We start from the raw sequence: 450,383 nt of genomic DNA, 5'->3' as shown, positions 1-450,383 counted from the left end.
CCTACCAGGATAAGTTGCCTTAACTATTACAAAAAATAATAATAATAATAAATCAGTTTTCAGGCCCCAAACCTCCCCTTGGTTAGATTTTGGATAAATTACACTTGTGCCACTCTTTCTGAAAACAGCAGCGCTACTGCACAGGCATCACAGAGGGGGACGGTGTGCCTGACAACTTCGTGTTACATATTATTTTGGGGAAAGATCCTGTGCTTGCAGTCAAGGATTTATTTTTTTTTTTCATGCAAGTTGAACAAGTGCCCCACAGTCACTACTGCTGTCATGTCTGCACACTTACCTAGATGTAAAATAATTCATTAAATAAATAAATAAAACTTTTTTTTTTTTTTTTTTTCCTGCAGGGCACTCGCACGTGTGTGTGGTGGTGGTAGAAAAGCAGCAGCAAAGTTCAATATTAAATTAAAAGTTCAATATCCAACTACTGAAATTGCAAAACTTTGTGTCTAACTGTGGAAGTAACTGCTGTCTTGCCATACTTTGCAAATATTTTGCTCCCTTTTCTTGACGGAGGTCACACTTAGGGCTGCCAGCTCCGGTCGGGATGCCCGGGGCTACGAATGCTTTGAGCAGTAAAATGAGGTGCTGCTGCCTACGGAGGCCTCTCCCCTGTTACGGTCCGGCCTTCATTTCCAGCCAGAAATTTAAAATTTAGATTAAAACCTCAGAAAACAGCCTTTTAGCTGTCCCTCACACTTCGGAGTGCCTCAACCGGGGTCCCCGCCGCGCCGTGCCCCGCGTTGTGGCCTGAGCGGCCGAGCGCCGGGCGGCAGTACCGCGCCGAGCCCTCACGGGGGAGCCCGCCCGGCGCCGCTTCTCCACCGCCCCGGGGCCGCTGCCGAGCCTTCCCCCGGCCGCCCCTCCGGGCCCCGGGGCCGATTCGCCCCGAGGACGGTGGAAACGGCCCGGTCCCGGCCCGGTGGTGGTGCTGGTGCTGGTGGTGGTGGCGATGGCGGGCGGCCGCGCTGTGAGGAGGCGCCGCCATGCCGAGGTTCGGCGGCTCGGGCGGCAGGAGGCAGCGTGGGGCTGCCGCTCGCTCCTCAAGCGCCGGGGAAATCCCGTCGGCAGCCCTTCTGCCGCGGGTGTCTTCGGAAAGTGCTTTTTGGGAAGTGTGAAGGACCAGTATGCCACCTGAAGTAGAGAAAAACACGGTCCCTTTTGTGGCAGTCCTAAAAGGAAACTGCTGTGTGTGAGCACTGGGTTTGTTACTGAGGGTGGACTCAGCCTCTCCCCCAAGAAATCACAGAATAAGATTAGAAAAGACCTCCAAGATCATCTGGTCCAACCATCCCCCTACTACCAACATCACCCACTAAACCATGGCCCTAAGCACCAGGTCCAGCCTTTCCTTGAGCACCCCCAGATGTCGCACCTCATAGGGATGACTGTAAGCAGGCTCATTTCCACTAGCTTTGCCACCACCTAAAAGGCGAGACAAAAGTAGGGATGCCCAGTATTTGGTAACCAGCAGTCGCACCAGGACCAGCAACATGTTTTTTCCCAGAGTGAGACCCATACCTTGCATTTCCACTTGCAATTGACCCTAGCACTGGGTCAAGAATTGTATTTCTCCATTCACCTCAAGCAGGGCTTTCTTCATTTGTAAAATTTGATCATATGTCTCTCAATCTTGTCTTCTCACAATCAGAATCCAACTCTCTTTGGTCTTCCCTTGTAAGACAGCCAGTCTATCCCCTCGGATGATTTTAGTCATCCTCTAAATACATTCTTTAATTCAGTTATGTCTGCAGACCAGAACTACATGCTGTACTCACTTCAGACAGGAATAAGTTCAGGTTTCTGACAGAGTAGCATACTACTTTCTGCCTTGCTCTCAGTACTCTCCCTGATGGTGTCTGCTTTCTTGTTGTTTTGTTTGTTTTCTTGTAATTGTTTTTTAGCGGTTTGCTTCCCACTGCTGCACTTTGACCCAAAGATTTCAGAAAGCTGTCAACAGTAAGTTTAGACTTCCAAGTTTCACAGATAATCCAGTGTTTTACTTTACAGTAATCTACTTTAAAGCCTATTTGCAATCTTTTCACCCATTTAGTGTTGGAAGACCTTCTGGAGTTCCCCTCACCAGCACAGCATTTGACTATCCAACAGAGTTTAACACCATCCAAGCACCACTCAGTGTGCATTCACTCCCTTTTCCTGGGTCACTGATGAAGATATTGAGTCAAACAACATCTTACACCAGCATCAATAAACCCAAATGTTTCTGGAGGACAGCATTGCTAACTCTTCTCTCCCCTGAGAAGTAACCATCAAATTCTACTTGTTTCCATCCTTTAACCAGACTTTCAACTTAGAACACTTGCTGTAATTTTGTTTAAGAGCTTTTAGTGAGAAGACTTTACAAATGCTTTTTGAAAAATCTAAGTACATCCTAAGTACATTGCCTTCATCCATGTGCTTCCTGACTCACAAATCTACTGGAAGTCTACGATCTTTCCAGACTTGCCAGTATCTCTTCTCACAGAAACTGTGCTGGCTCTTTCCCAACATGTTACATTTATCCATGTTCTCAGTGATCTTACTCCTTTTTGGTGTTGGCCTTTTGGTGTGAATCAGAGTAGAAACAACAACTGCCAATGTAACATCACCACCAGAAGACTGGCTAAACATTTTTATGAGTCTCCTCCCTCATTACAGTAACCCTGAGGCATTTTCATGTATGAATCTGTCAGTATTTTTTGTCCTTAAGTCCCTCTATTGTTTTCACTCATGAACTTGAACCAGAGAAGTACATGAAGACATTCCAACTTGTAGGATATTTCAGAACAGAATAGGTGAACATCCTTACTTTAACAGCCATGCCTTTATTTAAATAAGAGCTCCAAGATACATGTCACAGGACTGAACAGACAGGGCACTTGGGAAGAAAGCTGACAGGTGAGCTGACACAGACTTTCAAACCACCCCAGCATCCCGCTGTGGGATGAAGGAAGGTTGGAAAGAATGGGGTCCTACAATGTCTGCGTGCTGTAGACCTCAGCAATCCCTACTGATTCACCACAGTGAAAAATGCCTGATAGAATTGTATGGCCTCAGGCAGAACAAGGGAATGAAAAGATTGGAGGGAGAAAAATCCTTTCCTTCCTTCCCTCCTTCTTTCCTTCCTTCCTTCCCTCCTTCCTTCCTTCCTTCCTTCCTTCCTTCCTTCCTTCCTTCCTTCCTTCCTTCCTTCCTTCCTTCCTTCCTTCCTTCCTTCCTTCCCTTCCTTCCCTTCCTTCCCTTCCTTCCTTCCCTTTCTTTCTCTCCTTCCTTCTTTTATTTTTATTATTTTATTTTTTTCCCAGAAGCAGCAGATATTTTAGCTTAGCCACATCATAAAGCTCTGTCCAGGCTATCAATTTCAGTCAGCTTACAGGAGGCTAAGCTAACAAAAGGAAGAAGGGAAGGATCTGCACAGCAGAGACCAAGAACTCCTGCTTTTGAGAGCAGTAAGTTGTTACTTGCTTTACCAACTTCCCTACCCATAGATCAACATTATGTGGCTTCAGAGTAACTTCACTGTTGAGCAAATCCCTCCATACAGTCATCAGCAGAGTCTGACAAAGGGCCAGCACAAATAACAAAGATCTGAATGGAAGCCAACTGATGTGGTTTTGATTTGTGTCTAAACTAAAAGTTACATTTCTAACACTGAAGGGGGCTTTTTTTTTTTTTCTCTCTCTCTTTTTTTTTTTTTAACCTTTCTCACCATGCTTATTTCAACTGCCTCTCTTAATGTAGCAGATGTGTGAAAAGGATAATTTTATTTCTGGCATGGGCATAGCCACCTTCCCCTTGTGTTTCCTTCTCTTATAAATATGACCCTTGAACAATTGCATCAAACAATCCTTTACGAGAAAAACAGTTCAAATGAAATACATGTAATTTCTCCACTAAGTCCTTCTGACAGGGATTTTGTCATGTAGGAGGGAGAATTAATGCCTATATACACCTTTTACTTGCAGGTGTAGTGATTTGTTTCAGAGACAAAAAAAAAAATAGCTCATTTATTGGTTCGGTTTCTGAACTAAATGACTGGTATTATTATGAACATGAGTTACTTTGCGACTAATTTTAGTATCTCTTATGTCTCAAATAATTTGCAAGGAAGCCACATGGAAACAGTGACTTAAGATGAGTGGAATTTTAGACTCTTGCTGTCTCTGTGAGCTCTGTTTCCAGTGCTGTCTCCTTGTAAACAAAAATCGAAAAGCTGACTAAGGCAGTGGTGATCAAAAGGTATTGTCTTTAATAAAAGCGCAGTGCTAATTCTAAAGTTTAATGCTTAGCACTTTAGTATTAATGCTGACTAGTCAGACTGCCAAAAATATCTATCTTTGTCTTGTGTTTGTCTTCTAGTAAAAAGACAAGAGTCAGTAATTTGTACATGATAGTTCATGAAAAGAAAATATATTAGAGGTGATACTGTGCTGGTTTTCAGGGTGAGGATGGCAGGAAGCCGTTCACTCCATCTCCTCGTCTGCTCTCTTCATGTAATAGCAGTTAACAGGAACAGGGGGACACTATTAATATTAAACGACCTACTAAAGTAAATCTTTCTATTAAAGCAAAAACTATTCATCCCTCCCCAAACATGCCATCTCAAGTCTGCTGGAGACGTGTCTTTATCTCTGACCTCTCTTCTTCAGATCAGATCCTGAAGAGGTCAGTGAGAGAGGTCACCCTAAAGAGAGCCTTTGGAGACATGTCTGGAAAGAGAGCAATAAAATGCTTCATGTTACAGTACACACAAGTGGAAAACATCCTTTGGATTGTTAATGCTCCCAACAAAATCTGTCTCTTTACCACAGCCAGAAACGGACTGTGCTTAATTTCACTACCAAACAGGGCATCTTTTATGCTTTAGGTAAACCATGTCGCTGTCTGATAGGAACAAGTTAGAGAGCATTAATACGCAAAACTTTAGGGCTTCTAATGCCACTTTGGTGGTTTGGTGGTGTTGTTTTTCTCCCCTCTGCTGTGGCTTAACAGACTTTTTTTGCTAAATGCCATGAAATCTTCTTGCTGACCGCTCCAGGTGTTTGCACAGCATACACCTACAGCTAACACAACCCCCGGCAGCTGGGATCTAAAAAGCCATAGTAGTGAGGAAGAGAAATATTCTGCTTTCAATGCTTTGCTGACAGGTATGACTGATATTTTGGGAGTCTCTACCAGCAGTCTTGGTGAGTAGCTCAGTTTGTCAGTGAATTCAATTAGTTTCTCCTCCCAGTTATTTTTAATTGATCTCAGTGCTTTCCATACTTAATTGAGATGTAGGATGGGAGGTGGGAGAGGAGAGTAAATATTCTTTAAATATTTGAATAGTTAAATAATATTCTTAAGCAATGCTGTTAGTACAACAAAATGGGAAAAATATTCAAGAGGAAAGTGTTTTTACTGTAAGTTATATCTGAAAGGTGAGAATCTTAGTTGTTAAACTTCAAGTATTCAAATAAAAGTAATTTTAAATAACAACTGAGTAGTTAAAGTGAATGTGTATTCCACAGAACAGGTGAAGTGTCAGCATCATTATTAATAGCTACGTTGCTCTCCATTTCTATAGTATTTCATGTTTTCCTCCCATGAGTAACTAATATATTTTGCATTAAATACTCAAATATATCCTGCTGTATAAAATGCCGAGTATTTTTCAGTTGTTCAGTTTGATGCGCATTTTTTTCTGCTCACACATTTCCTTTCACCATTCCATTGTCTGCTTTCTATTTAAAGCTACCTCTTTTAACATCCCATTGAATTTAAGTCTACTGAAAGCATTACACTCAGTCTCCTCCAATTTTTATTTAAGTTTGAGCTGCTATTTAGATATTCTTGCAAACTACAGTGTCCAGACCTTCATTTTGAGTCCATCTTCCCAGAAACTCCCCTTGCTCTACTTTGAAACATATGAATTGTTTGGAATTATGTTTTTTTGGTCTGCTTTCCTTAAATATTTCACAAGCTGTAAGTTCAGCTTTGCCACAGGCCAGCAGTTGTTACATTTTCTAAAGCACTCCACTTTAAAATAAACGTTAAATATTACAGTCATTTTAGTTCTGTTTTGCTCCTGTGCTTAAGACCTAGCTCACAGAACCTTTACTGTCAAGGATAACCTATTTGTCATGCAGACCAGCTTTAAAAGGCACAAAAACACATTCAAAGATTTAAAAAATTTGCAAAATAAACTAATGATAAGTTCCTTTTATTCTCTCAATGCTATTTTTATCTCCACTAGGGCTCATCCTATCCTAGAAGGGAACTAAATAACAATATTTAAATGACAAACTATTTATAGTAAAGAGAAATATTAGTCCATCCATGGCTTAAATATCTCTTATTAGAATATATGACATACATCAAAAAATACAATCTCCCATAAACAGTGAGTAAACATATAGGGCTTTATTGGAACTGTAAAACAAAACTGTTATGTTAACATTCAAGTAGAAATTTGAAAATAATAATAATAATTAAAAAAAAAAAAAACTTTATTTGTGGAAACTAATAAGACAGAAACAGTTCCTGGATTTTTACTCAAACTTTGAACTGGCATTTACATATCAGTATGTCTCTGCCATATACATGTTTCAGAAAACTTTGGCAAGCAATATTCCTAGTTGGTGGAGTTCTCTTAATGTTCACCAGTCTCTCTTGTGATATAGAACAATTTAAATTCAAAGTATTTTGCAAGACTATTTCCTAAATCATCTTGAAGGTTTACCTTTTCTAAAAAGATGTAGTGAAGTGCAGAGTGGCAAAACAAACTACGACAAAAGGTCCTTTAGAAAGAGGCATGATTAAATATAAGTCTGTAACTAGTCCTCTTGAACTCAAATGCAGGTCTTATTAAGATATGCTTAGAAGAAGAACAGTGTTATGAGAAGAAGAAAGAGGACTCTGTTAAGTCTGATAAGATCACAGCAAAAGGTCTAGATGACTGAGTTATCATTCTATATTAACACTTAACTGTAAAAACTACTCTCAAGTAGTGCCTCCTGGGTATTTCTCTTGATTTTTTCCCTGTTACAACAAGCGGAGTTGGATTGTTTTATCTATCTTATAATTGCCTAACTTTTTCTATTAAAAGGCAAAATACAGACATTAATTGTTTTGGCAACATTTATTTTTGGGGGCTAATATTTTGCATGCCAGCTACCTTTCTCATGCTGAATTATTTGGTAAAGTTCTATCTAAAGTTTTTTTCTAGAAACAAATTCAAGGGAAATATTTCCTTACAGAACATTATAATGTTTTTCATAAAAAATACCGAGTGCTCTCTGATGGAACAGAAACTGGCAATTAGACAAATCTGAAGAATATTCCTCTGAAGAATATTCACACTCTGCAAAGACTTAAAGGTGTCCATGCTGGCTGCTGTATTCCTCCCTAGATTTATTTCCGTGATTAAATTTGGTGTCACACTGTCTCTGTGCAGACTGACTCTATCTAAGAGATGAGAAACTGAGTACATTTTTTTCTGTAAAAAAATGTACTCAGCAACTCCCTCAGCAACTGGATTCCACTGTGATGCCATGTGCCAGACTTGCAGGAGAAGATAAAGCTGGCACATGAGTCTTCTGCAGGAAAGAGGAGGGCTACCTGTCACCTCTCCAGCTGCACGTTCCCCCCAGTTCCCTGGCACCAACCAGATGCGGCCCACCAGTGACCCTCCATGGTGCAAAAAGCACAGAGGCTAACACAGGGCAGCAGAGAGGCAATGCCGTGTACAGGAAGGCAGTGGCAGCAGCACCTCTTCCAGCAGTAGCTGCTTGTGTGGTTTACTTGTGATTTGAAACTGCACTTTAAGGCATGCGTTTGTGCAGAACAAGAACTTGGGCCCAGGCAGAAGACAGCAGTCCATCACTGAAGCTACTTACTTTAATGCGAGTTTAGTCTGTGCTGTGGATTTAGTCACCACCGATACTGGTAAACCGTGATAACTGCTGATTGGGATGTCTTCCAGTTGCCTTCTTCCCTTTTTAATTAAGGAAACCAAATGTAAAGCTACTCTGAGAAAATGCTCCATTTGCAAGTTCAAGCATCCCAGTTGCATAATGTCAGAACGGATTTATTTTTTCCACAGAACTTTATTCACTTCCCTTACGCATACAGATTGTGGTGCTATCTATAATGTTCAGATCAGCTTAAACTTACAAGGCTTGGAAAATCTGAAAGTGGAAAACATTCCTTTCACTCCTATGTTAGATCAATTACAGATAACATTTCATCAGCTAATACTAAGATGATGGCATAAATGTCAAGGAGCACAAGAATAGATAATTTTCCATAACTTGTTACCAATGCAATATTAGAATAGTTCAGTCGGAGGGGACCTTCAAAGACCATCTAGCCCAGCTGCCTGACTAGTTCAGGGCTAACTAAAAGTTAAAGTGTGTTATTGAGGGCACTGTCCAAATGCCTCTTGAACACTGAAGGCAATGGGGAATTGACCACCTCTCTAGGAAGCCTGTTCAAGTGTCTGACCACCCTCACTACTACATTCCTCATACAATTCTGTGAGAAGTTTCCACCAAAATAACACGTGAGTTTTATATGTTACAAAAAGTGTTGTTTGGGTGATTCTATACATGGATCATGGTAGAGATCTAAGCAAACTTATAAATTGATTAAAAAAAAAAAAAAGTTTATAAAATTCAGACTACTATGCACACAAATAAAAAACATGACCTGTTAAGGCTTCTTTGTACATATTTTCACCATGACAGCCCCTTTGACACTACTTTTACCTACCCTATCAGCTTCTTCTGCTGTTTCTGATGGAAGTTCTTTAATGATCTGGTGCAGCCTGAGCATTCTGAGAGACCTGTTTGTAGCTTGGTCTGATATAGGTACAACGCCTTCCCATTAGCAGCTGTAATAATATCATCAGGGAAAGCATATTTTATTACCATCAGTGAGGCTGAAAAAAATGACATTAGGGTATTGTCATTTGTAACATGAGGCTTATTTAATTAGATACATGAGTACTGGGAGAATTCCCCAAATGAAATACATTTGAGACAATTACTAGATACACAACATGAAGTGCTTGAGAGCTCTGATCTCCAGACACTACCTTCAACAGGTACAAGGACTTTCTTATTCAGTATAAATGGTTAACTTGGACGTTTCTTAATTTAGCTTGTGAAGGGAAGCCCATAATTATTAATATTGATGGAAATTTGCTTTTTCCTTAGGATTAGATAATCAATAGCATTACTAACAGAAAAGAACTCTCTAAGAACTTCGGTTGCAAAACCTTTTTGAATGTTATAATTAAGGACTGCCATAACTATTTTTAGATAATCTCATAAAAAGGGTGGAAGAATAAAGCAGTTTAGTTCTTTAAATAATAAAACAGTGTAGTTCTTTGTATTTCCAAAAACTGGTGTGTTAGAAATATTCCACCTACCTCCAATAGCATTCTCCTTCATATGTCCTGCACCTATGCATTTTTGTCAGTAACAAGGGTCAGTTCTTTATGATATATCTTGTTTTCCTTCCTGAAATAACTCCTCATGCTAGAAAGACCAGATCCTTCTGAATTTCCCTGTACTTCAAAATAGCTTTAAAGTTTGTGTTTTTGACTCTTTTTTCTAAAACCCAGTACAAAACTCAGGCCCTAATGCCACTGGCCAAACCATGTCTAAACAGAGGGCTGGTCCTGTTTTCCAGAGGAATTCACACACTGTTTTTCCAGTCTGGAATGGCATGAAAAGGTTACAGCACCCTTGTTCTGTAGAAGATGCACACAGATTTTCCGAGTCTGGTAGTGACGTAGGTGGCATCTAGGTAACTACTGCAGCACTGCTAAGTACAAACCAGTACAGAAAGGCATTGAATGCTAAGATTTTGGCATTCCCATCATACAGATACCAGGAGCTTTTAAACAGGAATAGCACCAATCTGGTCCTGTGGATGCAACACATATTAGCAGCTGAAGTGCGCTCTGGCAGCGCATCCTCTGACTTGATTTCCCCTGCAAGACACCCAGGACTATACGACTACCCACAGTGCAAACCAAAGTGTGATAAATAGCAAGAATCAAGAGCTTCACTTCAAAAGCTCATTTCTGATCTAAAATAAAATGCTACTGAAGATGCATTCATACCTTCTAACAAAACTAGGCCATCACCTGTCACGGGAACAGAGGCTGAGGTTTGGACCAGAGGCTGACTGGAATGAATGTCTGATATGGATACTAACAGTCACTCTTCTATTTTTACCTTGTATGGCAAATAAACTAATTTCAGAGACTTTATTACTACCAAAGATAAAGTTTAAAATACGAACATTTTTCTCAGGTGATCTGAAAACATTAAATGTAGCAGATACTTAAAATGGGCATATCACTTACAAGAGCTGTTGTGTGCACTAATGAAACTGGAAAATTACTTTTAAAGACTTTTTAATTACTTTTAAAAAAGACTGTTTGCATTGCATAATACTGCAAAATTTGAAAAACAGAACATAGCCACAGCATGGAAAAATATACTCTAGATATGCCTAATGAGTTGGAAGCTCATGTAAGAAGTGTAACACATATCTTGGAGGCTTGTGCAGCTCTTCCACTGGGGACAATCCTCATCGGAAATTTAGGATCTTGCTCAAATCTTTGTTGTTTATACACAAAAATCACAATGCCACTTAAAGCAAAATTAAAGTTCTGACCCTGAAAACTCAACATAATATTTTATTCTTAACACAGTGATCAGTGTAAGCTAACCTCAGACAGGGATACACATAGGCAATTGCAATAAGTATCCTTCTTCGAGGTTAAAGCCAAGGAAATAATGCTCTACTCAACATTGACAGGACCAACTTCTTGGCAGAATATACTTTCACAGTTTATTTCATTACTAAAAAAGAAGAAAAAAAGACCCTCAGACAGCTTCAGGAAGGCAGACCACAGAAAGCAGACAGAACATGGAGTGGATGCAGCAGAGGGTCGAGGAGGAAGGTGGAAATGAACACAGAGGAAACACAAAGAGGGGCTGCCAAACGCAGCTATGTGCACGGTAGCTGGGATTTTTTTTTATTTCACAAAGAATAAATCACCAAATGGTTTAATACTGATTTAGAGCAGCAAAGTTGCTCATTGCATTGCAGTACGGCCAGCAGCACCCAAAGCTAGGGAACCACTGAGACACCCCCTAAGCTCCCCTAAGCCTGGCTGTGTGCAAGCCCAACACCTGCCCACACAGGAAAAAAAAATAAAATAAAAATAATAATTATAAAAAAAAAGAAGAAAGAAAAAGAAAAAGAAAAATAGCCCCAAATCCACAGTCCTGGATTTGTGGATTCCTGGGAGAGGAATGAAGGGAAAGCTGACTCATCCCACCAGCAAGAGGTGGCCAATCTCTCCCTGTCCCTGTCCCTGTCCCTGTCCCTGTCCCTGTCCCTGTCCCTGTCCCTGTCCCTTGTCCCTTGTCCCTTGTCCCTGGTCCCTGGTCCCAGTCCCCTTCTCTCTCCCCCTCCCTGCCCCAGCCCTGTCCCTGCCCCTCCCTCCCCCTCAGCCACAAGCCCCGCCCCTCCCCGCACGCGCGCCAACCCCCGGCCAATCCGCGCCTCCCCTCTCCCACCTCCCCGCCCCCTCAGCCCAATGCCTCCTGGGAGCTGTAGTCCCCCCGTGGGGGGGGCGGGGGCGGAACTACAACTCCCACCGCCGCCGGCTGGGTGAGGGAGGCGGAGGGGAGGCGGCGCCATTTTGCGAGCGAGGCCCCGGCCCCGCCGCCCTCCGCAGCGCCGGCCGGGGGCGCGCTGCTTTGTGAGGCGGCGGAGGACGGCCCCGAGGTTGGTCTCCTCCACCCGCATGCGGCCGGGGCGGCGAGAGGGGGTCGGGAAGGCCGAGGAGGCCGAGGAGGAGCCGGGGGCTCCGCCTGAGGGAGGTGTGGGGTCGGGGAGGGAGCGGCTGAGGCGCGGCCTCCCCCCACCCCCCCACCCGCAGGCAGCCGGGGGCTGAGGGCCTTGCCCTCGTCTGTAAGGTGCGCTGCGTGTGCCCCGCCTCTGCACATCGGGGAATTTATTGGAGTTTAGGGCTTGTCGCGTGGCTTTGGGGGTTTGGCAGGTTGAATCCCGTGTGCGTCCTGTGTTTAACACCTCCAAACGTTTTCTTACAGAATTCTGACAGAGCTACGTGTGCAGTCTGCATCCCCTTCAAAAGGCAAGGCCGCCACGTAGGTTGGGCTCGCTGCCTGCCTGCTCAGCCCGTACTGCCTTCCCTGAGTGTGCAGGTGGAAATGTGTTCACATGCAACGCCTCTGGCCCAAGGGGTAGTCAGGGCGAGTCAAGGTTAGCCAAAAAAGGGTATATTCCATGGGTGGCACAGTTACAGAGCTCTATCCTCCATCATTAGAGAAATTCTCACGCAGACATGCTCCCTTTTTTCATTCCATACCAAAATACATGCTCTGCCTAAGCCCCATCCCAGAAGAGAGAGAAGGTTAAAAACTAATAAAGCAACATTTTTCTTCCACCCATGTTTTCAAGTGGAGGTAAGGTAGCATTTTGGGGAGATGGAGAATAGAGATGTAAGTCATACTTTCTCCGTAGCAGAAAGGAAGAACTGAGAAGCGGTAAAATGGTTCCTATCTCTTGAGAGGAGGTGAGACCATGGTACCCAGAGCATTGTTACGCCAACTCCAAGCAAGAAGGATAGTTGCATGGCCTCGTTTCTCCCCGTTCTGACATTAGCACTCTCTTCTGATCAATAAAGTTAAATACAAACCTTACGATCTTCACTTAGATGTTTGGGAACTGAAGACCGCAAAATTCTCTGTTTTTTTTTCTTTTGTTTGTACAGTTGTTGAGGAAGTGTCCAGATTAACACCTTTTCTTGCCAATTTTGCAAGTGAACACGGGGTGATAAGTGTTACTTACAAATCTTCCTGCGATACTACCTGTGGGTCCCTTTCAGACAGAGGAGAAAAACTTTGTTTCTTGTCCGGAATGGGGAGCATGCAACATTATAGTAACATTCACTCCTAGAAAGCTGAAATGTTTCAAGGTTCATAGTAGTAGAACAAACCCTCTGGTAGGAGATGTACTTATTTTCTTATTTAATACTGCCTTTTTTTTTTTTTTTTTTCTTAATGAAAGGTTTACTGAATAAGCTACTTAGTCACTGTATTATAAATTAAGTGCAGTTGCTTCTTATTGCATTCTGTCTAGAACTTCAGAGTGCAAAGGAAAATGTAAATATGCCTATTAGAGAGACGGAGAATGGATGAGGCAATGGCATGACTGGGTGTCACGCTGGTCAGCACTATTTTGCTGTATGTTTTTGATTGTTCTCATCCTGTCTGTCCTTTTGGAGCTTACTGGCTCATTTTTATGTTGTAATCCATTTGGTGCATTGATTGCCTTTTCAGTTTATTTTTACAAACACGCAACCGAGTGGTTTTGGTACCTAACAAAGGTCTTCAGTTGTTCCAAAAACAGAAACATAATAACAGATTGCGGATTTAATTTTAAGTCTTTATTTAACTAGCACCAAATTATAAATGCCATCCAGCATCTGTTTGATTGGTGTTAAATGGAATAGCTGACTCCAGTTCCCATCACAGAAAAATAATCCTTGTGACTGAAGCATTTTCGTTGGCTGTGTTAGTGGTGATGTGAGGCTTCAGCATGCACTGGAGTTTGGCACATGTTTGTCCTATAATGCAGATTTATGACACTTGCCAGATTCACATAGGTCAGTGGAGGACAGATGTTGTTGATCTGATTTTTTGCCCCCAAATATTAAATTCACATAAAAAGCATGATTTGTAAATTAAGTTTAAGTAAATACGAAGTTTGACTGCTGGACTGATATAGCTCTAACCTGTTTCTCAGGTAAAGATGTTCAGTAGTGTGGGTTTTTTGTTTAAATAAGCCTTCCAGTAGCTACTCTGCTTTTTTTTCTTGTTCAGTACATTTCAGTTGTGACGGTGGAAAGTCTGAAGATGATGTACATCATAGGCCCGAATAACTTTACTCTTATACTTTACTTTAAGATTGTTGGTACTAATAATGTATTCATTTCTTTCAAAGATGCTTCATGCTGAAAGTAGAGTAAGGCTCTTGGAGTGTCAGGATGAAATCCCGATTGAACCATGTTCTAAAAAAATGAAGTCAACAGAAGGGGCTTATGAGAAACTCTCAGGGGATGACAACCAGTGCATTCAGGATGAAGTGGACCCTGACAGAACATCTAATGATTTGACACCAGTGAATGTCTCAGGAAGCCAGGGGGAACATGAACTGCAAAAGCAAGAGGAAATACCCATGGGTGTCTTGGGAGCACCGAATGAAGTGCTTCCTGAAAATAATCTAGGGTTTAGTCGGCCTCTTGATTCAGAGATTGTAGAGAATATAAATCCTCCATTAATAAACAACGCTAAAGTTGAAGAAAAGAAAGATCCTGTTACGTCCAGTAATGTTGAAGAAGATAATAAAAATAGCTGTAAAACATTCTCACTAAATAGAAGTGAATGGGATGATGAGTTTATTACAAGCAAAGAATTTATTGGACCGATTTACAAGCCGGCTGAAAGTAACAAACAGGACAAATCTGGAAGTTGTGGCGAATCTAGAAGCGATGTGGGAGATCAGGGTGAACTGCATGAAAACAGAGATAACAGAAAGGAGGCAATGGTGATGGAAACTGTTTCTTCTGCTGTACCAGAAATGGATGATGAACTGAACCAGTTCTACAAGGAAATTCACCAGCTGGAAAGTGAAAATTTAAACACATTTCAGGAGAACGAACTTGAAACCTCTCAGGAGCAACATTTTGCATATAACTGCAGTCAGACATCACAAGAGGAACATCAGCGTTCATCGCTGGGCAGCCCACGACCGTTTAATGAGAACGGGCATTGTTTCTCTGGAGAAGAGCAAAGTCAGAAAACAAGCAGTGAGCAGCAGTTTGTCACAGAAACAAGCGGCTGGAAACCTGAAAATGCCTTTAATGGACAAATAGATTCTGAGTATTGGAACAACTCCGTGCCTGAATTCAGACCTGCCTGGCAGTCAACCGAGTCTTTCATAGTACCTCAGGGGCTTCCTCCTCCTAGACTGAGCCATCAGTCGCCTTTTCAGATACTGAATTCCCCACTACAAAAAACAAATGCTTTCCCTTCTCAGCGGGATGACTTTTCTTATGAAAATTACTGTGGTTACCGTGGAAATAATGATACCAACTGTCATAGTCCATTGCCTGATCCAAGTGCCAGCTATGTTGGTCATACTGATATCCATAGTGCTCAGGTCTTCAGGAATGGAAATAATGAGCAGAATGGACCCCAAAATAATGGTTTCTGTGAAACCAGAGAAGAGTGTTGGAAAGATCCAAAAATGTACAGTACAGAAGGAATGCACAGATTTCCTTCCTTGCAGTTCCCTGAGGAACGATTTGGTTGTGCACAGAAAGTGCTCCTAATCTTAAGAGGCCTGCCTGGTTCAGGGAAATCAACACTTTCTCGGTAAGTCAAGACTTAAAGCTTGGGAACCTTATTCAAAATAAAAAAAATTAAAGATTTTTTTAAAAAGTTTATCAGCAGGCACTTGGCAAACTTTGGTATTTGTAAAGTAGGCTGTTAAAATGCAGTCATTTTATGTGAGGACATAACAACAGTAAACATTGGAATCATATGCTTTGGGGTTTGTTTCCATTAGTAAGAGTTTTGATGAACAGAAGCTGTTTTATGTTAATTTTAAAATGTTCTTTGTATCTTGTTCTGAAACTCTCAGGTGGACTAGTAATGTTACGGTCTGCCTCTTTCTGTATTCTCAAATTCCTTCATTTAAAAACAACTGGTCATCTTCAAAGACCATTAGAAGAATTTTGCTGCTCAGAAAACATGCAATTTGTGTACTGCTCTTCATGTTTTCAGTGTCTTGATGAAATTGTGTATAATCCCAACCATTTTTTCATACTAACATCTGTCAAATTTATTTGAATGCACACAAGAAAAGTATCATTTTGCCTTATTAATATACTCGTTGAAGTCTCTGACAGGGTTAAAGTAGGTACAAACTCCAGCGTGGATTTTCACTATTTTTTTGCTTAGCATAAAAGGCACATAGGTTGGCACAGAATGCAGGCACTATCTGTGGTAAATGAAAACAGGTTTCTCTTGCATACGAGAAGTTACAATATCAGTATTACTGATGGAGCTTCATGAAGAAACTGTGCAACACGAATGGGATGTCTTTTGTGGTTATGTTCTGTTGTACGCTGGCAGTCTAAAACCACAGAAAATTTAAACAAACAAAAAATCAGCTTGAAACAATACTGCTTCATTCATTGCAGAAATTTGATGTTATTAAATATGATGCTATTTAATATTAATGTTTTTCATATTTTCTGTACTGAATGGCCTTTGAATCTTTCTCTAAGTATGTTATTCATATTATCTGAAAGATGCTACATACCTTAGTATTTTTTTTGTGTGTGAATATATTTCTGCTTTTTCATCTCCTTGTAAGACAAATTACAAATTTCATTTAGCAGATGGGAAGGTGGGCACTATGAGATCAAGGTCAATCATAGTCACGGAATTTGGGTGCAGAATTTGAACTGTGCGGGACTTGTTTTTCAGTGTATTCAACTACATATAACTTCATGTGTTCAAAGCTGGCTTTCAGTTGTTAATTCCCATGAAATCATGTCCCAGGGTCTCAGGTACTGTGGGGTGAGCTGAAGGGAGAAAGAAGAAAAAAATGTAGCATCATGGAGTTCTGTAAATGCAGGCTAGGACAGCAAATACAGCCCTGTGGACTCATTATTACCCGCAGGTATCTTGGCAGTCTTGGCATCCTTAGCACCTTCAGACAAACCTCTACTGCTAGTGCTAGCAAAATTACTGTATTGGAAAAGCAGAAAATTGACATCACCTCTATGGGTCAGTAACAGAAGGGAACGAGTTGCATCTTGTAATTGGGTTTCCCAAGTGTATAATGACAGCAGAGCAGTCATGACACCCAGGAATTTTGAATTCCAGTCTTTTTTTTTTCTTTTATTCTTTTTTCCCAAACTGTGAGTTTGTAACTACAGGCACACATTTCCTGCTGTTCCCAAACTCAAAACGTCTGTCTTTAATCTTCTAATGAAGTCTATGTTTAGCCCTGACTCTGTCATCCCACCTGCTTGGAATTGCAGGCACGTTTCTTGGCAGGGACTTCTGGAGGTCACCTAGCCCACCCTTCTGCTTAGAACAAAACTGTTGCCATCATTGGATCAGACCGACTGTGTTTTTCTAGCCTGACTTTGAAAACTTGCGGGTATGGAGTCCAGTCTCTCAAATCTTTTCTGGTGTTCATAGGTCATATCCCCTTAGCCATCTTGGTAGCCATCTGCTCAACCCTTTCATATTTTTCAGTGCGGCTTTTGAAGTAGGAAGCCTCAAACTGGAAACAGTATTTCAGAATTGACTGCACAAGAAACAGATAGAGAGGGGATGGTAGCTTCCATTGAGCCACTTTTTCCATTGGTTGCTTTTTTCCCTAATACAGCCCAGCATGTGGTTTGCTCCTCTTTTGAGGAGAGTACACTCTTGGTTCATCATCATCTACTGCAATCCTTAGGTCTTTTCAGTAGGGCTGCTCAAGGAGTTGCTTTCCATCCTGTACTGATGCAAAGATTTCTTTTGTACCAGATGGACCATCTGGTATAAAACTTGGCCCTTCTCCTTGTCGAGCTTCATGATGTTTCACTTCAACCAGTGCTCAAATTTTTCTGTGTCCTCCTGGCTAGAAGCCCTAATGTTCAGTAGGCGTGGCCTGCCTACCAGTTTGGTGTCACCTGCAAGTTCTCTGCCTCATCATCCAGGTTAATGGTGAAGATGATGAAGAACTGGGTTCCATCATCAGCCCCTGATGTACTCTGCACGTACACACTGGAAGCGTCAGAAGTCTTAATGCTTTCATACAACACTACGGTCATTGCCCTGTCCTCATCCACAAAGCCAGTTGCTCCATCAGAGTGCAGTCTGGTCTGGCCAATAAAGCAAGATTTGCTTGTTGTAAACCCTCCTTGACTCTTCCCGACTCCCTTGATTTCCTTCACGAGTTTGGAAGTGGATTCCAAGAGGGTGTACTCCCTGTTTCTACCAGAAGCTGAAGTTAGGTGAGGTTGAGCAGCTTGTAGTGCCTTTGTTCCCGCTCTTTATTTCCCTTGCGTAGGGGCATAGCATTAGCCTTTTCCTGGTCATTGGGGATTTCCTCTGATCTCCTTGATTTATTGCATACGTTCACCTGACCTAGACATCACAGCCTCCTGAGACTCATTCCGGTTTCCATCTGTTTATCCATCTACTTTCCAGGTTTGTTTTCCTGCTCTTACCCAACTGTAGCTTTTGGTCTGCACCTAGCAGCTTTGCTTTGGCCCTAAAATTCCAAGTGGATTTCTCAACTCCTTCTTTTTCCTCCCCTTTCTCCCTAGGTTCATTTTATTTTCCCAGTTTCAGCTGGTGGTATTGTCTCACGCCCAGGATAATCGTACCATTTTCTTCCTCGCACTTTACTTTTTTGCCTTGTCCCTGTTTCCTAGCCCTGCTGCCAGTTGCAAGTTGTTTGTTCCAGCTTGTACCACTCTGCTGCCCACATCCTTCCTATTTTAGGCCAGTCTTCTTCCTTCTCTTGCCATGCTTAAGGTTGTGCTGGGAGAAATGCAATTTACAAGAAAACAAGCACCTGTACTTTGCCAGATACCACTTCCTCAATCCAAAACATCTCAGAGAAAACCTTGGAATAATGACATGTGATAAAAACGTTGTGTTTCTTCCTTTGTTTTGGAAGTGATTGACAACTTAGAAATTTCCTAAACCAATTTGACCAGATAGATGCCCAGCAATGGTATCTTCAGCCCAAGTAACAAAAGTTTGATGAAATTTTAAGTAGATGATAATGTGGTTTTATGATGTGAATGCTATTGGGAAAAGTTACAAAAGACAAATTTTGATTTTTAGGATATTTTGCATCTAAAATTGGAAGCAACTTCCGTTCCCATTCCTCCATAAAAATACCTCAATGTGAATTTGAAAAAAAGTTTAATGAAGTTGAAAGAACAAGTATTCATGTCATTTAAGAAGAACACTTGAAATTAAATCTCTTTCTAGGTATATAAGCAAGTAGTCAGCTTTTTCTGGGGCTGTTCTTCCAGAGAGAGGAACCCATGGATCTCTGGAATGGGAAAATTGAAAGAATATGTAAAGCTGAACATAGAAGCACTTGGGTGCTGTTGTTCCTAATTATGCAGTTCTTTAAAAACATGGCTTGTAACAGTGTTTAAAGCGTCATTTACATAATTCAGTACTACTACAGATTTTAAAGTAGTATTTAGTTACAGTCTAGTTGATTCCCTATGATGTTAGCTATCTTAAATAGATAAATTATTAGATTCTAAGATTATTCTTGATTATAAAATCATCTTTGAAAGCAGGCTGGCTAGAATGCAGCTTGGGGAACTGTTTAAAGAACTGAAATTAAAGCAGGATTTGTGCACGTGTGTGCATGCTGGAAAAAATATGTATGAGTTTGCTGATTAGTTCAAACGAGCACTTTGATTTCCAGATGAGTTTGGTGTGCAGAGCTAATACCTCCTGTTAGATCAACCAGCATGTCTAGGAAAAGTAAGTGAGCTGCTTTAATTTTGGTATCTGCTTTAATGTCACTGCCCCACTGTGTTCAAAGGTGAATGTTCAGTTGCAGGGAATGGATGGGAGGGAAAGGCAGGTTTACAGCACTTGGGTAATACTGCTGCTCATTTTGGGCATGTGCACGTATCAATGCTGAGCAATCTGTAATTTGACTTTCCTGTTAGAAATGTATTTATCTTCCTTGGCTTTCCTTCTCTGTTTCACAGAATGGGGATCATCCCTTCGTGGTGTTAGGTAGTAATGGTTTTCTTCACACAGATGTGCTTTATGTTGCTTCTGTTTGAGTTCATGAGCCTAGGATAAATTTTATTTACAACTTTTACAAGTGTGTAAATTATTCCATATGAAGTTGACAAGTGTGTTTGTGTTTAAAATTTAGTAAAATTTTACTGAGAGGGTAAGGATTTAATTCCTCTGGCCTCTCTGGTAGTCAGTCTGCCTTCCCAGTTACTTGGTTTCAGGGTTATTCTTGCAAATGTAGTTTAGTGTATTAAATCTGTTACATTGGTTCCATAGGTTCATAAATTGCTTTGTAGCCTGAGTTTTGAGGATTAATAACAAAGTATTTCAGGATTAAACTTTGATGATGGATTTGCAAGATTCCCAAACCTTGGTCACAGTGTTTCTTTATTGAAGTTTGGAAAATACAAGAGAGGAATCTAAGTGAATTATTCTACACAACACTGAGCAGTTCCTAGAAACACAAAGATGAACACCCCATTAGTCTCTGTGCCTTGACTCACCAGTTCCCATATATCCCTACAGAAAGCAGACAGTCAGGCTCCTGGGAGCTGCAGGGGTGTGCCTGCGGGTACCCAGCCAGCAGACGAACCGGGTCACAGCTCTGTGTTATCTCTGTGGTTAGGTGGTGGGGTTTAACCCGGCTGGCAGCAAAACGCCACACAGCCGTTTGCTCACCCTCTCCTCTCTCTCTCTGGGATGGGGGAGAGAATCAGAAAGAAATGAAAGTCGGTGGATTGACATAGAGACAGTTTATTAGCACAGGAAAGAAAATACTACTACTACTACTAATATGTACAAACAAGTGATGCACAATGCAGTTTCTCACCACCCGATGACCCATGCCCAGCCTATCCCCGAGCAGCCAGCCCCCCCCACCCCAGCCACCCCATATTAACTGTTCAGCATGACACCATATGAGATGGAATCCCCCCTGGGCCAGTTGGGATCAGCTGTCCTGGGTCTGTCCCCTCCCAGCTCCTGCTGCACCCCCAGCCTGCCCGCTGGCAGGACAGAGCGAGAAGCTGGGAAGTCCTTGGCTTGGTGTAAGCACTGCTCTGCAACAACTAAAACATCAGCATGGTATCAGCACTCTTCTCATCCTACATCCCAAACATAGCACCACACCACCTACTAGGAAGAAAATAACTCTATCCTAGCCAAAACATTAGGGCACGTGGTCCTTACTCTGTGCATCTGCGTTCAGCACCCAAGAAATGAGTGGGGAAGGTGGATCCAGTTGTTTCCAGTATCTGCTTAAAAAAAATCCTTCTGTACTCTTCTAAAGCAGTGTAATATATATCCTACTGAAAGACAAAGACTCTACCAGAAATATTGAACAATCCCAACAAAGTGGCTGTACTTCTGGTGTATCATGCTCTGCTTTCTGAAACAGCACTGCTCTTTATTCTGAGCAAAACTTATACTCTGGAAAAGGGAAAAAGCAAAAAGGAAAAAAAAAAAAAAAAAAGGAAAAAAAACAGCTTGTGTGCTTCTTTGATTGTGTTACTTGACAGTTCTGTTATTCATGGTTTCTTCCACTCCCCAGTAATTCTGTTATTACAAATCTGTGTTTTAAAAGCAAAAATAGTCATCAACTTAATTGCAGGACAGTAATTATGTAGGAATTTAATTAATATACAGTACAGTGTTTTGTTGGTTATTTTTTGTTAAATAAAACTGGATTTTTTTTTTTCCTTTTTAGTTTTTAATGAAGATCCCTAGCTCTGTAACTGATGTAATGTTAGGCCATCCACAGGCTTTAAAGTATGATCTCTAACAGGTCTACTGTTGCTATGTTTTGCCACGTAGACATCTCAAATCCTTGTGAAATTAAACTTAAGTAGCTCTTCCTGCAGCTATTCATGGGAAAGCTTGGTGACTTAGAACTAACATCCATTTATTCCCCCAGGTTATTTGGGATCTGGCCAGTTCTCTTCCCTCCCTGGCACCTCAGCAGCAGCACATCACGCATATTGCTAATTCTGTTCATTTTTTATAGCCTTTGGGTACGTTGCCTGTTTCCCAGTCTGAGTAGCTGCCTAAATTTCCATAGGGCAGCAGAACCTGAATGTTTCAGTACACTGGAAGTGCTCTGGGGCACTGAGTGCCTGGTGGCTGTTTACAAATTTAAATAGAGTACAGAATATAAAAACAGTCAAGGAGATCAGACTGTGGATCAGTAGATCTGACTTTAAACAGAACTGTGCTGTTGTCTCCTTTGTAAAAAGTTTTCCTTGATATGAAAAAACCTTATCTTAAATTTTTTGTCATCTATTACTGAAACTACAGTTCTGCGAGACGTGCTAACCCACGGAGCTGTTGCTCTGCCAGGGGTGGGCTGCACTAATCTCAAACCACTTCTCTTGTGTCATCTTTTTGGGCTTTTCCTTGAATAGGCTCAGCTGCTAAAGTTTCAGAAAAGCAACATAGGGAAAAAAAAATGAGAAAAGGTCACTTTCTTCTGGGTATAGTGAATACCAGTGGCTTGTAGATGCAGTGACTGCCAGGTTTCTCGTTGTTGATAACAAGGTGGATGTGAGTAAGCTTGTGTGGCTGGGACTGGGGGTTAAAACATAGAGCTGAAATAGGAGAGTATAGGATATTGCAGGAATATACATGCTCTTCCCTAATCCTGACTTTCATTAGTGGGACAATGCTGAAAGCTTATTATGATCTTATACTTTTCCCTGAGAATAGGAAAATTGTTGTAAACATGAGTAATTTGCTTTTGCTGTTCCTGTTCAACGCATATTTTATCTGCAAGGACAGAACTGCATGGACAGATAAGTGGAGGGTGGATTTTAGAGGAAGAAGGATTTAAGCATCTGCTTCATTTCTCAGTTGTCTCCAGATTCCATGATTAGATTGGTTCCTAGAGATAATTCCAGATGAGAACTGATATGGAAAATGTTGATAAATGCAATAAATGACCATGAGGTGCTAAGAACCTGTTGCAATAGAACCGTAAAGTAGGATGCAACAAACTTCTTTTAAAGATGGTGAGGAAAAAACAAAGACAGAAACAGTTGAGAGGGGGAAAAAATGTACTTGAAATTGAAATTTGTATTGGAATTGTTGGAAATACTCATAGCTATACTTTTATAAACCAGTTTGTCATTCGCAAGAGGCTCAGAACCAGGGCACAGATAAATATATATTTAGCTGTGTTGTTTGTGTGTGTGTTTTCTGTCTGAAAAATAAAAGTTGTAACATTTTTGCATTTACCTTTGTTCAACAGTATTCTGCTTGGTGAAAGCTGTGATGGCATTGTACTCAGCACCGATGATTATTTTCGTCAACAAGATGGATACCTGTATAATGTTGTTCAGCTTGGTGATGCCCATGACTGGAACCAGAAGAGAGGTTTGAATGCGTTAAAGAAATTCTATTAAAATACGTTTGTATTTAGAGGATAAAAATATAGCACCACATGCATGGGTTAATGGTCTGAATGAGAAGGAGCATATATTTAAAAAAAAAAAAAAAGTGTAAATATATATATATGTATAAGTATAGAAGCATATGTATTTTAAGTTTTTGTTATGTTTTAATTAGCATATATGTATATTTACGTTAGATTTTGAAATGGTGAAAGGTTCAGAGTTAAAAGGACAAAATCTCTTTTTTCTGTGCTATGACTTGCTGTGAACACAGTTTAATCTCTCTGCTGCAGTGTCTCAGCCAGCAGCTTCTTTCCCACCATAAGAGGAATCCTTCTTTGCATCAAAAGATATGGAGATCCAAGGAAAAAAATCTGTAGGATAGGAGTTAAGAATGTTCTCCCCTTTTCTTCCATCCTCACCCTAATAAAAAAGAATTATGATATGCTGGGGAAAGTTTATGAATGAACAGTGCAGGAATTTTGTAGAGCAATTATTGGAACTGTAAAAATTGTAAGAAACACTTTTGATGTTGGAGTGCCACAATAATAAATATTTGAAATGAAGTTGCCAGTAGAAGTCAAAGGAGCAAAAGAGCTGCTAACAGCAGTTTCCAGACGAGAGGTCTCAGTATGTCACAAATGCAAAACCACCAAACAGTTCTCACTTGGTAGTGGCTTCTGGCTGCTTCTGGCTAGACCTTAAGATCTGTCCAATTCTGTATCATTTAGTTGTGCAGTGCTTTTGATAACCAGAATACTACATCATTCAGTGATTTTGATAACTAGAACAAGAACAGCTGTGCCCTGTTGCACAGAACACCTCTGCTGCAGAACATTTGCCAGAATAGCTCTGGGCTGAGGCTGTGATCACATCTTCCCTCCTGTTTGGTCTAGGTAGAAGTCTTTGTCGAAGTACTTCAAAATCCTGTGCTTTCATTTCTTTGTGGGTCTTTGCAATACATGAAAGTTTGTAGGGTCAGCTATACAAATATTAGGAAATGTTAGAATTAATTTGCGATTGTGACTTTAAATGTGAAATCAGTGTCACTCTTAAGGGGTTTTAGGCCCTTAAAGTTCACTTTTCTGTATTTGTTCAGTGTCTCTTACTGTAGTTTATCCTTTACTCTTTTACTGGTAACCTATGGCTACCTTTAACATGTTTGTAATGTTCTTGACGGGTCCAGTTGGGTTTTAACTGCCTTTTTTTTTTTTGATGGTGACTAATTAGTTACCTTTTTTTTCCCTTTTAAACAAAACTTTATCTAAGGAGTTACATCAGCATACTGTGCACACTACTACTAAGATCCAGAGTTAAGACAAGAGAGGAGAATAATGTAAGGGAGTTGTAGCTGTAATTCAATCTTTCTTCGAAAGCTTTTGTAAATTATGGCCCCTTTATCTTCATTACCAAATCGGCTATTTTCTTGCTGCCTTTGAATCTCTTCTGAATTGCTTCTTTCAGGATTTTTCCCTTGCTTCTGACAGCCTGTCAGTCTTCTTTTCTAGATTCGTATCCATGGCAAGGTTTTGGTAGCAGGGGGCCATAGGGGTGGCTTCTGTGAGAAGAATCCAGACGCTGTCCCATGTTAGATAAGGGCCAGGCCAGTAAGTGTTGTTGTTTGTGCCTCTGTGAGAAAAGATTTAAGACAGGGAAAAAAACCTTCTAGGGAACAGCAGCTGGGGGGGGAGAGAGCAGTGAGAAACAGCCTTGCAGGTGCCAAGGTCAGTGCAGAAGAAGGGGGAGAGGTGCTCCAGGCAGGCAGCAGCAGTTCCCCTGCGACCTGTGGTGAGGACTGTGGTGGAGCAGGCTGTCCCCCTGCAGCCCATGGAGTGCCACGGTGGAGCAGATCTCCACGCTGCAGCCCGTGGAGGAGCCCCTGGTGGAGCAGGTGGCCCTGCACTGACAGAAGCTGCAGCCTGTGGAGAGCCCCCGCAGGAGCAGGCCCCAAGCCAGAGCTGCAGCCCGGGGAGAGGAGCCCACACAGGAGCAGGTGATCTGGCAGGAGCTGCTGCCTGTGGGGGACCCAGGTTGGAGCAGTTTGCTCCTAGGGGATGGACCCTGTGGGACGGAGCCGTGTGGGAGCAGTTCTTGAAAAGCTGCTGCCTGTGGGCAGCCCCCGCAGGCTCAGTTTGGGAGTGGAACAGGGGCAGAGAGTGACCAAGAAGGAGCGGCAGAGAAGCGCTGACTGACCATAACCCCCGTTCTGCGCTGCTCTTGGGGGAGGAGGTGGAAGAGGACTGATGAGGGGAAGGCGTTTTTGGTTTCTTTCCTTTGTTTCTCACTTCTCTAGCTTGTTAGTAATCGGCAATAAATCTTACTATCTCCCTACTCTGAGTCTGTTTTGCACGGTAATTGTTGAGCGATCTCCCCGTCCTTATCTCAACCCTTGAGCTCTTTGTGTCGTATTTTCTCCCCCTTTCTCTTTGAGGAGGGGGAGTGAGAGAGTGGCCGTGGTGGAACTCTGGCTGCCCACCCGAGTAACACCACCACACTGAGAAAGATCATTTGTGCAACGTTAATGAAACGAGAGCAATATATTCTTCATTTTTTATGGCTTTCCCCACTGATTCTTAGTGCTCTGTTATAACATGCTTTATATTTGCTTTTTCTCTCCCTTCTGTCTACATAGTTACTTCCAAGACTCTTTTCTTCCTGTTGTGTGGATTGATTCCATCAAGAAAAATCTACAATAACTTACTTTTTTTTCTCAACAATAATTCTACAATAACTTAGGGTTGGGTTTTTTTGTTTGTTTGGCTCATTGGTTTCCTTCAGATCTCCTCTTTATTCAGTGTACAAACTGAACATTATTTGCTGAATGGGCATGTATTTAACAGATGTATTTATTTGTTTTATAAACCTTAGTACTTGTTACAGACATAGCTTTTCATTTAATATATACTATTTTAACTATGTTTAATGGAACATTATTAATTCTCCTGGAAACTTTTTTTTTTTTTTTTTCCTGTATGACAGTAATCTTAGTATTTTAAGCTTCAGGTATTTCATTTATTTCATCTGGTTCATCATCTTAACTTCCTTATGAGCACTAGTGGTTTTAAATTCTGATTTCTTTGTGTGTGTGTTGGCATGCTGTGGCACAGTTGTTAAAAATATCTTCCTGTTTTTGATGCCAGACTTTTCAATTTAGACATTCTCTCATTCTCTTCAGGATATGTAGGAGTAATAGAACTTCATATATTCAGAATAATTTTTCACTGTATTCATATTCATATGAGTTCATATCAATTTTTAAAATTCTATTTGTCACTTCTTAAGTTGGACAGCCAGAAAATGAAGCTTGTGTAAAGTAGTGGCCACGTGGTATGTTCAAGAACATTCACCAGAAGGTGATCTGTCTTTGTTTTCAGTCGTCCTGATCTAGCAGGATGTGTGATGTCTTTGTATGAAGGCGACATATCTCTTAGCATTTTGCTGGAGAAGAGCTGCAATACCTAACCACAGCTCCCCGTTAAGAATGCACCGTGTGCTGCTGGTAAAGCTGGAACTTGGATATGGTTTTATGCTGGGGGTGTCAGCGGGCCCCATACTTTGAGCAGCTGTGTTGAGTGGCTTTGACTTTACACTTCTTGTTTACCCCTTTGTATCAGTTCACCACCACCTTGTTTCTATGTTCCTGCTTTCATTTTTCCTACCTTTTTGCTCCTACTACTTTCCATTTCCATCTCTACCTTTCAGTACTTTTCATCTTTTTCTTAGAGCAGTGTGTTTCAGTCAGACTGTTGCAAAACAATTCTTGTGTTCACCATTTTATTTGAGTTATATAATTGTTTATTTACATGCACTAATTTGAATTACATAACTGCTTATTTACATGCACTGTTTTTCATTGCAGCAAAGCAAGCAATGGAGCAGGGAAGATCTCCAGTTATAATAGACAACACTAATACTCAAGCCTGGGAGATGAAACCATATGTGGAAGTGGTAGGTTTTGTTGTGAAATCATACCATCTGTTACAGCCTCGCACATTTACCTTCACGTGTGGTAAGCTGGTCTGCTTTGTGCGAGACCATTTTCCTTACTCAAGTTTCTGAAGAGAGACTGCTTATTGATACAATCAGTAACTGGTGTGGCAATAGTCCAGAACAATTTTAGGACAGACTTGACCTAATCTGCTTAGTGTGGAGTGAAAGCTAAGACAGGTTTGGGGGCAAGTGAAATTCAGTGTGCTCGTATTGTAGAGTTAACTACATCCATTTATTATCTGGTCTACCAACAAGTATAAAAATAGTCATTACTATTCATATTTTATATAATAATGATACTCATATGAACAATATTTTTTTTGCTTGCTGCAGGCTCTCGAAAAGGGATACAGGGTGGAGTTCCATGAGCCTGATACTTGGTGGAAGTTTGATCCTGAAGAATTAGAAAAGTAAGGTTTATATTGCAGAAATCACTGTACTTCTATGTATATAGAGACAGACAAACAGATTTGCCCATGTAAATATATATATAAAAGGGGTTTTTATTTTATCCAGTATCTGATTTATTCAAATGTGTAACTACTAGTATAAAATACATTTTAAATCTGCATTTTGAGATGTACCTTCAAATAGAAATGTTACGGATATCAAGAGAGGTCCTGTCTTGTTGGCCCCAAGTAGTCAATACTAAAACTTTGTTGCATGTGGGTAGAAAAAGTGATTGAGCATTGTTGTAAGTGCTTCTGTTGTATGGAATGATTTAAGTTATCCTGAGATTTTTTTTGTTAAAAAACACTGAAGAAAAGCAATAGAAGACAAAAGGAAAATATGCATTTTATTAAGAGTGCATAAGTGTCTTGTTATGTCTACTTTTTTTAGATGGCTGTGTCAGGGAATAGTAGTCCATTGCTAATAAGTGAAAGTTAAAAGGAAAGTTTGTGTTTTAGATGGTTCTACTGCAGGATTTTGTGAAATTGTTCCCAGTCTTGAGAGGGTCTGTTGTAGAGTACTGTTGGACATTGGTTATCGGTCATGTGTGTTGTGAGAGCATCTGGAAAGCTGGTTATTATTCCTGGTTAATTTTGCCTTTGGCTCAGGTGTATCTGCTTTTAGGAATCTATGAGGTACCAACACCACCTAGGGAAATTTGTGTTTGAAATGCAGTGTAATGCTTTCATGGTTGACCAAGGAGTTCTCTTGCTGATTGTAATTTTAGGTGCTTCCAACTGACATGGCTTTTCGTTGTTTCAGCTTTGTAAAATAGCCCCTACAAACCACCAAGTACGTTTGTGTAATACATATATTGCCTACTTAGACCTTATTCTGTGTTCTCTATAATTTTTTAAAGTTTTCATCTTTTTCTCCTAAGCTACCACTAATTTATTCTTAGAGATGGAGTTCTCCCTCTGTTGGATGAGTTCTATTAAGTTTTCCTAGTTATGGTGTGTCACTGCTACGTCAGGCAGGAAGCTGTCTCAGTAATCAGACGTTTCTAAGATGTTCAGTGTGAGATCTCCTTTGCATGAGAAAGACTCAAATTTTCCAGAAAATGCATGTTTTCACGTGGTCTGAATTTTATTTTTAACTTTCATCCAGTGCTGTACAATGGTGACACTCTAGTAGTCTGGTGCGTTTCTAGATACCATTTTTATAGAGCTGTGTCTGCCTTAGCGCTTAGTGTTTGGAAATCCATGAAAAGCCTTATTGAAAGGAAAAGAGACAAGGTCAGCGCTGGCTGAATGGTGAATTCGTGATGTCAAGAACATGACAGATGTTCTAGTGTGGAATAGCTTTCAGAGCCTTTTTTTTTTTTCTTCCAGCATGCCAATGAGATACAAATTGCCATTAGACTCGCTCATGTGTGATTTTGCTCTTAGTTCAGTTTTGTGCATGTAACTTGTGAAAACATCTTGACTTCACATGTGTGTTTTGCAGTAGTGCTTGAGACATCTTGCATAGCATTTAGACCTTTCATATAAAGGGTTTTATACTTTCAGATGCAATTTTTAGGTTATCTTGGATCAGAACAAGTAAGTGGCAAAATGATTGATAGAAATGTTTTTGACGACGTGTTTAATGAGTGTTGGATGAAATGTTACCTTTTTTCGTGCTTGCATGCTTTCTGAGTAGCTGGTCAATTGGAACATTAAAATAAGTGCATTTGATTCAGACTTTTGGGAAATAATTACCCTGTATAATCAGTATTTTGGGACAGGTGGTGTTTTCTTAAACAGTTACCTGCTGTCTGTATATACACAGAATTGATATGCAACGTGTTTAGTGTACCCCATTTTCCTTCAGTTTGATTGTCAACTGCAGTTTGACATTGACTGCATTGAACCCATGCTGATTGTTTAAAGCAGTAATGCCTTTGTAGGATTATTTTGCCAATATATTGGTGTGCAAGATTAGTCTAATGTAGAAGCATTTAACAGTTACAGAACTTTACTAGTATCAATTCTTTGAAAAAGAATAAAGATAAAAAAAATAAAATTTCTTTGAGTAAAGAAATAGATTCTTTGTTGCTGCAAACAAAAAACCAAAAGCTTTCAAAGCCTAACTATCTGTTAGGAGGTTTAGCTGGCATATCTTACTGTTTACGGGTGAGATGGCGTTATGTTCTTTCACTATACCTCGGCTATCCTGAAACATGCCCAAAGAGGATGTTTGCTTTGAGATGTGGTTTAGTGGTAGACTTGGCAGTGCTAGGTGAATGGTTGGACTTGATGATTTTAGAGGTCTTTCATAACCAGAATGAGTCTTCAATTCTGTGACATCCTAGTATTAAATGACCCTATACAACAGATTCGTTCAATTTATTTTTTTTTAAAGTAATTTCTGTGCTTGATGGGATTCTGCTGCTGGTGATTGTATCGTCCTGCCTTTTTCTTGAAGAAAAACTACTTGCTTATTCAAGTCCATTCAATTTTGGGTGAATGTGCACTTTATGCCATTTGCACTTGAGTTGTTTTCTTTTCCTAGCTGTACTGAGATAGGGAGAATCTTATAAAACTTTGTACTTGCACTGGGTGGCATAAAAGGATTTAGACTTCCTCTTTTCCATTTCTTTATCATGTAAGTCAAGTGCTTTATAGAATCCCTGTATTTCTAGGGGTCGGCTTTTTCCTGTGCTCATAGTCCCGTTCATATTTGTGAATAAAATCAAACCTGTTAAGACTTGTTAGCTGGTGGGTTTAACATGCTGCTGATCCTGGACAGCTTTAGCAGGATGTGAAAATTAATATATTTTAAGTGGTGAGCCTCTTGTGGTGGTCACTGTAGCTTCTGAAGTTGTCTCATCTGAAAAAAAAAAAAAATCTGTGAGGGAAATACTCTACTTAATCCTGAGTACCTCTGAGATGCCCGATTCTTCTTCCAATCTAAATATGAAACTAGTGTGCTACCTACAGTATGCTTTGAGCTTTTGTGAACTTGATAGGTACTCCTTTGTTGCAATAATGTGCACAAACTCCTAGATTATTATTATTTTTTTTTAATATTTCTCTATAGACTACTCTTTTTCCGGCATATCGTATTTGTCCCCCCTGTTGATTTCTTGCTTATAGAATTCAGAAATTTTTAATTTTTTGTTTAAATTTAAAATCTTTTATTTATTTATTTATTTATTTATTTATTAAATCAGGGGACTCGTGCCCCCTGTCCCTGTCAGAAAGCACAAAGTTACCCAAGTGGTATGACCTGGAAATTTTTCAGCTTCAACAAGGTTTCTTGGTGATAAGAATATACTGGCTTATGGTAAATTCTTGTCTACATTATAAAAAGATTCCATTTACATTCTCTGTCTATTCATTTAGATTCAATTCTGTTACAGCGCTGGTAATTTTCTGACATTTGGTTTGTGCTTGAGCCTCGTGGTTTTCTTTTTAGCAGGGACTGAAATTCTGCTAATGTGGATTTTAAGGTGCTATTCCATAGATGCTGAGGAGATAGATGCATTGCAATGTAGTATCTCATGTCTCGGGTTCTTAATGGGCCAAGTTCTCACTGAAAGCAGCAGCTCCTCACTAAACACTGCAATGACAACTTTTTTGGCTGTTCTTCCCTTCCCTTATCTGTCTTTTTTGAGTATATTTCTCATTTTTTCTCAAGTATTGGTAATACCTACTAGATAAAGTATCATGAACATGCAGTGCTAGTTCAAAACTAAAATTTTTCCTCATTTTATATAGAGATTTATCCATGAGAAACACTCTGTCATCAAGTCTTGAAACCATGTAGTTCCATTTGTTTTTGTTTCTTTGAACATTGCTTCCATAAGTAATAGTCTAGAACACATTATTCCCTCTACCTATTAGCTAGTATACAATGCAAAATTCCTTGAATAAACAAAATAAAGTCTTTCTAGGATGATTTGTTTGTTTTCCTGGTGAATAACATCACATTTCTATATGAAGAAGAAAGGCTGTAATTGTTTTCTGTTATTTAACATTTTCAGTGTTGAATTGTTAAAAAATAAATAAACCTTAACACAAGTTGACTATTAGGAGAATGAGAATACAATGTAATGAAATTGAAATTTCAAATGTCACAGCATTTTAGTTTAAAAATGTATGCAATCTCTTGACTTAGTTGAATGTATGTTTTTTAGTTATCTAAAGCTTACTGCTAAGTAATGCAGGAAAACACAACTGGTTTTTATAGATACGAAAAGCAAGAAGAAAAAATGTGAAATTAGTTTTTTTCTTAAAGACTGTAAACATAAACATACCAGACAATTTATTTAAGTTTTTATTTTTGTAGGAGGAATAAACATGGGGTCACTCGTGAGAAGATTGCTCAGATGTTGGAACGATACGAATATCAAATATCCATACCTATTGTCATGAATTCAGTTGCACCTCCTCACAAACACACACAAAGGCCACCTCTGCAGCGAAGACATAGGTGGGGAGGCAATACAGACTCATGGAATTCTTTCGCTATTTCCAGTAGCCGATAACACAGTTGCAGTCAGTTATAAAAATCTGTTACGTGCCCTTCTAAAATACATCACCACCTCCAATGAAGTAGTGGATTATCTGTTTTAAATAGGCCTATTTCAAGACCATTCCCTTCTGGAGGTTGTTTCTTTAATGGACTTGCATGTAAATAAAATTGTACATTTAATGTTTTAAAAAAATATATATATTTATTACAGTTGTAATAACTTTGATTTCAGTAAAATATTTGATATAGTATGAGGTATAGCAGTCTTCCTTCCTCAATTTAAGACAATGATGTTTTAACTGTAACTGTTGAACAGTTTTTTTAAAGAGGTCCTGTTAGATACCTTTTAAAACAGAATTAAAGCCCAGAAGAAGAGCTTATTTATGTAGTAACTGATTTTAATGATTCTGATTTAGACTCCTAATCTTTTATGAGATCTTTCTGAAAACACTTGTCTTGGATTGTCCTTTTGTTTTAATTGGTATATATTGACAATTGGCAAACTATTGGCATGTATTTTCTGGCTTTTTGTCTCAGAAGCTCATCTCAGCTGAAGCAGCATTCTTTTAATACAGTGTTCACCAGCCTTAAACTCTGTAACCTCAATTCTTTAATTTATTTATTCATTTTCATTGGCAGCAGCATGTAGAATATGACTGTGTCTGTGCACCACCAACTCTGTTTGTACTTTAAAAACTAAATGTTCTCACTACAAATGCCAGTTTTGTTGCTCTTTCTACGCAATTTCTTTCATCCAGGATAAAAACTAAGTACTTGGAAGTATCAATTCAATACAAATAGTGGAGATAGTTTTGTAAAACCATGTTGCATTCTTAATTTTGGCACAGGCAATGTGATCTGTTATTCAGCGCTTAGCAATGAATGAGGCAGCATGAAGATTTACTAATTTATTATCCATTTTCTTTCAAAACCTGATTAATTCATAAGTTTTCACTTCTCTTGCTTTCTAACTGCTTGCTGTATTAATAAAACATGTTTGTCTTTGATGTTGTTTTAGTAGTTCAGTGCAACAGTTATTATTTTCAAGCTTTTGTGATTTTTATTCAGCTGAGCATTGCTAGTAACCTGTTAGCTGAAATAACCTATCTTCAGGTCTAAGTAGGTTTGACTTCCTTAAGCACTAAATGAGTAAGTCTTGAATAGGAAGGCTTGTTGAGAATGTGAGAACATAACTGAAATTATTATTATTATTATTACTATTATTAGGTGCAATAGTCATCAGAATTTTGCAAATTCTGAAGCCAGTGTGATTTATTTTTTTTTTTTTTTAACTTATTGGGAGTTTCTGTTGTGGGCCCTAAAAGTTGTTTCATCTTTAAAGTCTGAGTAACTTAAAAATCAAGGTATATGATGAATTCTCTTTCTGTCGTTTTATACAATTACTTTATGTCTACATTTGTACAATTTAATGTATATCTAGAACAACATTTTTATAAAAGATTTTGTTAACTGCAAGAGTTGAAGTATGCAGTTTCACGTTTCAGTGATGTTTTAATTAATTGAAAAATAATCTATTTCAAATAGTGCACAGTTTCTTAATATATTGAACTACTGTTTGTGTTAAAAAGAAGCAGCTTTCCAATTATATTAATTATCTTGTTGTATATTATTGATACCAATTGTGTTTACTGTATTTTAGTTTTCATAGTCATCTTTTTCCATGTTTCAAGAGAATCATAGAAATCTTTGTCATTGGTCAGTAATACTTCAATTATCCTGAAGCTTTTATATTTAAATATAAATTACATTTCAACTGAGAGGAAGATAAAAAGGTTTTAGAGAGACTCATTTTATTTACTCACATGATCATTATTATTATGACTAAGTCATAATAAAGTGATGAAATTTATTAATTATGTGATATTCAGGCGGTGTGCTAAGATATGACAAAAACGGTGATTATTGAAATTTGGCATTATGATAGTTTTTGGTACCCTCTGTCTTCAGTTTTTTGAAAGATTTTTTTAGAAATGTTTTTATTTCATATTTACATTTTCTTTAACTGAATTTTAGTATGTAAGTAGGTAGGAATTAGGACTGTTTTAAAAGGATGCCGCATATTTGTGTTATATGTTTTTAATAAATTGTTGATGGATGGTGAGTATTTTTGATATGTGAAGTACGTTGATCAGTATAGGCTTGCTATCTGGCAAGGGATATGTAACAAGAACAGAATGCTTTGCAACTTGTCGGAGTATCAAATACTTACTGTAAACTGCTTAATCAATAAAGTTGTATTCCAAGGTAAGTCCATGGTAGGTGAAATCGCAATTACTGTGTAACACATGATCTTTGTTTCATTATATATATTTCATGAGGGTTTAAGCTACAAACTAGAAATATGTGTGTATCTGAGAGAGAAGTTGATTTCTTTTCATCCATGATGGCATATTACACTACAATATTCATATGTTAAAAAATAAATAAAAATTAAAAACAAAAAGGTGATGTGAAATACACCTTACAGGTAATGAATTTCTCCTGCTCCCTCACAAGTGAAGAAAATGACTTATTTTCTCAAAAAGTACATACAAGAAATGTAAGAACTCCTTCAATTAGACCTGGGCTCTAAATATTTTTTCTATCTAGCATAGCGTTTATGCAATACACTTATTAATTTGTCACACATACTAACAATATACCTAGAATTAAGGCTTTCTGTTGTTTTTGATTTTTAGTAAATTGCTAGTTCATAGTGTATGAAGAAATTATAGCGTTACAAATGCAGATTCTAGGTATCTGCTGCACACTTCAAACCAGTGAGGTTTGGTAAATAAATTTAAACAGAAGAGTTAAGATACTTAGCTGTAGTTTTACCATCCCACTCTTTGAAGCATGAAATTTAAATCAGAGTTCGTCTGCAGAACACACATAATTTGATAGCAGTTAGCAACACAGAATTATATATAGCTATAAAGGGAAAAAAATAAGAGTTCTAGTTTTATTGCTTAATCTAACTGCTATGTTTCTTGTTAGTTTATTTCCTAAAGTATTAAAAGCTTTCACAAGTGATTTAGTGGTTGCCTTTTTTTTTTTTTTTTTTGCATCTAATTAATAATGATTAAAACACTAGAAGTTCTAATGTAAAAACATTTAAAAAAAAAAAAAAAAAAGGTGTTAAATGGTGTCCTATTAGGAATTCTGTCTTCTGTTCTGATGCCCATTTCCTTTTTAGATTGTCTAATCTATTTTACTATGCAGGGTATTTTTTTAATCTTTTTTTCTTTAAAGAAGAAAGCCAAGGTTTTGTCTTTATTGTTCTCTCTCTTGAAACGTTCTACAGAGATTGTAGATTTATTTCTTTCTCTGTTAATAGATAACTGAAGATCAGGCTCGTCTAACTAGGATGAGACCCATAACATTTGTATATGATTATTTTCTGGTTTTCATGATGTAATTTAGGATGTCAGGCTTTTTTTTTTTTTTTTTTTTTTTTGACCAGTATGATTAATTTTCAGTGAATTAGGGGAAAAAAAAAGTGTTTTTGTAATTTCACATTGCTGTGTATGATAGCTGTAGTTTGAACTCCTGCTTCATCCTAGCAAGCGCGTTTCCTGGAAGGAATTTTTTCCCTCTTTGCTGTACATTATGGGGGTGAGACAACAGGATGTATGTTAAGAATTGAGGGGTTTCCATACAAAAGAAAACAGGCCTGTATTACATCTCCCAGTAAGTAGAAATAAGACAACATCGTGTTGAAATGCAGTTCGTACAATTGAAATCAAATACTGAATTTAAGAGTGTTCAGCTGTTTCATATAAGTCAAACGTGTGGAAATGTTTCACCTCACTGTTTCTACAGTGACGTTTTTTCAATATTTTTTTCCTTTTTTCAATATTTTACCTTTTCATCCTTTTGAAATAAAAGCAAGAGCAGTATGGTTTTGCTGAGATTTTATTTGTTAGATTAAAACTCTCTAATATTTGAAAAGTATTGCGTCTGGAATGGGTCTTTGCAGTTTCCTTTTAGCTGATAATGCTGTTTCCACATCGAGAGCCTCTTCCTTACTCAGGTAGACTGTCCTTGACCATTTAACATGTACTGCTATATCGTGCTGCTGTAACACTGACAGGTTCTGCCAAGTCAGTATGTATTGTGTCTGTGAAGTAATTTTTTCTCAGTCATACTTGCAGCCTTTTTATGGTTTTAAATATTTTTGCATTTTTGTCGCTTAAATTCAGCATCAACTTTTCTCATGTGGTACCCCAAACCAGTACCAGAGTAGCTGCTTTATAATTATGTGGTTGTCCTGTTTGTCCTTTTCAAATACTGGCCTGATGCTAACTTTGTGAGTGTTGTAGGATTTTCTGAAAACATACTAGACAAATACTTTCTGAGCACGACTTTTGGAACATGTTGCCTAACTACTAATTAAAAACAAACAAACAAACATTAATTCTTCAGAAGATTTTGTTTAATCTCTCAAATTACTGACAGACTAAAATGTTCTGCTTTAGCTGACAGGTTAAATAACTTGGCATAATATTTCCAAGGGGTTTATTGTATCATTAGAAATTAGTCGTGGGGCTATAATCCTGTTTGTCTGTCCTTTCAGTCATGATACTTGTGATCATATTTATTCCTTTACCCATCAGTTTGGGTAACCTATGGTTGCCACAGATAACTGTTAACCTCTATAACAACTTCTGAACAGCTTTCTCACACCTCGTTGTTAACATGAGGAGTTTCTTATGGCTCATGGGACTGATTTGGAGTGGATTGGGCCATATGACTTTTCCCTTGTTTTCTATTTTTCCTTATAGCTTAACTCCAAGATGATCACATTTGCCTTCCAGGACTCATGAAAACAAAAACACAGGCCTTGGATCCTTACCTGAAGCAAGACAGGCTACATTTGCAGATTATAGATCAAACTGTTTGGTACATGCTCCAAACATTCAATGAAGTATACCTGAGAAAATTTGAAAACTATTTTCACTTCATGAAACCTGTAGTTACGAGACTGTGCTCATGGCTGTGCAGAAAAACTGCATTATATGGGAGAACAGATCACATTGTATATATGTATATATTGAAAGCACAGTTACAGTTTGGGATTTCATCCTGTTTTTATTTTGTTCCAACAGTCTAGACTGGGTTCTTGTTCTAATAGTGAATACTTAGGTTATGTCCGTAATGCTGCCCTTCTTGGCCCTAGATCTCGAGGAGAGGCTTTGTTGTGAGCAGAGAGAGCTGACTATGGGTTAACTTTCTCTGAAGAGAAGTGAGTTGTAAAGAGATGAAATGAGTTTGTCTTTTGGCTGGTTGGTTTGTGGTTGAGAAGGCCCAGCCTTGGGCTCCCTGCTCCCAGTAGGATGTCAGGGCCGCCACGGTGGTCAGGGCCTGGTGCACACGGGGCCCAGGGGGAGGCTGAGGGGAACTGGGGCTGCTCAGCCTCAAGAGGAGATATTGCTTCTGCTGAACGGAGGCTATGAAGGTGGAACCAGGCTCTTCTCAGATGAGAAGCAATGGACAGAAGTTACAACATGGGAAATTCCAGTTAGATCTCAAAAATTCACTGTGAGGGTGGTGAGACAGAGGCAGAGTTTCCCCAGAAGTTGTGTAATTTTCCACACTTGGAGCATTCAAAACTTGTCTGGGCAAGACACTGAGCAGCAAGGTCTAAGTTGGTATTGCCTTGAGCAGATGTTGGACCATATGATCTCTAGAGGCCCTTTCTGGCATAAATCATTCTACTTTAATGGATATAGTGATAGCAGTGTCCAGAATATCAAAAGAGCTATTTAGCCCGTATCTGTCTTAGTCTGTATGATATACCAAAGGAGAAAGATCAATACACAGAAGTAGTAAGTGAAAGGTGGATGGCAGTATTACAAAGTACTGAGATTTATTTATTTATTTATTTTTAATGCAATACTGTCCAGAAAATACACATTATAATTGAATGTTGTGTAGCTCTCAGTATTTCACAGCATTTGAGATTAGGCAGATTAAGCCTAATACTTATAGTGACTGTTCTCAATAGCAACACTGTCTGCAGTTAGACATATTTAAATGTTAGTGTTGCTATCATCTAGGCTGTAGGTTGGGTACTTAATGTTTGCTGTTACTGTTTTCTTTATTATACTCCTCTTGCAACTTTTCTTTCCCCCCTTTGGTCTCATTCTGAAACTGGACCTTTCTGACTTGGCATGATCTTCTCTATCCTATGTGTTGTTGCTATAATTTGCTCTGTAATTATGGAGCCATTTGCCCCTTCTGTTTTCTTCCCTGAACTATCAACTTATGTACAGAGCTACACCTTATTCTATTTTTTTTTTAATGCCTCAGCTCAAGCTGACGCTGATTTAAAAACTGAGATTATTAATTTTCTCCCACCCCCAGATATCCTTTTGATTTTTTTCTCTGTTCTGCTGACAGTAGTACTTTCTATCATACAATGTGTTTTTCTTCATCCATTCTTCTCTTAGCCTCATGAAGTTTGTGGCATCTTCTTGTGTTTTGTTCTCAGACGTACAGTACGTACCGTAGATATTTAATTACATGTCTTTGCTACGGTTTTGTTGATTTAAGCTATTTTAAATACAGCTGAAATCTGTTATCTTTCACTGAAAATTCCTAGTAGAAAATAGGTTATTGAATACCTCCAAATAGTCCATTCTGTTTTCTTGTGCCTCTGTTGCTTCCTGACACTCCCACTCGTGGTTTTCATCAGCTTAATTTTGGTTGTGTCTTAAAACTTCATTTTACATCTGTTTTCTGTGTGAATATGCCTCAAGAAGAAAGGCCAATGCTTCACCCTGTAAATCTGGTCGTTTTGTTTAAGACCTTTTTGTTGTGCTTGCTTATGACTAAATTCTGGTTTTGACGGCTGTTATCTGTATATCCAAGTACTGATGATACATCACAATATATGTTTCTCTTTTGGGGAATAAAAATAGCGCTTTTTATTTACTTACTTCAAGTGGCTTGTACACAATGAGGATATTTTTCAGGAATTAGGGTCAGGAAAGTGTCTTATTTGTGGACTGCATTGTAAGACATGTTTTATTTCACAATCTCATGGGAGCCTCAGCGAATCTGCCTTTTCCTGGGCAGAGCTGCTTGAGCAGAATTGCATAAGCACATGCCTGAAAAGCAGTAGATTGTAAGGGAGAGAAGTTGTGAAATGGATTGTGAGGCAGCTCACAGAATTTAATTTCTGAATGCAAATCTTATTTCTTCTAAAATCAAGGATCCACTCAGATTCAATACTGTCTTATATTTTTCGAACTGCTTAGGTTACATACATTTGTGCTATATGATAAATCTCTTAACATTGTTTTAATTTTTAATGAAAAAGGCTTGAGTTTTTTTTAAGGTGATCTGTTATAATTGTGCATATTTATTCAATATCTGTGAATTGGATGTTAGTCAAGTGGGCTTTGCATTTGCAATGGATGATGATGTTTGGTAATTTGTAGTCCTTACCTCAGCATGCTTCAGCTGATGGTTTCCAGCCTGGACCATCAACTTTGTAGGATGTTGTATTTAAAGCATCCTCTGCTACTGCTGAAAGTGCTTAGGATTTGGTGAGAACCATTTGCTTCATATCCAGATATATAATAGTGCAAGGGTTTGTCCAGAAAATAACGCAAAACACAGATTGCCCATTCTGTGGGACAGTGGGATTTTTCTAACCTATTTTAGAAAGAGTTCTCTAAAGTCTTATAAAGAAATGTCTTTATACCAATAACAAATTAAGGAGCAGTGCTGCACAGCAGATTACACCAACGTTATTAACCTGTGTACATTTGACAATAGTTCATGTGTCTACAAACAATATCTCAAAGCAGCATATTTGTGTAGCCTGGATTAATTTCAAATAGGTTGTCTTTGTGATTGAACTGATACTATCCAAGAAGCAGGGCTGTTATGATATAAATGTTATCAAACTTGCAAACATGATTTGTGCTGTACTTCCAGTGCATACTGTTGACATCTGCATCCACATTAAATGTTCAGAGAGAGAGCTTAAATGAAAATTGCATCCCTTTAGGATGGATTAAGATCACTTGAAGTATTTCATTTGGTCCTTTTTTTTTTTCTTTCTTTTGGTTTATAGTGTTGAGCCCTACCTAACGTTGCAGAGAAATCCAGTAAAACAAAAACCAGTGTCTCTTCTCTGTTAGCATCCATTGCTACCTGTTGTCTCTGTGTTGTTTTATGTTCTTGGTAGTATTTTGAGTTGTGTCAGGTGAGATACTTGTGGCACCTAAATGAGGTTGGGAGCGTTTCACTTGTTCAGGAAGTAGATGTATGATACTGGGCAGAAATATGCTCAGTGTGTATATGTTAATGGGTATATTCAGGATGGATTTCCTTAATGTTGATCAACATACTCCGTGACTAAAGAGCCAAAAGAGGAGATTGGCCCTTCCAGTCAGAAGACAGTGACAGTTTTCATTAACTGGGCAGGACAAAGATCAGTCTGATCACTCCACCCAAAAGTTCTTGTGGACTGAATGGGCCATCACATGAAAACTGAATTTGTATGTCTAGCACCTCAGGCAGTTGAGATTTTTGGAGTTCTGGGTCGGTTGTATTTTTGTTTGTTCATTTTACTTTGAAATGAAGTGGTGAACTTGCACATGGATTTGATTAAATGGACAGCTTCTAAAGAGATGTGTGATCAAACCAATTGTATGCTTTTGTCTGTGTACTCTCTAAATCACTGCCTCTTGTGTCTGGACTACAGCAGGGCAGGAATCTGATGGCTGATCATATGCTGTGGGGAACTGTGTAAACAGCAGTCCTGCAGAAGTGGTAAAGATTGGGGTAGCCCTTTGAGCATTATGATAGAATAGCACGTTTTGTGAAGATGCTTGTTTAATTCTCACCACGGCTGGCAGTGCTGCTGGGAGATGAAGTAGTGAGTTTCTTTAGATTGAATCCAGTTAGTAGGATCTTTACTGGTGTGGAGTGGGGAGCATCAATTTACAACACTGCAATGTGCAAACATTTCTTAGGAATGGTGAGTTTTTATAAGGTGGGCTGTGAGGCATCCCAACATGCTGCTGCTGCTGAAAGGAGTTACCTTGCTTCTACCACATCCTTGATCTTAACTAGCCACTTATTTTACTTCTTGTTTTGGTGGGTTGAATCAGCTCAACAACAAAATTAAGTACTTGCTTTCTTTTTCATGCTGGCTCAGGCAGCTCAGTCCACCCAAAAAGAGGGTAAGGCAGGTGGGAGAGACAGGTAGTGGAATCACAGAATCATTTAAGTTGGAAAAGACCCTTAAGATTACCAAGTCCAACCATCCACCTAATGCTACTAAGTCCACCACTAAACCGTGTCCTTAAGCATCACATCCACATGTCTCTTAATACCTCCAGGGATGAGGACTCCACCACTTCCCTGGGCAGCCTGTTCCAATGCTTGATCATCCTCTCCGTGAAGAAATTCTTCCTGAGATCCAATCTGGAGTTCCCCTGGTGCAACTTGAGGCCATTTGCTCACTTTCTATCACTTGTTACCTATGAAAAGTGACCCACATCCTCCTCACTGCAATCTCCTTTCAGGCAGTTGCAGAGAGCAATGAGGTCTCCCCTGAGCTCCTCTTCTTCAGACTAAACAACCCCAGCTCCCTCGGCCACTCCTCATAGGATCTGTTTTATAGGAAGTGCGTGGCCAACATCTAGACCAAAGTAGGAAAGGGTGACTTGTTGAAGAGCACAGATTTAAAGTGCTAAATTGGATGCTCATCTGTCTAACGGAATTTCAGGAAGCCCTGTATTGCTGAGGAGTTATTTTTTACGGCGTCAGGCTCAAAGTTATTTTGCATGTCTTCTTTTTTTTTTTCCAGTTCCTTAATCACCTAATACTAATGATCTATTTGTCTTTGAGGAGCTGCAGCTTTAGCACTCATTTAAGTAAAGGCAAGGTATTGCCCAGAGAAGCTGTGGATGCCCCATCCCTGGAGGTGCTTAAGGCCAGGCTGGATGGGGCTTTGGGCAACCTGGTGTGGTGGGAGGTGTCCCTGCCCATGGCAGGGGGGTGGGACTGTGTGGGCTTTAAGGTCCCTTCCAACCCAATCCATTCTGTGGTTCTGTGATATGCAGCTAAGAAGGCTGGCACTATGAATTTATCTCTTTGTTGTTATTACCCCAAAGTTATAGCTACCATTTCTCTTTGTTTTTGAAGTAAAGTTAGCTCACAAGGAGTTCATTCAACATTAATTCAACAGTGTTTGTATACTTGTTATATATTATTGTAAGGTAGGAAAGGTGGAGTGTGTCCCAGTAGATACCATTTTATATAAGCAGCTTTGCTGTAATTCTGATATTGAAAATCCATTCCAGAGTCTTTGGAGATTAGTGATGGTGTAAATTTCTCAGAGAGCATGTACCTCATTGTAAATGTCATGCGGAATTGCTTTTTTTAATTATCAATTCCTCTATACCTTATTACAGGAATGCCTGCAGACATATTTTTTTTTTGTATCAAGCAGACATCAGCTTAAGTGTATGTTAGAGCTCAAGTTTGTTACAATGAACTTTAAAAAAATACTTTTTCCCATTTTTGCCATTTTTCAGTAAAAAAGCATTGCTAACTTGTCTAAATCATTTTCTTTGCATGTTCTACCGCAGACAGCTGTCATGAAAATGTGTTTGCTTCTCTGGTAAAGAGTGTCATTGGAGCACTGACTCTCAGGCTGCAATTGCTATTTTGAGCATTAAATTACAATGTTGAAGTCACGCGTAATAGAGTTGTGGCAAAAAGCTTTTAATATTGTCTAAATGGTAGGCTGAGAAATTTCAAAGTATTGTGAGTTCCTATTTCAGCAAAAATACTATTACTTTTTTTTCAGATCTGTTTATTACTAAACAATTGCATTTCTTAAATATGTTTTTAAAATACATAGTATATGGCAAAATGTAAGCTGAAACTGCTCCTTTTTTTTTTTTCTTCCCCCTTGAGTGTGTTGTGTGTGTTTTAGAAGAGGTTACTAGCAAATGCCTCTGTAAAGAAGAGAAGTCTCTCTCCGTGCTGGTTCTCAAACTTTCACTGTGTGCCAAATGGTTTTACAGTTGGGAAAACTCTTTAAAAGGGCATGTAGGCAGACTAAAAGAGGAGGAATAAGATAAAGATAAAGAAAATGAGTAGACAATTTGTTCTATTACATGCAAAGAGACATAATACTGGATATACCCCAAGCAGGGAAATTTCAGCTATGCCATCACAGTACATTATAGTGTTTCATAGGGGTAGTATTTTCTTCGAATTAGTTGCCTGAATAGTGAAGAATAATAAAGTTTATTATTTTGAATAATAATAATAATAATCTGAATAATAAAGTTTATCATTCTGCATTCAGGAGCCCACCATTTCCCTTTTTGTTTCAGACCTTTCTTTAGAAAATCCAAATCCTTAGAGAACTAGTTTCACTGAACTGCCCCAAACCTTTACTTTTCCAACATATAGAAATGTTGTGGTTGTATTTAATAGGAACTATTGAATGCTACTATTGAATTAAATGACACTTCCAGGTATGCTAAATCACCAGCCTGAACCAACATTTGCATTTGTCATTATTTTGACACGCAACAATTTCAGTGCAATAGCAGCTGGTGGTTCCTCTGGATTACCCACTTTTCTTCTCCCATGATTTAGTGGATCTATTTCTGCTGTTGTGGCAGTCTAAAGTGAATCCTCTCCAGTAAGATTTTGCTTCCTGAATCAGAATTAATATCGAGGAGAAGAAATAAATGTGCTGGCCTCAGATTATTTTTTTTTCTCATTTCTGCAGAGCTCTTCCATAGCTCTTAGTGTGCCATCCTAGCCCAGGGAAGGTTTTGTCAGGATTATCCTGAAAGGGTTGTCAGATATACAAAGAGTTAGGGAACAGCAACATGCTTGAATCTGTAGTAAAGTTGATTTCTATGGACAGCAGCACTGACTCAGCTGGGAGAGGTGGGTGGTGAGCAAGAGAGGAGCTCCTCTAACACCAAAGCTGGAGAAGTTCACTCCTTGACTTCTGGATCTCAGCCTTCCCTGGGCCATCTGGTGGTCATTTCTGCAGGGCTGGTAACAGCAGCACAAGGTCCATTATATTCAATACTGAATTATTTTGGAACTGGTGCTCACGTCTGATGTGCTATTCCCCACCCCATTCAGAACAATTAAAAATAGGATATTATTTTGTACCTCATTGGTAAGGGGTTTTATGGTTTAGAGAACTTTCTCTCTACAAAACACTTTTCAAAAGGAAGAAAGTCAGGATTTAAAACACATCTTGTGATGAGTATAACTAGATGGGCTATATTTAAGAAAATAATCTCTCCAATCCTAAACCTTTTTTTTTTTTTTTCTTTTTCTGGCATTCCATCTCTTTGGGGAGAAAGGAAGCATATTTTAGAGTAGGGAATGCATCATGAGCAAAATTCAGGGCAAAATTCATCTTGGCTAACAAAACATCTCCGGATAAGCCATAGCATCCCGTATTGAAGATATGCTGATTTGTAAAAGGGGAAATCAGATTTCATTACTCAGAGGAAAGCACCGTGTAGACTTAAATACCACAATTTGGAGGAGATCCCATTTGTTAGAAGGATGTCTCATCTGGATGCCATTTTGGGGCAATAAAATTTGTGTGCTTTCCAACAAGGTATTTTCTGAGGCCCACAGTGCTTTTTGCAGTGATGTCAAGGCACTGGGGCCTTTGAATCCAGTTCTGGTAAGTGGCTTTGTGGCTACACAGCAGCCTAGAAGGCTGCTGAGCTGCTTTCAACCCACCCAGCAAATTGAGCAGGTTGGCTTGTGGGGCTGTTTTGAAGGATTTTCTCTTGTGCTAACAATGAATAAATTAAAGAATGAGTAAAGGGTAAGGGTAGGTCTCTGCAGGTGACCTTAATTCCCAAGTTGCCTGCCATTGTGTCTGCCTTTCTGCACACAAACTCAGCCCCCCACCCCCCTTTTTTTTTCTCTTGAGGATTTCAGAATACTCTACTTAAAACAGCTCATGTTAGATATGAATGCCCAGAAAATGGCAAATTTTACCCTGTGATTCTTCTAGCTACTGCTTTGGTTAGTGTGTTGTATGAAGTACCATCCTGAACAAAGAGTTAAAGAAAATAATTGCAGAAAAGCAGCATATCCCTGATTCATACAATAATCAATGAAATGTAGCCTTGTGAACCTGATCTCTTTTAAGGGTTGCATTGGAAGAAGTTAGACTTCTAGACTGTTTTGTTTTTTTTACTCATGTTCATTTCAGGGTTATGTTGCTGACAGACTTAACAGCAAGATTTCAGAAAAGTCATTGTTAGGGCTGCTATCTGCTGAATTTGGTGAGAGATTCAGACCAAAATAATTTTAAATAACTGCCTGCAACTGACTTAATTTGTCTGTACTGTGTTATTTTGTTGTAAATAAAATGAGAAATATTTTTTCCAAATAAGTGTGTTTACTCATAATACATTGAGCAGGATCTATATTTATTTAAATTTAAAATGTTCAAGATTATTCTGAATAACAAGGTGTACTTTTTTTAATTGATTAAAGTTCTTATCTGGGGTTTTACCGGTTTAAAAAAGTAGGTGGTCTGTGTTTGACTTTCATAATTACATAAATATATAACCTTCAAATTGAACACCACAAATATCTTAATCCTGAAATATATATATTTATTCTTCACATAGGGGAATAATTTTAAAGAAGAACCACGGGCACCCATTGACAAAAGCAAAGCAAGGGAAAAAGCGAAGAAGAAGCAAAAAAATGAAAGGCAATCGTACAGAAATCGTGAAGAAAAAGTTAGGTGGAGCATCTCATCTCATTGCAGACGGCCAGGAAACATCCGAAAGTGAGGAGGATGATTCAGAAGAAGGAAACAAAAAGTCTTTGTCCACATTCAGTGAAGGTCCTGAGGATCCAGTAACAGGTTGTGAAGAACAGACAAAGGATGACCGTGAAAGCCTTAAAGAATTTGCAAGGTTCTCAAAAGAAGGGTCTCCCATCACTGTGCCTGAGATCTCAGCTGTGTCCAGCAGTGCACTGGAAAATGAGTTGCCTGTAGAAAGCGACAGTTCACTTCTAACAGATGTAAAACCTTTTTGTACTGTAAGTCTAACCAAAAATGCTTTTGATTTTGAGGGAACAAATCAAAGGCACGATGAAAATCTTTGCAAGAACAGTTCCCTAAAAATAAACAATGATAAAAATTCCATCCAAAAAACAAAATGCAACTGTGAAGATAACAGTCTGCTGTCGAGCACAGAAAAAGAACTTAAAATTACATGTGAACCTGACATGGAAGCTAAACTGTCATGTTTAAATGGTGAAAAAAAAGAAGTCTCTTTGTGTTCCAATTCAAAACTAAATGATGATGTGCCTGATAGTAACACAGACAATAAAAGTGCATTAAAACCAGAAGAGAATTTCTCTAATGGCCAGGCTTTTTTTTCAATTAATTTATCTACCGAGAAATTGCAGCTGGGCTCTGACAGACAATTTTCTATCTCTTCTTGGTCTGAGGATGAGTTTGTAGGCAAACAAAGACGAAAAAACATGAGGAAACCTAAACAGATTTGTACTAGCGGTTCAACAGAGCTAAACTGCCATCAGTCAAATGAAGGACTGGTAAAGGAAAACCACCAGGTACCATTTACTGAGGAAGCTGGTAATGTAATAAGCAATGGTCTGTTGGGATCTCCCACTGGTGAAATGCACATGGGTTCGCTTGAGGAATCCAGAAACACCTCCCCACATGGTTCAGGTGAAGTAAACGTTCCAAAAAATGATGCTCCACTGGTTGCATCAAGGAGGAAAAGACTCAGGAGAATTGTCAACTTGGCACCAAAGTTTGATGTACCAAGAGAGATTGCTGGTAGCACAGCGGGAGGGAAGGAAGTCCCATTAAAAGATGATGGTCCCTCAAAAAGTGTTGTAGAAGTGGAGAAAAAGAGCTTTCTAAACCAAGACTTTGGAGAGGAATGTGAACAAAACCTGGATTTTCTGGAATGTTCTGCACCTTACAGTGTCCCGGAGGCTCCCTGTTCCATGCCCACCCCTGATGTGGATTCTCTGTTACAAGATATTTCATGTATCCATTTGGGACAATCTTCTCCTCTACCAAAATATTCTTGTAGTGTTTGTGTCATTTCCAGGACAGAGGAGGAGCAAGCTAGTACTCCTAGGCAACAGCAGGTGGTTGATGAAAAAACGAGCGAGAATGAACACGACTCTTCAGAGGTTACAAATAAACAACCAGATATTTTGTCTTCTCTTAAAGTTCCTTCTGAATATCCAGAAGATCCTTGTGTATTGGAAAGCTGTGTTGAAAACGCACACAGAACGGATGATCCAGAGCCATCAGAGGCCTTTCCACCTGAAGATACTCAAGACGTGACTATGAAAACCAGCTTTCTGGGACTTCCCTTATCAATAGGATTTGCGTTTCAACTTGTGCAGCTCTTTGGTTCTCCAGGTCTTCCACTGGGTAATACTCTTCTTACTACTGCTATATAAATATTTATATATATGTCTGTGAGTAAATATTAATTTTCATTACAGGTAACAATTAATGACATATTAACCCTATTGAGAGGAATCACTGCTGCTTTGGTGATTTATTTATTTATTTTTTTAACCCAAAGTCATCTTCAAGTATCTGTCCAAGGGCCCATTAGGTTTGGCCTCATGTGTGCAGTCTCTGTAGTAGAAGTTCTTAGCATATTTAAATCCGAAGCATGAAGCTCTTGTTGGTGTTTTAATGCATCATACCGAGTAAGACTTTATTTTGTTGATTACAAAACTAAGTGGAAGACATGACACAAAATGTGTGCTTTTACTTAAAGTTTGCATGTTAGATTTTTTTTATTTCACCTGGTGAATATGGTAGCATTCCCTTTTCTTTGTTTAGCGAAGTTCTCCTAGACCCCTCTGTGGCTTAGACATGGTTGAAATGCTTTCCCGGAATCTAATTTAATTTCCAAGTGCATATCAAACTCACAGGATGCATTTGCTAATAGGCAATACTTTGTTTTTAATCACACGTGATTAAGAAGTGTCATAACAGTATGCTTGCCTTCCAGACCCCTCCACTTGTCATACTTTTGTACTTTCAGTTTAGACATTTTAAGTTAGCAGTAGGATCAATCCTCAAAGGAGTTGTGTGTGGCAAGTGTGATGTCCAAATTACTGCAAGCTGACATGGCTCCAGAGCTGTAGTTAGTGACAAGAAGCATGTTTGGAAATCACTGCAGTGCATCGTGATGAAAGAGTAGTGTTCCCCGTGTGTAAAGTCCTGCAACTTCTTGGTCCAAATTTAGTCTATGAAAAAACAGTAGCTTTGATTTAGCAAACAAAGAGATTTTTGCAGACCAGATTTTGAACGCATAGGCCTTTACACCTGTTTGTTTCAATAGAATATAAACTTAACCATGTACCCTCGTGAAAGTTGTCAGACAGCTGAAGAGCAGCTTATGTTCTGTCTGTACACCAAAACTGACTTCCAGGTTCTTTGTTTTTATTGTAAAAGTTGATGGTATTGCTACATGTCAGAAAAGTGATGGCAAACCACTGGCAGCACTACTGGGCTTGGGGTGGTGCCCAAGGAACCTGCAGTGCTGCTTTATCTCAGCTTGGCACCACGCACCAAAGCATTTGCATATAGAGCTAAACAGAGCTATGAAGAACTGGAGAAGTCTTCAGCTCTTATATACATGATATTATTCTCCTCCAAACTTGGCATTCATGTCTGTGATGTTAAATGCCACTGTCTAGGAGGGACTGGAGTTGGCCATGACTTAAAAAAGTGATCTGCCAGGGGAAAAAAAAAAAAAAAAAAGGAAACACAAAAAAACACAGAAAAAAAAAAAAAAAAACAACACAACAGGCATTCAGAAACACTTTACTGCGTAGCACATCAAATGTCATTCTTTGAGTGAATTTCTCTGGTGTTTAGATGAGTTTCCTTTGGAAGCAACCTTTAAGAAAATACAAAGCCCTCCTAATATCTCTCTGAAGCTCTGCCAGCTTGTGATTGCTGTGTTTTTTTCCCTTAAAACTGTGAATGCTCAATGCAGAACACTGGTCATATTCTGATTTTACCATAATTCTCCCACAAACTCAAAAACACTTGTGCTTTTTTTTTTTTTTGTGGCCTGTTATATATTAACAGGCTATTGTTTACTGATGTACACAGTCAAATTGTAGTATTTTACCTGACTGGCAATTGCAGTCAATTTCTGTTGAAATTATTTGTGGGGAAATTTTTTGGCAAGTAAATGTCCTTGGATATTTATAAATGAAAGATTTAGTTGATTTATTTTCTTAGATGTTTGTCGTGTAAGCATAGGACATACTTTAGACTGCTGTCCTATAAAGAATCTCTTTTCAGCTTCTTAAACAGTGAAGAGTTGTTGCAGCTCAAATATTAGAAAGTAATTAAAATTTTAATTAAACATTAGAAGCATTTTGTTTGCTTTGTTACTGAAATTGCATTTTGTTTAATTTACAGGCTGAGAGCTTTCTGTCGGTCTTGTTTGTGCAGTGTTTCAGAGGAGGGTGTGGGGGAGCTTTAAGTGTGGTAGGAAAGCCTTTGCATCGAAAAAGAAACCAAAACCAAATCTCTGCCCCCTTCCCATGCACTGGCCTTAGATTCTGTAAAACCTAAATTTTGACTTTGCTGCTGGCTCATGTAGATATCTGCTCAGTTTAAAATGTCTACGTACTTAAGTCTGCAAAAACTATAAAGTGATATATTTTGGCTATGAAGAGATCTGAACACTCAACTGCAAAAATATTTTCTTCTGCAGAATCCTTGTTGCCAGATGATTATGTAGTTCCTCTTGACTGGAAAGTTTCAAAGATGATCTATTTACTGTGGAAGACCTCTGTGGAGGTACGAATTTTAGGGGATTTCGGAAGGCTTTCCAATATTCCAGGTGTAAAGAGGAAGCATTCAGTTCGTGAAGCAAAATGTTACTCTTTGCTAATAAAATTTGCTTTGTTTTTTTAATACTCACCACAAGGAGATGGATGCTTTGTGTACTCTTTTGAATATTTCCAGAACCAGCTCCAGGCCCTGGTAGGGTTCAGATTTTGAATGGTCTGCTTCACAAATACATACGAAGTAGCTAAAGGAGATAAAAACCAAAAACAAAAAAACATTTTCATTGATGCTTTTGTCCTGACTTGGCCTACGTTAAATACAACCTAGCATATCTAATTGTTCTCCTCCTTGTGTTCTTATCATCTAAGCAAGTGCCATCCTCCTCCACTAGCATTAATTTCTTCATGGCTACTTCTACCGAGACCTGTAGCAGAGAAGTCACTCTGAATGATTGGCAGCAGCCTAATTCTCCTTGTCTAATCAGAAACTTACCTACAAATTACTTTTTTTTTTTTGCTCCTTCCCACGGTAGCTGTTGCTTTGTGAAGGTTGGTTTTACTTAAGGAGCACTGTACTGCTGGTAGTGGAAATGAGGAAAATCCCATAAATAAAATGAATTACTGACTGTAAAATAGAATATGGACCTTGTTCTGTCTCAGAATAACAAAATCTTCTGTTGCATATTTTCTCTTCTTCTCTGGTCTATTATTATTTGTTTTAGAAGAAACAGAAAACCAGTGGATTGCAAAATGGAAACACTTTGGCTGGTAAGTCTATTTTGTGATACAAAACCTGTATAAAGCGCTTGTAGATCAGAGAAAATAGTTAATGCTGAAGTGAAGTGTGCCAAAGATTTTCAGCACGAATGAGAGACAACACGCCTTTTTGTGTAAAATCAGTAGGATATGGTAAATAAATGTATCTCCATTGATTGCGTACATGGTATGGCAGAGCTGCAGTCTCTGTGAGCCATCGCTTCACATTCCCTGACTCACGTACTGAAATTCTTTGTGTTTTAGACTTTTCCATAAGAGCATTAATCAAATATTTAGCTCAAGTTTGTCCTATTCCAGATCGGAAGGAAATTTAACATGAAAAAGTCTTTCTTTAGACTTTTCTCTGAAAAATGGAGCATCTTCAACATAATGGTTGCCAAAGACTGCCATCTTAATAATAAGTGAGGCTCTTGAACAGCAACATTATCAAGGTCCATGGGAAGCCTGGGGTTTCCACATTAATTCCTCCCGTGTGTAGATTATGGATGATTGCCATGTTAGTTTAGTATAATTTAGTATAAACTGCATAATGAGATTAAAAATACACAATAGTTGCTTGCTGGAAGCTCGGATTTGGTGTCAGAAATAGGAGAGGTTTTTTAATCAAAAAAGGAGAAAAGGAAGCTCTTCACTTGGAGAGCTTAGAGGAAGCAGAAGAGTAGCATATATAAGTATATAGGTGTATACATCTGTCAGAGACAAACCTGAAAAAACTGGTGTATTTGAATTTTCCTGAATTGGCCATTCAGGGGGCAAAATAAATGAGCATTCTGATGAAACGAAGCTTGTTCTACAAATACTCTATCCTGACTTAATCCCTGAAATTATTTTATATAATTTGTATCTTTGGCTGCAGTTAGCATATGTTTGTTTTTTAGATGATATTATTAGCCTTGAAGATCTAAATAAAAATTGCCAAGAGAATGAAGATGCTTCTGAAACGCTTCCAGAAACAGAATTACAAGGGCTCATAGAAGAGAGCATCACAAGCTATGCTGGCAGTGGCTGTCTGGATACTGTGCTTCCTCAGTCGTGACTGACCATCTTTAAAAAAAACAAACCTGCATGAAGGAAAAGGTAATCAGTCACACCTGTGACAGAGTTATTAAATGTTTTAATTCTTGTATATTTGACCAAACATCTAAAGAACATTAGTCATCATAATTTTTAAGATGCATTTAGCACCAACCAACATACTTGATTTTTTTCTTCAGATTAGGGTTGAGGTGAATTTTGTGCATGTGTTTGCTTTTGTGGCTTTGTTTGCCTTTTTTTGTCTTATTTTGTTTTTAAACCGTAATGGGGAATGTTTTGTTTGTTGTTTTTTTTTTTTTTTTTTTTTTTTTTGCTATTAAAGCTGTATGTTTTTTTTTTCCTCCTCAAAATCTAAAAAATAAAAAATCTAAATCTGCCTGGTGAAGTGAAAGCGATGGTCTGGGATGCCTAAAAGCTGGACTTCATTGGCAGCTTGGTTACTGTGGTGGTCTGTAGTGAGTAATGTCACAGTTCCTGTTACTCTGTGAGCTGCTCATTGCAGCCTATCTCCACCCAAAGCATGAATTTAAGAAAGTCTTGAATATTCACTGCAGATTAAAACCCAACTTTTTTCCATCCTGCCAGTTTTCCCCTGCTACTTCTGCATGTCAGAAGTAGCCCCATTTTTGCATGTCAGCTTCTCCTGTTTGTTTTTCTCTCCTACCTGTAGTTCTTCTGCACTCATATGCCATATCTTTTTCCTCAGTTGTTTGGATTTTTAAGGCTTCTTCTATTGCGTATCCCTTTCTTTGTTTGAACTTGTAGTTGTTAGTAATAAGCAACTATATAAATCCATTGAAAGAAATAAGAGCGATCAGTTTTTGAAGAGCTCTGCTCACTCTTATTGCCTATACCTTTATCTGGTTGCTGAATTTAGTAAACTGTTTATTTCCCTTATCTTTTTATGCTGTATCTCTGCCATGCTGCTCCCCAAAGCCTCCATCTCCTGCTTGCTGTGCAGGCAGAGGCAGCGATCCTCAGCCCCAGGTATTGGGGAGCCAGACCCTAGCTGCTGCTGTGAAACAAAATTCTGCAACTGAGCTTCCACGTGCCATTTTTGCAATGTCTTGGAGTAATTTACCTTGCTAACCTGCAGGAAAGAAATGGAAAGCTTTCTGCTGGGCTGGAAAACTTAGATGAGTATGTATACAGTCCAACCAAGTGCAACTGTATGTGGAAAGCATCTCTTAGGGTTATCGATAGGACCTTACACCCGTTTTGAGGGATAGGATCATCTTTCCTTACCCCATAATCAATATTTTCTGGTTGCTGATTCAGGCAAACTTACCAAGAATGGTGTCAGAGTGATTGTAAAACTGCCCCAGTGAACATCTCTAAATGTTAACATGGATTAAATTCCATCAAATGTCAGAACTTCTTTTCAAAAAAAGCAAGAAAACAGATGCATTTCTATTGAAAGATATTTAAGTCATGGAAAATAAATGGGGAGCTAAAGGGTCTGGAATGATGGTATTAGATTTGAGAATAACTAAGCATTACTGGCCAAGTGAAACTTAGTTATTAGCCAGATGATCTTGCTTCTGTATTAATGTTGCATAAGGCTGTTCTTACTGAAAGGCGAGAGTGAACAGTGGTGGTGTTCCTCTGTAAATACACAGAGTTAATCTCAAGTAGTTTTGAGAGCTCCTTGTCGCAGCATTGGCAGTACATCAGTATTTGCTGTGGAGATTAAGCAAGAGATCCCGATTTAAAAATAAAAAATGCTGAGATCAGTGAAAACAGCATATTATTTTGGTGTGTAGGTCTCCTTAGGCCAGGAACCTGCAGTACAAGATGCCAATACAAATATAGAACAGGATGACAAAAGCTGATTGCAGTTTAAGCATTTATCTGCCTTTATTATTACAAAATTAAAGCTGGCATGCTTGTGTTTGAAGTGCAGAGGTCGCTTTGCAGTAACTCCCTGCAGGGACATTTCCTCCAGGACAGCACAGCAGAGCAGGTGTTTTGGTGAGACATGTCTCCTGATGATATATGTTATCAGTCCTCCCTTTCCTGGCCGTGATATTGCTGTCATCTCCCTTTGTTGGATGCAGTGCTTCTGCAGCCAGAGCAAAGCAGGTCAGCTGTATGATCCAATGCAGAGCTGACATCCAAAAAGTGTTCAGTCTGGACCATCAGGATGAAATGAATTCTTAGAGCCATGCAGGACATAGGGTAAGGTGCAGCAAAACGTGCCTGGGAGAGGCAGAAGAGAAAGCTGCTTGTGCTGAATAATAGGAAACTTCATCAGACTGCAGTTTCATCAGTGGTTTAAATTTGCATTAGCTAATGGTGCTTCTGAAAAGAGCAGGAAGAGCTGCTCGTTCCTAAAGCTGCACAGCCTGCTCTTGCACTGCTACAGGTATTGGTAGCATGATGCAGGGAACTTTATGCAGAAGCTGATCTTGGTTGGAAACCAAATGTTTTGTGGGATGGGTTTGAAGGTGAAATGAGTAAAGAATTACCAGAACTGCTGGTGTGAAAAGGGCTGTGTGTTTAGTGCAGATCCGTATGCAGGTCATACGTGCACTTGCTTTGCATACCATGGTTTGATGTGCAGACCTCTGTGCTTGAGCGGATGCTGTGCGCAGGCCCGTTGTGTACCCCCAGATGCTCCTAAATGCTCTGTGAGGGCACTTTCCAGGCATGTAGAGCAGCAGAAAGATGCTTGAAAGTGAGTGTGAGGTGGCTGGCAAATAGGTCAAATCAGAGAGGAGCTGTCAGTGGTGGTGAATGAGAAGCGATAGGAAGGGTGGAATCAAGACTCCCAAAGCTTTGGTGTTAAAACTTTTGGCTTCTGTTTGATGCAGGAGATGAAGGAGTCGCAGGTCTGATGGTGGCAAAAACAAGGATGATGTGGGAACTGAACAGGAAAGAGAATTGTGATAAAAGCAATATATACATATAAATATCAGGAAGCATGAAAAAAGCACCCAGAATTATAACCAGAAAAACTCATCTATCTGTTACAGTGCTTTCCAGGAGGACCTGGCCTAAAATTTACTTAGAGATCATAATTAGTAGTAGAAATAAGAGGAAATAAAAAATAAGAGAAAAATAAGAGGAAAAAATAATAAATATGAGGAAATTTTAAAAAATATATAAAAGAAAATGTCCACCATGTCACTCTTCTCCTTATTTTTAAATCTCAAGATTGCTAGGTCTGTGCTATTTCTAGTTTTGACATCCATGTGTTTTTTTTCCCATCTTCTTGCATTTTTAATTTTTTTCTATGCTTTCTATTGTCTGCTTTCTCTCCATTCTTTTTCTCTTTTTCAAAAAGTTATCAACAGCTAAGTATGAAAGAGAGAAATAGACTTTGTAAATCATCAGACAGGTGAACTCTTTTTAGTCTGAAGATCAGATTTACAACCATTAAAGTCTTTCTACAGGCTGCACTATTGTGATATTTCAGCAAAATCTCTTTTTTATTACAGAAACTTCTCACTTTGATTCCACCATGGAAGGACTTCAGCTTGCAACCAAGGATTTTAAATGTAAGGAGTAACCTGGAAGAAAGTTACCCGTGTGACTTATTTTTGGTGTGAATCTGTGGCCATCTGTTGTTTTTTTTTTTTCCTCCACTGATATCAAGTTCTCTGTCCACATAACAAAAATCAAAATTGGGATAATTTTTCGTTATATAGTAAAAGGTCACTCTCTGACACCAATTGGAATGCATCCCTTCTCTTCACATATGAGCATGATACGAGGAGACTGAAAGCAGCACGAAGGAGGTGTCTGTCCACGTGAGGTGTGAACGTCAGGCTCTGGTGTTTAATCTGGGTCTGAGGGCTCCAGATTTTGCTACAGGAACTGGGACGTGAACTGGAAACGATGCCTGTCTGCAGGGAAAGATGTCTGTTTTTCTGTTTTTAATTAAGCGTCTTATCCTACTTCTGCCTGCTCTTACTTTTCATTTTGTTCCTGATAATTACCTCCCAATCTCATTATAATGTCAAGTGGAAGAAACCTTCATCAACCTCTTCTTCCCATTCTTTATTCCGTAGGTGCACAACTTACGCTGTTTTCTCCTGAAATGATGCTTCATGTTTCCCTCCAATTAGGTTCATTTGTGACTATAGATATAAGAAGAAAGTTGTGCTATAGATCTGATTCAAACACACTTGAGGAAAATTGTGTATGGTTTGCATTAGATGGATAAGACCTATAATTAACACCAGTAATTGGTGACTTGATGTTTGTTAGAGGTATTCCTTTTGCCATTGTTTTTACTTAAAAGTCTTATGTGAGGAGAAATGTAAACTAAAAGCAGTTCTTTCCTTATTTTTTGTTTATGTTGGGTTTTTCCTTCAAAATTAAGGACTTTTCAACCAGAAAGTAATCTTACTGGTAACATTTCTGGGATAATTTCCTCAGTAACAGTATCACTAGTGGAGTGTGGGTTTCCTGAGGGAGATGAGCAGCAGAATTTGATGAGCATTTAAGAATAAAATCTAAAATTTTGCTCATGCAAATTTCTGTAAAAGGCCCACAGAGGTAGAAGAAATAATTACATACGTGAAGTGCACTAAATTACCTAAGTGACAAATTTCAACCCATGTTTTAAAGACACTTTTTTTTTGTTTTGGTTTGTGTTTTCCCAAGGTGTAGTTAGATTCATCTGTGTTCTTTCTGTGGAGGTTGTAAACAGGGCCAGGCTTCTCTGCCAGCTCTCTCTCACTTTTCTGGAGAAGCATAAAATCGACCTGATGTATGGCTGTGGTCCCTAAAATGTTGCCAAATGTTCAGTGCATATATCTTGGAAGTGCTGTGATGCCTGGAAGCGGAGCACTGCAGGTTGGCCTTGATCATGATGCTGAAGTGTCTGGCACTTTCACCTGCAGAATGAAGGAAGCAACCACAAACTGGAGGAGGAAACCATAAAGTGAGGTGTGGTGTGAAGGACAAGAAAGAAAAGAGGCTGGTGGGGGCAGGGCAAGATCACAGAGGATGTCTATTTATGAGTAAAAGCAAGTCTACTTGCTGAAATAGCAAGTAGTGAAGGTGAGACAGGCAATAAAGAATGGAGGGAGGTGAAAAGAGAAATAATAATAAGATAGCATGGAGGAAAATGTCACCTGGGGACAAATATTGATATAGCTTACAAAAAAAGAAAAAATAATTAAGGAGAAAATTCATTTAATCAGAGCAATTAGGAGATAAACTTTCAATTTATAGACTTGTAAACTTATAAAATTTATAAACTAACTTTGTCAATTTTGAGATAAACTTTCATTGATAAGGCTGGAAAATTCTTTGTAGTGAGGAGGGTGACAAAAAAGACAAATACGACCGCACTTATGGTGAAAAGGGTGGGAGAAGATCAATGAGAAGAGAAACAGGCAAGTTTAGGTTGTGTGTACGTGTCAGAAATACTTCCCATTTCTGTAGCTTCTAGATCCAGAATATTTAGCCATTTCTTCATTTGTTTCCTCTTTCTCATCTTTTGCCTACACCCTTTTCATTGTGTATCAGCTGAAAAGGCAGAGCCTGACTGAAGTTGCACTGAGATCTAAATTACTAGGGTCCCCCATTCTCTACTTAAATATTCCACATAAGCAGTTAAGTTTAGAAATACATAAATCTTTATGTTGCACCATTGGCAAAACTCAGAGACTGTACTTTTTGATGCATTTTTCATGCTTGTGTGTGTGATTTTCCCCTTTCCTTGGTTGGAAACATACTGCTCTTCTACAAGGAGCATATTATGGAAAATGTAATGGGGAGGGAGGTAATTCATGCTGGTCAGAACCTCAGCTATCAGGCTTAACCTGATGTACCGTGGCAGCAGAAAAGTCGATTTGGTTTCAAGAAAATGTCACTGAAGTGTTCCTATTTTCTTCTTACCTTTATTTATTGAGAAAGAATTCTGAACGCATATATTTTCTGTTACTGAATACTGCCCTTCCAGAATGCTTGAAATAAAAAGTTTTCAAAAATCCCACAGTATTTGTGTATGGACAAATTGTTTCATCTTTTAGAGAAGGGTGTTGCCTGATGGTAGGTTTGATTTGTGAAGTTTATGGATCTTATTCCCTGCCACCTTTTTCCACTTGATTCAGCTAGTGGTGAAAAGTATGCTGGTTTCCTCAGATTTGCTTTCTCAAAGTAATTAAAACATTACTACAGTACTTGGTGTGCCACATCAGGGGGAACTAAGCTTTCCTATGGTGTGCAAACACCATCTTTAGCACTATTTGCAGACTCTTAGAGCCAAAACTTCAGTTAAATGGACATGTGTCCCTGTAGTGTAGAGCCTGGTTTCTGACCAGACTGCAGCTGCTGGTTTGTATGGCTCCGAGAGGGCGACTGACACCACACCGAGTATTTTTGTTTTCAGTGGAAACTGTATTCTTTCTTTGTCTTGTGTGGCCGTAATGTTAAAGCAGGTCAGGCTTTCTTTATGGAAAATAAATCACATTAAATTCACTGTGGTTTCTCATGTGATAATGCATATGGAGGAAAAAAAAGGGAAGCTGAACTGAGCTTGATGCATGGGGTTGCTTATGCAATGCAGCACAGTTAGTTAGCTGTGGCTGCCTGGAATCCTCGCCTACTTTTGGGTGGAATCCAATAAAAAAGAAAGAAAACGAAAGGAATAAAATAGATCCTAAAGCTGGGGTACTGTAGGCAGCTCTGGCGTGCTGTGGTGACAGAGCCTGTGGGGCAGAGTACGGGGGGCCAGAACCGTACGGGGGGCCTGGGGCTTCGCAGCACCGACAGCATCGCCCCCCACCTTGATAATGCGCAAATTAATTAATTTTTAGTAACCACAGCCGGCCCCCCGCGGGCAGCCCAGCCCTTCCCTGTGCGAGGCCTCCCCGGGAGGGGCCGGGGCCGGCTCCCCGCCGCCTCCCTCCCCCTTCCGGGCCGGGCCCGGCCCTCGCACGACCGGGACCGATCCGGGCCGGGCCCCATGGACGAGCGGCTGCTCCGAGCCCTGGGGGGGCTCAGCCTGCAGCCCCCGCCACGGAGGCGCTTCGGCAAGAGCCTGGTGCTGCTGCGGGGCCTGCCCGGCTCCGGGAAGAGCACGCTGGCCAGGTAAGGGCTGGGAAGGGGGCTGGTGCCGTGACAGCCGCTTAGGGTTCCTTTAGGGTTCCTTTAGGGTTCCTTTAGGGTTCCTTTAGGGTTCTTTTAGGGCTTTGCCTCGCAGGGTCTTGGCTCCCTCAGGCTGGTGGAAAGCAAGGAGCCAGCCCTCGGGCAAGGTGCTAGAGCTGAGCCCCAAATGGCCCGGGGTGGTGTCAGGGGGTCCTCTGCTTGCTCCAAAACCTGGAAGGAGCAAGGCTGGGCTGCGAGATGGAAATAGGGTTATGACAGCCACCTCGGGGGCTTCTCTGGCCGGGAAGGGGAGCAGGAGCCTCGCGGAAAGCTCAAAAATGCTTCAAAGCTTCGCTGCTCCAGCCACGAGGAGCTGCGTTAAGGACACGCTGCCCAGTGCGTGGGGCAAGGTTCCCTTCCTAATTTTTAAGGGATTAGTGCCCAAAGGTGCGTTGCCAGTAAGCCACTAAATCACCCCAGCCAAGCTATTTGTTGTTCTGTAAAATTACCAGGCTAAGGCTTTTTTATTTTGTGGTTGATTGCCGACGATAAAGCAGTTCCTCCGTCTCGCAGCGAGAATTGCCAAGGGCTGCGACTTCTGGTTTCGAGTTGTCTGAGCCCCAGTGGTGTGGGAGAGAGGCAGGAGAGGCTCCAGGACTGGTGAAAAATTGGTGGAAAAGCCCCGAGGGGAGTGCTGTGGGGTGGCACCACAGCCTGCCCGACCCCATAGCCACAGCCTGGTATCACGATCGGCCTGGTATCGCGACCAGCCTGGTATCCCAAAGCTCCTGGTGTCCCCCTGCTCTCCACCAAAAGGTGGACGTTCACCGTGGGCTTGCCCCCCGTGAGGAGAGTGTGCCAGAGTGAACGGAGGGATTTTGGGGTACGTATTCACAGCCAATGCAAATAACTCGCCTCTTTTTTTTCAGGTCAAAACACGAGTTTAATTATTAATGGTGGATTTGCAGAATAAATCGTAAACATTGTTTTAGTCCCCTGTAAGGGGAAGGCTTGAAGAACTTGTTCTGCATCTAGCCCCTGCTGATTGTATCATAAACACTACGTGGCTCAAAGGGCAGCTGTGAGAGCTGCCTGTAGCACCTCTCTGTTAGCTCTGTCAGATTACGAAAGGACTGTGCCAAGAAATTTTTGAAATTTGCTCTTTCCAGCATCCCAGACTGTGTATCTTTTGGTGTTGGCAATTGTAGTGTGCTAGGCAGGAATATGTTTGTAGAGAATTAGTACAACAAGCACGGTGCAAGATCCTATTGGTGAGGAAACGTGAGATTTACTTTAAAAATGTTCAGGTAAGCTAATTTTACCCATTAAAAATCATTCTCTCTGACTTTTTTCACTCACACTATCACATTCAAATATTTGCAAGCATCAGGATACATGTGCACAGGTGGTGTGGCCAAAATCAGCAAGGACAAGGTCCTTCGGCAGCCTCATTTTTGCTTTTTGTTCTAGGTTCTTCTTGGTTAGTGGTGACAACGTGGGCTTTTTATGCCCTCTAGCAGTTACCATGATGCCATTTTTCATGAATCTTAGGCAAGATTTTTGGCTGTTATTTTTGTTTTCCCACTTTGGGTGCTTTTACAGCTAGAGCTCTCTCCCTTTTGGAAAGAGGAGGGTGGCTGCAGGCTAGCAGGACCTGCTGGCCATCCTCCTGCTCTCCTGTCTCCTAGTGGCAAGTCATTGCTCTGTATCAGTGTGTGGGTGACGAGCACGTTTCCCAGTTTCATAGCTGTTAACTCTGCTCTTGGTTATCAGCATATGCCATTGTTTTAACCTTTGCTCTGTTGTTTCTTCTGGTGCTTTCACACACGTCTCTGTTCATTCATTATTCATGTCAGCTACTATTTCTGTTGCAAGCTGTGTGCCTTTACAGCGCTCAGAAATGTCATGAACCGTGAATGTTATCACCAGTGATACTGCAACTCGCTGATAGAGCATCCCCTTGTCGGTTTGTTGCACCAGACTATTGTCCAGGAGCAAGCTAGGGCTCAGGGCTTGATTCCCTGACCTTTTATTGTCACCTGGCACTGTTTGGATACAGCTTTGTAAGATATAATTACAGCATCTTTTCCAATCATACCACTGTTAAGGATGCACATCCCTGAGCCACCTATTTATTAGGTGTTCCTAACTGGTGCCCTCTAATCATTCACTGTACATCATCAGAGGCAACTGCTAAGAAAACATGTCTGAGGTGCAGTAGTACGTTCAGCTTGCAAAACATCTCCAAAAATCAAGTGAGCCACGTGCAGGCTCGTATCTGCTTCCACAACAGACTTTGTTTGTGGTGGAAACGCACAACTCAACATAACACGTAACCTATTTAACAGTTTTGCTCAAGCACTAGGCTGGGCATGATCAAATATGTAACTTCTCAACTTCTACTGTTGATTTACCACTTGAAATAGGACCGGTTTTGTGCTCCCTTATGAAGTGTAAAGTGAATAGTCATCCACAACAGGTGATGAAGACACAGAAGGGAAAAATACATTGGTACTGAGGAATCGGTGCTTGACATAGGCTTTGTCTTCCCCAGTTCTCTCTGCTGCATTTGTCTTGTTCCTCCCTTCACCTCCAGTCCCTTCTCCAGCCCTGCCACGGGTAGGATCCCGAATCAGCCTGTCCTTTGTCACCAGGATCCCAACCCTACGGGAGAATTGCAGCACAGTTCATGGACTTTGCCTATTAGCTCTGCAGCTCCTGCTTCCAGATGGTAACACACTGTCAACATCTACCTGTGTATACGACATGCTCGTGCTTCAGGTCCTTCTGAACGTGTTTATCGACAGGCACACCACAGCTGCTGCTCGTGTCCTGCCGGTGAGACGTGGAGGCACTGCCGTGCTGCCTGGCAGCCCCGCGCCGGGGCAGAGTCCTCAGGGCGCTCACTGCAAGTTACCAAAACACTGCAGGCAGCTGACAGCACTGTGCGTGTGCTCTGTTTCTCGTTTTTCTCATTTTCTGCCGAAACTGAATGCTGAAAAGCCACAGGAAGGCTTTTTAGTGAGCAGAACAAGTGGCTGTATGCAGTACTAGCACATAAATGTTAGGATCTGCATTACACTGGAAAGAAGTTGTATCTTGAGACTCTACGAGGCCTAAGATCTGCCCGGCACTCAGTTCTGTTAGTTTTTATGAAAGCAGAAAACACTCCTGCCAGTCTTTTTACCAGACTGAATATCGGACATCCATTCACTCCCAGAGTTTCTGATGGAAAGACGTGACAGCCTGTGAAATGCAGACAGGGGCTTTCTTTTCTCCAGTGACATCGTTAGTGGAGGTGGGGACTTCTCTCAAGTCCTGTACTTGTATCCAGCTAGTGGAAATCATGGCTAGTAATTTTATGGTCTGTGAGGACAGAAATATCTCCAGTTAAAATCAGAATTGATCGTTTGAAAGCACTGAAGATGCTATTAATAAACTGGCTACTTCAAGAACTGTATAAGTCGTGGGAGCAGGTCCTCAGATAAATAACTTAGAAGGCTTCAAAACCCCTCTCTGTTAGCTCATGGAGCTGTATTTTCAACAGAAATATTCTTTTTTAGTAGTTGCAACCATGGTAAACCTGAGCACGGTGAAGAGTAGAGGTGAATGCACCGAGAGCCCGCGCTGGTCGGAGGCGTCCCTGCAGCTGCTGCTGGGGCTGGTGACAACGCTGGAGCCTCTGCGCACACTGAGGGCTCCAGGAGGGTTTGAGCAGTCCCCAGGCCTGCCAGCAGTTTGCTGCTTCTGTGCCATAAGCATCTGAAAACCTTTTTTTTTTTTCCAGTTGCATCAGTCTAACAAGGTACTTCACCTAGCTTGGAAATCTGCTTCCCCCTGGGAAGGGGAAAGAAAGGCACGAGAGCAGACTTGTGCCTGTAACAGACCATATTAAAACTGCTGCAAGGCAGCTGCAGTACGGAGCAATTAAGTATCGTGTAGGCTAATTAATACTGAACTTTTGACAGATACTGTTTATCACAATGCAGTGCTTAAAGTCCAGTGGCTTTTCTTCAGTGCAGACGTAGCCTGTAAGTACCCTTCGATCTTGCAAAGAGATTTCTTTTTTCTTTTCATCCTTGATGTGGTTTACACTTACTGATCTAACTGCAATGGGTGCTGCTCAGAATTTATTAATAAATAACACTGGGCACAAATCCTCCTATTTTGTATATTTAGCTCCAATACAAGCATTATTGTTGCATGGAGTGATCAGGAGTCTAACGGGATAATGTAAAACCTCTAAACTACACCAGCTTCTGGTCCTATGTAGATCTCAATGGCTGTAGTTTCAAGCAAAATATCAAAGTGTCTTGGGTGCAAATGAATTTATTTTTATTTTTTGCAAGTGAAATTAAAAGGGACAGAACAAACAGAACGGGACAAGGTGGCAGGAAAGAACTGTAAGCTTTGGAGTCAGTTTGGTTGTAGAAAAACAAGTGTTAGAGACAGCAAAACAAGCTTAATGTTTTGTTATGTTGCTATTAGTGTGGTTTTATTTGTTTAGTCTGAGTATAGTAAACGTGACAGTAATCCATAGCTCTGAACACATCTTGTGCCATATTTTTCCTCCTTTGAAGTCCCAGTTTTATCTGCTTTATTACCAGGGATATGAAGATAGTAAACTGAATGTACAGGTAATCACACACTGCTTAAGTTGCTTACATATCAAAGCTCTCTGTTAGCATTTAAAATGCTAAAAAGTATTTTAAAATTTTGCACTGTGATAACATTTTGAAAGGAAATACCGAAGAAGAAAAACATACTGAGATCTTTTATTAGTATGTACAATTTTATGTGCATCTTAATAAGTAAAGGGACAACATATTTTAGCACAATCAGCTTTTTAGAGAAGAGATTATGATGCAGATGGATGAAACGGGAAAGGTAAGGTACTGAATTACTGAGAGCTAAATTGATCAGTGTGTCAGCGTGGGAGCAAACAGATAAGCATTAGGTGCTCACATGCTCTTCGTGATAAGAATTATTTGCATGGGACCAAAACTAAAGTTTTGTGTTTTTTTTTTTTTAAAAAAAACTTTTTTTTCGATCTGTTTGTCCAGCAGTAATTAGGTAAATAAAACATCTCTTCTGAGCTAGAAGATAACTGTGTGTTAAAAGGTATGTAACTTAGTGGCTGCAGCACAGAGCAGTGAGGTTGGCCTTGGCTGGTCAGCCAGCAGCGAGTCTCTGCTCCCTGTGGCAGTGGCTACCCCAAAATAACACGAATTAATCAGCAGACGGTGGAAATTACAGCGCAGGTGAAACAAGTCAGAAGTCGGCCTTGGTTCAAGGAAAAGCAAAGTGCAATCCGAGTGAGGAATTGCTGCTGGCAGGCAGGTTAGGATGAAATTGGTAGGTAAATGGCTGGAGTCGAGCTCGAGATGACAGAATTAAGCCTTTTCTGTCTGCCCGTCTGGTTTTTTGCCGATAACCTAGAGGGACCTTTTCCCCTGCCGTTGCTCAATTAGATAAGGCATTGAGAAATTGTTGTTCTGGAGCTTACGGGGATGGAAGAGAAGCGTTTTATCGAGGACGCTGAAATGAGTCACAGACTGAAGACCATGTGTGGCGTGAGATAGCAGGGCAGCGACGTTCGTGTCTGAGAGTCACAAGGCTTCTGGACTGGCCTTACTTTCTTCTGTCTTGGCTTCTGGGGCCCTGACAAGATAAGGGCTCAGCGAGATGATGTCGTGGGCTCTCCCTGGCTTCTTGCAGAGATTCCCTCCCTTCCTCCTCCTCCCAACACTCCCTTGACTGACAAAGTGAACAGTTCAGCGTATGGACACAAATAAGATGAAAACACACAAACAGAAACCCAGTTTTGCATTAAGATTTCTTTTTAATGTTCCCTGAGGACTAATTTGCAGGAAGAACCTTTCAAATTCAAGCCACCACATCAGGAGCATTTTCATTCCTTAGCCTCCTGAAAGGTCAGCCTGCAGCAAGACACCACCAGATCTCGTCCCAGCTGTGAGTGGACATGGTTGTGGGACACACGTCAACATGAAGAGAAGGGGGTTGCCCTTGGCTGTTGACCACAGGGGACCTCCTTTATGGATCTGCTGCATCTGAGGTGGCCAAGCCAGGCAATGCAAATTTGTCTGCGAAACATTAAAAAATGGAAATCAAAGAAAAATGACTCAACTCGACAAGAAGAGGGCAGAGTAAACAGAGACAAGTGAGAAGCAGAAAGAACCATAAAATAATAGGAAGTGTTGACTAATCCCTCTCATACTTGTTTGTACATTAAAGGAAAGGAGCTGCATGCTTTACAGCCAGAGAAAGAAGAAGAAGAACAAAGAACAAGACAAAGCTGATAATACAGACAATCCTTACTAAATGACCAACCATTCCTCCTTATTATCTTCAAAAATCTTTCTGTAGTGAAACTCCCGTAAGAGAATTGCCTTTTAAGACTCACTTCCATGGGATTAGCAGTATTTTTTAAAATGTATGTTCATACCTTCTCAAATAACTCAGAAAATTGAATTTATTATTATGATTAAAGACTCGTGTTGGCGGTCCATTGTGGATCTCTCTGCTGAATTAAAGAAATCAAACATGCCTTTAAGCTCCTGCATGCTCACCTACTGATTACATTATTTTCAGATCTCTTTAATCTGGGATTTTCCAAACAAAGGACTGTGCAAATTTGCAGAGCAGTCGTACAGCTCTTGATGTAATGTTCTTTGTTAAAGGCATGTGTTTGCACATCCTAATCCTTCTTTCATTGTGGTTTTTGTTTTCCAGACAACTGAAGTACGACTATCCCAGTGCTGTGGTTCTTAGTACTGATGACTTCTTCACTAGAAATGGTGTGTACGTGTTTGAGCCTGACTTCCTAGAGGATGCACACAAGTGGAACCAAAAGAGAGGTGACTGAAATCGATCCAGTCTTTTGTCAGCATAGTTTTGCTTTTCAGTATGTCTTCAAATTGAGCCCCCAAATAAAAATATCTCAAAGTAGGTGAAGTTCATGGTGTATTGGTTAAAATATATTTGCCACTTCTGATATTATTTTGTAGCGTTAAAGAGAGGAATTTAAAATGAATTAATGTTGGTGATAGTTACTGGTTTTGGAAATAGAACTGACTCTGAGGTAGCCCTGCTGAAGCTTGATTAACAGCAGGTGGCATGCAAATGCCAGCACTGCAGCTGCTCAGCACAGCTGTGTGCCTGGCATGGTGCAGACTGCACCTCCTTAGGTGTCTGTCCTGACCTAGAAGTGGGTGGCAGTGAGGAATTAGTGACAGGCAGGAGGAAAACTTCCAAACCTCCATAATTTGAGAATGAAATGACCTACATGGCTAGCTGAGAGAGAAAAATGTCACATATATTGGAGGCCGTGCTCTGAACTCAGTTATAGCATTGGCAAACGTACCTTGGGATCATAAAACAGACATCTTTTGCAAATAATGGTCTCTCATACTTGCTGTAAATACCTAAATGTGTCTAAATGTGTTCACACAAGTTTCAGATCTTGCTACTGAGCACAGCCACCAGCTGCATCACCTGCAGGAAACACCTGCTGGGTGCCGACCTCTGCTTGCTTTTGGGTGGTAGCTACAAACCCAAGTCCGGCGGGGAGTCAAGCGTGCTAGGAGTGGGCAAGGAAAGGACCCTTCTAGGCTAGGAAGACCTGGCTCAGTCTGTTACTTAATACGTTTTAGCTTTACTTGATGTGTTACATTACAGCACGCAAAGCAATGAAGAATGGGAAAAGCCCGGTTATTATTGATAACACCAACATCCATGCTTGGGAAATGAAGCCGTATGTGATGATGGTAGGGAAAGCTATGATTTATTGCTTTTACACGCTCAGCTCTGACATTGAAGAGGTGATCTGACTGAAACAATTCTTAACAAGGCTAAAACTAATGACTTCCATTTTCCCTCAGTCCTCTAATTATAGTTAATAATTTATATTGCGAAGACATAGGGGAAAAGGTGCCTATGCAATTATTTTATCTAGCCAGCTATACACCTCAGTGAAGGCAAAATTATTAGAAAGATTAATGATCTTTGAACTTGCCCTGTAGCTTCTTGGCAATCAGGCAATCCTCAGCAGTATGAGTGTGACAGTTTCCAAACTGTTGAATCTGAAACTGACCAAATCTAAGAGTTTCCAAAGTTAACAAATATATCAAAATTTTAGTTTATGACTTGTGAAAAATACATCAGAAAGAGTCCTTGAAGGGTGCATTCAGTATCTCTTTTTAGTAGTGCTGGCAGGCATAGCATTTATTGCCAATATCTTTAGCACAGTTTCATAGTCTGGCCTGCCTGATAACATCACACTCATGCTTATGCACAGCTATAAGTTCTTGGGTTCCAATCACGTTAGAAAAAAAATTTGGGTCAAGGTATTGCTTTTATGGGAGCTCAGAAGAGGCAAGAATTAATAGTGGTGTTGGAAACCTTGGACATGTTACTGTGCTGGAGGAAGTTGTGAATGCTTCTGGGTGACCATGAAGCAAGTGAGAGATCAGAACTAGAGGTGTACGAGATGTAGAAAGATCAAGAGTCCCCTGCCTCCTTTCTGCTACTACATAATCTCTTCAGGAGGCAGTGTTCACACCTCCAAATCAAATCCCAAAAGCAATCAATAGCTGTGTTAGCTAAATATATATACACATACACATATACATATAGATGTATATGTATACACATATGGAGATACAAATATGTTGCTTTACCATGAAAAAAAAAATCAAGACCTGTAGGTTCAGTGCCTGGAAATAGCACGACACTCCCAGAAGCTCCAGCTTGGCGCAGCCAACCTGTGGCTCTTGAACCTTCTGTGACTGCCACAGAGCTCCCGTGGCAGAGCCCCATTGCCGCGGGGAGCAGGGTGCTGGGGCAATGCGGAGGCAGGGTGTGCTGGGAGACCCAAAGCCTTTGGTGTAAGGGGGAATGGACTGGCAGGGAGTCAGACCAACACCCTGGTGGGAGCCGTGGTGAGCTTCTTCCTTCTGGCTCCTGGAGATGCGTGATACATCTCTTAACCTGATAAAAATTTTAAGGGGGGGCTGGAAAATTGGCTACTCCTGGGTTTGGTGGCCCTAAATCTAAAACTTGTGTGTATTTCTTCAGGCACGTGAAAATAGCTACGAAGTTATATTCCGGGAACCAGATACACCCTGGAAGTTCAATGTTCACGAACTGACAAGGTACAGCTTTTTCTCTTTGGTGCAGCAGACAGCTTCTCACTGTTGTGCTCTGAGAAAGGTCAGCACTTCTCCTCTTCATACCCCCTGAAATGTCACCTGGTAAATGACAATGAAAGGGCGTGCGTACTTCATTCAGGCTGAGCCATTTCTGCTGTGTAATTATTTGAAACAAGTCAGCTTTTGCAGTAGCCTGCCAAGACTGTAAGGCTAACTCAAACACCTGCAGTTTGGGGCAGCGTTTTAGCAATTGATAAAGAGACATCTGAAAGTTGCTTCCAGTACCTTCAGCACTGGCTGCAGGTTTCCTGATACCAGATAAACGTCCTAGCGATACCCTAGGTTCTCTAGGTACCTAAATCTTTAGTCCACAAGCCGTGAGCAGTGTAAATCTCCTGTAAGAAGGCAGGTAGCTCTTGCCAGAGCTCTGTTCATGCATCCTGTATGCCCCCGGTAAGGCACAGGATGTCAGTCTTGAAGGACAGCACCATTCCCAGCTGCTTGGGCAGAAAAAAGGCAGGAGTATGGGCTGGTTTGCTCTGATCAATTCTGGTTCTGCATCATCTTTGCAGTTGTGCTGGTTGCTGACCCCAGGTGCACACTGCCCATGTGTAGGGCACTGGCTGCTGGTGGCTCTCATGCCCATGACAAGTGGGGATGCTGCAGCTGGAGACCTGCTGCATTGATTTCATCTTAATTCCACTGGAGGAAAATAAAACAAAACAAAAACAAACATTTTGAGCACTCCAGGATTTGCACACAGCAAGACTTTGAAAATGCAGCTGCAAGACAACGTCACACTAGCTCACTAGTAGGGCCTCATGGAGTTAAATGGTAGAAATAAAGCTATTCAGAGCTCACGAACTCCCAGAGACACAGAAGTACCTGGCAGTCTTTGAAAAGTTTATGATTTGTCCAGAAACCCCTGCATGGTTGAGCATATTGCTCCCCTCTTCCCAGGCCTACTTTAATTTATATATTTGCCCTGGAGTCACCGTGTGTGGCCATGGGCAGCTTCCATTACAAACAGTGAAGTCCTACACGTTTCTGTTTCCGCTTCCTTCCCCCTATTTTTATAGAACAGAACCATTAAGGTTGGAAAAGCCCTCCAACATCATCTGGGCCAACCATCCCCCTACTGCCAGTATCACCCACTAAACCATGTCCCTAAAATCATGTGCAATGTCTCCTCTCCTCCCTACCTCATCTTGTGTTCCTATTGAGTCTTCCCCCCCCTGTTTTCACATATGGAGCCCAAACCTGTGTTTTACAGGTGCAAATTCCCAGCTTTTCTCCCCCACCCCCCTAGTCGCTGAGCTTGCTACAGAGCCACCAGCAGCACCACCTCCCCCACCATCACTTCTGCCCATTCTGCATCACATGAGGGATGATTTTTTTTCCCCACATGCACTCAGCTAAAGCAACAACAGATGTGTGACCTCCACACCTGTTACAAGTCAGTGCCTGGGCTATCCACAGCCAGAAGTATGAAAGCTCATCCTGGTGCTAACAAGCTGTTGGCTCCAAAACCCAGCAATATTCACATAAAATAAGATACAGGTCTTGTACCTAGCTCTTTCTCACCTGGCTGTTTCAGTGCATTCGCCTAACCTCTTCTGGCCTTGCTGCCCACAAAAATATGCGGGTTACTTTTTCCAGCAGTCCCTACAGTACTGTCGAGAGGCAGGTGGCTGCGACCAATGGTTTAGCCAAAAAACAACAGCTAGAAAAGGCTCACCAAGCACCAGGAGCGATGTCCAACAAATGCAAGCCAACCCGTAACATATTTCTGCTACCGTTGCCTCTACAGAAGAAATATCCACGACGTCCCGTGGCAAAAGATCCAGCGGATGAAAGAGGAATACGAGCACCACGTCACCTTCCACAGCGTTCTCCACGCCCAGCAGCCCGGCAGAGACGACAGAAGCGCCACGGGACCAAGCCCAGCTCACGGCCTGGGCGCCCACCACAGCCCCCCGCCGGGCTGCTCACACAGACCGCGCCCGGCACGCACGCGCACCCTGCCATTTCGCTGAGGGGTGGAGGCTTCTGTGCGTGTTTTAATTATCAGGGGATCAAAGTCTCTAGTTTTACTTTATTTTTTTAAACTAAACTGTTTTATATTCTTGTATTTTCCTACTGCATTTCAAAAGCAGACTTTTAGTTCTTAAAAGTCTTTACAAGGCGCTAGATTATGATCTCACAGATCTTCCTGGCTGATTGCCCTCTTATCTCTGGCACAAACTGCGTGCCCTCATCCTTCTTCCTTCACTAAAATTCATTCTGGCTTATGGTAAAATTTGTTGGCTGGGCCTCACTCTTTTTTTTTTTTTTTTTTTTTTTTTGCATTGCTGTAACTGCTAGAGAGCACTGAATGCTCTTAGATTTTTTTTCTTACAGCCCACGTGGCCAATTCCTTCTCCATGCAGTGGTCACTTCTTGCACTTTTGCTCCTGGATAATCCTTTCTGTCGTCCCCTTCTTGTCTGGCATGTTTTAACTGCTAACTTTCAGAGAGGTGAAAAGTCGATCATGGAAAAGGTAGCTCTAAGAGAGTGTAGCAAGATTTGATGCTCTTCTGCATCTCCGCATCTTCTGCCTGCATCTATGCTGTTCTTACCTTAGCACTAACACAGCCAAACAGCATCTCCAGCCTGAAGGAGGAAAACTTTAATGCTTTAAACTTCATCTTGTGGAGACAGCAGAGGAGGCAGCGTTCAGTTTCCTGAAGGAAAGATTGGTACTGGGTGAGTGCTTGCTAACATGAAGGTGGCACCGGGCTACAGAGGCAGCTGTAAATAGGCAAAGCACAAGGCTGCTGCCTACCTGAACTCAGGACAAAGGGTATTGCACAAAATGACAACTTGAGAAAGGAGGGGGAAAAAAGTGTTTGTAAGGGAAGAAATTGACCCCTTCTGCCACGCAGTGCAGAGAAGCCATTGACTGATGGCTGGATGAGGAAAAGAAGCTATTCTGCAGGAGTTCCAAAAAACTTTTAAAATCCTGTTGATAGGTCTTGGTCAACAGGGCTCATGAAACATTATTGTAAAACTCAGCATTTGTGATGGCAATTTTCTGTAAGTAGGTGCAGAATTACACTGCCACCTGGGCAGTGGCTGTAGAAGAGGGCAGTAGCAAGGTAGTTGGCAGTAGGAAATGAAGAAATGAAGGAAATGAAGCTCTAGGAGTCTGTATAAAGCAGTAGGGGTGGGATGAATTATAGTTTTTATTTTTATTTTTTAACTCAGGCTGCATGTAAAGCAGCACTGTCACCACTGTAAATAATTGTTCATTAAGGTGTTTAGGGCACCTGCAGCATTGCACAAAGTTTTTAAGTGAAGCCGCTGCCACCCTCTTACATTCCCCAGTCCCACCACAGTGCCCAGCTTGGCTGCAGGAGCTGCCCTCAGCCCGGCACTTGAGCCAAATTATGGGCACAGGACTGCAGGAAGGGCACCAGGAGGGAGCTGCTGCCTTCCTCCTTTGACTTCTGAAGGGCGAAGGCAGGACAACGGCATAACTAAACCATGGAGTCAGAGCCTGCCACGCAGAACTGCTTCTCTTGTGCAGAAGCTCCAGTTTTGAAAATCTTCACCTGCAGAACTTAATGAGAAAGAAACCATGAACTGAAGTACTAACTCCCTCCTGGCAGAAAGAACGTGGGATGAAATTAAGGGCCTGGCTTTCTTTCATAACATTCTGGCTTAAAGTAGTACCTCTAACTAAGACCAAGGATTTATTATTACTACTTTAATTTTTTTTTTTTACTATGAATCAGTCATAATTATAGTTCTTTTCTAAAAGTTTTAGCACTGCACAGAAATTTTAAGGAATTATGGTTTACATAATTTTAAGGAATTATGGTTTACAGAACCATGCCAGAATTACAGAGGAGTATTTTGGAATTAAGCTGCTGTGGTTGGTTCCAATAAATTTAGACAATTGTTGATTTTGCCCTGTGCTACTTCTGACAAACAACTACGCTAATGCCACAGCTGGTAACAAAAGAGGTTGCTTGAGACTGAAACAAAGACCCTGCCAGAATTCAACAATACATCAGAATCAAAGTGATGGGTTATAAAACCTCCAGCCAGAGTGATGCTAGGGTATGTGATGTTTGTGTGAGAAATGTATGATTATTCAGCTCCAAATCATTTGTCCTGCAGCTGAAATGTCCTGAGGATTTTTTTGTAATATAACTTTATTAAATACAACCAGGATCTAATGTACAAAGTAAAAATCATTTAAACTTGAAATATATACAATACTGTACACGTGTATCTAGTAGCATTTTCGGGATTTTCGTCTTTGCAGCATTCTGTGGGTTGATAATGAGCCCCCAAGCTCCTTTGTGTCCTCCTGAAGAGCCTCAGCTCCTTCAGAACTGCTTTTTAATGAGTTCTTTGCTTCCTCAGCTGATCTGGAACTATGTTTGGATGAAAGATCATCAGACAAATTAGTAGCTATTGTACTGGTCTCATTTACACCCTCAGTCTTCTTTTCTTCTGGTAAAGTATTTATGAGTGCTTGCGTATTAATCATCGCCAGTTCTTCATCAGCAACCAGGTCATTAACGGGAACACGGACAGCTTCTCTCACTTTTCTGCTGGGGGTGACAAAACCCACATTGGGATTTGTTTCTTTCCCTGACTTGCTACGCTGTAAGCCCAAACTTCGCGGAGGCTGAAATGCCTTCTTTAAAGATGGAGAAATGGTCGAACAGATCGGTGTCAGGGGTGGAGGGGCAGGTATGCAGCTGAGGAAGTCCATTGCTTTTCTCTTTTTGCTGTTTTTGGGGTGGTCTTCATCAGATGAGGGGGTTTTTGCTGACCCTTGTGGGACGAGTTTCATATTTGGTGTGCTGGTTGACAAAGGGCTCAGATACTTTATTTCCATTTTAGAAGATGAGATCTGATTAAAAAGAGAAGTTTTATGGTGAATAGAAAATCCATTCGTAGCAGTAGTGGTAGTCGATCTTCCTCAACTAATTCCATACATTATTTTTTTCAAGTACTGATGTTTACAAGTCACTGTTTGCACACACATTTAACTGTTTGCACAGTTACACTGCTTCTGAGAACTAAGCTAAATGTATGGGAACTTTCCTGTGCCAGCTGGTAAGAATGCAAGGCAGTCATTACAAAAATGAGTCAACTGAGTCTTCTGCATTGGATATATGCTCAATGGGTTGTTAAATAGGGAAAAATGAAGGAAAAAGGGGTAGAATAAAAACCATGAATACATGCAAGATACCCACTACACAGCACTGCAACACATACTTGAGAATATCTTTAATCAAATTGAGAAAAAATAGCATTAATATATTTAATAAATTGATATATATCACTAAACATTCAGAATATTAGTACTGTCCCTGAAATGGGAAAGGATGCCTTACAGACTGCATTTTAGTCCTGAAGAATTGATCTGAAGTCGGTGTGTTTCCACCTCCCTCACAACTATTCAATGATTGGCAAGAAAAATTTTTGTTCTGATTCACTCCATGTTGCACATCAAGAAAGACTTGCCACCAGCAGCCTCGATGGGAAGCAGAGTACTATTTAACTCAATTTTTGGCAACAGTACTATAAAATCCCAGCATTTACTAGGTGATACCTCTTCCCTTTAAACCTACAAAATAGCAAGCAATATCTAGAAAAAAAACTATGAAACAACCTCTAAACAAGAGCACATGCTGTAGAGTCTCCTGGAAGAAACATTTACAGATCAAAAATTTTCCTCCCAATCATATCCATGTCAGATAACCTTTACAATGACATTGATGAAGTAGTAAATACTTCCTTGTTTCCTATAGGGGAAGGAGGATTCATTTTACTCATAAAATTCAGAGTATTTAAAGTAAGCTGTCAAAACACAGACCGTGAGGGGAAATTTTCGTATAGTGCTTGGAGGAAGATGAGGCTAGAGAGCTCCTCCCAAGGAATAATTGTAACCCACACAAGGAAAAGCTTCTCATCAGCTTGCCTTGCCCTACAGAGAACCTGTGGGGCAGACTGAAAACAGAGACCATTCACTACAGCCAGCAGTATAAAACCTGCTTATATCCTTACTGTATGTAAAGCCAGTATGAAAACAAAATTAATTACTAGAAGCTTACCAAACTTTTATCCGGTGCATAGAGGCCTGAGTTACAGGAAGGAGAAAAGCATTCTGAACCACATCTTTTAGGTAACATGGGTGTGAGTGACTGACTTCTTTGTAGCAAATTCATCAATTTACTTTCTGCGTCAGAGCAAAAGGAGTCCACGTTCTATAAAACAGAACAGATTACAATGCAGAATAGTTGTTTTTAAAATTATGTACGTATTCTGTGCTCACAAACTAGGGCTTTGTTTCCCTCATTATAATGCCACAAGAAGTTAATTTTGTATAAAACCAACAAATCAGAAGTCCATTGCACCTTCAATGGAAAAGAAATACACCTTCCTCTTATTATTAGCAAGAAAAAAAAAAAAAAGAAAATACTTTTTCAGTAAGAAGTGAGAATGCATGACCAAGACATGCTATTTGGCACAACTAGAAAGTTGAAATTAAGAAAAATAAATAAAACCATCAGGCTGTTGGTTGATATTGAACACGTTCAGGTGAACAAGACAGAAAATTTCAACTTTAAGTGACAGATTGCCTGCTAGCAGGTGAAAACAGGTTTGCTAGCCAGAAAAGATCCTGTGGCACCTGCTGAAGACAGGGATGTTGAGCTGATGGGAACAGAACAGCCAAGACATTCAGTAGGTGACATGGAGAGTCCTTGAAGAGAAGCACATGAACACCTTGCTCCATCTTCAACAAAATCCCCTCAAATTCAGCATTATCTGCATTACTTGTTTTAAGATTCGGTAGCACGAATGGATTTTTTGGTGACAGATAGACACTGCAATAACTCAAATCCATCATTAAACTACAAATGTAAAGGTTTACCTCTACCAGACTTCTCAGCTCATTAAACTTCTCTTGAAGGTAGGTTTCCTTTGGGCTGGCTGAGAACACAGAAAGATCTCCAGCCACCAGCATAGGAATTTCTGACCTGAAGTCAGACTGCCACTGAAGGTTGCTTGCAGAAATGAACGACGAGCGAACGACTATATCCTCAATAGCAAAGTGCCTGAGATCAGCCCAGATCTTTATTGCCACCAGATTATAGCTTTCATCAGATAAATAAACCATAGTAGCAAAACCTAAAAGCAAGAAAAAAATGAATCAAACCATAAGACTTTAAATAAAGGTTGATTACTGCAATTCGTGTCTATAAATAGTCACGCACATCTTGAAAGAGTTCTAACTGAGAAATACAAAACAGCAGCCTGTCAGCCTGCTAACAGATGTTTAATGCTTCATTCACATTCTACACTCGCTCCATACTGATTACAGCAAACAATTCCAAATCTGCATTCCAGTGCTTAAACATACTCTATGGTGCTTCTGCTTTTTATCAGAAGATTCTCCACCTGTCTACTCGTGAGCTCCAAGGGGCTTGGATCCACTCAGCCCATGACACTGCACGAAAAAGGAGCTCACGTACGTGGCAGATGCTAATGCTGCACACAGAACATGGGTGTGAGAATGCACCTCATGGAACACAGTTAAAGAAAAAGCTTCTTTTAAGCTTGAATACTCAAATACTAAATTCTTGCTCAGCAAATAAGTCCTTTTTTCTCTAGGAAAACAGTTATCTGCCAGTGTATCACGGTGATGGGCTATATTAGCTATTATATAACTATATGTGTATATTGGCTGCTATATAACACCAAAGATCATCTTGACTTTTGAAATAAAAAAAAAACTTAATGGTGATTCAATGTCACGAACATGGTCAACAACGTACCTGTTTTGCTAACAGAAATTACGACTCCAACTAAATCAACTTCGGCACATGGTGGCTGAAAAGAAGGATCCAACAAACTGGTGAATTTTAGAGCCTTTCTTGGAAAGAAAAGCTGCAGCAGCATCTTCTGTGAGACCTTAAAAAAAAAAACAAACACCACCAACACACTGATACACAGATTGACACTTTTTAGTGATATACCTATGCAGTTAAAGCACTTACTGATAGTTGTAGATACTGAGTTTTCTTTGTTGCTGTCAACTGTATGTTAGTTGATTCTGCTCTTCCTTTGGACTGTGATGTGGACAGCTGGTAGATTCTGAACCGACTGCCTTCCTTCAACAGCGAACAAACGTCTAGCGGTGGACGCCAGATGCTCAGTATCACTCCTAGTAACACCAGATTAAGATATATTAGGTGGGCAACACGAATACAAAAGCTTTTTAGCAAAATAAAACCAGAAACAGTTATATGCAAGCTGTGGGTAAACTCTTCAAATCTTACTATGTTGGCCAGTTACCATGTGAAGATGAAAGTTATTTATTCCCCAAGTACTAACCTTTATGTTTTTCTTGCTTTCTGTAGTCTACCACACATAATTTCCACACAGTGGACACATCCCTTTTGGAACAACCATATTTTTCCTTTTCTGCAGACTCTACAGCCTTCTTGAATTCTTCCTGTATCCGAGTTTGCTTTTTATCATTCATCAGCTGCCTGTGAGCATTCAGAGCTTTCAGCTGATCTTCACTGAGATAACCCTGTAGCCAAGAGAAAATGTATTCAGTATCTTTTTTTTAAAAACAAACAAACAAACAAACAAACAAAAAAAGATCCTGACAGGATCCTTTATAGTCTCTTTCCTAAATGCTCTTCTGTTACAGAAAAGTTATTGTTCAACTGACACACTACTTAGACTCAAAATGTTCGCATAACTGGGAACTCTAGTCTTTACTGGTACTCAGTTGTCTATGTATTACATTATACACTGCTCCTGATGGGTAATTAGTGAGAAGCCTGCTTAAGAACACATAACTAAGGTGAGCATTTCATACAACAGGCACTTCTGCCAGTTTAATAAGAAAGATGTTACAAAAAAGCTCTGTAAGAAGAAAAGAAGAGTTGCATCTCCCAGCAGGCTGCTATCTCTGAGCTGACTAATTTACACTAAAACACATCGGGAGACAAACGGCAGTAAGATCACGTAAACTCTTCATCGAGCAGCACGCAAGAAAAATGTGTCTTACTAGGTGCATTCAGTTTTCACATACATATGTCAAAACAAAAGTAATAAAACCACAAATAATAATTTTTAATTGTACTATATCCTGGATTTTGTATATCCAGAGAAAATCACTTACTCTCTTTTGCAATCTAAGAGATTAATCTATTTAAACAGGACTTCATTAAAGCATTTTCCAAGTAAATCACAATTTACTTAGCAATAAGCATACTGTAGGAAATCTTGATGATTTAAATCGCAGTTTTGTGGCTGATTTTAGCAGGAAGTACTAGGCTAGAAATGACTGCACAAGCATTTCAAAAGTAGCCCAATTGGCTCTACTGTTACCTCCATATAACCAGGGTCAGATGCATTCTGGATTGCTTCATAAAGTTCGGCACCATCTTGCAAATTATGGATTTGCTGTCTTGTAACTACACGTGAACTTGGTGTTTTTCTGCTGGCTCTCTCTGTTGGAAAAAAAAAAGTCCATTATGTTGAGTACAACCAATACACTTTAAAAGTGAAGGAAAAATTATGATGTAGGAAGTACAATAACTTAGGACTTACCAGAATGAAGCTACCAAACTCTTCTATGTAGGGATAGATAGATGTTTGTAGTTTTTAGGAAGATAGAAATGGAAAAAAATCACTTTTACAAACTACGTTGTATTTAGTTGTAATACACAATAGAATACAAACTCTGGGGAAGGTCTTACGAGATGGCATAGCCAGTTCTCAGCAGCAGCTCTGGGATGCACCTGACCAATGAGGTTTTCTGAACCAACAGGAAAACAACAGTTTTAACAAGGCAGTAGCTTTCTGCTGATGTAGCAAGCAATTCTCAGTGCCCGCACTTAGGGAGACTCGGCAGCTTGCCACAAAACTACACCGATACTTGACCATGCTGTCTGTGTGCCAGTCACCTCCTCCTCTCATACAAGGGGAAAGTGAAAGTCTCAAAGATAACAAGGTCTGGGATGGCAGGTGACGCAGGACTGCACGTGAAGAAGCCTCCTTTCCTTCGGACACCAGCAAAAAGCCAGGTGAACTTAATTGCATTAGACAATAATCCTCTCCTCAGGTCGATCATCTTTGCTGCTCACACTTTGATCATTTTCTCAGTAGACTCCACTATACGTAGACCAGATACCAATCAAACAAAAAGCAACACAGTGAGGTGACTGATATGTTTAAGTTCACGTCCGTGATGCTAAGAATTATACAGCAATCTCCAATTTCAACTGGGAATTCAGATTTCTTTTAAGGGTATGGCATTACTTGCCCTTTCTTTGTTATTGATAACGCTCCCCAGGTTCTGATGAAGCAGTCAGATAACATCTCAGTGTTATAGGTCACCCCAAGAAAGATTAACCAAAAAGGAGAGGCGAGCTGGGTTGCAGATAATGACCCTATGGACTTTGAACTGTGCAGGCTATCGTTTGTGATGGAATCCTATCTGTTCCTGTAGAAAAATAAACGACGTTCCCCTCCGCACCCCCAAACAAAACAGATCCGAGCGTGAAGGCACCCAGAATTCACGATCAGTGTGGCAAGAATCCCGGTGCCCAGAAACAAAAATGTTTCTGTGTTATTACATATTCTGAAATGATGAAATCTTTACCTTCGTGCTTTTCAAATTCTGCTTGGATTTTTGCAAATAGAGCTTCCAGTTTCTTTTGTTGATCCTCTGCATGCCTGGCAGCTTCCCTTTCTTCAGCTCGGCTGTTACGAAATACATATGAGCCGGCTGACGTCTTTTCCATCCACTGAAACACAAAGATTTAAATAAACCCCAGACCTTCTATTTTTAACCTCATCTAGCTTCCCTCCAATACTCACTGTTTAAAGCATTTCTAGTTAAAAGTGAACAGGTTTAGAAGTTTTTAGTATAACAGATCCAAGGTTAAAAGAAAACAATAAAACAAAACGGAGCAGTGGTTGGTAAATCTTCTCTTTAAAGATACACAGACAGAATGGAGCAGCTGTAGTCAAACTTCAGTGATTTAACAGCTGAATAAACCATCGCTTATAATAATAGGCAATGATATAATTTAGAAGATAGCTGGATCCCACTTGTAGATACATTTAGGTACAAAACAAACTCAGCGCTCAAAAATATACCAGAACTGCATCCTACCCAACTTGTCTTTCAGCGCCGACTGGACTGTTTTAACCTGCTAGATTAGATGCTGTGAAAGATGCTCTTAAACATTTTCATCTTGAAGTGTTTCCACAGGATAACAGCCTTGCCCACAGCCGTGTCAGAGCCGGCTTGGCAAGTGCGTGCCTTGAAGAGATAGGTGGCCAAACAAAGAGGCCACTGCAGCTCAAAGTGGTCTCCCTCTCTGCTGCACAGCCCCATCTTGCACTGCCCTAGCATTTACCTGATTGTACCAGACACCAGTTTCCTATTGCAATAGACAAATAGCAGTTTGAGGTTGGTTTGAGCTGTAGAGCACAGAGAAGCAGCAGGACAGTACGGCAGGAGCAGGAGGAGGAAAGCTGTAGGACTGCTCCTTACGAGGCAGTGAATTGTTGAAATCGGCTCTGCCTGCCTCGTTAACTGCACGCCTTCCACTTCCTGCACTGCTCACAGTCTGACAACTTTAATTACAGTTACTGTGACTCCCACACCCCTTGGCTTGAGGTAAAAGAGATACATAGCTCAAGTCTTCCTATCGTTTTGGTACGACTGAGCAAGATTCTCGGTCTTTTTATAAAAACAAACAAACATATCTGCCCATCCATCTCTGGAAACAGCAGGATATGAAGCACCACTTTCCTCCCCAGCCTGGAAGCCACACACTGTGATGGCATTACAGATTACTGTGCCCTTTCTGGGACCTAAGTAGATGTTAGGTCTACCAGGATGTCCATGTAATAAGTGCTGTAATTTCCTCCGTTAAAATAATGATCTAAATATCAAAGTAATGTTTCAAGCTAAATACTGCTATTACCTTTATATGGCAAATAAAGTGGAATTCAGTCTGCATTGACCAACAGTTACACATCATTTTAGAAAGCAAATGAAGAAAAACCCTGTATGTGCATGTCAAGTGTAGCATTCTCTGAGAAAAAGTTAACAGAATCTAGAAGTTGTATTATGGCTAACATGTTAACATTCAGAGGACTGATTACCAAGAAAAAAAAAAATGTTTCTTTTTATAATTGGGACTGTTACAAAAAGCTCTACTTTGTGTTGGTACGGCCTCACCTCAAGCACTGTGTGCAGTTCTGGGCACCACAGTATAAAAAGGATATAAAACTATAAGAGGGTGTCCAAAGGAGGGCTACAAAGGTGATAAAGTTCTATGATTCCAAGTAGTTACCACTTGATGTCCACAGATCCTTTAAATATGGTCAGACTTCACTGTATCTAAAACATCTTCACTCTATTTTATACAACAGTCATGTTGTATTGTAAATAATATTTTCAATAACAGATCTTTTATGTAGCTGGCTGTGTTGTATAGTAAGACAAAATTAATCTTACCAAAGGTTATCAAATATTTAACTTCTTTGCAGGGATACATATGTTAGTGACAGGAAAAAAATGGGTTTCACATTTCTACTCAGAGTTGAAACTGTCGATGTTTTTTTTCCTCCTTTAAGAGGAATTATGCTTTTTAGATTACTGAACCCACAGTCAATCATTTCTGGCTTTTTGAGACTGAAGCAAAGCAAGCCAGAACATACCGAGTGTAAATTGAAATTCTTCTTATAACAGGATACTCCACTCCTGAAAAATTAATTATGTGCACACTGCAAGAGCCACTTCTGCTTACACATCATGGTACCATTTCTTGATTTTATTTAACTGCCTCTATTATGGCACCTTTGAAGAACAATATAGAAACTAGCTATGAGATAAATTAGATCTAATAGAAACAGTTAGATTCATAAAATACTTATACCATACCTGAATAGGGTAAGTTCTTTGAATGATGACATCAATACACCCCACTGCACCACCCTCGCTGTAAAGCGATGACAGAGGCAAAGGGAAAGGTCTGGGATCCCGGTGAAATCCTAGTTTTGTGTGCCATCGTGTGCAGCGGGTGCTGTTTGCTGAAATCTGAACAAGTTAAATGTTGAACGATAAACTGGCATTGGTAGGTCAGAAGGAGATAATCTTTCCTTTAGATTGAGTAAGTTTTTTTCGTTTTTTATATTGACCTCACTAAGGAACTCTTATTTTTGCACCTGAACAGACTGCGTTTTAATTTCAAGGTTTCTTTTCACATTGAAAAGCTTACTTTAAACAGCTGTGACAGATTTGATGAGTTAAGATTCTCTAGGAAATTAGCATCTATGAGATATGTCATTGCTTTATACCAGAGCAACAAAATTTTTATGCTGAAACTTCACACATCACTTTAATCAAACAAGTCAAGCCTTCCCCCCAAGCCCTCCCTCTCTTTTTTTTCCCCAATTCTTCCTCAACCTTTTATACTGTCTGTGATGGATCAACACCTTTCTTAACCTGGTGCTTAACCATGTTAAGGATAAAACATGCAGCAAAACTTGTCAGAATCTTACAGAAGAAAAAAAAAAAAAAAAGGTACTTTTATACTGTTTATTTTGTTGGAAGAGAAACTTGTATTACATTACTGACTAGTGTTAACTATCTTGTCTTACAAATGTGGTAATTAAACTACAACAAAATTGTTTACACAACCCCAACAAAACCTTTTCTGTTTACACAACCCCATCCAGCTTACAGCATGGCTCAAGCAAACAGCATCTGTCCCATCTCTCAGTCACATCCAAGCAAGCTGAACCAGTATTTTGGTTTACCTTCAACATAAGGGAATCTGGGGCTTCCAGTGGTGTACATCCATTCTGAGAGCCAACGAGTTCTGCTCCATGTACAATGATCTTCTGACCAACTGTAAGCCTCCTTCTATGTAGGAAAGCTTTGATGGGTGGATCCAGAAGAGCTCTAATCCCATACCAGCCATCAGTAACTTCAATTATTGCTGCTCCTTTTTTACTTTCCATATTGTTATTGCTGGGAGATGCTACAGCGTTCAGTGATATGATTTTAGAAACGCACAGCACAAGTGTTTTACCTGCTGCATCATCTCTCTCCGTTATTTTTTTGATTGCTGATCGTTTGCTTTTATCAATTTCCAGGTCATACCTACAGAAAAGAAGCCGTGACACTGTTAAAGTGAACAAAATCCATCACATTGTTTCCCCTTAAAATCAATTGTTGCAAATCATTGCTTCATCTACATGAAGAAGTGAAAATTATCTAAATATTTGCAAATAACATGCAGTACTTTTTTAATATTGGTATGTTTTAAGTTCAACAAAACAAGCATTCTGATAAATACTAAATGCAAAGTAGAGATGTTTATTTTATAATATTATGAGCAGAAAGCACGCAGTCACAATTCCAAATGTGTTGCTACACGCTTACCTATATTTCAGCTGCAACAGCACTGTTTCTGGTGTCAAACACCTGGTAGCAAATTCATGTGGAAAAGCTACTTCCATGGCTGCCAATTTCCATACAATCCACCTATAGTGATTGTAGACCCAGGCCTCTGTTATTAGCTTGGGATCCACACCAGGAGTGTCACAGAGAGCCCTGCAGATAAATCGTTAATAAATTAACCCAAAATCCATTATCAGCTTTTACTTGCCTATTTTTCCCTAGCATTACATGCAGCGTATGCACATAGGCAACATTAACAACGGAGTATTTATTATGGTGTAAACAGGAAGGTTACATTCCCTAGCCTGGTCTGGTTATTGTCTGAATACTGAAGTTTTGTCCTTATAAGCTTTGACAGCATGTCTGTGTGTACATGCAGCTGTTCTTGAAATGAACCTTTGACCCTGGCAGTAGCTCCAGGGGCATGCCCTCTCTGGTTCACAGTTATAGCATCGAGGGACAGAAGCATGCTCTACTCTCTTGCAGCCCCAGAATATCTCCTGCTTGCTTTGCTTGTCCCCATTGTTTGGCTATTTAAGCAATGCTTCATTCTGTGTTGATTCCAAGCAGTACCACCATGAACTGTTTAAGTTGATTTGGAAATCTCTGACTTTTCCCACTCAGCCAGTCACTAGGAAGGCTGTTTCACTGAAGGAAACAGAGAAGGAATTAAACCAAAGATTCAAATAAGTTGTTAGACTGATCAGAACACAATTTAAGGCCCACCAAAACATCAAGTTCCGACTTGTCAGGAAGGCTCAAGATTTTAATATTAAAATACTTAAAATTTTCTGAAGTTTTGCTAATGCAACAGTATGCTAGTTGTTCTGCTGCATGTGCTTTTGATTAAGTTATAATGTATGAATTTGCTTACATTAACACAAAACAATTTCTATTGAAGTGTTTAGGACAGATGCAGTCAATGCATACTTCTTTTATCAGTTCACCTTAAATGACCTGCAAAAGGAGACACAGAAGGACCCGGGATAATGCAAGAGCAAGGGTTGTTCGTGCATTTTTTCTGCTTCTTTTATATACATTCAAAGAAAGCCTGAAATAATCAGTGATTTTTCCTACTGAAATCTTGCCTTCCTTCAAATCATACTGCAAATTAAGTTATTTTCATAAGTCAGCTTTAAAAAAAAATAAAAACATTTGCACCCATGTTCTGCAACTCTTCCCCCAGCAAACTTCATTGCCACACTCAAACTAGAGCACAACAGAAATGAATCCTCTTCCATTTGAAAAAGCAAAACCTATCAATGCTATTAAACAAAAGTGATAAATTAACAATAATATTAACATTTTTCTGGACAATTTACACTGGAGAAGAACCTCCAGAAATTTTCTAAATTGACTTTTTGTTTTCCTTCATGCCCAACGAAGATCACTAACACCATTAGTCTACATAGTCAATTTATAAACCTACAGTATCTTCATTTACACTAACAGAGGTGTACTAAAAATGCAGTCAAAAAGTAGTGTTAGATTTATTCCAGCGATGGGAATCAAAAATTAATAAAGAGCACACCTGCCTCAAGTTCGTAAGAAACAATACCTGTAGAACTCCTTTTTTCCAGCCTTTCCCTCATCTGTAGGTATCAGCCACCCTCCATCAGCAAGCTGGATCCCATTTCCAGCTAATAAATACTCCTTACTGAAGAAGTCTTTGATGAGGAACTGGAACGATTCTGCGTTTGTGCTGTTAACTTGAACGCAATGTTTTGAAACACCGTGTCTGTAAAGCTGCAAAAAATTAGATGAAAATGACAAAAGACAATGACAATCCAGTAGGAATTCATCTGAGAGCTTTCATGTCTAATGCTATACTCATGTTAAGTTATCTTCTCGAGCTAGAGACTGTTCTGTATGACCTTGTCATTTCATACGTAATCCAAGAATACAGGAACTCACCAAACAGGACATCATGACATCATGGTGTGCTTCAAAAAAAAAAAAAAAAAACAAAACGCCGTACCAAAAGCAAGAAGCTTTTGATCTTGACTTACCTGAGCTTAAATGTTAACCATGTGTTATCTTAAGACAGCTTTTCACATAGGTTAGAAGGCAGTAGCAGCTACCATTGGTGGATTTTTTCCTTGTTTGACTACAACACTACAGAGACATTTATGATCCCCATTATTCTGAACAGTCTTATAAACCGTGGATACGCAAAGCTACCTAACAATGCAGCAACTGCTTCAAGAGCTACTGTAAATGCTTATCTCAAAACTGCAGAGATGTCAGTTAATGGATATATTCATCAAAAGCTACCGACTTTTTGTTTGCTAGTTTTAACGAACACAGCCCTGGAAAGACACAGTAAAAAGGTGTCACTGTACCTCTTCTGTAGAATAAAAGCTGGGAGACTTTTCTTCTACTGCAGTTTTCAGAGAGATTCTATTCCTTGCAGATGTTTTAATGACATAAAGGCTGCCTGGCTGTGAGCTAATATTTTGCCTGAATTTCTTTTTAATTCTCATTTCCTGTAGATCTCTAGCGCAGCGGAGATTTGCCATCATCTTGCTCATAACTGCAAAGAAAAACAACATCAAAAGCTTTTTACAATATATATATCAACTTAGGATATACAGTCACAGAATAAAAGCAGACTCAGAGAAGCTTGTTTTCTAAGCCACTATCCAGATTTTTAGAACCTGCAGTCAAAATATCCAGCAGTGCTAACTGAAGACATTAAATAATATTTATAATACATAATATCAGGAATTAATATAACATATATTTCACTTCTTCAGAATGAACTCTTCACAGGAAGCTCCAAATGAACATAAACCGGTTGATAATGACTGCAGCATCCATAATCCTGAGATTTTGACCTGCAAATAGGGGCTCTAATTTTGCAGATGCTCACGCACCTGTTTAAATCAATATACACGAGTCTGTGTGAAGAAAACCAAATTATTTGATTGTAATAGTTATGTAAGTTATACTCCTTCTAAGCTTTCTTGAATCTTCAAATGTGCAAGTCCACATGCTAAAGAAAGTCAAAGCTGAAAATTCAATCTCTGCTTCTTTGAAAAAGACCAAGTCAGCCCTATATTTTAGTTGGAAAACAGAATGAATACAAGCTTCTATAATAGTGAAAGATTACCAAGGCTAATCTTTAAGGTTCCAAGCACATTTTACTTGAGTATAAAAAAATCAAATGAAACATACTCCACCTTGCATCTTGTGTCTGAGCTACTCTGTGAAAACAATTTTTTCATGTTCTTAATTAACTTTGGAGATGAAATTGTTAGGAGTGCAATATAGAGTCTTAGAAAAGTAATTATTTCCTGATTTCCCTACAAAAAACACCATAGGAATCAGTTTCTTTTTATTAAAAAAAAAAAAAAAGTCTGAGAGAATATGCAAAACCACTCATGGGTTCAATTCCGATAGCATTCGCTATAGGTAAGTGATCAAAATCCAAAAATACCTAAATTGCCATTTTCTAAGTCAGTGTCTGCTGCATGCAGGATGCAAGATGGGTTATCTCGAGTTTCAGCAGTATCTTTTTCAATTGTGATCTGATTTACTTCCCTTTCTTCAGTCATATTTTTGCTGATTGGTGAGTCACATCTCTTGCTACTGCCTTGTTCACTTGTAGAAAAAGTCAGCTTGGTTTTGAAGGGTGGAACAAAAGTTTTAGCAGTTTTGCCAGATTTGTACAAATTTCTTTTTTCTTCACTCTCTTGGGCTGAGGCCTTATGCGGAGAAGACAATCTGGAAGCATCATTTGAAGACTGCCTTAGGGCACAGTGCTGAAAAATGGCAGGTTTAGATTTAAATCCTTTGAAGTCTTGGTCTGGTAAAGTAAGAGTAGGATTCCTGACTTCTTGTCGTTCCTTAGTAGCCCTATAGAGACAAAAAACGTACAGGTTTCAGCTTTCTGATAAAATTCTTTTTCAGAGCTTCAACATTCTTAATTTAGTAATGTGACATTTTCAAAACTGCATCAATAAAAAGACAAAATATTAGTTTTTGATACTTTTAAACCTGAACACTTAATTTTTATTTAACAAAAATAGAAATACAAGTGTAAAACTTCTTTAGCATCTTACCACTCTACAGGAACAACGTGTGTTGTATGGTAACTTGTTTGTTTTGAAGTAAAATTATTAGTCTTTTATAAAATTATTAGTCTTTTATTAGTCTATTATTAGTCTTTTATAAAATTGGGTTGTTATAAAATTGGGTTGCAAGTTACTACTATATGTTTTTTAAAAAGTCACAAGAACTTGCAACATTTAAAAAAAATTGCATTAGAAAAACTAAAATGTATAAATTTCTCACCCAAATGGCTGACAAGTCACTGGTTTTAAAGGAACATGGTACAAAAATTTTCTTCTGTCTTTGAAAATGCCTGTAATTAGGAAAAAAAAAGTTTGAAATGGTACATTACATGGATAGATATTTACAGCACATTTATTCTATATTCATATATGCTACATATAGGAATATACATTTACAGTAATTTACAAATGCGATTTAAATAGCTTTGTGGCTTTTACAGGTAATAACATCTTTGTATAGAATATCTTCGATGTTGATAAACCCACTCGTTTTCCTAGTTAACCTTCAATGAACAAAAAACATATCTAGAAAAAACAACCAGGCAGAATACATTTAGAGTTTCCAAGGCTAATCTTACTGATAGAGCTCTTGATTATTGAGCTCTTTTTCAACAGCACTGATACAAACCACATATAGGAGAAAAAGCAACCATCTTCAGTGTTTCTAAACATTACAATAAATAAGGCACAAATCTGTCTCATAATCTTACTACCACTAGAAATATTATTTCTAATTGCCATTTCAGTGACTAACATACTTTGGGATCTAAGTTATTTTGCCAATATGTTTGATCTAAGCAGCATAATTACCCATAGCAGTTAAACAAAATATATACAGGTTGTCACAGACCAATGAACACAAACCGAAAACCCCTAAAAGAGACAGTCTGACACTGGGAGTGAAGACTTCTACAGGTTCCTAAGAAATCTTATGCTGGGTAAAAGGGAAAAAGTGAGGAAAATAGAATTGTCAGGAGCCTGCTGGTAGCTCTTTGTAAGTGCAAAATTAATTTTCAAGGAACAACATTAGTGCTCTCCTCTTTTAATAATCATACGTGGCCCAATAAATATATCCCTGATAAATTAAAACATGAGGTTAGCCTCATGTAGCTTTTTTTTTTTTTTTTCCAGTTTAGAAATTTCTAACTTTCTTACAGATGATTTTCTCTAGAAAACAAATATTTATGAAGAGCTTGGTAAAGATGACATTCAGCCATGTGCTGCCTTTTGTGACAAAAAAGAAAAATCTAAGAAAATGTCACCTCCCCTTGTTTGGTATCAAACTGTATAGCAAGCATGAAGTGTGAGTAAAACAGCAGTAATTTGAAGAAACTGTAAATGCAGAATCAATTCCAACACATCTGGGGTCATAAAGAAGTTCTGACTTGTTTTACTTAAGGTTCTTGGCAGTAAAATCACAGGTTGGAAAACAAGTATGAGCTGACACCCTCCCTTATTGAGCCTCAATTCTTCACACTAGTTGAGACAGATCTAAAAGATAAATGACTATACTGCTCAACTCTCAAAAGCTCCCATTTGTGAGCCTGCGAGGGGTGTTTTAGGCTCCTTAAAGGGAAATGTTTAACATATATTTAGTTCCAGAGAGGCTTCCTATTTAATTTAAAACTCATTTAGCAACTTTTTTTTTCCTTAAAAAAAAAAAACAAAAAACACAACACAACAGTTTTCAACAGAAAAGGCACATTCACACAAACTCCTCCTTTGATCTTTCTGAGGACACACTTATCTCAGAATTATCAACGCATCTAAATCACGTCTGCCTGGAATTGGAACTCCTTTGTGCTGGGAAGAGGAAGTTTCAGATGACAAGTCATATACACAAGATGCCACATGTTCCAGAAGTCAGGAGCAGGACTATTCTGGATATTAGAACTGGTCTCAGTTGTTCCACCAAAGAATAACACTGTTCACATTCTGCTGCAGGGCAGGATAATATTTATGGATGAAGGGTAGACAATTATTCTCTGGCAGCAGCTTACAAATTCCACTTAAAGTTTTCTTCAAACCATCGTTTTCATGCTTAGAACAAACTTAGGGCGGCATTCAGGAACAAACAAGTTTGTTCAAAAGGAGTCAACTCTCTTGTTACAAAATCTTTTCTGTGCACTAATATAGGTAAGTTACAGTTACTAAGATATCTAGAATTGTTCTTGGTGCTACTGTACTGCACGAAGTCAGCCAGCTTTGTTGACAACTAGGTACAAGTGGACATCAAGTACATAAGAAATTGTGTTTGAAATGAGGTGTTCCAGAAAAGCAGTTTTAATTTCCCACGATCTACTAAAAAGATTCTTTTTTTTTCCTTGAATGTATTGCAGCAAAGGAAAACATTCAAAATCTGAGATTAAGTATGACCCCCCTTTCAACTTTCTTCTTAAAATCTAGGGGGACGTTTTGAAGAATTGGAATAAAAGTAGTTTAAATGGGATATTCAAACATCCCATTTTGTAATTCCCACTTGCAAATGGAATTCAGGTATAATTCCCCTTAGAGTAACAATGAATGGCTGGTACCTCCTTAACGGTACAATAAAGGCAGACCAAAAAGACCAAAGATCTCAAAAATAACATTAGCAACCACTTAATGATCAATTTTTTTCTACATTAAAGTGGATGATACTTCTCTTGAAGCTGTAGCGAGAGAGAAACAGGAAGATGAGGCTTTTAAACTCCTGTACTGAGTGATGGGGGTCACTATCTAGGTTAGAGCATACAGGGCTGAGACAATTTGAAATGGAAGTGATACTAACGAGGCGCATGAAACAGTTCAGAGCTACCTAGCCCTGTGACAGCAGCGTGTGTATGAAAGGGGAAGTATCCTGGAGCATCAGAACAATCCACCCAAATTGGATTCTTTTATACTCTGTATCATTTCCAAGGCTTCAAAAAGCAGAAGCTGTAAAGAAACCTCTCTCCTCTAAGGCTGTCTGGCAATAATTACTAGCTGTATGTGCGTTTCTGACTTTCTAGATGAATGCTGCTACTGAATTCTAGGTGAAAACATGCAGTGCTTAGAAAGAAGGAGTTCCTCAAAAGACACAGCATATCCCATAAGGAAAAGCAGTAACCAAAAATCCCATTAACCTAACACCCTAATCAGTCTTCACGTAAAGAATCAGCTCAAACTTTAAAACCTTGATTTCACTTTCAGGAACCTCCACAGTACTGGCTTAAAACATTAAAATCATCTGTAATACACTTATCAGTAAGCATATTCCTCACAAATTATTATATAATAAAAGTTACCAGCACCTTCTTATTTTCCCATAAATACAATTTTTAATTGAGAAATTATACATCACTAAAACCTCCTCTTACTGTGGCTGGTATTTGCGAGCTTTAGGATTATAAGCTGAATTCCTACTGTGCTAGACATAAGATAGAGTTCTTGCAGAAGCAGTACAGTCTAACATGATACTAGTGTACCACTAATCAAGTGATTTAAAGTGAGAGGAGACATTACCACAGCAGTTTCCCTGAATTTTCATGACTATATTGATAAAAGAATTGGTTAAGCAATCATTATACGTTAATCAGAAATTGAAGAACTTTAATAGTAACACCCAGAATCAGATTACTGCTTAGAACACTGAAATTACCCTCAGGAGTGCTTTTTGAAGCTTTCAGAGATCTGGGGGGCATCTTTGTCTTGTCAAATTCAAGCAGCAGCTGTCTTTTAATTGGAGGTTCTCCTAGGATAAAAACACAGATTTAGAAACAGATCTCCTTTTTAAGTTCATTTTCTTACCAATACCTTATAACTCAATTAAATTTTTAAATAAAATATTCAAGGAGTCACAGCAAACAGAATTAACAAGTTTTCAGATCATTTTTGTCTCAAACACCCTTTCCCAAGGCGACATTACTTTGGCACATTTGCAGGGTTCTCTTCTGCACAGGATGCTCATGTGGTGCTACCAGGAATGGTTTTAAGACTCCAGATAACGAAGCCTGTTAGACTCTTTTCTAGTCAGTAGGTCTGTTCCCTCCAAATCAAAACCTGCGAGCTTTATCCTATCAGTTTTAGATGGTAAGAGGCTGCGCTTTTAAACCAACAAGTTTTCGTATCAGACTGCCAGTCTCAACATACGTGAAACCTTGGCCTTGCCTACAGGGCACAAAATGGTGAAGACAGAAATACTCATTCTCATTTTCCAATGAAAACAAAACCAATCCACTAGATTTGTGCAGAGAATAAAAAAAAAAAGAGAAAAGGAGATTTCTTCCATAATGTTATGATAAAACAAAACCAAAAAAAAAAAAAAAAACACTTCAAAAATTAAAACCTTCAAAATTAATAATCATAAATTTAGCTTGTACTGTGCATTTAAGGCTGCAAAGTAGAGAAATCATTGTTTGCAGCAAGGAATTCTGTCATTGACAGTAAGGTAAAGAACACCCATTTCTAGAAGACCTGAAAAAATAAATATCAATGTTAAATAGAAAAAAAAAAAAAAACCACAAACAACAAAACAAAAACCAAACAACTATTGTTATGGCATTTAACATATATAAGACTAAGACCTACCAAGTGAGTTTTTTTCCTCGAAGTGCCTCTTCCCAAAAGTCTTATTTTGAAAGCTTTTATCTGATGTTTTGCCACAGAAGGACTGCGCAGAATTAGTCTTTGCTCCAGGATCTGAAAGATGATCTCCTACAGAAGCTTTTTCATTTCCCACAGCGCCATCTTTGAAGTGATTTTTTGGAGTTTGGAACAGCTCATCATTAATTTCCGCTCTAGCGGTAGCGCTGCATGAAACTGCTTCAGACTCTGTTTTCATCCCCAGATTCAGCCCTTTTCTGACAGGTCCAGTCTCTTCTTGCTTAAAGCTATTTTTAAATAATGCCAACTGGCTGTTTTTCTTACTATGTGGTACATACTCAGGCATCTTGAGGTGGTGAGAGCTTGAAAACGACTTCATTTCCTCAGGGTGGATGCTTTTAAAGTCAAGCTCATCGCAGCTTTTGTCAGTTTGGGATTCTGAGATCACGTTACCAGTTTGAGACTTGGTACATTGACCGCTCTCTTTAATTGCATGAAGTTGATCTATAACGCAGAGCTCACTGCTTAAAAATTCATCCGATTCTTTTAGAATTGCCTTTGCTTTCTGATAGGCATTTTCTGAGACCGTTACCTGCTTTCCGCTTGCAGTGCTGAACCCAAAAGCAGGACCTGGAATCATTTTAGTGCTGGCATTTTCCCTCTCTTCTAGCTGCATTTTCCTAGGAAATACCTCTTCAGCAAGTTTTTCAGATTTTTCAGCATCTCCCTCAACCTGAAATTCTTGTAATCCTGATGAATGGCTACTTTCCATCTCAGAAAAGAGCTGCCTAGCTTTCTTTAGTGACTCTTCTGAGAGTTGTACAGGCTTGCCACTTGCTGTACTGAAAAATCCAAGGTTGCCTGTAGAAGAATCTGACTGCTTTATCTGCTTATCTGGCACAGGCACGTGTCCCAGAAGCTCGGTATTCTGTCCAAAGCCTTGCACCTGAGAATTTGGAACAGAAATTTCATCTTCAAACAGGTTTGCATCTTGCTGACCATTTTCACTAGCATTCAGGTTTCCATCAGTGAAATGAGATGCTGCTGAATTCCCCGCTCTTTTTGTAGCATCTAAAAACTTGGTAGAATTAGGACACTCAGCAGGAATGACTAAAGATGAATTTCCAGCAATTTCCGTTTGATTAGTTCTTGATTTGGTTTTCATTTCATGTTTTGCAGATTCACCGTAGTCTTCTTGAAACATTTGTCTGACACGTGCTAACGCGCTTTCCGAAACAAAGACAGCTTTACCTTTTGCTGTACTAAACACGGTTTGTTTCAGACCACCCTTTGGATTTGTATCATTAAAATTAAGTGATGTTTCTTGCAAGCAGGCTAAATTAGTTCCACCTCCAGGAAGGCCAACTTCCGACTGCTTTTGGTGAGCAGTAAGAGCTGTGTCTGCAAAGCACCTGGTATTAGAACAAGGTTGATTTAAATGTTGTACGTCAAATTCCTTGCTGTCGCTGTTCAACTGAGGAAAGTGACTTTGTGAGACACTGCTATAAGCTTTGAGGACAGACTGATCAGATTTGCTACTGTCCTCAGCAAATAAAGTATTTTTCACATCACAAGGCACAGAATTGTCCACAGGGTTACTTGATACCTTCATTGAAGGCAGAGATGTAGCTGACTGCATAGGAAAATCATGTACACTTTCTGATTTATCCTTCTTGTTTGCTGAGCATTCCACATCCATCTCTGCAAACAGTTTTCCATCTTCAGACAAAGAAGTTCTACTTAAAGCTTTACTTTCCCATTCAGAAAGAGATTCTAGTTCTGACTTTCCAGGTTGGACATCAGCTTTTTCATATGCAGCTACCAAATTTCTTTCACTATCTTCACCTATATTAGTGAATGCATCTACTTTAATGCTGTCAAGAATCACAGCTTGCTTAGTGGGACTACTTCCTCTTGTCTGCTTAAATCGAATCCCAGGTTCTTCAGAAATAAGCTTTTTATTACAATTAAGTATTTCCGCATCACATTGAGCAACATTGTCAATATGTAAGTCACAGCCTTTAACGCAGTTTACTCTACATTTCCTGTTCTTTACGTGGTCCTCAAAATTGGCATTATGTTCTTTCCCTAAATCAACATCTTCTTCTGAAAAAAACTGCTCAGCTTTAGCCAAAAATCCATCAGCAATTGTTATTTTCTTGCCACTAGCAGTCTGGAAACCAGTCAGATAACTTCCCTTAACTTCACTTGGTTCAGCATCCACCTCTTGCTCAAAAGGTACTTGATGATGTTGGTAGGAGCCTATTTTTATTCTGCTTTCATTCACGAACAGGCTTTCACCTGTGGTGTCTTCTCCTTCAATATTGATACCAGTTGTCTTTTGTTTATCAGAGTTCTCTGAAACATCTACGTCTCTTTCTCCACAATTTACACTGAGGCCATGTAGAGAATTGTCTAAAGGACCATCAGAATCGGATATAGCATCATCAGAAGTTTGAAATTTCTGGGGCAAGTGTACATCTTTCTGCCTGCTGTCTTCTCCTTTCTCAGCAGGGAACAGGTTTTCCATTTCATCTGATATACTTAAATCACAATGTTCTGCAGTGGCAGTAGCATCTCCTAGACACGTTACATACAGAGAGTCTTCTTGTAAGCTATCTTCAGCTTGGCAATCCCCTGGATTCAAAACTTGTTTGGGAATTTTATGATTCTGGTTCTGTTCTTGAATGGATGTTGGACTGTTTCGCATTCCATAGGCAGAATGCCTAGCATTAGCACGACTGAAATCAACACGTTCATCATCACTTATTAATCTTTCTGTCCAGTTTTCTTTATTTTCCTTTTCGGGTGTACCAACATTCTCTGAATGGCGGGAAACGGAACATGCATGGGAAATCGCACCTATGCTGTTGATGTTTGAAACACCTTTGTTTTCTTTTGTCAGGCACCTAAAAGAATTCCAGTTAGAAGACATCCCCCTGCTGCCCTTTGAATTGCCACATCCAGTATTAGTTTCTGAAGATTTCAATAAATAGTTATCATCCAAGTCCTTGAAAAGCTCTGCAGATCTGGTCAAAGCTGCCTTAGAAATATTTATTTTTTTACCTCCAGCTGAAGTAAAACCTACAAAATTAGAAGCGCTGGCCTGTACAGGTACTGGAAAGCTCTCACCGTCAGATACTCCACTTTCATCTCTGTCTGAGAAAGTAACCTCCTCACTACTTTTATGGAAAAGCACTCTGTTTTCTTTTTCATATTCTACCATTTTACATTCCTCATTTGTGTCTTTCCACATACTACAATACTTGTCATTTCTTACTTGATTTTCAGATTTAAAAGTGCTACAGGGATCAGTATCTTGCCACGATTCAGAATTATTTTCCACATTTGCAGCTCCGTGCATTTCTACAGTTACAATGTCTTGTTTTTCAACAGATTGGATCACGTTACTTTGCCTTCTAAACTGCGTAAATTCAAACTGACTGCCTGTTTCTTCCAAGATACTGGAAATTTCGGCAATTTCAGCTTCTTGGCTTGCTGTCAAAGTCTGATTAAGATCTTGCAAGGAATGCAGACTTCTAGGGAAGTTTTTACACAAATCAACTTTATGTGGAGTAAACTGTGTGCACCTTGTCTGTGAACCAGATAAAGCACTGCCCAATTTGCTTTCCAAATTGGAAGAAAACACATTTTCCTTTTGAACTTGATTTGAAAAATTTCTGCCTCTTTCCACGTAAGAAGCTTCAAAGCATTCATTTTCAATATCTTTGAACAGCATTTTGCTTTTTGCTATACTGTCTTCAGAGAATTTAATCTGCTTATTGGAAGCAGTCTGGAAGCCACCAAAGCTCAGATTTGACCTGCATACATTAACAATTCCCGATGATTTCCCTTCATGCTCTAGGTTCTCATTTGGCTTTTTGTGGGAATATATAGGTGGTACTTGTTTATCTTCTTCAGAAATCACTTCAATTAAAGAATTATCATCTACACAATCCAACAATTCTTCAACAATCTCTACAGCTACTTTATTGCAAGCAGCTGCTTCTGGGCTTTCATCGCTTTTAACTGACCTTGTTTCTTGATTGTCAGCTACATCTCCTGAAAAGGCAGCTACGTCTTTTTTTCCGCATTGTTTTAATTTGATCCTGTCATCTCCTGAACAATTCATTCCCACAGGTGCAAGTACTTGTCTGTGTTCAACTACAGCCAACGGGTCCGTAGCATGCTTTTCATCAGCTGATATTTTACTACAAGAGTCACTGCTGACTCTATTTATGCCGAAGTTGATCTGACTCAAAGTCTTATTGACATCTCTGTTTGTCACAGACGTAGTGTCATGGCACACATCAAGCAAGCAATCATTATTACTAGGAAAAGACTGCACCGGTTGTCCTTTCAGGCTCTGAGGGACAGTAGCTCCATTGTTCACATTACGACTCATAGACGTATCTTCCTCGCCTTTCTCTAAGCAGCAGTCTTCAGGAAACAATCTGGAACGTTTTCTTGCCATTAGGCATGCTGCACTTAGAACCTTTCGTTTTATATTTGAAATTCTTTCACTATTTAAAGAATCTGTTGTATCTTCTTTCTGATGGTTGGATACTTCTAAGCATTTTAATGAGGTAGCAGGTTGATACTCTCTGGTGTCTTTCCCCAAGTTCCTCAGCTCTTGTTGTTTCAGCCTACTGTCGAAGGATGAGTTATCCTCTAGATCCTTTTTTACAGAAGTGCTCAAGTTATCTTCCTTGATATTCAGTTGCCTCTCAGCACAAAGCAAAGAGTCTACAAGAAGAGACGTTAGAAAAAAAGATACATTAATAAAACAGTCCTCATTTATTCTAACAAATGCAAATTCAAATTGTCATATAATTTTGTCGCATAAGATCATTTCTATATATGCCTAATGCTGGTAGCATTCATAGGTTTTCAAGTGTGAATGCCTCAACAAGACTGGTGATTGGTCTCATCTAATCATGTTCTAGTAACCTGAAACAAATGAGTAGCCTGCAGTTAATGCCATCAGTTTAAAAAAAAAGAATTCTTAGTTGTAATGAAATTTGAAGAGATGGGCTTCCATTCTTCGTGTCTCAACTTAAGGACTTGTTTCAGACATAAAGAGAAGTACTTCTGTTCTTAATATTAAATAATTCTTCTAGTTGAGTAACAGCTTTTAAAAATAGGAGTACATACTCGCTTTCATTATGTTTTTTTTTTTGTTTTGTTTTTTGTTTGTTTTTTTTGTTTGTTTGTTTTTTTTGTTTTTTAATATTTTGTGCTTCTGGAAGAACCAAATCAACAGAATTAAATCCTCTAATTTTAGGAAAAATAACAATCACAATTTTAACATTCTTCATGATCTCCTAGAAGACAGGATGGCCCTTAACATTCTGGATGTCTGAACAGCATTGACAAAGACAACTAAAACTCATCAATTAGAATAATGGCTCAAATTGGAGGTTTCTATTCCAGAAACTAATCTAAAAGTGAAACAGGTAATTAGCACCAGACTACTCGAAAACATTTATGCTATCTTGTCATTATAACTGACCAATCCCATACCCTCATTACCAAATTAATCAGCTGCAGGTTTACTTTATCACAAATACCAGATTTTACATTTAGACAAAATTATTTAATCTAAAATATTTACAAAGAAGCTATTTAGTAGAGAAGTCTCCAAAAAAACGCTAAGAAAAGCTTAATGACATACCTGGGTCACCATCTGTGGCCACATGACAACCTTGAAATTCATGTGAATCAGCTTCCAATTGAGGTAACATAAGATCAGCAGGTAATTCAGAGGTTACTTCTTTCTGTATTTTTTCTTCCTGATACAGCAAAGTATTGTTTATTGTATAAATAAATCTCTTGGATTTGTTTTTCAGTCTGGAGAGCATATTCAGGCTTTTAAAGCCAGATTTGGTAAGAGTGTTCTCACTGCTTGTGAAATGTAGGTCGCTGCAATTATCTGGAGATGAGGTACTACGCACTAGTGGGTGAGACAGAACATCCGTTACGACAGATTTAGAAGTTGCTTTGACACACTTGGAAAAGCTGCTGTTGTAGACCACAGAATACTCCATGACATTTGTACTTTGGATTAAAAAAGAATTGCAGTTTATAAAGCTCATTTTGGAAACCTTCTCAGCTGCATGTCCTTTAACTAACTCTGGATTCAGATGCACAGATCTTACTGGAGTTACTTCTGCTGTTGGGTTGTTTCCAGTTTCTTGCATTTCCTCGTGCTCATCTGACAAACTGGCATTCAAGAGCTGCTGTGCATTTTTCAAGCCCAAAGTATTGAGTAAAGATGTTTCTACAGCATCATCCTTGGCCATCAGGGCTGTTTTCTCTTTTACATCTTTGTCCGTACATAAATCAATGGATGGAGAGCTACACGTAGACATTTCCAGATGAGTTACATCAAGACCAGATAAGTTCAGCTGAGACCACTGGCTTGATGAAGATAACACATCATCTTTCACAAGCTTCTCATTCTCACATGATTTCTCCATTCTATTATCTTGCACGTTTCCTGTGATCCTAAGCAAATCCAGTTCTTTTTCATGTCCTATTAAACAGGCATCTTTACTATCCCCTGTATCTTCATCAGCATTTTGGGATAAATAATCCTTCATTTCGATAGGGTGGCTTTTTTCAGCCCCGTTACCCATTTCCACTTCCTGAGAAATGCCAGTCTTTCTTCTAACAGGCTGCTCGGAAGGAACATCCCCCTCTCCTTGTGCTTCATCTCTTTTTGTTTCACATTTGTCTATTGCATCCAGAGCACGTGGCAGCAGCAGCAGAGTTTTGCTGGATTCAGCAGGCACGGTGAGTGTATCCTCAAAGCTATCCATCTCCCCAAAAAAGCCATCTAGCATCTCCGACTCTAGTTTAAAGAAGATGAGGAAAGGAAATTAGTAAAAATTAAGTTTTAGGGAATAACTTAATAACAGCATTGCATTTTTACAGGTAAATACAGCTTTCAATTTTAGGATAATTACCTGTACTCAGAATTCAGTTTGGAAAGATAAATGTGCATGTCTTTAAAGTCAGTTACTCTCCAACCTCTGTTAAAGAGAGGAGACAGTAACCAAGTGATGTGTGTAGATGTGCCGGCCTACTGAGGACCATGGTGCTGGTGAAAGTTTCCAAAATTAAACTTAGCTGCCTCAAAACTTTTTTTTTCTGCCCTATAGACAGGAGAGTGAGTAGAAAACTTCTCAAGATACACATCTAGATTTCTTCCTCTCAAATTTATACCAAATGGTAGGCGACAAACATGTTAAAACACTGCCTATTTTTTGGGTTAACTGGTGGTTCAGGGAACTGTTATTTAAGGATGATTCTACTACACTGTATTTTTTGTTTTGATATAGAATAGCGTAGTGTCTAGAAGGATTTAGAAAAAAAAACTTATGGTTTAGATTTTCACAAACTCCAAATGACTGGTACAAATATTAGAAAAACAATGAGAATTTCTTCTTCTTGTAATGAAATATTATAAAGAAGAGGGAAAAAAACCCTGAACTCTATTTCACAGACAGCATTAAAGTCTTACATATCAAAATAAAACACCTTCTCAAATGTATGAAACTATGCCTACCTATCAAAATGTTTCACATTCAGAAAAGATAGTTAGGTTTTATTTTGAAGGTACTTTTAAAGGCTAGAAAACTTTTTCCATATCAAAGACGTATGTAGAAACATCCTTGTCCTCTGTTTTCCTTAGGCACAAAACCAGTAACTTCACTTCTGGCATAAGCATTTTTTTTAGGTACAATTTCTATGATTCAGAACTACTTTCTCTTGTAGAAATGTTAAATAAACTAGTATCTGAAAGCTTTTCCATTTGGAGATCCATAGATGATTTCCCAGTCCTTGGTCTCACCCCCACCTAACTGCAATGCACTCCACTGATGGCTTATGCCTATGGCCACTGGCATAAAGCCGCCTTTCCCAGCACATCCCCTGAGCAGTTTCTCATTCTCTTTACTTTCTGTTTTCACGGGAGGGGCAGAAAGTATCTAAACAAGATCTCAAAAAGAAGCAAATAGTTTGGGAGTGCATGTCCTTTTCCCTTGTTAAAGTACATTCCGCTGGAGTAACTTTTGTCCACATCCTTTCATCCTGTAATCATTTGTCAAAGTTCTCCAAGAAGACCCATTTGTACTACTTTTTTTTTTTTTTTTACTTAAATGGAAGCCATTACCTGTAATAGAAAAAGAAAGCCACGGCTATCTGAAAGATTATGAAGATAATGGTTGTACACTGAATAACCTGATGCCAGAGAGGGAAAAAAAAAAGCAACCACACACACAAAACAAAACAAAAAACAAACAAGCAAACAAACAAAAAAACAGGGATGATCATTTTCACTTACAAATTCACTGGAGTGTCAGGGAAAAAAGTCACCCCCAAAAACTAGGACTGAAAAGCAGAATTCTTTTTTTTTTTTTTCCCTCCATTAAGTGTCCTAACTAGGCGATAACTACTTAATGTGTTTTCTCAGAGCCTCTCTTTCTGGAGAAATACAACACTCAAGGGAAAAAAAGAGGCTTAAGCATTAGAAATTAGGAATGTTTCTATTCTGGACTAATTTATTGACTGTCAGAACAGTCCTATTTTGAGTTTAAATCCTCAGAAGTAGAGTATTAAATCCACTTCTCCTACTTCATTAATAGTTGCAGACACTGAGGTGGATAGACAACACCATTTACTCTGATCAGGGTTATGAAGGGAGCGATGTAATTTTGTTCTTTGAATTAAATGCTATGAACTCTTAGGCAACAGGCCAGGGTAAAACATTACAGATTTTTATGCTTCCCATTAGCTTTTCAATTTTTATATCTTCCCAGACAACATACACATTACTAAAGTTGCAAAAAACACGTACAACAAAGCTGTACATTCTGCTATAAAGGCCAGATGCCTAGAGCTGAGTGTTACAACGACAAATCCTAGGCTTACTTGAACTAGCAATATGAACCTTAGGGATTAATGACGGTGTTATAAACAAATAGAGAAGACCACGTGCGTATTTAGATGTTTAGCTCCTTTTGTGAAAATCTGAAGTATTGATAAATGACAGAACACATCTTGCATCTCTTGCTACGCATTACATGTAAATCAGTTTACATCAGGAAAGAAAAATGTTTTCCTCTTTCCCCAGGTGTTTCCCCAAAAAATACATTAAAAGTCTTTTAAATATTTGGTAGTTCTTATACATTGGTCTGAGTGCATATACTCGTTCTCACTGTTACTAAAGACCTAACTGGTACAATATAAATAATCTCTTTGACTGAAAGAAAACATATTCCTAATAAAACTCCTTTTTTTTTCATGGTAATACAACAGTAGTCCAGAGAAAACCAACATTTGAAAGCTACAGACGTGGAGATCCAAGCTATCCTTTTTTTTTTTTACATTGCATCTTTGAGTGCTGAGTTAACTATTCTCAAGGAGAAGATAAAGAGCCATTTGCAGAAGTTGTTTTGTACTTAGATGAAACAGAAACTATCTTCTTCCTCTTATTTTTAACTATTTACATTATTGTCACCAGGCTTCTCTAATGTATTATGGCGTTTAATAACACATTTTGGAATGCAGCACAGGAGATTAATTAGTCCTTTAGTTCTAAAAGCATTTTACTGACTACAAATGGCTTGAATATGTTTACTACCACCCCAATTTTTTTCTCAGCATGCTTGAACCTACAACACAAGAGGAGGAGCATGTATCGCTCCCCAAGCCACAATGCTTCCTGAACCCAGCATTCTCAGCCCTCCTTGTCCAATGCTAACCTGATTATTTATGTCACAATTCTCACATTTACCACTGAAAAATGTTTTTAGGGCATTCCTTTCAGTTAAGGAGGAGACATACCATCCCAATGATACATCATACCATCTAGCCTGTGTCAATCTCTACAACACCCTTTTACATCCAGATGTGCTTAATAAATTTCCTTGTTAATATTCATTCCTTCTGCCACCATTTCAACAAAGTCAAAAAGTTCAAACTAGAGCATGTATTTTCCACTTGTTCACTTACGTTCTAAGAACACAGAATCAAAATTTATTTGCCTTAAGTATTTTCTGCATTCATTAAAAATATAACATTTATTTTTTCCTAAAGGATTTGTCATATTTTGAACTATTAATACATCAATAAAGGATATATAGGAAGAATAAAGAACAAGCTCACCACAGAATAACGAGCATCAGACTGAAAGTTCACATTTACACTAAACCTATTCCACAGCCAGTAGTAGTCTTGCCCTGCACCTTTTTTCTCTCTCAGCTCTCCCGTATGGCCTTACACCTTCACTTACATCAGCACAAAGCTGGTTGTCACCCAGTGGCATGGTAGCTGGTTCAATTCACTGATTTAACAGAAATTGACTTTTTTCTTTTTATTGCCAGATAAGTTTTACAAAGGCTAACCAACTCAGAAGTAAGAATCCACATCTGGCAGAGGAAATGAGCTGTACAGTCAGCTCAAGACACACGATGTAACTTAACCCTCAGTCTTGCTTCACAATATGCTCAGTAACACTAGTAAAGCATTAATACATACCAAAATCTTTGGTAACATCTTCAGCATTTAGCTTTACTGTCTCTGGTACGGACAGCAGACTGGTATCATTCTTCCCAGGACATTCATCATGGTCAGAAGAAAAGCTGTGCAAAACCTGTAAACCAAAGACATCGACTGTTGTATATACCAGTGACAGGAGGAGTACAGCACCCAACCCAACAGCTGCAATACCTGAATAATTCTGCATCTCTTACAATAAAAAGTAGTGTTTTCATACATATATTTCTTGTAAACAAGCAAGCTGATAATCTCCATTTCCAATGAAAACCAGATTCCACTCTGCAACCAACACAGGGGAATACATGGGCAGTAAATGGCTTCAGTAGAATGCAATATGCAAAGCGCCTCAAAAAGGAACGAAGGAGAAAGACCTTTTTATAGTTGGTTTGTTTTAAAAACAACTGTTACACGTATTAACTGTGAATTTTCAGATACTAAGAATGAAATGTAGATTTGCAATGAATAATTGTTCTGCTTTCATATACATGAAGAAAAATTACAATTAAGCAGGAACTCTCCCTTTTCTAACAAAGGACTAAAAGTAATTCTCAATTTTAACTCTTGGGCAAACACTTCAGCACAGGAACTGATTGGACAACATAAGCCAAATTATAACTCTCAGAGCTTTGACAGAAGGGGGAATACAGCTGAGCAAATAAACCCTCAGATAAGTAGTTTATTGCAATTCCTAGCTTTGATTTCTCTTTGCATGACTCCCATTGCAGCTCAAGTCAAGCTTTGGTTTTTATTTATTAATTCATATTTTAAATGCAGTGAAAATATTCCTCAAAGGGGGTTATTTTTGAAAATACAGTGTTTTGTAACCTTAGTTTTGTGAGCAGTAACTTTTCAAAATACCCAGATAGGAGCGTCTAGAATGAAAATGGCAGAATTATTTGTTCTTGGCTCAAGGGATCTAAGCATAAAACTAAACAGCTTAGCTGAAATTAAAGAAGAGCATAGCTCTTAAAACCACTTACTATCTCAGCTCTTTCATCCTGTTGCTTTGGTCCAGAAATAGAACTGGTCTCCCTAGCTTTAGAAGAAAGACAGAGAAGTCAGTTCATTTGCCCCTAAGTGAATGTGCCAAACACGTTCAAATAAAGTCATGCTTTGGGAGGATTTTCTTTTGATTATTTTAAAAGCAAATGAAATATGTAAACAAAATACTAACAAAAGTAAGAAAAAGTTGTAACTAAAACATCCTGCAGGTGGGTCTGAGGGACAGCATGCAGTTTCGGAACAGCATAAAACACCCAAAATCATAGCATGTGGCTGCTGCCGCTGCCAGTCCCCTCTCCAGGGGTTACTCATGGCACTACTCCCTATTTTCTTCTGTCATGGGATCTTGAGATCCTCCAAGTTTCTGTAAGGAATTTGACTTTTTCCTTCACCTTCCATTTCCACCAAACAGGAGTATCTTTTCACCCACATTACAAAAGGAGAGCATGAACCCTACTTTCAAGATGCCTTATGAAGAGCTGGATTTTGCAGTAACGCCTTTCGTAAACATGACATCTGGGCTCTGACATGGTATCAAGATTAGTAACTGCAGGCCCTCTTGTAACAGCCAAATGACTCACTTTCTCCTTTTACAGAAGACAGACAGTAGAAAGCCCGTATAAGAACTGCAACCTAGTATGCTCATACAGAAAGTGAGACAATGAGAGTTCAAACCAGAACTCATTACCCAGAAGAGCATCTTAAAGTTATGGGTACTTGCTCTCCAAGTCACATCTTTCTGAAGCCATGAATGCCTCAAATGACACAATTCAGTAGCCTCATAAAGAGTACCACCCCCTACATACTGACAGAGGGGATCCCTGATTCTCGCGTGCATTCTTAACATGCTTTAGATGCTTTGCATGCACAGGGTTTAGACGTTTATAGACATTTAAAGTTTCAAAGTCAAATTTCATTTGCTTGTTTATTACACTGAAGAGATTCTACTTGCAGCAACACTTTAGAGATGCTAAACGTCAAGCCTTGACCTAAGTGCCACCTACGCAGCCATCACCCACTCACTCTCACCCTCTGTTATGCTGGCACCGCTGTTTGTGCAACTGCACAGTAAATAAAGTCCAGGAGTTGCCCTGTCTGAATAACCTAGGAAATAGGGTCTGCAATGGGATGAGTATCTGCCTCCACTGATACAATGGTGAGTACAGCGAGAGGGCTTACAATGCTGAAGCCAGCACAGCTGCTGGGAGGCTTACTCAACAAGCTACGTCCTTAAACACAATAAATATACTCACATGACTTAACCTAACAGGTATCTAGTTTCATGATGGAGCAAATATAAGGAATCATTACCTAATCCTTTTCTAGGCTTTGTTATGTTGTTCCTAAATGAATATTCCTGAAGGCCTTATAAAGAAAAAGGAAACTTTTGGAAAGCAAAGATGCATTTAATTTCATTTCTTCCATTTACGGTTACATTACTTAAAGTCACCGAAAAAGCATCACTGTAAGCATTTAGTCCTTTAAAATAGCTAAGGAAAAACAAACAAACAAACAAAGAAGTTCACACTCAATGAACTTCCAGTGTCAGAACCTGAAATTTTTATCCCTCAACAACCGTTCATTTTTAGAATTACCTATGATCACTGTTGCACCAAGTGTAGGAGGTGTAGCTAGAGAACTTGACCAGGACATATCTGGATCCACTTCTGCCCCCAGGCTTTCAGAAATACGTTTTGGAGTTCGGACCTAGAAATACATTTATTATTCCTAAACAGAACTCTAAACGTACTAAGGAAAAGAAAGCAAAATGCAGGATTAAAATATTTACCTCCAAAAATTTTGGTGTGCAAAACAAGCTTCCATATGGTCCTAAAAAACATTATGTAATAGGGACAAAAAGTTTAGTCTAAGAAATGAGGACTTATATATACAGATATCAGATATTTTGTAAAACTAAAAAGTGAAAATACAAACCAGGAATATTACTTTTCTGCGGTGTTCTGAAAGCATTCCTTAAAATAGCTGGGCTGCCAACAACAAAAAATAATTTCACTCATCAATTTCTGAAAGTAATAAATATTTATAGCAGATATTATATACTTTACTGCCTCCATTATTTTCTCTTTGCAATCATAGCTGTTTCTCTGACTAAATCAAATGTAGATTTCTTCTAACCACCAGTTAGTACTTCAAAGCTTACCACATGTTTGTGTCAAACTATAAAATGGTTCTTTTGTGAAATGTTAATTTTCAATGCTTGTCTGACAAATATTATACTAGATTTCAATACAATTTATGCATTTTTAACATGCTGTATGAAACCATGGAAATTGGCCCAATTTATTTTAATTAAATAAATAACTTAGCTGTTCTTTATAACCAACATGAACACTTTGAGCAGATTAAATGGAAAAATACGCTATCAGATGTAGAAACTGAGGCCATTACTAAAAAAAATCACAGTAAATATAACAAATAGCTTTACAAGTTACTACTTTAGAAGCACATGGTACAGCACTACTGCTATTTCTTGCACTGGATATTCAGGACTTGGGAAGCTGTAATAACGTTAACAACTGTCACATGCCAGCTACACAGGAGTAGAAAAATAGATAGCAAGAACACCTACAAGCAAAGTTTCCAGATCTAGCAAGCATTTTATTTTCAATTCTTAGCAACTTATAAGTATCCGAAACATACAAAATATGAAAGATTTATTCACTGCTCTGAAGAAGTCTACCAGATGAATACAGCGGTTTTAATACTGTTTTTTTTTTTTGCTTAAAATCCAGTTTATTCTATACTGCATTGACACATCGGGATACCTGGCAGCAAGGAAATTGTGGCAGGTGCCAAGAGGAGAAGCTAGCATTTCATTTTCTTGATCTCTTTTTCTTCCTATGATACTTGGACTTGTAAAATTCTCTCTGCCTAAAAAATATAATATAATAATCAGCACAATCTTGCAGTAACTGTTTCAATTTTGTAAAGTGTAAATATAAGCTTTTAAATATTATACAAAGCCTGATTTTTAGTACCAAAAATCACATCTCATGCAACCTTCTCTAGTGTTTCGAGCATATCCAATTCTATATCCAGACAAAAATCAATATATTTATGCCAAACGCACACATACAACCAAAAATAAATCATTTTGTCAGCTTATTTGATAAATGTTTCAGTGTACTTCCAAGATATTAGTCAAGTTACATACTCAGTTTTAGTACAATATACTGCATTGTGTATGTCTCGTCCTTGCAGAAGGTACCAGTAGAAGAAACTTGATACACAAAAGCATGACTTTTCATCATCTCTCTCTCAAATTTACTTAAGACATAAAGAATTCTAATTAAGAATTCTTATATTAGAATAAGCAGCATTAAGTAAAATATACATAGATATATATTTCTGGAATTGTTCTTGGAGGTGCTGCCTGTGGTACTAGCAGATATTTGTATGCTGCCTATCTGCATATAGAAGAGGAAGTGTGCACCCCAAAGCAGCAGAATCCTCTCAACAATGAACCTCTCACACGTGCAAGCATCCACTCAAAACAATTCCCAGTCAGAAATTTCCAAGTGATTTCCATCTCAGACATTACACCTAGGTTTCCGTATTTCTCTCTGCTTCTAAACTCCTGAGTCCACAGCATGCCTACATCCCAGTACCACATCAAGGTGAAATCCATCAGCTTCCATCCATGCTCTCGCTTTCACAAGAAGGAAACCCAGGAGCTGACTCCAAGCAAGAAAACTGTGATAGAAAGACCACAGGCCAGCCACAGGTTGCCACTGAAACTTTAGTAATACTCTTCTTCCTTTCACTAAGGAGCGCAAACAAGCATCCACAGAGCTAAAGTAACCCCTTTGAAACAGAAAGGGGTTTCAAATGAGACAGTAAGTCTCCTTTGTTTCCATCTTAGGAACTGCTACAAAGAATTCACTAGGGACTTAACGCTGTGAAAGTCTCAATAGATAGAGTTAGAAGAAACACGGGTCACCTAAGTTGAGCACAAGTTCAACAATAAACTTAAAATAAACGAACAGAGTAACAGCATTCCCTGGAAGCAATGGTGTAAAGCTGTATTTGAACAGAAACAGTTTGACACCTTTAAAAGCTCTGCTTTAGGATCTAAGAACAACTCTAGAAATAAGGAGTGTCCCGTGTAACCTGTTTAGAAAAGCTTATCTTGTCAATAGGAGTACACAACACAGGCACAGTAGATGTACAAATGAGATACTGCAGGAAAGGGGTTCAATATTCTTCCATAGAAATGTTTCTTACATACAACATTACATATATTCTCCATAGCAATTATTCATCTTTCTATCCAAGGATGGGTACCATGACTAGCTGGTATATTAAAAAGGAGCAGAGTAACATGCACTTTTATGATGTACTTGGGATTTGGAAATAATGTCATGAAAAATACCAACACAGAACTTACTCTCTTCCATTTGGAAAGGAGTTCCGTCACTTTTTTTCCATGTCTTACAGTTTTGCTATGTCAAAGAGCTTAGTATTTTAAATCTTTTTAAGATAGCTTAATGAGCTTCCTATTATCTCATATTTCAGCATGATAAATATCATCCTCCCTTGTGGAAATATTTTTCAAAGATTTTGTGTAAAACCAAAGTCACACATAGTAAAATTCACTCTGGTTCTCAGTCACCACAGCACACCAAGTTCATATAATCCTTGTATTAACAGAACGTAGAGTATTAGGACTAGGATAGGTTTTCTACAGAGAACTCTTCGTGTATGCATGCATTATCAGCTTACTGTCAGGCTGAATTCATTAACATTAACTCTGCATTTTTATAAGTTGTCTTCATGAGTCTACCAAGAATAAACATTTTGCTTGTACAATTTCTGCAGTAACATTATCTATCACATTAAGAGTCACCAGCAAAAAACAAAGGTTTTAAAAAAAAAAAAAAAAAAAAAAAGGTCCCTCATGTCTGGAGCACACAAGAAGCCTTTAAACACACTGTTTTGCAAAAATGTACTCACTTGTTCCTATTTTTTTCTGATCTAGTTCTCTTCCAGGAGAAGAAAAAGGTGGCATTATCGTATTTTGTTCTTTAAAAATCGGTGGAGTTGATGTCAGCTGGCTGTATGTGAAGGGTTTTGCCTTTGGAGTTTTAAAAGAAGTTTGATCGATGGGACTATCAAGTTCTAACAATTTAGGTTCATATGGGGGTGCTTCTGAACTGAGTTCTTCAAACCAGTTGAGACTTATAGGCCCTAAGTCTGTGAAGAAAAACAGAGAGAAACACATTAAAAAAAAAAAAAAAAAAATGAACCCTGCCAAATCTCATGCAAACATGGTAATAAGTTCATATGTTATTAAACTGTATTTCCATATTAAAACGGCAATCTTCATTCCATATGACATGCACAAAAGAACATCATAATTAGTCATAAATTCACACAAAATTAGTGCTCTATACAGAATGTGAAAATTTATTAGGCGTTCATATGCTAGCAGGAAAATACTTTACCCCTTCCAGCATTAACAGTTTAACTTTACTCCTTTCCAACTGGACTTGATGATCTTGGAGGGCTTTTCTACCCCAAGTGATTCTAGGATGCCATTGCAATAATTCTACTTATTATGATTCTAGACAGCTCCTAATTCTGTTACCCATAAGTGTTAAGAAAAAAAAAAAAAAAAAAAAAAAGTCCGCTAAACTTCTAAGACAATTAGTAAAACTAACCAAAGAGCAGATAAATAGCTAGTTTGCTTAAAACGTTTTAAGTTTAGTTTATGCCTTATTTTTCTCAGACCGGCAAGCTAAACAGGTTCCTTTTAACTTTGAGATATACTACTGTTGACACATTTGGCAAAAGACTAAACTTGGCCTGCCTGCAAGTACATAAGGAAACCCAGGTGAAAAAAAAAAGTACAAAAAAGCAACTGAACACACATTCTGAAAGAAACTACAATTGTATATAGATGGCAATTCCAAAAATGGCAAATAGATTTGGGGCAAGTACAACAGCTAACAAGATGCGCAGTACTTCTATGTGGAACATACAGCTTACAGCAAATGTGTATAAAATACCAGTGTCCAGAAAGCAACCCTAACAGCACATGTTCAGCGTGGTCATGCTGTACCTGAATCACTGCAACGCGTCTTAAATATTTCAAAGAAGGTTGGTCTTTCCCCAGATCTGCAAGCCATTTTCGTATCCGTACGTTCACTGGAACGTGTGTTGAGAAACCTGTGGAGAGATAAGATGAGATAAGAGATAAGGCTCAGCCTGGCGGCCCAGTCCCGTGAGGTGCGCGGGGCAGCTCCTAACCCTGCCCTGCTGCATCCCTGGGCGGGTGTGATGGGGCTGGGCGGTACTGCCTGCACTAATGGTGACTGGGGTATGAAAACAAGAGAGTGTGAGGACTTATGTTGGAGATAATATGAATATTGAGTGAATACTGGAGGAAATGCATGACTGGGAGGGTATTTTTGAAGTGTTCCAGGTAGGGCGAGCCGCCCACCGCCACTCCTTCACACCAGGCCAGCGACAGCCCGGTGTGTCCTCACACGGCTCCTCACACACCACGAGCTCCGAGGGGCCCGTGAGGCACTGCCAGCTTCACAGGAGGGCCACAGACCCTCATACCCTTTACACCACCTGCTGAAAGCCAAACACCTGACGACATATAACATTACAACGCACGCTCTTTAAGCCACTCAACGCAAGCCTGACGAGCCGGGAGCCTCCCCCGAGCTCCAGCAGGGCAGGCAGCCCACCCGCCTCGCCCCTCACCACCCTCATCCCGGGACCTTTTTACCTCCCTCCGGCCCCCGGCAGGGCACGGGCACGGCGGCCGCATCGCCTCACGCGCGGGGCCGCGCTCCGCTGCGCGCCCCCGAGCCGAGCCGAGCCGCGCGGCCCCGCGCCCGCCGCCGCCGCCGTTCCAATCCCGGCGCCAAGGCTCCGTCACGAGGGGCGGGGAAAATGGCGGCCGCCCCCTCGCCTCAGCGCCTGGCGGGAGGGTGGCGCCGGGCTCGCTCCTCCCCTCAGCGCTTGGCGGGCTGAAGGGGTGGAGGAAAAAAAATGAGCCAAAACAGAAGTTGTTGTGTAAATGCATGCCCTCCACGTGCCATTTTCCACGATACAAATTAATCGTCCTCCCCTCTACAAGGATGTGTCTGTGGTGGCACCGGTGCTGTGTATTGGCACAGCGCTGGGTTCACTGCAGGTGTGGGTGTCAGCAACTCTGAGGGATAATAAAATGTTTCTGCCCGAGTTCTCCCTAACAGTAGCAGGATGCAGAAAACCTATTTCTAGAGTAATTCTCCTTGAGGAGGATTTTTTTTTTCTCTTTGATAAAAGGCTGCATAAAATAACCCATGTAACAGCTGTCTCATATAAAAAAAAATAAATCAAAAAACCCCAACTTTATTAGAAAGTAAATGGGAAAAAAAAAGGCTTAGATATGAAGAAAAAAAGTATGCTGTATGAAAATAACTGTTCACCCCTTCCCAGAAAATGCCTTGCTGACTAGATATCAACCCTCTACGTTCATTGATCTTGCTTTTCAGTCCCTGTACTCTGATCCAAACGTCGTCCTTCTTCTATTCACACATTCCTACACGCATGCAGGGCCAAGGGTTGTATCCAAGGTTGACATGGTCCGATGTTAATGGCAGTTAACATCAATGTCCCCCCCAAAAAAAGTCTCCAGAAGTCTTACAGCAAGCGGTACTGTGGTGGAGTGTCATTGCCTGGGAGGATCTCAACCCAATCTCTTTAGTTAGGTGCTTTTGTAGGCATCAAAACATGAAGTTTATTATAGATGTTGTTTTTATGGCTAGTATAAAATACTGCTTTCCTCTGGATACACGTTCATTCCCATTTTGACCCTTGATACCTCTTGGCCTCAGCAAGGAGTCTATAAAATAACTTCAAACAGGGTGGAAAATTCTTCCAATAGCCAATTTTTGGTTAGCTATCTTTCAGTCTAGCTACACGTCCACCTGCTCTTGTGTTATAAAAGGGCTTCTGCATACCTATCCATACCAGTCATTATTTTACAGTTTTATCATGACTCCTTACTCATGTGTCACCTTCTTCAGATTCTCTTCACATGATAGTTTTTCTGCATCCCTTCTCCTTCCAGCAAATTTACTTAGTTTCCTTTAATCCTGCAGAGCCCCGTGGAGGTGCAATAACTGCTTCTTCCCATAGCATTATAGAAGAAGCCATACCATTGTTTTGGGTGATAGCACGTAGTTTCAATTTTATTCTTCATCTGCTTCACAATTCTATTTACTTCCCCCTCCCCCCTTTTTTTTCTGTTGATACGGATGGTGCTTTGAAAACCTAAACATAGTGTGCAACCTTGACCCATCTTGTTTTTAACTATGAGTGTGCATTTCCTGAATCTTAATCCCATTTTGTTTTGTAAAAAATTTGTTTTCTACCAAGAATTCAGACACTTGAAAGGATCTTTTTCAGATACAGTGTGAAAGTTTAAAGGTATCGTCCCTACCAGTTCCCCTCTAGCCCTTCCTTTGCTGGCCCATTGGATTTTATAATGCAACACTTTTATAAAGATGATGAGGAGTCATGCAAAGCATCACAGCAAGTCCAAGGATTTGGGGATTCTTTAGTCTCTAAAGATTCACATACTCTGTTTACATGATTTAATAATGTTAATTATGTTACCTTAAAATTGACGTAAATAAGGTGATGTAATTACCAAAGGACTATTAGTCTAATATGCAAGTACTTGTATTGCTATAATTTATTTTATTACACAGATATTAAGCCACTTTTCCTGGTGTAACTTTTTCCTCTGGAGTCTTGCAGGAACCGAAGTATACCCCATCTTTTTTCTAAAACAACAGGGTTGATAGAAAAGCCGTGTATGTGGGCAATCCTTCAGTGATGGGGGTGTTCAGAACTTTTAGCAATGACAACGACTTCTTTTAAAAGACTAACGACCCACATTCTTCACTCTGCTTGTGGCATACCCAGTTTATCTGGGTTTTGTTTGTTTCTAAGACCCCTTTTCCTTTTTTTTAAGACCTTTAACGGAGGGAATGGTTGGCAAGCAGACTTTCTGTCACCGTGAGAGCTCCGTTTGCCCCAGCTATGGCTGAGCTATGTCTGTTCAGTCTCCGCAGGGTCTTGCAGGCTGGTGCAGCTTTCTGATCGCCGATTACTTCTCGGTGCTCACAAGTCTGCAGAGACCTTCACTGACTCACAGCTTCCTGAATAAATGAGCCTTTACAGGGCCCAAGAGGCATCATCACATCTAACCCTGGAGCAGCATTTCTTACATGAAGCCACCGATGAAGCCTCCAGAAGCAGAGCAGCTTGGGCCATGTGCCCTTGGCAAAAGGGCAGGCGAGCTCTGTACCCCAAATTAAGTACGGGAGGAAAGCCTATGGCTGGAGCAGTGGTTTCATGGCCGGGGACAATCAGAGAGCAGAGGGTACAGCAGGCCTGGCAGCCCTCCCGTGCAGTCAGCCCCAGCCAGCTGGGCCCAATTTCCCCATCAATCAGCAGCAATTAACACCAGCTCTCCAAGACCAGATAAAGGCAGGGCTGGGAGCCCTCCTAGAGCTGACTTCTCTGCAGGTGTGAGCATGGAGGGCTTTGTCTACCCACCCTTCAGCACCTACCAGAGCTTTAGGGGTGGCCTGACACCACACGGTGGCAGGGACCCGGTGCTGAAGCAACCCAGCTGGAAGCAGAGCAAGAGCACAGGGCTCGGTCCCTTTCCTGGGACCCCCACCCCACTGCCCTCTGAATACTTGGACAGCTGCCACCGGGCCCACCTGAAGGCCCTGCTGTCCCAGGTGAGCCCAGGGCTGACCCCACGGCTTCGCCGAGCCAACACCAGGGAGATTGGGGTGCAGGTGAACCCCCGGGCCGATGCTGCTGTGCAGTGCTCGCTTGGGCCTCGCACGCTGCCTGCCGGCCGCCCCCTCAACCCTGCTGGCCTCTATGCTCGTGGGCGCATGGCCCTCTACTCACCTGTGCCGGACCGCCGCCTCTTCACCATGCCCGAAGCTGCGGGGTTCCGTGAGAAGGATGAGGCGGCTGCGGCCAGCCCTGAGAAGCAGAAGGCAGAGGATGGTGGCAAGAAGCAGCAGGACGGCCAGGCAGCGGCCGCTCCACCGACCGAGGGACAGTCGAAGGCGTCACAGGAGGAGGCTGCAGCCCCTGGCCGCCAGGTGGCTTTCCAGGTGTGCAGTGGTGCCCACCCCAGCCTCTGTCTTTGCTCTGCACCCTCCACAGCCCCCCTTGCCTCCAGGTTTGAGCCCCCTGGCCATGGAGGCGGGTGGTGGTGTGAGGGGAGCTGGGCCTGGGGGCTGCTGAGTGACCCTGATCTCCCCGCAGTTCTTGGAGCAGAAGTACGGCTACTTCCACTGCAAAGACTGCAAGACCAGATGGGAGAGTGCCTATGTGTGGTGCATTTCTGGAAGTAACAAGGTAATTGATGTGTAACAGCAAGTCTTTTCTTGCTTCTGATGCTTGTAAGTACAACACAAAATCTGAGAAATTGTTTTTGGCACAAATCTAGGACACCCGTATTCAATATCCTGAAGAAATCTCAGTAGTAACTGAAAACTTGTTGTTCTTAGGTGTACTTCAAGCAGTTCTGTCGCAAATGCCAGAAGGGCTACAATCCCTATCGTGTGGAAGCAATCCAGTGCCAGGTAGGTTACAGTATTTTTTTTTTTTTTTTTTTTTTTTTGTACAGTAGGTTTTTGTCTTACGGTAAGACTGCCCAAGTTTGTCATGAACTCTGATAGTTTACAGTTTCTGAATTTCTTACTGACTTTATCTGGAAGAGAACTTGCTGTTGAAGTACTAGAAAACTTATTTGGGAATGGTGTAATGCCATAGGTCTCCATAGTGTGAATAGTTGTCTCTTGCTACACCATTTTGTCCTGCCACATGCAGGATAGGTAGGGTTTTGATGAGTATTTCTAGGTGAGAAGGCTCTTAAAACTTTACAGCTTTTTTTTTTTTTTTTTGCCACAAAAGTTCTTTTAAGCATATCAACTCAAGTATGATCCTATGATTAAGGGAAAACAGGTGTCAGTCTAATATAAAGCGCACTTCTTTAATCTACTACTAATGTTTTTCCTAAGACCTGTTCGAAGACTCGTTGCTCCTGCCCTCAGAAGAAGAGGCACATCGATCTCAAGAGACCTCATCGCCAAGAGCTTTGTGGCCGCTGCAGAGGCAAGAGGCTGTCCTGTGATAACACTTACAGCTTCAAATATATTGTCTGATCTGCGTGCCCCATTTTGCATTTGCACTTTGTCAGTCTTCTTGCAATGTTTTGACCTTAGGCTTTTGACCTGGCATTGGATAATGGATAAGGACTTTTGTATTTATAAGATATTTAACTGTTATATATGTTAATAAAGTTCAATAAAAGTTTGCACTAGTTTATTACCCATGGTAATTTCCCATTATCTAGTTTCCTTTTGCTGTAATTAAAGAAGAAAGTATCAAAGAGGAAAGTATATATGGAAGGAAATGGAACCTGTTCAATTTTCTAAAGAAAACATGCTTTGCTTTCAGTCTACCTTTTAGGTAACTTCTCCCTTCACTCAAACTGAACTAGTGTGGAAGATACAAATAATGCTCTCGTGTATGAAGTCTGTGGTGAATATATCTGCATGTGTTTGTTAGAGCTCATACTACTGTCCTCCTTGCCACATGTGTATTTAAAAATCAAGCACCACTTTCTTTATTCTGGCATATGGTCCTTGATTCATGTCTGTAAGGTAGGAGGGAAAAGTGTAAGCTAACATCTCACTCTTTTTGAGTTATCTGGGATGTAGTGTAATAAATTCTATAGAGGTAATGTGTACTAATATCACTAAAACAGCTCCTACTGCCTGCCAATTAGAGTAAAAGCTGAGACAGAAGCTTCCTAGTCATATAAGGTGTCTCAAATGTAACAAGTGAATAACTGGGTCAGCTTTCATGAAGACAAAATGCAGTCAGAATCCTACTCAAAATACCTCTTCTATTGAAGCACAGTGAGGTTTTCCTACAGGTCATGTCTTCCCAGGGCTTCAGGGAGGCTTTGATGGGAATATGATGACTTGTATTCTTCTTCAAGTCTAGAAATGATGCAAGGGAATTCAGATTACAGCATGATGGCCTTTGTTGTGTATGTGAAGCACTACAGAATAGTTTAGGTTGGAAAGAACCTCAGGTCTGTCCCCATCTCTGTGCAAGATCAATTGCATCACATTGTACAGGGTCATGGATTCAATTCTACCTGCAGGCCAGTAACAAGTGGGGTACGCCAGGGGATATGTCCTGGGACCTGTCCTACTCCACTCCAGTGCCATGAAAGAGGCAGCAGCATGCGCATGGCAAATCTGCAGAAGCTGAGGGAGCCAGCCAACGCAGCTGAGAACAGTGCTGCCATTTAGAGGCATCTCAGCTGACTGGGGAAACAGGCTGATGGCAATCTTGTGATATTTAGGAGGGACAAGAAATTCCAATGAGGTGGGCGTGAGCCAGCAGAGGGCAGCAGCACTATCCGGGCTCGTATCGACAGCAGCAGAGCCAATAGAGCTGGGGAAGTGACTGACCATGTCAGTGCTCACCGGAGCACATCTTTTGTCATTATTGTATCTGATCTTGGGCTCTCAATATGTATTTATCAGCTATCGTGTGTTCAGTGGAGGTCAGCAAGCTGGCTACAGGTCTATAGCCCTTGCTGTGTGCAGGGGAGGCTGAAGGAAATGGGCTTGTTTGGTGAGAAGAAAAGACTTCAGTGAGACCCAGGGGTAGCTGACAAGTACCATGAGGTGGTTATTACTGAGGAAGCACAGAGCCTGGTTCTTCAGCGTGGCTGTGCGCTCTCCATCTCTGAGGGTTTCAAGACTCAGCTGGATGAAGGCCTGAGTAACCTGATATAATCTCATGGCTGCCCCTGCTTCAAGGGGGCTGGATGATTCCTGTTGTCCCTTTCAACTTGTATTTTCCTGCGTTCTGCAAGATACAACTTGGCAAAGTGACAGAGCCACTCAGAACTTTTACCAACCACTACAATTTTTGCAGACCACCCTAGCTGCAGTTCTGGATAACTTGCAAAAGAGGAAATATGTAACCGATGTTTGAAGACTTCTCTAACCATTGTTGATTGGTTTACTCATAAGAAGAACTCAGAGATAAATAGCATCACTTTTGGAAAGGATTTGCCCTGTGTTTATTTTGTCCTGCAACTATAATCGGGCTGCAGCGCTCCATGGATTCCATGCCTTTTATGCATCAGTGCAAGTGTTTGGGAGGATCCACTTAAAATTGTGCAAGCAAGCTGAAAAAGGGATAAAGGCGAGAGGGCTTTACTGCATTCCCAGAATTTAGGCTGATACTGCAGGCTGGACAGATTTTCTTCTACCCATAGCATTAGAAGACAAACAAATGACTGAAAACTAACTCTGAAACTAATAGGTCCATTATTGATGTTTTTAATAGAAATAAGCCTTCAACTGGGATTTTTTTTTTTTTTTTCAGTTAAGAAACTGCTTCAGTCAGTGTGCTCTTCTGGGTTGAGTTTGACTGTGAAAGAAAATAATCTTTACGCTTCTCCCTGGTCGCTTTAACAAACAAGTTCGCCATAAGCCATGAAAAAGGAGACTTTGAGGGGCTGCTTATCATCCATACCGTTGGCAGCTGCACAGATTCAGATAAGAACACAGTCTTCACAACTAGCACATACTCCGTTGTGATTATATGACTTTTATATTTTAGGTAAATGGATGTACGGATCCAAATATCAACCAAAGTTACTTCACAAAAACGGTAAGTGTATTTACAGAGTGAATAAGTTACATAGTTGTCAGAATAAAAGTGTCTCAGATGTGCAACAGATTTACATGCATACATTTAACACTGGACAGCAGTTAAATGTAAGAAAAAGAACGTACAGTTATGACATATATACATTACAAATAAAATAGGACATCTCTTTAAAGAAGCTTAACATGAGAACTTGCATTTCACGTTAATATTTTTACTTTTTATACTCAAAATTTATATTAAATAAAAATATGCATGCATAACAGTTCAAAAGATTTGACTCTGTGATGGGACTTTCTCCTACAAAATGGCAAGTTAAATTAGATCAACCATCCTTTAATATAAATATATTCATAAAAGCAACCCTCTAGTAAAAAGCCATCGAGATCCTTTAAAAAAAAAAGAAAAAAAAAGGAAAATCTACCAAGACCATTCATGATACTTGTGGGCCTAAGAACAGACCTCTGCAATATGATCCAGTACCTTCAGAGACAGTAGCCTAGTAACATTAGGAAATGTACTTCGTAGCAGCTCGTTGTTTTAAGATACAGTAATAATATTCAAATTACAGTGTACATTAAATTGTAGTCCATTTACAATTTGTTTCATATACACAGGCTCTCAGCTTTTGACCAACAAGTTTGCGAGATTCTGTGGCCAGCTTCATTCTGCCCATCTTTCACTCAACCAAATAAGAGAAAAAAAGGAAAAAATGTACAAGTTTTTTTTCTTTTTTTTTTTAACAAAAAATATTATTTCGTGAAGGAAACATTGCACTTCTGCCAACCTAAAATTAATTTGCTATAAAGGAAGTATTGTTCAGTGTAGTAGGCTTTGGTATGCAATGGAAGTCACTTCTTCAGTAGTGAGTTGCAGTTGCTCAGTGAAATGCTAACTGATTTTTTGTGCAACAGAGAACAAGGGATGTTGTCCTGGATGCTCTATGTTACCTTTGTCCTTACAGTATTGCTACACATTTGAAGTTCAGCCCATATCGTTTTAGAAGAAATCCTAAATGTAACAAGAGTGAGTACAGTTTGACCAAACCTTTGTAAGGCTGAGAAGACATTGAGCCACCTCACTCCAGCAGGGCAGCACTCCCAGCTTGAAAGAGGACACGAGACTCCTGTCAGAGACTTGTGCCGGAAACGCTGGAGTCTGGAAGAAAAGTATTGATGACCCGGTAACTCTGGGCTCTGCGAATCATGTCGCGGATCTCGATATTCAGTTCCATTAATTTGGTGCAGATTTCAGTCAGGCTCTGGTTAGAGCCCACCAGTGCATAGGTGCCCGTCTGACCCAAGGTTTGGTGTCGGAAGTAAATGTTCAGTAGTGTCTGGACTTCGTCATCAGAGCTACTTCCAAAGATATCATTGGGCCACAAAATCCTGCAATCAAACGGGAAGAGAATGGGTGCATCATTATGGGGTATTAGCACAGAACGAAACCAGGCGATAGAGATCTCTAAAAGGAGAATGGACGTGCACATATTTACAAGCCAAAATAACTCACTGTCTTAAGTGACTCATTTGTTAGTGATATCAGACACGGAAATAACATAAAAGCAAATTCCTATTTTTTAAGAAAACAAAAAAGCTTAAGAAAACTAATTCAAATAAGTGAAGTGAAACTGGGCTGAATGTTAGCTGATGCCACTGCCATACACTTGCTAAGGAATTGGCTCTATAAAAAGATTAAGAGCCTCAGAGAAGCACTTTTCATCTGTGCTATGCAATTAAACATCATCATTGTGGTAAGCATCTGTGTTTGTATTACCAATTTGATATTGTTACTCGTGGTGCAAAATTAATAGTATCTGTGCCCCACCTACCTTGTTGAAAAAGTATGCAATAAATTATGGTGACCTAGCACATTTAGTATAAAGTTAGGAGGATAATAAATGCATGCTTTTCCAATAACATGGAATTCTAACAGGAACCATGTAGTAAAACTTGCCTGCATTCTCGTATTTGTCGAACGGCTTTAACAAGTTCATTGTTTTTCAAACACTCCAGCATGGACTGAATAGCTGCTTCTGTAGAATTGAATGTGGGCTCAGATTCCACACTCAGAGGCTCAGCTGCAATAGCGGCAGTAGCATCCTTAAGATTTTTCTTCAACTCGCTCAGTTCTCTTGACATATTTAACAGCTGTTCCAATGAGAAGATTATGAGATGGGTATTTTGGTAGGCACCAAAGAGAGTAGTTATTTCGAGTCTGTTCTTATTAGCACATTTGATGTACGCATTATGGAAAAGACACCATTTCAAGACATTTCTTGATCTCTATGCTCAGTATAAGGAAACAGACTACAGATTTGTGTAGTTTTTTGTCGTGTAGCTTTAAAATGCATTGAGCTTTCTTTAATCTTTTGGCTTGCTAACATTCAAGAGCACATCTGAATAATCTTTTATCTTTTATTTTTGCTACTGTTTTCATATTGTGGTGGGAAAGTTTGTGAAAATAACATTTGCTTCTCCTAGCAATGATGTTGTTATTTATTTACAAAACACATGCAGGATCTGATATGATTAACAGATGGACCAGAATTTTATAGCCCTTTGCCAGGCTAAAAAGTTAAAGATCTACCTTTATATGCTCATATATGCTAGAAATAACCACTGTCTCATGAACTAAAAACGGACCTTCCCTTAAATAATAGCTTATGGTTCCAGCAAAATATGTATAATTTTTTTTTGGAGGCCATTCCTCATGTTGTTGCTCTTCATTTCCATAGACTGCATCATTTATAACAAATAATCTAACAAAGTCACCTGTTAAACAGCTACACACATCAATCCGCTAATAAAGAACATAAAACATTTCTAAAATTTAGGCTACTCCAACACCAGATTCCTAGTATCCTGTCTTAGAAGCAAGCAGCCTGGTCACATCACAAGACAGCCTGCAGAACAGTTTCTTAAGACACAATAAATATTCAAGCTCCTTGTACTACTATACCACATCTAACAAAACAAACCATCTCCACTTACTGGAGAATCTGTAAAATGCCAGAATCCATCATAAGATATACTTCATAGCTTGACATTTTGTTTTACAGCAACAAGCAAAGTGCAATAAATTTTCTCAATAGTTTAAAATATATACATTTCGCCAGGAGGAAAAAATATATGGAATGGCAAGTTATGTTACTACCTTTCTTTAAACGATGATCATTTAACTTAAAGTGATTACCTCAAAGTTTTTTCAAAACTGTTTGTTTTTTATGCACTTGTTGGCAATAAATTTGACTAACAGTATTCTTGTGAAGTGTTTCTTTATGTAAGATACATAGCTATATCTAAAACCAGAAAGCTATTTTGGTCAAAAGAGATAGGGTGTTGTGTCAAAAATACTTAAAGAATCCCTGTAAAAATGTCAGAACTAAAAAGACTTATGAAATTACAGGATTTTGTTAATTACATTTTTAAATACACTTAGCACGCTTGGGAGGCATTTAACTGATTTCAATTTGTTTATCCATTGAACGGGATTAGGAGGTACACTTGCAGTCAAAATATAAATTACTTCTACTCTAAATACCTCGTTTCCATAGGTACACGAGGATGCCAAAACATTTAAAGCTGCTGCAGATGTTTCTAGTACCAACGTACATACAATGGAGGCAGTTTATATGGCTGGAAATTACAAGACTTTACTCCAGCAAAAAAAAAACAACAACAAAACAAAACTCAAATTTGCATCCATATTAAGATTAATTTACCACATTATTTTGTTATTGTCATGATAACAAGTACTCCTGGTCTATATGTCTCCAAAAATCCTGCTGAAGTCAGTCATGATCTAGGAATGGGAGATTTTCTTTATGTGTGAGGAAAGGTCATATCCCCTTAAAAATAAATTCTTAAATAATAAAAAAATCCAACAACTCATTTGCAGATATTTACCCAGTGTGAGCACTTCCTTACATGTAAGGTATGAGCAAAGTTAAGATTCCATTTAGCATTCGAGTTAATTACCACTGACTGAAATGTCTTTTGAAGACTCGATTTATAGAGGAAACCCGTCTCTGAAAGTACAGTCAATTACAAAAAATATTGGATCTCAACCAGTCCTTAATGAGGATGCTGGTTTATTGAAGCATTTTGTCTGCAGACTCATGTTCAGGGTGAAATTACGTAGTCTTTGGTGCAAGTCCACAGAAAGAAGAGTAAGAACATGAAGGTACGGAGTGCTTTCTAGTATAAGACTCTGTAGTGTTTGCTACATACCTCTGGCATGGAACTGACTTCATGCACTTGTCCAATAAGTTTACAGTAGGACTGAAAAAGCAACAGCAGCTGGAAGTGGAGTTTATATAATCTCTGACACAGTTCCAATTGCTAAGGAGAGATTTATAGAAGAACTAATTAATAAAGATCAGTAAGTTGGGATAGTTTCTAATAACAAGTAAAACACATTTGAGATAGTTTATTTCTTAAAAAAAAACACATCATTTTACTAAAGTATAGTCACATACTACTTCAGAAAGCAAGTAATGCACATTCTTCTGCTGGTAAATCATAAAAGACATTGAAAAATTAAAATTATAATTGCTAGCTGTCATGTAGCACACATCAGCCCCAATTTCAAAGCAGTTTATATAGGTTAGCTTTACTGATCCCACTGCAGCTGGAAAGCATAGGCAGAATATGGGAGAAGTGACTTTGCCATATAGAAGATAAAACTCTAAAAAAATCAGAAATGGTCAAAGACTTCTTCTGAGAGGATGGAAATCCAATAGAGAAGCAATGAAGTGGTTGTCCAAGAGAGTCAAAGCTCTTGCCTGCTTCTCTGAGAAGAGAAGGAGAGAGGCAAATAAAATCCAGCCAGGAGTGGGATGGAGGAAATGCCAGCTCGTGGATTTCCCACCATCTTAATGAAACCATACAACAGATGGACTGAGTTTCATGTGTAAGAGGACATCTGGCTTCTGTAATTTATTCTCCCAGCTAAGTAGATACTCTTACATGAATACTAACTTGTTTCTTCTGGAGTGATGTGCAGCACCACACAAGAAGTGTGATGTGTCAGACACATCAGAGTAACATGAAATGGGCACGTGTGCCAGAGACACCACGTTAATGCTAATGGTCCTGGTATCTGTGTGTCATCAGGAGGAGGAATCTTGCAGTTCCACAGATGGGTCATGGTGGGGAAGGGAGGAATATTTCATCTTTGGCAAACTGCAGAAGTACAAATTCTGCAAGTACAAGTCAAGAAGCTTCCTGTCACTTTAGCAGGAAAGACTTCAAACCACACTTGGTTTGTCTTCTCTACAGGCACAGTGACCAAGTGTGAGCTCAGTGATCTTTCCATTTGCTTGGAGGAACTACAGCAGAGGTTCATGCCAAACACAGTGGGGAAAAAAAAAAAAAAAAAAAAAGATGCTATTAATGAGTTTGTTTTCTTAATGCACTTGACACATGCTTGGCCACTAGCATGTATTTTGGCTATTTGCTGAATCAGGGTCAGTGCAAAGGCCAGCACAAATACTAAAAAAAAAAAAAGCTCTTTAAAAACATCCTAAGCATTAATTTAACTGAAGTGTTTGTTTACATCTGCTTCAATATGTAAGTGCCAGGGCTCCCACTAATAAGCCAAAATTAGAACCATATCCTTGGCGTTCTGATTCTCAAAATTTCTTTACGAGACAGACAAGCCCAAGGGTTGAGGTCAAAAGAGATGTTCTTTGGAAGACCTCACCTTTGTTCATCAGGCTACCTGGCCATGAACAGTCAACCAAGGGCACTGCCAAAACTTGGCAGAGCTACTTTCCCCCTGAATCCCATCCCGTGGGAGCAGGAGGAGAGCACCAGGTGGTGGTGGGGACAACCTGGCCAGGCACAGCCACAGAGGGGAGAAAGATAGGGAACACTTGGGTGACCTGCTAGTACAGAACTGAATTATGGGCATGGACTCAATCTCCCCCCAGTGGCCAAAATGATGATGAAGGGCATCAAGGACTTGACAAATCAACTTGCTTGGTGACCATTCTCTGTAATTGAGGCCACACAGAACTGCCAATTTGCATCTATGTTTTGAACCGTCCTCCTCCCACAGTGAAGACTGATTATCTGAAGAACCTCCTGGAAAAGGCTCCGGCTTCTGGCTTCTCTTGAACCATGCTCGGGCATGTCAGAGGCTGGCTGGCTCCCCAGCCTTGGAAGGTGCCAGCAGTGCACCGGCAACGCTGGCATGGGGAGGCACGCTCGCTCCCTGGTCCCGGTTCAGTAGCAGGGACACACCTTGAGGATATCCAGTTGGGATCAAATTCACCCTACCCAAATTTTGGAGAGCTGGTAGTGCTAATTAGCAGGTAAACACACATATACTTCAAGTTGTTAGGGAGTTAAAGATTAACTGAAAACCAGGACATGGTGTAACATTAAAAACTATATATATTTTGCGATAGCTTGGCATGTAACACACCATTTTTTAGTCCTTGGGGCACAGTAATTCAGTGTTACCCTTCTGGCTGCTATCCTGCATTAAGACAAACTAAAGCTGCATTGAACATTCAAGTTTGACTCAGTATTTAGTCACTATATCAAGCAACTCAATTTTTCAACAATTTTTGATTCTTGAGTAAGGATTAGTAACCAATAATAGTGAAAGTATTCATCAATGTATAAGCAAAAGCAATTTAAAATAACTGTCAACTATAAATTGTAGTTTTTCATTGAGACAAATAAAAAAATATGAATTTTAAAATAACAAGTAATTGATCTTTCACTCCAACATATTATTATAACCATTCAAAGGTTTGATTTTTGAAAAATTATGTAAATGACAATTTTAAACAGCATATGAAAGTGTCAGAATTTAGGCAAAGTATTTTTTAGATTTCACAGAACACACCTTAGTAAATTATTTTAGTCACTGCATGTAGAACCACATATTCTACAGGAAAATTGTAGCAAAAAAGGAAAACATGCTTAGAAGTAAACCAGTAAAATTGGGGTGTATTAGTCCATCTGCAGATGGACAAAGAATATGAAAGAACTTCAACTTACTGCAAGAGATTCCATTTGCTACACAGCAAGCATGGCACAGGAGAAAAGGAAAGGAAAGAAAGTATAGTGTCAGTGTAATGCATGCAATAGGAAGCACAGCCCATCTTTAATAGCATAATTTGTCAGCAGTATTAGCAATGCTTGCCTCAACCTGGTGACTGGTTGGAAATATCACATACAACATGCACAGCACTCAGTAAAATCAAGCTCTTAATTCTAACTGTAAATTACAATCTAAACATCCTCAGTTGGACATTCATATTTGTTAATTTTGCTTTATCCCTCCCACTCAGTAGCTCAGGAGCTTACGATGAAATTGTGTTAGAAAAGTCTTGAAATAATACTTTTATTTAAATTTGCTGTCCTTATTATTAAAAAGAACTCACACAGCAAAGTGCTCAAAGCATTATGCAGGGTTTTCAAGTGATTAACAGAACTGAAATTTGTCTTGTATAAATATTATGTTATTTATTAATACTTCTACTTTTCGATGTAATACGTCTGATGACATTTACAGGATAAGCTTTGTGACTTCTGCATTTATTACTTGGCACCTTACAATGGAAATATTTCATATGTAACTTACGACAATCATATGAAAAAAATCCATGGAAAATGCCAGTTTGGTTTGACTACAAGGCAGTGCCACATGTTCAGATTTGTATTCCCTCCTCTCACCAGTAATGATTCATTGATTTGTAATTCTGGAACTATTAAAATGTCAGCATAATTCTTGTTTTAATAGCAGTAAAAAAATCTAATTTACCCGCATTAGCATTTCAAAGATTAGGGACTAATGTCTCAGAAATAAACTTCTCTCCTCAAAAGTGTTCCTCTTCATTTATCAAGAACCAACAGTTGCATTCTGTGCATTTTTCAGGCAGATTTCCTTATTATTTATATATATTACATTCTCATGTCATTTTAGATGAACAGAATGGTATCAATGTTGTAACTAACAGACTGCAATGGCATCTGCCCAGTTACAGCCTGATGTCAGTGCATATGCACACAATGTTAATAAACATTTGAAATTCTTATTAAAATGATTTACCTTACCTTCAATACAAAGGCAGCAAACACAGAAATGTCAAGTAATGCTAACTTGGTATAGCCAAGCAAAGCCTTTTGGTTTGGCTTCTTTCCACAGGCCTTACAACTAAAGAATGTATGAAAAGTATTTTCCTGAATCCTGCACTACCCATCAATAAAACCATGACAAATAAAGCTTTAGCTCCTGTAATGTTTAATTTTACGGCTGTAACACTGTTTGAATTTATTTATTTTTATTTTTTTTTTTTACTTAGGAGTATTTAGTACTCTTATAAAAACCTTCCTTTACATCTTGGCTTCCCTGCAGTTTATGTAAATCAAGCTTTGTAAAGCCAAGTTTAAGACAAGAAGACAAGAGCAGACAGATCATTGTGCTGCATTAAATTCACAGGTACGCTGATTTCTGTTTTTCAAATCTTGTTTGCCTCTCACTTAAGCTCCTCTGAATCTTAGCATACCACCATTTACAGTCCAATTTACACTTGGACTTTCAAAAATACCGGAATCCACATATAATTTCTATCTTGCCATGGAATTTACTTTAAAGAAGGAGAAATGCTGCAAAGAAGTGAATTTCATGGACATTTTTTCCCCAGAAAACAACTCTCATTTTTTTTACTGCTTCCAAAAACAGGGAGGCAAAATAAATAAATAAATAAATAAATAAGAGGAGGTTGGGGGAAAAGGGAACTGGGATTTCATCGTACGTGAAAATTCCTCCTTCTTCAGTGGAAGAAAGCATATTGATCTTTCAGTACTACAAAATCTCCTTAAACTACTGATGGTCAACTCAACATGGCTCTGCAATTTCATGATTGTAACTTGTTTTCCTTTCAGCATAAAATGAAATATTCCTTGGAAGTTGAGAAAATACTAATTTTTGGACTAAATGAAATCTCTTTAAGCCTCTAGTAGCAAGGGTTCATGCAGAATGTTCCGAACTTTCACTCTTCTCCTCAATCTCTAGTTTAATGCCTACGTTAAGGGAACTATGACACTACACAATTAGTGTTTTTGGCAGATGAAAATACTAGATGTTATACTGAATGCTACTGAATATAGCTAGCAAATGGTACACCTAAGAAACACACACAATGTTGTCCACAACAGCAGCACGTTGATTTATCTTTCTATTGAGACAGAGAATTATCGTTCTGTACTATTAGCAGAGCAAGAGGATAGCAAAATACTAATCTTTAGGTCACCATCCTTCTTGCTTTTTTTTTTTTCCCCAAGGAATCATTTTTACATACTAGAAAGAGATGAGACTTACTCACTTATTTCTTAAGATACTGAAATGTTGATGGCAACACAGTCTTCAGTCATTTAATGACACAGGAGAGTCCCATCATAACAAAATAATTGCTGTCTGCAAGGGTTTTTAATTGCAAGTGCATTTTATTGAGGTATTATGTTTGACTTGGTATCTCAGCAGACAAAAGCTTTTTCCCACAATCTAGGAAAGTGGGTATATGTATCAGAGACAAAAAGAGAGGTACAGCATATGTTGCTGCATTCTTAAATACCCACTCTTCTTGAAGTTAAACTGTTCTGTCAGGAGAAAGCTAAAACCCAGCTGTGGTCCTCTAGAAAATCTGCCTTCAAGAGCCAAATTGAGCTCATTGTCAGTCCATGGATATGTCCAACAGCAGTCAGATGCTATGCCTGGAGTTCTACTGTGACTCAGTTTAACTCTGGATTACTATGGTGTCAAGAAGCAGACCTCCAGCCTTGTTGGTGGCCCAGAGTCAATGAACTTTAGCCACAGGGAAACTCATCATAACAGGTCCATTCTGATTTTTTCCAGCATTTTTTTAAGGGATGTGGCATGTTTTAAATATCCACTAGCAGCTTTGTAAAACTTGTGGTCTTTGTAAAGCTTGTGATCTTTGAGATGAGCATGGTTTAAGAAAGGTGTATACTGACTTTGGACTTACTGAATGTCTCATTAGGAGACAAATATTTGAATTAGCTAGTACTAAATGACAAGAATAATAGGATCTTGCGTGTATCTCCTTACAAGAAAAAAAATAAAAAAAGAAAAAGAAAACATCATAAAACCAGTCTTTGACTAGATTTAAAAAAACTCCGTTTGGTAGGGTTCAAGGATGCACTGATAGCTTTACTCATCTGTTACACCTGAAGAGACAGCAAAACAGTACGTGCAGTTATCTTCGCTTATAAATTGCCTCCTATGTCCTTGAGACTCCGCAGCATCAAGTGATTAAATGTAGCATCAAAGCTTACAAATCAAAGATGTACAAATCATGCAGTCTGCTGCAAGAATAAGGGGTAGAAAGACATTCTGGGACATTCAGCTATTACCCAATTTCAGAAAATTTGCTAGCTTGAGCAGCTGACCTAGACAACTTCTATTTAAAGCTTCTTCAATGTCAGAATAAGCAATTCTTGCCTTTGCCCATTTTCAGTAACAGAAACAATGGTCAACAAATCACATGCAATTATTTAGAAATAAAATTTGATTAGAGAAACTGGTGCCAAGCTAACCACCCCCATAGGCAGGCATAGCTCCATTTAAGTCATCCGTGACGCAACCCTTCTTGGCAGCACTGAACCTGGTCCGATGTCTGTCTCATGAGCAGAGTGGATTGTTTTCACCTCCAGCTTTTTCCAAGGTGGCAGTAGGTTCTGAGAATCACAGATTTCTGTCCTCCATAGGACAAGGTATTGCTTTTTCTTCCTTACAATTATTTCTGAACCTTTTCAGAGGCAACCTGCTTTTGTGTTTTAGCCAGGCGTTTTTTTATGCCAGAAGTTTTATGCAGGATTTCAGGTCTTAGTCTAACCATCGATAAGTCTAAGAGTTTAGACAGGTTCCCTCACAGCTACCACTGTAAGATGGATTTTTTTTTTTCTCTACAATTGCTAGATTCTTTGGCATTCCAGGCTGAGGGAGAAGAGGAGAGGAAAGGTGTGAAAACAAGTACTTGCCAGTCTAGGAATCACTTTTCCTTTTCCCTTTCTAATGACATTTCCCCAGTTTCCCTAGACTCTCCCTCCCATCACTCTTTTGTTGAGTAAACAGAATGGATTATCATGTATGAGTTCCAAAGTTCCCTTGGGAAGAGCTGTTTCAATTGATAGGTAAATCCAAGGTGAGAAAAATAAATATATGCCTGTTATCAAAGACCTACTATTCCATCAACTTCCAAGGAATAATGCACTTCAGGCTGAAGGGACATTGCTGGGGATAGAACAGGGATTCCTGCAGGACTGAGAAACCTGTTTTCTTCAATCTGCTTGATAAGCAGTAAGAATACCGACCCTTGTTTCACATTTAATTCTGAAACAAAGAACATCTAATTTCAAAAAGATAATTAAACACAAATGGAGTGTATTTATTAACTTTTAGATGCTTTTAGGCCATTTATATATTAGCTCAGTTCATAGTTTACTCCTTCTCCTCAGCATTCTCTCTGCTCTACTTTTTCAAAACACAAACTAAAGAGCCTGTGTTCTGGGTCCCTCTTTCTTAGATTTGAGAATAGCTCACTCGTAACATCCCTGTACACCACAACAATGAGCCAGTATCTCATTTAAATGCATTGGAAGAGGTGTGTAATTTTTGCTGTTGCCAGTGCCAGATGCGGGAAGATTAAACAGTTTTCCCAACACCTGTGATTATAGCCAGAGGATTTATTAACAAATCAGATTTGCTAATAGGGTCAAGGAAGCCAAAAAGCAGGGGTGGCAAGGATATGGGATTATTGAGAAGGCACAAATGAAAACAAAAGAAAAAACAAACCCCAAACACAAGTGAGAGCAAACACAGGAAGACACGTACGTAGAGATGGGAATGAGAAGTTAAGATAAAAACAGAAGAAAATAAAATGAATTAAGGGAGAAGACAAGCAAACCAAAACCAACATGACCATAAAACAAGGTCTTTCAAAAAAAAAAAAAAAAAGTTACAACAGGCAAGTTCTGAAAATGTCATCATCATCTTTTTTAAGATAAAATACATGGAAAGAGGAGATGTCACTTTTTTCTACATGCTGTTGTTGCTTCCTGATTTTGGCTAATTCTCCTTAGCCTTCTCTCTTTCCAAGCCTTCAATCTTTTTCCTCCAAAAAGAAAAAAAAATCCCCACAAAACAGTTCCCAACTTATTCTATATCATTAAGATACCAGCTGTTTCCTCTACTTAGTATATTAAATCACAGGGATGCCAGTTGATGGTGATAATCTCTGAGAAGATTGATTTCTTAACTGGAATTAATATACTAAGTATATGTGTTTATGGATATATATAAATAATTTCACTGGCCATTTTACAGTCAGTAACTGTAAATAACTGCGAATATTCATAACTGCGAATCTAAGTGGATTTCAACCAGACAGGTCTTGCTGTTTAGCAGATTGAGCCTGTAAAATCTGTAGATAAAATGGGTGTAATGTGGAAGCACAATACATCCGGAGTGATTGTCAGAGACACTTTGTTGTGGGAAATTGATTTCTGATGTGATATCTTTCTAAAAGGGACTGCACACACAAGTCACGCAGGGTTAGCTCTGAATACCTTTGAGTCCTGAGTGTGAAAACTGCATTATACCCAACCCCAGCAGAGAGATGAGAAGAAAGTATACCAGGATCTTGTGGGTCTAAGAACAGGCTATATTGTACATCACTTTAGAGGAGCAAAATACTCCTCCTTGCTCATTACCTTCTCTTCTGAGTCCCCTGGCTGGCAGGTAATAACTCCATCTCGTGAGCCCCCAGCAAACGTTGCTTTGCAGTTTGCAAGCCACTGTTTTCAGAAAGAAATGAAAGAAGATATGTGTAAGGCCTATAGCTTGATTTGTAGAAAGGTAAACAGTATTTGTTTTCACACCATGGCCTGTAAACAAAATTTGGTGATTGTAACTTTTGTTCATACGATTTGCTTTGACTGTAATTAAAAAGATATATTTTTGATTTTTATTAGTATTTGAATCGCATAAAACAAGAAAATTATTTAATTAATTGCTAAATAGGAGAAAGGAAAATGTTTCTAAAATATAAAGGTACTTTTTTTTTTTTTTTTTTTTTTTTTTTTTTTAAGTTCTGGTTCATATGTTCAGAAAGAAACATTTAATGAATCTAGTACCTGAAACATTTACTGAATGTTAACTGAAACAGATTTGACATTATCTTCAGTCTCCTGACATAGTATAAGTATACATGCATACAAAAACAAGAAAATGGCAGAATCCAGCATACCGAGAGTGTTGCTTCTTTTCTGTTGTTGTATGTGTCCAGGTATTCTTGCAGTTCTAGGACACTGAACTTCAGCTTTTCAAGAAGGCCACAAGAGAGAAGCTGGAAAAATGAAATCAAAAACACTAGTAAATGTCACTATAAAAGTATAAAAATACTGATAGAATAGAAAATATATTAGAGAACATATTTTGCAAAATAATAGATTTACAGATATTTGCACTGAAAACTGCTTGATTTTATGTTTATGCCACAAAGAATACTATACTGAGAGCTCAATACCAACAGGTGCACCTATGATAATTTACACATGAAATCATTATCTGCGTTTAACAGCTTGGTGAAAGACTTCCCTAAAATAAAATACTACTCAAAGCTTAACTAGTTAATCTCCACTGCTCTCTAATGGCATTAATTGCAGCTCTTCATGGCCACAACTGCAGGCCAAAACCAGACCCAAGATTAAACTTCAGAAGTTCCTCCCTCAGTGCTCCTCTGTGAGGCCACACTGTCATTAAGCTTTTGGACAAACATGGGTCAGAATGAAAACAACAAGAGCCACCTCATTTCCTAATATATATATATATTTATCATCCAGTTCACATTAGTTGTCTCAAATGAAGCCACTAAACATATTTTCATCTTCCATGCTGAAGTCTATAAAAAATAGCTCCTCCTTTTCCATTTGTGGGGCAGACACTTGTTTTATACTACTTTTTGGCAGGCAGGCTCAACACATCCTATTGCTTATCTGTCAGTACTTACCTAATGAAGTAATATGAAAAATTAATAGAAATTTGATTAAGAACAAGACATAAATAGAGATGGGAGGCGGGTACCTTCTTGACATATCTGTTCAGGAGTTGCCCTAATGTGAAACAGTCAATGAAATACCACGCTGCCACACAGTACATGCCTTTTGAAAGGAGTATACTCACTGTTTCTGCATCTACAAAAAGAGTAGGACATTCTGAGCATGATGTTAACATCTGGGAAGACCTCACAAACTTGGAGCCTATTCCTCGCAGGTTGTCTCCCAGGTAGCTAGCTGCATCGCAGGTTAGGAAGCAGAATCTTTTCTGAATATTCTGTAAAACAAAGTACAGCTTATCACATTCTCTACTCAGGTACAAGCTACTCTCATTTGTGAGGAAAATGGCATGCTTTTTTTTTTTGTTGCTTTGTTATTGCATGTGTCTTGCACAGTAATATGCAACAGAGACCATCTCCTTCTGGACAACTGGAGAACCGAATGCTTGCTCGAGGATACTGAGCAATAATTATTATCACAGTGTAGAGCTGGGCAGCTGTGAAACTAGATACAGAGTTAGTAATTATCTACTGTGAAATGTATTTTTATCAAGCTGATTCAATCTTTATACAGCTTTTTATCCACATGCATATTTTTTTTTATTTGGTTGTACAGAGTTAACAAAGTTGATAAGCATATTACTTTTTCTGCCCATTCCGGGCATTGTTTTGTTAGTACACCACGTCAAGTGGCTAATCAGACAATATAATGGACATCCTAATGCCAAACAGCAGCACGAAAAAAAACACAGAACAAAACAGAAAAGAACTTTTGCTTTGCCCTGTGGGAAAAACCTTCTTACTAAAACTTTTCTGCTGTTTGGGTGGACTCCAGAAATACTGCATTGCATCCGGGAATTCTTCTTCTCTCTCTCTCTCTTTTTTTTTTTTTTTTTTTTTAAATATTTTGAGTCTTAAAACAGTTTAGTCTTCCAGAAACATTCTAGCACTGATATTTTCTTTTCAGTAGCTAATATAGAAAGCAAGTAGTAAATAAAAATATATTTTAATAAAAATAATAGTCTTTCAAGACCTGAAATAATTGTATTGATAAATACAGAGCAGGCTTCACTGCCAAAACATATCTCACTAAGGCCAACTGCCCAGCTGGCGGGAGCACCAGGAACATGTTGTTTACAATAAAAGTATGCAACACTTTTATATGATTCACCCCACATAACTTCAGGCATTTCTCTGAGGAATGTTAGTGAGGACCTATATCACCGTGAGCATTCTTTACTGGAAAAGAAGTGCTTCCTGAACAACTATTTGGGCAACAAACATATAAATGGCCTTTACTGCACCTGTTCTGGGGCCTCAATGTGAAGTACTTAAAATCAGGTGAGCTCAGTTCAGATGTTATAGGTAACAGATGTTGTAGAAATGGATGGTTTTTTATTAAAAAAAAAAAAAAAAAAAAAAGCTAAAATCACACTGTAGGTAGGGCATATATCATAACTATTTTATAAAATAGTTAAAGAGATACTTTCTCGACAGCACCATTTCATCATTGCTTATCTGTGAAATTCTCTCTAAACTGAGCTGGCTCTGTTCATAGCCAAGATCACATAGACTGGCATGATACCGGTACGGTACGTTTCTACCATTTTGCTTCAACACAGAAAACAAAGCCCTACACATGTCACTTAGCACATAGCTTGGATTCTCTGCTGCACTGAATCTGTAGCTGGGACAAGGGGCTCTTACTAATTACTACCAAAACAGGTAAATAATTATTTTTATGAGCAACTAGCAGAATCATCTAGATCACAGAGCTTGGTGACAGTTGCTTGTTTACTACTTGGGTATCTTCTGAAAGACTAGGTCCAACTCAGTACAACTTTTGCTGACAGCTCTTCAATGAAAGGAAGGAGATCTAGATTTGAAACTAACCAACAGAGAAGAGGTAGCTGAGAATGTAAAAGTGGAAGCAAATTTAGAAAGACAGATCATGGGATAGAAACTTAAAAACTTCCATTGACTGGAAGGGAGCTCTGGAAAACATCTAGTCCATCCTTCACCTTAAAGTGGGACTGGTGCTAACAACGCTAGATAAGGTCAGCCATGGATTTTTCTAGATGAGATGTGAAAGCTCCAAGGTCTGAGATCCACAGCCCCTCTGGGTAACCTTTTTAAGTGCTGCAGTCCCTTCGTGGGGAGGAGTAACTGAGTTTATGATTCTGAGGCAACGATGAAGAGAGACCACAGAAAAAATACAGCTGAGTGCATTCAGAATTTGCAGGAAGGAGCCCATGAGAAGCAACTTCATGGGGAAAAGGAGATAAGAAGAAGAGGGCATTTCTTTAGTGAAAAAGAGGACAGAAAAAGAGGACACTTAAAGAGAAAATACATTAAGCCATATATCTGGCTAAATCATGAAGCCTTCACTCAGGGAAATACTCATGCAAAGAACAGAACATAAAACTATTCAATTACTAACTTGGGCACCAAAATTAGAATGACATTGTTAGCACAATAATCAGAGAGGTGGATGCCAAACAAATTAGAAATAGAGAGAATCACAAGAAAATATTCTAGAGATAATTAAGAGAAAGGCTAAGGACTCACAATGGAGCTGCTAACAGATGTTACTGAAAATGCCTTCTTTTGCCTTACTGCTCCCAGAAAGGACATCTGGGTACAGCTGAAACAGGTAAACATCAATTGGACTCAATAAAAAATCAGGTCAGAATGGATCTTTTTACATCATTGCAGATTAGGGAAATTCACGTTATGATAATTGTAATACTGGGTAAAGAAATCTACAAGCCATAATGATTATATTTGAGAACTCAGAGAATACAGGGTGTTGTAAAAAACATAAGGAAAGGGTTTATCTCAAAAAGCAAAAGGAATTACAAGTTTGGGAAACTGTGGGAATGTATAAGAGATAAATAATAGACAGTACAGAACTCTTTACAGCCAATCATATAAAACCATTTAACTTCCATGAAAGGCTTAAATGCTATATGAGGAGAAGCAATTGATATGTTGCATATTAATTCATTTACTATCTTAGAAGTGAGGTAGAAAAACTTGGTCTAGAGATAACTAGGTATGGAAAACCATACAAGGTAATTATCATCATCTCACTGTTCAATTTTAACGATAAATTGAGCAGAATTACACTGGGATCTGTCTTAGGCACTAACCAAGTCGTTAATGAAAATACTGAATAATGGAACATATAACATGCATATTAAATGCATAGATGATTGAGTTGCAGTGCCTGCAAGCTCTTTGGGAGCCAGGGATCTTGACAGACTGGAAAAATGGTGCAGGGAAAAAAAAAGAAGGACAAGGTTGTACACCTAGACAGAAACAGTCAAGAGAGCACATTCAGCATGGAGAGTAACCAGAAAGGCAAAATTCTGTAGAAAAAGATCTGCATAGTAGATTGGATTACAAGTGAAAAATGAATTAACTCTATCCTACTGTAAAGTAGTTATCAGAAGTTTTTACATAGAAATAACTTCTACATAACATCTAATCCAATTCTAGTCGGTGCTAACAAAAACTTAGGCTGAAGTAAAGAACCTGATCTTGCTTTTCAAGGAATACACAGACTGACTGAAAAGAGCCCATAGCAACAGCTAGAAGTTTCAAAAATGTGGCTTATGGTGAAGGCTGGAAGAACTGAAATTAAATAAGAGAAAGTTTGGATAGGTGAAGTCATGATAGTGGTCTACAAACTACAAAGAAAAGAGGAGTATCACTATGGATAGAGCAAGCAGTCATGGACATAAAACACAGAAGTTTTGGAATGATTAGGAGTCACGACTAAGTACTGGACTACTTTGCCTAGGAATGTTTTGAAGTTTCATCTTAGCCTAGAAGTTAAGAACAGTTTAGAGAAAAAAGTTAAAAAGACCAAAACGAACAATGTAGTCTGGGCAAGATACGGACCATGAACTCCTCAGGTTCCTTCTTGCACTCATCTGTGAATGAGTTTAAACAATTTTAGTTTATTTTAAGAACATAACTTCCTCAAAACATTTTAGTCATAGCTTCATCAACACCTGATCAGTCTAGTGTTTATTGTTCAGTAAACATATTCTTCCTCTTCTGCATTCCTTTTCAGATATTCATGGAAGCAACAATCAATCCACTGTTAAAAATACAACAGTCTTAAACACTGTCCTAAAGTATGAAAACTTGAAATGGTCAGAGACCATATATTGGTATCTGGGTATTTTACCTCACTAAATAAATTTATTTTGTAAATACATGGACTATCAGTTCTATATGGACTATCAGTTCTATCTCAGTATTGTCCTTTTGGGTGCAGATTACAGTGACTGAAATCTTTCAAGCAAGGCCTGAATGCATCATATATTTTATGAAATGGGACTATTGGGAGTAATTGTGCCAACCACCACCATTATATCAACTATGCGTATGTATATGCCTGAATATAGTCGCTGTGTTTTCTGTGAACGTAAATAATAACATAACATTCCCCCATTTTTTTTCTTGTTAACATGATGTTTCCTCTTCTGGGAAGAGGATTTGTAGTAACAAGAAGGCTCAACTGTGGAAACTACTTGCTGGCTCTCAAATGTACTTGTCTTGTAATCGGATGGTCTTCTGGAAGACATTTGATTTGACAGAATATGAAGAGGCAGCTTAGAGCACACAGTTGTAAGGATTATCCAGAGATCTCTGAGATACGACCAGTTTACAGGAAAAGTACTTCAATAATTTCAGGAATTTTAAACAAGCTTAGCGTATTGTGGGCTAACATCCAGGATACCATCAACTTGATGCAGACCAAAATGTAGGTGCCCTGGAAAACGCACTTCCTTCACTTCACTAACTATTTAGTTGACAGGCTATTCCAAACAAGGATTTTGCTTCACAGTTAAATATTTTGGCAGTACTTTGCCTTGTGAGCCTAGCAAATATTCGGCTTGTTTCTCAAACTTCCTGTTCATGAGGGTCAAAAATCTTTTAAGTTATTGGACGAGCAGTAAAGTTTAACAGTGCAAACACAATACAATTCCAGAGAAGCTGAGATCTTATGAAAAAAAAATCTGCAAAAGTAACAGAGCTATTTTTATAAATGAAAAATACATCTGTAGCTCCATCTAGAAAATCCTGGTTTGTTGATACTATTAACACCTTTAAATTTTCTTTGCTGTTTTTCATGTTATACCATTATTGAAAAACCTTTTGAGAGCAGTATTGAATCCTTCTTATCCAGTTATCTGAAAAACATTAGTAGGCTACCTTTCAAAAACAGGAGAAGCACAACAGCAAGTGCACTGTGTGTATGTCATGATTTGGATTTAAATAGGCACTTCACAAGTAATGTTTAGGTCTTGCATTACATGGTATTTATTTTTTTGCTTTTCAAAAGTACATGACACCATTTTCATTCGACCTCTTCAAGGAAGACAAAAAGGACAAGTAACTCTCAAAATACTTGAACAGGGCCATTAATCTCTAGGACTGATGTGTATTTCGACTTTTTTGCTGTTACATCATGAAGAAACACAGGGTTAATTTTCAAAGTTGACCTGTCATGCACTTAAGTCAATGCTGGGAGGTTTTTTTCAAATGGTCATTTATGAGACAGTGTTCAAAAGAATGCCTATCTTTAGGTACCCATATTTAAAGTGGTACAATGTTTAAAAGAGGATGCAGTGTACAGCACGAGTAGAAATATAATTAACTGCAGAGGAAATAGGATGGAAAGGACAGTCCTAAAGCATGATGCTTCTTTCATGTAAGAACAGTCTTAAATATACCAAAAGATCTTGAGATGGTATATTTATTAGCAGGGTCCCTCTTTGCTAATAAAAAAAACTGCATACTCTGAAACCACAGGTAATTTAAGTCTGCATGAAGTTACGTAACTGTTGTGTACTCTGCTGCAGAATGTGATACATCCTGCAGCTGCCTCATATAAAGCAGGAAAAACAATAAAAAACTGCTTTAAAACTAATTACATGCAAATACAGACAGTGATTTCTTAGAACAGCTCGTACATTTAATGTATTTTTTTTTCTTGTCTTCTTGCATGATTCTTATCTTTGTATGCACACAGCTTTAGAAAGGAAAAATACATCTCTAGTCTTTAGACACATTCTCTGGAATTTATTTTATATGATGGCAGTTGGATATTTCTATTCAAATTATTAGCTACAAAATATTTAATAATGTTGACATTTACATTGGGCATGGTCAAATTTCAACAGGTTACGTTGAAATAACAGATTAACAATAGTTTCAGATGAAAAGGCTATTTCCTCTCTCTTACAGTTGTTGTTTCAGACTACTTCTAAAGTACAGAAGAAAATACTCTTTGAAGTGGATCTGCGTTTTGTAATGTTATCTTCAAACCCACAACTATGAGATACATGTTACTTTTATGACAAAACTAGTCCTAGAGGACAGTTCTGCATGATAGTCTAGTATAATTCTGTAACACGCAAAATTAAAACGGTGACACCACTGTTAGTTCATTACTAGTACCACTATCAAGAGCCATCCTAATAGCCATGCACAATCTAAACATTTTGATGTTATCTCTTAAATGTATTTTCTCACCTTAAACAAGGAAGAGAACACATGAAATGTATAAACTGCACAGGAACCATCAGAATCACACATGAGCTGGTTGATATGACTACGCCAGGCTTCTTCTGCATCGTCACAGGCTGCTGGCTGAAATGCAGCAAGGATGGCAGAAAAAAATGGCGAGGGTGGAGGGGAGGCATTTCGATCAACATCTCCAAAACTGAAGGAGAAAAGAAAATAAACTGTGATGAAAGGAAAATAATGAGAAGGTGTCAGATAAAATACACTATAATTGAGAGATGTAATCACAGGACCAATTACAGCATCTTTCTAAAGATACTCATCAACTTTCAAGTTACTTTTGAAAACTGGCAAGATGTTGGCCACAATGAGAAAAACATCCAAATGAGAATTCCTATCATCATCTATATTTCCCCATCCTGGGATACTTGAATTGCTTTATCATACAATGGTTTGGAGGAAGAAGGTTAAAACTTCACAGGATGATAGAAGCCAAGATGAAAGACACCTCTTCTGGGAAAACTTGGTTATAATAATGTATAGCAAAACGTATATTTTGAAAAAAATATCTCAGCCTGTACAAACATTATGCATTCTGACCCATTTGGTTTATCACCCTCCCCCTGCTAATATAATGGGTGGGAGAAGATCTGTCTCTTCTCCCCATTCATAAGACTTCTCATCATTCTGCCACGGTCAATGAAACTGATTGACTCCAATTTATAAAGGGTACTAAGCTACTTGCCCCTTTGAGGTGGAGAAATACTTCCTATGGCTCCCAAGAACAGGAGTTGTGATTCTGAAATGTGGCACAAAGAAAGAGAGAGAAGGCCTCTGTATGCATCCTTACTACTTTACTCTTCATAAAAAGATGTTGACTGCAATCTAACTCAGCATTCAAAATCTGAAGCAGCTGCATATGGCAAGAAAAAATCTTGATGCTTTGGTGCAACATTTACTGGGGTCCTGTCATGATCATCTGGAGGCTTCAAAAGTACACAGATGGGATTTTTGACAGTACTGTGACCTCCTTATGACCCACAAGCAATAAGAAGGATGAATGCATGGTTGATCTGTTGAACAGTCAACTAAGCAGAATTTATGTTACTGCAAAACTTTAAAAATCATTTTTTTTAAATTTATTTATGTGTTTAATGACTAACTGCCTAGATGTGTAAGGAAAACAGGATATGAACTGTGCATACAGAGAGTCTTGTTCTTTTTGGAGTTGAACAATAAACCTGCTGATAATTTTGACACTGTCTTCATACTCTAAACTCACAAGAGATTTACATCTCCAGTGACCAAAAGAGCCATTCCATGATATAACTAACACCTTACTACCACTTTGTTGTACAACATAACAGCATTTTTACATACACTATATATATATACAAGTACCTGGTAAGAGCGAATTGTTCCAGCCTGTCAACTTTCTCTTCAGTCTCTGTCATATCCAGACTAAGGCTATCACTGCATTCAAATGCTCCAGGGAGTTCATTTGTAGACCCCGAAAGCTCATCCTCATGGACTGCTATATCTTGCTCTTCATGTACAGCTTCAACCTAGGGGAGTGAATGATGATGTCTTAGAAAACAGCAAATTAGTAAGTTAATACCACTAATACCTAGAAAGTGCTTAATGAAACAAAGAAAACACACATACTTGACAGAACATTAAATTGCACAGTTATTAATCCCTATACTATAAAAGACATGAACCAAGTTAAACTTCAGTAAAAATACTGTATTTGCTTAACTTGAGGTCTTGGACCAGTGTTGGTTTTAAGTATTTCTTCAACTCAATTTGTCTAGCAAAGAATTTCAGATTTCAATATAGTTGGCATCATAGCAAGGAAGTATTTTTTTTTCAGGAAAAACAATAGGGTTCTTCTTACTGCCAGGCTGTCCTCACCATTTAGCACTTTGCAGGGTCCAAGAGTATATTAACAACTCTCAAAACATATTGAAAACAATCACTGTCTGGAAGATTGTATGCATGCTTAGAATTGAGAGTTATGCTTAGCATGTCATATTTACATAGTAACTGCCATACAAGAAGAACCCAGGCCATGAAAAGGATTACGCTTCTATCATTTCCTTCCCCCCCTTTTTTTTTCCAGTCCATTAGCATCTAAAGCTAATGGACAACTCTGATCGCCTCTCTTGATTTCTTCTTGAAATCTTTCCAATTTGTCTTGCATTTTTAGTCTGAACAAATTTTGTTTCAGTTTTAACCTTTTGCCATTTGTCTGCACCATCCACAGCATTTCTGCAAAGCAGTTCCTGTTGGGATGACTGCAATGTGAAGTACATAAACTCTTTATTTTTTCTTCTTTTCTGTTTGAGGCGTCTCATGAGGTGTATGCTTGTGCACAGATGTGTATGTGCATGTATGTATGTGCGTTGTGAGCTGGTAGGGAGGGAAGTTTATGGCAAGTTGAATTTGAAGTGAAAAGAGGCCCTCTGCAGGTTACCAGACCTGGTTGAATCCTACAGATAAATTTTGGGAATTTGAATTTCTGAAAATTAAACAAGATAAGAAATTAAGTAGGAGAAAGGTGGTTGATTTTTTTCTTTAATAACCTAAAGTGATAAGAGTACTTCTGAGTCCAAGAGGGATGAAATGAATCACAGCACAAACTGTTTTGAAAAGAGAAATAAAAGCTAAAAGGCTGGATTACGAGAATAGGAGCCAGAGCAACTGTCAAGAAGCATAAATGTTTTATGCTTTGTCAAGAAGAAGTTAGCATTAACCACTTTCAAATACGAAATGCTACTACTGAACTATTGGTTTGTTTATGGTAATGAGAGTGTTTGTATGAGGAAAACACATTTTGATGGGATAAAGTGCAAAGAAAGGTGAAACAAACACCTCCCATCCACTGGAGTCCACCAAGATGTTCAAAAAAGAAAAAGAAAAAACGTGAATTCTAAAGATTTGTGTAGCAATGGATTTCACATGTAGGATTAGAATACACTTCCAAAAATAGAGGAGTTTTGATAACTTGAAAAATATACAAGATGTTATCTTAATCTTTGCATCCACATAGCGTAATCTACCATTGCCTTCTGATCCCTTATTAATACTATCTTAAATTATTGCTGTCACTATCTTTAATAGAAAATAAGTTTAATCAACTTCTTGTCATTAATGATAACATCTGGATTTCGGCACTGAGCCATTTGAGAAGGCCTTTTAATGTCTGTTACTCTCATTCACTGCATCTATTTAAAAGCAGAGGTGATATTTTTGTTTTTGATTGTGATGCAACAACTAAACCTTTTCATTTAGCACTAAAGAAGTAACAAACATTTTCCTCTGCATTGTTGACATACCATTAGCACTCTGGAAATAAAAACTCAGACAAAAAGCGAAACAAGAAAGGACTCAGATTTTGTGTTATCAAATTAAGTAAAAATTACTGAGGTGGAAGTTTCAAGTTTTCTGACTAAAAATTGGATGACTTCTTCCTTAAAATAAATATCAAACCAAGCATTTTAACTTTATTTATACTTCCTACAGTTTGTTTTGAGTAAAAACACAGAAGTATGCATACTAAAAGAAAATCTCTTTGAGGTAAAAAAACACTAAGAAGACACTGTGTAGAGTTTATCAGTTCAAGTATCCTTCGAACATTGGCAAATCCCTGTCAACTTGGGTTATGTACCTCACTAACTTCAAACCTGTCTCAGGACTAAGTGAATTTGCCTGTCAACCTCACAAGAAACCACTGTGCTTTTTCATTATTTACATATTTTCTGTTTCCAAAGCTTTGTGCTGAACACTGGTGCATTACATATTGGGGCATTAAAGACATTTTCATAGTAAAGATTACAAACCCCAGGCCTACACGAAACTTCTGAACTGTGATTTGCAATTCTTAATGTGCGGCACCAACAGCTACTACATCTGAAGGTACAAGATTAGCCGCAGTCACCACCTGCAAACATATCTGTTCAGACTATAGCTTCCTGAACTGAAATTCTGCCAACTTCTGCTTATAGACAAGTTATTACGTAGAAATTACCAAGAGTTGTTTTGACAAATGATAATCAGTTTTATATTTTCCACAACCATTATTTTAAGAAGTTTCCCTCCTCCCTGATCCTTAAGCACATCTCCCTCCTTCTGTCCTTTCTCCCTCTTAGGGAGGTTTCTAGCACAATTAGTCCAATACTGAGCACAATTCCAACCTCCTTTTCTACAACCTGTCATCTAGAATTCTAGTTTCTGTAACTTCAGTAACATGCAGTGTACCCATTACTTGCGTGGCTGCGTTTGGAACAGACCAAAAGCAAGAACAGGAATGAAAGCTGAGGAATACACGAAGTAACTATTTTCCTCCCCTGTTCTATTCTCACACTGCTCCTCTGCATAAGAAATCCAATCCAGACACAACAGAGAAAGCTTTACTGTTAAGGCAGAAGTGTCATAAAGCCACAATAAAAAACCTTCAGATTATATTTCTGGAAAGAAAGCGTTCACCTAATCTCCCAAAACCAGAAGCATTATCAAAGAGGAAATTAAAGAAACTGCCCTCACACTGACAACCATTTACCAACCTTACATTATGTTCGTCTTCTGATACATTTGTCTGAAATAAACTGTGATGAACATGGTTGTTTTATCCTCGCAAATCCTTCTGCCTCCTTCCACCCAAGATGGCTTAATACTGTGGTCATGAATTTAAAATTTCTGAGCGTCTGCCAAAAGGCAAGAACTGAATCCAGTGCACACAACTGTACAATAGGTTCCCACATACAAAAAAATCTCAGTGAATACATGCATACACCCACCCCATGAGTTGGCATATTGTTCTGTTAAATCAGCATGAAGAACAAAAAAGTATTCCTTTAGAGTTGTAACTTGTACCCAGTTCATGAATTTGTCTTCTAATGAGCTAGTAGCATCTTGGTGTATATATAGCGCAATATCCTCAAGAAACAACAAATAAAAACTTTTAATAAAGAAAGCATAAGTAGAACAGAAAGGTTATGAGTGTTCAGGAGCATATGAATATACTGAATTATACCATTATGTACAGGAAGTCAGAATATACTTGCTTTCACAGATCAAACCTTTCATGAACATCTAAGTAAAATAAACTTGTCAACATGTTACATTAAATTCATTGTAGTTGGAAAAGAAAGTAAAATTTTATTCACCTTGGATCCTTCAGACACTTGGAGATTATTCATATCAGGCAAAGACCCATCAAAGCTAGATGTTCCTATATTAAAATGATGAGGGTCAGCTGAAGTTGTGTCACACGATGTAGAAAGTGAGTCAATGTGGTTTGTATCCTCAGAGGGGGAAAGATTTATAATCTGTACAAAATACATCAAAAGCACAAAAGAACTGAGTATGCAGCTACCTTACCAAACATTGCTTTTATGAACACGCAAAGCGAACATTAAAGGACAGTGACAGTGGCTCTATTAGCTTGTACATGTAGTCACAGTATAACCCTTTCAATATCTCTATCACAGAAATTGTATGCAAGCATCCCAGAAATTAACAATGAAAACCTGACCCAGTTTGCAAAATGGAAGTCTTGTTCTATTCTTTCAGTATTCAATTTATCAGATAGATTTACTACTAGTCACTTACGCAATTTGTGAAAAAAGGGTATCTAATCAGATACGATGCTTTCTGTGTTTTGAATTTTGCATTAAAATTCTTGCATACATTTTCAAATAAGGGAAAAGCAAACAGTGAGAAAATACCGCATTGAATGCCATCCCCCAGTGTCAGCTGATTAGATTGCACCTGGACAAGAGGAAACTAAAAGCCCAGCTTATTTAAAACACAGCCCAATCTATTGTTAAATTGCAGGTTTGCAACTCACTAGGTCTGAGTTCTCCAAGATTTGGCTGGTGGTCAGGTCCTCCTCCTCTGATGACTCATCTGAGTCCTCACGGTTCATTTTGTTCAGGCTGGGCGTGCTCCCTGAGAGCTGGCTCTCCTCCAGCAGCTGCATGTCACACTTGTCCAGGCTATCCAGAGACCGTCTCCGAACTCCCCAGTTGAAGTTGTCCATGCTCTCACCCTGAAATGGGACGTAGGGTCAGCTCCCTTGACTTGATACTCATCATATACAATGAATTAATCATTAGATCAAAGTTAGGTCAGGAAATATTTTTTTAAATGTGAAAATATAATACAAATTTGATATAGACATTATTTTGTTAAGCTATAATGTAACAGGAGCATTTAAAACTGTCCAGCACTTCACCTGCAGGTAAGAGCAGAAGCATGGAAATGACAGTTAAATGAAGAGTCATTCTTTTCAGTATTAGATGTGTTTCATGCATTTGCCGATTTAACAATTCATTTTTTTTTTGTAAGTCCATGTACATACACATCTCAATACCAGTAGAGCAATTACAGGCAGAAGGGAAGTTTGGAAACAATTTTAAGGTCTTTTGCTCATGATGTTTAAAAATATTAGGAGCGTGGGTCATAGCAATGTTTCAACCGTGAAACATACGTTAAAGATTTTTAATTTTTTCTTTATGTACATTACCATAGCAATGAGGTAAGGTAGATTTGAATGCACTCTTCATTTAGCACGCAAAATGTAATAGCTGAAGCAGCACTCCTTTTAAATTTATTCAAGCCTATGTGGTTTATTTTTGTAATTTGAACTTAGCTGAGTTACTTGAAAGAATACTTTGAGAAGTATACTACAAAATAAGATTTCACTTTTTAAGTGAAAAATTTAATTTTTTTCATTTTCCGTCAAGTGAACTTGGTTAACTTTCAGTTTGGATTTTCACATACAGTTGCATAAAGCTGAATGAATTAAGCAAATTGCATAACTTTGTTAAGCTGGTGAACTGATACAAAGATCACTTAATTTCTTTCATGTATAAAGGTGACAAATCGTTTTCCACCATTTTTCCATTTGTTTATTTATATTTTCAGCAGACTGTACTTGGTATCACTAGTTACCCTAATTCTCTTGCTCCCTTAGTCAAGTCTGGCCAGGTTCTTCCCCAGCAATGCAAGAGCATCTGCAACCGCTCCTGCTATGGACCATGGAGTCCAAATGAGCCTTACAAAGCACGGGAAGGTCTACCCAGAAGCATCCAGCAGCAGCTTTGAGCCCTTTCTCTAGGTGAAAACCCTCAACATTACATCAACATGGGAAGGAAATGGATAGAGGAAAGAAATGTTTCTTAAAGTTCAAAGATGCCTTCTTAAAACAAGACTGTAAGAAGCAATGTTCTTAAACAAGCAAAGCAAGTGCTCAGAATTCAAGTTGGCAGTGATCTTTTAAATATGAAACAGCTGAATTTGAGAAAAATATTGCTCTGCCTAAAAAAATCATAAATATTAGCAAATCACTGATTATAGAAGAATTTCTCTCGGGCTCACGCAGATTAAAATTATGTTCAATCATAGAAAAAGTCTCAGTTCAGTAATGTACTTCAGCAGATTTCTGTTTTTAAACACTTGAGTAATCCCTATTCAGGACTCAGACATTTACTGAGTGGGTGCCTCAAAGTGCTTAATGTGCAATTAATTCAATAGCAGTCTAACCTCCTAAACAATCAAACAACTTGCACAAACAGATCTTATTTTGCATCATTGCCCTTTAAAGCAACGGATTTTGGAAAATGACTGGGAACAGTTCAGTTTTATGAGACTCTGCTCACCTTTCATGAAAAAGTATTAGGAAAAAAGAAAGATGCATTTTTAGGAAAAAAAATCCAGAAATGCAAGAATTGTAATCCACAAGAACATGTAGAATTAAAGAAGACATTATCACACAGAATCACAGAATTTCTAGGTTGGAAGAGACCTCAAGATCATCGAGTCCAACCTCTGACCTAACGCTAGCAGTCCCCACTAAACCATATCCCTAAGCTCTACATCTAAACGTCTTTTGAAGACTTCCAGGGATGGTGACTCCACCACTTCCCTGGGCAGTATATTTAAGAACAAATGAAAACGATTTTTTTCATCCTGGCACTGGGATCATATAGTAGTTTTGTGCAGGAAGGGATCCAAAAACATTTAATAAATTAGGTCTCTAACTCAGAAAAATGATTGTGCAGTTTCCAGCTACTTATTTTAGCAAATTCCTAGGCAATCCATCCTCCCCCATGAAGGCTGGAGGATACGTGCAGCAAGGGGCATCCTCCACAAAAATGTCAGTTACTGAACTAAAAAAATAATGAAACAAAGCAAGTAAGCAAGCAAGCAAAGATGACCATTATGACCATGATCCTCATGGTGCCTGGGGCAGCTATCAGTGAATTTTGCAGCCTGTGTCTATGGGCCTATTTCTTGTGGTTTTCTTCTGCAATGGGTTAAAGAAGGAAGCCAGCAAAAAGAAGAGAAATGAAAAGCGACACTTCTAGGGCATGCTATTAGAAGGGGGGAGTGAATTAAAAGTGAGAGAGAAGGGTGAGAGATGAAATAACCCACAGTATCTGGGTTAGCATAACCTTTTTACGGGGACACCCAGAATTTAAACTGAATTTAAACAAGAGGCCAACACATATACTGAGGTGGAGTTGGTTTTGTAGTCTGAAGCAGTATTTTCTTCACAGTGAACAAGCAGGAGGGAAGATGTATTTGAGAGGCTGCTCATTTTATCTACAGTAGGAGCAAAGATATCACCTATCTTAAAAGCCACCAGGAACAAACATCAATTCCAGAGAAAAGAGTCACTTATAAACATGCCTTGCAGCTATTACATAGGACTTTCCATAATCACTGCCCTCTGGTAAAGGTGCAGACTGGCCATCGCAGCTGCTTTAAACATTACCACAACGCAGGGGAAAGGGAGGCACAGAAAGGTCAGAAAAAATTGAGTAATACAATGTGGGAGACAGCAGCATATCTCCTTCAAAAAACTGGTAAGAACCACACTTCTTTCAGACAAGTTTTTACCTTACTGTATTGACACAGTATGCAAAGTCACTGGAGTCACAAAAACATTGTAGGGTATAGGCAAACGCATTGTGGAACTAAATAGTACAGTAACACTTCCAAAGGTTTTTATCTTTTAGAGCACAGGCATTTTGAGACAAAGACATTTTGTGTTTTTGTTGTTGTTTTGTTTTTTTCATAGTAGCTATGATATACAAACATATATACAAAATACTGTTGTTAATATATATATTTTTAAATCACTTCTACAATTCATTCCAATTCTGTGTCATTGCAGTACTCACTATACATGGATAAACTGCAATTTTAGTTCCCAAACTCACAAACACTGATGTGCCTTTCCAGATTTCTCCACAGGGTAAATGATTCCGGAAAGGGTAGTAGGAGTATACAGCTGAATGAATTAATTTATTCAATTCATTTAAGGCTTTAAATTAATTTGTTTAGTTCATTTAAGGCACTTCAGTCAAAACAATGACTGACCTTTCTGAAGAGGTCTTAGGTATCAGCTTTAGCAAGATGCTAAAAGGAGCCAATGTTCTACAACTGAAATGCTGGGAATTACATATTATTTGTCCATAGGAACAAATGGAATAAACTTTACTATGTTTTAAATAATTAAGTTCTTTTGTTTTTACACAGTTTTTACACACAGAGGTGAAATAGCCCAATTCTGAAATGTTGATACTAGAATTAAGATATTTCAAAGTTTGTCAAGACCATTGAAAATGTCAAAACCAAACATAATATGAAGCAGAATGTCATTTAAAACTTATTTTTTGAAAAAGAACTAAAAAATATTTCTAATACAAGACAAAAATATGAAGCACTGTCAGAAATCCAAGCACACACCTACCCCCCCCCCACCCACACACTGAAGAGGGGGAGGGCAACAAAAAAACCTATGAGGTTATTTTATAATACAAGTTTGCAAGAAGGCATAACATATACTAGCACATCTGAGTTCAAGTAGCATTCTTACCTGAAGTTCCTGGGTAGCAGATATAACAGATAGAAAAACAAATAGAAAGAATCTATGTAAAATTACTGTATTAAAGACATCATAGACAAACATTTGCCTACAGTTATAGCTAATGTTATCACAAAAACTTCAACTCTTCAGCCTATCTTTTAAGTTTGAAAACGTTCATTACTTATCTTCACATCTCTATGAAGTTTCAAAAAAGTATATTTTTTTTGATCTGGGGATGATACAAGCATCATTGACCTGCTTAAATCATAACTTTTTTTGAAAGTCTATTTGTGTTCTTGCTAGTTTAAGTTTGCCAACATTGCTTTACTCATGCTTATGAATATATCAAATTCAGACCTGATTTCAACTGAGTCATTAGAGATATAGCTTCTTCTTCCAGGTTTGAATTTGGCTGAAGTATCTATTTCACTAAAGTAGTAGTAAATCAGGCAGGACAAAACCTTGGAATGCAAGGTTTCAGATCCATGGCAATTTCAGAACTGCATTATGTAAAAAATGATATTTTTAGTTATACATCACATAAAACTTGAGCAGTTTACTATCTCTCTCACAACCAACTTAAGACAATCAATATATTGATTAATTCAGGCCTCAGTCTTGAACTTATCCTCAAATCTTTGCAGGATCAGAGTCCATGAAGGTGAATTCTTTTGGATAGGAATTGTTCTGCACAATTATATTTAATACATATATGCTTTTAACTGCTGAAGAGAAAGAAGAAATTCCTAAATATCACTCACTGGACAAACAATTATTCTATGATAATGAGTCCCAATTCCTTTTAATATTTTGAAAGTATTTAAGGCAGACACAATTGCAGCCAGTACATCTCTCTGAGAAAGCAATTTGGCATTAATGTTCTATTACTTGTTGTTGTTTGTGGAATAAAGCTCCTTCATTATGTATTTTCAACCACTGGTGTCACCTGCTTTTTTATTTTATTTTGAATCACAGAATCACAGAATCACAGAATCACAGAATTTCTAGGTTGGAAGAGACCTCAAGGTCATCGAGTCCAACCTCCAACCTAACGCTAACAGCCCTCCACTAAACCATATCCCTAAGCTCTACATCTAAACGTCTTTTGAAGACTTCCAAGGATGGTGACTCCACCACTTCCCTGGGCAGCCTGTTCCAATGCCTCACAACCCTTTCAGTGAAGAAGTTCTTCCTAACATCTAGCCTAAAACTCCCCTGGCTCAACTTAAACCCATTCCCCCTCGTCCTGTCACCAGGCACGTGGGAGAACAGGCCAACCCCCACCTCGCTACAGCCTCCCTTGAGGTACCTAAAAAGAGCGATAAGGTCGCCCCTGAGCCTCCTCTTCTCCAGGCTGAACAAGCCCAGCTCCCTCAGCCGCTCCTCGTAGGACTTGTTCTCCAGGCCCCTCACCAGCTTCGTCGCCCTTCTCTGCACCCGCTCAAGCACCTCGATGTCCTTCTTGTAGCGAGGGGCCCAAAACTGAACACAGTACTCGAGGTGCGGCCTCACCAGAGCTGAGTACAGGGGGACGATCACCTCCCTAGCCCTGCTGGTCACGCTGTTCCTAATACAAGCCAGGATGCCGTTGGCCTTCTTGGCCACCTGAGCACACTGCTGGCTCATATTCAGCCGACTGTCCACCATCACTCCCAGGTCCTTCTCTGCCTGGCAGCTTTCCAACCATTCCTCTCCCAGCCTGTAGCTCTGCTTGGGGTTATTGCGCCCCAGGTGCAGGACCCGGCACTTGGCCTTGTTAAACTTCATGCAGTTGACCTCAGCCCATCGGTCCAGCCTATCCAGATCCTCCTGCAGAGCTTTCCTACCCTCAAGCAGATCGACACACGCACCTAACTTGGTGTCATCTGCGAACTTACTGAGGGTGCACTCGATGCCCTCGTCCAGATCATCGATGAAGATATTAAAGAGGACCGGCCCCAGCACCGAGCCCTGGGGGACGCCACTAGTGACTGGCCTCCAACTGGACTTGGCTCCATTCACCACGACTCTTTGGGCCCGGCTATCCAGCCAGTTTCTAACCCAACGAAGCGTGCGCCAGTCCAAGCCAAGAGCAGCCAGTTTCTTGAGGAGAATGCTGTGGGAGACGGTGTCAAAAGCCTTGCTGAAGTCAAGGTAGACCACATCCACAGCCTTTCCCTCATCCACCCAGCGCGTCACTCTGTCATAGAAGGAGATCAGGTTCGTCAGGCATGACCTGCCTTTCATAAAGCCATGCTGACTGGGCCTGATCGCCTGCTTCCCCTTCAAGTGCTGCATGATGACTCTCAGGAGGATCTGCTCCATGAGCTTTCCTGGCACTGAGGTCAAACTGACAGGCCTGTAGTTTCCTGGGTCAGCCCTCCGGCCCTTCTTGTAGATGGGCGTCACGTTTGCTAGCCGCCAGTCGATTGGGACCTCCCCCGATAGCCAGGACTGTTGATAAATGATGGACAGCGGCTTGGCCAGCTCCTCTGCCAGTTCCCTCAGTACCCTTGGGTGGATCCCATCTGGCCCCATCGACTTGTGCACATCTAAGTGCCGTAGTAGGTCACCAACCAGTTCTTCATGGATAATGAGGGCCACATCCTGCTCCCCATCCCCTTCCACCAGCTCAGGGTACTAAAAGAAATAAATTAATGGCTCCCCGTCGGGGAATCGAACCCCGGTCTCCCGCGTGACAGGCGGGGATACTTACCACTATACATATATATATATTTGAGCAAAGCAATGCACAACTGTGAGCCCAAGTAACTGTACTTTGACAGGAGATTCCTGACTTGGAAAATAAGGGCTCTGTGACAATCTTCCATTTATTCATCCTTTCTCTTCATCGGAAAAAAAAGTGAAATTTAGATGTACTTGAGTTCACAGGTAAGGGGTCAGTTTACCTTAAATATTACTAGTGTAATTCTACTAGGGAAAAAACTGATTATTTCTTCCTGTACACATGTTCTGATCAGGGTTAAGAGCAATGCCTGGGAGAATTCACTTATAAAACTTAGTCCAGTTTATGATTAAACTTTCAGATTTGATAAGCATTTGCATTCATCAAAAGAGCTAACAATTTCTGAACATTTAAATAGCAACAAAATTGTTAGACTTGTCTGGCATCCAAACAGAAAGAAGCACTCCAAGTTTGAAACAAGCAAAGTTAAAGAGTGCAGCCCTCCCAAAAAATTTTTAGCATTTCTTCAACTTTTCCCTTCATCAGTTTCAGCTAAAGATGAGCTGACCTGTCAAGACTTGATCTGGGCCCCCAGGGTTCTGCTCCTGCATGAAATCATGAAATCACTGACACCTAAGCAGAGAAGTTACCTCTCTCCAAGCATTAGTGATTTCATCAGCATTTGTAAGAGTAATAACAGCCTGAAGGCCTGAATTCATATTTTGTAGGTTACTCACAAACCAACAGATTTGGAACAAATTATTTTTTTAATAAAATATATTTTTATTAATAATTTAGACATTTAAAAAATTGTATTTAAAATAAATTCACTTGAGGGTGAAGTCACTTAAAAGGTATTAGAATAGAGGCTTTATCTTCCAGTAACAGTTTCACAGTGTTTCCTAAAGTTGATTCAGAAAGGAAGGGTGTGGTAGCCTGTTACTGTTATGCTACTGAAGTAAACACTAAGTGAACATTATAAATAATCTCAACTCAAAGTAAAGTTTATAGTTAAACAGTTAGTTTTATGTTATAAGAAAAGTACAGTCTGTAGTACAAAGAATAGCAAACTGTTTTAATAAAAGAGATGTTTCAGAGAAAATATACTGTACCTCCCCATCTTCCAGCTCAACATCTAGGAAGTCAAAGTCCCTAAAGACTCTGAATTGTTGTTCACTGTTTGAATCATCCATGTTCTCCTGCTCCCTTGCTCCGTCTTCTGAGGACACCAAGCTTGTCTGGTGCTCAATCAGATCCAAGTCACCACAGGAAGAAAAAATCACCTACAATTCAAAGGATTTCTCTTGTAACAAACTGTTCACTCCGGTTGTTTCTTCCTAAAAGCTGTAATTGGTTATTCGGAAGACTGTATTTCCAGTACACACCTAATTCCTTCACTGAGTATTTTTAGAACACTCTTTATTATTTATGTTGGACAGGTGCCTTCAGATTAAACTTGTACAAAGAAACAACTTCATACTGCAGGAACGCGTCCAAGAATATTACAGCTACCTCCTAATGGCTGCAGATGGATGTTGCCTGGATGTTTGTATACATTTACAAGAACAAAATTCAGGGGATTTTGCAAAGCAAATACTGTCAAAGGGATGAGATAAGTTCATCAAAAAGCTTCTAGTTAAAAATGATGTTCAAAAATATGTCAAGATTAGAAAACACAACATGCTATATTTTTTCCTTTCTTACTAAAAATAATTATATGTGCAATTTAGTTGTGAAGATGCAATGGTCCCCATCTTGCACCATAGTACAAATGATATATAAATAATATTCAAAATAATTCAGAAATGTTCATTTCTCTATAGAGAATATTTAATAATTATTTCTAAAACTTCCTACTTTGGATGATCTATTGCTTATTTCCTAGCACCAGACAATATTAATTTTTAAAGAGTACAGTAACAACTAGTATCAAATAGAAAAATCAGATCCCACCTCAGTTTTACTTCTGTAATTTAATTTTGTACTCTATAAAGGCTTTAGACTGGTAATACCACAGATCATTACCCTCTACCCGCTGAGCTGCCATACATAAATCCTATAACATCACATCTGACACAGAAAAAAAGCATGTAGCTCTGTAAGTAAATAATCTTTAAGTGGAAGGGCCATTTACCCACTGGTCTATATGGTGAGAAATGCAGCATAGAGCAGGGTAAATTAGAATGACTGTGATGTGACATTAAATCACACGAATTGGGTCAACAACACTGGGAAATAGAGTTCTTTACATTTAAATTTTTGGGCACAATGTAATATAGAAAGGGTCAATACAAAGCTACTTACTGAAGGGTTTTTACTCAGCCCAACTTCCTGACCACACAGAGAAAGGACATGTACCAGCTTTTCCTTTGTCCTTTTCTAGGAGACAAGATGTTTCTCAAGTTAGCATTTTTTTTAAAGCACTCATTCTCCTGGTGGCTACAAACATACATTAACAATTTTTAATTAGAAAGAACCAGCCAAAGAATTAGTCATTCAGTGCTCACAGGGTTGTTTTCAGAGCAACTGTGCATACACGGAAAAATAAAAATAGCTGTTAATTATTTTGGTGCTCATTATTTTAAAATTAGCCTATTAATTCAATTGAGCATAATAAGAAAACATTAGATCCTGTGGATCACTTCAAAAGGACAGTTCAGAGCCTTAGAATTAAGCACATACATAATTATGTTTTGCAGAATTGGAGGCTGAGTCACTCCTCTATAATCTGCTACATATAAAAGAAAGAAGAAAACAATAAATACAGTTATTCTTCATGGTTTTGTTTTAACTGGCAGCTAACGAAAAATCAATAATGTAATCAAACATCACTTTTAGGATAATTGTACCAAGGAATTCTTTTTATCTATTTCCCAAGAAAACAACAGTTACAAAATGGCACTTGCTATCTATCTGCTCTCCTTGTTAACACCTGGACTCACCTGTTAGTTTTAGCTAAATGTGACACTGAGGTCTTAGATGCATTTACTACAGGTTGAAAGAAGGCTGTATTATAAAACACAGCAGTCAATTTCTGAGTCTAAGAGAAAGATAATTCAGCACACACATCAGATGCTTGTGCTGCTATTCCACAGCCAGTCTGGAACCCAGTGTGCGGTAATTCAGTTGCTCCAAGTGCAACTTGTAAATAAATTGTGTGCTACTTGAAAGAGTTTACCTGAGAGTACTGTGGTCTCTTCCAGCTCACAGGAACAAGGACATTGGAGTTAGATCCCGATGAGGTTGAAGAAGTGCTTCGGGTGACAGCCATTGCCCTAGGTTTACCATCTCGTCCAGAAGAACTTTGCAGCTCATCATACCGCCTCCCGATAATTGGAGTCTTAAATAGAGAGTAATTTATTAACTAATTAACTAGGTATTTACTAACACAATGCTCCTGGGTGAACTTACAATGGGGCCTGCTACTTAAGTTGCAGGGAAAGATTACTATGAAGATCACAAGCATGGGGGAAACAAGGGGTTCACAAATTTCACATCAATTTGTATGTACGTACGTTACTTTCCACTGTGAAATCACAGCGGCTATTACCACACCTAGCAGTGAGTGATTCTGTTCCCTAACAGCTAACATTCAAAACAACTAATAGTCTATAACATAAGAAGTAGCCAAAAAAATACCCAACCACAACAACAAAACCAGAAAGCAGAACGCTTATGAAATTTATTTCAAATCCAGATTTCTTGTCCTCCACCCCCCCCCTTTTTTTTTCCCTCTCCATGTTTCTACATAGGATCATTAAGGTTGGAAAAGACCTCCAAGATCATCTGGTCCAGCTGTCCCCCTACCACCAGTATCACCCACTAAAACATTTCCCTAAGTACCATATCCAACCTTTCCTTAAACACCCCCATGGATGGTGACTCCACCGTACATTAAACAACAAGAAAAAGCCCTTTATAACAATAGTACAAGATACCTTTTTATGTTCCTATTTCCTTTTAACACAAAGTCTCACTTTTATCTCTGTAAATTCCATAATGCTGTGAGCAATCATGCAGGTACATAACTATAAATAGAGTGAGTTGCCTGTTAAAGTCAACAGGACCATTCAGTTCTATAAAGTTAAAAGGCGCATACGATTTGCAGGATAAACACTGCTATAAAAGAGTTCAGTCAGAAGCCAGGCAGTACTGCCTTAGAGGACAGCGAACATTGGCATCCAAGTATAAAATTCTTGGGGGAAATATATTATACACATAGTGTATTTACATATTACAGTTGGTGCAATTGCAACATAGCTTTTCTACCAGGGACTTTTAAACACAACCAAAAATTCCTTCCAAAAAAAAAAAAATTAATCCAATGCAAATACAGAAAAAACCCTCCAGTGACTAAATATATCATTATATATGTCAGTGTGGACTGAGAATTTAAGAGACTTTCTATTTTATAGCTTTCCTTTCTTTCACAAGTTTTCTACTTTCTTAAGAAGCTACAACATGTTTTAGGAATTATCAAATGACAGAAGTAAGGTTTTAAGTAGCAGAATTACAAATAGTACCTCTGAAATATCAAAATGAAACTCTAAAGTCTTCCCCGGTAGCTCCTTGGAAGCACTGTTCCACACTCGATGTATTTCCATTTTTGAAAGATCACTGTGTTGATATGATGGTAAAACTAAGCTGGCAGAACGAGAAACTACCAACTTCAGGATATTCAAGGCTTCTCTCCAGTGAATGCTCTAGAAATAGATATATTTAATCAGAAAATTAAAGATTTACACATTCAAAATTATTTACAGTTTACAGACATTTTTTTGACACATAATAAAAATGTGGTATGAGAACAATACTATTCTTCCTCTCTCTTGGCCAGCACCAAGGTATACACTTCCACAATAATTTCAACAGGAGATACCAAACCCCCTGCCTCAGGTTAGGGGACTAGCCTGCAAAGCAGGAGAGCTACCAATTTGACAGACAAAGGATTTAAAGTTTCCCACCTGAATGCCTTGATCATTGGGAATACAGGGGCCATTTCAGATTGCCCATCTGTTTAACAGAAAAACTGACTTGACACAGGCACTTTAGAGCTGTGAATTCCTAGCAGAGATGTGTATTTTCCACTTGCCAAGAGTTTGGTGCAGAAGTCTCTGAAGGTAAGTGCTTATACTCACTCACCTCTGAAGGTAAGTGCGTCATACTAAGAATTAAAAAGTGGCCTGCCTGGTATTAAGCTTGCTTCCTGAATCAGTATAGCCACAGCCTAACCCCTCCTACACAGTGAACACAGCTGAGCACCTTATCTGGAGACACACAGCCTATTAGGCATTAGGATATTTATAAATTAGATATCTTGGTGGATAGTCTCAGTCCTTCCTGCTAACCTTGTCCTAAACTCTTACAAAAAAAACAACTTATTAAAAATTAAATTTTAATATAAAGAAGACACGGTATTTACCTGTACATATTTTTCAATAGTTTTTAGTACTTCCACATTAAACTGTTTCACAGGGATAGCTGACAGGTCCATATAACTGAGAAGGCTGTAGATCATCTGCAAGAGGGACTGCTGCATGCTGGGAAGGCCTTTTTCTAGCAGCTGTTAAAAAGAAAGGTGGATATAACGAAATTTTGAGGTATTTCTCCTTAAGGAAAAAGCTACTAGTCTTATGAATACCATTTGTATGATTTATCTCTCTTTACCCACTGATTTCACAATAGCATTTTATAACCATTTTACAAGCAATAATGATAAAAGTGAGAAATAAAAGTAGAGCTTCAAATTGGAAGCCAAATACCCATCTGTTTTGATAATGAATACATACATTTTATATATGCCTGCCCTAACTTATCCAGAAAACAGATTCAGCAGTTAAGTAAACCGGCAGGTAAGACTTACACTGTGACTGGGAAAACACACCCAATAAAAACAGGGGAGTATCTTTTTATTTCTATCTTTGCTGAAAGTCATGGAAAAAAAAAAAAAAACAAGTGAAGAAACAGAACTGCTACTATTCAGACATCAATATATATTCATCCAAACATACCTCGCTGCCAGTGCTCACTGGCTGTAACTGCCAAACATTTTCTGTTAAGGAGGAGATGGAGTCCCTGGGTTCTCTTACTGTAGATGCTAATACAAGAAATGTCTTGATCTAAATCCCGTAATTTTGGAACACCTGAATATATATCCTGGACTACTACCATGTACCTTGGAAATGCAACTGTGCTCTCGCAGATACACGACAGTAATTCAGGAGGTATACAGACAGACATGCTATGTTTGCACATGTGTGAATTAGCTGAAAATTTCCTGGAAGGCAGCAAATTCTTTCATTGGTGACAGGTACTGTCCCTCCCCACAAGTTTCAGAGGCAGTCAAATGTTATTGCTGGAGTTTACCAGAAGCTCCAAGATTAGTATCTATCTTTCCATTCAGGTGAACAAAACATTCTTCTACCACTGGTTACTACAAGTATGAAGATCTAGAAAACAGTTACTTTAAAAAAAAAAAAAAGTACGGTGTCTTGCGTCATTAATCTTCCAGTAGAGAAAAATGTCAGCTGTTACCCAAGTGGACACTAACAATTTACTAGGTGCCCTCAGTGGCCCAAATGACAAGGCTTCTCTTCTTATTGAATGATAATGCCTCACACCAGCTGAAATGAACTACTCAGCTTGGGCAGACAATGTAATCCCACTATTTATCTTCTGATTTCTTTCATTGGTAAAAAGAAGCAGTAATTAGTGATTCATAGAACAAAGTACACAAACTTCACTATTAGCACAATGGACAGAACTCACTATGATTTCCCTATTCCTCTGTAAAAAGACAGCAAGACATTTTAAATTAAATGTATTATATGGCAAGCAGCTCCAGTCCATGGATACTTTTACTGAGAGAGAAATGTGCTTAGCAATTGTTCTTTGAAGCAGAATTATAGTCTTTTTCTTGTGTTGCATTACAGTCTTGAGTCTGTCCTTGTAAATAACTTTATATTACCCAGCACATCAGCTGGTATAGCATTTAAGTATAGGAAGAAGGACAGGAAGAAACTTGCTGGATGAGAGGAAGAAATTCTTTGTTCTCTAATAGAGACTGCTGTATCAGATAATCACTTTTGTAAAAGGAAAAGGAGTTCTTGGGAAATAGCGGGATTTTTGTCTCCACTGCTGTTTAGAAAGCTGTCCTAGAAACTTTATCTCTGAAAGCTTCTAATTTCCATTCCAGTTTGTATAGATTTGTTGTCAACAGAATCCTTTGGCTTAAACAGATCTTGCCCCTTAAACTTTAAACATTTGTAGACTTTGCCAGTTTTCATTTTCTCTAATTACCATATGTGGTTCTTGATAGTCCAAGTGTATGTTTGAATACATCATGAATATTTCACGAGAAGGAGCGTTGCAATGTAGCGAAGAAACAACAACTTTGAAATGCATTTAGAACAATAAGAACTCTTTTGTTACCAGAAGTAACAAAACCAGCAGCAAGATGGAGTTTAGATAACACATCATTCGGATCAGGGAGTTTGAGGACAAAGACCTTCCACTGCATTTAGAAAATGAAATCATAACTACTCAGTCTTTGACTTGGGTTCACACAAACTGTTTTGAAAAACAGTGGATTCTTCTCTTGGGTACAGTAACTATCCAGGGCTTTTCTGGGTCTAGGGTTCCACACTCTGTTAACTAAGTTTGTCCTTTTCCTGAAGCAGTAGCTAACTCAGAACTTCAGTTGCCTGGGCTGTCTGCTGCTCATTGAAAGAGTTGCCACCTTTGCCCTTTCAAATCTGGCAGCAGATCTGGAAAACCCTTTTCATGGCCACAGCAGGCCGAACAACATGGTTTCTTGTCCTTTGCTCCTCTACCAGACTGGCAGTTACCCTACACCCATACAAATATTCCCCAGCTGTGACTCAGCACAGCTGCAGTCAATGTAAATACAGAGGGAGGAAGTTATGCCTGATGTGCTGTCATCCTGTGATGATGGTGTTATGTGAGGAATGTGCCTTAATTATGGTCAAAAACCTGCCTGACTTGCTGTTTGTATAGTAGCCTTGTGCCAATCTGTCACAAGGGGAAAGTGCAAATGAATATTCTCTGTACACGTGTGCCCATTTTGATGGCAGCAAGATCACGTTCAATGGCCTTTTCAGAGGTGTCAAGGACTGTGCACACAGCACTGCAAGGAAAACAGAGGGGCTTTCCTAAGGCTGGGAAAACAAAGGAGAAAGATTTTAGCCCTCAATTTTTACAGCATTTTATAATGAGAAATGCAAGTTTGCCTATGAATAAAATGCTTGATTCCAGAGGAATCAGAGTTGTCCTGTTTGAAGAGCTATTAGTTCTTCAGAGTCTCCGAGCCTGAAAACAGACAGGAAAACCTCAAGGTCCTGTTTTGGTGTCTTACACCAAACAGTCATGGCTTTCACCATCAGTCAAGATCTGACATGACTGTTACTTAGAGCCCACACCTGCAAACATGGTGAGGAATTGTGGCTTGTGGCAGCAAGGCCAAGCTTGCTCTGAAGTCTGAGTGTGTGCTCAGCCTGGCCTCTCAGGCTCTGAAAATGTGCAGATAGTCAATATCAGAGATGCCAACATAGTTTTTTTAGATCCTTTGGCAGAGAGCCTGGCTATAAGAAGAATTACTTCCTTACAGTAATTCTGTTTCTTTCCGCTAATTTCTGCTCTTTTCATTAAAAATAACAGCTACACAGAGCCCCCTGCAATGTCCAACACTTCATCTCTTTGGGTCATTAGACAAAAGAGGAGTTAAAACAGCAAAAATTCGTTGAAAACTTACCTCAGCCAAATACGTAACCATACTCAAAGTAATATCAGCAAACGCTTCATGAAGGTAACGGCAGACCACGTTTACCCAGGTAGCACAGTCCCTTGTATAGCTGTGTGTTTTATAAAGGGTCATGACATGTGCAAGATTTGATAGCTTGGGGTTCTTTTCCTCCAGACAAACCTAATTAAATATAAAAGTCAACACATGTTAAGAACAGAACAACTGCATTTTAAAGGTCTGTGGATGTACAAAGCAGTAAATAATTTTGATACCTGTGCAATCCTTTCAGCTACATCTTTACAAAACTGGTTTGGGCTGTCAAAATGTTGAATTAAATGAGGCAGGAGACACAAAACATTCAGTGGAAACCCTAGAACAGGAAAATAAAGAACAAAATGAATATTCCCAATGGTAATAGCCGCAGAGATCTTTAAGATGGTATTTTATGGGAGATAACAGTTTCAGTATTACATTATACATAGACTCTGTCAACTTGTTCACACCACTGGCCGCACCACTTCCTTCATAAAAGGGGCCTTTACCACAGAAACAAGTACTGATTTACAGAATAAAATATCTCACAAAAGTATATGTTTTATTATTGCTAGAGTATTTTTATCTTTTCCACTTAATGGACTTACTGATTGTTTTAACTGGTGGCATTTTGATTACTGCTGCTAAAACACATAAAGAAATTCAGAGAGTATTGTTAAATAAACAACAGTTTTGGTCAGGCTGACACACACAGCTTCCATTGTTTCACACTGTTAGAAGAAAAAGTATTGAATCAAAATTCTGATATAAGTAGTCAGATGAAACTTCTCAAATGGGTGCTTTTGAAGCTAGGAAATGGCTCCTGCACCAAGTGCCATCCCTTGTCATCAGTGTAAAGGCTCTGATGAGCTGGGATTCAGCTCTTCTACACCAATTTACAGCTGGTTCAAGTCGGTGAACTACAGGCAGTGGCTGTTTTGGGGAGCTGTAACGAAAGCTGCTCCAGTTCAGGTGGGAGCTGAGAGCTTAGAAATCAAGTAATGGTAACCAAACATAATCAGCTTTTTTGAAAAAATCTGAACATACAAAAATAATATTCTAACCATTCATGTCCTTTGGTTTCATGTAATTAATTAAGTGGCCTAAGTTAGGAACAAAATTTCCTTAGGCTTCCTCTAGACTTGGGGAAAAGAAGAAGATACCTCCAGATGGTACCTCCACAGCCCATGTGTGAATTGCCCAGCCAAAGTCTGGAACATATGTACCACATGGGTGCTTAGAGAAGAACAGGCTGTTCATTGCATTTGTCTCCTTACTCTGTGTCTACGCTTGTTATGACTTAGTTGTGAGGCCTGCAAAATTGTCTTAACATCTGTGTTTCTGACAGGAAGAAGAATAAAAACCTGGAATAGTACAGAAACTCTCTTCAAGAAATAAAATTATGAAGTGGTCACAAGCTCAGCTAAATAATTTAAAATTTCAGAATGTTACCTTACTTCCTTATAACCCAGGCCTCTCTCCTCCTCACTCATTACTGTGCTATTGTAAAAAGTATACAGGAGTTTTCAATGCATACACTTCTAAGAAAAATCCCATGAAACTCTAATTAAAAATCCCATGAAAATCCCATGGAGCTTATTTAAAATTGAGTAATCTGCAATATTCTGAAAATAATTCAATGGAAAAAAGTGGCTAGAACAGGTTATAAAAAGTGTCAGTATCTCTTTACACACAGTTACTTTATCAGCACTCAGAAACTGTATATGCTGCTGAGCCCTAAAGGTGAAATGTTGAATAATACATGACCACTCTCCTCCAAAACTTATTGTGCAATATATTCACTTTTCTGAAACATGTTATGTTGCTATAAAATTTTAAAAAGCAAACTAAACCCAAAGCAAGACTAGATTATTATATATTACGAGACAAAGTGCCATTTTTGGTTTTGTGTAAGTAGCCTAAAGAGGTCTGTCATCAATCATCAAAGCAATAGAAACTGAAAGAATGAAAAGTACACTGGTTTTACCTATAGCTTGAGAGGAATCCACCATGGATATTCGAGACACTGGTGTCAGCAAACTGAAGAGCTGCAGTGTGAGATCAGTGGTGGTAAGGGAGGTGAATCCTTTCAGGAGTAGCTGCTGAAGTCCTGAGAAGTCTGCCCACTTCAGCTGCCCTTGCAACTTCTCTAACTTCTCGCGGTTTTCAGCTTTATCTAGTGGCAAATGAGCCAGAAGTTTATTTAGTAGCCTCAATGCCATCAGATACTCAAACTCAAAATCAGATTCCATCAAAGCCACAGCAACCCAGAAGATGGTGGCCAGTAGGTTGGTTGGATTGTTAATATGGGATGGGTCAGTGAGACTGTCCTTTAGAGAAGATGAACTTCTGGTTTTAGAGGAGAGGCCTTGTTGTGTGCATGCCTGGATTCTGTCTAGTGTGGCACTGCGGGGTGGATCCGAGCATTTGTCCACATCTCCAAACTTTTTGGGTACAGAGAAGCTCCTCTGGTGCCGGCTTCGTTCAGCGGTGGCCGTGTTACCGCTTGCAGGATTCACGTTCAGCTGTCCCGTGCTCTTCCGGTTTGCCGTAAGCTTGGTGCTTGATGTCAAATCTGGTGAAGATGAACTGAACCCAAAACATAGAGCATACATTGCAATGTGTGCATTCACTGCTTGAAAATTGTACATGTTAGATGCAAGTCAGGTACTGATCAAAGTGTAAATAAATATTTAAACAGGAAAAGTAAAACATCAAACTGTCTAATGCCTCCTGACTTTTTTATTCCAGAAGTGCCTACAGACATGACTGAAGTGAGGTTTCTGTGGTGCTGCAGCAAACCATAGCAGGATAGCCTACAGTCTCGGTAGGTATGAATGACAAGGAAATAGGAGAGAGAGCTGTGAAGTGACTTGTGGAAGTGTCTGTATGAAATGGCAGTGTTGTACTTAAAAATGCTCTCATCAGTGGATAAACCTGAACAGCACATAGGCAAAATGTACAAGGGTTTATGGACCAATGTGAAGAACTGTGGGAATTAAAAAGTGTATCTTAAGCAGAATGACAAATAAGCCACATTACCTTCAAGAGACCTGTCCTGTGGTTGCCTATGCTTCCCTTGCTAGTAGAGGTCCTTCAGAAACCTTGTTGTCATTGCATTCCCCTGCCTGAGTCCTAATATATCTTTAAGATAGTTTATGGAAAGCAGAGGATTTTCAATTCTAACAATTTATGCCTCATGGGATAGTCTAGACAATCGCTATCAATTATCTGTACAGATGAGCCATCTGTGTTGATACATGAAAGGGAAATTTGTGCTGGAGAACAGCTAATTCCTGACTCTCTGTCCCTATTCCCAACTCATCATACTGTAGGTCTGTACTGTTTATAATCTTTGAGGAGGATTTTATAGAATCAGTAGTGTTAAGGTAAAGAATATTGGTTTTTATCCTGCGTGTAAAGCTTGGTAGCTTACAGTAACTTTTCTAAACACATTCCCCATTCTGTTCTTGCTATTAGGAGTTGGATAGACATTCAGTTTCCCCTCAGTAGTGTCAACAGATGTGTTATGGAAGGCATCTGAAATTTCCCATCACGTGTAATGGTATACTTTAAGGCCAACAGTCCCATAAAGATGGTCTAGGCCTCTGGCAAAATCTGTAAGTTATCTACATATGGGAAAAAAATCACTCTAGTTTTACTGACAACAACCCATGATCATTTACTTGTTGAGGAGTACTTCATTTGAGAACAAAAGGATGTATTAAATCTGTATTCTAAAACACCATTCTAACACTAAAACAACATTCTAAAACAACATAAAACAAAATTCTAAAACAACATTCTAAAACATTTTTTGTAGATATGTTTTCAAGGATACAGTACAAAAACACAAAGGATGAAAAACACAGTATTTTTCAAAGATATTTAAATAAATTATATCCAAGCAGTAACATGGCAGAATTTACAATGCATTGGAAGGTTCCATTAGCTATGTCAAAATTATTTCAACTATTGCAAAATTTGGCAGACATATGCTCTTAGTCTACTTCTACATAGGTTACAAACGATCCCAATCATATCAAATCATTTTATGCTGTCAGATTACAGAATGGCACTTAGTATTATGAAAATTTGAAAAAAAAAAAAGATATAGTAGTAATGGGAACTGGCTCTTACCGAGATAACACCGTCAAAAGATCACTGTTCTTCAAGCAATCAGATAGATTATCCACTGCAGCTTCCAAAGTAAGCAGTGCTTCCATTACATAGCCCTGTCAATGCATGCGATTAGCCATTTCAACAAAGATACTCAAAATAGTGAATATTCACAGAATCACACACAGAATCACAGAATTTCTAGGTTGGAAGAGACCTCAAGATCCAAAATGATACAGTTCATAAAAGAAACAAAATCATCTACTGAAAATAATTTCTCCTGAAACTAGAACAACATTCACACTAGTGCCATTATCCTGAACATCAGAAGTCACTACAAGCGTTTTATTTTCTGCCTCTGAATGATCTATGAAGGCATGCAAGAAGAGCACGTCTCATCAGGGGACTGGTAATGGCATACAGAACCTCTGACTTGCAGGTCATGGATTTAAATTCTGCACAAGCTATAGTGACAGAATATTACTGTCATCTTGTGGCAGTTTCATTACCTAGTTAAAATATGGAAGTGATGTCAGTCTATTTCTTATTAAGAGCTAGTAGTTCTCTTTATTTAAGCCGTGAATCTCTTAATAGGCTCTGAACAGTCTGTTCAGCTAAAGTGAATGAAAATCTCAGCGCACTGAGAGACGACTAGGTCAAGTTAGGTTAGCGTAGGTTTTGTATTGTTATGGATGGTGTGGATTTTTTATTCTAAAATATGTAAACATTTGAGAAATGAGGTGGTATCTACTCCGTGTTGTTAAATTACATTAGCACATAAGATGATGGGCTTCTTAAACACAAATTAATGGTAAGAAAAGGGAAAAAATGATCATAATGAAGATATAATTTTCAGTAACAATTACTAGAGGTTTTCTGAGAAAGGCTTTGATAAGGTACGGTGAATTCAGAGGTACTCTTTTTTGAGGCCACATTCTACCCCACATCACTTGACTCCAGAACTCCTTGTTAAAACCATAGCTTTAAATTAAATATACCTCAAATCAACAGTACTAACAAAGCATTATGTACACATATATACCTGAATCTCATCTCCATGCTCTCCAATAACTTCCACCAATCTTGACAGGAGGTCAGACAATGCATGTGCAGAAAGGGGCTGCTTTAGGGCCCTGAATATCTGGAAAGAGCGACCTGCATAGTGTCTTGAAGAGCTTGACAGAGCTGTTTGTAAAGCAACTTCACTCAGATGCTGCTCCAAATGAAAACCTAAGCAAAAGGATAGTATGTCAATTTTTTGTTGTTGTTGTTATTGTAGACCTTACTGTGGATCATGTATTGGCTGAACCAACTCTGTGGGGAGGACATACGCTGTAGTGCACCTTGAAAACCCTGTAAGAAACGGGGATGCAGCAATGTCTTGTTTGGGAAGAGTTTCCCAAGTTTTACATTTATTTCACACAGAATGTAAGAAAATAAACTTTGCAAAACCAAAATTCTGAGTCTGGAAAGGTCTGTTTTGTTCAGCAAAAAATTAAATTCTTCATCTGATTTCAAGTTTTTTACAATTCTTGGACAAATTTTGAAGTCACATGCTATTCTTAACTGGCGGCAATGCAGTAACTTCTAAACACTCCCAGACCTAAAGCCAAGATGAATTAGAAGTCTTCCTAGTAGCTTCAGTAGACTTCGGATAAGATCTTAAATATAAATACTGATTTTCCAGTCTGCTTTGATCTTGGAAGACTGTTAATTAGAATCTATGTCAGTATTCAAAACATGTTTGGTACATTTCCTATGTTCTAAAAACATAATAAATTAAAACTAAAATTTAATTGCCAGAAGCAATTAACAAAAGTACATTTACTTAGTAACTGCAATCTATTTCACCAACAGGCCATAGAGGAGTTTTTAACTGCTAAACAATCAATCAAAAAGCTTTCCAACAACAACTTTGAAGGAATGCTTGATTTAACATTCAGCTGCGATCCAATCTAACATGATTTCTTTAAAGCAATTATTTCATATGTCATTCAACCCTCTTAAGACATACAATACATTGTGTTTCTGCATAAGTAGATCTACTAAATCAGAGCGATAAACATTCAGTGTGACCTTGAAAGAATATTCTTTTGTTATTGAAGGAAAAAAAAATAAATTACTACCTGACTTGGAATCTTTAAATACAGAGACAACATGACGCAGAAAATTAGTAAGCTGCTCAGAGCTCTTGGTGTTCTGATTTTTAGGTGTGATATCTTCGTGGCACCACAGTGGACCAAATGCCCTTAAAGAAATACATAACAAAGTACAACATTGCTTTATCTGAAATAAATGTAATCAGTTAAAACATGCAAACTGTAAATACAATTACATATTTCCAGGGCCACAGACTGGAAAACATGCAAGCAAACAGATAAAGATAAAGATAAAGTAAATGAGTATTCCTACATAGTATTTTACAAAACATCTCACTTAAATTGCACATTATGCCATTTAGAGAGCAGCATAAACAAATCTCTGGTTTTAAATTTGATATTGTGTCTAGGATCCGCCAGCTGTAGTCAGTAGTTAATATTAGTTTCACCATGGCCTTTCACTGTGCCCTGTGTACCTCCTGTCTACTTGTATGATAATAAAACTCATTTTCTATTAGCTCACTGTTGAACATAATGCTATCAGTCAATTAAACATTTTATTGCTATCAGGCACAATTTTTTCTCATGTTCCTGACACTGTAATGCCTTTAAACTCCTACCTACTACTATAGGTATCAATGAAAGAGGAATGGGAGTCTGTAATTACTACAAAATCTCCATCATTTTCCTTTGAGTCTTTTAAGTTGCTACAGATAATTGAAGAGAAGTCATGAAACCATGCATTTTGAGTACAAATGTAACCTCTACTTGTCTCCATTACCTGGTTGTCAGAAACTCAATTAACTTGTTTGCTTTCTCATCTGTTTCAGCAGCAGTATCCATGTCCTCAACCTCTTGTGTAATCTGTGGGAGATTTCCACTGCTGCCTCCCAAACTGATACTGGAGGAGGTGGAGCTGGAGCTCAGGCCGGAGTCTGGTACCGGAGATGACTGGTATTCCCGCAGAAAGTCAAAGCCACCTGCCAGCAGAAAGGGAGGAGATAAAGACGGAATGTGCTGTTGGGCCAGTGTTAGAGATGAATGTGTCCACCAAGAAGCTCTCTTCACAGATTAAACAGCAGAAACCTTCTATGGGGAAACACAGGAGAAACCTGCAGAATGCACCAGCCCTCAAACACCAATGGGAGTGAAAATGGTAATGCTTTTCAACATGCAGAATGCAATGTGAAATGAAGAATATCATAGTCAAGATAGATTTTTTTTGGCTAGTGGGACACAGAAAAGCCCTCTGTAAGATGGACTTTTTAGGACAAAGATGCTGTCCTTAATTTTACAAATGCAATGGAAAACAAGACACAACACCTAAGGACTCTGTTAAACACCTTTAACTGTAAACACTGAGGTGCTCTTATTAAATATTTTCATCATTAAGGTTAAACAACTGAGCAAGAGTTCTGCTGGATCAAAAATTTGCATGCAACTTGCCATGCATCTTCAGAGCTGGATTTAGATACTAAGACCTGTTTTCTTAAGGTTAGATTGCTAGTCATCTTAGGCAATATGTACTGAAAAATTGGCCTTGTGAAAAGACAGGGAGCAGAAGGGGCTATTTGTTGCAGGCTAGGAGTCAGTCTCCTAATTTCATTGCCTGACAGTATGTGGAATGAACCTGAGATGAAGTATTTTATTTAGGATTCTTCACTACAGCTACTCACCCACACTTTGACTCTTTATATTAGATGATCAAAAAAGAATCCAAATACAACGTGTTGATATCTTTTTGGACTCAAGAGGCCAAGATAGAGTATCAATTATGTTTTCAGAGATAGGAATAAAAAGAGCGTTCCATTTTGGCAGAAAAGCAGTAATATTTTATTACTGAATTTTATTCTGTATTAAATAATTCATGGACATGTGTAGAAAAAGAGATGTACACAAGTCAGAAGGGAAATTCATATGTGAGGTAATTTTGCACAGACTTTATTCAGACTGAAATCTAAAAAGGCCAAATTAATTTATTAATTTTAACTATGTATACTGAATTCCCTTTTCTCGTCATCTTAAAACCAAATTTTTGTAACCCATAAAAGAAGAATAATGTTATAAATATTCTATATAAATCCAAACTATTTATTATGTTTGGCTGTATTCCTAAAGAACGATGGAAATGTCACTAACTTGATAATTTTTGTTTTTCATTTGTCAGTGTACTGTAAAGTTCCTCACCCTCTCCCAGACAACTAAGCCTACCTCCATAAATCTACGCTGGTCCTGTAATTCCTTCAAATCTCAACAGTAAACTTGCTTTTAATAACACTATATGGCAACAGTAAATCTACCTGGCTGCTTTCAAGTAACTGCTTGCAACTAATCCCTTAAAACCAAGTAAATTTCTAGAAGTTAACAGAACATCCAGCTCAGCAGAGATCTGAAAAAAATTTCAGGACAGAAAAGAAGTGCGTCTGTGGTATAAAGCAGGGTATATAACATGTAAAATTTAACTTAGGAATATAAAGTCTGAGCTGCATATTTCTACTGCTCTTCCCGTATCGGAATTATTTATGTATCTGTTGGTTTATTTTGAAGGTTGAGGACTGATTGCCCTCATTTAAAGCAGTCCTTACTCCCCGTGGAGGAGGTTAGGTAGTTAATAGCCATATTGATATTTAAAATTCTACATTGTATACCTTGCCTTACAGCAGATAGCTTTCTCACTATCAGGAGAAGTTATCTAATAATAATTTGGGTGCACCTCTAGGATAGTTTTCATGGAATTAATATTTATGATAACTGTTTGGATTTGCCACTTTACTACTTTCATTTATCAAAACAGTTATATTTTAGGAAAGTAACCTTGACATTCAACTTTAAAAAAGCTCTCAGTACAATGCAATGTTCTCTTCTTGTGCTTTATTACCTGTATAAAGATACTCAGGTAAATATGCTGGTTGTACGGTCAGAGTCTTGGTCTCATTCATCTCTCTGGTCTGAAGAAGCACTGATGCAATGGCTTGATAGTTGCTATTGCAAGATAATGCAATCAGAAGGTGAAGCAGTAACTTTTTACTGTGTTCAAAGACCTCAGGGCGGTAATGGTCGAGACCTAAAAGAAAAGGTTACAGCAATCTCTGAATATGAAGCAATAATAAACAAGTTCACATTCCAGAGATAGCAAAAATTCCAAGGCAGTTCATGGCAACAGTGCAAACAAACAAAAGACGCAGTATTTCCGGACACAGTTACTAGCGTTTTTACTTCAAATGCTTGTGTATATTTAGTTTCCAGGCTGAGGTCCCACACAAAAACAATGTGTGGCAATATACCTTTATGCATCCTGTCTCACTGAAGCATTAATTTACTAGGGCTGGAAAACCTCAAAAGATAAGAGATCCTTGGTGGTGGATGTATCTACCTTGCTTAACTCAGTATCTGGCTTTCCTGCACAGACATCTGCTTTAAAACTCATGCAAACTGTATGAGGTAGATAGTGATTTATAAAGAAAGGTACTGACAGACAAAATCCCTTGAAAAAGAACTTCAGCTACCAGAAAGACAGCATGAGAAATGAGCCACTACCTCAGGGTGCAGAACTGAAATGGAAGGTATAGCACTGAAAGACCCTGATCAGTTTAGCACTAATGCTGTTTGTTTGTGTGCTCCCAGATTTTAACACAACCTGAATAAATCCCAAGTTACCAACATAAAGGAAACAGACTCTCATAAAATAAACGTCACAGTGTGATAATAAGCTTTTTTCAATTCTCTTTCAGTATCTTTCAGGACATTTGCAAATACTTCCCTGTGTTTAGGTGCTGGAAATTTGAATTGCTTTCTTCTTCAGTTCCTTTCTTCTTAGGAATATATTCTTTAAAAAGCAGCCCCCTTTTCACTCAAAGGGGCAGCAGCCAACAGGTCTTTCAAGTCACAGCCTGCAAAAATGCATCTTCTCATAGTGCAATAGTTTTAGGTGTGCACTTTTGGCTCCTATCATCAGGTCTTTGGATACACTGGGATTCCCAGTTGGACCCATCTGCCCACAGCCTTCTCCAAAAGAAGCACCGCCAACGGATCTGTCTCTTTTCCTACTTCTTGAGTTCCCTGCTCCTATTCTCCTTTTTACATTTCCTTCCACCTGTCAGGATCCCATCCTACCCTGTTTTAACATACACTTCAGGAGTGAAAGGGGTGTAACAAGTTCTTTTAGTTGGAGATAAATTCTGTATTGGCACTTGTGGCTGAAATCCAGTTAACCCCTAGTATCATATACAAGTATTGACATAGATATGTTAACTTTGAAGTGAGATGGACAGTTCAGTCTTTGTGCTTCTCCAGCGCTGGCCCCTTCTCTAACTTGGAAGAAGGCCCAAGAGGGTAAACTTCTGTCACACGTGCACATTTCCACAGGAAAGTAGTCTTGCTGATCAACTCATCTCACAATGGTTGCAAAAGACTTTTTAAACAGCAGTGCTTTCCTGATGTAGCACTACTGATGCAGGCATGTTCACACCAACAGTCTTGCTGTTGCTTCACTGCCAGCACTACACACCATCTGATAGCCTACTATACATACTGCAAAACTATTTCACTACAGTACTGTCCCACTCCTTCTGATATACAGAAGGATACAGGCTCCCCAGCTCGCCACAATATTATTTCCAGTTCTGTTTTCAGTCAGATGCACCTGCACAATCTCATTCCAACAAAACAGAACTACTTATTTTTCAGTCACTATCATACCTGTGACTAACATGTTTAGTATAACTTCCTTACACCATCACAACAGAGCTCTTCTACAAAACATAGAAAATTTTTCCACCGGAGTTGTAACAGCTCTTGAGAAACAGAACTTAAAGCCCAGGGGCTATGGTGTCATTTTAGCTATCGCTTTGCTTTTGCATTTAACTTTAATCCCCCATTTGAAAATTGGGAGTTCTTAGCCAAAGGACTTTCTTTAATGGTATTCACAAATTTCTACTTTTTTCTTATGAAATACTTCAATGTTGAAACGGTATTGCACAAGCAAATCAGTAAAGACATTTTTATAATGGATTACTAATATTGTAACTGTGTTTCTGCATATGTTTATTTGCATGGATCCCTGATGGCTCCTTACAGTTGTTTTAAATCAAGTAGCCACCCTGCATACTATTCCTGTCCTAAGTTATTCAGTTTTTCTTCTGAGAATTTCTAACTGTAAATGCCAGTTTCAGTAACTTGTTATAAATCATAATAAAGAGGTTGTTTGATCAGTTGATGCTTATTGATTTGATTCACTTAGCCATTTCTTATTCAGCTCCCTCTTACACTTGAAAAGTTCACACCAACATAAGAAGAAGTAAAAAAAAAAATCGTATGGGCAGACACAAAAGGGAATTGAACTTTTAATTGAAGAATACATGTGAAATGTCTTATTGAAACCAACCCTGGAAGCCTCTTCCAGCATGCTTCTAGCTGTTGCTCTTGGAGGCTTTATAATGGTAAATACTCCTGTGTGCTAAAAAATTACGCCATGCAGTTTTCATAATATTAAGAGCTAGGATAAGGAACGTACCACCTCCAGTTGAGTTGTTACGATAAGGAACAGACATAGCAGTGGGGAAAAAGGAGTGCCTCTAAGCTCAGAAAACTTATGTAATGGAAAACACTGATGATGAGGTAATCCATTAACAGTGAAATTAATGAAGCTTATTTTCCAGTGATCCATGTCCTACCCTCACTATCTCTGCAGTACACTAATGTTGGCTCTCTTACATAATATTTTTGCAAAGGCAAGAGATGGCATTTGTGTGTGTAGTCCACATATAAAACACACACAGACTGGCCAGCTGCCCATCACAAATAAGAACATACAAAAGATCAGTTTCATCTGTCTTACTCCTAGGTGGGCCCTACATTTCTTATAGATGTTTTATAGATATTTTAGAAGTCAGTCATCTTCAAACTTCTACCCATCTCTCAAACTTGAGTGAAATTGGCTAAAATATTCACAAGCTTCAAAGTTTTGAGACTGACAAACTGTAATTGCCTCAGGCCTTTTTTTTTTTTTTAGGAAATCATAATAAAGAAATCATAGTAAGAAACAAAACTCCATAGCTTAATTAAAACTAAAGTAAAAGGAATGGAGTACATTTATACTTTCTTTTTTGTTCTGCTGGTCTTACCCAAAAAGAGAGCATGTAGCAACAAAGGGAGGTGAAGGGCCCAGTCTTCTCTTACACTGTGGTCCACTACCATCTCAGTCATGAAGATGACAGCAATATTGCACCTGGAAATTGAATCACAGGGTCAGTTTGAAATCCCCTGGAGGCGAGAAAAGAGCAAGATGCCAACTATTATTTCATAAGAAATAAAGAATCTCAACATTCTCAAATGTGTAGCATTTGTCAATATGATTAATATTGAAGTAACTTAGTTACAGTATTAAGCAGGTAAGTACCCATTACTGAAAAGAACACAGTTAATGTCAATACAAATTATGTAAAAGAGGAATTTCAGAATAGGCATAGCCTCATTAGAATAAAAAATAAAGGGGAAAAATGTGCTATGAGTAACAGCCACAGAAGCTTAAGAAAGACAAATTTTCCTCTTCTGTTTAGTCTTTATTGCTTCAGTTTGACTCTTATCATAAAGTGATGTCCTACATTGTAAACAGACATTCTGGTACAAATCTAGCAGAACTGCAAACCTTCATTGCATTTTAACACAGGAATCAGCAGGAATCAGTACAGGAAATAAACAGAAAACTGAAGAGTGATTTTCAGATGTTCTGAGTGGTGGGACAGTTTGATATGGTGTTGGCCAACCAGTAAGAGGAAGCACCTTGCTGTCTGAAATGTCAGAATGAGGAACTGCTCACCTATGAAGGGGTCCCCGGGGTGTGATAGTTTCTGGGAGGTAATCCACAAGTGGTGCCCAACATCCTCCATTGTATGGCATGGGCAGGGGATGTGGTTGTTTGGTTTCAACTATATTCAGCAACCAGCTTGTGTACGGAGAAACAGGATCATCTGCACAGAAAAGTATTAAATCGAGTCTGGTTACCCATTTTGAAGAAATAATAAAATAAAGTTTACGCTAATGCATCAGCTCAGCTGTTTGGAATAATGTGATAAGAAGACATTAGGTTTGCAAATTCCTGTGTTCAATAACAAGTGATGCATTTTTAATCCCTGTTCCACGCTGCTGGAAATTAAACAGATTCCACGCAGACAGCAGTGAATTGTTGGAGCTGCAGCTGAATCCCCGCTGTCACTTAGTAGCTTTGGATCCAGATCACAAAGCAACAAGCAACAGACTTTCTCTTCAGAAACGAGAGGAAAGTTCAGCCAACGAAGCTGTTGTTGGAAGCCATCTGCTGCAAGGAGCTGTGTACCAGTGACTTAATCTTGCAGCTCCTGACCAGTACCCTGCTGAGCAATGCTACAAAGGCAGAAATTAAATGCCCTGAATTAGGAGAGACACAAGGAATGTGAAAAACATCTTCAGCATGGTATTTTTTTTTTAGTAGGGATGAATTATCTATTGAATTTCTTAAATATATATTTAACTTTGCTTCAGGAGGACAACTGCTGTATGTAAATAAGCAATAGATTTTTTTTCCACCTGCTTATCTGTAATAATGTGGGTCTGGTAAATTATTTCCATCACTTTCTGTCTTTTCCCGGCTGCATATCTGTGTTCATCTCTCCTGCATTTTATTCCCTTTCATTCTTCATGATTTTCCCATTGGTCATTTTTATTTCTCAGGTCTGGCAGTCCATGATACACAGCCATGGAAAGTATCCTTACCAGGCCTATTCTTGACATATACCTAAGCACTATCCTTTGTGAATTTGCAGTGAGAGCATTATTTTTTTGTTTGTTTTGTTTCTACCCTTCTGCATTTCATGTAGGTTTGTAACTCTCACCATTCTCCTCAGCCTTTATTTTACAGCATGTACCTGGTGCTTGTTGGCCTTGCCACAGAACACAACACTGTTTTGATGTCTAGAGAAGTATCAGAACCAACTTTTTATTTTGACAAAATGTCTTCAGCTTTCCAGATCTTCAGGAACCCTTCAGCTACTTCTACAATTGGTACTAAAACACCAACTTTATCATCTCCACTCTTCAGTGTTAGTCTTTCAAGGAATGCTGTAGTTCTTTAGGATTTAGACTGCTATTTGTTTCTCTCATCTTCTGGAGGATGATGTATTGGTTATTGATAGAGCAGAATAAATGGACCCAATAAAGTAGCAAAGTATAACAAGTGCACATTTTCATCTTCTGAGGGTTAAACAGATGTTTGCCAAATGCTTTTCACATAAAAAGCACCGTGCCAGTTTAAGTGTTTCACATAAAACTGCTTCATAAAGTCTACACTAAGACCTAGTTCCTCACTTATGTTTTCATGGGTTTAAGTAAGGACTGAGAAAAAAAAAAAAAAGAAAAAAAAGAAGTACTTTGCACCTTAACATACAATCTTTGCCCGAACAAGAGAGTTTCTGTGCTGACGAGTTATGTTTCCTATTTATACCCTCAGCAATGCATTTATGCTCAAGTAGGCTGGAGAGAAGACATAAGCCATACCACCAACTCCTTAGCTGCCTGGGCTGTCTGCCAGAGGGTGCAAGTTGCACTTTCTTAATGGAGGTTGCATTATTTATATTCCAGCATGATAAATGACATAAGAATTACCCTTTTTATTCAGATATCTATATAAATGTCAGTAGTTAAGTGAAATAAATTTTATTTTACATGTAGGTATTCATATATCTGTGAAAGAAATCCCTGTGAGAAGCAAACCTTGCATAAATATTCACAGTACTATAAAGTTTGCAGGTACAGGCAGGAGAAAAACCATTTGCACAGCAGTTGAAGGACACATTCCAAAAGACCCAGAGAAAATGTCAGTATTTAAAAAATTTTTATTACCCAAACCCTCATCAAAACCAGCTACTTGTGAAGAATGTTCTAAAATAAACATTGTTCTGTTTTGAAAGATTGCTCATGCAGATCAGCTTAGCACTGGTGGTCCAGTTAACATCTGCTGAAGAATTTTTAGTAGCTGCAGCAGTAGAAAACCATTAGATGAACAAGAGAACTGTAGTAAAAGACACTGAGTTTAATATGTTGAGCACTTTTTGGGGTATACAAATACTGCAGGATGTACGTATACAGTATTTTGTAAATATTTTACTTCATTATTATGAAAAATAGTAATGGATAAAGATAAAATCACCCTGTATTTTTGCATTTGAAAGTATTAACCATGTTTTGCTGAAAAATATTGCTAAAACATATTTGGCTGGAAGAATATATAAGATTGTGACTTTCTGTGTCAAAATGCTGTCATAAACTGGTATCCGTCGCACCAAGGAAAGACTGTATGGCCTCTATGTTATTTCACCTAGCTTTATTAAGCCAGAGATGAAAGTCTATAAAAAGGTCTTGCCTTTTTTACATTTGGTTAGGGCTTATCAAACTCTGTAGATTTGCTTCCTTATGATTCACTCCAGAAATTAATTTAGGCCAATCCAACAAATTTACACTGTAATTGAACAGCTGATGGAAATATCTTGGTTTCCTTTGGAATCTCTGCTCAGCTTCAAGGGTCCATTTATAGTCTGTTCATCAGAAATATATAAAGAACAACAAGTGTGCTCAGAAGCCCTATTTCATTCTTCCCTCTATCACAGTTTTGCATAATGCAGCCAGAAACTGGACGCAGACAGCAGAGAAAAGTTAAGAAGAGATAAGGCCTCATTTCTGGAAACTCCTCATTCATTTTGCCATGTTCATAAAATAGAGGGAAAAAATTGGAGGGAAATACTGGTGAAGGGCACAATTCAAAGTACTTGCTGTAATGCTCTTGGATGTCTTTCACCTTGCTATGCATGGTTCAATGTGTTACTGTCTAGAGGATTCTCTTCTGCTGCCTTCAGTTCCCTTGCCTTTAAGTAGGTTTGACTGAGCCCATGGTTAAACAAAGGAAATAAATGAGGTATGAAGGGAAAATAGGGACACTCCCTACATGGTGATGCTACATTGCTGTTTACACAAAAGTTAAACAGAGCTTCCCCCGTTCAAAAGAATGTTTTCCTCTCCCACCAAATACCAGAAATTTCATCAAATTGAATAATAGAACTTACTTTTGTCATCATCATAAGATCCTCCAGAGCTATTACTGTACCTTGATTCTAGTCGAGTATGTGCTCTGATTACATTACTGAACCTTCAAATACAAGAAAAATCTTTATTAAAAACGTAGACTGACATTAAACATCTGGGCTATATATGCTTACTTTACAAAAAAAAAAAAAAAAAAAAAGCATTTCCTTATGCATATGCTTTTAAATGGGAATAGACAGAAATTTGAACATGCTGTTACTTACTTCCAGAAAAATGGATTCTAACAAGAAGTTTCTGAGAAGCTCTGACACTGTGCTGCTGTGTCACAAGCTTTTACATTTCAGCAGAGGGGAAATTCTCCTGCTGCACATGGCTGCTTTTCTTGAAGCAAGAAACTGTGCTAAGGCTGGACTGGGTATAAACCGTTCATTGTGAGGATTTTGTCACAGCCCATGTTCACGGGCAAAATTCTGGCAACCTGCTAAACCAGTAACTGACTGAATAGCCTGAAGTCAAGCCCACACAGATATCAAAGCAGCAAGAACTGCAGCAGATGACCCTTCAATAGGATGATCCAGCAACTACAAGAGCATATCTAGCAGAGGAGTCAAAGGATACGAGAGCCAGAACAAACTGTTCACAACTGCCTTCAAATCTGCCACAGATCCACGACAAACTAATTTTACTGGTGATCTTGTGCTTCCACCACCTCCTTGTGCTGTCACTGTCATCAGGTGTGCAGTGGCAGTGAGAGGAGCCATGCTGGAGGATCACACTAGTGATGATGTAAAAACATCTTATGCAAATGCAAAGCTTATGCAAAAGTAGGAAATTAATTACAAATAACTGTGTTAAAACAACTGTATCAAACAAAGCCATGTTGAAGGTTCTCTGTGCAAAATTTGGTTTCTTACTACTGTGCATACATATTGCAGGGCATTTCATTATCCTTTCATATATTAAGCTGTTTCCAAAGCATGCCTATCTAATTAGGGCACAATAAATTAATTGTGGAGGTGACAAAAACACATCATGAGACATCTTCTGTCACTAATTCTGACATTTTCTATCTTTCCAGTATCTGGTTCTTCTGTGTTTTAGCATATACCCTTAGAAAATATATACGAACTGACAATTACTGACGTATTTATCTAGCATACTTAAACTGCTAAAAAAGATAAAAGTAGAATAAAGTTAAGGGAAAAAAAAAAGAAGAAATATGCAGAGACAAACCCTCTGTTATGAAACAAGTAGAGAAAACAGGTCATAGAAATGGCTTGAGAGCAGGGCAGATTTTTTTACACAAAAATACTTTCTAAAACAATCTAACAGAGAATTATATTAAAGTCATGATTCACTATGTAAGATGGCAGGCGTTGATATAACATTATAGCATCTGTCAAAAATTTAAACACTACAGCAAAAATTAATGCAATATTTTCTTGTAAATTTATGCTACAGCCCAATAAAGCTGAACTTGCACACACACACAAATTTCCAGATCACTCAGAGGTACTTTAAAGGCTTTTCAGCCTTCCATTTTACGTCATTTGGCTCCAACATAAAAATATCCGTATCGTCTGATTAGTTTTGTGTTATTCCAAAAATGCCCACGTTTATGATAATAGTTGGTTTTCAATCTATTACCTTCTGTAAACATTATTTAATACATCTTGATGCATGAAGTCAGATGTTCTAAGATTGATAGATCAGTTTTGAAATACAGGTGTACCTGACATTTCTACTGTCTTTGGCAAATGTCTTTGTAAATGCCAGCAATGAATTCAAAAAACATATTTTTCATTTTTTTCTAAGTTTTATCAGTAGTCTCTGGAAGATTTGAATATCATAAATCTTCTTTTATATAATTTATACAAGATAAAAAAGCCTGGAAACACAGATTCGAAGTATACCAGGAAATGAAGTTTATTCAAATTACCTGCAACTCAACTAAAAAGAAATCTAACTATACACTGCATACACACATACGCAATATACTCTGAAGTACAGAAATGTTTGCTCACACAACTTTTTCTGTACCGCTAAGCCCTGAACCTCTGGAAGGTGGATTGGTCCACTGAAGTGATACTACTTAATATCAGGAAGAACTGGCTAATAATGTAATACTAATATACTTATTAATTAATGCTATTAATATTCATTCAATGTTATCTTACAAAAGTAAGAGGGTTTCAGTAAGAGAAAAAATGCATATGTCTGTGCTGGAGAATCCGACAGCCTTTAAGCTTTGCATTTACTCCATCACTTGTCAGTATGTACCATATGTAGTAAAAGACTATAGTTTCAAAGCAAAATACTTTACACAATTTTCCTCTCTAAGACACTTTATCCAGAAAAAGCAGGCGTCCTTGCAATCATGGACATAAACTTGCATACTACAGTCTAAGCATCAGAATCCCCCACAAAACAAGCAGAACTTTGCCCAAGATCCACCTCTTAGCCCAGAAAAATGCATATATTTTGGAGAAAAAGATGTCACAAACCTTTCATCAGTCTCCTTCACAATTCTGTTCTCTTCTGCATCAGGAAAACTATCTTGGCCAGCTACAACAGTGTTACTGCTTGACGTGGTTCCTGTAGGTGAGATGTCAATAAGCACACCTGCTACACACAGCAGAGAGTATTTGCAAAGCAATAAAAGCCTATAAATTTCTTTAGTAGCCACAGACAAAGTGATCATCCTGCTAAGACAACAGCTGAACAAATGAATTAACAATGACACCTCTACAAAGCAGGACCTGCTTGCATGGATGAATGATCCAGTTTGCACGCCTTGAGGGGCAGATTAACATAGTGATGCTCTTCCACTCCTTGAACTAAATTCATTCTCAGGCGACCTAATCTATTGTTTTTCAAGAATTTGGCAAAATATTGACATTGTTGAATTTGGGGTGGGTGTCTCTTATGTAGCTTTGTCAACAGCAGCTTTGAAAAAGCCTCAGGCCTTTGAAAATGAAATTGCCACACAGTTGAATCTCTCAGTTTTCAGTAGACTGTTGCTTTGGTGTATCTGCTATGATGACAGCATTGGCAGTGACTTCTTGTTCTGAAAAACTAGTGATAGAAGAACCACATCATCCAAGTTGTGAACCACACCAAACACTGGCAACATCCTATTAAAACAGTTAAGTAGGTTGTAAACCCCTGTTGACAAAACATTAGGAATGAAAAAGAACTGTAATTTAGATACACAAAAAGGCTCTGAAACTTGCACTTTATATATACAGATCTGAATATGTGCAAATGTAATTAGGAGATTTTTTTTTTTTCAAAGACAAGGAGACCGGAAAGAACAGGAGAACACAGCTGACATGCATACTTAGATCATACCAGAAGCTGCAGCCGAGGCTTTGTTACTGGCAGCAAAACGGTAAAACGGAGGATTATCACAGTGCTGGACTATTGGGTTCACTGGGTCAGTTTGCTGCAGCTCAAAAAGAAGCTCCTCCATTGTTTGAATTGTATTATTGCGACAGAGATAGATGGCAACCTTTTTTATCTAGAGAAGAAAATTTCAGTTATTAAACTCTGTCCAAAGTGAATTTACAAAGAAATCAATACATTACTGAATGCAAATATTACTGCTCGACAGACACGTAACTGCACAAGTGCATCCATCTTGTTCATAGCGAAGTACAACTGCTTGCTTTAATTTCAAGATCACTTCCCCAACTGAGTGAATCTGTGTTCTAAATACCCAAAAGTTTTTGATTACCATCCACAAATCATCCGTTTAGATACATAACTGTATAGCACACATACACAAAACCAACTAATTTTGTACCCATCATTTAAGAGCATCAGCTTTAACTCTGAATCATGCTCAGTGATTTATAGTTTAAGCATATGTGATTAACACTGAACGTAAATCTTACTATCTTGCATGGAGCAAAGTTCTCATAGAGAAAGCTAGATCCACCCAAAATTTCATGCCTGTATTTCCAGATATGGTTGATATGAGAGATAGGTAGCTGTAGCCACAAAGGATAGGTCGGGTTCTCAGTAGCTACTTATATTTGTAATCGAAGTGATAGTACATGGTAAAAAAGCTAAGCAACTGTGCAGGTAGACTTCTAGCATACTTACTTGAAAGATTTGAGAGAGTATAATTTACAGATATTCTGGAAAAAAAAAGCTACAACTTTTTTGTTATTTGACAAGACCTTACTCAAACCTTATTGTATGCACAGCAGCAATAAGGACTTCTTAGATATTGACATAAAACTAGACTGAATTGTTGAAGAGAAAATGGATAGCTATTAAAAGTGAAGACTATCTCTGGTTCAAAAACATTTTGTTTCATAAATTGTTGGAGCTGTGAAACCATATGGGGAAGCACCCTTCTGTGCTTGCCTTCTTGTTTTTAAGGATGTCCCTAAACAGATACTTATAGTATAATACACTGGACTGAACTGCCTTTTGGCCTCACCAAGTAAGTTTTTTTCTTATAACTACTTCTATTAAAATAACTTTTTGAGTGCTTCTCTTTCCTTCTTTTTTTTTTTTTTCTTCTTCTTCTTTTATAAGTAGAGAAAATGGACACATACATTCTTTTTTAAACTACTGTTCTATAATCTCCTAGGGACTTTCCAAATACAATTCCACTTCCTTTTGGAGGCTTATTTCTAGTTGGGCTCGTGGTGCCACTTCCAACTGCTTTCACCCCAGAAGAGGTCACATTCCCTACAGTAAGAGTTTCTGCTGAAGGGGTTTCTGAACTGTAAATATTTTAAGGAGTCTTTCAATACACATGTGAAAGAAAGAACTGCCGAGCAATTTACACTGGGGCTCTGGGAAAAAAATGTGCTTAAAGAAAATGCAGGTATAAAAGATGAAACAAAGAATTTAGCTGCTTGGAAAAGAAAAAAAAAAAAAAAAAAAAGGAAAGGAGTGAAGGCATTCTTTTGGCTTGGGCCCACATAAGCAGAACAGATGGCTGAAGGCATGAAGCAGCTGGTGACTGCCTTGGGCACAGAGGGATCCACGAAGAGCTGAGTAAACTGGCAATCGTGCAACTGCATGGTCTTTTGAGCCCAGGTGAGCTGGAACAGTGCTGATAAACTGTTTGAATTATCTTTATTTGCTAAAGTGTATATGTTATCTACATGCTAATTGGAGATACATGTTTATGGTATCAGCAGTCTTGTATAGTTAACAAAGTCAAGTATGATTCCTTATCTGTAAACTCCAGGGCATTATCAAAACACTGAGCAGATGCGTGTGATAAGCCTGGTGTATTTTCCCACTCCAGACAAAGCTACAATTAAAGGGCGACTCACAAGCACAGTCAGGCTGTAAGTTCCTGCAGAAGACTTGTTCAGATTTTGCAAAATCTGAGAATCAGCCTTTTAAATCAATGTTATAAAATGAAGACTAAGAGTGTGGAAGAAAACGCAGGAACATTGTCAGCTGCCATCACCTGATGGTCTTGTAAACAGCAGCCAGAAGCCTGGAAGGAATAGCAGAAAAGTCCCACAGGCAAGACAGTAGGTGCTGAGCAGGAGGACTGTCCTGTCCTGGAGGAAGACAGGCCTGTGAGGGCCAAGGCTTTGATATAAAGGGGTTTGGAGAGACTTTGGAGAAGGAGAAGTGCTATGAATAGTTAGGAGAGTTGGGTTGACTGCTCACAGCTAGAGGAAAGCAACAGTTTTGGTAAAAGGATGTGTCGAAAGCTCACAGTTGATGGAAAGATCTTCATTACCCTCAAGACATTTAGGATCTAAACCTATATCTTCTTCTCATATAAACTGTGAGCTTGTTCTTAGAGCAATTCCACTTTAAAATCGCTCCTCTTACTTAGCTAAGCACCACTGCCTTTGCATATACATGCACTGAACGATAAAATGGAGCAGTAGACCCTGCAAATAAATGGAAACCAACAGGATGTCTAGTATGCAAAAACAACATCATGAATTTTTTTATGGTCTTCCATATTTCCTTTGTTCTATTATTCTTAGCAGTCAGCATAAACACTTGAAGAAAAGTGTAATTTCAGTAACTGTAAACAAAGCATATTTATAAGGCTTTTTAGATGTTTAATCACATTAATATTCATTTATAATTTCTTTCATGGAAATCAACAGAAGGAGACAAACTAATAAAACAGCATCTCGCAATTGTGCTGGAAAATTTACTAAATTTAGATTCCCTTACTCACAGCAACTGAGCAGTAAGGCACATGGGAATGGGACTATCTTGCTTTTCTCAGGCAACCCTGATTTTATTTTAACTTGAATAATAACAGTATCCTGCACAGTTTGACTTGCACATTGCAGGAACAGTTATGTAACTCATGACATGCATGCAAAGGCAAAAGCTGATGTGGTAAAGAGCTTATAAAGGTTAGGGATGCTGCTCCTCTGGAGATGTCCGCCAGGAAGCTTTATTCACCTAAAGGAGGAGACAACACTTTCTTCTTAAAATTGCACATTTTTCTGAAGGAACACCTAAATCTTTGCAACAGACGAATATTAATAACATTTGTCTGCTACGTTCAATTTATCATATAACTTCAATTGTTTCAATGATTTCCAAAATGTAACTAGTAGAGGTGTAAATTAATTTCCTACTGAGAAAAATTACAAGCTTTTAGCATTTTTACTTCTCTTTATTTTTCATGTAAGGTATTTAACCTCTGGACAGCTATTCTGTCTTGTAATATAATTTTAAATATGCATGTGAAAATGCATATTTTTATGCAACTTTGAGACAAAAAAAAAATCTTTTTTTTTTTTTCATTAATTTTGGCAACTTATGCTCAGTTCCTGTTACTGGTCCCTCACACAGACAAGCAAAGATAGTCTTTGCTTGCAAGGAAAATTTCTTGCTTGAAATGAGGTGTGCTGTACTGGCAGAGGTTCTCACTACTCATTTCCTTTCTTGATTTCTCATTTTCTTGGCTCGTTTATTCCCCTGATTTAATTTGTACATTGTGGTTAGGAATACACATGTATTTCTTAGTCCTGAAACAGAAAAGTGTTTTCTACAGGTGACAGCTGTTATCTTCATTAAAACCCATGCAACCAATAGTGAATAAAGTGCAAACACTTACATAAGGTAAAAGGATGGTATCACTGCTAACACCACACAAGCTAATGAGAAACTGCAGTGTTATCCTAAGGTTGTTACTCCATTTTTCATTGTTGGCCAAAGCGTTCCAGACATTTTCCATCTCTGGTCCAGGAATTTCATCTCCATACTGTAAAGGATCATAGGCACACATTTCTTGAAATGTATACAGAATATAAATATGCAAACTTCCAAACTGAAGGCATATCCTTTTAGAGCATTTTCTCATGCAAAATGAACAGTAAAAGGGTGCAACAAGTGTCAGAACAGTATTTTTAATGGCCATCTGACAGACTTTGGAACATAAATTGTATGCAAAAGTATTTAGGTTCAGTTCCACAAAAGGACTTAAATTGCAAGAAATGTTTTGCAGGAATGTAAGTTCAAAAGGTGATCCAGCACTTCATTGGGTTTCAGCTTTACAGTTGTTCTAGCAACTGAAGTTCTGCTTCTGCATATCTGCACCTAACTGTTTCAGTCTTCATGGTATTGAGCAATTTGGTACCTCTGTCCTACGTAAGTCCTAGCAGAATGAAGAACTAAACAGCTCGTGTCTTCCACATAGGAAAGCAGCAGCTTTCCTCTCTTTTGCAGGATGTGGTTAATGGGAACACCATCCTTTTGCCCTGTACGGAATCCCTGGTCTTTTACTATGACCTAGGATATAAAATACTTTCTCTTTCACAAGAAAATGCTTAAGCAAACACTTTAGAAATTTATAGTCATTTTGTCTTTTCTCTGCCTCTCCGGCTTAAAGAATGTTTAAGCATTTCTTAGAAAATACAAAGTTTCATCAGGACAAATTCCATGTGCTCAGTCTCATCCCAGAATAAACTTTCATCTGCTGCCTCAGACATTAACCTGGTAGGTAATGCAGGAGTGAACTAACTTAGTTCCTCTCCAACTTCTGTTCATGCTTTGAAAGAGTCTTAGCACTGTCCTTAAAGAAAATGTGAACCTTCCAAAAGAAGTTTGTGTATGATTAGTACAGACTGTTCCAGTGCAAAATTTCTGGCATCAGAGGGCATAAACCTAAGTATGTTTTGCTTACAAAACTTAAGTTTGAATTTATTTTTATTTTTTTTACCTTGGCTGTCATATACATGAGATTATTAAGAACCAGTGAGGTTGCTTCAGGAGAGCCCCAGCCATTGCCTTTTAGTCCACTTGTGACTGCAATTTCCCCATCCTTGTCCTTTAGTTCATCTTCTGGAGTGGTAGGGCTTGAACCAGGGAGGAGCAGTCTGTTGTCTACAAGTTCAATATTGTGAAGCCATGGTAGGAGATAGGTAAGCATAATCTGTCTTCCATTTGGATGTGTTGTCGGAAATCGCTGGCTTACCTCTAAGACAGTAAAAGTTAAAAAGACTACATGTTAATTTATAAAGGAAACTAATTAAATACACTGTTCAAATCAGATTTCTGACGTGTTAAACTACCTGATGGTTTACACCTTGCAAACAAGAAACATACAAAAGCATGTTCTTCATGAAGAGAAACTTTAATTTAATGTTCAATAGTAGCAAGAAATTGGTCAGGTCTTGTCTAAAATAATTAACATTGTTTGGGCTTAGAAACAGAAAATCACCTGCTGTTACAATGCCATATTATGTATTAAGTGAAATGAATATCAGTAAAGAGGCAAAAGGATAGTTCAGGTACTGGCTGCTATTCTAGAATATCAAGAGCTTTTGGAGCATTATAGAAAACATACAAAAGTGTTCTGTGTAATGACAAGTGTTTCATCAGCCTCTGTATGTCTAAACTATAGTTTAAATCTGAAGGCACTGATTACAGTAAGTTTACAAAAACATATTGGAGGTAAAAGGAGTTTTATTTCCTGTGGGGAGGCCTACAAAATTCATAGGTGGCTGGCACTCTAAGAATGCTATATAAATACAGTGCCACACAAAGCTTACAGAACCAGAATTGTAAGGCAGAGGGATTTGGGAAATCTGCAATAAGAAACACAGAGGCAGACTTCCTGCCAAGATGAACCACATCAGCTCTCTTTACTAGAATTCTATTGTAAAATTAGTACAGTTAACATTTCCTTTCCTTCCTCACTGCCTGGTTTTTAAAAATCCTCAAGACATAAACTATTCTCTCTCCTTATGATTCTAGATAGATAGGAAGGGGCTGTGATGTGCGCTATTTATGTGAGTTCTGTTAAATGACATAGCCACTACATCAACATAAATAGATAACAGTACTAATGACCAACATTTGCTTTTGTAAGATAGACAAGCCACCAGAATTTCCTTACTCCTGTTAATTTATAATTCATGGCATCTTGCGCACTAAGAGGCAGATGATGTGTTACTCATTTACCCTTCCTCCAGCCACTGCAGACTGAGTAAAAACAACACAAAGCAATCTTAAGATCCAGTAAGAATTCCCATGATTACAGACATTGCATTCTGGTATTTAAAATCTAGAGCAACACACTAGGTGGATTAAAACCGGCAGACAGGTCTCAAAATGTAGTTGTTCCCAGGAGTGGTCTCAGAGTGGTCATATTCTGAATGGTGCTCCTGCAGGCATGATTCTTTTTTTTCATTAATCTGGCAAAATGTATTTCTGATAAAATTAAAATGATGCTCATGACACGTAGATGTGGCAAATAACTGAAGGTGGAGATCACTCTTTCAGAATGATTTGAATATTTGGTAAATGGTAACTGGACGCATACAATCTTCCCAAAGTTAAAGTCATGTTTATATAAAATGAAGAATTCTGTCCTCACAGCTACCATCTATACAGATATATCTATGAGAAGTATCACTGTGCTTAACAGAAGAACCCATTACAGAAGAATCTTCCAATGTCACTTTAACCTATCTGGAGCCCTTGTAATCTCAAGGTTACTCTAAGAGGACACAAATGGCACAGAACCCCCAGCTGAGGTGTTTAAATAGCTATCCTGTACTTTATATGAGTACTGCTAGGAAATATATATTGCATTGCTAAATCTGATTTCACCTGAACCAGAATAAAATGAGGTCAACCTACATCTATAAACACAATTGCTGTTCACAGCTGGAAATACCTTAGTAGCGTACCGTTCTTACAAAACTGTAAAGCAGATAAGTCAAACAGCTACATGTACCTGAAAAAAGTGGAAGGGTAAGTTCAGGATACATCCTTGCTAGTTCATATGAAAGAAGGGCAAGTGAGACACTGTAAAGGGGTGGCAATGGACCGTGTGTACCATACAAGATACTGCCTGGTCTTTGCTCAGCTACCTTTTTCGAATAAACAAAAAGCTTTGATTCAAGAATCTACGAAAGAGACAAAAACAAACCATGTAATGAGACAGTAAGATTCAATAATTCAGAAAATGTCAGACTTTTAAGTTTAGATATCTGAGAGTGATCTATATGCTCCACATTTGAAAGACACCGTATCTTTTCCCATTAACTTTTATGTAACTGTTCCCAAGACAAAACTAATTGTTTATTTTCAAAACAAAACTAAAATAGCTAAAATGCCAATAAACAGTACTTTATAAGAAGTTCGCACAACCCCTCCCGACCCCCCACCCTGACCCCTGAGAAGATAGGAGGGTACATGCATTTAGTTATTGGCAAAAAAAAAGAAAAAAAATAGTAGCCGATACGTGCCTGCATAAGTTGCATGGAAATTTCATAAATCTCTCTGTTGGTGTCAGATGCCTTGAACAGCACCAAGTTTAAGAGCGTCACTATATCAAAAGGATAGTTCCTAGAAGAATAAACAGCATATTTTTGTGAACGTTGATGAGGAATGCAGATTATATTCACTCTGATTTAGTGTGTAATATGGTCTAAAGAGAATGTCATCTTTCTTTTCTCTGTTCTACTACCAGAATATGGGAAAGGGAGCTCTTATGAATACATGCTGCTTGATCAAAGGGCCATCTGGTGAACTAGAAGAAAGAAGGGATTATTTATAATTACCTTAGACTAATGCTTAGGAATGCACTGAGTTACCCACAGTGAGAAATGCAATACCTGTGCCTATAACTGTCAATTCACTTTAATTTATAATATAAACTGTTTATAGAACAGGCCAACACCCATGAGAGAAGATGGGTAGCGCAAAAATTTCCAGAGATAAGCTACCTGTTAAAGCAAGCTGCAATTAGAACAGTCCTTTTGGAAAAAAGACACTATTTCCAAAATGCACATTTGCGTGTTAGAAATTCTACCTAAATTGTTTTCAAGGAGTAAACAAAAAGACTGCCTCAGAAAGTCTACTACCTGTACAGTCAACATTTAATGCATGGGAAAATATATTAAAATATTAACTTGAGAATACTGCTCGAAAAGAAATTCTCATATAACATCATTTGTTTTTTCAATAAATAATTTTCTGCTTTTCCACGATTTTCTGTAAATGCATCTGATTGAGTTGTGAACCTTTAATTTCTCTACCTAGATGTGTGTTATTGTGCTCCTGGATGACTGCAGAATGTCTAACACATTTTAGTGTTAAATAGTATGGCCAATACATGCATGGCATGGGACATTCTTGGCAATTTCAAATAGTAGCTGCAATGTATACTGCTCTGCAGCTGTCTCTTTATCCTTCCACTAAGTTTAAAAAACAATAACAAAAAAGAAGTTAGGGAATCCTCTTGCAAACTCCACCAAATAGCTAGCTAAAATGTATGTATTAAACAATCTAAAATAGAATTTAAAAACAGAGTTAAAAAGGATTCAAGTAAAATGTAAAGTCAGGCATACATGGATCGAAATTTGAAAAAACCTTACCTACTGAAAAAATAGTAAAATAGCTAGCTAAAATATACTAGAAAAATTTTGGTTTGGTGGAGACTTCCTTCAGATGAAAAAAATATACGAAGAGATCTAATCAATATTTACAAATTTGTGGAACTACTTTGGGAGTATTAAATCCTCTCAAGGCATCTCAATAAGTAATAATGTTTTCAAGAAACCAAACATTCAGCGGTTTCTCTGCAGTTAAATGGATTCATTCCTTTTTCTTAAGAGACATAAATTAATGTACATAAAATCAAATATACAGCGTTGATAATTATGCTTTGTCTTAAAATAGAAAGGTGGAGATACTGCAGTTGTGCCTTCAGGTAAAACTTTTATTTTACATAGGTATCTTTTATTGTTTACTCATCTACCTCAGGTGCTTATGGCACATTTTAAAATTGTTGTCCTGTGCTTCTAAGGCGTTTGAAAGCATGTAAAATACCTGCAGATACCTCTCGAAAAAGTAACAAAAAACCTACAGAATATACATTTATAATTGTTCCATTATACCAATCTACAGCTACATGAGTAGTGCAATTCCACAACATATTATGTATAGAAGTAATGACAGATGTAATATATGGGAGAACCATAAACTGAAAGGCACCGATTGTTTATTCTTTGCAGAAAGACAGACATCAACAGTGAGATAAATTACTGCTCATTTTACAAGTACTCTAGATAATGGTATTTCTATACTTATTCATAGATGATAGATGAAATACTGTGATAAGGTTTCGTATAATAATAAAAGTCCTCAACTTGTTAGAAATCAAGACTTTCCCTTCAAAGAAAATCATGCAGATCACTCTCATTTTTTTTTCTGTAGGCATAGGAGTGATTAATTTTTGGGACATAGTGGCAGTGGTAACGCAATTTGAAGAAAAAAAGGCTGAAGAAATGATATATTTATGTATTTGTTAAGCATTAAAAAAACCTTAAAATAACTGAATTTTCAAACATAAAATTCCATCCATATTTTTGAAATCTCACTATAACACAATCTAGTTGTTCCTGTGAGAACAAAATGTTTTACAGATAAAATAAATTCTAAAATACTTGACTTGTTTTGATTTGCTATATCCCACATATTTCTCTGTTGAACTATGCTGACCATACATCTTGCCAAATTATTTTTGACAAGACTAAATTTTTCAGATTAATCAGATGCTAATTAGATTCAAACTAACTTATTTTTTTTAACTGCTATTAAATTCCTTTATAATTTTTTGGGGAAGGTCTTGAAAAAAAAAAAAAAAAAGATTTTATGAAGGCCTGACACAAAAGCAGAATTTTCTATTTGTGGCTTCATGTAGATTATTTGCTTTGCATTTAGCAGCAGTGATATCAGAGCACAGAAAAGGAACAGGTACTCCAATCAAAGCAAGTCAGAAAAAGAACAAAGTTTTTTTTGTTTGTTTTAAACTAGTAACATTTAGAACATTTTTCTTTTTATAAAGTAAATGAATGAAAAGCCATGCCAAATCTATTGAAAACAGGTTTATGCTGCAAAATAAAATGTTGTATTTGTTCTGTATCTTCCTGAAGAAAATAGCATTAAAATGCCACAGGTTTCAAATATGCATGTAATAGCAGCATCTTCTAAAAGGGACATAACTTTGTTTTCAGAATCATGAATGTAAAGCAATACAGTCTCCAAGGGTTGTCTGAGATGATATAATGTAAAGATGTGGATAACAATTCTTCATATCATGAGCTGAACGTTCTATTTTATTTACATTTTAAAATGTATAGGCAGCTGATGTGGCTGTACGCACATCTGATCACTGCCATTCTAGAAGTGATTCTTTCTATCATCTGATAATCTGCCTGCATGGCTATGCCAACACTCATACTCAGTCCCTTTTCTCTATGAGTAGCAAAGTTTGCAGGTGACTACTTCAGTGTATGTTCAAGAAGAGCATGCCAGTTGGCCGTGCATGAGTTTATGCATTTGGGCAGGAATATTCTAGCCCAGTTTCCGCATTCTTCAAAATATAGTTTGTCATTTTGCCCATTTTTCCCATATCGCTTCACTTAAACTATTGTTTTTCTTCTTCATCCTTCATGCCAGACAAACCAGAAGAACAACCAAAATGAAATAGGTTTAGCAGTGAAAACATTACTTTTCAGTTTGGGGATAGTTAAATCTGTTTATATCAGCAAAGAGTGGAAATATACAGCATATACCCAGATATAACTGTTTGAGAAAAAGCAAACCTGCTTTTATAGATCTGCTATAATGTATTACATACACCTAATTACAAATTAATTAATACCTGCTTCCACACACAGTTGCAATTGCTTTGAAACATCCAGAAGCAAGCTGGTAGGATCCAGTATAACATCGATCTATAGCCCAGTTGAAGAGATTGATTTGATCAGGATTCAATTCCAGCAATAGGACTACTACTTCACATCCAAGCTGATGAACCTGAGAATATAAATGCAAAACACACACTTTCACAATACACTTTCAAAGGAGGTTTCCAAAATGAAGCATGGAAAATAGCAGAATCTATGGAATAGCTAATACACATCTGATAGGTGTTTTTGGACAACTTCCACATGTATTGGTTAACTGATTTGTTAAATGTTTATTTCCTTCTTTAAGTGTCTTCCTTGAAGTGACACATTTCCAAGTTTATCCTGCCTTTGACTAACACAGAAGCAAGGCAGGCAAAGAAAAACAGTATCTTTTACAAGCCTGTGGGTATGAAGACTTGTCTGCTTAATCCAACTATATCAACTGATCTAACAGAGATATTATCTCTCTCTACAGACGTAGTAGCACCTTAATTCAGAGACCACCACTGCTACAAATGCACCGTGGCTAAGGAAAGGGCTGTGCCTTTGTGTTCCTTCAGTAGATCAAAGCCCAAGGCACCACAAAGGGAAAGATTAGTACTCTCTCTCCACTTAATATGCCACCAATCTACTCCTTCTTTCTAGTCTTATTCAAACAAATAGTCCAATCAGCTATAAATATAGGAATATTACTGGGTAGTTACAAGGTCAACAGAGAAACCCATCTTCACATAAATGGCAAGACAATGGCAAGAATAATCTATCGTGTTCTTAATAAAATAAAATGAAGTAAGATCTCTTTCCTCTCCTGAATCATTTATGTTCCTGACTTCTTTGGAAGTCTGACCCACTCACTTTCACTCAAATATGTTTCACCCGTATCTATGTCACTGAGCAGGAAGGGATTTTGCATTCTTATTCCACAGAAACTTGAAGCAGGTGGGTGGAAATACTCTAAATAGAAATACAAATATTTTGAGCTCATGCCATTTTTAACTTTTCTTTATCAGCAGATGAAAAGCTTAAGTTTCTCCTGAAAGCAGCATTGAGCCATAAGGCAAATTACTATTTACATATTTTATATGCTCAGAAATAATATTTTTTACTGTTAAACTACTTTTAAAATTAATTCCACTTTTGTGTTAGGAATTTACATAAAACTATTGTTAACTGCTCAAAATAGAATGTATACAATCATAGTTCTTACAGTCACAAACTCTTTACTCCGCCAGTACAGAGATTAAAATTATTCACCAGTGTTGCATTTTGGTGAGTACTTACACGTAAATCTTGACAAGCCAGAATGTTATCAAGCCATTTGTACAGATATCCGTCAGGGGAAAGACCAACATTGTCAAATACTGGTCCACAGCAGAGCACTGCTGACATGGCCTAAAGGAACAAGGAACTTTGATTACACAGAAAAATAACATGAGTGAACCTTTCAGAACGATTTAAGCCCAAATCCAGGCTAACAAGGTTGTAAATTGTTTTTGGTTTTGAGGGAAGTATGATGAAAGTGGACACAGTTGATCTTGATAGAATTTGGTAATTATGTTGCTGTAGATGTTACTGGATTTCAAGATAATGCTGAGGTTAAGCATTTTGAAAGGAATCTGACAGTTCGGGTTCCCCATTCTTCAAAATACATTTTGTCATTTTACCCATTCCTCATAAATCAAGCTACAAAACAATCAATACACACAAAGTGATGCAAGTTACATAAATACATAGGCTATTAATTTCCCATCTTACTTAAGTAGGGGAGTTGCAACTGTTTTTGCTGCAAAAGTATTTTAGTATTACTGAGCATGTCTCCAGGCAAGCGTGGGAGACAGTCCGGAAATGTACATGTGATACTGAACTGATACTGTATTTAATTTCAGACCCTAATATCTTCTCACTGAATCTAACAATCTGTTAATGAACACTTAAAGAACATTTTAAAATGCATTCTGGTTTTCAAAATAATTAGCTTTGAAAAGTGTCTGCAAAGCAAACAACGCATAACTGCAGGGGTTGATACTGTTATATTCTAGGACATACACATACTAATATACACATTTGCATCAAGCATGACAATTCAAATTACTGTGAAATAAAACGAAATAAACCCCACAGTTCCTTGTATTTTCATTGGAAAATTGCTATTATGGATTCTGTCAGTGAAATTTTAGTACCTTTAATGCACAATACTGGTATCTTGTAATCTGATGATTTCTGTCACTATAACGGTCCAAGGGTGTGAACATAATACTGAAAGGTCCTGCCCACTGGCTGAACAAGATGAATAGGTGATGCCTCAAGCTCTGCTGAGGGAAAAGAAATCTCCTGTGGTGAACTAAGTGAATAGAAATAGAAATAATTGTGATTTATTATTGTTAAAATAACATTCATGTGGCAGAGATGATAATGAGAACTTCAAATTTCTATGATCAGGGAGTTTTTCTCTAATGTTCAGTACATACTCACTCCAAAATATCTAAGTTCCATCTTAAAATATAACAGTGATTAAGATACATCCTATTTCTAAGAACCTTCAATTCTGAATTTACACGTATTTATACAAACATTTATATCTGACTTTAGAAACCTCAATAAACTAATTATAAAAGCAGGCTTTTCAATCCCTCTTGCATCCTTTTAGTGGCAACTATTTGCTTGTTTTTTCCAACTGTTTAAATGCAAGCCCAAACAATATATATGTCTTATTCTAACACAGCAATACGTGGGGACAAGAAATAAAATAAACTTGGTATCAGTTTATTTATGACATATGTTCAGGTATGCTTCCCGAACAGCTAAATTATTTAAGTTTAACCATTTAGGGAAAACAAAACAAAACAAAACAAAACAGATAAATGTTTAAAACAATAGCTTTAAGCCCTAAGCAAAACATGATGGAAGAGGTAGAATTATGTGTATTAAAGAGAATGGTAAACTGCTACCAGTTAATTATTTTTCACCTAGAAACTTTGCTGGAAGCCTACAAAGTCTATTTAGACAATACTAAAGCAAATCAATATGAGCAATGACTAAAGATGATAGATGTTGACACAATAAACATTTGTTTGCTAGCAGTTAAATGTTATGGCTCCAGTAGCTATTGTTGTATTTTAAAACTGTCATATTAGCAGAAAATATATCTCTTCACATAATTACATACTGAATTATTGGAATTCATCAGTTACTGTTGTATTCTCTCAAAACATACAGCATCACTGTTTCATTGTGTAAAATTCATAAAACATGCAGTCCTTTGTTTTGTTATGTGCCTTGTAGAATGTGAGAATAAATGCAGAGAGGAAGGCCTTTGCAAATATTAATGGCAAAGTAACTACCAGAGAAATTCTGCATTTTTAATAAGCATCATTCACAAAATGAATAAAGGAAAGAAATTCACTATTTCATTTGTTAACAGCAGCTAAGAACTTGACATGACCCAGTTCAAGACAACTTTTTAACTTAACATCAGGAATGCCATCTTTTCCTTATCTTGTCCAACTAATGTATATTTTTATGAATATTATCTCTGGAGACAAGTACACAGCTTTGACAAAATTTGCATACTTGGAATGTACATTAGTACTCTTTTGAATTCCTTCATTCCTTCGTATTTGTTGTGACAAATGCTGTTATGTCTTGTCATATATGATATATGAGATGGTAGATATACATTGACTGAGTAAGCTCTAGACTTTATCTTCCAGCAATTCCATGGGGGTCTTTAAAGCAGGCTTTTTCTTGTATTTTTTGCTAATGGAATTACTTTACATTTCTGAACTGAATCTTGCATGAAATGAAAAGCATGAAATCCATCAGAAATCTATGATATGCAACTGTAGTTAGATAACAGTATACAGTCTCCACACCTTGGGCAGGTTTTCCTTAACATTTGATACTGTACATTTTCTGCACCTGCAAGCTGCAAGTCCTGTCTGACTTTATGAAGAGTCTGGCAATAAAGTCAAATGGAGACAGATAAAGTCTTATGTCATAGAAACCTGGAGCCCCAGACGGTTACAGACAATTTCTTATCTGGGCTTTTAAAAAGAAGGTTCTTATATGTGACTACTACAAGCCTCAACAGGATTTTTGATCTGACACTCAACAGACCTCAGAACTCTTTTGTCTACATTTCCCTTTACATTTTCAATATTCACAAACACTAACAAACAGAAAAGAAGAAAAAATAAATGACTTTTCCAATAAATACATTAAATGCAATTTCATAACATATTGAGACAATTCAGCACCGTACCTGGAACACACTGAATCAAGTTGGCAATCATTGCACTGAAATGCGCTCTCATGTCCTTAAGGATTTCGACTTCTTTATCATTTTCAGCCTCCAGAAGCATGCGAGTCAGATCAACATACTCTAGGAACAAGGCTCCAAGGGCTAATGTATCTCTTTCTAAGGCTCCATTTGTACTAGCATAAAGCAAAGTTGTACATTAAAATAAAAACAGTGCAGTTATACTATAGCTTTCTGAAGAAATACACAAGCATCCCTCCATATGTATTGCACAATTCTTCAAATAACAGTGACATAGTATTGTAAACACTGAAAATTATTTCACGTAAAGAGCAGTATTTATGATAAAGTGGTCCTACCTGTCACTTATGACACCAGCATCAGCAAGTAGTTCAAAAATTCGCAGTAACTGTAGTCTTAGTAGATCTCGGCGTTCTCGACGTTTCTTGTTCTTGAAATTTTAAAAAATACAACCATTTTTATATGCATAGATGCATAAATTAAGAACTAGTAACCTCAAAAATGTCTGTACAGTGGATATTTAAAAATTCCAGTTCAAGCATATTTTTCATGACAGATCTTGATTGCTTGCGTATTTCATAATAACAGCGTACTTATATATCAACACAGAAATAAATATGACCAAATTTGCCCAGCTGTCCTTAGACAAATTGCTAGCAGCTACCTTAGTCCTCACTGAAAGCATGGAAATGAAACGTTGGATAAAAATTATTTAATATTCAAGGTTTCTGTGCTATCTTCAGGTAGTAGGGATATTCATGTTAGTTTTACACCATCTACTCTGGGCACCAGAAGCATTGTAAAGCGGTTAACAGATATCCAGACCTTTAGAAAATATTTTAGTGGTTAACTACACTTGAACTTGGTAATGCTGAAGCTACATTATCACCCATAATCAAGCCAGCTCCTTGTAGACACCACTCTAGTACACTGCTCCTGGATGTTTTGACTGCAATAGCTGTACACACAGTTAACATACTCTTCCAGTAGAACAGGACTGCACTGTTGTTAACTGGTTCATTGTATCTCATTATCTTCTAGAAACTGTCTTTTCTGTCATCTATCTTGCCCTGAAAGATGTGAATGCAACAAGGACTGCTCTTTGCTGAAGGGCTAAAATGACTTGTTTCTTTGTATCTTGCATCGCCACTAAGCAAAAATATGAGAGGTCAAGAAGCTGCAATTGCACTCAAAGAAATTTGCTGCCAGGACAAGAAAAGCTCAGAGAAAGCTTATGTTTTCCTCTTCAGAATGTAAGAATTACAGTACTGAATCAGATCAAAGGTTTATCTCATTTTGTACTAATGCCCTGTCAATGGCCAGTAGTAGATGCTTGGGATACGAAAAGCAACACTTTCCCCGGTATTCTGTCCCAGACTGCAGCAATTTAGCCAATTTTTTAATCAAATCATTATGCCATTTGATTTGTCCTACTTACAGCCCTGGTTTGTTCTCTTTATACCTCAAAGGTTCCAGGAAGCACATGCAGAGAAAAAAAAAACATTTTTTTTTGGTAATGTAATATTGAACAAGCACAGCTCTCTCCTGTACTACCATCAGAGCTGATGCTGTAACACTGCACCACGGCAAGCTCTGTGCCAGTCCCTCCACGGGGGATCTTGTGTAATGTCCATATTGGTTTTCCCCTGCAGTTCTTGGCTGTCTTGATAATTCTCTTTCTAGTCATGGCATATGTCAGTTCAGGGAAGTTATTTCTGGTGTGTTGGATACCTGCCTGCCCGCATGGAGGCCTGCCATGTTCTCTGTAGCTACCTGACCCGTACAATCACTCCTGGGTGGCACTGCTTGCAGGAAGGCGGCCCAATTCTTCATAGCAGGAGCAGTATGTGAATTAATATTGTGGTTCCTTCTTCTCACATATCTCTACTGACATTTCCATGTGCTAAATTTGCTCTCAGAGCACACTGTAAGCATCTGTGTTCTCATGCTTCCTTTCCTGAGGGTGGACTGGATATGTATGCTTTCAGAAAAGGCCACGCAAGTCCAAGTTGTCTTCAAGGGTGCAAAAGGCAGAAAAGGAAGTGGCTGCTCTAACACATACATTAATCCACTTCTGCCCAGTATCAAAACAGGTGACCTTTAAATCAATGACTTCATAGGGATGGAAGGCACACAAAGAAATTGAGGTGCAAAGCAGCACAGAGAGGGAACAGTAGAAGATGTTTGCTGGACACAGAATTATTAAGAATTGTCTATGTAAAAACATGAATGAAGTTCCTGCAGAGTGATTTTTTTGTTTGTTTATTGCTACATTGGCCATAGTTGAGAACCTCTGTCTGCCTGTTGATTTAAGTTCTTCCTCTTCACCATTCTTTGCATGACTTTCACATGGAAAACTATGACTGGGCAGACAGTGACAACACACCAGGTCACCATTAGGGAACCTTACTGAAACTTCTGTGGAAGACAGTGCAGTGAATACACAATCTGAAATTGCTGGAGAACCAGATAAACTAGCGTAGGCAGAGGACAGTAACAACTCAGAGCTTTCTGTATGCAGCCATGCAGACTTCTCAGCAGAACTGCATGGACACAATGGCTGTGTCTACGCTGGTAAACAGAGGCAAGGACTGCTCGGGGCCCCAGAGTCAAGTGGCACAGATGGCCTCATATTCACATTGCTCCAGAAGACCCCAAGAAGGCTGGCTGTCCCCACGTTGCCCAGCAGGCCTCATGCAATGCTGCTCTGGCCCAAGGCACTGCTTTCTTATCACATACTGCATGTTGTAACACGAAGGCTGTGCTGTAGCCAGAGCAGTGCTTTTGTAACCTGGCTCTGAGGAAGGGAATGAGAAGCATTGCAGAGCAAAAGCAGCTGGGGTAGTTTGGAAGACTGTGTATAGTGGCTTGGTGCCTTGTGGGGCTTGTGCATGGGAGTGAGCAACCTCCAGAGCTGTGAAAATTGAACAGAACAGCAGCTCAGGTCCAGTACTCCAGCTCTACTCATGGCTTTCTTCTGTAGCTGCATACACATCCTATGACTAAACTGCTTAGTGAGGAACCAGAGGTTTTTAAGACTAGTTTGAACAACATCTGTCAGGTATTACACAAGACTAGTTCATCCTCTCTTGGATGGATGGGATGATCTGTTGGAATCCCTTCTGGCACTGCTTTCTGTTGTAACAAAGGAAATGCTACAATGAAGGTGAAAATGCTGATGAATTGCTCTAGTTAACCTGCTGTGTTCACAATGAACAAATACAGACAACTAGAATTGAAACAGATGACTCTGCCTCTGAAGCAAATAAAAGCACATCTGACCACCACTGTGAGATGCGCTTGTAGCCCATTTGTGTTATATTTTTTTTTCAGATACTGAAAGTGGATTTCTCTATGAGGAGGTTACATATTTGACTGGAAATTTTTCCTTAGAATGGATTTCTATATTGTACATTTTGTATCACTGAAAAAAATAAACTAACTTTTAATGTAATTATTTAAATTATGATCTTATAAACAGCTATTAAAATGCTTGTGGCACACAGATATTTACTTGTTACTTAGTACAAAAGAGGATCTTTGTTTTTCAAGGAGAAAAAAACCACTACTTGAAAATTCATTTTGCAGTTTAAAGAAACTAGTACATTTAATTTCCTCAACTAACCTCTGGTCTTCTTTCAAGGGCTTCTTTCATTAGTGGGTGAAGTTCTTCTACTAATTCCCTAAATTAAAAAAAAAAAGGTCATTAATGAAATCTAGTTTCCTCTAACAAGCATCAGTATTAAATTTATTACATAAAAATTAATGTCTGAAGTGTAAACAAATATTCAAGTATATTTAAATTACAATAAAAGTAATGTATTTGAATTAGAAACAAATAATTGAGAATATGATAAATGAGTAAGTACCTGAAAACAAGAGAATTTGTTCTTCCAAATCCTAATACAAGTGATTCTGTTATTTCTATGCTTTCAAGTCTCATCAAAGGCACTAGTTGCTTTAGTAAGACTCCAACAGATGGAGTTCCAATAGCCTAAAATATATTAAGAAATCATTGACATTTCATTGTCAGCATCATCGACACTGAGTAAAAACATTTTTTTCTTTACAAAATAGCATTGTCCAAGAATCAATATGTAGTTTTAAAACATGCTGAAATGATTTTACTGTTACGAATATTAATACACCAGCCTAACTGCATGCCGGCTACATCATAATCATCAGAGTTTATTATTTCACTACTGCTCCTCTCAGGCTTCTGCTAGTTGAAACTATATTTCATATAATATTCCTTCATGTCCAGCAGGCCTACAATGTATATTCAGAAATCTGCCTTATTGCTTAATAATGTTAAAAATCTACAAACTGAAGAAACTCTACAAACTCTACAAGTAAAGAAAGGGGTTGACATGCTAAGGTTAACTTCAAACACATCACATGCAGAATGTCTATACTTTGAATATACATAACCCAGAATGCAAAAAAAAAAAAAAATTTGAAAATGCCATAGCTTTTGCCAAATACTTATTGACACTTCATGTTAAACATATGTTATAGTTGTTAACTACATGCCTTAAGTTGTTTGTGTATAACAAAATATTCCCCCAGCTGAAATACTTTCATCACCACTGTTTCACGTACCAATATAGTTTAAGGCTTTTCTAAATAAATACAGAATAATTTGCCTGAAGCAGGGTACATCACCTTATTATCATAGTTCACTGTTCCATCAGGAGTGGTAGCCATGATCTCTGGTGTTGAAGCACGCAAGTGCCCTGGGCTCATAATACTGGGCTTTGCTACTCCAAAACACAGAATAAGATAGTTTCTCCACAAAGTGACATAGTTGTCTCCACTGCTTGCTGTACTTGTTTTCTTTGCATTAACAGGAATACTAGAATTTAAAAATTAAATTTAATTATAAATTAATTAACAAAAACATTATAATTATCATTTAAATATAATAAAATGATTAATATAATTAATTTAAATTATTGAAATTAGTTTCCAGTCTTAATTCCTCAGTATCTTGGAGGAATTGAATTCATTTATCAAAAGGGAATGAAATATGCTATTTAGCCATCCATTGCTATTGAACAGGACAAGTGTTGGATAGCAACTCTGCAAGTCTTACAGACTGAGACTGAAACTGGAGACTATTACAGTTTGTAGTAAACTCATACAAATCCATAAAAAAGAAACTCCATGCAGATTTCCACTTACTTTGGATCCACAAGAGGCATTATCAGCTGTAGCCTAGTGAAAGCATAGGGCCAAGCATAGCTGAGAGCTGTAGGGCAATGTTTCGGTAAGTTCTCCTGTCTAAGAAAACTGAAGAGGCAGAGAACCCAAGGGTCTTTAACAGACTGTGCAAATATCCAGACATGGGAAGGACTTTTTACATCGTAATGGCTGTTTACTAGGACTGCATTCCACTCCACCAGCCACTGCAAGTCCACACTGTGTGTTAAGGGTATTGTTGTCTGTGGAGAGAAAAAAGTAAATCACAGTGACATTAATTTATTTCATGCTATGTTCCTCTTCAGTGCTTGTCTTTATTTTCCAGCTCCATGGCCATCTTCTGTTGGATTTTTTAGACCAATACTTTTATGCTTCTTGTCACATTGCCCTTTCACTCAGGAGGAGCTTTTTACAAATGCTGATAAGAGCTACCTCATTATTTCCCCTCTGGTTCCTCCTTAAAGCTCCTATCTACCATGACGGGCACAAAAACTTGCCCTTAAGCTCTACAACTATCTCATATGCTGACCAATAACATCTCATTGTTACTTTCTATTCTCCTTGCTGCCTACACCCACCCACTGTATCTTGTATAAGGCTGCAGTCTGTAATAGGTATAGACTGTCCTTATGTTCATCATCCGAACAGACAGACAGAGCCTTAGCCCATGATTAAGACTCCTACGTGCTATGACAGTATGATAAATACCAGTGCTATTAATTAATATTCTTGCAGGGCATTTGAATACGTGTGTAGGGAATTAAGAGGCTGAAGCAGGAGCTTGAACAGTTTTAATCCACTTTAAATCCTGCTTCCTTCAGTGGCAAATAGGGTTCTCATCATATCAACAGGCCATTTCTGTAGTGTAAGTTAGTATTTTCTCAGGAAAACAACTTTGTGGAATGAAACCTTAAACATGTGTATTTTGGCATCTTACTATTCAGTTATCAGACCTCAGACAGGATATAACAGTTGCATCCTCCATCCACTGTTACAAAAATAATCACTAAATTACCAGTCCCTGCTGTACTTGTCAGAAACAAGGTACACTGGCAACAAGTGTGCTTTGCTATATTATTATTGCATAGAACTAAAGCACAAGATCCAAACCTATACCCAATAAAAACTGCAACACCCCTAAACAAATTCTGTTGTTTCAACTGAATTTCCTAATTCCTGGCTTACAGAGTCAGAATAGCTCTTGCTCGATCAGCATTTGATCCTACATCTTGTCTGTTTTCAGCTGTACAATGGCCTGATTTCACCCCTTCCTACCATGGGAAAGCTGCTGTTACAGCAGTCATGCGGTAAGGAATGATCGTTGCTTTAAATTTCATCAGGCTGAAAAGTGCCTCCAAGTTTCTGCTCTTTGGACAAATGTACTAATCTCTAAGTATGCAAAACAAGTTGCCCGATCTATCAGTTCTCCTGCCAATACTTTCTCATCCGAATTGCTTGTGGCTTCTCTACTTCCTCTAATGTTAGATCATTAGGCCCATGACAGAGCAAAAGCAGAGATTCACCTCACCTTTGAATTACTTAAGCTTATGCTTAGGTTTACAGACAGGGTCACTTCTCAGCATGCGTGAGAGTTAAAGGTTATTCCTTTCTGAACATCAGGACTGATGAGTGATTCAGTGAGCGAGTTACAACCACTCCAAGCATTAGGTGGTGATGGAAATAAGATGTTCTCAATGGTTCTTTGAGATGCAGGATACAGGTTCAAAATTTAGGTAATTTTGATTGTAACTTTGGTTATATATTATTTTTTTTCCTGTATGTAGTATCTTCTATATCCACAGAACGTTATTTTTTTCATGGAACAGATCATTTGGGATGTTGTGGAGACTTGGAACACTTGGGTAGATGGCTGGATCCATAAAGCTGTATGAGTCCTTTAATTTCTAGCAGCTGTATCTTTAGTATTTCATGTCTAGTATTTGTTATGCCCATGTGTTATGTAAGCACTAGCAGTAACAGTAAAGTAGTACTTACTGAATCTGAAACAGCCACATGAATAAAACTGTCAAGAATAGAAGAACTTAATTGATCCATGACATCGATCATAGGCCTGTCATCATCCTGCATAACAGAGAGAGCAGAAGTTAGCTGTTTTCCTTACCAGATTGTTTCATTTCTTCTTTTTCTGGTACATGAAATAGAGCTACCTAAAAACTGTGTCACGAATCTAAAATGGCTAAAAAATACATTGGTAATGATGGGTGCATTTTGTCTTTTTCATATTAATCTCAGAACCAAGTCCAGACTGTGGTTTGAAATTAAATTAATTTGTGATTATAGTTCACTGTTTACTGAACAAAAACGCGTATCAGAAAATCCCCTATGACTTTGGATAGCTGGTATCAAAAGACTAAAAAAATTAGCTTACTGTTTATTAAAGCATTCCTTTGCTATGAACACACATATTTGTGTTCTTAGGCATTTAGATGGCTCACTGAGTTGTGACCATTGATACATATGAGTTTCAATACTTCTATACCCATAAAAAAGACTTAGAGGACTTTACTATACAAGGAAAATGTATGTGAATAATATTCTATGTGTTGTATGCTGTGCTTTTTTTCAGAATTACAGAAATTAGCTTCATTTCCAATAAAAGTTTATAATGTTGACGATACAGAAATGCTCCATTCAGCAAAAAGTATCTTTTACGTTCACATCATGCCAAGGGAAAGTATTAAGTTGCTGGATATGTTTCCATTCAAATTGAGCAAATTCTTGTACAGGGCAAATGTTATTAACGTTACATTGTCTAGCAAACCACAGAAAGGTTTGCAATGGTAAGGCAAATAGAACTGGTAAGCTTAGACCAAATGTTTTTCATAAAAACATTTATAAACTAAGTGTATACCTGCTGCACTGCATCAATTCTGTTAAAAGCAATGGTAATATTAGTTTTGAGCTTTATCTTTCGAAAATACTAATTCAAAGTTCCAGAAAAGTAAAATCATACCTCTGCCTGGCCAAGTGCCAGGAACAAAGCACGTATCTCTCTGAGGATTAAAACAGCTAGTTTACGTGTGGCAACCTGGAAACTACACAGCAGAACCAGTGCAAATCCTTCAACGGCATGTAGGACATTAGAATAGGGGCTTCTTTCAGACTGTATCCTGTGGCTGGATCCATTTGGTATCAACTGTAGAATAATGCACGGGGAAAAAAATGAGTGTTCATGTTTGAAAACCCGATCTACAAGACATATTTAACTGAACTATGACATGTAAAGAACCAAAATGCAGAGGCCATGTAAATGCTAAGCAGGAGATAGAAAGCATTGCTTCAATCCACCAAGTTTTGTCACTTTTTCTTACCCTATTCCACAAAACCAGTCTATGGCCAGACCTCTCCATCTAATTTGCAATTCAGCTACCTGTTTTGTTCTATACTCCCCTAAAAAAATGAAGGGGTAAGTCAGACTGTGAAGACTTCATCCTTCTACTACAGACAGCAGGATCCTCAGGTCTTTCTTTGATCCTGTATCAGGCAGCCCTTTATCCTGGTAGGTGGTCTCTAGAACCTCTTACGAAAGAGAGCACCCCACAAGTAAGGTGCAACAGTATTTACTGAAAAGTATGAATGGCTTTGCCTTTTTTATGTTTTTGTAGAACTACTATTACTTATTAACGAGGGTCCTCTGCAATATGAAGCAGACATCACGCTTGTGCATAGGAAACAATTTCCAAGGTGATTGGGTAAGAAGATAAGAAGCCTGAAAAATCATCTCTCATAACGCAAGTATCTGTGGGACAGCACATATGGGAGGAGCAGAGCAAAGCTGTTCAGTTCCCAGGAACGTTAGTAACACATGAAGACAGCAGGCTGTTAGAAACAATCAGGGGATTTGATGTTTTTGGATCAACCAAATGAAATGGCGACAGGAAAGGAAGATCCACTTCACTCTTCCCAGCATTCCTACTAGTACTATTGGTGTTTCAGTCCTGGGAAAATGTCCTTCTGCAACATCCTCATACAAATAATTCACTTTATATGCTTTTGTTGACATGCTTATTTCAGTTTGACATGCATTCTCTCATGTTGCTCAACAACAATAACATCTGCTGTCTTACACAAGGAAATAGCTGTCCTCAAAAGAGGGCTGAACTAATTACCTTAAAAAATATTACATAGTGAATTCTTCTCAGGTGAGTAAATACAAAACACATAGAACACAGCAACACCAGGGAACATAATTTCTGTCTTCAATTAGTACAAATGCGAGGACACAAATCTTCTAATTTCATACCTCTGAAGATCTGTTTTTTGCCTGTTCAGAAGCTTTTCCTGGAGTGTGTATTACAAGCTTCCATTGTGTGAGCAACTGTAGCAGTAACTTCAGTGAAGTGTCAAGAAGGGTGTGATGCATATCATTCACTTCACGTAGCAGGAAATTAGTAAAACCAAAGAGTACATCCTCTCGCCAGTCAACAAAGTCAACAAGTAGACCCTGAAGAGAATTCTGTGCAATGTGTCGAAGTTCATCGTCCATATGGATAGACAGCCTGTAAGCAAAAGTAAATGTCAGGTAATAAAAATCTAAGGACTGATTTTTGTGGTAATGAGCATATGTTTCTTAGCAAATTAACACTGACAGAAAATTCCCAGTGACAAGGTAAATTGCAACAATGCTATCATGGTTTTATTATTATTGACCACAATTAACATCCTTAACATGTTTTACTGTAATTCTTTATATAACAGTGCCTGAACACATTCATAGATTCAAAAGAAGTGTTTGCTCCACTCCTAAATTATCTTTAGTGTATAGAATTTGGCAACTTTGCTATTTCCCCAAAACCAAACCCAGTTTTGATTTACTCATAGAATCAGGAAACATTTCTATTTCATAATGATAATAAATGGCTAACAGGTTAAGACTTAATTGCATAATTTATCTATTTATCTGCTTACTTTCAATGTAAAAATAAAAGAATCACAACACCTCTGCTGCCTAACAGCTTAAATGAACCTTTAGCCATGAAACGAATCACAATTATAAAAAGTAAATATTCAAAATAAATAAAACCAAGCATTTGAATTATAAAACTACTTTATGTTTTAATCAACTTAGGATAGGGAAATGGGAAAAACAGCCTAAAGATATTCCATGCTTTTAAAAAACCATCTGACACCCCTGAAGTCCTGAAATTTTAGATTTCAGATCCCATTTTCTAAATTTCATTTCCTTCTGTATTTGCATTGTGTTGAAATTCTTTGTCAACACAAAAATTTATATACTTTCTTTCAGCAAGAAAATTAACAGACTACTTCTGTGTTGGTAGCCTGGCAGAATAAAGGAAATTCAGATCAGTGTGTTCTGCAATTTCTGGTTCATTGCCTTTATGATGTATTTTGTTTTTATTACCCAAGAGACCATAATTTTCTGTTGTGTGTTAGCACTCATTTTCAGAGTATTTTATCTACATTTAATGGAGTAGCTGAAAATGAGGATGCATTGGAAACAAATGGATGGAAATCTAGGAGGAAAAAAGCACACCAGTCAAATGGAGTGGAACCAAGTTCCAGTCAGTTTGCAGTGTATGATGAGAAGCAGCTCAGAACAGATTTGGTCCATTACAGAAGCATAACTGGGAGGCAGGGGACTTCTCAGTTAAGTCAAAGGAAAGCGACTGCCAGGCAACTTCGCCTCCTGTGAATGCGACTAAAAATAACTGTCATGCTTTAATAACCACATCTTTTTATATACATTTGGAAAAATGGTATTTTCTCGTGCTAGGAAAGGACCACTTTTGTCCCCTCTTTGGAATGCCATAAACAGAAAAACAAGCACGACCCCTGAGACTATGATTAAGCCATCCATGAAATGACTTCCACAACGACACAAATAATGGAAAAGAGGATACAAAAGACATACGTCTTTAAACCCAAGTTACTGTGCAATGGCACAGGGCACTATCTAATGAGATGAAATTCAAATTGAGCATGAGAATACATCTATGTACTACTATATGACAGGCAGCTTGAGGAAGCAAGAAAATGTTAGTTTGTTTCCTAGCACTTGAGTCTGTTAAAAGTAAAACCTAGCTTGGGATTTTGTAACGAATTGTTTAAGTGGGCAGGAAAGGGGCAAAATGTACAGCATACACTTGACATCTGCTTTATTGTCTATGATTTGAATGCAGCTGTCCTGGAAGAAAGTCTAGCTGCTGAGTTACAGATTCCTTCTGGAAACTGCCAAAAGACACATCTGTTGTGAGGACGAAAAATTAAAACCAAACTGTGAACAAAAGAACCCATTAACCCAAAGATGTTATTTTATCTTTAGTGAGAAGAAAGTATTTAACCGCCTTCCATCCAAACAACACAGACCTGCACAAATCCCTTGCAGAACAGCTTCTCAGGTTCTTTTCAAATAGGAAGTTAAAAGGGAGAGGTTGATATTTCACCTTTGCAAAATTTGTTGTCCTTGCACTGTTTTTTGTCTCAGAATCTAATCACCTCAGACCAAGAAAAGAAATAATATTGTACTAAGATTTACGGAATGCCTCCAGAACAGCAAAGGTTTATCTCCTAGAACTACTTTTTCCGTAACTGGGAATAGTCAATCCTGACCCAAAAAAGCATGGGTATAGAGAATGCAGAAGCAGCTCTGGTGCTCAGGTGGTCTGGAGACTTACATTAAGATTAGGGTAGGTGTTACTTCCTTAAACAGTTTATTTCCTCCTTCTCTGAAACAATATTTTTGCAGACTGTTTTGTGTCCACACTATCTTAGATTAAACAGATCTAATCCTTTCAAGCTTCCTTTGTGGGTGATGTTTTTAAAACCACTCATTTTCTTTCTTATGACAGAAAGCTGGTTAAAATACTGGGTGAAAGGGAAACACATCCTTTTTCATTTTCCTAATGCAGGATTCTTGTAACTATCTAATGTGGTATCTGCATAATTTGATAATGTAACAATTTAAAACAACCCACAAATGATTTATGGCATAGGATGTAAACAGAAGGAAATCAAGCCTGCCATGGAGCACAGCACACCTACCCTTGGCTGCAGTTTTGGCTTGTTTGGCTGTCTGTGCTCTTTACTGCTAGCAGAATTAATTGTTTCATTGCTTCAGCACATCACTGGGAATTGGCAGTTCATAAAGCAGAAAAAACTGCTTTTGCATACAGTCCTCTGACTCCCACATCTGCCATTCCTCACAGACGTTTCAAAAGCAAGAACAGAGTGAGAAAGATTGCTTTGCCACAGTTACCTGACAACAAAATGTTGCTAGGACCCCGTGGCTTGATTTATCACCATAATCTACTTATAAGATAAGCGCAGGCTGGAATCTTTGACTCAGATACCAGAACTGAAATGTAACAGATCTTTCTGTACTGACCAGTACCTCTTAACGTAATTATTTGGCACTAAGTCACTGATCTGATGTCCTGAAACATAACTGTTTTAGCAGCCATGTGTGTTCTAGACCACCTTCTTCAGTGAAGTGTATTTAGATAAATTCAATGCACCCCAAACAGGAAGGATAAGAAATTAAAATGTATAATTTTATTTATTTTCTGTCTTATAAAAATAATTTTAATTAAAATTATTATTAACAAAAAATAGTTGGAAACGTAACACATATAGAATTTCTGTTTTACTAAAAAGATATATGGGAATCATAAATCAAAACTAAATGTGTATCTCCTTGTTTTTCCACAACAGCAAAAAGGTGTTCTCTCTCTTCTCTTAATTAGCATGCTACAATGGTTAAAAAAAGTAGTAAATAGTGAGTATCATACAGAACAGTGAATATTTTCTAACCTACATACTGATCAAAAAGACTTGTAGATGATGTATCTACTCCTTTACAAAATTAGGAGTCAATGCTATAAACACAATGCTACAAACACACTGCCTGTAAAAAGATGCTAGAACTTCTGTGTCTTATCCATTAATAACAGATTACTTTTTATATCTATATGGCTTTGTCTGAGAAAACACCACACACTCTGTGTCTCACTTTTTCATTCTGTTCCCCCGAGCAGTTGTTTAATGTTTGAACAGCTTACCTTGCCAGCAAGTCGATCAACTCAAGTTTTGACATTCCATCAGGAAGCAATCGAGGAATAGCAGCAACACATGTTCTGAACAGATCGATTTTTGGTTTTCTCTCACCGCTGGAAGTTTAAAACAGAATTTTGACTAAGCTTAACAAGTGTCTGTATTAAAGGATCCACCTACAGTTTTTCAGAGAAGGGATGGACAATATGGAGTGCCAGAGGCCTTATAAGAGCATCACGACAGAAAGCTAATCACTAACAATGAGCTAAGAAGGGAACTGATGTTGAATAAATTATTTCTATCTTGACATTTTCCATGCATATTTATACACAGTATTTGCACAGTACTTGAAAAGTCCATTATTACTGACTCAGTTTCTTGTCTTTGGCAGGTATATCAAGATGGAGTTATAACATAGGAAGACTCCTCCATCAAGATCAGCCTTTGCATAATGCAAGCTTCAGATAAAGTAATGAATAAAAAGCTGGGATGTTCCCCATGACAATGAAGCTACAGTTCATAAAATGCATAAAGTAAATAGCAAATATATATGAGGCGCACATAACAGAATATCCAACTGTTGCCCTCAGCAGGGCATGTACCTGTGGAAACCCTGCAGCATCCATGATTACAATGAGAAAGAAGTGTAATTTAGATGTAGGTATGACCAGAGCATTTCTGTTGATCCCTGGCAGAGATAGCAGCCCTGTAGCAATCACTATCAGCTAAAATATATTTCAGTAGCCCCAAGCCTGCTACAATCTCTGGAATGGTTTAACTGCTCCTGAACAGCCTGAGAAAGTGGCTGAATTTAAAGTTCAGTATGAACCAAAAACTAGGTTGGGACTCCTTAAGTTTTCTAAAAGTAGTGCAAGTTTCAGCTGCTGGTTATTTTCACGACAGATGCTGTCCTGACTTGTTTCCTGTATTTTTCTAAGAATGAAGATTAAAGAAGTTCTTGTGACAGACCCCAGAATAATTCTTTGCTTGTTTGTTATCTCACTGATCAATACAGAATCACAGAATGGTTTGGGTTGGAAGGCCAACTTAAAGCCCACCCAGTTCCCCCACCCTGCCATGGGCAGGGACACCTCCCACCACACCAGGTTGCCCAAAGCCCCATCCAGCCTGGCCTTGAGCACCTCCAGGGATGGGGCATCCACAGCTTCTCTGGGCAGCCTGTGCCAGGGCCTCACCACCCTCTGAGGGAAGAATTTATTTCAAATGTCTAATCTAAATCTACCTTCTTTTAGTTTATATTACTCCTTGTCCTATCTATACTCTTCCTGATAAAGAGTCCTTCTCCTAGGTTACCTGATTATCTAGTATAAAAAGGAAATAACCAAAGCATAACAGCATTTCAAATTGTACAGTCTTTCCTACAATATTTTTAACTATTAGCCTGTAATATGCTTTGGAAGAATCAAAAGAGCAAGGTCCCCTTTAAAGAACCTACTAAACACATGCAGAGAAAGACTGTTCATGCTTTTATATGCTTACAATCAAATTAGAAAGGAATGGGGAAAAAAGGGAGACATCAAGAAGCACTGTAAACTACTTAATCCCATGCTGAAATTCAGTGAGAAAACAGAGAATTAATTTGGTTTTCCTGCTCACCAGTCCAGTGCCCTGCTTCCTACATAACTCTGTTTCTCCAGCTAACAGAGAACGTTGCATTTGGATAGCAAACTTTTGTGTTCAATACTAAGAGAAAGCCTGAATGCAGTACCATCTTACAAGTCTAAAATAAGATTTATAGAGTATTACTTGTTATTAACTGAAGTAATATGTACAGAAAAGGCATAAACAGACACTAAACTTACTTAATTCAAAGATTAAAGACAGTTTTGTAGTCTTACTTGGATACCGTTCTTTCTCTTAACATTCCTATATACTTATCAGCTTGGATATGTATTATGTTAATTAAATGGTATGATGATATCACTTTAATCTATTAATTTAAATTGTACAATGAGGGAGAACAATCTCCTCAATGAATTATCTGTATCTGATTATACCTACATCTTGTACCCTAACAGACAAAGCAATGTACCCTAGCAGATAGAACTTGAAAGGTGTTAGCAACTGAGCTGAAAAAGTGTAAAATACGACATCCCATCTGACAGCTTGGTTATAAACAAACATTAACAAAGTTATAAACAATTATAGTTCATTATAGTTCACTGTAACAGTGAACTACTACCGCTAACAACAATAAGAGTTGCATTAATCACTACTGCAAAATATCATACTTTCATAGTTGTAAAAAACAAAGTGCTATCAGTAATTTTATCTGCCTGAAAACAAATGAGTCTTCCTTGCTGACTTGAAGTGGAAAGTGAACTTTGCAGAGTTTCCTTATTATCAGTCCCCAGAGGTTGTAAACAGTTTGTGCAATTAAAATGGAGGCATGTAAAATAATAGTCTGTTATGAAGGCAAGTGAGTAATTATTTATAAATATAAAATCTGTGGGTGTTCTGTGGCTTATCAGCTGCACAGAAGAGCAGCAGGAGAAGATCCAAGTCTGAGGCTCAAGTTCCCATCTTATCTGAGCTACATGGCACAGCATGCAAAGTGTCTGGCAAGGGGGGGCTCACACAGCTCTGCAGGCAGCTCTGGCTGGCTCAGGATTCAACAGGACAAGCTCTGGATGAAGACCAGCAGCTGTCCTCAGCTGGAAGCCTGTATTTCCATACCAGCAGTATGACATTTCAGCTAGGTATTGTCAGCAAAAATCTTTGAAGTACTGGTAAGAACAGGTTTGTGTGTTAGAAAATGGATGTTTTATTCTGACTACATACTTGAATCTAGTTATAACCAGTATTGAGATTCATATCCCAGTGGAGAGTGCAAAGAACACTCCTTGGGATTTCAGTAAGACTCTTCACGGTGGCATTTACTACATCAACCATAAATGGATCAGTCATTAAACACAGAACTATGTCTAATGCTGCCAAATAAAATTGAAGACTCTGTATACTTTAAAATGTTATGACTATTAACTGCTTAGCTACATCCCGCTGATCCTTATTTTGTTATTAAAAAATATCACTATGATATTCAGTTTATACAATACCATTAACTATACATAAATAGGACAAAAGCCATAACTATAAAATATAGATAAATGTAGTGTTACATATGTATTAAAAGCCCTTATATGTTGTACATTTGTTAAAGCCCGTAAGAACTCAAAATAAATAGGTAACTCTAGTGAAGCACAAAGTTCTGTGAATAAAAACAGTTACATAAAAAAAATATATTGCCTTTTCTAGTTCTTATGTAAAATGCAGTTTTTAAAAGGGATATTTTAAAAGTTGATAGTAGCATCTAATGATGTTATTCATGACATGATTTTAGATTAAGACTCAAATCAAAGTATCTCAGATATTATTTTTTTCCATGGAAGAACAAGTAAAAATGGGTTCTGATGTGTTTCTCCTTTCTCCTCTATATATTAATTAAGTTACAGATCATCTGGATATAAAATTGTGCTGTTTACAACACAAAAATACAGTAACACATCCAAATCTTCCAACCTTACAGTCTTTCTGTCTCTGACAAAAGTAACTACCAAACCAAAAGACTTCCTGAAATTTAAAACTCACAAGTCTAATTATCCACTGATTCTAAAAATAAACAGCACTTCGGTGATGCCAAGAAACCATAGAGAGGACATTTACAACTAAGATTAAGCACTTCTTGTATAAGTGCTCTAGGTTTTACTATGCAATTATCTTTTGGAAATGTGATTTTCAAAATTCACTTTCCTGCCTCTGCCAACAGCCGGGATACCCCAAATTAATATGAAATCTGGCTGTGAATACTAAGCGATATACCAGGTAGTATTTTAAGAAAAATATGAAATATTACTATGAAATAGTAATGTTGATATTTAATATAAATAAATTAAAACAAGCTAAAGACACAAAGAGTTTATAATCTCATCTAGATAGAGCAACAAGCAAGGGCAAAGTAAAGGCATTAAAACACAGAGATTTTATCAGCTGGAAATTGATAGTTGAATTTGGCCAGTCATTCATCATACTAAAAATCTACCTCATTAGAACCCTCTCCTGGAAACTTCCCTTATTATTCATTTTGGATGAGAGTGCGAAATGCTGCTGTTGAACGCTGGTTGAGACATATACTGGTTTGAGTCCGTTCCAGTGGAATACTCCTTAAATTCAAGACTGTTACCACAAAATGACTTGGGTTTTAATGAATATCTAATTTTAATTACAGGCATGAATAGCAATGGTAATTTTGAAAGTTCATTTATTATTAACAGGGATTTACAGATTTTTTTGCTTTCATTTTGAACTTCAGTGATGCAAAGATACCCTGAAACTGTTCTGAGCATAGATTGCTAGGCTTTCCACCACAGACTTTGAAATTCCACCATCTAAACATTCATAATGTTCACCCATAGATTTTGGCCATATTGAGAGAGTCAGTTCAATTCCAAACACTGCAAGATACAGAGAAGTACACTTGGCTTGTCATAAACAGTTTTCTGTGTACATACTACATAAGCTAACTGCTCCTGTTTCTTGCTATTTCTCTCGTAACTCAAGATACACAGAAATAGATCAAAAGTTCTAAAATTACATCTCAGTATGTTATGGGATTTACTGTTCTTTAACACTCACGTGATCATGTCTTCAGGTTCTTTGTTAAGCATCTGTATGTTGGTTAGCATCATGCACCGCCCCACTTCCTTGTCAAGATGTCTGAGTATGTTGTCCACAGCTTTTCTTACTTGAGAATAATATAATGACATACCTGCAATAATATGCGTTTTATATAATTTGCAATATATGTAGATATGTATATTTTGAAAAAGAAAGCTGCTCACTCAAGCTGAACTGCATGAATTAAGACCAATGTTTTACTTATGATATAGCATACTCCACTATACTGATTCAGAGATGGAATAGGTCACCCTCTCCAAAAACAATGCTATTGTACATAAAAATAGTCCAAGTAATACAAATATATATTTCCCAGAGGAAAAAATGAAAGATATCTAGTCAAAATATGTCCATACATAGTCAAATGAAGCTACACAGTTTGCAAAGCTATATAATATATTTGATGACTTTTCATGACAGAAGTAAAAGCTCTGATCTACTATCAAGGTTTAAAAGTTACAGGCAAAGAAAAAAAAGAATCTGAATGAGCTCTCCTAAAATCTATTTGGTATGGAAATTAATGTCATAACATTTTATGTAAAATACAATATTAGACATACAGATTTACTGCAGCTGATGAAAATCAAATACTTCAGAAATAAAACTTGAATTATCTCTTCTTCCATATTCATCAAAGGCTAAAATTTTAATTTTCTTAATGAAATTTTAGATATTAACACCAAACAAGATATTTTATTCATCTATTCTCTAGTCAATTCTTTCCCTATTTAATAAAAACAACATAAGTTTGAACTTCAAAATGACATCACTTCTCAGATGTGAGATGATTAAAAATTCAATGGCAGAGTAGAAGGCAAAAGAAAATACAGGAACTATCTAGCTTAATCTTATATGGTGCACCTGGAAATGAGAATATTATATTATAAAATAATAAAGAATTCACTAATGAAGTATAAGAAATCAAGAGGGTAAATATTTATTATCAAATGTTCCCTACTGTAATGAGGAGTAACTAAAATGAACTGAATTAACACCACTAACTACTATGTCTGTTGTACATTTCAAAAGCATGGGTCTTATGTTTCTGTACTTTCCTTTTCTCCTATTTCCTTTTCTGCCAGCAAAACCAGCCACCTTCAGCACATGGTACACATGCTCTTTTCCTTCAGTAGGGGATTCTCTCTACTTCAACTAGAAAGAAAGATTTTTTTTTTTGGTTCTTTCAACTTATACAGTTCACTTCTGCTTTATTTCACATTTAAAAGTTTTTGTCATTTTGAAAATTTCATTTGGTGTGCAATACACACAGAAACTAAAATAGGGATACAAAAAGAATCTGTACTGGTTTTCAAAGCTGGTATGTTTTCAGAGCACAGGCGCTGTTTCAAATAAGCTGAATATCCATGAATAAACACAGATATCCAGCACTAGAAGAAGCTAATTCTCAACTACCCGTGTCCTTAACCCTAAAGAAAACAGGGTTGCTACTACTTAAGTGTCTAATGACTTGTCCTGAAAATAATTTTGAGTCCTAAAAAAATAAAAAAGTACTTGTCAAACTAACCTATTTCATTAAAACACACCATAAATATTTACAATAAAGAAATCAACTGAATACTTAACAATATCAAATTATCCTGCTCAGGTACTAAAGACTTTTTTACATTCAGTCTAATGCAAGTTTCATTCTCTTACCTATCATTTTAGCTTCCTCCTCTGTAAGAGTTTTGCTCAAGTATGTTTTCTTTACTCTGAGAGTGTTTCCAGAGGGAAGGACAGCTCCAGTCACTGGCATAGGAGGTTCACCATCTTTTTGCTGCAAGCTATCAGCAATTACCAAGAAAGCTCTCAGGCCAATATTCATTCTCTGTAAAGTTCAGAAGACGAATGAGTATTATAACCAAATAATCATATTTTACTCATACTCAGTAAATATTATAGAATATATATACAATATATAGAGTATTTTTGATTTCCCAAGAATGTATTCCAAAACTGAGAGATGATACTAATAACAATCTTCTAGACCTACATTTACATTGATTACAGGCAAGTTCTTAAAACACTGAAGTCTACATACAACAAAAATTAGCCCTATTATTTCATTGTCTTTGGACTTAGATTGTTGTTGAGAAATAGTAAAATTTCAAATATTGATACATAAAGAGGCTATTGGATTACATCCATTTCCTGTAAGCTTTATATGTGTTAAATTTAATTTTCAAAATTGTAAGCAAATAAATTAATTTCAAAATATTTATTCATTATTTATCAACTCTTTTTTTAATTTTTCAAATGTCTGATTGTTTTATGTAGGGAAAGCTCTAGGAAGCTGACTCATGACGCTACGAGTGGAGCTTTATATGGTCAAATCTTCAATTTTTCTTGCATCATGTACTCTTTCTCTGTAAAGCTGTTTTGAAAAACATGGTAATTGTTACAGAAAATTTATTTTTATATTAAAATAGTTGAACACATTACATATATCAACAACACAGTGATAAGGAGGTAGTGTGGTCAATAGTTTTATTCCTCTCTTCCTTTTTGTTTTATGCATTTGCACTACTTCACATTTGGTAATCTTCACCAAGGAAACAAAAGACAGGAATAAACAATGTGACATTTCACAGACAAAAGTCCACAGATGCATTTTACTAATAAATCAAGTTAAAGGCTCTGCCCGAAAACTGGACAAAGGCAAAAGCATGCTTAGAATGTAACCAGAAAGCAAACGTATCACAATATAATATACACAAACTGAAAAAAATGAAGGTGGACGCCATACCTCAGGGTTGAGACTGAAAGCTTTTGCTGGTTTTCCAACACAAAGGAAGTCAAAGATAATTTCTTTCATTGCAAAATCTAAACGTTCCTAAAATAGAAAAAAAATACTACAAATCATTTAACTTCTCACTTCTACTACTTATTTTCTTTAGGGCAACAGAATGTTAAAAACCAGTTTAATGAGGATTTATTAAAATGAATGGAAAAACAGATTTTCAGAACTATGCAGAACACATCAGATCTAAGCTTTCATCACTGCTGTATGTTGACAAATTCCAAAATTCTGCCTGCTTAATTTATGGCATTTAAATAGAAAATGAGCCATTTTGGAAATAAGGCTTTTAATTATTTCATTTAAACTGCAGTAATTATGGCACTAACATAGTATTTTATATAAAAGGAGCTTATTCGCAGATGGCATAGTTCAGGGAAGTTCTTAAGCATCTGTTGTATTCATTTCTATTCAGAAACCTTAAGTATGTGCTTACGTGCTTTGCTCAATGGGAACGTTTTCTGAGTTTAAGTAATAAAAGAGATGAAACTGCAGGTTATTGTATTTTGGCAATTCCCATTTGAACTGATGAAAACTACATGTGTCAACTACATGCTGAATGTGGTTTTCCTCTGATTTACTGTCTTAAAAACAGCGAACTCTTAGTGCAACTTCTCTGATATACAGTCAGGCTAATTCAGTATCAGTACAAAATACAGCCTATTATTTCAAACTTTATCAAGTCAGAGGCTCTCAATTAATGTGTCCTCTGACTAGCTGGCATTTTCTAAAAATGATTAAAAATACACCTGAGATGAAGTTAAAATATTCTTATGCATTTTATACGTAAAATGCATCTGGGCTGGGCAATCCCAAGCATAAATACAGGATGGGTAGAGAATGGATTAAGAACAGCCCTGGGGAGAAAACCTGGGGGTGTTGGTTTACAAGAAGCTTAGTATGAGCTGTCAATATGTGCTTGCAGCCCAGGAAGCCACGTGTATCCTGGGCTGCATCAGAAGAAGTGGGGCCAGCATGTTGAGGGACGTTACTCTTCCCCTCAACTCCATTCTTGTGAGACACCACCTGGATCCCTGCGTTCAGCTCTGGGGCCGCCAGCACAAGAAGGACATGGACCTGTTTGAGCGAGTCCAGAGGAGGGCCATAAAAATTATCGGAGGGCTGGAGCACCTCTCTGATGAAGACAGGATGAGGGAGCTGGGGTTGTTCAGCCTGGAAAGGAGCAGGTGCCAGGGAGACTTTATAGTGGCCTTCCAGTACCTAAAGGGGGCCTTACAGGAAAGCTAGGCAGGGACTCTTTGTCAAGGAGAGGAGTGCTACGTCAAGGGGTAATCGTTTTAAACTACAAACATGGTAGATTTAGATTAGACATTAGGAAGATATTCTTTACTCAGAGGGTGGTGAGGCACTTGAACAGGCTGCCCAGAGCAGTTGTGGATACCCCATCCCTGGAAGGCCAGGCTGGATGGGACTTTGGGCAACCTGGTCTACTGGAAGGTGTCTCTGCCCATGGCAGGGGGTTCAGAATTAGATGATCATTAAGGTCGCTTCCACCTCAAACTGTTCTATGATTCTATGATTTTCAGTGGTACAAAGATAATAAAAATTTGTTGGTCCAAAGAAGACTACACTAGTTCAAGCCATAATTTTATCGTTACCTAGATGAAAGATACTGATGATGGTGTTGCAAAAATTCAGAAAATAGAAATTGATTTAAATATTTGTTACTAGGAAAACAAGTTATTAATTGATTGGAAACATTTATGCACTAATCTCTCATACCTGTGCAATAAACTGTATTATCTTCACAAAGATATTTAGAGGCATATCTCTTGGCACAACACCACGGGACCCTTTGGGGAAAAGTGTTGTGACAATAGTAATAAGTCGACTGTAAAAGAAGGGGAAAAAAAACATTAGACACGTCTGGTGCTTGCAAACCTTCATTTATTATGAAATGCAAATTGTAAATCCAACCCCATTTAAAAAGTCAAGAAAGTATTTTCTTTTAAATGAAAAGGTAATGGGGTAATTTGTTCTGATCCTTTGCTAAAAAATTGATGAAATTATTTTATTTCATTACTACATTACAAGCAACAATAAACCTATCAGTGACATGTCACTCCAAAATATTTATAATTTTAACATGGCAAAGAGTGACTTTTAGCTTTTCCAGAAGCAGAATCACTTCTATAGTAATTTCAACAAGTGGAAAAATAACTGACAGTGGCACAAAAGGGAATATTTTATTGTATAGTTTTGAGTGTCTTTTTATTTTTATTTTTTTTAATAACTGTAGTATGTTCAATTCAAAGATGTTCAGGAGAACTGTAACACCTCTTCACCAGCAACATCTGCTCTACAAGGATTGATTAACATCACAAATACAGCACCTTACCTTTGGGTAGCTGTATTGCTTTCACATTTAATTCTGATCATGTAAACCCATAGTAGTCTGTACAGAGATTCCAGTGCAACTCGAGCCATTTTGGGGTCCTTATTCTAGAAGAAATAAAGTTCAGGCACAAATTAGAGAGGAGGTTCTGAACTTAGTGGATGTCAAGATTCAGAGCTTTTGTAGTGACATTACAAAAAGATAAAGACAGAGCTGCCCAGTGCCCCCATTCCTGTAGCTTCAGGATGCCTATGCATCTGACCTGCCTCTCCTGGTGTTACTGACGTTGTCAAAGAAAAGTCAAGTTAGTCTGAGTTAGAGTTTAAACGTCTGTGTTACAATTTGAAATATCTCTTTGAATAACAACTCAATTTGACTCTGAAAAGAAAACCTTCAGTTGATTCTGTCAACTCAAAAGATGTCCAATGATGGAGACCTGGTATGAAGAACATAGCAGATAAATACATTTACTGTACATATTCAAAAGTGAAAGGACAAAAATTTGTATATGCTAAGGGTGGCCTATTTAATGTGGCATCTGGGATGAATTAGATTTAATGGGATTATCTATCTGGATTGCTATTTATTTTTGAAAACTTTTGAACTGGTACAAGATTGCTCGGGGTCTCTTTGGTCATATGCAGTTTTCCATTTCATCCTTTGGTTAACTAAGATTCCTTCCACACTTTGCCTCTGTCCTGAGACGGTCATTGCAAGGTCTACTTGTTCTGCTGAGGCCTCCTAACCACTAGTTCAGCAAGTGGCAGGTCAGAGGCCCTTCATTTGAGCTAATCACTTCATTGCTCTTATACTGGCTTTCTCAGGTAGGGTTGGGACCACCCTTTCGTATGGATCTACTTTAATTGCAGAATGGGACATTAGTTATTGTGGAAGTAATAGTTTTGAGAATGCCTGTGTGATAAAAAAGCAAATTAATATTGGGCCAGTTTTGTAAGTCACTCAAGCTACTAACTTTCAACAATAGAATTACCCATTTCACAGCTGTTTGACTCAGGTTCCATCTGAGCAAGAAAAACAGGAGAAATTCAAACTGGGCAGAAGAATACTTTTTTGTTATCAACAGAATAGTACAGCCCAGTAATTTGTACTGTCAGCGGGTAAAATTATGTACTGATCAGATAATGGCAATATTCCAGCACATTTACCTAAAAATGGATTTGCAACAGATCAATGCAATGAATATTAATGAAGCTTTAATATGCTCGTTAGAAGATACTAACCTTGAGATTGGATAGGCAGTTGTTGAGGAAAATATGCCATCTGTTTAAAAAGAACTGCTTCTGACTGACACAAAGCAGGCATGTTACCAAAGGGTACAAAGCCTAAACAGGAAATGGATGATGATACGGTATTATTTGCATGTCTACAAAATATAAAAGTAATTTGAAAGAGCTACTACAAACTTATAGCTCTAACTTCTCCATTTTGTGCAACACATTAGTCAAAGAAACCACATTGTTCACTAGTATAATCTAAAATGAACGTTTCCCTAAAGCTGTTACAGATATGCTTTATGGATGTACTAAAAACAACCAAGTGCCTACTTACAGCTGCATAATAAACCCAAAGATGGGGCATGATTTTACAGCCTGACAGGGCTAATTTCTGTTGGTTAACGGAGAAATGATAGCATAGAAATATCTACACGATAACAACAACAGCACCCATACAGATTGTTAGGACTTGTGAATACACAAACGTCTATCACTCCTCAAAATCTGCAGTCATGACATTTATTGGGCGATGTCTCAAGCAGCCTACTGAAGTGTGTTAAATTACAAGCAAAGCCTGGGTCTATTGCTGGTTACACCTTGCGAACTGGAAAGTAGGAGGAGGAAAGAGAGAAAGTAAAAGTTCAAACACTGGAACCTGCGCTCTTTGATGACCTTTCATTTGATACTCAACACAAAATAAATTAAGCTAAAGTGTACCTATTAATTTGAAACTGACTTTGTTTCAGCAAGACTTTTTGGTTTCAGTTCTCATGTTGATACATCCAACCACAGTTCTAAAATTTAGTCAAAAATAAGATAACTTTATCTTAAAGACTATACAATTCTAACATTAGCCACAGCTAAGTCTAAGTACAGCTTAAAACCACTTCTGTTTCTGTAAAACATAACATAAATTGCTCACAGATAGGCTAGCTCTAGTTTCTTGAGCAAATGGCAAATGTACATAAATTTTTACTTTTGTAATCTTCATGCCCAAAATATATATGGCAGAGGATAATTAAAGTCTTCCCACAGAAGACTTTCTTATGAGATTAGCATTATGATTAAAGTAAGAGTACTTAAAAGAATCAGAGTTCAGTAACATCCCCAGGGCGTTACAACCTGCCCTAAGGCAGAGCCCTAGGACAGAAGACACAAAACATCTCCTGGATTTTCCTAAGCTCAAACCAGGCACTTTTAGTCCAAAAATGAGGACCCACCCTGCCTGTCTAGTAAATGTACTGATTCACAAAACACTGATCTCAGAAAGGAAGGTCCTCTGCAGACTCTAAAGACCGTGCATTCTTCCTGAAGCCTTAAAATATGCACTGCAGCTATTTCTGCCGGCTGTTTGCCTTTCCCCTCCTCCTCCTTGCAATGTTTGTATTTTTAATCACACCCTCCCAAGAATCTGGTCTATTTTGTCACTTTTAACTATGTAGCCTCCAGTGTGGTATGTGTAGACAAGCAATCAAACCTTAAGCCCCAGCTGTGCAATCCTTTCTCAAGCACGTAGTATTGACTTTGGCAAGTACAGCCACCAGTTTGGGGAAGGTCTATTTAGTGTGAAAACTGTACAGCAAACCTCCTGCCCTGCTGCAGTTTCAACAAGGTTTTATTAACTTGGCAGAGTGGAATGGAGTCACACAAACACAAGCAGAGCGAAATCAGAAATTCATCACAAGCCTCTTGCTAATTCAAACTGAACCAGGACTATTCCCTGGGGAATGTTCAGACTCTCCCCTAGCACTGGTGTAACTGGTAAGGATGGTGAAATGACAGCGGCAAGCATAAGCACACTCCTGCACTCCTCCCAGAAGATCCACTAGCACTGGTGCCCACTATTTTCTAAGAGAGCTGTGAGCAGGGAACTCTTCTGGACTTTATCAGAGAATAAGAAAGGACAAACGACAACTTTCTTTACTTAAAAGGTCCAAGGCTTCAAAATGGATTAGCTAATGCCACAGTGCTGCTGTGCACTGACCCAGTTGGAGAGACAGACTGCTTAAGGCGGCCAGCGTCAAACTGACTCAGATCTTCATTTAATTCAGATCAACTCATGCTTCCAAAAATATACTGCAGTGCCACTGTTCATCTCACAAGAAAAAAATGAAATAGCGAGCTGCACAGTAGCCAAGTTATGGATTTAAAAGGGCATGTGTTATACATTTTTTCATTCTTACAACGTATTATTTAAGCCCCGTGAAAGAGTTGTTCCCACATGCCTCATTTGTTCACGCTTGACAAGAAATGAACTCTATTCTTTCTCCTCTCCTAATGTTTACACATAATAAGTATGAGAAAACCAAACCATTTAGTAATTGGAGACCCAGAAGCTGAAAACATCTGCTTGATGCAGACTGATTTAGATCATATTCTGAATAACATAAATATGGTTATTTTTTGCAAACACAATAGACTTCCCTGCAAATAGAAAGGTATTAGTTATAAAGCCAAATGCAGAAGAAGTTTTGCAACCAGTTCTGTGAATTTCCCAGGAGTCTTGTTCAGAGATATTTTTGACAGAGAATTTTAGGCTCTAATTCTTAGAGTTACTAACCAACGAGTGCTTCTTTCGTGAGGAAAGTTCAAGTGTTGTATCATACAGGCTTTCAACAAAGTTCCTCAGACAGGGGACATTCACTTCATTTTTAACAGCCTGAAAGGAAATTTCATGTTAATAAAACACTGTTTCACAAGCTGTTTTATCTAATTCAAATAAATTATGCAAACAACCCAAAAAAATAAACTCACAGCAGCTACAGGGACAAGAATCTCAACAAACAGTCCTGCCAGTGCATGCTTGATATCTTTGTCTTTAACTTCAAGGAAATAATGCGCACATTCCTAAAACAAAGCAAAACAAGAAACATAAATCAGCTATCAGCTGGAATAAAGGCATCCAAATGTCTACTCAATGCACATCAAGTGCATTATCTTGCAAACCCCCCCGAAAATACTTGATTTGTATATTAAGTTCTAAATTTGCATTCTGTAGCAACCACAGAGCAGGATGTAAATCAAGCCCAAGGATCTGTTGCTCCAACCATGATAATCCAGAAACTGCGTATTCCAGCTGTGCCAGCTGGTGTTTTGGAGAGGGAAAGAGAGCTGGACTCAGGGGCTGATCTCATGCCTTCCCTGTATATATATTCAGGAGCTGGAGGAATAGTCCACACATGCTCTGGGAGGCCAGAAAAGGAATGTATTCCTCTGTTAAGATGAAGTGGCAAGGAACAATCTTACAGCAAATACGTTGGGATAATTTCCTTGCTTTACAGATTAAGGGTCAAAACATAACAGTGCTATTTGAGGGAAGAGACTTGTGGTTCACACCACCACAATTTCCAGCCTACAATTGGGGATTGAGAGGGAAAGCAAAAAGTGTACTTTCGTCCCAAACATGCAACAAGCTACTATCCACACAGCTGTGCTGCTCAGGAAGTGAGGGACAGGAGATAAGCATCTGTTGTTTCTGTACAACTTCTCTGAGGACAAGAAATCATATTGGTCCAGTTACTTCTTCCTCTCTGGGTCCAAGGTCCCAACAGCCATTGACCTTCCAAGGAAGGTCCCCAGTGCCCTTTTTTACTTGCACATGCATACAGAACAGTTTACAGTTTAGACCACGCATGATTTTTCCTGGCTGCATTCTGGATTCTGCATCACATAACCTCAGTCACTGCTGCCACTGCTGCTACACAGCCGAGGCCCTTGCAGAAAGCTAGTACCCTTCCTGGCCTTCTGCAGGCAGTGGTGAAAGTCAGGGTCTTCTGGAGCTCACTGTTGAGTTTAGCTCACTGTTTGAAAGTGTCTCTCTACTAGAGTGGAGCTGGTGTGAAAGAGGCTGTAGCTGTAGCACTGCGTGTATATTCTTAAGCAGATGAATCACCCAGAGGATCACACTATAACTCTATTTTACTAAATTGAGCAAAACTAGTTTTCCTGCGTACACAGTGCCTCTTATGATGATGCACTGTAGGACATACAAGAATTAATTTGGTGCTGAGATACTCCAGTGATGAGCAAAGTAGAGACCATTTGCATCCACATTTTGAGTCTACTATACAAGAGCTTTACCACTGATTTAAACAGCAGTGAACACTGAACCCCAACAGTGCTGCACCATAGCAATCCAATGTCATTTACTCGTACTGCTCATGAGTGCTAACCATACACTGCTTTGATGTCTTGCCAGCTCTAGATAATTTACACGAAGACAACACAGAGTAAGATGCATTCACATATACTGGAACACAAGGTAAGAAGAGAAACAACCCTTTTCTGTGTTGTTAAATATGATTTAAAACACATTGCAAAGTTGAAATGCAATGTAATTCATGTTTGGTACCTAGAGAAATGGTTCTGTGTGCCAGTATATGTGTGCATTTGTATTCCAGTATCAAATGCTTATTTGTCAGCATTTAACATTAAATATGTTTTTTTTTTTTACTCCACTGACACCATTAATAAGCTGATCTCTATATGGAGGTTTATATAAAACATTCATTTTATTGAATGACCGGCTACAAACCCTGCAGCTATGAAGGTGATCACAATAAAAAAAAAAAAAAGGAATAAAAAGTTTAAGCTAAACAAAACTGCTGATGGGAATGGGACCTATCACATCTTGCCAGGTAGAAATGTGGACTACTTAAAATGTTTAAATATAGGAGACTTTATTTCCTTTTACAGAATGATGTAATCTGTTGGTTTAAAGCATTCATGACAGACTATGCTCTGTATTAGTGGTTTTCAAACTGGGTGGATACAGAATGTACCCTGGAGGAAGGGGGGTGAAGGTGTGGTGAAAGGCGACAACGCATCCAAGGGAAATTCTCTCCAGCTTTTGCCTCATTTCTTTGTCTCTTCCTTTGAGCTTTCCTCCATCAGGAGTACCTGGCAACTATGTCCAGGGTGGAAAATTCACTCTGGATGCAGTGAGAAACTGCAGGAGGTAGCTAGGCAGGGACATGGGGCAAGGCACATCTATGAAATGCCAGGGTGGGAGGTGGGGCGTCTACTCTTTGCTGGAGAAAACCTCTTTTTGTTGGAGGGCAAGATGTGGGGACTTGGTTCAACAGCTGATGACAAGCTGGTATGGAATGATACACTCCTGAGCTTGGAGACTGGAGCACTGAGGTTCAGAATGGGCAGAAAGTAGCTGCACATATATTTATGTGGGAATGATGTGTGGAAAAATCTCCTGAAGATTTACAACAGGAAAGATGAAGGGGAGCCTGTTCTATAAGGTCTGAAAACCACAGTTCTATACTTAAGCATTTTACCTGCATAAACTGAAGAGAAGCTTCAAAGTCCTCCACAGGATACATCTTAATGCGAAAGAATTTCATTCCCATTATGAGACTGATAATACTTTGAACTATGTATGGGCTTTGTTCTTTATGCCGTAACTCTTTTAATTCTGCCATGAATTTCTTCTTTACAGCAGGAAATCTAAAAATTCACATCGGTTAGTTACAAAACAGTACAGTTCAGTATTTGAAATGTATTGTAAGATATATAAATGGGAAAACGCCTACAGAAGATTCACCTTTGCTTGTAAAACATTATTTCAATCAGTATGTGAATAGATTTCTTTTTACCTAGTTTTCATTTGCTTCTGACAAACTCAGAAAAAAAAAGGAAGCATACAGCCTGATCTTAGTCCGTTTGAGTAACTACATCTTTCCTGTTATTTTCTCATCATGCTTCATTTTTACAATTGAGCTACCAATATCATTAGAATAGCCCTCTCGCATGTTTTCCAAAAATCCAAGATGAAAGACTTTTCTTGCAAGTACATGCAATGTTTTCAAAATAAAACATTCAAATGATAACAATTAAAAATTCAGATAAGCCATTTTTGCCTTCATTTTTATTTTTATTTTTAACAGCCATTACAATAATATCTAAGCTTTAAGTACAACTTGGGATGAAGGCAGGGTTCAGTGACCATGCTTGATCTCCCCCAGTCTCCTGGAGTTGTCTTTTAAGACACACTATCCCTAAGAATCATATATAGGAAGATATATAGCAAGATCTTTTCTCCTTTCTGAAACAAAATGAAAAGAATGTCATCTTCATGGGCAGGTGTAGCACATAACACGTTATTGCCTCTGATAAGGAACACAGGACAGCTGAAAGAAACAGGCTGGCAGGAAGAAGCTCTTTAGTGATAGTAATACCTTAGCAAAGCCCTTCAGAACTGGAGGAGAAAGACAGTATTTGTTCTCCTACTTCTACACAGACTGTAAATATAAGTGTTCATATATACTAGATGGCACTCCACCAGAGGACTCTGCTTCAGCTGCAAAAAATCAATCTAATGTTTAATGGATTAATGTTCAGTTTGGTCTTAGGGATTTTTTTCTGCTGTACCAAGAAAATATTATCTGCTTCTCAAGCTAACTCTGTTCTGTGTCTATTCTCTTACTGATTATGACATCCTGGAGCACTGGAGAACAGGTATGTTTTGTCTTTGACAGTCAACTTGGAAGTTTTTGATCCAGATATTAATTCCCCTGTTGTCTTTGAGCCAGCAAATTTAGAAGCCCAAGTAAGGTCTTAAGGGAAGTCTGTGAAAGTTATATGATTTCCAGGGAGTGAAATTGTTTTGGCTGCATAAAGCTAAAAAATTTGGTTAAGTTGATTGGTTTTGTAGAGTCTACAGCAACACCAAGTCAGTAGACAGAGATCACTGATGCAGGTCTATGTTGGGGCAGTAGATCTGATCCTATTGCTTGGTTTGTACAGTAAGGGTATGATGAAACATTATATTGGGTACATGAGTATCTGAATCTGTCTGCTTCCAGATTCAAAATCTAGGACTAGATTCCATAGTCTTTTAAGTCATTACTATGCCATTTACTCTAAGAAGTGCATGACGAAGGATTCAGAAGCAATTGCATTATGTTCTAAACTAACTGCGGAGAGACTCTAAAATGTTGCTATGTTGTTATAGCTATTTTTAGATTTGCCCAGCTAGAGAAAAAATAGCTTATAGGAAAAAAAGATTAATTGAAATAGCTCTCTTCAGCCCTTTGGGGCTTCCATAGACGTCATCAGTGAGATAGGAAAAATAACGTTGCTGTAGTCTGCTTGAATTTATTCTGTATCACTGGACTAGTTACAGAAACCCTGTGATTTAATGGACTTTTAGGCCACCTGGACGAACAGAGGGCCAATGAGTTAAAATGATTTATTCATGCACTATCTCTTAAGAAAGGGAGAAAGTGAGAATATTCATATGCTAAGCAAGTAAAACTTAGATTTCTATTACGTATGGTATTCAATTTTACTTACTTTGCTTGAGCTAGTACACCTATTACTTCTGCATACAAATCTGCAACAATGTGCATATTTCCAGTGTTAGGACCAAGGTACCTACCAAGAGATAAGAAAGAATTCTGTTTGTTAGTCAGGTGGCTGAGAAAGCTTGCTGCTTAAGCCACTAGAGCTATGCAAGTCAGCAAGTGATTTTTTCACAGAATTTGTGTATGAAAAAGAGCCTTACCCTTCTTTGTATTTAAAGTGCTTGAAAGCCAAGTTAATAACATCATGTACCAAACTGTCTATTACAGGATGAAGTGGAATCTGAAAACACAAAATAAAACAGAACCAATACACATATACTACTCTTTAAGCTGCATGCCTTAGTGTTAGTATTACTTCTGGGTATCTTCCTTACACAAATAGAACAAAAAATAACCAACCAAAATAACAGTTAACAAAATAGCTGAAATGACCTAGCCACTTAATGTTTATTTGGTATTGAAGAGAAATTCATCATCTCCAAAAACCTGGAAAAGTGAAGTCTGCATGAAAGCAGAATACTATATATCATACTACATACTACATATACTACATATTTAATATATATGTGCAAGAAAGACAGCAAAGAACAAGCATGCAGGATGTCTCTTACATTTTTATTAGATTCTTAAGCTGGAAACAGAATTATGAATCCTGAAATTAGGTTATAAAATAAACTCTGGAATTTCTATTATTTACTAGTTAATGTATAATTGAGGAATTCCATACCTGTTTCAAAACTTCTATTAACACTAAAGAAAATATAAAATCAATAGCCAGGTCTCTTCTTTCCATTAAATAGTCCCTCTGTTGTTCATCGCTGCAAAATCAAAACAAGAAACACAATAATTAGATGTCATAATTCATGCTGTATGCCTTCTTCAATTACATTAAAATAGTTAACGGTGGACTGTATTCTACTTTTCAAACTGCAGTTGAGCATTTCAGGAAGTAATGCACTGAGATGCTCTTAAAAACCAAGATAAAGCAAATCTGACTTGTTACATTCACCTTCTGTCAGATGTTGAAATGTCACTTTCCATTTTCTTTTTTTCTAGTTTAAATCAACAGAATACTTTTTCAAGGGGAAAAAAAAAAAAGAAAAGAAAAGAACAAAACATAACCAAGATAACTCTTGGATCCTGTATTTTAACAAATTGATTTTATTTCAATTTCCTTCCTGGCGGCACCAGTTAGGACCGTTCTCAATTACACTGTGGGGGCAAACATAAATTATTTTTGCGCTATCAAATTCAGACTTACACTTGTGATGGATTTTGAAAACTGCCTTAAAAGTACCAATGGAGAATTCATAACCAAACTACATCCTCTTTATGAAACGGTTCCAGTGTTATTTTTCTAATGTTGGCATCATTTGCCATATGTTAAAATGCATTCCTGTGCAGAACAACACAGGGAAATAGATGTCTGAGGTGAGTAGCTTGCAATACAAATATAAAAACCATCTATAAACTGATCACAGTTTCAAGGTGCACTGAAAAGATGACATGAAGTATACAATACAATTTGTAAAATGATATAGTAAACAGGCAGTCCTGCCTTCTAAGGCTGTTACCACTGGTTTCAGTGACATTTTTATTTGAGTATATAGATCCCACCACAATTCTTTTAAACATTAAGTACTTTATGACTTCAATTGTACTTACGTACTTACAATTAAGCATGCATTTAAAAGCTCTGCTTGATCTGCGTTGAAATAACCAAAATCCAAATAATTTTTCTTGGTTTCACATTAACTGGAAAAAGGACTGGTTATATGTACTATTTATAACAGTATCAATTAACAGAGTGGCCTTGGTTCACTGTTAAGCTGATTTTCAACTAGGTTTTGGTTGGCATTCCTGAAGACCTCTATATATGATCAGATTGCCCTGTTATAGGCTCCCCTAAAGGACAGTCAAGAGAAAGAGGCACTTTAAGGCAAGGATCCATCTCATGCAAAAGCAGACATCTAACTGATGAACCATGTCTTTATATCACCTACTTCCACTGACCATAAAGAGTTTGGGAGGGTCTGATTCAGATCCACGTCTACCTTCTTGATATATAAAACTAGCTCCTAACCTTTCAGTCCAACAACTATTGTCTTCTGTTGTTACTGGATTAAATGCATTCCTAATGTGAAGGAATTGCTAGTATTTCTAAAAACAATGTCTGCCAGTGCTGATTATCCTGCTGTTTCATTAGAGTGTGAGCATGTAATACCAAAGTATTCAGAAAAACTGCAAGTTTAAAGAATGCACTGAACCTAACAGGCCTCAATCTAAACCAAGACCAATCTGTTGCCTTATCTCTGAGGAACTGCTGATATCATAAGAGATCAATATGTTTGTTTGGGTTATTTTCTTTTTGTTTGCTTGTTTGTTTAAGAGCTGAGTGAATGTTGCTTAAGCTCTTTAACTGATTCACAATCTTTTGGACAGAGAATAGCTGTATACGAAATTTCTATGGCTAAGCAGAGTGCTGTATCAAAAAAAACATTCTTCAAAATGTCAGTGAATTATTGCTTGCTCTCATGATTAAAGAAGACATAGTTTATACAAGCCATACAAGCCCCTATTTAAAGGACATTACAGCATCCAAAACAACATTAAGAACTAGTGTTTGAGCTAACAGGAGCACAATTTTGAAGACACAAACTATTTCATCCCCATTAAACCTAAGAGCAGGTTTCCAAGAACAAAAACATCTTTCACGCAACTATAACCTTACAAAAGCTGATAGGTGAAATGTAATATATTTTACGTTAGAATCTGTCAATAATATATGCAAAGATACTAAAAATCTTACCTTTTGGATTTAGTGCTTGTTCTTGGTCTGTACTCATGAGATTCATCTTCTATGCCATTCTGTCTTTTATACCAATCAAACAAAGTACGCAGAATAGAGGGCAGACAATATTCTGAAAGTGAGCTCATTGAGCTTATTACCTATGGGGAAAATACAACAGATCAAACGGTGTTCAATTTTCCCCTACACCTTTTTAAAAGAAGCACGAATTCGATGTTTTGACACTTTCTTGTTTTCATCTGTTTTTTTGAAGTTCTAAATCTATAGTCCAATCTATGGAACCTAATATTCTGTATTTTGTGTTTGAAGCATAAGCCAAAATACAGTAATAGTGTCAACAGCATCTTTTCGTTGACAGTACTAAAATGCATAATGTATTAAAAGTGTGTATCGCATCTTAAAACACACCAGAAAATGACCTAGTTCTTTAAGGGGCTTATTTTTATTCATTACACAATGTTGATTTGAGTTGGAGGACATTATAAGGAAAAAAAAAAAAGGCGATGAACCAGCAGTACTGTCTCATGGGTTGTATCTGACTGCTGGATGCCCCTCCTGAAGTTCATAATAAATAGAGAAAACCCATGACCTCTGAAATAATCTTAGCCATCTGAACATGCAAATGAATCATAGTGCTAGGCTTACATACCTGGTAATTTAGACTTCTTTTTTATATATATCTGAAAATATTTACACTTTCCTCTGTATTTGTGTGTACAAATAAGCAAAACATAGTTTTAAATCATTCCTTGAAAGTCCCTGATTACACAGTTGGCATACTGGAAAAGAATATTACTGCTCACTCGATACAAACTGTATCACCAATTATAGATATGTTACTGAACAAGTTACTCCTGAACTATGACTTAATGACTTAAACTTCCTATTACAGGAAACCATAAAGCTGCAATACATGAAAAAATCAAAAGCTAAGGTAAAAAACCAACTATATGATTAACCAAGAGGATTATGTCTGTGTTGCAACTGAATGTCCACAGGCACTGCAGTTGCGTACATTCTAAGAAAAGAGAAAACTATTTAAAATATCAATGAATTCCTGATTTGGAGATTTGTGACCACCTCGGGATCATGCAGGGCTTGATCCTGCAAAGTTAAGAGGGCAGGAGCAATGTGCTGAGGTATGTACCTCATGCCAAGTACGTTGATTATGTCAGTAACTCTGTCAGGTTTACCTTAAACTTAAACTTACCTTTAAGCATTTGTGTTTAACTTAAAACAGCATGTTTGTGCTTGTGGAACAACAGCAGTCTCATGTCCTGTATAAGACCAAGCTTGTGTGAAATCCTTGACTCCTGGCAAGACCACAAGTGGGAGACTGAGCACGCTACGTACCATTCCCAACATCACTGAAGCCTTAACAACTTTTGGGGATGAGTTAGTTTAGATAAATAGCTGAAACTGAATTGAACTAACTTACAATGATGTGGTCTAAAGTTTATGAAACATTTTGAGGATAAAGTGTGATTGTTTTGATCATGTTCAGGTCTTATGGCCTGAAATTAAATATGGAACATTAGAAAGTGGCATCCACTGCCCCTTCAAAATGAAAGTTTCTATAAAGGGACTGTTTTAGGAAGGCTCTGAAAACCGTCATTTCCAGTATATTTCATTACCTGAAATAAAAAACATGCTGCTGTAGAAGATGGCATGGGGACACTAGTTGCAGCAGTGACAGGAGGCCTCTCAGGAAGAATTATTACAGTGGCCCAGGCTGAATTATAACACAGCATTTACGTGTGAGACTCTGGATAAAAACTTAAAAGATGTGAATCCCCTATTGTCAGAACAAACTATTCCCTACCAGCTCAGGATACTCAGACATTTCAATCACTTCTCTATTGTTTTCAAGAACTTTTTCTGAAGCTGGCACAACAGCAGATGTTAATTATGAGATGTGGTTACAAAATGGTTTCCTGAGGAAGACTATAAAACCCAGGAACAACAGCAGGGTTTTCTGAGGGAGGCATCTATTTTTAAGATCATAGCAAAGCTCATAAGGAAAAAGTATATACTTGAAACCTAAATATCTTTCAAGAGATTGCAATATTTAACTGCAAGTGGAAAGCTGTTACAGTCAGGTCTTCCTGCACATTCTCTAACACGAGTATCAATGCTCTTCTCTCAACCTCAGCTACTCAGTTTCACTCTCCATGAAAAGTCAAAGTGACTCCTGTTAAACCTCCCCTAGCCATGCTTTCTCCCCTGAATTTATGGTGTGTGTCTTTAGCAGGGATAAAAGGTCAATATAACTTTTTTAAAAAAATCCTTCTGTCATTGCACTTTTAAGACAGGAAGGAAGGGTGGAATGGGCAAAGACCTGGCTCTCAGGGAACAGGAAGGGAGGGAAGTCTAGCCAGCACGTTGGTTACTCAATCCTTTCATTTATTGGAAGTAAGTCCAGGAGTGAGATGAATTCTAGCTCTGTGCTGCTCCTGAAAGGGAGTGCACAGATGTACAAATATGTCCTTGTTATACAAATGATCGTGTTCTTCCATCATAAATGAACCACCTACTGTATAACTTAAGGATAAGGAATCTGCACAAGTGTGGAGCTGTTTAAAACTTGTGTTCACAGAGCATTAAACATACTTTATGTAAATGCTTAATATTTATTTTGGACTAATAAGTAAAAGTAAATTGAATGAAATCCTGCCCAGATAGTTTGCTGCACTTCATATACTTTCATAAAAATCTTGTTATATTGTCAAAATAGAAACGTAAGAAATGCTTCCACTAACAGCAGATAAATGATGTTATTTTTTATATTTCGTGTATGAATTTCTATGTGGCTTAACAGCAAATACATTCAAAACTGCAGTCAATTTCCCACAGTATCATTGATTTCTTGACTTTTTTTCATAGACCATATTTGTCAGTATGTATGTTAAATGTGCATTTGATTGTCAGTTTTGTAAGGCAGAAATGCAGTACTTCATTTTTGCATAGTGTTGATTTATTTTTTATTTTTTTTGCAAAACTATTATTATTACGGTGTCTGCATATTCTGTCTTCAAATTGTTGTGTAGACTCAAAATAATGGACATTTGGAGAGAGGTTTCATATTTTTCTATTCTGAAAGCAGAATTTGATAGATGTTTTCTTAGCTTTATTTAGGATACCTGTAGTTATGCAACAAGGTTTTCCCTTCAATCATTTTTTTTTACCACCTCATATTTGTCTATAGCCAAACCCCTTTGCTAGAAACAATACAGATTTGAGGAAAATAAAAGCTGCAATGAAATTCATGTTCCTTGAAATCAACTGCAAAACAATAATGGACCACAGAAAGAATCGGTTTTCATATCCAATACATGAAATTAAGAAATTAACACAATTCCTATTCCAAATAACTAGGCTTGGGAGATGAGGGTGGAGAGATGAAGTGCACTAACCTGCTATCAAAGCAGCTACATGCTGGAATTCCTATTAGAACCTTGGAGACAAAGCATTTTTTCCTGCAAATGATAGATTTCTACATAAACAAACTCTTTAATGTAAATATCTGTAAAATGCAACACTAGAAGCAAGTAGTGCAGTTGAGTTTGTGTAGATTTTATTTCATTTACATCTCTGTTCTAAGGATTTTTGGGGGCAGTACTGTAAAGCCAAATACTTCTGGGAATTGTTAGTGATAACTAATGAGTTGGATTCACTGGTTTTCATTTATGACCCCATTTATGTGAGTAACAATGAGGATGTTTTATAGCATAATTTGGCAGATGGGTAATTTCATCCACCTTGCTTATACATTAATTGCTATGATTTTACTCCAGTGTAACTATTTACGTGGAAGCCCATTAACTTCCAGTATGCAACAAGTTCAGTTCTGAATGTGCTACCTTTAATTCTGCCTTCAGATTTATTTCTTTACACACTTTACACACTTTACTTCAACCCAAATCTCTGAACAGGAGCTGAAGGTTGTTCTATGACCCCATCAACAACATTTCTTGTATTTCCTCCACCACCTGTCCTTCTGCAGGTGAACAAGAACAATGCATAAAATGCAGTAAAAAGGAAAACACAAAGAGGGCTAACTGCAGTCTAGCTGTAGTGATGGTGGTATGATTATTCACTTACTACATTTAATAAATATAATTTTGGATGGGGGTAATTATCACATTTAGGATGTTAGGGAAAAGGAACACCATCAGTAGTATGTTGCTTGGTGTCTTATTTTATTTATTTTTGGCGTTTCTGCATTTTTTGTCATTACATTTTTACTTTACTTTTTTTTAGCTTGATCTATTTTGATTTCCATCTCCTAAAAGCATATAAAACATTATTTTTTTCTGCTTTCCAACCTGTATTCTCTAACTTACTGCAACTCTAAGAACTGAGTAGTTGTCATTAAAATGAGCACAAACTTTTGTGCAGTTTGTACTGAAACTCTCACAAAAGGCACTTCATGTAGACAGCTTCATATGAGAACTAAGTCTTGCTGTTAAATTTTCACTTCCATGGAAGTGCATGAGTAGGGCCAAAACATTATATTCATGTCGTATTTTTATATGGAAAAATGTCTGCGTGTCGGTCCAAGAATACACAGTGCCTTTTTTCTGCTTCCAGTATTGCCAATTCACAGAATATTTATGTACTATGGTAAGAACAGAAGCTACTTTAGTATGGGCTGAGAGAAGACTCATAAAAATGTCTCCTTGGGTGAGGATAAGCCTGTTGGATAATTATGTTTTTTTCCCAGCTTTTGATCTTTTCATGTACTGCGACTTTATGGTTTCCTGTAATAGGAAGTTTAAGTCATAGTTCAGTAGTACTATGTTTATTAACATTTCTGTAATTGATGACACAGAGCATGCTAATGCTGGAGCACTAAGACTCTTTTCCAATAGGCAAGTAGAGGAGTCTAATGAAGAACTTTTAAAACAGGCTGTTAAATATACAGTAAAGATATTTAAAACCATATATAAGGACTATTTATTTTCCAATATATATTTTCTTTACACAGATGCACACTTAAAAGAGAAAACACAATCCAGTGTAAGGAATTCAGCTTGTGAGGCTAACAGTGAGATGTTCTGCAAGTCAGGATAAGTAAGATTACATCATACATTGCTCAAGATCCTATTATGAGTTAGAGGTTGGTGATGCAACTGGCAGCCAGACAGAACCCACAGGACAATACCGTCTGCTTACCAGAAGACACTGATACTACATCCACATAGAAAAAAACAGTGTTGTCTAGCTAGAATCACCCCATCAGCTATGCCTGTGCACAGTCAGGTCCCTAGGCCCTGGAGCTATAACCACCAGCACAGATAACATTCCTAAAATGGTGTTTGAAAAACAGCAGAAAAAAAGTCTAGTTCTCTAAGAGCCAGAGATAAAGCTGTTTGGGGAGAATAAACAATGCTCTAAGAACATTTCAAGTGGTTCAGGGGTTTCGGCATTAAACTTCACTCTAATTACTTTGGGTAGGTAAAGCTCCATTCTGCTCATCCTAAGTTTTTGCAAGTTTGTCTTTTTTTCTTTTTTTTTTTTCTTTTTTTTTTTTTTTTTTTTTCTGGCTGTTTTTTCCCACCTCTGAAGCTAACCTGAAAAAGACAATTTTAAAATCAGGTCATGCCTTACTTTTGCTGCTTTTCAATTTAGAGTTAGAAGATGCAGTTCAGATATTTTAAGTGACTAGTGACCTGTTCACTTCAGTTTCACCTATCAGTTTAATTTGATTTTAATAAAGACAATTTGTTTAAAGTCTTTAGACTTTAAACTCTGCTCTGGGAAAATCAGGGTCCTTTGTCAGCGTGTCATTTTTGATGACTTCAAATTGAAAATCAAAATTATTAGACACCACTTGAAAGTTATTAGGCTTGTTCTTGGGTATTCTCCCTCTTTTCCTCCTCCATTTCTGCGTTAGAAATTGCAGGAATGTCATGCATGGCCTTTCCTGTTTTTTGCTAGATGACTATACATGGTTCCTGGAGAAAATACCAAAACTTTCCATACTTTACCTGGAAGGCAGAAGCAAGGGATTATCAACCTGGTCTTACTTCATTGCATAGAATTTTTAAATATTTGAGTTAATTTAAAAAAATAAAACCTGAGTGTTTAGTTTTACGGATAGACCAGAACTTCATTTTTACTACCAGCAAAAATCTGTCTGTTTGTGACAATTTTATAATGCTGACATTGTCGTATGCAAAACAGCTTTATAATACCGAGATGTATTGACCTAATAAACTGAGTGAAATATGACAACTAAAGAAAAACACTTCGCTCTATCTTAATGTCTCTAGCTGAGCTCTATCAAATCTATGACTTGCAAATTTTTGAATGAATATGAGACTACAGTTAACCCAAACTAAAATGTTTTTGAGTATGGCCCATGTTCCTGGAAATGGAGTTATTGGACTGAAACATTTCAGGTTCCATCTTCCACTCAATGGGCATACATCAGTCCCAGGAGCACTCAGACAACTGAAAATGATTGTGTTGTTCAAGAAGAAAACAACGTGAAACCTGAAAATTGAAGCATTGCCAACCTCTCAGGCTGAGCCAGAGAGATAGCCTGAAAATGTCAATCTGGATGGTTTGTTTGGAAAATTTTGAGGAATTGAAACGAAGGTTTTTTAACAGAAAGTCTAAGGCAATCTCAGGTCTGTAATTTTTCTACCAACTCTCTACACATAGATTAGACTGTACATGCACAGAAAAATACACAGATGTTATATATAATAAAATTTGCCTTTACTTTTTGTCTGTATTTGTTGGTTCTCCCCCTACTCCCTGCTCCAGCATTCAAGGGAAAATGTTACAACTGGAAATACACCATTGCTTCACTCTAGGGAAGCATTCACTATCCTAACTAATTGATCTTGAATTAATTGTTCAATTTTCTATCTATTTACCAGCAACTAGAAGAAGCGTAACTCTTCTAATTCTTCCTTGTAAAGGGCTGCAATTTGCCTAACCATGAATATTTAATCAAATCAAGGCCACCCATTATGTGTTTGTTTAACACGCTGCAGGAACAGTATCACAAGGTTTGCATATGGGTGGCTTAATTTGTTTTTCCTTCCCATTCATATGTGACACTCTTCCCACAGGAAGGGAAAAAAAAATAAAAATATGAAATTAAGGTCATAATACCACAAAAAAAATTCATTAGGCAGCTAGGGGTACTCACAAAGTAGCTTCCTTTAGGCTACAGTGGCTGGCTTCCCCAGGGGCTGCGGTCAGCAAAAGGAGGCAGGGAGCTCCTGTCTGCAACACAGCCGTCCTGCTCTTTGCCTCCCGTTCTGAATAACTCTCTGAGCAGGCTGCCACCCCCTCACCCCCAAAAGGAGCCACAGAACAACCTAGAGAATATCACTTTGTCAATCTAGAATTATGAAGTGAGCTTTTGTGGATGCCAGTGGGGTCTGTCAAAGCATCTCTGCTTCTGGCACGATCTATCTAATGTACCAGAAGACACAATAAATGTGGTTAAATCCATTTCAGGTTCTGTAATCCTACCCAGACCTAGCCCCTCTCCCAAAGTTAAGTTAATCAGTGTGGTACCTGCAGCTTACAGCGTTAGCCACAGCTGCTTTCAGAGATATGCTGTTGATGTTTCATCTTCAGTTTCCTTCTGCCCAAATTTCTGGCACCACTGACAGTACAGTGGTGCAGGCAGCAATGACCACAGCACAAACGTCAGTGGTGGGAGCTGAGGCAGGAATGGTGGAGCAGCAAATAACTTTCTTTTTTATATACACTTTGTGTTTATCCCTCCTCTTTGCTGGGAGTGAGTTTTAGCAACCTTTATGCAACTTCAACTCTTCAACAACTACCTTTATCTCAAAATAGGTTACTTATGTAGGAATTTTTCTGGCTTTTTTTTTTAAAGGCTAGGATCCATGAGCCTGTTTCAAACACCAGATATCTCAGAAAGATAGAAAGTTTGCCTCAAAACCTCCATCAGAGGAAACAGCCAGGAAATAACGCATGACTAATATGCTGCGGAAACCAAGAAGTTCTATGGCAAAAATACTGAGTTTGGAAAAAATGGAAAGTTCTCCTAACTTAAAACAAGAATGTTTAAGCAAAGCACTCGTTCTGCTAAAGCACACTGACAGATTTTGCTTTTGTAGTGTGCTCTGACAGTATTATAAGGACACTAGGCTGTTTTCCAAGTATTATCATAGCTTGAGGAATGGAAACAATATCATTTCAAGTGTCTTACTTGATCAAACTGGGGGTCTTCTCCTCGTTGCAGAGATTTGGTCAGTGGCTTTTCCTAAAATAAAATATATTAAACACGTATTACTTAAGATCAATACTATAATACATTCTACCAATTCTACTATTGTTTTTCTGTTAGATTTTTACTCATATAATTTCCCTTGTGATCTGTTTCATGCCAGAGATACTGTTTCATGTGCAAAAAAAGACCTGGCCACACATTATGAACTGATACCAACAAAGCGACTTTAGTGACTTTCAAAGAAAGGAACTAATTAGCCATTTATTACACCTGAGTGACTTGGTGACCACAGACTGACAACTATAAATTATGTCAAAATCATAAAAAGCACCCAGCATTTTCTCTAGCATGTAACCAAGGAGCTGTACAGGATGAACCTTCTTGTTTCTGCTTGGCAATGCAAAGATGGTCACACTTATGCTGCTCCACTGCATGTACTGAAAGAAAGGTGATTTGAGAACAATCAGATACTAGAGGATTCATTTTAAATGACGATAACTGTGGAAAGAGTAGCTATATTACATAAAAAAATAAACAAATGCCCCATAAGCATTGATTTAATTTGTCTCACAATTAATCTGTTAATCAGTGACAGAAACAGAAATGGAAGCAAATTTTCAGGATGCATTCTCAGAGTAACTGAGGAGGCTAAAGAGAACTGCACAGCTCAGAAGCAGCCCCCACGTGTGAGCACCCATTTACCTTTATGGCTTTTTTGCCAAGCAGGCTCAGTTACTGAGGCATGTATAAATATATAGCTCGGTACTCTGGATATGTGCAACAGTATACAAAACACGAATCTCCTGAACCACAATGAAAATAAGCAATACACGAAGGCAGATGTCAGTCTGAAAAATACATCCACCCTTGCCCCCAGTTCTGCACTGATTGTACTGCTTCTGGTGTCTGAGATGTGCCAGCTCCTTATTCTCATTCTTCTGTAAATCAAGCATCTTTCTTCTTCTACAATGACAAGATCTAGGCTCACCCACCAGCTCAGAATGAGATTTTGTGTTCAGCTTTCAGCAAACTATCACACTAATCAGCATCTGTTAAGGTATTCCTTTGCAGAAGAGGACCTAGGAGTCCTGGTAGGCACCGAGTTGAATGTGAACCAGCACTGTGACCTTGCTGCTAAGAAGATTACGATACTCTTGGCTGTTTTAGACCAGCAGGTAAAGAGAGGTGATCTTTCTGCTCTACTCAGCATTGTTGAGGCCACACCTGGAGTGCTGAGTCCAGCTCTGGGCCCTCCAGTACAAGGGAGGCCTGGGCACACTGGAGGGAGTCCAAATGAGGACAGCCAAGGTGGTGAAGGGGCTGGAGCATCTCTGCTGTGAGGCTGGGAGAGCTGGGGCTGCTCAGCCTGGAGAAGAGGAGGCTCAGGGGGATCTCATCCGTGTCCCTAAACCCCTGAAGGGAGGGTGCAGAGAGGCCGGAGCCAGGCTCTGCTCAGTGGTGCCCAGTGCCAGGACAGGAGGCCATGGGCACAGCCGGGCACCCAGGAGGCTCCCTCTGAGCACCAGGCAGCACTGCTGTGCTGGGCGGGTGACGGAGCCCTGGCACAGGCTGCCCAGAGAGGCTGTGGGGTCTCCTCCTTGGGGAGCTCCAAAAGCCGCCTGGACGTGGGCCTGGGCAGCCTGCTCTCGGTGTCCCTGCTTGGGCAGGAGAGGTCCCTCCTAACCAACCATTTTATGAAATACCATCACTGCCAGGGGATGTGAGATGCAAAACAAGGAAAACTGTAAAGTTTCTCAGATAATGGAATGGAAAGACTTGAGGCAGTCCAAAAGATTTCTATTATTCAACGTTGCTCTTTGGAGAAAATGTTGTCTAGTGTAGTCTGCTGACTGATTTTGAAATTAATTATGCTGATACACTTAATGCCAGCTGGCAAGGAGGCTGGCTGCAGGGTGACTGCAGTATCCCCTGACTACTTACCAAATAGAAAAATCAACAACATTTTTTCTACTGAGTCACTGATTTATCCAGGACAGTCATCAATATCTTTCATTGTTGTCTCTAATGTATAAAGTAATTTCTTCAGGTTACATTAATGGCACAACACCTGGTAATTAGAACTCTATGATGGATTATTGGTAATGAACAGACAGGCAGATCTCATAGCCCAGTTACAGACACATGAAACCAGTCCACTGTCCTCCCCCTCAATCAAGTAACTCAGTGCTACTCTACTGAGGTCTGTCTCATGGGTGGATAATACTTCTTTTGTCCACTGCTCACTGAAACGGAAAGTAGATCATCTGTCAAAATGATTGTTCAGATTATTTAAAAGGAAAAATGTTCTTAAGCTTCCATGGGTCCTGTACCAACCAATGTCTGGAGAATTGTTGCAGTTTAGAGAAGACTGTAACTTTTTTTTCTTCTCAATTTCTAGTTTTCTGATTCTGTTACAGAAGTCCTATGTTACTGCAGAGAAGTTTCCTAATGCCTGTTGCAATAGCTTCTAGACTTTGGCATCCAGAAGCTCTGTGTTACGCTGCCTGATGCTGCAATGCTTGGCTTGCAAAGCAGAATCGAAAATCCTGCAGAAACACTTTCAGTGTTTCAGGCAGAAATGAAGTGTGGGATTCCTCATTACATGCTTGTTTGTAAGGTGGCCACAGTTCAAAAATACAAAACCTGCCCTGGGAAGCTAGGTCTGGAGCTGCAATCCTGAAAATGTCCTAGTCATCTGCTGCCTGAAGCACAGACAAATCACGGATACTTCAGTTCCCCAGGGTGGTGCCTCTCAGTTTGTGAAGAACCGTCCTTTTAAGAAAGGCAACGTAACTCATTTCTTGCTCTCCTACAGGCCATTACACCAAGGCTTCCTGAACTGTGGCACATTCACCCGAAGGAACAGCTCCCAGGCTGTGCAACCAGAAGGCAGCCCTGGGACGGAGATGGGCCAAGGACACCCAGTAGGAAGCCAAGAATGGTTCTGCTGCTCTAACTTCCCAACATCTCCGGTGTAAGGCTTTTTCTGCCCTTCATCCCATCCTGCTGTTCTTGTCTCTTCCCCTTTCTTCATGCTCTTGCCAGGCAGCTGCTGCTGCAGCTGTCTCTGCCTCTTCCTCATCCCTGCTCGGGGACCCAGCTGGCCCCACGCTGACCGCACGAAGCTGCGAACACCACTGTCCTAGCATTGAATACCAGCAGGCAGGAAGGAGGTTTCTTGCTATCTGGAACAGCCTTCCTGCTCAGCCTTACCTCAACTACGTGCAGGTGCTTCAAGTGTCCTTTGAAAACAGCATTTTTTTTTTCTATGCAGTATGCCTCTTCTTCTCATCTGCTGTAAACAACTTGTAATACCCTTATAAATCCTACCACTTTGTTTTATGCAGTGCTTTCATCATCGCTTCTGTTCCAGTTACTATGTAAAATATTTTTATAATTCACGGTAGACATTTTCATTATATACCAAAGCTTCAAGGCCAGCAAAGACATGGTTAAGAAGCTTAATAAAGTGAAATTGCCTATGAGTAAATGTTTCCACAGCACTCTATTTACCCTGGAGATACACTTACTTAAAAGTTTTTAAAAAATCCTGAAAATGTTTTCCAGCCTCAAGGCACTATTTTATTTTTATTTATTTTCTTGCCCACCCAATTCACAAATGGCAAAGAGGCCCTTTTATATGGTGAGTTGACTCTGAGTCTCAGTAGCTGTAATACATCCTACAGAAATGTCTTCCAGATCTTGGGATGAATAGGTAGGCTGAATTTGGAGCCAAAGCCTACAACCACAAAATATGAATAAAGAAAGTTTTGATTAATCTGAAAGAAACTATAGCTTTCTAGGCTATAAAAAACATCAGAAAAATCAGAAGAATGGAGTTTCAATAACAACATTCCCACTTTTAATCACTAAATTAAACATCCTTATTTCTTGTTTGATGTGCTGCCTTCAATTGTACACTCTGTATTTGTTCACACTGGCAACTCCCGTGATAAGAACAGGCATCAGAGATAAGAAGCAAAGATCAGCAAAGACATTTTTTTCCTTTAATATTTGAAAACATATTTTTTCAATAAATAGCATCTGAACTTTCTGCATCAACAATGCTTGCAGAACAAAACACTCACCTAAAAACGAGGTTCTTTCTCTGCCTCATTGCTACAACGTTATTAGAATCTAATAAAACAGAATATGTTGAATATGCAATGGCAAATTATATTTTATTATATATATATTTTTTTTATTATATATATTTACTGTGACTATTCACATGGTCACAGTAAAACATTTCTCCACAGATATCAGCTACTTGTAATGGTTCATACATTAATGCTTCTTCAGGGATGCTACACAAATATAATTGGGTACATTTACACAGGAATAGCTTTTTCTGGGCCACCTGTCACAGAACTGAATGTTCAGGGAAACATGAAAACAAAATGATGTTGTAGTGTCTATTAACCTTTACTGTGTCTCTGTGTTATAATGACATATAATGCCACTTCAAGTTATTTCTAACCTCAGCAACCATTAGGCACATTATTCCTACTGAAGTATAACTGTGTATTGCATTACTGACTGATAAAACTCATCCATACTCCACTCTGCTGGGATGGAAGAGTTAACAAAAGGAAACCGCAGAAGATTGGACCTTTAGTTGTAAAATGGAGTAGACATAGACCACATCCCACAACTAGAGCTAGTATATATATAACATACATGTAAGCACTATCTTAAGTACCAAAAAAAAAAAAAACAAACCCAAGCATAATTCTTTTCTGCTTATGATGAATGATCACAAAAGCCTTGACAGAAACTGCGCATCCTTGTCATATATTCTTTTCGGCGAGAAAGGCTGGTGGCCAGCATCTCATAGACAAAGGTCTGCTCCAAACGGAGCCGGATCAAACACGCCAAATTTGTCATTTTGCCATTGGTTGTTTTGTACATACAAAGATCAGCAAACATATCGCTGTCAATCTCGTGCTCAGGTGGCGTGTAAACTATTCTCTGGATCATGCAGGGGGAAAATGCCATGGTGTCAGCTTGCCTCTGCAGGCTGGGCACGCAAACCATCATCCCACAGAGGAGCACCTACCCTCTGGACAGAGCTGTGACACAGGGCTGAGCTGACCTCCCAGCCAGCTGCCTCTAAAGGGGAGTTTTGTTTGTCTGGTCCCTGCCCGTGTTTCTGGTGGCGTGCTCCTGCCTCCTCCCTCGTCTGCTCACTGCTGAGCCTCCTCTGAGCAATGTCACGCAGATGAATGTGAGGCTTTTCCTCCTGTTTTGCCCTCTCAAAAATGCATAGAGCGGTCTATGATCCTTTAAATTACACTGTTGAACTGAAAGTAGTTCTAAATTTCACTTGAAAGAATTTCATCTCTAATTTTACCTTTTTACTATTTGGAAAACCCTCCGGCCCTAGGAGCCTAGTTAATTTATACCTAAGCAATTAAGAGAGGCAAGCTTTTTGACTCAAAATCTGTTTACTCTGATAGTCTCCCAAATGTCACCCACCTGGAGCTCCCACCAAACAGGCAATTAGTGTCCTGTGTTTTCACAAGGGTTCTCTGCACGTCAGCAGGTCATTGTGCATAAAAATACAAATTGCCAGTTCAGTGGATGATACCAGAATCTCTAATTTCCCTTGTTGCTCTGCTCAGCATTAATTACCTACCAGATACTTCTTGTACGAGGCTGTGTCAGTGATCGTGGTACACAGACAGTGAAATAAATGTTATGGGGTACTTCCTTTATCAACCTTTGAAATCCTAGGCATACACCAAAAGCAAATTCTAAACACAAACTTAATCAAAAAAGAATGGTAATACAGTCAAGAAAACACCATAACTCTGCATAAAACTGTATTATGGACGCTGAAAATGTAAAAGAAAACACTGATGAATTTTATGTAACTTTTGAAGATTAAGTACAAAAGCAATGCTAAGTATACTCGGTATTTCATATGGAGAAAAACTTTATTTCAAGCGGCTATTGCCACTAATATATGCAAAAGTATTACATATCTCCCCAAAATTTTGTTTTAGCAATGTCAGATGAAAAACAATTATTTTTAGAAATTACACAAAAATAATGAAAGGTGCATGAAGACAGGCTCAGAATTAGTCATGAAGCCAGCCTGAGTAATTTCTTCATGCAACTGCGCTTTTCTTTGTCACAGCTCTTCTGTTTTGTTCACATGGAAAAGGCTGTGCCCACTACCTCCTCACTGCTGAAGACAAAAACGTGTAAGGAAACTTCAGTCCAGTTACTAGCACTATAACTTTCCCCAAATAATATGGAACTTTAAAAAAAAAAAAAAAGTTTTTTTTTTTTCCCTTTCACTTATCTTGCTCAAACAACTCAAGAGCACTGACATTCTTACCTGATCAGTAAAAAATATCCCAGACATGCCCTCAACTCAGTGTTGATAATAAAGGGTCACTAACTTTAAATAAAGGTTAAGTGCTGTTACAGGTACATTCAGGTAACTGAAAAAAAACACACTCAAAACCAAAAACCACCAACAAAACCAAACCAAAAACCACCAACAAAACCAAACTAACCTACTGCTGCCAGCATTGGTATTTTCTCTAATATTTTTCTGTTGCTAAGTAAGATGCTTTCTTGTACGTAGGAAGGAAAAGTATCCTCTTAAAAGGTATTTTGAGCCCCAATACACTGATGACTACCAATGGACTAGTTCTGAAAGAAATACTTTAAATGCATACCTTTTTTTTATTAGGAAAATTTAAAAGAGTGCAAATGATGACTTCATTGAAATTTGAGCTAACCTCTAGCACAGTCAAGAAACAGTTTTATTGCCTGCTTATTTTAAGAGTTTTGTGTGAAGAGGAATGTTTTTTTAAAATTGTAGCTTAGTGAACCCGTGATCACATCAAAATCCTCTATCTGAACACCTGCAAGTTATAAAACCTGGGCTAATATCATAATACTTTCCCTTGTTTTTCTTTGATTTTAGTTACTCCACCTACCACAGTGATCTACACTCCTAAAACAGTTATCAGCTTAACTGATGTTTGATTGACGATTTGAATATACAAAAACCAACCAACCAAGCAAAAAAACATTTTAAGTCAGTCCTTGCTAAACTAACTAAATGATAGTCATGAAATGAGAAAGGCCTGGTATAGGAAGCAGCAGTAATGAACTGTTGGGGAGCTGGAAAACACGAAGCTATTACATCTCAAAGCCCGACTACAGCAAGACACAAATCCCTGTATGATGCATTTTCTTCAAGGTAAGCCAGATATACAGTAATTATTTCTCAAAAGCTATCAAAATAAATGCAGATTTCCACCGTTCCGTCAACATGAAGCCACGAAGAAGGCCTTCTGCAGACATACTCAAAAAAAAAAATGATATTTTATAAGGCTTCAATCAAGAGTGGCTCATGAAATGAAGAATGAGACTCTGAGATCTTTTGCCTCTGAGCCCTTGGGACTGGATGCTCTGAAAATTGAACGTGATGTTCTGGAAAATGGAAGTGATGCTCTGAAAAATCATTTGATACGGGAATTCGCAAGTAACTTATTTTTCACACATTAAGAACAACATAATACAGAGATCTGGACTTTCAGATCCACTATAAGACCTTTGCAACAAAATTTTATTCAGTGTTCTGTTTCAGCTCTTTACCAAGGTGCCTAGGCACTTTTCCTCAGCCAATATATGTATTTTTAAAAAATCAGGTGGATGAATATAATAATCACTTTTACAAAATGGAGGTTGGTTGGACAGCAGACATCTGTGACACAAAAACACCAAAAACAGTGGAAAAGTAAATAGATCTAGAAGACAAAGTCACTGCAGTCAAAAGCATGTAACTTGAGCAGTACTGTTCCCTCCTTTCTATCTTTGACATTACTTCTGAGAGCTGGCTAAGAAGGTGAGAGGATGCTCTTCCCTGAGCTTGCACCCAGTCATTTGATACATCTTTATTCCCTAAGCAGAGAAATTAACCCATATGTGAAGAGTTTTACCCCATCTGATTTATGACGAGCAAAGTTATTTCTGCTATGCAAGAAGAACACTGTAGACAAATATGAGAAGCTTTGTGTGTATGTTTTTTTTTTTTCCCCTATGCTGAATGGTGGATGTGCATCTTCCCTGTTGAGCTCATCACATTCTAATTAGCACAAATGTGCCGTCCTCACTTCAGGCACATCTACTGCCAACAAGGAGAGCAAAGATACAGGGAATTGGGTGATCTCTATGTTCCAAGCAGTGGGCAAGCCTCCTTCTTATATTTGTAAGCCTTGGAAATGAAAACTGGATCGGAACTAGACCTCTCCTAGAATGTAAAACAGTAATATGCAGAATGCTGGGCTGGATGCAGACATTCAGAGTATCCTACTAACAGCTAATCCAGATAGAGCAGGTCCAGAGAAGGGCCACAAAAATTATAAGAGGGCTGGAGCACCGCTGCTATGAAGGAAGTTTGAGAGAGTTGGCATTGTTCAGTCTAGAGATGAGACGGCTCTGGGCCATCTTACTGCAGCCTTTCAATATACAACGGGGACTTACAAGAAGGAGAAAGACTTTTTACCTGTAGTGACGGGACAAGGGGCAGCAGACCAGCTACAAGGCTGTTCTGAGATGAGTGTAACACACCTGCCACTTTCTGGACAGTGGCAATAACCAATATCCTTAAATGATACAAAAACGTGCTTAGGGGCACGTGGCAGGTTCTCTGCTATAATTGCAAGCGTCAGCCAACACGTGGTACAGTGTGACAGCCCCAGTGACCTTGGATTGAATCTCTGTCTTCCAACATTAAATCCTCTTAGCGATTTGAACCATCACATGCACCACTGACTATCCTCCAACTATATCCGTGCACAAGCGAGGCCCAGGGACAGTGAGCATCCTGGAAAGGTCTGCAGTTGGAAAGAGATCTGAAGCCTCTAACATTATTTTGCCCTTGTGCCCAGCTGTGGAAACTCAGAGAAAACTCCTGTTGATATTGCCTGGCTCTAAAATGTACGGGTGTTTTCACGGACCTGTATATCACTGCAAATGCACATTCCAATGGCTATACAAAAATGTGTCCTTTTCCTTCCTGTTTGCTAAAATGATATGAACTTTCCTCCCAGTCTCATATGGCAGCTGGAATCTGACCCCTCTCTCCATTCTCCTGAACTCACTTGATTACTTACTAACCCCTACATTTGTCTCTTCCTCTAATTCTTTCCCCAGCTGTCCTTCACGTGCTTTGTCTCAATTCCTGTGTTTTAATTTTACAGCATGTCCTTCCAAACTACAGAGAAGATATCTCATCTGTGGTCACTGCTTCAATCATACAAACCTTTCCAGGTCTTTCAGGGAGGTAACTGTCCTGAGGTTCAAGACCCTAGGACTACTGCTCTACACTGTTTGGTGCTGGGCTTCTGCTACAGGTCTCAGCCTGCAATATGCATCAAGATAAATAGAGGGGCATATTTTTTCCTGAGGTGATGAGTGAAAGAGTAAGAAAAAGCTCTTTACGATGCTGGATTTGTCTTTGCTATACATGATCCCTATCTTCGGTATAATAGCTTCATTCCTCAATACTTTTCTGCTTTTACTTCTTTTGGGTAAATGGGAAGAACCTGCTGGTTTCATAGATAATAGCTCCTGGGTTCAGATGCCTCTCTCTTCTGGAGGAAAGGGCAAGCTGATTTGGCTCAGCTTGCACTTCATTATCACTGGCAGAGCTTCAGTGTGTAAAGGAGAGTTTGGGAAGACCATACTGTACTTCAAAATCCACTGAAGTTCCAAGAAAATTCAATCAGTGAAGAAGGGGAGAGGGGTGATGAGACCATGGTTATGCTGAGTTGATTTCTTGAAACATAAGTTAGCTGCTGGAAAGGCTGAGTGAAGAGAAACAAACCCAAGGGGACCACCCACGCAAAACAACAAACTTAGTACTTTGATATGTCTGGAAATTGAATAAAATACTGAGACCAAGTGTTAGTCTAAAAAAAATGACCTGTGATACAGTCAGCCAATGACCTGCAGCTAAGAAACCCTGCTGAGCTGACAGCTGCTGGGAGCAATAGTAGATAGGGCATCCTCCTGAGGATGGTGACTGACAGACATAGATCTGCTCCGTTCAACAAGCCTCTTAATGAATCCACCGTAACAGATCTTAGTGCTTCTTGCAATAAAGGGATGCTGTATGCAGGCTATATGTTGGCTAGTTAAAGTAAGATGATGTGTAGGTGCTTTGACTTTATTATGAACTGGAGAGAGGTCAGCACAATACAATAAAGTAAGGCAGAATTTCTAAAGAATTGTCTTAAGTTCTTCACAGACAATTATTGAAAGAATAGATAATTACTCTTAATGTCCTGTGCATTATTTGTCACAACTGGATCTAAAAGAACAAACCCACTAATAGTTATTAAGACAAATTCTAAATAGAGAATTCAGTAGAAAAAAGACAGTTATGATAAATAGAGAATTATAACATTGTATTATGAACTATGAACTTGTCAGGGTTGGGGTGGACTTCCCATGTATGTTTTACAGAATTGTGAGTACCACAAACCATAATGGAATAAAATAATTCAATTAATTATGAGTGACAGAACCCTAAAGTGACACACAATGACACAGAGGTGAATAGGGCTGGATGACAATAGGAATCTGTCATGTTTGTAGTACCATTTACAAGGTCCTAAGGGGGATACTTATTATAAGTGCAAAGAGAACAGCATTTTCAACATATACCTGCAAAAGGTTATTCACATAAAGTTGCCTTCTTTTCAGTTTATCTAGGCACACACACACTGAGTGAATGGCCAGAAGCAGTTTGCCTTGCCTCTTTTTCACAAAATGACTTGTTCCTGATAGTAACTCCTGTCTTAGTACTGTGGATCCCACACATCTGTGTTGGCCAAACAATTCATGAGGGTTTCAAATGTAAAAAATGCGTAATGCTAATGTGTCTCACCATTAATGAGCACAAAGGAGTCATTCCTCATGTGATGCAGCTGGAATTTTAGTCCATGTAAAACAGAAAATTCTACATTAGGGGTATGTGCCAAATTTGCTTGATACTATTATAGCCTACTTAAGTCTTACTAGTTAGCACCATCCAGTCCTCAAAAACCTTAAAAGCTTTTACTTCATTTTCTACAAAATCACTCCTTAGCATATTTCTTCTGCAATGCCTAGAGACAGTTAAGCCTAGATTAAAGCTAATCAGACAGCCATGACACTATACATGTTGGCTGGTCAACCTTTGCATAAAGCCAACCAACTTTTTATATCTTTGCAAAATTACTTGCATTTTTCTTACCCTTTTGAAGTCTTTCTAACCACCTGCTTGGCTGTTATCACCAGCCCTGTTTTGATATAGGTCTATATTTTAATGTTTTTGAGCTTCTAGTGAAATGGAAGTAATAAATACACTTGCATCAACCATCATTTTTTTTTTCCAAAGGCCAGATAAACCTAGCTAATAAAAGGAGAAGGTTTTTGGCAGAATACATGCATATGTTGATAGTCCTAACCCTGTAATAAATAAATTCTGTTCTTCAGTTCAGTAATCAGATAGAGAGTTCCTGAATTTAGACAAGCTCAGTAAAAGAAGATGCTTGCAGGAGAAAAGCATAATGAAAGTTTACCAACAGCTAAATTAACCATTAACCACTGTCAATGCCTGTAGCTCACTATGTTTTATCAATGCCTACAGCTGTGTGTAAGTAATGCTGAAAGCCGTATTTAAAGATTAGCCTGATCAGTATGCACAGGATGAATTATTACCCTAAGTGATAATCAACACTCCTAAAAAGGAAACTATTTTCTCTGTTGGTTTCTTTTTTTCTTACAGCATTATGATACATAAACACATTTTATCATTGGAACCGGCAAAAATATTTCCTTGGCTTCTTTATTTTTGCTTCATTATAAGGTCACCACCGCTCGCAAAAAATCTATTGCACTAAAATATCAAATTGTGTTTGTAAATGAAGCAATGCAGAAAAGATTTATAATATAAACTGATAAAAATGTATATGCAAATGCAGTCAGCTGTGAAAAATGGTCTACAGAAATAAGGATTAATATTTGTTATAAAAAATTATTTACAGAAAAATATTGGGATTATTAAAGGTTATCAAGAAGACTTTCATTTCATTGCTTTGAATTTAATTGTATAAACTGGAAAATCCCTTTTAATTAATTCTGCTGTCAAATACCTTTAACTTGGACTAATATAACTTGACAATCTGGGTATAGTAGTTTAACCATTAAAAATTAGTGACATACTTGTGAACTTAGAGTAATTACTGAAATGTTTTTTTTTTTATTTCAGACACCCTAAAAAGGTGAAAAATTTCTCCTGAAATTTCAAATTAAATATTCTCCCAATAAAGTAAAAATTCACATCTGATAACAAAAGGTTTCGTTTCTAACTTGTTAGTTAACATTAGATTTATGCCTAGAAAACATATTAACTGGGGAGTGCATTTTTTATGATAATCGCTGCCAGGTCCAGTTACCAAAATGTCAAATCACACTCTGCTGACAGCCAAGGCAGCAGGAGGAATAGGTGACATTGCCCTGTACCTTCCCTGCTGCTGGAATCTTGCTGTCCCAGCCGAGATTTCATGGGGCTGCAGGAAGGACTGGGTGGAGTGCCCTTCACTGCTGCCCTAGAAAATAGCAGGCATCTTTTATGCCTTGCTAGCATCTGCTACTCTTGGCAGCAAACGAATTTGATTTTCCACCATAGTTGTCAGAAAACTGTAATTTACAGTTGGGCTCTGTGTACATCACAAAAGAAAGAGATGGATATATCAAACAGGTCAAAGAAACTGAGAGAGAAAAATTCACAGAGACAACAATAATCAGAAAGGATAATTAGGCAAAACCTGTGCATGGAAAGAAAAATTTAGGCAAAAAAATGTATCAGTAAGTTTTTAATTTAATCCTGTAGAAACTTCAGAACTTGAATCTGAGATAGACTTCATGATAAAAGGGAGGAAAAAGCAATTATATATACCGATCATTTTAGCTTCTCTAAAAGATATCTTAAGTATTCATCACTCATTATAAAATTAAACTGTCATATCTTGTAATGACTAAGAGAATTCAGACTAGAAATATCTCAGTGCTAGAGTACTTTTCAAATTTGATTTTCTTTGAAGTACATTGGAGTTTAATTAGAACAGAATCTTCAAAGAATTCACAATTGACTACCTATTGGGAAAAAAGGCGAAGGGTGTCTCTGCATCACCGGTTTATAATCTTTGTTTTGCAGATCTCTTGAACCTCCTGGTCAAAATTTTTGTTGAAGGAGTAGAAATGTGGGAACAAAGCAGCAAGATATCCAACAGCTACCCCACAAAAAGGGTGAAATGAACTTCTTAGCCACTTTTCTAGAATAATTTTTGCCATTTTCCCTGTCATTTCATATATTACAACCTAATTAGTTCAAGATCATTTTGACTGAATGTCTATGAAAACCTACTTGTACATTTGTCACAGTCACTCTCAAATAGCAGCATGTCATGGCTTATAAGTCCTATTAATATTAATAAGATGTGAATACGACATTGAATTATTGTTAGTGTCTCACAGTTAGACCCGTGTTAGAAATATGCACCAAAACTGTTGACAACAAGAAGGTGAAATTCTAGTCCTCTGTCATATTTTTACATTCTACAATGAATTTGCTAAATAAAACTTCACTGAACAATCCCTGGAATAAAGATCAACATTCAGATATTCATAGTTTCACAAAGAGACAAAAACAAAACAAAACAAAACAAAAAAACAACCTGTATCAAAACACAGCAAGTCTAAATCATCTTAACACAATGTGAAATGGGAATCAATCAGGGTCATTGTTTAATATCTGTGCCTGAAACATTACATGCAAATGCAGAGATAAGTGTTTATGAGTAACAGAGGCGCCCCAAGGAAATGACGCTCTCAGTCATGTTGTCTGGTCATGTTGTTGTTTTCTGGATCTTGTATGTAATTTCACAATGCATTCTGTCTTAAAATTTTAAACATCTTCATTGTGTGTCACACAAAGACTGAATGATACTAAATAGCTGCTGGCACTTTTTTTTTTCCCCTGAAGGGCCTGGGCCATGACTGTCCATTTCTTTATTCTACTTTTTATGATTTTCTCATGAAAGAAGAAAAAATGGATCTTTGTCAAAATATTCCTTTCTATTAGCATTTTTGTGTTATTTCCAAATTATGCATAATATTTCTCTCATCTTGCATCCACCTAATGTTTCAGAAGAAAGTCTGGAAAGCCTTAACAAGTAACAAATGCTTCTGGATCTGAATCAAAACATAAAGCTAGACAGGTGTCATCAGAATCAAGACAATCTTAATTTTATCCAGACATGAAATAGGTCTTATTATAGGTCAATACTGTGCTTTATAGAAAAAATATTTTAAGATGTTAAAAAAAGTCCTTACAACTCATGAATAATGTTGGTTCTTTCACTGTCTGTGTAAGACATTGTAATGTAGCTCTTTTTTCAAATGCTGAGTGTTTTTTCATATATGGAAAATAGGTGCTATAACACTTTGTTAGATTATGAAACCCAAGACTGTCAGAACTAAAACAGGAAGCAGCAGTGCTATTCACTTTCATGTTTTAGCCGAAAATCAGTAATGTTCTTACATATTTTTAATCGTATTTCAGCTTTTTCTAATTTATTTTGACTCAAGTGACCTCTCTCCCAGCTGTGAAACCTACGTTGCCTGAAACCCCTTCTGCCTCTCAATCACATTAGCACATACCCTTATTGCAAGCAAAAATGTCACCCCTTTGGCATATCTTGCATAACTCTGTCCTTCTGATCACCACAGTAGTGTATCCTACTGTTTGGGAAACACTGTCGAACTTTAACACAGATTACAAGCAAAACATTCCATGTTGTGTGACATGCAGGCCTGATTTTAAAAATAAATTCAAAGTAAATTATGTATATACTTAGAATTTCCGTTTACTTACAAGAGGTTCTGCCATGATGATGCGAATCTTGCGTTCAGCCTGAGTAGTGAAGTTAACAAACAAGCTCTTCAGGACATATTCACCTGGCTTACTGTCTGGGTCAACGCTGATAGGCAACATGGCTGGAGGTCCTTTTTCTCTCTGTGTACCAGAAACAGGTGGGACAGGTGGCTTGATATATCCGTTACCAACTGGAGAAGCTGAAAGGTAGAAGAGATGCATTTACTTGGGTAAGTCAACATTTCTTAACTTTTCTGGTTAACCCAATGGCTGACTACACTGGCAAAGCAAAGCTGGAAACTATTTATTAATATAAGAAATATGTAATACATGAATAAAATTTCCATCTTAAAGTTAGAGGTAAAATTTACGTAATATAGACTGGCAGAAGAAATCAAAGACAAAGTCTTATGTAATACTATGCACTGCACAGTCAATCCTCTTTTTTTCACACGGTAAGATCTGCTGACACCTAATTCTTGGAACAGCATCTGCATTTCCTATCCTTTATCATCTAGGCCAGATCTGTAACTCAACTGTCAAATGACAAACTTATTATTGAGGCTTTAGATCTTTCCTAAACACTTGAACATTGCTGAAAAAAAAACGAAAAAAAAAAAAAACCACAACACCACAATCCAACGACTACATTATCATTTGATAGCATTCAAGATATGGCAGAATTAGACCCTAAATTAACACACTGAAAAATAAAATAGGTGCATTGGGTAAAAGAGAAGATATTTTCCTTTAGAAAATCAAAGTTTAAAAGTCTGATATGACTATAATGCAAGATAGAAGTGCTTTGTTCACATAGCTGTTATTCTGCAAATGTAACACACCAATACTTTACTTCAAAATAACTCTCCCAATTGCCAGGTTATGCCATCACTCCCCAGTACAGCACACTTCTTCCACTCAGCTAGCTCTGTTACCTGAAACGTTTCAGTTGATTTTTGAAGGCAAAGACATAATTACTGAGTTTTGCTGGCATTGATTTTTGCATAAGACAAACTATACAGAAAGTCTGTTCATTTAGATTATACAAAATTGCTTCTAAAAATACACATTGTTCTGAACAATAACCTACTTCAAAGAAACGAAAACTGAGACACCAGAGAAGAAGGTAAGCCCTAACATCACCTAGACTCTGGTGAAATCCAGCTATGGGGACAGTGGGATGCAAATGATCAGATGCAAATTTATAGGGACTATCAAATCTGCTAGGTGATGGAAATTTCTCCCCTAACAGCTTTAGAAAGGAGGCAGACGGTACATTCACGATCATTAAGACATGTATCAAACGCATGGCTTTGATCGGCTCACACCTATCCACTCAGTTGGTTCGATCACCAAGTGCTCAGTTGGGAAAAATGTTTTATTTCCTAACTTTTTTGGCCTCCCCCAGGCTGTTATCCCCAGCTCCCCACAGCCAGCCCCGGGCTACCCGTGGTCTGCCCCCAGGCCCGGGCAGGCCCAACTGAAGCCACCAGGCCTCAGCGCTCACCTGCCGCCATCTCAGACGTCCTCTGCAAAGGCTCTGAGGGAATCCAATAAAATGCAAACCTGACTTCTGTTCCTCAGGGAGTTGTGCTTTAAATTAGCCACTAACTTCAAAATTTACCTGGAAGGGACTCCCAGGAGGGACAGAAGGAAGGAGGAAGGGTGTGGGTCATTCATGCCTCATGTCCTAATGAAATTCATGAAGTTAAAGAAGCCCTAATCACACAGCCTGAGAGCTGCAATCCTTGCCTTCAATCATTCCGTGTATGAACAGAAACCTGGAGACACTGGGATTTAAACCCACATAGTCATTCTCACTAGGAAGCCTCTTAACAATGGCTTGTGACACAAGTCTGGCTTTCTAATACATCTTTTCAGTTTCATTATCTCAAGCATTTGCATATGCTTGATATTTGCATTGCAAAAATCTATCCCAGCGACTAAACAATCACTGACCTCTATACTGATGCTTTAACTGAATTTAGTTCTTTCTCCTAGATTGAGAGCCCTACAAAGTTTGTTTAAAGAAAATGAACTGCCTGTGAGGCATGAAACTGGAAATCAAGGACTCAAAACTTACAAAATAGTTGCAGTAAGTCATCCATGATTGGCCACTTCATGTTTGTACATTATAATGTGAGCCTTACAAATTTTTTGCCATCTCTGCTGCTGAACCACTTCCTCATTAAATAAAAGGCATAATTTTTATGTGCAAAATCACCACATAAAATTTGCATGGGTTTATGCAGAAGACATAAGGCAGGGTTGGGGTGGAAGGAGGGGATTATACTTAATTCTAAATGCTGCCTTCATTGACAAATTAAGTTTTTACTACATCGTTTCAAAATAATAACATTCCCCTACACAGAGGATGATCAGAATGGACCACTGAAACATTTCGTCTGAACTCCTAACACACTGTGGGGTGCTGGTCAGCACACAAGTTCCGAGATAAATTAAACATTTCACCCAGAGAAAAGAAGCTTATTCCCAAGAAGAATGAATAGTGATTCCCATGCAAAAAGCAGGAGACCAAAGCAGCCCTGATGCCTGAGGGCCCTGCCACAGCAGGGAATCTGTCAGTCCATTTTAGAAAGTTGTATACATATTTAAAGCTCCTATCCTAGGAAAATCTGGAAAAAAAAAAAAAAAAAAAAAAGATTAACTATGCTTGATCAGCTGTAAAATGTCTGCACTGTTTTGGGTGCAATTCTGTCTGAGAGCTACTTCTCTCAAACAACCCATTTTCTTGTTACCAGGATATATTCCTTATTTTCTGCTGTATCTAATAAATTGCACCTCAAAAATACTCTCTGCTTTTCCTACAAGACATTTTCATTTAGTTGAGGCTATAACCATAATATTTTCTCAATGCTATGCATTTGAAAGCTTTTAAAAACAAGAAGGAAATATGGAAATAACAAAGCAATATCAGAAGCTCCTACCACCACAACCACGTACTACTGCCACAGAATGGACTACTGAACTAAAATCACTGCTATTTTTTTTTTCCATTTATTGATTGTTTCCCTGATCCTAGAAATAGTTGTAAAAAAGCACAATAGTTTGAATACACACGCACAGAGTCACTAAAGTGATCATGGGGATGAGTACAAAATTCAACTATTTCCCCAGAGTCTCTGCTATGATTTATGTTGCAGGTATTTGTCTTAAAGCTCTAAGGAAAACAACAGAAAGATCATAACACAGGAGCTGAGAGTCTGCACTGCACTGGATAAACTTCAGCCAAACAGCTACTGAGTTTTCAGTATCTTTAAGCAGAAGAAACAGATGGCATTCTTTTGGTTAACCGTGTCAAATTTCCACTTTAGCAACAACAAACAGACTCATAACACAAACCAAAACACGTATTTTCAGCATTTTTGTACCTACCGAGCCCCTTTATAAAGCTGATCACACTGGATTTTCTCCAACATGCTACTGTAATATCCATGAGCCTGCGAATACCTGAAATGCTCCAATCCTTAAGTTAGAAAAGTCCGAATCCTTTTCTAACTAAAATCAAAAAGGAAGTTAGTCGCTTCATAATCCTGTTTCAACACTTCACTATAATTTTTCCAGCATTGAGGCAGATATTGCTTTTAGCTTTTAGTTTTTTGTTTTTTTAATAGACAAGTGCTGAAGACCTACAATGTGTGAGCTAGAGCAGGCCTCCGGATCAGATCAGCATTTCCATAACCAAAGGGGTAATTTTTAGCTTCAGCATATGATGATGACCACTCACAGAGTGGCTGCACGTCTATATTTATCCACAAGTACATACTATGCTGACAGATTAGTGAAACTACTTCAGGCACTCCAAGAACATGAGACAGGATAATGGAGCTCAGCATAAACAAACCACGCATATCAAATACATGAATTATCATACAATTCAAGCTGAAAGCAATTAGTATAGAAAAGCAAAGCAGAGAAACAACACAGGATGGGTTTTGTTTTGTAACTAAGGTCCTTTGGCCAACAGTACATACAGTTTGAATTCCTTGAGATAAAAACAAGGCAGTATCTATTCTTTTCCCATGCCAAGAGTCAGTGACAAACCACATATCCTTACGGATAATTATACATCTGTTGAAATAAGTCTTAAAAAATTTGCTTTGTTTTAAAGCTGCCATTAAAATAATAGAAAACCAAAACAAAACACATTATTAACCAAACCGTCAGGAATTTAATTTCCAAGGATACAGTACACAGTGCCAAGGTTAGCAAAAGGTGCCTTGTTTGCCCTTTGAAGGAGAACTTTCCCAGATTAGTGTGAGCTTGACAGGAAAAGAGAATAAAATTCAAGGGAAACATTTGCTGAAAAAAGCAAACCGATGGTCTAGCAGATCCATTTCTGTCTTAGCAACAGAAACAATAAGATTCCCAAGGATAATGTGTTATTCCAACATAACAGTAAGATGCAGCAGTAGTACTATTTTAATATCAGCTTTGTTTTCGTAATTCTTTGGCATATTTTAACAAAAATAATTATAGATAACCAATAAAACACAGTATTTATGACTTGCAATATGTATGATAGGCAATGAACTTACCTAAAGTACAAGACTTCAGAATAAGCAACTGATACTACTATTTTAGTGTTTCTGATCCTCTCTTAGAGGGATTTACACTCAGGAAACGAAGAACTAGAAGGGATTCAGTGCACAAGTGAGTCTCACATACAGACTATTTGGAAATTAAAAGTGAGTGCTATGGTGGTGCAGGTGCTGGCCTTCATTTTCACAGGGAAATCAACTTCACACAATACAAATATTTGCCTACATACTTTGTTTACTCTTCATTTTATTTTTTTATATTAAAACAGAGGAAGGTTTGCCGCAGTAAATTCAGTTAAGTGTAGCATCCAAGTTCCACAGGTAATGTTCTCTGTCTGGGACATACATACTCAAGGAGTCAATACAGATCTCCCCATCCTGAGGAGAACGCAAGCCAGCCCACTACAGCTGGAAGTGTAAATGGTTTCCAGCACTAAAGAAGGAAAGCTATGTCTACAATGCTATTGCTTACGGCAGATTCACACAGCAGCTTTTATATGGACCTCAGAGGCTATTATAAGGCACACAGTTATTTTTACATTCTTTTTTATAATTAGGTTAATTACATTTTGGTAAGTATGCAGTTGAGAGGAGGGAAGAAGCATCTGAAAAAGAGTATATTTACTCTGCAGTTTATTAAATCCTCGGCTACTTAAGGCTTTGCTTGAGGACAACTGTCTTTTTTGACAGTGCTAGATGGACTTCATCACCAAATCACTTCTGGATTAGTAAGAGGAATCACTTTTGATTTTCGTCTACATTGCTCTTCTTTACTATTCCAGCCCAAAAGAAGAGTATAGCTTGTGAATCACTGTGTCAGAGGTGTTACTACCCAGACTAGAAGATAAAATGGAAGAGGCTGTGGGGTCAGCAAGTAGGCGTGTAAAAGAGTTTCAAGACTCTAGAGTGAAACGTCTGATTCTGAAAACAAGTCTGAAAGAAATAACAGATTTGGGAGGATTTCCAAAAAGGTTGTGAGAGATGACCTAAGTTCTTCCGGATGGCTATTCTCAACATACTCAATGATGCTGAAACTGTAAGGGAGAAAATGATAATTCATAAATTTCAGATTCCTCCGTTTCTTTAAAATGTGCAGAGATGTGTCTCGGGAGAGTCATTTGTGTAGAATGGCATGGGGGAAGAGAAAGGAAGGAGATATTTTCAGTGATAAAGGCATTCCAGAACTTGGTAACAAATGTAACTGAGATTAAGAACAACCTTTTAAATTATTTCTGCCTGAAGACTTTGTGAGAAATGCTGTTGTCAAGTTTAGATATGTTAATTCAGAATATGTGTTAAACTACAGAAGACAGTCTACAGCCTCCTGTAGACTTGGTTGGGCAATCCTTCTCCAAATTTTCTATTCCTGTTACCACAAGAGAGTGTAAACTCCATGCAGACACAATGAACAGCAAAGCTAGAAAATGAGAGACAAATTAACTAGTGCAGCCAGGCAAACATTTTGTAGTAAACCTGAATACAGGGCTGGACACTGATCAGCAGAATGAAACCTTTGTAGGCTAGAACCAAAATGCAATATCCTTGAAAACAAGTACATGGCCTCCCAGTAGGCCTGATGGACACTAAAATACCACTTGTAGGGAATGCTTTTTTCTGTGGGTGCTTTTTCCAAAGAGGTCAAACACTCATTCAACTCAGAGATGAAGCAGCCATCTTCTGAGACGAACACCATTAAGAAATAACCAGTTTAACACAGATATCTTTGCCCAAGCTCAAGGAGGGAGATATTAGAACAGCCCTTGCACACTGTGATGTCCTGTTTGAGATGGATGAGTGTGGTAAAGCACCTGTTAGCTTTGAAGCTAAGGATGGAGCTCAGCTTGGCACCAGGGAAAGGCTAGAAGTGGCTTGGCTTTCCTAGCTAGCAGCAGCCTTCTGGCTCTCATGTCCCCATGGCTGGCAAATAGGTGGTAAGGTTTGTAATGTGAAGACAAACATTGAAATTCTGTGCAAGAGACGGGCAATTGACATGAGACCCCTTAGAAGAAAGCGGTGGGTGGCACATGTTTTCTCCCCTTGCAAGACACTGTATCTCCGTATCAGGGGACTTATGAATGGCAACTGCCAAAACAAACTCACATACAGGAAATCCTGTTGAATATGTCCACCCCCTTTCTAAAGGCCTTTTCACTGACTTGGCACAACTCCTGCTAACCAAGATACGAGACGTAGACTTTTCCCTTTCTCCCTAGTTACAGGCCAGGGGTTGTGCAGCTTAATGACGTTCCCTAGGTTCTTATCTCAGATCTCTGCAAGGCATCTGAATGAGGCAAGAAAGCCCCTTCTCTTTGCTCACCATTTCTTTTCCTGATCCTTTTCTTCCAGAATTTTGTTTCCTTATTTACATAACACTACAGCACATGTGCTGAAGGTATGTGGGAGTCCAGGCATGTGACAATCATTTTTAGAATTTGCTTGATTGATTTTAAGAGCAAAGAATAAAAAAGCTAAATGACATGGGAAATCTTGTGTGCAGTCCCAAAGCGTTTTTCAATCGCCATTTGAGTGTTCCATCTGGGGGTGATTTCTCACTGAAGGAAATATATTTATGGCCTCTGATGGGTTCCAGAACAAACATAAATATTTTCAGTTTGTGTTTTTTTTTATACAGTAAGGACACGCTGCCTCTTTGAAGGCTGACTTCAGCTTAATATATGCTTTCAAAATCCTGGTGACTCTCCTGTGTGACTTCAAATGCTTTGTTATCTTTGACAGTTATTCCAAAAGTAAAAACCTTATTTTAAAATAAGGGTGGAAAGATATATACATGTCATCATTTTCAGATGAGTAAACTAACTGATTTTAAAACAATTAAAACAAACAAAAAAAGATGGTATTTCTGAAATTCTGCCAGAATTTCTATGGGATACTGCTTAAAAAGCATGTATACTGCTTAAAAAGCATTTTATTTTAAATAACAATGTCATGTACTTTTAAATGATTTTATGTGCTCTACTTTGGTTTTGTTGAATCTGAAAATAGCTTCCTGTAAGTTTTTTAGATAGATGTTTTGTTGGGTTTGCGTTCCTTTTCAGAGACAGGGAGATGAAGATACTCCTGTCATTTTGTGGTTGATGGGTGTTAGCAGAAGAATTATTTTTAGGGAACTTGGAAAAGTGCCGAGGAAGCACAAGGCTAAAAGAGTCCAAAAAAGAAGGAATAGTTACTTCCAAAAGAGGGATCAGCAAACAGGAAGGAAGTGACCTGCTTCTTCCGTCCCTACATATTTTCTCTTGGAGAGAGAATGTATACCTTTCTTTCTCTCCTTAAACGTTTTACAATAAAATTGTGAGAGTCTGGACAAGATGGATTTTTAAAAAGATAATTAGACCGTTCATTTTTTACTACAGAAAGATATTAAATATTACTGTATCCAAGTCCTATTTCAATCTAAATAGCTACCTCAGATGCTAGAACCAGAACCTCCCCTGAATTTTTGTTGTCTGCTAGTCCACAATTCCTCTCCCAAACCACACACAAAAATGTTGGTTTGTGCTGATAAAAACTCATGTGTTCCACTAGAATGAAAACAGCTTATTGGTTCTGGATGATATAGGTTCTGTACAGTGTACACATGTGTATGAAAACCCAAGTTTTTCATAAATCACTTGTCCAAACATTAGCATTCCATCTGAAACTGCATGTCCTGAACAGTCCTGCTGATCCATCTCACACTGCTCAATGGCTAAAAGTTGATTTCCTAAAGGGTGTTGCTTATTTCATGCTCTAAAAAATACCAAGTCATCTTTAAATTAGGTTTCAAAATGTAGAACTACATTGAAGAAAAATCTTTAAAACTGTAGTCACTTCCTTGACCTCATTTCCTGATGAATCTCATTTACTCTATAGCTGCCTTTTAGGGAAACGTTCAAATTTAGCCACCTACAAGCTAAATACTGAATGTAACCTGGCAATTCAGGCTCCAGGTAGAGTAAGTTAAGAGAGACTAATGGTTTGAGGTGATTCATCAAATCCTGCTTAGATTCTTAGCTTAAGACAGAATAAATTCACTTTCTAGAGGTGCCTACCACTTGCCAGCGATTACTGAGGGAGAACTGACAAAGAAGATAAGCATCCAAGGTTATAGGAGATGGCTGTCACTCCTAGTCTGTAAATTCTTCATGAGTTTCTTGTACAGACCAAACTGCATCACACTACATTTCAGCTGCTGCTGGCTAGGATTCACATCCTTGATTGCGTGGGTGAAAAATGGCACAATACCAGGAGTGAGCCAAGCCGTGAGCTGGCACTGTAAACTGGCAAGCTAAACCTTCGCAGACCAAGAAGACTTTTACAAAATTTCATGAATCTTTCTGTAATGAAACCACAGGAGAGATTTTTGTGAATAAACACTAGCATGAGAATACATCAGACAAACCCATTCACATTCCCCTCTACAGAGAAGCACACAAAATAACGTCTATACAAAGAAAAATGAGAGAAAAAGTTTTGCAGCCAAAATCTGGATTAATAATTATCATTACCAATCCCCTACTTTATCTTTGATTGAATCATTACTATCATTACTTACTACTGGCTGCAGCAGCACGCTCACAACATTGGCTGTCTTCTATATTGAATTAAACACTATTTGGCCTCTTAGCTTGCAGAAAACTCAACACACAATGTGTCATCTTTTATTAGCCACACAACACTATGATGCTGTAGTAGTATCTAATAACTCTTCGTTAACATTATATTAACAGCTCTTTCTTTGAAAGTTGAGATCCCTTGTTTCTTAGCCTCCAAGGCTAGACTCGGACTATGGAACATTGGTATTTCTCATTTGACTTCAAAATACAAAAATGGCAGGAAATAAATGATTTTACCATTCACGTTCGCTCAAGGAAGGTTTTTAGAAGTTTAGCTCAACTACAGCTGCTTAGTGAAAGGCTTTGACTTGAGCAAATCAATGAAGCAAATAGGATTTAGTTGCCGTTGAGGGCACGTATGCATGACTGCACAGCTGCGAACACCCAGCACAACACGGACAGGGTGCTGCTCTCCTGCTTGCCAGTGGGCCATGACAGAAAACTCCTTCCACATATTGAAATGTCTAAATGAAATAAGTTACTGCCAGAAATATGTTATTAAGTTGTTGTTTAGTGTTTCACCTGCTCACACACCCCAGTGCCCCCAAATCAGTGAAGAAATGGTGAGGGAAGGCCCCAGCTGACACAAACTGGGATGAACATTTCATCTGCTCCTGCACAGGCCTGGTGACTCTGTGATGCCAGAAGACTGTGGATGGAGTTCCCTGTTCTCCCTAAGAAAGCCAGGAGCATCACACTTACATCTGAACTACTCATTTAGGTTTTCCTGTAGTCAAAGGAGAGGAACGTGCACCTACACACATGAACTCTGCATCAGTCAGCTCTGAAAATAAAGAAAGGATCCTAGGATTATTAGCAGATTTTCCAAATACTCAAACAGCTGACGCATTGAGAAAGCAGAGTAATTCCTTAGAAAAACTGAAGAGCCTAATGACTTCTGAAAACAAGAAAATATTCCTTTTATGTGATATTCAAATGGATATTCAATATTCCAGAGGGTAGGAACAAAACTAATATTGTATCAGTTTTTTTAAAGTATCAGCAAGGTCAATACAGGCAACTGCAACACAGAGAGCCTGATGTTCATTCAGGAATGGCTGGATTTGATTAATAAAGAACTGAAGTATTAAAATACAATGCCATAAGCATAGGTTTATGGAAGGTAGATTTTATTAAACTAGCTATCTTTTTAGGATTGCAAACTTGGTTAAGAAAGTTAAAAGTGTAGTTTTGTATTTCTGTTTGGCAATTGTATTTGTACCTTACCAAATTGTAAAACGAGAACCAAGAAATCAATGTATTACAACAAGAATTGATTAAAAGACAGATATCAGCTAATCCTCAGCATTGGTTGAGAGAATCGTATCGTAATTCATCCAGTGGAGTTACAGAGATCAGTTCTCAGTCCTGTACCAATTAACCTTACTATTAATGACATAAAAGAAACAAAAAAGTATATTTCTATAAAGTCTACAGGCAAAACACAACAGTAGTAGATAGAAAAAATAGCAAAATGGTCATCTAATTTGAATAGCACTTTGAAAACTGAACGGAAGCAAACGGTATATGAGATATTAATACTAACTGATACAGAATTGCATATCCCGAAACAAAGCCTACATGCCACAGGGACAGAATAAGGCTTTCTATTCCTGGAAAGCACTGATTATGAAAAAAGGCCTGAGACCAGGATGACTAATGTGCTGAAAACAGGCTGCTATTCTTGAGACCTGAAGAGCTATGGAGAGCCTTTTCAAGCAGGATAAACAAAAGCAAAAACAGGAAAACTCCACTGCTGAACTGCCACTGTCTTTGCAACTACTGCTGGGTGCTCAGTCCCATTCTGGTGTCTGCAACTCGAGAAAGATGCTGATGAACTAGAGGACAATCAGGAAAGGCAACTGTAATTAATGACCGGAAAACTTGTCTTAAAGCTTAGATTAGTTGACCATGAGAAAGTTACAGTGTCACTTAATCATCTTCTTTAATGCCCTGATTTTCGCGAACACATTGAGCCACTCGACCAAAAACGCCTTTTTATACAATACAAGCCATCAGGCACTTCCAGGGCGTGATTCATTACATCCTAATAAAAATGTCTAAACAGCTCACCCGAACCGCACCCTGAAAGTGCGTACGTCTGTCCCATGGCTATCGGGAAAGCCTAGTTTGACTATGTCAGATGCAATATAAACACCAAAGATGCCTACATATGAGGTGAGACGACTTCCATGCCTGCAAAGCACAAATACGATGAACAGAAATTTGCTAACAGACAGCCCTTCGTTCAGTAATATCCAATGGCTGGAATTTTAAACTAGACAAATGCATTAAAGAAGTTAACACAAAGGGAAGGAAATTAACTACAGAAATGCTATTAAGGCTGATTCCTCCATTAGTGGAAATTTTAAATTAAGATTTTTTTTTTTTTGGAAGATGTGCTTTAGCTCAGACAGAAATTAATTCAGAGAAGCCATAAAGCCTGCTCTATGAGGAGAACAGATTGGATGACACAATGGTTTTTCTGGTTGTATAATTTATGACTCGTTGAATACATTAGTAGAAAAAATATCAGTGAGAACAATCTTTCATTGGTAAAAGGAAGATACAGATGTTTGTCCTGGTTTCAGTTAGCACAGAATTAATTTTCTTCCTAGTAGCTGGTGGAATGCTGTGTTTTGGCTTAGAATGAGAAGAGTGCTGATAACACCCCGATGCTTTAATTGTTGCAGAGCAGTGCTTATACTAAGCCAAGGACATCTCAGCCTTTGCTCTGTCCTGCCAACGGGCAGGCTGGGGGGTGCAGTAAGAGCTGGGAGGGGACAGACCCAGGACAGGTGACCCAAACTAGCCAAAGGGGTATTCCATACCATCTGACGTCATGCTAAACAATATATAGGGGTGGCTAGCCGGGGGGAGGGGGCCGGACTGCTCGGGGTTAGGCTGGGCATCGGTCAGCGGGTGGTGAGCAATTGCATTGTGCATCACTTGTTTGTACATACTATTATTACTTTCGTATTATCACCATTGTATCATCATTATTATTATTATTATTATTATTTTCCTGTCTTATTAAACTGTCTTTATCTCAACTCACGGGCTTCACTTTCCATTTCTCTCCCCCGTCCCAGAGAGGGAGGGGGGAGGGTGAGCGAACGGCTGCGTGGTGTTTAGCTGCCAGCCGGGTTAAACCACGACAGTCTTTTTGGCGCCCAACGTGGGGCACGAAAGGTTGAGATAACGGCAGATCTGACCAGAGTGTGTTAAACTAAAATTGGTATAAGTATTAGACCTGCTTAATAGTCACTTGTCATAATGCTGATTGCTTTAATCTCAACTGTGCTGCGCCTGTTTTCCAAATTGAGTATTATAGCACGTTATTTTCCGTATGTGCTCTCTGTCATGTTGTTTATCCTCTCCGGGCCCTGGTTTCAGACCATTATGGTACTGTGTGTTGTATCAGTGGCTTATGAGATGATGAAATATCTGGCCATGACTCTAACCTGGTATTTGTACTCAGTAACATCTTCGATTCTATACTTTGGAAACTGTATTTTGGAAACTATTAGCAATTGTATCTGTTGCCTTTTTTCATTAGGGAGTCAATCTGTGGAGGGGAAAGGGGAAGATAATTTTTCTTACTTGATCACTCTCCCTTTCTCCTTCACCACCCCTGTACCCTCCTTGATCACTCTCCCTTCCTCCTTCACCACCCTCTTATCCTCCGAGTTTATTACAATAGCTCTCCAAGATATTGAATATCCTTGGGATACTCAGACCAGCATAGTCCTGTTGTTCTGCCTCCTGAATGCACTTCAGGTTCTGCTTAAAGTTAAACAACTACTTAGGAAGCTCATCCGGAGATCTGCCCGGAGGCAGTATAGTTGTGGGTGGCAGGGAGTATGGGAGGATATGGGCAGGCATCTAGACCAGTTGGCACCCCCAGTGTTTTGGAAATTCACCCCTGAACAAGTGCAAAATCCTCAAAAACTGGCAGAATGCTTGAATAAAAGGTGTCGCGATTCGGGAAGTTCCAAAGTAACACAAATCATTGTAACATGCTGGGGCCTGGCTTACGCCTATCGAGCTGCCATGGATACTGCTATCAACTTAGTGACAGACCCTGCGGCCACTCCAAGTCCCGTGACAGATCCAACGGCCACTGTGACCCCTACGGTGGACTCTGCAGCCGCTCCAGTCCCAGCTTCTGCAGATGCTCCAGTCCCAGCTCCTGCAGCCACTCCAGTCCCAGCTCCTGCAGCCGCTCCAGTCCCAGCTCCTGCAGCCGCTCCAGTCCCAGTTCCTGAAGCCGCCCCAGTCCCAGCTCCTGAAGCCGCCCCAGTCCCAGTTCCTGCAGTCGCTCCAGTTCCAGCTCCGGCCGCTACTCCAGTCCCAGTTCCTGCAACTGCTCCAGTCCCAGCTCCTGAAGCTGCTCCAGCTCCAGCTCCTGAAGCCGCTCCAGCTCCAGCTCCTGCAGCTGCTCCAGTCCCAGTTCCTGCAGTCGCTCCAGTTCCAGCTCCGGCCGCTACTCCAGTCCCAGTTCCTGCAACTGCTCCAGTCCCAGCTCCTGAAGTCGCTCCAGCTCCAGCTCCTGAAGCCGCTCCAGCTCCAGCTCCTACTGCTGCTCCAGTCCCAGCTCCTGCAACTGCTCCAGCTCCAGCTCCAGCTCCTGTAGCCGCTACAGCTCCGGTTCCTGCAACTGCTCCAGCTCCTGTAGCCGCTCCAGCTCCTGTGGCCGTGTCAGAGAAACGAGCTGTAGCAGTGCAAGTTGACCCTGCAGAGGGCATTCCAACCCCTGTGGCAGACCCTGTAACAAAGTCAGAGAAACGAGCAGTAGCAGTGCAAGCTGCCCCTGTAGAGAAGGTGAAAATATGGTATAGAAATTCAAGTCGTTTAGAACGCAGAGAGTCTTCTGCCAATCCAGGTAAGGCTTCTGCCAAAACTAAGTATAGAGATGACGAAGATGATGACGACGCTGGGCCGTCAAGGATTCAGGAGGAGGAAGATGAGGATGCCGAAAGAGCAACAGTAACTACCCGAAGCCTAAACGAGCGCGAGCTACGAGATGTGCGAAAAGATTTTGGTCGCTGTATAGGTGAGCAGCTTGTCACCTGGCTGCTCCGGTGCTGGGACTCTGGAGCCAATTGTGTGGAATTAGACGGCAGGGAAGCCAAGCGGCTGGGATCCCTTGCTCGAGACGCCGGCATTGACAAAGCAATTGCAGATGGAGCACGACCCACCAGCCTCTGGAGGCGTCTCCTCTCAGCGGTGAGGGAAAGGTATCCCTTCAAGGAAGATATTTTATGTCTACCAGGCAAGTGGACCACTATGGAGAAGGGAATCCAGTACCTGAGGGAATTAGCCGTACGGGAAGTGATTTATGAGGATCCAGACCTCAAACAAACATCCACAGATCCAGATGAAGTCAAGTGTACACGACCCATGTGGCGGAAGTTTGTACGGAGTGCACCATCATCATATGCCAGCTCATTGGCAATAATGGCCTGGAAAGAGGGTGAGGAACCCACAGTGGGTGAAGCGGCTAAACAACTCCGGCAGTACGAAGAAAGTCTCTCCTCTTCCTTACAGGCCTGCGTCTCAGCTGTGGAGAAACTTTCTGAAAAGGTTCACCAACTTGAAGAGAATCTATTGTCCTCCCCACCTGAACCAACCAGTGCCCACCGACCAAAGGAGAACACTTGGGAGAAACTTTCTGAAAAGGTTCACCAACTTGAAGAGAGATTATTCTCCTTCGCACCTGTACAAAGCAGTGTCTCAGCTGTCAGGGGTAGGCGTTCACCCACACAAGGAAGACGATATGGTGGGTACTCACCCCGTGCCACCCTGTGGTTTTACTTACGAGACCATGGAGAGGACATGAGAAAGTGGGATGGAAAATCTACCGCGACCCTAGAGGCACGGGTACGTGAGTTGCAAAAGAAAACAATCAGGAAAAAGGGATTCTCCGAAAAGTTTGCTGCTCCAACTTCCAGCAGACAGTCCTTCAAACACAGAAACGAGGAAGATTCTGACCAGGATTAGGGGGGCCCTGCCTCCAGCCAGGGGGAGGAAAGGGACAATCGAGTTTATTGGACTGTGTGGATTCGATGGCCTGGCACATCACGCGCACAGAAGTATAAGGCTTTAGTAGACACCGGTGCACAATGTACTATAATGCCATCGAGCTATAAAGGACCAGAGCCCATCTATATTTGTGGAGTGACAGGGGGATCTCAGCAGTTGACTGTATTGGAGGCTGAAGTGAGTCTGACTGGGAATGAGTGGGAAAAGCACCGCATTGTGACTGGTCCGGATGCTCCATGTATCCTTGGCATAGACTATCTTAGAAGAGGATACTGCAAGGACCCAAAAGGGTTCCGGTGGGCTTTTGGTATTGCTGCCTTAGAGACAGAGGGCATTAAACAATTATCTACCTTGCCTGGTCTCTCAGAGGACCCCTCTGTTGTGGGGTTGCTGAGGGTCGAAGAACAGCAAGTGCCAATTGCTACCACAACTGTGCACCGGCGGCAATATCGCACCAACCGAGACTCCCTGATTCCCATCCATAAGCTAATTCGTCAATTGGAGAGCCAAGGAGTGATCAGCAAGACTCATTCACCTTTCAATAGTCCCATATGGCCAGTGCGAAAGTCTAATGGCGAGTGGAGACTAACAGTGGACTATCGCGGCCTGAACGAAGTCACGCCACCACTGAGTGCTGCAGTGCCGGACATGCTGGAACTTCAGTATGAACTTGAATCGAAGGCAGCCAAGTGGTACGCCACAATTGATATCGCTAATGCATTTTTCTCCATCCCTCTAGCAGCAGAGTGCAGGCCACAATTTGCCTTCACTTGGAGGGGAGTCCAATATACCTGGAATAGGCTGCCCCAGGGGTGGAAACACAGCCCTACCATTTGCCATGGGCTGATCCAGTCTGCACTAGAGCAGGGGGAAGCTCCTGAACACCTGCAGTACATCGATGACATTATTGTGTGGGGTGACACAGCAGAGGAAGTTTTCGAGAAAGGGAAGAAAATAGTCCAAATCCTTCTGAAAGCCGGTTTTGCCATAAAACAAAATAAAGTCAAAGGACCTGCACGGGAGATCCAGTTTTTAGGAATAAAATGGCAAGATGGACGTCGTCAAATCCCAATGGATGTGATCAACAAAATAACAGCTATGTCTCCACCAACTAACAAAAAAGAAACACAGACTTTCCTAGGTGTTGTGGGGTTTTGGAGAATGCACATCCCAAATTACAGTCTGATTGTAAACCCACTCTACCAAGTAACTCGTAAGAAGAATGAGTTTGAATGGGGCCCTGAACAACGACAAGCCTTTGAACAAATCAAGCAGGAAATAGTCCATGCAGTAGCCCTTGGGCCAGTTCGAACAGGACCAGATGTAAAGAATGTGCTCTACACTGCAGCCGGGGAGAACGGCCCCACCTGGAGCCTCTGGCAGAAAGAACCTGGGGAAACTCGAGGTCGGCCTCTGGGGTTTTGGAGTCGGGGATACAGAGGATCTGAGGCCCGCTATACTCCAACTGAAAAGGAGATATTGGCAGCATATGAAGGAGTTCGATCTGCTTCGGAGGTGGTCGGTACTGAAGCGCAGCTCCTCCTAGCACCCCGATTACCGGTACTAGGCTGGATGTTCAAGGGAAGGGTCCCCTCTACGCATCATGCAACTGATGCTACATGGAGCAAGTGGGTTGCACTGATTACTCAGCGGGCTCGAATAGGAAACCCCAGTCGCCCAGGAATATTGGAAGTGATCATGGACTGGCCAGAAGGCAAATACTTTGGGATATCATCAGAGGAGGAGGTGGGTCGTGCTGAAGAAGCCCCACTGTACAACCAGTTGCCAGAGAATGAAAAGAAATATGCCCTGTTCACTGATGGGTCCTGTCGTATTGTGGGGAAGCATCGGAGATGGAAGGCTGCTGTATGGAGTCCTACGCGACGAGTTGCAGAAGCTGCTGAGGGAGAAGGTGAATCGAGTCAGTTTGCAGAAGTGAAAGCCATTCAGCTGGCTTTAGACATTGCTGAACGAGAAAAATGGCCAGTTCTCTATCTCTACACCGATTCATGGATGGTAGCAAATGCCCTGTGGGGATGGTTACAGCAATGGAAGCAAAACAACTGGCAGCGTAGGGGCAAACCTATCTGGGCTGCTGCATTGTGGCAAGATATTGCTGCTCGGGTAGAGAACCTGGCTGTGAAAGTACGCCACGTAGATGCTCATGTGCCCAAGAATCGGGCTACTGAAGAACATCAAAACAACCAGCAGGTGGATCAGGCTGCTAAGATTGAAGTAGCTCAGGTGGACCTGGATTGGCAGCATAAAGGTGAATTATTTATAGCCCGATGGGCCCATGACACCTCAGGCCATCAAGGTAGAGATGCAACATACAGATGGGCTCGTGATCGAGGGGTGGACTTGACCATGGACGCTATAGCACAGGTTATTCATGACTGTGAAACATGTGCTGCAATCAAGCAAGCCAAACGGTCAAAGCCTCTTTGGTATGGAGGACGATGGCTGAAATATAAATATGGAGAGGCCTGGCAGATTGATTACATCACACTCCCTCAAACTCGCAATGGCAAGCGCCACGTACTTACAATGGTGGAAGCAACCACCGGATGGCTGGAAACATATCCTGTGCCTCATGCCACCGCCCGGAACACCATCCTGGGCCTTGAAAAGCAAGTCCTATGGCGACATGGCACCCCAGAAAGAATAGAATCAGACAATGGGACTCACTTCCGAAACAACCTTATAGACACTTGGGCCAAAGAACATGGTATTGAATGGGTGTATCACATCCCCTATCATGCACCAGCCTCCGGGAAAGTTGAACGATACAATGGCCTGTTAAAGACTACCTTGAAAGCAATGGGCGCTGGGACGTTCAAAAACTGGGATACGCATTTGGCAAAGGCCACCTGGTTAGTCAATACTAGGGGATCTACCAACCGAGCTGGACCTGCCCAATCAAACCTGTTACGTACTGTAGATGGGGATAAAGTTCCTGTAGTGCATGTAAAAAATATGCTGGGTAAAACAGTCTGGGCTACTCCTGCCTCAGGAAAAGGCAAACCTATTCGTGGAATTGTTTTCGCTCAGGGACCTGGATATACTTGGTGGGTAATGCAAAAGAACGGAGAGGTCCGGTGTGTACCTCAAGGAGATTTAATACTGGGTGAGAATAGCCCATGAACTGAATTGCACCATGTTAAATAGTATATTATACTGTATATTATCACTACCATGATTACTATAGGTGACTAATTAGAATGTATGGAAAAGAGTGTAACCTGAGCATGACATAAATGGTATGGAATAAGGGGTGGATAGATGTCCTGGTTTCAGTTAGCACAGAATTAATTTTCTTCCTAGTAGCTGGTGGAATGCTGTGTTTTGGCTTAGAATGAGAAGAGTGCTGATAACACCCCGATGCTTTAATTGTTGCAGAGCAGTGCTTATACTAAGCCAAGGACATCTCAGCCTTTGCTCTGTCCTGCCAACGGGCAGGCTGGGGGGTGCAGTAAGAGCTGGGAGGGGACAGACCCAGGACAGGTGACCCAAACTAGCCAAAGGGGTATTCCATACCATCTGACGTCATGCTAAACAATATATAGGGGTGGCTAGCCGGGGGGAGGGGGCCGGACTGCTCGGGGTTAGGCTGGGCATCGGTCAGCGGGTGGTGAGCAATTGCATTGTGCATCACTTGTTTGTACATACTATTATTACTTTCGTATTATCACCATTGTATCATCATTATTATTATTATTATTATTATTTTCCTGTCTTATTAAACTGTCTTTATCTCAACTCACGGGCTTCACTTTCCATTTCTCTCCCCCGTCCCAGAGAGGGAGGGGGGAGGGTGAGCGAACGGCTGCGTGGTGTTTAGCTGCCAGCCGGGTTAAACCACGACAATGTTCTAAGAAGGATTCCTCTCCAATCCACAAAATATAAAGAAACAGAAGTCTGAGTGCCTGTCGGTACTGGATTTCTCTTCATACATCCAGGTACAAATATAACTTGTGTGATCAGATTATCTGTGAGATACAGGTAATAATTTCCTACCATGCCAAACACACTTTGGCAAAACTGAACCTGATTTAAGGGTTATTCTGTATAATAGACCTCAGGGGAATATGAAAATAGAGGCAACTTACCGGATGGTTTAATTTTCAGGGAATATTTTAAGAAGAAAAAGTCAAATGAGAAACTATATTGCCAGAATCATTTTAACTATTGCCTTATAACTAGAAGTGAAAACCATGTAAAACTGTTTGCCGTAAGAAAAGGCTTATATAGAAAAGTGAAGATCTCTGAAGAGAGAGCTCTGTGCTCTACATGTATATTCCAACCATATTCCATGGACTGAGTGGATGTCTGTCGAACATAAAAGGATTATGGCTGAAATGCTATCATTGACAGCAAGTTCACATGCACATGAAGATGGATCATCCTGAGACTAAAGGCACCTCTTTGTCTATAACAAAGGTGACAGATCACCCACAGATGCCTGGTCATCTGCTACTGAATGAAGCTGAATGAATATAAAGATTGAAGCACCATTCCTTCTATAGGATACTGAATTAAAAGTTGTTTCATACTTGGGTGTACAAGGAAGCCTGTGGGAATGCTGTATGCATTACAGAATTAGGTATTCCACCCCCAAAATACATAAATAGTTTTGTAAATACGGGTAGAATCGAAAACATCTTTCAGAGGAATGAGGGTAGACAATGTTTGGCAATGCTGTTTCATAAACCGTGATCTTACTGTAAATTCTATTAGTTACAAACATCAGATGTTGTTATGGGACATCACTTTGCATCAAACACAATGACAAGCTATATTAGCATAATGGGTTGTTATTCCCAGATCCATGTGATCAGTACTCCATGGCAACCCAATGATAATGAACGGCTTTGTTCGTGTGTCAGTAAGAAAGCATATACAAAATTATATGAAGCACGAACCTCAAGTACCTGAAATGGTGCATAAGGCTTTTAATAAATTAGGAATTTAAAACATTGCCATTGACACTTCTTTCCATATAGACACAAGAAGAGGCACAGAACATTTCACTATGTTCTCTGCCTTCTCAGTTAGCCATCTCCATGGTGGGGACTGAGCTTCTCCAAGACACTTTCACTCATTTCTCAAGTCAGTTGAGCAGTTGGGCGCTTAAATCTGACACATGGAACAGAAACCAGAAACACAATCCAAACGATAGCTCAGAACAGGATCCAGCACTGCCAGACCCAACACCTCCTGTAATGCATCCTTACAAGGGCATCACATGCTTGGACCACTTCAGGTGTAAAAAGCAGAGCAGAAAAGCAACTCCTCTTCTTATTAATTTGGTTGTTTACTGGTTTTTATATAACAGATTTCTGATTCAGTACAGTGTATTCTTGCAATATTAGCTTCCACTAAGTAACAGGAGCACAACATGTAAAAAAATATACAGGAGTTTTTGAAAGCTATTAAGTGAACATTATGCTTTTTATGTACCAAGTCCAGGCCAACCAGGATCAAGCTACTAATCCAAACTAAATCAGTCTTTCACATGAGATAAGAAGATTCCAGGATGATGACCAACAAAGTGAATGTTCACTTGCACCAATAAATGTTATTCTCTTCATTTTAACCAGCAGTAAATGCTGCATTTACAACAATAACATTTGTTGCAAGTTATTTTCTTAGCATTTTTAAAGAGAATGAATGAAAATGTGAAAGGATGACACTGAAGCAGATTATTTTAAAGAGCCTGGATATATTAAAATTAACCCTCATGTATACTAGGCAGTTAAGGAAAACCACACGGGTGGATCCTTTTCCTGCAGCCAGACCCAGCCTAACTGGCTCCTACTGCCCACTTAGGTGAAAGCACAACAAAAACCCTGGGACTTGGCACTTTGTGCATGGGTCCACTTTGTTAGATTTTTGCTACCAGACAAATCAGCACTTGGACATCAGATATGAAGGATGACAGAGAATGAAAAGTCACTACTTAAAGAAACACGATTACGTGGTTCACATGTTTAGACAGGTCTCAGATGTATGTCAAGTACATACACTAGCTCAATATTTTTAGTTTATCTACCAAAATTTATATGCCCGTTTTCCAGCCCACAGAGGAATTTGGATTCAAATGGCCGCCTTAGTCACAGCAGATATAAACACTTCTCATTTACTTTGCCTTTACTGACAGAAGGACATAGACAGAAGCAAACAAAGAAGCTATTCCTTGGCAACTAACTCTATAGTAAATGCAACAAAATTAATTTAAAATTAATTTTAATTTTGTTTAATTAATTAATTCAAAATCTGTCTTTAAAGATAAGGCTGGACAAGCATCCTGAAACGCTGAAAGTCAAAAGGGTAATCTTCTACTCAATACTGCAGGAAAGACGATGTCATGGAAGTGAGTCACAACAGGTGAAATTGCAAACATCAGGAATAAGAATTGACAAATTATATATATAAATATATTTTATATAAAACTTTATATTGTATTTTGATTTTATGGTTCTGTAAAGACAAATCAAAGATAATGTCCTTTTCCTGAAAAAAAACAAACACACAAAACCATGGTCTAAAACTTTGTGTGGAATACTATAATGCAATAATTTAAAACTAGGGTACGTGGGCTTTTAAAAAATACACATTAAATCAGTCTAACTCTAATTCCACTGACGTAAGCAGTTAAACACCCCCTGTTCTTTAGTATATCTTGCTTAAACTATCTCAGAACAATGTGACAGTTCTTGTACAGTTTGTGGAAAACCACAGCGATAATTTCAATCCACAATAAATACAATGTACAAGATTTAAAACAAACAAAAGAGATTTAAAAAGTTTTCTAGTCATTGATTGTACTGATCTTTTGTGTCATAAAACTTTAATGACAGAAGATCATTTTCTGTATTAACTAGCAAGATGTTTTATGTGTCTGCACGCACACATATATAATAATAATATATAGATTCAAACTTGTCATCCAAGTGTTTCAAATGCTGCTTCTATGAAATATGTAAGCACATTCAACATAATAAATGCAAACTACATCAACTTGAAATGGCATTTCTGTATTTCATATAATATAAAATAAAAATGTATAACAAAAGGCCACGCCCTGAGGATATTATTATAATGTACATGTAAGCTTTAAAATGCATGGCATCTAAGCCAGGTGGGCTTTAATAGGATTTACAAATAATTTGAAATCTGGTATGTGAATGTTTAGGATGCACTAGGTGTGCAAGAGGATCTAACGTACTATACACCATTTTGAACTTAATTCAGAAAAATGATTGATGGAAATAATTGGTAGCAACTTTGTAGACATTACCTCGTTACTTTGCTGGACTAGGTGCCTTTTTCTAACACAAAAGCGACAGCATAAGGTAAATATATGCATAATGTAATAATGTCTATATGGTGAACTAGTAATAATGATGTTAATAGGCAGAAAGTCATTCTAAGTATCGATTAATTTCATAAGAAATTAAATTTACACAAATCTCTGCCTTGCCAGTAGTGTGATGCTTCCATTTTTCTCCTTGAAGGAGTACTGTTTGTTCTAAAGGAAATGCAAGAAAACCCTTACTTGTAATTGCCATTCTCAGCAGCTCTGCTGTAGCTGACATAGGTCTGGATTTCCTACTTTGGGCTAAACACAGCTGGGAATTTGCACAGGTGCAGCCAGACACGTCCATGTGTCTTCTCTCACCAGAGACAACAAAGACGGTCAATGCTTCTCCTTCCAGTGGAGAGTTGGCAGTTGCAGTACAGTTTAGAAATGTAGACATCCTAGACATCCTCTCCTTTTTCTTTGCTGATATTTATATATTCTAATTTAGGAATTAACATCAATGTCATGAACATACAATTTACCTTCCAAATCCCTAATGCAGCTATAAAATAAAATAAAGCCCAGAGTCCATTCCTGCAGTACCCCACTGCTCACCTCATCCTACTGTAACAAGGAGCTACCAGGAACCACAATTCATTAACAGTGCCTCATGCCGGCTTTTAACACATTGCTTATAAAACGATAATGCTTGAAATTATGATGAGTGACAGTCAAATATTCACTGATACCTGAATACACGGCTTGCTTTCTTCATTCACTGACAACGCTATCAACAGCCCCCACACCTGTCCCCTTGCCCATCCTCACTAACAGATCACAGGACAGATGAGCTTTTTCTATTAGCTTACACACTACCTATTATACTGGAGATGAAACATGTGTTAGGAGGTTATCTGCTGCTGCATTACAAGTAATAATAAATGGAAAAGTAATCTGGTCAGAGTATTTCTTTCTAAACCTACGTTTAGATAATGCAGCGTCTCTTGCATTACCTCATGGGACTCATTGGCTTTCAGAAGTCAAAGTGGTAAGTGAGGCAATAAAGTACATGTATGATTAATCTGATACCAAATTAACCAGTTGTTGACCCAGTTAACACAGGAGTCACCTGCTGTTCTCCACACCTGGTAACATTTAACACTTTCTGCCACTGGCCCTACACCCTGACCCGAGGCGAGGTGTGCAGGGTGCTGGGGGAATGTCCCCAGGCAGGAGCAGGCCGCACACCAGGACTCCCGTGCTGCATTCTGCACCTGAGAGGGGACTTCTCCGTCTATCACCTCCCACATCTCCAGGCTATTCTCTTCTTAACTCCAGCTTTCACTACCCAGTTTCAGCTCACTACTGTGTCTTCCCCACTTCAGGCTCGCCATCCTCATCCCGGGCTCCAGTTCCCCATTTCCCTCACCCAGCCACACGCGCTCGCCTTCTCCTTGCAGCCCTCCCATCCCTCCCTTCTCCTCTCCCTATCCTTTCACCCTCTTCCAGTTTCCCCTTGGCCCTGTCTCCTACCAGCCACTCTTCACTTCCACTCCCTCTGCCCACAAAGTGTCAGTTCTCCCCTTTCCAAACCCTCCCCCATGACGACTCCCTTGCCTCTCTTCCCTTCACTCCCTCTGGCTCTCCTTCCTGGGCTTTTTACCCAAATTCACTTTCTCCTCTGCACGCGGTTTCTTTTTACATTCACCTTACCAGTGCAGTTGGCTGCACAGCTCCTGTCCCACATCCTTCCCCAGGATCCTCTTCAAGAGAATTTTTAACATGAACCAGCTATGGCATTTTTTTATATTTTCACATTCTCAGGGAGGGCTGAACCACTTCTGTAGAAAATTCCAAAATTCACCTTCTGGGACATTCAGAAGTGATTTAGAAGTGTTTTAACCCAAAATGCTGAGCAAATGAAAACTTACGGCAACAGAAAATGGGTTTTTGGTGAAAAAAAAAAAAAAAAAGGCAAAGTAATATGCACAGATAATCATTAACAAACATTCTCTTTTTTTTTTTTTACTATCATCACATAAAATTCCAACCTGTCTATATTAACATTTTTTTTTTTTACTGTTCATTAAAATAACAATCCAATGATTCCAGTCATTTTACTTGCTGGGTAAATCTCCAGTTTCCTGTAGCACCCAGTACTACCTCCCCTGCCCCCTTCTGCTTGAACATGATAGACAAATGAGTAAAATAATTGCACTTTTAAATTTCATTTCCCTTGAAAATATTTCCATCTTCTATTTTATGACATACATACTTAAGACTCACAATGGAGAAGCTTAGACTTCATTTACTACAAACCCAACTGATTCTGTGTTTCAAAAGCAATACTTTCAAGCTTTTGATCCCCATTCTTGATCACGCACTCATCCCAGTAAAGAACACATACATTGCTCTGCCACATATTCCTTCCTATGAGTAACAGAACCAAAATCAAAATAACTGAGTAGCACTGGTTCTGATGGCACACAGATCACGCAGATAAAGGGTATGCTGAAGTTACTTGTTTCAGACATATTCCTTCCAAGTAAAAGAATTATAGCTAAGTAATTTTCTCCCCATTTAAAGCATCGGTAGCAAGAAATATGCACCCTGTGGAATTTAAAATAATCCAAGGACATTTCCATTTTAAAATTACTACTTGCTGCCAATTAAAAATCTCATTACAAGTAATAACTAGTTGAGTCATGATTCACAGTGTGTTGTTTGCCTACCAACAATCTGGAGGAAGGATGGTTCTTGCAGTAAAGGAACAGAAGACAGAGTTTTATTTCCAGTTCTAACACAGGTTTCACGTGTAATCTTGTGTTTTTTGGTTAATTTCTCTGTCTCAATTTGCCTTGCAATAGCAATAAAGGAATAATACCTCTGTCTTGTGTATGCACGTAATAATGCTGAAAGAATTAAAGTCTGTAAAGCTTCTAGATGGGAAACACTGAATGAGTATTATTATAACGTGCATTACTGCAAGGTATTTGCAGCAGTTTCCCTGCATTTAAGCTAAGGAATGCCAATTTTTCACCCTGTGAATGGATTTTAAAATCAGCAATACTGCGAGTTTTGTGTGCATTCCTTACAAAGGTGTGACTGCAGCTTGTCTCACAGCTGGGGCATTTGCAAAGACTTTCACAGCATGGGTTTTCTTATGCCAAAGAAGATGAGAAGCTTGTGCTGCCATTTTTCTTCAGGTGGACTTCTTTTCTTCACTACCTAACAGCCTTATTTTACATATTCTGTAGAACCTGAGGTATCTTTACTCTTCCCTGATTTTTTTCTGAATTTCATCAACATGTTCAAAAAAGGCAGGCAGACTGAATAAGCAGTGGAAAGGAAGTGAAAAATTATTCCAGTTATAAGGGGATGAATTGCAAAATCTAATGTCAAGTAGCTTAGACTACTTTCAACCTGTGACATTTCTGTAATCCTCATAGACTAAAACTGATTCTGAATATATACAACAATGTATTATTGCAAATATATGCAGGAGCCTACTCTATACACTGCTCAGGAAAGAACTTTGGCTAGAAATCTATACTGATAATCTTCTGTGTAAAAAGGCAAATTGATCCGGACTTTTAAAGACATTCATAAATAACAATCAGAAATGCAGTAAGAAAGATAATTATGTATGGTTCTCCTCAAGAGATCTTACTTTAGGGAATCAATATCAAAACAAACAAAGAGATAAATGGACATCCTTTGAAGTTTAACTTACTCCACATACAGACTGAGACTCTTCAAAGACACAGAGACATAGAAGAGTTAGATATCCAGAGATTAGGAAAACATGTTAGTATAATTGTCATCATTAATAGGAGAATTCCGGCAAAACAATACCTTTGGCAGACTTCTGTGCTGAGCCAGGCACTACTGGTTACTTAAGAACTCAAGGGGATATTTATGAGTCTTTCTAAGTCAAGACTTTCAAAATAACACCAAAACCATCTGTAACTTGATGATTATAAATAAAGCCAAAAGCAATAACAATCAAGATGTTACATTCTTTTGATCAATCCTTGTCTAACACCAACACACCTAACATCCTCATATTTTAACGACACAGCAATCATGTTTTCCTGCTCCCTTACCAACTAGTGAAGACCACAGTCACCTCTCTGCTTGTACGTGTTAGTACTGCATTTGATGATAGCAAATTTCTGAAAATGTAGAATGTATTCAGAATAAAGATCAGATGGTGTTTGTCTCAAAAGGGTCCATGTCTGAGACTTCTGCTATGGCTGCAACCGCATAATTAAGTTCCTTATCAGGGATACATTCCCCAGGAGACAAGGGATGTGTGTCACTACATCAATCCCACAGGATTTACAAAACAACACTCAGATTTCTCTTCAAACTAGTGGCCTGAAAAGCACCCCAAAATCTCCCTGCAGAGCTGTGGAAAAGCTGACTCTCCCAGGTGGCCCTGTAACTGCACCAATGGCCTTGTTATCTGTGCACTAACATCAGCGCTGGTGGTGGTCTCACTATATTTGTGATCTCTGTACCTCATGCAGAGGAGGAAGCAAGCGGCACTCAACAGCTTAGTGATGCCACTGCTACTGGCAGAAAGCAAACCACGAAGCCCATGTTTTTCTGATGTGTTTTCATTCAGCCACTTGCTTCAGCAGGCTCTGCTGTCTGCTGTCAATAAAAAAGTTTTGAATGTGACCGTAATTTGAAATATACAGAAGACCGTATTTATGAAATTGCCAGCCTTCTCAGTAGTTCCTGAAAGGAGCCCGTACTCCCGAGCCCTGGACTTTCACAAGCCCTGCCTTTCCCCATATCACAAGTGCCATATCATGGGCTCTCCAGCACCTGGCCAGCATGGGCCTTCACCTTGCTGGTGAAGACAGAGGTAAAGAAGGCACTGAACACCTCAGCATCTGCTGTCAGTACATCTCTTGCCCCATTCTGTGATGGGGCCACAATTTCCTTGTTCAGCCTTTTGCCACAAATGAATCAAGAGAGTCTTTATTAGAATCACAGAATCATTAAGGTTGGAAAAGACCTCCAAGACCATCTGGTCCAACCATCCCCTACCACCAATGTCACCCACTAAACCATGTCCCCAAGCACCACGTCCAACCTCTCCTTGAACACCCCCAGGGACGGTGACTCCACCACCTCCCTGGGCAACCCGTCCCAGTGCCTGACTGCTCTTTCTGAGCAGAAATGTCTCCTCATTGCCAACCTGAACCTCCCCTGGCACAACTTGAGGCCATTCCCTCTGGTCCTATCACTGGTTACCTGCGAGAAGAGGCTGACCCCCAGCTCCCCACACCTTCCTTTCAGGTAGCTGTAGAGCACTTCTTGCTGCCCTTGATACTCCTTCCAATTCTCACCTCCAGTTGAGCTTTAAGTTTCTAAGCACTATCCCTGCGTGCCTGGGCAATGTGTATGAATTCCTTCTTTGTGGCCAACCCCTGCTTCCACCGCCAATATACTGCCTCTTTTTGCATTGGAGCTCAGCCATGAAGTACCAGATAAACCAAGCCAGTCTCCTCATACATCTGCTTGTTTCTCTGAGGATTGAGTTGTCCCACTCTTGCACTTGGAAGATGCTGTCCTCAAAAACCTGCCAGTTTTCCTGAGCTTCTTTGGCCTTCAGAGCTGCATGGGACCTGACTGAAATCTACTCTCAAGTCTATAGTCTATATTCTGTCACCTTTTTTCTTCACTTTCCTCAGGATCCTGAACTCCAGTCAGTTCTTCCTTGTTAGTGGACAGCAGATCCAGCCACACTTCACCCCCAGTTGGTCCAACCTGTGTCAAGAAGTTTTTCCTAACATCTCTGATGAACCTACTTTCCTGTTTGTGTCCCACAAAACTGTACTTCCAGTAGACACCATGTGAGCCAGTGTCTGCAATCCACTGACTTCCTCTAGTTGTTTAAAAAAGGTTTTGCCCATTTCCTCACCCTCATTCAGGTGGCCTGCAACAGGTTCCCACCATCGCATCACCCTCAAAGTCCTCCCTTCTGATCCTGACCCACAAACTCTCAAACACTGCCATCCCACGGAAAAACTCCATACTTATGAGGAGCTTCTTCATTAAGATGGCAGCCCCTATCATCTTCCTGCAGGTGTTTCCTGAAGAGCCTATATCCATCCCTCACAGCACTCCAGATGTGTGAGATGTTAACCTGCTCCTCCTGCTTGTTTTCCAGAGTGCATGTATTTGTGTATGTACACCTGAGGTGGGTGTCCCTTCATCCTGTTTTATGGTTCCTGAGGTCTCTCTTGTTCCCGCTGCCCCGCACCCTTTGCTTCCCACTAACTGAACTGTGGTTTGTAATCTCCCTCCCCTGTCATTCCTAGATCCAGGCTCTCAGGGGGCTGACGAGCCTGTTGGCAGATGTCTCGCACTGCTTTGTCATACTATTGAACAGCTTTCTACTTACATCCTTTAAAAATATAAGCATTATAAGAACTGGCAATATCTGGCTCCAAGAGCTGTTGTGAAGTTTGAACATAATACTAAGTATTCCTTTTAGCAATAGACAGAGGATTGGATGATTGAGATGAAAGTATATTAAAGGAGAAGGGATTTTCTTTCTATGGACAATTGATTCAGGTAACTGCAGTGAATGAAAAATCACCTACTCACAAATAATTCTGCTACCTACCCCTGAAATTAGTCTGCAGCCCTAATTTATCGCCAAAACAACAATAGCAACAACTTCACTGCTGATGCTTTGAAGCAGAGGAGAGGGGGATGCAAAAGGCAGACTGGTCTGGAGAAGGAACTAGCTCTGATGTTCAGAAGTAGGCACAGATAGAGGAGTTAACGTAAATATGTTTTACCAGCTCAGCTGATCTAATGGCAGGAAATCTGCCAAAACTGCCTCCTGCTCCTAGCCATGTATCCACGTCCCCACGTATCCATGTAGATGCTGACACCAGCATCTACACCATTTTAGGCAGTTTAGCTGACAGGGTATCAGCTCTACGGCCAGTTAGGGTGGAAGAGAAGGGGTGGGAGCATGGGGACAGGGGCAAGAGGCTGGGGTAGGACTGATCCTCCCAGGCACAGCTTCTGCAAATCCACACCTGCCAGGTAGGGCTACCAATTCTGATGCGCAAGAGCACCTACTAATCACTTTCAAAGCTCAGGAATAAATAAAGAAAATAAACCTGGACAGCCACAAGCAGTCACAATTCTGGAGGTACAGACTTTTTCCTACTACTCACAATGCAAATATATAGACGAATGATTAAAGTATTAATGAAATGAGTGGATCAGATATGACTGAGATGCAAAGGGAATGTTATATAGCATTTTGGTTTATGCTAATGAAAACATCCCCCACTACCAAACAATGGACACTTTTGTGTGCTTTATACACCTACAGTAACCTGCATATCATCACTTCCCTTCAGGTACCAAAACTTATTCAGTGCGATTTTATATGCATAAGGAAAACCACAAGATATGTTAGTTCTTTCCCTGGTGCTTCTCAGTAGTAGCTAGCTGGACTGGAAAAACAAAAACAAAAACAAAACAAAACAAACAAACAAAAACAATCTGCTGGTAGTTTGATAAACCTACATTACTGCAACATCAGATAACGCAAATTAATCACTCGAAGTGGATGCTAATAGTATAACAGAACTGTTTTGTTTTTACCACAAATAAAACTATTAGAACTTTATTGGAATATCTCCCAGTGATTATCTATGCCCTGTTTATGTCCAGTTTCCAGATTATTTTATATTTTGAGATGAGGACTGCCCTTTAGCCACAAAAATTTGCACTAAGATTTCACTGAGTCTACTTATAGATGCTTACAACAATAATCTGGAGTTCCTAAAGGCAAGTGAACTCACTCTGTAAATAAACTGAATTTTGCAATAGAGCATTTCTGATTCTCGCATCCTTTTCTTCTCCTAATATGGTAGAAACAATTCTGGAAGGTCCTGAAGAGAATAGCAAACATCAAAATAAACACAGATCCTTTTTTAAGAGTTCTCAAGTCCCCAAAGTCATAAAACTTCCATTTTTCCCTACTTCTCAGAGGAACCACGTCAAAACGCAGGTTCTAAAATGGGCAACAACCAGAAGACAAACAGCCCAAACAAACACTCTGTTTTAATACCTTTTCCTGTAGCTCTATAGGGAGAGGATCAGATCTGAAGATAAGCTCGAAGTTGTACTGGGACACGACAGTGAGCACTATTAGGCACGTCACTTCTCTGCTGACAATCGCTGACTACTTGAAGCTGAAGAATAGACTAAGCTCCCTAATTCCAGGCTCAGTGCACAGAGCAATCAGCTCACTTTATTTAGCAAGAAAGCTTGAACTAACAGCGCCCATTGTCCATGGCAGAGTCAGGTGCCAAGGCTGGAGCAGATGCTAACCTTCATCCTAGGGCTCTCTAAAGGCAAGGCTGTGGAAGTGGCCTGCGTCGTGCAGGTGTGTTGGAGTGAGACCTCAGAAGCAAGCAAGAGGAGAAAGAAGGTCCAAGCACGGCCCCTGTCTGGGCTGCAGTATCCCAATTGGCATCAGCCTGCCCTCCTGCTTACCGCAGATGCACATCCCGGCCCCTTCCCAAGCCCCTCGTCACCCACCAGCCTCAGGTGAGCGCGAATGCCTCCCTTACAAGGTGAGTTTGCTCCCTGAATCAGCTCCTTGGGGCGTGCAAGAGCAAGTGCCACAGCAAGAGGGATGGCAGCGAAGAAGGATTTGTGCTTCTTGTTCAGCAGATGTACAGACGTACGTTTGCTTAAGCAGGCAGCGAGTAACATGAAGCAGCCTCTTCCCTAGGTTGTCTCTGGTGTGCTTAGCACTTTCAGCTCCAGGCAGCTCAGCGTTTGCCTGCAGATACCTGACCCCCCACAGAATGGCTGCTCTCATCACCCTGCACGATAACATCTTACCAAAATACCAAAATCGTAGCGCACCACGGCATTTACACAGAGGGCAGAGTTTTACCTAAGCACCCGCCCGCTGCCCTCCTTTCTCCCTTGCTCACAGACACTGCACTTCATGCACATTGTCCGTAAAAATGGCGAATTTTGTGGCTAAATGTTTAATTTCCATTTAATAAAGGACTCAGCTTATGCTCATCTGACAAAACAACTTGTGTGGACATGAGCACTGCGATCATTTCGGTTCGTGACCAGCCACTGGTCCTCCTGGGGCTGTTCCTGGATGCTGCAGTGTTTGAGGCACCCAGGCAATAGCTGATACCTGTGTGCCCCCAGGATTAAGCTCTCTCTGAAGCTACCAAGTGCCAGTGTGGTAGGGACTGGGCACACGGGGGCACAAAGAGGTGGGTGGATAGGAGGAGGATGGAGCAACAGGCTTTGTGGTGTGAGGATTTTGATTTGGAAGTGTGGGGCTGGAAGTACAGGCCATGTGAAACAGACCTGAAGTCCAAATACTGAATAAGGTCTTATTTGTAACTTGAATTACATGCAAGGCTACTGAAAAAAAAAAAAAAAACAAAAAACATCTTAACATTCAAAGGTAGATAATTCCAAATCGCTGAGAAACAAGTGTTATCATCCTCAGAAATATCACCCCGAAGATAACCCCGTTCGAGGAGAAGCAGCAAATAAAATTAAAATGTTCCCTATGCAACATGTGCCCTCTCGTCTCATTATACAACAAGTCACCTTTACATCTATCTCTGGGAACTGGGAGACAATGCAATTCAATTGCTGCCAGCCCACGTAGCAGCTGACTTGTGAGAGCACAAGTGAGCCATCTACCTGTATGATCTCGGTTATTCCACAGCGTGCCTTCCTCCAAGAAAGGAACAATAAACTTAATTGCAGGTCTAATCTAGAAATTGCAAAAAAAAAAAAGAGTTTATTATAGAATTTCCTACAGTTTATCCTGATGTTACTCCAGCTTATTGTAGCTTTACTTTTAAACTTCTGTTCTTGAGATGCAGGGTTCTTTGGAAATTATGAATTTGAAAAATGCATTCCCAAATTAAATTCAGATTAAATAAAACCAGATGGATCATTCAAAAAGTAAAAACAGTCTATGGGAAGAGCAGATTTGAATGCCGAAGTTTTGTTCTTTGAATAAATTACAAATCTTTTTCTTTTTTTTTTTTTTTTTCTCCAAAACCTATTTTATGATATTTCCATAACAGACATCTAAGATGACTTTTAATTGCCCCAGTTCTGGTGAGCCCTATTTTATTCCTGTCACCTTACTAACTTTGGGTGCACCTAAGTGAGTGCAGCTCACCTGGAGTGCACATGGCCGTTTTAGCAGTATTTTCAAAAAGAAGTAATATAAATGATTAATGCATTTGTTGACTAAAACAGTGTTGATCAAAAACACTTGCATTTTTAAGAAAACCTCAAACCACAAACGGCATCAGTTTAAAAAAGGAAAAGAAAAAAAAAAAAAAAGATTATTCTTATTTTTCAGCCAGAGACTCCCCATTCTGATCCCATCTCCAACACATTACAGGAGTATTTTCCAGACCTGCATGACGTGCACGGTATCTTATTGACATGTGCAGAGCAAGAGTCTGTTTTGAGAGCTGCACACAGGAGTGTTTTGAGGTCTCTCAGTTTGGTGGGATGATTCAAAGGCCAGACTATGACTCTGCTTTTTTGTCCCCTAGGGAGAAGAGTGGCTGCTTACTGAGATCACTACTCACTGCATCATCCAGATGACAATAGTTAACAGGTACCTAAAATGAACCAAGTCCAGTGCACATCAATTAGCTGTCTCCTTAGCTGGTTGATGAACGTGACAAACAAAGAAGCATCCTAGGTGAACACCTCAGCAAGTGCTCTGAGGCAATGAACCGAAATCCTGCCCCATAGGACAAGAATGCTACTTTTCAGAAAACCTTAGAGAGGAAAATCAGAGGAAATTGTCAACCCAGATGGAGTATCTGAGTACATTTCGTGGTATAGAATGAGCCATGGGTGCGGCTGGGCATCGATCAGAAAATATTACTGCTCTGTATACATTAAAACATGAATGAACAGAAAGGACTGGTTGCAGCTGGACTATAAAGCCTGGGGAGGATAAAAAATACTTAGAGCCTCGGTAGTAAGGTGCTAATTGACAAAAACATACGTGGATTTCAGCAAGATGTATACTGTACCACCTATACTTTTTTTTTCTTTTTTTTTTTAACAGTAGGTTAGACCTCTTCCTATTAGGTAAATGCCCCAGCATAATTTATGGCTTACTTCTGCTCTTGGGTATGCAGACACAGCACCTATTCTCTGCAAAACATGTTCCTGTGCATGCATGTGCAGGCTTCGCAGCCGTTTCTCAAGCAAGGGAAGTGTTTTCTTCTGCTCCACCCATCACAGAACAGAGCTGAAGAAAGCCCTAGGTCTTTTGAACTCCCTACCGTCTTCTTATCAAATTGTTTGTTTTTCAGCTAGAAAGGATATGTACAGATTTATGAACACAGCCTTCCAGACTGAAAGCAGCAAAAAAAAAAAAAAAAAAATTGGCAACAAGTTTAAGTCAATCTGGATTAATTTATTATATTTCCTCTTACTGTTTATTCAAATACAGTAGAAAGCATGTTTATCAGCTAAAGGTGTGTCAGAAATACCAATTACTCATATAACATTTCCATTTTGCTAAAACAGAATGTCATTTAAGGACTTCGTATTTTAGACTAGAAACATCTTTACTGTCTTGCAATATTTTCTATATACTTCAGTGTAGAGGAAAAAAATATATTAATTAAAATGTTATACTTCTTTCCATGATATTTTTTATATTCTTATGTGCTGGTTTTACTCAGTCTTGAAGTTACAGCAATATATTATAAAAATAATGCCAGAACTGATTTGATTCCTGCACCATGCAAGTGACTTGTTTGTCTTCTGTCATAAACTGGGAGTAGCTTGTTATAATAGATGTGTTGTCACAATATACACTTAGGCTTTCATTAATTAAGATTAGTCCAAAAAGGTGAATAAATCACAGAACTCCCTTCCAATTCTGACTTGAATTATGCACAAAATGTTTTAGAAGTAGGGCAGATAAGCAATGCTGTTTAGGTAATAGCATTATTCCCTGGTGGCTTCACACTTGTGGTAGAAAAACAGATTCAAACAAGCACTACGGTGTTACTGAGGTTACAAATGACCTGGAAAAATACAGTTTCTATGGATATCATGTAATGAAGACAAGCCTAGGATGACACACATCTAATAGTTATTTTTATTTCTTTGCAGGTATTCAGATACATGCCTTGCATGAAGCAGATATTGCATTTTTTTTTTTATAACACAGGATTTTAAAATACTAGTCTCTTATGCAGAAGTTATTAAATTATAGATAGTGGGATGATCAGAACCTTACTGCATACGTAACCAAGTTGGATTTTTCCAGAGACATTGTCTTCTATCTTTGTAACACAGTTAATTATGGAGATCTAGCACTGTTAATGCAAGCTCAGATGGAAAAGGAATATACTGTTCATGTATCTTAAGTTAAAAAGCAAATTTCTGGCAGAGTTATCCCATGGCTTTACCTGATCTGACTGTATCTGTAAGCACTAAATTTTATTCAGCAATCTTTATTATATAATATAGCTAAAAATCAGAAGAGTGATTGATTTAAACAGCAACAGACATCAGGAACAGCAATACTGAAAAGAGCAAGGAAGCCCAAAATGCCATTTGTTTACATTCTGTATAACCCAGCCTGGATTAGATAAACAGATGGGTTCTTTCTGGATGGAAATATTGCATAAGATTCTGAAATTAAGCACAGAGGGTGGGAAGAGCAGCTATAAGTAACCCATGTTTGGCTTTTCATCACATTAATACAATGACTTTCAGACCTGAAGTAGAACCATCATATTTTTGCCCTTGGTGCACGATTAATAAAAAGCAACTTCTGAGCAATGCCACGCCCTTGTGATTAAGCAGCATTTTCAAAAATACTTAGATAAAGCCTGGACAAATCAAATAAACATGTAGGCAGGAAATGCTGTTTGGAATGTACTCCCTGCAATGTACTATCAGAGAGAGCCAGAAAGCAGCCTAACTTCAGAATTCAATCAAGCAAAATCTAGTATAATCTCATTACAGTCTTTGCAGTTAATGAAACCTATTGAAATCTCTGACACTGATTTTTTAGAACTGACAAAAGCAAAAAAAAATATAAATTTGGTTTATATAACACAAACATACAAAATTATTAAGATCTCATCCCTTAGGTTATCCTAGCTATTTCCCAAGCAATGCGTAATATGAAAAGATTACTCTTCTGCTACTCACTATTGCTCCAGGATTTCAGTAAATATTTGATACTGATTTCAAAGAAGCCTGAATCCTGCTGGCTAGCCATGTCTGCTGCATACAAAGAGGCTTCTATAATTCTGAGCAGCTGAAGTGGCAGGTACTATGTATGTAGATGTGACTGTCACCAGTTAGTGATGTAAACGAGGGGTCAGAGGAGGAAATGAAGTCTCCGCAGATCCACTTCTTCCGTTCATGGTAGGTAAGCTCATTTGAAAAAAAAAAAAAAAAAAAAAAAAGCTCAACAACAACAAAAACACACCATGAGGTTCTGTCCTTTGCTCTTCCTTCGGGGCTTGTAGTGAATTGTATCTGCGGAGGATTTTATTCCCCCGACCCCTCAATGTGGGTTTTCATTTATTCCACTCCTCAACTGGGCAAATCTCTCCCGGTCGGTTAAGGCATGTGCAGGACCCCAGCACTTGTTCCATAAGCACAGCGAGAGTGTCTTCTTGAAGGGTGCCTGAGCTGTGCTTTGAATAACGTGCAGTCTGCCTGTCTGAAGCTTTTTTCCATCAGAAGCTGACAGCCTGCGCGTCTGCACCTCCTCTCGCAAACACAGGATCGGCTCGAAGCCCCTCTGAACGCGTCTCTTCCACAGCTGTAGGGATCTCACACGGACTGTTTCGCTTTAGGGAGAAAAAACAACAACAACACAACCTCTAATGAATATCCTCCGCATGCTCTGGTCAGCTGCTCTCCTTCCGCCCGCTTCCAAGAGGAGCACGCTGAACTGTACACAACTGCATCACGCTGCGGTAAAGCAGCGCTGCGCCCATAGATCTGATTGCAGTGACGTTAAAAAAAAAAAAAAAAAAAGGCAATCCGTCAGCCCAGTTGCACAAGAGAAGCACTTCCAGAGCACTAAACCCAAGGCGTTTAGGCTGCCTGGTTCTGCTTTTCTTTCCTGGTGACAGAAAAACATGTCATTTTTTCTTGACTTTTTCCTTTTTTTTTTTTTTAAAACAAAAGATGAGAGACAGCAAGCTGAATTCGTGATGGCAAATAAAAGAGGCAGCTCCCTGCTCGCTATTCATCTCCAAAAGAGCCACAGACAATTCTCAGTTTGATGTCATTTTTATCTTGAATAATGTTTATTTTTTTTAAAGAAAGGAGGGCAAGCTGAATTAATATAAGAAAATGAGGCAGAGGCAATTCACTGCTTCTTAACCTCTCTGTGTTTCCTACAAAATATTTAATTGCTATTCCCACATTCTTAAGGTTTTATTTCTAATAATCACAGCACACAACTATGCACATCTTAATGACAATAAAGAAAAATAAGAAGCATCTCTTTCTCAAATATATATTTTTTTGTTTCATATATTCTTGGTATCATCCTTCAAGACACTATTTTCTGGGAGTAACAGCACTTCTTTTCTCACTTGTGGAATAAATTTCCTGCATCATCTCAGAATTAGAGCATCTGAGCCAAAATGTAGCTTGTCTGCTGCTGATTCTTCAAAAAACTTTGCCAGTGGTTATATTTACATGTTATTTTTAGTTTCAGCATGCACAATATTTGATCTCTGGATTGAAAGCTGAGGCGCACAAGGGTCACCGACTCCAAGTTCTTGTGGTTCTCACTGAAAATATGCTAAATGGCTCTTGTAAACACAACACATCTGGAGATAAGGTTTTGTGTCCCCAGTAAAGGCAGGCTGTTGTGGGAGCTCACTTTATAAACCTTCTTTCAATTCCTAGTCTAAGGTTACTCAAAACCAGTTTACCCCCTTCTTGAACACAGATAATGAGAAATGTTCAGAGAGTTCACGTGTGATTGCAGCAGCTATCAGAGATCTGATCAGCTCTTCCTCCCTATACTGGTAAAAATGTCATCCCCTTTCTGTCTCTCTGGGCCCTCAATTTCTTTTTCTGAGAGCCCTGTCGTGGCTCCCCACACCCAGTATTGCATTGATTCCTGTGTTTGAGTGTTTAGGCAAGGATTTCCTTTGTGGTGCCACATAAAATGCATTTCTAAGGACCTCTGATACATTGATTTTATCTCATTTTTTTCCTTAAAATAAAGATGCAAGTTCAATTTGCAAATATTTATCTTTACAAAATCCCTATTGCATTTTTTTCTGTTATCATTTAAATTCACAACCTTAGTTATAATCCCACCAAGTTTTGTTTCAAAGCCTTAAACATGGCTGAGGTCAAGTGGTCCTTCTGTTTGTCTGGATCATTTTCTCCTCACAAATTCTCTGGTTTATATTTACCAGGCAGAATCTGTCTTCTGTTAGATTCAATAAAAAAATATTACCTGATCAGCAACTTCATAGGGTTGCTCTTCTTTTATGAAGGGGAAGCTATGTGATTTTTAAAGAAGAATATGAAGGTTTTCTGTTCTGCTTTCACCTCATAATTGATTAATTGATACCAAAAAAAAAAAAAAAGTATAATGCCTCCTACTGTTCCTGTAGTTAAGGCCTGGTTCTTATTGAAAACAAAGGCAAGGCATTCTCTCTTAGGTAGTGGTTGCATCTTCTTCTCATCCTCACTGAATATTAGACCCTTAAAAATCTGTGCTCTGGTCTAAAAACTTTAAATGGCCAAGGACACTCAACCATTTGCTTTTATTTCCTTCGCACATCCTTACTCTGCTGAACTTTTGATAGTGCTCACCGTAGTTCTACACTCCGACATCCAAGCTCCTAACGTCTTCACTAATGATGCAGAGGCGACACATCCAATACACTCTGCAGTCCTTTTCCAGAAGAACAGTGGAGCATTGAATGAAATGACTGGGAGATCAATTTAAAACAGACAAAATAAAGTGTTTCTTTTCTTCAGGAAGTTGTGAGCTTCTAGAGCTTGCTGCCATCGGAGGTCACAGAGGGAGAAAGCACCAGCAGTTTCAAAATCTCATAAAAAACAGAAATTCAGGTCTATGAAGAACCAGGCAGGTATGTACTTCCCTGCGACACCTCTAATACAGCAAAGGGACGTGCTGGGGAGCATGGAGGGAAGGGCTGCATGAACTGACTACGTTCATGTGTGCTCTTCCCAAATAGCATCATCTTCTGCTTCTGTAGGGAGGGGATTACCAGGTGAGATGGATGACTGGTCGGTCGCAGTGGGATGCTTGCACCATCTCTTGGCTTTAAATCATCCAGTGCTGAAGTACACGGGCTGTCCCATCCAAAGTTGCGTTTGACATCTGTAAGTACAATTTGTGTCTGGGACCTTAAGGTGTCACCCAATGCCTACTTGCATGTCCTTATGTAGTAATGTTAAAAAGGATACCTATAATCAGTCTTGAAACAGCAGCATTATCCCCTAGCACTTTTTACTGACTTCTTCCGAAGTGATTTTGAGACAAATTCCATTTCGTGTATAATAATCTTCTTTTAACATCATATCACCACATTAATACACAATACAGAGTCTCACTGAGTTCACTCTATAATATTCTTTATGAATAATACATTTCCTCTAAAAATGCACTATTGCAGTGAAGTATTTAACAACTTAATGGATGTCTTGAGACAAAGCATATTAAAGAGAAATGCCACCACTCTTAGATTGTGCATTTTTGGCCTTGTCTGTAAGAGTTCATACAGAATGCACATGTACAGAGGTACAGCCTAAATAACTGCTTTCAGTCCCACAGAGCAATGCTTACAACTCATCAGTCTGATGACCTTCATGAGGCAAAATTGCCCCCCTGATAATGGTTTTGGTCACATCTTGGAAACACTCCCAAAACAGGAATAACACAGAGAAATGGCAGAAACAGCACCGTTCCAATGCAACGCTTGAAACTTCTTCTAGGGAGGTTGACAAGACTAACAAGTTTTGAAGTTATACAGCTTCTACTTTAATTCGTGTTGACTTTATGATATTCAGAATTCAATTACGTACTTCAGCTTGTGGAGAATAGTCTGGCATAAGTGTACAAAATCTGTCAGTGTAATAGGCTTTCTAACGACGAATACTAGAGTTTTACGTATTTGATTTATGATACGGCTACATGGGAGTTTGTAAGTTAATGATAATATAACATTTTTTTGCACCTAGATAACATATCAAAGATCTAAAATATAAAGCCTACCATGATGAAGCACCTGCTGATTACCAAGATAGCAGAAGCATTACTTCAATTACAAACATTTCTACGCAACTCAAACTTTGCTCTTGTGACTGACATGCAGTCCACCTTCTCTTCTCTCATCTGCCTTCTGAGATCAGAGGTAGGACATATCCAGGAGTCACGGATTCCTGCATTATATCCTTCTGTGGCAGAACAAAGTCTATTAAATTTCCGTGCCCCAGCTTTAGAAAAAACAGGTTGGGATAAGTTGCGTGTCTCCATGGTCGGAATTGTTTCTGTGACCAGCACACTGCATGAAAAGCTATTTTCACTGCAAAACATCTGAGAAATAGCCTTCCAAAACCTTCACTCAAGCAAAGAAAAGAAAATAACAAGAATACATAGTGCTGGAGGTGCTCACAATATCTATCTTGAGGCATCCAATTTAGATGCCAACATTGGGAGGTGAGTGCCTTCAGCATGAGTCAAGCATTCCCAAGAGTTCCAGTACAGAGCACAATTACTTTCCCAAACAGCCCATTTCTCTTCACTATCTACACATGATACTTAGGGTAGCTACTTTGGTAAATCAGGCACTTTATTTAGATTCTCAGTATTTGGCAGTATAGGTACCCATTTTGTTCACATTTTTTGTGACTACTATTTATAACAGCAATACAACAGGCACTTCAGTCCTCTATGTTCTGAGCACTGCATGCAGGCATCCTTAAAAAAGCATTTGGCAAGATAAATACAGCACAGTCCTTGTACAAGTTTTCAGAGCTCATTTTGGTTTGGTATGAAAAGATCTGTTTGGCTTTTGCAATCCGAACTCTTCAAAATCTCAGGCTAAATGCAAAGAGTTGCTGAAGCCTCTAAGGGTTTTCTTCCAGTTGCAGAATCAAAGTGGATCACCGGGTTCCTTATTTGCTGCAAACAGAAAGAGTCTTTAACCTTACATAGCAAGTACTTATATTTTTCATTTGTAAGGATGTTTGTTCAAACTCCATCAAGAAAACACAGCGACCTAATCAAAAAAAAAAGCATAAGCAAAAGACTTTTTTTTTTTTTTTTGGCCTAGTTTGTGCTTAATTCCTTGCTTCCCCCTTTGCTAGGTGTCAGTCATTCCACTCCTGCTCAGCTCCCTGCAGCTTCAAGGCAGTGATGTAGACACAGATCCCAATGCCAACACTAGCTTTACTGAACCAATGGAAGTTTTAACACTCTTTTTGATTTTCTACAGCTTCTCCAACTCATACAGCTTTTCCTCCTTAATTTGGGTCAAAACCTTTGTCCTTCTAGTGTTGAATTATACCTATGCCTCTGATTTCCATGGAATTAGCTTGGATTTACATTGGTATAGCTTGTATAAAAGTTTGTCTTTCTGTAGTTTTTTTAGCAAAGAACTACAGAAAGGACTGCATATTAGCATCCCTGTGGTTTTGCCATGGTCTAGTTCTTCTGCACAATATAAAGCAAATAATGATTCCCAGACCCACAGGGTTCCAGTACAGAACACACATAACAGATAAAACCAAAAAGGATCCGTTATATTATCATATCCTGGGTTATATTGCATTGCATTCATGATTTCACGTTCCTTTCTTTTATAAACTACTTGGAACCTCTCTACAAAAGACTGCACTGGCATTCAGATGGATGCTGGTCATAATGGGATGGCATTCAGGTGCCTAAATATAGGCATCTAGTGCCATTTTAGATACCCTGAGGCATGTGAGTTATTCACTGAGACTGGCAAATGTAAGACTTACATTAAGTCCACAGCCTTGGGAAGCAGTAGTTGGAGGCTTTCTGCTGGACACCTACGTTTAGGTGCCATTTTTACACTTTAGAATTGTAAATTAAAGTATAAATGTACACTTTACATTTTTTACATTTAAGTACCTGATTTCCTCCCACTGGTTTCAGAAGGGGAGTAAAAAAACACACAAAAAATTAATGTCTTTGTATTGATTGTAAACTGATAAGCCTACATGTGAGCCAGAAATAAAAAAAGAAATAATATTTTTACATGTACTCAGAAAAAGACAACAACATTTATATGTAGTGAGTTTTTTTTCTTCAACTTGGCATTTGTTGAGTTTATGAACTTTTTTTCCTTCCATTAAAATATTTGGAAGGTTTGTTTTTCTCTCTACAACTTGCATAACATGATACATTTCAAGCTAAACATTAACAAGCAGCTTGTACACATGTTTTGCTAATATCCTCTATTAAAATGAAAACCAAAATCGTTACCTAAATCAACTGAACTCTAAGTACCTACAGTGTCACACAATTTAGTGTAAAACACTTTAGGATCCAAATTAAAAGTACAGATCGACAAGAAAGCACTGCACAAAATAAGAAGTCATTAAGCAAACCTGATTTAACGTGAAAAGCTATAAATAAAGCATTAGAAATCCTCCTTAGTTTTATGTATCAATATTTTTTTGCTGCACCATTTTGTTTTGCCTTCTGTTTGTAACTGACTGTTAACATATTGCCACCTAGTGATGGAAAGCAAAACAAGCAGAAGCAGGACAGTAAATAACAATGCATGGGGAATGCATATTTACATGGCAAACTGTGTCGGAATGGAGGATAGGAGCAAAGAAACTACACGTCCATATTTCTGGAAAAAAGGATAGAAGACAATTTGGATAAAATCACATAAAATATTTTGTATCATTCATGTATCACCCTGCTCCCATCCTCAGTTTGTTCAGAGGATTCATGAGAGCAATTGTATGGATCAGAAGCAGTTTGTGACTTAGGCTGGTACCTGGAAATAACATATCATAACCACCTACTAAGGATTTCACGGAGGATTAACTAGTTAATGCTGGAATTATGCCTTCCAGACTCAGTACTGTTATCCTTCCCTTGATTTGTTTTGGAGCTGTCACACTGGGATGTTCTCTTAGGACTCTGCAGGCTCTTCATTCGCCCAGACCTTCCATACATGTGTTAACACCACACAGCCCTGTGAGCCAGTTTAAAATCTTCACAATTATCACTGGGGCGTGGACTCAGGCAACAGAGACACAAGAAATCCTGCTGCGTAGGTCAAAATGCTGCCTGCATCCTCCAAGCACAGCCTACAGGGATCAGCAGGCATGAAGAACAGTCTGAGCAGTATTTGCTCCCTGCTCTTCACCTTGCAGTCTCCAGGCACCTTCCCTGAACAAGCTGGTTTCTGTTATTATAATCCTCTAAACTAATTTCCTTCTCTATTTTGTTACAAGTCCTTATCTATATTGTAGATAAAATTATGTAACTTACTCCCCAAACGTCCCAGCATGACGTAATTTTGCAGAACTTCTTGAAAGTAGGAAATTTCCAAACAACCTTTGGCAGCGCCTCTAACTTTGGGTGCCTATTTCAGAGACGAGATTAGTGACAGAACCCCAACCACCCACTCAAAGCTTAATTTCCGTGAGGTAATTTACGCCTAAAAGATTTGCACCAGGTCATGGACCTTGGAAAAAGAGAAGCCAGGAGCGGTGGCTGTCACTCTTTTCCTCTCTGTATGAAATTTCATTACATAATGCATAGACCCAACCCCAAAATAGTCAAAAACTGAGGGTGATACTCAGGGGCCTCTTCCACTTCCCTTCCACAGCGTAGCTTTATCTCTTACACCATCCTCACAGCAAGCCCTGCAAGAAGAGAGATAAGTACAAGGCAGGAAGGGGAAGGGTTGGAGCATGCTGATCACTAGATATTGCGAGTTTCTATAGGGTCTCTAGGGATGTCTAACAATTACTGCATGCTATTACAGCTGAGATCATCAGACTTCTCAGCTTCTCCTCTCTTATCCCCGTTTCAGCGCTGCCCATTAACCTGCATTCCCTGAGGTTCGGGCCTGGATTCCTCCTCCTCTCCCTGGGCCCGATGACGGGGACACACCATGTCCCCTCCTCCCCAGTGTGGGCAGGAGGCAGACAGCTGGGAACCTGCTTTAGGAAAAGCTCATGACCTTACAATCATAGAATACAATCACAGAATCATTAGGGTTGGAAGAGACCTCCAAGATCACCTGGTCCAACCATCCCCTACCACCCCTGTCACCCACTGAGCCATGTCCCCAAGCACCATGTCCAACCTCTCCTTGAACACCCCCAGGGACGGTGACTCCACCACCTCCCTGGGCAACCCGTCCCAGTGCCTGACTGCTCTTTCTGAGCAGAAATGTCTCCTCATTGCCAACCTGAACCTCCCCTGGCACAACTTGAGGCCATTCCCTCTGGTCCTATCACTGTTTACCTGTGAGAAGAGGCCGACCCCCAGCTCCCCACACCTTCCTTTCAGGCAGTTGCAGAGAGCAATGAGGTCTCCCCTGAGCCTCCTCTGCTCCAGAATGAACAACCCCAGTGCCCTCAGCTGCTCATCACAGGACTTGTGCTCCAGGCCCTTCACCAGAGAAGTGCTGGAGATGAGATGCTGAGAGGAGTAGCAGGAGTGAACAAAGTGCCACTTGCACCTACCCACAGAGGCACAACTGATCCCACAACCAAAGTGTCCCTGCCCAAATGTGAACCACATCACACCCTTTTGTTTTCCTGAATTTGTCTCCCTTGTAGAATGAAATGCTCAACATTCTCTGCAAGATAGCTCCCATACCATGCTGCATGTGTATGATGTTTCCATTGAACATCTAATTAGGGGCAGGAATTTTCAGTGCTCCAATTTGCTCTCAAATACCAGTCCACTGCTCAGCAGACAATTCTTCCTTCCTCTATTTATGCACTTTTTGCAATGTGATTTTTTTAACACAAATGTTTTCCTGAATCCTAAATACATTTTCAGACAGGTCTTCCTTCTCTTAATTCTACCACAGCAGTTCCTAAAGCTCTCTCCGATTTAAAGTAAGATGTTCTTGTGATAAGCTACTTGCTTACTTGTTCTTTTTTTAACTTTCCTTTCCGTTCTCTAGTTTTGTCTTTAATTATTAACACTTCTTCCTTTCTGACTGACCTATTTGGACACTCACACTCACCATCTTCATTACTGTGCACGAAGATATCCTCCCGATTACGTCCCTTTGCTCCACCAGTAACATCAACCTTAGAAACTGATTTTTTACTTTCTTCGTAAAATGAGAATAAACCTTTTGGAAGAGTTTCAGCCAACTTCCCTATATTACAGATCACGGTAAGGTGGACAGGGGGTCAGACTGTGGTACATTTGCTGCCTCTTCCACCTTCCTATCAGGTGTCATGCGCTGCCTGCTATCAAAGAGGCTGCCAGACCAGTCGGGCTCAGGTCTGGGACAGCACAAGCACTCCCTGTAGCATAAACACCTCCACCCCGTATGGGTTTTATCTATAAAACATTCACTCTGAATTATTCAAAAAACCGCTATCTCTCACAACACCTGCAAAGGAATTAGCGAGCTAAAGCAGGGAAACCGAGCTCGTGCCAGGATTAGCTGACTTCAGATAACTATCGACAGTTTTTTGCTGCTCTTTCAAATGATCCAGAAGTGTCAAATTGTATGTATCACGGCATCAGCTTTCCGCGCTTCTCTCGCACGTATTGCCACATACCGTTTCAAACAAGACTGCTCATCCTTCAGAAGAGGAATCACGCCTTTGCTACAAGTGAAGTGCTTGGCAGGCAGGAGCCTTGGTTTGTTATGGGACAAGCGGCTTTTTTCTCATTTTACTCAGAAATGCTACCAAAGATTCAAAGTTCAGATTCAGGTAGCTCAGGCGAGCACTACCTCTAGCTGGAGCAGTGACCTGATTACTCATCTAGATAACATCTATAACTTTTTAAACTTCTTTTTTGTTTCAAGGTAGGCTGAAGAAATGCTTCAGAAAATCAGGATTACCTAAGAAGTCATGCCAAGTGGTTGACCAAAAAATTCTTCTTCTTCCCCTGACTGCAGTTTATAAACACGGTGTGCACACGAACAGACACTTCTTAGCTCACCTGACACCTTTAATAGCAAGTTGTCAATCGCCTTCATCCTTTTGAGAGTACTGCATATCCAAAGTAAACACCACTAGCTACCTGCAAAAATCGTCATGACTCCAATCACCGATTGTCTCACAGCAACTCTAAAAATGACTGCAGTGAGGTAGTGTCAAGAAAAGTCAGGCCATAAGATTTCACAGTGAACTTTCTGTGTCTGGTGCCTGTTATCCCCTCCAGTCTTTGCTCATTACGTGCAGACAACCCTGGGGTTACAGCTTCTGCCATCGCAGTCTCCTGTTGCTACTCAAAATTATTTTCCTCAATTCTTAGAAGTGATGCCAAGAAAACACCTCAATCCCAAGCAGTTGTTGAAGGGAAAGGTTTAGGGAGTTTTGAAATCCCCTTGGGTATAAACCTCCTGGGCAGCAGTGAGACAGGAGGAAAGGGGTTTGTTATGTAATGCTTGCACAACTGCAGGCTTCGATGCTTGATAGATAGGAGCTAAAACTCTGCTTAAAACAAAACAAAACAAAACAAAACTCACTGGTCTTACATAAGAACACTCGTTCTGACTTGCAAAATATTTTCATGATGTTTTTAAAGAGTACAGAAGAAAACTTTTTTTCTATAAGCATGTAGCACATGCTGTTTCACCTGCACAGTAACCTGTGGGAGGATAGAACTCAATTACAGACAAGGTTTTTCGTTGCTGTATATTTTTTTCCCTCAACATAATAAGTTTTAACAGATGAGCACGTGTGTAAGGGCTATCCCGTGCTGTGGTGAAGGTTTTACAATAGCAGTGCTCCCACCTGGACCCAGGCCATAGAGTTATAGAGCTCCAGCATCCTTTGACTTGCTGCTTATTTAGAGAAGCACCCTTTTCTTCACAGAGGTAAGGTTAAACACATGCAGCCTTCATAATTGGGTCCTTTATATCCTTCAGAGTCTGTCCCTTCTCGCTAACCTAGAAAATAATGTCTTGGTTTTCTGTGAAATACAGCTTCTGACATGGCTGCCTGCTTATTGTAGAAAAAGGCAAATGATGTATACTACCTGCTTAAGAGGGTAATGTTACTCTAAACTTCTCTCATGCTAGATTTGAATGGAAATTGCAATTCAGTGAAAAAATGTACAAAACAAAACTTTAAATCTGCTTCCTATTTTACTGAGAAAACAACATTATTTCAGGCTTAGTACCCAGGGAAGAATGCACACAAAGATGTCACACTTAAAACTAAATGTTTTCCTAGCAAAGACAGTAGTAATTACAGTTCCTTTAACTACACTTAAAATGATTAATGATACTGAGTCACCACTGGCTCGGTTTTCACAGGTATTCAGCTCCTGAAATTTCTAACAGTTGCTTTGTAGATTATTAAGTGCCTAGTCTGGGTAAGGATCGAACTCCTAATAGCTGTTTGTCTACTGCATCATTAAAGGCTTTGAAAATCTAAACCCATGTTTTTAAAGTTATTAAAATTAGCTCACATCCTCCTCCGTGCTTTTTATTTCGATAGATTGGATGAGGAAAACGGGCTCCTTCCTCTTCACCTCTGGATTGGCTTCTGAGCTGTGAAACGAAATCCCAGGTAAAGGGCATATAACTGGAGACAATCCACTGACACAGGATGCTTATTTCAGTATTTGAATAAGATGTGTAAATCTGTAGAACATGAAATGACATGTAAGTCTTTATAGGTTAAATTTCCTAACAGCCTAGTTCAGTAGAGAACATCAGTCCTAAAAAATAGCCAGGATCCACCTACTCTGAGGCCTCTCACTGGAGTTGTGGGGGCACAGAGCCCCTGGGGCCACGGTGTGTGGAGCTGTGCTCCTGGGGGTGGAATTGTAGCTCATGCTGGAGCGGCGGCACTCAGTGACACGGTATCCTGCCACCTCACGCAAGTCACTGATGCACGAACCTTACCTGAACTCTCTCACAGATCTAGGGAGGTCATCACTAGCTCCTGACTAATTCAGCGAGCTGCAAGCATAGCATCAGCACAGCCAGCATCCAAAGCTGAAACTTCCCCAAGAACGTGAGAATATTTCTTCCTATTCCAGTAACATCAAAGATTTGACTTAGGGTGTGTTGTCATGTTTGACTTAAACCAGTCTACAACTGTGCTACTGATGGAAAATGTGTGAAGATCTCCCATCCTCTTCCTTCCCTCCACATTTCCATCAGGTCTCTTAGGCTGGCACTATTCTGGAGCAGGAATTTGACCTGGGCAGTGTTTGTGTATTTTGGGAAATATGGTAAGGGCTTCAGTTGACCAATGAAGCTATGGATCTCATCATAGAGACGTACCATCATTATTATTAACACAAAGGAGGCTGCATGGATATATGGATGTTTAGATGGAGAAAGAAGTGAAGGAAACCATTTTTTTTTTTTTAATTGGAAAAAAAGAAACAACAAAGGTACACTTTCATAGGTATTACATAGTCAAATAGCTCTCCCAACAGTGCTAATTTGTGTTTCTAACCACCTACAACAGGCACTGTGTTTTGTTGAAGAACATCCTTCCAAGCTACCCCTCTGGCTGAGCCATTGCTAAACTTTGACTGCTCCAGGAACAGGCGCATTCTAGGACCTAATTGCAGGCAGCACTGCCAAACAATGAGCTTAAAGGTTTTAAGAGCCACAACAGACCTCTATAATCAGTCAGATCTCCTGCATAGGTTAGACCAGAGAATTTATTTACTTCTGGTCCACTTACAGTAAATTCAGAGTTGCCAGACAAAACAGAAACACCCTTCCGGCAGCTCAGAGCTATTATAAGTACACTAGATCCAAATTAAACCATTCACAAATGCTAACATAGACTAGAGCTGACTCCACCTATAAGATGCAAACATAACATTTCACATGCACATACATATATATGCAATACTCTCTAATAATTCTCAATAACATACAGTCACATCAAAATATTTACACTAAGATATCCATCTATGTGGACAACTGGATGTACGCTATTATTAACGAGCAACTACCACAACTCATATTTGTTTCTGTGAGGTTTTGTCAGCAGATTACAATATTAAACTGATACAGAATCCCATGTTACCTACTCTACATAAGACAAAAACAGATTGAAAACAATGTAAAGAGAAAAATAAACAAGTTTTACTAACCAAATACATACAGAATTTTAAAGCAAAACCCACTCTATAGTTCTGGGGTATGGGTATATAAAAGTAAATTTACATGTATTTGGTGAAGCTTTCTGCCATGGGATAAACACTGGTGGTAAAATAGCCCACACAGACTTGCTGTGCCAGCAAGGCAGAATCTACCTAATGAAACACTTAAGTGAGGAAAGTCAGCTCCAGAGAATAAGGGAGCATACATAGCCGAAATATCCTCTGTTATCAGTTCTTCAGTGTAGCTGTTCCCATGGACACATAGCTGACAATCTGTACCTAAAGTGAATCTGAGCTGCTGAATAGACGAAGATACCGTGACCTTTGAAAATAAATTTAAAAAAAAAGGAACCAGGAATTAAATACCTCAGATAGTATTCACTTATCAGATATGTATGTTTATACACAGTTTTCCCTTTTAATATGTTTCTTTGGGGATATGGAAAGGAACATCCATGCAGCATCCTGTTCAAATTCATCTTAAAACAAACATTGAACAACTCAATGGTTGTTAAAAAGAAGTGTGCTCATAATATATTGCATGAAATGAATTCAGCATTCAGCACCTGATGCTCAGAAATAGCACTGAGCATGCTAAGGAATATTAATTTGAACTCAAGATATTGTAATGAACATAACTGTCATTCATATTGTAAATACACACAACTAATTTTAACCCCTCTTCACAGTAGTTTGTTTACATCCACAAAAAATCTGAGTGAAATCTTATTTTGCTCTTTGCAAAACAATAGAACCTTCAAACAAAAAAAATCTTCAGCTCTTTGAAAGGTCATTCTAGACCACGACATTTGAGTATCTTCTGACACTCAGGGGCAATCTTCACAACAAGGACATACCGTACTGCTGTACATATTGCAAGTGTTACACAGAATCACCGTAATTAAATGCAGAACACTTTCTGCAACATTCATTTATTCTAAGGGTGCTCAAAATAGGAGCAACAAATGAAAGAAGACAATACCATCCTATCGGTTTTGGGGAAAGCTTCCCTAAAAGCTAACTGATAAAACACTGTACCAGACTACTGCTAGAGGTTCCATGTGTCCTTACCACTACTTTTAAGCCAGGTCTCTCATTTACACTCTTAAGTACATATTATGCATAAATATATTTTTCATTTTCTTGTTTTCCAGGATTCTGTTAGGTATGCATGGATATAGACAAGGGAATTTATATATATACATATGTAATTACATACCATAATATACATATATGTATTATATTATTATATTATATATACATTTACAGGGAAGTGGGGAAGTAAGGATGTCACACTGCGTGATGCTGATATCATAGAATCATAGAATATCCTGAGTTGGAAGGGACCCTTAAGGATCATCAAGTCAGGATCAAGTAAGGATCATCATATGATTGAATATCCACAAGAAGTTACTTAAAGCATCTGGCAACTAGCAGCAATGGCAACTGGCAGCAATGCTAGTGACAGCTTGTATCTTCTGCACGTGAGGCACCTCAGCATGAAACCCTGGTTGACAAAAAACCTGCAGGATGTGGCCCACACAACTGATGGAATTCCAGAAATACTGTTGTGTATGAAGAAGTACTTTATGTTCAGGGTATCTGAATTTTGTGTTAGCAAACATCATCTAGTATGCAAAAGGGTCAATAATGCTTTATTAAAAATAAAATGAAATGAGTGTTGATGAATGCAAACAAGCATTATAACTAATAATTATTTTAAAAAGACCACAATAACTTACGACTGAGAAGTACACGAGCCCATCCTTTATTATTTTTAAATGTGAGGTTTCAGAAATGATCCTGTCACGTTTTTGAGAGCTTGGCTTATGAATCATCAGTGTGTGGGCTAGCAATATTGTTTGCACAGGAGAAACACTTGGTAACATCATCGTATGAAAGAATGGAAGCACAGAAGAATTTACCCTTTCACCGTCTCTATGTGTCTGTGCATGATCCCTTCCTTGGCTAAAATAGAAAAGCTGAAGGTAGGCTGCAGAGGTAGGATTTATTTGATTAAATGCAGGTGTTTACAATAAAACAACCCCAAATTCAGTTACTCAGCTTGGACATCAACTACGCAGCACATAGAAATTAGGGCTGATTCACCCCATTTAATGCTGACATCTACAACAGATGACATAGATTAAGCCCCAACAGGACCCACTTCTCTCCCGTGACCATAAAGGGAGCTGGAAATGACTGCCTTAGGCATGGACATCTATTCAGCAAATGTCTGGCTTTGGAAAGATGAGTTCCACCTGGTTGTCCAGATCTGACAGCACTCCTAGTTATAACCCCAGAAACAGCGATGCTGGCTTTCTCATCAGACTGCTCCTCTGCTGTGGCTAGCAAGCCTTAAGATGTAAAACTGAGCTACCGCTACCGGGAGAGCACAAAGCCAGTTCTCACTGTCCTCATCTTCAAGCCCAACCTAATGCTACAAAATATTAGTGCTCCTGAACACTGATTTAGATGCTAAATTTAGCAGTGTATACATGCAAGTGGGATTATTGCACGTACCTGAAGCTATCTAATAAAAAAAGTAAAAACAAACAAAACCCTTCCTTTTTCTTTAAGATGACAAATCTGATAAGGAACTGCACCTGTTCCTCTAGACCTCTGTTTTGAGAATGGAGCAACACTGCTGTATGTGGAAGCTTCTTCTCCAATTCCCCCCAGGGATCTGGAGTGGAGGAAAACAAAGGAGATGAAAAAGACAAAGGTGTCTGCCGCTCCTGCAACAACAGCCATTGCCTACAGGCAACACACAATGAAATTTAATGTAGGTCTACAGGATTGTTTTGACAGTTTTATCATTTATCTTTCACACACACAAAAAAGCAAAAAAGTAGATGATGTCTTTCTGATAACACTGACTGGGCAAGATTGTCAACAAAAGGAAGAACCAGGAGATTCCACAAACACCAAAATAGTTTTGGAAAGTGGACTAAGAGAATTGTTACGACCTCCAGTAATACAGAGTTGGTGATGAACCAAAGTACTTGCAGAAGTAGCAGGGGACACATTGAGCAAAACTGGGGTAAAATTCGATCAGGTTTACTTTTCCTTTTGTTGAGCTTTATGAGATTCCCATTAAACAGGATGGTCCCAGTCCTGACCTCTGGGGCACACTGGTGGTGACTTACCTCCAGGTAGACTTCGTGTCACCAATCACAACCCTTTCAGCCTGGCAGCTCAGTTTTCAACCCACCTCACTGTCCTTTCATCTAGCTTGTATTTCATTAGCTTGTCTATGGGGATGTTACAGGAAATACCTTCAAAAAGCCTTTCTGAAGTTGAGATAAATATCATCATCTCCTCTCTCATCATGCACCTCATCCACCAAGCCAGTTACCTTACTGTAGAAGGTTACTGAGTTGGCCAAGCATGATACTTCATTGTTTATATGCCTTGCTTTTACATGTTTATATGCAATTCTTCATATGCATTGTTTATATGGTTACTTCTCCCAGTCACCTACCTCTCATCTACCTCTACATCTGGAAACTGCTTCCAGGATTATTTGCTCCATCACCTTTCCAGAGATGAAGGTCCCTAACCTGTTACCCCTCTACCAAGGGTTAGAGGGTAAGTCTGCCATGCTCCAAGCTTTCCTACTGATTTCTGGGATTCCTGAAGGCCATTCTTCCCAGTAAAGACTGAGGCAAAGAAGGCCCTGAGTCCCTTGGCCTTTTCCATCTCTCTTGCCATAATTCTTCCTGCTGTTGTGTTACACATCCAACTCAGACCTCTTTCTGGGTGGGCTTTCAAGTCAGAAGAATCAAAATGTAATAATCAGATTATGCAGACTTCTTTATCAAGTATAAATTAAGATTTGGGGAAAGAATAAAATATTCTTAACCCTGAAACCAGGTAAAGGACAAACTGTAACACTACTCTCACTTAAGAGTCACATAACATTTATTATGACAAATCTAGACTTGAGTGACACTATTATTAGCTTCTTAAGAGAGAAATGCTGATTTTCTAGATCCAGAATGAATTTAGAATTGGACATACAGTGACTTTTACACATATACTTTATTTATCCTCAGTTCACTAGGCAGGAAAAATACATTTCAGACCCCCAAAATGCACGTTGTTAACTTCATTTGGTTTCTGGTATTCTGCTTTTCTTGTCAGCCTTCTGCAATGATATCTATGTGTGATAGTGAGACCTCTTCTGCAGATTAGACTTTTTAATTCGTAACAGGGCCACAGCATGTATTGGAAAGATAACATTCAAATGATTCTCTATACAGGGGTCAATAACCATTCATGATAAAACTGAACAAGTTCTCTCTGAAGGACTTCAAGGTGACTGATTGAACAAACTGGTACTGAGTTTTAATGACCTTTATAGTCAATAAATGCATGTCTTTTTGGCCAGACTGCTGACTCAGCTATGTTAAACCACAAAGGATACACGTGCCTCTCTTAATACTTGTAGGTTTTCTTTGGCCACAAGGCCTGATGGCATGAAACAGCCTATATGCATACAGTAAAACAAAGAGATGGTGGCAACATCCAACTCTCTGTTCCTGGGCTCTTGCTAACCTCTGAACGGTGCCTAAAAACTGTAAGGGGAGACTGTGGTGGTCAAGACAAAATGGTGATGAAATGGGGTGGCTTTCCTAGAGAGTGATTTCTCTGACTTGAATGTGAGGAATGGGAGAGAAGAGACAGGCTGGACTGATTAGTTTAGAGATTCTAAACAATGTAAAAGATACAGGACAAGCGAGGTTATAATAAGAAAAATGGTATTTATTGACGGCCCCTCTTTGTACCTTATGATTAAACCTTATGATTAAAAATTCTTTTGCCAACCCTTTATTGTTTGCATCTCAAAGAATATTATCCCTAGAAGAGGTTTATTAGGAAAATATGTAATTCACAACAGCACAGGGATGCACATGAACGTGTTCTGGAACTGCAGCATATTGTCATTAGAGACAGTAAAATTTAAGAAGTGGTAATTCTGAAGACATAGAACAAAACCCCACAGAAAGTCAAGCAGTACCCTCAGGTAGTGTGAAAACAAACAAAAATCCTCATACAACCCAAATATGACAAAGAATGTCTTGAAATCCTGAAGTCAGATTCCTTATTTAAGATCCAATCCCCTAAATTCATAAAGTTCATGTAAAGTTCATGTTCAAAGAGTATTCCATTAAATACTTGATAAGAGTATTCAAAGAGTATTCCATTAATTACTGGAATAACTCTTCATCACTAGAAATAAAGACATTTAATATGAGGGATACAGTTGATGTAATATTTTCCTTATAAAAACCTAAACATAGGAACTCAGTATCTGTCAGCACATAGGTGGTTTACTGGAAATGCCACGAGAATTTATTTTCATGATGATCAAGGCATTTTCAACAAGAGAAGCAGCACTGAACTTCTTCCAGCTAACTTTAGCTACATTCAGAGAGTTTTCATTACATAATCTTTTGTAGTTAAGATGAATTTTATTATCTATACCAATCTTCAGGCAAAATGTTAGTTTCTGAACATAAACAGATGAATAAAATGCAGATTTATTTTATTCTTGAAGTTAAACATTTTCAGAAGCTCCTAAACACAACCACACAGACATTTTTAAAACTACTCCTTCACCCCCACCTTAAAAATTCAGGTACAGTATGATAGTAAATTAAAGTGAATGAAATATTGAGATTTTTTACTTCAGGGATTCTGAGATTATCAGATGATTTTGCTTGCATACTGTATGCTCCTAATAAGTATCTAAGGCTAGGTATAAATAGATGAAAGGATAACAGTTACCTACCAAATGCATCGAGCAAGTCTGCAAAGTACCTACACGTAAGCAAGCACTTTACAAGATGTATATATTGAGTGATACATATGCAATCCATAGACCTATCTGACTGTCAAGAGAACACACTTCAAAGTCATTAACTACGTTAGCTTATGTGAAGATTACCCTTCAGAAGAGGAACAAAATATACATCAGGAAGATGGTAAATCAAAGCCATTATGATAACCTTTAAGTCTAATTCTTCTGAAATATTTTTCTTGGCTGATAACGCGTTTGATTACAGCAGAAGCATCTCTGTAAGGCTTTAAAAGTAGTATCTATCTCTCCTGTAATTATATATTTTTCTCAATGCTATAAAAAAAAAAAAAGGGTTATTGTAGACGATGATTATAAACCATTAGCACTAAAATAATTCTTTAAGGGACAAAGGTGGACATATTTTTATGGCAAGTCTGCCCTTTAGGGTGTCTCTTAAACCAGAGAAATAGGAGACAATAGAATCTTGTCTTATCACAGCCAAAGAAAGGTTTACTTAAAAATAATATGCAAATGTTAATGTTAACAAACCCTCAGACATTTACTGCACACAAAATGTAGTTGTGGCTTCTGCTATTTAATGTAAAGAACGGGTGGCTTGTTCTTGTATGTTTTCTATTTTGCTAACATTTCACAGTAATTTGATAGGATGCTGATATTCTATTTTAAAGTCCAATACATTTTATATTAACATACTTTTTGGAGATGCAACCAGTGTTGAATACTAATTCACCACTCCCTCAAAATAATAGAACTGTACTAAAAGAGGAGCCTTTTATGTTTCCCAGATGGAAAGCAATCAGCACAAGTTTTAAGATTTTGTTCTACCCTTTAATCATTATCTTCTAGATAGCACATAGCAGAAGAACAAAGAGTCAAACAGGCAAACCATGTTACTAAACCACATTCTTTTTCACATTCTAAGGCAGCACATGAAGAAACTTTTTTCTGAAATCAGGAACCAAATGCTGTAATTGCTTCACAAGATCCTTCAGGACAGTGAAGCCTATAAACCATTAGAAATTATATGATTTGCAATATGTTACTGTGTGCACAATGGGTTTTGTTCACTCAAGCACCAGAGTGCTTTAAAGCAAGGTCTTAATGTCTATAATAGCAGATGGTAGTAATATAGCAAAATCTTCATCTAGAATCTAGGTGGCAATAAAACAGTTGCTGTTTGTTTTGATATTTTAAGAAACAAATATCAGAATAAAAAATCCATGTCACAACAGCAGAAGGAACCTTATGTATCCTACCCTCACTTTCCTCCCTATCTTCCCCTTCAGCATCACCCTCAAGTCACTCTCCAATGGAAACAGAAAGTTTCCTTTATGTCCCCAATACAAATAAAAGATATCATCATCTTCATCACCTGCCTACAAGAGCATTAGGAAATCAGTCTTCACAGTCCATAAAATACCAGCGAACCCAAGAAGAAAGAAAACAAGTTTGACAACACGCACACATTACATCAGACTTTTCAAAACGCAGAATCCCGACCTGGCCTCTGAATCATCAACCCATCCTTTCTGACGAAAATGACACTTAAAGGAAAACATTCAAGAACTAAAATGCTGAGTGGCATAACAAGTAACGTACATTGGAATACGTAAGTGAGAAAGATTCAGAAGGCCACGAAAAAAGCAAGTCACCAATTCTTTAATTTCTATTAATGGAAAAGCGGTCGCTCACCCAGATCAACAAGTGGGCAAGTGCTCGCTCAATCAGCTGTGTACCAATTTGTTAACACAGTGAATTACCTTAACATAAGGATACAAAAACTACAGTAACATACAGAAGTAATGCCATTCCAATATAAGAAACAAACAAGATATATTCCCCCCACCGCCACCACTTCTCAATCAGCTTGCTAAGAACAGTAAGGGAAAAACAAGTGTTTTTTTTTAAAAAGTCAGGAAGGGAAGTGAAGAACTTTGGGACATGTCATTCTTGCCTTCCCTTCTGCTGTCAGTGGATGATATTTGTAAAATGCAGCACCAACAGAAGCCAAACTTTAACAGGCAGGGTGACATTAGGGGTACCATAACCGAATAGAAATTGTTCTGTGCAGATCACAAGTATATGGTGTTTCCATGCAGTGTAATTTATTCCGAGAGGAGACAGGATATTCAAATCTTCAACAAATTAAAATACTGATCACAGATCATTATAACTCATTTGAATCAAGACACAAACTGTACCCATGATTTTAAACATTCTTATTAGAAGTAATTAGATTTTGGCAAGCCTTTCCCAATTAATGTTGCCAATCAAAAGGATCAAAAAAGAGTCATACATACAGACTGCTTTACCCCATGTCTCATGAAAAATTAAATAATTTATTTGTATCACTGTTGAATAACTTGTAAACATTTTTCTTATATGTAAAACCCTTCTTCCTTCCATTATGTTCAGTATTTTAATTTACATACAAATATGGTGTCAGGTCAACTTACTTATTTTAGAAAGTGACTTTGCTAGACTGTATGCTGGTCTGAACTCCAGAAATGCTTTGAGAGAGTGCCTCAAGACTTCTAACTGCGACAATACTTTCACTGAAAGAAAAAGCAGTGAATTTGTTAAGAAGTACTATCTATTCTGGTGTAAAAAACAGAGACCAGCAACCTACAATCACAATCTTACTTTCAGTAGCTAAAGTGCTGTTAACCACTGACCTTGGTTAGATTAACTCACAGCAAAACCACGATGTTTTTACAAAGGTAGAGGCAATGAGTTAGTGTCTCACTGACTACGTAGAGCTGACCTTGGCTGTGAAGACAACACCTGAGTCATTGGCATAGGCCAGAGATGGAGGTGTGACTGCTCCTGGGAGAGGCAGCAAATCCGTAGTGTTTTTCTTACCTCCCGTCCTTTGAAGCTATCAACAAGCATTATTCAACACTACCACAGGCTACTTGCATGTGAAAACGTAGAAGGAAAAAACAAGATACTAATAACAGTACTAGATTTTCAATGGTATTTAAATAAACACGACCAGCACACAATAAGAATAATCTTTTTTTTTATACATATATATACTTTTAAAAGTATTTTCACCTTTGTCATTTCTGTATTGTTTTTTCCTTCTTCAAAAATTAAGAATCCCAAACAAAATCTCAGGCACGTTTGCAATGTATAAAATATAAATACAGAAAGCTCAACAGTATCAGCAGCTTTCTTCCAAAAAAATCAATGAGAACAAAAACTCAGCCTACATTTCCCTAGATTAAATTAATTTCTTAGTAAATACACACTAGTTTTCTTCTGGGTGACGTAGCATAGATGTCCAATGATGTTTAGCTCATCCATTTTAAATTTGGGCCCCTTCAGTTAGTTGAATTTATCTTTCCTGGGTAGCTCTATAAAGACATGGTCTCCTAAGGCCTATTTATCGCTGACCATCTTTTTACCTTTCATTCTTTTGCCACTAACAAGCTACACCTTTGTCTTCAGGTTGGGCCAAGCCATCACTCATTTCTGCATGGTCCTGCAGGGTTAGGTTCAGCCCAGGCATGGCAGCATGAGCTGGGTGCATGTTAGCATACCCATACAAAGTCCATTAATCCTATAAGGTTACAAAAGCTCTCTCTTGATGTTAAATGGCCCTGTGATGTTGATTATGATTACTTGTGCCCCAAATAAAAAGGTACCTCTGTGCACTGTACCCCTTTGACAATGCCATGGTTTCTCCTCATAATCACAGTTCCCCTCATCTAGCCATGTAGAAAAGAACACAATGACCCCTGACACCTTTGTTTGGATAGTCTTGTCTAGGCACACATGAACGACCAACTTCATGATGACAGGACAGACAGATGTGCCACTCTCCTCCAGAGTTTCAGCTTTCTAAGTTGCTAGCTATAAGCTATGAAAACAAAACCAAAAAAAAAAAGTAGTAAAATGGTAAAACATTGTATGAACTGACCTGTATGCCTTGCACCTAGATGCCTTTGTAGGTCTTTGTTCACTGTTTCATTACTTAGGCTCTTTAAGATAGAAAATAAGGAGAGGAGAACAAGATGTACAAGAAAGAAAGGAAAGAGAACAAGATGTACAAGCAGTCAGACTAAATTGCAAGCATGCCCTAAAACTGAGACAGGTTCATGGTGAAATAAAAGACTGAGATTAGATACTGGAATTAAAAGAAGGTGAAAGAAGTCAGAATGATACCAATTTTAAATATATATAGTTATGTATGACTAGGTTGAAGAAAGGAAATGAGTCATTTCATTCTTCAGAAAGTTTCAGCTTCAGCAGTGACCCAGCAGACTGCACAGCAAGTGTACCAGCATGTAGCTCTATTTCCATCCCAATCCGCATCCACGGCACAAAAGACAAAGGTCTAGACAACTTCGAACTTCCTTCGTTAACCTATTTTCAAAAGCAAATCAAGTGCAGCTTCTCCCATGCATACTGCTGACCTACCAAACGAAAGGCTACACCCATCTTTCCATCATGCTCCATCAATTGCTTATAGCAGCACGTAATTTGCATTACCTCTGAGTGAAGTGCCCTTGAGTGTACAGTAACAGAGCTGCAGTGGATTTCATAAGGGCAATGGCAGCGTGCCAGACACACCAACTGCATTCAAGTGCTCGGATCTGACACAGCACAAACTATGGAGTATTACTACTACTAGTGTGGCAATTTGGGAGGGGGGAAAGAGAACAGTGAGAGAGAATAAAGGTTTTGTTTTGTTTTTTTAAATGAAAACCTTCAGATCACAGACCTAGGGAAAAATCTGAGTGGGCTTACGAGAATAAGGACACTGGTGAGCAAACACAAGGCTGTTCAGGATGTTTTTTCTATCAAAAAAAGTTGATGTACAAGAGAAAAGGGAGAAAAAGATGCAGAAGGTAAAAAAGAGAGGTGATTAAGGAGAAGAAAAAATAGGAATAAAACAAAGAGAGGTTTTGTCCTGCCCCAAATAATGCCTTTTGCCAGTCTCCAGCAGGCCACATCACCCCAGGAAGAGCCTGTTCAGGCACTGGGAAGCACAGGAGCCTTGGGCATGTCTGAGTCACCTGACTTAAGAAGGCTTTTTTTTTTTTTTTTTTTTTTTTTTTTGTAATTGAGACGTAGAATATGACCGAGGAAAAAAGCTTCATTTCCTAAGGTGGTGTATGACAATTATACCTTTGTATAACAAAGGTGTTAACTGAGGTTCTAAATCCCACACAAATGGTACTGCCCTGTGTCATCTTTTGACACTGTATTCCCATTCCTTCAGCTCACGAGAAGAAATAGAAGATACCCTTATAAGTTTAGCTGTTATTAAGAAATATAATAATAGTAATATTTAAATAATCAGTACCACCTTTTTATACTAGAGCTCTTCAAAAATCTACATGATTGTATTACTTCCCCCCTGGAGTTTTAACATCAACACTTCCATGTGGAAATTGAGACACCTAAATTTAAAAAAAAAATTGTATTTTTATTTCAACAGAGGATTTCACTTCCCCTGTTGGCTTCACAGAAACACCTTCAGTTTTGTAGGGATGAGCTGGCATTCATTTTTTTTCCCCTACAGAATCTTTCAAGTCCTCCTCATAAAGATGATCTGATTGTTTGGCAACAAATCCTTTGTCTTCATGTTAATCTGTTGCCTATTTTTAGGCATTTTTCAAATATTTTTTAAAAATAACCAAAAAAATAATTGCCATTAGCTTCACTGTAAGCACTCTTACACCTTGCTCATATTCTTAACAACCAGGGAGTTAAACTGAACTATTAACTACAAACATTACAGGCTCCAGTGCAAGACAGGAATTCAAAGCATGCATTTGAGTATTTAGTGATGTTAATTTCTGGCTACAAAAAAAATAAAAAAAGTCAGCTACACTGAGAAGTCCACATATCCCCAAATACCCTCCCCCAGAAAATTAAATGAGAGAACTTTAGAGCAGTGAGAGGTATAAACCTATACTGCATTTACTGATTGAATTGCTTATAAGTGGGGTTAAGCAAAATGCAGAGTTTAAAGCTCTAGAGAAGCAACTGATTCCCTTTAAATGCTAAGTATTAAAATAAAAAATCCCCACAAGCAAGCAAATGAAACCAAAAATATCAAGGAATTATTTTATGTTTTGGTTCCATCACTTTATTGGTGACATAACGTAACATAAATGGTACTTTATTAAATCTACCTGTGAAGACTGCCTTAGGTTTTAAAACAGAATAAACTCTCACTGGAGTCAGACACTAAATTTGTCAAATATTACCCAAAAAGGTTTAAAAGATATTGTACCAACACACTATTAACATAGCATTTCCTACCTGAAAATATAGAAGGTCTTTTCTTAGGGCGCCTGGGATGTATAGGCTCTATATTCTTAATATTTCTTTGCAACTTCCCTTTAAAGTCATTTTCTAGCAGGATGTCTGGTGGGAGGCTACTCCGTCGTGCTGATTTGTAACGATTCGGACAGGAATTCAGTTTACTCCTAGTCCTAGAGTACAAGTTGCTGTCATCGACTGCCATTATAGAGCATTAACTCGTAAAGCCAACCCTGCACAAAGCCAACCTGCACATCCACAGGGCTTGTGACTCGTGGCTCCGGACCCAAGCAATCTCAGAGATGTTCTCATGCCCAGCTCAGCACTTGCCTGGGAAGTTTAGCGAGTTGATAGGCGTGTGCTGCAACAGGTGTAGGGTTACTGCATCGCCCCTCCTTGCATCACTTCTGCTGCACGGGGAGGAGACACGCCGAAATCATTAATTTGGAAGGTTTGAGGCAATTTGGAAGTTCAACAAACCTGAACCCAGCAGCACAGCCCATGCAAAAGGGAAAATAACACTTCGGTAACAGGCACTGTCTAGGGCTAGTGGTGGTTGTGTTTTACCAACAGCATTCGTCAGATCAGTTCATTAATACTTCATTATCTTGGCAAGCAAAACAGGCGTTGCTAAACCTTTAAAAAATAAAGTGAGGGAAAAAGCAAAACAAAACAAAAACTGACCCAGTCAACTGCCTTGGGACCTGCCTGGGAAAGCAACAACCCGAGCAGCGTGCTCAGGTTCTTAGCCCTGTCCTTTGTCAGTCTTACATTTTTAGACTGGTAAACAAATCCAAAGCTCCAAAGTTTTTACAATCACAATTACTTAAGTTTATTTATTCCTTTCCTCAAGAAACAAGGGTGTTATTTCCTTGCTGGAATCAAAATCAAAGAGCCGTCAGTGTGGCTGACTTTCTGTATATGTAACTGCTGATCGCTAAACCTGAGCCATTTCAACATGTGTATGAAGAAGGTGGTCTGTAAATTCTCCATCTAAATAAAAGCCACGGTGCTTACTAGAGGTTTGCTCATTTTTTGTTGTTGTTTTTGTAGTTCCAGTTATCCCAGTTATCTCTTGAGCCTCCCATGAATACAGTTTTCCTTTCTCCAAACATAAGAAAGAAATAAGGGCAAATCCTGACACTTTCAATGAAACTGTTCATTTTCTTACTTAGAATTGTATCACAAATGTGAAAAAAATCATTACTAAGTTAAAACCAGCAAATCTCATCTGTACAAACGTTTTGTATTAAATAAAAATAACGTACAGCAAAGCGAATAAGCAGAGTGGTAATTTGAAGTGTCAGCAGCTAATGCTTCAACCATGGATACTTAAGGCAAGCAGATTTTAACAACTGAAGATAGAACTTGATTTTTCCGTATAATTTAAAACACTTAAAATATGAAAGCTTTAATTTCTTTCCAAAAGATAGGGTGCATTTTATGATTTGTGTAATGATCATGAGTTTGGCTGCTGCAAATAACGCTTTTGTGTGAAATTCAGTAAAACCTTTATTATTGTTGACAAGTAATAAACAGTTCACCAACATGCTTTTGGAAGGAAACATGGGAAATGATGTATTTTTATATGTATTTATGTAGAGTCTTAGCTTTTTAAAACATTTTATTACGTTAGAAATGCAGAAAGATGTAAACAGTCTGCTAGATTTTTCTTCCTCTTCTAGAAACTAATTTGTATTTGGCTGGAAGTTGAAATTATGAATGTAAGAATCCAACCTCAAATACACTGGATCCTGCATTCAGAACAAGCTCATTATTTAAACCAAACCAATTTACACTAAATAAATGCTAACTGCAGGTAACAAAGTGATTATTTCTGCATTTCAAGCACTCAAAGGATCTTGAGCTCTGTTTATATACAGAAGTAAGCTTTTGAAAATCCCACTGGACTCCAAAATAGGTTAGGTCAGAATTAGGTTGTAACCAAAGGGAATTGTATACCTAGATTGCTTGGGTCCATTCTAAAAATTGCTCTAGGCACAGGTCTTCATCATTAGAGGCCAAAGTATTTCTATCATGACCTTCAAATCCGTAGAATTTATATATCCTATCCTCTTTTTTTCCAGTTAAGTTTAAAAATATATATTAAAAAAAACAGGTCAAAGAAAGTGTCCTTTCCCCCCTCCCTTTTTTCCCAGTTTCACTTGGAATTTTCAGCTTTAACTCAACCAACATAAGAAATATTCAGGGACCATAAGAAATATTGGGACCATTCCCAATGGTCCAACTAAACCAAAGTAACTGAATCAAAAGCTCAGCTGAAAGTGCTTAAATCTGAGCATATTATTTGAACCATGTGTGAACACTGAAAAACTACAAATACCAAATGCAAGAATTGACATTTGAGGAACTTCAAATTGAAATTTGACAGCAGCGTTAAATAAAATTTCAACATCTTCAGTAAGTGACCGAAGCACCAGGATATTCTGGAAAGAGCTCTTAACTTTTCTTGATGAAACTGTTCCACAACGTATAAATAATTCAATATTCATTAGGAGAGTGACTTGAAACTGTCCCATATTCTAGCTGAGCGGCACAAGTGCTGCACTATACAGTCTTACCTTCTCCAGCTCCATCAATATTCATGCCATGTGGAACAGTACCAAAAGGAGGAAGCACTGCTGGGATGCTCAAAGGTACAACAGACCCCGCGCTCTTTTGAACTATGGGAACCTGTCAAGGGTTGAAGGCAGACAGGAATCTATGATGAGTTTACCTTATGATGGCAGTCCAGGGTGGGACAGATGAAAACCCAATGCATCTCATCCTTGAGTTGCTTTTTTTAGGATCCACTCTAGGAGACATACTCTGAGAATTCACGCAGACCTAACAGTTTGTAAGTGCAAATAGTCTAAAACCTGAAAATCCTTAGCGTAGGATTAGGTGCTGGCAGCAGAACAGAAGCTGAGGCTCCTGGTGGTGTCTGAAAGTTGTTGGACTTGGGTTCCTAGGTGCTATTTTAGTGGCCTAACTCTTCTAGTGATTTCGTTTATGTATCTCCTGTTGGAGATTTTCTCATCTTTGAGGGGAATGTATAACTAGAGAGTAAGTTACAGCACAATACAAAAGAACAAAACTGGAGATGGGGGAGAGCTCTTTGAAGAGCTGTTTGTTAATTATAAGACCCAAGAAATAAAGCAGAAGCACTGAGCATTCAAAATAAACAATAAATAAATATAAGAGATTTTGAGATTCAGCTACAGATAGAAATGCACAGAACACTCTTGGTAAAATTTGAGATTCTTATCCATCAGTGTTGCAGTGATAGGTCTATTTTCTACTTGAACATCAAAGCTTTGCACTTTTATAAATAGAAATAAAATGAGGGAGAACAAAACAAAACAAAAATTCCCTCCAAACTGCAAGCATGACGTATGGAAATAAATTTGTTAACTTTTATGCAATTAATCATGAAGTTCCTATCATATACATCCAGGAATCCAGAACAAAACAGAGAATCCAATGGCTGAATGATTTTCAAAAATAAAAATAAGTTAATAATTGAAAATTATATGTAGATATTTTATTCTCCAGTCTCTAATATGTATTCTTAGAAGGCTACAGCATAGTTGAAGGAATTACATTTCACTAAACCTTTTATTTAAAACAGTGATTAAAATAATTAATTGCTGAGTAAACCACCAAAATTATAATACAGTAGGACTAATACAGTAGTAACATAATTAATATGAAAAAAAAAAAAAAGTGTCACTAATCTATTGCAGTTGCTTGAGCATAGGAGATAAAGGATAAGGATTATTTATTTATCCCCTCTAAGGTTTAAACAAGATCTTTCAGAAGAGGTTCCTAAAATGAAGTAATCATTGCGTTAAGTTTGGTGCCAAATCATGGAAGTGCTCAAGCAATGCAAAACAAAGCACAGGAAATATAATTTGGCTACACATTCAGTGTGGCAAAGGTTCATGCCTCTGTAGTAGGTTCTGTGCAGTTCAGTATTTTCTTACAATTTTGAAAGCACAGTACAAAAATGAAAAAGCTCAGTTTAATAAGTTGAACTAGAGATCATCAGATTTATCCATTATGGTCAAAGGCTAAATCTGGACATCATACCTCTTGCCTCCAGCAGACTACCAAATTTTTCTCTCTGCAGTTTCTATTACTATTTTTTTTTTGGAGTTTCTTAAATGAAATATAAAGGAAAATAGTATTTGATAGCTGATTTGTGTTTGAACTATACTCTGTACTGCAGAAATATACATTTAAGGCTACAGATTTAGCAGTCCAGGTCTCAGAAAAGTAAGTTTTCTCACAGGTGAAATGATCACGACTTTTTGTTGAATAGTATGGCAGCAAATCTAGCTATATTTCATGTGCAGTTACCCATGTGTTATTATAACTACATTAGAGCTGTCATTTGTGCTTTCAGCTGAGGAAAATATTCTTGCTCATCAACAGCAGAAATATAAAAAAAGTCTTCCTAAAAAGTGTTCTCAATGTGTCAGCCAGCAGAGGCAGGCTCAGAACAACTATATTATGGGAGGAAATCTGCCACCACAGTAAATTTCCATCTGGTGTGGTAAAGTAATGCCCACACTGGTGCACATTTTATTCAGGGGCCTTCCCATCGTACTATAGGCACCAGATTAGAACGGCACATAAACACTGCCAAGGGAGGATGAGGCCTCTTTGGCACATATGTTGGAGGAACTGCTGTGGCAGGAAAGGGAAGTCTGAGCTGCACTAACATTTCAAACCAGCACAACTCAATAAAATAAAAAATAAATCGAGTCCCATCCTTCCTCTTGCCTGTAGCCCACGCAGCCTCCCTTCTTGTCACATTAGTACCCACTTTTGTGAGGCCACAAGGCAAATCTAGGCCAACCTTTCCCTTCTTTCTTTCTTTTTAGCCATGGTGCCACAAAGAAGAAAAAGGCAGAAATAAGCAGTCAGGAAAGGGATATATGGATCAGGTTACATCTGGTTAAAATTTTTGTAAAACCAAGATTACGAAAGCAACACACCAGCTACTTACTGCATTTTGGTCGGGTTTTACAGGTGTCAGAAATGTCTGAAGAAAACAAGTTGATAACAATCAAGCTGAGAGCTCTTGAGCATCTGCTTGCTCTAAAGAGACTGCTAAGCACCAGAAATCAATTCAGAAACACTTTTTTTTTTTTCTTCCCCTCATTTCTCAAATGCACTTAATACGTGGGTCTCATCCCCTACCCATGGTGGAACAGTCACAGATCTACAAACATACCCATGCTCCAAAGTCATTTTGTTTTTCATTTCAAACAGGAAAGTTAAACAGTGCAAGAATTAAAAACAGAGAACCAAAAGGTGAAGAGTATGTACAGCTCTTCAAACCCTTCAGCTGCTACTCAGAAATGATTGGTTTAATTCCCCGGAATAACCTGGCTGTCTTAATGCATAGGGTGTGAACAGCCGAGTGATCCTCTGCTTGAATTAACCCATTTATCCCACAGTCTAATGCTGCTATAAACAAAGAGCCTGGATTTAATACAGCCTTAGCTTCCAAAAAATCTCTCCCTCAAGTCAAGCATCATTTTTCAGAAGTGGGATAGAGGACTAGCAGTCACTGTTGTGCTCTCAAAGACACCAAAGAGATCATTTTAGATCCACATTAATTTCTACCCTGGTAGCAAGCACTTGACTCACAGAACAGTGTCATTAGTGCTGAGTTGCCAGGCTACATCTGACCTTAGAGCAAGCTAAATGTGAGTACTAGATGCTGGTCGTATCGTGCACTGCAGCACTACACTCACTGTTTTATTTTGTGAGAGGTAATATTGAATTAGAGTTACAGAAAACAGGAATAAGCATCAAACCGAGAAAATTCCTCACCTACCTCAAATACAAGCAGACAAAATAATAAGAAGAGACTGTGGCATTTTCAGAGTTGCCTGCTATGTTGGCATCCTGATTGTAATAGATTAATATCGACAGGAGGTTTGGCCTAGCGTTTCAATTGCGTTTTCTTTCAGCTGAAAGAAGATAAGCATGTAGGCATATTGTTGTTTGGTAACAACGAATAAAATACAGAGTTAATGCTGTAATCTGGTTCCAAGACAATACCAGTCCCTTGATGCTCAATACATAATATGCACTTCCCATATTAACAAGGGAAGCTGACTCACGTCACGGTATTTCATAAGCAGAACAATTCATATGCTAATATACATTTGTAATAATTTCACTTCACTCTGATGTTCTCATTACATGATAGCTATTACAGCCTTATCTTCACAAGGACTCCAAAGTTGATCCTTCTCCAACAGAAAAGCAGCGCAAACCCTGGAAACAGGAATTTTTCTGGCAGGCACCAGCATAAACAGGAACAGCTGAGGAACCAAACTGGCAGAGAGGGCTCCTTGCAAGTGGCCTCTGAGCAGTCAGGACACGCAGCTTTGCCCAAGTGACAATCCAGAGGCTGGGGATTTTCCGAAGATCAAAGGCTGTGGGTGGAACTTCCCAGAATCCGCACGGCTGTAACACTCAATTACAAAACCATGCTTGTTATTAACGCACTGCAATCCGGTACGTTAGGCCTATGCTCTGGATACAATTACAGGAGAGACACCCAGAGGGTACAAAGGAATTTTACTTCGTAGGGTACAGTACGAGTCCTGAACAAAGTGTGACAGATGTCTCTGTATTTCTGTTGCATGCTGTGCACAAAGTGTACATACTACAACCAAGCTACAAATAAGAAGGCTACAAATTTCAGATACATTTTTCTACTCAAGACCCCTTGTGAGTGTTCAGTATTTTTACATAAATTAAATTTTCTTAGCACATATCTGTGAAATAGCGACAACCCATTGCAGTTTCTATTAAAAATGAAAAGTACTTTCGGTCTCTACTAGAACTATAAAAGTATTAAAGATATAGATGAATAAAGTCAAAATATTTGGAACTTTTTAGAGAGGATAGTTTTATTGAAAAAATCCTTCAGTTACAAAGAGATTATTCTATACTTGCTGTTGTGTGAGGCCACTGTCTGAAGTGATCCCAGAGATCTGGGATATCCAGTGTTCTTCCTTTGCTAGTCATGAAAACTAAAGGATGATGAAAATTCTGCTTCTCGTGGACAGTTAGTCAAATATAGATATGGATTATTAATAATATATAGACTTTTTAAAATTCCAACATGTTAAATTTGCATCTGATTCGGGGCTGGATGAGATGAAACACAGATAGATGGGGATACCCTGGGGCAGAAACAGTCCCTTGCACAGGACTCTGGACGCTGTGTTACATGAAATTTTATTAATGAATAAAAAGAAGCAAGTGGGCCAAGATGTATCTTATCCTTTAGTAAGGATGTAATGTAATGGGACAGACCTAAATCAAGCTTCACATCCCTTTTCTGCACAGTAAGCAAAAAATCCAGGAAGTGTATTAGAAAGCGCTTTGAATTAAGTACCAGACTGAAAATAAGGCAGGGGAGAAAAGTCTGCTATGCAGTTCTCATTGCGTCTATGAATATTTCATTTTGAGTCATGGTCTCTTTGCTTCCTTCACATCCTGACTGAATGTCAATGCCTTAGGTCTTAACGGGCTGTATGCTACAACCTGGCACAAAGATGTGATCTTGAAACCCAGGGCTAGCACATGGTGAGTGTTTTATCATTACCTGCACAAAGCAAAGCAAAGATAACAACTATCACCAGCCTTTGGATCCAGTAATAACATTTAGCTCTTTAATAGCTGTTCCTGTTTTGAGTCTAGAGACTACCCCTGAATCTATGTAATGAAACGCAATGCGTTTCATTCATTAAGGGTGAGATTCAGACCATTCCACTTCAGTTTGGATCCAGGTGAAATCCAGGTACCCAAATCTTCAGAACACGGACTGCCTTCTCTCCAGCACCATTTGAATTCTAAACCAACGCTGTCATGATCCCCCAAGTCATCCAGGCCAAGAGCTCCAATTTGTTCTTCTAAAAGTTGTGCTTTTGGGGTGAAAACAAAACAAAACAAAACAAAACAGGGAAGAACTGTATTGGATCTAGTGGGATTACATTCCAGAATATCAGAAAGCACTACTGTCCAGGCTCCTGTTGGCCTAAGTTTCATCATACTCTCACGCTGGGACACACCTGGACATCAGAAGTGCAGTGGTCTCAGCAGCCAGATGTAGCTTCTATCTTAGTTACTCTTTAAGACAAATCTCTGAAGATATTTCATCTGAGTCCCCAAAAAGATGGATCTCATACGTGCACTTGGGCAACACCTAATTTCAGATACATAAATTATACCATCAGCTTTCAGAAATAAGCATACCCATACCTGCCATCAGAGGCACTGAATAGGAAAGCCACGCTTCGCTGTAGTAATTCTTGAGTTTTAGTAACAATACGATAAATGGAGATGAATTCCTAACAATGACAGAAACATTTCCTAGTTTTATTCAACTGCTTTTCTAAACCAATGCTCTCGGTTTCATCGAGCCATCACAAAGGCATCTCCTAAAGCAATGGTACTGGACAAAGAAGCGCACAAACTGCAAGGCGTGAGCCTCTCGTTCAGTTTCCCCCGGAGACAAAAGCTGTCTTCAATCTGCATCTTACACTCTTGTCTAAGATGACAAATGTGTTCTATCTTCATCAGCCAGCAAGCTATTCTGTTTCATAGCTGTTACACTTGCAGGAGAGTCAGAACCGTGCCTATATTCTTGGTATTTGGCACCCACAGAAGTTTAAAGCTATGTGTCTGGCACGCTGTCAGTGCATCCCCCTTTACAGGAAGCGTAATATACAGATTTAAATACACTTTGACTTCATTCTCTCTCTAGGTCTGAAGTGCCATTCGTTAGGGAAATACTCCATTTGCTTTCTGTATACTTGGCTGCATTTCAGCATCCTGGGAACTACTTATAAAACTGTCCCGAGTGTGATATCAACGCAGCTGCAGCCAGAGCTCCTGGAAACACAGGGACACGTCCTTAGCAGCTACTGTGAAGGCCTGACCGAGGCACAACCCCGAGGACAGGACTTTCAGCTCCTGAGCCCTGCTAAAAAAGCGAGTGGCACACAAGAACCAATGTGACATTGCAACGGCATCACAAAGCACAGATGTGCAGATCACCTCCAGGTGCAGACACAAATATTCCACGTATCTTAATTTCAAGAAGGTTTAAAACAATGTTAAGAGTTTAATATGGATTAAATTTATTACATTTATATTGAGACCAAATTCCCACTGGAACAGCACCTGACCAGAATATGTTCCAGTTAAGACCAAACAGAATTAAAATAGATGTAACAGTTGTAAACAGTACAACTATCTAAGCATACCATCCTCTTTGATAAGTCAGAGCCCATAACAGTCAGTCCACAACAGAAAACTGTTAAAATAATGAAGAAGTGTATTATTTCCAGGGGATGAGAAGAACAGTGCTTAAGAAGAACCTGTCACTCTGCAGACATAACCATCATTTTAAAATAGCGGTAGTAATAAAAGTGAGCATCATAGAAATATTAAAGTTTTACTAGAGATTATTACAATATCTGTAAAAAGACCAGCTAAGATCAGCTTTATGAATACCAGACTTCTTCCAGCCCCTACCCCTCGATATGTTTATGATCACATATCTCCACTCAATGATTTTTTTCTTTCTTTGCTTCTTTTCCATAATGACACCAAACACGCACAGTACCACAGGTGTCACAGAAACCCACCAGCAAGCTTCAGAAACAAAGACTATTCATCTCAAGCATTAAAAAATTATGACCCATGCCTAAAAATCAGGAATTACATTTACAAATAAAGATTAAAGAGAAAACTTGGGTGTCTATTTTATTCTTTTTGTTTTCCTCGTACTTGGTTAAATCTCTGTAGGGCTAAGAGCTGAGCCAAGGACTAGTTTTCCTCCACAACTACAGGATGCCCCTCCACCCTCAAAAGGGCTGATAGTTTCATATAACCACTAGTAAGCAGAGACTTCCAGAGACTCCTCAAACTTACAAACCTGTTGTAAAAATCACCAGCAATCAATTCTCCTTCAAGCACTGGTTGATCAGACGTGGATCTCACTCATCTGTGGCTCCAAGTCTAACCCTGTCCCGTGTGAAGGCAGAAGAACTTGTGACAATTACTCAAACAAAACTAAAAAACTAATTTCTCTGGGCTTGACTTTGAAACTGAAGTAGGAGCTCCCTCTAAAGCAGGCAAAAAGAAAGTGGACTTGACTCACAGACGAGGTGCCTGCCTGTACATGCACAGGCATGGACTGAACGTGTCCTGCACCAGACACCATCCTCTCTCTGGGAACCAACAGCTCTCTTCCCTGCCCAAGAAGTCATTATGGCTTGCCATTTCTTGTCCACTTACACCCATCACGTGTGAGTATCGACAGCAGAAGCTCCTGCAAACTCCCTCTTCCAAAACTTGCCTAGATCATGCTGTGCTCTTGGGCAGCAAGCTTGAAGTCTACAACCTCTTCTGCAGAATTCAAACATTCAGAGCCATGTTCTGCTGGTAATGGTATCAAACAGCGACTGTATTTTTTAAAAACTTCCTTGTTTAAAGCAAGACTAGCCACTAAAGTCAGAGTCACATTGCCAGCCTAGGACTACTTCTTGCTCACCTAAAACACCAAAGATCAGACACACAAATCTCTCCCTCCGTACTCTGGTTTATCAATAAATGTCTACCATAATAGACATAGAGAATCTGACTTTTACAATTTAATTTTACAACATTAAACTTTTGTAATTTTGCATTTGGATGCTATTAATAAGATCCACATATTTCATCTAACACGGCAAAGCTGTAAGGTACTTCTTTCATAAAAATATTTTTCGGCCTACATAAATGTGTAAAAATAAACAATTTAAGTCTTAAAACAGAGTTCTGTCACCTCTCTAAATTGCACCTGAATTAGAAGAACATGTGACTCATACTTTGCCAAATTTTGATTTCATAGTGCAAAAAACCTCTAGGTTTTTTAAATCTTTATGTAGGAAACTAAATATGGCATAATTTCCTTCAGAAGTCCTATACATCTCTAGCTACAACTGACCTCTTTCCCTTTGTCCCTCCCTGATATCTACAATAAGCCAAGAATTACCAGCATAAAATTAGAGAGGCTGAGGGAAAGTCTCTCTACACAAATACATAAATGTGGATTTAGAAGCAGTGTGGAGCTCTGCTCCTGATACACTATCATGGAAAAAGTGAAAGAAAGCAATGAAGGGAACAGCTTCCCAAATATGAAATGTACTTTTTTTCTATTATTGTTTTCCGTAATCAGAGATAAAATATTACAGCCAATGCATGGGAGAAGTGTAAAAAATAGGTGAAAGAAAAGGATGTGAGGAAACTCAACCTCCCCAAACCACAGGAAACAGTGGCCAACGGCAAGTAGCTGATGTGATGCACTGTGCTGCCTCGAGCAATGCCAAGCACTGCTTGGCAAACTCCTTAAGGGCTCATCCTTAAAGCAAGCATTAGGGGTAAGCGAAAAATTCTTATTTTTTCACACTTGAAGACTGAAAAATGGGAAAAAATAAAACAGAACATGAAAAGGAAAATAAAATTCCCTGCAAAAACTTACATGAATTCAGAGAAATTGTAGGGTTTTCCTTCCTCCACTTTGTTTCATGAAGATGCATCAGCACTTAACTAGTTCAAAAGCAGATTTATTATAAAACTATCACAATTAAAAGCTCACAGTTTTACTCATTATTTTCCACTGACTTTTTAAAGCATCAGCTTCGTGACAAAATGGCATCCAAGGCATGACTGAAACATTGTTCCTGAACAAGACTAGAAAAAATATTATATCCTGGATTACGCTACTGCAGATCTGGCACAGTTTGTATAGCCTGCACATGAGTGCTAGATTTAAAGGAGTGCCTGTGTATAGATGTGACTTAAATACCTGTACAGATTTATACTGGTTATTCAATTTTCCCATGATTATTCAGATTAGGACCCTAAGTGGTCACTGTGATTATTAATACAAGCAGGACAAGAATGAATTGAAATACACTTAAAAATTTGGATGTGGTTCTTAATGACCTTATCGTGGCCTGAGTTAACTACAATTAAGACTAATTTGACAATAGTTAATTTGCAAGAATGACAGGAGGCGCATTTCAAAACAGTAATAGAAGAGAATAGCTGCATCCCCATTGCAAGCTCTCTAATACAGGCAAAAAAAGACAAAACAGATTGTGTGTTTAACAGATGCTGCCTTTTGGGACTGTGCTGCTGAAAGTCTGTCCCTGCACACAGCTGCGGTGGCACAACGCTCCTAAGATAAACACCATTTTATCTTTTAAATCCTACATACTACTGTATGCAATGAAATACAAAATAAACATCACTCCTGCAACAACAACAGAAAAAGGGAGAGTTACTTCCCTGAACGTTGGCTGCACAACTGCTAAGTTTTAAAAAGATGACACAACCTCATTCTAACTAGTAACAAGTATGAAAGCAAGTGAGAAAAACACGGTGTTAATGTCGAACTGGGTTATCGCAGAGTTTTCTTTAAGCCAGAAACTCAGTGTAGTGAGCACATATTTTAAGACACCTGTTTGCCCGCTGACTGTGAACATTAATCAACACATATCTCAGCTCGCCGAGAAACACCCTTCCACTCCTTACTGCCTTTCACTGTTATCTCTGTACGAGGTTTCAAAACTGGGGCATTTATTTCACATAAAGTCAATTAAGAGCTTAGTTAGAGAGGAAAAACCTTGCCAAGGCAGATAAATCCTGCAACACTCCCAAAGCACGGCGAGACTCCGGCCGAATTCTTCCAGTAATTAAATCCACGGTCCAGGAAGATGCGGGAATGCTGCCTTCCTCCTGCCTCCTGCAAGTTCAGACCCCGGTTTTATAACCTCTAAATTAAGGAGAGTGGCAAAATCCTGAGAAAGCATAAATTTTTCAGGTGTACCATAGGTCATTTAGACCTTTTAGGATTATCATCCTGAAATTAACCTAGATTCAAAGATAACTCAAATACAGAATGTGCATCCCTGTTGCTGTATGCTCACATAGCTTGGAGAAACCACAATTTTCTGACATTTCAGACAAGCTTCATGAGGAATTTGAAGAACTATTGCCTGTGATAGTACAGAATACCATGATGTGGCTTATCTCTGGGAAAGTCAAGTTGTTACCAGTCTCCAGGACGGGCAAAGATGAAAAATACATTCCTAAACACTTCCGTAATTATGCAAGCATTCAAGAAAAAATGATGGTACTATAGCAACTAATTATTTTCAGGAACGTTTGTATCAGTAAGATAAATCCTTCAATCAATTTGCATTAAGAATCATTACCCTTACATTTTTTGTAGATAAGCACTACTGTCAGGTTAGCACCATAAATTTAGTTGATAAAGTGACTCGGCATCGGAGAAAAACTTTCAGCTGTGGAAGTGATAAGTATGATAGCAGCGATCAAACTTACTCATGGTGTTTCATACAGTTGGGCAGATCACTTTTGTCTTTCTTAGGTGGAGAAAACGATTTGGGGTTTTACTTCCAAGTCCTGAATCCAAACAGCAGAACATTAGGGACACAGCTCTTTCAGCAGAGTGTAAATGTAATAAATATTTGGGGGAGGGAGGAAACTAATAGGGAGTCCCAAAGGGACCTAAAAAAAAATGAGATCCCCTTGGTTCCTACACAGATTAGAAACACAGAAGTGGGGGAAGTTCTGATCTCATTTCAGCATAAATGGGATACCTGGGTATGTTTGTCAAGCATTAAGAGCAGGACGCATCTGCTTGCACAGCTCAGAAAACAGCCAAAGAACATAAGGACAAGAGGTAAGGGTAAGTGAGGGTCAGCTAGACGAACTGAATACAGCTAGCATTTTTCCTGCTAGTTAAAGATAGCCTTTTGGAAAGTACTGAAGACTCTTAGGAATTAAATTACGAAGCCTAACTTTAGCCTGGAAGCCTAGAACCAGTTTTCGCTGGTGATCTCTTCAGAGCTGAAACCTGAGCAGGGCTCTCAATAACCTCCTAGAGAAATCTCTGGCTCCCCACTAACTCTACTGAATAGTGCAAGGTTCAAGTAGTTTTTGGGAATAGCTGTCCCATCATCACAGAATCACAAGATAGTTTGGGTTCGAAGGGACCTTAAAGCCCACACAGTCCCATACCCCCTGCCATGGGCAGGGACACCTCCCACCACACCAGGTTGCCCAAAGCCCCATCCAGCCTGGCCTTGAGCACCTCCAGGGATGGGGCATCCACAGCTTCTCTGGGCAGCCTGTGCCAGGGCCTCACTATCACAACTATCACACCACCATAGTAATTCAGCTTCCTCATTACTGACCATCAATTTCAGACAACATGGGAAGTAGCAGCACTGCAAAAGGCTACTTAAGCAAAAAACGTAGACCACTCAAATACTAAAAAATGCTGCAGAAATGAAGATTTGTGTGGCAGAGTTTTTGAAAAGTACTGAATATAGTCTTTATGTTATACGACGTAAATTTAAAAAGTATCAAATCAAATACCCTAGAAAAATATACATGTATGGTACCCACAAGTTAGCTTAACTAGGTCATAAAACTCCCCAGAGAATGAACAGGGCTGTCTGTCAGTCAGAGAAGTACAAGACTTGTCATTCATGGTACTTTGAGACCTCTCTCAATAGAGCTACAGTATGGATATTCAACAAACTCCTTACTTTAGGGGTGGTATATATGAAGAAAAAGCATTTGATTTCTCTCATCTTGCTGGGAACATTCAAAGATGAAATTGCCAAAGTCTGAACTCTACTTGTAGCTAACAAAGAGAGAGGGATGTAGCTCTGCAAGGCAGAATTTATCTCACCTACCTTAGGACGGGGACAATTGTCTTTTCCCATTAACTGCAGACTTTTACTGAGGCTTACAGATGCTCAATCTTTGTATGGTCGTAAAAGTTAGGTGAGAGGAACACCACACCAAGACTTGCTGGACTACAGTTGTCATAAACTGAGAAGAATTTTCTTCCACCAGCAGAGCTGCTCTGCTGGCAAGGGCCCACATGTGAGTGCAGTGATGCCAGGGCTGATGAATTTCTTCTGCCCTAAGCTGGAGCAGGTCTTCATCTCTCATTATTTGTTCTCTCATAATTTGTTCATACAATCCCCAAACTGTATGTGTCATTATTTTAATTGGGAATGGCAACCTAATGGGCCAAATGTTCTTTGATGGTCAGACTGGTGAATAACGGGATGCACAGTGTGAACAATTCAAATGGGTTTTACCATCTGCTTTTTAAGATAATGGTGAAGAAGATGGAAAAACTATAAGATTTTGAAGTAAATTTGCACGTTTCTATATGGAATTAAAAGATTTCTGTTGTATCAGGTAACTGAATAACTAACTGCACCACTAGAATGGCATCTTCCTATCAAACCCTCAAAAGACAGGTGTCTAGCTCTCTGCTGCTGTTATTACTGAAATTGTACAAAAAATGGCAATCTTGAGTTGCTAGCATACACCAACACCCACATTAGCCAACGCACGGGTGTGAGTATGTTTATGTAAGCGGATGTACAAAAATCCCCTGAAAAAATAAATCAAAACCTTTCTGCAACCCCAGCCAAAATTTTTTAGCTTTCTTTCTGGAAACACAGAAAGTAGGTCAGCACAGATCCCAAAATAGCACATCAGCACTGAGGGAAAAAAAAAAAAAAAAGCGTATCTGTATCTTTGGACTTTTTAGCTCATTTCTCTATAGGGAGGAATGGAGAATTAAGGCTTTTTACTTATTGTACTTTATGGAGGAACATGCACAAGAAAGAATTGGTTAATTCCTACACTTGAGCCCCCAGATCAACCATCCATACAGGGAAAATTTTAACCATTTTAATCCAAGCAAAAAAGTATTGATTTAAACCATTTAAGCTTTATCTAAATATAAGCATGGGAAAAGTCAGGAAGCTTAAAAGGTGTTTAAAATGTTGTACTGGGTATGTATCACATGCTGTTCCTTGCACATTTTGTTCCTTATATCAAAAACCTATTTGGTAAAATATTTACTTTGGAAATAAGGGCACACTTTCTGTGATTTTGTTGTTCATCTTGTGACTTTTTTTTAGAAGTATTTGCTGTTTCAACAAGAATTGTTGCCTATTTTGTGATACCTTACATACTATGCGTACTCCTAAACAAAAAATATTTTCTTTAATACCAGATGCATGTCTCCCAATACTCCCCCCCACTTTTTCTTTATTTTTAAGGAGGTAAAAGGTATACACATAAAACAACTTGAACACTCAGCTTTCACACGTTTACAGCTGCAGAGGTTCTGAAGAGCTCTTTTGGGTTTAATATTGCCAATCTCCTTCCATGAACTATTACAGTACTTAATGTGAAAAGAAAAACAAAAACCATTATTAATACTAATTAGGAATGATGCACATCAATCCTAAAAATATTATTTACCTTGTTCAATTCAATACCAATATTTTTGGCTACAACATGATGAATGCCAATCTGTTTCCCAGAACACTCATTTTTTTAATTAGGGAAAAAGTGATACTGCCTCCCCCAAATTCCAAGTGTCAGGCTTCATTTGGATCCCTGCACTAGTTTAAAATGACTGTTTGAAAGATACCGAACATTTGTAAGTAAGACCTTTTAAGCTCAGTGATTTTTATGCAACCAGCATGAAACTAAAAATAGCAAAAAAAATTTTTTTTAGTTCTTCCTTTTCTTTCTTGTTTTTTAAACTACTGGTCTGTGTGTGTTTCTCCTCATTTCTCGGACACCTAGCATTTCCCCTGCTTCAGTCCATCCCTGTTTAAAAATCTCATCCACCAGCTTTTGATCTGCATATTAAAGTACTATAATCCATGGATATGTGTTCAGCTTAGGCAATTGCAGAACTGGACTCCCAGGCCGTAACATTTTCAAAGCCTTTCCAAAAAAAGGAGACTGAAGAGAAGAAAAACCTTTCCAAATGTACAGCTGCTAGGATCTGCATTTTTATTTTACACTCAATAAACCAATGCTTGCTATCAGAAGTAAAATAAAAACTGAGAGGCTCCAAAATTAACTGAGTGAAGAAACGATGGATTTTCTCAAACTTTTAAAAATTAAGTCAAAGCACTAAAATAAAATAAAATGGTTGAGTTTTCATGTCCTAGGAGGCCTCCACCTTGCATGGTTTTAAGACTCTAACCTAACAAACAAAGCACATAACTGAACACATTTAATTGCATTCCTAGATTACTGCCAGATAGCTTGTCACATGCCTCGGTGGGTCTCCGTAGCCAGTTCTCAGTCTTTACTTCCAAAAGCCAGAGACACGGAATTGATTAAGTTTAGTTAGAACTTGACAAATATATTCCTAAAAATATCATCAGACCAAACAAATCTGATCCTAGAGTGGAATTTTCTAACATAACATTAAAATAAGTAAGAGGAAATAAGGCAATCATGTTTATGAGTAGGAACAGATACAATCACCCCTAGTATTCTCTTGCTGATGTCAGCAATGTCATTCTCCAAAACCTGCAGGAACATATGGAAAGATAATACCAATAATACCATTCATCAGACTTCATTACTACTATTTTTTCCTGATATGTAGCATTATTACCAGTGTAATTAAATAACAAAAACTCTGTTCTAGTTAAATTGAACCAAATAATTACCTCCATGCACTAAGATTTTCTCTAAATCGTAAAAGACAGATTTCACAAGAGCACATCAAGTCAGTTGGTCTCATCTCCCTTTTAGCAAACAAAGGCCCATTAATATGTTTGCATGTTCATGTAACTCCAACTCTGAGTTTGAGGACATTTACAAGACACCTGCTGTGTCTTGTAAATATGCCAAATCTTGTAGATATGCCAAATTTGTATTCATTGGTGTAGGAAGGCTGCTACCATAGGATACTATTTCCACTTAGAATCCACTAACTGAACTGCTGAGAGGTTTTACCTTCTTAAATTGATTTGTGAAGGAGAGGAATTAGTGCACTCAGTTCTTTCAAGGTGCAGTAAAGCAGGTAAACTAGTCTAGAAATGATCAAATCTAATCTTTATTGAGTTTGCCTAACTGGAACATAGGAGGTCCTAGAATTACAGTCGAGAGGTAGTCTAGGAGACGGCGCTCATTTCCCAGCTGAGAGCCCATAATTGCATATAGTTGTACATTTCCAGACCAGAGTCATGCATTCCCTTCTGGCTCACATGGCACAACGATACGTGCCCAATCTTTTGTGTAGAACACTGGTTTCCTACTGTGACTGCACTATTTTGTTATGGATTGGACGTCTCCTTTATACCCTCCGGTGACTGACACATGAATTTCAGCACGCTACAATGGTACACCAGGTTGAAAATGCACACGCTGCTGCAGAGATGTGACTTAGAGCCCTACCACAAGTCAGACTGAACTTACAGACTCAACCATATGGAGCCCTTCTCTTGTCAGCATGCATGTACGCAGCCTTCCTGCACAGAACAGCTCATATCTAGGCAACAAAAATCCCCTGCTTCATAATGGCCATGTAGGTCTGGAACACATATCACACACATACAGATCTCTGTACTCATCGATATATCCGTCTGCTTGTTTTGGTCTGCATTGTCTTGGATTAAAAATAATAAACAACAAAAAAGTATATTGAATAATAAATAATATAATTGTCCCAACATACTTAAAGCCATGATGCAGAAATCTCAGTAAGCCAAAATGGAAAGCTCTGTATTTAAGCAATCAAGAAAGAACAACAAGATAACTACTCAGACTGAAAAGTCTCTGGCCTTGTCAATAGCCTTCATAGTACTGCTCTTTAAAAGCATAAGAAAATAATTCACTCTTAGTGGAACAGAATTGGGAGCACTATGGAAGCCAGTACTCCAGAAGAAATACTGCTAACAATGTAATTTACTGTGACTTACAGCTAATTACAGAGCAAAATTAACTGACTCCACAAAATCTTATTTTTGACATAATAATATGACAGAAGGACTAACTAGAGCTTAATAATGATAGGTTAAAAACTACTGGACCTTTTAGTAGGAAAAAAATGTTTGGTTTGTTTAAGAGAAGGAGGCTGATGAATTTCTGCTGGTGTTGTTTTCTATTTTTCCCCTGGTTCCTTGAGATATAAATGCACATTGGCAATTGCACTTATTTCAGATACTTACTAAGTGTACGTGCAAAATGCTTATTCATCTATTTTCAAAAGCATCAGTATTTACAAAAGCAAATACAGCCAACATTTGTCTGTTTGGAATCTCAGTCCCAGGAAGGCTTTAACAAAACACTTGCACTGTATCACACTAATTAAAAACCACAAGTTTCTTCAGCTCCTGGTAACAGTTTGCAAACTTTCACTGATGTTATGGCAATGAGTTTATAAATACTTGTAGCATACTATGTGCATAATCTCATGCTGCATGTGATCGTCTTAATATGGGTTTGTAGTTCATATTTAACTTGAGTCCCTAAGAATAATCACCCAAGTATTTGTCACTGCCAAATACTTAAATTCACATACACAATCCTTTTCAGCAAGAACCATATATGCAAGCTTCCAAATCTCAATAGGCATAATGTTTTGCATTTTCCACCTATGCAAAACATTTTTAAATATTTACTGAAAAATGGCTAATAGTTGCCACATTTATTTAGTAAGAACTGAATTTTGTTGTTTTACATGTATGAATGCATTATGATTCTTGCTAACAAAAATCTCATGTAGACTCAGGACGCCTAAAAACTTAAAACAAAGCCTTACCTTTCCTTGAAGCAACAGTTTCCAGTAGCGATCTGTCTTAATGCTTTAATTTTTGCAGTGTAGTTTCCATTAATAGTTTTCTAGTTCAGGAAGAGATGGGTTAATTGCAAGCAGTATGGATGCTGTCTTGCTTGCTTCCTGGAGATCACTGTTCTGCATTGTGCACTGTCACAACTACCTAGGGAAAAAAACACAGTCGTGTTAAACCTCAGTCACCTGGACAACATGATATATTACTACTGGCAGTATAGAATACAAAGAATCAATGTCTTAAAATGTAACCTTAAAATTGTATTTATCTACTACATATTCCATAATATGTGCTGTTAAAAGAATTATTGCATACTTTCTTACCAGGAGTTCACCCTCTTGACATAAACAGACATAAAACAAGTGGAAAACATTTATATACAAATATTGTAAGTTATTTAAATGACAACATGACTTTAGCATTGACAGTATGAACTGGACTTTTTTTTTCTTTTTCTTGTGGATTTCTGGTCAGAAGCCGCAAGCAACAGCAGAAACTGAGTTATGCTGTACTTCCTTAGGCATAAGTAAATAAACTGCAGCCTTTGAAAAAAACAAAAATGTCAAGAGTAGGAATCTACTTCTGTTATTCATAACTGCAAGGTCGCTATTAGAACTATACATGGATGATATTTTTATTTGGTGCAATTAATAGGCATCTAGCAGCCAATTTTTAAATTCAGTTTAATATCATCTAATACCACCTGCACCACATGTGTGTTCAAAACCACTGGCAGCACATCTGGGGACCACACTTTGGAGAGCTGTACTGTGATGATGTTCATCACGGACAAGGAGCCCATAATGCAGGATTATCAATCCAACACAGATTTAGCTACTACGAGGACAGTTTGAATGCTACACAGATTTGTGACATGAGTAAGACATCTCATTTGCTTCCAAAAGCCAAGTGCCTAGGAGACAAAAGTCTCCCATTTAAAAGGAGGTATCTGTATTTCGAGGAAAATACTTAGAAGCCCAGAGCATGTTTGTTTTCTTAGTGAGTGAGCCAGCAATCTGCTTGCATCCGTCCTTCCACAGGCTCATAGAACAAGCTAGATTGGAATGCACCTCCAATGAACGGACCTCCAATGGTTTTCTCATCCAATCTCCTGCTCAAAGTTGGGCTCACTTCTGTATGAGATCCACTTGCTCAGGAACTTGTCCAATGAAAGGATCTGTTAAAGCATTTCCAAGGACGGAGATTCATAACCTTTAAGGACGACAACCACAGTGCAGCCAGAACAGCCTCTTGAACAACGTATCTCCACCCAAGTTTCTACATCCATGGCAGCCAACAGGACAGTCCAGCTCCAATGTTACTTGACCTGTTCAGCCCAGAGAAATGCCTGACTGGGTGCTTCATTAAAGATCTGATTCAATATTAATAAATCAGTCTGTTTTCTGCTATCTCATAAGGCAGTATATTACAACGTGTTTTCTCTCCTCACCCTTCCCCTAACAACAGAAACCACCCCCACTACTTCACATTACATTATTAACAGGCTTAAATATGTTTATTTCTCTCTCTTTGGTGATTTTTTCCTTCTGGATAATCCTTTGCAATTGTCTTCCACAAAAACACGATTGTAGCTCTCCCCACATCTTAAGAAGCACTCCTGTAAGTCTGGATAATTCTCTTGTTCCTTCTCTTGTTCCACCATTTATCATTAACAATTCAAGTTTCCTGAATGCTAAGAAAACCATCAAACATTGGCAGCTGAGTCAAAAGTCACAGACACAGAACAGTAATGGCTCAGATCTGCACTGTCAAACTTTCTGCAAATTTTGCTCTTTTCGTGTGTTACACTCGAGCTCTATTTAAGGGTAAGGCCCCAATGTCTGGATGCTTTTTTTTTCTGGTTTTGAAAAATGAGAACTGACATAAAGTAGATTTGACAGGTTCCTGTAACTACTCTAGTTCCTCATCTCCCTGCTGAGAAGTCCATTCACGTCTGTGAGACGCTGTCAGATATGGATTCGATTTTTGCACAAAAATGGGTTATTGAGTTTTAAACCAACCAAAAAAAAAATCCCAATAAAATGGAATAGTTTGGGTTATCTTTAATATGACATTGGATTTAATCTGTCATACATCACATCTGTGTAATAATGCGCCTCTCGTTTATTAAAAGCAATCACCTGCTTTTGCATATCCGTGTGATAAATGGCACTTTTCAACCTTTTGCAGCCTGAAGCCATTACCTGTTGCTTTGTGGGGAGGAGGAGGAGGGTTTGGAGGAAAGCAAGGGAGTGCTTTCCGTAACAGACTCTCAGGCAGTGTTGTAAATACTGACTTTCATGGCCATGCTTTGCTTCAAAGAACAGGGGCAAGCTGAATCAAGCAGTCTCCAGCCAAAAGTTACAACCATGTGCAGACACACACCACCCTTTCAATCCAGTATATAAAGGGCACAGTCTCCTTCACAACCAGTGCAGAAACCAGACCCTGTGTAAGGATAAACAGAAAAATGGGCACATTGAACTAGAGCACAGCATGGATATAAATGGTTTAAATGCAAAGTGTTGCACAACTTTGCCATACATTGTCTAACTTTTTGTTTGTATAAATTAAAGGATTATTGGCAATTACACTGGGCACAACTTTATATTCTGAAAAAAAAATCAGGATTTTCATTTTTTACTGTTTTTAAAGGTAAAGAAAAGTAATAAGTGCTCTAGGTGGGTACATCTTTTTTTCTTTTAGGTATTACTTCTTAAAGGACATTTCTGAAATAATCTTTGTAATATAAAATAAAATTCAAAAGTTTACTGGAAATTATGGCATTAAGTTCACAGAAAATGCAGTGAACACACTGCATTTCACAAAAACTTACAGCTGTACAGTAAAACATCCCAAAACCAGGCGGTTTGTCAAAATACACGTTGTTCTGCTGAAATTAAAATCAGTTGTGAAGGCAACAGCTGCATCACTTCAGCACCCTCTGTTGGCCACCTTGCAGCACGTAACTTTGTGTACTCACAGAAGTGTCATTTGTTTTTGTCCTTAAGCTATCGCAAAGAGACTTTTATACAGAAACATGCACTAAAAGCAAGCGAATAAATAAATAAATGATCCCCTCTCCCCCACAAAAAAAAATCCAACCCTACTGAAATAAAAGCTTGAAATACACGGCACAAAGTTGCTTGCTGACACAATATTCAGCGTTGCTGGATGCGTCGTGCATTAGCCCATCTGGTATTTCTGGTAGACACTACGCAGCACCTCACGTGCAGCTCCCACCCATACAAACAACAGAAATGACAGAAAGCACAATGACTTTTCTGGAACAATTTTTTATGGTGGCAAGTGAGAACTTCGAATAGATATGCTATGGAGACCAGCGCCCTCAAAACAAAGTACTCGAAGCCCGTAGTCATTGAGCACGCAGATAAATACAAGTCCAGATGCCAGATACAAGGTGATCTAAATATAAACGCTGCATGCGGCGCTGTGGTGAGCGGCCAGATGGTGCAGCTTCCAGAGGCTGAGGCCCTCAGGCCCTCGGCCCCGCAGCTGCCTCACAAAGCTAGCTGAAGGCTCCGCAGCTGTGCGGCTGCTCTGGGGGCCACAGGGGAAGGAAAGTGAAGCAGTGGTGCTGGGATGGAGAAGGGGTGTCCACTGGATTGGGGGAGAAAGGAGGGCTGTGGGCTGCCCCTGAGCAAAGCCACCCCAGGGGCGAGTGGGGTTGCTGTGGCCATTTTGGCCTCTCCACTGGCAGGGAGTGGAAAGCTGCCCGTGCCCGGCTGTGCTGAGGAGAACCATTCTGCAGTCCTTCAACCTACTGCTCGAGTCACTACCTACAGCTCAATCCTCTAACCTACTGCTCGAGTCACTACCTAGAGCTCAGTCCTACAACCTCCTGCTGGGGTCACAACCTACAGCTCAATCCTAAACCCAACACTGACCAGAATTCAAACCAGAATTAACAAAAGAGCTTTTCCCAGCTGACCTTAAGGTTAACGGCATTTCTAAGAGTGAATTTTTCCCTGTCATCAGCTATCACAACCCTTCTCCTAATGCCATCTCTCAACTTTGCATCTTCAAGTTTCCTCTACAGTTTCTTCTACTGTTTCTTTATATGCTTAGTTTTGTTTTCACAGCATCCTGTCTGCCCCCCGTTACTTCACCACCCATCCAGGCCCTCCTCTCTGCTTCTCTCCTTCCCCACGTGCAGCTTCACATGATTCTCTCCTAATATTTCTGTGTTTATCAACTTGAAAATGGCATTAATAAAAACCAATGGTCAGATAATACTCTCCAGAGCACACTGAAATGCACACAAACTTTTTCAAGGAAATTTGCAGTACTGTTTGTGAGAAAGCTTTCCTAGCCTATTTCAAATATTTACACGCACACTTCTACTTTGTGTAGGTTATATTTTACCACTTAACGGGGATGGAGAAATCAGGTTGGCTTGGAACATCAAGATCTCAGTTATTAGAGTCAAATATTTATTGCACAGAAGAAAACTGTAACGATTTCAGGAAATCTGCGCAGTTCATTTGAGGCCATCAAGCAGTCTGGAAGCCAGAGGTGAACCCAAAGTGAATCCACATCCACAAACCTCAGAACTGAAGAAACGCAATCATGCATTTGCAATTCATGATGTTATCACCCGTTTTCAGCAGTTATTATTTTGTCAGGTATTTTCAGGCGCTCATATTCCTGCTTTATCCTGTTGGCAAACATTTCTTTTTTCTTTAGCTGTTTTGTTATTTTAAAACAAATTTATCCTTTTTTTTTTTTTCCCATCTGATTTCAAACAGTAAACGTTAGAAATTATTTTCTTTAAAACTTGGCTGCTCAGGGCTGCAGCAGCCTGCTCAGTACCAGGTTTCTTACGCAATGGGGTTCATACACCCAGGAACTCCAAGGGTGGGGTTGAAAGCAGCAACTGCACCACTCACATTTTGCAACTAAAAGCGAGGGAAAAGAAGAAAAAGAGATGCAGGAACTGGTGAGTACAAGGGGAAACACTGTTTTTCTGAATCAGAAATATAACTTTTTTTTTTTTCTAAAAAAAAAAAAAAAGAAGGTAAAAAGCAACACAGAAGAACAAATCAAAGGCAGCTAAAATATTTCCCACCCAAAGCTGTAATTAGTGCTGAGATCACAATATGATAATGATTATTAGGAGAAATAATTTATGCAGAGAACAGGTTAATCCCTGCAGAGAATCATGTAAATACTCCGCAGTTCTGGCACTAACCTTCCCCTCCCACTGAATCATTTAAACTTTAAAAAATTTCTCTTTAAAAAATTATTGGCAAAATAACTGTATATTTTAAATACTTGCAGAGAAAAGTTTCAGTATCTTTACGTTGAGATGTTAAATTAAAAAAGTGAAGGTGAACATTAAAATTACTGTCGACTGAATTTTTGGAATAAAATAAAAATATTTTTCTAAATTTATGCTGTTTAAAAGTAGACACAATTACATGATAAAACATTCTTTTTGACATGTATAAAGAGATATTCTGTGATACAATCAAGGAAAGCAGTACTTCTAACATTATTAAAAAAAACAACACCTATTTGGCCATCTACCACTTCATTGTTCATAAAAATGATTCTACATGATGCTTCACCTACTCTGCTCTTCTTATTTTAAAGTCTTTCCCTTCCTATGATGTCTAGAATTGATTAAGTAGTATGGTGAGAATAAGCTCAGCTGGCGAAGTTATTCACTTATATTCATTTAAAAAAAAAAAACAAAACCAAACCAAAAAACTTGTATTTTTCACTTTTTAAAGTATTTAAGGCAGAGGGGAGAAACTACATCCTAGTCAGTAGGGATGCACTCAGCGCATGGACATCGCCATGTCAGGGATACCTACACTTGCTTCACATCAGTTGTTCCTACGCAGCACAACGTAAAAGTGTTCAGTTTGGGTGCTGGAAGAGGCAGAGCTCTGTCGCTTGCAAGTCATGGTGCTACTCACTTGGGTTTGCCAACCAGCCTGCAGCTCTGAAGTGGTGCAAACAGCCCAAAAAGGCAGCTTGAACATTCCTGCATAATGCAGCTCACACTGCGCATCCACCTCCTGTTACCATGCTTTGCCCTCATGCTCTGAAAGATGACCACTATTAGCCCTTATTTATGCCTCAAATCTTAGCCAAACGTACAGGTTTCTTTTGTATGGGAGCCTTTTCTGACTAACTGTGCTCCTTTGTACAGTAAGGAGCTCCTCCTGAGTCTAGATGCAAGTGCTACATGAAGTGTCTAAGGCACGTCTTTCACACTGCAACAGATTGATAAACACCAATACTCTAAAGGTACTATCCTCAAATGCAATCTTTACAGCTCCATTTGACAGAATGTTTCTTATCAAACATAAGGTCATATGTTTTTTCCTTTTTTTTTTTTTTTTTTTTTAACATTTACCCATTTTGTGACAAAAACGTTCATCTTTCCAACTGACTGCATGCCCACATCACCATTAGCAAAGCCAGTTTGCTAATAACATTCTGCAGTCCAAAAATCATTTACTTGTCTTCTTTTCTATTAATACATTAGGCGATGCAGAACAAACATCTCAACTACTAAAAACCGTAAAGCGAGGGCTGGGATCGCCTTGTTTGCCTGCGCTGCAGCAGTACAGTGGTTACTGATTGCTCTTCACTGTCTTTCCAGAGAGCTCCACACCAATGAAAACTTTGAAAATTAGTATCAACAAATGCCATCCCATTCTGTTTTTAATCTCTCCCATCTCTGGCTATTTTATGAGAGCTTCTTGAAACTATGCAAATTTTATGTCAAAAGCATCCATAAGTCTTGAATAGCCTGCTTTTGTCAAGGATTTCAAAAGTGGGTAAGACTGAATCAGGTTGTTTTTTTTTTTAAAGGCACTAACATCTGACATAGAGGATTACCAAAGAAAAAAACCACCACAAAACAAAGAAAAAAATCCCAACACCCCAAACCAAAAAAAAAAAATCAAGAAAAAAACAGCAAACACAAAGTATCAAGAACACCCCATCCCCTCATCTTTTGTCAGGAAGACTTGAGCACAGCCAGCACACGGCAGCTGCAGGACCACAGCAGAGATGTAGGATGAAGGGATCTGAAGTTTCCAGCATCAGCAATGATTTAGTCCTGATGAAAATGATCTTGTAACTGTGGTCTCATTGCTTTTTAAGTCAAAATAATGAGTAGAAAGCACTTAATTTATTAAAAGGTAAGGAGTTTTCTAAACATGGCTAAAAAAGGAAGATTAATAGGATGCTGGTCCTGGAGAATCTGATGTTACTACAGATCAACACAATGCCTCAGCACACTTCTGGCACATGACACCAGCACAATGATGTCTTCTTGGAAGAGTTTTGTGGCACAATGTCCTATTGCAAGCACATTCAGCCCCGTATTCAGTTTTGGTTTGGTGAAGAAAGCCAGACAGGAGGTCCATTTGAACTCAACTATAAAAAACTAATCCTCTTACGAAAATAATCACACTTTTAATTGGCGATAAAAATCTGATATTTCAGCAGGCTTCTGTAATGTGGCTGTGGGCGGTAGTTTTTGGACAGGGACTACTATTTTTGTTTTGCTAGTTTTAATTCAGTTTGGTCTCTAAACTGACATCAGAAAGTTTCCCTTTTTTCTGATCTCCCTCCTTACTGTTTTGATTATTCAGTTATGCGATCAACTTCAGTGACCCAAGCACTACAATCTTCAACAAATAACCTCTGGATGAAACTCTTAGGCAATCTGTACAAAGCATCCTGAGCAACAAGATGTAGACCTGAACTTTTTCTTGCAGGCACCAGCTGGAAGAACAAACTGAAAGATGGGTATAGGAATGGTAGAACAGAAATTAATTTTCCAGAGAGCCTCTTCTGATAATCATGTATGTAAAGTTTTTTCCAGCTAAGTAGCTTAAAGAAAAAATAAACAGAACACAGACTGCAGGCAGTACCATCTCTTCGTATTATAAAATTAGCCATCTCTTTAATCTAGTTTACATCTCCTTTGTCTAACAGACAAATTCTGTAGTACAGCATTACTTTTTTCTTTCCATCTCCATTCTTTATTACTTCATATAGAAAAATAATGTAGGAATTTAATAACAGATCTAAATAACAACCACGCAAGGCCTCCACTCAACTTACAGGTTCTACACGTGCAATTGACTCAGCCACTCGTTATGCCTCTATGGTAAAGCAGACATAAAGGACTTCAGAGCGAATAATTAAGACAGCAAGAGAAGTAGCATGCAAATAACTTCTAAAGTTTGAAATACCAATCAGTTTGCTGCCCACTTACTTATTATCATATTTAATGCACACACACCCCAAGCCAATCCCAAGGTGAGGTGGATATTTTGAGCTATTGGAGCCAAAGCTTCCGAACGTAATCTACGAAAAAAAAATAAGAAACTAAATTCCAGATGCCCAAACCTGATAACAACAGTGCCAAGTAATACCTTTAGTACACTTTCTCGCTGTCACGTGTGTGACATAATCTCAAAGAGCTCTGAATAAGAATCACAAAAAATGCCAAAACAATAGGGTAAATTAGAAAAAGACCTTTAGTTGCAAAATTCTTTAAAAGATGACTTCATTTAGGAAGACTAAACAATTCAGAAAGCATCTCTAAGAGCGCCTTTATACTTGCAATCAATATTGCTTTCTTCGGTCGTACAATAAACCACTGTTAATCATACTGCCAGCAAACTGCTTCAGAATTAAGCAGAGAACACTATTCAAAAGTTACACTAACAAAACAAAATGAACATCTATCTCCAGCAAATATCCTTTTCTCAAAAGCATTAATACTGAGCAGAGCTCTTGATGCCTTCTTTTTTCTACAGTGTGCTTGGAGTAAAGTCCAGACCTCTTCATCTATGGCAGTGACGCCTCTGACAAATGCCTGTATCACTATATGTAAAACAAAACAAAACAACTGAGGTGGAAAAAATTAAGGAGAAAGTTACCTCAGTAATGTAGTTTCAAGTGTTGAAAGAGAAACCCGAGCTATCTGCTTTGCAACAGTCAGCACTATCTGTTTTTCTGCAAGAAACCACTAACAAGGAAATAGTGTGAACGGATATTAACAAATGCATGCAACTTGAATGCTAATGTTTGCTTGTGTACAACATATGGATGGTAACATAGAAGGACATCACTTACTGATTCTCAGCAGCCTATGGGAAAGTAAAGCATAGAAATAAAAATCTAGGCTCCATGGAAATGGAAAAGCAGCAAATACCAGGCAGCTGAAATACAGGCGGAACCATTCATTAATCTATTAAAAAAGAAAATAACTGCCTTTGTGGGAAGCCTGTGCACATAAGTAGCTAGGCTTTGATAAAAATCCTGAGACGTTACTTCAACATTTCCAAAAAACTAGTTAAGGAAAATAACCATCTCCATGATATTTATGCAATTATACACAGCTTTTCTTTGCTGCATGTAATTTTATAACACCATTTAATGACCAGTTCGTCTCAAACCCTTTCCCACATCAGCTCTCAGAACACCTCTGACGTGAAGGCTCCTCCACCATCCGTCTTCCCACTGCTCAGCAGCCTGAGCCACACACAAGAGCTCAGAGCCAAACTGGTAGGGGGCAGAGGACCTGAGACTGCTCCCATTGCCTGGGGGAAACCAGAAGTACGTAGGGCACTTGTGTCTGAGACCCTCAAATTGGAAAATCCAACCTTTTTTTTCCCCCCAATACAACTGTTTTCTAATTATCTAATGCAACACTGAATAAATGCAGAAAGAACACAATTATTCCAGCAGCAACATCATGATCGTTTTTGAGGAGGAGCCCATTATGCAAAGCCTTGCTGTTCCAGGCACATGGCTCATTGCTTCAGACGAGCAGCTCCGAGCTTCCTCCCTGGGAAGCATGAATCCATTTTCAAATCTTTCTGCATAGAATGAAAACATAAAAAGCACACAGGTTTTGAATACCATTTCTTCTGTACAGACCATGGTAAAACTTCCTTGGGTGATTTTGGAGCATACCTCATTGTGCATTGCACATCTGAACTTTTTCTTACATGTTATATCCAGCTCCTACTTATTCTGGGTGATAAATTAACCGCAATTGAGCCTGATGCTGGTATTTGCCATCTTCCTTTGACCCATCTCTCAGTTCTATCCCCTGGTGTTTGCCATTGCTGTTTCACAGTCAATATTGAATTAGTTTGGATTCTTTCTTACAATGTCTCAGTTTAGAAGCAATTAATCTGGAAGGGAAGATGCTGAGATGCACACTGTATAAGCCCATCTTTATATCGTAAATATAAAGTCATAACCCCATTATAACACACCCCAGAGAACATGAATAGCTGTTTGCTTTAATGGGGCATTTACTATAAGACGGTTTGCAAATTTAATGCATTAAAATAATGAAAACAAACATATTTGAAATTATATATATGGTATTTTTGTGGAGATTACTTCACATTATTTAGACAAAAAAAGATTAATCATATTCAACTTGCAAGCAAAAAAACACTACCAACAACCTCAGGACCGTTGCACACAAGCCAACTGCATGTATTTTATTTATTTTAACGGGGCTACTTACTAATGAAAAATACCTCTTGCTATCCAGATTGCTAAAGAAGAATTTAACAACAAGTGAAGTTTGCTACAGGGCAGCTGGACAGTATTCAGAACTCTTCGAGTACAATCACTGACTTCAATCATAACGTTTATAAAAATAAATGACACATTTATTAAGCAAAACTGTTTATAAAGGCACGGTGCCTTCAGTTTTTGCTCCAGCAGATCCACAGTGTTTATCCCAGAAAATAGCTTTCTATTACTTCCCATCAGAGAAATGAAGCTCTGGCAACAGCCGGCAGATCGCTGTCCTTTTTTGAACGTGTGTGGGTCTTTCAGCTTTATCAGGACACTCACATGTACTTGTCCTTCATTCGAGTTGGCCTAGGACACTTTATTAAATTATTTCTCAACCAAAGCTTCAAAAAATTAAATTAGAGCTATTTTAAACAAGCCTGAAAACAGAAGGAGGTAAGCACGCAGGCACAGGGTTACCACCTGTCTCACTGAATCCTATGGCACACGTTGTCACTTAGTTCTGTTGTATTTTTAGCAAATACACTAATGTGTGTGGCCTGGCAAAATTCCATATTAAAACCTTCACAGTTTTTAACTTTTTGATTTAGGCTTCAATTCTCAATCTTAGCAGTGTAGTAACTGCACAGTTGTGTACTCTTACACACGAGCCATGGGTGCTTTGGTTAAAAGTTTACGCAGAAACCTATCACAAGTCTATGCTAATGTGTTTCTCGGAGGCTTTTCAAGTAAAAACTGAACATGAATATCAAAGAGCACACTGTAAATGATCGTTTCTAATCTTAGACATGTATCAATTATTCACTACCTTGTTCTTCTTAGGCTTTATCGTATAGACTTCACCATGGCAACACTATTCTTCATTTCCTAGCCTTAATCAGTGAATCTGTAAACGAATATTAGACTTAGCTGCTGGATCACTTGATATTCTACTTATTACACCAGGAACACAAACATGCACCATGCCTGTCTTACTGCACCACGAACCATGGAGCTTCTAGGATAACAATAAACCTTCGTTTGCTTAGCAAGATCGAGGTGATAACATTTTTCTAAAAAGTAGGCAGTTCCTGTTTTACTTACCAAGCATAAATACATAGCTTTGAATAACCACCAGCAGAACTCAGACTGGAAAAGGAGTAAATTCAGTGTCCTGATGCAGTATCTATTTTAAGTTCCTTTTGCACGTATGGGAAGTGATCCACCTTTCGACAACCATAACATTTAAAATCACTACTAAGGTTTAGATCCAAACCACTTTTTCTCAGTAAGTAACTGAACACTACAAATGTCCTCGCATCTGACAGCCTTCTCAGTACTAGACAGCTTAGAGGAGATACAACTTTTATTTCAATGTTTTCTTTCCCATTCCTCATGTTCTTTAGGATTATTACGTATTTATTTTCAGAAGATGGAAAATGATACACATCTTTTCATAGCAGCTTTTGGTCCGCCTATTTGTCCTTTCCAGTGATTTTTTCTGCCCCCTTCATTCTTTCCTACTAATTCCCTTTTTCTTCACTTATTTTTCCTCCCGTATTTCTCTAATCTTGATCCTGTCAATTCTTGCCCTCCTTCTTGCTGTTCTGTCATATAATCCTACTTGCGTTTCCCCCACCTGATCAAACTATGCTTTTGAGGATATTGTTAATTTTGATCCTGGCAGTGATTTCTAAACTTTCTTTAATATGTAAAAATCTGATGGTTGTACTACCAGCATGGAAACAAGGGCATACGTGGAAAGTTCCTTAAGGACTTGACTGGGAAAGGCCGTATCATCTCCTCATCGTTCCTTGTTAAAATTATGACCTGTGTGATACATGTATGTTCCTTAGCCAGTAACGGTCCTCACCCTGGTTAAAAGTAAAAAAAGGTGGAATTCATTTTTCCAAAAGAACTATCAGACCAAAAAAAAACACTGTAAAAATGAGAAATTTCAGGATGTTGCCAAAGAATGGATATTATTTAGAAAGAAAAATTATTAGTGGTTCATGCTTGGCTAAGACCCTGCTGTCCTCTGTAGATCTGCAGGCTTCAGTGAATCTTCCCTTTGGGTCTGCTGTGATCACGAGTGGACTCCTGCCTCTTGAAAGCAGGAATTACCAGGCTTGTACTGAGGAGGTATCTGTTGTCCTCCTGGGATGGGGCTGAGCTCACAGAGGCCTCCTTGTGCTGTTCCTTCCTCCAGAGCCACCTGTGGAGCCTCACAGGGATGCACCTTCTCCTCACGCTGCACATGTGCATGGGCCTGGCCAGGTGTGCTGCTGCCTCTGTCCTGCTGCCTCGATCCTGGACCTGCTTTGTGACTAGGGACAGAGCTGTTCTGGGCGCCCCCATACAAGAGAGACCTGGGCACACTGGGGGGAGTGAAATGTTGGGTCACGAAGATGATGCAGGGACTGGAGCATCTCTGCTGTGAGCAAAGGCTGGGAGAGCTGGGGCTGCTCAGCCTGGAGAAGAGGCGGCTCAGGGGGATCTCCTCCATGCCCCTAAATCCCTGAAGGGAGGGTGCAGAGAGGCCGGAGCCAGGCTCTGCTCAGTGGTGCCCAGTGCCAGGACAGGAGGCCATGGGCACAGCCGGGCACCCAGGAGGCTCCCTCTGAGCACCAGGCAGCACTGCTGTGCTGGGCGGGTGACGGAGCCCTGGCACAGGCTGCCCAGAGAGGCTGTGGGGCCTCCTCCTTGGGGAGCTCCAAAAGCCGCCTGGACGTGGGCCTGGGCAGCCTGCTCTGGGTGTCCCTGCTTGGGCTGGGGGGCACCAGGGGCCTCCAGGGGCCCTGCCAGCCTCAGCCCTTCTGTGGCTCTGTGAAGCTGCTCTGTTGGCTGCCCCTGGATACCATCACCAGACTACTCCACCCTTCTTGCTTGGGTAATGTGGGACTACTCTCTTTGCTGTCATCCTTGGCTGCTGCCTCACGTCCTCCTGCAGAGCAACCGCATCCTGCTGGTCTCTAACAATCAGGCTCAAACACAGAAAATTGCCTTATCTTAAGCTCTCAGTAAAGGCTGATGTTAATGTCCTGCCTGAGAAACCTGCAGCCTCAGACACCACTGAGAAACGCATGCAGTTACACTTTTCAAAATATCTTTTCCCATCCATCAGTGACAAGGTCACCACACCTCCCTATCATGTTTTGAGTCATCCCCAGCGATCCACAGACTCACAGTGTGCTCAGTTAACCACAGTTTTCTGTAGATAGACATAAAACTACCCTGATGGATAGATATAAAACTATCGGCCCTGAGTACCCCACACCTCCCTCCACACACACAAGCTGCCAGGCCAGCAAGGGAGGGCACCAGGGCTGTGCTCAGGCCTCCCTTCATCTTCTCTGCTCCTGCTCGGGCCCAAAGCCTCATTGCTCTCCTCAGCAATGAGTTTCAAAGCTCGAACTCACCCAGTTTCAGAGCTTGAACTTGCCATTGTTTAAAATTCTGCACCAGCTTTGATCCAAAAGGAGAACAGCGTTAGCTCACCTACAGGAATTATAACTTTACTGTTATAATTTGATAACCCTAACAAATTTCTGCTGGAAGTACCGAAGACTATTGACATCTTGAAATGAGACCTTATTGGCAAGACCCGTCAGAAAACATTATATTGATTTAATTTTTTTTTAAAAAAAGGAAAAATAATTCCTTAGAGAATAAAATGCTTATTTGAAGTACCAATAAAACCAACTGCCACTTGAAACATCTTCCCTTGAACAAACTTGGGAATTTGATGTTGTTAGGTTAAAAATGCTGTTTGTTCTCTCTCACTGTCACTCCCAGCTAGCCTTTTTGGCTAAGTGGTGAAACTCCTACGATGAGTATTAACAAAAAAGACTATGCCAGAAAGGATTATTTCCCCATTTAAAAGATTCTTCCATCTGACCAGCACCAAAATCCAGAAGGCTTTCTGAATCGTATGGAGCATGAGGAGACTCACCGTTGGCATTCTTTTCCTTCAGTTGTAGAGCAGTATTTGAGTCCTGATATTTACAAATTTGAGATCAAATAAAGCAAGCTAAAGCAAATTTTTCTACAATAGCAAAGAGAAATCTCGATTAATCTGATTTAAAGAAATCACCACCACCCACTCACCTTTCTGCCCTGCCACCATCTGCACTATGCACATTAACACACGAGTTGTTTTCAAACTTTGTGAACTGAAAACAAAGAAGGAAAGGTCAGACAATAACTGGATGCAGTACCACTGGATTGTGCCTGCTAAGATGAAATGGAAGTTAAATCAAAATGAAATAGCTCAGACTTAATTAAAAATGGCATCGGTATCTATTCAAAGATAGATAGGAGAACGTTCCAACTTTTAAGATGTTTTTGATCTGGAAGGTTACTTGTCATAATAGACTGGCTCCAGCCCAAATTGATATTAAAGCCTAATGCACTCAGTGATGTTGAATGAGATTGCTCCTTCCAGCCACGTTGAGGATAAAGACAAATTTTAAAAGAATTACAGTACAGCAGCCTCTATCTTAAAAATTCATTTAATAATGCTTCCAGTCTCATTAAAAGCATCTAATGCTATCAAATTTCTGACTTCAGTATTTTCTTCATGATATTTCTGAGGACTTATTTCAGAAAATAATGGGATTATTTGGCTTGGATATTTTATAACAATTTTACAGCCAGTAGGAGCTTGATTCAGTTGACCCCCCACACGTCTAGGGCTGCTTGAGATGCTGTAGTGAGTCCTGGTCCTCAGGTGCCAACTGAGGAGGGCACAGGTCTTGTATGAGTGAAATTACAGGACTTCACATGGTCTTGTTGGGACAAAAAAGCAACTTAAGAACTTTCCTTCAGTATTTTGAGGGAGGTTAAGCAGTGGGCTCTTCACCCCTCTTTCAACGGCAGCTGGCAGCGCGGCGCTCGTAGCAAGAACCCTTCGCCACGCCGCCCTCAACAATTTCACTCGATGCCTCATTAACCACAGAGCTCCCACTGCCAGCAAGGCGGGAGCTATCGCAACAGCTCATATTGGTGCTTCATCTAATCCAGCACGCCGGCTATTCATTAGCCCGTGGCAGATGGCTTGACAGAAGGTGCAAGAAATTCGGCGGTGGACAGCCCTGATCGCAAGCGTGCGTTTGCAGTCGCTCCATCTACTTCGCCTGCGTTGTGAAGCACAGGGATTGTACAGCAGAAAGGACTTCGGAAATCCTCAGGTCGCTTCTGTGTTGCATGCACAGGTCACATTGAAGCATCTAATCTTTTGTTGTAGAAATACCAGTATCTCCTCATCGCTCGGATATTTTTGTCAGTTAATTGCACAAACTAATTACACGCCCGCCGCGGAGAAAGAACTTCTTACATATTTGAGGTTTTCTGACCTCATTACATGCTTCACTCTTCCATTAAAAGGGGTGGACAGAACACACAATTGCCTTTCCTCACAAAGGCCAGCTTCTGCATCTAGTTCAAAGTGGAAAAAGTTTAAAAGTGCCAATCTTCTCAACCTTGCTTTATATGGAAGGTTTTCCAAAGCCCACTTAGCACTGTTGCCACTCTCCAATTTCTATTTCTGTTCTCTTTCTGGACAGCAAATGGCTGTACATAAACACACATCTTCCTGTCTTTGCTAATTCACATGGTTGGGTCAGGAAAAATACAATAAAATTGGAAGTCTATATTATCTGGTAAGCCATCAAAACAAGTGAATGTTTACTTTGATGTCTCAATGTATTTTATTGTATTCCTTTTGTTAAGGATTACTTCCTAATATTTGTCAACACACCTACTCAGAACCCTCTGTAGATTCCAGTAAGCAAAGTACTACATGATCTGCAAATGTTTTTTCAAATTAATGCTAATTTTTTACCCAGCACCATATCGTAGTATCAACATCAATACCTATCAATAGGTAAAAATTTAGTTCTTGCCTTTTGCATCCTTTCTCAAACACAATTTTCATGATGTAGTAAAATGCTAATCTGTAATTTTTAGCTACTTTAACCAACGCTGTAATAATTCCACAGTCCCACAAGCCATCTATAAAAACTGCCTGCCGCAGCACTGCGTGAATATGGCTTGTGTGGCACATTAAGGATGGATCTGCTCTTCTCCATCTCCCAGAGGGGAAAAAAAATTACCACCTCATGCAATTTAAATCTTTGAAAATAAGAGAAAACCAGCTCAGCCGTTTCTTCTTTTCCTCCACTTTAGCACAGCAGCAGGAATTAGAAGAAGAGTCGTAATATTACAGATTGCTTCAGGCATCATGTGAACACTGCTGTTCCTCAGATGGAGTCAGTGACCTAAGTCCCACCAGGGACTTCATCACTCACGTTGTTCTAGGGTCCTGCAGGCAGCACGCGGATACTCCCAGGGGATGGGAAACAATCAGGCTGCTGAAGGACCAGAGCCTCATTTGTGGATAGGAGAACCTTAGACCCTCCCAGCATATACCTCATAGCTAGGTATTAGCATGTGAATTGCCAGGCGGGTGTTATTAAGGGAGAAAAGGCCCTAAATGCTTAGGGCAGCTACAACAACCTTCCCACAGCATGCCTCCCTCCGCTGACAAATGTGACGGCAGGAACCAAAGGAACCTTGACCTCTTCTGGTTTTGTAATTAACAACGCATAAAAAAGGAGGTCTCTTTAAATATGCTTATAAATTTAAATTGCTAATTCACTCAGAGAAGAAGTGGGAAGCAAGCAAAAAAAAACACAACACAATCGTGTCATCATATTAAAGAGCTGTATTTACACCAAACCTCGCATACTGTTCGATCTATCAGGGATAACAGTTTATTCTTGATGGTTCATTTTGGCCTTGTATTAGCATAAATTACACCAACATTTACAGCAGAAACCTAGTGCAGGCTTCAGATGAACACTCTTGTTTCCCCACCCAGTTTAATGTGAAAGCCTGAGAGAGAGGGGGGAGAAAAGAGAAAGAAAACCCCTGAACCACAGCCTTCCATCTCCGAAGTTTTACTGTTACTTACGGACAAAGATAAGAACATTTAGCAATATATTTGCTCAGAACCAAATTAATCCATAGCCATGATACCCATGCAGGATCTGTTCTTTCCTCTGGATGTTACTTCCAAATCACCAATCTCCAGTGGCTTGCTAAGAGAAAAATCGCCACTTAGTCTACCCTAGGGACTAACAAATCACTTAGAACAGCTTCAGCTTCTTCTAAATTACACCAGTAACAAATTGGTATTTGCATGAACATCACATCACAGGATGGTTTGGGTTGGAAGGAACCTTAAGGATCATCTAACTCCAACCCCTGCCATGGGCAGGGACACCTCCCACCACACCAGGTTGCCCAAAGCCCCATCCAGCCTGGCCTTGAGCACCTCCACAGCTCCTCTGGGCAGCCTGTGCCAGGGCCTCACCACCCTCTGAGGGAAGAATTTCTTCCAAATATCTCATCTAAACCTCCCCTCTTCTAGTTTAAAGCCATTCCCCCATATTCTATCACTACACCCGATGGACAAAGTCCCTCTCCATCTTTCCTGTAGGCCCCTTAAGGTATTGGAAGGCCACATCTTGCTGGCTCTGCCACTGCCTCCTGCTCTCAGGGGCGCCCCAAAGTAGCCCCAGTTGGACCTTGTCTTTCTTGAGGGCAATTGCTTTCCCCTCCTCCTTCCAAAAACATTCAGTCTGACCCAAAGGACAACAGCCTGGGCTAAATACGTAGGCAGTTTTCCATCTAGTATAGAAGCAACTGGATGCGTACAAGAAATTGGAAACAAATGATGTATTTTTACCTTCTGAGATGGCATTAGCAAGCATTTTATTAACTGCAAGCGCAATACTGAACTATTTTTGTCCTGAAGGGCACCTGCCTGTGTCCTCGTGAGACTGGTGTAAATGGCCGTAGTCCATTTCCTTGCCACACAGCCTGTGGAAGGAGTATCACTGCAGCATGGCTTTCCTAAGCCTATGTGGGGACAGAAAAGCCTTGTTCCACCTCTCACTGTTAAAAATCACAGTTAAAAATCAGCAAATTAGTTCCAGCTAAGAAATCATGCAACAAATGGTAAAAATCTATTCAAAAATCAAGTTTGACATAAATTAGAATAACAGGGACTCTTTTGAAGAATATATTAAAAATGGTAGGCACACAGTTAGTTATATGCCATACTTCAACTGGGACACTCATTTTCCAAAGGCTTTACCTGGCCCCATTCCTCTTCTCCCTTAGATGCTAATTTCTTCCCCTTCATCCTTTATTATGCTCTTCATCCACCCCTTCTATACCCAAATCCCTACCACCTTTGTATAAGTCCATCAGTTTTCCTTAATTTATAAATTCCATTTATTTTTACAATCTTTGCCCTTCCTTTTCTATTTGGCTTCTGGATTTTGTCCTCCCCTCTCATCTCCCATTTACAGTTTAAGACAGAACTGTTGAGGATGTACAGCATGTCAATGTCAACAGCATGCTTCTGAGTGCTGCCAAGATTTAATTATCATTAATCATTATTGACAGAAAATGCCATTCCATTATCCTTTCTGCAATTAGAAGAAACAGGAAATCATCCCATAACAAATGAAAAATCAATACCCGATTCGCAAAGTATGGATTAATTTCAAGATGACTTCTGTAAGAAGATTTCCAGACAAAACTGGCTAAAAGACACTGGAACTGGCCAAAACCTAGAAAACGTTTCATAAAAATCCTCCCTGCTTAAACTGAATCAAACGCCGTGTTGGGGTATTTTTAATAAACTGCTGGAGCTTTGTATTTGTACTGTACATTAAAGCTGTTTTTTCCAACAGATGCCCTAATCCCACATGCGAGACCGCACACTCCTCGTACAAACTCTTGCAAAGATTTTCAGGATCAGGGTATTAAGCTGCAAGACACACATTCATCAAAATGCCTTGCCCGAATAAATGGTAGCTATTACAGCTTTCGAAATATCCATGAAAAATTAGAATTTGTGGAGAAAAATCATTTTTAAAAATGTGGGTCAGATATTTAATTAAAAATAGACCAGTGCTTTTAGTAGTCTCCTGTTGATAACAGGCATTTCAAGAAATATTATCTGTTTTTGGCACATTTTGAACTTCTCATGCACGTAAAATTTTCTTTTTTTGAGATATATCTCCTTAAGGAGAGCATCAGGGTCCCAAGTGTTGCAGAATAATTGAAACGCAGAATTCAGGTCTGCTTTGCTAAAGCTAAGAGGCTTATGTGATCATGAGGTCTGCGAACATGTCTCTCTCTTCCCCTCCCAATAGTTTTCAACTGCTTGGCAAATCCTACCCATTTTTTGCCAGTAGTAGTGACCTCAGATGCAATTAACTTACTGCATGCTTTAGGGAAACAGACAGCCAAGTAGAGAACACGCTTCTGATGAACAGCTCCAATAAATGTGATAGCTGAGAAACAGGCAGGAGCATGGATTCACATCATATTACACAGCAGAAAAGTACACATGGAGAGAAATTTTACTGTGCCTTCAGTGCAGCAAAGCCACTGATCATGATCATCAGATGAACCATAAGAATTCAGAAGAAATTCATGAGAATTCATGAAAAAAATGAGCTTTAATAGCTCCAGACCTCACAGGATGACAGGTTTGTTATTGATAACAACCACAGTTAATCATGAGACAGAAGAAACTGGCAAATATAATATGAAAAATTCAGATGATATTAATAGTTTTTATTCTAAATCTTCTAACAAAGATTGTCTAATGAAAATTTTTAATTGTCACAATAGCCTCTCTTTCAGAGCAGCATTACTGGCAAGATCTCAAATAAGATACTGATACATTTTTTTATGGATATAAAACGTAGAATGTTGAGGCACTGAAAATGTTCACTTAACAGTAGCCAAATTGGAAGTGCACCTATGGACTAATCAGGACCAATCAAACAATTTCAGAACAAATTCTGATGAAGTTAATGCATACAGCTTTCCTTCTAACTCATGTCAAAGCTCATCATGCTGGAAAGAACAAACCAACCAACCAACCAGATATTGATAAGTTCTGCAAAGCCTGTTAGAACTACCTTATTAAACAGCAACATATGGGATTCCCCACCCAAAGCATGTACATACATACATACTTTGGGGTGTTACCTGGTCCCTGTTTCACCCTCAGTGCCAACACTAACTGAAGGATCACTTGTTGCACTCCGCCACATGCACAGAGGTTAACAGCACAGCTCTCAGCCAGCAGCAGGAAGGTTGTCGCTCTCAACAAGTCAGCTGTCTTTTATCATAGCAGAAGGTCAGCTTGCTTTTCTTTCTGAAAGCCTCTGTTTGTATTTTTTTTTTATATGAAGTACAAAAGTACAGAAGTACATGGCATTTTTTCCAACAGCATCTATGCAAATTATTTTCGCTTTCGTATGGAATTAGTTTTTAATAGAGGCAGATGAAAGAAACTATTTAGTAATGAAAAAGACATAGTAGCTGATTTCATCCCTGAAAACATAAAGCCCAGCTATGCTGTTTTTCTGTAGCTTCTCAGTTATAGATACGATGATCACAGTGAAAGTCCTACAGTGGGTGCAGTGCTCCATTCCCAAACAAAGCCTTCCACAAATTGAGATAAGGTTCTTTTTCAGAGATCTATTACGCAAAGAGCATGTATTTGAAAACCAATGATTAGCTAAATAAATATACCTAGTATTTCATTCAGAAGACAGCAATACCATACAGCACTGCTGAATGTCTTTACTCCCTTTCGTACGTAGCAAAGAGAAAAGCTCCCATCTGACTCTGGAGGGATGTTCAGGAGTGGATTCCTACACCACGTTTGCGTGCCCTGTCATGGCCGGGTCTGGAGGTGATGCAATTTCTGCTCCAAGAGAAACCACATACTATGACACAAAGAATAAAATAAATACGCATCCTAACATTCACTCATTTAGCAATGAAGACTGGCACATGTATTTAAACTCCTTTCAAAGTACTCTAATTATCTGTGCTCTTACGTAGTTGAAATAAAATGCTTTACCACATACTACAAGGTAGTACTCTGCAGACTTCAGCAACAGCATTCATACCATCACAGGAACATACATTGTTCCAGCTCATTTAAAAATCTGACAAGGGATTTATAAGATTTATTTTAACTATAGATTTTCAAGAACTGAATCTTAAGTATGAAAGTGAACATATACTACACTTTTACCTCTAGGCTTTCAGGCATCCGCTTAAAACACCTAAGGACATTTTTTGGTCAACGTGGATAAAACATATAGAAAAAAAGTCAATAAAAATCAACAATTATTACCAAGGCAATATTAGGAAAGAAAACTTCAATTGTCAGTGGAGAAATCCACATTTTAAATATAGTTCTTACCCCCTTGGATTGTACAGTCACCAAAAATTCCCACTGTTTCCCCAGACTGACACTGACACCTAGGGCAGCTTCCTGCCATGGATGCCTGCAGCAGTGACATGGCTGGTAGGGAACACAACGTGCAGTCCTGTTTAAAACATTCTGTGTCCCGTGGAAAATGAGTTTTAATGACACATTGGTACAAATATTAGCAGCCAAACACTTAAACTGGTGGAGGTGCCTTGGGATTAGCACAGCAGCCCACTGATTTCCAGTCTACAACAGGCTGATCTTCACACAGGAGCCATGGCAGTCATTTCAAGGCCAGTTTGGAACACGTATGTAAGCCATGGATTTCTTTCTGGAAAAAAAGAAATGCAAAACCATCCAGCCCACCTCATGCAGAAGTCGCAGGAGCACTTATTTGGAACAACACTGTGCAATTTCCATCAAAGTTCAAAAGTACATGTCCTCAAAGGTAGTGTGGAGCCTGTCAGAAGCCTGTAGATGGTACTGCAGAATGTCACCAGCAAACTGTAAACCTTTTAAAACCCTCCACAGGGCTGCACGCAAAGACATTTGGAAAAGTCAGCAAAAATTCCTAAGCAATACCGTAAGAAATCCATGCACAGGTTCACAGGTACCACTTACTGAGTAATACTGAGCAGCAGCACTCTACCACGTTCATAAATACATGGTCACATCACACAGAATGTGATTTGACCAGAAGATACCAACATCTGGAATTTAAGATTATTCAGAAATGGACTGTTAAGAATAAATGTTAGATAAGCATCCCCTGCTCAGCGTGATACTGGAATTGAGCAATATTCAGAAACAGTTTGCATTTTAACAATGCTTTCTTGGCTGTTAAGCTGATATATTACTCTTTCTTTCGTGAATAAAGATCTCTAGTAGCTCAGAAGTAAAATACTAGTAAGTACCAGGCTAGAGAGTCATTTTAGATAGAATCACAGATGTGCTTGTTGATGCTGTTTGTATATAATAAAATACTTGAACACTTCCTGGGACAGCTGATGGAACACAAACTTCACAAGTTTCCCATGCCCAACACAAAAGACCCAACTAGGAAGCATGGGCACAGTCTCTACTTGTTAAATAATAATTACAAAAGCACCTCCAATTCCACAGGAGAAGCTGGGAATATCTGAAAAATTGGTGATAACAGGACCCTGAGAAGCAGCTTCTCTTCCAGACTTTGCTCCAACACAAACAGAAAGGGAATCTGAAGCCGGGCAATTTCACACCCAGGCTAGTGTCGGAAACACTGCATTTCCAAGTGGCAAGACGTGGGCAGAAGCATCTCTTTTTCCCCAAATGTTACATTAGCCCTAATCATTCAATTTAGTGGAAAAACTCCAGTGAATTTGGCCTGAATTCGTGAACAGTCTGGCATCGAAAACAAGTAAGCAAGCAAATACCTGGCATAAACTTGCTGCCCCCCAAAGCAGCCACAGATACAGGCTGCCTAATTACATCAGCAACAAGGACGTCCAAAATTATCATCATTATGCATACCATCTGAAGAGGCCATTAAACTTTGTTAGTTGGGTTTTACGCCAACTCCAAACTAAAAAGCATCAGGTTCACCTTGGATGTGGGATGCAGATTCGTTCTTATAGTTTCCACTGATGCATCTGTTATTAGTCATTGTCACACACCCCAGGTTCAATTTAGCTCAGTCCTGGGCCATAAAAGCTGAAACTCTCTGAGCTGCATTACGGAATCCTCTCCTATAACAATCATTTTAAAGAGATCAACAGGCTTTCTGCACGCATTATGGTAAGCAGAACATTCATGAGTCTAACAAGTGCATTCCCAGTTTTATGTTCTTGTCGAAATTCAGACTGAAAATTGTTATATGAATCACTGCTGTCCTCATCTGCTTGCAGACACGTGAAGCCTCCCCTTCCAAGATTTTGAACAAACAGTCCAAGACGAACCAACTTAGCGACGATGCAAATCATTCTCTAATACTGTCAAATCAAATAAAGCTTTCACACCCTCCCCAAAAGTTTTATTTTATCAGAATGTAACAAGGAATGAGTTGGTTTATTTTGCCACAATGACCTGCTAACAGGAGATTCATACACACTAGAGAAAATAAACTAAGCAGTTCACTTTGGAAACAGAAAATAATATTTTAAAAGCCCTAAAATGCTTCCAATGGCAAATTTTCAAATCTCAAATATGTAACATAGAGCTTGGTGAGCCTACAGAAGAGTTTTATGTATGCCATGAATATCTAATACTTGCATAGGCATTGCAGGACTAAAACAAAAAGAAAAGAAAAGAAAAAACAAAACATACAAACAATATAAAACAATACACCCCCAGATGTGATTTCTCCCTGAAGTGGAAGCTCACTGTAATTAGTGCAAGCCAATGAGCGTAACTGTCAGGTGTTCCAGTCATTACAAAATGGCAGATGCTATCTGGAAAAGTAAGTTAAATTATTTACCAAACAATCCAAATATCCTCAAATTCAGTGCAGCCGGTCATTCAAACTGCTTCTAATAAATTATTTGATATGGCTCTAATGGAAAAGTACGAGCTATTCCAAAGTATTTGCTATTAAGCAGCATGATGCTAATGTTTTGAAATTTTACCCAGCCATGTCCAGAAGTGACACACCATGAATCACATCACAAATACATTCTACTGCTCTTGAAATATTATCAGCAACATCTAAGAATCTATGCAAATGAAGAAACAAGCAATTTTGGCAGTCATGTGTCACGATGGAGAACATGGTAATTTTTATTCCACACAGCCTAAAACCACTTTTTTTTTCTTCTTCACTGAACCAAAGAAGGTGCCCACATCATTTACTGCATCAACAGCACTATAAATATCAGCCAAGGCTTCTCTAGAGCATTAAACAATGCCTGTATTAGTACAAAGGCAACTTCCTAGTAATAACAGGTTCTACTCCATTGTTCAAAGCACACCCCTTCTCAAGGAAAATCTATGTCAAGATTACAGTTGAAAGCTTTCCTTTCATTAAAAGGAGTTGACTCTTTGTCATTCCACTGTACTTTATGACACTGCTAATGGTAAAAGGACTCTAGCAAAAATTAGGAACAAATTGTCTCACGTGCAGGTTAACAAACACAACGCAAATAGATAAACAAAGGTGGATAATTTGGGATGTTTATTTGATTTAAAAAAGAAAACAATAAAAAGTCTTAATTGATATTAAGGTGTTTACTTTATCAATATTGAACTAATAGGCTACACTAATAGGCCACATTCGAATAAACAGGAAATGCTGAAAAAAAAACATTTGGAAAGAGTAAATTTCCTGTTTATGAATATGAAATCTAGCAATTATACTCAGAATGATGTCATGAAGCTATCAGCACATTGGTCCAAAACACTGGTATGTTTTCTACGAGCTCCTGGGACTACAGAAGCTCACGGCGATGATCACCCACAGACAGATGCAGCCCAGGTGCCGGCAACTGGACAGGAGGAAAGAAACAAACTCCAACTCAGGAAATAGCCACTAGATAAAGAAAAAACCACACCAGCACAAGGGTGGTTGAACAGCACCACCACTACAACCAGAGGGGTGCTGGAATCTCCAAATCTCCAGCCCAGGAGGTGCTCAAAACTCAGCCTGGCAAGGCCAGAGCATCCTGATCCAACTGGACCTGCTTTGAGTAGGTGACATCCAGAGGTCCTTTACAACCTGAAATAGAGTGTGATTCTACAAATACAAGCTTTTTTCTTAAATTTCCTTTTTCTATTGGATATACACTTTTTCATTTACACTCTACGTCTCCTGTTATCTATGCTGGTTTTAAAATAAAACTCCAAGTTTTCCTTTATGACAGAAGTGGTATAATTTAGCTCAATAAAACTAATCGTTTTATCGCTATGATCAGCTGAAACTCAGTAGCTAAAAAAAATCAAAAGGCTAATTTACAAGATGATAAACAAGACTGCCTGTTATCACTCCTACCTGCATCGCTAACACGCTGCTGATGTTCTGAGCAGAAGCGACAGTACAGAAGAAAATTACAGCTCAAAACCCCTCGGGTAACCCTACAAAAGGCTTGCCACGAGCACACACGAATCAGGTGTGCATGTATATATTTAAATATATATATATATCTGTGGCTGAGACCTTGTGTCTCGTTCTGAAGACACGGCTGTGGAGGAGGACAAAGTGATGGTCTCCTTCGCTTGTATCCTTAGAGGGGTGACCTTAAAGCTTTCAGGATAAAGTAAAAGCACCAGCGCATACCTGTGGATATTACCTGACCTGTAGTTCTCTGGCTGTACTACTGCTTTATTTGTTTTCCCCTCAAATATATATATATATATATATATTGGCCCTTTTTAAAAATAAAGCAGCTATCTATACACGTGGAGTTCCTATTTTTGTAAGCAAACAAGCCGGTCGCTTAGAAAGGCAGCTCAGGACACCTGCACCAACACCTTACACACCAGAAGCGCCAGATTTAACAATGACTACACGAACCCGCTCCCAAAACCCAAAAACCCACCACCGAGGCCTCCCAAATCACTTTCTCTCCCCCTCCCAGCCCAAGACCCACGCTATTTTTACCCACATCGGGGCGGCAGGCGCAGCTAAAAATAAGTTTTGCCGGCGCACAGCCGCTGTGGGGCCGTCTGTCTGTCCGTCTGTCCGTCCCCCCCGACCCGGCGGCATGAGGGGCACCCCCTCCACCGGGGGCGGCTGCGGTCCCTGCAGGTGGGGCGTCGGCGCCGAGCGGCTTTTGTCTGCTCGTGGGGCCGGGGAGACAATAAAGGAGGCGGCTGCTACAGAGGGGAGACCCCGCTGGAAGCTCCCCGGGGGGCTGAGGGTGAGAGGATGAGAAGGGAACCGCGCCTCAGCCGCCCGGTGGCGGCGGGGACGGGCGGGCACCCGCTGCCTCCCTCCCGCCTCCCTCCCTCACTCACCCGCGCCCGGCGAGCGCAGCCGGCGGCGCCTCCTTCCTCGCCTCCCTCCTCGCCTCCCGCCCTCGCTCCTGTCAAGCCGAGCCCGGCCTCCCTCTGCCCAGCCCCTCCGAGGCTGTCGGCGGCGGCAGCCGGCCCTGCCCGCCTCCTTCAGCCGCGCCCCGCTCTCACCTGGGTCCTGCCGCCGCCGCCCGGGGGCAGCGGGGAGGGAGCGCGCTGTGCCCGGCACCGGGGGGGGTACGTGATGGCCCTGCCGGCTGTGGCGCTGCTCCGTGAGATGTCCGCTGAGAGAACCGCGGAAAAACTATCGAAAGAGCAGGTTTTCAGCCTGCTGTGTCAGATGGTGTGCGTGGTGACAGCATGGTTGAAAGGAGTCAGGCAATAAAGACTTCAAAACAATCGTGTTTCGTAGCGTTTTTAGCAATACGAATGAGTGTGGCTAGGATCACAATATACAAGTTGTGAGGGGGTTGTTGTGTAACGGTGGGTGTCTAGGCTTGGGAGAGAAAAATATTGTCAGAGGTGAGGTACTGGAACACAAATCCTATGAGGAGCAGCTGAGGGCACTGGGGGTGTTGAGTCTGGAGCAGAGGAGGCTGAGGGGAGACCTCATTGCTCTCTGCAACTACCTGAAAGGAAGGTGTGGGGAGCTGGGGGTCAGCCTCTTCTCACAGGTAACCAGTGATAGAACCAGAGGGAATGGCCTCAAGTTGTGCCAGGGGAGGTTCAGGTTGGCAATGAGGAGACATTTCTGCTCAGAAAGAGCAGTCAGGCACTGGGACGGGTTGCCCAAGGAGGTGGTGGAGTCACCGTCCCTGGGGGTGTTCAAGGAGAGGTTGGACATGGTGCTTGGGGACGTGGCTTAGTGGGTGACATGGGTGGTAGGGGGGTGGTTGGACCAGATGATCTTGGAGGGCTTGTCCAACCTTCATGATTCTATGAATCTAAGATATATACCAACTTTTACTGAGTTTTAGGAAAACAGGCCTTGAAAAACCAGCTTGGTGTAATTTTCTAATGAAAAACAAATTATTCCTTGAATAGCATAGCAGGTGAGTCCTGGCTTTCTAGGGACAGACATTCCTCCTCCTGTATGCTTCCAACAAATCTCCCTCCTGCCAAAGTCACCTCTAGTTTTTCCCTTGTGCATCTGCAACAAACGCGCATCCATGTGCTGAGCTGTGCACCTGCTGGTCAGCAGGCATGTATCATTAATCTTTCCAAATTAATAACAGCCTCAAGTAAAACTGTGAAATTAGCGGTGACATTAATTAGTGGTATGTCTAATTGGGGTGTCTCTTCTACTTCTCTCTGTATTCTCCTGAAATTTCAGGGAACATAGTGCCTTTGAGACCTAGATCCCAGTTCTCCATTTGACTCTTCAAATTGATTAGACTTCAAAAATTGTCAGCACATGCTGACAGACAGCAGGACAGAATAACTAAATTATCACAGGACCCCACACCATTTGGGGTTCCAGGCTAACACCAGGCCATATATGACAAGATATTTACAGTACTTCATCTATTATAAACCATATACTATATTACAGTTAGATACCTCTGTGGAAACTAAATTGTTGTATGACATAGAACATACATTAATATAACTCAAAGCAATTAGTTTTGAAATTAAAACACTTGGATCTCAGAGAGCCCTTATGAATGAGAATTCTTTATCCGACAAGGATGTGCCTATCGGGGTGTTGGGCTAATGGGAGAGTTGTCTATACATCGTCCATACACCACCTGCACTGCACGTTACTGCCATGCAGCACAGACCCATTGGGGAGAATAGAGTAATAGGACTTCTGTTTTCTGGTGCCTCTCTTTGTTCTGTGATGCAAGTTCCTAAATATTTGGGTCAATGTCAGAGCAGTTAAAAAACCCTATTGTATGTTTTCTGTGGAGGTTATATGCTCAAAGTTAATATATATTCAGACTGAGGAGGTAAAAGACTATATTTACACAGGCTCAGTGCTACAGTCTACCCTGAAATCTCATCTGTGATGTTCTGTAGGAAAACTGCCTGACAGATACCCCTGAGCACCAGCAGTCCCATAACGGTGGGGTTGCAGTTGTTTCCATTTCCCAATTAACCAGCTTCATTGGAAGTCAGTTGTTTTAGTCTGGAAACATCTCCTGTCCTTGGACCTGTATCCTAGGGGTTATTTTATGAAAAAAAAAAAAAAAAATTCTGCTTCTTTATTTTAGACATTGAACTTTATAAAAAGTAATTAATGAAGGTAAGGTATAATTAGCAGAAGCAGAAGGGTATTCCAAGGGGATGCAGGAAAGGAGTTGTCATTACCTGTAGCACCTACAGTATCTGTACAATCTTCAGTATCTTCTAGGTTGACACTAGGCTCTTGAAAAGCATTTTGCAAAATTTTGTGGGGTTGTACATCTGCGTGACAACCCCAATTAAATCTCTACACGTACAAGTCTCAAAAGCCACTGGCTTCCAAGAATTTAAAGGTTAAACACACAAAATTCATCCCTGAGAGCGAGCTGTGTGGGGAACAAGTTAAATCTTGGCTGGTTCCCTGGAATACACAAACCCATGCAGCTGAGCCACCAGAGGACTGATTGTAACTGCTGATTGTGCATGCTGGGAGAAAATGACTACCCTTTGGGGACAAAAGAGGAGCAGAGGGGAAACTGTGACTTAGAAAGGATTCAGTGAGCCCCTGTGTCCTCGGGGCAGCTAGATTTGTAATGACATTTAACCAGGATTGCTCTTAAAGCCACAGGTTAGGCTAAATCTGTTTTTCTGATGTTTGTGGAAATTGGTTTTGATAACCGGGGGCTCCCCGTTGAATGCAACTCCATCCCACCTGTCTTGTGGGTGCTGAAGGTAGGGGCTATGCTAGCATAGTGCTTTATGGGAACATTTGTCTTTGAAATATTTGATGCTATTAGAAAGAGACTGAAATCCATTTTATCCAATGTCCTATATCTGGCAAATGCTAGAACCAGACACAAACAGGGAGTTGGCTATCAAGTTGCAATATGTGAGACAGGGACTGGAAAAAGGCCAGCAGCAACTGCACATCTCTCAAGTGCCCCCCCTCTATGAGATTTTCACACCAAGAAGGTTTTACAAGATTTGGGAAGGATATAGCTGGATATTCATGAGTCTAGCTCTATTTTGTGTGTTAGAATGATTTAGGATGGGGTTAGGATGATCTTATTTCAGGTATTGTTATTTTCATTGTTCATGGAAGTAGGAAATTATGCAGGTGTGCATCATCCATTTTTTTCTGCCATCCTGCCCATAAAATACAATCAGCTGTTTTTTTGTGAACACAAAGAATATTTTCTTATAAAAGATGTGATTATCTTAGTATTTCAGCTATCAAGTAATTCAGTAATATCTTAAACTGGATCAAAGCCTTGCTAGAACAAGCTGCTAGGATGCAAGAGCAATGTAAGATGAAAGAGAAGGTGTGAATTAACAGGGATGTGATACTGAAGGAGTGTGTAGTGATGAAGGAATATAGGTGTACCTGTTGGGCTATACACTTCATGAAAGAAAGTGGAATTAAGGGAAACACTGGTGGAAAGCAAGAAGAGGCTGTGAGAAGTGAGAAAATGCAGGGCACTGAAAACCTGTGGGGATCAAGGGGCTGGGGCTTGAAGGGAGGTTAGACTGATAGGATGAAGTGTGTGGAAGAGAATATGGGGAGAAGGGAGAAAAATGTGTTGATGGAGAGACAAAGAAGGTAAAGTAGGTGTTGTAGGAGATGCTGAGGAAAAGTATTGGGCTGCTAAATATGGGAACCTAGACAAAGAGGTATGAATTTGAAAGTTGAAGGAAATTCTGAAGGAGACAAGATTGTGTGGAAACTGGAGTCTCTGCAAGGTCACTGCATGGAAGGGGAAGGGAATGGCCTGGCTGAACTCTCCTGGCATTGTTTTCTATTATTTATCTAATGACAGTGGCAGCTCTTCATAATAATAAGTAATGATACTTAAGTCCCTTGCAAGCAAATTAGAATGCCTGTGTCCTTACGAGGATACCGAAGGTTGAATTTCCAGCCTGAAATGATTACTCACAAGGTGTGCATGCTGGCTGAAGGGCTGGAAGCCAGGCTGTCATTTAATAAAATGGCCTGCACCTTTTAAAGATCACACAGTTTGTCTGGGAGCTCTCTCTAAAGCTCAGTATATTTTAGAGTATGAAGATGTTATTTCTAAAATTTTGTATCCACATCTTTTGGCTTTAAAATGCCTGTTCTGAAGACTTAACAGATACTCAGAAGCCACATGTACCAGAAATTTTATAGCATAACTTTTAATGGGAAGGAATTTTGTACACTGGCAAAAAAAGAGAATGATAGAGTATGGCAGTCTGGGTTCCCTTGGTTTCTTCGTTTCAGTTTCCAAGGAAACAAAGAAACATGCTTGAAATGAACGTCTGGAAAAATCAGCCAGAGTTGCAACAGATAATTTACCAGTTTGATGAATTTTATAACAAATAGTTTTTGCAGTTTGGGCATTTGGGTACACTTATAGCAGCATAGTGGTACAGGAGAGCAACTCTCACAGCAGCTTGCATGGCTTGAAATACCCAACTTCCCTACTTCTCCCTCTTCTTTAGTTAATGGCCTACTAAAAATGAAGGACAAGTGAAACCTTTAGACAATTTCAAAGGGATCAAATGATTCAAAATAATAACATCAGGGAGAAGGCATTAAGCACCTTTCTACTTGACTCTTCCCTGACTTGTCAAAGTACACAGGGTACAAGCACTCTTCAGCTGTTGCATTGCAGATACGTCCTCTTTGGTAACACTCAAAGGTCAGCTCTCTTTGCTCAAAACTGTTGTGACAAGTTCTGTCAAATATGTGATTTTGCAAACTCCTTTTCCTACCTTAACAAATGCTACATTACACTGAGAGATAAAAGGAAGCTGTTGTGAAGCTCTGACACTTCCTTTCTCTCCTGACATTGAGAACTATTTTTAAGTAAAGTGTAAATATCTGCAATGACATCACTTTATATTAGGCAGAACTTCCCTGTATATTTTTATTTAAGGCAACCTGAGAAAAACCTGTTTTCCTTCACTGAAGGCCAAGATTATAGAAATGCATGGAAATTACATTCTCAAATACAGTCTCAATTTTATTTTGGGACGGGAAAGGATCTCTGCATTTGCTTTGCAGAGTCTTCAGTCCAAAAAGGCCTTGTTCAAAGCAACGAGATTTCAGGCAGGACTTTGACCACTGCTAAATCCTCAGATACGTTAACTGACTCCTGCTGGTTTCTGTTGGTTGGGCTGAGTGGGGATAGATTGAACCAGACAGTGATGGTGGAGCTGGGCTCAGCATCTGTCAGATGTGAGGAAGGGAGATAAGTTTGATGGCTCCAAGATCCTTTTTGCAACATGGCACCTGGAGACCCATCTTTGGGGGAGTTATGGAGCAAATGTGTTTTGATAATGGCCTTAATCAGTTCATGGAAGGAGGAAGCATCTTGAGGTACTTCCATTCACCGTGAAGGGAGCACACATCCTTCAGATGCCTTCCACTCTGCACCGATTTTTTTTCTGTCAGGGGAACCAAAAGGTAGAAATTAGTTGCCAAAGTCTGAATGAATAAAATGTTGCCCCTCTAAGGGACTCGAATGTGCAGTTCTCTGTGCTTTCTTGACATTTTTTCCCAGTGCAAACGGGGTGCAAAAAGTTTTCTTTTTTTTTTTTTTTTTTTTTTTTTTTTTGTTAACGACACAGCACAAACAACAATCCTAATTGCATGATTAGATTCAGAGCAGTTATAGGGGTCATAACTGATTGGGAAATAAGCCTTAATGAAGTAATTATAGTTGTTTACCAGGAATTACAATGCTAGACTAAGCACTGAAATGATATTCCCCACATTAGAACATTTCAGGAAGTGTAAGGAATAGGGTGTTACTCGTTAAATATGCACCGCACCAGCTTTGTCTGCATGCAGTGATTTGCACTGGAGAGTGACTCTGCTCTGTCTTGAACAAGACATATGGGAATCTAACTTTAGTCTGCTTGCTTGGATTTGTGTGTGGCAGCATGACCAATGTAACAACGCATAAATACGATGTATTTTTTACCTGTTAAGATTTTTGAGAGAATAGGAACACTAATTTTAGAGCTAAAGCTTCCCATGCTCACCTGCAGACTGTCAAGACTGGTCGTAAGCCTGGCATGGGTTAACACATGGGCTCTTTGAAGCTTGGAGAAACACCCACTGTCACTGTTAGTACATCTTATATCAGATGTTCTACTGTCACAGCAGTGCCGGGGCCAACTGGATATTACTGCACAATGAGTCAAATAGCAAATGTGGCACCCTTCTCACTTATATTTCACAGTGCCGATACTGCCTGGTTTTCACAGGTGTTATATCTGTGTAATCTGAGTTTTTCCAAGGTGGGAGATGAGGTCTTTATTAATGAATTAGTGATCTCGGCAGAAAATACAGGGCTGAGGTGACGTGCTGAGTTATGGGCAACTTGGTAAAGAGTGGAAGAGAAGGTAACTGCATGTGTGTGCTGCTCCTGAAAGAGGAGCACTTATATGAACTCTATAAAGAAATAGAAATAATTAGATACCCTCCTGTCTGTGCTTATAGTCTAGGTGACTTAAGCAACTGTCCCATTGCTTACAGAGCCTTTTCCATTTATTACAAATGATGAAATTATTCTGCTAATACATGTATACTAAATGGTGAAGCAATGATCAGGAGAGCCTTTTTACCTCAGGGCAAAACACTTCTCCCAGTAAATCAGTTGGACAAAGAGCAAAAGTTGGAGAAGTAAGAAGCAGGCAGAAGTAAGGCAGAAGTAAGAAGCAGGCAGTCTTCAGCCCTAGATACTGATTTCCTTCAAAGTACACTGGTTGCATATGTTGCAGGCACACATGTGTACACAGCCCTGTGTGTTTCCAGCCTTTTTAGGTAGCCACTCTGGTGCTGAGCAGGAACTCGGAGCACCTCATTCTCCATTGCACTGTAGGCTTCTGTGCTGGAAGGAAGGCAAACGACAGTAAATAATAGTCTGCTTTGGCAACTGCTGCAGGCTTTGTCTTTCTGTGGGTGGAAAATTAATTCCACAGCCCCCTCCGTCCTGTTTCCTCCTGTTCCTCTGCATCCCTCTGGTGCAAAGGAATTATCTCCTTACACATCACCTTTCAGTACGAAATGGGTAGCAGCGAATCTCACCTTGGTTAATGGGTGTGCTAGTGGCTGCAAGCACGAGGATGAAGCAGTCCCAAGTCAGCTGGCAGTGCTGTAAACCTTATGAGCAACTGTCACAAAGAGGTAAAGATAAGAGCACATGCTTTCTAGACTCAGACATCTTCACAAGTTCCCCTTTCTTCTTCCTTCAGACCCAAACATGCCACAGGAGTTTCTAAACTACGTTTCTGATGTCATTTAATTCTTTACCTGAAGTCATCATGTGAGGTACAGGGCCGTAATAATCTCATGCTCTCTGTTGTTTGTGCTCATTTCACATAAATGCCTGCAGTGTTTCACCATCCTAACTTGAAACCGGTTATTATCAAAGGCTCTTTTTTTTTTTTTTTTTTTCTATTGCAATATAATCTTTGCAGCAGGAGATGTAATTTTTCATGCTATGGACAAAAAATATTAACCTACAAACTTGTGAGCATGTTTAGATGAGAACTAGGGAACATGGTTTAGTGATGAGTCTCAGAAGGTCAGGTTGATGGTTGGACTTTATGATCTTGGTCTTTTACAACCTGGATTAAAAAGAGATTAGATGTTTTAAACAAGGCGATAGGCCAGCTTCCTTTAAACATATTTCATTTACTGTCAATACTTAGCAATAATTGCCTGTTTCATTCTAGAGCCCCCTTAAAAAAGAATTTAAAGTCATACTTTCTTGCATGCTGGGATGCAGTTGCTTCAGCACAGATGCCTGGTGCCCTTTGAGGAGCCCTGTGGTAGCTATGATATCTGTGTGCGGCTGCAGATACGGATCAGGACCTGCAAAGATGCCTGCTCTCCTTGAGACCAGGCACAGCACCTGGACTTCTCAAGAGGCTCTAGACACCTATGTTTACACAGCTGAATTGCCCCCTTTCTGGCACGGACGTGCTTAGCACAATTCCTCTGGTATGTGTTTCCAGGCTTTAGAAGCCCTAATGCTCGTTTTGTGTTTAATTTTAGTGGGAGTTTGCTCTGCAGTTTATAGAGGTTGTTTCATTGCTCTCCTCTGTCTTTCTGTTTCCAGAAGGCTTGGTAGTTTAATGTCTGTCTACTTCAGGAAGGTAAGTGTGGGGAAGGAAGGGCCTGGATTTTTAACACAATTTTTTTTTTTCCTCCATAGCAAAGCTCTTAAGAAGCAAGTGTTTAAATTCAGGTTAAAATTTCATTTGCGTGACTGAAAATTCAGAGTAATTTCATCAAATTCAGAAGCATTGTTTCAGATATTTGGTAATATGAGTGAGTGCAGAATTGATGTGTAGATTTGTACGGTACTTAAGATACGATAATCCTCTAATCAAACATCTAATTTAATCCCACATTTATCCCCCCTGTCTTGGTGATAAGGACGAATGCTTCTGCAGTCAGAAGTAGTTATATAGTACCAATTTTGGTCGATGAATTTGTGTTTTTCTGTTTTTTCAAACACTGTTTATTCAGTACCTGTTGTACTGAAGTCCATTGACAATATGTTTCCCTCCACAATGAACCAGGTAGGGCATGTATTTAGTCAGATTTCACATGATCACTGCTGGATTAGCAAAATCCTGAGATACAAATTCCTATGCTGGGCTGAGTATTTGGCACGCCACTTTCTGTCCAAATTTGCCTGCATGTACCTGTTGCTTGACTTCCATACAGATTGTAAGGTGCCAGCCTTATTGCATAATGGGACTTTTTCATGTGATTGAGTCTGCTTTTTGCTACCAAAATATCAAGGCTAGCACTGAAATATCCCATTGTAGGAATATTTCAGAACGAAGACTGAAAACCTAAATGCAATTTTCTGTACACAAACAGCTTGCTTTTTAAAACTGAAGGCAGCACACCAACATGCCATGCAACAAAATACCTCTGGGCACTGAAAATCTGTGCAATAGTATAATGCTTTGAGCGGATCAGTAATGAGATATACTACTCATATTCATAAATCTTCCTAATTGCAGGTGGAACCTAGGCAAACACATTTCCTATGTTGTTTGTGGGTCCTGGCAATGTAAGAATCTGGCATCTTATTCATGCTGAGAGCAAGGTCTGGTCCAAACAGAAATACGCTCAATTCAGCCTTCTCAGGAAAATCAAGGATGAGTCAATTCTGAAGGGACTTCAGCCAGTGGTGCCAGAAAGTCTAGGTAGTTCAAAGCTGAATACTAGAAAGCTAAATTTAGCAGTGTTTTTGTTTTTGTTTTGTTTTGTTTTTAATCCTGGAATAGTAAAACTTAAAGTCTGTCTGTGTTAGATTATAAACTGTTTAGTGGGGACACTATAACTTTAAGCACAACTAAACTTTTAAGTATCTGTGGCAACAGTAATAATGGCACAAATAATTTATTTTCCATTTTATTTCTACTTGATTTCCACTACCCAAAACCATGAGTAATACTGCAAGTTACCAAGATGCTGGCTCACAAAGCAAGCTGACCCAGCTCTGAATATACTTCTTTAAAGGATTTGGTCTGCCCACCCACAGTGACTGAGAACATGGTTTTGGCAACAAAATTTTTAAAAATTGCTGTGATTATTAGATTAATTAATTAATTAATTAAGAGGAAATTGACTCCCAGTGGCTTCACAAATGTTTCTATGGCTTCTCAAAAGCTGAATGTATCCCTAAGGAAAAAAATATGCTTTTTGAAACATGTCTGACAATCTTTTCATAAATTTTAAGTCCGTTGAGCTGAACTACGAATTCAGTGGTTTGTGCTTTAGTGGAAGCCAGGTAATGTGCACTTACCTTTTGGAGGATTTTGTAAACTATCTGTTCATTACAAAGTGTCATTATGAATATCAATGAGAAATATGTTCTATTATATGTATCTGCTTTCAAGCAGACATTGTCAATAAAACCTTAAGCAGACATTGTCAATAAAACCTCATACTTTATAAAAACTACCTGCTTTCTCTGATACTAATATTTCAAAATATTAAAACTGAAAGAAACTAACTTACTTGTGGCTGCTTGTTTACTATTTGCATTTCACTAGACTTATAAGGTGAAAGAAGACTTTTTTCAGTCTGTTTCCAAGTTTCTTGTATGAATACACAGGAATAGTTGAGTAAAAAATTGGTGTTCATACTAAAAATCATTAGTATTGGGTTTCAGATCTATGGATGAAGAAGAGTAAAACATAGGAGTTTTGTTTTGTTTTTTTAGTAATTTTCATATTCAATATTTTGATACCTTTTTTATTCTTCCTTTCTTAAGGTAGTTGTTAAGATTATTTTGAAGGAAAGAGAGGCTTTTGTCTTTGAATGTCCTTTGTGCCTTGTTTAAAAATGCTTCAACACATAATTAAATTTCTGCTGGTGCAGCTCCAGGGAGCATTACCTGAATCTCCACCTGTGGTCTCATGACGTGTTTAAGCTGATACAAATCTTGTTGGCCACTACAAGTGGCACCACTGCACTTTCCCCCATCACTGGTTGCTTATTCCTGACCCTTCCCGTGCAGCAGTGCTGGGTTTCACCTGGTTCTTCAGTGAGCTGAGCCAGGGCAGTGATTAAACTGAGAGGCAGCCCTGCAGAAAAGCCTGTTGTAGCACCAGCCTGGTAGATTGGCCTAGGACTGCTGCAAAATTGCATTTTCTATTCACAGAAAAAGCTGTACAGGTGGTTTATGTAAAACTTTTCTCTCTCTCTCCCTCTCTCTTGGCCATGGCATCACAGATTATATGTTAACCTCCAGCTGGAAGTCTTAATGTAGTCCATTACTTCTCTACAGGATAGCCTAAACTACAAGTCGCCAAGGATTTTCAAGCAGAGCTCAATTAAAAATGATTGCACAGCTGATTTTCTGCAAGATTTAAATGTGAATGTCCTGTTTTTGTTTAATAGAACATGAAATATGGTGGTATAGAATAATATTAGAAGTATGAATGCCATTCCCACAGGGTGAGGCACAACACAGCAACAATGGAGATTCATTCAGTGTATGTGTTCATAGTCTATGTTTAGATATTGCCATCCTGGAATAACATTTCTGGACTCAGTCTGAGTGGATCTGATTGTTGTTTTGAGGGCCAGATTTATGGTAGTCAGCAAATGAAGGATATTTCCCTGTATGACTGTTGTCTTACTCAAGGTGCACAACTCATTCAGGGAGGGGAAATGGTAACAGAAATGTCACAGATGTCTCAGTTAAAACACTTCTGCCATGTGCCATCCAGAGACACACTTCAGAGTCTGTGTGCTTTTTGGATTTCTCCTAGACCCTCAGCTGAAGAGCCCTTGTCCAATCTCATTCTTTTTATCTGTGAAACTGTCTCATCCTGGGCCACCCAACACCCCAAAGTGAAGCTGAGGGACCCTTTCCCATTGCGTAAGTATTGTGTAACAGAAAGAATTGTCAGAGAACATTTTCATAGGCTGACAAAAATAAAAAAGCAAAACCAAAAACAAACAAACAAAAAGCCCAACACTTTACCCTCTCAGTACATATACCTCTCAGTAGCAACAACAACAAAAAAAAAGGGTGAAAAGGTTGTTAGGGTGAAAACAGAGTTTTATCCTGTGGGGTTATATATAGGTGATTCATTAGATTTATGGCAACACTTTTTGCTGTAACAGTGGATACTGCTGTGTAGTGCTCAATAACTCTTTTGCACTTAAATCGCATATCGGTCCATCTACTTATGCTATTTTAAAAATCACCTTTTGCACAGAGTTTCACTCTGTCTTGTCTCTTGATATTGATGATAATCCAAATGTCTCTAATACTTTAAAAGTGCCCCTGTTGAAAAACAAGACAGCAAGCAGCCCCCAAATAGCAGGATTGTTTTGGGCCAGCACAGTCCTGTGGGGAAAGGCCAGGCTGTAGCAAAGCTACCTCGAGTCCCTGAGGTCTGTAGGGTCTGTAGGGATGTCCTGCTGTGGTCACAGCTCTGTTGCCCTTTAAATAGCTGCAGTGTGAGCAGTCCTTGCTGTGCGGCCAACTGCTGCCGATTGATGCAAAAAACATTACAGCCTTGCTGGCAGTGGCCAGTTTCCTAAAGAAGAAATTCCCTGGCTATCCCTTGAATAATAGCCCTTGAATAACTCTTGGCCATGCTCCCACAGCACTGGGAGGTGCCTGACCCGAACTGTGACTGGTGTCAGATTTGGTGGCATGCATCTGGCATGGCAGAATGGCAGATGGCGCTTTGTCCAGGGCCTGGAGCTGTTGGGAGCACCCTGCTCTCCTCTTTCCCTTTTCTCAGGGACCACGGGGATCAACGTGGGTGCTGAGAGGCTGCAGCAGGAGCAGCTCTTTGCCCAGAGCAGTGTGGTGGCATGCCAGGGGGTGTGGGGAGGGTGAGTCAGGGCCAAGGCCAGCGGGGACTTCTTATGGATGAGGCAAACCCTCGTGGCATATTTTTAGTGCCTGAGGGCCTCTGGGGTCACATATGGTACATTTGATCAGGGCAGTCAACATGAAGATGCCTGAGACAGCCTTGAAGGTGTGGTCTCTGGGATTGTTTATGGCATTAATTTTTAAGTAAAAATAAAGCACAGAGACTGCTGTTATTTTTAACAGTACTATCACAAACGGCAAAAATATGTCTACTAAAAGTGAACTCTTTTCTTAAAATACTTTTTTCCCTTGTGCTGAAGGCTGCTCACATTAGAGAAGTGACTAAAGAGCTATTGTCACAAACAGGAGAACTGCCATGCTAATTTCTTTGTGCTGTGCTGCTTGGTGAACCTTTACAAACGAGATTATTTACTCTCCAATTCCCCCATTGTCATTCTCTCACCCCTTTCTATGTGTGGTAGCAAAAGCAAAACAAAAGTAACTAAAATGTCAGCTTCTGAAAAACAGCATTTCATTCAGCTACACGATTTTATTGTCAATGCACACAAACAGAAATGAAAAATAATACAGGAATAAAATGAAGATGGAGAAAAGACAGCAAACAGCAGTGAAGATAAAAAAAAAAAAAATAGAGATACCAAACCTTGAAAAAGGAGAGCATCTTGCTTCTTCACATTAAACTCTTTAACTTTAGTTTTTTGTCTTGTCTTGCAATAAGGTGATGAAGTAGATAGTGTCATAACAAGCATCAATTACACTGTACTTCAGGAAGTGCAGGCTTGGTTGCAATCCCTAAAACTCTGTTTCTGGCAAAATTCCCAGAATGTTTTTGGGTTTTGCTTGCCTTTTCAAGGAAGGAGGAATGTTACATAAGAGATTCTTGCACTATTTGCACTTTTGTTTTTCTTAGTGAGAGTCAGCTTATAAACAAAGATGTTTTTAAAAAGTAATTTTCAACTGGTGTGTACAATCAGCACTGCAACATTTCAGCTTAAATGCAATGGGTATTCCCATATGATTTTAGGCTGCAGTATAGACAATGTTGGCATACTGCTCATATCAATGGGCACATCATCCTGTTTGACCTTTCAAAAACTATTGATGTTATTGATTTTTTAAACAGTAGAATAATAAAGGAAGGTGGCCTAAGCCATGAATATGCTTTGGTGAAGCCTTTTTTGAGAATGAAGAGACTCTCTTTTGATATATAATTTATTTAAGGCATCTATGTGCTTGAATGCAGAGACATAGTTCAACATTCAATCCACCATCACCATCATCTATCATACTGAAGTCCATTTTAAGGATTTATTCAGAAAGGAAGGTGGCTGACTTTACTTTCTGTTCCATTATTCATGTGTTGTCCTGAGGGGACCTTTGTTTACATTACATTATGCCTCATGAACAACCTTTGTTCGGAAAAGGAAAACTAAGTGTTTTTATCTTGAACAAACAATGAATAATGCACCATATTTTAGAGCTATCCTAAGGGCACATACTTACTGTAAAACAGAAAACATTAAAAATGCTGAACAGAATGGGTTTCTGCAAGAGTTTTAAAATACCTCATCCTCTGAACATAGCTGACTGCAGCCAAAGTCTGATCCATTTTATCTCTTCTTTTGAGTAGGGAGACGATATAAAAGATTACCATTTAAAGGATCTAGCTTTTAGTAAGAGTATCTCCTGTTAGGATTTCCAGGGCTGAAGAGCTGGCTGATCAGTAATTTACTGATGAAAGAAACAGAGGCATGTTCTCTGCTGCCATGCGGCTTACAACATTGAATCTTAAAAAACTTCCCTGCATTGCATACACTTGAACTGTTCACATGTTCACCATTCACCTTCAGTTCCTGCTCCATTGATTCATTTGTCATCGATCATTTACTAACTGTGAGGGACAATAAATGATTTTCTTTACCACTGTGCTCTGTCAAAAATTATATTCTAAAGCCAGCTGTTAGGCTTTCCTACTTGGTTGTTAAACAGATCCCAGTGACAACAGAGTAAAAGTGTATAACACAGTACAAAGATGACTATCCTTTTAGTTCTTCATGGTGAGGGATTGTATGAGCAAAATTTGTTCAACACAGATGGATGTCTGTCCGTCCTTCCTTCCTTCCTTCCTTCCTTTCTTGTTTTTCTTTGAACACTGTCTCCCATGACAAAGCAATGTCAGGACATGAAGGACATGGAGTTCCTGGTGGGTCACCATGAGCCAGCAGTGTGCCTTTCTGGTGAAGACCAGAGCTTCCTGGGCTGCATTAGGAAGAGCATTACCAGCAGTTCATGGGAGGTGATCCTCTCTGCTCAGCCCTGGTGACACACATGTGAAGTGCTGGGCCCATGTCTGTGCTCCCCTGCTCAAGAGAGACTTGGACATACTGAAGCATGTCCAGGGAATGTTCATGAAGAAGCTTCAGGGAGTGGAGCAGCTCTCCCTTTTTTACATCTTTTTGGGGAGGACAGTGCTATCAAGGTTTACAACTTAGAGAAAAAGAGTACTAGTGTTGCAAGAAGTAAATAGCTTGTAAGTTTTAACAAAGAGAATTTGATTTTTGAGACATTTAGTGAGAAAAAGCTTTCTTCTTTTATATTCATAGGCAATTCAATTGCTGCAAGCAGAAAGTGAGAAAACACAAATTAGAATTGATTTGCTTATTTTTAATAAATGGTGTACCTTAATAATGATCTGTAGGAACAGATTACCAGTGGATGTGGAATATTGTTCTCTCACTTTAGGTCAAGTTTGTGTGGAGAGTCAACACTGGATAAAGATCAAGTTCTACTTGAACCAAATGTTCAAGAAAAAAACACTCCTCCTATGGGATTGTTATATCCTCCTCTAGGGGCTCCTCCTATAGCACCTTCAGCAACCAGAACCTGCTTCATCTCCACAACTAAAGCAGAGAAACCACCAACACGAGCCAGCAAGCTGCTATACCTGCTCTGCCCCACAACTCCTGCTCTACCGTCAGTAGGCAGACATTGAACCCAGGAGGCTCCTTGGACCATTCAGGTCAAGCAGGACAGGGTCTAGCAAATTAAGGCACCAAGTGGGTTAGGAAGTACTGGAAAGTAGGTCAGCTGGCTCACTAACTGAAAGGATCTTCCATTACCTAAATGCTAGTTAAGATATCTTCAGACAGAATCCCATGCTGAAATGTGCGCTGTGTGAACGCTTGGGTCAAAACCTCACAGTTATGCTTACTGCCACAGTACAATGACCTTATTATTGGATTTCACCTCCTGCCTTTGTGGTGGTTCAAACATATGCATTTTATTGCAAAGTCTGGATGGGCCTGGAGCATATATTCAGTCATTTCATCTCAGGTGAGAAACGTTAACTCTTCAGGCTTTTCCTCATTTTTAGCAATGAGCCCATACACTTGTTTTTTGTTTTCCCATTTCTGGATATTCCTCATTGCTCCAAACTCCTTTTGTTTGTTAACACTGCAAAATGATTTATAAACAGGTGCTTCTGAATCATTTTTGGAGCTTTCTTTAGTAAATATTAAAAAAAATAATGTAAAAGTTGGCTGAAAGCTTTGCTATACTCTTTTTCTAAGAGTTTGACTCTTCTATTTATAACAGGTAGGCAGCTCATACGCAATGAAGTCAAAATATAACTAAGGTGGTTATGAAAACATAGCTAATAAAGGTGAATTGTTCTTCCTTACAAGTGCTTGAGTCAGCCCCATAAATGCTCCCACAAACCTGTGCTCACCCATGCTGCCAGGATGCCTATGCTTCATAAAAACTGATGCAATGAAAACTGAATCGACTGCTTTCAAGGATCATTCTGAGAGCTTCATTATTTAATTTTTATTTCAGTCTGGGCTCTGTTGCTTACACAGGAAGTTCACTCAACTTTTAGTGCCTTAAAATATTATAATAACACTACTCAGCTCTTGCAGTTCTGAGTAGTGACTTTATGTGCACAAAGAGACATTCACCACTCTGCAGAGCCCCCGTATTACTTAAATCTTACAAGATTAATATAGATTCACATGTTGCATAGAATATTCTGGCCTTTTCCCCCCACGAGCTTCCAACCTTGGGATAAATACTTCACTGTGAGGATATATCCTTAAATTGCTAGTACAGTCAAAATGAGACAAATGTTCTAGAAAGGTCCTTTGCCTTAAACTAATATATGATACAAAGACTATATCTAACAAGTACAGATGCACTGACCCTCTGGGGAACAGGGATGAACAGTTGCAAAGTATTGCCACCTTTAGCCCCAGTCCAGTCTGTCTGTGTTTCAAACTATAATACAAATCTTGCGTGATAAATACAACAGTTGTGTTTTTATTTTCCAGGAAGACGCATACAGAGATGGTAATTGCCAAAAAGACTCTTCATAGGAATCTCAAGGAGATTAGCACAGTTGTAAGGCAGTTAGGTCCTCTTTCCATTATCATGATGACAAACTACCACATGTAAATTGGTGAAAGTCAGCACCATCCTCAGGAATTATTTTTGTAAAAGTCCAAGCTTAAATGAAGAGCTATGGGTGAGGGAATCGTCTGTCTGCATGACTGAAGTGGCCAAAACTTTTTCATTGCTTCTGAAAATTGCCCTCCTTCGACGACTGCCCAGTGACTGCTTTAGCTTCTCCTTAAAGAAAGTAGTTGTGAGAGTATAGAGGATGGGGTTCAGGGCACTGTTTATTGGCAGAACAAATATCACTATCCAGGAAGTGACAGTGTCTAGGAAAAAATATGAGATACTTAGTATGCTCTTTTGTAAGAACACTATAGGAGTAAGCATGTCTTTACGTCCTTTTAACTTTGTCTTTCTTTTTTTAACTTTATGTCACCTTATGTCATTTTTGAAGAATTCTACCATACTATCATGTTTTACAAGAAAGGGAAACCCTTTCAATGTTGCTCAATGTGTTTTTCATTGAGCTCACCATGGGTTTTGATGAGATGGAGGAAAAAAAAAAAAAAAGGACTTTTTAACAGAGAGTGGCTTTTTTTTTTTTTATATATATATATATCTACTAGAATTTAATAAAAGCACTGAATGTGAACTGAGGCCCATCTCTCTTTAGGAGAGTATTTAATATAAATCTAAATCCCCTTCAATACAAAATAATATAAAATCAACCTCAGTAATACCTAGTGTTTACATTGCAGTGTTCATCAGTAGGGCTCAAAATGCCGTACAAAAGCCACCATCAGAGGGGTGAAGTTACTCACTCAGAAAGCCATGAACGTTACCATCCTGAATCCCACTTTACCCATAGTTGTACGTCTGCTGCACACCCTCATGGTGGACATGCTTTATCTTTAACTACCCACCTATAATCACTTTTTTCCTGGTTATGCAAATGGCATTCAGTGCTGCCAGTGAGGCTGAAAAGGTTTTATGATAAAATCATTGTCAATTTACTACATTTCTTTAATGCCTTTCATCTTGTGGGGAATTATTTACCAATTTTCTACAAACATGAGGCATCAATTTTGTAAAATTATAATGGGAAAGCAGGATGCCTTCATTACAGTGTTATCTGTTAGCAGCTGCCAGGCTAGCAAGACTGCACATAACCAGTGCAGTAGTGGAGAGTTATGAAAGCGTGCATCTCTTTACCCTCTCAGGGGCAGATAGGGGACAGCGTGGTCCGTGATGGACTTATGGACTTACTCATACATATTACTGTGAGATTTTGCAGCTGTAGAAGAAAACTTCTTTGCTGGGTAACCTATTCTTGTTCTCACATACATACATGCATTTAAGGTTATATGTATTTACTTTAAAGTTCAATTTCTGAACCTAGATGAAGACAAACATTTTGGGCAATACTTCCTCTTCACCCATAGCTTGATAGAATTCCTCTGGCAGAATTGGTTTGCTTTAAACTGAATCTTTACCAAAAGAAATCTCACTCTTAAACGGCATTACCTAGAATTTCCACCTGGAATAAGGAGAGGATTTTAATGACAAAGACAGGAATCCAGCAGATGGCATCAGTGAATACAATAAAAAAAAATCGATTGGCGATGGCAACATCTCTGTGAATGTGACTCCTCATCTCTGATGTCTGAAGGGACGTTTTTTGAATGGAACAAAACATGCTGACATAGGAAAATACTATGATGACGAAGGCGAGCAGGTTCACACCTGTGGGAAAACAAGATGGAAATCGAATGGCATTGAAATGAGGACAATAGCTCCTTTCTCCCCTTTCTCCCACCACTCCTGTTTGATTTTCCTCCATTGCTTGGTTAAAATTTTTATGTTAGGAGCAGCTCCTCAATATTGTCAAGTGTCACACAGCCCGCTCGCATACCACGTGTTCCCATCTGTTACACAGTGAGATGTGAACAAGTTGTAAGAAGTTACTATAGAAACACAGTTAATGCACACAATGGGGGGGCTCATGATTCCACAGAGATCTGATCTCCCGACTAGAAATGCTGCGATAAATCTGCACCAGAAAGTGCCTCCAGGTCTCTAGCATGGTGATGAAAGAACGACATATTCCCCAGCAAAGTGACAAACCACTCTAAAGCGTATGTTCATTTCAGACAGCCTTCCTCAGTTCTGTATAAATATCCATCGCAAATTCCTGATGGAAGAACATGTGCAGAGCAAGCTGTGCAACTTGGATTTTAATCACACGGTGCTGTGTTGCAGAGCAAGACTTTTAAAAATTCATCAGATGGCAACTCTGCGTATTGGAGTGCTCCAATAAAGAGCTGAAAGCCATCGAAGGAGCCATTTCAGTCAAGATCCCAGCACCTGAAACAGTCACTTGCTCAGAAATATGGATCAAAAAAAAAAAGTCAAAGAATTGAAAAGCATAACATGATCATTTTATTGATGGGAAATCATTACATGAATTTGATTTGACATATGTATTGCATTTTTTACTTTCTACTCAATATAATTCTAAACAAACTACAGCTTTCATCTTTCAGTATGTAGGTTTTCTGTCTTGAGATTGAGAAATAAAAGGTAAATGTATGTGTATTGGCAAAACAACCTATACAGCTTAGCAAATGCAGGTCACGGAGGAGATCGTTTGGCAGCAGTTTGAATAATTTTCAGTCTTTGCTGTGAGCGAGTGCTCAAGCTGAGCATAACCAGTTCATACATATTTCAGACTGAAGTTTCTGGTTTTATTCTGTTTCTTTCAAGTTTGTTTTATATACATACATTTAATCATTATTCGTTGCCAGTATAATGCACATACAGCTATACTTTTAAAGTTTTATCCTGTGTTATTTATATCATCACAGTTTCCTGTGATGCACTGAAAACGATGCTGAGCAGTCGTTGAAGGTTGCTGATGTTATAGATTTATCAAAATGAAAAGGTTTCAAAACGAAATATAGTTAAGTAATTGCATGATCTCACTGTTATTACCCAAATTCCTATTTTCTTCTATGTCTTCTCCTCTTCTTTGTTACATTCACATGTGTTTTGTTAAAAATAGGTGCTAAACTCTTCAGGTAACAGACCCTTAAGAGTGCAGCCAGCACATGAGGCTCTGGTCCTCTTGCGTGCCTTTAGAAACTGCTGTAACACGAACATTAATGGTGTACTGAAAAGTGCATCTACCAGTGAGTATTCATTAGGTATTTTTTCTAGTAAAATCATATTAATCAGTAATTATGACACGTTAAAAATTAAACTTACCAAGAAAAATACTAAGGGAATACCTGTTGCCTCCAATTTCTTCCATTCGATCAGAATTCAGTGGGAAACAAACTCCATTTTTCCCATAATAATTTCCAAAAAAGTCCACATCCCAGAATGGGATTATTGCTATGACAAATCCAGCAATCCATATGGATATAAGAATCACTATTGTCTTCTGCTTTCCAGGGCGGATATTACTGAAGGGAAAGACAATCACTAAATACTTTTCCAAGGTCAGATATGTCAACAATAGGACTGAGACCTCTGTAGATAGCATGGCGATGAACCCCATGATATGACACGGTAAACTTTCCATCCACAGCACAGCATATTTTTTATACTGTCCACGGTATTTAACATCAAAAACTCCAATGAAGAACAAATACACCCCCATTAGACAATCAGCACCTATTTAAGAAACAGATTTCACAGTTTACTGAAAATAGCAACGAAACACTTTATGTATATCATACTTCTGTGCCTAGCCAAACTCTAGCTGGCATACAAAAATGATTTAACCCAGTGAGAATTCACTGCTGCTAAGTCATGCGATATGGGGCTATGAGCCTCCTGGTCACAAATGAATGGAAGTTCTGCCCATTGGGGATCCCACAGGCGCATATGCAAGGACCTTGGGTCAAACTCCTTGGCTGTAGCCAGCATGGTGACTTTTGGGGACAATGCGATATTGAATCCCTGCATGTTTGGCATGGAGACATCCAGCCCTGGAGAGAGGCCACAGCAATGTTTGGGCACTGAGCAGGGTCCAGATACAGCTGTGGCAGAGTTTCAGCCAGGAGCAAGCTACAAGTTTCCCAGGGAGAGCGTGGAAGACTTGACAGGTCTACGGCACTACACAGTAGTGTAATGACACCATGTAATAAATGACACTGTTATAAAAAATACACAGATGATTTCTGACATCTTGCCAGGGATTCACCTCTTCTAATTTTACACATCCACAATATGTATCTACCTACAGTATCTATCTAATTAGAATTAGGCAAATTGCACAATCCATTGACTATAACAAGATCTCAAAGTGACTAGTTCATAGACATCTGCACTGTAACCATCGTAAGTCAGGCAAGATAAAATCTTTCATGTGTGAAGGTAACGTAGTCAGAAAGCAGAGTTTATAGGCTTGGCTAACTTGAACAAAGAGATGGCAAGCAATAATAGGTCCTGTATGATTTTAAAGGGTTAACCACCAGGAAATAGCATCACCCTATTGCACCATAAATTTCAAGGAAGTAGACTTGGCTGCAGAAAGTCTGAAGTCAGTACCCCATTTCTATTGGCTCCAGGGTTCTTAATTTGGGAAGGACTGCTGGACAACATATGGTGCAATTGTTTGGAAGTAATCACTTTTTCTGAGTTGTGAAATATTTCAAAAATAGTAGAAACACTTATTATTTCTGGTGCCAAAAAAGGGCATATGATGATCACAGAATAATTCAGATAGGAAGTAGTCTACCACTAGCTGGTTTGTTCATAATCTTTAATGCAGAATGAAAAGTAGTAAATAATAAAGTAAAATGTTTAAGTTTCATAGGTTCTTTGTACACATCTTGAGTATCTAAAATCAAGGAACTGAAAGACCTTAGCTATTTCCTGGCATTCACTTTCATTTAGAATATTGGAAAATAGTGCAAAAATAGATAATGCATAATTTTCAAAAATGCATTGAAACTAGTATATTCTTATATTTGTGCCCAGAATGCAAACTGAAATTACTGAGGCATACTTAATGCTATACGTAGTTTATAAAGTAGTATATACAGTACTGTATTAACTATACAGTAGTATATTATTTTTATATATTATATCCATCATATATATACAGTATATTACTTTATATATATATTGACTGTACTAATATACTAATCTATTTATTATGAATACCTTTAATGCATACTTACAGCACAAAATTTTGATGGACATGGCATGTGTCTCATTTTCTGCTTTGATAAATGATCTCATTCCAATGACAAGAAGATTTCCAAAGCATGTAACACAAGCTATGACCCACACAAATACTCGCAGAACATTGTTAGCTAAGAGATCTTCAAAGGATGAAATCCCATCTGTTAGCGGCGTGCATATTCGCACATGGAGTGCATAGGAGCAGTAGTGAAACTTTTTGAAGTAGCTGAAAAGGAAAGAAATTACCGTGTAATGTGGGTTAAACACAAGTCACGGCTCCATACCAGTTATGCAGTTATGTGCCCTTTGTTCATATATGACTTGAGAGGAATGGTCAGAGCTGATAGACTTGTTTTCACAAACCTTTGAAGGACTTTGCTAATCTTTTTTTAATTTTATTTTACTTTATTTTTTGTCAGTGTGCAGGTAGTTGCTGTCCATGCAAAGGTGCTTGAGAAGCAGATCTTTTACTTTTCCCTGGCAGAAGGATTTTGCCTGCATTAACAGATCATGAAATGTCTGTGGAATGACTTAAATTTGGTAATGAACATTTAAGGATTTCAGCATATCAGATCATAAACATACCAGTTCCTTGACCATTCATTATTCATATAAATATTTCTCTATTTCAGTGGCAGTGCTTTCATAAAGAAGGCCTGTAGGACAGGCCACAAAGGCTCTAACAGAGTAAAGCCTGCAAGGAGATGGTTGTTTTGAATTGCATCCTTACAGCCTGCTGGCTTCTGGAAGATTTGAAAATATGTTCCAGTGTTTTCTGAATACTGGATACAAAAATGTTTAAAGTTAAACCTGTCCATAAGTGATGTTTCTTTTTATATTGAAGAAATACTGCACAGTGACTCAGTGTTAAAGAAACAAAAATATCAAAAATCAAACCCAGTTCTTGTATTTATCAGTAATTCAAAAACTTCCCATTTTATTTGTGAAACGATACTGATGAATAAAGAACAAGAATATCAAATATAAAAACTAGGATAGATTTACAAATGAAATTCTAACATGATTGAATTATGACTTGTATGAACAATGGTTTATGAAAATTTCTCATAAGGAAGGACACTTTAAATATTTAAAGAGACACAGGCATTTCAGTATACACATAGAAGTGTGATGTTCCTGAAGCTGTTTGCCTCAAATCAGGGATAGTAGTTTAAAGGCACCCGGTGTTTCTGGCATCTAGCTGTGACATATTGTGAAGAGAAAAGGCATGTTTTATGATACCAAGATAAAATGGTTGTATGGCACACATTCTATCTTCTTTATCAACATATATGGCTTTTACTCATGTTCAAAATATAATTATTTTTCCGTTTCCTGAGTCAGTTCCCAGTTTTGATGCTCCTGAATGACATATTCTACTTCTGCCTCCTAAGCTTAAGGCTACAGGAACTCCCAAGTAAGCAACTAGTTTCGTTTATTCAATTTCAGCCAGAAAAAGAAGTGTTAGGGGCAGAAAAAGAACTGGTGTGACACAATTTAGAAATGAGATAACTAAACAAGAAGCCTGTTTCCTTTCTCTGTTTAAAATATTAAATCTATTTTTTTTCCAGAAATTGGGCTCCCTGTTGAAGTAACTTGGAAACACAACTTGGGATGGTTTTAGACATTTTTGCATGAAATAAAACCCACGTCATTATTCTTTCTTTTATTTTGCATACATACATGTGGGAGAGGTTCCTCATATTCTGGAACATTCTTGCATTTATATTTGGAATCTCAATCATTTCCAGGTCTCTGTAAAATATGTAAATATGTAAATGTTATGATCTGTAAATTAATTATATGCAATAGGGTTTTCTTTAGTTATCAAAATTAGAATTACACAAGTGAGCATTTTCTTAAACCAAAGATCTTAAAGAAACAATTTTATGGCAAAATCCTGACTGTATTCAGTAAGAATGATCCTACTACTGTTTATCACAGAGCTTTTTACTGGAAGATTGTGTTATCAGGATATACATTTAACCTGAGCTCTCTTTGCATTTAGGCCATTTGACAACCGATGTACAAAAAATGACTTGCTGATAGAGGTTTTTGTTCCTTTCCTTGGGTGCTAAGCTTAGCTGCTCACAGCAGTGCAATTTAAAGCCTTATTATTACAAACCTTGGCCAAAGGGCCTTCCGATCAACAAAGGAGTCAGAGACCTGGAAACATTTAAGAAGAGGCAGAAATAGAAGACAGCTTCTGCTATAAGAATCAGAAGAAGAGAGGAAGAAATAACACAAGAAGGCAAAATGTATAATTCTCTCAGCTTTTCCTTGGGGAAGGGGGAATTCCCCTCTGTTATTCAGAATAACATTGCCCTGCAAGTTTTTGATAAGAAATTCAAGGTAGTGGAAGGTAGCTGTGGGCCAGCTGAGGAACAACAAGGACTCTAAAGATCTTTTGCGTCTAGATTACTAGAAGCAGCAGCTGTGGACAGTACAGACAGGCCTCCCCTTGGAAGGAAAGGCAGTCACAGGGACAAGCTAGTAGCTCACAGAAGTCGGATATTTTGTCACATTTTTGGAGTGCTGGCAGAGATGATTTGCACAAACCACAGCTACTAGCTGCCTAGCAGCAGAAGCTGCAGCAGGGAATGATTCAAGCAATGGTGTGTACAACTTGAAGGACAAATCACTAGAGTGTGAGCTTGCAGGTGAGGACCTGGTCCTTCTCCCACTTGCCACCCAAAGTGCTAAGATGACTTTTTTTTTTTTTTTTTTTAATTTTATTGTTTGAATAGGTTCAGGTGCCTGTGTTGGGTTTTGTTTCACCTGACATCAGGCCTCCACACTGTAGTTAAGGCTGGAGCTAAGTCTCCCTCAGAGCCAGAAGGGAGACTCTTGTCCTGCAAGGCTTTTTTCTGTCTGCTGACTGTAGAGGGAGCCTCAGAGAGAAGTCTTTAGAAAAATAAACTACAAATAAAATATATCAAAAAATTTAACATTAGAAAATATTAGGTTGAATAACCAGGCAGACATCCACATTATGTCTGCATTGGTAAAATGAAGAGGGACAAGACCCAGGCACGGTCCATTGGTCTAGTGGTCCATTCTGCCCAGCTGTTCTGGCCCTTGTGAGCTAGCATTGCCCAGGGCGATGCTGAGCAGAGCCTAAGGAGAGCAGGTTATGAGACATTCACCATTTAGGCAAAGAACCACCCACCCACCTTCTGTCTCTGACATCGCATGGTTCAATGGGACTTGCTGACTAGGGAGGGCACATACCCCATACAGGAGGGAAGATGATATTAAAAATCCGTAAAAATAAAATGCCAGTATAATATTTTCTATTACATATATGCAAGCAAAACCAGTACTAAGGTGCATTCAGCTCTTTAAAAATCCTAATGGTGACAGAGCCCTGAAAAAGACACTTTGTATACTGAATATATTCACAAAGCATGTCCTGAAGCATCTGAAAGCAAAGCTTCATTCTGCAGTATCCCAATAGACTTTCAGTGTACAGATACAGTACCAGGAGGGCCTGTGCAGGAGAGTTAGCAAGCCCAGCAAGGCGAGAAACAGTGACAGAAGTTCATTATTTCACACTTTTGGCTAAAATGGAAAAACAAAAGAAGCAATTGGAATGGGTTGTTGATTAGCTGTGATTTGAACAGTAAGACAGTCTCCTGACATAGGCAAAGAAAACTAACTGTATGCACCTGACAGAGAGGGAAATGCTAATGGAAACCTGCCATGCTGTACAAATCCATTGCACGATGTATGCGCTGCAGGTACTGGTGTACTTGGACTGCAGCTTACCATTTCCCCAGAGGATTCGGCTGAGATTCTTTTTGGTTCATGTTCAAGCCCAAGATCAGTGGCATTATTTTTTCCCCCCACAAGATTTTAAACTTTAAAAACTCTCTCTCTCTCTCTTTTTTTTTTTTTTTTTTTTTTTTTTTTTTTGGATTATATACTGTCTATCCCATGAAGTAAAATGCCTGTCATCCTGTCAGCAAGTCTTGTGGAAAAATGAATGCGTAGTGAGAGCACTTTGTTCTGGTTAATTCTAACCCAGTCGGATTTTTGGGAGACTGACATTATGTCTGTCTTACATTCTTTGTTCCCGTACTGCATGTTCTGAGTTGAAAACGCAGATCAGACAATCATTTTGACAGGCAGGCAGGTGGTACTGTTACATTGGCAGCAACATATCTATCACGGTTAATGTGTTCTCAGATTGAAATAACTACACTTTTTCCAGCTGGTCAAGGTTTATATAGCAGCAGAGCATGTCTCTGTCCATATTTCAAAACAATGGCCTCTGTTAAGGTTACTGTCTTGTCCCTGTGGTGATTTATGGACTGGAATATTGATATTAAGTTATACTCACTGCATTTAGTTCTGTGAATAATAGTGGTACCAAGGGCTGTATTGCACTTCACAAAGAACCTCAAAGGAAGTTATTCTGGCACAGCTGCCACATGATAGACTCACTTATCCACAAAAAAAGCACTTCACATGCCCTGGAGACACCTGTTTGAGATGCCCATGAAGAAATGGCTAATATGGCACAAGACCTACAAGAGACCTGTGGCCTTCTGGAGTAGGAGGTGACAACCAGGAGGGGTAGATAGATTTCCAAGGGCATCTCCAATGACACCAAAGTCCTACACGTTGTCAGCTGAATGAGTCAGTGGTGAATACAGTCAGGGGGATCTGGAAAATGGTTTGTCTCAACATAGACCAGATTTTGGTTTGAATTGCTCTTCAGACTAATACTCCATCAGGCATTACTTGACATGTCCTGTGGTATCTGAGACATCCATGTGGGCAAACAGATAGGACACAGGGCCTGCGAAAGACCAAACACTTCCAGGAGTGGCAGCCAGGAAAAATACAGCAGGGATCTCAAAAAGCAATGTTTTCCTGAATTCTCTTAAATTTTACCCTTACATTAATGATTTTAGACACATTACCCACCTGTTACCCATGGACACTTCACATATAGGGTCTATGAAGAGGAACTGAATATTATCCTGTACACTGACTTCAGCACAGTGTTTTTAACTGTATGGCACAGGAGAAAATTACCAAACAAAGAGTTGCAGGAAAGCTGTCCAGATTCATCATTAGGATTAATTCAGGATGTTTTCCTGAATTAATTTTCCTGATGCTTAACAAAAAATAGTGTGAACTGAAGCTCAGCTATTTAAAAGTAACACCTCATTCTTCTTCTGGACAGCTTTTTAAGAAAAAGCCATATAGCACAGAATGACAATTTTAAAAAGATGTTACCCTCATGTTTTACAACCCTGAATCCAATAAAATTAGAAGATATTCATTTAGATGAGTGAATCTTTGTGAATTAAAGAAGAAATAACAACAATTCTGACTTCAAGCTTTGTGTAAAATAATTTAAAAAAAATGTGGTTTTCAACACATGAGTATTTTATGAGCCACCACAAATTAGATTTTATAGAGGTTCTAAAATACTTCTTACAATTTATTTAGGTCCTGATCTGCCCAGGTAGCCTAGCTGTGCTTGTTGTGTAATTTGTTCTTTCTTTATGTGTATTGTTTGCTCCTAGCCTCATCATTTGTGAATAGCAGTAAAACTGAGCAAACTGTATGGCTGTAAATCATGCATTTTGGCCTGCTATCTTAGGGTGTTGAGGACTCCTGTAGAAATAGAAAATTAAAGTACATTCAGCATCTAATCGAGTGACAATCAGTGTTCTGCAATTTATGAATATTTCTCCTGGAAAGAAAGGATATTATTTAGCGTATTATGCTAGTAAAATATTTCTGGTTTTACTTACAATGACTGAAGCTGCTGAAGGCTTTCAAAGTGATCCTCTGAGAGGTGAGAAAGTGGATTGAAAGACAGATTCCTAAAAGAAACAGAAACTGTTTCTAACTTTATTAAAAAAAAAAAAAAAAAAAAAAAAAAAGACAAAATAAACTATTACATTTAAGTTCAGTTGGGAATTCTCATTTATAACTTACAGCTTTTGTAAATACTTCAGATCTTTGAAAATATAACGTGGCAATTCTGTAATCCTGTTGCTGGACAGATCCCTTCAAGAAACACGGAGAACAAGAGAAATCAGATTCATCCCCAATATTCCACCATCCATTTCAATATACAATCTTTAAAAACTTGAAGACACAGATTTCCTTCTTTTCATAGGTGAGGAGGCACACTACCTTGCTTAAAAGTCTAATAGCAGCAAAATTATCTTTTATAATTTTTTTGTTCATCCAGTATTTCCTTGCTCTAATTTTATCCATAAGTCACTTTGAAGCCAGTCGGTACAGGCACTGATGTTTGGCAATTGCTAAACATGGATCATTTTAGCTCTGATTCATCATACCTCATTCAGCTGAGGTATCTAATTTGGGAACCTGGTTGCCTGAGGGTCTCTGTATAATTTATGAACTTAATCATTGCTGAGAGGTGAGATGAATCAAGGCCTAATTACATAGATGTGAAGCTTTCACATTTAATATAGGTAGAGCATGGAAAAAACAAAGCAAAATAAATACAAATCCCATGGTAAAGACTGTTTTTGGTGAACAAGCTATTTGTTTCATGGAGTTTCCACCATGCCAGAAGATCAGTGTCTTTAACAAATGATTCTAGTTGCTGTTCTCTTCCAACAGCCTTTAGCAGCCCGTTTCAATCACTCGCATCTTTCCAGCCACTGGTGGCTTTCCTTCCAGCTTTCCCTTCTCTTTTTGGCTTCTGCTCCTTCCGCAGCCATTCTCTGTCCCTGCCTAAATACACCATGCCAGATAACGAGGTAGCCAAGCCCCAGATGCAGCGTGGTGCTGCTACATGCAGGTGAGCCTGACGCATCCATGCTCATCCTTGGGGCAAGTGGCAGACTAGCATCTAAAAGTAGCTGAAAATCTTAAAGCTAAAGGGAGGAGGCTGGTCCACCTCCATAAAGCAGCCGTTGTGTCCCATTTATTTTTCTGTAGAGTATACAGGGAATAGAGAGACCCTCAGAGTGATCCAAAGAGACTCAGAAATGCTGTTGGCTCTGGAAGACCCTGGTGGAGTTTCCAGGAGGGGAAGGAGCCTGATGGTCACTTGGATACAGGGGGATCTTGTCTTTTAGCCTGTACATTACAAACTGTGCCTGCTGCAAATCCTAGAAAGCCTCACAATCAGAGGTATCAGGTTCTCCTTCCCCACGGTGCTGCCTAAGACACTACACACAGCTCCCTCTTGCTGGCCTCTTCCTGGCCTCTAGCCCTTGCTTCTGCATGGCCTGCTGGCCCACCTTTAGCAGGAAAGGGACAATGCACTCACAGATGACAGGCATTACTGCTCACACACTATCATTTAAAAATAGACTGTAAAAAGCTCACAATTCCCCCAAATCTTTTAAGGAGGAAAAGGTATATGCCGGCACAAAGTGAAGTTGATTTCCACGAAGAATCCTGTAAAGGAAAATATGTATTAGCCTAAATACCTAATGATTCAATTTAATACACAGTGCTAATTTTATGTTTCTGTGTCACTACCTGGCTTTCTATTTTTTTAGTTGTATTAGACCTTCCATAGGACCCTGGCTAATTTTTACAAGCTGTATAAGTTGCAAGGTGTGTTGCGGTCACTGCAAAACAAACCTACACAAGGCTAAAGAGTTAGTTAAGTAAAACTGTCCTTAGCATTAATTAAAAGCAAGCAATTACCTACGTAAGAGAGCAACATGAAATTTTATTTGATTGAAAGCTGTGGGATTTGCTGTCCAGACAGAAAAGTTACATATCCAAATTTAGGTGTGTTGTTTTTGTTTTTTCCTTTTGCTCTCACTGGGTTTCATACCATCCCACTGCAGGGAATTCTCTTTCCTCACTGGTAAGACACCACCCCAAGTAGGACAAGGAACACTTCATATTTCTGAATCTTTACATGTTTTTCTTCATGATCCTCCTTCAGATCCCCCTTCAGATTCTGTTTTTCCTTTCCTCTGTATTATATGAACTGTAGCTGAATATGAAAAAAGTTAGAATGTGCATTATTGTTGTATACAAAAATATTTAATTTTATCAGCAATGATATTTTTTGCTTATCCCCTGCATGGGAATATGCCAGTCTGAAGGAGGAATGAATTCAGCAAGAAAAAACATCTGCAGGTTGAGATTCAGGCATACTGTATTATGTCTGCTTTGTGATCAGACTGCGAGTCCCAGGACTTCATGGAGTTTGAAAAGCCTGGTACTCATGATCTGGTCACAAGGCAGAAAGCATATAGTATGCTTATTTCTTATTCTTTTTGTTGAAACAAGTGATATCATGACAATTGCCAAAATGCTCCATGTGACTATGCTTACAATAATTCATTTAGTGGTAAAGAATACCTCCCTGACAAAAGCACAACTGTCCTGATTAGGCTTTATATATTGAGACAAATACTGTGTTGAGAACTGAGTCACACATATTCAAAAGGTTTTTATTGCTTTGTTTTTATGTCTTTTACTTACAATACCGTGAGCGCATCACATTCTAGGAAGGTGGTATTAGTTAAGGTCTTAATACGATTGCCTTCAAAATCCCTAAATAACAATAAGGAAACTGTTATTCATGAGTTGTAGAATGATTTTGCAGGAGGGAGTACAAGCTCCTGCATAATCTCCTTTTTATGTCCCTCCTTTATTTCTTCCAAAATTAACCCTAATTTATTACCTAGATCTAAAAAAGTATAGCCCTTTCTTTGTTGTGATTTCATCTTTATTTATGGCCCAGCTCACCAACCCTTTCAGCAATAGTAAAGTAATACATTTTCATTTCTCATATGTAGTCTGTATACCAGAATAAATAGAGGCCACTAGGTGGAGATTTTACATCTAATTGCAACGTATGTCTATTTTATCCTAAGTTATGCTTAGGGTAAACATATTCACAATAACTTACTTCATTTTCTTTGGTAAACTGAAGTGAAAGACAGAATTTTGTTAAGCTCATGAGAGTCATGAGAACAAGAAGCAGCTCTAAAAGTTTATGTTGGCAGAGAACTGTGGTATCTTTCAGATAGGCATTTGAGACAACATGAGGTTCAACATTGGCAAAAGCTCTACTGTTTTTAGAATGTCACACCTGGCTTGGACTAACAGAATAAAAAAATGATGAATTTTTGTCTTCACAGAAAATGATACAATAATTTAGCAAAGGAAACTTTCATGTGATTTACTTACATCCAGTTAATAAGAGGCATTTCACTACAGATCTTCTTAGGAAGAGTCTCAAGTGAATTGTTTATCATTGATCTTCATAAATTAAAACATGGTTAGAAAACAAGATGTTTTATCATACTTCACAGCAAAATAAGTAAGTGTAAGAAAGATATGCAAATGTAAACTTTTGAGAAAATTCCAAGATTAGGTTAGTTACATTGCTTTAAAACTTAAGGCAAATTTAGATTTTACAGAACTACAGAAAAAAAAGAAAAAGAAAAAAAAAAAAGAACAAAAAAAAAGAGTAAGTTGCCAGTAACAAAACATGTTTAGTATCAGAAAAATAATTGCTAGTTCTTAATATTTTTTTTTCTTTAATAAGCAATGGATACATTGACTGAGAAATATGTTGAATCATATTGATTTGATCAACCCGCCCCCCACCATCCCTTAAAAACATAACCAACAACAAACCAACAAACAAACAAAACCATGTGTCCATTAAAAAAGTTAAATCCTCACTACTGGTATTGTAGGTTTTCCACATGTGCTCTGACCTTTCTCAAGCTCTTTCCCATGGGAGCTGGTAAGGGTACGGAGGATAAGGGTAGGGTGGTATTTCAATTCTCCAAGTTACTAATGCCAGCTTTGGTGGCCGCAGCTGCCTACCAGGAGCTTAGCTGAGACACTTGAGTCATTGACTAATTAAAGATGCAAAGTTTTTCATCTTCTCTGCCCTGAGCCAAAGTAGCAAAAAAATGCATTTTCCACTAGCAAAACCAAATGATTTATTTCCCTGGATACTAATAAAAACAGCTGCTATGTTTTATGAGAAACTGAGATTGTACTTCTCAGGTGCTGATTTACTTGTTGAGGGTGGTGGAAGGAACTTATAGGATATCATTTCTCCTTCCTGCGCACTGTAATCTCTGTCTGAAATGGAATTTCTGTTATAGTCATCACAGTGGGATCTGCATGGTGAATTATCTCAATACCTAGATACTCTTCATTTTCTAAAAGGAGAGGCTAGGTTTCTCCAGGTTGTACTCACGAATTTTCAGTTTAGATCATGAGTTTCTTATAGGTGTTCAGGGAAAAGAGATATGATCCTAAACAGTTTTACAACTTCAAGAATGTGCTTTAGTTTTAACTGAAACATAATTAGGGTGGTCCTAGCGTGAAAAATGCTTTTGAGAAATTCACATTTGAATCTAGAATAGGTAAGTATTGGGAGTTGGCAAGCGTGACTCCTTCATGAAGGATATGCTTGAAATCTTGGGAAAATGAAGGAATTTGGAGGAAAAACAAAAAGATAGAAGGGAAAGCTACTTGGGTATTGAACAATATCAATATGAAAATGTGTAAGAGCAATACTTACAGAAAAAACAAAGACTTTAGGCCAGTAAATAACTGCTGTGAAATTTTCGCTATTGGGTTATAATCCAGAATTCTGGAAAGAAAGAATAGTTGTTTTTTTTTTTTTTTTCTTTTCTTTCTATATCAGTGGTCCTTGTAAGGAAACAGCGAAAAGAAGGACAAATTGAGCAAACCACAAGGAAGCTTCTTGTCTGCAATTCCAGAATCACTAGGCCTAGAAAATGGACCCAGAATAACTAGACTTCCAAAAATTGAAATGTAGTCTTTGTAACAGCAATAAGGAATTGCAGGCTGTAATCTTTCACAATATTTTTGTACAGAATGCTATGTACAAACATAGATTTACTGCTTTGTTTCTTTCCTTTTAGACCAAAGCCAGATATGCATACGTTGCTAGAAATGAATAATACTTTTACAGACAAGGAGAAAATGGGTACTCACAGCCATTTCAGTTTGTGTAGATCTCTGAATACCCCAGGTTTCAAGCTGGTGATGCAGTTATGGCTGAGATACCTGTTGAAAAAGAGTATAACGCTGGAACTAAAATAATGCTATCTAAAACCTGGTAGACTAATTTTAAAGAGAGGAAGCCAAAAACATTCAGACATGATGAGAGCAACCAGAAAGATAAACAACTGTGACAGGCAATGCTGGATTTTAAAATGCTATATTTTAAGGTTACTATCTCATAAAAGGCTGTCTGCTACTGCAAGGGCAATAGCATTTGACTTAATGCTTTTTAATATTTTATATGTGGAATGATGCTTGGTAAAGCATTAAAAATGTGTTTTATGAATAGTTTTGTGCTGCACAGGGGTAGATATGTTTTGCTGTGATGCAATGGACAACTTTTGCCTAGGTCTTATACATACACTATTTCAGATCAAGACAGATGTAGTAAAAAAACACTATGCATTAATACACATTGATCTGTCAAAATGTCAATAACTGTAGTTTTTTATTCCAAACTTGATAAGAAGCCTGTAAGATTAGCCTGATTTTCAAAGGCACTGAGATTTTATCATCTGTTGGAAGTGGTGAGGTACCTGGATTTTGAGAAATACTGCCTAAAAATGCTACAAATACCAACATCTGAATAATTTAGCCAACACGCTTTGTGAAAATCAACTAATGAGGCGCTGTCAGGTACACATACCAAATGAAGTTTATAATGGGTGAGTGAGGATAAAGAAAGAAGTTCAGTGATTTGTCTTTGTCCCAGAGTTCAATTAGAGTCACAGTAGGAGTTAAAATACAGGGACTGCTGACTTCTAGCACCTTTCTTAAGCTACTAAAATATGCTGAATTATGTTTGAATGAGACTGAAGGGTGGAAGTTTTGATGCAACTTCCCATTTTTTTTGGAAGGATGTTTGCTCTGTGATATCCAAGAAGCAAGGTGTGATATAAAAAGGCAAAACTAGGACAATACTGTACTCACAATTTCTGAAGTTTGTATAGTCCAAAGAATGCTCTCCTCGATATTGTCTGGATGCAATTGTTTTGTAGAAATCTAGTATAGAAAAGGTAAGAAAACCAGGATAATCTTGTCTTATTAACTTCTTATAATTGCAGATATTTCATAATCCCCTATTTATCCCCTTCTGCCATTTAAAGCACACTGCTAAATTAATGCCTGATGTAATACCACTGAAGTCAGATTCAGTATTTTCCACCAGAGCAGAACTTTCTAATGACTTCTATGAAGCTATTCAATACACAGTCGTGTCATTCTCATTTCTTGATTATGCTATTGGAATAGAATATCATAGGGTATAAAAAAGAAGGTGTAAAATAGAAAGCACTGGAGGCTGGAGAGAAAAGCCAATATTGTTTGAGGGTGCAGGCATACTATTTTGAATTTTATGAAATGTAAAAAATAGTGAGGCCATCCTTCTTGACACTTGTGTTAATGTACATTGAATCTGGTGGCGCACCTCTGCTGAAAATTAGTGGCATATATATTTTGTTTATATAAAATTGGGAAGCACCCTGCCCACTCTTCAAATTATACACTCCTTTCCCATGGAAAGGCAATGCTTGAAGGCTGCTAATCTCTTCTGGTGGTTTGAGCTGTCATTAGGAATTATCTAGCAAAAGGCATGCACTATCCAATCCAAAACAAAAGGTGAGCTCAAATATTGTGTATTTATGTTTTTTTTTTTTTTTTGTTTGTTTGTTTTTAATGAGGTTTTATCATATGTCTGTCATATGAATTTTTACCCTTATATTTGTCCATTTTCTCATGCAGACCACATATTTGCTAGCTTTATATGTATACCTTAATCCCGTAAGAATTTATTTGAGGGAGATGCCAATTACAGTGCTGACTGAGTGATTGATTCTTATTTTTTATTTTTGTTATTAACAACAGCCATATTTAAAAAGGATACAAGTCATTCTACCTCATAATATCCAAATATCTCCCTTCTTCATAACTCAGTGGAAGGCAGACTGGTTCCTACAGGAACTTGGAGGAAGCTGTATTGGAAGCCCTCCAAGTCAAATTCCAATAAGAAGGCCACTTACTATATAAAGAACATGGAAGACACCATCCAGCTTGAAAAAATGTACCAGTGATCTATGAGAGGACTGACTACATAGTAGAACTTGCCATGTGTGCAGCTAATTTCATAATTTGTGTTTGGTTTCCATGGTGTTGAGACATCAAAAAAGAAAGAAAAGGGAAAAATTTAAAAGATGTGTTATTTAACCTTATAAAATGGTAAGTTGCAGTTTCATCACCAAACGGCAGTAGTGCTTATTTGGCAGATTTATTTTCTGCTTACTTATTTTTCTGTGCCAGGGACTGAGACCAGATCTCTGTGTATGAAGCTGCCCACATCTGTGCCTATCCAGCTAGACTGGCAGACCAGCATGATCAAAACATCAATTTTGAAAGCAAGTGCTGTGCATTACTGTTAAAAAGTGAACACAGAGGTGACTGTGCATTGATTTTATGCATTTCATGCAGTCCTGGACTCATGTAATGCTTTAATAAACTGTCAAGATACTTACATTTTCTTCACCTTTGTGTACTTGCTGAAAACTTCATCTGGAAGAGAATGGATCTGGTTGTGTGCGAGTGACCTAAAAGTAATCAGTAACTGATGTTTAAACACAGGCTCAGAGTCTAAAAGTCTTTGGGTGCATTGCATTGCATTTCTTAACACTGGGTGCATTACTTTGGGTGCATCACACTGCCTGGGAAGCCTGGTAGCCTCCTCAGCTTCTTTGTCATCCATCCTCATTGTTTGAATCCCCAGGTGAAGCTTCAGTGCCCTCCCAGGATTAGCTGGGAGGGAAAGTTCTCACTTTGATCTCTTTGTAAAGCAAATGCACTTGACCACTTGAACAAGCTAACTGAAAGCCATCCAACTTCTTTACTCAGTTTTAGGACTGGCCTCTTCTAAATATTTCCCTTTGCTGATCCAGGCAGATCTTTGGGAATTTCCCATGCTACCAAGGATTCAGCCTTACATACGTTTTCACAGCCTGTAAAACTGGAGCTGGCAAGCTGAAATAGGGAGCTCTGAGTCATCATTAAGAAGCAATAATCCTGAAATTCCTGCTGCGGTAACTTCAGCAATATTTGGTGGGTGCCCATTACCTGAGTGCTGGCTGCACAACCAGTGATCTTTAGTGAGCACCCTGGGGCCCACAGACTTGAAGCAATAGGAATGACAAACCCAAGTGGCATTCAACTCGCCTAATTGTAACTTGGACAGTGCAAAATCCTCTTCTCAGCTAACACCCAAACTCTCTGTAGGGGAGAGAAGTAAACACAGTCTGTGTGCAATTCCTACGACCTGTATTAGATGACTGGTTTACACTGCTGACACACATATATTTTGTCAAATGAATTCCACACTGAAGTGGACCTTGTAGCCAAACACTCACAGCATTCACTACATACTGGTAAATCCCTAGTAAGTACCTATAGTGGGTTGCTCTTTTCTGCAGTCTCTGAGTGCAGAGGGCCCACATTTGGGAGTTCAGCACTATGCAAAGTATGTTCAGGCATATCTTCGTTTCTAGTACAGCTTTATGTTGGGGAGCAAAACGGACTCCACTTACAGGACGGTTACATTGCTTGAAACAAGTGGGACAGACTTCAGATTAACTCCAGCACATTCCAGTTCTGTTTCCATGCAGCTGCAGCCTTCTGAGTATTGCTGGAGACCTAGGAAAATGAATTACTGAGGGAGTGTTTTACATATATATGTCTTACACCCACCAAGTACTTCTGATCAGATGGGGTGTCACTCTAAGACCCCTTTTTAGAAAGGAATTGGACATTAAGATGTCTAACATGCCCCCTTCCCCAAATTACCTTTGTAAGGTTCACCTGTCAGGAAGGCTCTAAAAGATGCTGCTGTGCTTCCTAAGACTGCAGTAATTTACACATAATAAACTCAAACACAGGTAAAACATAACTCAAATTTAAAATCCTGTTCTCCATAAATAAAGTACCAGCTGCAATAAGGTTAACTGAAAGACAGGATATACTCTCTCTATATATAAATATATAGATAACACACAAATGAGAACGTCTGAGAAATTGCTGATACAACAGTTTCAACAGAGAATGCAGATTAGTTAAAGTCACTACAACTCACTGAGAAACTGGATGCTTTGATTTTAGTGCAGACAAGCGGGAACACAGCATCTAAACTTGCTTCTTTCTTGCCACAATGCTGTCCTTGCTTGCTGCAATTAAAGGCTTTTTGGCTGCCCCTCCTTGGCAGTCCTTCTAAAGAGCTGTCTCAGAACTGTACTACTTTGACTAAGCTGGGGCTTTGGGGCTTATGACTCCTCATCAGTAGGCAAGAAAAATATTTTAGAAGGTTTAATGTAAACCAATTCAAGATTTTTTAATCTTTTTTTTTTTTTTTTTTTTTTTATTTAAAAAAAAAGCTTCACAAAGAAACCTTTCTTTTTTCTTTTGTTCCAGAGTGAGATGAAAACAATTATTAGATTTCCAAAAGTTTTCAAAAATGTAATTACTATTTTCCTGCAAGTCTGCAGAACTGCAACCTGACACTAACAAGTATGCTCCACACAGCTTCACTCTGCTCTGCCTGGTGTGCGTGCAAAAAGCTCTGGGAAGCCAAAGGAGTTCCCTGAGCTCATCTAAAATTCCAGATATCTCTATAATTATAGTAAATATGTATATGCAGTGAAAAGTCTTAGAAATGTAAAATAGTGTGAGGATACTAATAAGGGTGTTATAGTGCACTTAGGATTAAGTCAGAAAGGCAACGAAATGGAAAAAGCAGCAATTACTTACAGCATTCTTCTGATAAATCCAGATAATTAGGCTTTCCACGAACCATATCAAAGATACTTGCCCATCCACTGTTATCTCCTATAAGAAGTGTTAACATTTATCATCTATACTTTAAATTCTACATCAACTTTTAATGAAAACCAGAACATTAATACCAGAGAACATGTATTTTGACTGTGGGGTGTATCTGTTTTCTGTCTGTTTTCTGATATGGGATGTAAGCAAAAGTAAATCTTCAAAATGATTGTTTTGATTGTCTTTTTTGTTGATTATGAATATCTATTATAAACCCAAATTAAGAAATCTCATGCAAGTGGAATGTCAGAAGTGCACCAGACTATGACCATGACAGAGAGAAATCTAAAGATGATGTAAAATATTATTAGATGTGTTGACAAGAAGTTTAAGAACTTCTTTACCGAAAGGGTTGTTAGACATTGGAACAGGCTGCCCAGGGAAGTGGTGGAGTCACCATCCCTGGAAGTCTTTAAAAGACGTTTAGATGTAGAGCTTAGGGATATGGTTTAGTGGGGACTGTTAGCGTTAGGTCAGAGGTTGGACTCGATGATCTTGAGGTCTCTTCCAACCTAGAAATTCTGTGATTCTGTGATTCTGTGACAAAAAAATAAGTGAATGCTAAAATAAAATGCTTAACATAGCGGAGAAACCCATGCTGTAGTACATGGTATAGCATGGAAAGTTACAAATTATTTACAGTGAAAATGTACATGATAATGGGAGTATTTTAGGACAGGAATGAAAACATAGAAAGTGATTCAGTAAAAAACAGGAAGTTTACACCAATTTCAAGTAAATGAATACAAATGGTGACCTCAGATTTCAGACAAACCATGGAAAATAATGAGTACAGATCATGTATGGAACAGTGAAATGAATAGGCAATTTTACAAGTTATACTGTATTTGAGAGAAAACAAGTTAATGTTTGTATAGCATAGAATTTTTAATAGGTTGGCAGAAGATAGGAATCTCTATTTTATACGAAGAATATCAGTCTTTGAGCAATCAGTGTTAGTACACCAAGGTGAATTTTGGAGTTGGTAATGGCACTGGAAATGTGCCACATGGAAAGTCACAAATACAAAGGACCCCATTCAAAGATGGTAGTGAGGGGTGGTGGTAAAGAAGAAGGAAAGAGGCACAGGAGGGTGGTTTGGAATACCTAGAAAGAAGAAAAAGAAGTGAAAGCGATGTAAGAACTACACTAGGAAATAGGTCGGAGGGAGGATACAAAGCAGGAGATGACAGTAGAGTTGACACATTAGCTTCTGACCCAACATGTTTTAGAGTCTCACAACTTGAATGTGATGTAGAGGGAACCATGCTGCAAAACAGGGATCGTTTCTTAGCCCAAAAAAGTCTCATTGACCTCACTTCTTCATAGCTCTTTTGGATTGAGAGCAAACATGGAGATCAATAAGAGGAATGGTGGTATGACCACCTCCAAGTTCATATGTGCTCATGCACATATACTGACATATGTATATAACTAAAACCCTTAAAATACTTAAAATCATCTGCTCTTGAAAAGCCTTACTGAGTCTAAGAACCCCTATTTATCTGCGGGAGCCCATGCATCCACTTTGAAGGATTCCCCACACAGATGTGCAGTGATTACCCCCTCTCCACAGCAGAGGACTGTGCAGGATTTTCACCACTGGAGTCCGCCAGGGGCATGCCTTTAGTCAGTTGGCATGGTGTCAGCATGCCAGCCGGCATCCTGACCAGCATGGTGTAATTTCCTCATTCACTGAAGAAAGTAAAATATTCAATCACACTAAAAACCCCAGACTTGTCAGGCTTGCAGATCATCTGAAGGCTGTTAGAGATTCCATGTGTATTAGTTGGAGGAACACATGCCACAGCTAGATTTCGTTTCTGCACACTTACAGCTGTTGCTGTACTTACCACAGTTCTCCTCATCTGCACCATTCTCACAGTCATTTATGCCATCACAGTGAAATGCCCGTGGGAGGCACGTTGTATGATTTCCACATGGAAAATAACCCTTTTGGCAGACCACGTCAACAGAAACGCCTTCCATTAACCAGGACTCTGAGAAAATATGGAAAGACATTTCCTCTAGAACAGAGTATATAAAAAATGATGAAGCTACAACCACTGCATGTGACAGAGCAATTTCATTTTACACTTTGAAGTATGTTACATGTCATTTTAATTCGTTATAGCATCATCTAGAAATGGCTTTCTCCATCTGGAATCTAGGAGAGACATCTAAAAGGATCTGTTTGCTTTTCTTCTCTCTTTTCCTTTATCTGCTGAACACATTGCTAGCCAAAAAATAAATAATTAAATAAATAAGTAATATGCTTATCAGTATCCTTTCCTGGTAGACTGATTCCTTGCTGGTGTGAACATTACGTTGTAAAACATGTAAGTGGGTGGACAGGGCAGTGGAGTTTTGGTGCTCCTGGCACAGGGAGATGGAAGTCTTATGTGGAGAGAGAATTTCCAGCCAGAGCATGTGGAAAGCCACTTCCCGTGCTGAAGGCAGGTAGGTAATAGAGAAGTGTTCACTTGCACATCAGAGAGATGCAACTTGTAAGACTCACTGCACACAACTGCAGTAAAATCTCTGAGCAATTTGCAAGTCAAATTCTGATATGAATCTGCAAAGAGTGGTATCAGATTTATCGCTTTACTTTTGAAATATATATATATCTGCAATAATTCAATTAGATTTATAGTCTTGTAAATCACTGATTCAGACAAGACGTTAAAAGCAAGATAGTAGTTTTTATTTCCTGTATCAGCACACGTAACATAAGACTGCATTTCTGCAGAACATTTGCAGGAAATCTGCTATATTATTCCATTAGAGCTATGGAGCATTTGCAAAAGCACTTCTTTCTTTCCACAAAGCTTTCAGGAGATTTTATGAAAATCTAGTAAAAGAAAACCCTTTTCTTATAAAAAAATGCTAAAAAAAAAAAAAAAAAAAAAAAAAGCAGAATAAACAAAACATAGTAAAGCACTTTGCATTGTGCAGCTGTTTTTTTTTTTTTTAATTATTTATTTGTTTTTATTATTTAGCAAATTCTTTGAAAAGTGTAATTCAAGTTTGACAAAGCAAATTGGATTATGATCTCAGTTGAACTGATGGAGATGCCTGTGGACCCAGCTTGCAAAGGCAGCCATGCTGAATTTGAATTTAGACACACGAGACCCCTAGGGAACTATACACAAGACTGAAATGAAATACATGGGATGAAATTGCAGGCAGAAATGACTAAAACAAAGTGAGGTAATCCAATTCCTATGAGGCCAATGGACAATTAGGGGCTATATAGCACCAGCACATATAGAAAGAGCAGAAGTACAGCTAAACAGTGATCTTTAACAAGTGAATATGTTTTAGTTTTATCTAAATAATGCTCTCCTAATGATAGTACTTTTTGTATGATACAAAGAATTGGGGTTAAGGCACAAGACAAGAGGAGATGAAATATGTAGTCAAGTCCAAGCTGAGACTTGATATCCAATTTCTCTTCATTTTGGAAAAAAATCTCATCAAGATATGCTTTGCCTTTTGAAGTGAGTTACTGCTAACATCCTCTTATTGTGTTGTTTGGAAGACAGAGGAAAAGCTGTAGACTGGTGTTTCTGAAGGCTCTTCCTGGGACCCAAAACATTGATACAAACAGACTGGTAAAACCACGCATCTTTGTATATGACTATTTTGAATAATATTGCAATTAAACTGTGATAATTTACTGTTTTTATCAAAGTTCTTATGCCACTGTCAGTATTTTTTAACCCATTTTTTCATGTGTCAGATATTGCACAAAAGTTGGACTGGAAAAAGCCTTCTTCTTGTATTCATGGGACAGACAAAGCATTGTTATGAAGCATTTTTTCAAACTTCACATATATGCTCAGTATGGCCTGACATTTTCTTTCCAGGGGACTGAGTTGTGTCCCTGACCTCTCAAGAGAAGCAAAACCACAGCAGATTGCATGTGGGGTGGTGGATGGAAAATTCAACCTGAGCCTCTCTTCACTCCCAGCATTCAGTTAATTGCTCTCATGGACAAGAAATCAGCTGCTACCCAAACAGAAGGGGCTTCTTCAGTTTTCTCTTTGTCTCTACATTCATTGTAACTTGTCTTAATTTGTTTGTTCATCAAGCATGGTGTATTTACAGCCCTGGTAGATGCAGTTGCTCCTTTCCCACTTCCCAGTAAGGCTCAGGATCTGGTGGGCATCGCATCCTCTCTCATCAGCGTCTGCAGTGCTGGATGGAGCAGTTTGCTTAGACTCATGATTTACTTCCCCACAAACAGCACTTTGGCTGATGAATAGCTACAGATAAAAGTGGAAGCTTTGCTTTCAAAGCAATAATAACCATAAGAGCACTCCTTTGTTCACCATGTGATAAAATTCAGTCTTCAAATTTCTGCCTATGATGGAGCTGCTCCTCCTCTGGTTACTAGCAGATTTCCCCCTGTTTCTCGCCATAAATTTCTGAGTGGCACAAATCGACCAAACGATATTGCACATTACTGAGGATCAGCTGGGTTCATGCAATATGTGCACAGTCCTCAAGCATACTGCTGTTATTCAACGTACTTTAATAGAACAAGTCTATAAATTGATTGCAAACTTAATAGCACAAGCAAAGTGCGTCGGCTCAGTAGCTGTGGTTGTAAGAACAGTTTTGTTTAAAGCAGAAAAAAAAAAAAACAAAACATTCTCTGCAAATGTCCATTGCACTAAGACAAGATTTTAGAGGGATAAAATCTTTTTTTTTTTTTTTGGAAGCTCCTTGTTGAACTAACACTGCTTGGAGCTGTTATAATGCACATAATTGAGGCACTTTTCAGGTGACAACAGCCTTTTTGATCCTGTTGTCAGCGCTCTCAGGTCACTGTGAGAGCAGGCAGACCAGCTTGCTTCACTTAGCTTCAAAGTCACTGAAATCAGATTATTGATTAGGGGCTCAGCTGAAGCTCAGCTATGGTTAAGTTCAGCATTGCTCAGGAAGGAAGAGACGATAAACAACAATGAATCATAAAAACAAAAATGAAACAAAAATGAATCATAAGAACATAGGATTAGAAAAATAATCAGAAATGGAAACAGAAACTGTTACATTTCTGGATCCTGTTTCAATACACACTAAACACACACAAAAATGTGCACAGACCTAAGTTAAGACTTAAGACCTATTCTTTTCCACCAATGTTTTTTTTGTTTTTCTAGCTGGGAAAAGAAAGAGTTGGTTTTATACCAAATTTTCTATGGAAATAAAGTACTCTGTAGATTCAAACCACAGATAAAGAGATATCAGGTGAACTGAAAGAACTTGTGCCATAACATTTTTGAAGTTATGTACATTGTCCATATTAAACATCCATTTAATGATCTGAATGGCGAGCAGGATTAAAACAACAGTGCAAATTATAGACCATCATTTGTGATATTTAAAAACATCTACAAAAGAAAAAAAAAAAAAGCACTCGTAATCTGTTTTTTCACATTAATCTAAAACCTGCTTGCTTTAGGGTTCCTGTATTTATTACGGTGACAGCCTCTTCATCCACAGTGCTCCACAGGGAAACATCATCCCTGACCTCTCACTTTGAAGTGAACAGCACCTTTACCAAGTGATTCTTTCTCCTGGTTGAAAAGTGAGTCATACCATAACTTATGCTTGGTAGTTGTGTGACACTTAAAAATGATTAATTGTCACATTTATAATAGCTAGTGGCTTTATTATTATTATTATTATTTATATTTTATTGCCAGAACTGAACTGATCACTGGCAAGCATTGGCCCTGTTATTAAGGTCTGGACCATAACACTGAGAAGCAGTTCCTCACTGAGGAGGTGTTATAGCTGCTCTGAACAGCAGTTCATTAAAAAGAAAAGAAAAAAGGTAAATAAAAAAGATAAAAAAATCTGGGATTTAATATTTTATCCTTAAATTCATCAAGCGTAGAATCACTAGGCAGTGATATATAAAGTCAGGGCCCACTGCTAGAGATGCCTGTTCTGTCAGTCACACCAGAGGATCCTCCTGGGCTTCCTATCAATTCAGACAGATGAGACATATTCATGTGTTCACATTTTAATCACTGATGTTTCAGGCACAGCTTGGCTAATTAGCATTAATTCCAAAGGCAGGACTCTGATTTGAATATCCCCCTTTCCACCCAGCAGCATGCCAGTTTTGTTTCTCCAACATGCCCAGGATGCTGCACAATTACTTTCCGCAGGTCTTGACATGTAAGGCTTCCTTTTGGATGGAGCACCTGGTGTCCCAGTGGCTGCTGGAGAGAGATTTGGGGGAATAACTACCAAAAAAATAAAAAAAAAAAAAGGGGGGGGAGCTGTTTGTCGTCAGCCGTTAGAGGGCAGTAAAACACCACCTTTTTAAGCAGCATCAATTTATTCCGCTAAATACGAAGGGCAAACTTTGAAGGTTAACCAGCCATTCAAATACCAAGAGTGTTTGTAATCTAGTGATATTTCCCACTCTTTTAAAGTGGACTCACGTATCTAAGAATTTTAGAGTCCGTAACTAAACAGCCGCTATTCAACACCCATTTTACAGTAATATAGATGTTTTTCCTTCCAGACCTGCTGCAGATGTGGCTTTCCCAGATGTAACTGTATCTTGTGACATTCCCAAAGTTGCTATACTTACTATATACACATTTTTGGCAACATTTCAGAGGAAGGGGCAAGACTGAAAATGTGCGGGGGCACATCAGTCATTCACTTCATATTTCTGTACCTCCTGAAACACAGTGAGGACAAAACACACAAGAGAGGAAAGCTCTCTCTGACTCGTATCTCCTTCCCTGCGATGCTTGCTTGTACCTGTGTCACTGTGGACTCAGTCCCTCTCTAGTCTGAACACTCTGATGCAAAATTGTCTCAGCCCTTATTGTCTATCATGGAGGGGGAGCGGCTGAGAAATAATGACCTTTTAGTAATACAGCCGTTTGCTTGTCTGCTTCTTTATTTATGGAAAAAGCAATTTGAAATAATAGAAGGGATATTAATATTTTTTTCTAACTGTCCCAAATAAATAAAGATTCATTTCATGGTGTGTAAATAGGGAAGATAGTAAGGGGGGTGGTGGTGGTTGTAATAAGCTACTTCTAACTTTCATTTCAGCTAATCAGACTTGTGACAATGAAAGCAATATATGGAATGGAAAGTTGACTCACTAGATGTTTTGTCTTAAAGTCAATTTTGGAAAGATAATGAAAACAACTTTACGTTAAAATAAACATTTTACACTAGCACAATGTTCTTCAGTGATAAGCAAAACAGCAATTTAAAAGTAGATATCTTTAAATAGAGTATTTAATAAAATTCAATACTTTCTAATCCTGCATATTCTACTCCTTTATAACAGGTTGTCTACAGAACAAATAATATATTCTCTCATACTTGTTTTCCATTTCTAACAGGCTGGCATTTTATTTTTCTTTTTAATTTATTTTCTTCCTAGTAATGCACTTGCCATTTCATTTTCTTACTTTGATAACACTCTACATTATTAGAAAAAAAATACTATTTCATTAAAAAACTTTCCACAAGCTTAAGAATTGCCATTCATGAGCTAATTACAGTGAAAACCATTTATTCACTTTCCTACAATGCTTCAAGAATTGCTAAGCATAAGAAAACTATTTATTATTATTAAAAATTAATGTGTGTAGGAACTGAAATGTTTTAATTTTTGAAAATTTGTTTAAAGGAAAGACTGTAACTTCCACTTGTATATTGTTGCTAAACTAGTGTTTCTAATGAAAGAGAAGTTTTCTCATAGAAGCAATATTTTAGGCAATTGTTTCTAAGATTCAACATGCTTGCTTAAATGTATCATTCTATTTTTAATTTGCTTATACTGAAAAGATATGTTTCACTGAATTACCACAAGTTTTGCTTAAATTGGGAAATACCCATGAAAACTTAGTTGCTAAGTTAAATGCTTCCTTTTTTTCACCTAATATGTAGAAAATGTGCTATGATACAGAGGTGAAGCTTGCTGATCACAACAGTGTTTCATTACATTAGGTATTTTTTGAAAAAGCATGGCTTTATCAATTAGTTTTGTAGCCGATAAATTTAAACAAAATTTAAAGCAACCTAGTTGGGCAATTCAATCATTTTACAAAATCAGATTTTCTCACCTGCTATAAACTTAAAAAAATAAAAATAAAAAAGTTTAACGAAATCATGCAAATGAAAATTCCTTACCGATTCCTCACTTTAAATAAAATTTCTTGTTAATGTGTCCCAAAAGGCACTCAGGCTAATAAAGAATTAAGTGAGAAGTGGTCTTACCTTTGATTCCTAACAGAAGAATGACACAGAGCAGGAACAACATCCTCGGAGCCCGAAGGGGACACGGGATGGGTGAGGGGACGAGTGTGGCCATGGAGCCGTGCTCTGCTCTGGGCCCCTCGCAGCTGCCCTCCTGCAGAGCCCCAGCCAGGATGGGATGCGTGGCACCGAGCATGCTCCCAGCCCCTGCTCCCTCTCACCCACCAGGTTGTCAGCACTTGTCATAAACCATCGCAGACGTCTTGTCTGGCTCCTGGTTTGCCACTGCTTGTGCCTGAGAAAGAGCGCAAGGGATTCCGATTTTACTGCGTTCACAAGTCACTTCTGACAGGGCAATTTCTGGATCCGAGGTGTTTCTTTACATACGAAGTTACTTTTATAAGGAAAATGAAAATCTCTAAACAGTTTGCTGTTGTCGTATCACAGCTGGGATTACAGAGCAATGATGTTATTCAGATTTTTTAATTACAAAGCCAACTGAAAATTAACACCCAAATGCTTAAACATGACGTTAAACACCGCGCAGAGCTGGGCCACTGAACTCAGCCCCTTTGCTGTCTCCAAGGGTGATTTCTCAAAGTTTTTTTCTCAAAGAAAGCTCATTACACTTGTGCCCTAATTATTATTATGAAAAGTTAATATTTTTCTGCCCCGTGTTATGCCTTTATGTGTCCTCAATGAAAACTTTTTTTTTTTTCCCCAAAAGAGGACATGTGAAAGATCTTTTCCTACACCACTATCTGTATTTAAAATTAAATAAGGCAGACACATTCTTCTAACATTATACATCACTTCATATAAGTTTGCAGTGCATTTAACCAATATACGTGACGAGCAACACTATGTTCTTCCATGCTATCTTTTGACTTAAATGGGGAAAATCAATGCAAAAAGATTGTAGTACATTGTATAACCTCAAATTATTGATAACTTTTGTCTACAATACTTTGAAATATAACAGCTAACAGGAAGAATGCAAAAATCTTCAGAAAAGGGGACTACAAAAATGTGATGTGTATGAATGGTCTACACCCTACAATAAAAATTACCCAGTGTTGGAGGACCAAACAGCCATTCACTTCTATGCAAGGCAAAGAACAATTTAAGTGAGGATGGAGACTCGTTCAAGAATATATTTGACTTCAGCCACCACAATTATCTTAGAGGCATTTACGATCCCAGCCCACGGTGCTCTTTATGTTGAATGTGGGAGGCAAATGAAGGTGAGAGTGGGATGTGGCACATTTCCACCTGTATTTTGTAGTGCTGTCTAGCACTGTAGAGTTTCTGCAGTTTCTGAAACAGCAGGTGGAAATGTGGACATTTACCAGCATTGAAATGCAGAAGGTGATTGAAGTCAGCATAGGTGGAAAGGTCTAAAGGTGCCTTGCTTGGCACTGTTTGGCTCTGTCTCTGTTTTGCACATCCTATCTTCCCAGGCACTGCCTATTCTAAAAGAAGGGATGGATGGCATTTGGTTTCAGCACATGAAAATTAAAAATATAACAGAGGGTCATGCAGGATTATGTGGGGATCACATGAAACAGTGAAGTGAATGTCATTGCTGGTTGTTGGCATCCCATTCTTAGCAAGTTGTCTTTTCAGGGGACTGAGCTGTAACCAGCTGCAAAGGAGACCTTCCCTGCTTCTCTCTCTGCTTTGGAACTGTGTTAAATTCACATACAGGGGCTCTCCTGGGGCCTTCAGTCTGAGGGATGTGTCACAACAGTAGCAGAGATAATGCCCTGCCTGTGCCACAGGTGGGACTGATTAAATCACTAGAAGTCTTTTATACATCTTTGCTTACCTGTCGTCGCATCAGTGATAAAAATGGCAAATGCCTATTACCGGAGGATAATGGCTGATTTTGCTGTCCTGATGTAGCAGTCTGGGTTACAGCTCAGTGTAGAAGACCCTGGATATATTTATTATATATTATATATAATAAATATATTATATTTATATTATATTATATTATATTATAATATATAATAAATATATTTATTATATATTATATATAATATAATATAATATAATATAATATAATATAATATAATATAATATAATATAATATAATATAATATAATATAATATAATATAATATAATATAATATAATATAATATAATATAATATAATATAATATAATATAATATAATATAATATAATATAATATAATATATTTAGGGCATGTACTCACTGGGATGAGTTTTTGAGCACTACATTGTACTAGCTAAGTAATGCATTCAGGCCAAATGCTGATCTCCACACAGAAATAAGTAGTCTGTGTACAGAGGACTTGTAGAAAATGCAGACTTTTTAGGTGTCTTTTTGTATGCCCTGACTCTCATGCCTACCAACGTTTCTCTTAATGCTATGTAATCTCTCCATTCCCTTCTCAAAGCCACTTGGAGGCAAGGAAAAATGCTACCAAGGACCAAAGAGGCCTCTACATCCGAAGAACTGGTGTTCAGAGAGGAATGTGAAATAGTGACATAGGACTGTGTCCAGGAACACCGGGACTTGACTTTTAAGGTCAGTAGTTCCTAAAATAAATCATGGATATGTAGGAAAGGTGTGGGCTGAAGTCATAAAAAGGTGATGCACAGAGGAAACCTTACCCCACTTGATGGTCTCTCAAGTGCTGCAAGGAGACTCAGCAGCTAGGGCCTCGGTCCTCTCTACTGCCAGCACAGAGGAATGACTACTATGGCTGAAGCCACACAATGTCCTGAAACAGGCAAATGCAAAAAATGGAGGAGAACAGGAATCCAGAGAAAGTAGCATCCATCACCTACCATGTCAACAAAGACAATGCCAGCGTCTGAGAGTATGGCAAACCAGGACTCACCTGCAAAAGAGGATGAGCAAAGACAAGGTATAGGGACAAGACTAGAGTAAAGACAATGTATTGCTCAGGCAGGGGTGGGCTGATAAATACCAGGCAAGGAATTATTTCCAGACAACGAGCTGTGATGTGCTTCTGGAGGTGGAAGTGTGGGAGAGTGCTCAAGAGGATGAGAGATGTCGAGGAAAAGCTTTGGAAGGGAGGTTTCCTGTGAATGTAAGATATTTTGTATTGAATCCCTGAGGCAAATTAAAGATTCCTGTTGAAGAAATGAACCTCCAAAGTGAGAGTTTAACAGAATGAAAATAGAGAATTATGACTTTAAGCCAGTCTCCTAACATTTTGGCAACCAGCTAGTGATGTCTGAATGTTGCTAGGCCAGGGCCACTGCTGTTTCTGTAGAGAACAGCTGTATGTTTCTAATGATACTCTATTTGTTGGCTAATTAAAACTGGCATCAGGACAGTGGCTGAAAAGTCACAGGGAGAATTTGTTTCTATCCTTGTTTCAATCCTTTGAAAATAGATAACATCTGTTTCCTTTCTTCTCTTCTGCCAAGACATAGGGGACCTCAAACAAGACAAGAATCCCTGATGTAGGCATCATTGTAGATCCTTACAGCCATGGCTGTAATACTGGTGTGGACAAGATAGGACTTTGGTTTGTGCAGGTTTTCTATCTTACTAGATCCAGAAAATTGTGCTCTATTTTTTTTTTTTTCCCATTTAACTCTGTTAGTATATTTTTTATATAACTTGTTCATCATGTTCTTGTGATGTAACCAGAGTTGGCTGAAGTTTTTGAAGAGAAAGCACCAAAAATATTGATTTTGTTTCCTCAGATTTTTATCAGCTGCACATTAATACAACTTAACTGCTGTCAGGACATCTTTCTTGGCTCCAGGAGAAAAAATGTTACTGATATTGGAAAAGAGGCCAATGCAAACTAAAAATCCTTTTTGGCCTCAATCTTGCTGTGACTTCCAAAGCTTCCCTTATGCCTGTATCCTGAGATTCCACTGAGCAGCAGACAGACTCAGGCAACATCCGAAGGCTATAAAGCATGATGAGCACCATTAAGGAGCAGAGCCTTGGAATGGCTCAGAAGTGTTTTCAGGTTCCAGGACAGCCAACTACCTGAGAGGAAAACCAAACTCATATGATTTCTCCTGCTCTCTCATTTCTTATTGGAAAGTACCAATATTTGTCATATTTCTTTCAGTTTTTCTGGGCCTATTCAAATTATTGAGTTGCCATCTGGTTACTCAGCTGTTCTCATTGGATGAACCAAATAAATGGGGTTTAGCACCAGATACTCAATACTCTTTTCGGCACTTCACTTCCAGGAATTTTGGACATCTATACTTTATTTGACATTTTTCTTCTGGCTTATCTCACCAGCTTTTTTCCCCTTCAACACTTTCAATATGCCAGCAGTCTTCCAGGCAATGCCTCGTGATTATTTTCCCAGGGAACTATAACCTTTTGGAAGAAAACATATTTTACCTGTAGTTAAAATCCTACCTGGCAATGTCCATAGTGTGGAGCTTTCTGAGCTGATGAACACACTATCAGGTCAACTTTCACTGCATAAAGGACATGGCAAGCTGCTGTCATCAAGGTACTTTTCTTGCCCACATACTGCAAGACTGGCCCAAGACAGGCTATCAGATGATGACTGTAGTGGTATAGCATTTTAATAACACTTGCCACGTGCAGTGAAAGTCACTGTTCTGTTTTGATGCTTCACAGTAGCCTGAGTAATGTCCGCTTAAACCTATGACTGTTTGCTCTGTTCAGCTGTAGCTGTATTTAGCCAACATAAGTTGTTTACAACCCAAAATATAGAATTGTTTAAGTAAATGGGAAAGTAGAATAAAACAGTGATGAAAATGATGCAAATTATGAGTGACTTCTGAGAAAGAAAATTTTACTTCTCATTCATCTTCTTCAGGAGATTCATATAAGAAGCACTTTAAAAAAAAAATCTGAGATGTCAAGGATATGCCCAAATAACTGGGCATATCCTTGCCCAGCCACAGCAGATCACCAAGTCATTGCTTCCAGAAGAGCCAATGCAAAGTTCTAGATAAAGCCACTGTAACATCAGACAAGGGAACAAGTGAACCCCCTGGCTCCCCTGAATGCAGAAGCGGCTAAGTTCATTGATTGTGCCCATGGTGCTGTGCTGGTGGAGGCCCCAGTGAGAAGATGGTAGGCTCTGATGCTTCACACTGCCCGCTTGGACCTGCTAGATGATGTGCAGAATGGCGTGCACTGAATGTGAAGGGAATTCTCTAGAGTTCATGGACATCACAGATAGCAAGAGCACTGCTTACAGTGGCATAGCAAATTGGGCATATGCACTACATTTCAGCAGGCTGTTAATTTGATCTACAGTTCACTGCTGTGTAGCCTCCAGCCTTTTTCTTGTAACTTACTGAAAAATGCACTAGTGCTTGCTACTTCTGTGTCTAAGGAAGCATATTTCAAAGAAGATGCAAAGTTCTTTCATGGCTTTTAACCACTATCTCACCATCTGTAACAGCTAGGTCTGTACACAACTTATCCAGTAAAAAGTTGTTAGACATGAGAAAGGTATTAGGGCTTTCATGCTATCATACATTCTGCCACTGGTGGCAGGAGAAGAACTGGACCAGGTGCCATCTGCAGTGTCCCACTCAACCACATAAATAAGTGCCACGGTGGCTGTCATCTTCTGCCCTTTCTCTGTTTTTCTTGTAGATAGCTCTTTCAAAGGATGTTTGAAAACCTGCTCTTCTTCTCTGTGTTGTCACTGCAGCATCTTCCTGTTGAGTGGGATAACAAAAGTACGGGACTATTGTATGCAGCATGCAGGAGATGGTGGAGCATCCCTGACAAGTGTGAGGTGGTGGCCAGGCTCCTGCCACCACCTGTGTCACTATCATGTCTTTGGCTGCTGCAAGCTCCTTTTAAACTTCTGATTAATATCAAACATATTTGGAATGCTGTTTTGTTAAAAAAGATGAATTATCTGACATTAATGCATCTGTATGCCTGTAAACGTGTAAAATAATGATGCTGTCCCTGTTGAGAATGAGAGAATGAGTCCTGCATGGTCTTTGTGATACTCCAGACCTGAATTTTTAATATCAAATAGAGATCTTTGCAGTAATGTTTGTGACAGCCATATGCATAATATTCACCAAAATTGTGGAAAGATAGAGTTTGAGGAATTGGAGCTGTCACCTAGCCTGAAAGGAGGAATAAAAGCAGTGTTTGTGCTCTCCATTACGAATGATTCATGAGGCTGTTGTCAACCCTTTCCTCACTCCCATCAGTAAACATTTCACAGCTTCTGCCCAGCAGAAGTACAGCCAGCTACAGATGCTTCTCACAAAGGCAGTGGAAAGGACAATTGGTCAATACTCACGAGCTTGCCAAAGTGGCCAGTGTTCCTGCATCCCACTGAAAGAAGGCTTTTGTCATGCTGTATTTTTAGCTTAACAGTACTAGCTGCATGTGGGGAAACATCTTGCTGAGAAATGCAACTGCATGGAGATGGCATGCTTGTAAGAATCCTTAGTTGCCTGCTACATGAGGGAAGCTCAATTTTTTATTGTTTTGTCATTCTCATGCTTTTATAACTCTGTAGGTATGTGTCAGCTAATTCATAGACACCTCTCTTGCCCTGCTGTTATTTCTGAGTATTGTCTGCATATCTTCTTACTTTGGGCCCTCTCTTCTTCCTGAGGTGCTACTTAGGGTCAATCAAGTACTGATCCACTTTCTCATCCATTAAAATAACCAGTGATTCACCTCTGTTTCAGGTTGTATTAAAAAGTATGTTTTTCATAATCTTTGATGTGATGTCCTAATCCATGCAGAATTGCAAACTCCCTGCTCCCCTTTATGGCTTTGCCTTCAGGTCATAGATAGGAGATGACAGTGGCTCTCCAGTGACCCTGTGCTTCACTGCAGGATGGGCTGGACGTGGAGCACAGCTGGTCCCAGGACGGAGCTTGCTTTATCTTGCTGACACTGACTTGTTTTATCTTACACTCAGACAGGACAGAGCCTGACCTGCCTGGAAGCTCAGTAGCTTTAGGGTAGCAACTCCTAACCCAGGCTGTAAGAATAGGGATTTCTGTGAAGCACTGCCTTGTGAGAAAAAGTCCAAACAATTCCTGAAGTAATGAGTAAAATCTGTTTTTAGAATACATCTGTTAATGTGCTACTATTTCAACACCAATTTTTGATGTCTTCCTATTTATTTCACAGTCTAGATTTTCATCATTCTGTTGTCCAGCAATTTTTTCATCTTTGTAGCCCCCAAAGAGCCTATGTCTTCCTTAGTAAAAAGAAGGCAAAAGGAAACTCGCCTGCAGATGTCTTTGTCCCTTGTTCTTGTCTCTTCTCACTCTGCTAGCATAGGAGATTCACTGACTCACCTTCTGGGCTATCAATTTGTATGACTTTGGCTATTAGCTCTTCATATATCTACTGGACCAATTTAACTTACTTGTCTTCTGCCCATATTTTAACCCCCTGCCAACTCACTTTACCTAGATTTTGGAAGCCATGGGATATTTTTTCAAGACAGTGACACAAATCATTTAGACTTGAGTTATTTAGTTCTTGACTCTGTTTCTGTTGCGTACCTCCAGGAACTCCAAGGGGAACTGGGATCTCAAGGAATCTGAGGTTTCATTTGTATAAAGACAGGGCTCCATTAAAAAGTGGCATCTGAAGTGGTTTTGTGGGGGTTGTTATCAATGGAAAATGATTCTAAGTGGGTAGTCCTGGAGTTAGATGGTTTCTTCTCCTTTTTGTAGGAGGAATGAAATTTGCTCAAGTATATTACTGAATGCTGTAAATTCATCTTGAACATGGTGCATCCACCACAATGGTGTGCTGTTTTATTTTTCGTTAGCATATTCATTCAAGTAGTGATTCTGGGTTTTTGGAGAATTGAAAGGGAGATCTGCTATTTATTTCCTCAGCTTTCTCATGGCATTATATGCTGCCTGTTCTTTCACAGGCTCTAGTACATACATTGCTCATTTCCGAAATTATTGAGGTAAGGTGCCAGCTTTGTTATATTTTGGCCAAAAGCCAAACTCTGAGAAAAAACCCAGGTGTAGCCCACCCATTTGTTTGTTTCCAGAACGATCACACAATGAAGCTCAGAGACAATTTCTTACCAGCAGGGAACACCCAAGACCTGTGCTGCAAAAGCATCGCATATGAAATGCAGCTGCAGCAGCACCTGCACACAATGTGCTGCCAGGGAAAAACCCATTATTGCCTCAGCTTTAATTTATATGTGATTGTGTTTCATTCTTTGTGCTGGGGAGCATTTCTGTGCTGCACGCTCGTGCTCACAGGGCCTGGAGCACTGAGTCAGGTCAGGCTGTGGCTGTGCTCAGATTTAGGGATGGAGCAGTCGGAGAGCCCCTCTCTGCTCATTTTTTTCCTGCTTCTCTGGCTGCCTCTGCTGCTGGGTCCCCACCAGTGTTTGCAGTGAAACAACCCAAGGTACAGCTCCACGTGAGAAATAACCTGGCAAAAAAAGAGCAGGCAAGCAGGCATTTGTGTACAAAGCTGTGCTGTTAGCTTGGTTTGTCTAGAGACATTAATTCAGGAAGCAAAGCTGTCAATTAATTAGGATTATTCACAAGCTCCCAGTAGATGTTTTGTTCTTCAATTAATTGCTTTGTTACCAGCTGTTCTAGGAAGGTGAGATTTCTCCTTAAGGCCAAGCTGGCCTGATGCTGAGCTGCAACCAAAGAAGGTGGTCTGGCCCCTCTTCTCCAGCTTCACAGTCACATCCCCTTTGCCATGCCAGCTCTGGCAGAGGAAGGTCACTCTCTGCAAGGGCAGTTTTCTGCTGGTTTAGTTTCCTGTGTGAGCTCAGTGCTGGTCTGCCAAGCACCAGGGAAGAGAGGGAGGTGTTGAGAATGTGCAGCCAGGAGCAGGCAAGGGCAGGTACGCCCCAGGCTGTTCCCACCAGAAGTCACCGTAAGATCTCCTCTATTCCAGAGGTCAAGGAATGTCAAGCAAGAAGAGGAACAAGACCACTAGCATGCATTTTTAGCCCAACTTTGCTGGCTAAGATTTAAATATATATATATATATTACTTTTTTTTTTTTTTTTTTTTTTTTTTTTTTTTTTTTTCTGTATATCAAGAGGCAGAAGGTGGCAACCTGCAAAGCAGCAGAGAAATGCTAACAAAGTTGGGAATGGCCCACTTGCTGAGTGAAATTTGGGATTGCTCAGGTATTACAGGGTGAAAAAGGACTGTCCCCAGGCATGCTACTGCCTTTACTCCCTTGCAGAAATACTGGGTGTGGAAGAGAGATGGCTTTTATGGGAAGCTGACTGGTCAGCAAGAGGGACGAAAACATATCAGGTGGCAGTGATACATCCAGAGACTCTGTTGTACTTTTAGAGTTGCAGGAAGGAATCTCCCTCACACTCCTACAGGAAAGGGTCTGCTGGCAGGAGGAACTAGTATAAGGGCTACCCTGTTTCTGGTATTTCCACAGGCCAAAAAAAGCAGAAATTAGTTTAGGCCCCAAAACTTATTTCTTTCATACTGTTATTGATAGTGTCTAGCTTGCAGCTTGGTCTTCAGTTTGCTACCCTGAAGGGTGAAGCCCAGCCAGAGAGGTGAAGTTCTGGTGGACAGCCAAAGCCCTGCCCTCAGTAGAAAGAGTGAGTAGGTCATGGGATGTGAAGCTGAGAGTATCTGCAAAATGGCTGGGAGATCCAGAACCTTGAAAAATTGGTGAAAACAGACAGGTTCTGCTGATCCACATTCAGGAGTTCCTGACTAGGTGATACCCAATACCCCAAACTATATATATATATATATATATATATATATATATATAAATCTATATAACTGTATATATATTTAATATTACATGGTATATAAGCAAATAAAACTTGCTGACTCAATCCCATACTGAGTGTTATATCGTCCTTTATTTTTGTCAGAGCTGTTTAGACACAGTCTTATAAAAGTGTTCTTGTAAAAGTCACTGCGAATGCCTCCTGTGCTCACTTACGGATGATGCTGCTGGAAACTAACCAAGCTTGCATTGTGTCTTCCTCTATGCTACACAGCACACAAAATTTCCTCTGCTGTGCTGAGACAGAAGGTGCCTGTGAGTGGGTTTCAAGGCCTGCCGTAGATGGTGCTGTAGCTCCAGTTTGGGGATTTGCTCATCCACTTGCTTTACTTGGCAGAGCCTGTAAAGTAGCATCCAGTGAATGCTTTGATATACACAGGCATAGATTAACTGCCAACCAGAGAGCTCTCAGGTTGGTAGCCCAGTTACTTGCTGGATAACCAAAAAGGGGACTTCTAGCTGATGTAGAAACATTTGAGACGTGCTGGTGTTGCAATGGATTTGTTTGAATGCTGGTCTGTGACTGTTAAGGGAGGAACATGCCCTCCCTTGTTGTGTACCTCCTGCTCTGAGCAGTTGCCTCTTAAGGCTTTTGCCATACTCAGTGCATTGTGCTGTGCAAATGGCATGCAAGACGCTAGAAAAAAACAACACCTTGTGTCAGAGAATAGGGCAGGTGAAGCCAGTGCTACAATACTTACAGTACATTAAAAGATGCTAAAATACTCAACCAAGGTTAGGTGCAGTGAATTCTAATCAAAATGTAAGGAAAATGGTGTTCACTGTATGTGGCAAAAGGTGCTTTCATTCCCTGACTGAATTGTTACAATAAAAGCTGCTTTTTTGTTGTTGTTTTAATTGCTGTGTTCAGGTTAAAATATGAATCACAGTAATTTTCTAGGTATGGTATAAGCTATCTGGTTAGCTGCTGAGGTGGTGTGTAAAGAAAAATAAAAATAGAGATATTAAAAAAAAAAATGAAGAAACCTGAATGTGTTACTGCTAAGATTTGCTGAGATAAGAAGTGATGTGAAAAAATATAAATAGATTTTGTGAGTTAGAGAGAGAAGTGAAATACAACTGAAATAACACTTGAGGGAATATTTTTATGGAATATGGTAATAAGCCAAAACATTTGTGATATTAACTTGAAGATAAGAAATATTCAAAGAATTATTGAGGGATTTCACACAACAGAACCATATGCTTAGATTTAAAACGTAATTGTCTACAAGTGTACCGCATTAAATGATTTACAAATATATTCATATTTTAAAATATATTAATCTGAAAACAACCAAAGTTGCTGTGAAACTGTGCATAACTTAAGGTGCATCCAGGCACTACGAAGTGGAAATAAAGCATTGACAAAAATATATCACAGTGTCTCTATGGTAATAAAAGTAGTTTTATTTTTAACAAGTACAAAGAAACTCTCAGGAGCTTGCATTTCATTTGGAAACAGAACCCAATGAGCCAAATGTATTTTTTTTTTTTTACTACAGGTTACCTATGCCTTCAGAGTTTATGAACCATGTTGTGGCTTGGCTAAAACAACATAAGTTTGGCTGACTTAATTTTTCCTGGATTTTAATTAAAAAAATGTGTAAATGCTTGAAGAAGCCCAATTAAAGACATAACACTGTAAGAACTAAATTGAGTTTACGATTAAAATTTAATCATTAGGTTAAATTAATTACCGAATTAACACAACAGGTAATCAACACAAAATTCCCCTCAAGTGGGGATTGTATTATTTTCCTTTTAGGAGATTTCAACTTCTTCAGCGTACACACCTACCCAAAGCTCTAGATGACATATTGCATCGATATATCTGATGAGGGCTGTTGGTATCTGTTGGATATAAAAACTTTACAGAATCTAAGTATCAGTACTGGTCTTAGACATTTGTCAAGGAAGCACAAGTTTATGAAGTATGTAACATATAAGTCTCGTCCTTCACAAGTGAGAAACAGACACCCATGCTTATTGTTTATACAGGTTTTATGGAAATGATAACTCCCCTAGGTGACAATTCCAAGCTCCTAATACATTGAACTCTCTAGTTCACACTCAAAGTCAACGTGATTAGTATGCATCCTCTAAAAAGACATGTATAGAACAGAACTTGTCAACTCCTGGGCCTTCTAGTGCGTGAACACCTTTTTAAAGATGCATTGAGGCATCTCTGTTTATCAAGCTTCTGATACGCTGTGGAGAGCAAGCAGTAAACTATCCCACATTGAACTGAGCAAGTCTTTCCCTTTTAAAACCCTACTAAAGGAGGAAGAGGAGGTGTTTCCAGCTGTGTCTTTACTAGCAAACCAAACAGCTCCCAACCATGTTTCTGAACACCAAGTCCAAATAATGCAGAATCTGTGCTAGTTGTAATGGTGTGCTCTCCCTGTCGCTTCTCTCCTTTGGTCTGCCCATTGACTTGTTCAAACACTGGCTGTTGCACCCAAGGCCTTGTTTATGCAGATAGCAACCACAATATCAGCTCAAATTGGGTGCTGGACAAACAGACAGACAGACATCTTGCTCAGCAGCTAAGGGCCAATAGAGCATGCACCAAAAACCAAGGTCCATGACCTTACCTCATAAATAGTGAGCAGACCACTAATGAGTCCTTTGAGCTTTTCTGCATGGTGGCTGGCTGCATGACGGGATTTCCCCTTGAGCTGGGATGCCTCTCAAGGCCACACCTGCTGCAGAGATCCCTTACTCCTTGTGAGAAATCCCTTGCCACAATTCTTAGATATAAAATGTTGACCAAGTCTGGGACTAGGATTGGATTCAGCCACACCTGGGCTCCTTACCACTTCGGTTCAAGGAGTTTAGAAAGCAAGGTCATCCACTCTGAACCTTGTGACTCAATAGGAGGATCTCCCTGATGCATCTGTCCCCTGTGCAGTAAATAATCAACTGCAATCTTGAGTCTTCTTAAGTTGCTGTCTGATTTACCACTAAGCTTTGTTAGATTACTGCATTATATCAATAAATATATTGCTACTTATCTCTTAGGAGTGAACAAGTGAACTATATAGTTTCATCCTCGACACTAGTAAACCCCTCCTCTGTAAACCCTGTTTTAACAGGGTAAAGGTGTCCAAATTGTGTGCTTGGAATGATCCCTGGACTGTTAGGTGCTCAAATACCTTAGCAGTGTCTGAGAATCAGGGGACTTCTAGCCGGAGGCCAAAAATGCCAGGTAACAGTATATTTCACTGCATCCTTCCACAGTGTTTAATTTACTTTGCAAAGGGTTGCCTCCTTGACAGCATGGAGAAATTCGAAGTCTAATGGGTGATGAAGTGCAGGCAAAGGAGAAATAGCAGGGACATGTATCTGATACTTGGAGTATTCAGCGTTGTTGTCATTCTTGTTCTCAGAACGTTGTGCTACAACAGGCATTGGATAAAGTACATAAAAAAAACAAATCCCAGGAGATGCAAATTGGTTTCTTTGCTCTCAAACGAGCACGCAAATCACCTGTAGCAAAAGAATCATGTTCCTTCTATCCCCAAACTAGCAAATCCTTCATCTGTAGGTAGTAACTTCAGTAATCTAACCCAAACAGAGAATATTCCAACCAGACAAGCCTATGCCTTGAGCATTAAGATGAAAAGAGAAGATTCAAGAGATGTGACTGAAAGTACGAGCCTTGCAGAGGAGGAATGAGGTGTCCATGTGAGATACAGAAGGAGACTGGGAGATGAGACAGTATATATTGCACTTGCAGGGTTGGCAATAATTTACTGGATTAAAGTAGATTAATTGCACATTATTTCTGCCAATTTAGCACACCATTCTTATAATTATTTTTTATTATTATTATTGTTATTTTTTTCCTTTCAATTTCTGTAGTAACAACAGCCTCTTAATGAACAGAAGGAGTAGTTTTTTGTTCTGACATTAGCTACATTGAGACTGTTTGTCTGGCTTGGAAACAGAAAAATTCATAGGTGAGATCTTTTGGGCTTTGTCAAGGTGGGCAGTTATCCAGAATATTCTGTGCAGAGTCTTTGGTTTGATTATTAGAAACACAGCTAAGTTCAAACCCCCTACTCCATGTATTTAAATAGTCCCTTGGTTCTTCTCATTTTTCCTTTCCAGTATAGGAAACGTGTCTAGCAGGTAAATTGTTTTGCTTTGACAGAAATGGGATGTGAATATTCAGTAAAGAGGTTATCAGAGGATTTTGTTTAGGTGGTTTGCAGGAAAAGGTCTTGCAATTCCCTGGCTCCCAGCAAGTCTCTGGCTGTTTCCAAAGCCATTGTTCTATTTGGGCCTCAGAAAAGCAGTAACTCAAAACCACGATATCTAAAATCCTCTCAGGAAAACACTTTCCCTCATCATGTATCAGGCTGCTTTCCTAGCTGCACAAACCTCTGACAAATACTTACATAGCAAATCATTAAACATATTCTCGTGTTCTAAAACTAGATTTGATAAGAGCTAGAAATTGTTTTAAGAGTCCAAATTTAAATGTTTGAGTTTTCTTCTCACTTCCTTTAGAAAGACATACTCCTTGCCACAGCGAATGGCTGATGTCTAGAGACAGTTATATAATTTGTCCAACTTTACATTGACAGATACTAAAATTTCTTTGGACATGTCAGTTTGTGAGCCTAAGTTTCCCTTCTCTTTTTACGTGTGCTCATGTAAAACAAGTCTTGCATTGTCTTCTTTCGTTAAAATTGAAAAAAACTATTCATGATTTCTTCCTCCTCCATTCTGATTTAGCTTAGTAATTTAACTACTGAAAGTTTGATGGCATGTCAGAATGCTGTCCCTGGTGGCTCGGGAATGTTACACCATACTCATTAATGTTAACAAGGCTACTCACTTCTATTTTATATCTAAAATTAATTACTATCTACAAAGAAATCCCTGGGTGCACATCCCAGCACATACTGGATTGGTAAAAAGATAATCTGTTGTGCTTTATACTAAGAACTTGAATAGTCAGAGAAGACTGCTGAGGTGGTGCAACACAAATATTTTTCTCTTTCAGAAATTACTCAAAGGTAATGCCCAGTACAGTTACATGGGACACTTTTGTGGGTGCTTTCTTATGGTGTAGTAGGACAACACCTACATACAACCATTTTCAGCGTAGACTGTAGTGAGTACTATAGTGAAAAGAGTAGTAATATAGATAGATAGATAGATAGATAGATAGATAGATAGATAGATAAAAATATATAGATTACCTGTGTTAAAAAATGCTTATAATAAAAGGGAAACCCTGAAGCGTGTTTCTTTTACAGCATAATCTGGAGGTGAATGAGCCCTCTAGTTTTCCACTCAAGTTCTCTATTTTAATTTAGCCCCACCCTTGCTCCTTGGATGTAAAACTGCTGTCTGCTAACAGAGAAAAAGCAAATAAACACACAAACAAACAAACACTTTTTTTAAAAAAATAATTGCCAGGCCATTGTTTTTTCATGTTCAGACATTTACTTGTCTTGGCCTGTGGTGGTACAGATGTCATCTGAAAGCCTTTTCCAAACAATAGGCAACAACACAAAAGGACTTTTTATGGTTTCAGGGTGGCTCCAGCAACTAGTGTTGGATATCTGATCTTCACTTGCCTCTGGTCTCCTGTGATTTTTTTTGGAGAGGTTCAGAAACACTCCATTCAAGAGCGAGCTGGCCCATAGCAAAGAAGATACAGAACTTCAATAACACGCTGAAACACATAAATAAATGATGAAAACATAGCTTCTAGGATAATATGCTACCTTCTGAAAGTAGTCCAGGACAAAAAATTGTTTCCCATGCAGGGTTGGGAAACACGCAGAGGAAACAGGGAACCATCTACTTTAAAACCTCTACTGCAATTAGAAGATGCTCATCAATTAATATTTGTTTCTTGCCAGCCTATCCATATGTCAGATCTTATACCCTGCACACTGTCTAGATTGAGCTGAGGCTTACGTGGGAGTAGATTGCAAGAGGCCACTGCAATAAGTCCTGTCCTGGAGGCACTCTGCTTACCTCCACCCTCAGTTCTTCTCTCAGCTTCTCCAGGTCTTACAGTGACTCTGACTGAGTCATTTCTGTTACTTGAATGTGTCTACTACACTAGAAAAAGCAATGCATATGTTTGTTTTTGAATTATTACATGAACATGAAAGACTCCATAGCCAAACTTAAGGGAGTAGGAAACATGAAAAGCCAAAATACATGCAGTAAAAATTACTGGGAAAAAAAAAAAAAAAAAACTGTTATAAAAATAGAAAAAAAGCCTGTAAGAGGAATCTAACTATCCTAGAGTAAACAGGAAGTGATTAAACACAAAAAAACATATTAATGCTTGAGACTGTGGCCTTGTCAGAGCCACTGTGGTTAGGCAGTTTTCATACCTTTCCCATAAAAACATATTCTATACTGCTATCTTTTTTTTTTTTTTTTTTTTTTTTTTTTTTTTTTTCCCTCCTTCCTTCTTTCAGTTTGCCTGTATTTTTGGGATGACTCAATTCAGTTCAGCTCAGTTCACTACAGATCACCTTCAAATCCCAAAGCTGCATTGTTCAATGAATATTTCCATAAAAGAAGGTGAAGGAAAAAAGATGAATACTTTGTGATTTGTCAGGGACATCAAAATATGGCACATTTTGTAGATATAATGTCAGTGTAGATGTTTTGTCATGGTATTCACAATGTCTGCAACATGATGTCTATGTTTCAACATCCCTGAAAGAAAAATTGACTCATTTCCCGGCATAAAGTCATCTAACATCTAAAATGATGTTGTGTTAGAGCAATATGAAACATTCATAAAATATGTGACAGGCACTGAAATTCTCTCCTGAAGTGTACTTAAGTCTAAATGCAAAAGAGAAGGCCACCACAGAGCTAATGATATTGGTTGTCATTTTGCACCTCACTCACTACACAATGCATTGTGGCTGTAAATCCCCATCCATCCAGTGAAATGTGAATGTAAGCCTTAATGCATAGTTTTTTGCAATGAATGGGTTTACTGGCAAGTGATAAGCGGTACTAAATACTAGTTTTAAAATTAGCTAGCACCTCTAGGATGCACTTTTGGGGAAAAAATAAATGCTAGAGAATAAATTGACACTGCTAGCCATCACTCTGTTTTACTAGTATCTAAAACAATGGCTAAGTGTTACTGCTCTGTGAACTACACTTCCAATGCAAATAAATCCTTTCCCCACCAAAATTATCTGTGTTGGCTCCCTCCTGGCTGTGCTGATTTTCTTTGTGTAGCTGCGCTCTAACCACAATATTAAAAATGATCATTTTTTAACAAACAACTCTAAGATATATGGTAATAAAGTACCCAGCAGCTGAGGATGCACAAATCTCTCACAGCAGAGATATGTGACTGCAGATGGTATGGGGAAAGAAAGAGAGAGGAGAGAAACATCAGCAGCCACTGTGAAAAAGTAACTTATGATCAATGAGGACCTCTTTTTACTAATGCCAGAGGCATCATGAAAATGCTCCTGTTTTGGAAATCAAGGTCAGACGTGTTAAAAATCCTAATTAAAAATGCTATCCTTATTTAAATAGAACAGTTGGAATTGTGTTAGCTGACTGTAATAGTGAATGAATAGAAAGACATTCACCTTCAAAATGGGCAAACGCACACCGTGTTGAATATGTTAACTAGGTCAGCTCTCACTGAAGTTCTGTATTGCTGAGAAAGGAATGCCAAAGGGAATGAGATTTAGCACTAGATCCATCTGGCAGATCATACCGCAAAGCTAGCGTTTTAATTACCATTGCTTTATCAATCACAGAAATCACAGAAATGTGCAGTGAAAGGGACCTAAAATGAACATTTTATGTGTTCTGATAATCAGGCAAGCTTGCACCTTTTTTGAGAGAAGAGATACTTGGCTAAGCCTAAATTATTCAGTGCTTGGGATTTTATTACCTTTTTTTGAAGCTTGTTAAAGCCTTTTAGCACTTTCTTCTCTGCTAGTCTTAAAAATATGATTTATTTTTCTGATATCTTATTGGTACCTACCTCAATTTCTGAAAATAAGGTCTTTTTTTTTTTTTTTTCTTCTAGCTTTGTTAGATATGGAGAACAGCCACCTATACTACATTTTATTTTATTTATTTTATTTTATTTTATTTTATTTTATTTTATTTTATTTTATTTTATTTTATTTTATTTTATTTTATTTTATTTTATTTTATTTTATTTATTCTTATTGCAACCTGTGCAAAAGCTCCCTTAATCCATTCATTACTAGGCTACATGGTTGCACTTCTTTGGGTTTTCTTTTTAGATGATTTTCCTTATATTTTTTCCTTATTTTCTCATATTTTTCTTGCATAGATTTATATTTATATATATATTACATATATATATGTTTTATCTCATAGTTTTTAGGCTTCGGACTACTCAGTATACTTTGGATTTTCTGTTCTGCACCTGGGGCATGACAACCCCATGCAACACTACAGGCTGGGGAAAAAGTGGCTGGAAAGCTGCTCAGTGGAAAGGGATCTGGGCATGCTGGTTGATAGTCAGCTGAACATGAGCCAGCTGTGTGCTCAGGTGGCCAAGAAAACCAATGCCTTTCTGGCTTGTATCAGGAATAGTGTGGTCAGCAGGACCAGGGAGGTGATTGTCCCCCCGTACTCTGCCCTGGTGAGGACACACCTTGAATACTGTGTTCAGTTTTGGGCCCCTCACTATAAGAAGGACATCGAGGTGCTGAAGCGTGTCCAGAGAAGGGCTACGAAGCTCGTGAAGGGTCTGGAGAACAAGTTTTATGAGGACCAGCTGAGGGAGCTGGGGTTGTTTAGCCTAGAGAAAAGGAGGCTGAATGGAGACCTTATCACTCTCTACAACTACCTTAAAGGAATTTGTAGTGTAGTGGTGGTCAGTCTCTTCTCCGAAGTGTCAACTGGTAAGACAAGGTGAAATGACCTCAAGTTGCACCAGGAGAGGTTTAGGTTAGATATTAGGAAAAAATACTGCACTGAAAAGGTTTTGAGGCATTGGAACAGGCTGCCTAGGGAAGTAATTGAGTCACCATCCCTGGAGGTCTTCAAAAACCATGTAGGCGTAGAGCTTAGTGACATGGTTTAATGGTGGACTTGGCAGTGCTAGGTTAAAGGTTGGACTAAATGATCTTAGAGGTTTTTCCCACCCTAAAGGATTCTATGATTAATTATTCCTAATTATTCCTACCACACAAGTTCTTCAAAGTGGTCAGAAGGACCAGTCATTGTCTCAGAGACTGTTGTGTGGCCTTCAGAGGTGGATATATATGGGGTATGAAGAGTGTCCACACTTTTGTGTGTCCAACAAAAGGAATCACAGAATTATAGAATTGTTTATGTTGGAAGGGACCTTTAAGTTCATCTATTTCCGACACTGATTTATTGCATGCTAGAACTATTCTGCAAAGTGAACCAGGACACTGGATGCAGCATCAAGTGAACAATCCAGCACTGCAATATGGTTCTGATCTGAAATACAGTGCAGCCAGGAGTTAATATTCCCTTAAAGTTAGTCCAAATAAATTACACAGGTTATGCCACCTTACTGACCTAATGGAGCATTGCTTTAATATGACTTGATGTACCCCAGCAGGCTATTTGAAGTTCTGTGTCATTGTATCCCTGACAGTGCACAGTGTGGTTTGAATGTGTTTTATTGTTCAATGTGGATGGTGAAGGGTCTAGAGGGAAGACGTATGAGTAGCGGCTGAGGTCCCTTGGTTTGCTCAGCCCAGAGCAGAGCAGGCTGAGGGGAGGCCTCATGGCGGCCTGCAGCTCCCTCACGAGAGGAGCGGAGGGGCAGGCGCTGAGCTCTGCTCTCTGGGGACAGTGACAGGACCCGAGGGAATGGCATGGAGCTGGGACAGGGGAGGGTCAGGCTGGGGGCTAGGGAAAGGTTCTGCACCCAGAGGGTGGTCAGGGACTGGGACAGGCTCCCCAGAGCAGTGGTCATGGCACCGAGCTGCTGGAGTTCAAGAAGCATTTGGACAACACTCTCAGACACATGGTTTGGTTTTTGGGTGGTCCTCTGTGGAGCCAGGAGATGGTTTCAATGATCCTTGTGGGTCCCTTCAAATCAAGATCTTCTATGATTCTGTTTGAAGATGACCAAGGGGAAGGCTTCAGCACTTTTCCTAAGGGAAGGCAGCACTGCCTAAGGAATACCCTGGGGTCAGGTGTCTCCATCTGCTCTGAGTCCACAGCCCTGAACATCCCCATTGACTTTTGAGGCTTGCTCTTGCCAAATGCAAACAGAATAGGAAGGATACCCACAACTGGAACAGTGCCATCACGTTCAACCTACTCCCTTACTTTATTAAAATAACACCTATGCTCATCTTCCATTTGGGAAAACTGGAGGCCTAGAAGTGAAATAATTTTGTAATCTTAATTTATCAATGACCTATACATTTTAACATATCCCACACCAAGAATTAAAATAGAAATGAATGTTGATATAGTTCTAGTGCTCTAACCATTACTGGCTAAAATTAGCAAAATGGAGACAGCACAGATCTGGTCTCTGTTCTACTGGCATATTCCAAGAGAAAACAAACTCAGAGGCAATATCAGTGATGAATGGTTGGTCCATTAGTCAACAACATTTTCAGTTATCTGTTAAATCGATTACTTTCAATTAGCAATATCTAATTCATTTTACACATTTACTTTCAAACACAAAACATAACACTGCTTTGTGTTTTTTTTTTTTTTTAATTTTTTATTTTATTTTATTTTATTTTTTTTGGTGGTGGTGGTGTTTGTTTGTTTCTCTTTTGTTTTTCTTTTATCAGTATCTGTTGGTACAGAATTACTGCACTGCCATAACCTAGTTAGAATTTTATTTTTTTTTTAATGGAAAAAAATATCCTTCTGAATTACAAATGTAGGGTATGAATCTCTGAGAGAAAAAACGTCTGTTTTCTCATGCTCAGTAGAGATATATTTAGGTTCAGCATAGCCATTTTCCAAAGACACTGTCAGCCTCAGTAATGCTCCAGGCAGAGGAAGACCACAAGGGTCTTTGCAGCTTACTCTGTCTTGCATTGTCAGTGACCTTGTTCCGAGACCTTCTTTGAATGCCCAAGGAAGAGAGAGAGATGGCCCCCAAAGCTGGAGTTGCTCTCAATTTTGTCCATTAGGAAAGTTTAAACAACTAGTTTAGCTGTAGATGCTGACAAAGCAGATGTCTGTGATGAAGGTTGCATTGGAAGAACATGTTCCTTTTAACATTTTCATGCTTGTGGGTCCATCTTTTTGATATTCATCATTCCTCTTCAGCAGCAAAAGTATCTGATACAAGGACAAATATCCCAATTAGCTTTGAGTATACTAAATCATAGGGAGGCCAACTTACTTTTTTTTTTTTTTTAAATTTCCTGAGATTTTACTTCTTTTCCAGCCCATTTATGTGTCTATATAAAACCACATGAAACAATTTCTGTTTTCTTCTTTTTGCTTTGTTTTTTTGAAGTCAGCCTTGAAAATTGCACACAAAAATCCCTGCTAATAAAATTAGTCTGCAAATGCTAATACATTTGATGGAAAATGCCAGAACATAGTTTTATAATTTAACCTTATTTTCCTTGTGAATGTACACTCTGACCATCTGGTTTTCTCTGCATCAGAGCCATGACTTAGTGAGTGGACAGTGCGCATCAGTGGGTGTCTGGGCAGTGCCTGGCTCTTCCTTACTCCTTAGCATGTTTCTTGTTTCTGTGTGTATTATGTCCTCTACACTATTCAGATAATTATGGTAAGAGATGACTGATTTCACTATTTTATTCCTCTAGAATATTGAAATAGAATATTCCTCATAGATATTGAAATTTGTAAATATATTGCCCTGGTAGGATATTTTAATATTATTTTCCATGCACAAAATTGAATGACAAATTGCAGCAGCAATTTGTTATTTTGGACTCAAGTAAACAAATCAGTAAGGAATGCCTCCATGCAAGAGAACAGATTCCATTTCCTTTCTGTCTAAGTAGAGCAATCCCGACAAAGGGGATTGTTTCAGTAGTGCCAACAACCTCTCCAGCTAAGGCTAGTTTTCAGAACCCACCTGTTAAACCTCTGAAAGTTTTTCCCACAGCTGATGAGATCCCGATATGAAAGCCAGGATGCTGTATTTGCAGAGTCATTTTATCTTTGAATGTCAACATGTTCCAATAGTAGGACTAGAGAAGCCAGAGGCAGGCAGAGGTGGTAATGCCCCACTGCCACCTTACCTCTCCCGTCTCCTTCTCCACATCCAGCCCTGGGAGATGATTTCATCTGAGGGCCACATGAACAAAGAGGAAGAACTGCTTTGCTCTCCACTGCTCTCAGGCAATAGAGGTTCCTGAGGGAAAGAAACAGAAGAAATAGGGAAAATTACATGGCCTTGAGAACTGGGAGTGTTTTCAAAGGCTGGTTGAACAGAACAAGGCTAAGATCCCTCTAGTACAGCCCTTATCCCCTTGGTTCAATATAGAAATCTGTGGCACAGATGTGAGAGGATAAGTTACTATTTTGATGTTTCTCAGAGCTGACAACTTAGAATTGTAAGCTCTCCACCCTAGGTTCTTCTTTTTCTAAAGATTAAGAAATAGAAAATTAAGGATTCTCAAACATTTTCAATTCAACAAGGTACTATTAGGTATTTTCAGCTTTTCCAGTTCTTCTTGTTTAGGCTGAAATTTGGCATGTTTACTTTGTGAAGGCACTTCTAAGACTGAACCAGAATTGTTCTGTATCTAGTGATAATGAAGTATAGGAGAAAAGAAAACATTTTTCTCATGATGAAAAATAAATGTATTGTTGCTATTGCAGAAATCTGATATTACTGCACTAAACTGAAAGAATGAGATTTAGTGTATGTGTTATTTTGGGCTAGTATTATTTCCAGTTGTTGAAGTTATGAATGTTTAAAGACATGTTTTTCCATTTGCACAGATTTCTTGAGCTTTGTTTCACTGCATGTGATCTCTTCTCAGCATTGTATCTTCTTTATTTTAATTTTAATATTGGATTGACAAGGATATATATAGAAGGAAAGAGGCAGAGTGGCAGGCTACCCTCAAGCAGATCTTGTAGGGTTTTTCTGGGACCTGCATCATGATCCTTTTCCACAATTCTCCCTTCTCTGCAGCTGGGAGATGACATGATGGAGAAGGGAGTGTGGCCAGGACTGCCCAAAGGTTCATGTGGTGCATGCTGAGATGGACCCCAAATTTCAGACTGGCAAACAACCAGTCCAGGAAGGTGGAGGGAGGGCTTCTAGGAAGGAGAAATTATATTTTTATTTTCTTTTTTGTCTTTCTTGGGCAAATGTACTGTAGAACTTTAAAAAAATATATCTTACTTCTCTGTATGTATGTGCACTGCTTGCAAAAAGAACTTAGATAGGATCTTTTGATGTTGTTCTAATATATTTGTTTAGAGTGAGATATATGTGCATTATTAGCATACATTACTGTTGTTAGTTCACTAATCTAGACACGGAGCTTTTCTTTTATACAGATCCTTGCTATTTTTCTCAAGACAATTTACTGCCCCTATTACAAATCCTATTTAGTTAATCTTGTTAGTGTTGTTAATTCTTCCCTTCTAAAGAAATAATTTAGATCCGTCTTCATTCAGTCATGAGAAAACAAAACACAAAACAAAGCCCCTATAGCTAGAGAGTTTCATCTTTGTAGCTTACTTTAAAGCCTACCTTTCTCACATGACTCATTCGTCTCAGTGTTTACTGCAGCAGAGCATCTTTTAGTATATAGAGCAAATTTATTTATTTATTTATTTATTTATTTATTTTGTCTGTCACTGGTTTGTAAAGCTAGGAACTTTAGTTATGGATGGGAATGTTGTACCCACCCAGAAGAACAATATCATTTTCTACACTATGACAGTATTTCACCTTATTATTTTGAGGAACTGTCACTAGTGCTTTTTGTGAAAAGCTTTGAAATCTCAGAGAACAAGTGTTATATAAGAACTCAACCCTAAAATATACTGAAAATACTCTGGCCTTGATCCAGTAAAGCACTTAAACAGGTATTTAACTTAAAGTACATAGGAATTCCCTGGGGAATAAACATGTGCTTAAATCTAAGTACATACTTTGGTGCTTTGTTGGATCAAAACCAAACCACTTAAATCTTTGCAGGACTGAGCCCTCGGACTTTTTATTTTTATAGAGTATTTGTTTACTAAGTTTCATAAATCTGAGTAGATCATTCAGCTGAAATATAATGCTGTAGAATGCTTTAAAGTCTGTAGAGCCTGACCCTGCACTGTTTGACATCAGCAGTAGACTTTATTTTAGTGGAAGTCAGACCAAATCTTCATGGTTTGATGGATTGATGAGCAAATCCTGGTCATCTATCAGACAAATAATACCTGTAGTGAATGATAAGTCATCGCAGTTTGTGTCCTAAAGTTGTACTCAGACAGGAATATTTATTGATTATCCAAAGCATCCAGAAATGTTCCATGCATTTTACAAAGAAAAGCAGAGAGAAATGTTTTCCCAAGGTGTTTTCCATCTGTCTGTAGGGCAATCCAATAGGGGAGTACCACATGTAAACAAGGCTGGTGAGAAGGTAAGGGGAAGATGAGCTAGAAGCTTGCCCACACCTTAGGAGCAGAGTGAGCTCTGCAGAAGCACTTAGCACAGACAGCCTGTACAGTCCACCTAACTGCAGAAAAAAATGAGTTAACAGATTGCTGCTTTGAGGGAGAAAAAAAAAAAAGTAAAAAAAAAAAAAAAAGAAAAAAGTAAGCCTTCTTTGCCTGCTGCTTTCAAAGATGAGAAGGTAGAAAATATCGTAAAAGGCAATAGTTATTAGGAGCAAATAAACAAGCAAACAAAAGAGCAGGGAAGACTTCAGGGACACAGCAGAGCCAGACTGCAGATTTCTGTTTGTCTTTGAAAAGCAAAAATAAGAAAAACAAGAAAGCTCCCACTGGTAGGTTTTCCTACTGGGCCTTGACAGGAGTTCAATAAAAATCTTGTATTTACCCCACACCGAATGCCAGAGCTGTGTGTGCTGTCCTGGTAAATCATATCAGCATTGCTATAATGAAGTTCTAGGGTGTATTTTTAGCATGACATTAACTGTTGCAACTGTCCAGATATGCTGTGAGAACCTGCCAATAAACTTCTCATATCAGTATCAATACTTTGGCAATAGGAATTCTCCAGCATATTGTATATTGTTGCAAATAATTAATAACCAAAGTTTGCAAATAATGTGGCTTTGTTGTTGCTTTTCTTCTTTTTCCTAGCAGGCTTCATGTGTGGAAAACTACTGGTCTTTTCTCCTAGTAACAATTGTTTCTGCCTTGCACGGTAAAAGCTGCAGAGCTACTGGCAAAACTGAAAAGAAAACAAACAAACAAACAAAAAAAAAAACAAAAAAAAAAAAAAAACAAAAAAAAAAAAAAAGAAAACACCACCCTCAAACTACTTGGAAGAAGCTGAATCTAAAACAGAGTAGAATAAAATAAGGTGGCATGTGAGATATGTATATTTAAGAAAAAAAGAAATAAGTAACAAAATAAGGTAAGTATACATTGAGTATTAGGAAAGACCTGGTTTTCATTGAGGTCTGTTAAGGGAGAAATCTTGAGCATGCAGAAAATGTCACAGAATCCGTACTTGTAGTAGACCCTAAAAATGGTTACCTGAAACAAATGTGTTGTGGCTGGTAAACTGGACTCACGTACTGCTTCTTTTCATTTCCTGATTTATGGCTGCAATAATGCCATGCAATATTATCCCTAAGAGGGGGTTTAAAAAGCTCTTGAAACATTTTGTATGTTTTAAAAAATAACCAGTCGAGCCAAGTCAATCATCCCCTCCTGGATATGTATAAGAGAAATTATTTTGTTTGTGCTCTTTCTGTTTTTCACAGCTTTGAACACAATAATGTTTTTTATATATATAAAAATATATATATACATATATATATCAGTTAGATTTTCTGCAGATTTCCATGATAATGAGTGATCAATTTTTTTTAATTATTTTTTTTTATTATTTTTTTTTTTGCCAGTACATCAATAAGCAAATGCCAGAAGCATGGCAAGCATGATAAGCTACAGCAGTAGTGAATACCACTATGATTAATTGCATAACAGATCCCATAATGCCACTGTTATTTTGTTATTTTGCAAAGCATTCTCTGTTTGCTATGGACCTGATCCCTATGACAATTACATCGATGGCAAATCTTTTGCCAAACTGAGGGGACTTTACATCCTCCCTTTAACAGGATCAATGTGAGTTACTGCAGATTAATTGAACAAACCACACCAGATCTTCTTTAAAACTTCCACCAGCTTGGTTCTGCCACAATTCCACTACTTTCTTGCTTGTGTGACACCCCTTCTTCACCACTGAGACTCACGGGCCTCAAATTCACATGCTGATAAGTCTGTTAAGAAAGCAAACTGTTCTTCCTCCCTATATGAACAAAAAGCCTTTTCGACCTGTACATCAGTCATTTTCAGCCTAAACTTCAGTTTCTGAAGTGTGACTGAAATTTTTGGATGGAGGAGAAGCACAGTGGATGCTGAGTAGTGAGACACCATGCCCTGCTGGGACTTGGCAACATTTATTGTCAAGAGTTGACTCAAAAACAAACAAATAACAGCAAAAAACAGATGCTTAGTATATGCTAAACCAGTTCACAGCTGGTTAGCCCATCGGTGACATCTCATTTTTGGTTTTGGTTTATCCTTTGCAAATTTAAAATGTAATTGGGAGCTAGTTGGGCTTCTGCTAACATTATGAAGGTATACTAAGATTTGCTAATAGGTCTTTTAGGTGCAAGGCAATGGCCACTGTAATTTGAAAAAGTGTACAGAGAAGAAGCAGAAGGCATTGTGAAGAATGCTATGGATTTCCTTAGTTCATGGCTAATGCCATGAACTGATTTGACTGTATTGAGCAATTTGTGGCTCCTTTTTAAGTCTAAAATAGACAAACTGTTCTGATAAGACGGGCAGGTTCCTCTTAAAACAGAAAGGACAGAAATACAGAAAACCTTCCAGAAACCTGACCTGCTTTGCTTCAGCTCACTGGACACCACGTATCTCGGAGGATACCACTGACATCATGTATCAAAGTTGCTTTGGAGCCTCCTTGCCCATACAGCATGGATATTTGGAGGGCACCGAGAGAAGAGCTCTCCCCAAACAGGTGAGAGCTTTCAAAACTCCCAGCCTGCAGCTGTGGAGCATGGTGGCTGGCAGCACAAATGTGTGAAGGGAGCACTGACTGTGGTAGGGACTGCACTGAGGTGTTACTCAATTTTTACTGTGGTAGTATTGGAGATTTTTCCCTTTCCTGGTTTCAATTTATTTTCATATTTAAATGTCTCTGCTTGGCTTTCCTTTAAATGGTGTTTGTTTTGTGTGTATGTGTTTTTTGTGTTTTGTTTTCTTTTGAACTATAATAATAGCCAGTGATGATCCATTTGAAATACAGTAATTAGTGAATAGGAATGTGACTTTTTGTTCATGGTAAGGAAACTCGTGGTCTTCAGATAAAATCTCAGTTTAAAACCAGTGACTAATGGCTAAATGTGAGTTCAGGCTCAGCATAAGGTGGGAAGCCTTTGAAATTGTAGTTGGTTCACTCAGAGCTGTCCCTCGAGAGCCATAAACCATACCAAAATGACCAGATGTGATTTCAAAGTCAAGTTCCTGTAGTAAACAGACTATGTAAAACTAAATAAACTGCTTTGTACTCAAAGTGGTGCGAGGGTGGAGACGTACAGCACTCTTACAGCAGACATGCACCTCTATCAAGTTTCAGTGCCCCCTCTCTGACCTTGCAGAACTGGGGAGGCTCTTCACATGGCCAGGCTAGGACCCACCTTTGGTGAACCTACCTGAACTACTCCTATACTGGCTATATGCAGCAAATGCTGTACCCTTAATCTGGGATTTGCTGGTCCTTTCTGATTTAAGCTCTCTGCCCTCCCTACATTATATATGGGGACACAGCACCCTGAAACCAAAATTTGCATCTATTCGCTGTGTCTTCTCTCCACAAGGGCCAAAATAAAGGAATGGTTGCAACACAAAGCATGATAGCTAAACATTCATTGCTTGAAATTTCTGAATCTTCTCATCTGTTATTTTAATTTTTATCTGCTTTCATTGGCAACAGATATAGAACATCCAGAAAACAGTACGCAGCTTGCTAACCAGGAATCTCAGTGGCTGTTACATGGAAAAATAAAAAAATCAAAAGCATTAGCATCATGTTGTATCTCATTCTTGGTCTGGTATTCAGAGAAATAAATGGAACTGTCTGCTTTTAACAATCTTTCTTGTAGAGATTTGAATGTTTGCCTCAGTGCCTTGCAGTGAAAAGGATGGGGTGGTGGCAAGTAGTGATCCTACACCCAGACTTGTGGGGAACACAGAGTTTCTGTGGTTTTGTTACACAATGTATCTACAAGGTGCAACAGAGAGCACAAAGTGAAAAAATGAAGGTGTAATAGAATGAGACTTCTTATGAGTAGATCATATGTTCCAGAGGAAAATGGCTTTGACTTGTTCAGCAGAAGGATCTGGACTTTTCAGCTCAGCTTCTTCCAAGAGTAAATGTTGGCTGTTTCCCATCAACCTCAGATTATCGTGTAAGTAATACCACGACACTGTTGATAAATTCTACAGATTTATGACATTATAACCATTCTTTTTACTTAAAATAGGGATTCATTCTCTCCTTTACAAGTGAGAAATAAAACATATCCTCCCCCTGTGCTATTACTCTTTTGCAAACTGAATGTGTTTTCTGCAATTTTACAATCCAAACTGCTACGTACTTTAAGAATAAAAATTAATGAAAATCGAACCCTCTTAAGAAATTTAGTGTCTGTGTCAAACTATATTCCTATCCCCAGTGAGCTAAGTAGTGAAATAACACAGATGCAACAAGCTTTCCATATGGCTACACTTATTGAGAGACGGTGCATATGCCAAATACAATGAATTTTTATAATTATTTACAGAAAAAAAGAACTGTACCCCCCTTTCCTGTTCATTAATTTCATGTGTTGTGCCCCATAGGTGATGTGTCATTGCAGTTGTGCCTCTCATGTCCTACCTTGTCCACACTGCAGCTGACTCTTGTCCTATCCTAATGGATACACCTAAAATATGTGTGTAGTCCTCTTTGGTAGAGTTCCTTCAATTCCCACAATGCTTCCTATGGTGTGGGTTTTATTACCTTGCCATTATGTTCAATGTTTGCTTGCTGGCCCTGACAACAGAAGCAGAAGGTTCAGGTACCACTGTCAGTGCTAACTTTGCACATCAGTTTATGATATGTTGCAGCTTATCCATGTTTAAGTTAGAAGAAATAATTGGAAAAACGACAGAGGAAAACAGCAAGTCTGTACCTCATTAAGTCTTTTTTGAGGTTTTCTATAGGTCTCAGATTCATACTCTTAACAAATATCTTCAGCACTGCAGCAAATATAACATTGCAGGGGATAGTTAGCCCTTCGCAGATTTCCATTGTATGGGACAAGTCAAAGTTTTTGTATTTGATTTTCTGTCACAATAACCAAAGTCAAAATACAGAAATATTTATCGGTTTAAAAGTATAATGATTTTCAAATGTGAAACATCAAGGCAGCTAATTTTTAACATGTTCTGTTTTAGAACATTTCTTTGCATCCTCTGAACCCAGCATGTTGCCCTATAGGACATGACCTTTGTTGTCTTCCTGCCACACATCTTGCCTGGTGAGCTGCTGTCTTGCCTTCAGCCTCACAGAATCACAGGATTGTTTAGGTTGGAAGGGACCTTAAAGCCCACCCAGTTCCAACCCCTTGCCATGGGCAGGGACACCTCCCACTAGACCCAGAGCCCAAAGCCCCATCCAGCCTGGCCTTGAGCACCTCCAGGGATGGGGCATCCACAACTACAACCTCTTCATGGCCTCACCTCTGCCATACATCCTGGGCAGGGAGGGTTGACACCAACACCAGTGCGATGGGGGCTGGTCACATCATGGCTCCACAACAGCAAATTGAATAAAGGCAGAAACAGGATTATGACTAAGGGATTTTGAAGTACCTAAGGTGGAGAGCAAGATTTACATTGAAAAGAAGTCATTTCGATTTTCCTGTTAGAAATATCTAATGAATACATACTTCTTCTAATAGAAAATGTCAGTGAGTTCCCTCCTTCCTACAGGAAGTCTTTAATGTACAATTTTTACTAGTTTTTTTACATCGTTTAGCACAATAAGAAATCAGTTATACAAAAAAGAATAAAAATATAGGTTTTGAATGCCAAAGTATATTTGGATATTTATATTTATTTGGATATTTATATATATTTTGACATTTATATATATTTATTTGGGTATTTTTATTTTGATATTATGATTAGTTTCTTCTTTTTACTCGCAAATATTGTGAGATTATTTATGTTTATCTGAATGTTTCAGAAATGATAGGGGCAGAGGAGGCTATTTAGTAGTTATAGCTAATAGAAATAGCAGAAAAAGTGTTTGTTATTTATATTAATACCTGTGCAAATCTAAGTATTCTGGTGATCCAGGCAGAGCTGAGGCAATACCTTTACATTTAACCAACCAGTAAATCATTAAACTACTGAACAGATTATGTAACACAGAGATTTCACTGACATGCCATTGTCAGATCTGCTATTTTATGATAGTACAGAATAGAAAATAAGTTAGCAGAAATCATAGTCAGTTTCTGAATGAATAATGTATGGGCTATTTTCTCAATGTTTGTCATTAGCAAGTTCTGACTACCCCTGACTACCTACTGGTTTTATGACATTTTAAGAGCCAAGATTTCAAAAAATAGCTATTATATAATGCAGTCTGCCATTAACATTATCAGAAGATTTATCACTCCTGAATTGTCTGAGACTGAAGGAAAAATCAACATAAAGCACATGAAGCACATAAAATCTGGAGTAACTCCTTCAGTTTGTATAACTTTATGGACTTAAGAAACTCCTTCTGTGAGGTGGTTCTATGGTGAATTTGCATTCCAGGTAGGATAGCTAAATAAATATAGTCACAATGGTCTCTGCTTAAGAGTACTTAGTTATACAGTTAAAAAACAAACAAACAAACAAACAAAAAACCATCACCACCACCACCAAAACCCATTTTTCAATTACCTTAAGACTTATTAAAAATAAATAGCTCACTGCAATTTAGCCAGTTATCTTTCATTGGGCTGGACTCCTAGCTGATGTAAGTGGTCAGAGGGCCATTGAACTCCAGACAGAAATGGATTCAAATTTAAGGCATGAAAAATTGGATGCTGGGTTTTTGGTCCAAGCCCAAATCTAAATTAAATGAAAGTGCTTATCGTTAAAACACCAATTCAAAAGCCTTTTAAACATCCCTTTTAAAGCCTTTTAACATGTGCTGTGACCCTCAAAAGCACTTCATTTTAAATACACATTTAAGATCTATTGCTACCAAATTGGCACGTTTTGCAACCTGTTATGTACTTTTCAAACATTAAATCATTTTAGCATTGCTATCACTTCAATAATGTGAACCCATTGCACTAATGCTCTGCCCCTCTGTTGCATGCATCAGATGCAAAGGAAATGAATCTCTACGAAGTTATATGGAGCCCCACTTTATGGGGTACTGGCAGTGAGGGCAGCCACGTAAGCATGGGTGGATTGGGCTGTTCCTCTGGACGCATCAAGAGTAATGAGGGTAAGAGGGAGAGGGCTGAGAAGGGAGGTAAATGTTTGGGTTGCTAGAAGTAGCTCCCAGCTGCCCTCCTTAGCTCAACTTGCCCTGCCAATTTTGCATCAGTGGAACATCAGTTTTAAACCATCATCTCTGCTTCGTTCTCATCGTTGCTCCTCGCTGTGCTATTTTGGATAATATCTTTTGTCCTTATTGTGTGTTGTTCTGTAACGAGCCTTCTGTGGATTTGTGGTAATGCAGATAACAAAGAAGCAAGCTGCTGGCGAAATGTAAAAGAAGTCTTTTTCTGGCTATTTTCCACATAAGCTTGGTATTACTGCCCAAATAAATGGACAGTAGCGCAGTTAGATGCTATCTCATACATGACAGCACACCTTGCTGCTCCTGCTTTGTGTTCATGGCAAAGATTTCAATAAGATCCAGAGGCACTGTGATGTGCCATGGTCCTTTTTTTGGGGGAATGACTGCCATAAGATATTAAGGTCAGTTCATGGGCTAAATGTGAGAAACAGTGGTAGAACTCACCTAACTAAATGTGCACATCTGCCTTTAAGCAGGTCATCCCTGACTGCCTTCATGTTCAGTGAAAAGAAACAGGCACACCCAGAGCAGTTCTTATTGTCCTTAAGGGGGCATCCAACATAAAACAGATAAATTATGGCCACAAGTGCTCATTTTCCACTGCTGGCTGTACGGGATAGTGACTTAGATATACATGTCAGTACTGCAGGCAACTGAAATTACACACACAACACAGCTGTCCAGGAAAAGAACTAACTTCTGCTAGTTTATTGGCACTTTCCAGACGATTTTGCAGTCATTTTCCAATTTGTGACTAATCCCAAACCCCTTTTCCCAAAAATATCATAAAAGACATGAGATGGTGCAATATCTTTTCCTGGAAATACCGAGTTATAGTGGTTTGTTTTTTTGAGACAAAATATCCTGCAAGGACTTCTGGAAGACACTGATTACATTTGACTTCTTTGTTATTTTTGGTTATATTGCTGCTCCTATCAAGTAGCAGTGAATGAGCGAGCCATGCTAGCTTTTCCATCTGTATTTTGCACATGAGTCTGACACTGATTAGCTGAGGAAAATGGGGCTTCCAGGTGTCCAGGCCAGACGGATTCCTGGGTTGCCCATGTTCTGGAAAGATGACTAGGAGCTTTAAAGCTGTAAGGTCTCTAGCCTTGGGACAGTCCATAGGACAGCATGGTCCTGGAAACAGAGGACTGCTGCTGAGAAAGAAGTCTGATATTTGGGCATAAGCAGATGTAGTTGTTCTTTTTTCTAAACTAAACATTTATTTTCTGAAGAGTGTCAGTTGTCTTACAACTGGTCCTCTGAAATCAGCCAAGAGGAGACAAGTTTATGTCAAGGATGGGGACAATGTGGTTGGCAGTGTAGTGCATTGCTCGTTTGTCAGATTGAACCTGCAAAAGGCGATTTTGCACAAGGAATTTGAAGTTTGATAGAAACAGAAGAAATAGATTGCATAAAAGATGAATTTTAACAAGTTTATTTTTACAGATATTGTAGTGATGCTTTGGCTGGTAAAGAAAACCCAGATTTAACACGTGTCTGCAAGTCACATGGATACTGCAAAAATATAGAAACAAAAAAAAATTACAAACCAAAGTGGCAACATGCTTGAGCAGGATGTGTTGTGTATTTTTGCTTCTTCAAGCTAAATACGCACTTTGAGCATTCCCTTATGCTGAGAGGCAGCATGTGGTGAAGGAATGCCCTCCAGAGCACTGGAAGATGATGTATCGTCAAAAAAGAAGTAGCAAACTATTTATAAAATCCCCAGCTTTTCTTGAAGTGTTGGTGAAACTGCAAATTTGCAAGGATTTCCAGAAATGGCATGTTTTTTAGCGCACAATCACCAGCAGAGTGGCAATACTTCAGAAATCGCATATGATGCTTTAGTGAGAGATTTTTTGACTTTCTGGATAACAGTAAATGGAAAAGCTGCCTGTTTCTCAGCTGTGATTAGGTGTTTTTTTTTTTTTTTTTTTTTTTTTTTTTTTATTAAAAAATGCAGTAAATCATTGCTTCAGGTTGCTGAGGAAAACAGCAGGTCGTATCGGTTCACAGAGAACAGACAATTTCATGGAAGGAAAGCCAGAGGATTCCTAACTACACAGAAACCATCAGCCTAAGGAGGTGCTTGGAGATGAAAACAATTGGAAGGTGGGAGCCTATTAGGAAGAAATATTGTACGTGCTTGTCTCGTTTTCATGATAAGCTCAGGTGTTTGCTGAAAAACCTTTCCGAATGCTGAGTTGTTTGCAACACATTCTCAATATTTCTTATCTCATACTTACAGCATTTGGTGTACTAACACCAGGGGATTCTGCCACCTTTAACAAAGTTAGTGATAATTTGACAAGTATTTACAAACTCACAACAGAATATATGAATAATATATATGTGGCTAAGAAGGATCAGAACCAAGGACTTATATGTGACCACAACAGCAGGTTTTCCTGGGTGCTCCCATAATCCTGTGGCACATCATGCTATTAGGCACATCCTAAACAAAGGGGCGTTGCTTAGATGATGGTTCAAAGTAACAGCAATCAAACAAAATGCTACGTAGTCCTTTAGTTTCTACCTTAAAGTCTACAAATATTAATATTATTTGCACAAAAGTAAAATTAGGGCAATCATACTCTCGATAGATAAGATGAAGTAATTGGAAACATGACGGAGTCATGATGCAAGGTCCCCTCTTATTGATGAAAACTGTAGATGGTACTGTCTAAAAGCGTGGTGTGTTAAAGGAAGTGATGAATATCATCCACACACTTTTAAAAACAACTTCAGATATTGAAAGACTTAGAGCCAAGGTGGTATTTAAATCTGTCAGAAAACAGAAAGTAATTTTCACCTCAAAATTGCAAAAAAACATCCTGGCAAAGAGAGATAATAACAGTATATTATCAGGAAAGGACAGCAGCCATTCCATAAGCTCAGTGCCCTGGTTTTGTGTGTAGTGTATGTCTGCTGCATAGAGTGTGAAGTGTGAATTAACTCACTTTATTTAAAAAACGAAACAAAACCAAAACAAAACCAGAAAAAAAAATATATATATATGATTTCCTCTCTCTAGGCACATCAGGCTGCTGAATATGCTTCAGTTTTACAGAGACTTTGCAGGTGACTTTGAACATTAAAGGATAATGTTGGCGGTCTTGGGGAATTGTAAAGTATCCAACTCTGACAATGCGTTACAAACAGAATATATGATTTTGCAAGCATTTAGTCAACCTACGGCTTTCTTGGGATGGTGAAAGCTACATCAAACTATCATGCAATTTTTATTTTGCCTCTTTTGCAGACTCCAAACTGAAGTGATAAATAGGCAAACATCAAGGTGTTATGTTCAAAAGTGAAGCTAATTACTATTTAATAACTAATCTCAGTATGATATGCTTAAATATAGTTCTAGCATACGAAGTGCTGTAGACTAACATATCACATGAAATAAGGTGTCCTCCAGCACTGCCTTTGATTATGGAAGCTTTCTGAATTTATGTTTGTTGCTTCGATATCTAATTAATGAAAAATTGTAATGCATAGTAAACGTTCATATATATATCTAGATTCTGGCTTTGGGATTTTAGTAGAGGATCCAGCAAACTTGAGGACCCAGGGGTTTTATCCTGTTGCTGCTGGCTGACTGTACCTGCTGCACCCCAGGTCTGGCCAGCTAGAGAGACATATGAAACAGCAGCCTTGTTAACGTGTCACCAGCTCCTTTAACCTCCTTTCCCCCACCATTTTCTCATGTGTTTTCCTCTCTTATCCAGTTTGATCCCTTCCTTTCCCCACATTTGGTCCATGGCCAAATCATAAATTTCACGAATTATCACAATCTCTGAAAAAAAAAAAAAAAAAGTTATTAAGTTTTAAATACTACTCAAATTATTCTTGCCCTGCATCCAACAGCAAGACCGCCCCTCTAGGCATTAACTTCCTTTATTTTGCATGGCTTTGTGGGAGAGAGTTTCCTGCTGGCAGTTTTCCACCAAGGATGACAGCTGAATTGTTCCCTTGGGGAGCAGCTGAAGTGGTGGGCTCTGTCTCTGCTGGGTGGCTTGCAGGGGGTCCCTGTCCCTTTAATCAAATAATCTAGAAAATTTAAATAAAAATTTGTGCCAACTTTTTCCAAGCCAGTTTTGACAAACTTAATACCCCAGCATGAGAAACATAACTCCTCCATCTGTAATGGACTGTGAATGTGCCAGGGAGATCGATCATTGAACTGGGTAGGCTGGATGCCTTGGATGCAACATCTCTCTGAGGTGTAATTCCCCTTCTGGACTCCAGGCAGTAAAACAGGTCTCAAGTTGCAAAGAAATCACAGGATCACTGAATGGTTGGGGCTGGCAGGGCCCCCTGGAGGCCCCTGGTGCCAGCCCTGCCCAAGCAGGGACACCCAGAGCAGGCTGCCCAGGTCCACGTCCAGGCGGCTTTTGGAGATCCCCAAGGAGGAGACCCCACAGCCTCTCTGGGCAGCCTGTGCCAGGGCTAGGTCACCTGCAGAGTAAAGTGCTTCGTGATTGAAGGCCAAAGTTTCAACTCCACGCCCCATCCTGATGTGTGGGGTCCGGGATGTGAAACATGCAAAACTGCACATTTTTGAATACGAAAGGCTTTTTTTTTTTTTTTTCCCTGCAAAAGTCAGTAGTTGCTCCCATCTTCTCAATTACTATTTCCAGTCTGATTTTATTATGCAACTTGAAGAAGTTTTTGCATCACATTTCCAATTTTAGCTTTTCAATTGGACTTGCATCTGAATCATGCAGAACATGAGGAATAGTAATTCTGCCATTTTTCTTTGCTTTCCAATGCACACGCTGTTCAGAGCTGCTGTAAGCTGACATTATGATAATATTGATTCATTGTGCAAAAAGAAGAGCAATGGAAAACAACTATGGGAACCTCAATCTCTATTAGAGATTGTGTTGAATGAACAAGTATAAAACAGATAAAAGTGAAACTATTTTCCAGTTATATTTGAATGCCTTTCAAGCCTAACCAAGTATTAGATGTGCATCCTTCACTCATATTGTATAAGGTTTCTGTGATATGGTATCATTTGAAGAACCTAGTAAGTGACAGTAATATTTAAAAAATTGCCGTACAAATATCCAATCAGCCCAGGTGCTGTAAATACATGGGCAAATCAGGAACATTAAGTTGTGCATTCTCCTCTGGACTGGTGAATCCACCCTTCTGTGCATTCACATTTCCATGCTGAAGATGTATTGATGAAGTGTCAGGGGGTCTGCAGAGCTTCAAATAATTGTAAACTGCATGTAAATCATTAAACAACCATTGAGTTCCTCCAAAACCAAAAACTTTTACAGCATGTCCTGCCATGGGGCATTGACCAAGGCCACAACTCAGTGTAGGGAGGGAGGCCAGGGGGTTCCTTGACATCTAGAATTTTCTGGTAGCTGGAGAAAGCACCATAGGGAGTCCTCTCTCCCTTTCTGTCCCTTCCTGCCCCTTTCTGATCTCCATTATTGACTGTGCCAGTAACACTTTTGCAGCCAGACTTGAACACCAGCATGCAGGTTTGCAGCAGGTTTCCCTGAGAGGCATTTCCAGGGAAGCCACAGATGCCTGGGAGGAGCATCACATCACCAGTGGGAACAAAGCAAAGAGTGAACTGCACATAGCAGGTAGGGCTGTAAATCCTACAAATAATTACTGGGGGGATCACCACTGAAATATGGACGAGCAGTGGTTTGTGAACAGTTTAATCCTCAACTGATGACAATCAGAAGCAAGCTTTCATGCTTAAGAAAGTAATCAGAGTAAGATGTAAAATATAGGCAAATGTGGAAATAAAAATTAAATAAGGAAAAAGTGAGGAAAAGTTTAATTGTTATTTTAGATTTTTCTAGTCAGCTAGACTTTTCTAGTATCCAAATCAGAGCTAGACTGCCAGATAGCTTGGAAAGCAGAAACTTGTAATTCTGTTACGAGATGACATAAATTTATGACAGGTAGGAATATAATGAAAATTACAGTCATTTTCCAACACACACATGAGGAATAGGTTCGGCTGATAAAGCAGAGACCAACATCAGTCTAAGATAATTTATTCTTTACTGCTACAAATGCCACTTTCTTGACTGCAGGTATCCATATTGTTCCCAGAAACAGTGGGACTAGCAAACAGCAACCAAACAGAATAAAAATCCCTATCAATAAAGTGATTAGCTTCATCACATCATGAGATCATACAATGTTCTTCCAGAAAAGGAAGAAAATATGAACAACGTTTTTCCAAGCAAAGAATTTGAGATCTCTCAACTGTATTTTCCAGTCTTTTTCTGTAGGGACTGTTAATCTCTTTGATGTCACTCTTCCCATTACAGCCCCTTTCAAGCTTCAGAAATATTTAATGGCTGAATACCACAGAATCTTTCCAGGATTTTTTTTATTAAATAAATATGCTGTGACTGAGTTCATTTTCTGTAGGTGTACTTACATAAAAAATTAATAGCAGAAATCTTTTTGAGTCACTCAACTTCAACATCAGTTCAAAATATCCACAGAAAATGCCTTTTTAGATTATAAGAATTTGCCCATGGTGTTTGGTCCAAAGTATCCTACTCACCCAATAAATCAAGAGGAAAAAGCTATATAGTTTTCCTTATAGGACTGCCCCATGATATCTTCGAATGCATCCAGTTCCCTTACACCTTGTAAAAGCATCGGGGCAGCAGAAAGTCCTACAGTCACATCCAGCCAGAGGAGAGGTTACCTCCACCACCAGCGTCCCATACAAACACCAATGACGCATGCTGGCAGCAAGTGGTATGCCTCTTTGTTGCATGCCCTGGATCTGTGGTCCAGGAATTACTTACATGGTATTTAGTAGGTAATTAAATGATGTAATTAAAGTGGCATGGTCCACTGGGCAGCCCTAGGGATGATGTTACCTGAGCCACCTCCCTTCCCTGGAAGGAGGGATCTGGATGCTACAGAGATCTACTACCTGCCTGCAGCACCAAGTGCAGAGAAGCCACTATTAGATGAAGGTGGTGGCTTGGACTCAGGGGCAAATAGGGACAGAGGGAAAGGGAGGCTGAGTAGGGAGGCCATGTAAGGATCAGGTTGGTGACACCAAGAAGGCTGTCTGCCAGCAGGACTTGCAACATGTAGATGTGGTTCTTATCCCTGCCAAGATTCAGCCACCACCAAGTACCTGTTCTCCACAAAGTCCCCAAAAATCTAAATATTGGAGGGGAAGGGGGGTCTGAGTTACCCACTTCACATACAAGTCTACATACTAACAGGCACTCAAAGGCATGTTGGGCAGCCTTACTCCACGAGGAAGTGATTTCACTGGGACTGATTCTCCTTTGTGAAACATCACAAATCCTCCCCATAGGTGGAAGTATTTATTTTGAGGCATTACTGTAAGAGTGGTGAAGATAGTCTCAACACAACCAAGGCTTATCCCAGAAGGAAAACACACTGTAGGGAGATTATCAGGTGATGAGCACCAAATGAGAAGGTTGCTGAAGAACTTGTAATTGGATATGAGAAAATGCCTGTTCCCCGTGGTGTCTGCTGGAGCTAAACATAAGCTAGTTCCCCTTGTCATGGCCAGTCTGTGGCTGGGTGATGCTCTAGTACAAATTGAGTTAGAAATGCTATTCACATTTCTTTCCTCCAGCTGAATCTGTGCTTCAATTACCTCCCACTTCACTCTTATAATTTGCAACAAATTTGTAGCAGTTCCAAATGATTATGGCCAATTTCCCAGCTGGCAATTTCAATAATAAACAGAATTAGATATTTTATTTACCTCAGTCAGGTTTAGATTTCCCATACATGCTTAAATCTTTGACAACTGTTTCTACACAAGCCTGATTTGAAGGAATGGAAGTGACAGGTGGCAGTAGCAATCATTTCTACTTCTATGAGGTTTCCCACAGCTCTAAATAGTTTCGATTAATGTCTGTGCTTCTCACTTTCTATCCATCATCACTCATGTATCAGAGAGATCTGACTGTTCAGATAAGTAAACAACTCTTCCCTTCTCAGTCTAGTTCAAGTGTAGATATCTCTTATTTCTAGAATAGTAAAAATAAGTCATTTGATGGACAAGGACATTGGGTTCTTACTTAGTTTTATGTATGCTGTTCGTCCTAACACTTTATGTTTAGTCTTCCTCAGGGACAACTCCCACAAGATCTTCAACAGAAAATATTTTTTAATAAATGTTCTGATAAAACGAAAACAAAACAAAACAAACAAACAAACAAACAAAAAACACAATTTATTTTCCCCCTTCCTCTCCAGGTCACACATACTCCTTACGGAGTGTACCACAGGCAAAATTATTTCAGCTGCTGTAGTTGGAAACAGGCTATATGGTTTTCAAATAACATGCTGAGGTGTTATCATAAAATCCATTCATAAATAGGCAGGAAAACCTACTAAATGTAGTTGTCCTGGTTTCAGTTAGCACAGAATTAATTTTCTTCCTAGTAGCTGGTGGAATGCTGTGTTTTGGCTTAGAATGAGAAGAGTGCTGATAACACCCCAATGCTTTAATTGTTGCAGAGCAGTGCTTATACTAAGCCAAGGACATCTCAGCCTTTGCTCTGTCCTGCCAACGGGCAGGCTGGGGGGTGCAGTAAGAGCTGGGAGGGGACAGACCCAGGACAGGTGACCCAAACTAGCCAAAGGGGTATTCCATACCATCTGACGTCATGCTAAACAATATATAGGGGTGGCTAGCCGGGGGGAGGGGGCCGGACTGCTCGGGGTTAGGCTGGGCATCGGTCAGCGGGTGGTGAGCAATTGCATTGTGCATCACTTGTTTGTACATACTATTATTACTTTCGTATTATCACCATTGTATCATCATTATTATTATTATTATTATTATTTTCCTGTCTTATTAAACTGTCTTTATCTCAACTCACGGGCTTCACTTTCCATTTCTCTCCCCCGTCCCAGAGAGGGAGGGGGGAGGGTGAGCGAACGGCTGCGTGGTGTTTAGCTGCCAGCCGGGTTAAACCACGACAGTAGTAGACAACTACTTGGACCTATTGATTTTAAAACTAATCTTTTAGCAAAGAATACAGTGTTCCTCAGCTGTACACTTCATGCACTCTGTTTCTCATATTTGACTATCATAAGACCTTGACAAGGTGTTTGGAGACTCTAATCTAATGTATTAAAAATGTTGGTTCTTCTTCAGTGGAAGGATTTCATAATTAGAAAGCGTTATAGCAGTCAGTGAACTTTATTATGTTCAGAAGAATTCCATATTTTGCTCCAACATCTGCCTCCAGAAATAATAATCATCTGGCAGCCCACACAGCTTACCACATGTGGTGGGAAGAAGCAGTACCCATTTTGATGGGACTCACAGCTTGTTAACTAGGTTCCTTCTGCAGTCCATCAATTCCGTCCATAAATCTGTAACTCCGATATGTCTAGGATGGGATTAATTGTTTTCTGGAGATGTTAATCTCACTCTCTCCCTTTTCCTTCTTTGTTGAGCAGAGGTAGACCTAAGGACTAGCTTAAAACACTTAAATATATCTATATCTATATATTTATATTTATATAGCAAAGACTAAGCAAGGTATGTAAATATAAGGTTTTACTTTTCTCACGCATTCTTCAGAAAGCCTGTGATTTCTGTAACCTGGGAGCATCCTTTGACGTTACCAGCTTTTATGTACAATCTTAGACAAAGACAGTAGCTCACTGATATTTCTGGTTTCCCCTAAACCAGTTGGTCTGGGATTCAGCTGTAGTGTAAGCCACCTAAATCTGTGTGTCTCTACAATGGGTTTACATGTGACCATGCTACAATCACAGCGAGGGGAGATCTGGTTCTTGCTGTTGGTGGAGTCGAGACAAACAAGGATGTTTTCCTCAGAAGCACATCCTGAGCTGGTGACAGCATACTGTAGCAACTGGCCAAACCTTTTTACTGTTGTTTTCACTCTATAAATCAATTTTAATTTAGAAAGGAAAACAAACAAAAAAAATCTGAGAAAAATATCTAAAACAGCTGGAAGGGACTTTAATACCAAAAGGCCATGAAAACCTGAGGTTATTTTAAGGGAGGTTCAAAAGAACCATGTGCTTTTGTAATAGGTGTAATAAATTTAATAAATTTAATTCACAAGCATTTTAAAGCATTTAGTGTAGAAAGTAGAAAAACCTCAATGAAACTAGTGACATATCTGCTAGGAAGAAAGAGCAGATATCTGTGTTACAGGTCCAGGTGGCAGACTGTTTCCCAGGCCGGGATGTACCTATAAATACCTGTCTGTCAGTGGCAAGCTGCTGGAAGTGGTTGGCACAGCAGATAGTATCAAACCAACAGGCTGTGGAGCTTTCATATTGGTCAAGCAAGCGCCAATCTCTGCTGACACCAACAGAGTCTCAGCCCCACTGGAAAGATGTCTCAGCCCCATTTTCTCTTCTGCCCAAGATGTGGCTGCTCTGTACAGGCAGGGAGGTGAGATCTGGTTTGCCTGCACCCTGCAGGGCTCACTGCGTGCCAGAGAGGGGAAACTTTTCCAGCAGAATTGGAGAAATCCACTTTGACAAGGTGCAAATTCATCTACTTGTCTCTGCCACCGAGCTAACACAGCTGCTGACACAGTAATTGCCTATTGATGATCAGACACACAGCTGAGGTGAGAGTAAAGTCTGTAGAAAAGATTATTTGTCTGGTGGCTGAGACAAAAAAGCTCCAGATTTGAGACAACGTGATTAAAATTGAATATTTGTTAGGAGCTGCAGTGACTGCTGCTGAAAAACACCATCTCACCATTGGATGTCGGAGAGATGCAGCCTGGTATTGACACGTACTGGCAGTCACTGAGGGCAGGGGTAAAGAGACCTTTGCTCTATTACTCAGTGGGTTTGGACTGAGAAATTCTAGCTACTTGCAATAGTGACTTTCTGTCAATAGATTTTTATACTACTTTTAACAGGTAACTGAGCTAGCTGTAAGAGCTCAGTACCAAACACACCAAGTTGAAGAAGACTCGGTTCAATAAAATGCCAATGGAAGGTATCTCCAAAAGCCAACCCAGGCCACAGGGAGCATAAAAAAACTCCCAGGATGCCTTCCCTGATGCCAAACGTAGCCCTGATGCCTCAACGAAATGCTTAAAATAAGTGGCAGAAATATATAATGCAATGCTCCAGTTAGGGAAGGATACAAGTGGCTTGTGCAGCAAATAATTCCAGCAATATACTGAGCAATTAGTTGGTCGGCCTTTCTGTCTATTTCCTTTCTGAATTTTATGTGTAAAATCTCTTTTTCCTGGAATCAAAAGAGCTTCCTGGCTCCTGCAATGTCACCATTTTATAGCCAACTCATCACCTTGTCCATCCTCCTCCCTGACCCTTGTCATCGCTGTTCAATGCCCACACCTGGCTCCCTCAAAGCTTCATGCATGCACAAACCAGCTACTTCTTTCTACTCAGTCCATTCCTGATTCAGGTAAAGGTCCATTTTTGTTCATTAACCTTACATGTAATACATGTGATTTTAAACATTCTCCTGGGTATGCATGATAATAGCTTTACTTGAGTAAAGCTCAGCAGCAATTTTGCTTTGTCAACATTGAAAAGGAAAAAAAAATGGTGTAAGTAGATAAATGCTGCTGACTGCCTTACACACTAAAGTTCATACATGATGTTTTCAGTCTATGGTCCAATACATAGTAAATTATAATTATCTTTCTTTAAATTAATAAAAAAATAAGGATAACTTCAAAGAAGGAGTGATGGAGCATACCAGCTAAGGACTTAACTCCCAGAAAGTTGTAACTCCTAATTTTTCACTAAAATTCAGCTGTGGAATGAGTTATGGAAGAACAGCATGTTTGAAACTAGGTATAGCCAATTACTTTCATTTCAGCAAGGTTTCTTGGTTTGCAAGAAATGTCCTAAGTTACTACATTATTGCAAAAATCAAGGATTCACTGTTGTGGCAATAACACTTCAAAAATAGCTCCTAGTGGTTTTATTAGGATAGCTTGAACCTGGAATCAAAGTTTTATGTTATTCATCTTGTCGATACAATACCTTTTACTTGTATGGAGTGAGATGAACCAAGTCAGACTTTCTATCTCAAAGAAAATGCAGTTAGAAAAGGCAGTTATTGTCAAATTCTACCCATGATCCTCAGTGAAAAGCTTCTTTGTAGAATAAGTGTCACGAGCTGCACGTGACATTTTCTTCTCTTTGGAAATGCACATAGTTAGGCAGCAGGACATCCTCATTGTGTTGAAAGCTTTTATCTTCAAGAGATCTTTTCAACATGCTGGTCCTGAAGGCTTTGCTAACAATAGCTGACAAATGTAGACTTGGGCTCCATCACCTTGCAGAAGCTTACTAGAAGAACTGGAAAATTACTGGAAGAATTCTCTTCCACATAAAATTCCACTTTTCTTCTTGGAAGGTTTTAGATGGTTTTCTTCTATGTCTGGACACAAAGTTGAAATGTCTGTTTCCACAGAAAGAAAATTCAAAAACATTTTCATTTGGGCGTAGCATTTGTTTTTGTAACATGAAAACCTTACACTTTGAAAAAGTTGGATCAGAATAGTATCATCTTATACAATATTAAACACAATGTACTTAAAATATTATATAAGCACAGAAATACATAATATATATAGATAAACACATGTATATAATATCAAACACAATGTACTTAAAATTATATTTAACTATGTAAGTATATAATATGTACAGATAAATTAACACTAAAGACAAAAATTGATATTGCATTTTGAACAAAAGTAGGGCAAATTATTATATTTCTTTCCCCCCCCCCTTCTTTTTTCACATTAAATTACTTCTGCAGAAATGCTTTCACTGTATCAAAACTACATTTTTCTGATAAATATTTTTCCACCAGTACTTTTTAAGTAGCTGTGCTGGTAATAGGAGAGTAGATTATACTGGAGAGAAGCCCACAGTGTAGGTCCTCTTCACACATGTAATCTGCAAGCAGATGTCTTGAGAACACTCACTGACAATCTTCCATTTGTTTTTTTGCTTTCCTAAAAGTTCCATTCTACCTGAGACTTGTGGGCTCTCTTCATTTAAACAAGATTTTGGGAGTATTTAGTACTGAAACTTCAATGCTTACTTTTGCAATAGTATCTAGACTCCATCTAATGTTCAGAGCCTCATGCACTATCCTCTCAAATTCTGAAAAACAATGAAGCCTAGTTTCAATTTAGTGGAATAAAAATATTGCTAAAAGTACAATGAAAGCTTTTTTAGAAAGAATTACTTCCTCAATTTTTATTTATTTATTTATTTATTTTTTCCCAAGGCTGCATGGTCTGCCACCAAACACATATCCCTAGGGATGACTTCTTCCGCCACCTTTTTCTTTCAGCGTCATCAGGGGAGAAATGTCTGAAATGTCATTCAGATAACCTGGGACTTGAGATCTTCTCTTCCTGGGGCCATGTCACAATATTATATACTGGACCTTTATCCTGGCATCTACCAGTCACTCATAAATGTCGAATTTAAGAAAAAATAATATGATGAAATGGGCTCCTATGTGATATTGGTGAAGCGCTCCGAATGTTTCAGTGTGTTGTCAAGGAAAGTCTTCATTTTGTTTAATGATTACTTCTTTAATTCTGATCATGTCGATGTAACTATAAAGATCTCATTGAAATGCTATAGAAGATGTAGAAATCAGTATTTTAAAATTGGTATTTGAATATAACTTAACTGATTCAAAAATGAAGTAAAAAATGGACATTTTGCCATTAAAATTTGAAATGGTAGATTTTAAATTTTGTTTGCAAGGGAGTAAAAACAAGTTATGTAAAAAAAGAATTCTTAAAGAAAAAGTATTCAAGCCATTTCTTGAATCTTTTATTCCAACAAATAAGCACATTTTAAATTGCTCTTTGTTGTGGGGAAAGTAACAACATGCATATATAAGTATACTTATGCACACATATGCATAAATATGTGTGCAATATGTTTATATATATTTGTATATATATAAATGTATATCAGCCAACATAAAAGGCTAAACACAACTCTTCTCTGGGAATGTGATGAGTGAAACCAAACTTCATAACAAAGCAAATAGAAAGCAAAAAAATACAAATAAAATATTGCTTTTCACTAATAACTAAAGGATAGCATCACAGGTTTCTTGAAACCTCCTTAAATTGGATTTTGGTGCCCAAGTCCTACACATTGACTCAACAGTGATCAAT

General features: G+C 38.9%; 7 protein-coding genes across 15 annotated transcripts; 4 read left to right on the top strand and 3 right to left on the bottom strand.

Annotated features, from left to right (window-relative positions):
• The first annotated feature begins 11,725 nt into the window (after positions 1-11,725).
• Positions 11,726-34,813, top strand: LOC309883115 (NEDD4-binding protein 2-like 2). 2 transcript variants are annotated; one of them, XM_082770891.1, is made up of 7 exons: positions 11,726-11,808; positions 12,135-12,306; positions 14,050-15,482; positions 23,140-23,264; positions 27,141-27,229; positions 27,605-27,681; positions 31,994-34,813. In XM_082770891.1, exons 3-7 carry the CDS (start codon positions 14,050-14,052, stop codon positions 32,190-32,192), a joined length of 1,923 nt encoding a protein of 640 aa, XP_082627017.1. In that variant the 5' UTR covers positions 11,726-11,808; positions 12,135-12,306; the 3' UTR covers positions 32,193-34,813. The 2 variants fall into 2 exon arrangements, with proteins under 2 accessions (XP_082627017.1, XP_082627018.1); XM_082770892.1 differs by lacking the exons at positions 11,726-11,808; positions 12,135-12,306; positions 14,050-15,482 and having other exon boundaries at positions 23,148-23,214.
• Positions 34,814-48,981: 14,168 nt separating this feature from the next.
• LOC309883125 (uncharacterized protein) lies at positions 48,982-58,028 on the top strand. Its single transcript, XM_082770918.1, has 4 exons — positions 48,982-50,048; positions 50,761-50,806; positions 51,694-51,892; positions 55,291-58,028. Exons 1-3 carry the CDS (start codon positions 49,917-49,919, stop codon positions 51,849-51,851), a joined length of 336 nt encoding a protein of 111 aa, XP_082627044.1. The 5' UTR covers positions 48,982-49,916; the 3' UTR covers positions 51,852-51,892; positions 55,291-58,028.
• Positions 58,029-58,739: 711 nt separating this feature from the next.
• On the top strand, positions 58,740-71,854 carry N4BP2L1 (NEDD4 binding protein 2 like 1). The gene is made up of 5 exons (XM_082774351.1): positions 58,740-58,897; positions 65,648-65,772; positions 66,593-66,681; positions 67,991-68,067; positions 69,875-71,854. The coding sequence occupies exons 1-5, from the start codon at positions 58,773-58,775 to the stop codon at positions 70,098-70,100; spliced, it is 642 nt and encodes a 213-aa protein (XP_082630477.1). The 5' UTR covers positions 58,740-58,772; the 3' UTR covers positions 70,101-71,854.
• Positions 71,855-71,990: 136 nt separating this feature from the next.
• BRCA2 (BRCA2 DNA repair associated) lies at positions 71,991-109,643 on the bottom strand. Of its 3 annotated transcripts, none has more exons than XM_082774327.1 (27): positions 109,539-109,643; positions 108,861-108,967; positions 107,753-107,992; positions 105,565-105,670; positions 104,714-104,766; positions 104,568-104,608; positions 104,374-104,485; positions 102,757-102,812; positions 101,756-101,870; positions 96,888-98,066; positions 91,199-95,959; positions 90,270-90,362; positions 86,871-86,940; positions 86,014-86,432; positions 84,917-85,107; positions 84,133-84,320; positions 82,557-82,727; positions 81,929-82,274; positions 81,051-81,206; positions 78,753-78,897; positions 77,477-77,598; positions 76,466-76,667; positions 76,129-76,295; positions 75,907-76,042; positions 75,003-75,259; positions 74,182-74,334; positions 71,991-72,974 (listed from the first exon to the last, which is right to left on the bottom strand). In XM_082774327.1, exons 2-27 carry the CDS (start codon positions 108,925-108,927, stop codon positions 72,345-72,347), a joined length of 10,176 nt encoding a protein of 3,391 aa, XP_082630453.1. In that variant the 5' UTR covers positions 108,928-108,967; positions 109,539-109,643; the 3' UTR covers positions 71,991-72,344. The 3 variants fall into 3 exon arrangements, 2 of the variants coding, with proteins under 2 accessions (XP_082630453.1, XP_082630454.1); XM_082774328.1 differs by having other exon boundaries at positions 90,270-90,359; XR_014318705.1 differs by lacking the exons at positions 71,991-72,974; positions 74,182-74,334; positions 75,003-75,259; positions 75,907-76,042; positions 76,129-76,295 and adding an exon at positions 77,699-77,721 and having other exon boundaries at positions 76,534-76,667.
• A 2,701-nt stretch (positions 109,644-112,344) lies between these two features.
• ZAR1L (zygote arrest 1 like) lies at positions 112,345-114,003 on the top strand (the record flags this gene model as incomplete). Its single annotated transcript, XM_082784752.1, has 4 exons — positions 112,345-112,947; positions 113,102-113,194; positions 113,347-113,421; positions 113,860-114,003. The coding sequence occupies 4 exons, from the start codon at positions 112,345-112,347 to the stop codon at positions 114,001-114,003; spliced, it is 915 nt and encodes a 304-aa protein (XP_082640878.1).
• A 2,037-nt stretch (positions 114,004-116,040) lies between these two features.
• On the bottom strand, positions 116,041-312,135 carry FRY (FRY microtubule binding protein). Of its 6 annotated transcripts, XM_082761847.1 has the most exons (63): positions 311,874-312,135; positions 308,051-308,149; positions 250,862-251,061; positions 235,891-235,944; positions 227,688-227,827; positions 225,606-225,696; positions 225,079-225,158; positions 224,868-224,948; positions 222,851-223,019; positions 220,317-220,409; positions 220,123-220,221; positions 217,569-217,670; positions 216,331-216,434; positions 215,715-215,823; positions 213,921-214,007; positions 212,831-213,002; positions 211,133-211,265; positions 206,488-206,595; positions 202,713-202,968; positions 201,423-201,605; positions 200,444-200,530; positions 198,431-198,690; positions 197,912-198,101; positions 197,116-197,240; positions 196,872-196,929; positions 193,585-193,676; positions 193,229-193,401; positions 191,148-191,308; positions 190,249-190,359; positions 188,940-189,094; positions 185,518-185,617; positions 185,004-185,175; positions 182,982-183,238; positions 181,878-182,024; positions 178,157-178,325; positions 177,310-177,400; positions 174,826-174,908; positions 171,552-171,702; positions 170,857-170,960; positions 167,613-167,798; positions 165,516-165,714; positions 164,762-164,883; positions 163,678-163,865; positions 162,657-162,751; positions 160,504-161,105; positions 158,756-158,853; positions 158,493-158,663; positions 155,145-155,285; positions 154,246-154,425; positions 152,901-153,062; positions 152,027-152,101; positions 150,835-151,005; positions 143,029-143,229; positions 142,346-142,507; positions 138,579-138,742; positions 137,187-137,376; positions 130,763-130,912; positions 129,828-129,926; positions 129,292-129,375; positions 123,556-123,573; positions 120,772-120,882; positions 118,496-118,689; positions 116,041-117,927 (listed from the first exon to the last, which is right to left on the bottom strand). In XM_082761847.1, the coding sequence occupies exons 1-63, from the start codon at positions 312,076-312,078 to the stop codon at positions 117,669-117,671; spliced, it is 9,273 nt and encodes a 3,090-aa protein (XP_082617973.1). In that variant the 5' UTR covers positions 312,079-312,135; the 3' UTR covers positions 116,041-117,668. The 6 variants fall into 6 exon arrangements, with proteins under 6 accessions (XP_082617973.1, XP_082617974.1, XP_082617975.1 ...); XM_082761848.1 differs by lacking the exon at positions 123,556-123,573; XM_082761849.1 differs by lacking the exon at positions 308,051-308,149.
• Positions 312,136-375,376: 63,241 nt separating this feature from the next.
• Positions 375,377-409,091, bottom strand: RXFP2 (relaxin family peptide receptor 2; the record flags this gene model as incomplete). Its single annotated transcript, XM_082751722.1, has 21 exons — positions 375,377-375,612; positions 376,811-377,029; positions 378,551-378,961; positions 380,476-380,705; positions 382,163-382,234; positions 386,251-386,322; positions 386,438-386,509; positions 387,809-387,880; positions 388,928-388,999; positions 389,639-389,710; positions 390,996-391,067; positions 391,436-391,507; positions 392,435-392,506; positions 394,012-394,083; positions 395,071-395,176; positions 396,284-396,361; positions 398,212-398,385; positions 404,476-404,485; positions 404,834-404,903; positions 407,426-407,478; positions 408,999-409,091. 21 exons carry the CDS (start codon positions 409,089-409,091, stop codon positions 375,377-375,379), a joined length of 2,400 nt encoding a protein of 799 aa, XP_082607848.1.
• Between the last annotated feature and the right edge of the window lie 41,292 nt (positions 409,092-450,383).

This window comes from Aythya marila (genome assembly GCF_965140915.1).
Source record: "Aythya marila genome assembly, chromosome: 1".
NCBI lineage: Eukaryota > Metazoa > Chordata > Aves > Anseriformes > Anatidae > Aythya > Aythya marila.
This window is presented reverse-complemented; position numbering and strand designations above follow the sequence as displayed.

Coding starts and splice junctions, on each gene's coding strand:
- LOC309883115 (XM_082770891.1), top strand. CDS start 14,050: ATGCTTCATGCTGAAAGTAGAGTAAGGCTCTTGGAGTGTCAGGATGAA. Junction 23,265..27,140: donor TGACTGGAACCAGAAGAGAG/GTTTGAATGCGT, acceptor TTTTCATTGCAG/CAAAGCAAGCAATGGAGCAG. Junction 27,230..27,604: donor TGAAACCATATGTGGAAGTG/GTAGGTTTTGTT, acceptor TGCTTGCTGCAG/GCTCTCGAAAAGGGATACAG.
- N4BP2L1 (XM_082774351.1), top strand. CDS start 58,773: ATGGACGAGCGGCTGCTCCGAGCCCTGGGGGGGCTCAGCCTGCAGCCC. Junction 58,898..65,647: donor GGGAAGAGCACGCTGGCCAG/GTAAGGGCTGGG, acceptor TTTGTTTTCCAG/ACAACTGAAGTACGACTATC. Junction 65,773..66,592: donor CAAGTGGAACCAAAAGAGAG/GTGACTGAAATC, acceptor GTTACATTACAG/CACGCAAAGCAATGAAGAAT.
- FRY (XM_082761847.1), bottom strand. CDS start 312,078: ATGGCAGTCGATGACAGCAACTTGTACTCTAGGACTAGGAGTAAACTG. Junction 227,828..235,890: donor AAGACCCCCAGTTTGATCAA/GTAAGACACTTG, acceptor TTTTCCCCATAG/GTAATAAGCTCAATGAGCTC. Junction 138,743..142,345: donor AAGTGTCTGAAGGATCCAAG/GTGAATAAAATT, acceptor TCACTCCCCTAG/GTTGAAGCTGTACATGAAGA.
- BRCA2 (XM_082774327.1), bottom strand. CDS start 108,927: ATGGCTTGCAGATCTGGGGAAAGACCAACCTTCTTTGAAATATTTAAG. Junction 81,207..81,928: donor CAGATTCCCTTATGTTGAAG/GTAAACCAAAAT, acceptor TAACTTGTTCAG/ATTTCAGCAAACAGCACCCG. Junction 74,335..75,002: donor AGCTGAGAAGTCTGGTAGAG/GTAAACCTTTAC, acceptor TCTGTTTTATAG/AACGTGGACTCCTTTTGCTC.
- LOC309883125 (XM_082770918.1), top strand. CDS start 49,917: ATGAAGAGATCTGAACACTCAACTGCAAAAATATTTTCTTCTGCAGAA. Junction 50,049..50,760: donor TGTGGAAGACCTCTGTGGAG/GTACGAATTTTA, acceptor TATTTGTTTTAG/AAGAAACAGAAAACCAGTGG. Junction 50,807..51,693: donor AAATGGAAACACTTTGGCTG/GTAAGTCTATTT, acceptor TTTGTTTTTTAG/ATGATATTATTAGCCTTGAA.